We start from the raw sequence: 436,360 nt of genomic DNA on the forward strand, positions 1-436,360 counted from the left end.
AAATCCCTTATGACTATCCAGTGGAAGTGAGAAATAGATTTAAGGGACTAGATCTGATAGACAAAGTGCCTGATGAACTATGGACGGAGGGAATGGCAAACCACTTCAGTATTTTTGCCTTGAGAATCCCATGAACAGTATGAAAAGGCAAAAAAGATAGGACTCCCCTATCTTCATCCCCTGAAAGATGAACTCCCCAGGTCAGTAGGTGCCCAAAATGCTATTGGAGATCAGTGGAGAAATAACTCCACTGTGTGACATTGTACAGGAGACAGGAATCAAGACCATCCCCAAGAAAAGAAGTGCAAAAAAGCAAAATGGCTGTCTGAAGAGGCCTTACAAATAGCTGTGAAATGAAGGGAAGTGAAAAGCAAAGGGGAAAAGGAAAGGTATACCTATTTGAATGCAGAGTTCCAAAGAATAGCAAGGAGAGATAAGAAAGCCTTCCTCAGTGATTAGTGCAAAGAAATAGAGGAAAACAATAAAATGAAAAGACTAGAGATCTCTTCAAGAAAATTAGAACACCAAGGGAACAGTTCATGCAAAGATGGGCTCTATAAGGACAAATGGTAGGGACCTATTAGAAGTAGAAGATATTAAGAAGAGGTGGCAAGAATACACAGAAGAACTGTATAAAAAAGATCTTCAAGACCCAGATAATCACAAGGGTGTGATTACTCACCTAGAGCCAGACATCCTGGAATGTGAAGTCAAGTGGGCCTTAGGAAGCATCACTACGAACAAAGCTAGTGGAGGTGATGGAAAGAGGCTTCAGTTCAGCTCAGTTCAGTTGCTCAGTCATGTCCGACTCTTTGCCACCCCATGAATCGCAGCATACCAGGCCTCCCTGTCCATCACCAACTCCTGGAGTTCACTCAGACTCACGTCCATCGAGTCAGTGATGCCATCCAGCCATCTCATCCTCTGTTGTCCCCTTCTCCTCCTGCCCCCAATCCCTCTCAGCATCAGAGTCTTTTCCAATGAGTCAACTCTTCGCATGAGGTGGCCAAAGTACTGGAGTTTGATCTCCTTGCAGTCCAAGGGACTCTCAAGAGTCTTCTCCAACACCACAGTTCCAAAAGCATCAATTCTTCGGTGCTCAGCTTTCTTCACAGTCCAACTCTCACATCCATACATAACCACTGGAAAAACCATAGCCTTGACTAGACGGACCTTTGTTGGCAAAGTAATGTCTCTGCTTTTCAATATGCTATCTAGGTTGGTTGGGACAAACAAAAAATGAATAATAAAATGGTTGTGCTAACTACCAAGAAAAGATGTTTTAAAAATCAGACACTATTTAATAGGTATTGATTGGGCAAAATAATTGCTAAATATGATGCTTATGTATGGGTATAGCAAAACTATGGCTATAGCAAAATTGATTCTCATACGTTGCTATTGTGAATGCAAATTACTATCAACACTACATAGTGATAGCCTATACGTGAGTAATTTAACTTTTATGTGTGTGCCTTAGACAAGCTGTTGTAAACACGCTTGAAAAACATATGCAAAGATTTATTGAAACATTTTTAAACTTATTTTTAATAGAGGGGAAAATGCAAAAAATTGAGCTTTATAGAATTTAATTCTGACAAAATATTCACTATAATCCCACAGAATATGGTTCTGACAAAACATGATCCACTGGAGAAGGTAATGGCAAATCACTTCAGTATTCTTGCCTCAAGAACTCCATGAACAGTATAGAATGTAATGCCAGTTAACTAACATTAAAATCTAAACAATGCTGCCTATTGTTTATGGATATTACAGTAAGTTTAAAGCTCTGATTAGGAACTACAAAATCATGAGTGTCATCACATGTGAGCAGGAAGGTAATAAGCGTGAGAAGGTAGTTATACTGTTCAGATTTTAAAAAGAAACCAGAAGCAAAAATAATATTTTTAAATAGAAAGGAAATACACAATTACTTATAGCTCCTATTTATACAATTCACTTTACAGGTCTTTTTACCCCATAATACTTTTTGTTATGGTAATTTCAGAGTCAGGTGATTGAGTTATCCAGGGATAGTGAAAAAAGGAACAAATACTGTCCATTCATCTCCTGCTTTATTCATCATTCTTAGGAAAGGCAGTAGTCTGGATGGAATGTACACATTCTGATTCTTCCTAATTTGCTGGAGGTTGAGGTAGGACTCATAATCTGTGATGTCCCATTCCTGACACCTGGCTTTGACACTTTAGAATTTCCTTTTTTACTGGGGCAGCAGCTTCACTAGTGCTAGTACTGCATGGCTATGTTAGAAATATTATAACTTTCAATCTCCTATACGTGTTTCCAAATATTTTGCAGGTTAAGGGAGTATCATTTCTTCCTCTCTAAGCAGCTCACAATAATTGAGGAAGAACTCGAAAACTGAGAAGTCAAAATGGAATGTCATAGTGCAATGCTATGCAACAATTAAAAATAATCACGTGGTAATATGCTCCCAGAATATTATTAGGGGGAAAAACAGTATCCAAATCCATAGTTTGATGCTACTGACATAGAAATTTTGTTAAAGTTAGTAATAATTATAAACACATGGATGCATAGACTCATATTTCCCCAGGGTGGGAGTGGAAGGGAACTCTATGTACCAAAATGTTACCTCTGTTTATCACCACTTAATGAACTCCATGACTACACCTTTTTCTTTCTTTCTGTATTGTCTATTGTACAATGGATGCTTTTACTTTCATAATTTAGAATGTTCAACTCTAAAGACAATTAATTTAAACTTTATTTAAATCTAAATGAATTTCAGAAATTTGGTAAATTTCAGAAATACGGCGTCTGTTTTTGCCCACTTCCTACAAATAGTATGTTAAAGTTAGAGTGCTATCTAATTATGGCTAATTCAAAGAAAAATTTAGTTTTATTTCCACGTTTGTTACTAAGGGCTTCCCAGGTGGCACCAGCAGAAAAGAATCCACCTGCCAGTGCAAGAGACACAAGAGCTGCAAGTTCAAACCCTGGGTCAGGAAGATCCTCTAGAGGAGAAGGAACTGGCACCCATCCCAGCATTCTTTTTTGGAGAATCCCATGGACAGAGGAGCCGGGCAGGGTACAGTCATGGGGTCGCAAAGAATCAGACACAGCTTAGCGCCTGACCACAGCACTTCTGTTATTGAATTTGGTTTTGAAAGGAGTATACTTTTCAATCTTTGTGATTATCAATTTAGAACAGATCAAATATAAAATTTGATTTAAGCTCTGTAGTTAAAATCTAGGCTAGATTCTTTACTTTCTTTTCTAAAGCACAGTACTTCTAAGATCAGAGGATACAGATGACTTCTTTCAAGAGAGGTTATTTATATTTTTCTCCTTTTGTATTAACCATGAAGTAGTATTTGGATGAGCCTTGTCATATGGACTTGAATGAAAAAGATATTTTATTAAAATGTAAAGTGAGGTTACCTTCCGTTCTATCCCAAACAACAAAAAATCAAAATTAAGCTACTCTAAGAAACAGGACATTTGCAAAATCTTTATTCTCCAGCATTTGGATAGTATTTAGCTCAAGTATTTTGATACCATTTGCCAAGGAAGAAACTGAGAACACAAAAATGCTTGCTAGGGTATTTTTCTCTTTCTTTTTCTGCTTAGATTTCTCATCCATAATACATTGGATTGATTCTTTTGTTGGTAGTTTAATATAAGGGTAGTTCACAAATTTTTTTCTCTAAGTCTCTTAGGATAAATAAAGTATCAACACATGCATTTCTAATTAATGCACTAATTAATTTCTAATTAATGCATTTCTAATTAGAAATGCACCCACATTTCTAATTAATAAGATGTTTATTTTACACTAATAGCATGAAATAAAGAGTGGAATTTCATATGATTATGTCCATTGGGTAGTTGCCATCTCTTGAGTTTTTGTTATTTGCAGAGTTATATTACTGTAATTTGAAATCAATGCAACTAGAATTAATTTAAAAATTCTTATGGAGAAATTGTCATTTAGTTTAATTTTGCATTTTTCTTACTGTATTTCTCTTTACATACATAGTATATTTAAAGCCATGCTGGAAAATTTTTTTGACACAGTGTGGTTTTCCAGGTTCGTTAAGCTGTCTATGGAATTAGAGCCTTTTGCTGGTCCCTCCTCCTGGAAAGTTCTTTAACCAGGTATCTGTTTGATAACTCTTTCACCAACTTCAAATCTCTAATCTTTGCTCAGCTTCACATGTGGCTTATCTTGAATATCCTATTAATTTGGTAAATTCCTTGTACTCATTTTGACCCCACCCTCACTCTCCTAATTTCCCATACTTCCATGTATTTTTCCTTTCCCCAAAGTACTTATCAACTTTCACCATATTATATAATTTATTTCTTTCTTATATTTACTGTTAAATGTGTAATTCTTCCTCCTAGAATGCAAGCATCTTGAGGACAGGAATCTTTGTCTTTGGGGCTTAATAATACATCCTAAGAACTAAAAACACCTCCTGGATCATCATAGGTACTCAGTGTCTGTTTTCTTTAAATTATTTGAGGTCAAATAAGGTATCAACGAAATATCAGCAGATTATTTCACTATTTAGGGAATGAATGCAATGTAGCCTATCCCACTGTAACTTGACTTCAAATACTGTTTCCTAGTATATTCTCTGAGCAACGATGCTAGTGTTGTCCTGGCACATTTGGATTCTGTTGAATAAGTCAAAATCATGGCCATGGACAGATGACTGACTGCTTAATTATTTGAGGACATGAATGATCATATTACAGTCAGTTTTACTAAGCTTTCCTCTAATTATCCTCTCCATGTGTGGAGGTGTAGGTTTTTTACAAAGGAACATCTTAATCTAAAAATGCTTCTCCACACTAAATCTTAGACTGATAAATTACCATCTTCTCTTCTATAGGCATACAGCTGCAAGAATGAGGGGAATAAGGAACTATAAGACAGAGAGAACCATGGCTTTTCATTTCTAAGAGTGAGCAATCAGTAAGAAAGGCATGGAGGCCCATGTTTGGGAGATATTCTTTCACATCATCTTACAGTTATGGTAGAAAATGATTAACAGGAATGGAGTCAGATTAAATGATTTAACCAAGCCATAGCTACATTCTTTGAATCTTCTTAGTGTCTTGGGCTTTTGGGTGAATGAATTGTTCCAAAATGGCCTCATTCAAGGAAATCTTAAAGAATGATCAAACAATGCAAAAAATGTATTTGACTGGCCCCAAGTAGCTGGTCTAAGCTGACACTGGGGGTTCTCACATCTGTGTGCTGCTCAGGATGATGGATGGGGTAAGTGCATCCTGATTAGTGTCTTGGGATGGACAGAGAGCTAATGCAGAGAGTCAGCAGTTTACAAATCTATTACCGACATCTTGGCTGAATCTGACCTTTGCAGTGCCAGAGTAGATGACTACTAGCTAGCTCCCAGTAAAGCTTATACTTCATCTTGAATAAAATTTTAATGATGAACCAAGAGCAGAATCTATCAGTACTTATAGCCTTTCTACTATGATTTTTTTGTATTATACTGGAGTGGGTAGCCATTCCCTCCTCCAGGGGAATCTTCCCAACCCAGGGATCAAACTCAGGTCTCATGCATTGCAGGCTGATTCTTTACCAGCTGAGCCACAAGGGAAGCCCGTATTATACTAAGACAGCTATAGAAGACTATATACCTTATTTTGGGTATCTAATTTTTTTCTTAGAATACATATTGCTGTCTTTATGTATTTGTATGTGTGTGTGTGTGTATCAAACACTTGAAATAGCTAAAACTCAAAAAAATCTAGAGCTCTGTTAAGTTGTAAAATTTAATTGTCATTAATCCTCTTGATGAAGTCTGTTTCTTGAGATGTTCCCAACTCAGGGATCAAACCCAAGTCTCCTGTATTACAAGCAGATTCTTTACCATCTGAGCCACCATGGAAACCCCTTGAAAATACTATATTTTCCATTTCAGTCTTGAAGTTAATTCTTACCATTAATCAGGGAATCAGTACAACAGAGTTGGTAAAGCCTAGTATTAGGGTCACCAGTCCTGAATTTTAATCCCAGCCATATCACTTACTAGCTGGATGTACGGGCAAATTACTAGCCTTACTGAGTTTTAGTTTCCTTCTTTCCTCAAAAAGGAAACTAACATCTCCCAGAGCTCTTGTAAGAGTGTGAAAAAATATATTTTGTAAATTTTAGTCATTTCGTCTTCACTCCTGGTGCCCTTTCTATCTCGCTGTTTTCTTCCCTGTGTGCTTACACAGAAGGGTAGATTGTTCTGCTTTTTCATAGTTGGAAAACTATTTTTAAAAATTAATGGTGAAGCCACTCATCTGAATGTACCTTTGCCCCGAAATTTCTACTTCCTTCTCTTGGATTCTGAGCCGTTCTACTCTGAATGCAGCTTAATTCACCTCCAGTCCTTCAATTTGTATAAATAAATTATTACTCTTCTTTTCCCCTCTCATCTATAGATATCTCTCAGGCAAAGGAAACAAACTTTGTGACTGACAAAATGGCTATAAAGCATGGGGCAGGGTAAACACATTACAGGTCTCAATAACACGTGGTCACTGTCACTTGTTGCTCCTGTACACACTCAGAAGTTCCTTGCACTCATTTCACTATTTCATGCCTCTTTTCCCGGCTCACACAATCCCACAACCTCTCTCTTCATATTGAACAGTTAGAACTTATTTATCCAGCGAGACTCGGCTTATTTATTGCTTTCCACTAATAGTTTCTTGCCCGCTACACATCCCTGCCCCCACTTCCACCCTTCAAGGAGAGATCATCTCTCTCCTGCTCTACTTTACTGTCAGCATACTTCTTACAGGTTCTTCTAAGCGTGGGTGCTGTCTGTCTTTGTTCACTAGATGCTGACCTTAGAGTCCACTGCCACAGCATTGCCTCATCCATTTGTAGACAATCTCCTATGGGTGTTTCTCGCTACAGAGCTTTACTGCCAGATATAGGATTAGTGTCTTCTGCTCTGGCCCTGATCTAATTCTAATCAGTCGACTACAACTGTTACTATTTACACTGATTATATGTGAAGTAGTATATTGTAGAGGTTTGGTAACAAATTATCTGATTGTACATCCTAACTGTACCAATTTGTTTTTTGGTTGGTTACCTACTACTTGAGTTTGGGCAAGGTGCTTCTCTGATGTTTGTCTAAGTGTGCTCAGTCATGTCTGATTCTTTGCAAGGCCATGTACTGTAGGCCATCAGGCTCCTCTGTCTATGGAATTTTCTAGGCAAGAATACTGGAGTAGGTTGCCATTTCCTACTCCAGGGGATCTTCCCAACCCAGGGGTCAAACCCACGTCTCCTGCATTGAAAGGTGGGTTCTTTACCACTGAGCCACCAGCAAAGCCCTACCATCTCTAAATTGAGATAATGATAATACCTCGTTGCAGGGATATTGTAAAGTTTAAGTGGGAAATCCATATGCTTAGAATGCAGCCTGGCACACAGAAGCGCTAATCAAGGTTAACGCTCATATTTAAATAATAATCATAATCTAAATAATTTAAAGAAGAAACTTTTACAGTCAGTAGATCCAATTTCTTTTAAGTGTCCTAGGGAAAGATGGCCAGTATGAATGGTTTCCATCCATTTATAGACATGTTAATGTGGAGGTTCATAGTGGTTATATTCAGTTTGAGGGCATGTTCTGAAAGGCTTCTTTCCCGTATAAATTCTTCCTGACTCTCACTTCACAGGAAACAGAGATGGTGCATTTTCTGGTGAAAAGATTTCCCATGAGAGTAATTTTCTGTTTCTCTTTCAAAATGTAAATGATTTCCTTTAGGACACAATTCTGTAATCCAGTATTATTAATAATTTGCCTGGCTCTCTCATAGTAATTTCCATACTTCTTTAAACTGGAGCTAGTTTTCTGAAACTGGGTGTAGTTTACTAACAGAGGCTCTTCTCTAAAATACCAAATTGCCTTCACTGGTGTTAGATCGCCGAGTCAAGGGAAAGCAGCAAATCTGTCTCAAAGAATTAAGGGGTTGGCTTTTCATTGATTGGCTGATTTACTTATTACAGTCTGACTTCACATGTCATGGGATCAATCTCTTGAAAGTATATTAGGTCAACTTACCAAGGAATATGAAATTTTTTCTCCTTTATCTTTTTCAAGTGAATTAATAATTACTGTCCAGTCACCAAAATTACATCTCACTTGAGGTTATTTTTACTGTACTGAACTATTCTTGTGGTATATCTTGAATTAGAAACTGGAAATTTTGCTGTGAAGGGAATTTTCATGCACAGTTTAATAATTCAGCTACCTCCACCCCTGGGCAAAATAAATAGCTAGCTGAATGCTTGTTGGCAAAGTCACAGCGAATTATATTATTTGAAACTCTAAATATCCCCCAAATAAATGTTGAAATTATCTGTGGGAAAGCAAGGGGTTTGGGGCATTACAGTACTATTGCTTCCTTGCCGAATGTGCATTTTCTTCTTGGAGATCTATGGAGTTTGGTAATTTTTTTTATTAGGAATAATAGAAGTGCACCCATTGTGCTCGGGCTGCAATTACTCCTCCTGACTCTCAGCCCTTCAGCAATTCTAGGACCTGATGTTAGATGAGAAGAGTTACTCCTCTGATTTTTAAACATAGATAAGTAAGTTATCTCAAATATCTAGTAAGAATTCCAAAGAGTTGGGATAACTGTGACTATTGAATTTTATCAACTAGTTGCTTTTAATTAATTTATTTTTGATCATTTGTTTTGTGTGAGGCACTGTTAGAGTCAGTTGGCATACATCAGTGAATACAATTGTCAAAGATAACTGCCATTGTAGAGGTTGGATTCCATTGTGGGAAGGGGGTGGGGTTAAGGAAAGAGATATTGAATGATAGACCATTCCATGCCATTAGTACTTCTTCTGGTATGTTAGAAACCGATATATGCTATGGGAAAGGAGACTGGGGAAAAGTGAATCCGGAGTAAGGAAAGAGGTTGTAGCCTAGAGAGGTTTGGGGTGAAATGGTTTTGCCACAGAAATGGTATGTAACACACCCATGTGGGGAAGTGATGGAGTGGGGAGAGTAAAGCTGCACAGAGCTCGATTTTCAGCACAGAAGTCCTGACAAGTTATCAAAAATACATTTCATTCTCCACCTTTTTGCAACTAGTGGAGTGCAGTTCCTGGCCTTGTCTCTCAGTGCTAGAGATGAAATAAATTATAAAGGAAATGAAACTGCCCAGGCTCAGATCCTGTGACATCCTCTCTAATTGAAACTCTTGTAGGTAGCATGTTTCCCATTAGTTGTCCCAGTCCACAGAGGATGGAGAAAGAAAGCATTGAAGAGATACGCAGTTCAATTCAACAAGCACTTATTCATACATCTTATTTACCCAGAATGACTTTATTCAATTTCAGTGATACAAAGATGCAGACGTTCTTAAGGCCCCTCAGCTGTGTTGTAAGATGAACCACAGATGAATGAATATAAAAGAAAAATATGTGATGTTGCTAAGCAAAGGTTGTATATACATTCACACGTGGAAGAGAAATACTGTAATCTGGAGTGAGCCCAGGGCTTTCTGGAAAAATGAGATCAAGGTTAGACCTTTGCAAGCTTGAGTGTGGTAGTGAAGCAAGTGGGAGTAACCCGGGAAGGGCCACAGTATCCCAAGACACAGAGGTAGAAAAGTCAGAGCTCCTGGGTTAATTAAGGGAGAGAAATCTGGCCAAGCGACTTCATGACCAGGAGTAATGAGCCCCTGGACTAATAGAAGGATTTCCACACTCAGTGTCCCCAATGAGGGGGATCAACACCTATATTAGACAGACGGCTACAGCCTTCCTAGGGACTCAGACTTGGACAGGAGGAGCCTAGTTACAGGGGTGATTCCATTACATTTTACCTTAGTAAAGTGGAGACAAAGGATAATATCTCCAAAATACAAAAAGATGTCTTCCTCTCTTCTGTTACATGGATATGTCCTACTAGTCTCTAAGTATGGCCTAACTTAGGCCACTACGGTGGTCACAGGCTTTGAGCTTGAAAAACAGGGACCCCGCTGAAGACACGGGAGAAGGGGATCGTGTTAGAAAGAAGGCACCCCCAGGATGCGTGTTCACTGCTTATACTCAGCAGGCTGCCTCATGACCTCTCCCCCTGGCAACACCTGCACTCTGTTCCCATGGGCAGCCTGGAGAGGTTGGCACTCGGAGGCCCAGAGAACGTCAGCTCCCATCCATGAGCTATGTCCACGTGTAAACCAAGATTTGGGAAAGGGACAGAGTGAGGTGGGGGGCTGACACTTTTTTAGGCCGTCTCCTCTGGTTCCTCAAGTCGGGCCCTCATCTGGTCCCACTCCCAGGTTTTGAACAGATACTGGATCCCTGATGACAGTCTCAACATGCTTCCCCCACACCCCCGCGCCGTGGAGCCTGCTTCCCTCGCAGCAGCCGCTAAGACCCGGAGGAGTGGAATTCCACTTTGAAACTCTGTGCGTGCGGCGCGAGGGCCAGCACCGGGCATGCTCAGTCGCCGCGGCGCGGTGGGGCTGCTGCTCGTACAGCTCTGGCCCCGGGCTCCAGGGCTGGCTCCCCCCAGCTCCTCCCCCCGCCGCCCCCCCGCGGCTGCGGAGCTTCCAGAAGGCCGAGCTGTAGCGGCTCCCCGCGATCTCGGCCCCCGCCCAGCGCCGCCCGGCTTGCGGCCGCCTCCCACTCCTCTTCCTCCCCTCCTCTCTTAAGGTGGAGAAGCTGGTGCTTGCTTCTGTTCGCGCCACACACCGCTCTGCCAGCCCCAGCCCAGGACCTGCGAATGCCTCCCGGAGACCAGAGGACTCTCGGCGGGGGCTCTTTCCAACACCACTTTGCCTGAAGTGGGGTCGTGGCGGAGTTGCTCCTCCGCCACTCAATGCAAAGCACTATGCGGAGAGCGGTCGGCTTCCCTGTGCTGTGCCTGCTTCTTAGTCTTCACGCTGCAGGTAAGGGGTTGCCCGGCAGAGCTGTGGATGCGCCGGGAGACTGCACATGCTCCAGGACTCTAGGGAAAGCTGGCTTCGCGAGGAAACCCTTAGCAAGGCAAAGCAGGACAGTGCTGACACGGTAGGGGCGAGGGAGTCCTGCACCTGTTGGAAGACAGAGGCCGAAAACTTAAGCTAGAATCAGCCCGTGATTTTTCCTGACCTCGTATAAACATTTTCAATGCGAATACAGGTTTGCTTCCTCCACCCCTCCCCTCCATCTAGACTCCCAGATTTTGTTTCTAAGCTCCGCACTTGACTGCCCGTTTTTCAGGAGGCTGACAAGACTCCCTACTGGATGTAATATTTTCTACTGCAGCGGCTACTTCCGTAAGGTCTCTCGGTTTAGCGAGAGCTCACGGGGATCCATTGGCTGTAACCTGATGGACCGCATCTCTGCCCCAAAGATCGAAATACACGGTTCCCATTAACGATGCCACTCCAGGCTCCTTTGGCCCCAGCTCTTGTCAGTCGAATTTTCTAAACCAATAAGACGGACGAAAGCTTTAAAATAGGACTCTCTCGTCTCTTTCAGCATCATGGTCAGGTTCCGAGGGCACCAGACAGAAAACCAATCACAGTTTCAAAGCTGACAACCGCAGGGTAGGCACTGTCCCTAGGACGGGTTTGATGAGGTATAGAAAGAAATGACAGTGAGACTGATTCCCGGATATAAATATAGTTGATATCAGAACCAGTATCAGGTTTCGTTTGGAAGCAAACCTTGGGAAGTACCTGGGGAATTGTACATAAAATGTCGCTATAGACCCTGCTTTTTGGATACATGCAGCCTCGATCTGATACAGGGACTTGCTGGACTGAATCCTTTATCATTTTTACACACACATGAACCAAAATAAAATATGGTAGAGAGATTTTGGGAGCCCTACTGCGACAGCAGTTGTCCGTGCAGTATCCCTGTAGCAATCAAAGAACAGATATTTTCCCCGAGTTTGCCTGTCATCCAATCACACGTATTCATTCATTTTTCCAAGCAATATTTTATTGAGTATATACTACAGTCCAGAGATAGTGCATAAAGATAATGGATATAAAATTGCAATTTGGGGGTATCTTTTAAAAAGAGTGTGGGTGAGTCCTTTTCTGTGTAGGCAATTGTGAGAGTGAAAGATGGTACTTCCTTATTTCTAGCTAATGCTATTTTAATGTATTGTGAATCTCTTGAACAAGTAATGTATAGGAACATTCAGGCTATAATTAAGTACCCATGTTAATTGTTATAATTATGATGTTATATTGTGGAATTTTCAGTAGTTCTTTAGCACTTTGAAAACCGGGATGTAGCTATGACATGGTCATTAAATTATTTGCAAACTGTTGTAGTAAATCCTTTTATTACTGCATACAATTCTTTAATGTCAAAATATGAGATGAAAACATACACATTGGGTTGAATTTTATTTACATTATTGTTTAATTATAGCCCTGAGACAAATAGCTATTACCAAAAATATCCTCAGTTCCTATCAAATTTAGGAATGATTTGAACTGACCTATGAAAAATATTAGTGTTGTTATTTTTAAAACTAATATATAACATTTCTAAAGATAACATTTTATGTATCTTGAGTAATTATAACTTAAAAGCTATAAATAACCTTAAAATGAAGCAGGTGGAAAACATTTATAAATTTGTTGTAGATGAACATTTGGGATGAGGAAATAGAGGACTTCTGTTCATCAAAAGAGAAACTTAGAAGTCTGTAGCCCTAGATTATACCTGGAGCTCTGCCAAAGGATGTATTACCAAGACAAACCAATCCAACTCTACTTTGACTTCTTAATTTGAGGGGAAAAAAAAGGAAGATGATTAATCAATTGAATTTAGTCACAAGGCATTGAAGGCTATCTCCAGATTTCAGTTGTAAGATGCCATATAGAAATTAATTACATTCATATTTTTAATGTAGTGCTTTTGATAGGTGTTTTTTCCACAGCAGATTGCAAGTTTAATATTGTGGTTGTCTTGCCAGTTTCATTTTGAATGCATTTTAATTTAAACAGCAATTTGTGGGTCACAAGCTGTCATCAGATTAAAATTCATCACAGTTATCTAAATAGCATTGTTAGGACTTTTCATTAGAACTGAGATGAATCAGCTTTCTTGATCTCAGCTCCTGTAGATTTGGGTAATAAAAAGGTGAGTGAGTGGAAGGACAAAGATCAAGAAGTCAGTGATGGTCTCTACTTGTTGAATGTCTCATTTGGCTTCTCTTACAGAAAGCTCTCCTCTCAGGGGGAAAGTGGGCTTTATAAAGAAGGAGAATGAAGTCTGTGTAGTCAAGCCTCTTTGGCTGAAAAGCTAATTGATCTGTTTTGTTGTGCCCAGGGTAAGCTGGCAGAACTAATGATAGGTTAGACCTCTTTCAGGATGGGAGAAATTGGCTGCCAGGATGTGAGTGCTCTTCATAGCTATACTAAAAACTGTTAACTTCCATAATCATTCTCCTAATGGTAAAGTAACAAACTGTTTTCACCTTGAGTACCCTCTCCAACTGTTTCGTCATGATCGCCTGAGTCACTATGCGAAAAAAAAAAAAAAAAAATTCTGACCAACCCTGAGTTCTGATGACTTAACAGGGAAAAGTATTGCAATCTGTTTGCAATGTCTATGGGAGCAAAAAGAGGAAGAGGGGTACAATGCTGTGTAATTAACATCTCTAGAGAAGATAACTGTAATGAATTACTGAGCATGGAGTTTATCAGAGAACCTGGACTCAACTCTATCCATGGCAGCTGATTTTTGTAGACCTTCTTAACAGAAAAAGTGATAGTTATTCACCCAGCTGCTTACTATACAGGTGAGAAAACTATGATTCAGTAACTAGTAGATATTATTACTTTAAAGTGCCAGTTAACAGTATAGTCAGGGTAAAAACCCCATGTTTCCAGGCCTGTGATTGCACTCTATGTAAAATCCTATACTCTTTGGGAGGCTACCACTGAGATAGTGGTGCCAGATTCTTTTTCCCTAATTGTCCTCATTCCTTACACCTCTGTGAAGCAACATAGCATATCAACTTCACTAGAAAAGACTACTTTAGGAATATCGAGGAAGGCAACTACAAGGTACTCAATGATTCGGATGGTAAAATAATTACGTGGAAGAGCCACAGGTAGCTTATTTCCTTCAGTGTTTCTTCTCTTTCTTTGCCCAAAGAACTATGGGAGATTATATTTATTGATAATATTTTAGTTACAAAGGAGTAAATGTCTTGGGGTATCTTGAAGATTCTCATGGGAAAGCTTTCTTTTTCCTAGTGAATGTCTTGCTAAAAAAACACAAGTTGATTTCAATGCATTACTCTCTCTTCGAGCTCTGGAAATGGTTCTTTCAAATTTCTGTATGGTTCTTACTACCTGCTTTTCTGAATGACACAGAGACTACTTTCAATGTATATTCTGATGATGCCTCTTCATTCTCAGAGAAGTGCCTAGTCTTCTAGTCTTTGAGAAGCGAGAGTTCTGTGATGGAACTAAGAGGATCAGGGAAGTCATTGGCAGAAACACCATACTCAAAAGAAAGGGTAGGAACTTCCCCGGTGGTCCAGTGGTTAAGAATCTGCCTTGCAATACAGTGAACATGGTTGGGGAGCTGAGATTCCACATGCCATGAAGCAACTAAGCCATGCACTGCAATTACTGAAGCCTGTGTGCTCTAGAGCCCCTGTACTGCAGCTAAGACCCAATGCAGCCAAAAAAATAGATAAAATATTTTTTAAAAAGAAAGGGTAGACAGGTAGGAAAATGATATTTTAAGATATCCTTTCTCAATGAAGAGTCAGAGTTCCAGAATCAGTTTTTCACTCAATATAGTTCTTAACACTGGCCAGGGGTCTGCTCTATTCTCTCCCATATTACCTCTCTGATATCTCCCTGCTTTCCTCTGTTTTGTCTCTTTCCAGCTACAGTGGTCTGCTCCCTATTCCAAGAAGACACCAAGTGCTTGCCCATCCTCCCAAAAAGTTTTATTTCTTTGCCTGAACTATCCTTTCTCCATATTTCCATGGCTCAATCCCTCAATTTTCCGTCTTTGTTCAAAGATTACTTTGTCAGTGAAGCCCTCATTGACTATCCTAATTAATATTTCATCACCCCTCAAATCTTCCAATACCCTTCCTTGATTTATTTTTATTATTAATTTTATTGAAATATAGGTGATTTACAATGGTGTGTTAATTTCTGCTGTATAGCAGAGTTACTCAGTAACTCATACAGATACTCTTTTTCATATTCTTTTCCATTCTGGTTTATCACAGGATATTCAATATATATAGTTATAGTTCCCTGTGCTATATAGTAGGACCTTGTTGTTTCTCCATTCTATACATACTAGTTTGCATCTGCTAATTCCAAGCTCTCAATTCTCTCCCCCTTGGCAACCACAGATTTGTTCTCTATGTCTGTTTCTGTTTCCTAGATATGTTCAGTTGTGTCCTATTTTAGATTCAACACATAACCCGATAGCTCAGTTGGTAAAGAATCTGCCTACAATGCAGGAGACTCAGGTTCAATTCCTGGGTCAGGAAGGTCCACTGGAGAATGGATAGGCTACCCACTCTAGTATTCTTGGGCTTATCTTGTGACTCAGCTGGTGAAGAATCTGCCTGCAATGCGAGAGACCTGGGTTTGATCCCTGGGTTGGGAAGGTCCCCTGGAGAAGGGAAAGGCTACCCACTCCAGTATTCTGGCCTGGAAAATTCCATGGGCTTCCATGGGGTCACAAAGCGTGGACACAACTGAGTGACTTTCACTTTCACTTTTCATAAGTGCTATCAGCTATTTGTCTATTTTGTTTACTGCTATTTCTATAGCAGATCCTGCCCATCCTAGCACTGGGAGAGAAGCAGTGCCGGGCATAAAAGCTGCTAAAGATTAGACAAATACATTGAATAAATAAAAACAACACAGTAATATTTCTAGTCTCCTCTTTTTGCATTTAATTTCTTCTTGGCCCTCATGCAAGGCACCTAGTCAACTTAGCCACTTCCAGAATGGATTTCAGCAGAGCTCGTTTACCCAAAAATTAAGTTGCTCCCCAGAAGTCTCACATACCCAGGGGACATACAATCTCAAGCAGACTTTGCTACTTTGGGAAATGAAGAGCAACTGGGGATGGGCTTTAACTATCGATGAACTCAGTGGCAAAGTCCTTCCAACTGATTGCCAGATGCTGTAAGAGCCCAAATGCCTTGTTGATTGGCTATATTTTTAATTCTTTGTAAAGTGCTTTATACCTATGGGAATGGCTATGATAATGTCTGCATCTTTAGCACTTAAGAAGATAGATGTATGTATATTTGAGACCACACATTCCTAGAACCATGGAGACTGCTTATTCTATTGCAAATGACACCCTGACTAGCACCTTGTAAAATTGTGGATTGTATTATCCACAACCCAGATAATGATGAATGTATTATCTATCATTCAGACTTCTTCTCTGTTTCTCATCTACTTTTCTACAACTCTGATCTTTTTTCTTAATTTTAAATTTATTTATTTTTTGATTGAAGTGTGATTGTTTTACAGGATTGTGTTGGTTTCAGCCAAACATCAACATCAGTAAATCATAGATAAACATATGTCCCCTCCCTCCTTCCCATCTTCCCTATCCCACCCCTCTTGGTTGTTACAGAGCCCCAGTTTGACTTCCCTGAGTCATACAGCAAATTCCCCAACTCTAATTATGGTTCCATATAGTTAAGGTGGTAATTTATCCTTTCCTTATCAATGAATATTGAGATTAGATTGAATCTAACTTTGAAAATTCTTCTCATTGATTACCATGGATAGCCACTGGTTTCCTCAATAGCTTCTCTCTTATCTAACTAGTCATTTCTCAGTTGCACTTTTAGGTCTTTCTCTGAGCATTCTTTAATAGGTTAGTGCTCTGTAGAATTTGTGCGTCCTAGGTCTTTTTTTCTCTCTTACCCCTGTATACTTTCTCTGTGGATGTTTATATCCAGGCCTACATAGCAAAGTTGAAATCCATATTTCCATCTCAGATATTTCTCCTGCTCTCCAGTCCTATCACCACAATTAACCTAGGAGTCATTGGAGATCCCACAAGTATTAGGAATCTGGCTGTTAGTGCTCAGCACTTCCCATAACAACTTCTTTTATTTCTATATATTCTATCATTGTGAATAACATGACAGTCCCCCACAGTCACCCAAGCCTGGTACAACTGGGAAAAAGCATACTCGATCACATTCTCACTTTGTATTCTCTAATACAGCCATTTCCTTTTCTCTTAGGGTAAACTCAGACTCATTAGCATGGGGAAGTCTTTTACTATCAGGTATTTCCCAACTCCATCCTTATTTCCTATCATCATGTTCTGCTTTGCCCACTGTTATCACACTAAAAGCAAATTTCACTGGTTTGCCATGCCTCTCATCCTTTTCACATACTGTTCTATTTATTTTAAGTATCCAACTCTGCTTCATTTTCTAGATAATTTTTCTCCAACTTTAAATCGTAGTTGAGCATTGCCAACTTTGAGAACCCTTCCTCAAACCCCATCTCATCCAAGTAGCTTTCCTAGGTTTTCCTTTGAGGCCCTGTGTATTTCACTATTAATGCTCTTAACCTGAGTTTTGTTTTGGTTTTTTTTTTTTTTTGAGGACAACAAGAGAATTGTAGCTTTTATCTCTGTATACTAATAGTATATTAATAGGACTGTGCTTGTTGTTCAGTATACCATCAATAAATGTTGCACCCAATAAATATATTCAGGATGTATTTGGCAAAATAAGTTTTGATTAATTTATATTTACAAAGAGATTATATCTCACTTTCATGATCATAAAGAGTAGAATTGACTTTACTACTGCCCTTTCAATCAAATGTATGTTTACTGGTTACAAAGCAGTGGAAATGGGACAGAATAGCTTTCATTTAAACATATTCTGTTTAAGATAAGTTTGTGTTCTGTGAGCATGAGGCTTATTCTAGTGGTGTTGTGTGCTGAACTCCTCCTAGATGGATAGACATTCCTATATGATTTTCTAGTACTACTTTAGGATGGGAGTGAGATGAATGTGTTCATTTTAAAGAGAGAAAAGAATTAGACAAGATACATAACATGATAGCTGTGCATTAAAGAATGGACCCAGAACCCCTAATTAATTCTGATTACTGATCAGCTATCTGAAATAACAAACATGAGCCACCTACACATTTAAAATCAGGTGGGAGTTTGAGGCAGTGGGTTCAATAAGCAGAAATAAAAAACAATCTAACCTTCCTTTGCTCCCCCTACCAAAATCCAAACCATCACAGAAAATTTCTGAGTATTGGATGGTTTTATACAATTTTTCTCTTTTTTATGTATAGATAAAGTCTTTATTAAACCTTTATGGGAGCTGTGCTTTTACTTGAAGAATGGAGAGTGGTTGATGAATAATAAAAATGTCACTTCTTCTGAGATGATGGGGTCACACATCAAAAACTCATTTATTGCCATTATTATTAGTGATAACATGGATGTTATGTTTCATGGTAAATATATTGTTAAATCTCTTAAAAGCTGTTTGTAAAGTCTAGTTCAAAAGGTAGAGAAAGCCATTTTTCCCTCTAAAGAGCCTACTTGGCCATAAATGCATTCTTCATCTTCAAAGCACTTACAAATGCTGACACACTTAGAGTAGCTTTGATATTTCTCAACACGAAGGATTCTAATAGCTTGAAACATTTTAATGGTAAAATATTATTTTAAGATCAGGTTTCCTAATTCCTGCTCACCAAATAATGTAGCTGTAAGTGTCTACTATTGAGATATTTGCCACAGAATGACAATTAGCAAATTTATGTTGTGAATAGTAGCACTTTCCATTTAGATAATTTTCTACTTATAATGACAATCTTGACTTTTCTCATAATCAAACCTTATTTGATTTTATTTTATTAAGGTGTTGACATCCATGAAAATTTCAACCACAGGGACCAACAACAAAACAAAACTGTTTACCTGAAACAGCAGTCTAGATCAATATGTCTAATTACACTGAAGTAGATGCTAAGTTCAGTAGGAGCTTGAACTATTTTCTGTCTTAGTTCGGACATGAAACAATGTCCATTTACTGACTTAAATGTGCAGAAGAGCTTAAGACAGCCTAAACTACTGTTTCTTTGAAAAAGAGCAGTGAATGAGCACAGAGTAAGAGTATCTCACAGTGATTTACTGGCCTATGCAGCAACATGTACGGAGTAAAACTCTTCTGCTATTTCACTACAGTAGTGATTCAATTCCTGACGGAGACTGGAGGGGAAATGAGGCGATGCGCGTAACTACACAAAGTCAGCTCCCAGTACTGGGATACTTTCACTTACCTGGGGAAGAGGCTCAATACAAACTATGCCAAATATTATATCATGATGAGTTAGTCCACAGGGCCATCAATCTATAAATTTATATTTATAGATTGTGATTTTAAAGTAATTCACTTTCTTGGTCTCTTGTTGATTCAAGACAGTATTTTTATTCTCCCTGGAAGAAAATGAAATAGCTTAAGTAGAAAAGTTAAGAGAAAATTGAAACAAAATGCCTATTTTTAGATAATGCTTAGCAGAGTACTGTAGCAGATAAGAGCGTGTATATGGTGATCAGTTTCAAATCCAGGCATGGTCACTTACTGTCTCTCTGGTGGCTTAGTCCCTAAGTTGTGTCTGACTCTTGCAACTTCATGAACTACAGTTCCCAAGGCTCTGTCCATGAGATTTCCCAGGCAAAAATACTGAAGTGGATTGTCATTTCCTTCTCCAGGGAGGATCTTCCTGACCCAGGATTTGAACCTGGGTCTCCTGCATTATAGGCTGATTCTTTACCAACTGAGCTATGAGGGAATCCCTACTGTCTCTCTATAACTTGGAGTAAATTGCTTGATCTTTCCACATCTCAATTTCTTCTTTTAAAAATGGAGACCATGTATTACAGAGTTGTTGTTGTGTGTTAAATAGGATAATGTAATGTAAAATAGACTGTGCTGTCTTAGTAAGTGCCATGTAAGTGTTAGATGTTATTTGACTAGGGCTGGTAGAGGTCAGATGCTAAATGATCAACCAGTATCTTGGAGCAATTTCTCATTCTTTCTGTATTTGAGCCAATGCTAGAGAAGTATACATGTGCAAGAGAGATTCTGGATTCCAATCTCTTTTTCAGTTGGATCTTGTCTGCATAATTCCTCTCTCTTTGGTCTGAGCCTTACTAAGCAGGTCTGTGATGGATTTTGAAGCTTCAAAGCATCCACCTGTTTCTTCTGGCCACTGAGAGGCTGAAGAGAGCCTGGCCAGGCCCAGGACGTCAGATCTCATTCTCCTAGTCCCTCTTCAACACCCCACACCAAACCCTTCAATAAAATAGTTTAACATACTTCTCCTCCTCCAAATTCACCTCTCCCCTAAGTCTCTCTCCTAATGCCTTACCTATAAGCATCTAAATGTATTATCTATCTATCATGTATTCAGCAAATCCTTATTTAAGTGAATATATTAGTAAAATGCAAATTTTTCTTGGGCTTACCTCATGGTAATTGAAAATAGATAACCTTTTCACCTTTTCCTAAACACCATAGGTCTGACATATCTAGTTCTTATTTCACTGTGTTGCTTAGCAGATAGCCCAGACTTGTCCTCGGAGCTGCCTCCCTAACTAGTCTCACTGGCACAGATGCAGAGTGAGAAGTTCAGACGTGTGACCAAGGCTGCAACTCATAGCTCTAAGAACCTCCTTTAGGACTGCTGCTCTCGTAAGACTTCTCCTTTACTGACTGACTGACACTCTCCTGCTCGCTATCTGTAGCCTATGGAACTTCTAGATCACTGGGCTCCAGGTCCACATGGAAGGCTGCCCATGGTTCTGTGGGCACTGGAGAAGTTAAAGGGAAAGCAAGGAGGGACATGGAGATGGGGAGACATTTTATTGGGGATTGTCAAGCACAGCCTTCGCCTGTTCAAGGGACGACTCATCACTCCCTAACACCCAGACCTTGCTACCCAGCCCCACTTGATCTAAGGATTCTATCCTGCTGATTTTATCTCAGGTGACCTACCATGTATAGCTCCAGTCTGGCTCCCTGGGAGAGCTGCAACCCATCAGAAAAATCAGAATTCAACTATGGAAATTTTTTCATGGTGCTAACCTCCAATATGCAAAGTTATGTTCGTGGTGGGTTGGCTGTTTCAGTGCCTCTGAACACTCCATGGCAGTTAAGAAGCTCCCCAGGGGAATTCTCACAGGTTCTCACAGGTCTGGTACAGTTGGGCAGGGCTCTTGGCATTCTTGGGTCCCTCTGTATCTCCAGAGCATCAAGATTCCCCCCAGGTGTCCACTGGTCTTTTCTGAGTGACTTATTTCCTCAAAATGGGAGTGGCTGATTCTTAGAGAGCTTGGATTATAACATTTATCAGGTTGTTTGTAATTCCTAAATCTGAACACTAACTGAAGCTATGAAAATATAACAAAAGGGTCTCCTCTCTAGATAAACATTGGATTTATAGGGAAGAGACAAATAGATTTCATTATAAGAAAAGAAGGAAAATACAAAGGACTATTTCTTAAATTCCTGTGATGTGCTAAGTGTGAAAGTTAGTTTCTCAGTCATATCCGACTCTGTGTGGCCTCATGGACTATAGCCCAGCAGGCTCCTTTGCCTGTGGAATTCTCCAGGCAAGAATACTGGAGTGGGTAGCCATTCCCGTCTGTTGAAACCAGGTCTCCTGAATTGCAGGCAGATTCTTTACTGTCTGAGCCACTAGGTCTATTTAATCCCCATGACATAGTAATCTCTATCCCAAATGCTTTCCATAGTATAATCATCTCACCCTTTAGGATAGAAAGTTTGTTTGAAATGGTATGCTTGTACTACAGAAACAACAAAAATATACTCTAATTCATGTAGCAGAGTAAAAATAGAAAAATTAAGCTCTAGAATCTGACTTCCTGGGCTTGAATCCCATCTCTGCTATTTACTGTTTAAATTCCCTGTGCTTCCCTTTTCTTATCAGAATAAAAGGCTAATACCATGGTAACTACCTCATAGGGTGGTTTAAGGATTTAAGGAGCTAATTCATAAGGCCCACAGCATGGGGCTGGAACACTGCATATATTCAGTGGCAATAGTTGTGAGAATTATCATATTAGCATGTGAAAACTTTCATTGGTCCTATATTTCAGGTTCCATACTTGAAAAGGAAAAAGTGTGCACATTGCTGCTGCTGCTGCTAAGTCGCTTCAGTCGTGTCTGACTCTGTGCGACCCCATAGACGGCAGCCCACCAGGCTCCCCCGTCCTTGGGATTCTCCAGGCAAGAACACTGGAGTGGGTTGCCATTTCCTTCTCCAATGCATGAAAGTGAAAAGTGAAAATGAAGTCGCTTAGTCGTGTCCGACTCTTAGCGACCCCATGGACTGCAGCCTACCAGGTTCCTCCATCCATGGGATTTGCCAGGCAAGAGTACTGGAGTGGGTTGCCATTGCCTTCTTGACTATCGCCCATTAAAAAAAAATTCACTCTGAAGCCTTCTTTTGTGAAGAGTCCCTGCCATGAAAATCTAATTTTTGTACCTCCATTAAAAAGAAAATACTAGTAAACTTTTGCCTTATGAATTAAAAATTGCTCATAACTAGTAAGCTAGTGTTGGAAGCAATGAATGCTGTTTTCCAAACTGGAGCACATAAGAGAAAAATAACTCCATAGCCACCAGAGGTGCTGCAATTATGGGCAACCTCTGGTAAAGACCTTCAGTCTTAGGTTTGGGGTAGAATTTGTAGTATCACCCCTCCTGCTGTCTCACTCTACAAACTACCTGAATTCACACCATCCAACAGGAGCCAAAATATCCTGCTTCTAATGTTGAACCTTCTGCATGTCCACAGACACCTTGCAAACTCTGTGAATTGCATGGTTTGCATACTCCACTGTGAGAGCCTTGCCCATATACCTTTGAGGTGTGTATGTGGGAGGGGAGGAAGTGGGCTTCATGAAATCAGAGTTGCCATATATGCATTCTGTGGATCAAGCAACCTACCTCCCCTAGCGTTAAGTTCTGCTGAGTCGACCATAAATTCACCATGGGTACAGACCAGTCCTGAGCCTGAAGCAAAAGTGCTTTGGGTCTCCCATACTTCAGCCTAAGGCATCAGCCCCTGCTGCTGGCAGCCCCTTCCCTTCCCCTGACCGTGCCCTTGACATCTTGAAGCTCACTCTCTGGAGCTCTGTGCTCAGGCTGAATCTCAACCTCTTGCCTTCTCCTTCCTCTCCACCCCAATGAAAGTGTGTTCTTCTTACTTCCCATTTCAAGAGGGGTCTCTCCTCCGCTAACGCTATTTTAGGAAAGATGTGATGCAGTGATCTACTCCTGATAAAAATAGCTGTTAACTGTATGGTCTTTCCCTAGCAAATGTTCATTTTTTTCAAAGAACAGTGAAAAAAAAAAAAAGCAGTGTCTGCTGAGAAAGCAGTACCTTTGACCAGTGGTGTTAATTTCAAGTGATGGATGAAGGGACCAGGACAGGATGGAGTAGAGGTGTTGACCTGAAGGACCTACCAAGTGCCCTGTGCTCCTCAAATCCCTAAATACAGGCAGAGGAGACCAGGACAAGATTTCTTCAAGTGGCCACCATGGACCTCCTTTCTTACTCTCTGTAGTATCATTACTGGGGCTTCCCAGGTATAGCTAGTGGTAAAGAACCTGCCTGCCGATGCAGGAGACTTAAGAGGTTTGATTCCTAAATCAGGAAGATCTCCTGAAGGAGGGCATGGCAAGCCCTTCCAGCATTCTTGCCTGGAGAATCCCATGGACAGCGGAGCCTGGTGGGCTATAGTCAACGGGATCATAAAGAGTTGGACACGACTGAGCGACTGAGCACAGCACAGCACAGTGTCATTACTATGAAAATATTGTAATTTTTTATCTGTTCTAATATTCATTTTGCTATTTTTAAATATAATTCCTAATCTACTATGAGAATTATTCTTAAAACAGATATTTTTCTTTTCCTTGCAATTGAAGTACAGTTTTCAAGTCATTTGGAGAATTCTGCTATAAAAAAGATAATAATAGTTTATAATCTCTGTATTTATAAATACCAATATTTTAAATGCTTGCATAACAATGAGGCATAAAAATTACATTTTACAAGTGTATTTAGAGCTTTATCACTCTATAAATGCATACGGAACTCAATTTCTATGATTTCTGCAGAGGCTAGTGTTACTTAGCTTTCTAGCTGTATGATCATTTTTCCCCACTTCTGCATTTCCCAAGAGGGCGTATCTTGATGAAGATCTTCTCTTAACTGCTGTGTAGAGTTGAAGAGATAGTAGCTTTCACTCTTGTCAACCTCTCCTCCAAGCATCTTTCATCTCAGTTCTTCAGGAACTGGGGAGCATCTGTCTGCTTCTGTTGAGCCAATATAAATCTCACTTCCTCCAGCAGAGTCTGAGGCCATGGTCTTAATCTCATTTCTTTATGACTTCTGTCTAGTCACAGTGCCCCAAGGGTGCTGCCCGAATTGTATTAAATTTCACTCTGTAATACTGATTTATCAGATGAAACATATGGCTACTAAAGCTTGGCAAAACCCAGGAAACATGAAATCCTTTCATTATAATTTTACCACCGGCACGTGGCACACAGTGGATATTTGCTGAAATGACTCTCCATTTCTGTGGCTTCCAGATAGAGTTTTCTGTCGTGCAGCTCAACTTTGGATGGAAGAGTTAAATAGGAAGAATGGAGGGACTCCCAGAGTAGTTACAGTGGGCTCTAAGTAGGAGTAGGAACCATGTTAGTTCTAACAGGATATTTGAGGAAATATGAAGGAGTGTTTATATCAAAGAACATGCAGGAAAAGTTGACAAGATGCCTTAATAAAAATCTTTCCTTATTGTGGTAAGATTCAGGCCCTTTCCTACATAGAAAAAAATAGAAGCAGTTCTATAAAAATAAGACTAGTTACTGTGGTGTTTTTTTAAAATTTTTATTATTGATATACTAGACATATCACTGGTCAAACACTTGAAGCATTTAAATAATGTTAGGAGAAGACATAGAGTTTCCTCATGGAATTATGTTTTTATATCTTAAAGACTAGGGCATAGACTAGATTTTAGGAAAAAACATTTCTGGAAGGGAGTGTTCTTTTGGTAACAAGCTCCTTTACCGAAAGGGAGGGCCTTTTGGTAAATCATGGTAATCATGGGAGGGCCCATGATTGCTTAAAATTTTTATGTATATAATTCAATTAAAATTTTTATAATTGTTCTCTTTTAGAAACAATGGCTCAGTGGGTAAAGAATCTGCCTGCAATGCAGGAGACTCCGTATGCACGAGTCTCCATCCCTGAATCAGGAAAACTGCCTGCAAAAGGAAATGGTAATTCACTCTAATATTCTTGCCTGGGAAATCCAATGGACAGAGGAATGTGGAGGGCTCTTCCATGGGGCTGCAAAGAGTCAGACACGACTAAGTAACTAAGGACGCACGCACGCATTATTTTACTTTTTATGATTCATTTACTGGTCTGAAGATGAACTTTTTTGTTTATCAAATTGATTATTTGGTATCAGGATACAAAACAAGTGTGTGCACATATAAATATATGCATACATAATATAACACATGTTGTAAGAACATAATAAGACACAAACTGAATTTTGCAAAATTAGCTTTACGTTAATATATATAGACAGAGCCATAATGGAATTTTCAAAACACTAGTGTACCTTGCTGATAAGATTAGTACGAGTGAGTGTCTGTTACACCTGGAAGGTTATCCTAATACACCTCAGTTGCCGCATCTTGGGAAGGCTGTATTTGTTCACCAGGAAGATTCAGTGTTGGTACTGTGGGTGCTTCTAACTGGAGATTAGTGCCGTGGTGACTTCAAGGGTTAGCATTAACAGTAGTAAGTAGTACTACAGAACAACTGGAAGTGAAGTGAAGTCGCTCAGTCGTGTCCGACTCTTTGTGACCCCGTGGACTGTAGCCCACCAGGCTCCTCCATCCATGGAATTCTCCAGGCAAGAATACTGGAGTGGGTTGCCATTGTTTTAATGTTAGACTCCTTCCATCCAAGGATAGCACTTCTGAAAATCCTCCTTATAGAGAAAAATCAGCACCATGGGAAATCTAACTGATATGGACTGTAGCCTACCAGGCTCCTCTGTCCATGGGATTTTCCAGGCAATAGTCCTGGAGTGGATTGCCATTTCCTTCTCCAGGGGATCTTCCCAACCCAGGGATCAAAACTGAGGCTCAGAGAGGTTGAGGACCCATAACTCAAGTTCTGATACACAGGGTATGGTGGGTGTTAAAGATACAGTCTACATCTCTTTTCTCTTAAACATTGCTTCTTTTTAAAAGGATGTTTCTTTCCTTTCTCAATTCTATTAATTGGCATTTTCTAAGTAAACTTTTACTGGTACTTATCTATTTTTAACTTTTCCTGAGAGGCATTTACAAATCAAATGAGAACCTTGTCATATCTCATGTAGAAATTCCCAAGGGACTTCCTTGATGTTATCCATTTGCATCTCCTTTCTAGAGAAGAAAGTGCTGGCAATCCTTGAAAAACAATGATTGTCCTTTTACAAAATGATCAGAAAACAAAGTTGCCCTTTTTTGATTGTTCACTTTTTTAGGTCTCTTTGGTGACCACTGTTTCATCCTTTGTTCCTTTCCCAAGTCACTGACACTGATTTAAACAGCTGCCATCCATAGGATTTATTCTGAGAGAGTGTATGTGAGGCCATTCTACCTTATGCATCCAGAGTTACTAAAGTTGATTTTGAAATAATGAATCATAATGTACATAATCATAAAATCACATCATGATTTTACATATTTTCTCTTTCCTTTGTTATGGATCTCTTCAGAGATTATCAGGGTCATATCCAGAATGAAATTTCAATTGTGGAATTTTATGACCATCAAAACTGGTTATTGTCCTGTAAATGCCATTCCTATGATAAAGGTACTTTTATTTTAAATGCAGTTAAGTATCTTCGACGAGCTAATCACTATTCTGTCAGGGAGCTCTGTCCCTTAGAAACAGAAAAAATTGTCACTGAGCTCTCAGTGAAGATGAAGAATCCTACTACTCATCTTATATCTACTTTCTTTTTCATTCCTTACAAGACGTTTTTTCAGTCCTCCTCAATTCTCCTGGAATCTCCAATCTTCACTCTCTCATCCTCTCTCTCTTATGAGATAGCTTCATCTCCTTCATGGAGAAAATAGAAACTGTCAGAAGAAAACTTGCTCAATTTCCACTGCCAGATCCATTAACATCCTTCATCTTCCTGCCTCTCCTGAATCCCCATATTATAATGGAAAAAATACCTCCCTCCAATCCAAGGCTCATCCCCCTGATGGTACTCTGGATCCCAACTCCTCCAGTCTGCTTGGGAGGCTCAGTCTACTGATTTTTCCATCTGTTTTTCTTTTAGTGATATTTCCAACCACTCCTTCTCAACTAGCTCTTTCCCTTTAAGGATTAAATGTATTCAGACCTCTCCTATAGTGAAAAAAAAAAAAAAATCCCTCAACCCTACTTTCCCTTTCTGTGTATTAATACACTGCTACTCTCTTATCTCAGCAGTAGCCACAGGACTGGAAAAGGTCAGTTTTCATTCCAATCCCAAAGAAAGGCAATGCCAAAGAATGCTCAAACTACCACACAATTGCACTCATCTCACATGCTAGTAAATTAATGCTCAAAATTCTCCAAGCCAGGCTTCAGCAATATGTGAACCATGAACTTCCAGATGTTCAAGCTGGTTTTAGAAAAGGCAGAGGAAACAGAGATCAAATTGCCAACATCCGCTGGATCATGGAAAAAGCAAGAGCGTTCCAGAAAAACATCTATTTCTGCTTTATTGACTATGCCAAAGCCTTTGACTGTGTGGATCACAATAAACTGTGAACAATTCTGAGAGAGATGGGAATACCAGACCACCTAACCTGCCTCTTGAGAAACTTATATGCAGGTCAGGAAGTAACAGTTAGAACTGGACATGGAACAATAGACTGGTTCCAAATAGGAAAAGGAGTATGTCAAGGCTGTATATTGTCACCCTGCTTATTTAACTTAAATGCAGAGTACATCATGAGAAACGCTGGACTGGAAGAAACACAAGCTGGAATCAAGATTGCCAGGAGAAATATCAATAACCTCAGATATGCAGATGACACCACCCTTATGGCAGAAAGTGAAGAGGAACTAAAAAGCCTCTTGATGAAAGTGAAAGAGGAGAGTGAAAAAGTTGGCTTAAAGCTCAACATTCAGAAAACAAAGATCATGGCATCCAGTCCCATCACTTCATGGCAAATAGATGTGGAAACAGTGGAAACAGTGTCAGACTTTATTTTGGGGGGCTCCAAAATCACTGCAGATGGTGACTGCAGCCATGAAATTAAAAGACGCTTACTCCTTGGAAGGAAAGCTATGATCAACCTAGATAGCATATTCAAAAGCAGAGACATTACTTTGCCCACTAAGGTCCAGAGTCTAGTCAAGGCTATGGTTTTTCCTGTGGTCGTGTATGGATATGAGAGTTGGACTGTGAAGAAGGCTGAGTGCTGAACAATTGATGCTTTTGAACTGTGGTGTTGGAGAAGACTCTTGAGAGTCCCTTGGACTGCAAGGAGATCCACCCAGTCCATTCTGAAGGAGATCAGCCCTGGGATTTCTTTGGAAGGAATGATGCTAAAGCTGAAACTCCAGTACGTTGGCCATCTCATGAGAAGAGTTGACTCATTGGAAAAGACTCTGATGCTGGAAGGAATTGGGGGCAGGAGGAGAAGGAGATGACAGAGGATGAGATGGCTGGATGGCATCATGGACTCGATGGACGTGAATCTGAGTGAACTCTGGGAGATGGTGATGGACAGGGAGGCCTGACGTGCTGCGATTCATGGGGTCGCAAAGAGTTGGACATGACTGAGCAACTGAACTGAACTGAACTCTCTTATCACACTGAAGTTTGTTACAAGAGTTGTTATACATGTTATTTCTCATTTATCTCCCAAATGATCCTCAATCCAATTACACCTAGCTTTGTCCCCCCCCCAACTCTGAAATTACTGTCTTTACATTATCAATTATTGTTAATGAGATAGATAAACATTTAGTGATGAGAAAAGATGTTTTGATACAGTATTGAGTGAAAAAGGTAGCTTACAAAGCATAATATGGCATAATCTATTGCCTTTATTTGGAGTATACTGCAATGAATTTTAACTTATCTATAGATTCATGTAATCATATTGTATACAGAAAAGTTCAGTCACTCCAAAGAACTCCTTCATTCTACTCCCCCTGCTTCTCAACTGATAACCTAATAATCATTGATCTAGTTTTTTCTTTTCAGTATTAGTTTTTGCTTTTCAAGAATGTTCTATAAATGGACTTTCTGCAATTGTCTTCCTTTCCTCAGCCTAATGCCTTTGAGGGTAATCCAAATTGTTTTGCAGATCAATAATTCATTTTTTTAAATTGATGAGCAATGTTCCATTGTATAGATGTATCAGTTTGCTTTCCATTCATCAATTGAAGGACATTTTAGTTGATTACACTTTATATTCCACTCATATGCAATTATGCATAGAGTTGCTGCAAAAGTTTGTTTACTATCTGAGTATTGTTAGTATTTTTCATTTTAGCAATTCTAAGAGATATGTAGTGTTATCATATCACAGTTTTAATATGCATTTCATTACTGGGGTAATATTCATGTGCCTCTTTGCCATTCATGTATCTTTGACTTTGTGTCTGTTCAAATCTTTAGCCTAGTTCTAAATTGGTTTGTTTTCCTACTGTTAAATTTCTTGAGTTCTTTATTTTTTCTTATTACAAGTCCCTTGTTGGATATATGATTTGCAATTATTTTTTGCCACTCTTTAGCTTGCTGCTTCATTCTCTTAACAGTGTCTTAAACAGAGCAAAAATTTTTTTGTTTCAATCCAGTCCGATTGATCAATTCTTTTTCTCTTATGGATTGTGATTTTGGTGACATCTCTAAGAATTTTCTGCCTAACCCTAGTTATAAAGATTTTCTCCTGTATTTTCTTCTAGAAGTATTATAGTTGTACGTTATATTTGGATCTGTGATCTTTATTAAGTTCATTTCTCTGAAGTTTGTATAAAGACTCATTTTGTTACAAATGAATGTCCGATTGTTCCAATGCAATTTTGAAAAAAAAACTATCCTTTATTGTTTTTACATATTTATAAAAAAATCAAGTGGTGACATTTTCTCTGGATCTGTTTTAATTAATTAATTTTAATTGGAGACTAACTACTTTACACTATTGTGGTGGGTTTTGCCATGCATCAATCTGTTTTTGAACTCAGTTTTGTCTCACTGATTTATCTACCTTTTTCTTTGCTAATACTCCATTATATTGATTACTGTAGCTTTATTGTAAGTCCTAGAATTGGACTGTAGTATTCTGTCACATTTATTCTTCATTTAAAATTGCTTGTTCTACTTTAGAATCAATCTATTATATGTGTAGAGTTTTGCTTGAATTTTTATTGCCGTTGGGGATAATTAAATCTTCATTATATAAAGTCTTCCAATTCATGAACACAGTATGTCTCTTCAGTTCTTTTTGTTTTACTTTCTCAGCGTTTTGTAGTTTTCACTAGATATATCCTGTACATATTTTGTTAGAGTTATACCTAAGTATTTTCTTTTCTATAACTCTTGTAAATATTTTTTAAAATTCAGTGTTCAGTTGTACATTGCTAGCTTATAGAAATGCCATTGATTTCATAGGTTAATATTACAGTCTATTCACTTGCTAAACTCACCCGTGGTATCAAAATTTTGATGAGTTCCTTAGGATTTTATAGATAGACAATCATCCTTCCCACAAATAGAACAATTTTACTTTTTCTTCTCCACTGTATGTGCCTTTTACTTCTTTTCTTTGTTTACTGGCAATAAATAGGACTTTCATGCAGTATAGTGTTGTATAGAAGTGATGAGTGTCATTGTCTTGTTCTCTATTCTTAAGAGAGGGAAGGTAAACCTATTGTTAGCTGTGAGTTTTTGTGTAGGTGTCTTTTACGAGTTTAAAGAAGTTCCCTTCTATTTCTGGTCTGCTTATTTTTTTTCACTGTAAGTTGATATGAATTTTGTCAAATGCTCTTTCTGCATCAGTTGGTATGATAATATGGTTTTCCTTCATTAGACTGTCAATATGATGGATTAGGTTGATTGCTTTTTAAATATTAAAGCAGCCTTACATTCCCAGGATAAGCCTTACTTGGTTATGTATTATCTTTTATATTTCTGCATTCAATTTGCTAATATGTTGAGGATTTTTCCATATATATTCATGAGCAATATTTGGTCTTTAGTTTTCTTTTTTAGTAGGGTCTTTTTCTGGTTTTGTTATCAGAGTAATTTTGGCCTCATAAGGTGCTTTGAGGAGTGTTCTTTTTTCTTCTATTTTCTGGGAGAGGTTATATATAAATGAAGTTAATTTTTTAAGTGTTTCAATTTGCCAGTGAAACCATTTGATCTTGAAGATTTCTTTTTCATAAGAGAAAAATAGGAATTCAATTTCTGTTATAATTTTAGGACAATTTAGGTAACATATTTCTTGTGTGAGTTTCATTATTTTCTAGGGTTTGAATTGGTCATTTCATCTAACTTGTTAAATATAGATGCAAAGAGTTGTACGCATTTATTTTCTCCTTATCCTTTTCGTGTCTACTGGGTATGTAGTGATATTCTTTCTTTCATCTGGTGCTGGCAATCTGTGTCTTCTCTATTTGTCAGTCTTGCTAGAGTTTTATCAATTTATTGATGTTTTCAAAGAATAAACTTTTGTTTCATTGATTTTCTTTATTGTTTCCTATTTTCAGTATAATTATTTCTCATTTTAACTTCTTAATTTCTTTTCCTTTGCATACTTTACATTTATTTTGCTCTTTTTGTTTTCCTGGTTTCCTAAAGTAGGGGCTTTGATTATTGATTGGAGACCTCTCTTCTTTTCTAATACAAACATTTATGCTGTGAGCTTTCCTCTAAGCACTGCTTTGACTGTGTCTCACAAATTATGGTGTTGTATCTTCTCCTGGAGTTATCCTTGTCTATACTCTGGTGTACACTGTGGGTTGGCTAGAGAATACTGGAGGCAAGGAGAGACGAATTTTGAATTCTGTTCATCATCCCTAATTGCTCTGCTACTGTTTACTTCCCAGAGTCCTCAGAAAGCTGTTTTATACATTTTGTTTAGATTTTATAGCTCTGTTTATTATAGTTAACAAGACAGAGTGTGTTTGCTCCATCTTATCCAGGCTCAGAATCTTCCTTAACCTTTTAAGTCCTTAAAAATTACTTTATTATTTTTCAAAGACTCAACAGTGGAGGATGGTTTGTATTTCTAATGCTATACCCAGAGCTTTTCCATGTGGAGTCTGGTGCTCTGAATATCCAGGGTCAGCTGTCCATTGATGAAGTTTTGGTCAGTAAATCCTATGCAAGTGTTCAGAGTTGTTTCAACTCTCAGACTGTGAGTGACACTGGACACTGCCAATCACAGACCCCTTGGTACACTCTTTCCATGACTTCCATACTTCCACAATCTCTAATTTTTCTTCTTCTCCCTCCAAATATTCCTTTAATGTGGCTTCTTCTGAATCTTTGCTGTAGACTCATAGTTCTTCTCATTCCGCAAGGTAGTCTCATCATTCTGGCACTCACTTTTCCTTGAGTATGCTTATGGTTTTCCAGTATTTATCTTTAGTCCAGCACTTTCTCCTGGGTTCCATATAAATGTAATTTCTTTCTAGATGTTTCCATTTCTATATATTGTAGGCACTACAGAATCACATTTCCCTGTCTCAATAAAGGACACCCTTATATGTTGAATTGCCAACTGGAAATAGAATTATTCTAAAATATCCACTGTTCGTTCCTTCCTACATTAACTCAATTACCGAATTTATTCCTTTTTATTTTTTCATCAATTCCTATATCTTAAGGCTTCTGAAATTCACCTCTGCTTTGTCTTCCTACTGCCTGCCACCTTGTCTGGGCTATTCTATTGTCATCTAAAATATTTTACCCAGTACATTAGCACTTACTTTTGCTTCCTCCCAGTCCATTTTATTGTACAGCCAGAGTGATCTCTGAGAAATATAAATTTTACATTATCACTTCCCTCTTTAACTTTTATAAAGTGTTCAATTTCCTAATGTTTCATTTTTTAAATGCTATTAAAGGTATTTTGCAATGTACCATGTTATCCTCAAAAATCACTCAGTGTCTTGGCATTAGTTTCCTATCACTGCATAACAAATTGCTATAAAATTTAGCAAATTAAAACAACACATATTTAGCATTTCTCAGTTTCTGTGAGGCAGAAATTTGGCCATGGCTTACCGGAGACTTCCGCTTCAAGGTCTCTCATTAGACTTCAGTTAAAGTGTTGGCCTGAGCTAGGCTCCTAGGTGAAGGCTCACCTGAGGACAGATTTGCTTCCAAGCTTATGGCACCCCACTCCAGTGCTCTTGCCTGGAAAATCTCATGGACAGAGGAGCGTGGTAGGCTACAGTCCATGGGGTCGCAAAGAGTAGGACACGACTGAGCGACTTCACCTCACTCACTTTATTTACATGATTGCTGACAGGATTCAGTTCCTTAATCGCTGTTGCAACTGAGAGCCTCAATTCTTCCTTGGATTTTGGCTAGAAGCCTCCTTCTTCACGTGGACCTCTCCAACAACTTGCTTCATCAAAGTCAAAAGGAGTCTCCCAGCAGCACAGAAGTCATCTTTTTTTAGCCGAATCACAGAAAGGACATCCCATCACAAGCGAGGTCTCACTCACTCTTAATGAGCATGAATGCCAGTAGGTATGGGTCTTAGAGTCCCAAAGGAATCTTCTTTTTCTTATTTCCACTCTTAATTTCTCTGTGCTGCTTTCTGAATTATTACCTAAACCTTTCCAACTTACCAATTCTCTATTCAGTGGTGTCTAGTCTATTGTTTAACCCATGTATTGCATTTCTTCAGTTACAATATTTTTCATTTCTATGATTTTCGCTTGAATTGAAACATGCCAGTTCTCTTTCCCTCAAATCCCTTATTCTTATTTTCTTTTCTATTTGGATGTTTTAATTAACTTATTTTGAAGCCCCCTTCAATTTTCTCTTTCATTTTTTCTTTCTTAGTTAAGAATCTACCCACTTCTCCATCTTCTGACCTTCTCTCATGGCGGTAATCCCTATGTGCTTTGTAATTTTTTTAAGTCAATAAGTATGTCTTCAGTGGGACTTACCTTACTTGGAAACACATGGAAATTCCATTTATATTCAAGTTTCTAGAGACATCACTATAAGATTGATTTTTCAGTTGCTCCTAAGACCTTATAATACATACAGGTTCTAAAGCATTTTCTTTCTTAATCTTCTAGGAATTACTCTTCCTTGATTTTCCTCCTTCTTCACTACCGTTCCTTCTCATTTGTCACTGTTGGCTCTATTTCATTCAGCTTCTTGACTCTAAATATTGTAATTCTACCATGAGCTCTGTCCTATATACTCTTCTCTTTTCAAGGAATCTCCAGTCACTTGGCTTTAAATTTTATCCATACTGGATGATTTACGAATATGTCTCTCTCCAACCATGAAGTATATACTTATTAAATTTCTAATTCAACATCTCCACTTTGATCTTTAATAGACATCTGAATCTTAAAATTTCCAAAATGTTTACCTGAATATAGTCATAATGTTGAAGTGAAGGAGGTGATAGAGAGGTAACATTTGAAGACAAAAAAATAAAACTTATCCCAAATACTAACTCAGTGGTCCTCAACTTCAGAGTTGGAATGTGAGAAAATTTTGATTAGAAATCCAGATTTGTAAGTTACCTTTCCAAAGAGTCTGCGATATGGGGATCTGAGTCTTAACATCCCAGGTAATTTTGATGCAGGGATCTAAGCATAACACTTTGAAAAACTTTTTCTTTCCTAATGTCTTTGGTGGGGTTCCTAATAGTGATGCCAGCTTGGTTCTCATTACTCAGGGACAAGGCAGGACTGAGTCTTTTCACATTTATAACTGGATAGGGCTGGGAGATTCTAGTTGTGTTTCAATTGCACTTAAAATTAGATATTTTTCATCTTTCTCTGTAGGCCTATTTTCGTACAAGAGACCTTATTAGTTGGACTCACCTATTCTATTGATATCACCTATTCTATTGATATCACATTTTGTGTGTTTAGCCACTCAGTTGTGTCCAACTCTTTGTGATCCTCTGGACCATAGCCTGCCAGGCTCCTCTGTCCATGGGATTTTTCAGGCAAGAATGCTGGACTGAGCTGCCATTTCCTTCTCAGGATCGAACCTGCGTCTCCTGTGTCTTGTGCATTGCAGGTGGATTCTTTACCCACTGAGTCATCAGGGAAGCCTGATGTCATATAAAAAGAAAGACTGAAGATAAATTTCTCAGCTCTTCATTAATTTTTCCCCTTCTCATAAATCTGCATTTTCTGATCTTCTGAGCTACTTCTTTTAGTGAAACTCTTCGCCATCCCCTACCATGTTTTGTGTTTTTTCCCCCCTTTTTTCTCTTCCCAAATCTTGCAAGGACTTCCAATCTTTTTTGCATGTTAATTTTCTAATTAACATGCCTTTCTATAGCACTATCTTGTTAGATAGGGTTATAATCCCTCTTTTTGGTAGGAGAACAAATCCCTCAGGTGAGAAACCTAAATTCATTCAAGTGTGCAATATGCCTTTTCTGAAACAAGGGACCATCTTTAACTGAGGCATGTTTACAAAGTCAGCTAAGATAAAAATAGTATCTCCATTCTGTTTCTTAACCTTAAGGTGACCACTCCGTTGTTGCTCTTTACAATGTCAGACTCAGTCCTCTAAGAGGGGAGGGAGGAAACTTCACCTATAGTATGGAAACACTGTAGGACAGTAGCCCCCAGCCTTTTGGCACCAGGGATCAGTTTTTCGTGGAAGAGAGTTTTTCCATGGACAGGCCTCATGGGGGATGGTTTGGGGATGATTCAAGTGCATTACATTTATTGTGTACTTTATTTCTGTTATTGTTACATCAGCTCTACTTTATATCATCAGGTATTAGATCCTGGAGGCTGGGGACCCCTACTGTAGGACACTACTATATAATTTATTAAATCACTTTCAGTAAAATTTAAACAAACATTTGTGGTCAGAAAGTTAATATATCTCTAAAACATTTTATCACCATTCTCAATTAATAAAGCACAACAAGAATATTAACAGTGAAGGACCATATTCATTTATATATGTTCCTAATGACAGTGTCATTTCCAAATCTGAGGAATTCCTACTTCATTCAGAGAAACAAAGTTGATAGTTATTTCAAGGTCATACTGTCTAATCATCATTGTTGGTGAATTATAGTAAATTGATTTCTTTTTCTAAAAAGTTACAGTCTATTCAGCATGCTGAGGATTGAAGACAGGAAGATTAGTTTCTATACTGTCTCAGAATTCACACGGAATTTAATTGTGATTGGAATGATCTAAAAGCCTGAAGGCACTGGGACCCAATGATTTCCAAACAATTACATCATGGTGAATGCAGTTGAGCTTCCTGAAAAAAATAACCTGTCTTCTTATCTCTAAGTGCGAGTTGAGAGCATAATGGTGAAATAACGTTACTGAAAGTGCTGTAAATACATGCTGGTCACAGAGGCTGGATGGAAAAGAAAGCTATAAAAACTAGCAATTTCTCTACTATAAATATTTGGTAAGAATTCAAGACACCCCAGAATTCTTATAAAAAGAGGGATGTCATCTCCTGGGGAGAGCATTTTTACAGCTTATTGTTGCCATAGGCATCCTAAGCGAAAATCTGTGGTGCCTAGGTTGCTAGGTACAATGTGGGTGGCATTATTATGTTGTGATTTGTTCAATCTGCTTGTCGTCTTATATAGAAGATCTTAAGCTTGCTTTTCTAATTGGCATGTGACCTAGTGATACTCTTTAGACTCACATGTATATGTTATCTGTTTCCGTGGCTGATGATAAAAAGAACAAAAGAGCCATTCAAGTCAATGGATATTTGCATAACAGATGAAAAAAAAGAGAATGTATTACTTTATCGGGATGGCCATATTACTAAGTAAGAAGTGAAGAATGGATATTATTATACAACTGGGAGTTGCTACCACAATGAGTATACTCAGACTTCTGCCGTTAGTCAACTTCAAATAGTCTACAAGTATTAAAAATTACACATAGTTGATTATAAAATATCAGCAGGATAAAAGAAGTATGAAATAAGAATTGTATGAAATGCTATTGATTAAAGGGAGGAAAGCTTAAATATTATATAGAGGGTTGTCATTTGAGGAATAGGTAGGACATCCAGGAAGAGTTGCTCAACAAGGTGTTAGAGCCGTGCATTTAGATAAAGGAGGAAATTCCTGACTAAAAGATGCTTTAGAATATCTGAAATATAGGACTTCTTCAAACTCTACCCTTCTGTGTACCCAAAAGCTCTGACATGCCTCCATACCACCAAGTGTGTTCTCTTTATTGGGGATAATGGAGTAGGGATGAAAATGAAGAGTAACTGATCTAAAGCCTTCACAAGTCTTAAACAGGTTAATTCTCTTTATCAGATAGTCTATTCAGCTCAGTGAAGAAGGTCTTTGACTTTTGCTTCTACTTCTTCCCCCTTTCAGGATGCCTTGCAAGAAATAATGATCACTTTTGGGCAATTCGTCAGAGGAAGAATGGGAAGCCAGCATTCATTTATCACCACTCACAAGACATTGAGAAGAGCTTGGATATAGCTCCACAAAAGACACACAAATATAACTACCATTCCTCTTCTGAAGCTCAAATAGGCAAACACCACCAAATTGTTAATTCAGCATTTCCTAAACCTGCATATGACCCGTCTCTCAATCTGCTGGCCATGGCTGGTCAAGACCTTGAAGTGGAAAACCGCCCAGTCCCAGCAGCAAATGTGATTGTGGTGGTAAGTACTGCATTTAACTGATGCTGATGCTTTCCTCTGTGGTTGATGCTTTCAAACAAATGAAGCTTAATGGTGACGAGTTGTCACTGGATCTCAATAACTATTTACCATAGCATTTCTTATTCTCTGGTGTTTCCTTTTTGTTAACTGATTATTATCTGTTGGCTTCGTCTTGAATGTAGGCTCATTAAATAAGAAACTCTGTCTGTATCTTCTCTGCACAGCCCAATGCAAGGTGCACAGTAGGTACTTAATAATTTGAACAAAAAACTGTATTAGGAGGTCTTATGTTGGTTCGTATCCTGCAGTTTTGGATCATATCCTGCACTAAGCCTCCCGCCTTCTGTGATACTTTGCTCTAAGTAGATGGAGTCTCAGTTTATATATATAAATTGTTGTTGTTGCTTAGTCCTTAAGTCATTTCTGACTCTTTCGCAACCTCGTGGGCTGTAGCCCACCATGCTCCTCTGTCCATGGGATTTTCCAGGCAATACTGGAGTGGGTTGCTGTTTGCTTCTCCAGGGGGTCTTTCCAACTTAAGAATCAAATCTGCACCTCATGCATTGGCAGGTGGTTTCCACCACTGAGCCACCAAGAAAGCCCATATATATACATAGTATTTATTAAAGATCTTCTGGTCACTTGACTCAAATGGTAAGAAGTGAAGGGACCCTGAAAGGGAAGAAGTGATGATGAAGGAGGGGAGTTTTCTAACTGGAATAGATAAAGTGGTTGGGAAGTATTTGATGGATAATATTCCTAATATCACTGAACAACCATCACCTTTTATTAATCAAGGTGATGTAGTGGGTCCATTGTTTGCATTCTTAAGACTTGTAACCTACACCAGAGGTTCCCAGTTTCTGGAAGTATCATAAACTTACGCTAAGGTTGACAGAGCATTTGGACTACAGTCCCTCTCAAGTTTAAAATTACGGTAGAAGGATTCACATTAAAACCACAAAGTAGTAGCTAAATGAGTGTTGATTGCATTTCTGTCTCCAAACATAACCAAATATGTTGACTTTTAAGGCAAGATGATTCAGTGAAACCATGTTTGCATTTTGGCAACCTCTCTATAAGCCTAGAGAGAGAAGAAGGCAATGGCACCCCACTCCAGTACTCTTGCCTGGAAAATCCCATGGACGGAGGAGCCTGGTGGGCTGCAGTCCATGGGGTTGCTAAGAGTCGGGCACAACTGAGCGACTTCACTTTCGCTTTTCACTTTCATGCATTGGAGAAGAAAATGGCAACCCACTCCAGTGTTCTTGCCTGGAGAATCCCAGAGACAGTGGGCCCCTGTCTATGGGGTCACACAGAGTCGGACACGACTGAAGTGACTTAGCAGCAGTAGCAGCTATAAGCCTAATGTGATGAAAATTAATAAGCTTTTTTTTTCCTTTTGTTTACTTTTTTATCTACCGCGTATATGACAACTAAGTATGAAGGATCAAAGATCCATTCATTGATGTCTTCAACTAGCATGCTCTTAATATTTATTATGATCCAGGCATCGTTTTGAGCATCTAGAAATACCCATCATTTGAGGTATCTACAAATGAAATGGAGTCTCTTGTTTTGGTTGGGAAATGTCTGGGACGAATGTTGGTAACCAAAGAAAAAAAATCAGAAACTGAGAACATAATATGAGCTTTTGTTAAGAAAAAAATGTGGGTCATTTTGCTGCTTGAAAAATTCAGACAAGGTTTCTGCATTTGCATGAGTAACAGATGTTCTGAAGGTAAAAGCCATGCACTGTGTCTGTTGAGTGAAGACAAATGATGTTAGTAATGTCGCTGGATCTCTCTATGCCTGTGCTAATGCTCGGACTCGGGAGAGATGTTTCCTCTAGTGACCATCATACACTCATCGTTATCAACTCTTAAAGTCACTGTGAATTACAGATCAAGAGGTTTGTTCTATCTTCTGATGTCATGTACGGTCGAGTTAATTTAATATTATGGAGGATAAAAGGCATCAATGAGGAATTCTGGCAAGTCATTTCACATTTAGTCCACCTGTGGTTTAGAGATCCATGAAGAAGCTGTGCTTTTTCTTTGGGGTGATGATGACATGGAGGCAATAGGCAATTTTGCTGCATTAGCCTTCTGCTGCATTAGCCTTCACTAACCTCTTTTGGTCTAGACTCTAACTACGCTGTGGCTCTGGTAGCTGGCAACAACAATGGCTAGTGCTAATGTTTCCTGTAATCCACTTACATTACTAATGCACGTGGTGATTTACTAGGAAAACCAAGGAAGTAGGGTTATTTTTAAATAAATCAATAATTTTCAGCTTGCTCAAAAAGCAGAGTGTCAACATTTAATCAACTATCAGCTGGTTTGATGGTTCATTCTATACAGAAAGGAGAGTTAGGAATGGAACATATGTAGTGAAAGGGAGATATTTCAGCTGCTGAATGACTTTGGCGGAGTAATTGGTATATGTTTGCACACATGTATATGTGTGTGTGCATATATATATATGTATATATATAAAATATTGCAGTGATACCAAAGAATTATTTTGTGGCTTAATTTATACTAAAATGAGTAGTATCAATGAGTATTCCTGAATTGGGTAAAAGTATTGCAGCTTTTTTCGGCCAGGGTAAAAACCTACTCCCAACTTCCAAAATATACATGTAGATAACTTTTAAGACTTCCTAGCTCAGGGGAGAGATCACTTGTTTCTTTCTCTTTCACTTATTCCTGATGTCTTTAAGACCGTGAATTTTAAAATAAAAAATTTAACAAGGTCTTGAAAGTTGCATGTATCCTTCTTATTTTTCTTATTCCCTATTGTTGGCACAAAGCATTTCAGAAAACATTTGTCCCCAAATGATTTTTTTTTCCTTTTTTTCTTTCTTTTATAATCAGGAAAACCTGTAGTTTATTTATTCCAGGGAGAGGACAGCACAATTAGAATGTCTATCCTAAAGCATGCTAACTATGTTCCAGAAGCTCAATTAAGAAGCTGTTCAGATTTTTGTACACAGAGGAAATATGAATATCCTCAAGGTCAAGGCTGTGGTAGGAGTAAAAAAAAAAAAAGTGGCTCTAGCCAAACATGTGCTGAGAATTCCATCAATATACATCAGGTCACAAGGCTACCACATTAAGAAAGAGGGAAGTCAGGGTGTGAGGGGAAATGGAAGCGTAGAAGATGCAGCCTTTTCCAGTTCAGCAAGTTCAGCGTAGATTGCTGAGTGAAGAAGGTTTTAGCTTGGGCAAAGTATGAGAAGACTGGGGAATAGGAAGGTTTTGGAATATACAGGGTGGGGATTATTTAGTAAGATTATGGCTTACTCCACAGAATGGATTTGGGGGAAGGAAAAGAGATAGGAGAAGGAGGAAGAGAAGGGGATGAAGAAGGGGAGGAGAGAGGACAGGAGAGGAAGAAACTGAGAGTAACAGGAAGAAAGGAGGGGAGAAAAGGAGGGAGAAAGGAGGGGAGGGAGGGAGAGGAGGAGGAGAAGATATAGCGGCAGTTCTTGGGGCAGTGGGGAGACTTTTGTGAGCACATAAGACGATGGAGAGTCTCCAGGAGCCCAAGATGGTCTCTATGGGATTCCTAGAATCCCGAAGCTTCCTGTCTCACTCACCACTCACCCAGACCATTACCCAGACTATTGACTAAATTAAGTTACTTACTTACTTCATCCCTGAACAGTTTGTGGCCAGCTAATGAAATAAGGCACATTATCTCAAACTAAAACCATATGCCTCACCCGTAGAGCATCCCTAAAAACCCACCATCTGTTTACAAGAGGGGAGGTTACCTGATAAAAACTGGGACACTCTTAACAAGTAAAGGCAGAATAGATGCCAGAGAGCAGCTAAATGTATGAGAAAGCAGAAGACCTGGACTTCAGTTTTTATTAAGACATGATAGTGCCGTCAAGAAATAATGAGGATATGACAGCTTACAACTTGTCCTCAAGAATATGATTCTTGTACCAAAAAATATGTGACTAAAGTCACACTGACAATAGCCCAAACAAGCAACAAATACACTGATGTAGAATAAAATTAAATAAAGGTGCTTGGGCTATGTCCTAACACTCAGATTTTTTGCCTATGAGGACTATGATTTAGCGCAATCTTTTGGACCCAGGATATTTTATCCCAAAAGGTTCTGAACTTATGAAAACCACTCTAGCCTGTATAGTTCTTGATGCGTGTATGCATGCTTGGTTCCTCAGTAGTGTCCAAGTCTTTTGCAACCCCATGAACTGTAGCCTGTCAGGCTCCTCTCTCCATGGAATTCTCCAGGCAAGAATACTGGAATGGGTTGCCATTTCCCCCGCCAGGGCATCTTCTTAACCCAGGGATCAAACCTGTGTCTCGTGTCTCTTGGGTTGGCAGTTAGATTCCTTACCACTAGCACCATCTGAGAAGCCCATACTTCTTGATGCTGCTGTTGCTGCTGCTAAGTCGCTTCAGTCGTGTCCGACTCTGTGCAACCCCATAGATGGAAGCCCACCAGGCTCCTCCATCCCTGGGATTCTCCAAGCAAGAATACTGGAGTGGGTTACCATTTCCTTCTCCATACTTCTTGATAGTGACTGCTTATATGGTGGGGACCAAGATGGCTGCATTCACGCATGGGCTAAGTGATTGCAGACAGTGGAGTGATGGTCATGGTGGGCAAGCTCACAGAAGGTGGGAAGCAAATGCAGGCTTAGGGAAAATTACAAATTATTGTGTGTCAAGCATGTTCAGGGTCTGATAGTAAGTACCAAGTCCAAAATATTAAATAGATGCAGACATAAGCCTAATGCAATGTAACATCTTCCAATACAGTCCTGAGAACTAGTCCCAAGTTCCTAAAGAAAATGAATATAAAAAAACTCAAAGAAAAATCTCTACCATGTTTTTTTTTTTTTAATGTTGAGCTTTTTTTACTTTATTTTTAACTGAGGGATAATTGCTTTACAATATTATGTTGGTTTCTGCCATACATCAACATGAATCAGACATAGATGTACATATGTCCCCTCCATCTTAGCCTCCCTCCCACCGCCCACCCCATCCCACTCCTCTAGTTTGTTACAGAGCCCTGGTTTGAGTTCCTTGAGTCATACAGCATATTTTTACCATCTATTTTATTTATGGTAGTGCTGTGTTGTGCTGTGTGTGCTCAGTGGTGTCCAGCTCTTTGCAACCCCATGGACTGTAGCCTGCCAAGCTCCTTTGTCCATGGAATTTTCCAGGCAAGAATACTGGAGTGGGTTGCTATTTCCTTCTCCAGGTGATCTTCCTAGACAAGGAATCGAACCCATGTCTCCTACATTTCCTGCATTGGCAGGCAGATTCTTTACCAATGAGCCACTGGGAAGTCCAAAATGTAGTTACAGATGGTTAATATATATGTTTTATATTATGTGACTTTTAATGAAATACATTTTAAAAAATAATCGGTTGCTAGGTCTTATCCGCCTTTTCATGGATGAAACTGCAGAAGGCTTGAAATCACTGGGGACTCTCTTAGAGCATGGGTGCCACAATCTTCAAAGCAAAATTGGAGAATCTTTTTATTATGCTATTGCTTATTATGTACTCTACCCGTAAACTTCCAGAAAGATGACATATAAACTTCAGGAAAGGCAGCTGTGTGCTAAAACCATATGACTGCAGAAATTGCATCATATATCATAAAAGGGGAAGAAACTGTGTCAATAAAGAATCTTTGAGCCTTAAAAAAGAGCCCTCATGATTGGTGGCAATTTACAGGCAAAAAAATCAAAACCCTAAATCAATGTTTCTCCAAGTTATACAATTAATAAAAGGTGCTAATTCAAATTTGCCTGACTTTAAAACTCAAACATTTTCATTTTTAACAGAAGTTATTTGGTTTGCTTTGGGAAAGTACTGTAAATTTTCCTAATAGAGAATGTGACTTTATGAATTACATTTTATTTAAGCTAATGATAATGTTAATTTTTATACTCTGAAAATACATTCATTGATAGCTAGATGTTCATGTTGGAGCCAGAGGTTAAAAGGTAAAAGATCCGCTCCACAGATAATAATATAAAATGAATTATAATGTAACATTAGATTTTAAGAAAGTCTAGTAAAAGAAATTCTGCAGTCTACTTCAGATATTTAGTTAACTTTTTACTCTTTTCTGAAACAAAAGCCTTCATATTAAACTATAAGATCTTACATAATTGCCTTTCTTTTAAAATCCCAAACATTTGCATTTTGGAAAGCTTTTTGCCTAGATTCTCCAGATATTATTGTACCCCTGCAAAATCATCCTGAAGTAGAAATTCCATTCTCGAGGTTGGCACCCTGACAGTCACAGCTGTCACCATCTGTTGCTTTTCTCCATTTCTAGCTACTAAAGCAGCAAGGAGAATGCTGGAACACATTTTGGAAATGATAGAGGTCAAGCTTAGGCAACATCTATGTGAAGTTTCAACACTGGGCCACTCAGTACATCTGTTTGTTTTGGATCATTTAGACCCAACATTAGAATGATGGGAAGTCTTACGAGAACTGATTTAATTATCATACTAATTGGACATTGGATATTTAGTAATGTTTTTGTTTTAACTCCAGAAGTAATATATTTTCATAGCATTTCAGAATATTTAGAAATATAGAGAAGGAAAAAAGAGGAAGTAAAAATAATCCTGAGCAGATAACAGTGTTGTCTTGATATATGTGTCTATCTATATGATCTTTTCAATATATATGGATATAGATCTTTTTTACCAAATATGCAATCAGGATATGTAAGATTTTGTCAAATTTTTTGCTTAGTTTGTATTGCATAAACTATGAAATTCCATGATATATCTTCATATTAATAACTATACAGCATTATTTTTGTTGTTGTTGTTGTTCAGCCACTCAGTTATTTCTGTTTGCAACTCCATGGACTGCAGCATGACAGGCTTCCCTGTCCTTCACTATCTCCTGGAGTTTATTCAACCTCTTGTCCATTGAGTTGATTATGCCATCCAATCATCTCATCCTCTGTCATCCCCTTCTCCTCCTGCCCTCAATCTTTTCCAGCATCAGGGCCTGCTAAAACTTCCATTGTGTAATAGATTTCACAGTTTTTATGTACTGATGTATATCCCTAATACATTCAGTAAGTTAAGACAAAAGGAGAAATAAATGTTGAGTATATCAAATATAGTACTTGTTTCCATTGCAACTGCCTCCTTAATAGTCTTGAGAGAATTTTGAGAGTTCATCTTAAGGGAAACTGCTTTCTTTATGAACTCTATATATAATTGTAATATAGGATCGATTTTTTTCCACTTGGCCAAATTATGTCTTCCATAGACCTTAAATCTTAAGCAAGGGAAATATTTAAAGCAGTCAATGAAGTTAGCAGGACAAAAAAAAGGATGTCCTGTTAAGAGCATATTAAAAAATATTCTGTTTCAGGACTTTTCATTGAGGAAGATGGAAAGTGCTGTGTCTCATTGTGTTGAAACCTAAAAACTCTTTTCGTCAGTCCAAATTTTTCAGTAATGTAAAACCAAATAGAATCTGCAGATGAACAAAGAGATTTATATTTTCTTTTGAGCAAATGTTTACTTGTCAGGTCTCTCTCTAAGAATTGCCCTTCAGGTTACCAATTGTTAAGAATTGTGGTCTTGCACTCTCTGGGAGCGACTTAGTCCCTTTTTCTTTCTTTCTTTGTTTCTCTCTAATTATAAATGCCTATATATCATGCTTATTTGTGTGTTTGTTTTGTTTGTTTTACTGTACAATGCTTTATTTAAAATCTAACTGCTGATGGGCATCTGGCCTTGCCAGTGAATAATGAGATTGGCCCCATTTAGCAAATGAGTTCGTTCTTTCTCCATGATCCCTGTAACTCAGAGGGTAGAAGCAATTTCTTCCTTTCTCTTGTTTTAAGAAAACATGAGTTAAAAGCCTCTGGAAGGTTGTCTCCTTGAACAACATTATGAAGCTTCCTCATTGGTAACTTTTATCTTTAGCAGCTGAGCACAGCACAGCTGCTGCTTCATTCTGTGGGTGACCACATGGCCACCAGGGAATCAATGGTCATTGTCCCCTGCCCTTTGATCCATACCCTCCACCCACCCACAAATCACATGTTTTCGTGAACCAGAACTGAAATGAAAAATCCCACTTTTTTTAAGATTTTTTTTTAATGTGGACCATTTCCAAGGTTTTTATTGAATTTGTTACAATATTGCTTCTGTTGCTTATGTTCTGGTTTTTTTTGGCCAAGAGGCATGTGTAATCCTAGCTCCCCAACCAAGGATTGAACCCCCGCCCCCCAACACACATACCTCATACTGGAAGGCAAAGTCTTAACCACTAGACCGCCAGGAAAGTCTCATAAATCCCACTTTTAACGTCAAAATGCAAAGGAAAAAAATCCTCCTCTGTTACTCCTCTACTCTTCACATTCTCAGTACTCTGGTTATGACATTTCTGGCCGCCATATCTGAGGAGAGGGCAGGTTTTCCATACCAAGCATTTCTGCAACACCAGTTGGGTGTCCTCCAATTTAATTCAGTTCAGACACTCTACTTGGAGACAGCATCAGATCCCACAGGCTAAGGGCTTAGTCCTATAAAAGTTCAGGTGCCAATCACAAGTCCAGGTTGTTACCTGTGCTTTTGATCAACTGTCTGTGAATTGGAGTTCCTTTGAACCCTTTATTGGGTTTGATCAGTTTGCTGGAGTGGCTCACAGAGCTCAGTATGACATTTTACTTAGCAGATTACCAGTTTATTATAAAAAGATATAACTTGTGAAAAGGCAACTGGAAAGAGGCAAAGGGCAAGGAATGTGGGAAGAAATGCAGAGCTTCCCTGCCCTCTCTGGGTGCACTGTTCTCCAAGCACCAATCTCTCTGAACCCTTTTCTTTGGGATTTCTATAGAGGCTTCATTATGTAAGCATGATTGACTAATTCATGGGTCATAGGTAATTGATTGAACCTCCTAGCCCCTCTCCCTGCCCCAGAGGTTTGGGGATTGGACTGAAAGTTTTATCCATCTCTCCCTGAGGTTATTTCTTCTGGCAACCTGCCTTCATCTTTAGAAAGATGAGTATTCCAAAAGTCACCTCACTAATGTAAACCCAGGTGTGGTTTATATGAATAACAAAATATACCCATTTCACATTTATAACTTGAGTTAGTTTAGGAACTGGAGACAAAACTAAATAGAATCCTTGGGGCTGGTGCACTGGGACGACCCGGAGGGATGGTAAGGGGAGGGAGGTGGGAGCGGGGTTCAGGATGGGGAACACCTGTATGCCCGTGGCAGATTCATGTTGTCATGTGGCAGAACCAATATAATATTGTAAAGTAATTAGCCTCCAATTAAAATAAATTTAAATTAAAAAAAAACTAAATTGTGTGACAAAAGATGTTTCTGCTGCTCTTATATAGGAAACTGTAAGGGTGCCAGAAACTGTGGATGAAGACCAAAATACTTATTCTTATTATAAATCACAATATCACATCACCTTAGCCATTTATCATTGCATTTTCATCTTGTACTTTATACATGTTTCCAAATTTTCTTTCTGAAGAGTGAAAGTACAACTCAGCCAGTATTCATATCCCAAGTTGCTCTTTCCTTACCTATCTGCTGTACTTGGACCATATGAATCCAGAAAAATAAACCAAGAGGAAACCATCAACTTTACATCTTTCAATTTAGCCTGTGGTTTCGTATGATTTAGTCATTTAACAGAAACAGTAAGTTAGCAACAGAAACTTCAATCAAATAAGAAGGAAAAGACCCAGTGTTGAGGGCTAGGACAGATGTTCACCGTTCCTAAGACTGCAGGAAAGACGTGTTTGTGAGATTTGTCTGCCCTTTTTTTTCTGGAAATGGCAGTCACGCGATACAAATTCCAAGAGAGCTGGAGAGAACACTGAGATATACATCAAGATAATCATGGCTAAGAGTCTTAATCCCAGATTTCCTGGATTGTATTTATGAATGTCATTCAATTATTTTGAATATCTTGGGGTTTTGTATGTTTGTGTGTCTATAGTTCAAAAAGGCCTCTGATTTTCTCATGCTTTCATTATTGACCTAGTGAAGCTGCACAGTTTAAGAATATGTCTATTTTTCCTGCCTGAAAACATGGCAACTAGAATTAGGTCTTTAATCAGATCAAGTTATTTTAACATGTTGGTTCATTGTGCTTTAAGCCATCAAGTTGCTTAGAGCTGGTCTGTATTTTAAATAGAAAGTTTTGAGCAACAAATGGCAAAATGTGTATGAAATGGGCCTCTGGGCAAATTCTTTGAATTTAGACTTTTGGAAATCAGCAGTCTTCCTTTTATGGGCAAGTAAATGTTTCAAAATTTCTTCATGTATGACAGGTGATGGTATCCTCTTTATACTTAAAGGTAATTTTTAAAATTAAAAGATCAAATTAATTAAATCAAATCTATGATAAACTGGATTATGAAAAACAGCCAGTTACAGAAACTAATATATTTCTCATAACTATTATAGTATAGGTAAGTCATGGAGACAAGAGTATGTGGTATCTAGAAGGAAATGAGAATAAGTAGGGATAACTGGATCCTCAGACATGTGAAAGGTTTGAATGAACACCTAATGCTTGCTCCTTGAAATAGTCATTCATTCAAAAAAATCACTGAGTACCTCCTATGTCCTAGGCAGTAAAGTAGGCTCTGGAAATGCAAGAGTTGACAAGATAAACAATATCATTACAGCTGTGTAGCTCACATTCTGAGAGGAGAAAAACAATAAAAACAAGTGAGCAACTGAACATATTTCAGATGGTGATAAATGCAGTGAATAAAACAAAATGAAGTTATGTGGCAGGGAGAGAGTGGTGGGACTAGACTGGACTGGATATTCAGGGATTCTATTGTATATCCAGAAATACTTAGGGATTGGATCAAAGTATAGCTCCCAAATGGAAGCTGCAACAAAGCATAACTTTGGAGTCAACAGAATGGGGTTGAAATCTCAAATTAGGTACTTATGAATTGTATTTCCTTTGATGACTTAACATCTCTATATTTCACTTTCCTCATCTGTAAAAAATCGATACTAACAATACCCATCTTATGGAATTCATGTGGGAATTGAATGAGATAAAACATTCAAAGCACTTTACATCATGTCTAACACATAGTAAGATGCTTCATTCACCTAGAACCAGACACCTTGGAATGTGAAGTCAAGTGGGCCTTAGGAAGCATCACTACAAACAAAGCTAGTATAAGTGATGGAATTCCAGCTAAGCTATTTCAAATCCTAAAAGATGATGCTGTTAAGGTGCTGCACTCAATATGCCAGCAAATATGGAAAACTCAGCAGCGGACACAAGACTGAAAAAGGTCTTTGGGATTTCATTCCAATCCCAAAGAAGGGCAATGCCAAAGAATGTTCAAACTACCACACAATTGCACTCATTTCACATGCTAGCAGAGTAATGCTCGAAATTCTCCAAGTGAGACTTGAACAGTACGTGTGAACTGAGAACTTCCAGATGTTCAAGCTGGGTTTAGAAAAGGCAGAGGAACCAGAGATCAATTGCCAACATCTGTTGGATCATAGGAAAAGCAAGAGAATTCCAGAAAAACACCTACTTCTGTTTCATTGACTACACCAAAGCCTTGACTGTGTGGATTACAAGAAACTAGAAAATTCTTAGAGAGATGGGAAGACCAGACCACCTTACCTGTCTCCTGCAAAACCTGTATGCAGGTCAGGAAACAACAGTTAATACTGGACATAGAACAACAGAATGGTTCCAAATTGGGGAAAGGAGTACGTCAAGGCTGTATATTGTCACCCTGCTTATTTAACTGATATGTAGAATACATCATGCGAGATGCCAGGCTGGATGAAGCATCAACTGGAATCAAGATTGCCAGGAGAAATACCAGTGCTCTCAGATGTACAGATGACACAACCCTTATGGCAGAAAACGAAGAGGAACTAGAGCCTCTTGATGAAGGTGAAAGAGAAGAGTGAAAAAGCTGGCTTAAAACTCAACATTCCAAGATCATGGCATCTGGTCCCATTACTTCATGGCAAGTAGATGGGGAAACAATAGAAACGGTGAGAAACTTTATTTTCTTGGTCTCCAAAATCACTGCAGATGGTGACCACAGCCATGAAGTTAAAAGACGCTTGCTGGACATGCATATTAAAAAGCAGAGACATTACTTTGCCAAAAACGGTCCATCTAGTCAAAGCTGTGGTTTTTTCGGTAGTCATGTATGGATGTGAGAGTTGGGCCATAAAGAAGGTTGAGCACTGAAGAATCGACGCTTTTAACTGTGGTATTAGAGAAGATTCTTGAGAGTGCCTCAGACTGGAAGGAGATCAAACCAGTCAATCCTAAAGGAAATCAACCCTGAATAGTCATTGGAGAGACTGATGCTGAGGCTGAAACCCCAATACTTTGGCCACCTGACTCATTAGAAATGACCCTGATGCTGGGAGAGATTGAAGGCAGGAGGAGAAGGGGTTGACAGAGTATGAGATGGTTGGATGGCATCACCGACTCAATGGACATGAGTTTGAGCAAGCTCTCGGAGATGATGAAGGACAGGGAAGTCTGGCGTTCTGCAGTCCGTGGGGTTGCAAAGAGTCAGACTGAGTGACTGAGCCCCACAACACAGCAAATTGTTAGCATTGCACTTCTCAGGTGGTGCTAGTGGTAAAGAACCCACCTGCCAATGAAGGAGACGTGAGACATAAGGGATCGCAGGTTCAGTCCCTTGATTGGGAAGATACCTTGGAGGAGGGCATAGCAAACCACTCCAGTATTCTTGCCTGGAGAATCCCAAGAGCAGAGGAGCCTAGCAGGCTACAGTCCATAGGGTCACAAAGAGTCAGACATGACTGAAGTGACTTAACATACACACATTATTAGCATTATATGAGACAGTGGAAAAATACAACTTTCTAGTCAGTACCAAGAACACTTGTATTGCTCCTGAGCCCTTGGTTGGCTTTTATCATTTAAATACTGTGAATCATATTTCCCTCTTTCCCTTGACAGCTGGAAAGCAGAGAGCCAAATTTGTGGTCCACCTCTAGCAAATAGAACTTTATTGAGTGCCTTATTTATTTTGTGAACTAACCTCATTCTTGGCTGGATGTTTACTTTTCTTTACTTGTTTTCTAATTCAATTTCCTCATTTCCTTAGTTTTTATTCAATTTTATTTTGTGATATTTGTGTTTTTGTAAGCTGCCACAAATCCTTTGTGTAATATATTTTCTCTAAACAAATAGTCACTACAAGGAAATAGCCAATCAGTATGGACAAGTTGAGTCTGAATGTTACATGTTCTCCCTTATAGGGAGAATTTGTCTAACCCTTGGGTTTGAAAATATAAGGAAATATAATTTATGTTAAAAATTACAATGTGCATAATGGTCTGTTTGGCTCACTGCTCAGCAGACCCTTAGCCTCAGCCTAATCCAATGTCATGGGCCAATATTCATTCTTATCGTGAGTGGTTTGAGCCAGTAGGAACACAATGGTTTTCTTTTTTGTTTTTTTAACTTTTCATTTTATACTAGAATGTAGTTAATTAACAATGTTGTGTTTATTTTTAAGATGTCAAACAAAGTGATTCAGTTATATATATACATGTATCTAGTCTTTTTCACATTCTTTCCCCATTTAGGTTGTTACATAATACTGAGCAGAGTTCCCTGGGCTATACTGTACATCCTTGTTGGTTATCCATTTTAAATCTAGCATAACAGGTGTACATGTCAATCCCAAACTCCCTAACTCTCCCTTCCTCCCTTAGGAGAGATGTCCTATGTTCACACGACTGTTCTGCCACTGACTGCCATTGAGATCTTGGGCAAGTCAATGAACATTTCTGAGTCTCTGATTTTTCATTTTAATGGGAGTTTTAATATGTGACCTGGCTACCTTCTTCGGCTCTTTTCCAGGACCAGTGAATGTATTGTGTAAAGCATAACACATTGCCGTAATGTCTGCTGTGGCAGTCATGGTGATGAGAGTGATGGAATGATGATAATCAGTAGGTTGTCAGTTCTGTTGCTGATCTACTCTGATCTTGGGGTAAAACCTCAGTACTGCAATGAGCTTCTTGCCTTGCTATACAAACCTAGAAGGTATCCCTCACACAGTAGTTTAAGCCAACAGCATCACCCAAAGCTGTGCATCACACAGCCCACACAGCCACATGTGGTCACCCTGACTAAAGCCCTCCTCAACTTCCATTGCTAATTACCTAAGTTCTTAACATCATCTTCCTTCCCTGAGTATCTGCTTGTTCAGTCAACCGGTACTTCAGTTCCTCTGAGCCTGGAAACCTGTCGTATTACTACGTTTGTCTTTCAGCTCCAATCTCACAGCTAGCCCACACCTCTTTCCTGCTGGTAGCTTTTCATGTTGCCGTGGGCCATGTCTTATGAAACTCCCACCTTCTATTCTTATCTACAGAAAGCCTCACCATCTTTTCCGTCAGCCAGAATGTGCTAACACCTGCTCCACGTTCACCTCTCATCACCTGCTCCCAGATGCAGTGACTTCTTTTTGCCTAGAATTCTCTGAAGAAAATAATGTTTTAATTGCCTTCAGGATCTTAACATTTGCTGTATTGTCAGTAGTTTCTGTTACAGAAAAAAAATTTTTAAAGGTGTTATGAATCCAAATGAAGAATAATTTATTGACAAATTAATAATTTATTAATAACCTTATAATTTATTCCCAATTTATTAGGGAAGATCAGGTAGTAAGGACTCCATACATATAAACACATACTCTACATAATTGAAAGTTACCTTTATAATTATTAAGATTGTGAATTTTTAAAATTTATATTATGCATTTCTCTATTTTTAATGGGTATATAGTGCTTTTAATTACTTTTTGAAAAACTAGGTCATACTCTACAATTTGCTTTTCTTAATAGTAGCAGGTCATAGATATACCTCAAAGCCTTCAGATATAAATTTGACTAATTAGAATAAATATTCTAACTAGAAGAAAAATTCTAAATAATTCTAAAGTTTGAAGGTTGCATCTACCATATTTTCTTAAACTATGCCTCAGATTCAGTGTACAACCAGTTGTTCTTTATATGTTCTGTATTTGCTACAGCAAAACTGCTGCAATAAATGTCTTTAATATACACTCAGAGAAAAATGAATACATAATATGTATGTGTGTATATAATATATTTATTATAATATGTATATAATACATGTGTGCTTATATATATAGTATGTATTTAAATATATTTTGTTCATTTATATATATATGAGATTTTCAAAAGAGAGATTGTTTGCTACAAGAGTATTTTAGTTAATATATTATCAAATTATTATTTTCTGAATAATTGTAGCAATTTACCCTCTGACTAGTAATGTATCTGACTGATTCAAAATCTCTCTGGTAGCAGTTGGTTGCTGATTTTTTTTAATTTTTGCTGACCGGTAGGGGAAAGAATTGCACCTCATGGCTGCTTTGCTTACATTAGCGTTTCCATGACAGTGTAAAATATTGAGTGTCTCTCATGTGTATTGATTATTTGGATTGCCTCTCATGCAATTGCTTATTTGTAACTTGTGTATCAAGTTAATTATCTTTTTCTTAACAATTTGTAGAAGCTCTGTGTATTGGGATATAATCCCTTTGTCTGCCATATGGGTTGCACAGATTTCCTTCTAGACTCTCATTTTTCTTTTTTATGATGTCTTTTGCTGTACAAATTTTTAATTGTTTTGCGCTCAAACATTTATGTTGGCCTTCTTTAAAAAGTAACTTTCTTGTGGCTTTCTCTTTTCCACTTAACAATATATCATGGTCATTTTTACAAGGCAGGTTTAATTTGTTCATTTATCTTTCCCTAGTTTCTTTGTATGGGATAAGCTTATGCACGCATAAGGAAGGGCTTCCCTGGTGGCTCAGAGGTTAAAGCGTCTGCCTGAGAAATCATTTCATTTTTTATTGTAATAATTCTTATTTAGTATTTTTTCTGTCTTCCTTCCCCTCTCCTCCTTCTTTTCTCCCACTTCATCTCCTGTTGAACCCTCTTATTCTTCTGGTTATTCATACTAAGAACTTAGTGGGTGTCCTCTTATTTATTTTTTATACTTATAGAGTTCACACACACGTACATAGGCATGCACATACACAGTCACACACATATATGTACATATAGACATATACCTATGTTGAAATTTTTGTCATTTTATGTTCCATAAAAATGGCATAATGTTATAAATATTTCTTTGCTCTCTTTCCCCTTCTTTCCCACTGATAACTCATGAAAAACTTTTGTACTCCATGGCCATACTACTTCATGATGTGGTTATACCATAATTTATTCAGTGCTTCCTCTATTCACAGTAATTCACATTGTTCCACCTTTATTTTTGGCCCTGTGGATAATGTTAGAAAAAGATCTTTGTACATATGCTTCTACACGCTAGCCCTTTTATTTCTACAGACTAGATTCCCAAAAGTGATATTGCCAGGCTGAAGTACTATATAGCAAGATTTGTTTCCCAAAAGACAATAGTAATTTGCATTTCTACCCATAAGTACACAAGTACCACCTTTCATCCTTGTCACCAACAATGTTATCAGTCTTAATTATTGTGAATGACAGGTATAAATTTATATCTCATTATTACTTCTGGTTTCTTAAAGAAGCTATCAAGTATAACCTGCCCTTTCTGGATGACTCCAGGTCCTTTGACTTCCTTGATTACATGGTGTGGTATGTTAGCTTTGTGAGTTTCCTGATTCCTCTCTGAATGTCTCAGTCACTGCCTGTGCCTGCTTCTAGGGCTCATGGCTCCACCCCACCTACTGGGTTTTCTCTGATATGTTTGAAAAGTTTAATTTTAAAACCAGAAGCATATTTGCCCATAATATTTAAACATCAGTCAATAAACTCTCAGTGAAGACCCAAAGAATACCATTTATGAATTTAGTCTGATAACTTCATAATCATTCAATTCTTAAGAAAAATTTATTTTCCAAAAAGTTAGTTAATAAGGGCCAATTAAAAAGCTTGGATTCCATGATTTAAAATTGTTGGACACCATTGTCAGTCTGCTTAGAGTATTAATAAACTCAGAACCTGCTTATCACATAGCAAGAAAAATGTATAACCTCAGGTCACCAGCTTAGAAAAGAGTGATCACCTCCATCATGACGTACTGGCAGCTTCTTTAATGACAAATTCTGTTTGTCACTCACTCTTCCTGCATCCTGCCACTGCATCACTGAAATTTATGGACTCTGGTCTTTATATGTTCTGAATGTTCCTGTCTGGGAACATGTATTTTCTTTCCTATCATGTCCCTGGAATAGTCTCCTGGTAAAATTGTAGCCTAGATAAATGACCACAGTGGAAGATAGCAAAGGTGGCTCACAAAAGGAGAGAGAAGCCATGCTGGGTGTGTTCCTATACACACAATAGTCTCCTATGGAATGGAGTCTTTGTCAAAAGATTCCAAGTATTTTGGTTCCATAGGTTCATGCATAGTTAGAAAATCCTTCAGCTATCTTAAAGACTTTTCTTTTTTTCATTGATCATTTCAATTCTTTTTGCTTTGATTTTAGAGTCAACAAAACTGACTTCTGTTCAAGACTAGGCCTCTCATCCAGCTTAACTACAGGATGAGATTACTCCAAAGAAAATGGTTTTAAGAATTCTAGTTCCCAAGAAATTTATTAAAAAAAAAAAAAAACGATTCTGGTTCCTATGCAATCAGCAATCACTTCTCTTTGTAAATGAAATCACTAGACACCCAGCTGTCCCAGGCTTCTTGATTGGCATGCGTTTGCTCATGGTTCCATCACATCTAGGCACTTAGCAAGAGGGAGTAAAATCTCGAGTAAAATCTCTGCCACAAGTGGGCAGCCTGATCAGTTTACCACCCAGTGAAGTCTGAGTTGTTTCAACCACTTGATCTTTAAATTTATACAAGTACTAGTAGAGGAAGTAGTCTTACACACCACCTACCTGTCTAACACACTTATTTTGCAGATAGTTCAGAAATATAAGATGTCTTGCTGGAGACTTAAAGCTTATCAAGGACTAAAGCATCTTGAGCCAGATCATCTGAATCTCAATTTCTTTCATGAAAAATTATGATATTAATGTCTGTTCTGTTTCCTTCACAAGGATTTTGGTGATGAACAAATGAATCAATGTGTATGAAAACATTTTGAAATAATTGTGTTATGCACAAATGTCAGATATCAAAAATTGTTTTATTTTTATTTTTTATTGATTTATTTTTTGGCCACATCATGTGGCATGTGGGATCTTCATTTCTTGACCAGGGATCAAACTCACATCTCCTGCAGTGAAAGCAGAGTCTTAACCACTGGATTGCCAGGAAGATTCCCACAAAATTGTTTTAAAGATGAGTGCTGAATTCCTTGTAGTAAGAATTTCTGGATGGATTATAATAGCCACCATTTATTGAGATGCTATCTATGAACGGGCCCTCTCCCAAACTTATTTTGAGATTTTTATTGTCACACCTCTAGGGCTCCCCAGGTTGTGCGTAAAGAATCTGCCTACCAATGTAGGACAAGCAAGAGACACAGGTTCAGTCCCTAGGTTGGGAAGATCCCCTGGGGTAGCAGTATACTTGCCTGGAAAATTCCAAGGGCAGAGGAGCCTGGCAGGCTACAGTTCACTGGGGTGCAAAGAATTGGACACGAATGAAACCCCCTTCCCCCTACACACACATTGTCACACCTCTACCCTTGCCCAAAAGGAATGGGATAGTTGATTTGTTAAACATCAGGATGTTTCTGCAATCATTTTTTCTGAAAGACATTTAAGATGGGCAATATTTCGTGGAAAAAAGAGTCAGATTCAGGCAGATCTTTTCCAGTGTCTATGCACTGAACCCACCCGTCTTCATGAAGCCTATTTTATGTGTCACTATATGAGCTTCTATAGAAATAAGGGTAAATATTTTACAAACATGAAATAAAAATGTTTATGTCTGAATGTAAAGTTTTACTTATACCCACATTTTAAATAACCTTAAAAAAATAAATCTAACTTAAAAAAATTTAAATATCACTCCAGTCAATTCTGTTTATGGTCCTTATGAAACAGCTGTTGCTGCTGCTGCTGCTGCTGCTAAGTGGCTTCAGTCGTGTCCGACTCTGTGCGACCCCATAGATGGCAGCCCACCAGGCTCCCATGTCCCTGGGATTCTCCAGGCAAGAACACTGGAGTGGGTTGCCATTTCCTTCTCCAATGCATGAAAGTGAAAAGTGAAACTGAAGTCGCTCAGTCATGTCCGACTCCCATGGACTGCAGCCTACCAGGCTCCTCCATCTATGGGGTTTTCCAGGCAAGAGTACTGGAGTGGGTTGTAGCTATATGAATTCAAATGTTTAAAAAATCAGATTATTCAATTTATATCCATTGATTTTTGTTCAGAAATATGAAGTCTATGTTTTCAAAAATAAGTTCAAAAGTACCACTCTGAAAGCTCTGCTGTCACGTCTCTGAACTCTTTCAGGCTTCTCTACTGACCATTATTATTGTCTTTATGAATGAAGCCAAGGTGGTGATAGAAGGTGATAAAATAATCCCTGCTCCAAAATATATACACTAGCATCTACACAGTCTACACTTCCACCAGTAGAAAAAAAATTTCTCAAATAACGGCACTGAATTCCCAGGATATCTGGGGTGAATAGAGTCTTGATATTTTAGCAATACCTAGATACTGAGATATTCCCCATATACATTTTCTAGACAGCACCACCAAATAATGTATTTATGCAGCATGCCTTTTTGATCCTGACTTGATGTATACTATTGTACATGTGGGGCTGTGGATTCCCAGCCTTGTCCTCAAGGAATCAGTGAAGCTTCAGATACATAATCTTGTCCACAAGAGAGTGACCTAGGCTTGGAATATTCTTGTGTTGTTGTTCAATGACTCACTCATGTCTGACTCTTTGTGACCCCATGCACTGCATCATGGTTAGGCTAAAATGGGCCTTTGGCCGGGGAGGTCTGAGGAATCAGAATGGGAAGTACAGGGTGTGGACACCTCAGAGGAGTGATGGTGATTTGTTGTAGGGGTGGCTCTGAAAACAAATAGCTTCCATAGCCTTCTTTTCCTTTAGACTGAGTTTGTTACTGTTGACTTTTTCAGCAAACATCCCTTAGCCACAGGGGGCACATGCTCCAAGTCTGTGAACTGAAGCCAGCCTACAGAGGAGTCTGTTGGTTCCAGGGTTTTGATGGAAACCCCAGGGCAGAGCTTTCAAGCAGGACTTGCTGCTCAGTCTGCACTGAATCCTACAGATGGCAGGTCCCTCATCCTTAACACCTTGGGTTTCCTGCTTGACTTCTAAAATCTTTTGGGTTTGTAACATTGATTTTAGATTTTCAGATCTACTGAACCTCTGTATCCCAAGTGTTGGTTGTATTTTTAATCTGTTCCAAAATTTGTTCATGTCCTTTACCTGCTTTTTTTCAACATCAAATCTGTGAGTGCACCCTGCTTTACATATCCTCTGCTCAGTTAATGCAATAAAACTGTGAAAACCTTGCTGGAAATGTCACTGTGAATCTTTGCGAAGCCTGAAGGCTGCTGAATGCCATAAGCATGTAGTCTGAAGCTGCAATAATTAAATCCTTTTTTAACAGGTGCTCGTAACACACTGCGGAGAAGGCAATGGCACTCCACTCCAGTACTCTTGCCTGGAAAATCCCATGGACGGAGGAGCCTGGTGGGCTGCAGCCCATGGGGTCGTTAAGAGTCGGACACGACTGAGTGACTTCAGTTTCACTTTTCACTTTCATGCATTGGAGAAGGAAATAGCAACCCACTCCAGTGTTCTTGCCTGGAGAATCCCAGGGACGGGGGAGCCTGGTGGGCTGCCTTCTATGGGGTCGCACAGAGTCGGACACAACTGAAGCGACTAAGCAGCAGCAGCAGCAGCAGCAGTAACACACTGTGTGTATTGGACATGATCGTTGTCAGGATGGCTTAAGGACAGTGGACTTTTCTAGAAGTTTCTCATGCTTCTAATATTCTAGTGACAGGAGGTTGCACTATAAATGTACTATGTTCACAGTGATAGCAGTATCTGTAATCCCTGTTTGAGAGAATAGAGTATGAAGACCAGAATTAAAGGTTTTTTTGTTGTTTCTATTGAGCTGCTAGTTCACTAAGGATATGTAGAAAACTCAACGTTGTGATCATGGTGAATCTAGAGAATATAGGGTAACAATGAAGGAATAACCATGTATTGGGCTCCCACTATTCATAAGGTCGTGGTAGAGGCTTTTCATCCCTCTAGTTCCTAAATCTGTGTCATATTATTATTCTCATTTTACAGATAATGACATCGAGGCTCACAGAAGTTGTCACACAGAACGTATCTCGTTTGACTTTTAAAGATAGTGTTCTTTCCACCATGTGGCTCTGGGTTTCCTCTCATCTGTGGGCTTTGGGAAAGGTCTGATCAGGATTGGAGATGACTGGTAACTATCTTCCTTGGGCTCTAGCAAGAGAATTATTTGTGCAAGGAAAATCAAGGGCTTTCTAATAGATAGTAGGTTCCCTTGGTGCTAGGAAGCTCTGAAATTCATGGCCTGGATCTGTGAAAAATTCTGTCTCTAACTCTCCCACAGCATTCTCTTTGGTCCAGAAGAGACTGCCTGACTCCTTGGAAAGTTCCATGTTGCTGTATTAGCTGCCTACAGGTGTGCAATAAATCGCCAAAAACATAGTGGCTTAGAACAACACTCTTGTATTATCATATAATTCTGGAGGTCAGAAGTCTAAAATCAGTCTTACTGGGATAAAGTCAAGGAGTCTACAGGGCTGGTTCCTTCTAGAGGAGTCTCTAGAGGAGAAATAGTTCCTAGCCTTTTGCAGCTTCTAGTGGCCTCTTGCATTCCTTGACTGATGACCTTCTTCTGGCAATGGCACCTTTCTGACCCAGCCATCCTTCACTTTCCTGCCTGTCTCTCGTAGAACTCTTGTGATTACACTGATCTCATCTGGAAAATCCAGAATAATTTCCCATCTCAAAATATTCTACTTAATCATATCTGCAAATAACCTTTTGCTTTGTAAAGTCACATTCATAGGATGAAGATGTTGGCATCACCGGGGGTCCATTATTCAGCATACCACAGCCGCTGTTCCTGGTGATTGCTCCACTGGTAATGATATCCCACTTTGGACAGCTCAGGACTGCCCCAGCATCTCGCAAGACACAGAATTCAGAGTTGCCTTCGTGCATACCTCCTCAAGGCAAGAGTGTGAGTGGCAAAGCCAATTTGGGCTTCTTGCTGTCAAACAGGACTTGCAATTTGGTATCCTCAATCTGGATGCAGCTAGTAGATAAATTTTGAATGTGCATTTTTTTCTTAAGTTGGATGTTCTCTACAAAAATTGGCATTTTGAGTATTTAAAAATTGGGAGATCTGGCATCACAGTGCCCTGTTTTCAAATGGCTGCATAATGGCTTCCAGTTTTCCACTTTAGACAGAGTAGGTCTCTCCCATTCATCTTAGTCCCTGTCACTGTCTGATCATGAATTACACTGGCCTTTTCACTCATTTATTTTAACCACTTGGACTGTGCAGTTTGAGTATCTGAATGTACAATAACGATTCTCAAACCACAGCATTAACATGCATATCAGAGAACTTCTGTTCAGTCATTTAGGGCAGGGAAGTAACTTTATTTGTACTAGAACACTTGGTGTTAATCCCTGGGTATCCATGCAAGGTAGAGAACGATCTTGTCCTACAGCAGCATCCTGACATTTGCAGATTGGTTGGATCCTCCCTTTGGATGTTTATTTTTTCAGCCTAACATGAACACCTGGGCCAAGCATTCCCAATCATCAGTTTAATATTTCCATTTCACTGGAGGCAAAATTTTCTACCTGTTACTGGGAAAAGTAACCCTCCTTTTCTTCTTCCTAAGACTGTTTCAATAGTATATCAGTTTCTTAAAATTTAGAATTTAGTTTATTCCACAAAAAGACAGTCATTCTCTTTATGTCCACAGTCTCAGAGAGTGGCTGGTGTATAATAAGTGATTTATAAATATTTACTGAATGGATGAATAAATGATGATAATGAGTGACATTGGTAATGATAGCTAACATTTATGTGAACTTAGTTATGAATGAATGTTGTATCTTTAAATGAGTTAGCAATTGTAGTCCTGATAGAGACAAGTTCATGCCCTCCCACAAGCCCTGGAAAAGCTACCTTATTTATCATATGATGCTCTGTTCCTGGCTACAGATGATGGGACCACAGAAAGATTTCTAAGCCAAGGATTCCCTATCCTTAACCTGACCGGGAACCTATGACATGGCCAATTGCAAAGAGCATTCCCAAGAAATCAACCTAGCCCTCTAGGGTGTTTTTGTTTTGAGAACTCAAATCAAGAGAAACAGTCTCTCTACAGTTGGCAGCAGATGGTGGAGCAAATGGATCATACTGGGATTAGGGACAGACTCCCAGTCAGGCTACATGCAAGATGATTAGGCAGAAATAATGCAGCCACTGAGAGATGGAGGAGAACCTCAGTGCCTGATTTTCCAGCTCCCAGTTAACATTTTACTGAGGCTTGGCTATTTTGGGAGGGCTCTGAAATTACCTGTTGTACCCTTACAACTTTGCTTCATCTGTCTTTAACTCAGAGAGACTATCATTAAAACACTTGCCCAGAACGTTGCCTTAGTCTGGGATCCTAGCATGACAGCAGAATTTAATGAAGGAGGGATTGTCGAATAGCGTGTGGCCAAAGTGAAGAACCAAGAATTCTGCCAGCGTCAGGTGCTACAAACTCCCAGTGAGCAGAACTGGGACTCAACAGTTTTTAGTGTTGAATGTTTTTCAATATGTGAATGTGCTTGAATCCTTCCATTCTAAATGGGGAAAAAAAAAATAAGAAAAACACCCGGAGGTACTTCACCCTATTATAAACCAAAAATAAATGATAGCAATTGGTTCATTAGATTCATTGGACTGAAAATGATGTCAAATAAAAAGAAACTGTTAATATTTAATTGGGCATTTTAGGAATCAGCTTGCTAAATTTGTAAAGATTGCATTCTTGGTTTTTTAATATGCTTCCTGGAATAACTACCTTCAGAGTGGGTATAATCTTTATGCAATTGCCTTGGCATTAAATTTTTACGAATTAAAAAACATGCTCGGGGATTAAAGTAGAATAATAGATGTAACATTACATGAAAGTAGGACTCTCATAAATCATTTATGACTTCCCTGCTCATCAGGACTTGACTTTTTGAATCTTAATTGAAAACTGGCATGGATTTATTGTTGAAAAAAAGTAAATTGGTAATTCTGATAGCAGACAACTTTTATTAGGGAGTTAATTAATTTTAGGAGGCTGAGAGCCTGGTTTTTTAAGCATACACAGTCATGTTGAGTCGTGGGGTTTTATTTAATTATAGTCATCTTCTGGTCAGTGCACGTTGTTTATCTTTTATTTTCATTCTGATCAATGCTAGTAAGATACAGTATAAGCTATTGTGAGCTATAATTGTATAGCAAAACAAAAATATAGTGTTAGGCCCCAAGTAGTCTTAGATGAGCACATGTGCTCAGTTGTGTCCAGCTCTTTGTGACCCCATGGACTGTAGCCTGCCAGCTCCCCTTTTCATGGAGTTTTCTGGGCAAGAATACTGGAGTGGGTTGCCATTTCATGCCCCAGGGGATCTTCCCGACCCAAGGATTGAACCCATATCTCTTCCATCTCCTACATTGGCAGGCAGATTCTTTACCCCTAGTGCCACCTGGGAAGCCCAGACCCCAAGTAGGGCATAGGTCAATTGGTTGACAAAAACACATATCCTGTAGCAGTCTCCACGCGAGACCGGTCCTCATGCCATCATGTTTCTATCTTCCTTTTATGTTTACTTACTCATCAATTGCTGCAATAAAGTTGAACATTTTTTAGATCCCAAATGAGATACTATTATAAAAGATCAATTAATTGATTTTTTAGAAAGAAAAGATCAATTAATTGCTCTTTTAATTGATTAATTAAAATTAATTTTATTAAGAAATAATAAAATTCTTTGATAAATAAAGCAACAGATAGACTGGCTGGTATACTTTATTATTCTGAAGTTGATTATATAATTTCTTTAGTTTTTACCCTTTGAATTCCCTAACCATCTTCATTCCCTTCTTTAATACAAATGATTATTCTACTAGTTATTGCGCACCGAACAGCACTAGTTGTAATACCTGTACATCTGTACAAAAGGCAGCACTCTCTTCATTTTACAGATGAAGAAACTGAGGCTTCTGTATGTCACCAAAACGTAACTTTTCCAGGGCTGCGAAGTTCTGAAAAAGACTGCTTTTTAAGTAAGCCCTGGAGAGTTTTCAAGCACTTATAAATTTTTGCACACTGCTTCACCTCTCCCACGGGGACTGTGGACAATCGCCCTACTTTCTCCATCACTAAACGTGAACTTTGTCATGCTGACTGGATTGGTGTGGGAAAGAAAGGTCTGATCATGAGCAATCCTGATTTATTTGCCTTGTGCCCCCACCCCCTATTCTGAATTTAAGTTTACATCCTGGTTTTGAAATCCAAATTTTGTTCCTTAAGAACTAGATTTGGAAGGCAGTAGCCAATTAAAGTCATCTGTTTATGGGCACAGTGATGTGTTTGGAGTTCTTGTACAATGAAAGAGATTGATGGCCCTTCAACAGGATCATAACTCCTGTAGGCAGAGAACCATAATTTGCTTACCCAACCCCAGACTAAACAAAGGTCTCTGTGTGACCTAAAGGGGTACAGTGTAACCCAGAACACAGCCCAGACTGAGATCAATCCCAGCCATTCCACAAGGCCTTGGGAGATCTGCATGGATGCCATTGGAATTCAATCTCCACAAGGATATTTGGAGCAGAGCAGCCCAGCCTTATGGTTTTATAGATTTCATAACCTGACTGATGACCTCTATAAAAGCTTATCCTATTTTCCATTTGCCGGGCAGTTTCTCAAGTTCAACTTTAAAGACACCATATGAAAACATTTGGGAATTTCAAAATTAAATACTTATCAATTCTAGGAATGGGAAAGACCACATGTGAAAATAATTGTACAGAAACCCATGGCAAGGAATTGGTTAACAGTAATGTTAACAAATACCCTTAGAGACTCTGCTGTGAGATTTCTTTCAGTCTTTCTTTCTAGCTGGCATTTTCTCCTCATGTGGATATCTCACCTTTCATTTCCTACTTGGCCAAGAGGAGCTTCTTGTATGGAACTTTCTTAGTTTGCTATAGTCTTGCCCTAAATCCTACCACATCTGAGTCTCATTTGTTCAATGAATATTTATAAAACATTTTTATGTGCCACGATGAATACACTGACCCCTCCCGTCCCATCTTGTCCCCTTGAAAGTAGGAAATAAATCTCTCCTGTGAAAGGTACTCTTCCTCTCCAGGAGATAGAAATATTTTCTTATCACCAGACAGATAGAGAGTTCAAGGTCCAGAAGGCTGTGTGAATGAACTTCACTTAGATTCTTCATTAAGGAGTACCCAAGCCTAAGTTTCTTTATCTTGTCAGTTCTTGACAAATGTATTATTTCTTTGTCTTAAAGGTATAAAAGCTGCCTGCCTTGGCCATTTCTCTGTGTTCATATTTCTACATATGAAATTAAAGTGTGATTTTTCTCCTCCTAATCTGCCTTATGGCAATTTAATCACTAAACTAGCCAGAAGAACCTAGAGGGGTAGAGGAAACATTTTTCCCAACAAGGTTCTAATACAGAAAGGAAAGCAATCATGAGCGATGAAGAGATTAAGACTGAATCAAGAGAAAGGGGCTAGTGCAGCATTTCTGAGAAGCCAGCGCTCTTGGCAGAGGGTTTGTTCCTCTGCAGAAGAAAGAACCAGAGAAGGCGATGGCACCCCACTCCAGTACTGTTGCCTGGAAAATCCCATGGATGGAGGAGCCTGGTAGGCTGCAGTCCATGGGGTCTCGAAGGTTGGGCCTGACTGAATGACTTCACTTTCACTTTTCACTTTCACGCACTGGAGAAGGAAATGGCAACCCACTCCAGTGTTCTTTCCTGGAGAATCCCAGGGACGGTGGAACCTGGTGGGCTGCTGTCTATGGCGTCGCACAGAGTCGGACACGACTGAGGCAGCGTAACAGCATCAGCAGAAGAAAGAACATGATTTTAATTAGAACCACTATAAAAGACGAAGGAGAGCCCACAATGGGCGATAGGGCACCAGTCTGGTAGGATAGTGGGATTCTAGGTGAGTTCTGTCTGATTTAATATCACTGATGAGAAGAGAACTTTTGAGAACAATAAAAGAATTTTAGAAATAGTATTTGTGGAAAATTGGAGTGAGAATTAACTAGGAAACTAGAGTAAAAGCACAGAGCAGTTTGTAGGACCACCCCTGTGAAATGAGAGAGGGTAATAAGGCAGGGTTGGCTAAGAAGAGCCTCAGACTGAAGTGCAACTCTGAGAAAGGCTCAGCCAGGCTGATGGGGAATGAGCACCCATAGAAAAGATTGTCTAGAGAGTCCTGTGTCGGGCAGGAAGGGCCTGGCTTTTTTGCTCCTGCTGAGCCCGGTGGTTGACTGGAGTGGTAAGGCCAGAAAATAACCTTTGCATGAACCTCTGGTGAAAGCACAGCAGCTGGAGACGGTCAGCAGCAGGTTTTCTCTTGAAGGGAGATCTGAGTAGCACGCTCCGCAGCTGCCGTGACGTGGTAAATGCCACCAACGTCCGGCTCCTTCTGGCTCCTCTTCTGTGCCCCACAGGCTTTTATCTAGCAGCCTATTGTCAAAAAACAGTGGTCTTGCTTTCTAGGTTTTGCGTAGATTTTTTCCCTGTCTCCCTAATTTAAGTCTTATCAACTTAACTACACTTTTATGTGTTCCCAAACTTCTGGTGACTCAGACGGAAAAGAATCTGCCTGCAATGCGGGAGACATGGGCTCGATCCCTGGGTTGGGAAGATCCCCTGGAGGAGGGCATGGCAACACACTCCAGTATTCTTGCTGGGAGAATCCAGCGGACAGAGAATCCTGGTGGGCTATCGTCCACAGGCTTGCAAAGAGTCAGACACGACTGAGGCAACTTAATACACACACATATCTCTATTCGATATCATTTTCACTCAAGATGTGTGGGTGTGTATGTGTGTGTTCAGTCACTCAGTCAGGATAGAGTTTCAGTAGAAAGGTAAAAAATCTGGGAGATGGATGATGGTGAGAGTTGCTCGACAATATATCTGTACATAGAGCCACTGGAAATGTACAGTTTGTTTAGTCACTGAGTTATGTCTGACTCTTTTGTGACCCCATGGACTGCAGCCCACCAGGCTCCTCTGTCCATGGGGTTTCCAGTGCAAGAATACTGGAGTGGGTTGCCATTTCCTTCTCCAGGGGATCTTCCTGACCCAGAAATCAAACCTGCAACTCCTGTGTTAGCAGGGCAGATTCTTTACCACTGTGCTACCTAGGGAAAGCCAAGATATCAAATACCTATTTGTTAATGGCTTTCCAAATGTATATCTCCACAACAGATTCTTCTCTACAGCCCCAGAATGAACCACCACTTACAATTATTTGGTCATTCGACTCCTTCATCGAAATCTCCCTTCAGATGTTACACAAGTACCTCAAAGGTAGTCAATCCCATGTATTTCTAAATTCATATCCCTTGTATTTCCCCCATTTTCCTGATTATTATTCCCTGTTTTGGTAAAAAGAAAAAAAATCCACTCAGTTGCCCAAAACATAACTACAGAATGACAGTAGATTCTTTCTCTCTCCTCCCCACCTTGCTTGCCGACTCCATCTCACATTGAACACCAGCTCTAAGTAATTCTAATCCATATACGCTTTGCCACCCTAACTGCAATTTTAACAGTTAAGGACTTATAATTTCCTGCTCATTTAGAGCTATAACCTTCAAACTGGCATTCCTGACTTCAGATGTGATCTCTGTTATTGCTCAAGAGATTATTCTCATGGGCAATCTGTTCATACTACTCGAAAGTCTTCAGGAGTTCACCATTAAATACTGCTTATATACCACATTCAGTCTTCCACCATTTCGGCTCTGAAAATGTATCCAGTTCCATCTCCTCTAAGTCTCACATTCCTGTGCTCTGCTTGAACTGAACTACTCATGGGGAGAAGCCACCACGCTCCTTCTTACCTGCCCTTTTGTATACATGGCTGCATCTACCAGCCTGGAAAATGCCTTCTCACTCCTCATACCCCAGATGGCCTTTCTCTGTGCTCCTGCTCTTTCTTTCACGCACCTTCACTGTAGCGTTTGCAATTGGCCTGCCACTGTTGGCAAAGCCAGCAACGGCTGTCTCCTCACCATAAATGACACTAATTACATGCAAAGGTTACATCTTTTAATCAATATATTCCCAGAGCCTGGGCCTTTAAGTGACTCATGATACTTGAGTTTCAATGAGCGCATGAATATGAATGAATTCAAAGAACTGAGTCTTGAAAATAATTTTTTAAAAGTATGTCCTTTCCTAAATTGTTTTAAAATAGTTGCCTGAAGAGAAAAAAATATTGGGAGTGAAAAATACTGTGGGTTATGGATGAAATTTTTCCTCTTTTTTTGCTAAAGTACACAGATTTCATTCTATAACAAGCAACTTCAGAGGATTATCTCCAACTGCCTGTCATAGCTTCAGTTGTATCAAGTACTTCCAGTGCAAATAGGACACGGTGGTGTCTTAGAACACATTGTTATATGAAGGTTTCCAGAGGCAGTGCTTTCTTGTTGTTTAAATGGAATTTGGCCTGAAATCCTTAAAAAAAAAAAAAATACTATATTCATACAGTACTTAACAGTCGCCAAACCATTTTCACACCCTGATTTTACTTGATATTTAAAGTATCTCAATGAAGTAGTCAGGACAAAACTGATCATCTTTTTATAGATAACAGAAGCTCTGAGAGGCAATGAGGCTTACTCAAGACTGACCGTTAACTGGAGCTGGGATGCACGACTTCTGGTTGCTAAACCCATGTTCCTCCTCTCCAGCCTTGCAGCCTTCTTGGTGGTTTCTGTCTACAGAGCAGACAGAGCTGTGGGCTGTTAGTCACTCCCCAGATCAGTTTGCATTCCTACAGTGTTTCTCATGGCCCCAAGGTTACCAGTCACTGTCGACTGTGGATGTTATAGAAGTTACTTCATTTCAAAAGTGCTTTTGCTCAACAGCTTCCCCAGCTGCCCTAGTTAAGGTTGGCACTGCCAGCTCGAGTTACACTAGCAAACCTTCTACTGATATTACATAATGATTATTGCTCTTGGGTTAGTGTCTAAGCTGCAGTCCTACATTTGATGGTTTTATAGTTTCATCTTCCTGAATGTAAAAACAATCATCACAACAATTTTTTTTTTTTAAGTTTAAACTGAAATCCTTTAATTCTGCAGAGGGCTAGAATACTTTTTGTAGCCCTCGTGGAAGAATTTCTTAGCCCACATTTCTCTATACAAGGCCAAGTTTAACAGCAGATGTGCTTTGTTTGGATTTTACAGTGCTTTAAAACACAGTTAGAATTTGGAAGACTTTAGGTAGAGTATATACCCTTCAGTTTTTCCCTGGGCCCCCATCCTAAGTCCTTTATTTTAAGTTTCTGGCCCCAGAACTAGTCTGAGTTTGCACCCCATCTGTATTAGTATACGTCGTGGTTTAAAAATAACAGCTAATATTTATGTACTGTATATCTATGCACTGCTTTTTTCAGTATTTTACAAATATTACTTTGTTTAATTTTCACAACAGACTCTTATAGTTGGAGGTGCTATCTCGCCATCTGCATTTTATAAATAAGAGGATGGACGCACCAAGAGTTAAGTAACTTGCCCAGTCATATAGTCATCAAGTGGCAGGGCTGAAATTCAGACCAGGCACTCTGGATCCAGAGGCGAGCGCTACACTCAAGTGCCCAGATACAATGTCAGATTTTGTATGATTCATAAAAGGAAACAGAAAACGAATCATCGGTTGGTAGTCCTTACCAAAGAAATGTGAGCTAAGGAGCTTGAATAAATGAGCTGAGAGTGCTTTGTCGGCATATGTAGCAGTGAGCATATGCTTGCTTCTGTGGACATGGAAGACTCTGAGGGTCTCGTGAAGATGCACCTACTACTTCAGTCAAAAAGATGTAAAGGGCACTTGGCACAGAGTAGACCCATGAAATTGAAATGCAGTGTATGCCCTTGTGCTACTCTGATTTTGTAAAATGTAGATTGCTAGATTACATTGGTAGGAGCAGCTGGTTTTGCTCTGCATTTTCCTTGTTAGTAATTCCACTTCTCTTTGCAAGCTTGTAATATCACTCAGTATCACACAGAGGTCGAATGAGATTCCTAAGAAATCCTTACCAGTCAAGCTGGGGAATTGTATGTAATCAAGGCAAGGGAAGGGGAGGATAAGTAATTCCTTCCCAATATATGGCTACAAAATAATTATCACTAATCACCAGTATGCAATTTTATTAATAGAATGTAAAAGAACAGAAATGATTCAGATGTTTCCGAGTTTTAAGATTTGATAGAACTCTTAACTCCAATAGTGATAGTAATGACATTTTAGCTATTGGAATTTTAGGGGTTTATTGTTGAATCACTCTGAAAATACAGAGATGGAGAGAGAGAGAGTGAGCACTATATTTTACTTTCTGATATACAAAGTGAAGGATAGAAACACTTGTAAACTTGCAATGTTATGCTTGTTATCATTCCCCCTTGTTGGTCTGTAGTAAACTTTGTTCATAAGCCTATGTGATCAATATGTTTCATATTTGGTAAGGGCATTGCTGGCTGACTTGACTTTGGTCCTATAGCAAGCCTGATAGCCAAGAACTGTCATGCTATGTTAGAAACAGAAGCCAGGGATAGGATAGAATGCCATCTTGTTCTGGGGTGAGCACAATGGGCGACAGAGTCCTATACAAGAAGCAAAAGCATAATTGGGTTTGGTGCTATGTCATAAGTCAGGTCAGACACCAAAACTGAGTAAAGGTAGGTGAGAAGCCCAGAGTGTCTGCTTAGTTGCCCAGTGATATCCAGCTCTTTGTGACCCTATGGACTGTAACCCTCCAGGCTCCTCTGTCCATGGGGCTCTCCAGGCAAAACTACTGGAGTGGGTAGCCATCCCCTTCTCTGGAAGATCTTCCTGATCCAGGGAATGAACCTAGGTCTCCTGAATTGCAGGTTAATTCTTTACTGTCTGAGCTACCGGGGAATTTATATGGGAAGGCCAGAGACACAGACAAACTAGAAGAATGTGGTCTGGCAAGGAGACAAGGCAATATTGCTTAATAGATGTTAAAAGTCTATGTTTTGGAGTCAATTCTGAATTCCTATTTTTCTTATCATGTGTGTTAGTCACTCAGTTGTGTCCAACTCTTTGCGACCCTATAGACTGTAGCCTGCTAGACTCCTCTGTCCATGAGACTCTCCAGGCAAGAATACTGGAGTAGGTTGTCATTTCCTTCTCCAGGGATCTTTCCAACCCAGGGATCAAACCCAGGGATCAAACCCAGGTCTCCCGTACTGCAGGCAGATTCTCTACCATCTGAGCCACAGGCTTCCCTACTTTTCTTATTAGTTGTGTGCCTATTTGTAAGAAGAATGTGCAGTGGGTAAGTACTAGATTCTTCAGTTGGATTGCTGAAGTATGAATCCTGTTTCTTTACTACCAACCATGTGACATTGTTACCAACCCAGGTTCTTGGACTCTTTATGCAGCAGTAATTGTTAACAGGCCAGATGAGAAATTCAGGCAAGGCTTTACTGGACTTGTGCTATAGCACGAGGGAGGAGAATCAAGTAACAGGTTGCCCTCACTCACTCCTTGACAGGGGGCAAACAAGACCCTTAAAGGGGGTGAGGGTAAGGGTGATAGGCAGTCAGACAGAGGGTTGGCCTAAGTGGTCTGCCCACCATCTTCCTGGTACTGTGTGCAACAATCACGCACGGTACCAGACTTTTGCTCCTGGCACCTGAGAAGAAGCAGGTGGATTTTGGCCCTTTTGTATCTTATTGTTCATACTTTGCCCCCACTGTACATGCAAGCAGTTGTTTTTAGTCCCTTATAATTTCTTTGTACTTTGTTGCTCCAAGAGATGTTTGTGCAGGCTCCAGCAATTCAGTGAAGGGTGCCAGGTCCCAGGACCCAGCCTGTCTCAAATGAGTAGGTTATTTAATCACTGGATGTTTCAGCTGTGAATCTGGAAATTAGAGAAGACCCTTCTTCTTCAGAGGCTTCTCTGGTGGCTCAGACAGTAAAGAGTCTGCCTGCAATGCAGGAGACCTGGGTTCGATCCCTGAGTTGGGAAGATCTCCTGGAGAAGGAAATGGCAACCCACTCCAGCATCCTTGCCTGGAAAACCCCATGGATGGAGGAGCCTAGCAGGCTACAGTCCATGGGGTCACAAAGAGTCAGACAAGACTGGGCGACTTCAGTTTTCTTCCTCATAAGGTGGGTGTGAGGATTGGGTGAGTTAATATACGAATAATCTTTAGTGCAGTCATTGCAGATAGTAAGCACAAATAATTGTTACTATCATTATTAATAATCTTTTTGTGTTTCTGCATATCCTTTATAAAATGAAAGTCATAACACACACTGCAGAGGGCTGTAGCAAGGAATAAATGAGATAAGGCGTGGAGGCAGCGGGCTCCAGAACAGTGGTCAGAAATTGTTATCAGGTCCATAGAGGATGTGTTTGCCAAGGTAACATCCCATGAGGACAGACCTTCTTTTAAGAGCCCTAAGATCCTACCAATAAATCAGATAAATCATAAAGCATGTACTCCAAGCTTAGCATCTGACAGCAGCCACTTCCCTGCCTCTCTTATCCTGTAAAACAATATCAGAAAATTGAAGAGTGCAAGATGGAAGGGAATTTAAAGTCCTAAATTCAGTCTGCTTTGTATGAACAAGGGGACAGAAGCCCAGAATGATAAGGTAATTTGCAGTGACACACAATTAGCTTGTTATAAAGCTGCCCCTTGAATTTACTTATAATACTTGGACTCCTAGTCTAATATCTATTCCACTCCGCCACGCTGACTCTGCCTCTTCTCAATTCTCACAACCTAACTGACGCCTCCTCTGGGGCTGACTTGAGTTCCATGAAGGACCTTAGCTTAACTTCAATATGGAGTGAGCCTCTCCTGAGTAGGTCCCCAGTTTCTGCTGGATGAGTGCTAAGTATTTCTGATAGGAATCACAGTATAAAAGGAAATAATGTACTATTAATCAGGAAAGCATTATGCTAGCAACAGGAAAGCTATGCTATGGTCACAGTTAACTATGTTATTTTTAAACATACTTTTAATTTAAAATTTCTCTTAGGTATTTTTCTTCCTGTAATTGATAATGCCTTATTTGTTTGTTTGTTCTTTTTATATCCTGCACATAGCACATAAAACATCTTGAGTTCACATTGGTTAACTTAATATCTGTTGAATGAATAATTTGATTAATGGGTTTTTCTTAAGTTTGACAACTCATTTTGATACCTGATTGAATTTTTCAACCCCTTACATTTTTCTGATTCTCATATTTTCCAGGTAGTTTTGGATACCGATTTGAAAAACCTAAGTATCCGCACACTCTTCAACTCTTTACCCCTTCATATTCGCACACTCGGACATTGTCTATGGTCCTTCTAGAGCCTTCTATCTTTCTTCAGAGGACTGAGTACAGCAAGTAATTTTGGCAGGAGGTGGGGAGGTAGTGGGGCGCACCACAAAGCATGGAGGGTCTTACTTCCCAGACCAGGGATTGAACCTGTGCCCCCTGCAGTGTGAGCGCGAAGTCTTAACCACTGGACCAGCAACTAACTTTTAAATCTAAGCAAAAGTAGTATTCCCACATCAGTGAGACTAAAAGCTGATGATCAGGCACAAAATATTTGAAAAAATAATGAAGAGAAAGTAAAAATTAGTATTGAAAAAAAAAAAGAAACTGTTAATGTACTCAAACATTTAATTCTCTCAAATGGCTTCTTTTTTCTTCTCTATTCTGTCTATAGTAATAAAATGGTGTTTCATCAATTTTAAGACATACCTTTTTAAAAAACATTTCAACATCTCTAACATTATGATGTGTTTCCAACGTGATGGCATCTTGCATTTTATAATAAACACTTTTTCTATCAGGTTACACAAAAAATATGTCATTGTATGATGGAGGGTGTTTTCAACGTGATGAAATATAGCAATAACAGTATCAGTGCCATTTTGTGCTGGTCGTTGTCTGAGTATTTGATACATATTAACTTCTTTAATCCTCACAAATACTTCCAGAGTGGGTTCTCTTATCCTTCCTCTTTTCAGATTAGAGAAACAAGGGCAGATTAGCAGTTAAGTAGTTGCCTATAAAGTTCCACATCTAGTCAGTAATGGATGTGGGGTGTGAGCCCAGACTCCTTCCCAAGGCTGCATTCTTAACCTCTACCTGCCACATTTTTCTGGCTTTTCTTATAGGACTTTGAATGCTCTTCTTGTTTCCATCTCCTGGATTGTGTCTTAGCATACTTAAATATTTTTGTAAAATAACTATACTATCCATTTTCATTCTCACTGGTATTTAAAATTACTTAATTAATTTGTAGTTTTGTGTTTGCGTGTTTTTCCAAAGGGCCATTGATAGAGTTACGATAGATGCAGTCTTTAAAAGAGCCATCTCTGGGACTGGAAACTACCAGAGTTCAAGCACTGGCTTGGTTACCTACCAGCTCGCTTACCTTGGACAAATTACCTAACCTCCATTTCCTCATTTTAAAAAATAAGTATTTAATGTTTTTAGAAATTCTGCTTTATAATGTTATTTTGAGTATTAAATCAAATGACATATGCATTTAGGACAGTGACTGACCATAATGAATGCCCAACAAGTGTTAAATGATTTTTATAACTTTTATGAAATCAGTATATGAGACTGAAGTAAAAGGGGAGGGAATGAGGTTAAAATATGTTAGGAAGAAATACTCAGAAAAGTTGGTAATTTACTAACTTATCCATGTATTTTACCGGAGAAGGCAATGGCACCCCACTCCAGTACTCTTGCCTGGAAAATCCAGGAGGAGCCTGGTGGGCTACAGTCCATGGGGTCACTAGGAGTCGGACACGACTGAGCGACTTCACTTTCACTTTTCACTTTCATGCATTGGAGAAGGAAATGGCAACCCACTCCAGTGTTCTTGCCTGGAGAATCCCAGGGACGGGGGAGCCTAGTGGGCTACTGTCTATGGGGTTGCACAGAGTCGAACACGACTGAAGCGACTTAGCAGCAGCAGCATGTATTCTACAAAATACATTTGAGGTTGTATTTTGTCCAAAGCAACAGAGGGACAGTATCTTCCTTCTTATACCTGAAGATCTATAGAAGGAAGATACCTTGCAAAATACATTTGTGTTTTGCACAGAGCCTGGCATTGAAAGTGAATGAATGAATGAGTGAGTGAATGAATGGATGGGAAGGAGAGGTACATCAATTCTTATTCCCCAAAAAAATGTAGTCATAGAGCTCTGAGTGCTCAGGGAAGGGTGAAATCACTCCCAGCTAAGATGGATGTGAAGAGATTCACTCACCATATATTTAAGTGCCTTCAGTATTCTCTCTTGTGGATACAGAGAATAGAATGTCAGGGGCTTCCCAGGTGTGCTAGCAGTAAAGAACCTGCCTGCCAATGCAGGAGACATAAGAGACAGGGGTTCGATCCCTAGGTCAGGAAGATCCCCTGGAGGAAGGCATGGCAACCCACTCCAGTATTGTTGCCTGGAGAATCCCATGGACAGAGGAGTCTGGTAGGCTATAGTCCATGGGGTCACAAAGATCCAGACAACTTAGCACATAGCACACCTCTCTCAAGAGTGATGCTCTTAGCACTTCCTTATATATGTGTAGATATTAATGATGAAAAACATCGCTAAGGAATTGGGTAGTCATTTTAGTCAATAGAATTGGATTCATTTTATTAATTCAGGCAAGCTGCCTCTAAATTGCTGCTATCTTGTTCTTTCTTTAGTGGATACAAAATTACCTTATTCCCATAGAGAAATGTATTACTCTATTTGAATATTCAAATTAATTTCAAATTTATGAGAGCCAAAAAAATCACATGAATATCTCGGTAAAGACAAATAAAACAGTTGTATTTATAGTTTAGACAATTGGGTATTTTCTGTTTGTGAGTATGCCATTTCTTCTGCTGAATGACTGAGCTTAAAAAAAAAAAACAAATCTTAATTGGTAGCCAAGAAGATTACATGCTAATGTTTTACAAGCAAACTCATCTTCAAAGAGCCTAATCTGAATTGATGAAAGAAAAATTACTAAAAAGGCATTAATTTGATAAATATTAAAGGACTAGATGAAACAATTATCTTACCCAAATCACCTGATTATAAATAGTTATTGCTACAAGGGAAATCAGTCCTGAATATTCATTGGAAGGACTGATGTTGAAGCTGAAACTCCAATACTTTGGCCACCTGATGCAAAGAACTGACATTTGAAAAGACCCTGATGCTGGGAAAGATTCAAGGCAGGAGGAGAGGGGGATGACAGAGAGTGTGATGGTTGAATGGCATCATCGACTCAATGGACATGAGTTTGAATAAACTCCAGGGGTTGGTGATGGACAGGGAGGCCTGGCGTGCTACAGTCCACGAAGACATGACTGAGCAACTGCACTGAACTGAACTTGTCAACTATATATTTATATAGATAGATTGATAATTTTTTTCCCGGAAAAAGTCAGTGGAAATGTCAAAAATAGTTAAAATATGAATATAAAGTTAAAACCCCTCTTCTTTTGCTTATTTCATCCACCAGATGTCCCTCTTCTCAAATGTGGTGATGTGTTACCACACAAATAAGTGTCAACGCTATGTTAATGAAAATAACTGGTAGTTGAGTTGAATAAAATCCACAGACAATCCCAAAGGCTTATTCTGGCAACTGAAAATGGCAAAGCCTTAGCAACTAAATCTAAATGCTTTTTCCAGATAGAGTTTCTCTCTATATTGTCATTGCTAAGAGGTTATCCGACCTGTTCTTAAGAATCTACTTCAGTGGGAGAGCCACTCCTATCCAAAGCAGTGGGTCTAACTGGTCAGCTCTGCCTGATGGGAAATTTTCTTAATTTGATCAAAAATTTCCTTCTTATACCTATCAACTACTGTTTGAATTTCTACCTTTGGAAATTTTTAAAGTCATAACTAATGCAGGTATTCCAATAACATGCATCTAAATAATTAAGTAGCTGCTGCTAAATCGCTTCAGTCATGTCCGACTCTTTGTGACCCCATAGACGGCAGCCCGCCAGGCTCCCCCATCCCTGGGATTCTCCAGGCAAGAACAGTGGAGTGGGTTGCCATTTCCTTCTCCAATGCATGAAAGTGAAAAGTGAAACTGAAGTCGCTCAGTCGTGTCCGACTCTTAGCGACCTCATGGATGGCAGCCCACCAGGCTCCTCCGTCCATGGAATTTTCCAGGCAAGAGTGCTGGAGTGGGGTGCCATTGAAGTAGCTATTAAATAATATCTGTGTATTCTTTTCTTCAGGCTAAGTATGTTATGTCCCCAAAATTCATTGATGAGTCAGTTGTTTAGAATTAAAGGCATATTTTCATATAAGCACAAAATTATGGATGGTGATTACGGTTGTGGACTAGGTCACAAAATTTTATTTAACTTATACCAAGATGAAATAGTCAGAAGTTGCCTTTATTCGGTAAATATTTGTGAAATACCTAATTAAGAATTCCCCATGAGTGTTGCTGCTGCTGCTGCTGCTGCTAAGTCGCTTCAGTCGTGTCTGACTCTGTGCGACCCCAGAGACGGCAGCCCACCAGGCTCTCCCGTCCCTGGGATTCTCCAGGCAAGAACACTGGAGTGGGTTGCCATTTCCTTCTCCAATGCATGAAAGAGAAAAGTGAAACTGAAGTCACTCAGTCGTGTCCAACTTTTAGCAACCCCATGGACTACAGCCTACCAGGCTCCTCCATCCATGGGATTTTCTAGGCAAGAGTACTGGAGTGGGATGCCACTGCCTTCTCCAATTAGGGTTATTTAATGTTAATTATATTTGGTTGAATGGACACTACACAGAAATTTATTTGAAAATTATTTTCTCAGATTCAAATCATAATTCTAAGCATTTATCACATATTCTGCCCCAGTGTTTAGTGTAACTGTAAATAATCTGAATTGTAAATTATTATTTTACATTATTCAAACTCTTAAGAGTAACTAAATAGCATTCAAAGTACATTTCCGTTCTTAAATTATCAGACAAATCTCTAATCTGATCATTACAATTTAATATCCATTAATCTGCATGAACACAGATGAGCATATCAATATCCAGAGGGAATAGTACTGAGAGAAGGAAATTTGATCACAGAACCGGGTAATTATTGCAAATGGAGATTACTCAGCGCCAGTACAGCTGTCTACACACTAAATCATTATATTTTATTTTTAAGAGTTGTTTGATGGTTGCTCTAGTCAACATCTGAACTCTGTTAATTTTAAAGACATTTTTTCCCATTATATGTAATATGAGTGGGCATTTCTTGTAACTCATTGTAATGACCCCATGACACATATACATTTTTAGTTCTAGGTAATAATAGTTTATGATCACACTCATTTGAAATAATTTTCTCTTCAGAATCTCAGTGAAAGGATGGAGTACTCCAAAAATCAACTGACTGCAAATTATCTTCACTGAAAATCATTATGTTTATGCAAATCAAGTAACACAAATTACATGTTCCGACTATTTCTAAACTGTCTTGGGGAAAAAAAATAGAACAAATACTTCTTAAAATGAAAATCCAGCCAAATTTCCCAGTTCTGCTGAGTCTTTCTAGGCTCTTGAGATGTCCATCCGGTACTTGAAGCCACAGAGTTTGAAATTCAGAAATTCTCTGCTTCCAAGCATTATGGCTGTGGGAGGATTAGATCTAAAGCCCATTATTGACAAATCCTGTTAACTGGTGTTTCATCTCTTGGTGAGGCAGGAACAGGGAGGCAGATTCATAAGCTTATTCTAGAAAATCATAGAAAAGATAGGCCACCAGACAGTTCATCAGTGATGTTGACTCCATAGGGTAAGATGCCAAGATTAAGTGAATTGCTTTCTTTTCTTTCTCTACTTTCCATTTTTCTCTTAGCTCCTGAGGCTCTATTCATGTGGTCATTTATAGAACTACTAGGCACAAAGCACAGCACTGGATTTCAAACTTTTCTTGGGCATTTTAGCCAGTGAAGACCTAAGATTCGTGGTGTGGTTGGGGTAGTCCTTAAAGGAAAAAGTGACCTTTTAAGGTTAATGGAAAAATATTAGCATTATGTGCGTGGGTGTGTGTGTTAAAGATAATTAAAGAAGAACACAGGTCATCCTCAAGGGATCCAGAAAAGCATGCCAAATGTCATTGCTCTAAGCCTATAGACGAATCCTTTCTAAATTGTCCTGCTGTGATTCTGACTTTTCAGTCTCCTCTCTTAGATGATGTATTATAAATATATATTCAGATTCTGTCCAGTGCAATCCTTATAACTCAGTTTTGTTTCTTTCCTTTTTTTCCCCCCTTTGACTTGTTTTTCTAACCAAGATAAGTGCTTCCAATGTTTCCACTCATTTTTATTGAGCTTTGTGTTTTGGGGGAAATTTCCTGTGCACACCTACAAGTTGCTTTCTCTCTGCACTTTTTTATTCTTTCAACTCTCACCTCCCAGTGAAATCTTCCTAGAGGAAGGAAATGAGCTTCATGAGCTTTCATGATCTGCTTTCATGATTTTCAAGACTTTAATGACAGCTTGAACCAAATGCACTCATTCAAGCTGGCCCCTTACTGCTCTTTCATATACTATCCTCACTTTTATGGGGGGCCGTGCCAGGCAGCACGTGGGATCTTAGTTCCCTGCCCAGGGATTGAACCTGTACTCCCTGCATTGGAAGTGTGCAGTCTTAGCCACTGGACCACCAGGGAAGTCTCTAATATCCTCACTTTTACCTCTTGACCTTTGCTTTTCCAATTCCCTCCAGCTGTCTTCCCTAACTTCCCCAGTCTTCCTTCTTCACAGTCCAATTCAGATCCGATCTCCTTTTTGAAACTTTGTCTGATTCCAGTAGCCCACAATGTCTTCTATTTTTTCCTTCTTTTTATTATGCTTGAAAAAATGTAACTCAGACTTTCGCCCTTTGTGTATTGACTGTTGTTCTTTTTTATGTTATTGTTGTGGTCTTACCTGCAACTAAATTCTACTTCCCTAAAAGTGTACAACATGATTTATATTTATCTGGTATTTTCCTACCATACCTAGTAGGAAACATAGGTTTATATTGTACATATAAACTGTATTTATTTTTTATTTTGTGTAAATATTTGTCTACTAGTTACTCTTTCCACAGGATTTGAATGAAAAAATTTTAAATCAACTAAAATTATCATGTAATTCAAGTCCAAATCTAGTATGAACCTTCTTATATAATGTAATCAAAACTGATAGTTTGTTAACTGATTCAATTGCAGTAGGTAATGATACAAATGATGTACCTTTTAGTTTTATTTTATTTTATTTAGTTTCAACTGTATAACCTTAGACCATTTTTTATTATGAATGCACTGATTAGAGTACGATGTTATCTTATAAAAACCATGCTCAAATTTTATATCTAATTTCCAATTTTAGTGTTTTTAAAAATAGAGTGAAAACCCCATTTGCAAAAAGAAACTCAAAATGGATTAAACACCTACCTAAATGTAAGACTGGATACTATAATAAAACTTCCTAGAGAAAAATATAGGCAGAATACTCTTTGACATAAATCACAACAATACTTTTTTGGCTCCATCTCCTAGAGTACTATAACTAAAAGCAAAAATAAACAAATGGAGCTGAATTAAAATTAAAAGCTTTTGCACAGCAAAGGAAACCATAAACAAAATGAGAAGACAACCTACAGAATGAGAGAAAATATTTGTAAATTATGTGACCAACAAGGGCTTAATTTCCAAAATACAAATAGCTTATACAGCTTAATATCAGAAAAACAAATAACCCCCAAAATGGGCAAAAGACCTAAATAGTCATTTCTCAAAAAAAGACACATGGATAGCCAATAGGCACATGAAAAGATGCTCAACAACACTAATTAGAGAGATGCACATCAAAACACAGTGAGGTACCCTTCACATTGGTCAGAACGGCCATCATCACAAAGTCTACAAATAATCAATGCTGGCGTGGGTGTGGAGAAAAGGAAACTCTCATACTGGTGGTGGCAATGTAAATTGGTGCAACTACTATGCAAAAGAGTATTGAGATTCCTTAAAAAAATTTTTTAAATTACCATATGATCCAGCAACCCCACTCCTGGGCATATATCCAGAAAAAAAGAAAACTTTAATTCAGAAGGATACATGTATTTCTATGCTCATAGCAGCACTATTTACAATAGCCGAGACATGGAGCAACCTAAATGTCCATCAACAGATGACTGGGTAAAGAAGATGTGGTTCATGTATTCAGTGGGATATTACTCAGCCGCTGAGAAAAAGAAATAATGCCATTTGCAGCAACATGGATAGACCTAGAGATCATCATACTAAATAGAGTAAGCCAGAGAAAGACAAATATCGTATGATATCATTTATATATGTACTCTTAAAAAATTATATAAATGAACTTTTTTACAAAACAGAAATAGGCTCACAAATACAGACAACAAAGTTGTGGTTACTAAAGGGGAAAGAAAGCGAAGGGATAAATTGAAAATTTGAGGTTAAGGATACACACTACTGTATCTACTATTATATATAAAATAGATAAACAAGGACCTACTGTATAGTACAGGGGATTCTATTCAATATCTTGTAAAAGCCTATAATGGAAAACAATCTAAAAAAGGTCATGTCTCTCTATCTACCTAGTAACTATCTGTGACCGAATCACTTTGCTGTATACCTGAAACATTATAAATCAATTGTGCTTCAAATAAAAAGGAGTGAGAACCTGAAAGATATAATGTGAGTACAGAATCCTTCTAGAATTATATAATTTTTCCTAGCCTAGTACAATTGTCTAACCTAAACCTAATTTGACAGGGATTCTTTTTAGCAATATATGTGTCTTGAATCTTTCAAAAATTTCAGCGTAGTTTTCATAGAAATAACAGCTATCTGGATTTCAGTACTCATTTTAACCATCCTACATAAGAGTTCCTAAATTACAGCAGTAACAATAGTAAATGCATTTGGCACATACAGGTTTGGAAACACACCCGACTGACTTTTAGTGAGCAGACAATGAGTTGGTGCAGAATCACACAGATCTGCTAGAACTGAATCCACTTATCACCAGCATCTAGCAGCCCTTGAGATTTGCTCCATATATTTTACAGAGCAATTGGGGAGTTCCTTGAAGAGCATTTAATTATGGAGATAATGTTTGAGAGCTTTTGTGAACACATAATATCCACATTGCCTTTCTAGACATTCATGTTCACCTCCAGAGAGTTCTAGCACTCAATTAACATTCAATGAATATTAGCCACGCCATGTTTCATGAGAAAGTTAAATAGTTTTAAATGTTTTAAATCAATAAAAACTTTTATAAACTGTTTCAATTCAGTTCAGTTGCTCAGTAATGTCTGACTCCTTGTGACCCCTGGACTACAGCACTCCAAGCTTCCCTGTCCATCACAAACTCCCGGAGCTTGCTCAAACTCATGTCCATCGAGTCAATGATGCCATCCAACCATCTCTTCCTCTGTCATCCCCTTTCCCTCCCGCCTTCAGTCTTTCCCAGCATCAGGGTCTTTTCCAATGAGTCAGTTCTTTGCATCAGGTGGCCAAAGTATTGGAATTTCAGCTTCAGCATCAGTCCTTCCAATGAATATTCAGGACCGATTTCCTTCAGGATGCACTGGTTGGATCGCCTTGCAGTCCAAAAGACTCTCAAGAGTCTTCTCCAACACCACAGTTCAAAAGCATCCATTCTTCAGCATTCAGCTTTCTTTATATTCCAACTCTCACATCCATACATGACCGCTGGAAAAACCATGGCTTTGACTATATGGACCTTTGTCAGTAAAGTAATGTCTCTGCTTTTTAATATGATGTCTAGGTTTGTTATAGCTTTTCTTCCAAGGGGCAAGTGTCATGGCTGCAGTCACTATCGACAGTGATTTTGGAGCCCAAGAAAATAGACTGTTCAGCTTGCAATATACATTTCTGGGGTAAGATAACCATAACTGAAGAGCATTAAGACTGACAGTAGTGAGACTGCAGAACACACAAAGATCCAGTTCATTCCTTATATTCCTTAATTCAACAATCAAGACAGTATTTTTTTTAAATAACTCAAACATGTTAATTTTTTTTTTGCCAGCCTCTGCCCTCAGTATAACAGTCAATTATACAAAGACAGAAAATTGTCATATTTTAGTACAAGTATTTCATCTTTTTCATTAATTTTGTGAGTGATTTCTTTTAACTCTTGGAGTAAAATATGTTTTCCAAACTTAATCGAACAAATTTCTTTAAATATTTGAGTAGAGTATATATACAAAACTTTTTCTTGAATTAGTTCTAGTTCTTCAAACAAACTGAAAGAACAGTAGAATTATAAGGCAGAAGAATCAGAATATTTCAAGCAAAAAAGTTTTAAATATCTGCCATCGAAGGCTAAATAATAGCCCCCCAAAAGATGTCTACACCAAATCTCTGAAATCTGTGAATGCTAACTTATTTAGAAAAGTGGTCTTTTCCGATGTGATTAAGTTAAGAATCTCAACTTGAGATAATCCTGGACTACCCTGATAGGCCTAAATCCAATGATAAGTGTCCTTGTAAGAGAAAGACAGGTAGATTTGAGCTAGACAGAAGAGAAGACAGAGAAGAGAAAGCAGTGTGACCACAGAGGCAAAGACAAGAGTGATCCGGCTTACAGTCAAGGAATGCATACAGCTGCCAGTAGCTGGAGGAGGCAAAGAATAGATCATTTCATAGAACTTTTGGAGGGAGTGCAGTCAGACCCACACCTTAATGTCAGAATGCTGAACTCCAAAACTGTGTGAGAGTACATGTCTGTTGTTTTAAACTACCAAGTTTGTGGTTCCTTGTTACAATAGCCACAGGAAATTAATATTCATAAAATAAATCCAGTAAGCATGTCATCTAATCCAATACTGGGAACAACTCAAGATTAAATAGATACTAAGGTCTTCATTAGACGAAGATTTCCCAAAGAATGGTATTTGACCAATTCAATGATTTTACAGATCTGGTTATGCTCATTATAATCTGTTGTGCTCCTTACAGAGAATTATGGGGAAAAAGTAAAATATATTCATATAAAAAAGCAAAATTCAGAAGTCTTACATAAAAAGTGGTAGCAGTTGTTTACAAATACAACATATTTTCATTTCCGTAGGAATTTCTTTATTGTGCTTTTAAAGAGGAAATTTGGTTCTAAGTTCCTTCAGGGGAAATATTAACATTGTATTTTGTTTTTGAAAACTTGTAAAATTAAATTTGAAGCTATGAGACTTGAGTATTGATAAAGAAAATTGCAATGCTAATACTAATAGAGCACCGGGGGAATGTTAACAGAAAGGCTTATCTGCAGAGTATTAGTAAATTGTTTTATAAGTACTATGTGCCCATACACATACTCTCATTAATAAAATGTTAATTGGATTTTGAATTTATGGTGAAAACTAATGCCGTGAGCAATTAAATAAGTAGTAATCTGGTATCAGAAATTTTTATTAAATTGAGAGGAAAGTCATCTTTACTTTTATTCAGCTTACATGAAACATTTGGAATGTGAATGTTTTACATTTAAATATTTTAAGATATTATTGTGTTATGTAAAAATCAGAATTATTGTACACTTTCAATCCTTACCTTATTTTCAATAGGCTTTCAACTCCATGACAAAGGTTTTCTTACTTTACCCAATTTTAAGCATCACATCTTGCAATTATGTCCTAGTTTTCAGCTTTTCCTATGGACTCTGGTACTTAGAGTCACGTTGCAAGAGTCACCTTGTAGAGATACTAATAATTTGGGGGAGATCACCCAAGTCATGGTTGAGAGAATCAGCCAGGGGATGAGGGATATTCAGTTCATGATACAAATGGAGATAAGCCTATGGCCAAAATGGCAACCCACTGCAGTATTCTTGCCTGGAGAATACCGTGGTCAGAGGAGCTTGGTGGGCTGCTGTCCAGGGGGTCGCACAGAGTTGGACATGACTGAAGTGGCTTAGCATGCATGCATGCACTGGAGAAGGAAATCGCAACCCACTGCAGTATTTTTGCCTGGAGAATCCCAGGGACGGAGGAGCCTAGTGGGCTGCCATCTGTGGGGTCGCACAGAGTTGGACAAGACTGAAGTGACTTAGCAACAGCAGCAGACCACCCTGAACACTTCCCATTTCCTCTGATCTCGGAAGCTAAGCAGGGTCAGGCCTGGTTAGTACTTGGATGGGAGACCGCCTGGGAATACTGGGTGCTGTAGGCTTATGGAGAAGGAAATGGCAACCCACTCCGGTATTCTTGCCTGGAAAATCCCATGGACAGAGGAGCCTGGTGGGCTACAGTCCATGGATAGTGTTCCACTACCTTCTGCCATTTTGGAGGGCTTCCCTGGTGGCTCAGAGGGTAAAGCATCTGCCTGCAGTGTGGGAGACCTGGGTTCAATCCCTGGGTTGGGAAGATCCCCTGAAGAAGGAAATGGCAACCCACTCCAGTATTCTTGCCTGGAAATTCCCATGGACAGAGGAGCCTGGTGGGCTACAGTCCACGGGGTAGCAAAGAGTCGGACATGCCTGAGCGACTTCACTTTCTTTCTTCTAAGAAATATGGAAAATTATGTGATACCTCTACAGGAAATTGAATTACCCGTATCATATTAATAAGTTTAAGATTAGATCTTCTTGTCGTCTAGCATATTGAGGCACTGCATCTTAACTCTACTGCTGATTGACGGGTGGTTCAGGTGAAGGGTGGCTGTAGCTGTTTATGCATTATGATATTTTGTTGGTACATTGCAGCCTGAGTCCAACTGAGCTGAGAGAGAATTTTCGCTGAATGGCTCTTCTGTGGCAGAGAAAAGGCTCAGTACAGGGATTTCTCTAAAACCAACCAAAGAAGGCTTAGTTACTGAGAGCACAAAATAAGTTGATTGTAAGGGTCTCTTATCTCTGAGGTAAAGCCAATCAAAAAAACAAAGCTTTGTAAAAATTCGAGATAAGAAGATAATCTGACCATATTGATCATAGTATATTTGTATGCATAGTGACTTCGTGGTATCTCTGTTAAATCTAACCCCTGTTCTGATAATTCTGGTGAAAGAATTATGCTGGAATTTGATTAACCTTAATCTCCTGCTATGTAGCAGAAGTGAAAAGTGAAGATCCATCAGGCTCCTCTGTCCATGAAATTCTTCAGGCAAGGATACTGGGGTAGCCATTCCTTTCTCCAGGGGATCTTCCCAACCAGGGATCAAACCCGTTCTCTACATTGCAGGCAGATTCTTTACCATCTGAGCCACCAGGGAAGATATGGGGTGAAGGATATTCAAATGGAGACACAAGGACAACGCCTGCCTCCCCAACAAGGCCTCAAACATTGTTAAAGGGGGAGGAATTTGCAGTGGGTTCTCCCCACAGTTTTCAACGATGATCCATGTTTCACTGTCCTGTGTGCTGTCACACCAGTTGTTCAGAATCATGTAAATCTCTATCCCGTGTTGGAAAGACTCTAGTGGAAGAAGCAGCTGGCTACAATCAAAGACTCAGAAATTAATCCATTTAACTCAGAAATGCTTATGGCAGACAGAATAATACCTCAAAAATGTCCATGTCCTAATTCCTAGAACCTATGTATGTGTTACTTTACATGGCAAAGGGGAAATAAAGTTGCAGATGGAATCAAGTTTGTTAATAAACTGACCCCAAGATGAGGAGACTATTCTGGCCAATGAAATCACAAGGGTCCTTAAAAGTGGAGGAGAAGCAATGTGAGAGTGTTACAGTGTGAGGAGGACTCAGTGTGCCATTGGCACCTTTGAAGATGAAAGGGGGAAACCATAAGACAAGGAACATGACGTCCTCTAGAATGGGAAAAGGCAAAAGAAATGAATTCACCCCAGCCCTAGCACCTGCAGAAAAGAATGTGGTCTGGTAGACACATTTTAGCCCTGTGAAACCCATGTCAGACCTCCGACCTACAAAGCTATACTATAAATTTGTATTATTTCAGGCACTCAATTTCAGTAATTTGTTATGGCAACAGTATTCAGGAACATTCAGGCATTCAGGAACAAACAGAATATCAAAATCCAGTGACTATAGTTACTTAACTCACATTTCAGAATCCAAAGACTTGATCACTTTTTATGGGACAACAGGCAAGCCAATAAGAGGGCATTAATATTGCAGGATGGCATAGATATGTTGGTTTTGAACTGATAGTGGTTTATATCTGCTTCTAGGAAAGATATTTTAAGTACCAATAAGAGTACCAACCAGTGTCCCAGTGGAGGGAAGCCAAACTCTATACCTTGCTCACATGTGAGCACAATCAATCAGTCATCAAGTGCGTTAGCTCAGAACCATATCATAACCAGGTCCTATCTACCTATCACAAGGTTGATAATTCAATAATCACTTATTTTACTCGCTAACTATCTATGGTACTCTAATATCATTAAAAGAAAGGAATTTGCAGACCATAAAATGATATCTCATGGAATGTTTTATCCCCCTGACTTAGATACCCCAAATCAATATCAATACAATTACACTAGTTGAGAAACGCTGGGCTGGAAGAAACACAAGCTGGAATCAAGATTGCCAGGAGAAATATCAATAACCTCAGATATGCAGATGACACCACCCTTATGGCAGAAAGTGAAGAGGAACTAAAAAGCCTCTTGATGAAAGTGAAAGAGGAAAGTAAAAAAGTTGGCTTAAAGCTCAACATTCAGAAAACTAAGATCATGGCATCTGGTCCCATCACTTCATGGCAAATAGATGGGGAAACAGTGGAAACAGTGTCAGACTTTATTTTGGGGGGCTCCAAAATCACTGCAGATGGTGATTGCAGCCATGAAATTAAAAGACGCTTACTCCTTGAAAGGAAAATTATGACCAACCTAGAAAGCATATTGAAAAGCAGAGACATTACTTCACCAACAAAGGTCCGTCTAGTCAAGGCTATGGTTTTTCCAGTGGTCACATATGGATGTGAGAGTTGGACTGTGAAGAAAGCTGAGCACCGAAGAATTGGTGCTTTTGAACTGTGGTGTTGGAGAAGACTCTTGAGAGTCCCTTGGACTGCAAGGAAATCGAACCAGTCTATCCTAAAGATCAGTCCTGGGTGTTCATTGGAAGGACTGGTGCTGAAGCTGAAACTCCAATACTTCGGCCACCTAATGTGAAGAACTGACTCATTGGAAAAGACCCTGATGCTGGGAGGGATTGGGGGCAGGAGGATAAGGGGATGACAGAGGATGAGATGGCTGGATGGCATCACTGACTCGATGGACATGAGTTTGGGTGAACTCCGGGAGTTGGTGATGGACAGGGAGGCCTGGCGTGCTGCTATTCATGGGTCTCAAAGAGTCGGATATGGCTGAGCGACTGAACTGAACTGAACTGATAACAGTTTAAAAATAGCCTGTATAGCTTCACAGATGAAGCATATTACATATGCTGCAGTTACATATTCCTAAAATTTGCTACATATTACATATATTGCAATTACATATTCCTAAGATTTTTTTCCTTAATCTTTAGCGATTTAAGACATCTGACTTGTGGTAACCATGTTCAATGATCAATGATGTATCAAATGTCTTTTAGACATATATGTTCACACACAGAATAAAGAGGAGTAAAAAAAGTTCGAGTGAATTAGGATAGCAGTTCAATGGTTTTACTTTTCTTTCCTGTAGAAATCTAGCCTAATAGGTATATCAAGTGGGCAGAAAAGTTCTGATCTATGAGCTCATCTGAAAAATTGCTAGAGAAGACTCTTGAGATTCCCTTGGACTGCAAGGAGATCAAACCAGTCTATCCTAAAGGAAATCAACCCTGAATATTCATTGGAAGGACTGATGCTGAAGCTGAAGCTCCAATACTTGGCCCCCTGATGTGAAGAGCCAGTGCATTAGAAAAGACCCTGATGCTGGGAAAGATTGAGGACAAGAGGAGAAGTGGAAGACAGAGGATGAGATGGTTGGATGGCATCTTCAACTCAATGGACATGAGTCTGAGCTAACTCTGGGTGATAGTGAAGGACAGGGAAGCCTGGCATGCTGCAGTCCATGGGGTCCCAAAGAGTTGGACACGACTTAGCAACTGAACAACAACAACAAATGAGCTTATCTGAGACCCATGTTGTGTCTTTCTTGCCATCCCACCCTACTTTAGGAGACGATTCTATACATTCATATCACAGTGTCACAGCATCTTCAACATCACAATATCCACATTCTGATCCATAAGCAGGGAATAAAGCAGAGGCCAGACAGCTTCTGTTCAAAGGTATGCAGAAAGGTGCACACTGTACTACTGACTTCTCATTAGCTAGAGTTGAGTCACATAGCAAAGCTGCAAGAGAGGCTGGGAAATGTATTCTGTAGACAGGTGGCTACATGTTCAGCTAAAATTTGGAGGATCCTATTAGTTACAGCAAATGGAGAGTCTGGATATTGGGGGAGTAATCAGCAGTCTCAGTGCAGAGAGCTAGAACAATCCTTACTAGTCAAACCAGATTTGGCCCAGACCTTTGTATGTGTATCTTCACCTTATTCCTATGGTAATGTGCCTGGTTTTGACCTATTTCTGGCTGCCTATTTTTCCCTTTGTATTCCTTTGTGTATTTCTGTTTGCCCATTGTCACTTCACTTGCCTTTGCTACCAGTTTACAGTCTTTTTCCACTGTATTCTTGGGATATCAGTTTTGGTTTATGGTTGCCTGTCACTCCTACATTCTGTCTTTAGGTGGTCACCTTCCTGGCCACCAAATAATCTGGGATCTCAAATAGTCGAGTTCTTCTCTTTCACTCCCAGATAAACTCAATCAATAATGTATGACATAAATCACTTTTATGCAGACAGCATCCGCAAGCTTTATCCTTTGCCAAAATGCATTAAGAAAGAATGACGTCAACAGGTTTTATGTTTTATTGACCTTTAGAGGAGATAAAACTTGTGCTAAAGAGTTAGTAGCTCTACTTAAACAGATTAGATTGATTTGAGACCAAATCTATGTTAGGTAGTCAATATGGAACCTCATTTACAATAGCACATCAATCGTAATGTAGGATTAGCAGTCATGTGGATGAACCTCTGAAGCTACCACCTCCCATGGGCTACTTATTCTCGATATTTTTAAGATGTTTTGTTGGCGTCTTATAATTTTTTTTTTCTTTTTTAAAGGAATTTTGAGAAAATGAGGCCCAGACTCTAGGAACATAGTGAAGAAGAGGCATTTCCAAGTCAATAGCTTTCTTTGTAATAGTCAGCAAAAGAAATATATAAATTGAACTTATAATGGAGAAATCATAATATTCCATCAAATTAAGACATATGAAGTAACTGATCAGTGCTTAAAGGCATCTAAAGTAACTAATCATGAAGGCAGCCAATGACTTCAGCAATGTAAAAGATAAAAAATAGAACACTCAGAGATCACATAGCCCAGCAGCTTTTGTCTTACTGATTGAAAGACATAACCAAGTGGGGGGATTTTCACTTGAGAAAGCCAGAACTGGAGCTAGGTATAAATCCTTGGGCAAAATACAGTGTCTTGGATTTCTGACTGACCTACATTTAGAGTTACATCTCTTTTTATCTCTTCTTACCTTTTTCCTTTCTTCTTCTTTTTTTTTTTTTTTCACTAACAAAGTTGCTTTACTTTGGAAAATGCTGAAGGAAATAAATTAAATACTCTGGTCATTTGGCTAACCAGTTCCACAAATTCCACATACAAGATGAGTTTGTACCAAGTCAGAGGAAACAAAAATACATGCATATTCATGTACAAGAGTGGGCTTCTCTCGTCACTCATAATCTGCCTGCAGTGCAGGAGACCTGGGTTCAATCCCTGGCTCAGGAAGATCTCTGGTAAAAGGGGATAGCAACCCACTCCAGTATTCTTGCCTGGAGAATTCCATAGACAGAGGAGCCTGATGGGCCATAGTCCACTGGGGTTGCAAAGACTCAGACACGACTGAGTGACTAACACACAATACAAGAGTAGAGAGAGAATTTTTAAACTTAAGACTTTCAGAAGTTCACAGATTGAAAGTCCTCTAGTAGTACACAATTAAATGAACACCAAAATGTTTTTTAAAGATAGTGAAAACAATAGTTCCAAGTCAATCTATCGACATCAGGTTGTGGTGAAGGAAAGTGCAGTGTTTATTACAGGGCACCACGCAAGGAATTTGGGCCTGTTAAGCACTAGTTACTTGGACTCCTTGCTTGGTGTGCTGCAACAAATGCTGTACTTTTCTCCACCATAACCCAGTGTCGGTAGATTGGCTTTACTGCACACAGACAAGCAGACTCAAGTTTGGTGTGGTAACAGTATCACTAGCTTTTGCTCTAGCTTTGATCAAACTTACATATGAGCTTTTAGAAGGTGAATTGGATCTAATTCTTGGAAAATTTACTTTTCTGAATGAAAGAGGCCTGAAAGCAATAGGATTTCCTAAGTGAGTGGAGAAAAGTAGGGGAAAGAGGCCCCACATATCTTCACTCAGGCTCCTCCTCTCTGTCTCCAGATGCACAGTGGGCAGAGCTCCCAGTTTCTGGCTTGTTTACCCAGGAGCAGTTAGCAAGATTCATAGGCTACTTCAGCCAAGGGTCTGTGGCCAGCTTCTCCAGGATGGTGCACAGTTCAGGGACAGCCTTGTCTTTGACTACAAGCCAATGCTGTTTTCTCCAAGTCATCCCTTCAACTAACTATTGACATATGTTTGACTGTAAATTAACTTTTAGCATCAATCACTTCCAGTAAGAGATGCTAAAGAAATATTTTCTAGCCAGGAAGCAAGTAATCAGGATAGATACCTTGTATGCAGAATGACAAATGTAATTTTCCTCCTTTAAAAATGTTCTTTTTCTATGGTTTACTTTTAAGGATTATCTGGGAGTAAATTCATTCTATTAGTTAACAACTGTACATCAAGGACCTGCTGGATCCTAAGCATGATTCCAACCATTGAAGGAGCAGCAATGAATAAAAGAAAGGAAAACCCTGCCCTGATCAGTCTTACATTCCCATCACTTGAGTTCTAATGGTTTGAATCACTCAAATAGTTTCTCTACTAGGTGCCAACATCAAACTAATTTGAGAAAATGAGCTAATTCTGCACTTTACATTACCCATGTGATTTTGTCAGTTGAAAAGACTGAACAAAGATCTTCATGTATCAAAACTTTCAGTTAGGTGGCCCGAGAGATTGAGGATATGCAGAGAGAGATGGCTCAGAACATCGTCATTCAGTGGAGCTTTGCTACACACATATATAAGCTTGTCACGATAAAAATGGGGCAAAAGCCTGCAGCCCTAGAAAACATTAAAACATTTTTTTAATAACATAAATTTTAAAAAATTGTGAAAGATAATATCGGTAAATGTAAAATTTTTTTTTAGGAATACATTTCAATGATAGTTACCATATTCTAAAGGCCACCAAGGTGCTGTGGAGCTACTGGAGTCCCACAGTAATAGCCCGGGTATGTCTGGTGCCCCAGTGTCAGGCGATATTTTGCAGTTCACTTTAGCCCACGCTCCATGAAGCTGACATCTGTGGCAGAAGACAAGGTTTCTGTTCCCCACAATGTGCCCACAATTTCTGAATGCAGATTCAGAAGTCAATAACTGCCTGAGTCTCTAGAAAGCCTGCTGATGGAGTCAAAGCCAAAGTCATTGTACATCCTTTTCCCAGTGTGATAACATTTGTAGCTGCAGTGACTGTTTGAAGAAGAAATGCATGGGAGGGACTGAGCAGTCCCAGGAAAGCTTCTTCCGTGTATTGAGTCTGTCCTGTCTGGGGCCTTTTCAGGGACCGTTCTGGATGTCACATTTGTTCCATCAGGTGTTTTCCATTGGATTGCTACATGCAAAGTGAGCTCGCCACTTGTCAGCTTAGATATCCAAACCACTGCAATGTGTAGGGGCAGGGAAGTAGTGCTTTCTCCTGCCTACTGAGGCTTTTTGGTTGTAGGATCCAAGTCTCCAAGGGTAAATGAGATGGAAGTAAGAGTATTGTCTGCATTGATTGTCTTCCTTAAACCCCTAAGACATCATCCTGAACTCCCTACCTTAAAGGCTGTTGTGCTCCAGCTTCTGATCCCAAGGTATTTCCTGTCTCACCCTCCACTCCCAGGACTTCAAGCAGTTTTTACAGTGATGTCACCTCAGAAATTGTCTCCAGCCCACTTGAGTACCTCACAGCGTATCATACAGAACTTGTCAAAACCTGAACTTGTTACCTCCTCTTCCCCACACCATGAATCTACCATGCCTACTCTTGTCCCATATTTCCAGCCTCAGGGAATGACAGAAGTCACTCCCCACTCATTTTTCCAACCTAGAAACTTGACTGGCAGCCTGTGTCCTTGCTTCTCCCTCGTTACCACTCTGACCCCATCACCACTTCCTGCTACTTCTCTTCCTACGAATTCTTAAGTCCGTATGTCCTCTGCATCCCTGTGTATGCTAGATCCTCGACATGTTCCCCAGAAGTGGTGTGGCATCCTCCTGACTTCTGCTCCAACCCCAGTTTTCTCCTCAACTCATCCTCTTAACCGCTCAGATATAAAGGTGAATCTGCACCATATAACCACTAACATCCTTCCATATACTCTCATCACCTGCAGGATAAAATCCACATGACTTTCCAGCCCACTTTCCGTTATTGCCTAGCATGCACTACACCCTAGTACATGAAATTGCTTTAATTTCAGACATACCACATTCTCTCAAATTCTCTCTGCCTGTAAAGTCCTTTCCCCATAATATTTTTCAACTTCAGGTAACACTGAAAACTCAGAGGCTTTCCAGACTCACAGACTTAGAGAATGAACTTATGGTTACCATCAGAGTGGGGATAGTTAAAGAGTTTGGGATGGACATGTACATACTGCTATATTAAAATGGATAACCAACAAGGTCCTACTGTATAGCACAGGGAACTTGGCTCAATGTTATCTGGCAGACTGGATGGGTGAGAAGTTTGGGGGAGAATGGATACATGTATTTGTATGGCTAGGTCACTCTGCTCTTCACCTGAAACTATCACTACACTGTTAATTAGCTATAATATAAAATTAAAACTTTAACAACAAAAAAATAGAAAATAAAAATAAAAATAAAAATCAGATTTTCACAGTTTTAAAAATCTGAGTTTTAAACTTCTCTAGAAAAATCATCTCTGGCGGCATGGAGTCTGCTTTTGCACACAGCAACAATTGGCCAGAGCTCCAAGCTGCTGGCCCTGTAGCTAGAACCTCAACTCTGTTTCTGACTACTACTCTCCAGCCCTGCTCACTTTCTTCATTGTTTTTATGTGTCTGCTCACTGTTGGCATTTGAATTTGCAACCCCTGATCTACAGAAATGCAAAAGCTTACGAATTCATTTACCAATGAATCATAAAGCTTCCAGCATATGGGACAGTTGCATTGCCATGACTTAAATAAACAGTGTTGCTGTAGTGAGCAAGACATTCTGCCCTCTAATTCTATTCCAGGCATTGAGAATAGAAAATTTGGTAAGATAAAGTTATACTGGCATGCCTATTACATTTTGTTTTGTTATACTTTGCAGATACTCAGTTTGGTTTTTTTTTTTTTTTACAAATTGTAAGTTTGTTGCAACCCAGCATCAAGCAAGACTGTCAGTGCCAGTTTTCCAACAGCATTGGCTTATTTTGTGTCTCTGTGTCACATTTTGGTAATTTTCACAATACTTCAAACCCTCCACCAGCAAAATGATTGTGACTTGTTGAAGGTTCAGATGATGGTTAGCATTTTTTAGCAATAAAGTATTTTATTCATTGAGGTAGGCACATTGTTTTTTTAAAACATAACGCTATTGCACACTTAATAGGCTACAGTATAACATAAATACAATTTGTATATGCATCAGGAAACCAAAAAATCCATGGGACTCACTGCATTTCAATGCTTATTTTATCGTGGTGGCCTCAAACCAAACCCAAAATATCTCTGAGATCTGCCTGTATCTATTTAGGTCTTGGAGGAGACGCTAAATTTGGGCAAGAAAGATTTTGTTTCAGAATGTGAGCATTAAAACTAAACATGTTGGTGAGCAAGAGCAGGCAGAATCAGGTTTGAATGGAATTAGGGTGCTACTAGAAGAAACGTTGTTGGGATTTAAGTGGGAAGATCCATGTTGGAAGACTTCCTGATCGTTAAGACTTTAAGAGATCTAGGAGGAGCAATGAGGTGTCAGGGACTATAAATATGACCTGAGGAAAGAGATGCTTTCTTAAGAAATAGAAAGCTTCATGTGGCTACATGCAGGTGAGCCAAAAAGCAGGCCTGAAATGACAGCTTGCCATCTGTCCTCCGAGAGCCAGCTTTGCAGAACACCAGCCAAAACGAAAATGGTACCACTTGTGTGGGTTGCTCTATTTTGTAGCATTTGTAACAACAGAATTCTTCACCCAGAGTGAAGCCAGAGCATTCCACAGCTGAAGGGAGGGTTGGGAAACCCTCATTTCCTCTGATTCCATCTTCTCCATGGGTGGGCTCAAAAAACCTCCTTTCACTTTTCTCTGCAGTCTGGCTCCTTGTCACAGAGAATGCCAAAATAATATCTGAAAGAGCTCAATTGAGACTTTACCTAGGCTATTGATTGATGATTATTAGCCCATTAAGTCTGCTGGGTCCAAAAAAGTGAAGTAGTGCTTTCTGGTAAATTGCCAACAAAACACTTTTAAACCTACTCCTATCCCCCAAGTCACAAATTTAAAATGAAGAATTAATTAATATATTCAACATTTATCATTTTCAGCTTTACACAGTGGGGTTAAAAGTGTGGGCTTTCTTGATTCAAATCACTATTCATTAAGGGAACTCGAGGTTAAAGTTATTTAACCTCTCTGTGCCAGTCACCTTTTCCTTATCTGTAAAGTGTGGATAATAACAGTAACTTTTTCTTAAGAGTTGTGAGAATTTAAAAAAGCTAAAACAGGTAAAGTCTTTAAAAAGAGGCTAGGTGTGGATTAGCTATTATCAGCACTGTATATATTAGACACTGTGCTAGATACTGAATATCTTTCACAGAGCTTAGCCTAGCGGCTGGCTATGTGTAAAATGTTTCATAGTTACTTTGATTCGCCATTCCAGACAGCGCATTTGGATACAAAAAAGACCTTAGAACCCCTGATGGCAGCTTTTTCTCTCTGGCAAAGTGATCATATCCTTGCACAAAGATGACCTCTGGCAGAAGCACAGAATGTTGACAGCCCGGTCAGGTGAGAGATCAGTGATTGCCTTTCAGATTCAGAGGTGCCGGTTTGGCAAAGTTGCTATCCATAGATGTTACAGTTTTAAAAGATAACAGAAGCTGCTCGAGCAGCTGTAGTAGACTGTACTACCCTTCACGAGATTCCTTGCTCTTCCATGGCAGACTTGGCCATGCGACTTGCTTTAGGCGATATAATCCACTTCTGCTCTTAAGCTTTAGAGCCTTTGTACTGTAAACTGTGCTCTTTTTCTTGCTTCTGAGATTATGGAAGCATGTCACATGAAGCCTCCTTCAGCCTGGGTCTCTGAAATATTATAATGAGCATCCTTTGTACATGGGTGCATCTTTTGTACATGAGGTGCATGAGCAAGAATAATTATTCATCAATAAAGCTCCTGAGCATGTGGAGCCCTTTGTTACTGAATCATCACCTATCCTATTTTAACTAATACATCATCTACAGTTACATCCAGTTGCTATGATGGCCAGAATGCCCTACTGCATAGATCTTTAACTTCAGGACCTCACGCTCCTCTTTCTTTCACTTTATGTCTTTGGTGGCTCCATTGGTACTTCCAGTCTTGCTGTTCCCTTGGAGGGAACACAGAGTCGGACAATGAGCACTAGACCCGAACCCAAATTCTGAGACCAAGGTCCAGCCCGTCCACTGTCTAACTTTGTGATCTTCAGCAAATCAATTCATCAATCTGAGCTTCAATTTTATTTGCTTAAATAGGAGGAGTAAAATATCTGCTAATTGTAACACAACTTTGTTCTCCAGAAGCACATTATAAGTGTTATGATAATATAGAAAATCATTTTTAGTTCTTAAGAAGTCATGGGTGAGACTTCTCTGGTGGTCCAGTGGCTAGGACTTGCCACTTCCATGGCAGGTGACATAGGTTTGATCCCTGATCGGGAAGCAAAATTCCCTCATGCATACGATGCAGCTGGAAAGAGAAAATGAAGGGCACACCAATTTTACACAATTTTTTTTTTAATTATAAGAAAAGAAATCATGGATAGGCCTGATCACCATCAACCCATGAAACTCTCAGTCAACACCAACTGACTGATTATGGTGACCACAGAGGGCAGGGCATCTTAGAAGACTGGTTTATGAGTGAGAGGTCAAGTTCCTCATTTGTGTCCTTACTCAAAATGCACTTCTCAGTCCAAAAGTGCCATTCAGAAAGGGGAGACTTGATGACAACTTTTCTTAGTTTTTCAAGACACATTTTCTTATGCCAAATAATATTGCAATTGTCTTTGAAATGCAATATGTGAGGGAGAAAACCTTAGACTCAACCATCGATATACACAGAATTCAGATTTAAAGAGAATGTAAATAAATGTGTACATACCCAGTTCAGTTCAGTCGCTCAGTCGTGTCCGACTCTTTGTGACCCCATGAATCGCAGCACGCCAGGCCTCCCTGTCCATCACCATCTCCTGGAGTTCACTCAAACTCATGTCCATTGAGTCGGTGATGCCATCCAGCCATCTCATCCTCTGTCATCCCGTTTTCCTCTTGCCCCCAATCCCTCCCAGCATCAGAGTCTTTTCCAATGAGTCAACTCTTCTCATGAGGTGGCCAAAGTACTGGAGTTTCAGCTTTGGCATCAGTCCTTCCAAAGAACACCCAGGGCTGATCTCCTTTAGAATGGACTGGTTGGATCTCCTTGCAGTCCAAGGGACTCAAGAGTCTTCTCCAACACCACAGTTCAAAAGCATCAACTCTTCGGCGCTCAGCTTTCTTCACAGTCCAACTCTCACATCCATACATGACCACTGGAAAAATGATAGCCTTGACTAGACGGATCTTTGTTGGCAAAGTAATGTCTCTGCTTTTGAATATGCTATCTAGGTTGGTCATAACTTTCCTTCCAAGGAGTAAGCATCTTTTAATTTCATGGCTGCAATCACCATCTGCAGTGATTTTGGAGCCCCTCCAAAAATAAAGTCTGACACTGTTTCCACTGTTTCCCCATCTATTTGCCATGAAGTGATGGGACCAGATGCCATGATCTTCATTTTCTGAATGATGAGGTTTAAGCCAACTTTTTCACTCTCCTCTTTCACTTATACCCAAGTTGTTCTCATAGATGCTTACATCACCACACACAGTGGTTTGTAATAGCCTGAGGGTTTCCCTCAGCCTGAATAACTCAGAGCAAAGTAAGAGCAGGGGAAGTTAGAATGTTCTAGCCTATCATTCTTTCTCAAGACTCCTTCTCAATCTTCCTTCTAAGTAATCTTACTTGACTGCACAATCTGATTTAGATTAATTAATTCATTCACCCCTTTATCAAATTTTTGAGTGACTATAATGTACCAGTTCTAGACGCTATATACGGAATAGACAAGTCCCTGCCTGCATGGAACTTACATGTCTGAGGGGAGCTGACGTTCTGTGTTTCTATAGCTCCTGACACTTGTCTCCATCTGTCTCCATGTGCGATAGTCATTGGTTTGGACTACAAGATCCTTGAAGATATGGGGAACACATATCTCACTAGAGTTTGTGTCCTCAGAGTCCCCAGCCCTGGTGCCTGGAATACAGAAGGAATCCAAAAATGTTTCTTTCAAGTGAGTAAATATCAGGAGCTTTCAAGTTCCCCCAAAATATGAAAAATAAAGGATTTAGTCACAGTGCACAATCAATAGTTATCCTTAACTGATTCATTTCATGCAAATTTATAACAAGATTAATGTTGCTTTTGGTGCCACTGTGCATTTGTTGACAGACTTAGAGGAGATCAAAGTGAATAAATGCAGAAAGCTAGCTACATTCTTCTAGGTTATAGAAATTGTTATGAAGTACTTTGCAAACAGTAAGTGTCAGAAAGTACTTGAGTTCAATTCAGTCACTCAGTCATGTCTGACTCTCTGTGACCCCATGAACCACAGCACTCCAGGCCTCCCTGTCCATCTCCAACTCCCAGAGTCCACCCAAACCCATGTCCGTTGAATTGGTGGTGCCATCCAACCATCTCATCCTCTGTCATCCCCTTCTCCTCCTGCCCTCAATCTTTCTCAGCGTCAGGGTCTTTTCCAGTGAGTCAGCTCTTCACATCAGGCGGCCAAAGAATTGGAGTTTCAGCTTCAGTCCTTCCAATGAACACCTAGGACTGATCTCCTTCGGACTGGACTGGTTGGATCTCCTTGCAGTCCAAGGGACTCTCAAGAGTCTTCTCCAACACCACAGTTCAAAAGCATCAATTCTTCGGTGCTCAGCTTTCTTTATAGTCCAACTCTCACATCCATACATGACCACTGGAAAAACCATAGCCTTGACTAGACAGACCTTTGTTGGCAAAGTAATGTCTCTGCTTTTTAATACACTATCTAGGTTGGTCATAATTTTCCTTCCAAGGAGTAAGCGTCTTTTAATTTCATGGCTGCAATCACCATCTGCAGTGATTTTGGAGCCCCCCAAAATAAAGCCTGACACTGTTTCCCCATCTATTTGCCATGAAGTGATGGGACCAGATGCCATGATCTCTGTTTTCTGAATGTTGAGCTTTAAGCCAACTTTTTCACTCTTCCCTTTCATTTTCATCAAGAGGCTGTTTAGTTCTTCTTCATTTTCTGCCGTAAGGGTGGGTTATCTGCGTATCTGAGGTTATTGATATTTTTCCCAGCTATCTTGATTCCAGCTTGTGCTTCCTCCAGCCCAGCGTTTCTCATGATGTACTCTGCATATAAGTTAAATAAGCAGGGTGACAAAAAGTACTATAGACTAAGAAATAACTCCAACATGGTCAAAGCTAAGCATGGGAACGCAACCATGTGAGCAATCTGTCCTGTGTACAGCTGGTGGTATATGAGAGTAATGCAGAGAGAAAAAGAAAACCAAAGTGCATATTTGAAAGCATTTTCTTCTCCTGAGAGAGAGTCACTTAGAGCTAAGCTTTGAGTACTGCAACAGTTATATAGCAAACACTGTGGGCTTAAGAAATGTTTTCCCAAATGTTTTCTCTATTAGTTCAGAGGTTGAGAAACTGTAAAGACAAGAGGAAAAATGGGAGGAACTTCCCTGATTGTCCAGTGGCTAAGGCTTCCCGGTCCCAATGCAGGGACTGGGGTTCAATCCCTGGTCAGGGATCTAGATCCCACATGCCCTAACTAAGAGTTCTCATGCTGCAACTAAAGATCCTACAAGTCACAACTAAGACCCAGCACAGCCAGATAAACAAATAAATAAATTTTTTTAAAAAAGAGTAAGAAAGGGAGAAAAGAATGGGCAAAGGGTGTGGAGACAGAAATGAGCTTGTTAGAGATAGTCACATGCTAGGCTACTCTTACCCTCTTCATTTACTTCTGTGGTATACTATGTACCTTACAATGTGTTTGATTACCAAAGGAAAAGAGATACACCTTGATTTAGTCATTTATCATGCAAATATTTATTAGTATCTGATCTTTTATCTTTGTTTCTTAGGTACCTATTTTGAATCAGATACTATCTTAGATTCTGGTCAGAAAAGGACCCTTGCCCTACTGAAACTAACATTGTGATAGGGAAAACAGATAATCAACAACTAACTATGTAAACAAGATGATCCTAGGCCATGAGAAGGGCCCAAGAAGGTGTCTGGAGTGGGGTAGGTTAGTGTTAGTTTAGAAATGGCCACAGAGAAAGACATCCTAAAGAGCTGACTTTGAATCAAGGTCTGAACCATGAGAAGAAGCTCACCATGAAAAGCTTCAAGTAGCAAAACTTTCTAGCCAGGGGAGAGAACAAGGGCCAAAGCCATGAGGCAGGAATAAGCTTGGCAAGTTCACAGAATGAAAAGCAGACCAGTATGACTAGAAGGTGGTGATGAAAGGATAGAGAAGGTAGAGATCAGATCCTACCTAGCCTTGAGAGGTGTGGCAAGGATTTTAAGATTTTCTTTTGGACCTAATGAGAGTCGTTGGAGAGTGTTTGGCAGAAAATTGAACATGATCTGGAGCAAAGGACTAGTGAACTCAAAGTGTTACACAAACCAAATAACACTAACTTCACTGCTTTAAGGCAGCCCCAGGCCTCTTCTCTCCATTAGCACTAAACCAAGGCCCATGCACCCACATTTTAGATGGTTGATGACTGATTCTGACCCTGTAGAATTATGAGGCGTATATTTGAAATTGGGTGCAATTTTGTTAATAACAAGATAATGCTCTTTTCTTTAAGCATTCATGTGATCAGTCTATGTTGACTGTATTTTTTCTCAAATCAAAATTTTCTGCACATGAATTGACAAGTTTAAAGTATACTTTTTTTCAATACCTGAGTCATATTCCATTGTATATATGTACCATTTCTTTGTTAGCCATTCATCTGTTGAAGGATATCTAGGTTATTTCCAAGTGCTAGCTATTGTAAACAGGTGCTGCCATGAACATTGGGGTGCATATGTCTTTTTCAATTGTTATACACAGTGAAATAAGTCAGAAAGAGCAAAACAAACATCATACATGAATGCATTTATATGGAATCTAGAAAGACGGCGCTGATGAGCCTACCTGCAGGGCAGCACAGGAGACACAGACATAGAGAACAAGCTTGTGGACACAGTGGGGGAAGGAGAGGGTGGGACCACTTGAGAGCAGAGCATTGAGACATACATATTACCATATGCAACACAGATAGCCATTGAGAATTGGCTTTATGATGCAGGGAACTCAAATCCGGTACTCTCTGACAACCTAGAGGAGTTAGATGGAGTGGGAGGTGGAAGGGAGGTTCAAGACGGAGGGGACATATGTCTATATATCTATACCTATTGCTGATTCATGTTGCTGTATGGCAGAAACCAGCACAATATTTATTGTAAAGTAATTATCCTCCGATTAAAAAAATGATGTAAGTTTTGGAGACACTGCATTGGGAAGAATCCCCAGTGTTCTCCCTACTTGCTACAAGGAAAAATAAAGCCTTCCTTCTCCCGCAAAAAATAAAAAAATAAAATAAAATAAAATGTGCTTTTGAGGTCAAGAGGACAGAATATGTTAACTTGGAATTGTTTGCGGAAAGCTTATTGTGCCTAGCCATATACATCTTGTTATGCGAAATAAAAAGACTGGATTCTTAGCTCTATTCGATTTGTGGAAGGTGTTTCTCAAGTGTTATTAAACAGAAATGTCAAGGAGTTCCCAAGCAGGAGTCAGGGAGCAGATGAGATAGCAGGGCTCATTAGTGCGAGTTGCTCTTGGTGTTAGCACCACCCCTATGCTGGTGTAAGAGGAGGGGGGTGAGTGCCCAGCCCTTCCCACCCTCTTCTCACCTTCTCCTTTATCACTGCTCCATTTGCACCTCACTCCTTCTCTTCCACACCCTATTAGCACTACTATTCCATTTCCAGATGAATTGATAGAAAGGTGTTACCAAAATTTCAGCCTCTTTCTCAGTAGTAACCTAATATTTTGATACCACTGACAGTTTCTCTCTCCTGCCAATTCCTTCTCTCCTTCATCACCTCCTTCCTCTTCTTTTCACCTTGTCTCTCCCACTCCTTCTTTTCTAGTAGTGATCCATCCAGAACTTCAGAAAGTCCCAGATAAAAAATATTTAAAATCCTTTCTGGTAGAAAAATAATTTCTGAAAAAGAAGATTGATCATTAATATTTTTAAATCAAGGGATATATACTTATAAAAGCTTATTATTTAAGAAAAAGAAATGTATAATATCTTTTCTAGATTGAAAAAGAGATGATAAGGGAGATATACACATACTCCCTGCCCCCCAGAACAAATATCCAACAGGGCAATGGGACCCCACAAAGGACCACAGGGCAAGAGAGGCCATAACAAGGTCTTTTACCTTGGTTCAGTGCTAATGGAGAGAAGGGGCCTGGCACCGCCTTAAAGCAGTGATTGGTTTAGTCACTAAGTCGTGGGTGGAGTGGTGTGGTTTAGTCGAGTGGGTGGAGAGGTGTGGTTTTCCACCATAGGACAGAGAATAAATGGGAGGTTTATTCCAATGGAGGCCTGATAGGGAAGGGATTTGATGAAAGACCAAATAACACTACCTTCCACTGCTTAATGGAGAAAAATGACAACCCACTCCAGTATTCTTGCCTGGAGAATCCCATGGGCAGAGGAGCCTAGCAGGTTACAGTTCATAGGATCGCAAGAGTTGGACACGACTTAGTGACTAAACCAACCACTGCTTTAAGGCGGTGCCAGGCCTCTTCTCTCCATTAGCACTGAACCAAGGCCCATGCATCCACATTTTAGATGGTCAGTGGCTGATTCTGACTCTGTAGAGTTATGAGGCATATATTTGGTACTGGGTACAATTTTGTTAGCAACAGGATAATACAATGATTTGTGAGTGAGCACTCTTAAGCCAGGCTGTCTGGAGTGGACTGGTTGTCTGGAGTGGAGTGCTGCCGCCATCATTTACTGTCTAGGTACATTTAACCAAGTAACTTAGCCTTTCTGTTCCATTTCCTTGACTGTAAAGTGGAGTAATAATATTGTTCATATTGTGTGCTAAGTCACTTCAGTTGTGTCTAACTCTTTGCAACCGTATGGGTTGCGGCCTGCCAGATTCCTCTGTCCATTCGATGCTCCTGGCAAGAATACCGGAGTGGGTTGCCATGCCCTCCTCCAGGGGATCTTCCTGACCCAGGAATCGAACCTGCATCTCTTATGTCTCCTGCATTGGCAGGTGGGTTCTTTACCATCAGTACCACCTGGGAAGCCCATTGTTCATATAAATTCCATGAAAGGACTTATTACAATATTTGATACACCATTAGTCCTTGATGGATCTTGTATATATGAGAACTAAATGCATATAATGCACTTAGAATAGTTGAAGAAAACTGAATAAACACTGAATGATGCTAGTGAGTGTTAGTTCTAGTGGCCCACTGTTAGGGCTTTGAGTGAGAGCCATCTTTGGTCCTGAGGGAGTGGTGCTTTTTCATCTTTACTTGTGCACAGACGCCCCCTCGTGGAGACAGAGCCAAGTATTTGTGGCCAGTTCCTCTCTCCAGTTCTAGGGGGACATGAAAACAGTAAGACTCAGCAGCTGACATCACCAGCCTCACTGCCGCCCGTGGCCAGGCCACTGCTGAGATCAGGCCTACCTACCCCAGGGGAGAGCAATCCATTTAGGAACCAAGCATTGTGTGGAAATCAGGCTCAATCATATACATGAGAGAGTACTTAAAACAGTATGATCAGTTTTTGAGATGAAAGAAAGTGAAAGTGTTAGTAGCTCAGTCATATCTGACTCTGCGACCCCATGGACCATAGCCCACCAGGCTGCTCTGTCCATGAAATTTTCCAGGCATGAATACTGGTGTGGATAGCCATTCCCTTCTCCAGGGGATCTTCCTGACCCAGGGATTATTTTTTGAGATAATCAAACTCAGTTTTACTTAATACCCTTCATGGTTGCTTTTAGCCATGAAAGTTTCCCAGTGGAAGCATTAAAGTTTATTGTATGATCATCCCTTACCTTTTTTTTAAAGATTTTAACTACTCAAAGGTATGTATTCCTTCAAATGAAAAAAAATCTTTGCTGAGTGAGTACTATATGCCAGGCACAGGTGAGACCTTGGGGCACCAGAGAAAATAAAATACAGCCCCTGGCTCAAGAGACTCATCATCAGACAGTATAGCAGAGAATGCTGAGCAGTGAGTTAGGACTAAGCTGGAAAATATACTGTAGCTCAGTTGGTAAAGAATCTGCCTGCAATGCAGGAGACCCAGGTTTGATTTCTGGGTTGAGAAGATCCCCTGGAGAAGGAAATGGAAACTCCAGTATTCTTGCCTCGAGAATCCCATGGACAGAGGAGCCTGGCAGGCTACTGTCCATGGGATCATAAGAGTCAGATACGACTTAGTAACTAAACCACCAGCAGGGACGCTATGAGGATGCAGGGGAAGGACATGGAACTGAGGAGCTGCTTGCCAAGGGCAGTGCTGTCTGGTACTGGAAGCTCCAGGGATGCTAAGGGTTACGGAGGACACTTGTGGACAGAGGTGGCGTTAGCTTCTCACCGGTAGAGGAGTTGCCTGCACTGCTGTGTTGCCTCCACTGCTTGTCTCTCCACAAAGCCCTGCCCCTCACCCGCATGGCCGCCTAGACAGTGGAACTGGGGCCCACAGGCTGAATGCTACATCCAGCTGCTGACAGGACAGCAGGGGCAGCCCCTTTCTGGCTAGCCGTGCCCTCACTGGCCCTCTCTCAGGGGCTGCTGGCCTCTGAGGCCTCTGACTGGTGTTATCTGTGCTGGGCAAGGCCCTGGCCCTGGGCAGGCAGCCGCCACCTCCCTTAGGTGGGGTCAGGCCTCTCTGGTCCTCTCCTGGAGATCCTGGCCTTCACCGTTGCCAGTGGGAACCAGAGGGAGGGAGATGAAGCTTCAAGCCAAACAGAGCTAGGAGGGAAGTATGGTAAGTGTAAGTGGTAAAAAAAAAAAAAAAAAAAATACTACTAACATAAAATAAATATGGGATGCTGTGGGAGTATGAGGGGAGGAGCTGATTACTCTGCCACTGGGTCAGAACTAGGTCAGGGCAGTTTTCCTGCAAATCCGTTTTTCTATTTTCTTTGAGATACTGTGGTCTGTGAGCTGTGCTATGCTCAGTCGCTAAGCCATGTCCCAACTTTCTGCAACCCCCAAAGACCTCTGAGCCCGACAGGCTCCTCTGTCCTTGGAATTATCCAGAGAAGAATACTGAATTGAGCTGCCATTTCCTCCTCCAGGGGATCTTCCTGACCCGGGATCGAACCCTCATCTCCTGCATCTACTGCATCTAAGGCGGATTCTTTACCACTAGTGCCACCTGCCCACTCCAGTATTCTTGCCTAGAGAATCCTGTGAACAGAGGAGCCTGGTGGTCTGCTGTCCATAGGGCCGCACAGAGTTGGACACGACTGAGGCGACTTAGCAGCAGCAGCGCCACCTGGGAAACCTGTGGTCTTATGAGGCTGCCGGCTCTAACTTGAGTGACAAGAGACAGCAAGGTCCAGGTTTCCAGATAGTGGTTTGCATCCCTGATCTGCCCTGTCTGTGGGTCAGTTTTAGAATGTGTTTCAGTACCTCACCATCCTTTTCATTCATTGTTAAAGCTGCAGAAGTGTCATATGCAATCACAGCATCACCTCTGCTGTTCCATTCTTTTTCTAGCTAAACAAATCATTTTAAACGCTGGGTAATTCTATAGCATCAGCCATGTTATTTCAAAAACAAAACAGCACCAACTCTGTGTGTGTATGTGTGCTGTTTTGCCAACAAACAAAGGGTATAGGCAAAGGGAGGGAAAATTAGGGTAAAAAGGAAGTGAGCTCAAAATGTTTTTACTTTATTATTTTTTTGAATTGGGCTTTAGGGGAAATCCTTTAAGCGCAAGGATTAAAAAAAAACACACACACCCACAAAATTGGTCTAAAGAAGGATCAAGCCCCATGACCTTAATTTTATTGGCATTACGCTCTAATCAGCCAATGAATTAAGAGATGAAAGGACATTTCAGTCAATTACAGTCACATGAAGTCAGTGCCTTTTTCTTGGTGGCGGTTTTCTAAAGGCCAAAAGAGCATTTTTAAAATGCTTTTTTTTTTCAGAGACTATTTATTGACAATCCTGCCTCGGTATTGATGGAGGAAGTCATTAAATTCCCTTCCTCTGTGTTCATTCAGATGGGTTCTGAAAGGAGGGAGGAGCTATTTATATAAATGTGAACTGGAAGAAAAGAGGCACCACACTTGGCTTCTAATTGCATGCAGAATCCTGGCATCTCTTGCTTCATCCTCAGTTACATCTCCACCATGTGTCTGATACCAGAGACATGAAATTATGAATTGGCTCAGCCTTTACAGTGCATGACACATGTTTTTCATGAGCATTAAAATTCATTTTTTTTCAACTGAGAGAAAATTAAACCTAGGTTCTGGCACTAATCCCCACTTGTCTTTCTCCTGGCAGCATGAATTGTTTGTTTCTGTGATATAGAAAAGCATAACTCTTGTTTGTTTGTTTTGCCAACTCCATGCATTTTCTAGGGAAACATTTGCTGTCTTTACCGCTCACTTGTATGGATACCAATGGATAATTCAAGTCTGTTCAAGTTTTATGCCACTTCCTGGGCTCCAGGGTTAAATTGTCCCCTTGTCAAAAGCAGCCTTGCCTTTGTATTTCCTGCAGTGCTCAGCACCATGCCTTGTATACAGTGATGCTCAATGAATGTTTATTAAATAAGTGAGAGCTTCCTGGAACGTAAATATTGATTTTTCTATTAATTTCTGATACATTAACCACAGAAATCAGCTATGTCAATAAATATTTTACTCAATATTTTACAGATGTTCTCTTACTATTCTCCCCTCATCAAGTAAGCTCCAGCCTCACTAGTCTTCATGAGCATTCTTAAGTATACCAAATTTATTCTTGAGTCAGGATTAAGGCATTGAAAGAAGCAGTGATCTCTTTCAACATATTTTTCATGTATATGAGCAATGTGGACAAATATTGAAATATCTCTTGAAAGATAAAAATCTCCTCCTTTGAGGGAAATAGTCTAGTATGGATAATGCCTGGTATCTTGCTTAATGTTTATGAACTGACTTTTTTTTGGACTGTTAAAGAAAAAATTCTTCTGACACTTGTTAGAGCAGTTAAGGAAGACTTTATTTGGGACTACTGATACATGGCAAGACTATTGCCAACCAGGCTCAACTCCACAGACAACCAAGACGACTGAGGATTTATGGCCACCGAGCACAGTGAGGAGTCAGTGGATAGAATCTTACTACTGGGGGACATTGAAGATAGAGGGACTCTTGCTAAACCTATTTAACAGGATTCTTGCTGAAGACGTTGTGGGGGTGAAAAAATGGATCAGATACTGACAGTGATGACGTATCAAGGGTGGGAATTCTCTCTAAACCGACACAACAGGATTCTTGGTAAAACTGGAGGTGGCAGGCTACAGACAGGGCCCACGGATGAGGCCTCCAGAGGAGCTATGATGCAGAAAGTGTACACATGTATGTTGTTGGACTGTTTAATTCTAATGCCACTGTACAATCTGACAGAAAGCAGACTGTGAAGAGGCCGCATGTACTCTCAACCATCCTTTCCTCTCTGCGTCTCTGAGCTCCGTTTACTCCAGGACTCCACCCACTTCTTCCATCCTATTCCCTTAAGTGACCTGCACCTCCCCTATCAAACTGCCTTGGCCTTAAAATTCTCTTCTAAGATCATAAAAAGGAAAAGATTTGAATGTTCTTACCAGGGAATGATGACTTAAAGGTCTACATCCTATAAAACATTGGCATTATGTAGTAGAAACCTCAAGCAATGTGAAATAAATTGAAGTGACATTTTGGAACAATTGAAGTTTTCCAGGAACCCCTCTTATCACAGCTCATTGGTGTATCTGCTTGGATGCTGACACTGCTTGTGACCTTGACCATAAATACTTCGCAAAAATTACTGAAAACACTTTTCAAAAAGTATTGGCCAATGCCAAATTTTTTTCCTGCTTATTCTTTATCCTATTTCATTCTTCCTTTTCTGTGGAAGACTGTGCTCTCCTTGAAGTCAGGGTTCATGCCTCTTCATTTGTGGATTCACTACATAAAGGAGATCTTGTTCAATATATGTTTGTACGATTAAATCAAGTTACAAGCTTGGATAAAGCCCGATCACATCTCATGTTCAAAAATGGAGAATAGGCAACTAATCTAAAATTGGTCTTTGTTTTACCCATCAGATCAATGAGGTATATGTTATTATTATTTTATTTTATGAAAATGCCTTTAATACACATATATTAAATTCATTTAATATGTTACTTTTGGGGTGGGGCTTCCCAAGTGGCAACAGTGGTAGAGAACCCGCCTGCCAATGCAGAAAACAAAAGAGACTCAGATTCGATCTCTGGGTCAGGAAGATCCCCTGGAGGAGGGCATGGCAACCCACCCAGTATTCTTGCCTGGAGAATCCCATGGACAGAGGAGCCTAGTGAGCTACAACCCATAGGGTTGCAAAGGGTCGAACACGGCTAAAGCAACTTAGCACAGCCACACTTTTGGGGTGACGGCACAGATTCTTGGTAAAGTGTTCCAAAGGCAAGATGAAACAGGCCTTAGGGCAGCATGAGGGCTATGAAGCAACTATAACTCCAATCACTGTAAGATTTAAGTAGAGAAACTTCAAAATCTTAAATCATAGCAACCCCATTATGTATCAGTCCCTCCTAGATGATCAGTTTCAGTCTTCTGTAACTATTCATTTACGAATCATTTCAGATTTCTTGAAAAGTAGAACAGTGCTCTCGTATACCCTTCGCTTAGTTTCCCCCGTTGTTACCATTTACATTGACTTTATCATGCTCTCTCTCCCTTCTCTTTCCTCCCTCTCTCTCTCTCCCTTACCCTCTCCTTTCTCTTCCTAGGTAGATAAACGAAGATATGTGTGTGATTCAAATATATCCTTTGAATCCATCTCCTTTATTAGAGAATATGGTACTCTATGAACAGCCTGGCCTCCCTTAAATCAATCTGGCATTTGAACTGGCATTTCCTTTGAAATCCCCCCTCAGTCTTTCCTCAGTCTAGCAAGCATCACTGTGTACCAAAATAATAGAAGAATGCTGCCTGATGGTTATTTCTTTGAGCAAACAATTCATGCTAGTTTAAGTTGTAGATATCAACTTTAAAATATATTAAACTTTTGGGAACCATTTTAGAATATATTGTAGTCATGTTGAGCTCTTTAACCCTAAATAGTTCAGTATATGGTCTCCAATAATAAGAACATTATCTTTCTTAATCATAGAATAATTATTAAAAGCAGGGAACATAATGTTAATACTATTACCTAATATATCATCTTATTCATTGCTAAATAGGTCTGTGATGTTCTTTATAGCAAAGAAAGATGAAACGAGGGAAGAAAGGAAGGAGGGAAGGAAGAAAGGGAGGAAGGAAAAGAAAGAAAAGGAAAGGAAGGAATCTTCAGACTAGTCGGCTTCTTATTGCTTTCCTGGGAAAACTAGGGCAGAGGGTCAACAAATCTTTCATTTTTGCTTTTTTCATATACTTTAAGCTTTTAAAATAAATTTTAAACTATTTTTAAAGCCAGTACATATGCTAAATTTTGACAGTTTGCAGCCCACAATCGCATTAACATGTGCGGCCTGCTGGGCTCCCTTTTGTGTAGATGTTAAGGTTTCTCCTGCTAACTCTGTTGAATTAAAGACATCCCGACATTCATTCATCCATTGTCCATCCACCCACTTAGCAGTGCCAGTAGTATTGAGGATCTACCAAAGACCTGTGCTGGATGAGATAAGCTGTTAGTCTGTGATTATTCATAGCTACTTGTCTACGAGTACTGCAAAATCCATAGAAATAAATCCAGAAGCTGAGACTGATAAAATGCTACAACTATCCATAATCCTTCACTTCAAATCAAATAGCTCCATCAGTTTCTTTATTGATTTTGTAAAAATCAAATGTTAGAATTTTTAAGTTGGAAAATAAACAGTTTTTATTTTAATATGTTTAAAAATATTTATATTGGGGGGTTTAAATATGCATTTGTATGAAAAAAAGGGTAATGTTTCTAATACTATTTAAACATAACTTGTCTAGACCTGAGTTTCCAAATATTTTTCGTCACACACCCATAAGTTTAAGAATTAATATATTCCTTGATATATGTTTATTTATATAATAGAGCTGGTGGCTCAACTGTAAAGAATCCACCTGCAATGCAGGAGATTTGGGTTCAGTCTGGATCAGGAAGACCACCTGGAGGAAGGCATGGCAATCCACTCCAGTATTCTTGCTTGGAGAATCCCATGGACAGAGGAGCCTGGCGGGCTATAGTCCATGGGGTCACAAAGTCAGACACGACTGAAGCAACTTTCACACATGCACATTTACATAATAAGTGTATACTAGTGTAGTAGTGTTGTATATATATTATACAACTTACCCCCCAAAAAAACTCTAAAAAACCCACGTAAAATGAATATAAATAAAATTTCTCATAACCTCTTCCTTGACTCTGTTGGCTCATCTTATTGATCCAATTGGCTTCATTGGACCCCTTGCTCGTCCTTGTACTGTGCTTTTCAGTACTTTGAGGCTGGGCTCTTCCCTGCTTTATTATCTATTCTTGACTATCATTTTTATGGTGATGACTAGTACTGCACTGTATAAGTCTGTTTAAAGGTCACATTTGTGTATCACCTCTATAAAGGTCATTTTTTTGGGGTATGCTCATTCATGTCATAGTTGCTTGTAAATATTTGTTCTCTCCCACATGACTGTTACATTTTTACTTGTAATAAAATTTTAGATAAGAAGCTTCAGGAAACATTTGTGCTAGAGATAAGGAATGATAAATTAAAGAAGTGACTGAGCAGAAAACTATTTTTACTGCAAGCATTACCACCCACCTCATGCGCCTAGAGAATGATTTCACACATTAAGAAGATATAGATAACTCAGGAAAAGAGCACTTCTTCTAAATTAGCAATAATTCCATGTTCAGTGCAATATGTGATAAGGAAATGAGGAAGAAACAGCTAAAATCAACATGTGTGTCTGTCAAACAATTTTAAAATTGTTTTAGCCATAACACTTGAAAGGAAATCAGATTACTAGGTCTCTGAGGGCAGGGCTAGTGTTCATTTTTATATGTACTTAATGTGCTTTTGCAAAAAACAGAGTTCAAATGTTTGTTGAATGAATGTTAGTGGATTAATAAGCGACAACATTTCCCCAGCTTCAGTACCAATAATTTTGGTCAGAATTAGCAACCTGAACTGCTTAGCTCATACAAATTACCAGAAGTTCTATGTTCCCCTTACAGTCTTAATTTACATGATGCTAAATCTGTATAAAATATACAAAGAATGGGATTAAAAGCAAATTAGACCAGGCAGAAGAATAGATTAGCAGACTTAAGGCCATAGCAATAGAAATTATCCAAAATGCAACACACAGAGAAAAATTGAAAAAAAAAAAAAAAAGAATAGAGCCTCAGTTAGGTGTGGGACAGCTTCAGGTGTTTTGATATTTAATTATTGGTTTGATATTTATTTATTGGAGTCCCTAGGGGGAGCCAGAAAAATATTCAAGGAATACATATATTTCACACCAGACACTGTAATTTTTATCTCTAGAAGTGAGATGTACCTCTTTTTTATGCCTTCAGTTTCTGTCCTTAGAATGTTCATGCTGTCCTCTCCCTCACTGTTGTTGAGTTGCTAAGTCATGTCTGACTCTGCAACTCTGTGAACTGTGACTAGCCAAGCTCTTCTGTACATGGAATTTTCCAGTCAAGGATACTGGAGAGCGCCTCCTAAAATCATCCCACTGAGGGCTATGCATTTGGGGAGGAAGGGACGGAAATATTCAGTCCACAACACTGCACACTAAAGAGACCTTTCCTCTCAGACTAGTGTTTTCATCCTGAGAATGTCCCTGGCAGATGGGCAATTAGACATAAAGCATGCCTGCCACATGCGATGGCCCTTCTTGGTCAAACAGGGAGTGCAGTGAGGAGTTTTGTCTCTTGTTATGTAAGGACGTACAAAATATATTTGGTTTTGCCTCTGTCTATAAAGTCTAAAATATTTACTATGTGAACTTTAATAGGGAAAGTTTGTGGACCTTGACCCAAGACTAATCTTGCCCCACTGCTGAGGTAACACCATTCTGAATACTCTGTCCAGTTCTCAGTGTATTTTGGGTTTTGGTGCTCTAGCTGGTGGAAACAGGAACTATTCCCATCCTGTGTGAGCTCTGAAAACTATTCCTCCCATGTTTTTCTGGTGTTTTTTCCTTCTGCCTCAGGAAGTTTCATCTTTTCTGAGGTTCCACAAAAAATTAAAAATAGAGCTATCATATGATCCACCAATTCCACTTCTGAATCTGTAAAAAAACAAAAACACTGATTTGCAAAGATATATGCACTCCATGTTTACTGAATCATTATTTGTGATAGCTAAACCATGGAAACAACTTATATGAGTATTAGTAGTTATATGAGTAAAGAAATTGTGTTATATGTATATATTATTCACCATAAACAAGAATGAAATCTTGTCATTTGCGACAACATGGATGGATCTCAAGGGCTTCGTGCTAAGTGAAAAAAGTCAAAGAAAGAAAATATTCTATAATCTCTCTTATATGAAACTTAAAAAAAAAGAAAATAATAAAACACTAAGGTTGTAGATACAGAGAACAGACTGATGGTTGCCAGAGATGAGAGGATGGGGTGGAATAAATGGGAGAATTGAGTGTGTATGGGTTTTAGTTTAAATAAATTGAGTAAAAATTTAAGTGCAACAAATTATATCAAAAAATAGGCTGAAATTCTTTCTCTCAGACTCTAAAATTTAAAATTAATTTGTGTCCAAATAATGATATTTAGAAAGAAGAACATCTAAATAATGAAGCAATTAAACTAGGGGTTGATTTATATATGTATAACTGGATTGCTTTGCTATACAGCAGAAATTAACAAAATATTATAAATCAACAATACTCAATAAAATTTTTTTTAAAAAAACTAAGGGCTGATTTTATAGATCCAGAAAGTAGGTGGTGTAACTTTCTCATTGCTGACTCTATTCAGTGAATTTTTTTAATCTGTCCATGATCTGTGGAAATGCATCTGCAATAATAATGGAGAAACCATTTAGCTCTAGTTTCATCCATGAGAAGGGCACTTTCTGAAAAGTATGCTTTTCTTACCCCTAACATAATATCCTTTGGACATATACACATACCAAACTGCTTCTCAAGCTGCCAACTCATTGTGATAGACTGCCAAGAGAAAGCCTATTTTCTTCTTGCCATTAATAGTTAATTGTTAGTGCGGTTTCTCAGATGGGAGATGTGGGTTACAGAAATCCTATCCATCCTTTCTAAAAGTGCTGTGATATTATTAGAGGTGGTCATGGAGCAGAAAATAAACCTGTTCCTTGGAGGATTAAACGGAGTGGGCTTGCAGATTTTTCTTTCTCCTCTCCTCTGAAGCACTTTAGAGAGTCACTCATTTTCACAAGTAGTCTGCCTGGGATACTAAATCAATGTTAATGTTCCATGAGAGCTCTCCTGTTCCGGAATGATTTGCATTGGTATATATCTAGAGCTTGCCTTTTGAGGGGTAACATGCGTACCCATAGTAATGCTTCATGCATCACTGAAGCATCTCATTTACCCTCTCTGCTGCCAGGGTCTCTTGTACAAATACTGACATTTGGAACATCATTTTACGATACTGTGAGCCAGCTTTTCTAATATATCACCTCTGGGATTTTGTGGCTTCCCTAATTGGGGAAAAGAATAAAAGAAAAAGTGACCCAAAAGGTCAACCAATGAAGAGAAGGAGAATTTTAAACTATCCTTAAAACACAGTAAAGAGATCACTTTGATGATCCCTCACTGGACAATGTATCTTAGTAGAGGATCTTGATTAAAATAAATTGAGCTGAAAAGCTAAAATGAAATAATGCCTAAAATAGGAAAATCTTGATGTAAGTATTAGTCAATGCTAAGTGAACCCATTGAAATTTTGCTATACTTGCTGCTTTGCAGTGAGGCAAATACCGGTTTTTTGTTTTTTGGTTTTTTAAATCAGCTAAAATCTCTGTAAGGCAATGTAATGGTTAATGTTCTAGGAGCAGAGTCGGGCCCTATGTCCACTACTTATTGCTATCTGACCTTGGGCAAGTCACTCACCTCTCTGCACTTCATCTGTAGCTTCCTCATTGCAGGGGGAACATGGTAATGAAACCTGTTGAATAAGAGTGTTGAGAAACTTCAGTGAACTAGTGCCTGCAAAAGTGAAAGTGAAAGTCGGTGTCATGTCCAGTTCTTTGAACCTCATGGACTGTAGCCCACCAGGCTCCTCTGTCCATGGAATTCTCCAGGCAAGAATTCTGCAGTGGGTAGCCGTTCCCTTCTCAAGGGAATCTTCCCAACCCAGGGATCGAACCCAGATCTCCCTCATTGCAGGCGGATTCTTTACCATCTGAGCCATCAGGGAAGCAATGCCTGCAAAAGGGTTCCATGAATGCTAATATTGTTATTAATAATCAAAAATATCCAGCACAATCTACATTTGCTTCAATTACCTGGAAATACACAATGAAAATGGATGGCTTGGAGACAAGAATTACCTAGGCTGACAAGCTAAGATTTCTGTCATGTTTTGCATGGAGGCCAATCTCTACCTGAATTTTGCAATAATTTGCAGAAAGCTAAGATCCCCTGGAGAAGGAAATGGCAACCCACTCCAGTATTCTTGCCTGGAGAATCCCATGGATGGAGGAGCCTGGTGGGCTACAGTCCACGGGGTCGCAAAGAGTTGGACACGACTGAGCGACTTAACTAACTAACTAACTAAGAGGACCTAAAGAGCCTCTTGATGAAAGTGGAGGAGGAGAGTGAAAAAGCTGTCTTAAAACTCAACATTCAAAAAACTAAGATCATGGCATCTGGTCCCATCACCTCATGGCAAATAAATGGGGAAACAATGGAAACAGTGACAGACTTCATTTTCTTGGGTTCCAAAATCACTGCAGATGGTGACTGCAGTCATGAAATTAAAAGACGCTTGCTCCTTGGAAGAAAAGCTATGACCAACCTAGACAGCATATTAAAAAGCAGAGATATTACTTTGCCCACAAAGGTCTGTCTAGTCAAGGCTATGGTTTTTCCAGTAGTCAGGTATGGATGTGAGAGCTGGACTATAAAGAAAGCTGAGTGCTGAAGAAGACTTGATGCTTTTCAACTGTGATGTTGGAGAAGACTCTTGAGAGTCCCTTGAACTGCAAGGAGATCAAACCAGGCCATCCTAAAGGAAATCAGTTCTGAATATTCATCGGAATGACGCTGAAGCTGAAACTCCAGTACTTTGGCCACCTGATGTGAAGAACTGACTCATTAGAAAAGACCCTGATGCTGGGAAAGATTAAAGGCAGGAAGAGAAGGGGATGGCAGAGGATAAGATGGTTGGATGGTATCACCGACTTGATGGACATGAGTTTGAGCAAGCTCTGGGAACTGGTGATGGACAGGGAAGCCTGTCATGCTGCAGTCTATGGAGTCGCAAAGAGTTGGGCATGACTGAACGACTGAACTGAACTGAACCTCTGCCTAACAATGTTGTTCAAACGGGAGCACTTTATAACAGCATAGCATGTGCTTTTGAATATTTTGTAGGCAGATTCCACCCCCGCAAAAAAAAAAAAAAAAAAACACAGAAGTATATTAGAAAATGTATACTTTCAGTTATTCAGTCAGTCAAACTATATATATGTGTGTGTATATATGTATATAATTTCTGTTTTCATTTTTCCTTTAAAGCTGCCTGAAGAATTTCACATTTGGGGACATGTTCACTGAACTTCTGACATAAAATCCCACCAAAATGAAGTTGAAGATATCATATTTTGTAGGCACTTGTCACTTCATAATATGTCCCATGAAATTATTATTTCAGAGTAGAGCCTCTCATTGTCAATTTTGCATTGTTTCCAAAGCAGTAATTGTGTCCATCAAATGCAAATATCTTCCATCTATGCTGAAGATACCCTTTTCATCTTGTGTTTTTATTGATGTGAGGTTTAAATATAGTGAATCTTCCTCTCCCCATCCCATTGTCTCTGACATATCTTAATCTTAATAATACCGGACACAATGACTTTTTTAAAGATGCCTCATTGCACATTCATTAACATGCATTACCCTTTAGAAGAATACTCCTTGTTAATACTGACAAGATATGCAGTCATAGAATTGCCAGAGTGCGTTTCAATTAAGTTTGATTTTCTTACCCACAAGGTCTTAAATCTAATTGGCTCAGAGAACTTTTGTCTTTCTCTGAAAGACAGACACATAATTATGCTATTTGTTAAAGGAAAAGAAATACGCCTGGCACTGAGACTTCCATTGTCATTTAAATGATAAGTACTTTGTAACCACAAGACATTCTCATTCGACTTGAGAAACTACTTAAATCCCAAACACATTGATCAGAGAAATGTTTTCTCAGCAACCATTTCCAGGCAACATGCATTTTGGTATAGAGTTCATATTCATTCTACATAAGAACAGCATGGGGATGACCCAGAGAGATGTTATGGGGAGGGAGGTGCGAGGGGGGTTCATGTTTGGGAACGCATGTAAGAATTAAAGATATTAAAATTTTAAAAATGAAAAAAAAAAAGAACAGCATTGTTGCATTAAGTCAACATTCAAGAAAACAATCCTTTAAAACTTATACTCTGTATAATTGGCTCTAGTTTCATCCATCTCATCAGAACTGATTCAAATGAATTCTTTTTAACGGCTGAGTAATACTCCATTGTGTATATGTACCACAGCTTTCTTATCCATTCATCTGCTGATGGACATCTAGGTTGTTTCCATGTCCTGGCTATTATAAACAGTGCTGCGATGAACATTGGGGTACATGTGTCTCTTTCAATTCTGGTTTCCTCGGTGTGTATGCCCAGCAGTGGGATTGCTGGGTCATAAGGTAGTTCTATTTGCAATTTTTTAAGGAATCTCCACACTGTTCTCCATAGTGGCTGTACTAGTTTGCATTCCCACCAACAGTGTAGGAGGGTTCCCTTTTCTCCACACCCTCTCCAGCATTTATTGCTTGCAGATTTTTGGATCGCAGCCATTCTGACTGGTGTGAAGTGGTAAAAACACCAATACAGTATACTAACACATATATATGGAATTTAGGAAGATGGCAATGACGACCCTGTATGCAAGACAGGAAAAAAGACACAGATGTGTATAACGGACTTTTGGACTCAGAGGGAGAGGGAGAGGGTGGGATGATTTGGGAGAATGGGAATTCTAACATGTATACTATCATGTAAGAATTGAATCGCCAGTCCATGTCTGACGTAGGGTGCAGCATGCTTGGGGCTGGTGCATGGGGATGACCCAGAGAGATGTTATGGGGAGGGAGGTGGGAGGGGGGGGTCATGCTTGGGAATGCATGTAAGAATTAAAGATTTTAAAATTTAAAAAATAAATAAATAAAAAATTTAAAAAAAGAAAAAAAAATAAAACTTATACTCAAGTAATTGTTGAAAAGTTAGATGATTACTCTAAAAGATGTTTATATATTTTACCACTAATTTTTGTGCATACTTGGAAATGAAGGAAAAAGACCTCCATGGAAGTAATGATATTATATCCCAATGACTAATTTTTTTAGTATTACTACTCAAAATTAGAAAATATACTGGGTAGTTCCATCCTTCAAAATTTGAAAACAGTTACAAAATAAATTCTAGGGACAGCGTGTGCTTTGAAACATCCCATTTAACCACAGAAATTGTTCATTAATTTTAAATGATGTTTTTATTGGGACAGAATCTGAAAATAACCTCAGCATGGATCCTTGGGGTTTAATAAACATAGCAGATGCTTACCTGGATATATATATAGGGGAATACTGCAAACAAGAAGGAATTACATTAAGAGTGTCTCAGCAGCAAAAAAAAAAAAAAAAACATTCAGCTTAACAGAGGCTCACACAATAAATCACTTTAGTTTCTCACATGTAAGAAGTTTATGGATAAGCAGTCTTGGTCAGACACAATGGTTTAACAATGTCCCATCCCTTCACTTTGCTTTCCGTGGCATATGTTCTGGCCTTGTGCTTCCCACCTCATGATTATAAGGTAACTGCCCCATCTCTGAGTATATCAGAGCATGAGGAGGACACAGAGAGCTCCCCTCTGGTGCCTCAGTCTTTTATAAGGAAGCATAATGTTACTTGTTATGCAACCTGATTGTGTATCAGAAATATGCCATGTGACCTCACTTAGCTGTACAGAAGGCTCAGGTATGAGCACTTAGTTTTTCCAGGCCCTCTGTGGGAAGTGGTAGGGGAGAAAGAAGAGACTTGAGAATTGCTGCTGGGTCAGTCTCCCTATAATATCCCCACACAGACCAACTAGGCAAGGCAGACAGAAATCATCCGTAAGGAGAAGAAAAGAGCAATTTCTGATTTGGAGTAAGGATATCATGAAAGTAGTACCTAGACCGGGACTTTTAGGATAAATAAGACTTGGTGAAGGCGTTGCAGGCTACAGAACAATTCAAAATAGAGTAAACAAAGGAAAAGGAAGAAGTTTAAAATGACATGACATGTATGGGCATTGGGCAAAAAGTATGGATCTAGGGATGCATAAATGTGCTGATTGGGAAGTTGTATGCTAAGAATTTACAAAGGAATTTTGAGATTCATTTATAAACTGCCAAATAGTTTAACTTTCAGTGGTTTCCCAGAACTACAAAATCAAAATCACTCAAACTGCATAGCCTAGCAGTAGAGCTGTCAATTATTTGGACCTAACCTGCTTAGCTAGGGCATTCTTTCCTTCCACTATACCTGCATATATGAAGATATCTTTGGTCAAACTGGGTTTCTTATCACATCCACCTGCTGCCCCCAAACAACATGCTCTTTCTATACCCATTAGTCTCCTGCTATGGTCACTGACTCGATGCACGTGAGCCTGAGTGAACTCCGGGAGTTGGTGATGGACAGGGAGGCCTGGTGTGCTGCGATTCATGGGGTCACAAAGAGTCGGACACGACTGAGCGACTGAACTGGACTGAGCTGATGGATTCTACTGAAATCTTCTGTTCACCCCTTTCCAGACTGAAGTTCTACCCCTCAAGTCCCCTCCCATCAAGAGAGGTAGTGGGATCATCTCCAGTCGCCTTAACTATATTAAGTCCCTCTTTTGCACTATTGCGTGTGTGTGTTAGTCACTCAGTTGTGTCCGACTCTTTGCAACCTCATGGACTATAGCCTGTCAGGCTCCTTTGTCCATGGAATTCTCCAGGCCAAAATACTGGAGTGGGTAGCCATTTCCTCCGCCAGGAGATCTTCCCTACCCCGGGAACAAACCTGGGCCTCCTGCATTGCAAGCAGATTCTTTACCATCTGAGCCACCAGGAAAGCCCACTATTTTAAATATTATTGTCCTGTATTGGGAAGGATGAGGTAAGAGAGACCCAATCTCCTAGCCTACGTGTAAAGACTGGCAAGAATGATGACTTCAACTCAGTTCAGATTGGCTTTCATTTCAGAGGACTCCCAAGCAGGCATTCAAGCAGGCCAGGGATAGAACAGGTCAGTCAAGCAGGTCAGGATTAGGAAGCGAGTGAGTAGCCGTAGCTCCCCAGTTTCTCCCTAAACCTTCATGAAATCATGTGTGTAGTTGTTGGTCAACTCAAGCCTATTGGGGTAAGAAACCTACCAGAACTGAGGAGGCCAGAACTACAGGTTCAGTGCCTTTTATATGCTTAGGCAGGGGAGGGACCACAACAGCATCAGGATCTATCATCTATTATGTAAATAAATTTTGGCTTCAGCTCAGTTACAGTCCACATTCTATTTCTGGCCAGAACCTACACACACTATCTTACCACATATTTTTCTAACATTGGAGTTACTATGTATATCTGTTACACCTTGTATGTGTGTGTCTATTACATGTGTTTACTTGTTGTTCAGTCACTCATTTGTGCCCGGCTCTTTGTGACCCCATGGACTGGAGCAAGCCAGACTTCCCTGTCCTTCATTATCTCCTGGAGTTTGCTCAAATTCATGTTCATTGAGTCGATGATGCCATCCAACCATCTCGTATTCTGTCGTCCCCTTCTTCTGCCTTCAGTCTTTCCCATCATCAGGGTCTTTTCCAGTGAGTCAGGTCTTCTCATGAGGTGGCCAAATCTGAGCTTCAGATTCAGCATCAGTCCTTCCAATGAATATTCGAGGCTGATTTCCTTTAGAATTGACTGCTTTGATATCCTTGCAGTCTAAAAGACTCTCAAGAGTCTTCTCTAGCACCACTGTTTGAAAGCATCAATTCTTTGGCACACAGTCTTCTTTATGGTCCGACTCTCATACCTTTACATAACTACTGGAAAAACGATAGTTTTGACTATACTGACCTTTGTCAGCAGAGTAATGTCTCTGCTTTTTAATACACGGTCTAGGTTTGTCATAGCTTTTCTTCCAAGGAGCAAGTGTCTTTTGATTTCATGCCTGCACTCAACATCCACAGTGATTTTGGAGCCCAAGATAATAAAGTATCATTGTTTCCATTTTTGCCCCGTCTAGTTGCCATTTATTACACATATGTATATCCCTTACAGGGGATGCCTGGTGTGCTGCAGTCCATGGGGTCACTAAGTCACATGACTTAGTGACTAAACAACAACAAATATCTACTACATATGGAGAAGGAAATGGCAACCCACTCCAGTTTTCTTGCCTGGGAAATCCCATGGACAGAGGAGCCTGGCGGGCTATAGTCCATGGGGTCGCAAGAGTCAGACATGACAACAGCAGTTACACACTGTAACGTGAAGGTTAAGGGCACAAGCTCTAGAGTCAAATTACCAGAATTTAAATCTCATCTCTTAGTTGCTTTATTTTAGGGAAAATATGATCTTAATTTTTTCTTTATACTAATTTTTAATTATTTTACAATGACAAAAAAGCTTTCTTCTTGTGAAAGCAATAATCTTGAAACGTCAGTTTTTGCAAACAGCAGTGCCGTGGCCTGTGGTTCCCAGCCTGTTCACACATTGATCAGGGCTGTCAACAGTCTGTCTTCAGGTGGGTGGTGGTGGTGAAAGCAAAGACCCCAAAAGCGGACTGATTCTAGTCCCATTTCTGTTGTTAATTTTCCGTGTGGCCTTGAGCAAACTTTCTTCAACTGTCAAGACATACAGATAATCATGTTGTATTGCTATTAAGTGTAGGTAAATTTACTTGTTTTCTAAGTAGCTAACATCAAGGGTCTTCAGATGTTATAATAAAATAGCTCTAACCCACTTAGCTAAAGAGCCTACTGCTAATTACAGACCCAAATTTTGAGTTAGGACACACACACACACACACACACACACACACACACAGTGCCAGGTCCAGAGGCAGGCATGTAAGGCACTCTAGGCACAAAATGTAAGGAGACAGTCATTCTTGGGGTCATGCAAGCTGACTGTCTGATTCTAAACCCATTTCTAATCTCCAAAATGCCCAATGCTTGACCTCAACTCAGCCCTGACTGTGAATGCCTGCTTATATTTTGTACCTTAAGTGCCTCTTACCCTAGTTTTGGCCATACATGTAAGTGTACACACATACACAGACACACACACACACACACACACACACATACACACTTTAATGGTAGTCAGAAAGAAGGATGAAAAATTTTTCTCTAGAATGCTTGTCAGTTCTATAAAGTTTATAAATATGTTGAAACAACTTAATTGCACTTAGAGAAAAAAAATTACCCTGTTTTCTGATAGATGATAAGGAATGTTAGAAAAATCTCTCTTTACTCAGATAGTATTCTGTCCTTTTTTTCCTTCCACGTGATTCTCATTCTGTCTCTTCACCGCCATTATTGTCTTCTTGGCATGACTCCAGAATTCCCACATTAGACTCCATTGGAATAGTATTTTGTTTTGTTTTCTTTCTGACCACACCGCATAGCATGCAGGCTCTTAGATCCCTGACAAGGGATCAAATCCATGGTCCCTACAGTAGAAGTATGGAGTCTTAATCACTGGACCACAAGGGAAGTCTCGATAGGAATTGGATTAAAAGTATCTATCCAGTCATCCGGTGAATCTTCCAGAGATCTTCTTACCATCAGGTTCAAGCTTCGCATGTGTGCAAAGAAATACATGTTGGTCTCTGTCTACTTTAATTTATACACTGCCTCTTCTTGGGGCTTCCATTTAGATTTATTCTCCAGCTCTAGACATTTGAACATGTTTATTGACTATGCCAAAGCCTTTGACTGTGTGGATCACAATAAACTGTGGAAAAGTCTTCAAGAGATGGGAATAACAGACTACCTGACCTGCCTCTTGAGAAACTTATATGCAGGTCAGGAAGCAGCAGTTAGAACTGGACATGGAACAACAGACTGGTTCCAAATATGAAAAGGAGTACATCAAGGCTGTATATTGTCACCTTGCTTATTTAACTTCTATGCAGAGTACATCATGAGAAACGCTGGGCTGGAAGAAACACAAGCTGGAATCAAGATTGCCGGGAGAAATATCAATAACCTCAGATATGCAGATGACACCACCCTTATGGCAGAAAGTGAAGAGGAACTAAAAAGCCTCTTGATGAAAGTGAAAGTGGAAAGTGAAAAGTTGGCTTAAAGCTCAACATTCAGAAAACAAAGATCATGGCATCTGGTCCCATCACTTCACGGGAAATAGAGGGGGAAACAGTGGAAACAGTGTCAGACTTTATTTTGGGGGGCTCCAAAATCACTGCAGATGGTGATTGCAGCCATGAAATTAAAAGACGCTTACTCCTTGGAAGGAAAATTATGACCAACCTAGAAAGCATATTGAAAAGCAGAGACATTACTTTGCCGACTAAGGTCCGTCTAGTCAAGGCTATGGTTTTTCCAGTGGTCATGTATGGATGTGAGAGTTGGACTGTGAAGAAAGGTGAGCACTGAAGAATTGATGCTTTTGAACTGTAGTGTTGGATAAGACTCTTGAGAGTCCCTTGGATTGCAAGGAGATCCAACCAGTCCATTCTGAAGGAGGTCAGCCCTGGGATTTCTTTGGAGGGAACGATGCTGAAGCTGAAACTCCAGTACTTTGGCCACCTCATGCAAAGAGTTGACTCATTGGAAAAGACCCTGATGCTGGGAGGGATTGGGGGCAGGAGGAGAAGGGGACGACCGAGGATGAGATGGCTGGATGGCATCACTGACTCGATGGACATGAGTTTAAGTAAACTCCGGGAGTTGGTGATGGACAGGGAGGCCTGGCGTGCTGCGATTCATGGGGTCACAAAGAGTCGGACACGACTGAGCGACTGAACTGGACTGAGCTGATGGACCTGGAAACTTCAAAGAATGCTTCTTTGGTTGTTGCTTCGCTGTTCTTATCTCTGTGATCTGAAACTGCTAACTCCCCATGTGCAGAATAATTATTTGAATTCTGTTTGTCAGAAGGTGTTGAAGTGATAACATTTGCAGGGTACTGAGTGACTATAAGGACAAAGCAGCAGTTTAACATGACCATACTCCTTGGCACACAGGCAGACAGCAAGTGCTCTGTGACAAAACTCCAACATGACCCCAAATCAAAAATTTACTTTTATAAAATATGATAGGTATCCTTTCTAAATTTTTAGTTTGGAGACAAAATTAACCGTTTAGCCTTATGAAATTAGATTTTACTCTGTGTAGCTAAGTAATATAAACCAAATCTGCATGATGCTAATTCACCCAAACATTAATTCGTTCGCATGAGTTGAAGTAGGTCATTTTACCATGTGTAGTTACATTTATATTTCTCTTTCAGGCCTTTTTTTTGTAAAATAAGATATTTCCATGCCTTATTTCTTAACTAGTATCTAACAGGTGTTTACAAAATGTATAACAGTACCTGTGAAACTAATTGCAAATTCACTGCCCAGTCAGTGCTGTTAACATGCAAATCCACCTGAAGTGTTGTGTCATATACCTAATCCCTATACCTATACATCAGTTCACAAAATATGGCTTCCTCTACACAACTCTTCAGTATAATTTGCTTATCATTGCTTAATGGAGTAAATGAAACAATATTTTACCAATCATGAAGAGACATCTGTGAGAATATTATTCTTGGTAAAATTGTATCAGTTTAACAAATAATACTTGCAAAGACAGCTGTTTTAGGTTGGTGTTGCTTGTATTTTGTGAGTAATCCAATAATTGTTTAGTATTATTTAGTTCATTTCAGAGAGAAGCTCATGTAACCTAATATTTTTTCTTTCCTGTCAGACAAGAAAGCTAAAGCAAAAGGTTGACAGTTATTTTGGTTGTATAAGTATTCTGTTCAGCATTATGGGTTAAAGACAAACTGACTCTTATAGGTTTTTGATAAATATTCTCTCGGTTTGGTAACCACAGTCTACTTTGCTACACCCCCACACCATCTGTTTTTATCCTCACAGTCTATAGGATGACAGCCAAAACTTTCTACAAACTCCAGGAGGATGTGCAAGAAAAAGCTCAATCACAAGAAATCTGAAAAACACTGTTTTTCATCATTGAGTGTCATTGTTATTATTTGGGTGTGTTAGTGGTGGGTTCCAGAAAAGGCGATGGCACCCCACTCCAGTACTCTTGCCTGGAAAATCCCATGCCGTCTATGGGGTCGCACAGAGTCGGACAAGACTGAGCGACTTCACTTTCACTTTTCACTTTCATGCATTGGAGAAGGAAATGGAAACCCACTCCAGTGTTCTTCCCTGGAGAATCCCAGGGACGGGGGAGCCTGGTGGGCTGCTGTCTATGGGGTCGCACAGAGTCGGACATGACTGAAACGACTTAGCAGCAGCAGCAGCAACAGTGGTGGGTTCTCTGGAAAAAAAATGAACCAATAGGAGTCATATCTAGGTTTATTATAAAGAATTATCTCACATGGTTATGAAGGCCAGGAAGTTCAAAAATCTGAAGTCAGCAATCCGAGAACAAGAGGAGTTGATGGTAGTTCCAGAATGAATGCCACATCCTAAGAACAAGGAAAACCAATGGCGTAAGTTCTAAACGTCCAAGTCCAAGTCCTAAAGCAGAAGATGATCAATGTCCTAGCTTGAAGCTTATAAGCAGAAATAGCAAATGCTCTCTTACTCAGCCTTTCTGTTGTATTCAGGACTGCAGTGGATTGGATGAGGCCCATTCATGTGGGAAAGAGCAATCTGCTTTACTCATTCCACAGATGCAATGTTAATCTCATCCAGAAACATCTGCACAGACATACCCAGGGTAACAGTCAACCAAATATCTGGGTACCTTGTGACCAAATCAAATTAACATGTAAAATTAACCATCACAAGGTGCAATCTAAGAGTGTAGAGTCAACTTTATCCATTTAAACCTAAGAAAACTGAACTGCAGAGATACAAAGTGACAAAGTCACTGTCCAACTCATATAATTAGTGGAAGATCCAGGATTATAACCTAAATCTTTATATTTTATAATATATATTATATGCATCAACTATATATATATATATTCATTCAACTCTCCTACTATACCACAGTAGTTCTTTTTAAAACTTGCCATTCAAACTAATTTAAATATAGTCTATGTTAATGAATCCCATCTGTGTGTGTTTGTATGTGTGGTGTGTGTGGAGAGGGAGAATATGCATGACTTAATAACTATGTGATCTTTGGGAAATCATTAATACTCTTGAGCCTCAGTTTCCTCATTTGTAAATGAGAACAATAATTGTACCTACCTCATGAATTTATTGCAAAGATTAACTAGGTCACTGTATTAAGGGTAAGCACTTCTAGTTACTGGAACATAGCAAGTGCCACCTAACCATTAGCTATTATTGGTAATGTTGATATAAAACCTGGTATAGTCAAGTTTTGCCTTATTCTTCCCCTTAGCACCATCCCTCTTCCCTAATCACTAGGCCTAGTATGTCAGCTAGTTCCTATTTCTCTATGATACTGTATCTTATTCCATAAACACTCAAGGATTTCACAATCAAAACTGGACAGCCACAGCATGGAAAGAATAGTATGTCTGAAAAGCACTGGGCAAGGGGAAAACTGGTTTAGATAAGTTTGAAGAGGGAGGCAGTGTTCAGGTATTTTATTATTCCTGTTCTTGTGTTGCTGAAGCTGAAGCTCCAATATTTTGGGCACCTGATGTGAAGAGCCGACTCATTGGAAAAGACCCTGATGCTGGAAAAGATTGAAAGCAAAAGGATAAGGGGGCAGTAGAGGATGAGATGGTTAGATATTATCACCGACTCAATGGACATGAATTTGAGCAAACTCCAGGAGATAGTGAAGGACAGAGGAGTCTGGCGTGCTGCAGTCCATTGGGGTTGCAAAGAACTGGATGCAACTTACTGACTGAACAACAACAGCAATTCTTTATTAGGTTTTGGATTTTTGTTTTAGCAAAAACAGCCAAACTAATGTGTATAACCATATTCGCTGAAGTTTCCAAATGTGCAGTTAGCAGCATATTCCAACTTGGGGATCATTTTCCAGATACTTGCTATACCTCCAACTGGGTAGGTAACCTGGGCATTTAGAGAAACAAGAACTTATTAGGCTTTCCTTTATTTTGTTATCATTGTGACCCTCAGCTTCTTCTTAATCACATGTTACAATGTTATTTACAATGAGCTGCTAGTTAAAAGGACTGGCCAAGTGATCTGACGAGCTGCTCTCTGAGATTTTGCCTCATGACAAAGTGCTCGTGACGTGGGTTATTTGAGGTGCTGTAAATTTACATACCAGGGCTTGAACTGGGCTTATTTTATGAAAACCTATCTCTTTTTTGAAATGACTTGCACGTCAAATATTTGAATATTTTTTTTCTTGTCAACAGGGATATTTTCCACTGTTTATTTTCTAAGAGTTGACTTCTTGTTACTTAGCAAAATGTTAAGATATTTATGAAACCTATATATATCCAGGAGAACATGTGTTAATATATCCACGGTATGAAAAATTTAGTGCTATATTATCCCTAATGACAAAGAAATATAAATATCACACCTGGACATTGTTTATTATAAGAAGTACATATTTAATTTCTTCAATGGCTCTCAACTTTTTTCATACATGATCTTACTAAGATTCAATATATGAAGATAAACCTTTATTATAGAGGAACTAAATTTGTGATGTTTGACCTCAGTCACAATCTTTAACTTCTGATGAGGAATTAAGAACAACAATTATAAATAATACCTGGTGTGTTGTGTTTTCTTATTTATTATTTAATGCAGGTGCATTTTATTTAATAAAATAATTAATGCAGGTGCATATAACATGGACTTCCCAGATGGCTCAGTGATGGAGAATCTACCTGCAAATGCAGGAGACACAGGAGACATGAGTCTAGGTTAGGAAGATCCCCTGGAGGAGGAAATGGCAACCCGTATTCTTGCCTGGAAAATTCCATGAACAGAGGAGCCTGGTGGGCTACAGTCCATAGGGTCACAAAGAGTCAGACGCAACTGAGTGACTGAGCACGCCTGCATGCACATACGACACACATGCCGTGCATGATATTCACCACATACAGACACAGACTGCATGGCTAAGCTGTGTAATTGGGTATGTACGTACACTGGAGGCTCTTTGAAGATAAAATTAGTGTTCAGGTGTGGTTAGAATGATAAATGGACCCTACACTTTTCTTCTCCTGATTGAAAGGTTTAGTTCAGTTCAGTCCCTCAATCGTGTCCAACTCTTTGCAACCCCATGAATTGCAGCATGCCAGGCCTCTCTGTCCATCACCAACTCCCGGAGTTCACTCAAACTCATGTGCATCAAGTTGGTGATGCCATCCAGCCATCTCATCCTCTGTCGTCCCTTCTCCTGCCCCCAATCCTTCCCAGCATCAGAGTCTTTTCCAATGAGTCAGCTCTTCACATGAGGTGGCCAAAGTATTGGAGTTTAAGCCTTAGCATCAGTCCTTCCAATGAACACCCAGAACAGATCTCCTTTAGGATGGACTGATTGGATCTCCTTGCAGTCCAAGGGACTCTCAAAAGTCTTCTCCAACGCCAAAGTTCAAAAGCACCAATTCTTCGGTGCTCAACTTTCTTCACAGTCCGACTTTCACATCCATACATAACGACTGGAAAAACCATAGCCTTGACTAGATGGATCTTTGTTGGCAAAGTAATGTCTCTGTTTTTTAATATGCTATCTAGGTTGGTCATAACTTTCCTTCCAAGGAGTAAGTGTCTTTTAATTTCATGGCTGCAATCACCATCTGCAGTGATTTTGGAGCCCAAAAAATGAAGTCTGACACTGTTTCCACTGTTTCCCCATCTATTTGCCATGAAGTGATGGGACCAGATGCCATGATATTTGTTTTCTGAATGTTGAGGTTTAAGCCAACTTTTTCACTCTGCTCTTTCACTTTCATCAAGAGGCTTTTTAGTTCCTCTTCACTTTCTGCCATAAGGGTGGTGTCATCTGCATATCTGAGGTTATTGATATTTCTCCCGGCAATCTTGATTCCAGCTTGTGTTTCTTCCAGCCCAGTGTTTCTCATGATGTACTCTGCATAGAAGTTAAATAAGCAGGGTGACAATATACAGCCTTGACATACTCCTTTTCGTATTTGGAACCAGTCTGTTGTTCCATGTCCAGTTCTAACTGTTGCTTCCTGACCTGCATATAAGTTTCTCAAGAGGCAGGTCAGGTAGTCTGTTATTCCCATCTCTTGAAGACTTTTCCACAGTTTATTGTGATCCACACAGTCAAAGGCTTTGGCATAGTCAACAAAACAGAAATAGATGTTTTCTGGAACTCTCTTGCTTTTTTGATGATCCAGCAGATGTTGGCAATTTGATCTCTGGTTCCTCTGCCTTTTCTAAAACCAGCTTGAACATCTGGAAGTTCATGGTTCACATATCGCTGAAGCCTGGCTCGGAGAATTTTGAGCATTACTTTACTAGCGTGTGCTGCTGCTGCTGCTAAGTCATTTCAGTCATGTCCAACTCTGTGCGACCCCATAGACAGAATGTGAGATGAGTAGTGCAGTAGTTTGAGCATTCTTTGGCATTGCCTTGAAATGTTAGGTGCCCTTAAAAGATGCTCTTGGAGCCTCTTATGCTTTCTTTACCAAGGTCTTTAGACAACTGTTTGTTATTTTTTATTTCCTTTCACTCTTTGGTATCTACTGTTTGCTTCCATTTATCTGCTTAACAAAAAAAATTGTTGAGTGCCTACTTATGTGCAAGGAACTGTGATGGACACTGGGTTGAACACAGCCAATCTGACTTACTCCTCAAATTGCTAACATTCAGACAGATATATAAAGAGAATTCATAAGTGTAGTCATTAGAAATTAGAATAAGACCTATGAAAGAAATACAGAGACTGTGTTGAGGATGAGAATGAACGGCTTCTGTAGATAAGATGAAGAAAATAGCCACCATGAAGATAGACACTTGAACCAGAACTGAAAGAGAGTAATGCAGAATTTCAAGATTTGGCAGAACATTATAAACAGAAGGAAGAGCCAGTAAAAAACATTTGCAAAGCAGAGAGAATGCCAGTGTGGTGTGAGCATTGAAAAAAGAGGAAGATGAGATTAGTGAAGTGAGCTGAAGACAGTGTAGGGCTTTGTAGGCCAAGGTATGAAGTTGGAACTTTCTTCTAAAAAGAATGGGAAAGAAGCCTTAAAGAATTTTTGTATGGAATAGATGTGATCTTATTTAGAGTTTTAAAGATCTTTCTTGATGCTCTGTGAAGAATGAATTGGAAAGAAGCAAAAATGGGAACAGGGATATTATGTCAGTGTACTAAGACACAGATAATGGAAGTTTAAACTTGGTGTTGACAATAGATCAAAATGAGAAGATTTCTTGTGTATCTGGAGGCAGAATGGAGAGATCTTGAGGACAGTGTGTGTGGTGAGTAAGAAAGTATTCACAGGTGCTTCAAGTTGTTATCTTGTGCAATTGGATGGTTAGTAGTTCCAGTTACTAAGATGGGAAAGTTCAAAGAATAACAGGCTTAAGAACAGTCAGAATCTCAAATTCGGAATATTATGTTTCAGATTCCTTTTGGATATGCAGATGGAGATACTGGGTAGCAGTTAGATATCAGAGTCTGTAGAACTCAGGGTAACGAGCTGGGCTGGAGATAGACATTTGGTAAACATCAGCACATAGAGAAGGAAATGGCAACCCACTCCAGTGTTCTTGCCTGGAGAATCCCAGGGACGGCAGAGCCTGGTGGGCTGCCGTCTCTGGGATCACACAGAGTCGGACATGACTGAAGCAACTTAGCAGCAGCAGCAGCACATAGAGAGTGTGCAAAGCCTAGGGCTAGGTAATAGTTCCTAAAGGAAGAGTAAGATAGAAAATAGAAGGTGTCCAGGAAGGAACCCTAAGGTTCATCATCATTTAGAAGCTGGGCAGGAGAAAAGTCAGCAAAGAAAATGGGAAGGAAAATCATTGATGTCGAAGAAAAGTTGAGAGAATATGATGCCACAGAAGCTAAGAGAAGAAAGTTTCAAGAAGGAAAGAAAAGTCAACTGTGCCAAACAGCTTCTGAAAATGAGATTAGGATATTTAAGTGTCTATTAGACCTGACAATGTAGAGGTCATTGACGATCTTAACATGACTGGTTTCTTTCAGTTGTTGGGGGTCAGTGTTAGATGAGAGTGTTTGAAGAGTGAAATAGAGATAATAATGGGGCAAAGACTACAGAAAATTTGCTTGACAGTATTGGGTTGGCTGAAAGATTCATTCGGGTTTTTCCATAAGATCTTAGAGAAAAACCCAAACAAACCTTTTGGTTAACCAATATTTCATGTGATGGGGAACAGAAAAGTGGGGCAATCAATAGAGAAAGATATGGACTCTATGAAGGTTTAATTTTCAAGATACATATTTTTATATATGTATCTTATACATATTTATATGTTTATAGGAACAGTCCAGTACTGAGAAAGAAACTGATAATGCAGAAGAGAGAAGAGGAAAAATATTCTCAAGAACACAGCAGGGGATGAGAGCACAGCCTTAATAACCATCGTATGTCCAACGTATCCAGTGCTAGTCATAGGTTAGAAGTTCAGCAAATATTTACTGAGTGAATCAAGTAAACATCTGCCCTAAGACTGGGAAACCAAACAGATAGCAGACTCAAAAGAAAAAGGGAAGAGAAAGAAAGCAGAGAAGGACATGACATTTTCATACTCCTTCATTAGTTATTGCTTATTTTATAATACATTCTTTATGATTCTGGTTAGACAACTTAGCCAAAAATTTTAAGAATTGAACTAAATTTTTTAAATGCGGAGACCCCGTCTATGCAGCGCTTAACTACTTTAGTTCTTAGTTTACTTAGTGCCCAGGATGACCCCCTAACAATGTGAATTCTCAAATGCAAGAGGTGCGTTCTGCCTCAGTAGTTCATTTCCAGCTGCATGGCAAGAGCCTAACAAATTTGTTGTTCTGCATGTAGTTTCCCTTAGTTTTCATGATTGTCTTCAGTGCTGATAAAATTACTGATCATATTGAACAAAAACATATTCATAAGTCACGTAACCATTTTTACTTTGGAGGTACAAATTGGCAGTTTGTAAGATCTAATTAATAGTCACAGAGTCAGTGTTTTTCACAAGCCTAAGAAAACTGTCATAAAAAAATCTGTATACTCTGATGAGGTTCAAACAAACACACTTTTATTGTGCCTATGTCAGGATGTTCAGATGAACTAGAAGACAGATCGTTTGTTACTAAAACTTTTCTAAACACAGTTTGAAATACAGGACTCAATCAAATATTTTTGGACATTTGTTGTTTAGCAATTGCCATCCTCAAAATACATGGCAACCAGCAGTACTCAAAAACAACACTGTAAAGAAAGCACATCAAATAAGACACATTTAATACTTCAGATTTTTGTTTTCCTTTTATATTAGGAATGATTCTATTGATGTTAACAAATCATGAAACTTTGTCAGTGCATTGGAGTAAAGGAAATAGTAAATTTTGAGTTTCTCATTTTAGTTCTCTAACGCAATGCAAACAAATTATATATATACTTTAAGAAAGTGTATGGATAATAAATGATGTGGCTATACTTTTATCATATGATAAAAATAAAATTGAAAAATAATATAGTCAGGAGAATTTTGATGAATTAATCATAAATGTCAGGCTTCCCTCATAGCACAGTTGGTAAAGAAATCCGCCTGCAATGCAGGAAACCTGGGTTCGATCCCTGGATTGGGAAGATCCCCTGGAGAGGGAAACAGCTACCCACTCCAGTATTCTTGCCTGAAGAATCCCATGGACAGAGGAACCTGGCAGGCTACAGTCCATGGAATTGCAAGAGTTGGATACAACTTGGCGACTAAGCTTATCACCAATCACAAATGAGAATTTAGTCTCATACATTCAGTGGATGAGAATTAATTTTAATTTATTCTGGAGTTACTGTGAAATTTTCATTTGTGGTCTGTTAGAAAATCATCAAAGATTTATCTCATCTCTTATTATTCTGTTGGAAGCTGTTCCAACATACTGATTATTTGCTTGAACTTTCTAGAGACTTTGAGTGGTTCATTATAATAATTGTCATATTTAGAAACAATTTCAGCCTGGAAAATAAGTTCAATTTATATTTGGGGAGTGTAACAAAAGAACCCCTGAGGAAGTATCATTTAAACTGAGATCCAAATGATGAAAAAGAGTGAAGTAGTTGAAAAGTGACAGAGAGTTGCATGTTGGAGTTTGTGGCAAACCAAAAATGTCTGAAGAAACCTGTATTGCCCTCACCTTACCAGCACAGTGATAAGACCTGCATTATAACAGTGATAACAGAGATTACGGATATTGTACTTGCTGCTTGGCCCACCTTACACCTGAACTCTGACTACCACCTTAACTCCAACCTCTTCAGTTCTCCCACTTTCATATTTACTGAGACTTCCTGGAAGACATCAAACTTTTCTCATAAGTACTGTTCTTTTGGTTTTGCATAACACGTGCAAGACAGATGTCTGCTGCCCTCACTCCTGGGGTCACCTGCTCTGGGGTTTCCTGTGCCTCCAAGTAGCCACAGCTGTTGGCAGCGGTGATATCTGCCTGTGTCTATATCGAAACTTCCTCTAGTGATGCTGATGCCGTTGATAGCTGCACTGAGGACGCTGCTGTCTGATTGCTACTGATACTTAAGCTCCCGTGTCTCTTGACTGAGGATGCATGTGACCTGATTCGCTGCACGAGCCCTCCTTGGGCTGAAGCTCTGTTCTGTGTGACACCAAAGGAAGGGGATTTCTATACTGCCTCTCATCTACCATGCTTGTGTGTTCCTTGGTAATGTCTGTGCCCAAAATGATGTTCTGTTTTGCTGTTGTTCAGTCACTAAGTCGTGTCTGACTCTTTGTGACTCTATGGACTGCAGCACACCAGGCTTCCCTGTCCTTCACCATCCCCCAGAGCTTCCTCAGACTCATGTCCACTGAGTTAGTGATGCCATCCAACCATTTCATTTTTTCAAGCTTAATTTCCCCAGAGTTCTGGAATAAGTCTACCTAAATTCTTCTCTCCTCCTCTTCCATTGCACCCAAGTCCATTGTCCTTAAATCCCTCTCTTGAGACCCAACCCCCACTTCCCCTACTACATGTTTGTTTCCCAAGAAGCTTCTTAAGCTCGCATGTAAATTAGAAAAGACATGCAGTTATTTCTAACTCATTGGTTTTCTCATTAAGCCAGATTTCCTGGAATCCTCAGATGCACACATCATTATTTGAAGCTGTGGTTCCTCTCACATTAGTTCTATATTTTTTGCAACTAAGTTCCTTGACCAACATCTTCTAGAAAGGATTTTTCAATAATATGATTACATGTGGATTTTTAAAATTACACGTAGGCTTCCAGAATCCTCATTTGGTGCCTATGAAGTGATCTAAAGACAACATATCTGGTTGAATTAGTGGCCCTCTCCTCCCTCATCTCTCCACTGTTAAATATTTCGTTAGTAAGGAAATGTGATTATCTTGTGAGATATTAGTGGAGTTAGAGTGTGTATAAAACCCAGTATAAATTATAATCTTAATAAGAGATACAGCAGGAAGGTTAACAGAGGGACAGAGCGTCATTTTCCATAAGCAAAATTGATTTACCTTTGCTTGAGTCCTATAGAACAGCCCCATGACATAATAATAGAACAACTGAGGTTAGAGTAGGAGGAAGTCCTGGCTATGAGCTCTGGTTCTGCTACTTTTTGTTCATCATTTAAGTTTTTTGAATTTTAGTATCCTTTTACCTGTGAAATAAAGAGAAAATATCTGCTCAGCCTAAAAATAGCAAAGTAATTAATGGTAATATTTCTTGAATGACTAATAGGTTCCAGACAACATGATAAACTTCATAGAAGCTTCAATCAGTCCCCTTAACAGCCCTCTAGGATGGGTACATGGAACACAAAAAGCTACATATGGATGTTTATAGCAACTTTATTCATATTTGCCAAAACTTGGAAGCTAACTTGGAGGATATCCTTCAGTAGGTGAATGGATAAATAAAATTTGGTACATCCAGACAATTAAATAGCATTCAAGCCTTCCCGAAATATAACCGCCTGCAATGCACGAGACCCTGGTTCGATTCCTGGGTCGGGGAGATCCCCTGGAGAAGGGATAGGCTACCCACTCTAGTATTCTTGGGCCTCCCTGGTAGCTCAGATGGTAAAGAATGAGTGTGCAATTTGGGAGACCTGGTATCAATCCCTGGGTTGGGAAGATCCCCTGAAGGAGGGCATGGCAACCCATTCCAGTATTCTGGAGAATCCCCATGGACAGAGGAGCCTCGTGGGCTCCAGTCCCTGGGGTCACAAAGAGTCAGACCCAACTGAGCGACTAAACACACACACACAGCACAGTGCTAAAAAGAAATAAACCAGCAAGTCATGAAGAGACATGGAGGAGATTTAAATTCATATTACTAAATGAAATAAGCTAATCTGAAAAGGCTACAGACCATGATTCTAACTATATGAGATTCTGGAAAAGGAAAAATATGGATACATAAAAAGATCAGTGGTTAGGAATATGAGAAGGATGAATGGAAGAAGCACAGAGGACTTTTACAACAATAAAAATACTCCATGATACTATAATAGTGATTTCATGTCATTATTCATTTGTCAAAACTCATAGAATGTACACCACCAAGAACGAACCCTAATGTAAACTATGGACTTTAGATGATAGTGATGTGTCAGTGACCTGACTGACCTGCCTCCTGAGAAATCTGTATACAGGTCACGAAGCAACAGTTAAAACTGGACGTGGAACAACAGACTAGTTCCAAATCAGGAAAGAAGTACGTCAAGGCTGTATTTGTCACCCTGCTTATTTAACTCGTATGCAGAGTAGATCATGCATAAATGCCAAGCTGGATGAAGCACAAGCTGGAATCAAGATTACTGGGAGAAATATCAATAATCTCAGATACACAAATGACACCACTCTTATGGCAGAAAGTGAAGAAGAACTAAAGAGCCTCTTGATGAAAGTAAAAGAAGAGAGTGAAAAGGTTGGGTTAAAACTCAACATTCAGAAAACTAAGATCATGGCATCTGGTTCCATCACTTCATCGCAAACAGATGTGGAAACAATGAAAACAGTGACAGACTTTATTTTAAGGGGACTCCAAAATCACTCCAGATGGTGACTGCAGCCATGAAATTAAAAGACGCTTGCTCCTTGGAAGAAAAGCTATGACCAACCTAGACAGCATATTTAAAAGCAGAGACATTACTTTGCCAACAAAGGTCCATCTAGTCAAAACTATGGTTCTCCCAGTAGTCATGTATGGATGCAAGAGTTGGACTATAAAGAAAGCTGAGCCCCAGAGAACTGATGCTTTTGAACTGTGGTGTTGGAGAAGATTCTTGAGAGTCCCTTGGACTGCTAGGAGATCCAACTGGTCAATCCTAAAGGAAATCTGTCCTGAATATTCATTGGAAAGACTGATGCTGAAGCTGAAACTCCAATACTTTGGCCACCTGATGGGAAGAATCGACTCATTGGAAAAGACCCTGATCCTGGGAAAGATTGAAGGCTAGAGGAGAAGGGGAAGAAGGGGAAGACAGAGGATGAGATGGTTGGATGCCATCACCAACTCTATGGACATGAGTTTGAGCAAGCTCTGGGAGTTGGTGATGGACAGGGAAGCCTGGCATGCTGCAGTGCATGGGGTCTCAAAGAGTCAGACACAGCTGAGCGACTGAACTGAACTGAACTGATGTGTCAATGTAGGCTTATCAGTTGACAATCAATGTGCTATTCTGGGGTTCAAGTTCGGGGGAGAAATGTTTTTAATTGGGGAAGCTAGGGATGTGTGTGGGAGTAGGATATATATGGAAAATCTTCCACTCAATTTTGCTGTGAACCTAAAACTACTCTGAAAAATAGTCTTAAAAAGCACTGCCCTTGATAGTGGTTAAGTCACTGTAGTAAAGTCATCTGGTTATTAAGTGGAAGAGCCAGACCCTCTGACTCTGAATTGCTGCACTTATCTGGTGTGCTGTGCCGAATAGGAGATAATGTTCAAATGTACATGAATGATATTAACTCTGATATCCCTGTGGTTTTTCCCTCTGAGATATGTGGCTGAAGCTAGTCATTTCTCAAAAAGAGCAACTGCATTTTCTGTAACTGTCACTGATGTCATTTCCCAACTATACATGGTGATTTTATATTTTAAAAATCTTGGGGATTAAAGATTTCAGTGGGTTCAGGGGAGGGAAGGTCTATTAAAAAAATCCTGGGAATTAGTGCAACATTATAACTATTTGTTCAAAAACCATTGCTCACAATTATTTTAATATCTTTGTATCACTTTACGAATCTTAACGTACTTATGTAGTTCTAAAACATACATACTTTGCATTTAGGGCTTACCTGGTGGCTCAGTGGTAAAGAATCCGCCTCCAATGCTGGAGATGAGGGTTTGATCCCTGGGTCAGGAAGATCTCCTGAAGAAGGAAATGGCAACCCGCTCCGGTATTCTTGTCTGGGAAATCCCTTGGACAGAAGCCTGGTCCTTTGGTCCATGGGGCTGCAAAGGAGCTGAACACGACTTAACGACTAAACAAGAACATTTTGCATTTATGCTTATCTAATGCATTGGAGAAGGAAATGGCAACCCACTCCAGTGTTCTTGCCTGGAGAATCCCAGGGACAGTGGAGCCTGGTGGGCTGCCATCTATGGGGTCGCACAGAGTCGGACATGACTGAAGCGACTTAGCAGCAGCAGCAGCAGCAATCTTAAATTATAAATCTGCTTTATTCATTCAAAAGATATTTATTGAGCTTCTGCCATAAGCTAGGCATTGTCTAGACTGTGCGGATAATCAGAAAGCAAAATAGCTATCTTGATTAAGATTTCCTAGTTGGGAGAGAGTATTATATATCAATGATGAAAATTGTTGCAAAATAAAAAGTAAGGCAGGGTAAGGAGGCACAAATAACAGGCAAGATGATATTTTAAAATAGTCTGGTTTAGGGAAGGCATCCTGAAAAGGTAGTGTTTGAGTAGCGACCTGAGTAAAATGAGGGTGTGAGTCCTACATATATCTCAGTAAAAGAGTTTCTAACAGTGAGACAGCAATGCAAAAGCTGTGAGCAGAGGAGAAGTTAGCTGTGTTGGGAGATCAACAAGGAGATAAGAATGTCTGGAGTAAAATAAGAGGAAGAGTAGTAGAAGATGGTAGCTGGGGTGGAACAGATGGGGATGGAGGAGGGGAGGAAGGATGCTATTAGGGAGATCAAGAAGGAACTCTAGATGGTTTTTATTTTTATTATTATTTTTTTCTCACAATTTTTGGAGGTATAATTGAAAAACAGCACTGCATAAGTCTAAGGTGTACAACATAATAATTTGACTTACATACATCATGAAATGCTTGCCATAATTTTAGTGAACACCCATCATTTCATACAGGTACAAAGTGAAAGAAATAGTGAAAAAATGCCTTCCTTGCAATGAGAACTAAGATTTACTCTCTTAACTTTTGCATATAACATACAACACCGTTAATTATATTTACTATGTTGTATATTATACCCCTATATTATTTTATAATTGGAAGTTTGTGCCTTTTGACTACCTTTATTGAATTTCCCCTCCCCCTGCCCTCACCTCTGGTAACCACAAACTCAATCTCTTTTTTCATGAGTTTATTTGTTTTTAAAGTGTAGTTGACCAACAACACTATGACAGTTTCTGGCACACAGCATAGTGAAAATCGCTCAGTTGTGTCTGACTCTGCGACCCCATGGACTGTAGCCTGCCAGGCTCCTCTGTCCATGAAATTCTCCAGGCCAGAATACTGGAATGGATAGCCGTTCCCTTCTCCAGGGGATCTTCCAAACCCAGGAATCAAACCCAAATGTCTCTGGCATTGCAGGAGAATTGAGGACTGGGCCCTCCAGTATAGAGAGGTCAGGAAGATGAAGAGAAGTGAGCAAAGGAGCCTTGAAAAGGAGAGGTGGTGAATGAGATACAAAACTAAGAAAGTGTGGCATCATGGAAGCCTGGTGAGGAAAGAACATCAGGGAGGAGGAACAAATCACCTGTGCCAAAGTCTGCTCGTAGGTCAAGCAAGATGGAGACTGAGAACTGACCACTTGGTACAGCAATCCTGGCTTAATGTAGCAGGAGCCAGTATAGAAATAAAGGAGGTAGAATAGAGGAACGGAAAACAATAGACACAGACAATTCTTTTTAGAAGTTTGTTTGAAAGGAGCATAATGAAAAGGGGTGATAGCTGGACAAGGAGATCTTTCAATTTGACTTGTTGAGCACATTCGAAGACAAATTCAGTTCAGTTCAGTTCAGTCGTGTCTGACTCTTTGCAACCCCATGAATTGCGAGAGGCATCAGAGGGCAGACACACAAACCATAATCACGAAACTAGTCAATCTAATCACACAGACCACAGCCTTGTCTAACTCAATGAAACTAACCCATGCTGTGTGGGGCCACCCAAGACGGGCGGGTCATGGTGGAGAGGTCTGACAGAATGTGGTCCACTGGAGAAGGGAATGGCAAACCACTTCACTATTCTTGCCTTGAGAACCCCATGAAGACAAATTAGAAAGATACAATAGAGAGGGTTAGCTAATGATGCAGAAACGAGAAAGAGAATTATGCAGTAATTACCTTCCATCGATGTACCATAATTTATTTATCCTTTTGCACCAATGTTCATTTAAGTTGCTTCTGATTTTTTACTATAATACTGCAAAGAGGGCTTCGCCGGTGGCTCAGCAGTAAAGTATCTGCTTGCAATGCAGGAGTTCCAAGAGACACGGGTTCAATCCCTGGGTTGCAAAGATCCCCTGAAGCAGAAAATGGAAACCCATTGCAGTATTCTTGCCTGAAAAATCCCACAGACAGAGGAGCCAGGAGGGCCCTACTCCATGGGGGTTGCAAAGGGTTAAACACAACTGAGGGCACACACACATACTGCAAAGAAAATCTTTGTATCTGTTTCTTTTTTATTCATGGAAATCATTTCCTTAAGATAAATATGCAGGGAGGGAATTACTGAATCAAAGATCATGAGCATTTTTAAGAACCTGGATGTTGCCCCATTGCTTTAAAAAATCAATTTCCTGTTCTACTCATAATGTATAAATGGTTAAGATTTATTTCAATCTTGCTTGCATTACCTTGTGGCCATAACTCATGGAATCCCCATACTGTTTCAACAGCATTTTTTCTAACAAACTGTTAGCTTCTTAAAAACAGAGATCATACCTTAAAATTGTCTTCATTCCCTCGTATTTTTTAAACCATATATTTCACTTATAATAATAAAACAATCTTTTATCTGATATCCTTCTGCATAAAGTTGTGCATGTAGTATAATGGTAAAAAATAATCAGTTATGGAATCAGACCAACCTATATTTGAACACCACATTCATTACTTGAGTTTTTTTTTAATCACTTTAATTTCCCTATCAATTAAAAGATTAATAACAATGCCTGCTCTCTAAGTCCTAGTGACAGCTGCAATGAGATATCTATAAAGTCCCTCGCAGGAGCAGGAAATTTTACAGAAAACAGTGGAACTTTTAGAAGAACTTGCTCATGAAAATACCTTGTGAACATATATATTTTTTTAAGGGCAGAAAAAAAAATCTTCATATAGCTTGTCTATAGTCCATAGAGTTTTCATATTATAGTTTTGCTAATGGTCATGAAAAAAAAAAATCCCTATGCATTTCAGTTCTTATAAACTGTCGAAACAGAAAGCACCTGAGTTATCTCTTGGGAATGTACAGGCTGCTACAGTAGGCCTGGGATCTGCAATGTCTCGAAATAGCGCCAGGCAGTTACCTCCAGGTGACTAAATGGGGCTTCCTCTCAGTACACCAGGTTAGAAAGCTTTCTGATTAGTTCGGCTCTCCGAGGTGAGGAAATAACACAAAGAGGAGTACAAATGGAAACTGAACTTAACACAGCATCCAGCCAATTTCCAAACAGGTAAGAGAATCTTTCGTGACACTAACAGTGCTAGGTTAAGAGGCTGAATATTGAGATTTCTGTCTGTAGCTGTTGTTGTGCATGCGTATGAGTGAGTCAGCAGAGAATCTTTGTGATACCTAGGGAAATAGCTTTAGCCTCAAAGTTGAAATTAAAAGAAAATCCTATGCAATTATTCAATATCTCTGAACAGTGAAAACCTTACCACCATTACAAGAAGTTTCTTGTAAAAAATTTGTATCCAGACCAACAAGGTCCTGCTGTATCGTACAGGGAACTCTGCTCAATGTTATGCGGCAGCCTGGATGGGAGGCGAATTTCGGGGAGAATGGATACATGTATATATATGGCTGAGTCCCTTTGCTGTCCACCTGAAACTCTCACAACGTTGTTAAATGGCTATACTCCAATATTAAATAAAAAGTTTAAAAAATTATTAAGCTAAAGGCCTTTCCCCCAGTTTTAGAAAATATTCTATGGGAAATACATATTTTCTTTATATGCAGTGATATAAAAAATAAAGATGTGTATTTCCCCCAAAATATTGTGTCTGTCATAAAAAGAATGGAATTACAAATACATCCACTTGGAAAATTTCCATAAAAGGTATTGAGTGGGGCAGCCATTTCCTTGGTTTTGCTTGGTGTAATTCCCACACTGACACTGGGGAAAAAGATGACCCCTTGCATTTATGATAACTAGAAAAGGAAAGGCGAGCTTACTAAATCTAGACAGTTTATCATACTGCATCCTGGGGACCCTGCCTTTGTGTGCAGACTTCACAAAAAGACTAATCAGTATCTTCCATTGTAATCGGATGTGGGGGACCAATAAACAACAGTTGGTGACAGGAGATATCCTCTGTCTAATTCCCAGCCGGGACCTCAGCTTTGTTGTTTTCTACCAGTAAACCAAGAACCTTATTATGAAAGCTGGGCAGTCCTCATAAGAATTAGGGCTCTCATTAAAAATTATGTATGAATTCATTAGCTAATCTGTACAGAAAGTGCTATCCTCAGGTGAAAAGTCTCAAAATATTTAGTTCGCTTAAGTTTATTTCAAAAAAAATGTGTCAAGTTCCCATTGTATTCTAAGCATTGTACAAAGTCCTGGGTGTACAAGGATTAAAAATAAGAATTTAGGTTGAATGTTTAAAGATAATAGAGTGACTTTGGTGTTGGTGCAAAATTATGGATTCTTCTGATTTTATCTGTTGTCTGTGATGATGAATAACAATGTCAGAAAACAGTACATCTGGTGTTTTCATCCATCTTAATCATAAAATTGGATTAACTTCCTGTCTGATTCAATGTTGCAGAAAACAATCATCAAGATGCCCCAAATATATCATTTGATTCAAGAAATCAACCTTTATTTGCCACAAAATATAGGGCTGTCAGATTTTTTTAAAGTATGTTTCTCGTGTGAAACATGAGGACATTATAATGCCAAACGATGGTTTGGCAATCATCCCAAAGAAGGATTTAGGATTTAGCAGCAAGATTTTAGACTAAAGAGAAATAAACGTTTTTAGTGATTTTCTTTTAATGTCTTTTAATACAAGGAGAATAATATGTTTAAATCTGCCATTTAATAGAAATTAAAGCTTTAAAGGAGACATGGCTTTTTAATTCTGCACACCAAAATATCTTTCCCTACAGCTTCCACAGTCCTAAACTTATTTTTAAATTGCTGGCATGAATTATCCAGTTGATAATTGATGCTAGATTGTGTTGTATGAAATATAGAAATCAGCCATTTCTATATTTAGCTGTAACAAGGAGGAATAAGATATATATAGTTTCCTTTGTTTTTCTGAACAATCCATGTACTTCTATCCAGCAATTTAATAATTAGTTCAGAGATATAGCAATCCTAATAAATATCATGACCCCAATTATGCTTAAAGGAAAAAATAAGGAGTATCACTAAGAAGACTGAGAAGTAATAACAGAATAAAATTGGCACAGTCATGCTGTGCATTAAAGTTATGCTGCAGACAACATCACTCAGAACCTTTATTTCCAGAAATGAGATGATTCTCAGCATTCTAATCACCAAAATAACACATTGTGGGAAATTATATGCTTATTATTTTGCCATCTCCTTCTACAGATGAAAAAAAAAACACAAGAATATTGACTAAAACTTATTCCACCTTCTCTCTTTATTCATTTTTAGTTATGCAGAAAATTCTTACTTCCCACTGTGTCAGAAAAATCAAGATTCCTGAGAATAAAAGTTTTGAAAGGACACTAAATCACAGTTTTTATTTGCATTCCAGAACACATGCCAATAAACTTCGTTTTATTTTACCATACTTCTTGGGAAATTAGGTAGTTCACCAGAAGAGTGAGAAAGAGAATCCTATTACAGTCATTGAAGTGAAACATAAACTACTTCATGAAGGGAATAGAAATAAAAGGAAATTTATAACATCCTTCCAGGGATGTTAGACCACAAACCACCCTGTTGATCAGACTGATATTTCAGAGCCTGTGTGGTCCTCCCTGCCACTCACAGCTCAAGATTTCACATGTGAAAAAAGTCAAAAGTCCCCAAAGAATATATTCCTGTTGATTGCATATAAGTCCATAAAAATAAAAGGGGACAATCTCCCTATTCAACCCACAGATGGATAAAGCATCCGGGGTCTATAACGTTTGTTAGTTTCTTCATTTTTTAAGGTAGTATTTACATGCTTGATGGCTTGGGAAGCATCACTTTCTGACTGGGAAGCAAAGTGCTAGAGGAGTTAAAGGATTATTACTTTGCCCTGGAATGTCTATTTCCAAGCATCCCTAAATGCCACTTAGAAATCAGCCTGATCACAATTCTTACTGCATTCGGTGGTCAGATGCCTCCTCCGTCTTTTCAGAAAAGCTGCATGAATGGAGCTGTCATGGCTGTGATGATTAGAGTTCATCCTGATGGGGTTGAATGTAGAAACCTGAATTAGTCTGACCTCATTTTTCAGGCAACATTCGTCTGAGCATTGGGCTTTTGTCTGCAGAGTTTCTGCCTGGCCTTGCTTCTTGCCATTTTCCATTCAAGCTTTTGGTTACTGTGCCTGCCTGCAGCATAAGAGATGCTGAAGGACAGGGAGGGGAAGTAACAACAGAGAGGAGATTGAAAGGCAACACGGGAATAAGAATAATGGAGAAGAAACAATAATCAGTACAAGGTAGAAAACATAATCAGGGGAGCTGAATACGGAAATTTCTGTTGACTGGAGCTTACAATAATGAGACTTGAAAATTCTGTTAAAAGCAAGTAACTTGCTATTATATTTGTTTACTGTACTCAGAGTAATATCTATTTGTGGGTAAATCGTGATTTTTCTCCTGTCTCCAAAGAACTGTGTTAAAACTGTATTTTCTTCTATCTTACCCATAGATGTGTCTGTGACTTTCATTAAAATATTTTTCTAAGTGTAAATGGACACCAAGTCACAAAGTATAGGAATGATAGTATCATAAAAGTATATGAAGTGTTATTTTGTAATTTTTGGAAGCCTCATCTCCTCCATTGACTCGGAAAAGTCAAGACCTTCACCATTTCATGATTTTTTAAAGTAGCTCATTATAAAGATGGGGGCTTACTCCAAATTAAATAGAATTTAAAGTTTTAAGAACAATGTATTAAAAATCTTAACTTTATTGCTAAATTATAGGAGGCTTTTTTTTTCTTTTGGCCACAAGGAATATGAAATGAAGGATCTTAGTTCCCCAACCAGTAATTGAACCTGTGCCCCCTTCAGTGAAAGCTCAGAGTCTTAACCACTGGACCATCAGTGAAATTCCAATAGAAGAGTCTTTAAAGGCAAAAGAAAAGATTTTTTTTACAAGAATGTTATTAGAGGATGTGAAAGGGAACACTAATTAAGAGGTGATATTAAAATAGAAAAGGGAGATTAATGAAATGAAGAAAAAATTGGTTGTAAAAAGCTTTTCAAACGAGTAGGATACGGATTCCAATCTAAATCCCTAGATTCGACTGTTTCTTGTTAATATTTAATTTGTAGTAGTTGAGAGAGAAACAAGAAAAGGATCATGAATATGTATTTGATTCAGTAGCTATAAGGAGTCTTTTATACAATTTGGATCTGAGTTGATGGTTCACACAACCATGGTTAGAAAGAGTGTAGTAGGAAGCAAATGGAAGTAGAGATTCTGAAATCAAAGAACCCTTCTTAAAATGTGCTATTTTAACCTTAAACCTCTTGCATGTATTCTTCCATAATTATGTCACTTTAGCAAAACCAAATTGTTTGACCATTGCTTTTTCCTCTGACCTAGAGTTCCTAATTGACTTTTGGCCAAAGTCCTTTGATTGTTAAATCAGTAAATGTAAGCACTGGAAATCCAATCAGGCCGCTTCTTAGTATATTAATATTATTACTGTTCCAGGAAATAAGTATAAGACCTTCATTTAGTCAGCAGATTTGCTCCTCACCCATGTGCTGAGTATCCAGAGAAGTAGATCACTTCATTGTTTTTAACATTGATGTACAGTCAATGCATATTTTTAAGCAAAGTTTATGGAGCACTTTTTATCTATCAGTTCTAGCTGTTTTATGTTTGATAACAGGTGATCTTCAAAAGCCCTGTGAAAAGTATGCCGTTCACATTCGATTTGACAGATGAGGAAACTGAGGCTCAGAGAGAGTTAGTAATTTGACCAAGGTCACTCAGCCCAGGATATATCAAAATCTGTCTTACTAACCATGCTCTTAACTATTATACTATACTGTGGCCAAGTTTTCTTATTTGGTGTTTGCTTACCTGTGTGCAACTTCCAAACTCATAATTATTTTAAGTCATATTCATTCTCTCTAGCTATTAGGAAACCGAGCACTCCAGAGCTTTTAAATGTGTGAGAACATAATTCAAGAAGCTCTTGAACATCTCCCTGGTCCACAAGGTCTTTCCTTTCTAAATAAGAATTTAGATACATTTTCTCACTCTCTACCAATTTTCATTTAGCTCCTCATAAATTGTTTTAACTGATTAGCTAATCAGTTGTTTTAGCAGCCCATAGAAGGAAATGGCAACCCACTCCAGTGTTCTTGCCTGGAGAATCCCAGGGATGGTGGAGCCTGGTGGGCTGTGGTCTGTGGGATCACACAGAGTTGGACACGACTGAAGTGACTTAGCAGCAGCAGCAGCAGCTCTAACGGAGTCTAGGATATGAGAAACTCATGAATCTGACATTGTAATTGTTTTCAAAATCTTACAAAACATTGCTCTGCCTAAAAGTAGTATTGGCATGTCATGTGTTAAAAGAGGTAGCTCATCACAGTGTAGAGATCTTAAAAAGAAAGATTAAGTCACATGATGCATGATTGCTGTAGTATAAAGGTCAAAATTCTTACCACCTGAAAGGAAAAGATTTTTCTATCTATTTACCATCTTGTCTTCTTTGTTCTCAAAAAAAAAACTGGCCTTGGTGTTCTGCCTGTTTTTTCAGTATCCAATCATATCTTAACAGCCCACCTTCCCTACCAAAGTCCCAATATACATTCATAACACACTAACTTTAGTTTATGAGTATCAAATTGTACTAACCCTTAAAAACTCATTAAGGGACCCTTTAGGACAGAAGAGGGCTTCCCTGATGGCTCAGCAGTAAAGAATCTGCCTGCAATTCAGGAGATGCAAGAGACTCGGGTTCTATCCCTGAGTCGGGAAGATCCCTTGGAGGTGAAAATGGCAACCCACTCCAGTATTCTTGCCTGAAGATCCCATGGACAGAGGAGCCTGGTGGGCTATAGTCCAAAAGATTGCAAAGAGTTCAACATGACTGAGCAACTGAACATACATACCTAAGACAAAAGAAAGTCTGTGGGATTGTACCCCAGGTACCCATATATCTACACAGTGATCCCGCACTTTCAAATAAGTTCCAGTGAGGATTCACTTGGCCTCCCAATGGACCATGGACCACATTTGGAGATTCATTACTTGAAGATCACCAATTATTTCTCATCAACAAATCCAAGAACCTTTCCTCGGTCTGCATTTTTCTTAACCTTCAGCAGCATCCAGCAGTATTGACAAACCTCTTTCACAAACTGCTCTTGACTCCACAGCACCATATACTTGATTGTCCTTGAACCCTGCCACCCCTGTAAATATCCATGCTGAAATCAAGGCCAACTACAAAAATAGTTGTTGAGACTTTTTGCCTTTTGTGGGTATGGGCAATGGGGTACAATGTAATGTATAGCTTTGTTGCACCATGTATTAGTGTTTGAGGGGGACAAGAAATAGCATCTCCCTTCTCCTGCCTGAGGAAGACAGAGGAAACAGACCTGTGAAGATAAAAAATGTAACTTTATTGCTGATGGAGCTGCTGGACTGTGACTTAGGAGCATGACCGTATACTTCTGTGCCTGCCTCTCCTTCTTTAGCAAATTCATCCACCAGTCACAAGAGTACTGGGCAACTGGGGCCTCTGGAAGGGACAGAGCCTTCCCAACTTCCTTTACTATTTGCAAAGAGCATACCAGGTTGTATTGTCTTTGCAGGTAAGCAGACACCTAAAGGAAGTACAGAGCTACATATGCCCCAGTGTCTCATTCCAAGTGCACCAATTACATATCACTTACCCTCCCCTGGGGAGATTGAGGAGGGGAGGAACCAGGAATATTACTGTATTTGAGATGTCACCATACAGAATAAAACATCAGGGTTGGGGAATAGTGTTTCCTCCTAACATTATGGGAAGAGAAAAGGCATAGAGACATGGCAATTATAGCATCGCATTAAAATGGATACATATTTGTATGATTATATACTAGATATATAATATATATTAGATTATGTATTATATATGCACATAACCAGTCCATTCTGAAGGAGATCAACCCTGGGATTTCTTTGGAAGGAATGATGCTAAAGCTGAAACTCCAGTACTTTGGCCACCTCATGCAAAGAGTTGACTCATTGGAGAAGACTCTGATGCTGGGAGGGATTGGGGGCTGGAGAAGAAGGGGACGACAGAGGATGAGATGGCTGAATGGCATCACTGACTCAGTGGACGCGAGTCTGAGTGAACCCTGGGAGTTGGTGATGGACAGGGAGGCCTGGCGTGCTGCGATTCATGGGGTCGCAAAGAGTCGGACACTACTGGGCGACTGAACTGAACTGAACTGATATACATAATATATGTGCACATTACATTATATTACCTACATATTAGAAAAAAGCTAACACTAAAACACCACAAGCTTTATTTCAGGGTGATGGAATAAACTATTATGAATAATATTTTTTTTCCTAATTCTTTGAAGTTTCTAAATCTCCTCTCATGAGCATATATGGTCTTTAAAATTAGAAAGATAAAGTTTAAAACTCTTCAAATTAGTCACAAGAAATATACACACTGATTAAGTGCTATTTACAAACAGTATAACACACAACTCAGGAAGCTGATATTGATTTTGTGAGTTAGAAACAAGTTTCAAAGAATTGGTTAGATGAAATAAACTGATTTTTCCCCCTCCTGAATGGTGTAGTAGTCAGTGTGTGTGCGTGTGTGTATGTGTGTGCGTGTGTATGTGTGCACTCAGTTGTGAAGATCAAAGCCCACCAGGCTCCGCTCTCCATAGGATTCTTCAGGCAAGAATACTGGGGTGGGGGGTGGGGTTGCCATTTCCTACTCCAGGGGATCTTACTGATCCAGGGATCGATTCTGTGTCTCTAATGTCTCCTGCTTTGGCAGGTGGGTTGTTTACCACTAGCATCACCTGGGAAGCCCCAACATTGAAGCTCCACCCAATTACAGTTTTTGGCCTTTGAACAATGTGAAGATTAGCTGAACCGACCCCAACGTTCAGTTGTAAATCCAAATGTAACTTTATAGTCGGCCCTCCATATCTGAGGTTTTGCATCCTTGGATTCAATCAACCCTTGCTTTGTGTAGTGCTGGGGTGCATATCCAGTGAAAGAAATAAGTGTATAAGTGGACCCACAACTTTCAAGCGAGTGCTACTCATGGGTCAAGCATAGTAACTACACAATGTTGAATGTGATGAGTTACGTATTCCTTCACTTCACAAAGATTTATTAAACACCTCCCAAGTGCCAGACACTATTCCAGGTCCTGGGGATATAACAGAGAACCAGAAAGGCAAGATTCCACAAGGGCGGCACTCACATTTTAGTGAATGCATGCATACTAGGTTGCTTCAGTCACGTCCGATTCTGCGACTTTATGGACTATAGCCCTCCAGGCTCCTCTGTTCATGGGATTCTCCAGGCAAGATTACTGGAGTTGGTTGCCATGCCCTCCTCCAGGTGCATTTTAGTGAAGGGAGGTATATAATAAGCAAACAACAAAAAAAGAAGCAAGAAGCTATAAGATAGTGAGGAATGCTATCCGGAAAATAAAGCAGGGTGATGTGATAGGGATTGGCCAGGCTGGAACAACCCCTCTGAGGAGACGACACTTAAACTGAGAGCAGAAAGATCAGAAGGACCCACCATATAGTGATGTTGAATGACGATCCAGTGGGCAGGCACATGCCATGCCCATGATGTGCGAATAAGCACAGCTTGTTTGAGGAGCTGGAAAAAAAGGGTGGAGTGACTTGAGGGAGAGACATGAGATGACATTTAGAAGGAACAGGAGCCAAATAAAGTAAAGCCTGGTAAGCCATGTAATTGAATTTAATTCTAAATGTAATAGAAAGTCATTGGAGGATGTTAAAAGAGAAAGGAAGCTGAACTCTTTGGGAAAAAAATAGATTTAAAAATGGATAGAGAATATTAGGAAACTATAAACGAAAGTTTTGTGCCATTTCCTGTCTGAAACAGTTAAGAGAGAACGTATCTTATCTGAAACATCGCAAAGAATACACTGACAGAACTCTGAAGATAAATGAAGATAATAATAAAACATACTTTACAGAATCAAAATCACACTAGAAACCAAATAATTAGATTAAATTCTATTGAAAACACAAAACACAGAGTAGACGTGAGAAATTTTTGATGAACTAAAGATAAAGAAGTGGTAAGAGAAGACAAGTACATAAAGTGGTTAAAAAGAAAGAATATAAAGTTGCATAATTAGTATCCTTAAAGATGAACCAAAAAATATTTAGAAGAAAGGCCATTCAGATGTGTAATAGGAAGAAATACTTCTGAAACAAGACATCTGGGATGTGTAGACATCAAGAGCATGCTGCTGCTGCTGCTGCTGCTGCTGCTAAGTCGCTTCAGTCGTGTCCGACTCTGTGCAACCCCAGAGATGGCAGCCCACCAGACTCGCCCGTCCCTGGGATTCTTCAGGCAAGAACACTGGAGTGGGTTGCCATTTCCTTCTCCAAGGCATGAAAGTGAAAAGTGAAAGTGAAGTTGCTCAGTCGTGTCCAACTTCGCGATCCCATGGACTGCAGCCCACCAGGCTCCTCCATCCATGGGATTTTCCAGGCAAGAATACTGGAGTGGGATGCCATTGCCTTCTCTGCATCAAGAGCATACTATGTTGCAAAAACTATCAAATCAAGGAAACATCCTGGTGAAACTTTTTCACTTTAAAAAATAAAGACTACTATGAGATTGCAGGCAGAAAAGCAAGTTATCTACAAGACAGGCTGGCCTCAGGCCAGAGCATTTTTCACAGCAATTTTCAATGCCAAGAGGCATTGGAATAACAGCAGCAGAGTTCAAAGGCAAAAAATAAAAATGAGGATTGAATCAAGAAGTTAATATTCAACCAAGTTGTAATTTATTGTTAAAGGCACCATAACTACATTTTCAAACACATAACATGGGAGGAAACATAGTGCTTATGAAGCCTGCCGTAAAGAACCTACTTGATAATGAAATATGGCTAAATAAGAAATACATCAAAATAAAGAATTCAGGAATGGTATGCCCTTCTGAAAAAGAGCTGATCATGATCTTGACTATGAATATGTAACTAATACTATAGAGCCTTAAAATTATTAATTACAGAATATATCCATTAGTGTAAATAATGCTAACACAATCCCAATATTTTAGTGACTTAATGCAATAAAAGTTTGTTTCTAACTCATGTCGCTGTTTAACAAGTGTTGAATGGGACCTCTGCTCCATGCAGTGATCAGGTCCTGTAAGTCTTCTTTTGTATGGCTCCATCATTTCATTACAGTCTTCAGAGTCACGCTGGACCCATGCAGCTTATAAACAGAGGGAAGAGAGAGGGTAGAGAAGACTGCCTCAGGCTGAAAATGTCACTTCACTTTAATTTACATTAATTGGTGAGCACTATTACATGGCTCCACCAAGATATAAATGGGCTAAGATACCAGGAGGAGACAATAGGTTTAGTGAGTAGTCTCTATTACATAAAAACATAAATATCATCAAATATAACAATACAAAAATAATAATGTAACTATAAAAACTGGAAAATGATCATGATAATTGATGGGAAGAGATGTACATGTCCTCACTTTTCATAGCAGCAATTAATAAATATTTTCTGAAGTTTTCAAATCAATAAATAAAGATTTAAATATATTATCATGCAATATGTATATTATGAACATAGGCACATGAAGAAAAAAATTTAGAATGACCAAAAAAAAAAAAATACCACTTAACAAAAGACAGAAAACTAAGGAGGTATAGAAACAAATTTTAAAAGATAGCATAACATAAAATACATTTAGATCTATTAAAATAATAAAAGTCAAAGGGATCAGCTAAACTATAGTAAGAAATTATTAGGTGAAACTCAAAATATGATATTTAATGACAATATATATTGTAAATACAGAAATATATCTATAATATATTTAATAAGTTAAATATATATTAAGTGGAATAAAGCAAGCTATGGACAATATTTGTATTTAATAATAATAAACATGGTATATAATAAATATACATTGTTTTACATTCTATATGCATAGAAAATATTTGCAAGAGTACGCGAGAAATAGCAATGTTGTGTCTGAGGACTGGAATGAAAAGTTAGGAGAAGCTAACGCAAGCATGCTTCCATTTTTTACTCTATATCTTTCTGTAACTTAAAGTTTTTGTAATATGAATTTTTATTATTAAAATTTAAACAAAAATAACTAAAGTTCAACATAGAATATTGTCAGAGAACTGAAAGATGCAAGCAAAGGGAAGGGAAAGAGAGGTCATGGAAATCTGACAGCATTATATTTTATTAAATATAGAAATAGAAGTAAATTTGGTTGTGGATGAGGAGAGGGAAAACATTAAGCTCAGTTTGAGTAATATAGTGTTTGAGGTATAAATGGAACAATCAGGTGGAAGGCTGCAGGTGTAGGACTCTAAGAAAGGTGGGAGCATGAAATACGGAAATAAAAATGATTAGTATGTAAGTGACAGCGGAGGACAGTAGGGAGTTAAAAGAAGGGATTGAGTGATGTATAAAATTCCTCCAATAGGTCAAGGTTTTCTTCTCTGTTTAGAGACAGAGAAACTTTTGCTTTTGTGCTTGGGAATCACTTGACATTCCAACTGCTGGCTGTAAAGGGAAAACTCCTTGCCAAGAATGAGCTTAGAGATCCTGGGTGGCAGTGAGCACACATTAAAGTTAGGAAGGGGTGAGTGGAGCCTTCCTGACAGGCTTGTCCTAAAGGAAGCTGGGGTCATTGGTGGCTGTTGGGAATTGGAACTGGGCTTCTGTGAGGGCTCTGAGGACCTCTCTTTGGCCCTCCTCCCCTACTAGGGTCACTAGGTGTGGTCCTGACTCGGGTGATCAGATGACAGACCAAGCTGCCTAGTAGCTTCAAGAGGTGACTAACATTTAGAAAACTGACCCCCCAGGCAAAAGTAATTCAACTGTCCTTTAAATATAAGTAACTAAAAGCCAGCCACATACATTTAAACATAATGCTGGTACATAAATTCAGGTGTTACATTTTAATCAGTTTCCTCAAATTGATTTATATCTAAGACTCATAGGCGTCAAATGCTTTAGTAGACTGTCTGGTGACCAAAGAAAGAAACTCATGTTACACAGGGGTATTTTCTCTGTGGGAAAAAGTAGACCTAGGGGAGGGGTCATGGGTCCCAGATCAAAGGAACTGACTCAGGAATCTCTTTGCAAGGCGGAAGCCCAATAAATTTAAATACAAATAGAGCTTGAAATCTCTGAATTTTTACCATGTTTAATTTTTTATATGTTTAGATATTAGTAATATCAATAATAATACTCAGTTGTTTGGGATAATAACTCCATTTTCATCATTCATTACTGTGAAATGGCTTAGCATTTGTGCTTGGAAAGAGCGTTGTAATTTCTTTTAAACTTAAAATTTTCAGTCATTTGTATGTTAAATAATAGAAATGACCAAATGGGTTTAGAATAAGACTGAGATATATCTTGTACTGTTATATGGTAACTTTGAAGTTGTGACACTGTTACTGCCATGGAAATTTATGTTCTGTCATAGCTGTTATGATCTAACATATTAGGATGAGAAAAAGCTGTGTGTTTCTAGCATCTCTCCAGGAGGAAGAAGGTAACATATATTCTCTTATTACAAGAAGTCATATTTCTTTTCCCTGAAATAAAATTTTCATTTTGTCTAGAACCCTTTCTTTTTCTCCAATTGTAATTGTATATAATGTCTGGCATGTAAGAGGCCTTCCAATACATTTTGTTGTTGTTGTTGGTACTGTATTTTAGAATTACTGTTCTATGGTGAATAGTCAGAAATACTTGCATGTGCTCTGAGATCAGTTCAGCTTTTCACAGGCAAGCAGAGAACTGAGGTAAATTATTCAAATTTTGATCCAATGAACTGGATGATTGGAGTTTTAACCAGTTACTTCAACTCACTTCTTCATTTTAGTTAGGGAGTCTAAATTTTCTGTTTCAAAGGCACAGTTTTACCTTCTTGGAATGTTGCCATCTTGAGTGATTTTAAACCTCGAGTTCCCATTTCACATCCATTTGCCATTTCAATCTGAGAAACTTAGACTTTAATACTGTTTCCACAGTTACAAGCTTCAAGTTAATCATGGCCCTGGGAATTGAGCTCTCTAGTGTGTACACAACCCCCTTGGCTTGCAGTTCTCAGCATAGACTGTTGGCTCCAAATCATGCCCATGGGAATCAAGGGCTGTGCCTGCTTGCTCACCCTGCCTGACAAACACTGCTGGTGAGCCAGAAGTCGGTGGCTCCTCATCAGTGTTTGCAGTAACAGAGGAACCCATCTCTGGGCTTTCCAGAGGAAGGGGAGTGAACAGTCTCCAATACAAGGTCCAATATCTATTGGCAGCTTCCACAGCTTTGCAGAGCTGAAAGTAAGCTGTTAGATAAAAGGAAGTCTCTGTTTCTCAGAGCTACCAGATGGATTTAGTTTTTCTAATCTTTTGGATTTTCCATAAAGCATGTTTTCATAAAACATGAAGTGTGCTTAAAAGTATTAGGTTTTTCTCATTACTGCATTTCCATATCCTACTCATCCTTCAGTTTTACTTTCTGCATCAAAGTGTGTGTATTCAGTCACTCTCGTGTCCAACTCTTTGTGATCCCCTGGACTGTAGCCTGCCAGGCTTCTCTGTCCATAGGATTCTCCAGGCAAGAATACTGTAGTGGGTTGCCATTTCCTCCTCCAGGGGATCTTTCTCACCCAGGGATCAAACCCGCATCTCTTGTGTCTCCTGCATTGGCAGGCGGATTCTTTACTACTGTGCCACCTAGGAAACCACTGCATCAAAGTGTATTTTTGTATAAAGGAAACATTTTTAAAACCATAGGAAAGCACAGAGAATAACATAACAAACAACTGTGAATCATTAAATGGCTTTTGTTTGATTTTGTGTGTCTGTTACTGATGGCATTAATGTAGCTTTCCTACATACTCCCAGCAAAATTCTCCTTTTCCCCTCCCCAGAAGCAAACTGTACCTTATAGTTGGGGTTTTGGATAGAGTTTTTCAATAGTTCTTCCCTTTTCTGGATTTCTGGTTTTTGCCAGGAGTCTTCCAGCTACCTAACATGACCAAGCCCTATGGCCCCTGTCCCTATGCAAGTGTTAAAAGACTCGAAGGTGCAAAAGCAGTATAAACTTCAGCTGGGTGTACATTTTGATTGGAAACCAGTATACTTCTTCTGACCTCCCCCACTCCCTTTGATTTCTGTGTATGTGTGTGTGTGCGTGCTCAGTTGTGTCTGACTATTTGCAACCCCGTAGACTATAACCTGATGCGAAGAGCTGACTCATTTGAAAAGACCCTGATGCTGGGAGGGATTGAGGGCAGAAAGAGACGGGGAAGACAGAGGATGAGATGGCTGGATGGCATCACCAACTCAATGGACCTGGGTTTGGGTGAACTCCGGGAGTTAATGATGGACAGGGAGGCCTGGCGTGCTGCAGTTCATGGGGTCGCAAAGAGTCGGACACGACTGAGCAACTGAACTGAACTGAACTGAGACTATAACCCACCAGGCTCCTCTGTCCATGGAATTCTCTAGGCAAAAATACTAGAATGGGTTGCCATTTCCACTTCCAAGGATCTTACTGACCCAGAGATCAAATCCACGTTTTCTGCATCTCCTGCACTGGGCAGGCACATTCTTTACCGCTGCGCCACCTGTAGCAATGAGTATTTGGTCCAGTTTCCAATCACTTATTTTGTACCAACTTTATGTATAGAGAAGTTACTATTTCCTAACAAAGCTATAAACTATTGAAGCAGTATTAATTCTTCTTCCACAGCAAACTGGGAGAAGGTCCTCTAAGAGTTCTTACACTCCAGTAGATTACACTTAAAGCCAATCGCTTAATCACAAAAGTGTGTACATAGACCTGCACCTCATTTTATAGAACAGATGGTATTGCAGTCATCTAACAGTTACTGTTAATCTTCTATGGTCAAATTAGGGAATTAAGCGTTATAAAATAAGAAATGCCTATGAGCTTTGTTTCCCCACCTTGCAAAGCATCCATTTCAAGTGATTATGATGCATTTTTGAAAATACATAGTTAACTGATTTTGAATGTAATAACAGCACCCATGGCTTAAATTAAGGATGTAGTATTAATTGCACACCTTGGTTTATATTTTAGGAATTCTTAAATACTTAGTTGTCTTTTTCCAAAGCTATTTGAAAATTAAGAGTGTGTGCCCAAGCAATTGAAAAAGAATTATTTACCTTAGACTGAATTATCAGTTCCATTGATTTCTTTACCAGAGTTTGAAAACGCATCATTGCAGCTCATTCTTTTGCCTTGCACTGGCAGCAAATTGCTCTATAGAGAAACTGCCAAGTCTGGTGTTATGGAACTTACACAGAATCTTCCTCTCTGTGACTGTGTGTGAACACAAATTAAAGATGTCCTCTGGCTTGGATTACTGAAATGTACTTGGCTGCACGTTCCATTTTATCATCTGGACTTAAAGCAAAATAAATCAGTACACGTTTCAGTGAAATTCTTTATGAATTGATCATTCATATGAATTCTTGATTATAACTAGACAAATCACATTATTATACAATGTACCATCTTCTTAACTAACACCATTTAAAATTTCATGTAAAACGTCCCTATAATTTTATCTCCATTATAAATAAAATAAAGCACCACGGCTGTGAATTTCTCAGAGTCACAGGAATTTCTGTGGTCAGTCATCCATCAGGAACTGAATGTTGAAAATCAAATATTTACTATATTTGAATTTTTTTATTTTCCAGACACTGCAAATGGATGTAAACAGGCTGAACATAACCTTGCTTCGGATATTTCGCCAAGGAGTGGCTGCAGCTTTAGGACTCTTACCCCAGCAAGTGCACATCAATCGCCTCATTGTAAGATACCTACATTTCGCATTTCCGGAGTATAAGCTTTGATCTTTATTGCAGGGCTCAAGAATAATGAACAACAATAAAGAACACCCATGCTGTCGTTTTATGGCCCATGAGCCAAATCTGGCATAACACCTGTTTTTGTCAAAGACGTTTTATTGTAACAAACCGTAGCCATTTGTTTACATATTGTCTAAGGCTTCTCTCATGCTACAATGGCAGAGTTGAGTAGTTGTAACAGATCGTCTGTCTAAATTGAAAGTTAAAATATCTGTTATCTGGTCCATTACAGAAAATGTTTGTCAACTTTCTCATAGTTCAAGGCTAGCTACCCTGGTAGGTAAAAATAGAAAGGCCCCGAATACCTGTCTCACCAATCTGACACTCCTCCCAAAATATTCTCCCTAAGAGAGAAATGTTTTGTATCAGGCAAGACTCTGTCTCCAGACAGCATCTATTAAAATCCCTTTAGGTATAAGAGGATAAAGGATAGTGAACACGAAGGCAGAGGATTTTGAATAAAGAGTGAAGAAGAACCATCCTGAAGGACAGCAGTCCAAGGAGAATGCAAGAATAGTCTTGAAAAGTCAAGAGAAAACTTGGATGGGTAATTGAAGTGGGACGAAGTAAGCCCAAGGGATCTTTTCTATTAGGCCCACTTTAGACCTATCAATCAGCCATATCCTTTCTTTTCCTCCTCTCCTCAATATTTAGGGACTTTGATATCATCCAACTACATGTTCCCATCTGTACTTGAAAGTGGGTGTGAGCAAAAGAAAGGCAGATTAAAATATTATGATTTTCTCTTTGTAAAAAGCATATTATCAAAGCTTCCTGTGAAAAGGGACTTTGGAATAATATTTTACAGTTTTAAAGTTGTTCTTAATTTCTGCTGCCTTAGAAACTCAAGCAAAGACTTCTCGTTCTCCTTGCCCTAAATTCTTAGGCTCCTGCTCGGGCCCAGTTTCATACTGCATCAATACCTGCATTTCCACATATGGAGAAGAATTTGCTTTTAATTTTGGTTTAGAATTATTATTTCTTTTCCTTTTTCCTGTGTGGCAGATGAATTACATTCATCCCCATAATAACTTTTATTCTGTGAGTCAGCTAATCTCTGGGGCTAAATGAGATTTTTTTAAAAAAACAAAGTTTTTGACAATAGAAGAAGAAATATAGCATTTCTCATTACCTTGAAAGAAGTTATTTATATCCAGAGTGTACCTAACTCAAGTGAGAAGTGAGGTATTATAGATGTCTTAGATCTAGATTTTAAATGTATATGTACTTAGATATCTTAGATATACTTTTCTGTGTGTAGATTTAAAGAGTATAATGGCTCTTTGAAAGGGTAAAAGAGGGGTTTGCCACACCTAGAGAGGGATATGCATATCTTCAGAGAATGTTAGCAGCATTTATGCATGTCTGTTTCTAAGAGTAGTTTTTGTAATAGTTTGAGTTATGACGACACCTGAGGAAGCACAGTATAGTGATTGAGAGCAAGTGCTGTGGAGACAGACCCAGAATTCTATTTCATTTCCAGTTTGGCCTTGCCCCAGCTCTATGACCTAAGGCAGGTTACTTAGTTTCTTTCATTTATAACATGAAATGACTATAATACCTCTGTCCTGGAGGTAACAGGTTTAAGGCACAGGGAAGCATGACAAGTACAAAACAAGGGTCTCTCCCTACTATCGTCGCTATTAGATCATAAACTATTTGAATTATTATCAACATCCTTCACATCAGCATTATGTGATATCCAGTTGTTGTCTGTTGTTTGCTGCAAACACAGAAACATTTTTCCCTGGATTGCTAGCTGTCCTCCATTTTATACCTGAGTGAATGTCTGATAAATTGCATTCAAAGAAAATATTCCTTTAAAAAAAAAGAAAGTTTTCTAGCAGGATAAAATTCTGTGTATTGAAAAGAAAAGCTAACCACATTTTCTTTATAAGTGTTTTGCGTAAGTTGTGAAAGAGAATCTGTCGATGGCAGCATCATTTTGTGTCATGTTTGTTTCTTATGGGTGTGTGGCACATCAGCCATTTATGGTAAGAAGTCCTCTCACCCTGTCCCAGCAAATGAGGTCAGACTAATAGGAAAGTAACATGATATCATTGCATAACACTTGCATTTCTACCGAACAATAGATCTTAAGAGTGTGACATATTTAAGGTGAAAAACAGGATCAGGGAAGTAGGTTCAAAGACAGCATTGCCTTCCTTAGTTAGTCCAGTCTTCACATTAATGCAAGTTATAAGATGGGGTGATGATGTCTTATAATTGTACTGTTAAATCAGATTTTGCTTAGTTCATTCGATTTTAAAATACTTCTTTAAGCACAATTTCTCAGGAAACATCTGAACAATATATCTCAAAAATTATAGTATCGAATAGAAAATAAACCAGCATCTAATGAAATATAAAATTAGAAAACTAGACATGTTAACTAATTGAAAGAAGGCCATTTGAAGATGTGGGACTTTGGGCTGCTAATTTTAAGTGTACAAAAGAATACTTAATAAAAGTGATCTCCAAGATGCCATTTAGGAATCTAAGGTTCTGGTTTTCTTTAATATTTCTAGAGGAAAAGCAAAAAATATTTCCCAGACTTGCTTCACATGTCTACTAACATATACAAATAATCTGCTTTTCCTAGGAAAAGAAGAACAGTGTTGAACTATTTGTGTCTCCCATAAATCGGAAAGCAGGGTTTTCTGATGCTCTGCCATCTGAAGAAGTGCTGCGTTCCCTCAATATCAATGTTTTGCATCAGAGTTTATCCCAGTTTGGAATTACAGACGTCTCCCCTGAGGTAGGTTGTTGTGTGGAATATTTCATTTAAAATTTTGCACAGTTAGTGTGACACAACCCAATTCTAGGAGACTTTGAGATGAAAGCTGTTTATTGTGTGTGAACTGATAATATAAAAATCTCCCTTAGGGTCAAAATTCTCTGATTTCACTCTGTGTATTTTTATTCCTTAAGGAAGTTCATTTTCATATCAAAGTTTCACTTTTTGACAATTTCTTCTCCAATCTTTATGGCCTTATAATTTATTTTGACTTATTCAACAAAATGTCCAGAAGAAAAGTCATTTAGTTATATTTGTCAATTGATTGCTTATTACTGAGCTGTTCCAAAAAACACCCTGATATCTTTCCTCCTCAACAGTTTTGCTTCTCATTGTTTTTGTTGTCAAAATGGTCACTTTTTCCCACTATGAAGTGAAAGTCACTCCTTTGTGTCTGACTCTTTGCGACCCCTTGGAATTCTAAATGAAATAAAGTAGTTTCCTTTCGGCTGTGCTGGGTCTTTGTACTGCACGTGGGCTTTCCCTAGTTGCAATGCCTGGACATGTCACTGCGGTGACTCCCCTGTTGCAGAGCACGGGCTCTAGGGTGCATGGGCCCCAGTAGTTGTGGCTTGTGGGCTCTAGAGTACAAGCTCAGTAGTTGCAGTGCACAGGCTTAGTTGCCCCACAGTATATGGAATCTTCTCAGACCTGGGATCAAACCTTCGCCCCTTGCCTTGGCAGTCAGATTCTTGACTACTGAGCTACCAGGGAACTCCACGTGTGTGTGAAGGTGAAGTGAAAGTCGTTCAGTCGTGTCCATCTCTTTGCAACCCCATGGACTGTATAGTCCATGGAATTCTCTCAGCTGGAATACTGGAGTGGGTAGCCTTTCCCTTCTCCAGGGGATTGACCCATCCCAGGGACTGAACCCAGGTCTCCCGCATTGCAGGCAGATTCTTTACCAGCTGAGTCACAAGGGAAGCCCAGGAATACTGGAGTGGGTGGCCTATCCCTTCTCCAGTGGATCTTCCCGGCCCAGGAATCAAACCAGGGTCTCCTGCATTGCAGGCGGATTTTTTACCAACTATCAGGGAAGCCTACCATGGGATTAATATGAAATGTGGTTTTTTAATTGGAGAGAAATCCAGTCTTTAAAACTACGAATATTTCCTTTACAGTGTTTTCTAAATTTGGCACTTTTCAGATTTCCCCGACCACCTCCACCATTTTCATTCCTAAATAAACCCAGTCTCATTTTTACTTCACCTTGCTGTGTCCCACTCTTAACAAATTTGCTAGAATAAACATCATCCCAAATAAACATAATTAAATTCACAGAATCGTAGAATTAGACATTGAGAGAACACATATGGGCATTTCAAAGATACAGAGAGTAAGGCCCATAGAAAGCAAGTGATTTCATCAAGGTGACAAAACAAGTGAAGTATTAAGCAGTATTTAGCATCTAGATATCTTATTCCTAGTCTATTTCCCTTTGCAGTGAAGCGCACCACCTCTCATTATAGCAAATGTCAAGTGTGGTATAAAAAGCTTTGTTACAAGATTGAGTTTGAATCCCAAAGCCAGCATTTAAAATGTGTGTGTGACCTTGGGTGATTTAGTCTCTGTGAAATTCAGTCTGTCTTTACCTAGCGTCAGCCTCTCTGAGACTCAGATTCTTCATATACTACATGAGTATGGAGAAAGAAAAAAGGAAGAAAGAAAGGAGGGAGGAGGAAGAAAGGAAAAGGAAATGAAAAAAGAAAAGAAAAAAATTGGGTACAGTCCTCATCTCATAAACTTGAAATAAGAATAAAATTTTAAACGTAAGAAAATACATGGAAGTCATCACAGAGTAGACACTGAACAAATATAATTTGAATGCAGAATGAAAATGTATTTCATCACTGAACCATGACTGTAACAACAACCTCCAGCTGGCCTCCCTGCATTTAGTGTTGTTTTCTTCCCTGCTCTCTCCACCACCAAGCCCAACACATACACACACACACACACACACACACACACACGCACGTACATGCATACAAGCATGCACACTCACACACACACACGTGCACATACATACACAGTGTTTTCTTTCTTGCCACCAGAGTAATTATTCTAAAAGCAAATTCGCCCATGTCTAAACCCTGCAAGATCAAGTCTGAATTTCTGACTGTGATATGTGGTTCTTTGTGTATAGAGCTTTATTATTGTTGAATAACACTCTCTTTGGTTTACACTTCAGCAAATCCAAACTTAATGGGCACCAGGACACCGCACACCATTTCTTCTCTCCGTGGGCTTGTGTGTATGTTGATACATCTACACATCTTTCGTGTTTCAAGATCAGCCCACTGTACAGTGAAGCCTTCCCCTGTGCCTCCACAGGCATGGCTACCGGCTTTGTGTTCTCATTGAGTTTAGTACAAAGACGTATCCCCTGTTGGCCTTCAGGGCCATCTCTACACTGTTGCTCCTTGAGAGCATGTGCCATTTCATCTTCTGTGTACACAGAAGGGCCTTCATTCAGGGCCTGGCATACAGTGGGCATAAAAATAGCCAAGAACTGGGCTAGGTGGTGTCCAAAGTCAGAAAAATAAATGCATAAGCAAACAAAGACACAAATAAAATATGATTTTTGCTTTCGGTGAGTTCTATTCATAACAGGGTGACAAGAGTCAAGCAAGGAGAACACAGGGCTACGAAAACATAACTGTACTGTGCTGTGGGGGTTTTGAGAAAAAGAGGACACTTCGTACTTCAGAGAGACCAGGAGAAGGAATCAACGTGAGCTCAGACACCCAGACCCCTCCCTAGCCCTCGAACATGACCCTGAAGAGGCTCCCTTTTATACATCAAACCAAACTCCATGCCCATAGTCCAGGCCCCTCACAGACTGACTTGTACACATTTTGCTCTGAACAACTCATCTCTAAAATTTAAATAAGACCATTAGATTAATTTATACTGCTACCATCTTGGGTTGGGAAGATCCCCTAGAGTACGACTTGGCATCCTGCTCCAATGTTCTTGCCTGGAGAATCCCATGGACAGACGAGCCTGGCGGGCTACAGTCCATGGGATCGCAGAGTCAGACACGACTGAGCGTGCGCGCACACACACACACACACACACACACACACACACACCCATAAGCTTTCAGTGAATAATTGTTTCTTTCTGAAGGCTTCAGGAATATGGCAGCTTAGTGAGTCATCTAGATTTGCGAACCAAGGGAAGCTCATCATACCAAAAAGTAGTTAAAATCATATATTTGAGGGGCAACACACCTCAGCCTGGTGAAGGCAAGCAGTCTAGCCTGAATGCCTGTCACAGAACTGTTAGCTGTCAGTAGACCACAAGCCTATACTGCATTTGAATAATGAAAGTGTATTTGATGATCAAAATATGATATTGTCTGAAAGAACTGTGGGAGTCTAACAGAAGGTCCGTCTAGTCAAGGCTATGGTTTTTCCAGTAGTCATGTATAGATGTGAGAGTTGGACTGTGAAGAAACCTGAGCACCAAAGAACTGATGATTTTGAACTGTGGTGTTGGAGAAGACTCTTGAGAGTCCCTTGGACTACAAGGCAATCCAACCAGTCCATTCTGAAGGAGATTTCTTTGGAAGAAATGATGCTAAAGCTGAAGCTCCAGTACTTTGGCCACCTCATGCGAAGAGCTGACTCATTGGAAAAGACTGTGATGCTGGGAGGGATTGGGGTCAGGAGAAGAAGGGGACGACAGAGGATGAGATGGCTGGATGGCATCACTGACTCGATGGACGTGAGTCTGAGTGAACTCCGGGAGTTGGTGATGGACAGGGAGGCCTGGCATGCCGCGATTCATGGGGTCGCAAAGAGTCGGACACGACTGAGCGACTGAACTGAACTGAACTGAACAATCTAGGAAATCTAGCATATGGGAATTTTTATATTACAGGAGACTAGGATGTGTTTTAATTGGATGTAAGGAACATTCCATCAAGGACTGGTGGACTGTTGCAGACTTTTCTTCTGGCACTTCTAGAATGGGCCCAGTGATACCCTCTGACCAGAAGCTCTAACTGCAACGAGGAGAGAGCCATCTTCATCGCTTACAGGCCCTTGCTGGGAGCTTCAGACGCAAGCAGTCCCAGAGGCTCTGCAAGAGCATTTGTTGATAGTTCTTTAAGCGGATAGGTATTCTGCGAATTTCCCCACCGCTTTATTCATTGTTGTGGTTCATGTGTAATAAACAGCTTGAGCCTCAACCCATTCTTTCACATTTCTAATCCCCAAATTATAGCCCTGTTATGGTAACATGGTTATTATCAGAACAAAAAAAAAGGAATACTGGTATTTGGGGTTTTCATCCTTTACCTTGATTACAGAACATGATGAATGCTGTCTTGAAGCATCCGTTTCTACACTTGTATTAGTTACTTCCAGGGAAGGGTGTGTGTTTTTTTGTTGTTGCCATTTATTTATTTGTTTGATTTTTATTTAAATCAGAAATGACCCTTGGGAAACATAGACAAATACCAAACAGAATTCTTTTTGCTTATTCATCTGTGTTTATTTCGAATTTAAGTATCTTGAGCAACAAAGACATTTTTTCTTTTATATATTTTCATGTGATACTTAGAACAGTGTAGGACCTCAATTATTGTTTAAAGATGCTCAGAAAGATTGAAAATTAGACTTCCTCTTGCCTAATAAGTTAAATCGCAGGGAAATAAAATTAAATTCATTATTTTAGTTTCTATTTTTAAATGTGTTTATAAAATAAATTGTCTATTGAAGCAGTACATTCTGCATTGATAGTGAAAACAATGATTTAAGATTTTGTTGTTGTTCAATTGCAAATTACCCTAGTTTCACAGGTCTTATATTTCAAAGGAGGATGTTATCTTCTTTAAATAAAAGCTCAAGGTAAAGACTGATACCTTCTTGGAATGTTCACAAAGAGAAAAAAATCATACCAAATAAATATAAAACCTAATTCATGAGTTTGGTGATTGTTCCCTTGGACATTAGCCAGTTGTCTAAACGGTTATATAGTCCTAGCCATACAGTGACAAGAAGGAATACAATCAGTGTTAACATGGGTCAGATCATGCATACCAAATTGTTTACCTTGTGCATGATATGGTGGAAGTTTGGCATTTATGTAACAAAATCATATTGTTATATGATCAGTTCAGTTTAGTCGCTCAGTCATGTCTGACTCTTTGTGACCCCATGGACTGCAGCACACCAGGCTTCTCTGTCCATCACCAACTCCCAGAGCTTGCTCAAACTCATGTCCATCAAGTTGGTGATACCATCCAACCATTTCATCCTCTGTCATACCCTTCTCCTGCCTTCAATCTTTCCCAGTTTCAGGGTCTTTTCTAATGAGTCAGTTCTTCACATCAGATGACCAAAATATTCAGCTTCAGCTTCAGCATCAGTCCTTCCAATGAATATTCAGGACTGATTTCCTTTAGGATTGACCAGTTGGATCTCCTTGCAGTCCAAGGGACTCTCAAGAGTCTTCTCCAACACCACAGTTCAAAAGCACCAGTTCTTCAGTGCTCAGCTTTCTTTATGGTCCAACTCTCACATCCATACATTACTACTGGAAAAACCATAGCTTTGACTAGATGGACCTTTGTTGGCAAAGTAATGTCTCTGCTTTTTAATATGCTGTCTAGGTTGGTCATAGCTTTTCTTCCAAGGAGCAAGCATCTTTTAATTTCACGGCTGCAATCACCATCCACAGTGATTTTGGAGCCCAAGAAAATAAAGTCTGTCACTGTTTCCATTGTTTCCCATCTGTTTGCCAGGAAGTAATGAAGTGTTATATGCTACATCTCATTAATCTGCCTAAGTCAATTAATTAACCAGCTAATTTGTAACATTTCCATTTTATTCTTACTCTCTGTGCTTCACCTTTCTAAAAAGATATAACTCTTAAAGTCTCTGTATTGTCTCTCTTAGCAATGGAGATATTTCCCAGTATTAGGGGTCAGAATTGTTTTTTTTTTTAAAAAAAGGAAATTATAATGCATCAAATTATTAAACAGGATGTAAAGAAGTCATTGCTGTCAGTATAGGAAACCACCCACCTTTTAAATAATCAAACAAAGCAAAACCCAGCAGCTTCTTCCACTGCCACAGAGTTAAAGGGAAAGTGATATGGTTGTGAAATAAGATGTAAAGATAATACAGTACATTGGTGTGACCTGGCCGTGGAGCCTCTGAATCATTGAACCCTCAGTCCCCTGTCAAAATGTAAAAGGCATCACGGTAACCTTATACAAAGGTTAGACTGGAGATTTCATAAATTACAATCTTATGATTTGTGGATCTTAACTACAAACTTTTTCATTTACTACCCTGCCCTTATCAAGGTTTTTCGATCTCTGTACAAATATAGTAGTGCTCAGTAGGACCAGCATGACTCAAAGGAAATATGTTTACCAAGAAAGTGCAGTGACTAAGTTCTAGGAGTTCAAAACATGTGTCTTTCTAACTAGGGGTAGGGGGATGGGAGGTGGGAAGTTCATTCCTCCATCATTACTGCTTTGGTTAAAAGAGAAATCATAATTGATTTGTCTTAAACAGAAAAGAACATGTTGATGTTCCAGGAGGTGTTGAACTATAGCAGGAAAAAAATGAACCAAATCAGGTTAGGAACACAAAATCTCTTTCCACCCACCTAACCACTCCTTTTTAATCCAAATTTTATACAAACTAAAAGCTCGAATCCTCACACTTAAATTTGACAAGTTTATGCTGCCTACTTGAAGGCTTAAGTGCTTTGCTTTTATACCAAGCAATAGATGCTATTTAGTTGCCTGCAAAAAAAAAAAAAGCTCATTTCCATATTTATACTTGATTTCTACAAGAGTTTACTTTTCTGTTAGTTTCTAGCTATGTTTTCAAAGACATTGGAATCAAATATGGTCTGGCTAAGACAAGTTGTCACTTGAACCCAAGATTTCCTTTTTAGGAGGACATATGAGTTTCTACTTATTTAACAAGTAAGCATTTTCAGATTCTCCATCAACTTACCACTCATGTATTTTAAAAACATGTATTAATCATTTCTTGCATCTATAAATTTGCCTCTGTCTTAAACAAGGCAAAGTATTACAGTGAATTTAAGTTTATTTTACAAGCAGAAAAAAAGGGAAATTAAGCTACTTCAAGCAATAGAAGTCTTCCTCACATAGTTATAACCACAATTGAACTCAAAGATCCTTTCTGTTCTGTTTTGTTCAACTTGCCACCAAGACTCACTTGAGTTTCAAGACAGAAGTTTTTCATAAAATATTTTTCAAAAGGCAAATATTTCTTTTGTCTAATTTACAAACTTGGAATGCATTTTTCAAGTCTTGAAAAATAAATAACAATGATTTCAAAATTCAGACACCTACAAGAACAGGTTTTGCTGAAGACTTTTTTTTTTTCTGAGACAATTACTATTTCTTTCTCAGGATTCTATAGGTTGACTAGGATCAGCTGGGTGGTTCTTCTTTTCCACATAGTATAGGCTGAAGTCATTGCAGTGGTTACATTAAGTTGGGAATTCATCTGCCTCTGGAATGCTCAAGATGACCTCTCATTCTCCAGAGCCACTATCTTGGTGGTTTTTCATCATTCACTATCTTATTGTTCAGGGCTTTCTTAATCACTGGAGACAGCTCAACTAAAGGGAAGAAAAATCAGGCTTCAACAAAATGTAATTTTGGATGAGTGGGAGCCTTCAACTTGATTTAGCTTTATATGTTTTTCCTATTTGTGGACCATTTGGTTTCCAGCTAAATTTTCTTTAACCTATATCTGTAAATTTCACTGAATTATAAAACACATAAAATTATAATTTATATAAATTATAAAACTCCATTGCATTATAAGATGTGATATTAGTAGATGCATTTTTAAAAGAATAGGTAAAATTAAATTCCTCATTGACATTTTATTCATGCTATTTCTCTACCCTTTCAGCCCTCAAATAGTAAGCTAAGTTAATAAACAAACAAATAAATAAAACTATTTTCCTTTTATTACCTACCAAATAATTTTAGATATTTTGATGCTCTCCGTTGATTTCAGTAAAATATAAAGTCCTAACAATTTATATGGTTAAAGTGGTACATTCATCAGATTTTGACAAAATAGACTGGATTTTTAAAAAAGATTTCATAAAAAAAGGAAGGAAATGATCTCGACATTGTTGCTCTGTTTATGAATGCATCATGAGACTGCACCTGTTTCACTTTTGTTTAAAAGTTGAGAGCAGTATTACAGCACATAAATCAGGGTGTTGGTGTTGTGGGAGGAGTCTGAAAACAGTAAGGAAAGCTTCAGAAACAATTTCCTCAACACAGAAAAGAGCAGAACTCTCTCACCTACGAACCAGGTAGTTTCTGAGAGAGAGCTCGAGGGGCATCAACAAAGGCTGGGGCCCAGTATGCCATGTCGGGCATGCTTGCTCCTATACAGGAGATAAAGTAGTCTTAATGCATGAGAACAGCAATCCGATGTCTCAGATCAGTTTGAGAAGCAGCTCTGGCAGCGGGGGATGTAGGTGTGTTCTACTACACTGGATGGAATCAAGCTAAAAATATGTTTAGTGTCTGATAAGAACGCCAGTCTCCTCAAGCTCTCATTTAACGCCAGACTTTCTGTTTTGCTTTCAAAGAAAAACGTTTTACAAGGGCAGCATGAAGCGGACAAAATCTGGAGCAAAGAAGGATTTTATGCTGTTGTCATTTTTCTCAGCATCTTTGTTATTATAGTAACGTGTTTGATGGTAAGTTTGTTTCTTTATATATTTTATCTTTTACTGAGCCCACCATTTGATATTACTGGATACACTGCCATTAAAAAGAATGTTGGAAAGATTGGGAACAGAAGCAAGGCTCTGATCCTGCTAGGTTGCGAATATTTCACATCTAACAGCAGAGGGAAAGCTAAGGGAAAACCTATGGAATTATGGATTCTGACCTGCAGAATAAGGCTATAATTGCACTGAGGCTTTTAGTAACTTGATCAACCCTGAGAATGAAGCTTCAGAAACTGATTTACCGAGGTCACTGAAACCCTCAAAGTCATTTAAACCTCATGGGTGCACTTTGGGCTTACTTTATTTCTTCTTTTATATCATCTTTATGCAAGTTGGGAAAAATTTTAAAAGAAATATGTCTTAGGGGTAAATTTACTTTTTAATGAGTAAAAATAAGGTTTTCTTATTTTTAATGGGCCTTGAAAGCACTCTATGAAATTCCAGGCATGAAAATGAGATGATTATAGGCTAAAAGCCTAAACAATCCACAATCAACTAATTCTTAGGTGAAAGAATAATGTAAAAGTGTAAAAGCATACACTGCAAATAGCTCTGTAAATGACAAGTTATAGATATGAAGCCTTTAAGAGTATATTTCAAAATGTTTAAAACAGAACTCCAAATAAACTTAAACACACTAAAATAGGCAGTGCTTCTTGGTGTTGAATGAATTAACAGTTACCTTTCTGACAATGACAAAATATTGTTATTTTGAAAATTCTGTGATATAGCTTAAAATATTTGAAGTTTATAAATGGGTTTTAATATCTTTTTTCCTGTGTGCTATGTTCTTCTTAATTTTGCACATTTCTAAAAGCATTCCCTCCTTAGTTTTTAAATGCCCCCTGCAAAAGACATCACTCCAATTATGCTTGCAGCAGTCAACAGTGTTGCTGAGTGTCTTAATGGGTCTTGTTTATTTGTGCTCCTTGTCCTGGGAAGGGGTTTATATTAGAAATATTAGGGCTCAATTTGGAAAGATAGAGGCTGAGTGGGTCTAAACTTGAAGGATAAAAAACAATTAAGGCCTTAAATAGGCTAAAGATTGGCATATTTCCAAGAATCTAAGCTTTAGAAAGTAGCAAGTTTCTAGTCACCCTAGAGTTCCCATCATCATGAATTCAGAAGCATCTCCTATGGGTCAGGAAGTCAGAAAGAAGATTTCTAAAAATTGTGACATGATCAACAAAAGAATAATTTAAGAGTAAGAACACAGATTTTTATAGCTAAATAGTGGAGGTTATGGGTTAAAAAAATTTAATGAAATTTGGAGGTTTTATGGAAATTTTGACAGACACCTCTGGACATTTTTTAGGTAGTATAGGATATGGTTTCTTGTTATGGTTAATTGTGTTTTAAAATATGTGGGGTTTTTTTTTTTGTGATAGAGGAAATCTCAAGTGTTGTCCTCTATCTTATAAGTCACAATTACAGTATTTTTCTGCTGGGAACATTGGAAGGAAAAGGAAAATAAAAAGGGATACAGAGAGATTCAAGTGGGGATTGTATCATGTCTGACTCTTTGTGACCCCATGGACTGTAGCACTGATAGATCAGTTGGTAAAGAATCCACCTGCAATGTAGGAGACCCCAGTTCAATTCCTGGGTCAGGAAGAAGCCCTGGAGAAGGAATAAGCTACCCACTCCAGTATTCTGGGCTTCCCTTATGTCTCAGCTGGTAAAGAATCTGCCTGCAATGCAGGAGACCTGGGTTCGATTCCTGGGTTGGGAAGATCCCCTCGAGAAGGGAAAGCCTACCCACTCCAGTATTCTGGCCTGGAGAATTCTGTGGACTGTATAGTCCTTGGGATAACAAAGAGTTGGACACCACTGAGTGACTCACTTCACTTCACTTCACTTCAGACTGTCGCCCCTTAGGTTCCTCTGTCCATGGGATTTTTAAGGCAAGAATACTGGAGTGGGTTGCCATTTCCTTCTCCAGGATCTTCCCTACCCAGGGATAGAACCTGCATCTCCTGCACTGGCAGGCGATTCTTTACCACTGTGCCATCTGGGAAGCTGCCTTTTTCCGGAAGTAAACACTTAAGATCCAGAAGAGCAAAGTCAAGGGTGAAAGGAAGAAAGTGGGAAAGCAGATTCCTGAGCAGCTCATGAGCACGAGAGGGCTGAGGGAGTCAGAGCAGAGGTTGCTATGAACTTGTTAGATATGCTTCAAATTCTGTATCTCTAGCTCAGGGTGGATCCCCATGTATCCAACATGATTGGATAAATTCCCACCCTACATATTGGTCTCCAGTAGCAATAGAACCTGTAGTCACCACACATTAAACTCCCTGGGGCCAGGGAAAAACTGACCCTTCTTTTCCCAATAGCTGCAAAGCATCCATGTAAAATTCAAAACTCTAAGTCTGCTCCAACGTTTCTGGAAGAAACCGAGAATGAAATGTTTCAAAAGTGTGTAGGCAATTGCTCCCTTCAGGGCTGGTAGGTAGATTCATCAATTCATTCAATCCAGGAATTCCTGCAGTGGGTTCACTGTGAGACTGTTGGACCTTTGGGCAAAGGAAGGAACAAGATAAGGTCCCTGTGCTCATGGTGCCTATTCTCCAGAAGACGACAGAGACAATAATTAAGTTACTGTTTTAAAAAAATTAAATAGTGTTCATGTTCTATGATTCCTAGTATATGACATTCTGGCAGAGGCAAAACGATAGAAACAGTAAAAAAGATCAGTGGTTGTCAGAAGTTGTGGGGGAGAGATGAGTAGTTAAGACTTTTAGGGCAGTGAAACTTTTCTGTGTGATTTTACAGTGATGCATACATGACATTATGGATTTGTCAAAACCCGTGGAACGTACAGCATCAAGAGTGAGTGAGCCCTATTCTACGTTCTAGACTTCAGTTAATGATAAAATATCAATGTTGAGTTAATTAGTAACAAGTATGCCGCACGAATGCAAGATGTTAGTAATAAGGGAAGTTGTTGAGGGAGGTGGGGAAGGGGGCAATATGAGAGCTCTGCTCTCTGCTCAATTTCTAATAAACCTAACACTGCTCCTAAAAAATAAAGTTTGCTTATTTTGTAAAGAATCAAAAGCATTAAGTGCGATGAAGAGCTCATGGTGAGATAATACTGAGTGAGTGGAGCAGAGCAATCAAAGACAACTGAGATATCTGAAAAAGTAGGGACAGGGCCTCCCTGGCAAAGGATGTGACAAGTGGAGCATGGAATGGAGCAGCTGAAGCTGAGGCAGGAGTCCTCTCTGGCTTCCAGGAGAAGGGCAGAAGCTGTTTCAGACAGAGCTTTGATGTGATCTGATTTGTGGATATAAAAGATCAGAGTCTCTGCTAGTGGAGAGCGGTTGGGGATGGAACTTGGGGTGAAGTGTTGGAGTAGGTATTGTATTAGCCTGATGAGAAATATGATGGTGGCCCTGAGTTAAGAGGTGGGGGTAGAGATGGAGAGGAGTGAAGGATTGGGATTTATTTGTAGGTGGAATTGAAAAGACTTGCTGTGTACTGATTCTCTGGGAGGAAGAAAGAGAGAAACGAAGGATGACTCCCAGGTTATTTGACTGACAATCTGGATGGTTGTGTTTCCATTTCCTGGGAGAGGAATCCATTCAAGATGGGGAGTAGTGAGACAGAAGAAGCACTTTTGATTTGTATTCCAATAGATTTTGAATAAATGAAAGAAAGTAGTAGAATGATATGTTTCCAATAGGATCTTCCATTTTAATGTGAAAGGGTCACTTTAAAAAATAGCAGGGGAATCAGCAGTATAGAAGGGAATTAATATTGATAGAAAAATAACTACTACCTGTTACACAGTAATAAAATGAAGTTAAGTTTATGTGATACAACTTAACCACTGACAAGTTTACATGGAAGACTGGTCAAATGCGATTCTCTAAAATGAGCTTATCTTTGTACATGTTCAAGTGTTTTTGATAATGATCGTGATTTAAAGTAAGTTTTTCCCTTGGATCTCTCTGTAATAGTTACACTATCACTCTTGTAACTTTCAAACAAATATATTCTGGTTTCTGTTTCCCATAATTTTGTTGATTCCATGGCAAAGGAAAAGATATAACTCAGAAATTTCCCTCTGGCATTAATGATATTTATGAAAGATCAAATGCCATTATTTGTGTCCAAGCCTTCCTCATATCATAGAAATGATAAGCATGTGGTTTTATTATGAAATTATATAGGTAAATTGCTGTCACGGAGGATTACATGCTCTGTAACAATAACATAAGGCTTGGCAAAATTTTTGAAATATGGCATATTGTTTACTTTCCTTAAAATTAAAAAAAAAATGTATGTTGCCAGGCATAAAATTAGACACACATGACATTTTCAAATGTGTGACTTATTTAGCACCTCTCAAATGTGAACGCAGAGTGGGTGGCGCAGCAAATAGACAAATACAATTTTCCAGGGAAAAATGTGTGGGCAACTTCCAATCCATTCAGTCTGTTTTAGGTGGAGGAATATATTACTGAGAAGAATTAGTTCTTAAACTGGAATAAATAATAGAAAGAATGCAGTTTATCACTTCATTACATCTCCAGTGCACTTAGAAGTTTATTAACAAGTGCAGAAGTATTTATGGAGTTAGGTAGAGCTGTCTACAGATCAGATTGCTACTGGAAAGCAATTTTATTTTCTTGGTTTTTGGCTGTGCTGGACCGTCCTTGCTGCACGAAGGCTTCCTCTAGCTGTGGCGAGCTGGGGCTGCTCTTCATTTCGGTGCACTGGCTTCTCACTGCAAAGGCTTCTGTTGTTGCAGAGCATAGGTTCTAGATGCTCGGGCTTCCGCAGTTGCAGCGCGTATGCTCAGTAGTTGTGGCACACAGACTTAGCTGCTCTGCAGCACGTGGGATCTTCCCGGACCGGAGACTGGACCCATGTCCCCTGCATTGGCAGATGGATTCCTGTCCACTGCACCACCTGGGAAGACCTGGAAAGCTATTTTAGAAAACACATAAAAAGTAGATGTTTGGGTCACTAAAATCTCTGCCTTGTTAGCCCCATAGAAGAGCCATCAATATGTCATTGAAAATGTTTGTCTAGTCATGGTCTTGGTAGTGGACAAAGGAAGCTCTCTATTGGACTACCTAATATAGCCTGAACATCACAAAGAAAATACATGTCAAAGGTGAACATATATAGCCACACTTTTCTAATGTTATATGTAATTCCTAGTGGTTCAGGAAATGGGGCTAGATTCCGAGCTGGAATGCTTTGGTTACAGAACCACTTTCCAAAGTAGACATATCTCTCAAACTAATTTTCTGGTTTTTTCTGTATTAATAAAAACCGTTCAGCTCAAAATACAACCCTCTCAATAATAACAAAAATAATATAACAACTATAATAACTAGTTTCTTCCAGGCAGTACTAACTGTACTTACTGCCTGGTACTACACAATATATTTTTAACACACTTCATTGACATACAAAAAGCTGTACATGTTTAATGTAAATAATTTGATGAGTCTGGAGATAAGTATACACCCATGAAACCATCACCATAATCTATGTCATAAATATGTCTATCAGCTCCAGTAGTTTCTCTTTTCCTCTTTATTTATTATTATTTTGTATTGTGATAAGCACACTTAACATAGTATCTGTCCTCTTAGCAAATTTTTAAGTATACAAAAATTTATTAATTATAGACTTTATATATAAACACAATGTATTTTAGTTTCCTAATTTTACTGACAAGGAAACCAAGATTCAGAGAAGATAAGTGGCTTGACCAAGAACAAGCAGTATGTGGGTATATGTGTGTGGGTGTCTGAGAGGAGAGGTTGGAATTCAAATCCAAGTCTATCTGGATTAAAAGTCTGGGTTCTTTCCTGTGATTTTATATGTAAAGGGATCACACTGTAGTTTCTTCCAATCCTGTCACTCTGTCTTGTGAACATCTATTTCTGGCCACAAAGGAGTCTAGAAAGCAATGACAATGTCTGTGTTAATTAGAGACATTCAACTCAGGCAGACGTAATAAGTGCGTACTATCATACCTGCTGTCGACACGGCTCTCTTTTTACACCTAGTGTCTGGTACTGGACATGATTTTTACACGTCTGTCTCTTCTGGAAGCCTGTGAATTCCCAGAAGCGAGGACTGTGTGCTATCGTTGCCCCCACAGTGTTGTTTCTGCAATGTAGTAACAATTGATTCCCATTTTATTTAACTGAAAGAAATGAATAAACTGTTTCAGAACTAACTATAAACTACTGCAAAGGAGAAATGCTAGTACTGTTAAGTTGGTGGCATGCTCTTTAGATCTGAATATATTTTAATCCAAACAGATGTTTTGTGTGTTAGTCACCTATGTGTTTTTTTGTTGAAATATATTTGACGTCTAACATTGCATAAGTTTAAGCTGTACAACTGAATAAGATTTTTAAAATGAAAATTATAAGCTGCAAAATAACTTTATAGGATTATTTTAAGCTTCTTCTCATTGGTTTCTCTGGTTCTCTTCCTCCTGTTATTTTTTTTCCCCTGTAATAGTTTTGATTTTTATAGATTCTTCATTCAATATTCCATTCTCTTTCTTTTTTCAAATGATCAAATGAGTGTGTTGATAATCCCAAGATTTAAACAGCAAGTTCTTAAAGGGAAAGTTATATTGACTTGCCATTCCAACGGCAAGCTTTTAGGTGGAGTTTGAAAACAACGTGCATTCATATAGAGAAACATGCATATGGTATATTCCAGATCTCAATCTGCACAGAGAAAAATTTCTGACAACACTTTTTCAGAGGCTTTGGGAAAGAGATGGGGAGGAAGATCTTTGGGGATTTAGAAGACACTGTAGCGGAGCATGATTATAGGCATACGCCAGGAAGCCTGGATTCTAAACTTCATTTCTAACTTGCCATAAGTCACTCAACCACTCTGGCTTTAAATGTGAAGTGACTTACTATACCAGGTGATTTTTAGGGTCCCTTATACCAGTTTCTTGACAGCAGCACTGCTGACATGTTGGCCTGGATAATTCTATCGGGAATGGGGATTGTCCTGTCCACTGTAGGGTACTTAGCATTCTCTCCAGCCTCTGCCCACTGGAGGCCAGTGTCACCCTGCACACACCCTAGTGCACGCTGTACGTGTGTGCATGCTAAGTCGCTTCAGTTGTGTCTGACTTTTTGCAACCCCCTTGACTGCAGCCCGGCTGGCTCCTCTGTCCATGGGATTCTCCAGGCAAGAGTACTGGAATGGGTTTCCATGCCCTCCTCCAGGGGATCTTTCTGACCCAGGATCAAATCCATGTCTCATGTCTCCTGCATTGGCAAGCAGGTTCTTTATTTACCACTAGCACCATCTGGGAAGGCCCAGTACCATGACCCAAAGAGGTTTCCAGATGTGGCCAAGTCTCCCAGGAGGACAAGATTCCTGCTGGTTGGGAAACACTTCTGTAGAGCTTAATTCCATGACAACTGCTCTATAGGCCAGGTACCAACCTCTCCAATTCTTTTCACATTTTGTCAGACAGACCAGCTCTCTCCGTTGAATATTTAAACTGTCTTAGGAGTATTGTATATTTTCCAGGTTCTGCTTCCCCTAATTAAAGATGTAGAAATCAGTTTTTACACATGCTACATAGATATAGATTTAAAAAGTGACCTCTAACCAGAGATGAAGTAAAGAGATGATTGTAAAATATGTGGCAAGGTTCACCACCAAGAACTCATGAATGGTATAGAAGGACTTTGAACCAGAGTAATTTTCCACTAACACCTGTCGTGGAAGTAGGGAGAAGGCTGTCATCTTCTTGGCTTTCTCATTTCCATTTTTAAAATATTTATTTATTCATTTGCCTGTGCTGAGTCTTTGTTGCAGCAAGTGGGATCTTTACTTGTGGCATATGAGATTCAGTTCCCTGACCAGGGATTGAACCTGGGCCCCCAGCATTGGGAGCTCAGAGTCTTAGCCACTGGCCCACCAGGGAAGTCCCTCTCATTTCCGTTTTTGAAATATCCGTCTCCAAAACTCTAATGTAAACAGGCAAGTGAATGTTTTGATTTATGTATTATAAGTGAAGTGAAGTTGCTCAGTCGTGTCCGACTCTTTGCGAGCCCTGTGGATGGAGAAGCCATAGGATTTTCCAGGCAAGAGTACTGGAGTAGGTTGCCATTTCCTTCTCCATTATGTATTATAGTTGACTGTGAAAAAGCTTAGAATATACAATATATGCATTATCCTTGATTAAATAGATTTTTGTAAATATATGTCTGTTTCTTTTCTCATTCAGGAGAACAACTTACTATTAAAAAATAAAAAGCTGTCTCCACTTAAATTCTAATTTCCTCATCTTTTAGTAATTATGTATTTCTCTTAATGCATACATGTCATCTGATTGATATTGTTCTACTGGGGGTTTTGTTTGTGCAGAATGTTGACAAAGTGCTTTTTGAAGGTTATAGAAACTGAAAAGAAGCAGCAAGTCGAAAAACATCTCCCCATCCTTAGGCATTATATTCAGTATTTTCTATCTTACAGAAAGTAATTACATGCCACTTAATATTGGACATCTTTTTTCCTCATGCAATAATATTTGTCACAGGAATATTTAGAACCCATTGTTTCAAAAATTCAAGATTTAGCTTTACGGTTTCATAGTCAACTTTTATACCACCAGTATAAAAGTTACCACGTTATACAAAAGTGAACTGACATAAAAGGCAAGAAGGACTCTCCTTAATTTCCTGGCAGCTTGATTTATAATACGCATTTCTAGTTATAGCTCATTTGTGCATAGTCCTTTTCCTTAAAAGAACTTTCTATTTTAATATTTTTATTTATTTAATTATTTGGCTGTACAGGGTCTTCATTGCAGGATGTGGGATCTTTAGTAGCAGCTTGTGAACTCTTAGGTGCAGCATGTGGGATCTAGTTCCCTGACTAAGGATCGAACCCAGGTTCCTGGCATTGTGAGAGTGGAGTCTTGGTGACTGGACCACCAGGGAAGTCCCGGAGAGAACTTTCAGTGCACAAAGATGTACTCTTAGATTTGGTGATGTTCAAACCCATTGCTAGAATCACATGGGCAGCAGATGTGATTTCAAAGTCGATCTTTAAGAACGATGGTGTGGCAAAGAGCATGCACACAAGGAGTGGGAAGTGATCAGTCCTTGGAAGCAGAGGGGCCTTGAGTTTGGCTCGCCCACAACTAATTGCTGACTTTGGAGCAGCCACATTGGTTAGCTAAACTTCAATTTCTTTCATGTATAATTAGGTCAGAAGGATCTCTTTTTTTTAATATATAAAACCTGTATGTATGTTATTGAACACACTGATAATGTTGCATTTAAGAGCTGAACGTTGTGAACATGTAAGTTAAGCTAAGTGAAGTCACTCAGTTGTGTCTGACTCTTTGCGATCCCATGGACTGTAGCCCACCAGGCTCCTCCGTCCATGGGATTCTCCAGGCAAGAATACTGGAGTGGGTTGCCATTTCCTTCTCCAGAGGATCTTCCTGACCCAGGGATCAAACCGAGGTCTCCCGCATTAGAGGCAGACACTAAAGCTCTATGGGATGCTAGTATAATCCTCATTTTATTAGTGAGTGATGACCCTCAGGTTGGGAGGGGTCAAGAAACGAATGTGCCCAACGACCCACAGCTGCAAGATACAAAAGAGAGAGAAACATCAGGAACAGAGTTTAAGTAAGTCTTCCAAATTAATGTTGTGACTTGGGAGTAGAATGTTTGAATCCTAATTTCTCAGCTTCTGCTATCATAGAGGTCTTCTCTAGATGTGAATCTCTACCATAATTTTGTGCAGTAAGGCTGGGATGGTGGTGACCTTTTCTTCCTTTTGTCCCAAGCACACAGGTGGGTGGGACAGCTGAGGTTCCAGACTCCTTAGAGGAGCCTGTAGCCAGAGAAAGAAGGAGGTCATTCTTTGCTAATCTCCTAAAGTCCTAACCTCCATTCCCTCTGTATCCCTAACTAAAAATATATTCATTCATTTTTTTTAAATTTCGTTGCCCTCCTCCAACTTATTTCTTGTTATTACAATCTGAGATGTTGGAACTACATAAATTTATTTTTCACTCTACATTTAAATAATTCCAGGGCTCCCTTTCATATTACAATTTCTATTTCTTCAGTTCTTCATTTGGAGTCATCTCTCTCATGACTCTGAGTAAAGTTTTTTCAGGAAGGGTAGACAGGTAATCAGAGAAGGCAATGGCACCCCACTCCAGTACTCTTGCCTGGAAAATCCTATGGACGGAGGAGCCTGGTAGGCTGCAGTCCATGGGGTCACTAAGAGTAGGATACGACTGAGCAACTTCACTTTCACTTTTCACTTTCATGCATTGGAGAAGGAAATGGCAACCCACTCCAGTGTTCTTGCCTGGAGAATCCCAGGGACAGGAGAGCCTGGTGGGCTGCCGTCTATGGGGTTGCACAGAGTCAGACACGACTGAAGTGACTTAGCAGCAGCAACAGACATGTAATACGGAGAAGGCAATGGCAACCCACTCCAGTACTCTTGCCTGGAAAATTCCATGGGTGGAGGAGCCTGGTAGGCTGCAGTCCATGGGGTCGCTAAGAGTTGGACAGGACTGAGCAATTTCACTTTCACTTTTCACTTTCATGCACTGGAGAAGGAAATGGCAACCCACTCCAATGTTCTTGCCTGGAGAATCCCAGGGATGGGGGAGCCTGGTGGGCTGCCGTCTATGGGGTCACACAGAGTCGGACACGACTGAAGCAACTTAGCAGCAGCAGCAGACAGGTAATATATCTTATGAAACCTTGCATATTTGAGAAATTGTTCCTGCTGGCTTTATTCACATGAGTAACAGTTTATCTAGGTATGGGATTCATATATCCTCTCTAATATGCATTTTTTCTCAAAATCATAAAAATTGCTCCATTTTCTTCTCACATTAATCAACATACTTTAAAAAAAACTAAGAATTTTTTTCATTCCATATCCCTAAATTCCATAGAAACAGGATACAGTCTATTTTGTTCACAATGGAATACTTTGTACTTCACGAAAGGCATGGAAAAATAGTTTTGGATATTTGCTTCTCCCTTTTATTCTGGTTTCATTTACCCTAACTCTTCTCTGAAGTCCATATCCCATCTTTTCTCTTGTTTTCATCTTCGTTTCTCCTTAGCTGTAGGTTCCATGCAGACTCTCAGCTTTGTCATATCTACCACTGACTGTATTTTCTGCATTGTCAGTTCTGTTCTTTATTGCTTAAAAGAAGATTTATGCCCTGCTGCTGAGTTTTCAGTTCTTTGAATTCTTTTCTTCTTAATTTCAGTCTAATACCTTCTCGTCTTAGATTGTTTTGTTTTTGTTTCATCCTGATTCTTTTTTTTATAATTGAAGTAGAGGAGTTATCATCAAGAAAGGAGAAAAAACTATGAAACCATTATACTGTACATCTTAAACTTTAAATGTATACAATGTTATATGTCAACTATATCTTAGTAAAACTGAAAAAACTATATTAATACGTATAAAATATAAAGTTAATATTTTTAAAAGGGGGGAAAGGGGCTTATAAAAAGGAAAGCCTGAGGACAGGAAGGACAAACCTTGCTCACTTCACAATTTGGTCCACTGGCGTGTCCCAGCAAAGTCAATCCCATTCTTTTAAAAGTTTTAAAACTTTCTGAATTGAGTTAGCCATTCCAGAAAGAACTCTGAGAATGAAGGAACATAACACTTTGGCTTTTTTCCAACACATATTAAAAATTTTAAGGAGCAAGAAGTAAAACAGAAAATTCTGATTGTCCAAATTATCCTTTAACATGTGCCCTAAAATTTAATTTTTTCAAGTATTTATTAGATACTCAATATGTGACTAATGCAGATATTTACCTACATTAAGAACTTGTGGCTTATAGCACTGCTATGCTTTAATTAATACTTTATGAGACTTTCTTCTTACACATTGTAGTGGTTGCAGATCTCTCTATAAATGTCATAAGTCTGTATATCATGGCTATTCTTTCTATAAGTTTTCCATGTCAGTCATTTTAATTTAGAGTTTACATGTGATCAAACTGACATTGGATATGTTTATAAAATTAGCCATATTTGTTTTCGAGTTCTATTTGAAAAGCAGACTCATGGACATATATGTTTAATATGTTTGTACTCCTTGTGAGTGCATGTTTTCTCAGTCACTTGAGTCGTGTCTAACACTTTGCAACCCTGTGGACTGTAGTCCTCCAGGTCCCACTGTCCATAAGGTTCTCCAGGGAAGAATACTGGCATGGGCTGCCATTTCTTCCTCCAGGGGATCTTTCTGACCTAGGGATTGAACTCAAGTCTTCTGCATTGCAGGTGGATTTTTAAACACTGAGCCACCGGAGAAGCCCTTTATACTCCATAACTGGAAACAAACTGTATCTTTTTGAAGAAAATCTTCAGTAGTATAAAACTGAGAAATCATCCTAGGAAGCTTTGCTCACTTACTTTAGTTTGTCTTCTAAGTTGGGATGGAGATCATATTCTGTTGTTAAAAAACTGATGGAAATTCTTTGTATCTCCTTCCATAGATTCTTTACAGATTAAAAGAAAAATTTCAGCTTTCCCTGAGACAAGATAAAGAGAAAAATCAGGAGATCCACCTATCACCCATTGTGTTACAGCCTTTGCATTCTGAGGACAAGACAGCCAACAGCATGGTCCAGCCTGAACAGGCTCCAAAGGTACTGAGTGTGGTTGTGGACCCTCAAGGCCGATACACTCCTGAGATCAAAGCTACCACCTCTGTCTGCCCTTCTCCTTTCAAAATGAAGCCCATAGGACTTCAGGAGAGGTAAGAACTTTTTCTAGATTCCCCTAACAGGTTGCTTTTATTGTTGTTGTTTGAGTATTCCTAACTGAGAAGGATAGAACTAGAGATGATTGGCATACCGGGTAGAATCGTTCACCACCAAATGAACACTAGGAGGAAGTGGTTTTTCTTGTCCCCTAAAAGAGTCTAGCTGTGTTATCAATAATCTTTTAGTCACATCTGATTTTGATAAGACTTGGGTCTGGTGTAGACCCAAGTCGAGTCTTCTTCAACTACAGGACAGCTTCTATAATCATTTATTGAGTGCTTTTAAAGGCCACTGTTCACACGTAACACTATCATGTTTAATTGTCATCAAAACTCTGGTAGATGGAAGGTATGGGAATAAGAATATTTATTAGATATAATAGAGTATTTCCCACCAAAGACCACATTCTTATAGGAAGGTAGAAAGAGTCTATACTACAAATAAATTTTTATACAGTTTTATCTCTGCTTCCCTAGAGCCAAACAAACAGTAAATATCTCAAGCTTCATGACATTATTTTTGTTGTTTACCTGCCTTTGTGATATACTTGTACTGGTACGTTCCCATTGAAAGGAAATTTAAATAGGAAAACTAGAATATGCAAAATATGTAAATGAGGGGCTAATTCTTTGCTTCCTCAAAATATTAAGTAAAGCTTTCCCATGGTATGTCTTAAAATAAGAAGCTTTGTGCTTACGTTTGAAATATGATTGCTATTATACCCAACACTGCACATTAGGGTGGTGGGGAACTGAGAGCTTCTCAAGGTTCATTCTCCCAGGTTCGTCCTCCGCTTGTTTCCCTGGGTCTCTATTTTCTATCACTGTCCTGGTTGTTGCCTTAGGTTTTTAGATCATGTATGTAAATTTTGATTGTATTTTTTATCATATGCACACACATATACCCCATATTTCAGAAAATATAGTTTGGGGCTTTAAGAACTGCAAAAGACCAAGTGGGTAATTCAAATTTCTTTGAAAGTATTATCAAAGAACAATAAATGAAGTGAAAAGAAAGGAGTTTGTTGCAGTGATCGCCAGAGTTCTATTAAAGAGTACTTTGACTCCATCATGGAAGGGAAATGGAGAACAATCAAGTCATTCTTCCTACCTCCACCCCCAGAAGACTTGGTTTCCTTATGAATCTACTTGGGTCTACATGGACCATTCTCTTACTTAGATGCCACCAAATTGCTGTCTGGGCTGCAGTCTTAAAGGGCAGACAAGATGAACTTTCTCCCTAAGGCCAACCAGAAGAATGACTCCAGACCCAGCTCTGCCATTTCTGGATTGAGTGATTTCAGATGAATCATTTTACCTACCTGGGTCTTGCTTTCTTCTTCTGCAATATGAGGGAGCTAAACTTGACTTCTTCACTTCCTTCAAGCTTTTCTATGCTTGTTACCTAAATTAGTTTCATGCCTTTATGTTTGCTTCAAAGAGAAACCTTGAAGAAGTTGTCTGAGCAGCAGTGGTATAGCAAGCTCAGGGTGGAAGAAAAGATCTGGTCAGATGAAAGTGATAAGGGGGTCACAAAGATGATTTAAAGTTGATAATAAAACTGACTGAAAATCAGATTAATTTTTATTAGCATCATGCACCACCAGTTCTGAGCAAGGTCAGCAGTTTAGTCCTCTGGGGAGAATCTATTTCCAGTATCCTGCCCTTTGTAGGCTACTGCTGGGCATGTTTGAATTTCAAGGGGCGGAAGGTTAAGTATCCATTAATTCATTTGAATGAAGTGAATGTTTAAGAAAGGATTGCACAGGGATGGTGTCTTGCTCCTCTTTGTGGTCTGCATTGGGAACTCTGGATACTAAGTGTGTGATCAGTGTTAAGTGGATTGCCTGCCTCCTGGTCTACAAACTTTCCTGCATCCCCACCCATTGCCTTCCACTTCCTGCCTTGAGCAGGAAAAAACTCTTCTCTCCACAAGGGCTGCAGCTCCTCCCTCCCCACCCTGATCACTTTATCAAATTTCTTCGTCTATGTTCAACTGCAACATTTTTGCTGATGCAATACCCTTAGCATGAAAATGGTTCCCTTTTGTATCAAAGAAACTCCCTTCATCCAGTCCCTCCTCTGATTTTTATCTCTTCTTCCTTTCTCAGATGTGTCTTAAATAGGCAGTTTATTTGGTGCCTCTATGATCTGTAAGCCTCCATCCTCACTGTTTCTCTCACATCTTTTTGCCAAGTATGTCAGTGGTCTAACCACCAAAGTCAAAGCGCATGTTTTGTTTCTCTTTACATCCAACATTAACGCCCACTTCCTGTTTGAAACTCTCTTCCTCTGGCTTCCAAGACATTAGTTTTCCAGTTCTTGAGTGGCTACTTTTAGGCACTGATGAACTTTCTCCCCATAACTTCAGAGTTTCGTCAGAGAGGTAGATTGAGCTGAAGCTACTTCTTTAGGAATCAACCATGTAAAAGGCAGTAAGAGAAGAAGAGGAAAATGGTCTTGGATTACCTGTGTGTGGTTGGACTACCCAGAAAAGAGACAAGTGGTCCTGGGGTGAGGAGTGGAGGTAAGGAATAGGCAAGGAATATGGGGAAGGCAATTCAAGCATCACTTTCTCTTGAAAGTCATTACCTCCTTCTGCTTCTTCCTCTCACCCACCTTCCAACCTGGATTCAGTTCCCTCTCCCCCATGCCCCTCTATCCTAGTGCCATAATCTTAAGTGCATATAGTATTTATAAACTTCTTAGGTAAATGTTTTCATTTAATCATCTGTCTTACCCCATAAACTCTAGGCTCCTTTAGGGCACATAGTGATTTATTTGTCTCTTCCATATAGAACATAATTCCTAAAAAGCAAGAGCTCCTGTCAATAAATGCTGTAATGAATGTATGAATGTTATACTGAATAATTCTCAGGTTAACAGCCAGTTCTTGTAGGGAAACACCTTATTTATTCCATCGTCTCTATTCTCATCCTGTTTTTCTACCATACTTCCCTTGCCAAGATGTCATAGTGATGAGGGTTTTAAGAGTGGTGAAAGATGAGAGATATACAGTGTTCCATATAGTAGAAACTTTCCTGAGAATTTTAAGCCTTAACACATAATTTATGTTTATATGTTCTAATGGTGCCTTTAAAATAGCCTTGTGTTTTATAGCCTTCCATCTCCTGATCCCAAAGTGAAATAATAATCCTCTGTTTATTGCATGAAAGTCTGGCTTCATTAAAATCACTATGAGATCATAAAAGCTGCATTATGAGTCATTTGTCCCCAAAAATCTTTTGGGTCATACCATATAAATCTCTCATCCCTGAGGGGGAGAATCTATTCCTCTGACATAATTGATAATAGAATATAATTTTAAATTAAAAATAAAGGAAAATATAGAGACTAATTGAATATGCTTGACTGAGTACAAAGGGTATACCCTGAAAATTATGCAGATCAAAGAATTATAAGGGGAGGGACAGAGCAGTCCCCTTGTTTTCCTCTATTTCCAACTAGTCACCAGGTCATATTGATTCTTACTACTTGGATTTCCTCATTTTCAATTCCTCTCTTTGTAGCCATCACCCTGGACCTAGCTCTCATTACTTTATATTTGCATTATTCTGTCCTATGATTATAAAAATGGCATTAAGACTAATGGGATTATATATTTCACATATATGACTTTATTTCATCATTTTTGTCTGATCTAATTCTCTTCCCTCCCTCAGTTCATACTATACACTCTTCAGATTTATCTTGCTATAACAATACTTGCATTATGTTACATTGCTGTGTATGAATCCTCAATAGCTCTCTTTTGCCTGCAGGATAAGGCACAGACCACCTTGATGAGCCTTAGAGGTCCTGTACTATCTGGCTCTGAATGTTCTATTTACCACAATGCCCCCAAATCAACCCTGTAGTCTGTTCTCAGTGGGCCATGTCCCTGTCTGTGTGCACCTTTGTTCACCTGGTTCCTCCTCATCCTCCTTACAGCTATCTCTAGTCTCCAGGTCCCAACACAAAACTTACCTTCTACCTTTGGCCATGACCCCTACTAAAGCCCACAGTGTTTTTTAACACCTCTGCATTCTCAACATGTACCACACTTCTGGCAGTGATTTTTATTAAAGGATCATCTAGAAAAGGACTGAAATGGGGTTTTGATAGATTGTCCTGTCCCCTCACTAGCTTGCGAGAGTCATAACAACAGGTACAGGCTCAAGATATTTCTGTGTGTTTCACATTCCTGTGTATTCCATGGTTCCTGTAAGCACGGTATATTGTAAGCACTTGAAAACTATTATGGAGTTAATTAATTGGAGTGCAAGGAGATCCAACCACTCCATCCTAAAGGAGATCAGTCCTGGGTGTTCATTGGAAGGAATGATGCTAAAGCTGAAACTCCAGTACTTTGGCCACTTCATGCGAAGAGTTGACTCATTAGAAAAGACTCTGATGCTGGGAGGGATTGGGGGCAGGAGGAAAAGGGGACGACAGAGGATGAGATGGCTGGATGGCATCACCGACTTGATGGACATGAGTCTGAGTGAACTCCGGGAGTTGGTGATGGACAGGGAGGCCTGGTGTGCTGTGATTCATGGGGTCGCAAAGAGTCGGACATGACTGAGTGACTGAACTGAACTGAATGCTCCTTTACATATGAGGAGCTCAAATATTTATTTTAAAAATTCCATAAAAACAGATAGTCTATGATAAACTACTGAGCTGGGTCTCTGTGTTAATACTACTTGATATTTACTAAATAAGTGACTCAAAAGGTTAATTAAGTCCTTTTGGTACAGTTTTCCCTATCTACAAAATAGGTATGATGGTATCTGTTCCACCTTTTTTCAAAGGATACCATAAAATTAACAATCAATATAGGGACCCTCCCTGGTGGTCCAACAGTTAAACTGCTTCCACTGCAGGGAGCATGGGCTCAATACCTGGTTGGGGAACTAAGATCCCATGTGCAATGTAGTGCAGACAATTTATTTTTTAATTTTTAAAAAGTTTTTGAATAAAAATTTAAAAACCCAATCAATACAAAATGATATTATTCTTTTAAGAAGAAAAATTAAATCTAGTACTGTTTTCATTTTTCATTCTCTGATCTCATTCCATAAGCCTGTACTAAGTCAGTTATCGGAGAAGGCGATGGCACCCCACTCCAGCACCCTTGCCTGGAAAATCCCATGGACAGAGGAGCCTGGTAGGCTGCGGTCCATGGGGTCGCGAAGAGTCGGACACGACTGAGCGACTTCCCTTTCACTTTTCACTTTCATGCGTTGGAGAAGGAAATGGCAGCCCACTCCAGTGTTCTTGCCTGGAGAATCCCAGGGATGGGGGATCCTGGTGGGCCGCCGTCTATGGGGTCGCACAGAGTTGGACACTACTGAAGCGACTTAGCAGCAGTAGCAGCAGCAAGTCAGTTATATTTTTGAACTTAAGAATGTTGAAACTTAAAAAAAAAAAAAGAATGTTGAAACTTCTTTTAAACTGAATTGATACAGTTGAACCTGCTATTCAACATCATAAATATTTTTAACTGTTGCTTGACTTAGAGGTTTTCTAATCCTGTTTATAAATTTGGTTACTTAATACTATTTAATAATTAATATTAAATTGAATCAATTCTCATCTAACAAAGAAATTCATTTCCCACGTGAGTCCATGAATTTGAGAGCTACATTCAGGTGCTTGCTCCACCCCTTCTACGTGTATAACCTGCTTGTTCACCAGTAATGAGAACAGCACATGCTGTGCAAAGGTCTTGTGACAGTTGAGCCAGACAACCAACATCACAGGCCGGCTCAGCAAGAGGCCACGGTTAGCTCCTATTCCTTCTTCCTTTGTCCCATTCCTGTCCTCCTCAAATTCTTCTCTTGTCCCTCTCAAGGAAACTGTATTTTATAGCTGGTTTTTGCCAGCTTCCAAATGCCCAGTAAACAAGAGATCACACGCAGCTCTTAGAATGGTACACTTTCTTCTGTACGAAGACAGAGAACTTGTAAATAGAAGTTTCTGCAGATTTCTCCTTTAGGCTATTGTGTGACTAATGGAGCCAATTTTATGGGAAGGAAATCAACAGGTAGATTCACATTATTTCCTCATTTTTCTCATCTGGTTTTCTATTAGAAATAAAAAGCGAGCAAAGGCAATTAGAAAACTGTCCAGAAAGGAAGGATGGACTCATTATTACAAGGCAGTCTCACTCCTGACTTAAATTTGCCTCAGAAATGAGTGAATGGGCCAGTAGGCGTATGGCGTTAATGGAGGTTTTCTTCCTATCATAATCAAAGTCTCCCTAGACCCTCTAGGGTCGCTGATACCCAATGACATTCATTCTCTAACTTTTCTTACACTGTACCACAGCATGGTTTGTTCTGGTGTCCATAAATACTGTGCAAATGATGAAAAAGCACCCAGGTATGTGAGTTTAAAGGTTTTGTTAGGGGTTGCAACCTGGCTGAGCCTGGGAGATTTCTTTCAGAGCTGGAAAGATGTCTGCAGTGGAGGAAGCAATGGAAACGCAGGCATCAAGAGAATGCTGAGTATTCTACACCTAAACTCAAAGCCTTTGTTTACTGTCATTTCCTTGAAGCAAGGGAAATGTCTTGACATCTACCCCCTGCCCTCCCCTACAGAGAGACATTTCAGTGCTCAAAAATTTTAACTTAGGAATGCTGTGCAGTGTTTAGTTGCTCAGCCGACTCTTTGTGGCCAGTCCATAAGGACTGTAACTTGTAACCAGTTCATAAGGACAGTTTCCTCTGTCCATGGGGTTTCTCCAGGCCAAGAATACTGGAGTGGATTGCCATGCCCCCCTTCAGGGCTTCTTCCCAACCCAGGGATTGAACCCAGGTCTCCAGCATTGCAGGCAGATTCTTTACCAGCTGAATCACAAGGGAAGCCCAGGAATACTGGAGTGGGTGGCCTATCCCTTCTCCAGCAGATCTTCCCGACGCAGGAGTCAAACCTGGGTCTTCTGCATTGCCAGAGGATTTTTTTTACTAGCTGAGCTACCAGGGAAGCCCTTAATTTAGGAGACACATACTTGATTGTTCCTCGACTGATCTCCCTTTGGAGATATAAAGTAAAGGAAAAAGTGTAGAATGTATACAACTGAGCATCAGGGTACAAAGCATAAAAAATACTCTAGAAATTAAAATCTGTATTCACCACATGGACCCATGAGTGAAAGAGGGGTTGAACTCCCTCATTTTCTGTTTAGTGAAGCTGAGAGTCAGAATCTCCTTTCTTGGTCATTTCTTAGGTGTTAGATGAGGTTCCTTCCCAGGTGGCGCTAGTGGTAAAGAACCCGCTTACCCAGTGCAGGAGACAAAGGGACGTGAGTTCAATCCCTTGGTTGGGAAGATCCCCCGGAAGAGGGCATGGCAACTCACTCCAGTATTCTTGCCTGGAGAATCCCCATGGATGGAGGATCCTAGAAGGATCCTTTACGGTCCATAGGGTCGCAAAGAGTCAGACATGACTGAAATGACTTAGCTATGCCCTAAAAGCAGCCTGACAAGGATTCTTGTCCCAAGTGATTTAGAGAGAGCTTCTGGGAGAAGCCTAAAGGAAAGCAGGGGAAGCAAAGAGATGCTTTCCATTGACATCTGGCCTCAGCCTGACCACACAGGGAGAGCTGGAACATGAGATGTTCCACCTTGAGGGCATCTGTACCCCATGTCAGTCAGCCATTGACTTCAGGCCACCTGAGGATGGTGGAGGCATTACTCCTGGGTACTGCTGGACTAGGCCACTCCCATCAGCCCGGGGCGATTCTCCAGAGAAGAGGCAGCTGTGTGTCATCCTCGGTCAATACTCCCAGCAGCTGGGGAGAAGAAGGTGCAGGCACCAGTCTAGTAAAGGTGATCTGGGTGGGGAACCAAGAGCGTTACTCCACTCACCAAAGGTGATGACACCAGTTACAACAGAGCCAAGTTTATATTCCAGGTTTCCTTGATCGTTCCAGGCTGTTGTGCACATACCATAAAGCCTCCTTCAAATAAACACTATTTGTTCTAGTGGAATTTAGAACCCGGTACCATGGAACACAGTCTATCAGCCACAGTTCATGGCTCAGCCTGACAATATGCGGATAATAACATAACAAACAACCATTAGAGATCAATCCTACTGAACTCCAAGTAACATCAATGAAATTAACTCAGTGAGATGTAGTGACCCTTTATATGCACTTTCTCATTTAATCCTCACAAGGGACTTATTATCCCCTCCTTACAGTCAGGAAACAGAGTTTACATTATTGCCAAAATAGTGGAATAGTAAATTTCTGGGGATGAGAAAATGACAAACAGAATTCGAATCTGTGCAGTGTGGCTCCAGAGAATGATCTTCTAACTGATCCTATATTGTGCGTGTGTGTGTGTGGTGGTGGGGGAGGAGGGGTGGTGGAGAAGTTTAGGGGGTGTGGCACATTCCTATCTTTTATGCAAAATAAGTGAAAAATATATTATAAATCAGTATGTTTATGGAGTGTCATGCTGTTATTCCTCTTAACAAATTTCATGCTTGGCTTTGGGAACGCTTTTTGGCTTCTAAATCAAGTAGAATTCAGCTTTATTGTGTATGTATATATTGGCTGTGCCTTGGCAGTTTAAACATGGGACCTAATCCCTGGACCACCAGGGAATTCCTCTAGAATTCGGTTTTATGAGATTAAGTTTCAAAATACTCAAGGCAGATAACGATTTCATGGCCAGTCTAGAAACTCACTGTCTGCTGCAGGTTTTCCTTGCATCTGGTTGCTCCCACTCCAGAAGCCTGGTGGTAATCCAACATGAAGGACCACAGTGGTGGCAAATACGAATATCGTAAAGAAAGCAGTCTGAAAGGGAGACATGAGGCAGCAGCTCAGAAAACTCCAGTCAAAGACTGCTCTCAAGGGTTGTGGCAGGGAGGTCTCTATTGTTCAAACAGCCTGAATAATAAGTAAGTCCATGTCACCAGCCACTGTGCCTGCATGGGAAGAGAAATCGAATAATGAAAGGTAGCATGTTGACCACTCACCTACCACATGCTGCCTACCACCAGGCTAATGTATTGATTTTATCTCCTCCACTCTTCGCAGCATCCCGTGAGGCAGGTACTATTTTTATTCCTTCTTGCAGGTAAGCTAACAGAGAGAGATTGAATATCGTGCACAATGTCACAAAGAAATAAAGATGGAGTGGAAGGGTTAAATCTGAAGAGTCTGGCTCCAAAATCTGCACATATCCACTCTGTCCTTACATCCTCCTAGACGATGCAGATGATAACATTTTAAACTTCTCTTATTTTATAATCATATCCTTATAAAATGTTTTTATGAGGATGTCCATATCTGGGGAGGCTTTGGAAACATGCTGCAGCCCTTCATTAATGGGGAACATCAAGCAGGTTTTTTCTTTATCTGTAGGACAGGCACAATCACATTTTTCTAACAGTGGAATGAGGTTCTGAAGGGTTAGAACAAAGCTTTATATGGTTCTTTATTATTTTTTTTTTTAAAAAAACACTGCAATTGAAAGGATGGAGGTGAAAGTTTTTAAATCTGCCTTAAATTTTTTATGGAAAATGAGGCAAAAGTTAATAGTGGTAAATGAAAGAAATGACAGTGGCTACAACCCAGGAAGAGTAGAACAGAAATCAAGATATATTTTTTAAAGAATTAAGTGTAGCAGCATTCTGCCTAAAAAGGTAAAAATTGGCCATCACTTATTGCAAGCACAGACCTAGCTTCTCTCCAAGCAGACTGAAATGTTTGAGCCTGTGTGAATAAGTCCCAAGAGTACAGACGTGGAAGTAGCTAGCTCTACTGACAATCACTATAACAGCTCCTTTCCCCTCTCCACCTTCCTTTCTTCCCCACTCATGGCCCTTGGCAGAGTAACAGAGTAAGCCCCACTGGGTCCTCTTACTGCCATTTCATCCACCAGACCACCCTTCCCACAGGCTGCCTCATCCTGAGATTCAAGTAAAAAGGGCTTCTCAGAACACCATCCCACCCCATTCTTCAACATCTATGAACTTGAAACCTGATCCTGACACTGGCTTCCAGCTTTACTAGGTGATCTCTGTGTCCACTCACACTATGGGATACAAATTCCAGCAGGCTTCTGGGAAGTCTTAAAGCCATTCTGTAGGGTCTGACCTATTTTTAGGGAGAATCATGTGCTTCCCCCAAGCAGCATAATGATAGCATTTCAACAGAGTTCTTGTCCTGACCTTCAAGAAGAGGTTGTGTGGTATAATTGTTTGAGGTTCATATTGAGCAATTTCTCTTTCTGTGATTAAATTAGAGTTTCACTGTGGAGAGTTCTAAATGCACTGCTTTTAAACAAAAAATTTATTTTATATTGGCGTATAGTTGATTAACAATGTTGGCTAGCTTCAGGTGTACAGCAAAGTGATTCAGTGATACATATACATGTATCTATTCTTTTTAACCCTCTTTAGCACTTCCTTTATAATTCAATTGGTAAAGAATCTGCCTGCAATGCAGGAGACATGGGTCCCATCTTTGAGTCAGGAAGATCCCCTGGAGAAGGCAATGGCAACCCATTCCAGTATTCTTTCCTGGTGTATTCCATGGACAGAGTAGCCTGGCAGGCTGCAATCCATGGGGTCACAAGAGTCAGACATGACTAAGTGACTAAACCACCACCACTGCTTTTCAAATTGCTTTCCATTTAGGTGATTACAGAGTATTGAGCAGAGATCCCTGCCCTATACAGTAGGTATAGAGAACTCTCAATCTATCCCTTTCCCCTACCTCAACCTATCCCTTTCCCCTACCTTTCTCCCTTGGTAACTGTTAAGTTTGTTCTCTAAGTCTGTGAGTCTGCTTCTGATTTGTAAATAAGTTCATTTGTCTAATTTTTTTAGATTCCCCATACAAGAGATACCATGATATTTGTCTTTCTCTAAAGTCAGATTTCTAGTCTTTGTTAGCAGACCATGTTACAGATCTTGGTGTACAGGTTGACAGAATTAGGTAAAATAGCCCTTTTTGGAGAAGTGTTTTAATCAGGGCAGGCACAGACAATTCCCAGAGTATTTGGCTTCCTATTTTGAGAGAGTCCAGCTCTGAATCTCGGTTACTGTGTCAGGAGATTTTAGCTTGTAGGCAAAGTCGTTTGCTTTTGGAGTTACTTGAAATGTGTCATAAAGGTACAGCTCAGGGTCCTACTCTCTGCGTTTAAAGGACTGTATGAATATTTGTTTTCCTGTAAGGTGATGTTCTACCCTGTTCTCATCAGATTTTCCCAGCTCTTGATACATGACCTGTTTTAGAAACATACTGAAAAATCACAGATCACTCACAGGAGATGACTTTAGCAAAATTATTTTTCAGCCAATGGATTGGTTTGGTTTTTTACCTGTAAGTATATTACAGACATTAAAGTGTCATTTCCATTTAGCAATTCATCATGGTTTGTTGTTCAATCGCTCAGTCATATCCAGCTCTTTGCCACCCCATGGACGCAGCACGCCAGGCTTCCCTGTCCTGTACTATCTCCCAGAATTTGGTCAAACTAACGTCCATTGAGTTAGTGATGCCATCCAACCACTTTGTCCTCTGTCGTCCCCTTCTCCTCTTGCCTTCAATCTTTTCCAGTGTCAGGGTCTTTTCCAATGAGTTGGCTCTTTGCATCAGGTGGCCAAGGTATTGGAGCTTCATTCAGCTTCAGCATCAGTCCTTTCAATGAACATTCAAGGTTGATTTATTTAGGATTGACTGGTTTGATCTCCTTGTAATCCAAGGGACTCTCCAGAGTCTTCTCCAATGTCGTAGTTCAAAAGCATCAGTTCTTCGGTGCTCAGCCTTCTCTATGGTCCAGCTCTCACATCCATACATGATTACTGGATTATCTGGGTATAATTCAAACCGGGTGGCAGGGCTCTGTTTTCTGATAGGTTCTGAAGTCTGCCCAGTCCATCTGATTGTATTGATAGTACTATGGGGAAATAGTGCCCTCCAGTGGATAACTGTATGTTGAAGCAATTATTAGTCTCATCTAGGGAAAAGGAAGCTGGCTCTTGTTTTTGTTAAAAAAAAAAAATCCATAATGACTTTAACGTCCTCTCTGTCAGATGAAGCCTAATCTTTTTTGGCAGATACTTTAGAAAAAGGTCTCAGCTAGTGAGAAAGAGCTGTAACTTGAGAACAAATTAGTGTGAATGTTCTCAAATATGATATGCTTTCTAAAAATGCTTAGCTTCCAATCATTTTCATTTCTCATTAAATCCACAGGTAATTTTAAAGACAATGTGTCCGATGGAATTATTATTGCCTACTATGTCTTATATGAATTCTTATATTTAGGAGCCATTTCCCTCCCCTAAATCAGAGGTTTGAATACAAGCCTCAATATTTCTTCCCTTTTCCAGCCTTTTCACCCTGCCTGCCTCACTCCTCATTCCCCCCACCACTTTCTCCTCTGGATTCTGATTTCCCCACTTGGTGGTGGTGATAGCACAATGCCTGATACATACTACATGTTCCTTAAATATTTGTCAGTCTCAATACGGAAAGGGCTTTCCTGGTGGCTCAGCTGATAAAGAACCCACCTGCCAATACAGGAGACGCAAGAGACTCAGGTTCAGTCCTTGGGTCGGGAAGATCTCCTGGAGAAGGGAATGACTACCCACTCCAGTATTCTTGCCTGGAAAATTCCATGGACAGAGAAGCCTGGTGGACTACAGTCCACAGGGTCGCAGAGAGTCGGACACAACTGAGCACGCATGCACAATGTGGAAAAGGAAACAAGCTCTTAAAATTAGGTTTATTCTATGGAAAGAAATACTTCAAAAAAAAAAAAAAAAAACAGACGATCCCCATCATTCCTCCATTGCCTCCAGACAGAAGTCCTCTGTAATTTCTGGCCTCATGAACCACCACGAGGGGCTGAGAGACTCCTCTTGTCTGTCCTGGATCTCACACTGCATCACGGGGCACGAACAGACACATAAAAACCCTCATTCTCCTGCTCTGAGTATGGTTTCCCTACTCGTTAGTTTCACTCTTGTTACGCTTAATTTGCTGTTGAATTTTGGTCCCTAAGTTGGCATCTTGTTACTAGATATTCAAAATAACATTCTTCTCCTGATAGAATCTTTAGTCTACCCACAGATTCTAAAAGACAAATTGGAATTTTCAACCCACTTGAAGCAATAATGTGAGTAAAAACGATTAAGTGCTAAAGGACCTATGAGAGTGAATACATTAAAAGTGCAGCAAAGACTTGCTATATAGCCTGAAGGAATAGACCTCACACATGTATCCTTGGCCACATTAGTCTCTGACAGACACTCAACACTGCATCCTTTTTCCAGTCTGTCTTTTTCTCAATCATTCCCTTTCTCATTCCTCAGCACACCTTTAATAGATCTGTATCGTCCTCCTTAAGTTCCCTTCCTTCTTCCCTCACTCTATCCATAGAAAAAAATAAAGACCTCTGGGAATAAAATATCTTTAAACACACCACACACACACACACACACACACACACACAGAGGCACACATCGAGTCCCTCCTAAGAGCTCATTCATCTGTTTCCTTACTTCCTAGTTTCACACACATAGTAGGGGTTCTTTAAATATTGGTTACCTGATCCAATGTTAGCATTATTCATGTTTCAGCTATGAAATGTCCCTTTAGTTCTAGAAAGCCCCAGCACAGAGGAAGCTTCTCACTTGCCATTTCATTCTTGAGTGCTTACTTTCTCCAACCACTTATGGTGACCAATGAGCTTTTTCAATTCTTTTTTAAGCCTATCTGCTCCTGTTTAATGAAGAGTCTTGTAAAATTAAAGAGATTCTACCCCAAACCTGTTATTGTAGCACAAATATGCATCATAACCCTTGAACAAGAAACATCATGCGGTTGAATGAGTCCACATTTGTGAAGTAACAGGTTAGAAATCTATGAGAGCTCAGATCACAAGATTGAAAGTTTTTCCAGGAGAGGCAAGATTTCTTCATCTTTGAATATTCTGTAGAGCTTGGATGGGTGCTTATCCATCCAAAACTATCCTTATCCTTGTGTTTACTTTCTTATTACACATTTTAAAATGTTAACCTTCTTTTTTAAAAGTAATCATAGGCATTTTGCAGAAGGAAGATACTGTCAGCGAACTTCTTGTTCCAGGTGACCCTTATGATCTCAACCATGGTGGTAATGGTTGATTTGCCATCACTGTTTTGTAGAAGACAGTTTATTTCTTGAACCAGCCTTTAAAGTGTATTATCTTTAAAAGTGTTTTATTGCCCACTCCATCCTCATAATTCATGGAGGGTTAAATATATCATGGGCAGAAACTAATAGGAAAAAGCTCTTATTTTAGCCAAAATTTGTACAAGAGAAGGACTTAGGTACTGGAGCAATTTGCTGCTGCTGTCGCTGCTAAGTCGCTTCAGTTGTGTCCGACTCTGTGTGACCCCAGAGACGGCAACCCACCAGGCTCCCCCGTCCCTGAGATTCTCCAGGCAAGAACAGTGGAGTGGGTTGCCATTTCCTGCTCCAATGCATGAAACTGAAAAGTGAAAGGGAAGTCGCTCAGTCGTGTCCGACTCTTCGCGACCCCATGGACTGCAGCCTACAAGGCTCCTCCGTCCATGGGATTTTCCAGGCAAGAGTACTGGAGTGGGTTGCCATTGCCTTCTCCGACTGGAGCAGTTTAGAATAGAGTAAGTAAATTTCCTTCCAGATGAATGGGTGAGAATTCAAGAATGCAAGTGATAAAGCCTCATGCATACGTAAGGTATGGGGGCAGATTTTATGTATTTTGGGCAGATTTTATGTATTTGGGCAGATTGAATCCAAGAGCTTGGTTGGTAAGTATGCTGGAAGAATGCACGCAGAGCTATTAGTAGAGCAATTGGTTCCTCCATCAAATGTGAAATCCTTAAGAGCCATGCTCTCAGCAAACGTGTGAGTAATGCCCCCAAGATTTCTAATTTCTGTTTTAAAAACCCTTCCGTATATGACCTGTAGGGGGAGCACTGAAACAACAGTATACTTAGAGAGTGAAAATGTGCTCCTCAGTGTATGACAGAAATTCCCAAGCAATATTCTGCAGCTATGCCCGTAAGATCAAAGTGGGGAGGGTATCTCATGAAATCTTGACTATGGTGTCAATAAGAGTCATTCCGAAATACGTTTGTTATGGGTTATCCTTCCCTGAGGTGGGAGCATATGCCCGAGGTCAAATGGCATTAGAACGTCAAAAGCCTAAAAATATTAATAATAAGTAAAATAATAAAACATGGCTTACACCTGATTATATCCCCACACATTATCATCCTTCCAAATACTACACTGCGTCATTTAGTGAACGAAGCTGTAGGCTCCTTAGAGTAAGGATGATGTCTTACACCATTAATGCTTGTATTGCTTATCAAGGTACCTAGGGCACATCAGACCTTAACAAGTGCTGACTGCCCCCTCTCAGGTGATGCAGATAGTAAAAATCTCCCTCCCAATGTGGGAGACGTAAGAGATGTGGGTTCCATCCCTGGTTGGGGAAGATCCCCTGGAGAAGGAGATGGTTGCCCACTCCAGTATTCTTGCCTGGGAAATGCCATGGACAGAGGAGCCTGGCGGGCTACAGTCCGTGTGGTTGCAGAATCAGACGCGAATAAGCACACAGGCACGTGCGTGCTCTGCTGTGCCCCTCTCTCATCTCCACTCGCTGCTGGTGGCAGTAGCCGTGTGGTAGGCATGGTGATAGTCTGGAAGTAGGTGGTGGTAATAGTAGAACTGGGGCATTCTTGAAAAGGCAAAAATACCACATTTTAGAGTTGACAGAAACCTCAGAACAGTGGTTCCCAAACATAATTTTACATCATATTCCCCTAAGGGCTTGCCAGGTAGCACTAGTGGTAAAAATCTGCCTCTCAATGCAGAGCACATAGAGACATGGGTCGGGATGATCCCCTGGAGGAGGGTATGGCAAGGCACTCCAGTATTCTTGCCTGGAGAATTCCATGGAGGAGCCTTGCAGGCTACAGTCCCGAAGATCCCCTGGAAAAGGCAATGGCAACCCACTCCAGTATTCTTGCCTGGAGAATTCCATGGAGAAGCCTTGCAGGCTACAGTCCCGAAGATCCCCTGGAAAAGGCAATGGCAACCCACTCCAGTATTCTTGCCTGGAGAATCCCATGGACAGAGAAGCTGGCAGTCTACAGCCCATGGGGTCACAAAGAGTTGGACATGACTAAGTGACTGAGCATGCAGTGTGCACACAGAGCTGTTTATAATGAATATAAATCCAGAAATAACTCCTAGAAAAACTGTTGCTTACTCTCAGATACATTTTTCATTGGCCGCATGGAAACCTGATTGCAGTAAAAAAAAAAAAAGTAATAATTTCTCTTAGAAGTTCTTTTGTGAAGTTTTCTTTTGTACTTCTTTATGATTAATTTTAATACATTATGTGTCATTTATGCTTAGAAGTTAAATATTCTGATTTTTTATCCTTATAACCCATTCTAAAATTGACGTTTTATCTTATCATTATAATTAAAGTCTTTAATCACCTTTTCTCAAAAGTAATTCAGTTTTTTAATGTTCAGCAAAAACTCCTCTCCAGAAGGACTTTTGTATCAATAAGTGTCTGAGTATTTTAATCTTCTGAAAAAGGAAAAATTAAGACTAGGACCCAGAACTCAATATCATCCAGCATGGGGCCCTTACAAGTTTATGAGACAATTTCAAGATTTCTTCTTTACTATATTGCTATCTGAAGCCTTTTGTATGATCAAATATGCAGCAATAAACATGTGGCATCTTTAACACTAGGTAAGAATATATATATATATATATATATATATATATATATATATATATATATATATAATTTCTACCAAAACCAATCCCATCCTGCCAATTCTTCCCCATGATCTTCCCTATATGTACCAAAATTTTGAAAAGATAAAAAATTGAAAAGAGGAAATGGAAATAGTAGGAAAGAACCTTATTTTTTAAATGCAAGCTATCCCACAATGACAACAGTAATAACAGTTAACATTATATTGAGTGTTTACTACATTCCAGGCACTGTTCCAAATGCTTTACGTGTGTAGCTCAAATACAGAACAGTCCTACAGTTATTACCGCTGTTTAACAGGAGGAACACGGCCCCAAGAAGTTTTGTCACTTGCTCAAGCTGGTCGTGGGAACCATAAAAAGAATATAGGTGATCTGGCTTCAGACTCCAAGCTGTCAACTGTTGTACATACATTTCTAGGGCATTACATTTTTACCCAAATTTGAAGCCTGATTTTTGTGTTATAGTGTCTTGCTCACAATAGACACAACAAATAGACATTTGTTGTATTGAATTGGAATTTTGATGAAATGTTCCTGAATTCAATTGACCAAAATACAAGCAAAAAGATAGAGTAGACCTTTTTAAAAAGAAGTAGAAGGATGAGGAGGGGGAGAGGGAAGGGAGGAGGGGTAGTGGGTTGGGGGAGCAGGAGAAGCAAGAGGAGGAGGAAGGGTGGGGGCATCATTCCTTACTGGGCTTCAGCGTGGGTTCCCTGGACAATGTCTAAAAGTTATGTTGAAAACCACCTGTCTTCATGATCAGTCTCTGATATGAGTCTATATAAGAAGCAATACTATTTAATTATGATTCCCTTATTTAGGCTTAGACAGGTCCTAGAAGACCCTCCCTTAGCAAAGAGAGATAAACTCATTGAGTTTGCCTTCAACCAGAGTTTTGTTGGAGTCCTGAATGGTGAATCCATTCATCCTAGAACTTAACAGATAGTCCAGAAATAAAGTCATCATTTGCTCATCTGTCTCAGAGTCAGATGTTTAACCCTTTAATACTTAAAGTTTCAGGACAGTTGGTAAGGAAAACAATAAATAAATTAAGTATTGCTATGTTATTATTCTAAAAATAATCACTTTGTTCTGAATGTTTTCCATTCTTTCCCACAATTTTCTCTATTCTATTAAAATGGTTTGTACCACAAGGACAATTGTCAGTTTATATAAATTCACCGAACTTGGCTGTTGTACATTTTTTTTTTTTAACCAGTATTCAGTTCCCAAATCAAGAACTGGGGAATCTGAAAATATTTAGTGACAGAAGCATAAAAATGTAATACACTGAAAAGATTTAGATTTCCTGACTAAAATATAAAGGTTTCCCTAGATTTAGTGGATAATTTTACTCCATTGTGCTTTATTTATTCTTAGTATAACTTGAGGGGATTGTTTTCAGGATAATGTCAGGATAATTGTTCAAAACTGAGCTATGGGCCAACCCAAGGGCATTCTCCTGGGAGCAGTTAAGCCAGAACATACAAAAGATCTCTCTTCTTATCAAAATTATCTCTTCTTAAAGATAAATGAGGAAAGGTTTGACATGAGATAAAGATAAAAGCAAAATAAATCAGTGACTAAATGTCTTATGTGATCTTAGGACATAGTTAGATGGCAAATACATTATGTCTCCCAGTCTCTTCATGCTGACTTTATAACGGGATAATATATAAGATGTCTTTTGTGCACGGTTGACACCCTTCCTTTCTCAGAAAGATAGTGTTGGCCATGAGGCTGTGCAAAATGTTGGTAGATATGAGAAATCAATGTTTATCCAACTCATTAATTTTTTTCAATTTTTTATGTACTATACAAATAATATGTTCTTACTGCAGAAGTGATGAAAGCATATTTAAGCCAAAACAAAAGCACAGAAGTTATTTCATGGTCAGTGCCGCCACCAGAGGGAACCACCATTAACACTTTCTGTATATCTCTCTAGACTTGCCTGCACACACATACACATCCTCACACACACCAGACCTCTAGTAATCGCTGGTAACTGTGACAGCAAAGGTTGCATCAGGAGTAAGAACAAGCATCAACCGTAGTTTTATCAGCAGCAGTAGCAGTGTTAGCTACCAAAGGTGAGTTAGCAATATCAGTAACAAAAGAATCCATAACCACAGTGGTTGTAACTGCAGAGAAAGCTGTGGTGATTGTAGCAGCTGTCTTGGCAACAGAAATGGCATCAGTAGCAACATAGGAGCATAATAATATTAATAATACCAGCTAAGAGTTACATAGCACTTACCATGTACTGAGCACTATTCTGTTTCACATAGACTGTCTCAATTAATTTCCACAACAAGCTGATGAAGTAAATGTATTAGTTGTATCCCCATTTTTACAGATGAGGAGACTGATGTACATTCCAGTTAGTAACTTGGCCAAGATCACACAGTCTTCATTTAATCTTAGCCAGAAGGCGAGAAGCGATCAAGATCACCCAGTCTTAAGGGACAGAACCTGAATTTGATCCCCAGCCAGTCTAACCCCGTAACCCACTTTAACCAGGATGCTGATCGTAATAACATGAATTCTAAGATACAGTATGAGAAATATTTTACAATTTACCTATATATTTACATAATGAATGGATGAATTTTGAGAATGATCCTGAAATTGGAAAAATAGAAGAGGAAGATATGAACTAACTTCCCCAAAAACATCTCTTTCAACTAAGAGATGATCATTTCTTACAATTTTCGTAAAGTGTCTTTCAAAGATAATATATTTTGAAAACATTTCTACTCCCTTTTTCATTAGCCCTCAACAATCTGTCCCTATCCTTTTGGGTTCTTGTCTAACATTTTAGAGTCTCTGACTGCAATTTCTTAAAAACAGAAAGCAAATGAACCATACTGCCTAATTTGTTATATCCCTCAGTTTATAGATGAGTCTCCGTATTTTTAGATACATGGAGTATTTATGTTTAATAAGTACTTGTGAGTAAATGAATAAAGCAATAAGAAATAAAATTTTAGAATACACACTAGAGGCAAATAGAACCTTATTGGACCAAACACATACAATTGCAGTAAGAATGCTATTTAGTGCTGATGGTAACAGCAGCCAAGGGAATAAGAAAAACTTACACACAAGCAGAAAAGGTGAATGACGTTGGTGCTTTGGTTCTATATTGACTCTGTTTCACCTTCCATAATTGCAGATTTTGAACATTTAAATTACAAATAATATTAATATTTAATCTGCATGTACACTTGGACTGTCCTTATAGAAAATATTTCCTCTGCTCCCTGAAAGCTATAAATATAAGTCAAGATAGAGTAAAACCTGAAAGAAAAATTGACCTTGGTGCATTGGTAAAATTTTATCTTTTGTATGATGAGAAATGTTTAATCTTGGGCAAAATATATGACCCCTAACATAAGTTTTAATTTTTGTGTGCTTTTTAATGGTTTCAAGCTGTCAGAAAGGGCAAAACTGGAAGTCAATGTACTTCAAATATAAAGTAACTTAAGAGAAAAAACAATCCCCTCAAAAGTCATCTTAGGACTTTTCTGCTGAAGTTTCAGTGATATGACTTGATTTAATTTCCAAGACTCTTATCTGTAGTTTATTCTTGTTACTGCAGTTGCTACTGGTTTTTAACTTTGTACACAGGAAACCAGTGCCAATCAATTTTGTTCCCAAGGTGACAGGAAACCCTGGTTGGTCAGATGTTGATTGTGCTTGCTGTTCATGCTCCACCCATCATATTTTCTTCCCTTTTGGCTGAACTTAAGACAAATCAATCAGCGATCACCATCTGGCAGACAGTTTGGGTGTCTTCTCAGTGATTTGTTTGTTGCCCTGCATGGTTAAAAAGTGAAAATCCAATGCATAAAACTTGCAAGCTCTAAAGAGAAATGCTGCCAAGAATCGCTTGTAAGGACTTGCATAGATGGCCCATCTTTTGGCTTTTTCATTGAAAATGTGAATTTTCTCAAGTAATGGAACATCTGTTGAATAAATAGTTCACCTTTTTTGGTGATGGTCAGCTGCTTACCTCACCCTATTGTAAATTCCAGAGATGAAATGTGGAACAGGGAACAAGGAAGGACTTAGAGAATGGTAAGCTTTTTAGCAGGTCTCCGCTGTTGGTGATCAACCACCTGCATCTTTTCTCCATAGTAAGTCCTGTTGCAAATAAACATACCCCTTATCACTAAGTACACTGAAAGCAAATGTTGGTACCCAGAACATGACAAATAACAGAACTCACAATTAGAAGCTAGGTGTAAAATCAAGCGCAATGACCTTCCCATCACTCAAAGCCTGTCTTCTTTGCAACGTCTTCTTTCAAACTCACAGTTTATGATTCTATAAAAAGAAAAATTGTCAACTGTCTACTTGCTTTGCAAACTATTTTCTAGAAATCATTAAAGATGGTGATACTAAAATGGATGTCAGATGTTGTCATGTCTAGTGATAGTAAAGATTTCCCATGAGAAATGTACAAGAAATCCTTTTTTTTTTTTTTTTTTGTTCCTGTGCAGGAAAATGAAAGAAGGTAAAATGCAGGAAGGTGAGATTAAGATAAACCTAAAAAGGGCAGGTATGTTGGACCAGATAGGCATTTCCTGTTCCTAAAATGTCTTGTGTTCTTACACAGGAAAAGCATTCTTATCCACCCGAGGCATTTGCAAGTCCTAGGCACAAGACCTAAAAGTACCCTGGCTTGTGGTGGTAAGAAAGCAGGAAAGAAGTGGGTGGGAGAGGAAGTGTCCATGGTAGGTCCATAACCAGGACAAGTTTCCCAAAAGGTAGAAATACATCCACGTCTCCTTTGAGAACAAATTCTGCTAGTTTGTTCTTTCCTAATACTTCCATACCAAAAATTGGATTCTTTTAAAATTGGGGTTGATTCAGGCAATTGAGTCACCACAGAATTGGTAAGCCTGCCCGTTGCGAGTTCACTCCCCTTCCTAACCCTGCCACTTCAATGTCTTCCAGCTCTCCCCCCAAAGATTACTTTCCTGATGCATTAGCAGGAGAAGTTTTGATCCACTTGTTTTACTTTTTCACTAAAATATCTTCCTTCGAGAGGGTAGGTCTATGAAATAAAGTTGAAGGGCTGGAAATATTTTGCAGTGTTTTGAATCCTAACCATTTTGCAGAGCCATAATCCTGGTTTTTTACCAATAACCGAGTAGAAGGAAAACTCAAGAAATAAAGTATTTTTAAGCACTTGCCAAGGTCCTGTAATAAAGCTGGGTTTTGTTGTTTATTAGTTGGTAAGTCATGTCAACTCTTTGTGACCCCATAGACTGTAGCCTGCCAGGCTCCTCTGTCCTTGGGATTTTCCAGGCAAAAATACTTGAGTGGGTTGCCATTTCCTTCTCCAGGGGATCAAACCCAGGTCTCCTGCATTGGCAGGTGGATTTTCTTTTTTTTTTTAACCATTGAGCCACCAGGAAAGCCCTAGCTGGTAGAGACCCCTAATAGAATACTGTGGCAAACCTAAAATGCATTTGAAAAGCGTTTGCAATTCTCTCCCCTCCCCCTCATATTAGTTCCCTTTTGATTTGCGTGACAGTCTAGTTGAACAGGAGCAATCTGCTGTGTACCTGGTCTGCTTTCCATCTGCATTTCCATCAGCAGTGGAAAGGAGTATGCCCAAGGGTGGGGACTGGCTGCCCACAATAGCGTCAGGTGCCCCTCCTCAGATGCTAGATTAGGATAGAGGAGTATCTATTCCTGGGCAGCAGTATCACTATGTACAATGCCAGCCGACTTTGACCATAATTGAAACTGTTCCCTTGGCTCTTTAGCATCATTTCTAACCTACTAAACTGGGAGCTTTAGGGCGTTTGGCGTAGTGTGTGGTGTAGTAAGAGCTTTTGTAAGGCATCCAAACAACAGAGATAGCGATGGGTAAATATCTGCAAATGCATTTCTTTTGGGAACTTATGGCAAGTGTGCTTTTCTGGATGATCCTGTTTACATAACACATGCATTTTAAGTAATGAAACCTCTCTTGGCTTGCTTAGAATAGAAGTCCTATTGTGGAGTGGCTCTCTGTATAGGCAAACCCTATCTAGTGAAGAATGCTACCTGAGCTTTCATCTGAACCAAGATAGAAAAATTGTTGTGGCAAAGGTAAGGGGGTGGGGGAAGTAAGATCACTTATTGGGTGCCTTTATATATGGATAACATTTCATGGTCTAATGTTGCTGCTGCTACTGCTGCTAAGTCACTTCAGTCGTGTCCGACTCTGTGCGACCCCATAGATGGCAGCCCACCAGGCTCTCCCGTCCCTGGGATTCTCCAGGCAAGAACACTGGAGTGGGTTGCCATTTCCTTCTCCAATGCATGAAAGTGAAAAGTGAAAGTGAAGTCAATTTTTAAAATGTCCCAGAAGCTAGAAAAGCCTGGATATGGCTCTGTCATACCTCAGATTTGTTGAGCAGCTACTACGTACTATGTATGTACAAGATGCCTCTCAACCATGTAGTCATTTCCTTCTCATGACTGTCTTAGAGAGGTGGGTTTTATGGTCTCAGTTTTAACTGAAACATGTGGATGTGCATGCTAAGTCACTTCAGTCATGTTCCACTCTTTGTGACCCTATGTGCTGTAGCCCTCCAGGCTCCTCCGTCCATGGGATTCTCCAGACAAGAATACTGGAGTGCGTTGCCTTGCCCTCCTCCAGAGGATCTTCCTGAACTAAGGATCAAACCTGTGTCTCTTGCATCTCCTGAATTGGCATGCAGTTTCTTTACCACACATGACACTTGGGAAGTCCTGAGATGCAGACACATAATACATGTAGATCCCACAAGCTGCAGAAATGGGACTGAGCCCAGGTCTGTGCACCACCACCAAAGCTCACGCTCTTTTTTATCACCTACCTCCCCTGATGCTCCAGGTATCCCATAATTCTTCTGTTTTTGTCTTTTCTGTATTCATGGTTGGACTGTATTCAGTTTTGTTAGAGGAGAAATATAAACATTCTGAATTGTTTATTCCGCCCAGCCTTCATAAATGCATCCCACTTGGAGAAGAGCCGGTAGTGCCTCTTTCCACCCCTAGGTGGCACCTGTGTGCCACCAACAGACAGAAGAATATTCTGGGTCAATAGCAGGTTGACCTGCTCTTGCTTTTGTTCAAAGGACATTTAAGCAGATCATTTCTCTGTCTTCAAAAATCCTGCTTGAGGAATATCTAGCATTTTTTATGCTTTTATTTTATTTTATTAAAGTATAGTTTATTTGCAATATATGTTGCCATCTTAAGATTTAAAGCCAAATCAAATAAACAAGGAAAGGACCAGATCCTCTCTTCAGGATCATCGGATCCTAAAGCTTATGGTGTCTCAGCAGTCTTCCTTCCCAGAGGTACCTTATCACCTGCTGTAGAAGGCAGTCCCTGAATTTGTTCAGACCGCAGATGCACTGGATTGGGTTGCCCAGCTACAGTGTCCATGACCTTTAAAAGATTCTGGCTTGGAATTAACTGGAAGGGATTTTATTTCTTCTTCATTAGCAGCGATAAAGATGTATGTTGTGTGGAAGCAATAGAAGGTGGATGCCTGTGCCTTTGAATTTTCAATTTTGAAAAAGAGGATCTGTTGCTCTCTCACACGACCCATCCAACAAAACAGTAATGTGATTAAATCTGGGAGATTTTCATGATTCATTAGGATTTTCATTTAGAAGGGATTTCTGTGATAAAACACAATTTCACTGTAGAAATGATCTGCAGGAAAAGATGGGGGTGGGGAGCCTTGAGAAGTTTGCATCTGTGAACCCTGGATTCCTGTAATGCAACAGGCCTTATCGAGGGCAGTCCAGGAGTGAATTGGCAGTACATTAGAAAGCATGATTATAAGAGGGAAAGCTGAAATGGCCTTCATGTCAGCTGTTTTCCTCCACAGGATACTGGGTGATTCCTGTCCTAACCAGATACTGATTACTTAAAGCTTAGCCCAAGAGTTCTTGTCACAAATTATTTCCGTAGTGTATTTTGACTTGCTGAGGTCTGAAGAACTTTTGGAATTTGTTAGGTGTGGACCTGAACTCCAGGAACAGATTGTCTTAAGTGCCTCATTTTTATCTCATGACTGGTTTTCTGTCCTCATTTGACATGGAGAATTATTGGTGGAAAATGTATACATCGATAATTCAGACAAATTACAGTTAAAAAGTTCAAAGGACTTCATATTTTTAAACAATATATCAAACAAATGCAAACTGCTTATAAATGTTTTAATCTACAAAATTATATATTCTTTTATTTCCCCATTATAATTGCATTTCTTACATTTCATAAATATTTCACAGCAGCAGCAGCATCATATTGAAATTCAAACTCAAATATTTAAATTGCTGAAGACTATTTTTAGAGTGAATAAATTTTCTTTTCATGAAGTACAAAGAATTAATGTGCCATCCAACTTTTCAAAATATTCTACCAAATATTCAACCCAAAATGGTAAGATACAAAAAGGGTGTATGTTTGTATATAAAGCAGTGGACCATTTGTCTTTTTAATATAACTCTTTCTTAGCAGTGTTAAGGCTTATAGTACTTTATAGTTCCAAATGTTCAACAGACAAGAATCCAAAATACTACAAATAATATAAATTCGAGTCAAAATAATAAATTTTCTAGAACTCATTCTCTTCTGAGTCAGATAATTTGTGGGACATTTCAAGTACTTATAGCTATGTGGCATTTTTAAAAAGAAGATTTTATTTTTCATTTCTTAGCATGGATCCCTATTCATATCAGAAATCAAGAAGCATTATTACAAGTAAATCAAGCTTTATATTATTAGGTTATAAATTTTATATTACCATTATTACATTCTATAATTAGAATATTACTTTTTTCCCCTTTAAAATCAGTGAAAAACATTATGATAAGTACAAAAAACAATTTGTTTCTAGCCAGTCTTAAAAATCTCCCAGTACTTAATTCTTATTTCCCTTCCCACATCTATAGATCTGACGTACACAGAAGAGATCAATGGAGGCAGCCAAGAAACAGAAATTGGGTCAATTATGTTTCTGCCCTGGTAGCGTAGGAAGGCATTCTATATATATAAGATATGTCCTATATTATAGTGTTTTTGTTCTGGGATCTTGTAGTAACTTTGTGAGGACACCCTAAATGTCAGTATCTAATTTTTTTCATTAAACTACAAAAATTTGACAGTTAGAGCTATTTTTCAAATCTAATGGGCATCCCGTGTTTTCTTATTTGCTAAATCTGGTGACTCTATACCTTGTTATCCCCTTGCTAAGTATCTTTTAATAAGCAGACTCATTCATATGTTCCTTAAGTCCTCTCTAACCATCAGAAATGACCATTTTCAGAATAAAGTGTCACTGGTGTAGCTTGGACCATTTAACATGCTCAGATGACACAATTAGTTGGTATTTAAAGTCATTCTAGTCTTTTGCCATACTTGACCTATAGTAGACACACATTAGTTATACCTCTCATAATTGTTCCTACAAACACATTTGCATAAATAAACATATAGTTCAAGATTGTCCATTGTAATATTGTTATTAATAGCAAAAAATTGGAGATAAATATCTATCATTAGATGTTCATCAATAAATCTATACCATTATATATTTATTATTTGTGAAATCCACATTGTTACTCTAGTTGGATAAGCTTTCTAATATATAATAAAAAATGGAAGAAAAATTGGAAAATTATATGGAACTTTATGATTCAGTTTATTTTAAAAACCATACATGTGTTTATCTTTGTAAATGCATTGATAATTTCCAAAATTGTGTATAAGAACCTGAATAAGGAAGAGGTCTGAAAAGTAGATCCAAAAATTAGGAGATGGGAAGAACCAAGGAGGAAGGGACTTTTTTTCTCTTTTCTTATTTGAAAACTTTACTGTAAGTACACATTAATTTTATTTATGTTTTAAAAATTAAAACAAAAGTTATTGCTTTCTTTGAATTAATAGATATGTAAAGCATAGATAGTCTGTGCGTGCTAAGTTGTTTCCGTTGTGTCTGATTCTGTGCAACCGCATGGACTACAGCCTGACGGACTCCTGTCCATGGGGATTCTCCTGGCAGGAATCTAATTCAACATAAAATGAATGTAAGTAAAACAGTGACCACATTATTTGCATAATAATGTAAGTAGCCACAGCCTTTAAGACCCAGAAAATAGCATTGAGTCTCTACCTAAGAATAACCAAGCAATGACAAAATAAATTTCAATCTATGCCACGTAGTGCTTGTGGCTCAGAGGCTCAGTCGTGTCCAACTCTTTGAGACCCATGAACTGTAGCCCACCAGGCTCCTTTGTCCCTGGGTTTCTTCTGCAAAAATACTGGAATGGGTCGCCATTTCCTCCTCCAGGGGATCTTCCTGACTCAGGGATCAAACCCATGTCTCTTATGTCTCCAGCATTGGCAAGTGGATTCTTTACCACTACTGCCGCCTGCGAAGCCCCATGCCAAGTAGACATAGTTATAAGTTGACATCCCTCATGTGATTCTTGATATTACACTTGCTTCTTTATTAGGATATATTTCATTTACAGATATATACAATATTACAATATGAACACCTATGAACATCAAACTTAGTTAATAAATCATTGTATTATAAATATCTAGGAATGCTGGTTGCTTTTAACTTATCTAATTCCTCTCTGTATCCCTCAAAGGCAGTCAGTATTCTAGACTTGGTGTTTAATCATTCCTGTAGTGACTCTAATGCTTTTACTTAATATATATAAACCTCATATAAAGCATACTGTATAGTATATATTATAGATAATATGTAAATATATAAACAACATATAATATAATTTTGCATAGACTCCATCTATAAAATGGTGCCAAAGTATATATTCTTTTGCTTTACTGCATCTCAAATACCTAAATGTAAGAACTAAAACTATAAATCTCCTAGAAGAAAATATAGGTGTAAGTCTTTGTTACCTTGGATTAAGCAATGATCTCTCAGTTATGACTCCAAAAACACAACAACCAAAGGAAAAAAAAATATGTAGCTTGAACTTCATCAAAATAAAAATGTTTGTGTTTCAAAGGAGACTTTATAAGTCAGGGTTCTCCACAGAAACAGAACCAATAGGATGTGTGTGTGTGTGTGTGTGTGTGTGTGTGGGTGGGTGGGTGTGGGTGGGTGTGTGTGTGTATGTATGTTTGTGTATACATATACATGTGGGCTTCCCAGGTGGTGCTAGTGGTAAAGAACTCACTTGACAATGCAGGACACATAAGAGATGAGAGTTTGATCCCTGGGTTGGGCAGATCCCAAGGTAACCAGGTCCCCCTGGAGGAGGGCAAACCACTCTAGTACTCTTGCCTGGAGAATCCCGTGGACAGAGGCACCTGGGGTCTCAAAGAGTCGGACACGACTGAAGCGACTTAGCACACAGGCAGGCATACATACACATGTATTTATATAAAGAGATTTATTGTAAAGATTTGGCTCATGTGATTATAGAGCTGGCAAGTCCCTAGACCTGTGGGGTGAGCTGGCACACTGCAGACCCAGAGAGCTGACGTAGTTCCAGTGTGTAGGCTGGCAGATTTGCAACCCAGGAAGTGTCAGGGTTTCAGTTCAAGTTCGCAGGCAGGAAAACATTGATGTTCTAGTACAAGGGCTGTCAGACAAGAAGAATTCTCTATTAACTGGAGAAGATAACCTGTTTGTTTTATTCATACCTCCAGTTGATTAGATAAGGCCCACTTATATTATGGACTTCCCTGGTGGCTCAGACGGTAAAGCATCTGTCTACAATGCAGGAGACCTGGGTTCGAGCCCTGGTTTGGGAAGATCCCCTGGAGAAGGAAATGGCAATCCACTCCAGTACTATTGCCTGGAAATTCCATGGACAGAGAAGCCTGGTAGGCTACAGTCTGTGGGGTTGCAAAGAGTCGGACACGACTGAGCGACTTCACTTTCACTTTACATTATGGATGGCTATTTGCTTTACTCAGTCAACTGATTTAAATGTTAGTCTTACCCTAGGACACTTAGAATGGTGATTGACCAAATATCTGGACATTCCCTAGCACAGTCGAGCTGACACATGAAATTAACCAGTACAGATACTGTCATACAAGTGAAAAAACAATTCAAAAAACAGAAAATATTTGCAAATCATATATCTGATAAGGGGCTCATATCTAAAATACATGAACAACTTTTCAACCCAACTCTAAAAAAAAATCCAATTTAAAAATGGGCAAAGGATTTGAATAGACGTTTCTCCCTAGAAGATATGCAAATCACCAATAAGCACATAAGTAGATACTCAGTATCATTAGTCTTAAAGGAAATGCTGTTAAAACCAAATGAGAGACCACTACATACCCACTTCAGTTCAGTTCAGTTACTCAATTGTGTCTGACTCTTTGCGACCGACCCCATGAACCGCCAGGCCTCCCTGTCATCACCAATTCCTGGAGTCTACCCCAAATCATGTCCATTGAGTTGATGATGCCATCCAACCATCTGATCCTCTGTCATCCCCTTCTCCTCCTGCCCGCAATCTTTCCCAGCATCAGGGTCTTTTCAAATGAGTCAGGTGGCCAAAGTATTGGAATTTCAGCTTTAACATCAGTCCTTCCAATGGATACCCAGGATTGATCTCCTTTAGGATGGACTGGTTGGATCTCCTTGCAGTCCAAGGGACTCTCAAGAGTCTTCTCCAACACCACAGTTCAAAAGCATCAATTCTTTTGGTGCTCAGCTTTCTTTATAGTCCAACTCTCACATCCATACATGACTACTGGAAAAACCACAGCCTTGACTAGACAGACCTTTGTTGACAAAGTAATGTCTCTGCTTTTGAATATGCTGTCTAGGTTGGTCATAACTTTCCTTTCAAGGAGTAAGCATCTTTTAATTTCATGGCTGTGGTCACCATCTGCAGTGATTTTGGAGCCCCCAAAATAAAGTTAGCCACTGTTTCCACTGTTTCCCCATCTATTTCCCATGAAATGATGGGACCGGATGCCATGATCTTTGTTTTCTGAATGTTGAGCTTTAAGCCAACTTTTTCTTGGCTTTCTCTCATCTTTCACTTTCATCAAGAAGCTCTTTAGTTCTTCTTCACTTTGTGCCATAAGGGTGGTGTCATCTGCATATCTGAGGTTATTGATATTTCTCGCAGCAACCTTGACTCCAGTTTGTGCTTCCTCCAGCCCAGCCTTTCTCATGATGTACTCTGCATATAAGTTAAATAAGCAGGGTGACAATATTCAGCCTTGACGTACTCTTTTTCCTATTTGGAACCAGTCTGTTGTTCCATGTCCAGTTCTAACTGTTGCTAACATACCCACAAGGATGGGTTTAATCAAAACTATAAACAGTAACAAGTATTGGAAAGAATGTGGGCAAATTAGAACTCTCATATATTGCTGATGGAAATGTAAAATGATGCAGCCACTTTAGAAAAACATTTGACAGTTTCTCAGAAAGTTAAACCTGGAGTTACCATATGACCAAGAAGTGCCACTCCTACATATATACCCAGGAGAAATGAAAACATATGCCACACACCAAAAAAAATTTGAATGTGCCTAGCAGAATTATCCAAAATAGCCAGAAGTGGAAACTATCCAAATGTCCATCAACTGATAAATAAATAAATGCCATGTAGCCATACTATAGAATATACTGTGCCATAAAAAGTAATGAAGTACTGATCAGTTCAGTTCAGTTCAGTCGCTCAGTCGTGTCCTACTCTTTGCAACCCCATGAATCGCAGCACACCAGGCCTCCTTGTCCATCACCAGCTTCCAGAGTTCACTCAGACTCACGTCCATCGAGTCGGTGATGCCATCTAGCCATCTCCTCCTCGGTCGTCCCCTTCTCCTCCTGCCCCCAATCCCTCCCAGAATCAGACTCATCTCCAATGAGTCAACTCTTCTCATGAGGTGGCCAAAGTACTGGAGTTTCAGCTTTAGCATCATTCCCTCCAAAGAAATCCCAGGGCTGATCTCCTTCAGAATGGACTGGTTGGGTGATAGTTACTATCAATACAGCACGGATGAACCCTGAAAACATTTTGCTAAGTGAAAGAAGTCAGATTCAAAAGTCCATATGTTGTATGATTCCATTTATAAGAAATGTCCAAAATAGGCCAATTTCATAGACACAGAAAGTAGATTAGTGGTTTCCAGGGACTTTGGAAAAGGAGGAATGGGGGATAACTGCTAGTGCATAGAGGTCCTTTTGTGGCTGAGGAAAACATTATACACTTGACCATTGAACAGCACAGATTTCAATTGCACAGGTCCACTTACACATGGATTTTATTTTCATTAAATACACGGATTCTCCTGCGTTGTTCAAGGGACAGCTGAAAAATTGATTATTGTGCTATTTACACAACACACAAACTATGCTAAAAACTACTGAACTGTGCACTAAACAAGTGAGCTTTCATACTTGAAGTTTGTAAAGTATACCTCAATAAAAAGGAGAAAATATATAACTTTAATTTTATATCAAAGTGTTGGTTATTTCTAGAAAATTAGTTGGATGGTGCTTCTGACATTTTTTCACTTTATTTGAATTGGTTGAAATGTGCTAATTTAGAACATTTTTATTTATGGAAAAGGAAAGGGATGTATTTCCTACCACAAGTATAAAAGTATCCTTTACATGACAAATTTCAGTTCACTCTTAAAAATGTGTATGGCATTTTGCATTCCAGAAATATTTATTTTTTACCAGTCCATCTGCTCCTTGAACATCATAAAGATAATAAAGCACAGTATCCAAAGAACTCTTTGCTTCATCTGATATGCATGATATCTCTTCTTGGGTGAATGGCTATTCTGTTTTAAAGCTCTTGCACTTACTCCATCTGACAGTAGATAAGAGAAGGCCCAGAAATAAAAATGAATTATTATGAGCGGCATCAGATCAACAAACCCCAGTTACCTGAGGGGGGAAGGCTTATTTTAAGTTTTAGCAACATGGTTCAATCACTGTTTTTCAGTCTCTCAGTCGTGTTTGACTCTCTGCGATCCCGTGGTCTGTAGCACGCCAGGCTTCCCTGGCCTTCACCAAATCCCAGAGCCTGCTCATACTCATGTCCATTGAGTCAGTGATGCCATCCAAACATCCTCATCCTCTGTCATTCCCTTCTCTTCCTGCCTTCAATCTTTCCTAGCATCGGGGTCTTTTCCAGTGAGTCAGTTCTTCACATCAGTTGGCCAAAGTATTGGAGCTTCAGCTTCAGCATCAGTCCTTCCAGTGAATATTCAGCACTGATTTCCTTTGAGATTGACTGGTTTGATCTCCTTGCTGTCCAAGGGACTCTCAAGAGTCTTCTCTAGCACCACAGTTCAAAAGTATTAATTCTTTGGCTCTCAGCCTTCTTTATGGTCCAGCTCTCACATCCGTACATGACTACTGGTAAAACCACAGCTTTGACTAGACAGGCCTTTGTCAGCGAAGTAATGTCTCTGCTTTTAAATAGGCTCTAGGTTTGTCATAACTTTTCTTCCAAGGAGCCGGCGTCTTTTAATTTCATGGCTGCAGTCACAATCTGCAGTGATTTTGGAGCCCCCCCAAAATAAGGTCTGTCACTGATTCCATTGTTCCCCATCTATTTGGCATGAAGTGATGGGACCGGATGCCATGATCTTCATTTTTTGAATGTCGAGTTTTAAGTCAGCTTTTTCACTCTCCTCTTTCACTTTCATCAAGAGGCTTTTCAGTTCCTCTTTGCCTTCTGCCATAAGGGTGGTGTCATCTGCATATCTGAGGTTATTGGTATTTCTCCCAGCAATCTTAATTCCAGCTTGTGCTTCATCCGGTCCAGCATTTTGCATGATGTAGTCTGCATATAAGTTAAATAAGCAAAGTCACAATATACAGCCTTGACAGACTCCTTTCCCAGTTTGGAACCAGTCCATTGTTCCATGTCTGGTTCTAACTGTTTGTTCTTGACCTGCATACAGATTTCTCAGGAGGCAGGTAAGGTGGTCTGGTATTTCCATCTCTTTAAGAATTTTCCACAGTTTGTTGTGATCCACACAGTCAAAGGCTTTGGTGTAGTCAATAAAGCAGAAGTAGATGTTTTTCTGGAATTCTCTTGCTTTTTCTATGATCCAACAGATGTTGGCAATTTGATCTCTGGGTCCTCTTCCTTCTCTAAATCCAGTTTGAACATCTCAGTTCACATACTGTTGAAGCTTAGCTTGGAGAATTTTGAGCATTACTTTGCTAGCGTGTGAAATTAGTGCAAATTGTGCTGTAGTTTACACATTCTTTGGCATTGCCCTTCTTTGGGATTGAAATGAAAACTCACCTTTTCCAGTCCTGTGGCCACTGCTGAGTTTTCCAAATTTGCTGGCATATTGAGTGCAGCACTTTTTCAGTATCCTCTTTTAAGATTTTAAATAGCTCAGCTGGTATTCCATCACCTCCACTAGCTTTGTTCATATTGATGAACAAAGGCCCACTTGACTTCACACTCAAGATGTCTAGCTTTAGGTGAGTGATCACACCACCATGGTTATCTGGGTCATTAAAGTCTTTTTTGTATAGTTTTTTATTGAGCAATTAGCAACACTGTTCAATAATTTATTTTATTTTTGGAGGGGTTTTTTTTAGATCTTTTTTTTGATGTGGACCATTTTTAAAGTCTTTATTGAATTTGTTAAAATGCTTGTTTATATTCTAGTTTTTTGGCCATGAGGCCTGCAGGATCTTAGCTCCCTGACCAGGGATCAAACCTCCACCCCCAGCATTGGAAGACCAAGTCTTAACTGCTGGATCACCAGGGAAATCCCAGTTCAATAATTTATATTTAAACATCTATCCTATACTAGGCATGACTGATACCATAACTGTGTATTTACATTGGCAAGAATGAGATCATCGTGATCAAGTGCTACTCCTCTTCATTTCTCACTAACACAATGCTTCCAGGTAATTGAGGTGTTCCTTCCACCTGAGAAATGGTGACACTTTAGATACAGTCCATGGCCCCAGAGTAACCCTGCAAAGTCATTTACTCTTCTCTGGCCAAGAGGAAACAACTCCCTACTCCTAAATTCCAAGGTGAAAGGCCAGTGATTTTAGATGGCCACCGTCATCCTGGTTTATTCCTAGAACATTTGAACTGACCAAAGCCCATGACTGCATTGCTGGGTGGTGCACTTTTAAATGAACACTGAACAAACACAGGAATGTATATTTAAATAAATTACTGTTCCTGGGTAAACATTTGGGGAAGCTCTGGAGGCAGTAGATTTTCATAATTTTGACTGAGTTCACTTTAGGTAAAAAGAGAGCATGATGGGCTCCAGTGAATGGTTTAAAACATCTGCTTCTTACATCAAATAACTGAGAAGGACTTCTGGAAGCTTTCAGATAGGCTTTAAATTTAATTACTTTTTCAATATATCTAATTCCTTCCATTAAACGTGAAGCTTTTCTTTGTGAAATTTCAATTTTACAAATGTTCTCCTCCAGTGATTAAAAAGAATTTCAAGGGCTTGGTATAAAGTAATGTGTTCTTAAAAATATATGTAAATGTTTTCTGCCCTTGAAACTTCCTATGCATGATACTATTCCATAACAGACAGAAAAATATTTGAATATTTTTTGTAACTTTCTTTCCTGAGAGGTACTATCAACATTCACTCTAGGGGACTTCCACGGTGGCTCAGTGGTAAGGAATTCACCTGCCAATGCAGGAGATGTGGGTTTGATCCCTGGTCCAGGAAGATCCCACATGCCACTGTGCAACTAAGCCCGTGTGCCACAACTGCTGAGCCCGTGTGCCACAGCTGCTGAGCCCATGTGCCACAGCTACTGAAGCGCAAGTGCCCTAGAGCCTGTGCTCCACAACCAGAGAAGCCAGTATGCTGCGCCTAGAGAGCAGGCCCCACTCTCGCAGCTAGAGAAGAGCCCGTGCAGCAGCAAAGACCCAGAACAGCCAAAAGTAAAATAAATAAATTAATTTTTTAATTAAAAAAAAAGCATTCACTCTAAATGCAGTCAGAGGTGAAAATAGAGTCTTACTACATTTTTGCAGTTAGAGTCTCTTACATACAGACTTAGCAGTGCCAGACACATTGGTTTATAGTTTTATTTCATAGTGTACCACTGAGGTAAAAAATTATGCCTTCATTGCTAGTTAGAACTTAAAAAGTAGTCTTAAACTAGAAAGCAGCCAATTTCCATCAGGATTGTAGAGTTTGGTTTTTAAAACTTAGGTTGAACCACCAGATGTTGTTTAAAAAAAAAAGCTGAAGATACTGAGAAGTTATGTATATATATTTTTTGATGATTGGCATTTCAGCTGGGCTCTATGGATGACTGTAATCATGTGTGTCATTTGAGATCTTAAAAGTAATTGAATGTATTTAATTCAGTTGTAATGTTCTTTACCGAAAGAGTTCTTTGGTAATTGGTTGCTTTAAAGTGACACAGAGTTATTAATTGTACTATGTTACTTAGAAACCATCATTGTGTGAGTGTCTTGTATGTGTATGTTTTTGTACATAAATCTGCCAAAATTCAAAGAAAGATATTTCATTTCAAAAAGGATGGTTTATTCATTGAGGCTTATTAATGTTTCCTCAGCATCATCTTTTTCTTAATGTATGAGCTTGGAAAAACTAAACTTGGGGACTAAAATTAGAGCTGCCATCATTTTGTTCTTTTGTTAAAAGGAAACAGCCTCCTCACCATGAGTGACAGTCAAAACAATAACAAATGCCAAAAAAAAGAGTAAAAAAATTAATCATACTTGGATACAAGACAAAGCACTACTTTTTTTTTTCTTTTCTACCAACAGAATCACCATAGCACATTAGGATATTAATGCTCAGACTTCACTGATATTCATTAAGACTCAAACTAAATACCTACTGTAATGTTTACCATACCTAGATAAGCTTGGCTTCTCCATTCTAAATTTTCAAATTCCTGTCTAACATCATTCCCCACCTCCTTTGTTTTCAGGGAGTTGAAAAAGCTAGCAGAGCACAGTGACTACACATAGCATTACCCTCACCAATTCACTTGCAACTATTAATACATGCATATGAAAAACATGTTGCTTTCCACGTGTTTAAGACTAGACACAGAGGGAAGAGTAAAGTCAAATTCTTTGCCCTCAAGGAATTCACACTTTAGGGTAAATCCTTTCTAGTGAATATAATATTACTGAGACATTTTGGGGGAAAAATTGTTAAGAGGATGCCAAGGATAGAGACCATAGCATTTGGGCAACTGGATCTGAAAGAACTGGGGCAAACCCATTTCAGGCATAGAAAGCAGCGTGGTAGGTTGATTGACCTGCCTTGAGCACAGATCTAGATAAGGATGCCAGAGGAGATGAGGCTGGGGAAACGCATAGGGAATAAATGAGACAGCATTTTATGTCCAAGGGCAGCTATGTGTGGGTTTTATTATCATATTGCCAGTGTGTCCAACATCATTTTGATGAAATCTGGAAGAAAATGTATTGGACTAGGAGATTTTAGTTAGGAAAGTTTGCTAGGAATCTACTACATAGATCAGAGCAAGATATGAAGAGGGTCTGAGCTAATTCAATGTCAGTGAGCGTGAGTCAGTCTTCACGCTTCTTCCATGTTCTTTCTATCCAGTGATTTATCCAAACTCAGATATTTTGAGTTAGTTTTTAAGACTTCTTGACCTAAAAAATAATCGTGAAGTGAAGTGAAAGTTGCTCAGTCATGTCCAACTCTTTGTGAGCCCATGGATTGTATAGTCTATGGGATTCTCTAGGCCAAAATACTGGAGTGGGTAGCCATTCCCTTCTCCAGGAGATCTTCCCAACCCAGGGATCGAACCCAGGTCTCCCACCTTGCAAGTAGATTCTTTACCAGCTGAGCCACCAAGGAAGCCCATGGAAATACACAAACATTAGATTTAAAGATGTTCATTTGCAGTCCAGTTTATAATGGTGAAAATCTGAAAACAACTTCTTGTCCAAAAACAAGGTATTGGTTAGAGAGAGAGAAGTCACTCAGTCATGTCTGACTCTTGGCAGCCCCATGGACTATAGCCTACCATGCTCCTCCGACCATGGGATTTTTCAGGCAAGAGTACTGAAGTGGGTTGCCACTTCCTTCTCCAGGGGATCTTCCCAACCCAGGGATTGAACCCAGGACTCCCACATTGTAGGCAGATACTTTACCATCTGAGCCACCAGGGAAGCCTCTGGTATTGGTTAAGTAAACTATGATACATCCATCCAGTGGAGTACTATGGAATCTTTGCAATTAATGTTCAAGTAAATTTGAAGACACAGGACATTCAAAATATGTTTAGTTAAATAAAAAGCAAGTCATAATGAATATGTAGAAAAAAAACTCTAGACTTTTTCATGCATGTTACATGTATAAAACTTAAAGGACAGATACTTCAAATGTTATTAACAATTACTCTTAGTGTTTGTATTATAGGATAGTTTTCTGTTATTTATATTTTTAATTTTTATAGTGATGATGCATTATTTTTGAATCTGAAAAAAGTTATTAATTTTAAGGATAAGTGGTAAGAATTTTAAGGGCTTGCGGAATGAAAAATGGTCCCAACTTAGGTGACCACTGACTTTGCATATGTAATGCTGCTACTGACTCTCCATCACTAACCAGCTTCCTGAGCTTACCTTCTTCAAACGTGTATCAGTGTATGCCGTTTACTCCCAGGCAGTCATGGCATGGAGTGCAATAAGAATTCCCATGTTACCATTATTAACTATTATAGTCATTCATATATTATGTGCCAGTTAGTAGGCTAGAAATGTTTGCATATTTTTGCTTCTTTACCTTTTATCTTGTGAACCAATCCCATGTGTTTTATTATTATCCCTATTTGCAAATGAAGGAGTCTAAGGCTGAAAAAGCTTAAGTGAACTGCAGAGCACTGATTGAAACTCAGATTCCAAGGTCAGTGCTCAAAGAAAAGTTCAATTTTTTTTTTTACTGATTGTTTTGATTTTTACTTTTTATAATAAAAAAGGGTGTAGTAAACTTTGCCTCATGCTGTACGTATGTAAAAGGTCAGATATCATTGTATGAATTAAAAATATTTAATCCCTCAAAAAGAACAAGAATATTCTACCTAGTGAAATAGGTGCTTTCAAGTAGGGAAATCAATCATTTCTCACGCCAAAAAATATTCTCTACATTATAAGATTTTTCTTCTTACTTCAGAGCAAAATTGATTTGTCATCTTCCTGGGTCTGATGTCTTTCATACTTAACATATGTCTTTCCTTTGGGGAATTTTATTATAGATGGTCGCAATACCTAATCATTCATTTCAGCTTGTAGATATTAGTAATACTGTATTTATGTCACCATTTAATTTTCCAAGAGCTCTGAATTTAATTCACAGTTTAAATTGGGTCAGGAAGATCCCCTAGAGAAGGAAATGGCAACCCACTCCAGTATTCTTGCCTGGCGAATCCCATGGACAGAGGAGCCTGGTGGGCTACAGTCTATGGGGTCGCAGTCGGACACAACTAAGTGACTTCACTTTCATTTTAAATTAGCATTAAAATTAAAATTAGCATCCATATCCTCTATTGTTTTTAATTGCCTTCGTGATCCGGGATGAGGGTTAGCACTATATATAATTTATTTGAAGGTAAAGAAATGGAGGGAAACAGCAAACTATTCATTTACTATCATAACCTGTGGAACTTAAAAATCATAGAATCTGGAGTTTCAGAGAACTGTGGAGGCCAGTCAATCTAAAGGAATTCTATTTCTTTATTTCCATGTTTTTCCTTTGTTATTCAAATGAGTTAAAACTTCTTTTTCTTTCATTTTTATTAGAAATCTTCTTGAAAACTAAATATGTGGACAAATTTGATGAGCAAAGTGAACTAAGAAAAATCAAGTTGGTGGTCATGGATCTTAAGATCACCTTTACAATCAAGCACTTCCCTGGTGGCTCAGAGGTTAAAGCGTCTGCCTCCAATGTGGGAGACCTGGGTTCAATCCCTGGGTTGGGAAGATCCCCTGGAGAAGGAAATGGCAACCCACTCCAGTATTGTTGCCTGGAGTCCCACGGACTGAGGAGCCTGGTGGGTTGCAGTCCACGGAGTCACAAAGAGTTGGACACGACTGAGTGACTTTACTTACTTACTTACTATCAAGCATAGTTTATTTGTGATCACTGTGATTATAACACACGATGAACAGGTTGGCCTGAAGGTCTCAGACTCAGATTTGGAGAAGACTTCGGTGTTCAACTTCTTGCTTCTCACCAAGTTGAATTAGATGTGTATACTGATAAAGACAGCTCTGAAAAAATCTTGCTTATTTCTGACAGAACCAAGAAAAAAAATAAGATTGAGAAAGCTCTCAAAGAGCTGTTTGCCTTCATTCTGTATGAAGTTCTTATAATCTTTTGATGCATATTTTTCCGTTCCCATTTCAAGTACTTTGAGATAAGCAGCTGCCACGATTTCCCACTGAAACATAATTTCATAATCTAGTAGTTTCAGAAGTACATCTTCCTGGACTCCAGGCAAAAGGATCACTGTCTCTTTTTGTTCTCTTACGCCCATTTCCATTCTTTACTGGGTGTGAAATGAGAGGCCATGCTGGAAGTCTAGTGTTCTTGGTGGTCGCAATACTGCAAAAAGAGCAGCCATATGTGAGGGTTAGAGTATGGTCACAGTACTGGAAACTGGCTTTTCTGCCTAAATCCAGCTTCTAAAACCCAGCCTATTGCCCCAACTACCAGGGAAATAAATGCCTCATTTCTGAGTTAGTCCAACATTCAACTTCTTGTATTTTTAGCTTGCATTTTCTTTTCACTTCTTGGTCTTTAGGAGCAGCAAGGCAAAAATTGAAAAATCTCAACAGAGTTGTTTATATTCTCTTGTTGAAATGAATGTGTAGCTCTGGTCCATAATATTTATACAAGTTTTCCTTTTTACTTAATTGTAATTAACATGCTGTTTATTGCATTCCTTTTACCTTTCCTTAAGAATTTGCTTTTTCCTTCAATTGTTTGCATCGGTATCTTTTGAATTTCCTCCTTCTTATTTATTTTTTGGCATAAATAAAAATTGGTGCTACAGTGGGAGCTTGATAACACTTTTTATTATGTTCCCTTTTGTCCAAGAGCAATCATGAGACATAAAAAAGGTCTAAACAGTTTGTCCAGAGTTATGTTACAAAAAAAGAGACAAAGTTTTTAATAAGACTTTGTGTTCTTAGTTTTCCGCATCAGTTTTTATTAAAGGGCCAGATTTCCTTCAGTTATTTCTGTTGATTCTGCTGATTTTTTTCTCTAAATCTTTTAGACTTTTTTCCTGTCCCTTAATTTAAATTTTCTCTTAATTTCTTATATCTGTTTTGTCTTCTTTCTGAAATGTCTTTCTGATTCTGGCCTCATGTCTTACCATTTGGCTTATGGAGCCGAGACATGACTAAGAAATGTACACATTTTTAAGTTGATTCTACTGATTTTATTTCCTAATTCCTCTATATTTCAGTTGACCTAAATATTGTTTATTCCTCAAAAATAAGAGTTAACCAAAGTGGAGATCAAGCTCATGACATCCTCTGGCAGTACTTTATGGCCAGGGTACACGAGCCCTCACGATAAGGCCTGTGTTTTGTGGAAAGTGTTTTCTATCAGGTCAACAGCCTGTGCCATTTTGACTCCATAGTTAAACTTTGAGACATGTCTGAGATGTTGAGGTAGAATGCTCTGGAACTGCCTAGGGTTCAGGGGAAACGGATTTGCCCTAATAAAATGAAAAAAAGAAACAGGTTATCAAGAAGGATGTATTTTGCTTTAGTGACGAAGTATAGATTCTATCCGCTGGTTTCAAAATGTTAAAGTTAACCTCAGTAAAACAATTTTTGAGTTTTTGTAGTGATCTCTTAAAACAAATCCCTTAGAGAAGTATTAGAAGGTGAGCGTTATATAGAACTTTATTCATTATGACCCAAATTAAACACTGGCCAAGCATCTCTTTTTATAAGCAGTTTGCTTAAACTATCTGATTAACCCTTATAATAATCATCTGAAGTTGGTACACTGAATTATTTATTTCACAAAAGAGAAGGAAATTGGGATGTACAAAGTCTAGCCAGACCAAAAGTCCACCACAGGCTCATGGGAGAGGCAGGATTTGAGCCCAGACAAGCATGACTGTAAAGACTGAATTTGTGACTTGAAAATTATACTGTTTCCACATTATACTTCAATAATCCTATCTTTGGGCTTCCCCCAGTGGTTCAGTGGTAAAGAATCCACCAGCAATGCAAGAGCCATAGGACATGTGGGTTTGATCCTGGGTCGAGAAGATCCCCTGGAGGAAGGCAAGGCAACCCACTCCAGTATTTTTGCCTGGAGAATCCGTGGACAGAGGAGTCTGGCTGGCTACAGTCCATAAGGTCGCAAAGAGTCAAACACCACTAAAGCGACTTAGCAGCATCAATCCTGACTTTGCTACCAGCAACTGACCCCAGCTCTACATAGGGCACTGCACAGACTAACACAAAGTGCCCGCCTTATTCTTGCTTTTGTGTGGCAAAGCAGAAAGAGCTTGGGTTCTATGCTCTAACATGGGTTGAATCTTTAGTCTGCTATCATGTTCCTATTAGTTATTTCTTCACCTATGAAATGAGGGAAAATAAGACCTCAGAGAGCTGCTCTAAAAGTTGAGGTATCATATGTGAAAATGCTTAGAACAGTGCTTGGCAGGTAGTAGATGTTTAAGAAATAGTATTTGTTTCCTTTCTTCCTTCCCTTGCCGAACAAAAGTCATTCTTCCTGACCAAGTCAGTTTGTATGAAAATGCTTTCTTGGCTCTCAGTTTATCACAGAATCTGTACAAAAAAAATTTTAATTTATTTATTTTTAATAGAAGGATAATTGGTTTACAATATTGTGTTGGTTTCTGCCATACATCAACAAGAATCAGCCGCAGGATACAAATTTTGCACATTAGATCAAAAGGACATAAAACAAGGATCCCAAAGACGTTTAATCCTCCACGTTTGGGCAGAGTATGCCGCGAGAAGCCAAAATAGAAGCTGATATAACTCGATGCTCTGAATTCTCTCTTTTCTGGATTCGGGCAGTCTTTTTATACTCTTGTTTCTGTGACTCTTGCTTCTCTCTCAGCTCTCCTACATGACCCTGCCCCCCAGTTCCAAAATACATCTTACACAACAGAACTCTAGTTCAGACTGCTGATACGTGATTTCTCAAAGATGCCTTATCATTTCCTGCTCCCACACTTTTGTTTTCCTGCCAGACTCTGTCTCTGAAATAACTGTCTACTCAAAATTTATCTTTTATCTTCAAGACCCAACTCAATTCATTCTCGTTCATACATCTGCTCTGATCACTCTTGTTGGAAGAGACCTTGCTTTCTACTAAACCATTATCTAATAGCATTGAGTGTTCCTCAGTTGGCAGGTTGCAGACACTTCTGTGTTTTAGGGATGAAAATGGACTGAACAGAATAGTGGTTTTAAAGGGCGTCTGATCAGAAGTCCCTTAAGCCACCTCTCCCAGCTCCTTATTCAACTATCTATGTAACCAGCAAAGTCAAATTCTTACAAATATAGTAAAATCTAAGGCCAATAGGCAAACTGTTATCAGAATTAGGAATTTCTGCAATCTAAAGGCCAAAAGAACTGGACTGAGAAACTTTAAAACCACTTTCCCACTAAAAATAGATTAAAATTCTTGGCCTGAATGTAGAACCACCTCTCAACTACTTATCTCCTACTCAGAAACACAGGAGCTCTGTCAGTCACCACTGACAGACACCAAAAGGGCAAACCTGGTGGGAGCAACCATCATTTTATGGGGTGGCCGTTATGCTATCCCCTAATCCCTAATATAATGATTCAGAAGAGTTAAAAATAATAACAGGAACTAGAAAAGTTTTCTTAGGAACATGCTCAAAAAAGGCAGGTAGTAAATATTAAATTTTGAAGTCAGATGTAGGGTTTGGGGAAGTGTGAATTTGATAAGTTCAGTTCAGTCTCTCAGTCGTGTCCAACTCTTTGCAACCCCATGGACTACAGCACGCCAGGCTTCCCTGTCCATCACCAACTCCCAGAGCTTGTTCAAACTCATGTCCATCGAGTCAGTGATGCCATCCAACCAGCTCATCCTCTGTCGTCTCCTTCTCCTTTCAGTTATAACATAAACATGTACTAACTATGTGATATGAAATATGATGACTATTAACGCTGGTCTATGGTATATTTGAAAGCTTTTAAGAGAGTAGATCCAAGAGTTCCCATCACCAGGAAAAAACTTTTTTTGGTATCTATTCGAGATAATGGATGTTAACTAAGCTTATTGTTAATCACTTTAATATATGTAAGTCAAATCATTATGCAATATGCCTTAAACTTAATACAATGCTATGAGAAGGGGACGACAGGGGATGAGATGATTGGATGGCATAACTGACTCAAGGGACATGGGTTTGGGTGGACTCCAGGAGATGATGGTGGACAGGGAGGCCTGGCATGCTGCAGTTCATGGGGTCACAAAGAGTCGGACACGACTGAGCAACTGAACTGAGCTGAACTGATGTATCAATCGTGTCTCAATAAAACTGGGGAGAGAAGACAGATATGAGGCTAGACACAAAATTAATGAGAAATTATTTATTTAATGTTGATAAACTTACAGTGAAACTATATTTATGAACTCTTTAAACAACATAATAGCTGAAACATATAAAGTAAAAAATTATTAGAAATATAATGAGATATAACAAACACAATTCTGTGAAAGACTCACATATCTATTTCAAGCTATAAGAAATCCAGTAGGAAAAAAGTAAGAAAAAAATAGATCAGAATAGTATTTTTAAGAATAATCAAAATATAATATATAATGTGATAGATATGTATATATGTACATATATATGATATGTAGACATATTTATCAATAGATCCATGGATAGTAGCCAAACCAGCTGCCAGTAAAAGCATGTATGAAATATTTAGAAAATTTTATTATAGTTTTTGTCTCAAAGAAAACATCCAGAAATTCCAACAATTAGAAATCTAGTCCATCCTGATTTCTATGTACATTTCATGTACTAGATATTAATAAGGAAAATGAGTGGGCAAACAGCTAAATTACCCTGGAGTTAAAGCAAGAATTAAAACTACAACTAAGAACCGTTTAGAAATTAATGAAAATGACAGCATTATATATCAAAATGTAGAGCGACACCAAAGCTGCAACTGGAAGCAGATTCATAAGAGGAAAGAACTGATATATTTTTGTTTAATGAACTTTTTGTTGTGTGTTCTAATAATTTTCCGTTTCTTAAAATTAAGCCCTAACCACTTCAGCGTTTCTGGATGTAGTACTTCATACACGTTAAACACCATTTAAAGGAAGTAGTATGCTAGACTGAGCCAGACTTGCCTGCGAGTGTCCAGGAGTCTCTGGCAGAGGCGTGGGTCAACAGTGGCCTACTGCGGGGTCAGGGGCACTGAACACAACGGTATGACTGAGCGACTGAACTGAACTTGAACTGAACTATCTGCTTGTATTCTCTTTCCTTCGGTTTATTTGGGCTTGTATATGCCAGCTTTCCTTTTTCCTGGGACAATAACCACTTGGCACCAAATTTGATCACCTGAAACACGCCTCAGTTCAGCGCAGTTCAGTCGCTCAGTCATGTCTGACTGTTTGCAACCCCATGAATCGCAGCACGCCAGGCCTCCCTGTCCATCACCAACTCCCAGAGTTCACCCAAACTCACGTCCATCGAGTCAGTGACGCCCTCCAGCCATCTCATCTTCTGTCGTCCCCTTCTCCTCCTGCCCCTCAATCCCTCCCAGCATCAGAGTCTTTTCCAATGAGTCAACTCTTCGCATGAGGTGGCCAAAGTACCGGAGTTTCAGCTTTAGCATCATTCCTTCCAAAGAAATCCCAGGGTTGATCTCCTTTAGAATGAACTGGTTGGATCTCCTTGCAGTCCAAGGGACTCTCAAGAGTCTTCTCCAACACCATAGTTCAAAAGCACCAATTCTTCGGCACTCAGCTTTCTTCACAGTCCAACTCTCACATCCATACATGACCACTGGAAAAACCATAGCCTTGACTAGATGGACCTTTGTTGGCAAAGTAATGTCTCTTCTTTTCAATTTGCTGTCTAGGTTGGTCATAACTTTCCTTCCAAGGAGTAAGCGTCTTTTAATTTCACGGCTGCAATCACCATCTGCAGTGATTTTGGAGCCCCCCAAAATAAAGTCTGACACTGTTTCCACTGTTTCCCCATCTATTTCCCATGAAGTGATGGGACCAGATGCCACGATCTTAGTTTTCTGAATATTGAGCTTTAAGAAAACTTTTTCACTCTCCTCTTTCACTTTCATTAAGAGACTTTTTAGTTCATCTTCATTTTCTTCCATAAGGGTAGTATCATCTGCATATCTGAGGTTATTGATATTTCTCCTGGCAATCTTGATTCCAGCTTGTGCTTCTTCCAGCCCAGTGTTTCTCATGATGTGCTCTGCATGTAAGTTAAATAAGCAGGGTGACAATATACAGCCTTGACGTACTCCTTTTCCTATTTGGAACCAATCTGTTGTTCCATGTCCAGTTCTAATTCTTGCTTCCTGACCTGCATATAGGTTTCTCAAAAGGCAGGTCAGGTGGTCTGGAATTCCCATTTTTTAGAATTTTCCACAGTTTATTGTGATCCACACAGTTAAAGGCTTTGGCATAGTCAATAAAGCAGAAATAGATGTTTTTCTGGAACTCTCTTGCTTTTTCCATGATCCAGCAGATGTTGGCAATTTGATCTCTGGTTCCTCTGCCTTTTCTAAAACCAGCTTGAACATCTGGAAGTTCACGATTCACGTATTCTTGAAACCTGGCTTGAAGAATTTTGAGCATTACTTTACTAGCATGTGTGGTAAGTGCAGTTGTGCGGTAGTTTGAGCATTCTTTGGCATTGCCTTTCTTTGGGATTGGAATGAAACTGACCTTTTCCAGTCCTGTGCCCACTGCTGAGTTTTCCAAATTTGCTGGCATTTTGAGTGCAGCACTTTCACAACATCATCTTTCAGGATTTGAAACAGCTCAACTGGAATTCCATCACCTCCACTAGCTTTGTTCATAGTGATGCTTTCCAAGGCCCACTTGACTTCACATTTCAGGAAGTCTGGTTCTAAGTGAGTGATCACACTATCGTGATTATCTGGTCATGAAGATCTTTTTTGTACAGTTCTGTGTATTCTTGCCACCTCTTCTTAATATCTTCTGCTTCTGTTAGGTCCATACCATTTCTGTCCTTTATCAAGCCCATCTTTGCATGAAATGTTCCCTTGGTATCTCTAATTTTCTTGAAGAGATCTCTAGTCTTTCCCATTCTGCTGTTTTCAGGGGACACACATCTCATCCCCTTTAAATTTAAAAATTCTTTAAATACACTCTCTGACCTTGACTCTCAGTTGTTCAGTTGTTCATTCGTGTCTGACTGTTTGTGATCCTATGGACTGCAGCATGCAAACCTTCCCTATCCATAAACAATCCCCAGAACTTGCTCATACTCATGTCCATCAAGTCGGTGATGCCATCCAACCATCTCATCCTCTGTCATCCCCTTCTCTTCCTGCCCTCAATCTTTCCCAGCCTCAGGGTCTTTTCCAAAGAGTCAGTTCTTCACATCATGGGGCCAAAGTATTGTACCTTCAGCTTCAGCATCAGTCCTTGCAATGAATATTCAGGATTAATTTCCTTTACGATTGACTGGTTTGGTCTCCTTGCAGTGCAAGGGACTCTCAAGAGTCACCACCAACACTACAGTTCAGAAGCATCACTTCTTTGGTACTCAGCTTTCTTTACTGTCCACCTTTCACATCCTTCCATGACTACTGGAAAAACCACAGCTTAGATTAGATGGACATTTGTCAAGAAAGTAATATCTTTGCTTTTTAATATGCTGTCTAGATTGGTCATAGCTTTTATTCCAAAGAGCAGGCATCCTTTAATTTCATGGCTGCAGTCACCATCTGCAGTGATTTTGGAGCCCAAGAAAATAAAGTCTGTCACTGTTTCCATTGTTTCCCCATCTATTTGCCATGAAATGATGGGACCGGATGCCATGATCTTCATTTTTTGAATGTTGAGCTTTAAGTCAGCTTTTTCACTCTCTCATCAAGAGGCTTTTTAGTTCCTCTTCACTTTCTCCCATAAGGGTGGTGTCATCTGCATATCTGAGGTTATTGATATTTCCCCTGGCATTCTTAATTCCAGCCTTTGCTTCATCCAGCCCAGCATTTCACATGATGTAGTCTACATATAAGTTAAATAAGCATGGTGACAATATGCAGCCTTGACAATATACCTCCTTTCCCAATTTGGAACTGGTCTGTTGTTCCGTGTCTGGTTCCTACTGTTGCTTCTTGACCTGCATACAGATTTCTCAGGAGGCAGGTAAGGTGGTCTAGTATTCACATCTCCTTAAGAATTTTCCCCAGTTTGTTGTGATACACACAGTCAAAGGCCTTGGCATAGTCAATAAAGCAGAAGTAGATGTTTCTCTGGAATTTTCTTGCTTTTTCTATGTTCCAGCAGATGTTGGCAATTTGATCTCTGGTCCCTCTGCCTTTTCTAAATCCAGCTTGAACATCTGGAAGTTCTTGGTTTACATACTATTGAAGCCTGGCTTAGAGAATTTTGGAGCATTACTTTGCCAGTGTCTGCGATGAGTACAATTGTGCAGTAGTTTGAACATTCTTTGGCATTGCCTTTCTTTGGGACTGGGAAGAAAACTGACCCTTTCCAGTCCTATGGCCACTGTTGAGTTTTCCAGATTTGCTGGCATATTGAGTGCAGCACTTGAATGTGCTATTTGACCCTCAACACATGCTGTTTGATTCCATACAGCTAATGTTAGTAAGAGGCACTCACGCCTTCTGTTCAGGACATAGGGAGCCTTTATATGTTGAAAGAACCACACCTTGCCTCCCGACAAGAAGGAAATCACAGAGAGAGGTTCAATTGTAATTTAGTATAAGGGTCTGTGATCTTCCTACTGTAAGTTTATTACAGAATTAAATATATACATATGTAAGTACATACATATATGCCTACATACATATAGGACAACATATATACGTATGTATACAGAATGAAAAAGTTATCTTTTAGGAATTTACCAGAAACTATTAAAAAATACATTTTGAACTTTTAAATTGTTTCAATGGCAATCATTAGAACTAAAATAAAAAGATTGTTTTTCTCCTCTAAGCTTCCTGTGTTTAGTAAAATCATAAAGTATAGTATATTGACATCAAAAATATTAGCTAGGGTGGGTACAGAATTTTTATACTGGACTCTCAGACATACAGATAAAGTAGGCTTATGTTACATCTTATTCCTCAATTCAAATGCTATATTTACTTTTCCTAAATTTTTCACTTAATTTATTAGCCATCTTATTCATTTATTAGCCATCTTATTATTTCCATAGCAGCTATATCCCTTAATAAACTATAGTTCATTTTCTCAGTTCAGAGTGGTTTCTCCAACAACAAAACTGTCAGTTTGCTGTAGAGAAGCTACAGCAATTGCTATCATCAATTATGGTACCCTAAAAGAAGGTCCTTATTTCTATAATAGTTCTCACTGAATGTGTATATCCAGGAAGACAAACTGATCTGCTGAAAACAATCCATACAGTGTTTAAACCTAATAGCATTTTCCTCCAATGTAGGCGAGGGTCCAACGTATCTCTTACATTGGACGTGAGTAGCTTGGGCAATGTTGAACCCTTTGTGGCCATACCAACCCCGCGGGAGAAGGTAGCTCTGGAGTACCTGCAATCAGCCAGCCGAATTCTCACAAGGTCGCAGCTGAGGGACGTCGTGGCAAGTTCACATTTACTCCAAAGTGAATTCATGGTAAGCCTGCTGTTTGTTATTCACTCTTCAGGAGGCATTTTGATATTCTAGCCATTAGAGGCACATTCTAAAATGACGCTGTCAGCTCAGAGTAAAATGGTTACAGTTCTAAAGGTTAAGTGCAAAGATTTCAGGTCCACCCTGCATCTCATCAACTACTGGGGAGTGTTCAAACTAGGACGTAATACCTAAATTAAGGCAGAGGGTATAGAAGCTGGCCAGGCAAAGACGTAGCAAGAAGGAGCTGACCATTCCAGGATGACAGAGCAGGCTTGCTTGTCACTATTCGGGGAATTAAATTGTTCAATTTGACAGGAGCATTAAAATTAAAGTGGGAAGTAACAAAAATTGAGCCTCGGATATAAAACAAATCTAAGACTTAATATGTTACTAAAGGTTTGGATTTATCTTGTGTTTAAAAAATATTACTATCCAGTTAGGGAGTTTGGAATCGAGAGGTACACACTGCTGTATTTTAAATGGAGAACCAACAAGGACCTACTGTATAGCACAGGGAACTCTGCTCAATGTTATGTGGCAGGCCTGGATGCGAGGGAGCTTCGGGGAAAATGGGTACATGTGTATGTATGGCTGAGTCCCTTTGCTGTTCACCTGAAACTATCACAACATTGTTAATGGGCTGTACTCCAATATAAAATAAAAAGTTTTAAAAAATTACTATCAGCAGTAGGGTCTGCATTAGAAAGAGGTATTTTGGAGACTCTAGAGATTATCCTGTGAAGCTGCGATTACTCAAAACTAAAGTAGCAGTGAAAATTGGAAGAGTCTATAGGAGTCTACAAGAAGTGGCCTTAATGAGGTAAGTCAGCCAAGGAAAAGGGAGGTTAGGAACAACACCCCCATTTTTAGACTTAGCAACAGGGTACATGTAGTGCCTTTTAATGAAATAAGAAACACAAAAGGAAGACTGAATGTAGGCTAAAAATAATGGTGAGTTTCATTCAGCTAAAGATGATGATGACCCATTGTTGTTGCTGGTGATAACTTAATGCATAAAACACATTTTATCCAGAGAGCATGGAGACACATTAGACATTCTTAGGTCCAACTGTTTCCCAAGGGGAATATCCATTTTATAGAACCACTTGCATCTTAAAGCAGTTGTACATTTTAAGCCATATCCATTGGGTATAATAAATTGAACACTCTGAGGTGTTACTCAGGTGTTTGCAACCACCCTTTCCTGAGCCAGCCATAGGTTTGATCTATTACTTTCATCACCTATTAAGTGTCCAATGTAAAATACTAAGCATGCAGTTATAAAATTAGACTTTATAGTATGTCATCTCTTTATGTATGAAAAAAATGAAACCTGGGAGGATAAACAAGCCAATCCATGATCATGTAAGTGGCCAAAGGTATGTTTCTCGAACTGCAGATAGCTCTTTGCAATGAGATAAGCCTTTAACATAGACTACTTCCCTGAAAGGGAAGATGAGGTCAACAAGGAATAGAGAGAGAATGCTGGAAGATGATAATTTGTGTGTGTCAGAAAACAAGAAAGAATGGGAGGAATGGAGCTAATCACAGCTTTGCCAAAACAGACTAACCTGTTTGAAATTACTAAGCATGAACAAGTGGTTTCTATTGAACAGTCAACAATTTTGCTTACTTTGGTAACTTGAAACTGTGAACTTATTTAGTTGGAGCAAAGAACAGGAATATATTATAAATATCTAAAATAATGCAAGTTTCAGAAATGATGTTTTTAAAGTAAGCTACTCCTCTCTATGGACCGAGTATTAAATTCATAGTGTAGTCAGGCTTTTCTTGAATTTTCAGATTGCCTGAAAACAAGGACAATTTAAATACATTTGTAGATAAGTTCTTTCGTTTCAATGAATACTAGGCTGTCAAGTTTTATTTTCTTTTGAGAAAGTGTAGGTAACAAAAATATTATTTTATGTGATCCAGGGATAAAAGGTATTTTAATTTACATTTATCTAAGCAATCCTCTGCAGAATTTTAAGTTAGAGAACATACCATTTTGTATAATCAACTCCTTAAAAATTTGTTTAGAAACTTTTGAAAACTTTGGCTTATTGTTTCCTTTGTTCCAGTCAGCATCAGATGCTCACCTTTTAGGTCTAACATATAGAGTGACTCTTGCTCTAATTGTTCCCTCCTCCATCATTTGGCATATATTCTGACTTAATAAATGTATTTGTATTCTTGTTAATTGCTAGAAGACAGTGTCTAAATGCCCTTAACTACAAATATTGCATTTACAACCAGAAATGGAACAGTAAAATTAAAAACCATTTCTTAATACAAAAATGCATCATATCATTATTACTTAAATCAACAAAAATGCCCTTTATATTTACCATTTGAGGGGAAGTTTTTCATAATCCTAAAAGAGTCACAATTAATGTTAAGACAGAATCTATCATAATAAAAAAATTTAGTATTAAATCTACATAAAGATTGGAAGAAATCTAAATACACTGTTAAAAAAATTTTCAGCCAGCTGTTTATAAATTTCCAGCAATTATGTCAGAACAAGATTCTTAAAACCTAACCAAACTTTTCTATGTCTCTTTAAAAACTACATATTGAATAATACTATCTAACACACAAAGCCATTTCTTAGAGTCAGCTTGTCAGGGTGCAGCTGATGTGTTTAGGAAAGGAAGGGTGTTGGCAAACCAGAGGTGTTAGTCTGTTTTTTTATAAATGACTTTGAAGTCCAATAGAGCTCTGGATCAGATGGCCCCCCATGAAGGTTTTCTTTGTGGGAGCATTAGATACAGTATTTGATATCACTTATTTTTGCAGGAAATACCAATGAACTTTGTGGATCCCAAAGAAATTGACATTCCACGTCACGGAACCAAAAATCGCTATAAGACCATTTTGCCAAGTAAGTTTCTTGAATTCAATAGTTTGCATTGTACCCCTCCCTCAACATTTCCCATCCTCACAATTTCCACATACACGCCAAATTTGGAATTGCAAACACAGCTCAAGACTAATAATCATTAAAGTGGAATTCCCTGGAGGTGGAGTGGTTAGGAGTCAGTGCTTTCACTGCTAAGGCCAGGTTTAATCCCTGGTCAGGGAACTAAGATTGGAGAAGGAAATGGCTACCCACTCCAGTGTTCTTGCCTGGAGAATCCCAGGGACGGGAGAGCCTGGTGGGCTGCCGTCTATAGCATTGCACAGAGTCGGACATGACTGAAGTGACTTAGCAGCAGGAAACTAAGATCCTGCAAGTGGTGCAGCCAGAAAAAGAAAAAAGCTAATAAACATCAGAATGGGCTAAGGTTAATAATTTTATCTTGTATTACTCTTATTATGATGGTCTTCTCACAATTCCAGTAGACACATGGTTCTAAACTTTACTGTAGCATACATTATGGTCAATTAATTTTCACTAAGGGTGTCAAATAATTCGAGGGAAAAGAATAATCTTTTCAATAAATGATGCTGAGACAACTGGATAGCCACATGCAAAAAATAAAATAAAATGCCTCATGCAGCATACAAAAATTAATTCAAAATATGATCAAAATGTATATTCTAAATGTAAGAACAAAAACTATAAAACTTTTCACATAAAACAGATGTAAATCCTCATGACCTTGAATTTGTCAATGGTTTCTTAGATATGACATCCAAAGTATAAGCAACAAAAGGAAAAAATAAATTGAACTTGGTCAAAATTAAAAAGTTTTGTGCTTCTAAGGGTACCATCAAAAAACTAAAAAGATGACACTGACACAAAATGGCAGGAAAATTTATAAATTATACGCCTAATAAAGGATTTGTGTCTAAAATAAATAAAGAACTCTTATAACTCAATTATAAAAAGACTAATAACTCAATTTTAAAATGGGCAAGGACTTGAGTAGACATTTTTCCGTAAAAGATATACAAATAGCCCATAAACATATGAAAAGATGCTCGACACCATTAGGCATCAGGGAAATCAAAACCACAGTGAGATGCCACTTCATATCCACACGATTATAATTTTTAAAAAGACAGTAGAAAGAGTTGGCAAGGATGTAGAGAAACTGGAAACTTCATACTTTGATGGTAGCTACAGCTACTGAAGAACAGTTTGGTAATTCCTCAAACGGTAAAACCTAAAGTTACTATATGATTCAGATATTTTACTCCTAGGTATATATGTAAGAAAAATAACAACATGTGTCCACACAAAAGCTGTACACAAATGTTTGTAACAGTATTACTCATAATAGTTCGAAGGGTAGAAACAACCAAAATATTCATCACCTAATGAATATAGTATTATTCAGCAATAAAAAGCAATGAGGTACTGATACTCGCTACGACTTGGATGAACCCTGAACACATCATGCTAAGGGAAAGAAGCCATCACAGCCTCGTATTGCATGAGGCCATTCATAGGAAGTGTCCAGTCTCATATAGCATGAGGCCATTCATAGGAAGTGTCCAGTCTCATATAGCATGAGGCCATTCATAGGAAGTGTCCAGTTAGGCAAACCTGTAGAGACAGAAACTATAGTTGCTGTCAAGTGTTGGGAGGCATGAGAAAAGAAAAGAAAAGGGCATGGAGTTTGTTTGGGAGATAATGAAAATGTTGCCCTTGCTAGAAATATTTATCTCGCATCCTTACAGAAGAGTCTGTAGGGCTGCCTACAGAGCCAAACTGCTGGGGTTCATATCCAGCTGCTGCGCTTATTCTATGGCCTTGGGCAAATTCCTTGACTTCATCTGCGAGATAAAAGTAGTAATATCCACCTCACAGGGCTGTTGTAAAGCCCAGTGCTTTGCACATGATAAAGTGCTCAGTGTTACTCTCATAACTCGGAAAGATATTATTGTTCCTTTCTTACAGAGGAGGAAAACTGAGATTTATAGATATTAAAGAAGCAAGATTCAAACCCAAACACGTCTGCCCACATGCCTTTCATCACTGATGGTTGTACGACTCTGAATTAAACAAATAAAAATAAACTCTGTGATGGTACACCTCACACAAGTGAATTGTATGGTATATGAATTATGTCTCAAAAAAAAAATGCTTTTACGGAAAGACTTCATTATGCGTAGCAATCACCCAAGTCCTTGTTAAAAATGTGGCATCCTATGCTCCACCCTGGGGATTCTGTTTAAATGGGTTCTCTTGGGCCCAGGAATCTGTACTTCTAGCAAACAGGTGATTCTGATGTAGGTGATACCAAGACCACACTTTGAGAAACACGGCTTAGACTATTTTAAAATTAAATTTAACTCTGTGAAATTTATCAATGTCAAGCAGTGAGCTAAATGCCAGGAACCAGGAAAGAATAAGGAAAATCATATAATATCAAAGAGGTCATGGACCAGAGAAGATACATGTAAATAAGTAATTATGTCCAATGTAAGAGTCCATGGGGTTGCAAAGGGCATGACTTAGCAACTAAACAACAACAACAACAGCCAGAATGGAAGTGTTGCCCAAGTGCTGTAGGAGGCCGGAGTAATTAATTCTGCCTAGAAAGGCAAAAATACTTTGGAGAGGAAGCAATATTGTCAATCACTAAACAAACAGATGGAGTTGGGATCTTGACAAAACCCATAGACATCTCAGCAATAACTCTGGAAAGATGGAGCCCCAAAGGTTTGTTTCAAAGTATTAACATTGAAATAGTAGAGTCTTCATAATTCAGTTAATTATTTCATTCATAAACCTCCAAATTCTCCATATTTATGCTAATAGAGCAAGAATTACCATTAATAGTGTTCATGGGCTTCCCCTTCTGTTAGAGTTGGAAACCCATTGTAATAGTTACTTCCCAGTAACATATTTTTAACTGGTCTTTATAGTTAAACCTGTTTACCTAAGATACAGTCATTGTTGAAAGATATTTTGTAACTATAATTGGCTGAAGGGAATGAAAGTGCTGTGTGTTACATCTGGTATCTCTCTCAGGCTTTTTCATCTCAAATTTACCAAACATAAGTAAGTAGGGCATAAACATGTGTTGCGATTATTATACTTAACCACCTAATCTCAGAAGGATTTGGAAATTATGAGGACTATTTTAAAGTTCAGCCTTCTCTGTTTCCTGCCCAGATGCTATCAGACAACTGCTTCATAGTCCTGTGTCAGCTTTTCCATTCCCAGAACTGGGTGGGTCACTTGAACCAGGGCACCTGTGCTGACAAATGATGTTGCAAATGACGGATTTTCTGTTGAAAATGTCTGTAGCCTGAATACCCCACCCAACCCCCTGTCATGCAAGATATAATCTAGTAAATATAGCATGGACAAGTCACATCATTGGTTGGAAAATCATCAGAAAAGATGGGAATGAATATGAAAATCTGCTGTTTATGGTTTATTTTAGACTGTATGATGGGATAAGTTTGAAACATTACATAAAATAATTTTTAAATGCATAAGCTTTTAAATATTATATTGTTTTTCTTTTTTAACCTACAATAAACTCTTAAGTTTAAAAGCTTCCAGCTTGTGCATATTAGTGAGACTGTGTAATTTGGAGGATGCTTTGCAGCAGAAATGTGGATGGCCAAGAACTAACTAAAATGTAGCTGGTTTTTTTTTTTTCTATGTAAAATGTCAGCCTGGCTCTGAATATTCTTAAGTGGCAGATTAAAGTGCTTATGTCAAATTTATATCAAATTATTTTATAATATAAACATATTAGTGATGAGAATATCTTCATGTCTTAATTGCAAGAGCAATGGGAAAAAAACTGATATCAGTGTGAAATTATTTGTACAACAAAGAATTTTTATGTATATTTCTTCCATGCAGTTTTTTTGTACAACTATGAAACAATATAAATCAAATTTTAAAATCCTAGTTACTCTGGTCATCACTTTTTATTTAAAAATGTAAAGTTTAATGTTTCCTACTTACATTATGTTTTCTGTTTTATTTTATTATGTGCCTGAAACAGAGTAGATATGCAAATCAGTGAACCACTCATTAAGGCAACAAGTTGTATGACTCAAGCAGAATATTGGAGTTAGACTTGATTTCCTATCCTGGCGAAAATATTTACAGTTTATGGCAGGCTACTTCATCTTTCTGTGCCAGCCTTTCTTTGCCCTTAAAAATAGTAATAGTCATACTACCCTATAAGGCTGTTGAAAGAATTACATAATCATATGTGGGAAATGGCTTGGAAAGTTCCAACAAATAGTAAACCCTCAGCGGATGTTAGTTTCTCCTTTCTTTATCTTCCTAGTGAATTCATCATTAATCCCAGAAACAATTCCAGAAAATAAGAACCCTACCTATGGGAACATTTACAGTTTCAGAAACAGAGTACTGAAGAGCCCTATTTTCACATAATAACCACCACTGCACTGGCAAAATCACCACTGTCCACAAAAGCTCTACAATGAGGGAAACGTTCCCTATCTCCCGTGTGTGCTGCGTGCTCAGCCACTTCAGTCTTCCGACTCTTTTGTGGCCTCATGGACTGTAGCCTGCCAGGCTCCTCTGTCCATGGGATTCTCCAGGCTAGAATACTGGAGTAGGTTGTCATTTCCTTCTCCAGGGGATCTTCCTGACCCAGGGATCGAATCTGTGTCTCTTTGGTCTCCTGAACTGGCTGGTGGGTTCTTTACCGCTAGCACCACCTGGGAAGCCCGTATCTCCCACGAGATAGTCATTAGCAGCATATGGCAATAAGTACTTGAAGTAAAGTGAGTGCACCCAAGGAACTGACTTTTTTTAAGCAGCTTATTTTTATTTTTTAAAATGTTTATTTATTGTATTTGGCTGTGCTGCACCTTAGTTGTGGCATGTGGGATCTTGGGTTGCGACATGCAAGCTCTTTAGTTGCAGTATGTGGGATCTAGTCCCCCGATCAAGGATAGAACCTGGGTGGCCTGCATTGGGAGCGTGGGGTCTTAGCCACTGGAGCACCAGGGAAGTCCCAGGGAACTGACTTTTAAATTTTGCTTTGTTTCAATTAACTTGAATTTACCTATACATGGCTAGTGGCTACCATATTGGACAAAGCAGGCCTAGATTCTTCTCTCTCTTCCACAACAAATTTGAAGACGATTCCCAATCACCTTGAGGGCGTGACCAGTCCCTGCCCATCCGTCCATCTCCCACTTCTCCTGAATTCATCTCTGAGAACTATCCTATTCCTCTCATCTCTGCCTTTGTCCATCACTAGCAGTGATACGCTTTATCTAATAGCTTCCTCTCTGACTTCAAACCTTAAGCACATTTCTTCCTGACGAGGAAATCTGCAGACGAGCATGTTGTTGTTCAGCTGCTGTCATGTCCAACTCTTTGCAACCCCAAGGACTGCAGCACGCCAGGCTCCTCTGTCAGCTGTCTCCTCGAGTTTGCTCAAATTCATGTGCACTGAGTTAGCCCAGTATAACCTTTGACAAAATCTGATATGATTCTAATCAAAATATCAGGATCCAGGTATCATTTTGTCTATTAAATAGAAGACTTAAGATTGCCAGGGGTATTTTAAAGAGATGGAGAAGAGGGCAGACTTTCATGTGCTCTGTACACCAGCCCTGTGTGTGTGTGTAGAGAGGAAAAAACAAACAAGGAAAGAAGAAGAGGGGGAAGGAGGGAGGAAGGAAAAGGATGTAAGGAAGAAGGGAAGGGAAAAAGAATGAAAGGAAGAAAGCAAAGGAAATAAAAAGAGAAGAGCAGGAGAGAGGAGCAAATGTGATCAGTGTCCAATGTAACACTGAATTCATGCATTGCATGAATGAAATTATAACAGTAAAGATGAAAACAATAGTACATGATGATGATAATGACAAAATTTTGTTTTTTAATACTTGGCTTTTTATTAGACCAAACTAGCTTTAAAAAAGCATCAATTCATTTTCATTTTCTCCTACTCCATCATATATTGTATTCTTGGGTTTTTTTTAAGTATTTCAAAATCTCTAAATATTTGGAAATACTGTAAATTACTAATTTTCAACATAAAGTTAGCTTAGCTTGACAAGGAACCTGCTTCTAAGCAATTTTGGGGTTGAGTTCTCAGTAAATCATATACATCATAGGCATTACAAAAACTGAAGGAAGTGGGCCTCTTTTCAAGTGTGAGTGGTTTAGGCCATTCATGGAAACTTTTAAAATCAGTGGATACTGAAAAGAAATGGAAGTTTTCTCATCCTCTTTGCTATGAAAAGAGAAAAATCTGGAAGAAAAGCATTATTTTAACTCTTTCTAATTGAAATTAATTCTGATATTAAACCCACTCTGAGCCACATATCAAGCAGAAATCACAAAAGATATAAAAGTTAATTAAAGACAGCCTTTGTTCTCAAGGGGCTCATTGCAATCCATTGAGGGCAAGAAAGAATTGAAACACTTAAAATACAAGATGTTAAATACTAAAATAAAATTCAAGCAGCATGAGCAAAGAAGAGAATGCCTAATTCTGCCAGGAAGACAAGGGAGGACTTCAGGAAGGAAGTATCTCTTGAACTGAGCCCTGAAGAATGAAGACGACTTGCCCATGCAGAGACGGCAGGCAAACAATATGTGCAAAAGCACAGAATCTGCAAGAATGTAGAGTAGTTGGGAGATTGCCCTCGGCCCTTGTGACTAGAGTATGTACTCTACGTACACACAGAAAAGTGACGATAGATGTGCTCAGTCATGTCTGACTCTTAAGACCCCATGGACTGTAGCCTGCCAGGCTCCTCTGTCCGTGGGATTCTCCTGGCAAGAATACTGGAGTGGGTTGCCCTTCCCTTCTCCAGGGGATCTTCCTGACCCCGGGGTGGAACCTAGGTCTCCTGCATTGCAGGCAGATTCTTCACCATCTGAGCCACCAGGGAAGCCCCATTGACATTCTAAGAAACTTAAAAGAGTAAATCTGGTTAACCTATTCTTTCTTGTTTTCTTCATTAGATCCCCTCAGTAGAGTATGTTTAAGACCGAAAAATGTCACTGATTCTTTGAGCACTTACATCAATGCTAATTATATTAGGGTAAGTAAATAAACCTAAATTTCTTTCTGATAAGCATGTTGATTTACTGTCTGGAATTGTTGGGGTTTTTTTTTTTTTAAACCCCTCAGAATAGATTAACTTTAATTTAACTTGGTTGCTAGCAAGTTTTGTTTTGCTCACTTGGTCATAATCAATGCCAGTAGGTCTTCCCTTCCTGTGTGTCTGTGGCCACGGTGCTCCCTCTGAGGTGCTCTGGGGAGGACTGTGCTTCACAACCCTCAGTACCATGTGCTACGCTCGACTTGTTGACAGAACAACCACCAGAATGGTGGTGCTCGAATCAATGAAGCCTCAAAAGTGTATAGCTTTTGGACCTGCAGAGTTGTTCTGTTTTGAAGATCTTTCACCTAAACTTTCAGTGCAAGGCATGGACTTCAAAGCCAACATTTTTTCTTTCTTTTTCTCAAACTAGGGCTACAGTGGCAAAGAGAAAGCATTCATCGCCACACAGGGCCCCATGATCAACACTGTGAATGATTTCTGGCAGATGGTTTGGCAGGAGGACAGTCCCGTAATTGTTATGATCACAAAACTCAAGGAAAAAAATGAGGTATGACCTTTTCCCAAGTGCAGAACATTGTATTTTTTCTGTTGCTCTAGAACAGAGATTGTTTAAGGAAAATTACCATATACTTCCTAACAAATTTAAGATGTTAAGACACTTAAAGGCTAGGTCAGTTTATGCTCCCCCAAAATGGTAATTGGTGTCCTGTGAATGATAGCTTTCTTTCAGTGAAATCAATGTGCTTGGCATACACCATTCACACTTGTATCCATATATCTATGTAAGGAAATGAGGGGCCCTGAATCATCACTCTGATTTATAACAGGGAAATAAAAAATTGTTTATTTACATCATGAGCAATTTTTGAGCACCTACTAAGTGACAGATACTATTTTATTTACTTATTTTTCTATGGCTGTGCTGGGTCTTCATTGCTGTGCAGGCTATTCTCTGGCGGAGGAGAGCTGGGGCTACTCTCTAGCTGTGGTTTGTGGGCTTCTCACCGTGGACAGAGGAGCCTGGAGAGCTACAATCCATGGGATCGCAGAGAGTCGGACAGGACTGAGCGACTAACACACACACACACACACACACACACACACACACACACTGTGGTGGCTTCTCTTGTGGTGGAGCATGGGCTCTAGGGTGCTCAGGCTTCAGTAGTTGCAACTTGTGGGCTCAAGAGCACAGACACAGTAGTTGTGGCAGATGGGCTTAGTTGCTTCGCAGCCTGTGGGATCTCCCTGGACCAGGGATCGAATATATATCTCCTACATCGGCAGGTGAGTTCTCTACCACGTAGCCACCAGGAAAGCCCCAGATACTATTTTAGTTGCTGGCAGCTTATTAGTAAACAAACACAAAGATTCCTGCCCTTGGTAGATTTTAACTTTCTAGTGAGGGGGAGACAGACAAAAAGCAAGAAGCAGAATTTCATAAGAATATAGCATATTAGAAGGGATAGATGCTGTAGGAAAAAGCAGTAGAGTGGGATAAGGGGACTGGGTGTCTGAGCCTAGGCAGCAGTAGGAGAAGAGTAAGCTGAGGTATTATACAGGGGGATACACCTCACTGAGAAAGTGAAATTTGGAGAAAGATTTGAAGTTAACCAAACCAAACAACTTTCTCAACATTTTCATAAAACAAAATCCAAGAAAGGGACAAAATTAGATCCCATATCCATACTAGTAAACTTTTCTAAGGATCTAGCTTATAGAATATGCTTTCTGTATTTTGCATCATAAAAATAAAACTGTGTAATTCCCAAAGAGTGCTATCCTAGGCACTGCCTATATTTCATGACATCTTATTGAGAAAATTTACAGTCTGATTTTAGCCAGTGTTTGTGTTTGTTTTCTGATCAACATTACTATGCCCGCGTCTCACCCTGACAATAAAAATTTAAGAAAATGGAAATTTCCCTTTTACTCCTATGGTGAGTTGCAACCACCAACCATAGTATAACCATGCTGCTAACGAAGAAAACTCAGGTCTGCAAACAGCAACTTAAAGTTCTTTTAAAGTTTTGTTGTTTTCTTCCATTTTTGCTACAAGAGACAAGAATCTTTTGCTGAAGTTTATCCAGGGAAAAAAAGTATATTTTTGGCCAGTAGATGAAGTTATATACTACATTAGCTATATGTTTACTAAATGTATGCGTTTCTATGAATCTTATATGAAAGCCCAAAGTGGCATAATAAAATAATCCCTAATATTCTTAGCTAGTTCACCCAATATCAACTTGTCAACATAATAAGCCACTGACAAGTTGTTTAATATCTATGACAATTTACCTTCATGGCAGGAAAAAAATTCAAGTTTTAAAGGTACATTCTCTGTGTATTTATACCCATGAATATATAAATAGAACTTATGTAATATGGCTGCTGCTGCTACTGCTGCTAAGTCGCTTCAGTCATGTCCAACTCTGTGCGACCCCACAGACAGCAGCCCATTAGGCTCCTCTGTCCCTGGGATTCTCCGGGCAAGAATACTAGAGTGGGTTGCCATTTCCTTCTCCAGTGTAATATGGCAAGCTAGATAATCTGAAAAACCAGTCATACTGAGTGAAATATGATATGGCATGCATAGCAGAGCTTGGGGGAGAAAGTAAATTCTGGTAGTAAAAAACTGAATAAAATGCATAAAACCAGAGAATTACAGGTTACTTGTGTTTTTCATAATAATATAAGAACTGGAGACAAAGCTTTGGGCTTGCAGGAGCCAGGACTTAGAACTGAGATCTTCCACGAAGTGAGCACCTGCAAGGGCTATACTTTCAGTGAAAGGGTGAACCACAAAAATAAACCTGCCTACCAAAATAGGATTATGCTGCTGCTGCTAAGTCGCTTTAGTCGTGTCCGACTCTGTGCGACCCCAGAGATGGCAGCCCACCAGGATCCCCCATTCCTGGGATTCTCCAGGCAAGAACACTGGTGTGGGTTGCCAGTTCCTTCTCCAGTGCATGAAAGTGAAAAGTGAAAGTGAAGTCACTCAGTTGTGCCTGACTCTTCGCAACCCCATGGACTGCAGCCTGCCAGGCTCCTCCGTCCATGGGATTTTCCAGGCAAGAGTACTGGAGTGGGTTGCCATTGCCTTCTCCAAATAGGATTATAACAGGAAATTAATCTATCAAAGTCTGGCCTTCTCATGGGATCAATAGTAAGGTACTCTTGAGTATTCAGAATTCAAAAACCAGGAAGCACCAAGTGGTAAGTAATTAATATAAAATAATAATTTTTTAATGTATATGAATCATTTATAAACTAGTTTATATTCATTTAATTAAAAAATTAAAAGTAATACTGGATTGGTATGGCACTTTACGAAGTCTTCTGCTATCTTCACAGCAAACACTACACAGAATTTCAAAGGAAAAAGCCCAGCAAATATAAACTCAGAAGTCAAACTTCTGAAAAACACATGGAAATAACCAACATAAGTAAAAATCAGAAACAAGAAATAGTAGAAATAGACCTACAAGAAATTGAAACAATAGAAACTATAAATATAGGCTTTTTTATAATTAAACATACAAAATATAAAATTAAAAACTTGACAAAAGAACAATTTACTATCAAGAAAGACTAGGAAGATTTAAAAACAAACCAAAGCAGCCTAGAAATAAATATCATACAGACATTAAAATAAAAAAACTTTATGAGATAAGTTGATTGGCAAGCTGGACACAGTTGAATAAATAATTACTGGATTCAAAAGCATGGGAGTGGGGTTCATGATTGGGGACTCATGTACACCCATGGCGGATTCATATCAATGTATGGCAAAACCAATACAGTGTTGTAAAGTAAAGTAAAAATAAAAATTTAAATTTAAAAAAAAATAAAATTAAATTTAAAAAAAAGCAGAGCTAAGGAAATTATCTAGAAGATCAAAATGACCAAAAATGTGAAATAGAGTTTCAGAGGACAGTATTTAGATATCCAATATATGTCTAATGGATATTTTAGAAGAAAAGGGAGAATATAAAAAAAAAGAAGTAATACTTGAGGAAATAATGGCTAGGTATTTTCCAAAATTGGTGAAAGACTTGATCTCTCACAGTAAAACCTAGACTTAAATAAGATAAATCCACAACTGGACACATCTGTGGAACTGAAAAACACTGTAGAGATTGTTTTAACAACCAGAATGACTAACAATTGGCTTCTCAATAGTAACAGCAAGAAGCCAAAAATCAGCAGAATAATACCCACAAAGGAATGCGAGGAAATCACAGACACTTTAGAACTCACTCAAGATTTAGCAATGCTTCCTAGATCTGAATAGACTGAACTCCTGCCCACTTTGGTTGGAATTACCATTTTCTGGATAGATTGTCATGATGTATTTTCTCAAAGAACATTCATACCTTTATTAATTCTATTTCTTGTATTAAAAATAAACTCATACAAAATTGACATAGAAAAAGCACTGTGATTTATGCGGTTACATAAATATAAGGATGTAAATGCTTTGAAACAAGTTTTTTTTCCACTGAAAACATTTGTTGCATATTTATTAAGGATTAAATACTTGGCAAAGCATATATCCCACAAGGATTAGAGAATAGGTTTAGTAACTGCGTAAGATAAATTATAATTTTTGTTGTCCTGAGCATTTCATTCCTCCCATGGTATGATATATTTGTTTCCTTAGACAAAAAGACAGAGATATGCCAATGGTGCTGTGACTCGTTCTTGAGTCAGTTTTCATCAGGACAGGACAGAAGAAGCCAAGATTATGAGTAAGAATTCCCTAGAAGTTAAGTAAGATGTGACATGTTTTAAAGGCCAACAGAGATAATATGAATAATTGGAGAACCTGCCAAAGCCCTAACAGACAGTTATATTCTTCCCTTCTGTCCCTAAGACCAAAGTTTGTCATTCTAAGAGAACTGCTGTATGAGATAAATATGTATTTCAAAGTGACAATGAGTTGGTTAACTGACAATGCTCAGACATCTCCATTCTGAATGTGACTGTACGAAGAAATGGAGCCCATCTTGTTCTTTCCTTTTCAAGTGCAGTAAACCTGAAGCTAACCTGTGGGCTTCCCAGGTGGCACCATTGGTAAAGAACCCACCTGCCAATGCGGGAGATAGACAGGGTTGGATTTCCTGCGTCAGGAAGATTCCCTGGGTTGAGAAGATCCCTTGGAGAAGGAAATGGCAACCCACTCCAGTATTCTTGCCTGGAGAATCCCATGGACAGAGGAGCCTGGTGGGCTACAGCCCATAGCGTCACAGAGTCAGACACGACTGAAGCAACTTAGCACACAAACCTGTTGGTACCATTCTCAGAATTCTTGTTCTTCATAGGAGAGTCAAGTAGATCTGTTGAAAGCCAGAATTTTTGAAAAAATAATGGCCACATAAAGGATGACTGAGGTTTTTATTTTTCACTTTGGCTGCATAATTCAGAAATGGAAGAGGTATCATTTTTTCTTACCATTTTTAGCCTCTTGCCTTTTTAAATGTCTGAGATATATATTCTGGAAATATCAAAGTAAATATTGATATATTATGTTACACTTCTGTGTGCAATTTGCTACATGTATTTTACCATGGCCAGTCATAATTCTGAATATTGCAATAAAGATTTTGACTTCTGTTATTATTGATTACTCATTAAATTGAAATGAAAATTCCTTTCTATCCAGATTTACTAAAGATGTACAAAGAGTACTATGGAAGAAATTTTGATGTTTTACAAATCAAAATGATACTGAAAAGTCTGGCTCAAAAAAAAATAGGCAGTAGACTTCACACTGCCAGGAAGATGCTGTTTACCAAAAATGTGCCAACTTTCAATTGTGTTAAGCGTCATTGTTTGAAATAGACAAAAATCATTTCCTCCAAAAATATGTGAGGGTGGAGTTATCTTTAGAAATTCCCAGGCTTTGTATTTTCATGAACCTTTCTACTTTCTAATAAATAAATAAAAGAATAATTGCCAGCTCTTATTCAATAATCACAATATTCTCATAGTTACTTTATTAAATAAGAATAGACAAAAAAATTTTAAATAAAGCTGACAAATCAATTCTCATCTATAGCGTGAAAGGAGAACCAATTTTTATTGCTGGTAAGTTTGATTTCTTCATTTACGTAAATCTCAAGGAAGGAATTCCTCTTGAAAGAAATAAAACATTGAAAACACAGTGTTCAAACTTTTAACATGAACTATTGCTTAACTAGAGAAGACGCAGCAGCTAAAACCTGAAAAGCTAGAGTTAGATCAGTCTAAACAGTACAAGAAGCATTTCTGTATTTCCAAAGTCCTCAGACTAGCTCAGACTTTCTGCTAAGAAAGAAGTGGCTATGAATGTTGGTCATATTGTGTGTACAGTGGAAGATATTTTCCACCGACTGCCATTTGTTGAATGTACATAGTAAGCACAGTTCATATGTTAATTCAGTTCATTTTCACTCTATCTCTACAAAGCAAGATTTACTATACCTATGTTATGGATGAGAAATGAAGGTCAGAGGTTAAATCATTGCCTATAGTCTCAAAGTTAAGTGATTTTAGTCTAGGTTTATTTGATTCCAACGCTCATGCACTCATCTTGCCCCAACATAATAAATGGGCTAAAGAAGGATGTAAAGTGTTAGTTGCTCAGTCGTGTCTGACTCTTTGTGATCCCATGGACTGTAGCCCACCAGGCTCCTCTGTCCACGGGATTCTCCAGGCAGGAATGCTGGAGTGGGTTGCCATGCCCTTCTCCAGGGGATCTTCTTAACCCAGGTATCAAATTCAGGTCTCTTACATTGCAGGCAGATACTTTACCATCTGAGCCACTTGGGAAGCCCATAAATATGGATGCAAGGCATTAAAAGACAAAGTACCCACGGTTGGCTTCAAGGAGGAGTAAGACACCAAATTATCTTTCATGAAGTGAGGGCATTACTTGGTGATCTGGCCTAACAAAATACTTCTCTCGAGTACTTAACACTGCCATATTCTGTCTTAATATTTACATCTTTCATCTGAGTTCAGCTATGCGACTTAAATACTTAAAAACCTCACTTTGCCCATTTACCTATTCAGCACAAAAGCAAAATAAAGAAATCGTATTTTAAGTATTCCCCAATTTCATTTTCTTCCTTTCTCTAACTGATAAAATTATGGATAAGATTCATTTTAGTTACATTTCTTTGTCCAAATAGCTCTTATGGTGCCTTACAGTTTTCAGTAGGGACCTGCAGAGTAAGCAGGTGCACAAGGAACATAAACCTGGCAAAGCAACAGCGCACAGAGGCAGACACGACACACAGAGCATGCTGAGCAGTTTGGTGTGGCTTGAGCATAGTAGGGAGTGAAGGGAGATGGGCCTGGAATGTTACATTTTGCTGAAGACTATAGAGAATGAAAGAGGGTTCTGTATTCTTTGTATATTCTGCTTTTAACATTTTGAGTGTTTTCCATATCATTAATAACTCATCAAAAACATGATTTTAGATGACTGCTAGAATTTCACTGTATGGATGCTAAAATGTATGTAATCATTTCCTTATTAACAGATAAAGTCATTTCCAATCTTTTTATCCACATCTTTCATTATTAATTTATAATTTTAGATGTGAAATGACCTGACTAGATGATAAGAACTTTTGAAAAAATATATTCCCAATGTGTTTCCCAGAAATACATCTAACTGTATCATCATCTTTGGGCTTCCCTGTAGCTCAGGTGGTAAAGAATATGCCTTCAATGAGGAGACCCAGGTTTGATCCCTGGATTGGGAAGATCCGTTGGAGAAGGGAATGGCAACCCACTGCAGTGTTCTTGCCTGGAGAATCCCATGGACAGAGGACCCTGGTGGGCTAAGTTCCATAGGGTTGCAAGGAGTTGGACACAACTAAAGTAACTAAGCACTCCAATATTTTTGCTTGGAGAATTCCATGGACAGACACTACACTACTACCTTTACCTTTAGCATCTAGAACTCTCCAGCTAACCTTGATGACTTTCGGTACTTAGTTCTTCTTTACAAAACATCCAGTGGTGTGTGTATACATTCATTCAACAGATATTTATCAACTATCAGCCATCAAGCACCAGTGTAGGTACTTGGATTATATCTTTATTGACAAAATAGTCAAAGATCCTTTCATGAAGCTACAATCTAAAAGAGTAGACACAGTAAACAAGAAACAAAAATTTAAAATATTAGATATAGGTACAGTGTTAGGTCTTATGAGGAGTGGAGAAAACATATGGTAAGGTAAGAGAGATGGAAGACAGTTTACACCGAGATCAGGAGATGATTTTAAAATTTATATATGGCAGCCTATAAGAATCTTTAAGTCAAATCACAGCTACTATAGATGACTTTATTTAATTATACATCCAAAACAGGTGTTTTTTTACAGTATAAATATTAATCAAGTATATCCCATGTTTACCTTAAGTTTCATTATGAAATCTGGTGGGTATTCTGGTAGAAATGATTGATTTGTAAGTAAATTATAGTTAAAGATGAAGTAGATCTTTTTAAGCTGTACATTTAAAGAGAAAATAGATTTTCCTGATAAAACACTAGTAATTAAATGTTAATTATACTATGTTATATTCTAAATCCATGAAATAAAAGTACATCTTCTCAACTATTTAAAATTAGCTAAAAAATTAGAGTTTAAGTTAGATAATCTAGAAAGTTCATCAAATATACCTAGAAAGTCTAGAAACTGGGCTGTTTGATCTTCCAAATAACTAATGTTTATAGAATACTAACAGTGTGCTTAGAAATTAATCTTTACAATAAGCTTATTTGTAAAACTCAATGAAAGACACCGAGGTCCAGGACAGTTAAGCAATCTGCCCAGGCCAAACAGCCAGCAATCTGACTCCCAACTCCTCCTTCTCACCTCTCTACATACCCTCGTCAAGTCTTCCTAGTTAAGATAGGAAGGGAGAAAGTTCTAGCCCAAGCAGTGATTGCGGCCAGAGAGCAGTATCTGGGATTGCTTACAGTCCTGGTTTAAAATCTCTAACCATTCTAAGAAGCAAAGAGGAGAAGGATAAAGCATTTTGATTTAGTTTAAAGAAAAAGTGTAAGGTCTATTCATTCAAAATAGTGGACAATTTCAAAGTGTGGATTAGAACTGTGATGGGGGAGTCATGCTCAAGTTAGAGGTCAGTCTGTGAAGTGTGGGGTGGACAAGAGGATTCACTCTTTGTACCAAGCATGAAAATAAATGAGCAAACAAAGTCCCGTAGTCAGTGTCTGTCAACAAGGTCAGGGAGGGTCATGTTGAAGGAGAGTGGAGACCCATTGACTGGTATTCAGCTGTTCTGGACAATCAGAATTAGATATGTGGCTTCTAGAGAAGCAGCCTGACCCAGCACTGCCCAGCACTGCCCAGCAGCCCCAGCTCATTTCCTGAATGACTGGGGTCTGGACAGTTATGCTGCACAAGCAATTAAGAGTGGCCAGGACTTCTGAGGCTGACAGTCCCTAAGAAATATTACTCACCTGTTCTTTCAAACATGCTTACATTCCAGGTATAACTCAGCACCCTAATTTTTAATTCAGCTGTTCTCCATTCAATTGCTGTAACTTGGTTTATTTCTAACTATAGTTAGAAGCCCTCTTATTTGACACATATAATGCAAAAACCTCAGAGTGGAGACTCAAACACAGCAAAAAGCTCTTTTATTTTGTCTTAAAACAGGTACAGTTGTTCCTATTCAGATTTGTTCATTATTTTATTATGGGACAGTCTTTTATTATTTTTAATTATTGGTTCCAGGTCATGTAGTTTGTATAATTCCTGCCATTTATATATCATTAAAATGTCCCAATTCCGTTTCTTTAAGATGAGAGAACACAGAAAATTTTATAAAACCATATGAATGCAGAATTCTGTCTATATTTCCAAACTTTGCCCTTTTATAAGTCTCACCTGTACCTGATTTGCATGCAGTTTTCTTTACTGATCCACTTCCCCCCATTCCATGAAAACCTAATTAACTCACACAATTATTTCATGGAACAATTCTTTTTTTTTCTTTTTACCCTCATGTTTCATGAATTTATGTAAAGTTTCATTAAATGAATGCAGCTGTCCTTAAGAGGTTTGAATACAAATACTACTTACTAACATACAGCTCAGCACAGTGACAGAAAGTACTGGACCCATTGAGAGAGTGGATGGAGGGCATTCAGTGTTCCATTGAGTATCAGTGTATTTCACAGAGGGAAGGGAGAGTATTGGTTAATGGTATAGAAAAGAGTTGGTTATTGGAGCAAAAATCCAAACACAAAAGCTTGAGTTTATAAAGTAATATTTGCTCAAAGGGTCTTGGCTCCAAGAGGATGTTCTCAGAGACCCCTACCAAAGCACCTGAGCTTCAGGATTCTCAGCTGTAAAATCATAAAAAAATAATAACAATAACAATATCTACTCTTTGTTCTACTCAACACAAATGATCATGGAAGGGATTCAATGATATATTTTGGTAAAGATGCTTTTATTATTAAATTGCTGCATCTATGTTAGTAATATTAGGTGGAATACTACAAATTAGAGTAACTAAAACCATAATAATTTTAGACAATCTGATCCATTCTCTTTTATGCAAATATAACCCAACTGCAACTAAGTATCTCTTTGTTTATTTAGAGCCACTTCCTATGTGATGATACATCTTTAGCTCATAAAGCAAAAATTTCTTTGATTTTAAATGCATAGAATTTAAAAAGAAAGTAATTTAAAAATAGATTTTCTTTTCAGGCAACTAATATATTAGCTAGACTTGCTTCTTCTTTATACACAAATAACCCTAATGTGGTGAGAGTGAGAGGGATGATCAAAGAAAATAATAGATTATAAAAATATGGGTTTGCATTGCTTTGCACTGCATTCTACTTTTGCTGTAAACCACTGATGATGAAAAATTGGTTGATGTCCAGGATCTTTACAGTCAAGGTTCACTAATTACTTGTTTGTACAAGAGACACATAACCCTCTGGAAACCTCTTTGTCCTCCAAATTATGAATTCTTGGAATTAATAGATAATTTTACTGAAAGAATTGGCCCAGCTAACAGAATAGTGATGATTTGGGGTTATATTCTGCTACATAGCGTGCTATTTCGAATTACACACAATTAGTGTGATTTCACAATATTATCTTTAAGAGAGCACTTTCCTTCCTTGCATTTTTCTTTTTCATATCATTGTTAACACCACAATGAAAAAACCCTAAAAAGCTACTCACAAAAATAATTCAAATGTGAACTGATGCCCTTAGAAACAACCACATTTGCAGCTCTCGCTCACCTCATATTCAAAAGCACCCACACTTATCTGGTCTCTTTTTCTACATCCTCCTTAAAGAGGGGAAAAATGTATTCAGTGTGTAAAAATAAGCTATTGTATCTCAGAAAGGAGATGGGATGCTAATTAAGGGTTGTTTGAATGAACAAGTCACATTACATTGTCTACTGGGAGCCGGCTGCCAATTGCATTTTTGGTAAAGAGTCAAGAAAAACATTCGAGAGGGCCCCGGCAAGCTCAGGAGAGAAGCAAGCAGTGCTTCCATTTATCAAGTAGGTGCACAAGCCTGGATTGTATTGTTAAGAGTCAGGGTGCAAGCTGAGAGCTCCTGCCTGGCAGTTTTTCTTACCAGTTTCAAGAGCCACCTTCTCATTGAGAGGCCTGCTACTCAGGCCAGATCCTGGACAATTGGGCACATATGCCTGACTGCTGGGCCACTGAATGCCTCTTTCTTTGTTCAATACCTTTTGCAAGATTCTTTGTCACTCTTCTTGGATTCATCCAGGAGGCAAGGGTTTTAAGTCACACAATAGCTCGGGTCTTGCAGCGAAATAATTGATGCTCCATTGAAAGCAACCAGGCAATTTGGTTAGTATGATTATCTTTAACAAATCGGGGAAATTTCAGACATTTGGCAATTCGTAAATGAGGAGGGAAATAAATTGCTTTATTTTTTAAAGATTGCTATTTTAAAAAAAAAATTTTATTAAAATTAGTTTATTTACAGTGCTGTGTTAGTTTCAGGTATACAGTAAGGTGATTCAGTTATACAGATATATGTATGATTCTCTTTTAGATTCTTTTCCATTAGAAGGTATTACAAGATTTTGAGTATAATTCCCTGTGCTGAAGGTTTCTCTTTTTTTAAATGTTAATGTTATATTAGCCAGACTAAGCCTGATAGCCTGATTGCTTGATAGTCTTGGGGGTGGAATGGCATGGAAATAGAGGTGAAAATGATTTACTTTGTTTGGAAAAGGACCAGAAAGTAGAGTAGGCAAATGTGTTTTTATTGTAGTGGATGAAAAACAATGATTCCACTAGATGAAGTGACTTCCTTGTGGCTCTAACACACAGAGCATTTGGTACTTAGTATGATAGAGCTCCAGAGGTGTGTTTCTGATACGTTACATGTCTTTCCTTTAGTTCTATAATTCTGTAATTTTTTTGCTGTTGTTCTTTTAAATCTATAAGAACTTAACTATTTTTAAGTGTGGTCATATGCCTTTGACATAGACATAAAGAAACAAGCGTCCTGAGGACTGAAAAGTCCCTAACCAAAGGCAATAAGTGAAAGAATTTCTTTATCAATATGCATGTGTGTTTGAAAGAAAATGATGAATTCTATTTAAACAATATTTCTAAAATTAAATTACTTCCCTGGGCACTGAAGATAAAGCATTAACTTTCACACTTTTATTCTTAGACATTAAAATATGTGGTAAAAAAGTAGTAGTTCTTTTGTGGTTGTTTAAAAGGCAAAAAATAAATAATATGAATTTATATGTATGTTTGAAACTCATTTTGTAGTTTTTTAGATAATGTGATGATGTCATAAAAATAATATATTTGATGCATGATCTAAGGCATATTTAAGTAATGATCTAATCCCTTTAGATCAAAAACGTATCCCTTAATCCAGTAGTTGTAAAATATAATAACAATAATAATAATATCAAGTTTTGAATGCTTTCTGTATGCCTGGCTTTGTCCTAAGTGCTTTGCATGTAGTAAATCTTGAGGAAACTGAGGCCAGAGAGAGTTTATGTTTCCCTGTTTATGGACTCACAGATAAATGGTAGCACCAAAATTTGGTCCCAGGCTCTTTAACTCCAAAGCTTGCACCTTATCCATCATATTATGTTTTCTTGCTTGCAATATAATTGTTATTACTGCTATTAAACCCTTCAAAGAGGATCCTTTATAAAAATTAAAAAAAATAATTTTGCCATACATTTATTTCAACAGATCCCATAGGTGAAAAGGCAATTGGTCCTGGAAAATACAATACCACAGATATATTAACGGTCATTATATCTAAATATACAGGGGAGACTACATTCTGTGGCATCTAACACATTATAGATACTCTTACTAGAGACTTTAGTTTGATGAAGCAGGAAATGTGTGAAAAAGTGAAAGTGTTAGTCACTCAGCTGTGTCCCAGTCACTGCGACCCCATGGACTGTAGCCCACCAGGCTCCTCTGTCCATGGAATTCTCCAGGTAAGAATACTGGAGTGGGTAACCATTCCCTTCTTCAGGGGATCTTCTCAATCCAGAGATTGGACCCTTGTCTTCTGCACCGCAGGCAGATTCTTTACCATCTGAGCCACTAGGGAAGCCCCAAGGAAATGTGACTTGCCTCAGTCATAGGGGAGAACATTTTATTTTCACCTTGTTCATCTCATGATAAACTCTTAATATTTGGATCTTAGTTTCCTAATTCTTAATTCAGTTCTGAATTAGCCCTTAATTTCTCTGTGGGTATTTGAGAAATTTTGCCTTAATTATTTTTTTGTATGGGATCAACAACAATAGTGTGTTTTTTTTTTTTTAAAAAAAGGTATAATATATACTATACATACTATGGGCTTCCCAGGTGGCACTAGTGATAAACAAACAAACCTGCCAATGAAGGAGACAGAAGAAACGTGGGTTAAATCCCTGGGTCGGGAATATCCCCTGGAGGAGGAAATGGCAGCCCACTTCAGTATTCTTGTCTGGAAAATCCCATGGACAGAGGAGCCTGGTGGGTTACAAAGAGTTGGGCTGCATAGAGTTGAACACAAGTGAGCACCACATGTATATATATATATATATATATACTATAAAGTTTACCCATTTAAAATGTATAGTTCGGTGGTTTTAGCTCATTTACAGAATGTTTAAAATTGATACTTGATTTATTTTATTTAACTAAATAGAAACTTTTGAGATGCTTGAATGAAAAATGCTTCCAGGCCAGTGAAAACCGTTAATATTTGCTGTGTTCTTCTCTCCCCTCCTCCAGAAATGTGTGCTTTATTGGCCAGAAAAGAGAGGAATATATGGAAAAGTTGAGGTTCTGGTTATCAGTGTAAATGAATGCGATAACTATACTGTTCGAAACCTTGTCTTAAAGGTAAGAATATGGAGCTGTAGCTGTCTACAAAGTGGAAGGTGTTAGAGGATTGCATTTTTATTTTGAACTTTTTTTGTCCTAAGAACTGCAGATTCAATCTGAACAAGTTAAATAAAGTCAAGATCAAGAAGAAAGTATAATCACTCCCTTATGTATTTTGTTGTCAGCTACTATCACTCTGTGGAATAATTAGTTTAAGTAGACATTAAAGAAATCCACTAAGTAGGGTGCTATGGTCTGCTAACTTGCATATATATAACACCTCTGATTTAACCTTTTGAATGCCTTTAACTAAAGGACTAAAGGCTCGTGCTGGAGATGTTACCGTGATTTCTTTTTTTAATGTCACTTTGTCTCAGCAGATTTAAGGAAGGCCTGGAAACTGTGAAAGGGAAAATCTGCGCTCGTGGGTGGTTGTGGGAGGCAAGAAAAGCCTGAAGTGTTGTTGAGATCTTCCAAAACTTGGAGTTACAGTCATTTATAGGGACTTTCCCAGACCAGATTATGTCATAGAAAATTTATCTTATTTAAATTTTGGACAGCAAATGCTGAGGGATGTTGCCATGGTATAGTTGGTCGTTTTTCTTCTAGAGAGCAAGCATCCCAAGGATTCCAGTTCTATCTAGAACCCCACTGCTGGGACAGAATCATCGCAAAGAAGAAGAAAGTAGAGACAGAGCTGCACTGATGGGTTTTAACGGGAAATTCATGATAGGAAGGCACTTAGAGAAACCTGTTCTTCAACACGTATTCAACTAGTGCGTAGTCTACGCCAGGCCCCAACTTGGTTTTGAGATGATGTGCATGGACCCTCCTTTGTCACTCCTTTCCTACAGGGGTTCCTTACTGCTGTAAAAAACTGGTATTTAGGGTCAGTGTAGAATCATTAGAGCGACTGAGTATAAAATTAAGCATTCTTATACTGGTCAATGTATTTATAATAACCTGTCAGGAGCATTCAAAGACCAGGAAACACACTATATCTCAATTCTTTCTTGGCCATTTATTCATCTACCATTATGTTCATGATCACAAATTACAAACATATCTAACATATATATGTTTTCTATATTAAATATATATCATATATATATTTCTCATTTAATTGAAGCAAGACTGTCAGATTTTGACATCAGCATATTTACAGTAAATTTTTCTCAGATTGAAAGAATATTCTTCAAAAGTTTCCTAGATTTTATTGCCACCTAGAAGTGAGGAGCAAGCAAGATGGCTGTGATAGAAGGTGTTTGGTATTGTGGTTTGGATGCCTTTTAGTTCCACAAGTAAATGAAGCGCTTGGTGGCTATTTCTATTTTCAGCAAGGAAGTCACACCCAACGTGTGAAACATTACTGGTACACCTCATGGCCCGATCACAAGACTCCAGACAGTGCCCAGCCCCTTCTGCAGCTCATGCTGGATGTGGAAGAAGACAGACTTGCCTCTGCGGGCCGAGGGCCTGTGGTGGTCCACTGCAGGTAAGGGATGGGCTGTCCTTTCTGCCTCAGTAACGGTCTATTCTTTGTAAAGTCATACAGCAAGTGGCAGTTGGGTTTGACTTCCTGGTTCTGACTTTGCTGGTAAATTGAATAGATATTGAAACTAATTAGCCTCCCCCTTGATTCTTGACCACAGTGATACTTGTCAGAAATGAAGTGCCATTATTAGCATATTTTTAGCAGTCATACAGTGGAGAAAATTTCACTTATGAATCACTCAGGGAACAGGAGATCTTATTGATTCAGTCCTCGACCTTGAAATGTAGGTGGATTCATTTAGTCTCATTAGGCTCGTGTGTGCTAGGAAAGACATATGATTTTTTAATTATCAACAGCTTTTTTCTTGTTTTGAGATGCCCCTGAACTTTACTAGGATTGTATCTTGATAACATTTATTATTATTATGCTGAATTTGGTGAAAACCAGTCAACTGTTCTAAAAGTTACCTCATGAAAAACAGATAGAAATAAATTTATGAAATGTTAAATGGCAAGTGGTAATTCACCAAGAGGAAAACAAAATGCTGTTACCAGAGCATGGGGTCCTGGAGGCTGGGCTGACAAGAGGCACCGATTTTAGTGGTTCCCTTGACTCGTGTCCAATTTAAAGTTCTTATCCTTTAACTTATACCTCTTCCCCTTGTTTTCCTGCTAATGTGCCCAAGCCAAAGTACAAATTTTAAAGTTATTTATATAACTGGTTGTTTTTTCTCCATACTTTCTCAAAAAAATTTGCATGACTTTATTGATCCCCTTATGTCTTATAAGATAGATTTTGGTGATGTTTTTAATAAACAAAGTATATTACTTTAAATGATGATTTTAGCCTTCTTTTGAATCTTTGTGGTTTAATTAAGAGTAAATTTTACTGTATGTCTGTTTGCCCAATGTGTCATTATCTAGTTTCTAACTTTAGGCCTTATCCTAAACTTAACTTACTTTAGAGCTAGAACTGTCCCACACCCAAAATCGTAAAACAGTCAGGATATCTAAAATGAACTAACCATTTCCCCTCTAAACCCAGCTCCCCTTCTGATTGCTGTTTCTAAGAATGAGACCATCTTTTTTCCAGCCACTCAATATCAAATGTTGACAGTTATCTTTGGCCCTTTTCTCAATTCCAGCCTCAGTATCTAATCAGTCACCAGATTAGCTTTCCCTTCAAAGCTTCTCCCATAATCATCACTTCCTGCCCAACCACCCAAGTTCAGGCCCTTATGACCTCATCCATGTATTTTAGAAGAAGTCAGCTAATTGCACATACACACCCCACTTCCCCATGCTCCACCCCCACTACAGTCTATTCTGTGCACTCCTCTTGGATGATGTGCCTAAAACCCTCTTTCATCACATGGAGTCTCTGCTCAAAGCTTCACACAGGCTTTCCATTGCCTAGAGCAAAATTTCTTAATCTTGGATTTGTGGATTACCTACAGGGGCCAGTGAACTTGAAATGACTTGAACAGATTTGAGTACATTAAGTGAATTTTCTGGGGAGTGAAAACTCATTGTTTTCAACATATTCTCAAAAGAAAAAAAAAGAGTACCATTCTTTTAGAGGATGAAGTCCAAAATCCTTAGTTCAGTTCAGTCGCTCAGTCGTGTCCGACTCTTTGCGACCACATGAATCGCAGCACGCCAGGCCTCCCTGTCCATCACCAACTCCCAGAGTTCACTCAGATTCACATCCATCGAGTCTGTGATGCCATCCAGCCATCTCATCCTCGGTCGTCCCCTTCTCCTCCTGCCCCCAATCCCTCCCAGCATCAGAGTCTTTTCCAATGAGTCAACTCTTCGCATGAGGTGGCCAAAGTACTGGAGCTTCAGCTTTAGCATCATTCCTTCCAAAGAAATCCAAAGGCTGATCTCCTTTGGAATGGACTGGTTGGATCTCCTTGCAGTCCTAGGGACTCTCAAGAGTCTTCTCCAACACCACAGTTCAAAAGCATCAATTCTTCGGTGCTCAGCCTTCTTCACAGTCCAACTCTCACATCCATACATGACCGCTGGAAAAACCATAGCCTTGACTAGATGGACCTTAATCGGCAACATGATGTCTCTGCTTTTGAATATGCTATCTAGGTAGGTCATAACTTTTCTTCTAAGAAGGAAACGTCTTTTCATTTCATGGCTGCAGTCACCATCTGCAGTGATTTGGGGGCCCCAAAAAATAAAGTCTAACACTGTTTCCACTGTTTCCCCATCTGTTTCCCATGAAGTGATGGGACTGGATGCCATGATCTTTGTTTTCTGAATGTTGAGCTTTAAACCAACTTTTTCGGTCTCTTCTTTCACTTTCATCAAGAGACTCTTTATTAGTTCTTCTTCACTTTCTGCAATAAGGGTGGTGTCATCTGCTATCTGAGGTTATTGCTATTTCTCCCAGCAATCTTGATTCCAGCCTGTGCTTCTGCCAGTCCAGCGTGTCTCATGATGTACTCTGCATATAAGTTAAATAAGCAGGGTGACAATATACAGCCTTGACGTACTCCTTTTCCTATTTGGAACCAATCTGTTGTTCCATGTCCAGTTCTAACTGTTGCTTCCTGACCTGCATATAGGTTTCTCAAGAGGTAGGTCAGGTGGTCTGGTATTCTCATCTCTTTCACACTGTTAATTGTAATCCACACAGTCAAAGGCTTTGGCATAGTCAATAAAGCAGAAATAGATGTTTTTCTGCAACTCTCTTGCTTTTTCCATGATCCAGTGGATGTTGGCAATTTGATCTCTGGTTCCTCCACCTTTTCTAAAACCAGCTTGAACATCTGGAAGTTCACGGTTCATGTATTGCTGAAGCCTGGCTTGGAGAATTTTGAGCATTACTTTACTAGCATGTGAGATGAGTGCAATTGTGCGGTAGTTTGAGCATTCTTTGGCATTGCCTTTCTTTGGGATTGGAATGAAAACTGACCTTTTCCAGTCCTGTGGCCACTGCTGAGTTTTCCAGATTTGCTGGCATATTGAGTGCAGCACTTTCACAGCATCATTTTTCAGGATTTGAAACAGCTCAACTGGAATTCCATCACCTCCACTAGCTTTGTTCATAGTGATGCTTTCTAAAGCCCACTTGACTTCACATTCCAGGATGTCTGGCTCTAGATGAGTGATCACACCATCGTGATTATCTGGGTCGTGAAGATCTTTTTTGTACGGTTCTGTGTATTCTTGCCACCTCTTCTTAATATCTTCTGCTTCTGTTAGGTCCATACCATTTCTGTCCTTTATCGAGCCCATCTTTGCATGAAATGTTCCCTTGGTATCTCTAATTTTCTTGAAGAGATTTCTAGTCTTTCCCATTCTGTTGTTTTCCTCTATTTCTTTGCATTGATCGCTGAGGAAAGCTTTCTTATCTCTTCTTGCTATTCTTCTGAATTCTGCATTCAGATGCTTATATCTTTCCTTTTCTCCTTTGCTTTTTGCCTCTCTTCTTTTCACAGCTATTTGTAAGGCCTCCCCAGACAGCCATTTTGCTTTTTTGCATTTCTTTTCCATGGGGATGGTCTTGATCCCTGTCTCCTGTACAATGTCACAAACCTCATTCCATAGTTCATCAGGCACTCTATCTATCAGATCTAGGCCCTTAAATCTATTTCTCACTTCCACTGTATAATCATAAGGGATTTGATTTAGGTCATACCTGAATGGTCTAGCGGTTTTCCCTACTTTCTTCAATTTGAGTCTGAATTTGGTAATAAGGAGTTAATGATCTGAGCCACAGTCAGCTCCTGGTCTTGTTTTTGTTGACTGTATAGAGCTTCTCCATCTTTGGCTGCAAAGAATATGATCAATCAGATTTCGGTGTTGACCATCTGGTGATGTCCATGTGTAGAGCCTTCTCTTGTGTTGTTGGAAGAGGGTGTTTGCTATGACCAGTGCATTTTCTTGGCAAAACTCTATTAGTCTTTGCCCTGCTTCATTCTGCATTCCAAGGCCAAATTTACCTGTTACTCCAGGTGTTTCTTGACTTCCTACTTTTGCATTCTAGTCCCCTATAATGAAAAGCACATCTTTTTTGGGTGTTAGTTCTAAAAGGTCTTGTAGGTCTTCATAGAACCATTCGACTTCAGCTTCTTCAGCGTTAGTGGTTGGCACATAGACTTGGATTACTGTGATGTTGAATGGTTTGCCTTGGAAATGAACAGAGATCATTCTGTCATTTTTGAGATTGCATCCAAGCACTGAATTTCAGACTCTTCCATTGACCATGATGGCTACTCCATTTCTTCTGAGGGATTCCTGCCTGCAGTAGTAGATATAATGGTCATCTGAGTTAAATTCACCCATCCCAGTCCATTTTTAGGAGAAGGCAATGGCACCCCACTCCAGTACTCTTGCCTGGAAAATCCACTGGACGGAGGAGCCTGGTGGTCTGCAGTCCATGGGGTCGCTAAGAGTTGGACACGACTGAGTGACTTCACTTTCACTTTTCCCTTTCATGCATTGGAGAAGGAAATGGCAACCCGCTCCTGTGTTCTTGCCTGGAGAATCCCAGGGACAGCGAAGCCTGGTGGTCTGCCGTCTATGGGGTCGCACAGAGTCGGACACAACTGAAGTGACTTAGCAGCAGTCCATTTTAGTTCACTGATTCCTAGAATTTCAATGTTCACTCTTGCCATCTCTTGTTTGACCACTTCCAATTTGCCTTGATTCATGGACCTGACATTCCAGGTTCCCATGCAATATTGCTCTTTACAGCATCGGACCTTGCTTCTATCACCAGTCACATCCACAGCTGGGTATTGTTTTTGCTTTGGCTCCATCCCTTCATTCTTTCTGGAGTTATTTCTCCACAGATCTCCAGTAGCGTGTTGGGCACCTACTGACCTGGGGAGTTCCTCTTTCAGTATCCTATCATTTTGCCTTTTCATACTGTTCATGGGGTTCTCAAGGCAAGAATAGTGAAGTGGTTTGCCATTCCCTTCTCCAGTGGACCACATTCTGTCAGACCCCTCCACCATGACCCGCCCATCTTGGGTTGCCCCACGGGCATGGCTTGGTTTCATTGAGTTAGACAAGGCTGTGGTCCTAGTGTGATTAGATTGACTAGTTTTCTGTGAGTATGGTTTCAGTGTGTCTGCCCTCTGATGCCCTCTTGCAACACCTACCATCTTACTTGGGTCTCTCTTACCTTGGGTATGGTGTATCTCTTCATGGCTGCTCCAGCAAAGTGCAGCTGCTGTTCCTTAGCTTCGACGAGGGGTATCTCCTCACTGCCACCCTTCCTGACCTTCAACGTGGGAAAGCTCCTCTAGGCCCTCCTGCACCCGCGCAACCACTGCTCCTTGGACGAGTTCTTAGCTTTCTATAATCCTTTATAGACCCCACTGTACCTTCCCAGCCTTCTTTCCCACTCTTCCTCTGCTGTAACTTTCTCTTTCTAGCCAAACTAGTCTACTCATTGTCACACATCTTATTTTCTGTTCTGCTGCAAATTTTTCCCTGTATCAGTCTCACCTATGGAACATTCTCTCACATTGATTATAACCAAACTGCGTGCCATTCACAAGGTACAATTCAAGTACTCTCTCTTTATTGATACAAACTCTCTAGACACTTACGCTAAAAAGGACGCGTCCCTCCTCTGATTTCCTCTGTACTCATGTTCAGCAGGAAACAAGTGCCAAGTCTGAGAAATAAGCACTATTTGAGTGCTGCTGTTGTTGTTGTTCCGTCGCTAAGTTGAGTCCAACTCTTGGTGACCCCATGGACTGTCGCCCACCAGGCTCCTCTGTAAAGAGATTTCCCAGGCAAGAACACTGGCATGAGTTGCCATTTCCTTCTCCAGGCCATCTCCCCAAGCCAGGAATCAAACCCACATCTCCTGCATTGGCAGGAGGATTCTTTATCACTGAGTCATCAGGGAAGCCCATATTTGAGAGCTGAAAGGGGAGCTATACTCAAACTATGAGATTTGAACAAAATCTCTAAAAGTTGGAATACGCTGAACAGGATCTTGAAAGAAGGACCGATGTTTGTGATTTTAAAAGGTGGTAGGGTGGGCATTTCTGACTGGAGAAGTATCATTAACTCAAAAAGGAAGATTCAAAAAGAAAAGGTTGTTTTGCAAAGATTCAAATGAAAACAATGGCACAAAAGGTACAAAGTCAACAACAGAAAGACAAAAAGCTTGAAAGTCCGTCCAGTCATATTATGTAAGGCATGAATACCATGGAAGCGTGCTTAGACACCGTACTGTGACCATCTGCAGTTTTTGCTGGTGCTCGTGTATGTTCAGTCACATCCAACTCACTGTGACCCTTTGGGGTATAGCCCACCAGACTCCACTGTCCATGGAATTTTCCAGGCAAGAATACTGGAGTGGATTGCCCTTTCCTGCTCCAGAGGGTCTTCCTGACCCAGGGGTCGAAACTGTGTCTCCTGCATCTCCTGCATTGGCAGGCGGATTCTTTACCACCAAGCCACCTGGGAAGCCCGTACAGTTTTTGAGTATTGAGTAATGTGATCAGGTTCCTATTTCAGAAAGATGAACCTAGCAACTGTGTATATCATGAATTAGCCCAGGAAGAGTCTTGAGACTCGGAAACCAAGATGAGATCATCGTTAATCATGAAGTAAGATTTCAAAAACGTGAGCACAGTTTATAGAAAGAAAAGCATAGTTCCCGAAAGCTCAGTGGAGGTGGAAAACATAAGAATTGGTAACAGACTGGATGTGGGAAGTGAGAGAGGGGGAGATGTTGAAGATGGCTCCAAGATTTCTAGGCTGGAAAACTTGTGGTTGCTTGGTAATGCCATTGAGGAAAAAGATAATTAATTCTGTTTTAGATACATTGAATTTAGAGACACTGAACTGCAGCAAGTGTAAAATAGCAACAGCAGAAGTGCCAGCTAGGAGGTGGAATGCTAATCTAGAGTTTAGGAGAAACTTGGGGAACTTAAGTGTAGATTTGGAAGAAATTTACATAAAGATGGTTAAAATTGCTGAAAGAGAGAAAGAGACAGACAGAGAAAGTTTGTAAAGTTGATAACTTGCCATCTAAAGAGATTCACGAGTAAACCTTCCATGACAGGTAATATTTCTGTTCAGCTATTACCTTGATAAAAAAAAAAAAAAAAGACTTGGAAATATGTGCCTTTAGCCACATCCTCTCTCCTAACCTGAACTGAATCTTCAGCTGTTCACTAACATCTTTCACATCAGTATGTGTATGTGCTAGTCGCTCAGTCTTTTCCAACTCTTTGCGACCCCATGGACTATAGCTCGCCAGCCTCCTCTGTGGAATTCGCCAGGCAAGAATACTGGTGTGGGTTGCCATTCTCTTCTCCAGGGGATCTTCCTGACCCAGGGATTGAACCCGGGTCTCCTGCATTGCAGGCGGATTCTTTACCATCTGAGGCACCAGGGAAGCCCCAGCCACATTATTATATCCAGGACCAAAGCCTCTACTCTCTTCCTCAAATCAGACCTCATTCCAGAACTCCCACTGCATCTCAATGACACTGCTATTCTTCCAGTCCTCCGGGAGAGTCACCTTTGACTTTTTGCTTTTCTCATTGTTCAGCTCCACACCTCCATGCTCACTTTTGTCATGTATGTAGGTCTTTCCCCTCCTTGCTACTGCCCATACCTTACTAAATTTCAGGCCCTAGTTCTTCTTTGTAGAACAGCTGGTACCTTTTTCACTATTCTTTCCACCCACCACCTCCCTCGATCCCATTCATCCTCCTTCTTAGACCTAAAAGGAAGAATGCTTTTGCAGCATTTAGCAGAGGGCCAGGTTTGTACACTCAGTACACGAGAGCTGCTGCTATTATCATAATTATTATTATTGATCCTAATGGTTGTTTTCAATGTTAAAGGAATATATTTTATCTCTTCTATTTTCCCTGCACCTTTTAATTCGCTGTCTGTTCTTTTCAGTGCAGGGATAGGCAGGACGGGGTGTTTCATCGCTACATCCATTGGCTGTCGACAGTTGAGAGAAGAAGGAGTTGTGGACGCGCTGAGCATCGTCTGCCAGCTTCGTGTGGACAGGTGAGTGTTGGCGGGATGCAACAAGAGACACTTCAGAGCAGCAGCAGCATCACAGCCTGATTTAATCACACTCCCAACTCTGTAAAGATTTGTGTAAAATGCTTAAGAATGTACATTATATTAAAAAGTCATCAAAGAAAGTGTTATTTGCACCACTGACCCTCAGGAACCCAAAATCAAGAGCTTGTGCTTAACCCTCCTTGTCTTTATGCAGGTTGTTTATAGTGGTAGCTCTTCGACTTCCACCTCTGTTCCTTCACAGGGACTTTGCATTTTCCTTTGAATTCACTGAGTCCTTCACTTTAGGATCTTGCTCCTTTAGAATGAGGCATATGCCATACTACCAAGAGTCATCTTTTTTCTCCACTCACCCTTTTTTAATTGTGAAAAATGCGCATGACAAAATTTACCATCTTAACCATTTTTAATAGTACAGTTCAGAGTGTTAAGTATATTCGTATTGTTGTGCAACAAATCTCTCAACTCTTTTCATCTTGCAAAGCTCTGTACCCATTTTCTTGGCAACCACCATTCACCTTCTGACTCTTTGAATCTGACTACTCATGAGGGGCCTCGTATAAGTGGAATCATGCGGTATTTGTGCATTTGTTACTGGCTTATTTCACTTAGCATGGTATCTCCAAGATTCATCCATATTGTAGCATGTGTCATAATCGCCTTCCTTTTTAAGGCTGAATAATATTCCATTGTATGTATATACCATATTTTCTTTATCCAGCTATCTGTTCATGGGCTCTTAAGTTGCTGCCACCTTTTGGCTGCTGTGAATAATGCTGCAAGTATACAAATAGCTACTTGAGATTCTTTAGGGTACATACTCAGAAGTGAGAAGGCTAGAGCATACGGTAATATTTTTAATTTTTCAAGGAATGCCACACTGGTTTCCACAGAAGCTGTACCATTTACATTCCCATCAACAGTATACAGGGATTCCAACTTGTTTGTTGTTTCGTAGTAGTAGTCATCCTAATGGGTGTGTGGTGAGAGAGTAGTTTTCAGGTACAGATGGTTTGATAACCTTTGTGATGGTCTCTGTTTATGCACTGAAAACAGAACAAACAAGCGATTTCTTTTCTTGCTCGCTCCAAAACTAAACCTGGGGAAATCAACAGCTGAGTGAAGGGCGGGCGAGTGACAGAGAAAGTGGGCAGATGCTCCCTCACAACAGGCACGGAGGAAGGTGCTTGCAAGCACGTGAGCAGAGGACCTGCCTGCTCTGGAGTCCACTGGGCTGTTGTGGGAGAAGAGCTGTCTCGAGAGCTCGGCTGTGGGTTCTCTTCATTCATACGGCAAGTGCGTATCAACCACCTTCTAACTGCAAGGCCTTGTTTTGGATGCTGCAAGTACTGGAACAACGTGAGTGAGGCTCTGCTCTCCTAGAGTTTACATGCTAACAGTGAGAGAGAAGAGATAATAAACAGCAAGGAAATAAACTGGATAATTTCAGACAGATAAATGCTGTGAGGTAATAAAACACGAGAGTCACAGAAGCTGAGCCTCCTAGAATTTAGCCCTATGACCTAGAGTTTCCTAAAAGTGAGACCACAAAAGTCACATTTTAAGAGGCACACAATAAATATTTATTGAGCTGCTACTGTGTACTAGGTCCTGCAATTTCCATACAGACAAAAGAATTATCCTGAAAATTCAATGAGAAAATAGATATAAAGGCACATAGGAAGCCTTCCAATAAATGTTCACTTTGTTACTGTCATCTCCATTATTACTAAAATCGTCAATAAAGCCTCTCTGAAAATGCACTGGTCATAGCAAACACCCTCTTCCAACAACACAAGAGAAGACTCTACACATGGACATCACCAGATGGTCAACACCGAAATCTGATTGATCATATTCTTTGCAGCCAAAGATGGAAAAGCTCTATACAGTCAACAAAAACAAGACCAGGAGCTGACTGTGGCTCAGATCATTAACTCCTTATTACCAAATTCAGACTCAAATTGAAGAAAGTAGGGAAAACCGCTAGACCATTCAGGTATGACCTAAATCAAATCCCTTATGATTATACAGTGGAAGTGAGAAATAGATTTAAGGGCCTAGATCTGATAGATAGAGTGCCTGATGAACTATGGAATGAGGTTTGTGACATTGTACAGGAGACAGGGATCAAGACCATCCCCATGGAAAAGAAATGCAAAAAAGCAAAATGGCTGTCTGGGGAGGCCTTACAAATAGCTGTGAAAAGAAGAGAGGCGAAAAGCAAAGGAGAAAAGGAAAGATATAAGCATCTGAATGCAGAGTTCCAAAGAACAGCAAGAAGAGATAAGAAGGCCTTCCTCAGCTATCAATGCAAAGAAATAGACGAAAGCAACAGAATGGGAAAGACTAGAGATCTCTTCAAGAAAATTAGAGATACCAAGGGAACATTTCATGCAAAGATGGGCTCGATAAAGGACAGAAATGGTATGGACCTAACAGAACCAGAAGATATTAAGAAGAGGTGGCAAGAATACATGGAAGAACCGTACAAAAAAGATCTTCACGACCCAGATAATCATGATGATGTGATCACTCATCTAGAGCCAGACATCCTGGAATGTGAAGCCAAGTGGGCTTTAGAAAGCATCACTATGAACAAAGCTAGTGGAGGTCATGGAATTCCAGTTGAGCTATTTCAAATCCTGAAAGATGATGCTGTGAAAGTGCTGCACTCAATATGCCAGCAAATCTGGAAAACTCAGCAGTGGCCACAGGACTGGAAAAGGTCAGTTTTCATTCCAATCCCAAAGAAAGGCAATGCCAAAGAATGCTCAAACTACAGCACAATTGCACTCATCTCACATGCTAGTAAAGTAATGCTCAAAATTCTCCAAGCCAGGCTTCAGCAATACGTGAACCGTGAACTCCCTGATGTTCAAGCTGGTTTTAGAAAAGGCGGAGGAACCAGAGATCAAACTGCCAACATCCACTGGATCATGGAAAAAGCAAGAGAGTTGCAGAAAAACATCTATTTCTGCTTTATTGACTATGCCAAAGCCTTTGACTGTGTGGATCACAATAAACTGTGGAAAATTCTGAAAGAGATGGGAATACCAGACCACCTAATCTGCCTCTTGAGAACTCTGTATGCAGGTCAGGAAGCAACAGTTAGAGCTGGACATGGAACAACAGATTGGTTCCAAATAGAAAAAGGAGTACGTCAAGGCTGTATATTGTCACCCTGCTTATTTAACTTATATGCAGAGTACATCATGAGATACACTGGACTGGAAGAAACACAAGCTGGAATCAAGATTGCCGGGAGAAATATCAATAACCTCAGATATGCAGATGACACCACCCTTATGGCAGAAAGTGAAGAGGAGCTAAAAAGCCTTTTGATGAAAGTGAAAGAAGAGACCGAAAAAGTTGGCTTAAAGCTCAATATTCAGAAAACGAAGATCATGGCATCTGGTCCCATCACTTCATGGCAAATAGATGGGGAAACAGTGGAAACAGTGTCAGACTTTATTTTGGGGGGCTCCAAAATCACTGCAGATGGTGACTGCAGCCATGAAATTGAAAGACGCTTACTCCTTGGAAGAAAAGTTATGACCAACCTAGACAGTATATTCAAAAGCAGAGACATTACTTTGCCGACTAAGGTCCGTCTAATCAAGGCTATGGTTTTTCCAGTAGTCATGTATGGATGTGAGAGTTGGACTGTGAAGAAGGCTGAGCACCGAAGAATTGACGCTTTTGAACTGTGGTATTGGAGAAGACTCTTGAGAGTCCCTTGAACTGCAAGGAGATCCAACCAGTCCATTCTGAAGGAGATCAACCCTGGGATATCTTTGGAAGGAATGATGCTAAAGCTGTAGCTCCAGTACTTTGGCCACCTCATGAGAAGAGTTGACTCATTGGAAAAGATTCTGATGCTGGGAGGGATTGGGGGCAGGAGGAAAAGGGGACGACCGAGGATGAGATGGCTGGATGGCATCACAGACTCGATGGACGTGAGTCTGAGTGAACTCCGGGAGATGGTGATGGACAGGGAGGCCTGGCGTGCTGCGATTCATGGGGTCGCAAAGAGTCGTACACAACTGAGCGATTAAACTGAACTGAACTGAACTGATCTCTAAAAATTAAACACTCAAATTCCCTTTTGGGATGAGGTTTTCCCTCCTCATTGCTATCCTTCTTTCTTTCCTTTTAAATAATCATTTCTCCATCTTTGTAAGTGTATCTTCCCTCTATTTTTCTCTTAACTCTGACTGGCTTGTTAGAGGCTGTTACCTATGGTGATTACAATTACAGACTCTGTAAACAGACTGCCTGGTTTTGCATCCTGGCTCCCACCATTGCCTGGTTGTGTGCCCTTGGGCAAGTTACAGGACTTCTCCTTGCCTTGATTTTCTCATCTGGAAAATGGAAGTAATAATAATATCTAATTCTTATGTTTTTATAAGGATTAAAAGGTAATCTGTAAAGTGGCTGGCACATAAGCATGTAACCAAGGTTAGCCACAGTTATTATCAATAGATACAGCAAGAACCTGGGCATGCATCTGTAAAATGGGAATAATAATATATACCTCACAGGGTTACGGTAAGAGTAAGATGAGATTACATCTGTGATGTACTGATGTTTCTTTTTTGAATTCTTACTGAATTTGTTATAATATTGTTTCTGTTATTTACGTTCTGGTTTTTTGGCTGTGAGGCATGTGGGATCTTAACTCCCTGACCAGGGACTGAACCCACATACTCTGCATTGGAAGTCTTAACCAGTAGACCACCAGGGAAGTCCCCTAGTCAGGTTTCTTACCCTCTCTCTACCCTCTTCCCCACTTCTGCCTTTCCATGTATGCTAAGTTGCTTCAGTCGTGTCTTTCAGTCAAAGAGTCAGGACTCTTTGTGACCTCATGGACTGTAGCCCGCCAGGCTCCTCTGTCCATGGGGTTCAGGCAAGAATACTGGATTGAGTTGCCATACCCTCCTCCAGGAGATCTTTCCAACGGAGAGATAGAACCCGAGTCTCTCCTGTCTCCTGCATTATAAGGCAGGTTCTTTACCACTAGCGCCACCTGGGAAGCCTCACATGTAACAGCTTCCAAAAATGTTTTTGTGCGTGAGATCAGCTCCAATTCTCTGTCCCCTCCTCTTATATTTACTGTCTCAGTTTCCTGAAAGCGCCTTGGTTCTATCCACTACTATGCATCCCAACTGGAATAGGATTCATTTGCTTCACTTCAGACTCTGGGACCTACCTTCACCAAGAAGAGAGACCCTACATTAGAGAGTGAGGGACAGCATCCACTCAGCCTGGAGCTGCTCCTGGAGTGACTTTAATCTCTTCTGCTTTGTGCTTCTGTAAACAAGGCTCCTTCATGGGATCCACAGATCCCTAGGGACTCCAGTTCACATCCGTGCACTTGATCTGACACTATTTGAAACACCTTGAATAAAGGGGGCTTGGTTTGTTCATTGTTTAGGCTCTTGTGCCTCTTAGATCTTGTCTATTCACCCACCCCTATATCCCTCCTCCCCTACCTGCTTCTGTAGCCTGACATCCACCTTGGTTTCTACTTCCCAGTCACTTTACTCTGTCAAGTCTACCAAATTGTCCTCTAACTTTGAAGAAAATCACAAATACATTTTTTAAACCATATCACAAGGCCTCCTCTCATCGACTCCTTCCTTCCTAAAGCAAATAGGCAGAAAATTTAGCCTTGGCCTCCCATGAATACCAAGGTCTTCCCACAAGGCTTGTCATTTTGTTCCAGGTAGGAGTTTCAAAACATTCCACTTCTCTGCTGATCTAAACTATATAGGTTCCCTACCCCCTGGATTTGAAATACTGCCAATACATGTCTCGAAATCATACTAACTGATTTATTCATCAAGATTCCTCCTACATAAATCCTAAGCAGCTGCTTCTGTTGTTTATGAAGCAGATCATCTCCTTGAAATTTTCCTTGGAAAGTCTTTTCTTTGCCTTCCTTCCTTCGTAGGATTAACATTAGTTGGTTCAGTCGCTCAGTCATGTCCAACTCTTTGCAACCCCATGAACGTCAGGATTCCCTGTCCATCACCAACTCCCAGAGCTTGCTCAAACTCATGCCCATTGAGTCAGCAATGCCATCCAACCATCTCATCCTCTGTCGTTCCCTTTGCTTCCTGCATTCCATCTTTCCCAGCATCAGGGTCTTTTCCAATGAGTCAATTCTTCACATCAGGTGGCCATAGTATTTGAGTTTGAGCTTCAGCATCAGTCTTTCCAATGAATATTCAGGACTGGTTTCCTTCAGGATTGACTGGTTGGATCTCCTTGTAGTCCAAGGGACTCTCAAGAGTCTTCTCCAAAACCGCAGTACAAAAGCATCAATTCTTTGTCACTCAGCTTTGTTTACAGTCCAACTCTCACATCCATACATGACTACTGGGAAAACCATAACTTTGACTAGATGGACCCTTGTTGGAAAAGTAATGTCTCTGCTTTTTAATATGCTATCTAGGTTTTCAAAGCTTTTCTTCCAAAGAGTAAACATCTTTTAATTTCATGGCTGCAGTCACCATCTGCATTGATTTTGGAGCCCAAGAAAATGAAGTCTATCACTGTTTCCATTGTTTTCCCATCTACTTGCCATGAAGTGATGGGACTAGATGTCATGATCTTACTTTTTTTAATGTTGAGTTTTAAGCCAATTTTTTCACTCTCCTCTTTCACTTTCATCAAGAGGCTCTTTAGTTCCTCTTCACTTTCTGCCATAAGGGTGGTGTCATCTCCATATCTGAAGTTATTGAAATTTCTCCCAGCAATCTTGATTCCAGCTTGTGCTTCATCCAGCCCAGCATTTCCCATTATGTAGTCTACATATAAGTTAAATAAGCAGGGTGACAATATACAGCTTTGACAATATACTTCCTTTCCCAATTTGGAACCAGTCTGTTGTTCCATGTTTGGTTCTAACTGTTGCTTCTTGACCTACATGCAGATTTCTCAACAGGCAGATAAGGTAGTCTGCTATTCCCATCTCCTGAATTTTCCACAGTTTGTTTGATCTGCAGAAGTAGGCGATTTTCTGGAATTTTCTTGCTTTTTCTATGATTCAGTGGATGTTGGCAATTTGATCTCTGGTTCCTCTGTCTTTTCTAAATCCAGCTTGAGCATCTGGAAGTTCACAGTTGATGTACTATTGAAGCCTGGCTTAGAAAATTTTGAGCATTACTTTGCTAGCATGTGAGATGAGTGCAGTTGTGTGGTAGTTTGAACATTCTTTGGATTAATATAGGTTTTCTTGTTTTTTCCTTCTCTTGTGAACTTCCTTTGTTCAGTCGCTCTGCCGTGTCCAGGTCTTTGCAACCCCATGGACCAGCACACCAGGCTTCCCTGTCCTTCACCGTCTCCTGGAACTTGCTCAAACTCATGTCAGTTGAGTCAGTGATGCCACCCAACCATCTCATCCTCTGTCGTTCACTTCTCCTACTGCCTTCAGTCTTTTCCTGGCATCAAGGTCTTTTCAAATGAGTCAGTTCTTCATAGCAGGTAGCCAAAGTATTGGAGCTTCAGTCTCAGCATCAGTCCTTTCAATGAATATTCAGGACTGGTCTCCTTTAGGATGGACTGGTTGGATCTCCTTACAGTTCAAAGGACTCTCAAGAGTCTCCTCCAACAGCACAGTTCAAAAGCATCAGTTCTTCAGTGCTCAGCCTTCTTTATGGTCCAACTGTCACATCCATACATGACTACTGGAAAAAACCATAGCTTTGACTAGATGGACCTTTGTTGGCAAATTAGTGTCTCTGTTTTTTAATATGCTGTCTATGTTTGTCATAGCTTTTTTTCCAAGGAGCAAGCATCTTTTAATATCATGGCTGCAGTCATCATCTGCAGTAATTTTGGAGCCCAAGAAAATGAAGTCTGTCACTGTTTCCATTTTTTTCCCATCTATTTACCATGAAGTGATGGGACCAGATGTCATGATCTTACTTTTTTGAATGTTGAGTTTTAAGCCAGCTTTTTCACTCTCCTTTCACTTTCATCAGGACTTCCCTGGTGGCTCAGACAGTAAACTGTCTGCCTACAATGCGGGAGACCAGAGTTCAGTCCCTGAGTCGGGAGGATCCCCTGGAGAAGGAAATGGCACCCCACTCCAGTATTCTTGCCTGGAAAATCCCATGGACAGAGGATTCTGGTAGGCTACAGTCCAAGGGGTCGCAAAGAGTCAGACATGACTGAGTGACTTCACTTTCACTTTCATCAAGAGGCTCTTTAGTTCCTCTTCACTTTCTGTCATAAGGGTGGTGTCATCTGCATATCTAAGGTTATTGACATTTCTCCCAGCAATCTTGATTCCAGCTTGTGCTTTATCCAGCCCAGCATTTCACATGATGTATCTGCATATAAGTTAAATAAGCAGGGTGACAATACTCCCTTGACATACTCCTTTCCCAATTTGGAACCAGTCTGTTGTTCCATGTCCAGTTCTAACTGTTGCTTCTTAACCTGCATACAGGTTTCTCAGGAGGCAGGTAAGGTAGTCAGATATTCCTATCTCTTGAAGAATTTTTTACAGTTTGTTGTGATCCACACAATCAAAGGCTTTAGTTAAGTCAATGAAGCAGAAGTGGATGTTTTCTGGAATTCTTTTGCTTTTTCTATGTTCAAATGGGTGTTGGCAATTTGATCTCTGGTTCTCTGCATTTTCTAAATCCAGCCTGAACATCTGGAAGTTCTCGGATTCACATACTGTTGAAGCCTAGCTTGGAGAATTTTGAGCATTACTTTGCTAGCATGTGAAATGAATACAATTTGCACTTTCTTAGTTGTTATAAAAAGCAAAACAGAAAACCTCACTCCTTTCTTTGACCCCATCCAACTTCTTCCAATACTTCTTGTGTCTTGCTTCATTATTTCATCCATTTATTGTCATATTTCATTTTCAAAATTCCTGATTTATAGGTGACTGCTGCTGTTGACCATGTTTTAACTTATGTCAGTAAATGGAAAACTGGCTTTAGAAAATCTGAATGTCTGCCCCCCTGCTTTTGCAGCTTATTGTTCTTCATCAGTTCTTCAAACCTGTCTGCAATCCTGGTCTCTGTGGTCATCCTTACCTTCAGTTTGGGGTGTGTCTTCAGACATTACCAAATGTGCTATTAATTACAGAGATTTATTTAAGCATAACCATTCCACCATAGTCATCAAAGCATATCTCATTTAACTCCAAAAATGAACACAAGAGTCAGAAAACAGATATTCTTTAGCCTCATTTTTTAAAAATAAGTCTGATAAAATTTAGCTAAGAAAATTGGCAACGTAGACCTCTTTGGCATCTGGGACTTCTGATTTCTAACTCAAGGTATGACTCTTGATTAAAAGTAAATAAGTTTTTGGAATATGTTTATTGCAAAATTGCTAAACAAAAACATAGCTCTTTGAAAATTCTTTGTCAATGAAAAATGCAGTGACACCACAATTTTTAAAACAGTGGTTAACATGAAGGACAGCTGTTTCATGAATAGAGTGATATTGTCAGCAGTTGTCTTAAGAATATAATTTCAGGAACATAGCGATGTTGCCTTATTCCAAAATATCTATCTATAGAGGGTGCCTAAAATATCTCTGCGTGGCAAATGTCTAAAACACTACTATTAGAGAGCCAATCTTTTTGTTTAAAGAGCTATTCTTTTAAAGTTTCTTGAGCCTAGAGTTGAGAGGTGAGAAGTGTGCATGTGTTAGTCACTCAGCCATGTTCCACTCTCTGAGACCCCATGGACTATAGCCAGCCAGCCTCCTCTGTCCATGGGATTCTCCAGACAAGAATACTGAAGTGAGTAGCCATTCCCTTCTCCAAGGGATAATCCCAGTTCAAGGATTGAACCCTTGTCTCTTGCACTGCAAGCAAATTCTTTACCTTCTGAGCCACCAGGGAAACCCCTATATCTTCCTGGCTGCTGCTAAGTCACTTCAGTCATGTCCGACTCTGTGCAACCCCATAGACAGCAGCCCACCAGGCTCCCTCGTCCCTGGGATTCTCCAGGCAAGAACACTGGAGTAGGTTGCCATTAACACATTAGACAGGGTGACCTAGCCTTTTCCAGCTTAGGGTATGTTAGCTAGAGAGTGTAAGTCCACACATCAGGAAGGCATTCAGAACAGAGGTTTTGATGAAGGGAATTGAAGAGAGGGCCCCAGAAGAGGTTCTGCCATTGAGCCTGCCAGACAGCTCTGTGCACTACGAAGGTGAGAGGCAGAAGACACCTCTCGCAAGAGCAGCTACCTGATTTGCAGGGACCAGTAAAAATGAAAATGTGGAGCCCTATTTGAAAACATGGTTAACTCTTTCAAGATGGTGACAGCAGAGCATGAAACCAATACAGGGTCTTCCTCAGAACAGGGAGAGAGGCTGATGTGACTGAGCGTGTCAAACCGATGGAGTCGTCCCTGTCAAGGGATATTTCAGGGTGGGTGTTTGTAAGTGGTGTGAATTCTGTGTGCTGTGGAACATTCACCCAAGATCTCTGCTCCGAGCAGTCCCCCTGAATCACACATGCGTTCATGTATTTGACAAAGGTTTACTGAACATTACTGCTGAACATGCATCAGGTGCCTGGGGAGCATGCATGCATGCTGAGTCGCCTCGGTCGTGTCCAACTCTTTGTGACCCTGTGGACTATAGCCTGCCAGGCTCCACTTGCCTGTCCATGGGATTCTCCCAGCAAAAATACCAGAGCGGGTTGCCGTTTCCTTCTCCGGGGGATCTTCCCCACCCAGGGATCAAATCTGTATCTCTTACATCTCCTGCATTGGCAGGTGGATTTTTTACCACTAGCACCACCTGGGAAGCCCCCACTTTGGGTAAAGCAAGATGGATTGCTTAACAGATTTTTCCAGACTATGTATCTCAGGGCCTCTCTTTTTTTAGGTAAAGGTTTTAAAAAGCTCTGTATTTTATTTTTGGCCGCACTTGGTCTTCACTGCTGCTCCAGGACTCTCTCTAGTTGTGGTGCTTGGGCTTCTCATTGTGGCGACTTCTCTTCTTGCAGAGCACAGGCGTGAGGTGTGCAGGCTTCAGCAGCTGCAGCATACAGGCTCAGGAGTTGTGGTACACAGGTTTCATTGCCCTGAGCCACATGGAATGTTTCTGGACCAGGGATCGAACCATGTCCCCTGTATTGGCAGGCGGATTCTTAACCACTGGACCACCAGGGAAGTCCCTCAGGTCACATTTTAATGATTAGTTAAACTCTGAGAACCTGCTACATGTCAGATTAGCTACAGTACAGATTAGCCTATACTCAGGCAATAAATAAATAAAAGTTTCTCAATCTTGAGGAAAAAATCTCTATGCTATGTTTCTTAGAACCCATCTCCACCTGGATAGTCACAAAAAGTATTAAAGTGTTAAAAGATACGAAGCATCCCCCAGCATGGTAATCCATTTCACTTACTTGAAGCGCTCTTTCACATTTATTTGACCACATAACACCTCCCGAGACTATCTAAATGAAAGGGAAAGAAATTATAAAATAATAAATATAAGCTGTTCTTTCCAAGTTTGGTGCCAAAAAGAAAACTAGAGATGGCAGGGGAATGTGAGCCTGGGAGGAGACCATTAAAAAGGTGAAAGGAAAGGGCTGCTGCTGCTGCTGCTAAGTCGCTTCAGTCGTGTCCGACTCTGTGCGACCCCAGAGACGGCAGCTCACCAGGCTCCCCCGTCCCTGGGATTCTCCAGGCAAGAACACTGGAGTGGGTTGCCATTTCCTTCTCCAGTGCATGAAAGTGGAAAGTGAAAGTGAAGTCTCTCAGTCGTGTCCGACTCTTCGCGACCCCATGGACTGCAGCCTACCAGGCTCCTCCGCCCATGGGATTTTCCAGGCAAGAGTACTAGAGTGGGTTGCCATTGCCTTCTCCGAAGGAAAGGGCAGGACTGACTAATTGGAGCATCTAGCTTAGTATAAAAGGGCTACAAAAGATGGAGTGAATATATCATAAGGCTAATATTTTGAACTCTTGAGAGTTCAAGCTCCACCAGATTTTTCCTATCCTCTCATACCTTTTTTAACAACAGCCTCTATCCACTAGTGATCCAAAGCTGGACACTACATCTTCTTTACAGTTTATCCCCCACCACTTTTACCTGCCTCCTCTGAGAAGCCCAAGGCCTGGCTAACAGCAAACAAAAAAAGCGATTTGGATACTGGAAATGGGTTACATGACTGATAAATCAAGGTCTGAGCATTGAGTAGGATCAAAAACCTAATCAAAAGAAAACAAAACAGTAATGACAATGCTTGATCATTGTTATTCAACGTAACATAAACAGGCAATTTGTACTCAGATCACAAGTCTGCATTTTAACAATAAATTCAAATGGTCTGATTTAGAGATGAGTGTGTTATGCTGAATGGATGCTTCCAGTGTAACAACAGTGACGAAGCCATTTGGTGGATTCCTCGTTCTCTGGCAAGACATTATTTTTATTGGCTTTTGGGCAACATCTATTAATAGATGTTATAGTCCTCCCTGAAGATCCATGAGTCTGTGATTCTCCTATTAATAATACTTTTGAGCATGTATTGAACTAAAATAGGATTTTTTTTCCCCAAATGGGAGTTCAAATTCAGTGCTGGGCACCCACAGGTGTTTTATTTAGAAGTGCATTCATGGATCATTCCTTCATTGCCACTGTGTTCATTTTTGATTAAAAGATAAAGTCGGTAACAGGCAGTTGGGACAGAGCACTGGCTGGTGCATCTCAGGGCTTCCCAGGTAGCACAGTGGTAAAGAATCTGCCTGCCAATGCAGGAAGACATGAGAGACAGGGGTTCTATCCCTGATGTGGGAAGATCCCCGACAGTAGGAAATGGCAACCTGCTCTAGTATTCTTGCCTAGGAAATCCATGGACAGGAGAGGCTGATGGGCTACAGTCCATGGGGTTGCAAAGAGTCAGACACGACTGAGGGACTGAGCATGCATGTGCACACATGCACACACACACATACGCACACACACTGGTGAGACTGAGAAGCAGGCAACAACTAGAGAAAGGTGGCAGGGATTGCTGGAGCAGATGTTAAGGAGCCTGAAGCTTGTCCTAGCTCTGCCCCTAATTTCCTGTGTGACCACTTGTCACTCTGAGTCTCTGTATGTAGAAGGAGAAGTGGTACTTATCAGAGGTCTCCAACCTGTTTCTGGTGCAAAGATCTCTTTTTAAGAGTAGAATATTTCATGGACCTCAATCTGATGGTTATACTTTGAATATCATAGTGCTTATAAATTATCCTATTTTATTACTTAGAAAGCCCTTATTATCTTACTAAATATCACTAAGTTGTTGTGACGATACCACCTAATTAAGAATTCCAGTTGCTATTAAAGCTAAACCAACCAGATTTCACCATATTTAGAGCCTGCTATAAGAGATTCATTTAGGCTTATGTATACTCCAAAATCACTGCAGCTGGTGATTGCAGCCATGAAATTAAAAGACGCTTACTCCTTGGAAGGAAAGTTATGACCAACCTATATTCAAAAGCAGAGACATTACTTTTTCAGCAAAGGTCCGTCTAGTCAAGGCTATGGTTTTTCCAGTAGTCACGTATGGATGTGAGAGTTGGACTGTGAAGAAGGCTGAACGCCGAAGAATTGATGCTTTTGAGCTGTTGTGCTGGAGAAGACTCTTGAGAGTCCCTTGGACTGCAAGGAGATCCAACCAGTCCATTCTGAAGGAGATCAGCCCTGGGATTTCTTTGGAAGGAATGATGCTAAAGCTGAAGCTCCAGTACTTTGGCCACCTCATGAGAAGAGTTGACTCATTGGAAAAGACTCTGATTCTGGGAGGGATTGGGGGCAGGAGGAGAAGGGGACGACAGAGGATGGGATGGCTGGATGGCATCACCGACTCAATGGACATGAGTGAACTCTGGGAGTTGGTGATGGACAGGGAGGCCTGGTGTGCTGCAATTTATGGGGTCGCAAAGAGGCAGACACAACTGAGCGACTGAACTGATACCATGTTTTGGATTTCCCTGGTAGCTCAGCTGGTAAAGAATCTGCCTGCAATGCAGGAGACCCCAGTTCAGTTCCTGGGTCAGGAAGATCCCATGAAGAAGGGAGGAGCTGCCCACTCCAGTATTCTGGCCTGGAGAATTCCATGGACTATATAGTCTATGGGGTCACAAAGAGTCGAATATGACTGAGCAGCTTTCACGTCATACGATGTGTTTGTGGTGTGAGATAGTGATGAAGGTCATTTACACATTGAGTAGGAGAGATACTTGTCCTTTGAAAGAAATAATAATACCTAGTAATAAAATGGCCTAGGATACTCAGAGACTGCCTCATATGCTTATGGAGAATGACTAAGGAGCCATATGTGACCATCAAAAAACATCTAGGCAGGGAGGAAAGGAATGTGCTCCATTGCAGGCTGACGTCAGGCAATTTTTTCCTCATTGTATTTCTTTTCATCCCACTTGGCACCTCTGAACTCTGGAAGAACTTGAAAACAGAGTTTGGGAAGTGAAACACATAAAATAATTTGTGATCTCAAAGGCTTTTTTTTTTCTTCTTCTTCCCCCTCCCCTCTTTTTTCCTTCCCCAGAAACAGGAAACAATCTGTCTAATCCTCCCTTTTGAGAGTCAGTAGTGAAATCTGCAGTTGTCTTTGTACATCCTTACCTTGGGGACCTTAAATTGTAATGACATCCAAAGTCCTTACTTGTGGCTTCCCAGACAGGATAGAAAAATGCTTCCAGTGTGCGTCATATCATTGTTTAAATGTTTTGATTAATCACTTTAGTTTGATGGGTTTTTTTAAACTATAACAACCTAAGAGGAGGAATACATATGCCATCAGTTTCCTTAGCTAATATGTGTCCCCAGAAAATTCTTTGTTTCCAAAACTTGGTTAAAATAATTCCAAAGCTAAAATTTCCACCTCTTAGTATTTTTTTTTTATAAACTTTTGTCTTGCATTGAACCATAACCTTTTGCAATCCCGACTCATCACAGAGATCCCCTTAATTAGTGAATTTCAACAATCTCTTTGGAAGATCAGGAATTGAACACTTTAGTTTACTTATTTTAAAAACACTTGAAGATAAATCTTAAAACCTGGTTTGGATTTCCTTGACATCACAGTTCCTAGGCCGTAACAAGATGTCCTCTTGTAAAACAGATTATGCTAACCGAATCTTCCAAGTGGTTGTCAGGACAAGTTTTCCTTCTTCTCAGCTAGGATTCAATTGAGTGTTAACCTGGATGTTCAGAAGAAAATTGACCAGCTTTAAGGGAAAAAAAAACATGGGGAACTCAAGATCTGCTAGGGCATTAAATTATCATTTGACTTGTGTTGGCTTTTATGCCCTACAAATACTCTGTAGAGAAAACATCCACATTCAAAATACCTGGTCAGAATCAATCAAAACATTTAGTTTACATTCTCAGTCCTTGAAATGACATGGTGTTTAGACATGGTGAAAACGTCTGTCCAAGATATCCTGAGTTCAGCTCCAAACGTTAGCTGTGTTTGACTCATGCCCAAGCTATAAGAGCTTTACCCAGGAGGCACATTATCATCCACACCTTTTGTTCTAAATTTACTGTACCAAACTTTACCAAAAGAATTCCAGATTCGAAAATAATAAAAAGCCAAGGAGCGTCAGTTCCATTGTTAGCCCAGAAATGAGTCACTGCTGCAGAATTTCTTCTGTCTACTGATTAGACCGGATACGCGCTGGGCGGTGCAGCAGGAAAGGCTTGTTGCTCTTTGTATGTGTGAGTTAATAGTCACAAAAGGTCACAATTTTAACATGTTAAAAACCAAATCTCTCTCCTGGGCATCTGACAGGGTTGTGTTTTTTTTTTTTTTCAACACACCCTCCCAGGAGCAAAGGGGAAAAAATATATAGTTTTTTCCCTTCTAACCTGAGATTACTCTCTGCTGACATGGCTACGTGCTTTTGTGCATGGAGACCAAGATGATATGGATTTTTGTGTTTGGCAGGGCTGATGTGACTTGAGTTATCTGACATTTCTGGAAGGGCAGTTGGTCTGAGTTCTTTCTGGCCTGGCCATGCACACTGTTCATATTCTGTGGCCTCAAAGGAATCAGAGCCTTGCACCCAACACCATTTTTGCAACAGAAGTGACTTTCTTCCAAAGCGGGGCATAATTAGAGTGAAAAGATAGTTTGTCTAAACCAACGTACTTCTGAGGGTGAGAAGGAGGCTTTATTAATAATTAGACCAGGACAGCAGGAGTAAACTGGGTCTGTCCCAAGTAAATCAGGTGCGTGATCACCCTAAGGGTTTGTGTTAACCAAGCATTTACCAAAAGAATAAAAAATAGACTATGTGACATTTATTTAATACTCACTAAGTGACAGCCACTGTGTCCACCAAAAAATACAGTCACAACCTGAAAGTAGAGAGTTATTTTATTTGGTGGGAATGCTTAGGACTCCCAGCCCCACAGAGACAGCATCTCAGTAGCTCTGAGAAAACTGTTCCAAGAAGGTGGAAGGGAAGTCAGGCTATATACAAGTTTACAACAAAGGGAGCAGGTAGTCCAAACATCAAAGATCAGATATCAAGTTAAGGAATTTAGCAATCTACGCTTGAGAAGATGCAAGGCTCTGCTGCTAAGTTACTTCAGTCATATCTGACTCTTTGTGACCCTGGGGACCGTAACCCACTAGGCTCCTCTGTCCATGGGATTCTCCAAGCAAGAATACTGGAGTGGGTTGCCATGCCCTCCAGTGGATCTTCCTGACCCAGGGATCGAACCCACATCTCTTACATCTACCTGCAAGCCTCTGGGCTCACTGAATTCATTCCGTTCTTATGCACCTCAGCTATCTGGAGCCAAATCCTGTTTACTTGTTCATCTTGAGGAGTGGTAGATAGCTGCTTCATTCCTCCCCCACCCACCCCCCCACCCCCCGCCCCGCTCCTCAGTGGGGCAGGGAGCAAGGTGAGGGGATCAGATAGGTCACAGTTTTAGGAGCCCTCATTCACATTTGGCTTCCTTGGTGGCTCAGAAGGTAAAGAATCTGGTTCAATCTCTGGTATGGGAAGATCCCCTGGAGAAGGGAATGCAACCTACTCCAGTATTCTGGCCTGGAAAATTCCATGGACAGAGGAGCCTGATGGACTACAGTCCATGTGGTCGACTAACACTTTCACTTTCATTCACATTTGGAGGCCAGAAATTGCTGTTGGCTATGATATTTCTTGTTAATTGATATGGCAGGAGATGTTTTCATTTCACAACTGTGCTAAGCATTCTATGGATTATCTCATTTAAACCTTGCAAATTTTGAAGCCTATTAGGTAAACACTCTTTGCCAGGCCAGTGGTTTTGGGGGGAAACAAAACAGTGGGAAGACAAAATCTTCCACAAAACACTGATAAGGAAAACCAATAACAATAATTTTAAAAAGAAAGAAAGAAGAAAGAGTAAAGAGAAATGCCTTGGTCAAAACTGGAATTAGGAACCAGTCTAAGGACACCCTCCTTCCCCACACAGACACTGTGGTAGAACCCTGGGCTCCTGGGAATTCTGTGAATAGCCTTTGGCTAGACGTTGACAGGCTCTGACTCATCTGATCCTCACGATCTTGATGAGGTTTGTCATTAACTTCATTTTACAGGTCAGGAAAATTCAGCTGGGACAGAATAAGTGATTTGTTCAAAAGCATGTAGCTGGTTTGAATTCAGGGTTTCAAACTTGAATCTGTCTGACTCCAGGCTTCCTTCTTTCTACTAAGTCATGTACCTCCACTGTAGGTGCCTCTTCACTAGTAGGTGACTTCTAGGCTGGTTCATATTTAAAAACATATTTGAATTTTTCCATCTAGGCTTACCCACTCCAGTATGCTTGTGGGAAAAATCCCATGGATAGACCTGGTGGGCTACAGTCCAAAGGATCACAAAGATTTGGACGTGACTGAGCAACTAAGCACATCTAGGCTTGCCCAGCCCGAGCAGTCTGGCAGAGCAGTCTTCTGCCCGATGTGCTCTTAGTTCTATAAGGTCCTCAGAGGGCTCATTCCATAGCCTACCATCCAGCCCAGATAGCACCAAAGAATAGCTAACACTATGGTATCTGCACGTGCTTAGCTGTATAGTAATAAATATTTTTAAATGGACTGTTCATTTATATCTCACAACAGTACTATCAAGCAGATATGGTTAGATGATTACTCATTATTTTGCAGATGAGAAAACAGCACAGCAAAGATTATGTAATAAGGGTGAAGCAGCTAATAAGTGGTGGAGACAATTTGTCTTGACAACAGTGTATGATGTCTTTTTACCTCTTAACACTCTTTGGTCCCTACTGGTAATGAACCTGATGCTTTGGCATCTCAAGTTTTTTCAGACTCACAATGGCCCTCATGGTTAACTGGGTTGCCTTGCCCTGCTTTTATATGCACTTACTCATTTTTGATAATCTAATTCCCATTTGGCAATAGGTATTGGCATGCTGCGATTCATGGGGTCTCAAAGAGTCGGATGCGACTGAGTGGCTGAACTGAACTGAACTGATTGTACCTTAATGTGTTATACCCCCCAGGAAAAGATTTGTATCTAAACAGGATTCTCCAAGGAGAGATAGTACTTTAAATACAGTATGTTGGGTAATGGTGGTGATTTTGGCAAGCTGCCTGACTGATGACAGCCTTTCTCCACGGAAACATCATCTTGATCACCATGGAACTCTTAACCTTTGTTGAGTTTTTAACTATGATCTGTTGGAGATCAAGGATTATTTAGTGCCTTGATAATTGAGTTTGCTTATGCCTTTTATGTGGTGTTGGAGAAAACTCTTGAGAGTCCCTTGGACTGCAAGGAGATTCAACCAGTCCATCCTAAAGGAACTCGGTCCTGGATATTCATTGGAAGGACTGATGCTGAAGCTGAAACTCCAATACTTTGGCCACCCGATACAAAGAACTGACTCAATGGAAAGGACCCTGATGCTGGGAAGGATTGCAGGCGGGAGGAGAAGGGGACGACAGAGGATGGGATGGTTGGATGGCATCACCAACAGGATAGACATGAGTTTGAGTAGGCTCCAGGAGTTGGTGATGGGCAGGGAAGCCTGGCATGCTGCAGTCCGTGGGGTCGCAGAGTCAGACATGACTGAGCGACTGAACTGACTGATGCCTTTTAATATAATAAAAAGAAAATGTTGGATGATGCCTTTTAAAGTAATAAAAAGAGAATTCCTGCTTCTTACCTTTAAAGACCAGCTTGCTCAGAAACTTTGCATCAGTACTATAGATCCAGACCTCAGCAAGTCCTTGGAGCCCTGTCTGACCCGAAAGGTACCTGCAATCTGAGTCAGAGTTCTCCTGGAGGCTGAATTAGTATGGGGCTCTCTTAAGGGTTCCTGATTAATCTTGCTATGTTCATTTATTCCATAAATATATTTTGTTTTAAGCACTATGGTCAGCCTATAAGAGACTGTATTTGTCCCATAACAGGATAAATAAAATCTGCAGGTTAAATTATTAGAATTTAAGGTCTTACAAAGATAGGCAGTGTTCTACATACCAATATATGTAATTGGAAATAATATTTTAAAAGATTATTGTAATCAGTTCCTGATTTTGAGTCAACTTCCAGTTAATGCATTCTGTGATGCCCCTTCCCTACTTTTATGCTAGAGCTTATATGTTTTCATACTACATGAGACCGCCTGGCCTCAGTAACCTATTTGACAAGTATTTACTTCAGACTACTAAATGTTTTCCACTTTTGGAAATATGCATAAACTGTAACATCATGCCTGCTCTTAAAGGACCTAAAATCTAGTTAGAAATAATTTTGAAATGGGATTAGACAGTATATCTCATGATATCAAATTACTTGTAGTCATGACCCTGTCTTGGCCCTGTCTTTTTCTACTCCTTTATAAATGACAGATAAAAAGACACAGGCATGCTTGTTAACTATCTGGGAGACACCAATCTGGGGGTGAGAAATAAAAGCTAATATACTGAATGATAGAAATAGTGATGTCAGTAAATAAGAACTTTGTGCTGAAATCAACAATTTGAATAGGAATAAACAAAGTTCTGCACTTAGTCTGAAAAAAATAAGTACAGAATGGAAGAGAGCTGTGATTTTCACATTCAGAAATAATACTGTGGACTTTTTCTTTAACCCAAACCTTAACTCAATATCCTAAAATACTTGCTGAGCACCAGGCACTCGGTAGGCACTGCAGGATCTTTCCACCCAGTATACCTGCAGAAGCAGACTCTTTGTTTATAACATGCAGCTAGAGAGGGAAATATTCCCACTGACCTGATCTCATTGGGAGTAGACACAACACTCTAAGAAGGTCATACTTGATAAAAAAAACAGCCTATAGAAAGGGGAGGCTAGACTGGGGAGTGACAGGGAAACCAGGCTGCATAGAAATATTGAGTGACCACAGGATGTTTAGTCTAGAGAAGAAAAGATTATGAGACTTTGATGGTTGTTTTCCAACACTTAGAGGGCTATTGTATGACTCTTAAGAGGAACCTTAAGGCTTCTAGGGTTATTTCAGTTTGACCAATGGGGCGAGTGAAAGTTAAAGAGGAGCAGATTCATTCTGATGTCTTCAAAAGTTTTCCTGCCAACCTTGGCAAAGGCTAACTACCCCCCGGCAGAAAATAGCTGACCATCTACCGTGTAGACCTCTCCCTCCTGGAAGGGCAGCATTTTGTTGGCAGTTGGAATGCATACCCTCTGAGGATCCCTCAGATGCCAAATCTTTCCCTTTTATTTTTCAAAACAAGTGAGAAGTAACCTCACTTTTCATACACCTCCCTTAAGCTTTGATATCTACAAGAGTTTTGCTAGCCTGAAACTAATGAGTTTGTCTCCACATCTTCTCCACCTTCACTGGCAGAAACAACATTTGACTTAGTTAACTGAATGTCATAGTAAATATACTCCAAGCCTTAAAATTACACTGCTGATTTTTCTGGGGTAAGACGGTGATTAAACCTAGTCTTGACCTTCATTCATTCAACAGTTGGACATGTAGATACCAGTGTTCACCAGAACATATAAGAAGGGGAAAATCTTGTCTCAAAGTGAAGTAAATGGTGAGAGGAAATTCACAGACCAGAGCCCAGGAGACTGAGCACGTATAAGGTTCCATAGACAGTCTGCAGCTTAAGGAGGGAGCCTAATGGGCTGTGTAGACGCCAAAGGAAGGGAGGTGCCCCTCAGCTCGCTAGAGCGGCCTCAGTATTTCCTGTGGCTGGCTCTCCCAAGCCTCACAGTCTAAGCCAGCATCTTCCGGACACCTGCTGTTTTTAGGTGTGCCCAGATGTCATCATCCAGCTGAGAAAAGGCGTCACCTCAGCTGGCTACTCCTGGTGTCGGCTTAGAATCAAGGAACACTTTGACCAGAAAGCGGCCTTTAGTGCAACAGAATGTGCAGTTCTATGCAAAAGGAATGATGATATATTTCTGCCAATGAGTTGCAGTCACCAAAAAAATCATGTATTTGCCTCTCTATTACCAAGTACATCATTTGGGCATCCCATTGATAAAGCAAGAGAGTTCCAGAAAAACATCTATTTTTGCTTTATTGACTGTGCCAAAGCCTTTGTGTGGATCACAATAAACTGTGGGAAATTCTGGAAGAGATGGGAATACCAGACCACCTGACCTGCCTCTTGAGAAACCTGTATGCAGGACAGGAAGCAACAGTTAGAACTGGACATGGAGCAACAGACTGGTTCCAAATAGGAAAAGGAGTACATCAAGGCTGTATATTGTCACCCTGCTTATTTAACTTGTATGCAGAGTACATCATGAGAAACGCTGGGCTGGAGGAAGCACAAGCTGGAATCAAGATTGCTGGGAGAAATCTCAATAACCTCAGATATGCAGATGACAGCACCCTTATGGCAGAAAGCGAAGAAGAACTAAAGAACCTCTTGATGAAAGTGAAAGTGGAGAGTGAAGAAGTTGGCTTAAAGCTCAACATTCAGAAAACGAAGATCATGGCATCCAGTCCCATCACTTCATGGGAAATAGATGGGGAAATATTGGAAACAGTGGCTGACTTTATTTTGGGAGGCTCTAAAATCACTCTAGATGGTGATTGGAGCCATGAAATAAAAAGACACTTACTCCTTGGAAGAAAAGTGATGACCAACCTAGACAGCATATTGAAAAGCAGAGACATTACTTTGTCAACAAAGGTCCGTCTAGTCAAAGCTATGGTTTTTCCAGTGGTCATATATGGATGTGAGAGTTGGACTGTAAAGAAAGCTGAGTGTTGAAGAATTGATTGAATCAGTTCTGATGAGATGGATGAAACTGGAGCCGATTATACAGAGTGAAGTAAGCCAGAAAGAAAAACACCAATACAGTATACTAACGCATATATATGGAATTTAGGAAGATAGCAATGACGACCCTGTATGCAAGACAGGGAAAGAGACACAGATGTGTATAACGGACTTTTGGACTCAGAGGGAGAGGGAGAGGGTGGGATGATTTGGGAGAATGACATTCTAACATGTATACTATCATGTGAATTGAATCGCCAGTCTATGTCTGACGCAGGATGCAGCATGCTTGGGGCTGGTGCATGGGGATGACCCAGAAAGATGTTATGGGGAGGGAGGTGGGAGGGGGGTTCATGTTTGGGAATGCATGTAAGAATTAAAGATTTTAAAATTTAAAAAATAAAAAACTAAAATTAAAAAATAAATAAATAAATAACAACAAAAAAAAAGAATTGATGCTTTTGAACTGTAGTGTTGGAGAAGACACTTTAGAGTCCCTTAGACTGCAAGGAGATCCAACCAGTCCATCCTAAAGGAGATCAGTCCTGGGTGTTCATTGGAAGGACTGACGTTGAAGCTGAAACTCCAATACTTTGGCCACCTGATACAAAGAGCTGATTCATTGGGAAAGACCCTGATGCTGGGAAAGATTGAGGGCAGGAGGAGAAGGGGACGACAGAGGATAAGATGGTTGGATGGCATCACCGACTCAATGGACATAGGTTTAGGTGGACTCTGGGAGTTGTTGGTGGACAGGGAGGCCTAGCGTGCTACAGTTCATGGGGTCGCAGAGCCAAACATGACTGAGCAACTGAACTGAACTGAACTGCTTGACCTGTTTAGTGTAGTTCTGAAGGATGAAGTGTTTCTAACTTAACACTACTGTTTAAGAGGGTGAAATCTTACTGCTTCAATACTTTGTTAGCTTATATTTATAGAAGTGGGCAAGTAAACCTAGATATAAGCCCAAGTTTAGTTATTACCATTAACCAGAAGTCACATTATAGTGAGGCAATATATCTCATTTTTAAAGTTGAAGTGCTGAAAGTCCTAGAAACAATTATTTTGAATGGTAACAACAGCCACTAGGAAGAACTAATAAGTTTAAAATTTGTTGTAGTATTGGTTATAGAGTTATGTAGACTTTATAAGACTTCACATAGTTACTAATAGAGATGCAGTTACTCAGTGAGCAGGAAAAATAACATTTATATAACTATAGCAGCTTTGCTAGGTAAAGGAACCATTATCAAAAAAAATTCAATATGCCTCCTTTATGTATAAACGTATAAGGAGCAGTGTTATTACTTCTCATGAAGTTAGGTACCTTCCACTAATCTTAAGCATATGGTACATGGAATAACTAGTGATGATAGTGACATTAACTAAGGAGGAAAAGCAAGAACCAGTTCTCTTTTTCCAACTCATTTAAGGATCTCCTGCTACTGTGTTTAAATACCCAGCACACCACACCCAAAAGTTTTTTTCCCCATAACATACTCAAATATACCATTGCAAGGTAGTTCTTTTAACTTGTAGAAAGAGCAACATTTTACAGTTGAGTTTTGTTTAGTAAACCTTCATCAATCAAATCCAAGTGCATAAATATGTATAACATAAGAAGAATGATAAGGCACCCTAGAAGTAATACTAACACTCTAAATAGAAGTGAATTTATTTAACCCTAGCAATAATCCTATGAGAATAATCCCATTATTCTCCTACTTCAATAGCAGATGAAACTGAGATAAAAGCATTTTAAGGAACTTGCCCAAAATCAATTTGCCCTTGCCACGACAGACATCAGAGGGATTTGAACTCAGACAGTCTGGTTCCAAAGTCCAAGTACTTAACCATAAGGCTGTACTGCCTCCCCAGTAATGATGTTGGTTGAATTAATCAAATGCCTACTATGTAGCAGACACTTGTTAATCCCTTCATATGTATTAGCATATTAAAATCATCTATCAGGTCATCTGGACATAAGAAAGAGGGACAACAAAGGAATTACCATGCCAACTGTTCTGTGTGTCTTTGGCACAGCACTTTCACTTGAGGGTGGTCTCTGCATTACTTGAGATGGTGGGATGTTAGCAATAACTTATACTATCTCTTCCTTGCAGGGGTGGAATGGTCCAAACCAGTGAGCAGTATGAATTTGTGCATCATGCTCTGTGCCTGTACGAGAGCAGACTTTCAGCAGAGACTGTCCAGTGATTCTCTGAAGACTTAACAGACCTTTGATCTCTAGGGGTGGTTAGCTGATTACCCACTCAAGGCTTCTGGAAGGAGCTTCCCGCAGTGGAAGGGAAGAGAAGCCATGAAGCCAAGTCAGGGCATGGATTGTGAAAGATGGCAACATATTCAAGTCCTCCAGCCTCTTGTGTATATGAATACACTTGTAAGCATCCCCTAAATTATTCTGAAGGTCCTCTGCTGATGGAGGTTTGGTTGATTTCTCACACTGCTAAGGAGGAATTTGTTTGGTCTGTATTGACTATCTGCCACACAGAATATATGTATGAAATATATGTCATCAGATGATACCTTGAAGAGCTGCTGAAGAAATTATTATTGTGTGTTTAGATGCTTTAATGTTTGCAAAATCTGTCTTGTGAATGGACTGTCAGTTGTTAAACTGTTCCTATTTTAAGTGCTAATTCCTTCTCAGTTACCAGAATCTTGCCGCTAAAGTTGCAAGTGATTGATGATGGATTTTTAACAAATAAGTCTGTGTTTTTGAAAAAAAATCAAAAGCAGTAACTATTTTATATGGAAATGTGTCTTGAAATATTACCTATTAAATGTGTGTTTATCAGTACCTCCTATCAAACAATTACAGAGCACAATGATTGTCATTGGGTATATATGTATTTACTCTCTACTATTGAGCATAGAGGTGGTTTCTGCTCCAGAATTCTATCCACTGTATTTCTACATTGTGAGTCATTTTACTTTCAAAGGGAAAAACAAATTTGTAGCAACTATGACGTATTAAGAATTTTAAATACTTGTCTCTCTTTTACTAAGAAAGAATTTTTGAATATAATGTTTACCTGAAATCTCTCTCCCAGTAAAAGGCAGATGCCTTTGAAATTGATGTAACCTGTCCCATTTCCAGTGGTTCTTTAAAAGGATGCTGCCATGGGTATCCTTAAATTTCTGAAACGATTTACTCCTCAAGAGACAAAGTTTAAAAAAAAAAAAACTACACTCAGCAAACACTAGATGTTCTGCTCACATATGAATTTTTAATGCAGCTATGTTGACTTTGTTTCCTACTGCCAATAAACTACTCTTAATACTAAATGCTGAGTAAGGCATGTGCTTTTTTTTTCTTCTTTGGAGAGAGACCATTATCTCTGGGGGAAAGCCTGAAGTCAACAGTGTGATGGGTGTAATTTTAGTCTGCCTCTCCCCAGTAGAGATGACAATTTCAAAATGTAGTATTGCCATCACTTGAGTGATAGTGATCTAGAAGTGCCATCATTATGTGGTTTTCCTCGATAGACTTCCAGCTGTCATTAGACACACAGTACATGTTTATGTCTTCATATCCCTCGTCATAGACCCTCATAAATTACGTGGTTGGTGTTTGTTTGGCAGAATCACATCACCTGAAGAGATGTAATGCTGTAGGAACATTGAATTACCTAAGATTACAATTCTTTTCTTCCCTCTTGAGCTTAGTCGTGTGGCCAAGGGATGGTAGAAGAAAACTTACACATTTCATTCTGCTCCTGGGGGCTGGAATTTTTTTTGACATTAAAAAAAGAGAGAAGTAATCATAATCCCTTCTTTCTAAGGAAACAGACAAAAGGACAACTGGTGTAAAACTTCCCCCAAACAATTCAATAGGAGGAAGTGCTCGTCACTGACTTTTCCCCCCACCATGAAGGCACATTTCCTTCCTAGTCTTTGCTTCTCTTATCTGGGAGAATTTTTTTTTCCCCCAAGCAAAGCATGAACAGTCGTTAAGTGGAAAATGGAGGCTGAATTTTACATGGCGATTCTTACCTGCTTCATCTTCGTGAACTCAGGTGAGTGGGTCTGCCTCAAGTTTCCTGAGGCATTTCTTCAATAGCCAGCAAAGGAGTCTCTGTCTTTTGAGAAGTGTGTGAAACAAAGCGGAAATGGAGCCAGGTCTCCATGGCAGTTTAGCCAGAGACGATGAGGAGGGGGAATAAAAGGAGCCTGTGATGCCCACACTGCTGAGATTTCTCCCCAAAAGAAAATAAATGGCCTCCTCTGGTGTCATCCAAATGCCTCAGGCAGCTCCTGAAATGGCATCTGAACAGCAGAAACTAAAGCAACCCCAAGGTGGGGAAAACATATTATTATGCAACTGTCTGTGGCATCTTTCTGCTTTTTCTCTGTCAAGTTATAGTTTGGTTTCCTTTGTGTTAAATAAAGAAAATATTTATAATTAAAGGGAGTTGAGGAACTGTGGTGGGTTTTATTTGGAAGTTGTTATTTGGAACGTCTGAATATTTTAATGGAATAGCTGAGAAAATTAAGTAAAAGCACCTTGAAGATGGCTTTTGAGCCTGAATATTTCACTTTTTAATCTGATGTTTAACAATTGGGTATTCAGTTTTCTCTTATTAGCATTTGAGGGAAGACTGTAGATACTGTCACAAAATAGAAAAATTCCTCTCTATAGTATTATAAAAATTTGATTTGTGTAATCAATACTTTAATTAGTTACTATTAGCTAGGAGAATGTGCTTAGAAAAAATGGAAAATTTTGTTTTATTTTGGGATAAATATACTTAATTTTCAAAAACTGTATTCAAACTCATCCATTTGTATACAAACACTTATTGCAGTGGTAACTTAAGAATTGGAAAATGGAGTGTTTCTTTAGAGTGGAGAATGGAGGTGAGGTGGAAGGAGTGAAATGGTTAAAATGGGAATTGGATTTTATATAACTTTAGCATTTAAATCTTTAGGCTAAAATATCTCACCGTATTCTTTGGATGGTTTAGTTTCTTTTCCAAGCTTCCTTTCATTATTTCAATGGGGGCGTATTTTCTTCCCTAAACCATGTGAAAGGAAAAGAAAAGAAGCTAAGTGTGACATTTTTGCATTGTTTGCTTTGGGATTTTTAAATCACATGTGTTGAATCTGGAACTATTCACTTTAAATGATAGCAATTGCAAAAGATAAGTAAACCTTGTATTTTGACCAGGCTGATTTGTGGGTGGGTTGCTTTGTTTTCTGGTGGGTTTTATGGTTTGTTGCATAGCACTTGATGAGCTTCTCATCTTCCAGAGGGTTTTCAGATTGTCCATGTCCAGAAACAACAGTGTCTTTTCAAAAATAAGAGAGTGGTCATGGACTTGTGCAGTAGGACAAACCAGAACCAGCAGTGGATGTGGACTGAGGATGGAAAGCTCCTTCATGTTAAATCTGCTCTGTGCCTGGGCATCTCCAATTCCTCTGGTGGCCCTGGCCGGGCCGCCATCTTTGCCCCCTGCTCCCAGGCTCCTCGATGGACTTGCTATGAGAAGGAAGGGTTCCTTGAGGTGGAAAATGCCTCTCTCTTTCTCAAGAAACAAGGCTCCAGGGTAGTGGTCAAGAAGGGCAGAAAGTACCTCCATAGCTGGATGAAAATAGATGTCAACGAGGAAGGAAAGCCAGTCAGTGAAAGCCTCTGCTCTAAAAAAGGTGAGTTCTTCCTTTCAGAATTGATTCTGAAAGTTCTGTTAAATATCTTGCTGTTTTGCATTCAAGGGAAGTCCACATGCTCCAACAAAATTCCAATGGAAGATTCATAAGCTAATGGAAATGGATTGTGTGGTACACACCAACTTGGAAATCTTCATTATCTTTGTTAAAATAAGCCCAACTTTCCTCTTTCTGTCTATCTCTCATGCTTCCTTTCTTTTTTTTTTCCTTGCTTCTTCTATTAATTCAAAAAATATTTCTTGAGCTTCTCTTTTGTGTCAAACGTTAAGCACTTAGGCTATATATTACTAGATATGGGAATGTAAATCTGTGTAAAGCATACACAGGTAATAACTAAAGGCAATGATAAGGAAATTAATAATTTTGCTGATGTAGACACTTCTGTTCTCTGATTATGAGGAGCTATTAGAACATCAAAATGGTGCTTGATAAAATTGGGAAGATAATAAGTTATGCTTTTGCAAATCTCTTGTACTAACATTTAGGGGTAGTTTTTTTGGAGGTAGTATCTTTGAAATGTTAAGAACCAATGTGCAGCCATAGAATCTTCTAATTTGTTGGTCATTGATGAATATAACCTAGATGATGGACATATAAAAACTTGTATACACATGCATAAATTTCTGGTACAACATACAGTTCAGTCCTAGACTAGGAATTTTTATTTGTCAATACAGCTTAATTTTCTATTTTACTTAATGATCTTATTGCCTATTTACTCCTTTATTAGAGGTTTGCTTTAGGAAGTCATGGAGGATAAAAGAATTGCTATATACTAGCTATAAATAACAGGAGAATTATCTAGAAATGAAGTCCTTCCTTAAGATTAAAATTTGTCAAGGTAAAGTGAATTGTCCCAAATAATTAAGAAGCAGAGGTATAGATTAGAAACCAGGTATTATTTTTTTACCTTTTTTTTTTTTTTACATTAGAGTATAGCTGATTAGCAAACAGCATTGTGATAGTTTCAGCTGAACAGTAAAGGGACTCAGCCATAGATACACATGTATCCATTCTCCCCCAAATTCCCCTCTATCCAGATTGCCACATAACACTGAGCAGAGTTCCATGTGCTATACAGTAGGACTTTGTTGAGAACCCAATTCTTGATACCTTGTCCAATATACGTTCCAGTTTATAGTAGTTTCCAAATGCTCATCCATAGGATTCTTGCCCAGTTGGCTACATTCAAAATCACCTGGTGTAAAGAAGGAGTAAAATGAGTCATTGCCATCATTTCTTCCTTTATTGTTGTTTCCAAGATTTGATTCCAAGAAACCTATATTTGGACAAGATACTGGATGTTTTTTAAAAAGTTCCCCAAATAATTTTGATTCATAGCCTCATTTCAGGATCAGCATCCACTGTACATTTAAATCTTTTTATTAGGTCTTAATTTTTGAGACTTATATGAGTTTTTTCACCACACTGATCTTTGAACAGTTTTACATCACTCATTCACTTGATAAATTAAACATCTAAGTAGGTGCCAATTAAATGGGCTCTTCTACAGTACAAGAAGAGTATCTGTTCTTATAAAAACTTCTGATATGAGAATAAGATAGAAAATATAAAATTTAATTATGAAATTCAACTTTATCAGGGAGAATACATCACATAGCACCATTCAAACAGTTCCTTTCCTGTAGTTCATCTAGCTAGGCCTATCCTAAACAACAGAGAGTGAGTGAGTGAAGTCGCTCAGTCGTGTCCAACTCTTTGCGACCTCATGGACTGTAGCCTACCAGGCTCCTCCCTCCATGGGATTCTCCAGGCAAGAGTACTGAAGTGGGTTGCCATTTCCTTCTCCAGGGGATCTTCCTGACCCAGGGATTGAACCCGGGTCTCCCGCATTTCAGGCAGACGCTTTAACCTCTGAACCACTAGGGAAGCCAAACAACACAGGAACATTGTAAATATTTCGGTTGTATGGTGTATGGTTATACCCAAGCAGTGAGATTCCTCCCCAACTCCCAATCAGACCTTAGAAGAATATTCTTTCATTAGAACTTTTAAAAAGCACATATGAATTCAATAGATATGGATTATTCAAGATGGAAGATAATCCATGGAAAAACTATTTCTTTTAACCTTCACACAAAACATGTCTAATGATATACTTCATTTCAAAAGTAAACTAGATATAATACACTACTTGCAGTTAACCACTGAACATGCCATATCCAAAATGCCTGATAATGTGTGTTGGGGAAAAAAAATGGACCTCTAGAAAAAGCAGAGTTAAAATAGGAACAATTCCAATACAAAAAAGTATCTTATATTTGAGTATACATAGGTGCAACATATACTTTGGCCAACAGACTTTTTTCTTCTCTAACTGTACAGAATGATATTGGTTGACCCATAGCATGAACACTCACTGATTTTCTAGAGAGTTCATTGTGAAATGTTCAATTTCATGTAGATGTTTGTAATGAATGAACTCCAAATGCCTTTTCTTAAGAGTTAATAAGTACTATACTTTAAAGTAGCACAAATATGCACGTTGTTCATGCAGAGGATGTATTGTTTTTATTAGGCTCATCAGTAAAAGCATACTTGTGAAGGTCAAAACCCGGGCTATATATTTCTTATTTGTTTCACAGAATAAACATTCATAATGCCATTCAAGTATTTAAGTAATATTTCTCTACTACCTACTAGGTGCCAGAACTTGTGCTAGTAACCAAAGTACCCTACACCAGTGATTCTCAACCCAAGCTTTACATCAGAATACAATGGGAACGTGAAATAGTATTAATATCCTGGCTTCATCCTCTAGGTCAACTAACTCAGGAATTATATTTTTCAATACTTCCAATATGCAGCCAAACCTGAGAATCACTAAATATATCTTGCTCCTTAGGATAATGGGAAGGCAAATAAGTAAATAGTTGGTTATAATAGAGTGTGAGTAGAAAAAAAAATATCCCTTCCTCCAATATATATTCTTGCCAGGGTGTCACATTAAATGATAGTGTTTTTTTTTAACTCGATACTTCTTAAATTTTTTAAACATTTCTTTGAATGCCCGCTGAATTTTGTCATAATTTAACTGTGCTTCATTCTAAGATGTCTTTTTTCTTCTTCCTCTCCTTTACTCAAGCCCCTCTATAATAGGATGAATCAAATAAGTTTCCAAAGTGGGTCAAAATTTGATTCAAAAGTTAATAAGAAGGTTTTTAAGAGAAAAGCCTGTACTAGGGTCAGATTTCCTCAAATAATCAGTGCACCTGCAATGATTTTTATTAGGAGAGGAATGTAAAATTAACTTATCTTTTCAACTTTTCATATATTTCTGTAAAACCCCTTAAAACAACCATTTATGGAACAAATAGAATAGAGTTTGTGAGTGAAAGTCGATCAGTCCTGTCGCTCTTTGCGACCCCATGGCCTATAGAGTCCATGGAATTCTCTAGGCCGGAATACTGGAGTGGGTAGCCTTTCCCTTCTTCAGGGGATCTTCCCAACCCAGGGATTGAAGCCAGCTCTCCCACATTGCAGGCAGCTTCTTTACCAGCTGAGCCACAAGAGAAGCCCAGAATAGAGTTTAATGGGACCTAATTCGTGGGAATCCAATTAAAAAGAGTATATAGATTATGTAGAACCAGGATCACCAGGATCATAGTAGATTACCAAGTTAAAGAAAAGATGGATGTAGATTTTTTACCATTCCCTCTGAATTTTAAGTTTACCCTTAAAGAATATACTACACAAATTCATTTTGGATCCCCTCCTACAAAAAAATAATAATGTATATGGTAGACAGACTCTTATTTTAAAAAAAACTTTTAAGATCAATTTTTTAAATTAGAGCCTTATAGCTATTATTCTGAGTAGAGAGTAATAAAAAGCATTGCTTCCAAAATGCCAATATATCTGGCTAAAATGACAAAATTTCCTTTTTCCTATATATTCTTTTGTCAGTCAGTTGCCAGATATCCAGCTCTCTGGGAACCATCTTACCTTCAGCAATATGTCAATAAAACAAGTGATTGACAGATTCAAATATTTCCTCCGTATAGCCACATCGTTGGAGTCACTGTGCTGAGTATAGCATTTAGAAATGTTTTGTGCGTCATTTCTCAGTCTCTATAAATTCACGCAAGGCAATCATCAATAAAGCAATAAGGAAAAACCAAATTTTATTCTACTCCCAGGCATATAGCAATTTTATATAATGACACATTTGACTTTTTAAGATTATTATTGCTCTGAGAGTAAAAATGCATTCTGAGGTCCAAATTTCTAATTTACAAACTCTTGAAAGATGGTACTCCTAAGGGCTTCCTGCTAGGAAAAATCCTATAAACTAAAGGGAAAATTATATCAGCCTACACTTTGGGCGAGGGGTACTTGTACATTCCTAGGAAAGTTCACTTAAAATTCAGTTAAACATTTTTTTTCTCCATGACTAAGTCGTTTGTATATACAGAAGATGCAAAAGAAAAAAGTTAGAAAGACTCAACTATTATGCTATAAACCTCTTTAGAGCAGGAATCATAACTTAGAAATCTTTATCTCCTTTAAAGGTAATCATGGTTCCCATGGTCAACAAGTGCTGGCTAAATGTGTTTCAACTTCTAAAAGGTGTTAAATATCAGAATTACAGTAATTCCCAGGTGGCTCTTCTGTGGTAGAAAACCCAGGAGACAAGGGTTTGATCCCTGGGTTGGGAAGATCTCGTGGAGGAGGAAATGCAACCCACTCCAGTACTCTTGCCTGGAAAGTCCCATGGATGGGGTCGCAAAGAGCTGGACACAACTGAGCGACTGAGCATGCGCATCAGAATAATAGGAACAATTAAGGAAAGCTAAGGATATTTTTATACCACTAATGAAGTCCTGATTATTGGTTTTCTCTTCTTCCCATATTAAGCAGAATTTTTAAACCCACCAAGCCATTAACAGTTACAGTATTATCTATTCCAACAGGAAAAGTCTTAGCCCCACAAATAGACAACACAGGTTACGGGGACTGAATTATTGAAGTTTTATGGACCTACACGATATGGAAAATAACTCATTCATTGGGCCCCCTCTTTTACATGAGAAACAGAGAAATCTTCTCAAAGGATATTACATATTTGCAAGCATATCTAAGCAAATAATCCTTAAGACAGGAAAATAAAAACATTCTAAACTTGAAAAGGGGTTCCACAGCACCAGCACCAATCTATTGACAGTAAACCACACTCAAATAGTTCTAGGACTTCCAAATGAAGAGTACAAAATTCCATCTATGGTTTGGATACCTATTCCAAGGAATTCCAAGTCTCCTTACAAGTATAAACACCCAGGATGACTGTCTAAAATTGTTACTTTCACTAAGATGTTTCATACTGTATGAAGAGTAACATTGTATATGTCAGCCAACCAATCAACATTTATTCCACATCTGCTACAGATTCATTCACTCAGATTTCATTTTTGTCTGAGGACAAGCAAATTTTTCCAGACATATTTTCAAGTGTCCCTGATATGGCTGAGTTAGTAAAATCACTACTGAGATCTCACTGCTGAAGTAAATCATATTGTTGGCTGGCTTGATATACCTGCTGGTTAAAGTAATTGTTTCATTGTAGTCATATGGATGAGGGAATAAAATGCATAAGCATTGTACTAGGTAAGCAATCATATATACTCTTGGGACACTGGGTGTTAGCAGCTATTTCCTCTAGTGATTGGTAGTAGTGCTTGTAAATACAGAGAGCTTGATGGGAAATGAACAAAGCAAAACAGAAAGTGTCTTTGTATACACAGACTCTGACCAAATTGGCTGTCACAGACATTTTAGAGTTTCCTCCTTGCATCATTATAACAACATGGACTTTGCAATTAACCATTTATTTACATGATCATTGAAAATCATCTGGTCATTGAGTATTAATATATGCTTTCTATGATCATTGAAAAATGTCTAACATAGCATCCGGAGTTGCTCAACGATTTTCAGCCTGTGACACATCATTAAACTTACTAGGGCACACCCAAGGCTGCATATGACTTTCATGGGTCCTGTGCTCTTACATCTTTGTGGGTTCCTTCCTCCATTGGGGAAAAAGAAATGAAATAAATTAATAGATTATCATGGGTCCTAGCATTCTCATTTATTCACAATGTGTGAAAAAAAATTTAACATTTTCTTTGACCCTGAACATTCTTTGTTAAAAATTATTTTCAAAGAAATTAAATCATGTGATGGACCCTAAAAATCGTGAGCCCTAGGCAGTGTTTGTGTTGTGCCTAACAGATGAGCCAGCCAGGGCATGCAAAGTTGTTCACCCACTTTCCACCTGCTTTTGCCCTAACCCTGTTTAGGCTCTGGCTGAGCATGTCTCCCCCAAAACCTCATAGCCATGAATTAATAAACCATTCTTATCCCTCCATCCTTCTACACCACCATTTTATCCTTTTCCATTGTTTGCATGTGCATTTTCCCAAAAGAAAACATGGGACATTAGGATAAACCAGGCTCACTGTCATATAACAAACCATAGTACAGTAGTTGAGTAATAATTGGCTATTGAAAAGCATTTCTTTGATTGGCTAAACTTCCATTTTTTAATCTAACTTTTTTACTATGCTATGCTTTGATGTTTTACTATCCTATGTCTTGGTATCAATTTCCATTTATTAATTTTACTTTCTTCTAATCTTGCATCTTTTTTAAGTTTCTTAAAAAAAAAATAACCCCTGATTATGCCTTCTTGATTGTTATGCCTCCTATTTTTTGTAAATTCTCCATCTTTGGTACTCTTTTCAAAATTTTTTACTTTCTAACTCACTTTTTCAAATTTTAGGCGTGTGTATTTTTAAATGTATTCTTTATTTCATTGAGTACATTTTCTGAAATTTTATTCATTTTAACATTTCTAATAATTATTCAGAATATTATAATGCCCAGACCTTTCACCTTATTCTAGTCAAATCTTATTTAATATATCTTGTATATTAATTTAAATATTTATGTATAAATATATATATACAAATCATCAATATTCTAAGGTATCTTCTGTTTCATTTATCTCTTTTCCAGATTGCTTTCCCACTTTTGAAGGGCACATTACATTTGGCATCTTCCTACAGAATAGAAAGTATCAATATAGTTTAAATTTTATATCTTCAAAATGAGTTTTATTCAAGTTCTTGCTTTCAATATGCTTGAACATTTTTTTAATCATTTAAAAGAGGGAAACTAACAAATTGTGTATTGCCTCCACTATCATTATACAAAAATTCCATTTCTATTATTGATTATTTCTGAGGCAATCATAGATGAATTAATAAATTAAAATGTATATTTCTTTTTAAAGAAATTTATTAGAAATATGGTCTTGATATGACATAGTCATTGAAAATCATCTTATAGGTGAGCTCTAAGTGCTAAGCTTTATTTTTTCTACAGTAAGTACTAAACTTCTTAGATTGGACCTAGGATGGTCCGCCTTAGTTTGAATTGTGTTCTAAGAGGAATTGTGTATAATGTGGAAACAATGTAATAGCAATGGTACAATAAAGCTTTTTAAAAATAGCTTCAACATATTGTTCCATTGTGTAGGAACTTTTCCTTGCATTTGTCAAAACACATCTTGTTATTTCATAAACTGTAAAATGTATATACCTTTTAAAAGAATATCAGAAGGATTATAGGACCCAAAACACACAGAGAACTACTATTTTTAGTATAATTTCATAACACTCATTTCAACAAAGAGTTCAGGCAATGGAAAGGTGAAATTATTTTAATCACCTTATATATTTCTGTGATGGATTTTTCTTTCTTTTCATCTACTTCATAATTCTTCAATTCCCACATAAGACATGATTAGAATTCAGCTTTGGCTCATATTGTACATATGGATAAAATTATATATTTAGATGTATATTACACCTGAGAAATGTATTAGAAATGCGTGTGCTAAATCCCACGCCAGATATACTAGGTCATAATTTGGAGGTAGGGAGTGGGGTAGTAAGGCTTCAATGTTCCAACAAGCTCCAAAGAGATTGTGATGCCTAACAAAGTTTGTTTTGAAATTCACAAAATTTGGAAATTAAATGTTAAGACTGAAGTTTCCTTCCTGTTTTTTAAATAGCACAAGTTAAAACATAGACACAAAATGAAGGGGTACCAGACTTGAATATTCTGTAGGTTCTTTCTTTGGAAAAAGGTGGTGTCCTAAACTGGAAAATGAACTTGTTTGGTTTGGAGTGTTTTAAAAATACATTCAGAAGGTTAATTAAAGACAGTTACAGAAGAGCAGAATTTTTTCCATAAGATATCCATCCCAAAGCTACTTGCAATGGTGATAAACTATGTTATTTGCAAAAGAAATTTCAGGAGTGCTTTGATCATTTGCCTAACTTGAGGAAAGTCTTGTTTCATCCATTGAATTAATTCTATAAACTGACTAAAAAAATAGTTCTCAAGAAGAGAACTTACCAACTGCTGCTTAGTGAAGAAGAGTAAACATAGGTTGACATGCGAAGGCACGTAATTACATGCTAGGTATATGGAAGCTTGTCTCTGCCCTCACCTCACCATTAAACCTTTTTTCTTTCTGAGGATATGAGAGCTAAAATTGTCTTAGGTAGTAATCAACTCAGGGGACTGACATTGGCCAAAGCTCGAAATAGCCAAAATACTAATCTCCACACATAGAGTTTTTTGCATTCCAACAATAGTATCTGTGTAAAAGGACATTCTAGCACTTTAATCAATTAATAGTGCAGAATTAAGACTGCTTCTTGGAGTCTGTTGTAAAGGCATATTACTAATAGTACAGTTGGATCTGTCCTATAGCAGACATCCCAGGAAAGAGTACATCTCTAGATATGCCAGGCACAATGGCAGTGATAGTGGCACAGAATTCAGGAAGATAAAAGCAAACAGAAACTAGGGAGAATGTCCAAACACTTATCAAAGCTTTAGTAGATGTACAGGTAGGGTTGCTGGATAAAATACACCATACTCAGGTACGTTTGAATTTCAGATAAATGACAATTTTTAGTATAAGCATATTCCTAGCACACAATATAATATAATCTTTGTAATGTTGTATATTGAGGATATATTAAATATACTGGGCCTTTGGTTATTTATGTGAAATAGTAATTTAACTGGGCATCACATATTTTTATTTGCTACATCTGGCAACCGCATCCAGGGTACCCTGAACAATCTCCACATCTCAAGGAAAAGATGCTTAATGGTCATGGTTATTTCATTAACATTTAAGAGAACAGCTGATATTTACATCTTGCTAAATTATGAAAAGACCTTTTCCATCTTGAGCCTCTTTTTGTGTTTATCCGTGATAGCACAGTTTCCATAATTCTCCCTGCACCTTGTAAACTGGAGAGATGGATAAAAGACAGGTGACACAGACAGGGCAAGTGAGTATGGTCACATTCAAACTATTTTCTATTTTTCATGTAACTGAAAAATTCATGCCCATTGTCAAAGCGGTCTTTTTCTAAGAAAAACTGGTTTTATATGAAGACTGTATAGAACATGAGGGTAATTTTAGCTCCTGTCCTTTCTTTACTTCAGCTGGCCCGGGAACTGAAGTCTCGGTAAGGAGCATTAGAAACACAGCTCCTCCCCAGACCCCCGCTACTTTTAATGCACTTCCATATAGCCCGGGACACCTTATTAGAAATACCACCGAGGCCTTCACCAGAAGTACCCCGGAAAACTACAGCCAGAACAGCAGCCAGAGGGAGCATCCCAGTCTATGGATGGCTGGAATGACATCTTGGGTTCCCTGGACTACTCCACCCTTCTCCAGCACCACGGAAGAGGTAAGTGAGGAGAAAGGAGTGTATGGAGTGTGTCTTGGGAAGGCCTCAGAAAGCCCATTGCTTGAAAAGACTGGCTTTGCTGGAAATAATGCTACTCAAGTGGGTGATGAGGCACTCTGTGTCTTTGTTGTTAATTGTATATGAAGGCATTTTGCATAATGAGACAATCTTGGAGGTAGAATTTAAATGGCTACACCTTTATAAGCTGAAGATAATTATAACTCCTGTAGACTGGCCACATTTCTGAATTAAAGTCAGGGTTCATAGTCTTACAAGAATTAAAATCAGGAAGTAAAAATTACAGTCAGTAACTTGCAGGTCCCCCTGCATATAGGTCACAATCATTTATGCTTGTAAGGGAGGGGAGAGAGTCACAAAGCAATGGAAGATTCAGGAATCATTATAACAGATTTGTGAAGATGGACAAGGATAAGCTGAGTCACATAGCAATTCTACATCAGCATCCACAAGAGGACAGGTAAATGGCTGAGGAGCAGCCAGGACACGGCTGTGAATCTGCTCACATAGCGTTTCCATTTCAGGTGTTCACCTCTTTGGCTTTGCTTTCCATTCAGGGTTTTAGGCCATCATTTTAGACAATAGCTGTAATTAAAGCACATTTTAAAAGCTAAGGTTTCATTTGGCAGTATTTAGCTGTTTCATAACAAGCAACCTGAGGGCTTCCCGGGGAGTGCAACAGTAAAGAATCCACCTGCCAATGCAAGAGAGGCAGAGACAGCGGGTTCGATCCCTAGGTCCGGAGGATTCTCTGCAGGAGGAAATGGCAACCCATTCCAGTATTCTTGCCTGGAAAATTCCATAGACAGAGGAGGCTGGCTGCCAGTAGTCTGTGGCGTCACGAAGAGTCAGACATGACAGCACATCAACACACACAAAAGCAACCCAAGTAATTTAAAGAAAGTAAAAGCTCAACACTATGCATGTGACTTAACCATTTTAGTGCTGTTTTCTTTTGCATTGTGCAGAAATTAAAATTGCACATGACTCCTGGCTAGTGAACCCATACCTCATTATTGATTGCAAAACAAATAGAGCCAGTGCTATAAATCTGCCCTCCAACCTATTTCTTGCATTGTCTCTGAAGAGTTCAGAAGGCCTCATGACTTTTCTGGACACTCTTTAATCAATTTAAAGCTCAATAATCACTGTCAGCCTATTAGCATAAATACCATTTCAAGAAATAACTCAAACCCTAAATTCAATTGAAATGTTAGCTTCTCCCTTCCATCACCCCACCAAGCTTGGTCTTGAAATAGGGGAAAAGGGAGTGTCTTCAAATTCTCTCACATCTCACCAGCTATATACTCACCTCTCCAAGCTTGATCTTCATGGTTTCAGATATATCTGGGCTTGGAAAGTGGGAAGGAAACACAGGGAAAAGGAGCAGGAGAGCTGTTACTTGAGGGTGTCATCATGAACTAGCCCTGGGGTCTCCCTAAATCTCCCAGCCCTGAGCCCTTTCAACCACTGATGTCACTGACAGTTTCACCACTTGCTTGGGAAATTGAACACTTCCTGGTGGGGCACCTTCTCATTCTGGCTGAATGTGCCTTGACTAAAACTGCATTCTAACACCAGTTTATAAGAGGATTCTTAGAGCTGAGCTTAAATATTTATATCTACTTTTTTTCTGTTCTGATGTGTGTATTTTGTGTATATGTGGCTGCTGTTCAGTCCCTAAGTCATGTCTGACTCTTTTGAGACCCCCATGGACTGTGGCACTCCAGGCTTCTCTGTCCTTCTCCATCTCCCAGAGTTCATTCAATCTCATGTCCACTGAGTCAGTGATGCTATCTAACCATCTCTTCACCTGCCACCCACTTCTTCTTTTGCCTTCAATCTTTCCTAGCATCAGGGTATTTTCCAATGAGTCAGCTCTTCACATCAGGTGGCCAAAGTATTGGAGTTTCAGCTTCAGCATCAGTCATTCCAATGAAGAGTCAGGGTTGATTTCCTTTAGGATTGACTGGTTTGATCTCTTTGCAGTTCAAGGGACTCTCTAGAATCTTCTTCAGCACCACAATTTGAAAACATCAAGTCTTCAGTGGTTACCTTTCTTTATGGTCCAACTCTCACATCCATACTTGACTACTGGAAAAACCATAGCTTTGAATATATGAATCTTTGTCAGTAACGTGATGTCTTTGCTTTTTAATACACTGTCTAGGTTTGTCATAGCTTTCATTCCAAGGTAAAGTGTCTTTCAATTTCATGGCTGCAGTCACTGTCCACAGTGATTTTGGAGCCCAGGAAAATAAATCTGTCACTGCTTCCACTTTTTTCCCTTTCTATGTCATGAAATGATGGGACCAGATGCCATGATCTTAGTTTTTTTAATGTTGAGTTTTAGCCAGCTTTTTCACTCTCCTCTTTCATCCTCATCAAGAGGCTGTGTGTGTATGTGTGTGTGTGTGTATCGATATCAGTATATATGTACTATTTTTATCCGTATATATAAGCCTTTTCTAGTAGCCATGTATGGATGTGAGAGTTGGACTATAAAGAAAGCTGAGTGTCGAAGAATTGATGCTTTTGAACTGTAGTGTTGGAGAAGACTCTTGAGAGTCCCTTGGACTGCAAGAAAATCAAACCAGTCAATCCTAAAGAAAATCAGTCCTGAATATTCATTGGAAGGACTGATGTTGAAGCTGAAACTCCAATACTTTGGCCACCTGATGTGAAGAACCGGCTTATTGGAAAAGACCCTGATTCTGGGAAAGATTGAAGGCAGGAGGAGAAGGCGACAGCAGAGGATGAGATGGTTGAATGGCATCACCGACTCTATGGACATGAGTTTGAGCAAGCTCCGGGAGTTGGTGATGGACAGGGAAGTCTGGCATGCTGCAGTCCATGGGATCACAAAGAGTCAGACATGACTGTGCGACTGAACTTACTTAGAACTTATAGGCTTCCCAGGTGGCTCAACGGAGAAGGCAATGGCACCCCACTCCAGTACTCTTGCCTGGAGAATCCCATGGATGGAGGAGCCTGGTGGGCCGCAGTCCATGGGGTCGCACAGAGCCAAACATGACTGAAGCGACTTAGCAGCAGCAGCAGCAGGTGGCTCAAATGTTAAAGAATCTGCCTGCAGTGTAGGAGACCCAGGTTAGATCCCTGGGTCAGGAAGAACCCCGGGTGAAGGGAATGGCAACCTAATCCGGTATTCCTGCCTGGAGAATTTCATGGACAGAGGAGCTTAGAGGGCTAAGTTCATGGGGTTACAAACGAGTCAGACACAACTTAGTGGCAAGACAACAACAACAGCAAGCATATATATACATATGCGTGTGTGTGTGTGTGTGTGTGTATATATATATATAGACAGAGAGAGAGAGAAAGATCAGTACCAAAAAAAAAAAAAACCCTGCATCAAATAAAACACATGCCAAATAAAAACTATAATCAATAGAAACATATCTGCCTGAACACTATAAGGCTGTATTTTAGCAAAAAAAGAATATTGCCTCATTTTTGCCCAAGTTTTACCATTGTGAAACAAACATATAGGAAGCTCCTAGATGTGGCTGAGCTTTACCGGGATGAATCAAGGACAGCCAGCTCTAGAGTTCCAGGAGCAACCCAGTCCTGTGTTACAGAGCTCATGTGATCCAGCCCAGAGCTGGGTTTGCAGCCTTGGATTGTGATAAACACTCTGTTGGGTTTTTTTGTCTCTTGAGTTTTAATTTTTTCTAAGGGAAATTCATGCTAAGGTTTATATGAGCTCCCAGATGAAGCACCAAGTGTTGGAAGTTTATGTGTATCTAGCGTTCAATATGTTTCTTTTATGATATATAAAGAGAGAGAGAGAGAGAGAGAGAGAGAGAGAATTTTATTCAGGGACTAATTATATACACATTTTTTCCTTCATAATTTCTCCTGTTTCATCTCCTAATTACTCTTCAACTCTCCACCCTCACCCACCAAAAAAAAAAATGACTGTCCAGTGACTTTGGAAAATGTTCATACATTCAACAAGTAATAATATTTCTTGAAAACTTAACTAGTATCAAAACACAGTGGTTAAGAACTCAGGCTTTGAAGTCAAAGGCCTGAATTCCTCTTACTAGCTAGTGACCAGCTTCAGTTTCCTCATCTATTAAAATGAACCTCTACCTCTTAGGGCTATTGTGAGGACTGGGAAAGACAAGGCCTATAAAATGCTTAACACAGTACCTGATCCTTAGTAAGCACTTCAGAAGTAATAGCTGTGGTTGCTGTATTTACTGGGACTCAAAGGTGAATGACAGGTTGTTGCCCTGAAGAAACTCACCATCTGCTGCGGTTGATGAGGGGGATGGAGATTACTTGGGTTTGGGTGGAATACAAAAGAGAGGTTCCTGGCCTTGTGGAGGTTTTAAGTAATGTCTTCTGGTGGACAGAATATCTGATTTGAGCTTCACAGAGTACAGGAATTAACCCAATAACAGGTGGGGAGGAGGGAGGGAGGGATGGACATGGAAGAGCTGAGATGGGACAGGATGGAAAGTTGGACATGATTCCAACTTTCACCCAAGATTAGTATTTTAAAGAAACTTGGGAATTATTGTCACTTCAGTCCAGTCATGGATTCCATGCTAATTCATTGAGCACCTACTATCTGCCAGACTTTGTGGGGCGTCTGAAACCAAAGGTGGTGTTACAGAGGCACATAGAGAGCATGATGTCGTCAAAATCACTGAGCACAGGATCAGTACTCCGTTGCTGTTCAGTCGCTAAGTGACTCTGTGACCACATGGACTGTAGCACACCAGGCTTCCCTGCCCTTCACTATCTGCTGGAACTGCTCAGACTCATGTGCATCCTGACTTGGTGATGTTAACTAACCATCTCATCCTCTGCTGCCCCCTAATGAATAAATGACTTAGACAGTGTAAGAAAGTGAAAGTGAAGTCACTCAGTCGTGTCCGACCATTAGCGACCTCATGGACTGCAGCCCACTGGGTTCCTCCATCCATGGAATTTCCCAGGCAAGAGTACTGGAGACAGTATAAGAGCTCTGTAATGATTTTCACATGTGTGGAAGTTGGATATATACTGATGAACATCTCATATTTTTAATGCAGTCTTCATCCAGAAACAGACACTAGTTCCTACTTGTTACTTTAATTAGTGACGTGCTTAGATTATCTGTTATTCCTTTTGTTCCCATACACATGTAGCCACTAGGTAGCAGTTAGCACACTTGACCTGAAAGAGATCCAGCAAAGAAAGAACAAGAACTGAAATAGTAAAAGATTTTTTGCTTGGAAAGGCAATGACATCACTACTAATTCCCGTTTATGAAGTAACCATATGTTCTAGATCTACAAGCAAAGGATGAGTTGCGATTAGAACACAGGACTGGGAATGGAGGGTAGGCTGTCACAGAAAACTTAAAATGAGAAAGTGGAATGTTTTTGTGTTTTTTCTTCCATCAAGAGTTCCTTTGAGTAATGAGGAAGGAAACGTGAAGATATGCTTCACTATCTACAAAGAAGAGAGTCCAGGGGATAACAAGTAATAGCTAAAATTTGTGTGCCAGCAACTATGCTAAGCACTTTCATATATTCTGGGAGGTGGGTACTTGTATCTATTTTCCATCACTGTGTAACAAACAAGCCCAAAACTTAGTAGTTTAAAACAATGAGAGCTTACTATTTCTGATGGTTTTGCTAGCTGACTGGTGGGGGTGGAGGCATCCTTTGCTGGTTTCACCCAGGCTCACTCTTGCAGTTGCCTTCAGCATGTGGGCTGAGATGTGTTGGAAGCTTCACAGTAGCCTCTTCCATGGCTAGCATTTGAACTAGCTACATGCTTGGTTCTCTACCTGGCCTCTCAGCCTCCATTAGATGATACCAGCTTTTTTACCGGATGGTTTTGGAAAGCTTTGCAAGAGAGGAAAGGTGGAAGCTACAAGCCTACTGAGACCTAGGGTCTGTGACCACACATTACTTCTGCCACATTCAATCAGTCAATGGAATCCTGAGCCAGGCCAGACTGAGGAGGTGGATAGGTAGAAATCACTTCTTCATGGGAAAAGGGGCATACATATTGGGTGAGATGAATCTGTGGTCATTAATCAATCTACCATAGTATTTATGGTGCTTCCCTGGTGGCTCAGATGGTAAAGAATCTGCCTGTAATGCGGGAGACCCGAGTTCAATCCCCAGGTTGGGAAGATCCCCTGGAGAAGGCAATGGCAACCCATTTCATATTCTTTCCTAGAGAATTCTACTGACAGAGGAGCCTGGTGGGCTATGGTCTATGGAATTGCAGAGAGTCGGACATGACTGAGTGACTTCACTTTCACTTTTCACTCTCATGCATTGGAGAAGGAAATGGCAACCCACTTCAGTGTTCTTGCCTGGAGAGTCCCAGGGTTGGGGAGCCTGGTGGGCTGCCATCTATGGGGTCACACAGAGTCGGACACGACTGAAGCAACTTAGCAGCAGCAGCTTAAAGAGGCAAGGACTCACCCAAGGACTCACCATGGTTAAACAGCAGCAGAGCAAAGAGGAGAGTAGACACACAGATACACACTCCTGCCCATCTAGTCACCTTATTCTCTTGCATAGAGCTCCTATTTATAAAGATGAAGGCCAAGAAAGAAATGATTTGGAACCCAACATCACTCACTGATGCTCCTGCAAAGCTGTCCTAAATTGGCTCTTTTCAGAGATTTTTCCCTACCTTTGTCCTTTTCCTTCTCTTTCCTCACATCCTCTTATGTCAGTTTGGAGGATCGTAAACCTGAGCCAGTACTTGGCTTCAAGACTCTCTTTTTCACATCCTGGACATGAATTAAGGGAATCAATCTGTATTACATGCCTACAATATTGCCTGGAAAATAGAGCTCAATTAATATTAGCTATTGCTATTATTGTTACCATTACAGTATTATGTGATTGTGTGTCTGTGTGTTTGTGTGTGTCTTTACAAGGACAAAGTTGATGGAATAAGAAGCTTGCCTATGGTATGAGTCAAGAAATATCTAGCTCAGTTCTGTTCAGTTCAGTTCAGTCGCTCAGTCGTGTCCAACTCTTTGCAATCCCATGAATCTCAGCACGCCAGACCTCCCTGTCCATCACCAACTTCTGGAGTTCACTCAAACTCACATCCATCAAGTCCGTGATGCCATCCAGCCATCTCATCCTCTGTCGTCCCTTTTTTCTCCTGCCCCCAATCCTTCCCAGCATCAGTCTTTTCCAATGAGTCAACATGAGGTGGCCAAAGTAGAGGAGTTTCAGCTTTAGCATCATTCCTTCCAAAGAAATCCTAGGGTTGATCTCCTTTAGAATGGACTGGTTGGATCTCCTTGCAGTCCAAGGGACTCTCAAGAGTCTTCTCCAACACCACAGTTCAAATGCATCAATTCTCTGGTGCTCAACTTTCTCCACAGTCCAACTCTCACATCCATACATGACCACTGGAAACACTATACCCTTGACTAGAAGGACCTTTGCTGGCAAAGTAATGTCTCTGCTTTTCAATATGCTGTCTAAGTTGGTCATAACTTTCCTTCCAAGGAGTATGCATCTTTTAATTTCATGGCTGCAATCACCATCTGCAGTGATTCTGGAGCCCAGAAAAATAAAGTCTGACACTGTTTCCACTGTTTCCCCATCTATTTGCCATGAAGTGATGGGACCAGATGCCATGATCTTCGTTTTCTGAATGTTGAGCTTTAAGCCAACTTTTTCATTCTCCTCTTTCACTTTCATCAAGAGGCTTTTGAGTTCCTCTTCACTTTCTGCCATAAGGGTGGTGTCATCTGCATATCTGAGGTTATTGAGATTTCTCCTGGCAATCTTGATTCCAGCTTGTGCTTCTTCCAGCCCAGCGTTTCTCATGATGTACTCTGCATATAATTTAAATAAGCAGGGTGACAATATACAGCCTTGACATACTCCTTTTCCCATTTGGAACCAGTCTGTAGTTCCATGTCCAGTCTAGCTCAGTGGTACTCAAAGTATGGAGATCAGATCCAGAACTTGTTAGGCATGCAGAGACTATGGCCCTACCATAGGCCAACTGAATCAGAGTCTCTGAGTGTACGGCCCAGCAATCTTTGTTTTAACAAACCCTCCTAGTCACATGGATGTACTTTTAAATTCCAGAACAACTGATCTAGATAAATCTTATCCTTCATCCACAATATCTCTCTCATGGACTCACTAAATGCCTTAGTTTCCCACATTGATGGCACTTTTGTGCATTGTTATGACGGGGTGAGAGGAAAGTGAAAGTAAAGTATTAGTCGATCAGGTGTGTCCAACCCTTTGCGACCCTATGGACTGTAGCCCACCAGGCTCCTCTATCTGTAGGATTCTCTGGGCAACAGTACTGGAGTGGGTAGCCATTCCCTTTTCCAGGGGTTCTTCCCAACCCAGGGATCAAACCCAACCCAGGGATTGAAACCAACCCAGGGATCGAACCTGGGTCTCCTGAATTGCAGGCAGATTCTTAACCATCTGAGCCACCTGGGAAGTCAGTGGGTGGGAGGGTATGGTGCCATAAAAGCTAAATAATCAAGTAGCATAATTAATGCATCTAATTTCAGTCTTCTGCTCTAACTTAGCAAAGTGTACAATCTTGAAAGATGGCGGCCCAGGGTGGGTAAGTGGAACCTGAGAAGACACTGAACTGCTGCTGGATTCCAGGTTCTTTGTGTTCATTCGAAAAAAAGGCATTTCCAGGCACATGGTTCTAGCAGGCAGGCACGAGACTCCATATTGGAACATTGGCTGGATTTCAGCCCCTGCACTTACCTTCATCCAGGCACCCCTGCGTGCCACATCCACAGAGATATACTCTGTCCTTGTACACAAGCCCAGGTGTAGATCAGGCTAGAGGTGGATGTCAGAGGTTCACGCTTCATGTATTAGCCATTTCCTACGGGCAAGGAGAGACAGGCAGGAGTGGAGGTAGCAGGAAGTCAATCTTTTGGAGCCCTGAGCCTGAGGTGCAGGTGGAAATTACATGTGCAGAAATGGCCTTCAAAGGAAGAGAAGACAGGCCATGGAACTGTGTTTCTCTTCAAACTCTGAGCAGAGTTCATTTATCATTTGAGTCGTGGGTTCTCAAGAAAGTACTGATCTGGATTGTCTCTCAGCCATGTGACCTTGGGGGAGATGGTTTGATAAAGTGTTAAAGAGCCAGGGTTTTTGTGTCAGAGAAACCTGGTTTAAATCCAAGTGGTATCAACTAGTAGTTACTCAAGTCATACTTGCTTCCTCTTTAAAATAAGGATAATTAAGGTACTCTCTCTGCCACATAAAACAGCTATGAAGATTACAATCGGATTAAGAAAAGGGCTTAGTGCATTGTCTATACACAGTAAGTATTCAGTAATGTTGCCTAATTTAGAAATTAACACTAGCTTCTTGTTTTTGTCTCATTTTTGCTACCCTGCCTATGTCACAGGGTTGTTGTAAGAACCAGATGCGCTAGCATTATCACGTGACAATGCTTTCAAAGGAATGAAGCATTGAACATGCATTAAAAATGTTACTGGCTGGTTCCACTAAGCACCCATCAGTTTCGTTTGGAGACACACCCCCTTCTTCCCCCCACCGCCATCCTGCCCTGGCCAGGCCTTCGAGAGGGACCACATTTCCTCAGTTCATGAATAGCCATTGTGGTGCTGGTGCAGGTTTAATGGCTCTGTGCTTCCTTTCATTTGGCCCTCAGAGACATCACCGCCCAACATGAGTCTCCAAATAATTGAGGAGACAAATGCAAAAAAAGAAAGAAAACAACCACCCCTAGCAAGTCTGGGGTCAACTCCTTTATCATGTTACATAAACAGAGGGGCACCTCCCCGCTGCCCCACTCCTCTGTGGCCACAACTAAAAATGGGATAACATTCCCCTTTTCTGAGACAAAAACCTAGAAGCAGAAGCTCAAACATACAATAAAAAGAAACATTCCAAACCATCCCCTAATGATTCCTTGTAATCAAGAGATTCTTAGATTGTCTAAAGTGAATAGGAGAAAAGATAAACAGATGCTAAGACTGGTCATAGCACAGGAGCTCATGCAAGGGGGTACACTATTGCGGGAGGGATGTGTCCTTGACAACCCTAATTTATAATTGGCATCATTTAAATCCAATTCTGACAAAGGGCTGTAGTTCTCTCAGATTCCCCGCTAACGTGGACTATTATGTGCCAATAGCATAATATGGCTTATGATTCACTCAACCCTCTCTGGCTTTAAAATCTCTAGGATTTTTGTTTCCTTTCATTTTCTTTTAATTATAGGGGATTTGCCTGACTCTCCATTTGGTGCACCAAAAGGCTGTGTTCATATATTGTCACAATATGGGTCACATGCACATAAAATGCAACCCATAAAACAGAGCATGTGAATTGACATGAGCTTTTCAACCTCCCAGTATTTGTCTAGCACATGGATTCCGTTTGGCAGATGAGGAGGAGCCCAGGTGAGGGTTGATGCAGAGGGGAGAGAATGTAGCAAAGGAAGGAAAATGAGATTGAAGGAGAAGCCGGGATGTGCAAATTGAGATAGGAAGTCTGTGGCTCTCAGTCCTGGTCTTACACACATCAGAATCACCTAGGAAGCTTTTTTAAAAATACAGATTCTCAAATTCTCCCTCAGACCTATTGAATTAGAATTTACCAACATAGGACCTCAGCATCAGAGTGTAAAGATCTTCTCATGGATTCTAATGTGCAATTATATTTGTGATCCATTGGGAAATAATTGAATAATTAATCTGTTAGAGAAAAAACACTGAACCCAAGACAAGAGGAACAGTTCTGTTGACAAGGTACCTATAACTTGAATCTAATCATAAGGAAACATCAAACAATTGCAAATGGAGGGAAATACATACCATAGAGATAACTGACATATTATTCAATAAGGTCAATGTCATAAGGATGGTTTTAAAGACAGGAAATGTTCCAGATTATGGAAGATTAAGAGACTTGACAACTAAATATAACACAGAATCCTGGGTGGGATCCTTCTTAGAGAAAAAACAGCAACAACAAATGCCAAAAAGAATGCTTGAGTCAACTGGTGAAACTGAAATATGGATTACGGATTAAAGCATTATATCAATTTTGCGTTTCTTAAATTTGATGTCTTTACTGATATTAAACAATTCATTCAGGAGATATGCAGTTTACTCTGAAATTGTGGCAGAATCTTAGAAAAAGATTAATGGGTCTTGGTAAGGATATGTCATAGCACTCACTCTTATAATTTTTATAACTTATCCATATGTTTGAAATTATTTCAAAACAAAAAAAAAGTTAAAAAAATAAAAGGAGTGATTTGCTTAAGGGCTTATATAGGGCAGAATCCAAGGGATGCTCTTGATCCCTTGGATCAAGGGGTAGACCAGTGGCTCAGACCTAAGACCTGTCCATCTTCTTCAAGGACCAGGAGGAGAGAGGGTTGGGTTGGGGGAGAGGATAGCAAACATCATGAGAAATGATGATGAATTTGCAAGAAAGAATGGTAAATCCAGGGGTCTGAACTGGTGGGTGAGCCAGCTGATAAGTATAAAGATAAAGATGCTCTGGGAAAGACTGCTAAGTTCTTTAAATCTCTGCAATTTACCCTAGTTACATACTGGTTTTGCTCACATAGCCCACTCACAGGATAACAGCTTTGAAAACCAGTTATTATGAAATATGGTGAAAGTCACTGAAAGGGGAAACTCTATGAATTCTAGGGAATGTCTCTGAAGGGAAAAATTTTTTGATTCTTCCCACTCTTTGGGTGAGCTGGCAACAGAATCCTACCACTGCTAAATCCAGACGAGGTCACCACTGGGGTACTGCCTGTTTGGGAAGTACACAGGAGGTGCCTCTTTTCTCATCAGAGCTCTTCTTACCTGGATCTCAAGTAGACCTGGGTCAATGAGCACACACTGCCAGTGCAGCTTTACCAGGTGCTTGCCCTTCAGCTGTATCTGTGAACATTTACTCTTGCACCTTTTTGCACAAGCCTGTAATTCCAGCCCAGGACAGCAGAGTTGACAAGAGAATGCCACAATAGATGACTTGCTAAGAGTTTTGATCTTGGTGGTCTGAAAGCAATGACCTCTGGATAATTCCAGAAGGATTAGATCTTTCGGGGAGTCAGAGGTGGCTTAGGCACTAGTTTATCTGAAGGCTTAGGTACTAGGTACTCTTGAATTCTATCATGCTGAGGGTTCCACAAAACCTCATCAGAAGAGTCTGAAATGAAGTACTTGGATGCAGTCTCAACAATGACAGAAAGATCTCTGTTCATTTCCAAGGCAAACCATTGAATATCACAGTAATCCAAGCCTGTGCCCCTTGAAGGTGAAGTTGAAGGTGAAGCTGAACCGTTCTATGAAGACCTACAAGACCTTCTAGAATTAACACCCCCCAAAAGATGTCCTTTTCATTATAGGAGACTGGAATGCAAAAGTAGAAAGTCAAGAAATACCAGGAGTAACAGGCAAATTTGGCCTTGGAGTACAGAATGAAGCAGGGCAAAGGCTAATAGAGTTTTGCCAAGAGAAAGCACTGATCATAGCAACTCTTCCAACAACACAAGAGAAAACTCTACACAGAAACATCACCAGATGGTCCACACCAAAATCAGATTGATTATATTATTTGCAGCCAAAGATGGAGAAGCTCTATACAGTCACCAAAAACAAGTCCAGGAGCTGACTGTGGCTCAGAACATGAACTCCTTATTGCCAAATTCAGACTTAAATTGAAGAAAGTAGGGAAAACCACTAGACCATTCAGGTATGACCTAAATCAATGACCTTACAATTACACAGTGGAAGTGAGAAATAGATTCAAGGGACTAGATCTGATAGAGTGCCTGAAGAACTATGGACAGAGGTTCATGACATTATACAGGAGTCAGGGGTCAAGATCATCCCCGAGAAAAAGAAATGCAAAAGGGCAAAATGGTTATCTGAGGAGGCCTTACAAATAGCTGTGGAAAGAAGAGAAGCAAAAGGCAAAGGAGAAAAGAAAGATATACCCATACCCATCTGAATGCAGAGTTCCAAAGAACAGCAAGGAGAGAGAAGAAAGCCTTCCTCAGTGATCAGTGCAAAGAAATAGAGGAAAACAATAGAATGGGAAAGACTAGAGATCTCTTCAAGAAAATTAGAGATAACAAGGGAACATTTCTTGCAAAGATGGGCACAATAAAGGACAGAAATGGTATGGACCTAACAGAAGCAGAAGATCTTAAGAAGAGGTGGCAAGAATACACAGAAGAACTATATAAAAAAGATCTTCATGACCCAGATAATCAAGATGGTGTGATCACTCACCTAGAGCCAGACATCTTGGAATGTGAAGTCAAGTGGACCTTAGGAAGCATCACTATGAAAAATTAGTGGAGGTGATGGAATTCTAGTTGAGCTATTTCAAACTACCACACAACTGTACTCATCTCACATGCTAGTAAAGTAATGCTCAAAATTCTTCAAGCCAGGCTTCAGCAATATGTGAACTGTGAATTTCCAGATGTTCAAGCTGGTTTTAGAAAAGGCAGAAGAACCAGAGATAAAATTGCCAACATCTAATGGATCATCAAAAAATCAAGAGAATTCAAGAAAAACATCTATTTATGCTTTCTTGACTATGCCAAAGCCTTTGACTATATGGATCACAATAAACTGTGGAAAATTCTGAAAGAGATGGGAATACCAGACCACCTGACCTGCCTCTTGAGAAACCTGTATGCAGGACAGGAAGCAACAGTTAGAACTGGACATGGAACAACAGACTGGTTCCAAATAAGAAAAGGAGTACATCAAGGCTGTATATTATCACCCTGCTTATTTAACTTATACGCAGGGTACATCATGAGAAATGCTGGACTGGAAGAAGCACAGCTGGAATCAAGATTGCCCAGAGAAATATCAATAACCTCAGATATGCAGATGACATCACCCTTATGGCAGAAAGTGAAGAAGAACTAAAGAGCCTCTTGATGAAAGTGAAAGAGGAGACTGAAAAAGTTGGCTTAAAGCTCAACATTCAGAAAACCATATTATGGCATCCAGTCCCATCACTTCATGGGAAATAGATGGGGAAACAGTGTCAGACTTTATTTTTGGGGGCTCCAAAATCACTGCAGATGGTGATTGCAGCCATGAAATTAAAAAACGCTTACTCCTTGGAAGGAAAGTTATGACCAAACTAGACAGCATATTGAAAAGCAGAGACATTACTTTGTCAGCAAAGGTCCATCTAATCAAGGCTATGGTTTTTCCAATGGTCATGTATGGATGTGAGAGTTAGACTATAAAGAAAGCTGAGCGCCAAAGAATTGATGCTTTGAACTGTAGTGTTGGAGAAGACTCTTGAGAGCCCCTTGGACTGCAAGGAGATCAAACCAGTCCATCCTAAAGAAAATCAGTCCTGAATATTCACTGGAAGGACTGATGTTGAAGCTGAAATTCCAAACCTTTGGCCACCTGATGCGAAGAACTGACTCATTTTAAAAGACCCTGATGCTGGGAAAGAGTGAAGGCTAGAGGAGAAGGGGATGACAGAGGATGAGATGGTTGGATGGCATCACCAACTCAATGGACATGAGTTTCAGTAAATTCTGGAAGTTGGTAATAGACAGGGAGGACTGGCATGCTGCAGTCCATGGGATCACAAAGAGTCGGACACATCTGAGCAGCTGAACTGAACTGAACTGAACTGAGGGTTCCACATCTGCAATGGAACAACTGAAGAATACAATTATTTTAAGATTCCCCAATAATTAGCCATGTCCTTGTTGAGTGGTGAAATATGAATATTTACTGTTAGATAAATGAACAGTTATTGAGTCTCCACAACATGGGCATGGGGAGATAGCAAAGAGCTAAGACTTCTTCCTTCAAGAGTTTTCTAATGTAGCTGATGGTTTTCTCATTGTTTTTTGAAAAATATGGTAAGGCCCCTTTGATTTTTCACTATGGTAACTGTCAGCTCCAACATTCAGAGGGCTCTGAGATGCCCTGTGTCTGCCTCATCCAATAGAGAAGGGTGGAATGGGAAAGCGATATGGAAGAGGTGGGCAGGATGGGGGCCCAGCAAGCCTCCATTTTTTAATTGTTTTAAATGAAAAGTCAAAACATGGACTTTTTACCATGAAAAAATCTATTTTTCTCAAAATTATCTGCTTATTCCATTTTTAAAAAACAATTAAGATCACACTATAAGAGCCAGAAAGGAATATGTGCTGACCAAATAGAGTCCTCTGTTTACAACCTCCAGAGAATTCTTGAGAAATAATGTTCTAACATGATGTGTGTTCAGCTGCTCAGTTGTGTCCAACTCTTTGCAACCCCAGGGACTGCAGCCCACTAGGCTTCCCTGTCCATGTAGTTTTTCAGGCAAGAATATCTGAGCAAGTTGCCATTTCCTACTCCAGGGGATCTTCCCGACCCAGGGGTCAAACCTGCATCTCCTGTATTGGCAGGCAGATTTTTTAGCACTATGCCACCTGGGAAGCCCCCATACTACACATGATCTTAGTCAACAGTCTCATATGATACACAGGAAAAAAAAAACCCCTTACCCTCCAATCATCTCTTTCTAAGGGAGACAAGATGTGTGATTTTTGTTTTTGTTCTCCTTTTCCTTAAAGCCAGTGTTAGCCATGCTTTGAGGCTCATGACCTAGCTCCTGACAGCGGAATGTATAGCAGTCACTCCCATATAGACATCCCCACTGGCCACGTTAACCTCTTGATTTGGTGCATATGTGAGCCAATTCATTTCCTCGGGTGTGGTGACAGCACGTGAAACGTGGGAACGAAGATGCAACAGAATCGCTTGAGACTGGAAAAGTGATTTGTTTACAGTCACATCTGGTTTTAAGTCATTCTGTGCACAGTTATAAAGCTCTGACAAAAGCTATGCAAAGCCCATTTCCTCTAGATTAAAATAAAAAAGTGGGGGAAGGGAAGAGGGTGAGAAATTTATGTAGAAAAAAAAAATACCAGGAAACCTTAGAGATGTGTCTGGGAGAGATGATGGGGCTGCTGCTAGAGACACATCCGGCACTCCCACCCCTCCCTTCCAGGATTTAAAAAAAATCTTGGCATGGCCAACAGTCAGAGCAGCCAGTGAAGGTCTTTTGTGTCGATCTACTGAAGAATTCCTCTTGGGTATGGGATTGACAGAGAGGGTAGTTTATTATTATTTGGATGGGCTCAGAAGGACATTCTCATTCGTGGACTTTGTCATTCCCTAGCATTGCTGGGTGCTCAGCATCCATGATTTATTGCTTTCATATACTATTATTACTACTCACACTGTCTAACACGTGTGCCCTTTAGCCAGGGAAGTGCTGTTCATACAACATGAACCTTCTCATTTAGTCCACCTCCTCATTAAACCACTTCCAAATGTTTCTATTTGTTTCCATTTTCCTGGAGACCTATGACCTAGTAAGGTTAGGATCTAGGAAGCTAGAAAGCTTCCCTGAAATGTAAGCATCCCAAAATAGCATCTCTAAACACAAAAGTCAGGTCCTTTTTAGAAAACTGTTTATCGAAATTATCTTACCTAAATTTTAATAAACCCCTTTTTAAATGCATGACACCTGTGGCAGGTTAAAATTGTATTCACTTCTGCTGTCATTTACTTACAGAGCCAGTTCAAATTTAAACAGAGAAAAGGATTTGCCACCTTGTAATTGTTTTTAATTGATACATTCCCTAATTGCTAGGCTTTCTTCTTTTTAAAAATCTCTGAGGAAACAGACATGAGAGCTGCATGAAAAAGGCATCAGAATTGGCCTGTCATCTGCTGTTTGCTGCATGTTGATCATTTTCCCTTTAGCACCTGTACTTTATGGAGAAGTGTTAAATATCAAAATGTGCATCTAATACATATTGTAAATATACTATATAAAATATATACTATATTATATATTATGTCACCACTTTACTTGACACCTTCTAAAACTGTTCAAGACCTTTTAAATCGCCAATATATTTCTTGTAACCAGAGAGCTCAGTGAAATTTAAAAGAATGAAGTATCATTAACTTTCTTTAATATAAAATGATCTGATTCAGGATTCAGTGTTCAGGACTGACAATCTAAGACTTTTTATTGGAATTTGGATAGCTCTTTCTCACCAACTAAAGCAGGAAAGCCTGTTAAACACCGCACGCACATTATTGAGCTCCACCAGAATATTTCAGATTCTTCAGATTGTGGTAGAGCCGTAAGATTTTGTGTTTCTAGCAAGTCCTCAGATGATGCTGATTCTAGCCTTTGAGAACCACTGTCCTAAAGATTACTCCTTCCCTCCCCTTTCTTCTTTTTCTCCCACTCATCTTTTCCCACCTCTTTCTCTTCAAAATCGATCTTCTCTTCTCTCTTCTCTCACACTCCCTGCCTTTCAAGATGATCTTTGAGGTATATAGCAGGAACATGTCTAGAAGGGCTTGTTTAAAGTATTTATTCAGATGACAATATTTATTGAGCAGCTACAAAGACTCACTCATTCATTCATTCATCTACTCATTCAAAAAATACTTGTTGAAACTCCACCATACTGCCAAGTTCCATGCAGAGGAGCAAGACAGACAAAGACTCTGCCCACAAGGAATTCTCTGCCAGGGAAGACAGACAGTATACAGATGTATAAATAATTAGATTATTACCAAGTGTCATTAATGTGCAGAATTAAATAAATGGGTTGCTGAGATGAAAATTGATAACGGCATACTTAACCCCAGGAGGTCAGAAAGGGTCTGCCCCCACAGGGATGTGCTTAGGCTGAGATCTAAAGACTGAGAAGATAGCTAAGCAGAGCCTGTGGACAGGAGTGGTCCAAGAGAAAGCTGCAAGCACAAAGGCCCTGGGGCAGAAAAGAGTCAGCTCCTTAGGGTGTCTCCATAACTTACAACAAGGCTTGGCACACAGTAGGCGCTCAGTCAGTATTTGCTAAATGAATGAGTAAATGGATTATTAGACTCAGGGTGCTGGAGAATAGGAGGCAAGCAAGAGAGAGGCATGGAGTGAGCAGAGGCCAGGTCACGAAAGACCTTTCAGGTCATGAGTGAGAAGTTTGAATTAACCAATCAGATTTACCAATCCACTCTCCCTGCATCCCCTCAAACTTCTCTGCACCCTGCTCAAACTTGGATGTAAAGTAACAATTCTCAAAACGTGGCCCAGGGACCCCTGATGATCAGTTGTATCATTCAACATGTATATTCATAACGTGAAAAGAATCATGCTATCATCTATGAATTCATAATGAATGTCACTTAGAGAAATTATTCATTAATTGTTATGACTATTTGTTTAAAAGGCAGCTGTTTAACCAACAGTTTGATTTTAGACATATATCTAATTAAAAAAACAGGCCCACCCTTCCCATGCAGTCTGGGAAAGATTTCATAGTGGCAAAGAGAAGTTCTCCCTGAAAAGTTACAGAGGCTGACTCTGAATTTCTGGAATGCAGCAAGGTATAAAGCAAATGCAGTGGCATTAAACAGGATTTGTTGCTGTTTAGTCGCTAAGTCGTGTCTGATTCTTTGTGACCCTATGGACTGCAGTGTGCCAGGCTCTGTTCTTCACTAATTAAACAGGATAAATAGCTTCAAAGAAGGTGAGGAATTCCAAACAAAGATGAGAACAAAGAAGAAAATGAATTCTTTTATTTATACTTTGTACAGTAGTTTCAAATAAACTCCTTTTGTAAAAGATGTTATCTGGCAGATTTTCCCAGTCCCTTACTGCCTTGAATCTACTATACATCTCTCTAATTTTTCATATTCATATAAGAGTTTCTAAAAGGAAAATCAGCCTTTAAAATGTAATCAGTAAAAACCTGAGTTTAAACTTTCTCTCCTTGTTTCATAATATATTCATTCTTATGGGTTATTTAGGACCCACTAATTAATTGGGGGCTTTGCCATAAGCCTTAAGATTCTCAAAACAAAACAAAACAAAATAGTAATTATACATCTTTGGGAAAAAAATCTCTGACTCCTAGTCCTTTCCTTCATAGATTGCTGTAATTCTTCATACACATTGGTATCAAAATAGACAAAAGACACACAATCTTAAATGTACAATGTTTCTCTTTGATAGATCAATAATAAAATCATTGTACTTAAAGAAATTGCTCCTCCTTTTCCTAATTCTTATCGCCAGGGTTATTATTAGCAGGTCACTATTAATTATAGAATTTAGACGCATTTGAAGAGTGTGATGAGGATATTTTGTTATTGCCTTGTTTGACTAGTCCTTTTCATTTTCTTTTTGTATAGTTGCCTCTATTATAAGGCAGTATATAGCATCATATTCAGACAGTATATTATGTATTAAAAATACAATTTTGAAGTTAACTGATAGGGTACAGTAAGTTGGTAATGTAGTATTTTTTTTAATAAAGAATTAGAAAGCGTGGAGAACTTAAAAATAAGATTTAGCGAAGTTTTATGCAAAGGAAAGAGGAGTATTTAGTAAATTGGAGTGGAAAGATTCCAAATTGAGGGGCCAATCTATGAAAAAAACTGCAAAAACCTCACTGGAAAAGACAAAGAAGAATGGGCAGCAGAAGTTAGGTAAGTGGATCCTACGCGATGGATGAACTTAAAAAAGAGTGAAGTGTGTGATTTGGATGCAGTCTATTACTAGGTTAACTGGCAGCACATTAAAGTTTGCAAAGGTGCTTTAACACATGTAATCTTATTCTTCATAATATCTCCGGGAAGTATTTAGAGTAGGCATTATTCCAGTTTTACAGACAAGGAAATCACATTGCTTTCTGAATACACCAGAAAGGGAAATAGTGATGTTAAAAAGGAATAAAGCTCAAAAAGACTCCTGTAAAGGCCAAAGGCAGCTTGTAGGTTGACAGTATCTAATGCGGAGAGAGGAGAGGACTGTCTCTGATGATGCTGAAAGGCATGCTAGGCTGTGAATAGCCATTGAACTTGAGGGGTAAAATATGGAGGGTAAAGGTTCTTTATTAAGACCAGTGACCTGGGCAAATAAATAAGAAAAATTCCACTTTCCCAAAAATACATACATATTTTAGGTTTGACCTTCTTTGAGTATTTGTGACTTGAAAAGGAGATTTGAGATCTCTAGTCTAGCTGCTGGAGAAGGCAATGGCACCCCACTCCAGTACTAATGCCTGGAAAATCCCATGGACGGAGGAGCCTGGTAGGTTACAGTCCATCGGGTCTCCAAGAGTTGGACACGACTGAGCGACTTCACTTTCCCTTTTCACTTTCATGCATTGGAGAAGGAAACGGCAACCCACTCCAGTGTTCTTGCCTGGAGAATCCCAGGGACGGAGGAGCCTGGTAGGCTGCTGTCTATGGGGTCGCACAGAGTAGGAGATGACTGAAGCAACTTAGCAGCAGCAGCAGCAGCAGTCTAGCTGCAGAGTAACAACCCATAGAATCTTCCAAGGAGTAGAAACTTCATTTTTTCACTAATTAAACAAAAGAAAACATGATTTCTGAAAGAATTGAAATAATTTTCACTTTTTTCCTTTTTTTCCTCAAAGTAGATACATTTGATATAGTGGTCAATAATATACATTTATGTATAATCTATTTGAAAAAGAAGAGAATATCATCTTTCCCATTAATGTAGCTCTACCATTCTGTTTTGAAAATCTCCTCTTAGCAATTGTCAGAGATGTCACTCAAAGAAAAGTAACCAAACATTAGAAGCTTGTTGCAATACTTTGCTACTATCATCTGTGTTTAGTCTCTCAATCCTGTCCGACTCTTTGGGACCCCATGGACTATAAATCCCCAGGCTCCTCTGTCCATGGGATTTCCCAGGCAAGAATACTGGAGTGGACTGCCATTTGCTCTTCGTTTATTGGGAACTTTAAAATTTTTCAGATACATGATCACTCAGGTACTGAGGCAACTGCTAAAAGTTAGCACAAAGTTAGTGCCTGAAACTAAGTGAATTTTGCTTTTTTGTGATATATGGGGAGCCGGGCCATTAAAGGTATTTCCCTCAAACCAGAGTTCATATTGCTTTCTTATATTCAATTACAGATGAAAACGACTTTAACTACTGAACCATCCGTAATGAAACTGCTTTGCTTGTGGTCTGAACAAATGGTGGTGATTATGTATGTTCTTGGTTAGCACTATTTGCATAACACTTTGGGGCGGGCACAGACCTCTACACAAGAGAAAGGGGAAAGTGAATGGCAGGAAAAAATGAAGGCCAAGTTGACAATGGACACCACCATTTTAGGGTCTTTCTCTTGGTGGTGTCGGGAATGCGCGTTGAGACAAATGAATGTTTTGAGGTGAGAAAGGCAATAGCACCTTAATAAAAGGCTTTAGGAAAGAGTGAGGCGACCTAGGAAAATCTGCTGTGGTCAAGTTTAATCCTGGGAAAAGAGACCCTGGAGAAAGCAGATGAGGAAGATAGGAAGGAAGACAGGGAGGGGGAGGAGCAGGGTGTGGGGGGAGGAAGAGGGCGGGGTGGGGAGCTGGAAAGTGAGAGGGGCGAGTCCAGATTGTGGTGAAGACGGTGGGGTTGAGGACCACAGAGTGGGAAAAAAGTTAAAGTCGGGGCAGAAGGAGGCAGACCTCCGCAGACGCGGCCGGGACCCCTGGAGGGGGAGGCGGCGGCGCGGGGCGGCGGGGGCAGCTTGGCCCACCTCGTGCCCCCTTGGCAGCCTCAAGCCTTTGCTCCGCGGGGCTCCCTCCCTCGCCAGCGCATTGTTCCTTTGCCGGGAGACGAGGAAATTGCCTTTTGATTGCGGAAGTCCGCGGCCGGGGCCCGGGGCGAGGCAGCGCGGGTCAGAATGGCAGCGTGGGAAGGGCGGCGCGCTGCCGGCCCCAGCCGCCTCTCGCGTCCGCAGCCCGCCCGGGGCGGCAGCAGCAGCAGCGGCTGCGGCGGCCCCCGCGCGTCCCTAGCCCGGAGGCCCGCGCTCTGCGCCCGCGGGGCGCGCTAAGTGCGCACAACAAGTGGTCCGGGCTCCGCCGGCCGTCGGGCCGCGCGGCGCGTCCCAGCCCGGCAATAGAGCTTGGGGGAACCGCCGAGCGCCATGCGGAGCCATGGAGCCGGGCTGGCCCTGTGGACCGCGCTGAGCCTGCTGCAGGTGAGGGGCCGCGAAGAGGTCCCCGCGGGCGGACGCGCCCCTCCCCGCCGAGGACCAGATTCTCACTCCGCTCTCTGGTCTCCTGGGTTGCGTTTTGGAGAGGGAGGTGGAAGAATTTCTTCCTCTGCTTGGGGAACGGTGATCCTCTTCTGAGTCCCCAGCCAGCCTAACAACTCGTGCCACAGAAGGCAAAAAGCCACCTTCTCTCTCCAGCTGCTCGGGAGAAAAAGCAGTTAGGGGGAAAGTGGCCACGCACTTCTTTTCTCTTGACTGGAGGGCGAAAGGATGCATGGGCTGAGGATGGGGCCAGGGGAGAGTGGAGGCAGCTTGGGGAGCTTGCTACGGACTCGTCCCTGGGCAGGGATAGATGGTGGGCTTCAGCTGTTGTTCTGGTTCCTTTGCAGACTGGACTGGGGGAGCCAGTGAGATGCAACTTCACCTTGACAGAGTCCAGGGTCTCCAGCCGGTCCGTGTCTCTCCAGTGGAGAACTTTGGCGTTCCCCTGTAACTTTAACCTCACCTACAGCAGTGACACGTCGGGGGTCGCGTGGTGCCACCCTGTACGGATAGACAACACCACCTATGGATGTAACTCCAAGGATTTACAAGCAGGAACCATCTACAATTTCACTATTATGTCTCTGGATGGAGAAAAGAAAACTATGGTCTTGCAAACAGGTAAAAAGTGACAGGTGCAGCTGGAAGTCCAGGCCACTCCTGGCTGAGACCTGCCTTTTCAAGCCAATGCTTCCTTTGAGTTCCAGGCATACAAAGTAATGATAATAAAGGTAAAAACATCTGTAAGAACTATTGACAAAGATTTCCAGTCTCCTCAGATCTGGCAAGAAACAGCTTGGCTGACTTTCAGAGATGTCCTTAGTGCTGAAAACAGCGGACTAGCCACTTAAACAGGGAGAGCAGCAGAGAGAATAAGTGGGCTGTGGAGGGAGTTTGTTAAAGTGATGGGGTTTGAGCTTCCAACACATTGAAGTGTCAAGCCCTGGAATAATTTTAAGTCAATATTTTTAGAATAAATAACGGAAGTGCAATGATTAGGGATATGACTTTCCTCAACTTAGTTTTATTTTTGGAAACAGAACATAAAAATAATCAGGGATAGAATCATTCTTAGGGGGAAATTAGAAAAAGTCCCTTGAAATTAAGATGTGAACATTTTTTTTATCACTTGAGTAACTAAAACCATACAATATCAAAGAACATCTTTTGGTTACTCTGCAACTTAAATCAATTATTTTCTGTTCGATTTTGGTAAAACCTTCCATGCATGGTAAGAGTGTCTTTCCTGCCTCAGTTTTCTTATCTGTAAAATGAGAGTATTAGACTTGGTCATTGAGGTCCAGGTTCCAACCAACAGCTTACTTAGGCGGGGGCTGTTGTGCATGTTACCTCATTAATCCCCAGAGTCACCCTCAGATATGCTGTAAATCCGCTAATGACTTCCATGTTTTATGACCTTATTCGTCTTCCTCTTAACATTATCTTTATTTGTTGCCATAGAGAAGCCTGACTTTCATCCAGAAAGTCAAATTTAACTGAAAAATTCCAGAAGTTAAATTTAGAAACGTGTTGTCCTCGCTAGTCTTTCACTTTCAGCCTGAACAAAGATCACTTCTTCAGCTATAGTCCTTTGAGAGGTGTGAGAATGGTGAGTTATCAGGGCTGTTACAGCAGAGTCAGGAAATGTAAACAGATTCATATGATAAGCCAATTAATTATTCTCTTATTAAGACTGCCCAGTTACTTAAGATGAAAGATATTTTCTGAGATTTGCAGGAACTTGAATTGAAAAGAGACACCACTTGTTAAGCACATGGTTGTGTTTTTATATAGAATCAAAGACAGTCCAAAATCATTGACATAATAAGAACATTTTACAGAAGTTTTAGTGGCTGGGTTTTTTAGTTGTAAAGTTCTTAATTTCTTGGTATATGAAGGTAGTTCCATGAACACTCAGATTGCTAATACTGTGGAATTTATGATGTGTTGTTTACATTTGATAAGGTGTCTGTGTTGAATGGAACAGAATGATTTTTAGAAACAGGTGAGCCTTCAGAAGCTTAAGGGAGAAAAGATGAAGACATTAAGCAAGAATACATTGATTTAACCCAGAGGATTTACTTTTTTGGAAAAACAAAATTGATAAAAATGAACTCACTGTGGTGTCACTAGTTAGAATATGTTTAGAGTTAATTAGTGCGTGTGTTTCAAGTCCAGAGACATTTGTGAAATGTCAGAAATATTTGCATTTTACTGACAATGTTGAATTTTAAAAAAAGACAATCAGCATTCACAGTTGTTAGCATTTAGTGTCCATCATTTTCCTTAAGGATTTACCTTTTACAGTACTACAAATAGACTTTTCACCACAAATTTTATGAGCTCCGTGCCAAATGTGAAGAATGAAATTTGATCAATGGTGATGTTTGTATAATGATAAGTTTTTCATAGTTATTTGTATGATGGTATAACCTTACTTATGATTCTCTGTATTTAAAAATAATTTACTTAACTAAATATTTTTAATTAAGATATTTTTACGAATGTTTCAGAGAGAATATTTTTGGTTGATTGCTGTTTATTTTTTGTCAGCACTTTTTGTGCTTTCTATATTTTAAGGACATATGTGAGTTTTGATTCTAAGTTCAGAGAAAGTACTGGTATCCCTCTAGTATTAATTGGTAAGCTACAGAGATGAATGCCACAAATCATATTTTATTGTTATAAAAGCAAGATCAACTAGTCGCATAATATTGAGTCTGAAATGTAACTTCAGACCAAAAAAGTCATTCAGATACGTTGTCCTTTTCTTAATCCGTTATGCCTGTCTTATCATTATAGAGTAAAATAGAGTGAGGGCAAGGCATGATATGGCTGGAGATAGAGCAGTTGCTTAGATTATCTCTGTGTCATTCCAAGTGGGATTTGTCTGGTTATTTTTCCTGGTAAATTATCTAAAAATAGTTATTTTAGTAATGTAGACATGACCTTAAAATAAAATTTAACTAAATAGGAACTATTTCAGCAACAGTCAGTTTTCACTCCAAATTTAAAATTAGAATTGGAAAACCAATGTGGATTCAAATTCAGTTCAACAAACATTTATCAGGCATGGATACTGTAGGGAATTAGGCCAGGTAGTGATTAATAAAGATGACAAAGCATGGTCTCTGTGTTTGTAGTCTTCAGTAGAGGTGAGAGAAGTTCAGGATAAGGGTGGTGACAGAGCTTTACCACTTTTTCCTATTGAATACCCTGCTCTGCTTCTCTTGGATGTATTTGGTCATAAACGATCAATGCAAGAACTGTAATAATTTCAAAGCCAAATTATCTAGTTGTAAATCATTAGAAACAGATTATAAATTTGAAAACCTCAAGACTTCTGTTAATACTCTGTCCTCGGAATGTAGATCAGAGACTGCAAACTGGTAGCCCCTGGGGTGTCGAAACATTATGTGAGCCAAACAAAATCTATTATTTAGGCTCCTTGACACCCCCGGGGGCCACCAGTGCACAGCCTCTAATCTAGACTCTGAGGACCCAGTGTTCGCAAAAGTGTGGAGGTTTTCAATATTTGTTATCTGCATAATTTATTTCAATAGATTTTGTTTGGTTCATGTAATGTTTGTGAAAAATTCAGATTATTTCACCAGCATTGAGCTGAAAATTCATATAAATACCAGACATATTGATTACCTTAAAATATTGGAAGATTTGGCAAAACTTGATCATTCTGCCTGGACCTCTCTAAAGCTGAATTGTGGCTTTTCTCCTTTCAGATACCAGTTCCCCCGAATCCCCTGGACTGGGGATTATTTATTTCCTTTACCTTAAAGTATCCTAAGGACATTAGTGTTTGCTTACATGAAACTGTAGAGTTTTCATTTAGAAATTTGGGGGAATATTTATCTTTCCACGAATAAGAAGTAGTTCTTCAGGACCTAACATGGCATCTAGCCCATGGTAGGCATTCAGTAAATATTGATTAATTGGATGGAAAGGTGGATTGATCAATGGAGAGATGAATGGGTGGACCTATGAATGAATAAATAAATGATAGACAAATATTATAAAATGAAATTAATACTTTAGGGGGGAAATGTATATAAAGAAAGTGAAAGTGAAGTTGCTCAGTTGTGTCCAACCCTTTGTGACCGCATGGACTATAGCCTACCAGGCTCCTCTGTCCATGGGATTTTCCAGGCAAGGGTACTGGAGTGGGTTGCCATTTCCTTCTCCAGGGGATCTTCCTGACCCAGGGATTGAAGCCAGGTCTCCCACATCGCAGGCAGAGGCTTTACTGTCTGAGCCACCAGGAAAGCTGAATGTATGTAAAAATATGGTCTATTTTCCTTGGGTTATAGGTAAGTTATGGAGCCCAGGGAAGTAATCTGATGGTAGGGAACTTTACCTATAGGAAGAATGTCTTTGTCTCATATGCTTTCTTGTTAGTCACTGTCAGGTTCCTATCAATCAGCCTAGTGCACTTTAGTCCTGTCCAGCTCTTTGCAACCCTATGGACTATAGCCTACCAGGCCCCTCTGTCCAAGGGATTCTCCTGGCAAGAATACTGGAGTGGGTTTCCATGTCCTCCTCCAGGGGATCTTCCCAACCCAGGGATCAAACCTGAGTCTCTTATATCTCTTGCATTGGCAGGTGGATTCTTTACCACTAATGCCACCGGGGAAACCCTGCTAATCAGCCTAGATCAAAAAGGCAAAAAAAAAATCAGCTCTTTAAAATTAGCTCCTGTGTTTTTAACTTTTAAAAAAGCTTTAATTACCAAATTACTATGTCAGTTATTATTTCCACCTCAACGTTTTATTAGTTTACCAGGGCTTCCATAACAAAATACCACAGACTGGGTGGCTTTAACAATAAATTTATTTTCTCATGGTTCTAGAGCCTAGAAGTCCCAGATCAAGTTGTCAGCAAGTTTCTTCTAGGGCTCCTCTGTCTTGCAGATGACCACCTCACTGTGTCCTTACTTGGCCCTTCATCTGTGTTGTCTGTGATCTAATCTCCTCTTCTTATAAGGACACCAGTCATATTAGAGTAGGAAGCACCTTAAAGACCCCATTTTAACTCAATTACCCCTTTAGAGATCTTATCTTCAAATACAGTCACATTATGAAGTATTGGTAGTTAGGGTTTTAACATATGAATTTTAGAGAGATGCAGTTCAGTTCATAACACTCATGTGGCTTTGAACACAGGTCATTATTTCTCAGCACTGTCTGTAACCTATGGCACTAAAATCTGTTGCAGGGTTTGTTATAAAAGCAAATTGTTGGCTTCTACCTCATATGCAATGAATTTAAAAGTAGAGCCTAGGGTATCTGATTTTAAAAAAACATCAAAGTGAATCATTGCATACTGAAGTTCAAGAGATAATGATATAGTTTTTCTATTATTCATTGGCATTAAGATTTTGGTAACCATTTCTTTTTATGCCTGGTTAATTCTATAATGCTTAGAAATATTTATTGTCTTTCCCAAGAAGAAAATAATACTCTAATATTTGTCCTGTACTCCTATAGTATTTAAAATACTTTCATCTACCTTGTTTCATAAGTAAAAGTATAAAATATATATATTTAACTGATTGTTTATATATATTTAATATATAAAAATTGTTTATGTTAAATATATTGTTTATATATATATATTTAATATATTTAAACATATATTGTTTAATTATATCCACATGGCAATCCCGTGGAGGGAGTGTCATGAGGCACAGGTTACATAGTGATTAAGAGATGAGTTCTGAAAGCAGCTGCCTCCATTACTTACTAACCAAGTTGCCTTGGGCAAGTTATTCACTTTTTCTAATCTCTAAAATGGGGACAATAATAAAAGTAACGCTCACTTCATAGGGTTGTTTTGAGGTTTTGCTTCAGACATAAATTCTACAACCGTTTTTGTCACATACTAAGTGTGAAATGTTTCCTGTTATTACTTTGAGGTTGGAGATGCGATTGATGTTCATAAGAATTAACTAATCACAAACCCATACTGTTAACAAACATAGACCCTGAAACCTGACTTACTGGCCCCAACTCCGACTCCTATTCTTTCTATTCCTCTGTAGAATGGATATAATTTTTAAGTTGGCTTTTGTTCTTTCAAATTACCTGTGATAGTTTGTTGTTACTTTTCAAATCAACTTTTAAAGAGAAGAAAATATATTATGAAATACTTTAAATCTATAGATACTTAGCCTACTCAAGGGTAGAATAATGATTAAAAGTGTGTTCGTGTGATGAAATAATATTGATTTTGATTGTGTTGTACTTCTAATGATGGGCTTCAGTATTAGGAATCAGCCATTTGCAATGCATTTATTTCAGGAATTTTAAGGCCAAGTTGAGTTCCATATATGAAATGGACCAACCTAGTTCTCTGAATGTGACTTTTTGTGTGTGTGGAAGCTTCTGCCATTAGTCTGACTTCTGTAGGTGGGCATGGCATTCTGCACATTACCAAAAAGTAAAATCTAACTTGCCCAGACAAAATAGAAGAAAATTCCTTATGTCTTCCATTCCCAGACATCAATTCCCTGGAATCCCCCTGGGGGGATTCTGACTACTGACTACTTTTTAAAATTGTAGGAGAAGTCAAGGCCGTTCTATATGTAGGAATGTATATAAACAAAGAGGAATCTATGCAACTGAAATTAACATGGTAGATACACACACAGATTTCCAGGGGTTGGGGGTTTTGATTTTGTTCTTCTTCTTCTGGATGGAAGAACCCAAATACATCAAAAGTAAGCAGAATAGTATTATGAACAACCATATACTTACACATCACCTACTGTTAACAGTTACCAACTGACAGACAATCTTGTTTCATCTATATCCCCAACACTCCCTAACCATGTATCATATCAACACAGCCCAAGTCATTGTTTAATTTCATTTATAAATATTTTGGTATGCATTTCTGAATGATAAGCATAATTTTTAACATAACCACAGTATCAATATCGTACCTAATATTAACAGTAATTCCTTGGTACTGGGATGTCCAGGTTCAGAAGCACATATCAAGCAACAGAGCATGAATTTCTACGTAAGAGAGACTTCTGGGCAGCAATCTGGAAGAAGAGCAAAAGGGCTTCCCTTTATACTGTATTTATATAATATTGAGAAAATCTCAATTGGTTTTGCTTTTCAGCCACACTGTGTGGCATGCAGGATCTTAGTTCCCTGACCAGGGATCAAACCCAGGGCCCCAGCAATGAAAATACTGACTCTTAACCATTGGACCGCAGGGAATTCTCAAGAAAACCTCTCCTGTTAATAGCAAAGAGAAGAGTGGGACTGCTGAAGGATATCCTGAGGGTATTAGAGTTTCTATCAGCTGTCAGGGTCCCCTTGGTGTTGACACAGTTCTCTAATACTCAATGGAAGTGAGCTTTTCAGCGCAGTAGTTTTTGCCTGGAGAATCCCAGAGACGGCGGAGCCTGGTGGGCTGCCGTCTATGGGGTTGCACAGAGTCGGACATGACTGACGCAGCTCAGCAGCAGCAGCAGCAGCAGCAGCAGCAGCAGCAGCAGCAGCAGCAGCTTCAACTGCCTTCTCACTCTGCAATGGCCTCTCCTCTCTCTGATTTCTAAGTCCTGCTTGACCTTCCAATTTGCTCAAGTTCATTTCCTTCATGAAGCCCACCTCTGAGATCTTCATCCTCGAATGTCATTCCCCTTTTGCATTTTCAGCATTGACACTGACCTGTCACCCTGAACAGCAAGAACAGTAGCAGTACTCACACCAAGTGCCATTTTCTGAGGCCTCGCCACATGCCTGGGCTGTACCGAACACTTTGCCTCCATTACCTCTTAACACTGCAACTCTGTAAAGCAGGTGTCCCATTTTACAGATGAGGAAACAGCCTCGGTGCAGATAAGTGGCTTGCCTAAAATCACTGTTTGAAGTGACATTGTTGGGATTTGAACACAGGTATAGTGTGACCTCAAAGTCAGCCTCCCTGACAGGTCACCTTTGTGTTTACCTTTTTTCACATGGCCTATATGCCTGAGTAAACTGTAGACTCTCAGAAGCCAAATAATATGGTATTCCTCACTGTTGTTAATCATGATGCAATGATTTTCTAACCTGATTTAATTTTAAGGCTGTTAAAACTTTGAAAGTTCTTTGCTACCTGAACTTTCTGTCTAATGTATAAAGTTGATAAAATGAAATGTTTTATTAGCATAATACGGTATACATCATCTTCTAAGTCAGAAAGCTGACTATAGTCAAACTGCAACAAAGTAAAATAAAATCGTTGTTGTTGTTTAGTCACTAAGTCTTGTCCGACTCTTGCAACCCCGTGTGCTGTAGCCCAGCAGACTCCCATGTTCATGGGATTTCCCAGGCAAGAACATTGGAGTGGGTTTCCATTTTCTTCTCCAGTGGATCTTCCCAATCCAGGGATCGAACCCGTGTTCCCTGCACTGGCAGGCGGATTCTTTACCACAAAGCTACCAGGGAAGCCCTTTGAAAGAGATTTTCCTCTCTATGCATGCGTGCTAAGTCACTTCAGTTGTGTCACACTATTTGAGACCCTGCAGACTGTAGCCCGCCAGGCTCCTTTGTCCACGAGATTATCCAGGCGAGAATACTGGAGTGGGTTGCCATGCCCTCCTCCAGGGGACCTTCCTGACCCCAGGGATCAAACCTGAGTCTCATGTCTCCTGCAATGGAAGGTGGGTTCTTTACCGCTAGTGCAACCTGGGAAGTTCTTCCTCTTTATAAGTGTATTTAATTAACTGCAGATGGTGAGAGCAGTTGCTTTCTCATTTTCTTCTTCTGCCTATTTTCAAAAACCTGTACCGAGGAATGCTTTGTGGCTTTGCCTCACCCTTACTGGGTTTCCATGATACAATTCCCAATTAGTTTATATGAATAGTTGATGTTCACACCGCTTTATGTAGAGGGCTACTAAATGCAGCTTCTGGTCTCCTAGCCACCCTGCTTTTAGCTAGAATAGTATCATAATTCCTGCAAAGGTACAGAAGTTGACTCTGTAATCACATAAAATCACATAGATCTCTTGGACTGGAGTTAGTGCTGAAACATAAGGTGTGTGTTGGAGAGGTGGGTGGAGGATAGTATCCTGCTTGAGAAGACCTTGAGTTTCTGTGGAGAAATTCAGACTTCATCTCATGAAGAATTCTTGGTGCTTCCTAGGAAATCAGGATGGCAGATGGGAGAGATATACAAAGCAATTATTTGGCAATAGTGGGAGAAAGACAGAAAATAAGCAAGACATTTGCAGTAATCCGACACAACACAAGGAATACCAGGTTAAGGCAGTAGGAGAGAAAAAGGAATAGACAAGCGAAATAATTTTTAAAAATTGATAGAATGTTCCTGGATGTGGAATTAGATTTAGCTTTTATTAATGTTGTTATTCATTTTTCTGTATTACAGTATCCAAACCATCATCAAAGCTTCATCAAATGAAGCTTCTGTACATTTGTCTATTATTTTTCTTAGACATCTGGTTTGATTTTTTTGTTATACTGACCATGAGACTCATGGTCATCATTTTCCACCCTGGAACAACTAAGGTGTGATAGAAAAGAACTCACTGGGAGCCAGATGTTAGAAGCTCAGCTGAATTACCTGTGTAATGTAAATGAGTCACTTAATGCCTCTCATCTTCTCCAAAGCACATTGTAAATGACCAGATCCTATGCATGTATACTCTGTGCTATATGATTTCAAAAAAAGCTTTTGACACTAACTTATGAATTGTCTGCTCTCTTGTTATAAGGCTAAATTTATTTCCAAAATACATACTAACATTTTGAATTCTAAACACTCCTCAAATTCTTATAGCAATAGATAATAATGCTTTAATGGCCTATACAAAAGAATTTTTTAAATATCACTTCCATTTTATACATATGGGTTCTTCTCTCTCCTTAAGTCAATTTAAAAAAAAAAAAAAAGAAAAAAAAGGAAGAATCTGTTTTGGTTCAGGAATTTGACTAAACTTTATCAGAAAAAGCAGATCAATAGCAAACCTACTTATGAAATTCTAGGGCTTCCTGATAATGAAATTCACTGAAACTGAGCAGGTGACTACTGCAGAATTTTGCGTTTGGCACTCCACATTTCAGGTCTGTCTGGAACCAAGAAATACAAACAAAGATGTCTTAATTTTATGGCTAATGATAAATTTTGATATATTGATTGAGATTAAATTATTGATTTATGGTTTCCAATAGTTCTCATAGCTTAATAATACTTCACTGGTTACTGTATATATGAGAGCTGGGGATGGAAAAACCAGAAGGACTATACATGCACACATGTATACATTGATAACTTGTAGCCATCAGCATAAATTATATAAGTCAAGTAGGGTTTTCTAATTACATATGATCTTCATATGATAATATTACAGACATATGACTAAATTTTCAAATAGCATTAAAACTCTCTTTCAGATGGTAATGATAACCCTGTATTTGAGACAGCAAAAGAGACACTGATGTAAAGAACAGACGTTTGGACTCTGTGGGAGAGGGAGAGGGTGGGATGATTTGGGAGAATGGCATTGAAACATGTATACTATCGTGTAAGAAACAAATCGCTAGTCTAGGTTCAATACAGGATACAGGATGCTTGGGGCTGGTGCACTGGGATGACCCAGAGAGATGATATGAGGAGGGTGGTGGGAGGGGGGTTCAGGGTTGGGAACTCATGTACACCTGTGGTGGATTCATGTCAATGTATGGCAAAACCAATACAGTATTGTAAAGTAAAAAAATAAAATTTAAAAAAAAAACTCTCTTTCATATATCTATCTAGATATCTAGATAGATACTAATCTACATAGGTAGATGATATATAGATGGATAGGTAGATAGATAGAGAGAGAGATTGATGAAACTAGCATCCTGATGGAAGTATCTAATTTGTTTCTAATAAAATATTGAAAACTTAAAAAATTTAATACAGCAGAGTTTTCCTTGGTCTTAGATTGAAAAGTCTGAAAACTATTGCACTCCTGCTGTATGCATAGCAATAGTGGACCTCTGCCAGCAAAGGCCTTTATCACAGCATAAATGGGGTTTTAAGTGTTTGTTTCCAGTGCAGGTTCTTGCAGCCCAGGCACTTCCCAATCTCATTGTTCCTTTGTTCTAGCGGATGTACAAAGGGTTGACTGTTTTGTTTTCTGGCTCGGAGAGATTAGATAAAGCCTGCATTTCTGAACTTCACCCTCTAGGCACGCAACCTTAAAATTCATTTTTTATAGCTTTTATTTTGCAAATTATATATGTTTAGATCATAAGGATCATAACATTACTTTCTTTAACCTTTACCTGGCTGCACTGTGCATGTAGGTGTCAGTATTGATCCCATTTGAACAATCACTGGAAAGCATCTCTTTCTCTCATTCTTGTCCTTAAAATGCCTCTTCAGCAAAAACGCATCATCTCCGTTGGCTATGACAAGGTTGCTCTTGAGTTTCTCAGGTTATGAGAATCTCATGATAACAAGAAAGCTTTTTGTGAGGGGAAATTGTGTTCTTTCCTTTTATTATGGCGTCTTTAATTGTAGATTGTTATGTAGGATAGAAAATTTAAATAATATTGCCACACATACACACAGACACAAACCCATGCTGTTTTTCCTCAAGAACCCATAAATGAGAATCATCTTGGGAATTTTTTTTTAAATTTTATCTGAAGGGTTAGAAAGTTAGTTCATGGGAATAAATTGATAAGATTTTTCCAAGTTTTTTTTTTTTTCTTAAAAAAAGCAATTAATGCTATTATCAGTTTAGTCTCTTAAAAATATGGTATTCCAGTTTTGCCTCCATTCTGTCAGTGATTCGGAGAAAATTTCTTTTTTATGATCTCATAGACAATACATTGTATACCAGGTGCAGTCTCTGGTATATCTTGTTACTCCTCCAAACATTTAAAGATTATAGGTACTGTTGTTATGCTCCCCAGACAGGGGGAGACATGGAGTTCTGACTCCAAAGCCTGCTCTCTCTGCCACTACTTCTATGACAAGATTGTCCCAACTAGAAGAGGAATAATAGTAATAGAAATAACAGCAAACATTGAACACCATGTGCCAGACACTTTTTTAAGTTCTCTAGATAAAATACTCAATTTCATCTTCATAACAGATCTACTGAAAAGATAGTATTGTTATCAGCGTTGCATGGAGAACACAGCTGAGGCACAAGGAGGTTAAGGAATTGCTATACAGCTGCAAAGCGGGAGACCCGATTCAAGACTCTAGAGTCTACACTGTTTAGCAGCTGTGAACCTGCGCTGCTGGGGTATAAACCATAGAACCTTGGCCTCCTAGCTCACCTGTGCTGTGGAGTCCCAAAGTTTGCTGCCTTGACTTGGCTGTATTTAGCCTATGTGTGACGTCTCTCGGTGACCCATAGTCTACTGAGCTGTTTGGCTATATATGCCTTTTGAATATAGAGTAAGATTACCTGGTTCCTATTTGTATTTATGCTAAGAACAAGTGAAGACTTTCTTAAAACATATACTGTTCTAGGAAGATGCTAGAATTTCTTATTTCGTGAGTAAAATATAATTTACCAGGTGGTAGATAAGAACTGAGATCACTCTGCCATGCCACTAAAACAGTTAACCTGACTCTTGAAATTTAGTCTCCAGTATCTTGAGCTCATTTCCTAAAACAAAAGCCAGGTAGGATTTCTGAAAACATTGTATATGTCACTGTCAGCGTTTCTTCCCCCATATTTAGGGTGAGGAGAGCCTCATTGCTCAGATGGTCACACAGCATCATCTGCTCTCTAAATCTTATTCCCTTAGTTCCTAACCTGGAGATGTCCCGGTCATCCTATTTTAAGTTCTACAGTGAAGATTCAGTACACAGGAAACAGGACTCCTCAAACTGACCCATGGCTTTGAGAACTGAAATTAAGTGCACAGCCAGGTCCAGGACTAACCCATTCCCGTCTGCTCTAAGAGTTCTGGCAGCTCCAAAATGTCCCAGAACTCAAGTTAAAAAAATCTAGGGACATAAGGAATCCCAGTTTCTAAAAATATTTATTTGGCTGAGTTGGGTCTTAATTATAGCACACAGGATCTTCACTGCACAATGTGGGATCTTTCCTTGTGGTGCACAGACTCTCTAGTTGTGGTGCATGGGCTTAGTTGGTCCAGGACATGTGGGATCTTAGTTCCCCGACCAGGGATTAGACCCACACCCCCTGCATTACAAGCAGATTCTTTACCACTGGACTACCAGGGAAGTCCCAGGGAATCCCTGTTGTTGGGAGTATTCATTTTGGTGAACATACCTAACCTTGGCTTCATTACCAGGTTTGTATCTTTTGTGATTTTCTGATATCTAAGAACAACCCAAAGTTTTGTAAATGTAAGCTCCTAAGCCCCACAACCTAAAAAAGAGAACATTTAGCAGAAATTTAAAAATTATTTCTTAATATCTATATTTTCTGTTGAGATTTTCAGTATTTATCCAGGAAGAGCCTGGATGTTTGTCAATGTTTGAAAAATGCAAAACCTGCAAGCCAAAGAAAATGTAACCTTGCTCGGATCTCCAAGCTCAGAGCTGTTAAACAAAAAAGTTTTATTAGAAAAAAAGGAGTTTATATGACTAATAGCTAAGGTAGATTCCGTTTTTAAGTACAGTGGTTTGGAAGTAGTGTAAAATGCCCATTCATATCATGGGCAGCAGAGTTCTGAAAGTGTTGAAGGAAACTGAGTCTGGATTGTAGCAAGGTAAGAGTGCATCTGCAGAAGTCCTCAAGCCACCTTCTCCTTTTTGGTTTCTGCCCCATAGATCCTTTACCTCCTGCTAGGTTTGAAGTCAGTAAAGAGAAAACTACTTCTACCAGTTTGCATGTTTGGTGGACTCCTTCCTCGGGAAAAGTCACCTGGTATGAGGTACAGTTACTTGATGATAACCAAAAGATACAGATGGCCCAAATTCAAGAAAGAGCTTCACGGAATGAATACACGTTTTTCAACCTCACTGCTGGTAATAAGTATAAAATTGCCATCACAGCTATTTCTGGGGATAAACGTTCCTCTACAATGTATGCCAATGGATCAACAGGTAAGATTTGTTTACATGTAGTTGAGTAGTTAATAGTCTATACTCCTTTTGAAATTATATTAGATTCAGGAAAAAGCAGTAAGAATGCCGTGAGATCAACGATAGATATATAGACAGACAGACAACGAAACTGTTTGATATAGAGGAAAGACTGGACTGGAAACAAGGAGGTGGGATTGGGCTGCCACCTTGCCGGGTGATTTTGAACAAGTCATGGAACTTCCCTGGGACCGGAACTTTCTCCAAAATGAAGATATTTCCTAACAAGTCTTTGCTTGTACCCATGCATCTCAGTATCAGTGGCACATTACCAGTTCTTTCCATAACACACTGTCTTATCAGTCACTCGCCACTGATTTTCTCTCCTGCTTTGTTGCTCTTTCAATTTTTCATCTTCTATGGTTCTTTCTTTTCTCTTTTCCTTTTACTGCTATGCCACATCATACTCCATTGGCAAAATCTACCTTGATACCTGTTAAATGGGGGAGATAGGTACACTATGATGTAGCTTCAGGCTGTGGGATTTGAAAAGAGCATTAATCCAGATCCCAGGAAAATGTCAAGGGTGCTATTTTCATTAGTTATTACACAAATTGCAGAGAAGCAAAAATGAATGTGTGGTTTCAAATAAAATGTGTTTATATATTTTATAAGGAAATTATGAATAACACTTTGGAAATGCATTTCATCCCACTAGTGCCATCCCCAGTGAAAGACATTGGTGTTTTGGCGAAAACTAATTCGCTCCTGATTTCCTGGTCACGTGGCTCTGGGAACGTGGAACGATACCAGCTGATGTTAATGGATAAAGGGATTCTAGTTCATAGTAATGCTGTGGACACTACTTTCTACACTTTTCATGGACTGATGCCTGGTCACCTCTATAATGTCACCATTGTTAGTGAGGCTGCAGGGCTGCAAAACTACAGATGGAAATCAGCCAGGACAAGTAAGTTTCCCTAGCTTTTCTGTACAATAATAAGCTCAATTCAAAGAAATCTTTAATAAATAAGGTTTATTATTTGAATAGTGGCAGTATAGGACAAATTAAAATCCATAAATTATAAAAGACTTTAATATGTATCCATATTTCTACTTAAAGAGGGATTCCCTTTTATTCTAAAGTTTAGGCTAGCCCTTGGCAGCGTTATGAAATAGCAAAATTAATCATGGATATAGTCTCAGCTTCTCTTTTTATTTAAGGATTGTTACTTCCTTCTCTTAAACCAGCATCCACTGCCTTTGTGACATCACTCACAATGAACCAAGGTTACTCTTCTCAGTGCTATACAAACACCTACTCCTGTGAACCAGCCATTTCCCAAACCTTCTCTTCTATGAAGCATCTACTGAGACCCAATTCTATAGTTGTTCGCATAGGCTGACATAGCAAGAAAGCTCATCTGTGCTCTGCTAAGTTTTAATGAATCGTGTATATACACACATACTCATTCATTTGTTCTTTTGATCAGTATTTGTAAGGTGCAAACGATATAGTCAACATTGTAGATGCAAGAGTGTCCAAGAAAGACAATGTCTTTGCCTTCATGGAGCTTCCATTCAAGTGGATTCTAATGCTTCTAGTCAGTCTACTGTGTTAAAAAATCCCCTCCTTTGGGAAGCTATGTACGTTTAAGAGAAACTCCAAAATATGTAGTGCCCAAGGCAATGGCACCCCACTCCAGTACTCTTGCCTGGAAAATCCCATGGACGGAGGAGCCTGGTGGGCTGCAGTCCATGGGGTCGCTAAGAGTCAGACACAACTGAGTAACTTCACTTTCACTTTTCACTTTCATGCATTGGAGAAGGAAATGGCAACCCACTTCAGTGTTCTTGCCTGGAGAACCCTAAGGACAGGGTAGCCTGGTGGGCTGCCACCTATGGGGTCGCACAGAGTCAGACACGACTGAAGCGACTTAGCAGCAACAGACATTATTCTAGTGGGGAGAGTTCCTGAAACTATAGGAGGTTGGTAGGAAAGATATTTGAAGACACCTATATATTTACATATTTTTATATCACACTTTAAAAAAAAGTGTATTATATATAAGCAAAAAAAGTACCATATATCTTATTATTTATGTATATCAAGAGCAATTACATTTCTAATTTGCCTGTGCAAAAACAGTGTGCTATATCCGTTATTTTAGTGAAACATTATTAATTTATATTATGCCATTAGTGAAGCCAAAAATTATAGCATAGGCAAAAGTTAGAAAAAATATTCACCAAAGTATCTCTTCTTTGTAATCATTTCCTTTGATGAAATAATAGCACAACTCTTAAGCTTTAGCTTTATCATGATTTAATATAAAAAAGAAAGTACTTTTAGCACAAAAATTTATGATACCCAATCAATCAACCAATCTATTTATTATGTACTTGCTGTTATTAAATACATAAAAAAGATGGGTGGAAATTAGGCAGAAGACCGACTTCTTTGAGGAGTCCACTTAAAGAATTTCAGAACTGGAAAAGACCATTTTAAGTTTTTTTGACCCAAGCCATCATTAAGCTAAAGGCCTCTAGGCTTAGTGAGATAGACAGAGCTGTCCAGGGTTGCCCAGCCAACCTATGGCCAAATTTGAGCCAGAATCTAGGCTCCTGACTGCCATGTTTGTGTTCTCTCCACTAACCAGACAACCTTTCTTTGGTTTTGTAGTATTTTTTTTAACATCGTGAAGTCATTTTCTTCAGAGCAGAGACTGTGGCTTGTAGAGATTAAAATACAGGTCAGAATTTGGCCATAAGAGTGATATGACATCCTGAAATAAAATCTCTTTCCTGTTCTTCCTAATTAGCCCCCATGGAAGTCTCAAATCTGAAGGTGACGAATGAAGGCACTATGACTTCTCTAAAAGTCAAGTGGCAAAAGCCTTCCGGAAATGTGGATTTCTACAACATTACCCTGTCTTACCAAGGGACCATCAAACAATCCAGAATATTAGCATCCCAGATTACTGAAAGTCAATTTAAAGACTTGGCCCCTGGACGACTTTATCAAGTCACCATCAGCTGTGTGTCTGGTGAATTATCTGCTCACAAGACAGCAGTGGGCAGAACAGGTGAGTCTAAGGCTCCATAAATCCCTTAGTTGCTCAAATCACTCTCTGATCCATCTTAGGATGGGATAAAATCGTTCAGTTCAGTCGCTCAGTCATGAGCACTCCAGGCCTCCCTGTCCATCACCAACTCCCGGAGTCTACTCAAACTCACGTCCATTGAGTTGGTGATGGCATACAACCATCTCATCCTCTGTTGTCCCCTTCTCCTCTCACCTTCTATCTTTCCCAGCATTAGAGCCTTTTCAGATGAGTCAGCTCTTCGCATCAGGTGGCCAAAGTATTGGAGTTTCAGCTTCAACATCAGTCCTTCCAGTGAACATTCAGGAGTGATTTCCTTTAGGATGGACTGGTTGGATCTCCTTGCAGTCCAGGGGACTCTCAAGAGTCTTCTCCAACACCACAGTTCAAAAGCACCAATTCTTCGGCACTCTGCTTTCGTTATAGTCCAACTCTCACATCCATACATGACTACAGGAAAAACCATAGCCTTGACTAGAAGGACCTTTATTGGCAAAGTAATGTCTCTGCTTTTCAATATGCTGTCTAGGTTGGTCATAACTTTCCTTCCAAGGAGTAAGCATTTTTTAATTTCATGGCTGTGGTCACCATCTGCAGTGATTTTGGAGCCCAAAAAAATAAAGTTTCCACTGTCCCCCATCTGTTTGCCATGAAGCAATGGGACTGGATGCCATGATCTTCGTTTTCTGAATGTTGAGCTTTAAGCCAACTTTTTATTCTCCTCTTTCAGTTTCATCAAGAGGCTCTTTAGTTCTTCTTCACTTTCTGCCATAAGGGTGGTATCATCTGCATATCTGAGGTTATTGATATTTCTCCCAGCAATCTTGATTCCAGCTTGTGCTTCATCCAGCCCAGCATTTCTCATGATGTATTCTTCATATAATTTAAACAAGCATGGTGACAATATACAGCCTTGACATACTCCTTTCTTATTTGGAACCAGAGTGTTGTTCCATGTCCAGTTCTAACTGTTGCTTCCTGACCTGCATATGGATTTCTCAAAATAAGATAGAAGGAAAAGTTTTTCCCACCTTGGGAAGTATAGTCTACATAATTCCTATGGAGATTGAGAGTGTTTATGAGTGAGGACCCCCTGTGCAGAGTCAAGCAGAGGGTTGATTGCATTTTATGAGTTTTTTAAGCAAATGAATATGGATTGATTTCTGAACAATCTGTATTACTGGCTCTGCCCTGTACTCTTTCATGTCACACTACTTCAGTAGCATAAATGAATTAGGACTGATACTAATCAATAAAACATTTCTGATCAACTCTTATAATGAGGGCTTTGTTGTTGTTTGTTGTTCAGTCACTCAGTTGTGTCCAACTCTTTGTGACCCCATGTTTACCAGGCTTCCCTGTCCTTTGCTATATCCTGGAGCTTGCTCAAACTCATGCCTATTGAGCTGGTGATACCATCCAGCCATCTCGTCCTCTGCCGTCCCCTTCTCCTTCTGCCTTCAATCTTTCCCAGCGTCAGAGTCTTAACCATGTTTTCCATAAATTATTTTATTATGCCACCAAACATTTATGCAGTGCCTTCCTTGTATAAATTATAGTATCATGCACTTTCAGAGTTATTAAGATGGTCCTTCAGCCCAATATGGTCTGTCACCTATTTTTGTGTAACACCAAACTGAGTGGTTCTTACATTTTAAAGCAGCTTTAAAAAGAAAGAAAGAAAACAAAAGAAAAATAGAAATATATGGCCTGAAAATTCTGAAATATCAATATTTACTTTGCTAACCCTTGTTTCTAAGGAAGTTATATTTTAATCACACAAAGGTAAAATATGCACACAATTTTTTAAAAATATTACATTTTAATGATGTAATTATATTGATGTTTCCATGGATCAGGCACTGACTGAATACAGCATTATTTCACTCAGTTTTCACCCAAATCACTAGATGTCTTATTGTTATCACCAGTTTATAGATAATTCAGAGAGGTCAAATAACTTGTCCATAGTCATCCAACCAGTAAGTGATGGAGTTTAAACCAGGCTGTCTGATTCCAGGGTCCAATTGTCTATGTTATTGGAGATGCCAGATAAAAGCCATAAATGTGGTAAGAAAGAAATGAGAAGCTCTCTTTCAGAAGATCAGTAAAGATTCTGGGGAGGCAATGGCCTTTAACTGGGATTTTTAAAATATGAAGCTCTTGGCAAGTTAAGAGGGAAAGGAGGGAAGGGCATTTGAGGTATAGGGAATAATAAAAACAAAGACACAGTGGCAGGGGAGCCCAGGCGATCTAAGGTCTAAGGATGAGAAACTGGAGGCCAGCATTCACTAGTGGGGAATCAGGGAGGGGCCCTGCAGGGAGACGTCAGGGTGAAGACTGGCAGGAACTGGGCTTTGATTTGGGAGAGCTACAAACTCCGCAACAAAGACTTGATGTTTTATTCTGTAGTTAATGGAGAAACCTTGAATGTTTTTGAGCAAAGGAATAATAAGATCAGAGTTATATTGCTAGAAGGTTAATCTTTTCAACTGGAAAAGAAAGAAAAGTTTTGTGACCACTATCTTCTGAAAGATACCATATCCATCAATGTCACTGTCATTAGAAGCAATATCAATTGTCTCTAGGGCTGGTGTGTAATTAAAAAAAAAAAACAGCATTCGTATCACCAGGTTATTAATAGTGTTACAGAAGATCACACTACTGATATATTGCTAGAATGATTTTAGCAAACATGTCTCACATGTCAGATGGCTCCAAATTACTCATTTGCAATTCACAAACATCAGGAGGAGATAGAAATGTTTTGAATTGCTACTATTAGGTTTCTTATCTACTGTTGGCCATGAAAAGTGAACAGGTATCCTTACCTTTGGATTTTGGTATCTCCTTGTGACATCATTTCACTGTTTAGTTCCACAGAAAGTTGAGGACCTGGAGGCAAACAGCAATGGTTCTACGAAGTCCCTGGTGGTAAGCTGGTCGCCCCCTGCTGGAGACTGGGAGCGTTATCGTATCCTGCTCTGGAATGATTCTTCGGTGCTGCTCAACATCACCGTGGGAAAGGAGGAAACACACTATGTCATAGATGACGTGGGGCTTATACCGGGAAGACAGTATGAGATAGAAGTCACTGTTGAGAGCGGAAATCTGAAGAATTCTACGCGTTGCCAAGGCAGGACAGGTAAGCAAATATTATGGTGTTAATGACTGACAGAACCTTAATTTGGACCTTCATCCAAGTAATTCAGGTAACCATCAATATCTTACCCCAGCATTCCCTGGATTTGAGACATTTTAAACTGGTAGACTGAAATAGGTTGGTAATGTTTAATTTTGTCAAATTAGAACAATAGAAATCACTTCCGCTAGTAAGTCCATTGTATAAAAGAAAGACCTTTTTTAACATCAAAAGAATGAGGAAACGATCTGGGCGAATCCTCCCCACAAAGTAGATATTTGATAACTATTTCTTGGTAGTTAGTGTTAAAGAACCACTGCCTTGACTCACTGCTGAATGGGAGAGTTTCAGGTACCACAAGAGCTGTTAAAGCAATGAGGGATATATTCAGATTTTAGGGCAGAGGAGAGTGAGGTTTCTAAGACATGGGTTTCGGTGTTCTTGCTGTCACCATTACACTGTAATTCCATGGACAAGTCACAACCTCTCTGAGTCCATTTCCTCAATTTTCAAGTAAGAGAGTTGACCTCTAAGCTCAACGTTTCTATGAAAATCCCTGTGATGTGGAATATGCCACACTTAGAGGGAAATTCAAATATATTCTCTCTTAGTCTTGCGTGATAATAAGGAAATAACTACACCGATGCAGTGTTCTTAGAAGAATGTCAAAGAAAAGGACCAAGGACCATGTCTTTAGCTTGCCGACTGTGTCTTCCAGTCATCTGTTCATTTTCCAACTGTTAATATCTCCTGGATGATGATCAAAAATAAATGACCCAGTAATTTCCAAGAGTACTCTTTTGAATCCTTATTTCTGGTTATGTTACACAAACAACGTTTTTTGTGATTAGCATTTTTTTTTTTGATAAATGCTTATAAGCATTCAGAAAAGAAATGTTCGACTAGAACACTCCTGTGGGTAGAAAGGAGCAGATCTCTAAAGAATACTCAAATGTATCCGAGTAAATCAATGACCCAGACATTGTTCTTGCTCAGTTGCTCAGTCGTGTCTGACTCTTTTCTACCCCCATGCACACCATGCTCTGTCCTTCACCATCTCCCAGAGCTTGCTCAGACTTGTGGCCATTGAGTCAATGATGCCATCTAACCGTCTCATCCTCTGTCATCCCCTTCTCCTCCTGCCCTCAGTCTTTCCCAGCCTCAGGGTCTTTTCTAATGAGTCAGTTCTTCATATCAGGTGGCCAAACTGTTGGAGCTTCAGCACCAGTCCCTCCAGTGAATATTCAGGATTGATTTCCTTTAGAATTGACTGGTTTGACCTCCTTGCAGTTTAAGGGACTCTCAAGAGTCTCCTCCAGCACCCAAATGACCCAAATGTCTACTGCTTTTTCCTCAGTTCCCCTGGCTGTCCTTCATCTTCGTGTCAAACATGCCAATGAAACCTCGCTGACCATCATGTGGCAGACCCCTGCAGCAGAATGGGAGAAATACATCATTTCACTCATCGACAGAGACCTCTTACTCATCCATAAGTTGCTTCCCAGAGATGCCAAAGAATTCACTTTCACTGACCTGGTGCCTGGACGAAAATACATAGCTACAGTCACCAGTATTAGTGGAGACCTCAAAAATTCATCTTTAACAAAAGGAAGAACAGGTAATATTTTAAAATAAATTTTAGACTTTAAAAGTATCCTGTCTGCTGAATTATGTAACATTCATCTTATAAATGTTCATTAAGAGCCTATTCAGTACGGGGCATACTGGGCATTGTATCTATCTATACATTCATGTTTCATGTTTTCCATAGATTTGCTCTCTGGGCTATAGTCTGGATAATTTCCTCAGGTCTTAGTTTTAGTTTATTAATTCTTTTTTTAGTTTTATCTGATCTATTTGAAAGTCCACCCATTGAGTTTTAAAATTTAATTGTTATGTGCTTCACTTTTAAATATTTTCTTTGGTTGTCTTTCAAATCTGTTTTGTATTCAGTTGCTTTTCCATTCTCCCCCTTCTATTACTTTAAGTAAATTAATGACTTTTATTTTCAATCTATGTCTGATTAGTCCAATATCTGAAATCGTCAGGAGTTCAGTCCTGTTGTTTATCGAGTTGTCTGCCTTTGCCCATGGTGCTTTACTTCCTCAAATGTTTGTGATCTTTACTTTAATCTTGGATTTTTATTTTGTGGGAATTCTTTGAGATAGGTTTCAGAAAGAATTTTCTTTTCTTGAGATTCTTTCAGGTGCACAGGATCTCTAGCAACTCAGACATTTAATCGAAATTATCAGCTTGAGGTTTTTGATCACCCGGGTTTTATGAAGTTGGGTTGCAAACTCACTGAAAATGTGATGAATTCTCAGTGGAAGTTTTTTCTCCCAATACTAAGGAGGCTGAAGTACATGGGGAACAGGGAGAAAATATTTATTTCACTTACATTTAGAATGTAAGCTTTCAGGATTCAGTATTATGCAGAGTCACCTATGAGGTTCCTCACCCTGGGAAAGTCCTATTCATAGTTCCAGCAAAGCTATAAAATCAAAGCTTAGGTTTATATTTGAAAGGTGCCCTCATGGTGAAAGTCTGCTTCAGCTATCCAGTTACCTCTCTCACTTTATTATAGGTTTCTGAGAATTCATTACATTTTTGACAACTCATTCATATATTTACATTTTTATGTTTTGTCCAGCATGTGCAGTTGTGTTTATTGAGGGGATTTTCATGGTTGTGCCAGAAATGAAAGTGTTTTTGTAGTGATTTCCCTTGTTGTGCAAAAGCTTTTAAGTTTAATCACGTCTCATTTGTTTTTACTTTTATTTCTCTTACATTTAGGGGACAAATCCAGAAAAATATTATTACAATTTATGTCAAGAGTGTTCTGCCTATGTTCTGTTCTAGAAGTTTTATGATTTCCAATCTTACATTTAGGTCTTTAATCAATTTTGAGTTTATTTTTGTGTATAGTGTGATGAAATATTCTAATTTCATTTTTGTACATGTAGCTGTCTAGTTATCCCAGCACCACTTGTTGAAAAGAATATCTTTTCTTCATTGTATATTCTTGCCTCCTTTGCCATAGATTAAATAGCCATAAGTGTGTGGATTTAGTTCTGGGCTGTCTGTTCTGTTCTATTGATCTATGTGTTAGTTTAATCTGAATTCTGGGAGCTTGATATCTCCAGCTTTGTTCTTGTTTTTCAAGATTGCTTTGATAATTCATGGTTTTTGTGATTCCATGTGAATTTTAGGATTTTTTTTTCTAGCTTTGTAAAAAATGTCATGGATATTTTGGTAGTAATTGCATTACATCTATAGATTACTTTGGGTAGTATGGCCATTTTAAACAATATTAATTCTTCTAACCCAAGAGCATGGGATATCTTTCCATTTCTTTGTATCATCTTCAGTTTCCTTCATCAATGTTTTTATAGTTTTCAGACTATATTTCACCTCCTTGATTAAGTTTATCCTTTGATATTTTATCCTTTTTGATTTGTGGTTGTCATGGGATTCACGTATGTACTGACCTATAATTATATCTGCTTGGTTTAGACTGGTAGTCATTTAAGTTCACATGCATTCTGAAATACCTATGTTTTTTACTTTCCTACCCCACATTTGGTGGGTTTGATACCATATTTTACATCTTTTGCTGATCCCTTAATTGTATATTGTTATTATAGTCGCATTTACAATTTTTTGTCTTAATGTACATACTGGCTTTTTAAGTGGTTGATCCTTCATTCTTATTCTATATTTGCCTTTTTCTAGTGGGAGTTTTTCATTTCCCAAAGATTCTTACTTGTTTTCTATTTAGAGAAGACCCCTCAACTTTTCTTTTAGGGTATGTGTAGTATTGATGAACTTTTAGTGTTTGCTTGTCTTTAGTTTTTGCTTATCTCTACTTCTATTTTAACTGATAATTTTGCTGGGTATTTTAACTGATAATCATCCAATCTTAGGTTAGATGTTTTTCCCTTTCAGCACTTTGAATATATCATGCCACTGCCTTCTGGCCTGGGATATTTCTGTACAAAAATCAGCTGAGAGCCTTATAAGGATTCCATTGTGTATGAGTCTTTATTTTTCTCTTGTTGCCTTTAGAATTTTCTCTTTAGCTTTTGCCATTTTAATTATGCTATGTCTTGTGGCTTTATTTGGGTTCATCTTATTTGGGACCCTCTGTGCTTCCTGAACCTGCATATCTGTTTCTTTCTTCATGCTTGAGAAGTCTTCAGATGTAATTTCATCAAATACATTTTCAATCCTCTTTTCTCTCTCTTCACCTCTGGGACCCCTATAATGCAAGTATTGGAATACTTAATGTTATTCCAGACATCTCTTAAATTGCTTTCATTTTTTAAAATCTGTTTTTCTTTCTTTCTTTGTTCTGACTGAGTAGTTTACATTATTCTGTCTTCTAGCTGACTTATGTGTTCTAAGTCTGCTCCTCATTCCTTCTTAAGTGTTTTTCTTTTTCCCCCCTTTTATTTCAGCTGTTGAGTTATTCATTTCTGGTTGGATCTATTTTATATTTTCTGGTTCCTTGTTAAAATGTTCACTGTTTAGATAAACTTTTTCCCTAATTCAGTTAACATTTTTATTACCAATGTTTTTAATTCTTTGCCTGGTAAATTGTTGATTTCTGTTTCATTCATTTTTTCAGGGATTTACTTTTTCTTTTCAGTTGAGAGTAGTCCTCTGCTTGTTCACTGTGCTCTCTGTCCTCTTGCTCCACCATCTTGATCTCCTCCTCTGGCTTGTCTTTTCCTTAATTTATTAGTGTGTTTTGCAAAACATGAGTTTTTAACTTTGACGTCCAATTTGTCAATTTTTTATTTCATAAATATGCTTTTGGTGTCATATCTAAGAAATCTTTGTCTAATACAAGGTCATCAAAATTTTCTCTTAGAAGTTTCATAGTTTTAGGTTATGAATTTAGGTGTATTATCAATTTTGAATTTTTGTATATATGTGAGATATGAAGCAAGGTTTCTTTCTTTGCACATGAACAGCCAGTAGTTGTAATTCTCTTTGTTGAAAAAGATTCTCCTTTCTTTATTGAATTGCCCTTGCATCTTTAAAAAAACATCAGTCTACATGGCCTATTTCTGGATCCTCAATTTTTTTCTGTTAGTCTGTCTGTCTACTTTTTTTTCCAACATCACACTGTTGTCATTACTGTAGCTTTCTAGAAGTCTTGAAATCAGATGATGTTAGTCCTTCAACTTTATTTTTGTTTTTCAAAATTATTTTAGCATATAATTTCTTTGCTTTCCACAGGTAATTTAGAATTTGAATCTTTCAACCCATGTACAGTAAAATATTTTAATGAATATGTTTATATTTTAATCAAAAAGTCAGTGATTTCTGAGAAAGGTTGTGCCAAGGTTCTAATCCCTTTGCTTATCTATCATAATTCTGGGAAGAGGCACAAAGGAAATGTTTATCAAGTGCCAACTTCAAGATCTGTGTAAAAAGATTTGTTAATGGGCAGGTTAAAAATCACAATGGTTGTTAATTAGGTAAAGGGCACAGGCTCACAGGTGAGACAGATCAGGCCTTGGACCCCAGAATGACTCTTTCCTAGCACTGTTGTATAGGCCAATTACATTTTTTGATAACTGATTCAGTTTTTATCATTATTATTATTATTTAATACTATAACTTATATTATTGTAACATTTTCATGTATAATAGGGCTTCCCTTGTGGCTCAGCTGGGAAAGAATCTACCTGTAATACGGGAGACCTGGGTTCAATCCCTAGGTTGCAAAGATCCGCTGGAGAAGGGAAAGGCTACCTACTCCAGTATTCTGGCCTGGAGAATTCTGGACTGTACAGTCCGTGGGGTCGCAGAGTCAGACATGACTGAGCGACTTTCACTCACTCAAACATGTATAATAAGAATGGGCCTCTTGAGAATGTGCCAGTAAAGAATTACCAGTTTCCTAGACTACAATCTAATCATCAGATTGAAGGGATTTCCCAATACCACCCCATAACAACCATCCAGTAAATAATGTGACTTTCAGTTCTCATTGAGTAGGGACAGGTGAAATCCCATTAGGTAAGCAACTGTCAAAAATAGCACCCTTTTATTATTTAAAATTTAAAATAAAAAATACTTAATAGGCATACATCTTATCCTTGGATATGAAATAATTTTGATTTTCTGCATAAGCAGCTTTTTCAGAATGGTAGAGTCTCTGTAGGGGACTAGTTCTCCATGTCACAGGAAATAAAGCTGACTGTCTATATCAAAGTATATGCATATAGATTAGCATTTTCAAAACTGCCTCCATTTTTTACTCCTTTTTGTCACACTTCCTTAGGGTAATGAAGTGTCATCTGTTTTTTCTTCCTTCTCTGCTCTGTTTTAGTGCCTGCCCAAGTGACTGGTTTGCATGTGGCCAACCAAGGGACAACAAACAGTCTGTTTACTAACTGGACCCAGGCCTTGGGAGACATAGAGTTCTACCAAGTCCTACTGATCCATGAAAATGTGGTCATCAAAAATGAAAGCGTCTCCAGTGAGACTAGCAGATACAGCTTCCACTCCCTCAAATCAGGCAGCCTCTACTCCGTGGTGGTAACAACAGTAAGCGGAGGGATCTCTTCCCGACAAGTGGTGGTGGAGGGAAGGACAGGTAAGAAGAGTGTGACCTACAGATATCTGAGCACATGGAACCTCCAGAGTATATCCTAGAAGTCTTACAACATCCTAAAGACAGACCCAACTCAGACCTTCCTAAAAGCCAAGTTTCAATACTGTTTAGACGGTACATGGTGATCTCCCAGGAATGGAAATTGGAGGATGAGTGAGAGAGGAGAGAATGAATGCTAAATTTTCTAAAATCTCCAATACTTGTGTCAGAACTCCTAGAAAACCTTAATGATGACACAATAGTCATTTGCTGCCTAAGTTTATTCCTTCATCCAGCTGATTTTCTTTGAAATGTTTATGTCAGATTAAGGTAAGCAAGTCATAAACTTTTTTTAAAAAACATATCTTCCATTCTCTTTTTTATTCTTAGTTTAAAGACAGAAAAAAACAATGGTCTCCAACTTCTGAGGTTGAAAGTTAATAAAATTCCCTAATCCCATATATTTTCATGGGCAACGTTAAACAGTGTTTAATACTGTATGCCACCTACAGTAAACAGTGTTCCTTGACCTTAAAGAGCTCATAGTCAAATAGGGCAGAGAGCTAAGTAAGCAAATACATATCTTATGACAATATGTGTCAGACAGAGGTGCAGCACCGAAGAAAGGAATATAATTTTCTACACAACACAAAGAAAGAATGTAAATACAATATAAAATGTATGTTCCAGTTTCTTAGAAAGGAAACCAGTTAAATAAATCCAATAGAAGCTTTAATAATTATTAGTGATCTCAGAATCAGGTCAGTGACTTTGCCTATTTAATTTCATATGATTATAAGAAGTTGGATGTCAGGCTCATCCCTCTATATTTCCAATGCTCAGATTCTGTGTATCAGCAGCCTATATCCACAGTTATGTCCTTTTCTAAAATCATGAATCTCATCTGCTTATTGAATCCAAGAACCATTAACTTCACTAACTCTCCCAAAAGATCAACTAAGTCACTGAAAAGATATTTCTTGTCTAGGTAGAAATTCACTGATGTCTGCTCTTTTCTGTCATTCTGTGGCAACTGATGCTGTTCTTCCCAGTATCTTCCTTCTTCTCCTTTAGTGATTCTTGGCACTATCCATCAGTGTAGCATAATTGGACTGGGGGACCCAGAAGCTTAGTTTGGGACCAAGAGGCCTAGATTCTGGCCCTAGCCCTCCATCCTTCATTTTCTCTTCCATCCCCAGTAATTCATGCCAACACCAGGTATCAGAGTGGGGAAGGAGAAATAAGTTGAGGAGAAGAGTTGAGAAGGAACTTGCATCCATTTCCCATTGAGTTGCAGTTGCACTAGTCAGGTTACGCTGACTTATTTCCTGCTTATACAACTGTACAATGTAGGTGTTCCTGATTGGACAACTCTTTTGGTTGGTTCTTCTCCAAGCAGTAATTTAGGGACCCAGGGTCCTACCATCTGTGGTTCTTCCTTCCTGTAGATCCTCGGACGTCTCTTCATTTCTCCAGAGGATAGAGGTTATAGGGAGGAGAAAGACTACCAAAGCTGGAAGTAAACACATCACTTCCACCCACATTCCTTTAACGGGAACATTTGTATGACTACACTGCACTGGAGGAGTGGCTGGGCAATCTAGTCTAGCTATGTGTCCAAGAGGAAAAGGAAATGGTTTGGTGAGCAAGTAGTCAGACTCCGCTACATAGGTTAATTCCCATCTTAAAATACCCCAAGGGCTACCCAGCTTATTGTGCTATAATAAAATAGTTTGGTGTCTGAGATCACTTGATAAATAGGACTTGTAATTATTTTATACTATATTTTAATGGCAACAGAGGTATCAGTATTTGGCCAACATTATATAATAGAAGTATGCAGAAAGTAGACAAGAAATTATTTGAAAAATGATTGTAAAGTTTTGAGGAGAGGACAAGATATGCATAAATATAAGCATCAGTTATTTTATTCAAACACATTGAGCGAAGACATTATAATGAAAAAGGAGAAAATGGGATATTACTATAGAAACACAATAATGAGAATTTTGAAAGGTGCTTTGGTTAGTATATTTTGAACATGGTAGATTATAAAAATAATTCAGTGGCTAAAGCCTTGATAATCATTACCATCTATTCAAACTGCTGAAGTATTAGTCAAGGTTGAAATAATTCATTTTACTTCTACAGATTTTAAATATATATATATAACCTCCCAGCTTAGATAAGGTGGCAAAATATTTAAAATTTAAAATATCAAATGTATTTAACAAATCTAGTTATAACCTGAAAAAATGCTAATTCTAAAGAAAAATAAGTTTTATATCTGTCTTTTAATTTTGTATTTGTCTTTTTAAACCATGAATTTTTGGTAATATTTTTGATAATTATATCTTTTCTAATAAAATGTTAGTAGTTGCAAATATTTCCAGCAGTTTTGGAAAACAAGGATAGTTATTTTGAGAGCTACCAAGGGATGTGATGTACAGATAGTAGGAAGGACAGAAACTAAAGAAAAGAAGGACGGGAAGGAGGGAAGTCATCAATACACAAAAAATATGGCTAAGAGTTCAAGGTTATATCTAGGAAATGTCCATATACATGGAACAGCATCAGCAGAATTATTCAATAGAGTGCTGTTTATATCTTTGGTGATAGATAAGTGCTTATAGATGTAAAAAAGACTTTGGGGCTTAAATCACAAAGTCAGAGCATATTAGATAAGAAGGATTCTCAGAGGTCATCTGGCCAAATCCCATCAATTATATGTGATGTACGGATTTTATGAAATTATATGAAAATATTTACCTGAAGTCAGTCAACCAATGATGAAAACTGCAGTGGAGCTCATATATACTATAATGTTTTATTCTGAAACTCACTACTGACAGTACTATTTCTTGTGCGCTTACTTCTAATACAGGGAATAACTATTATTCAGCATCACAATGATTAATGTTCAGACTGTACCAGTAGCTGGGGAACTCCTGGAAGGCATCTGCATCTTTTCTATTTTTGTACGATTACGGTGGACACCAGAAAAGTCATTATCTCCACGACAGGTCTTTGTGCCCACAAGACTAGTTGCTTACGGAATAGATGTTAAAGTTTATTTCTCACCACTAGAGGGCAGGAAATGCTTTGCAAAGGGAAATATAACCCCTCCACCTGTGTTCATGATTAGACACCCCAGAAATAAATAACTAAATCACAAGAAGATCGAAGCTATCCAGTGTCTAAGTAAGACTTTTAGAAAAGCCATTGTATCTTGAGTACCTTTCCCCTCAAACTTCTTTTCTTTATCAATGGGTTTGGATTCAAGCTCTTGCATTTAAGATGTTAATGTTTGTTCCCTGTCCTACAAAGGGAGCATCCTGACACACTCACATAAAAATGCCTCCACTTAAAATACTCTGCAAACAGTCACACCATGAAAATTCAATAGCAGCATCCTTATATTGATGAGGCATCCAAAAGACTTCTTGCATTTTCGTTTGGGTTAGCCTTCTGAGGTAAGAACTCTCAGCTTCCCAAAGCTAATGTGCAATCCTTACACTTCCTTGACACTTCCTAGGTAATCAGATCTGAGTCCACGCCGTTTGTGCTGACCGCAGTAAATGATTCACAATTTGACTGTGCTTTTCTTTTTAAATATTCTCCCCCTCTTTAAAACCCCAGTCCCTTCCAGTGTGAGTGGAGTAACGGTAAACAACTCTGGCCGCAGTGACTACCTCAGCATATCCTGGCTGCCGGCTCCCGGAGACGTGGATAGCTATGTGGTGACGCTCTCCCACGGCGGCAGGGTGGTCCAGTCCCTCGTGACTGCCAAGTCTGTCGGTGAATGTTCCTTCAGCTCCCTTACCCCAGGCCGCCTCTACAACGTGACCATAACTACGAGGAGCGGCAAATATGAAAGTCATTCCTTCAGCCAAGAACGGACAGGTGAGGCTTTCGTGAGATAGACTCTCTAAGAACCAGCTGCCTAAGTGGTTCAGGGCATCAGGCATGCATGTGTGTGTGCCAGGTCGCTTCAGTCATGTGCAGCTCTTTGTGAGTCCATTGACTGTAGCCCACCAGGCTCCTCTGTCCATGGGATTCTCCAGACAAGAATACTGGAGTGGGTTGCCATGCCCTCTTCCAGGGGATCTTCCGACCCAGGGATTGAACCCACATCTCTTATGTCTCCTGCACTGGCAGGCGGGTTCTTTGCCACTAGTGCCACCTGGGAAGCTCCTCAGGACATACAGATCTGCAGCAATTCTGTAAGGACGGGATTAAAGACTGCTGAGATCACAACAGTGTTATAGAGTCCTCATATTCTGATCCAACAAGTTCTTTATGTGAGCACATGATACCTTCAGAATAAGATGAACACAAATTCTGTGGCTAGAGTTCATAGTATATTTAGATATAGTAGCAAGTATTTCTGTTTAGGGAGTGCTTTTTGGTTCCTAGACCCTGGCTTTATGTATGTTCACTAATTTAATCCTTATAAAGTCCTTATTGAGGTAGTTGTTATTATTCCCATCTTACAGGCTGTGATAAGTGTTGAACCAAAGTCCAAGGTAACTTGCCCAGTTATTTAACTTGTTAAACAGCCATGGCATTTCACATCCTGGATTTTAAACTCAGTTCTGAATGACCCAAGAGCCTATAATGCTCTCTGTCCTGAAATTCTTCCTGAAATGTCTGTTGGTTAATCCTTTTTCAGATAAGGTGAAAATTTGAAACTTTATAGTTCTGAGGCTAGAAGCAAAATCTTAGCAAAGGCATTGAAGGCCTGGTCTTCAATGTGCTATAAAGAACTAAATTTAGACAGATACCATTTTCCCAATTTACTTATACCTCCTGGGGCTTACATCTGTGATTACTGCTTAAGGTGCTGTTAATGTTTTGTCAGATCTTTCCTGCTGAGCTATGGGCTGATATTTACATTTTAAAATGTCAGTTTTCCATGAGGATCTGGGACAACTAATATCATTTAATGCCCCAGCACAAAATCTCGAGCCTAGTAGCAGGCACTCAGTGAATGTTTGATGAATGAGTAATCAGAAATCACTTAGACTGGAGGTTTTTACCCAGTGCTTTATTAGGTAGACTTTTGGAAAGTAGTACCCCCAAAATTTTCTGTGAAGTTGTTGGGGACAGGAGAAGTATGTGCATTTCTTTGGAAAGAGAGTGGATGGCTTTTTATCAGAGTCTTACAATTTCTGTAACCTCGAAAAGTTAAGAACCACCAATTCACATTGTTGCAGCATGCTAGCTGCTAGCAAAGAGTAGTCTAATTCCTTCTCATTTGAGATAAAGCCCCAGAAAGAAACTGTGGCTTCCTAAAGGTCACATGGCTGACCAGTACCCAAGCTCAACCATACTCAAGGGCTGTTTCCATTACCTCATGTTCTCTCTGAAAGCGCTAGTCAGGGATATAAAGAGATAGTCCTTACGCTCAAATGATTCAAAGTTTAATTATGCTGATAAGCACAACACTGTCTTAGATCTGAAAAGCAGATTTCTATTGACAAAGCAGCCTCATATCAGAGTTCTATGTTGAGTTAACTTGGAGCCTAAAAATTGCCAGAAATTAAAGGATATGTCATCCAGTCACTCAGCCTTTTCTTTCCCTTGGTGTCAGTTCATGACTGTTCCCTGTCCATGACTTCCATATTGCAAGGTCTTGTGCTCAGACTGTTTTTAAATGCAAGAAAGTGAGTCTTTACTCAAAGCATCTTTTTGATTCTTTACCAGCATGAACTTGGATTTGGCGCATGACTAATCAAGGCAGACCATTGCCCCTGACAAATCAGTTTAACTGGAGCATCGTGTCTGAGTTGTTGCCTTGTTGATTTTGGCTGATTGTCTCAATGCCGTTTTCCTTTTCTAATGCTCTTATTCTACATTTCTGGTCATAATGTCAGTATTTCTAATTCTATACCACATCATCTCACTGTGCATCAAGGCATCTCTCACAAATTACCCTCAGTTCCATCTGGAGAGCCCCTTATTGACTTCTCGTGGTATTCAGCCTAGTTTTTCTCCCTGGAAGAGTTGCTTTGTCTTCAGTAAATTGCCTGGATCATCAACCTTTCATAGCTCATACAAACAGCGTCACTCTGGAATGTATTCTCTGTAAGTCTGTGACGACTAAATTCTAGCAACATGCTGATTGGTTCCAGGTAAACATCTTGGGGAAAGAAAGCATGCCTGCTTTTGCTCCACATCTGGAGTGTGATGTATTCCAATATAAAGCCCAGCACACATAAGCCAACAAAGGATAGTAGTGCAACTTGTCGATGTGAGAAGCATCATGAAAAATGTAGCTTAGATACCAAAATATTAAAATTTCTGGATCATTTCATGCTTGGGGAAGCATGGGAGAGAAAACTTGGACATAGGCTTAGCATGTGATCACAGCAGAAATCCCTTGACATACACCAAACACAGAGATTGCCCAGATCCAGAGACCTGGTGGCATTGAGATAGAGCTTAGCACCCTGGATCCGACTGAGTTCATATCTCGTCTCAATTCTCCTTCTCATTAATATTTATAAAATCCAGTTATGCCAAATAGTAATTCATCTGGGACTATTTTTGAATTAAAATACAGCTCCAAATAAAAAAAATAGAATATCCATGATATCGTGCTCTAAATACAGAATTGGCTTATTTTACAGTGCTCCTGTTAACAAGCATTCATGGATTGATTGGTCAATTAAGAGGAAAACTATAGGTTCATAGTATTGTTTACTTATATAGTTATGGGGAACATCAGTTGCACAAAATTGAATTAATCATAATTCTTGGCTCAGGGTCCTATATGTCAGATGCCACTTTGCCAGTTTTGTTTTTTAGGCATTTATTTAATAATTTTTAATAATTTAATGTGTACATCAGAAAGCACTACCCAGAACAAAAGCTAGGGACTTAATAATCTACATCAAATCATGAGATTCCCTCCTCACTTATCCATCCCACAATAGCCATCATCTTGACTCTCATTTTTCTCTCTTGCTTTCCATGTTGCAATTTTATTATTTATGTAATCCTAAAATTATATAGTTTTTAAATTTTCAGTTGTTTTGATATAAAATAGGTATTTTCATGCAATATGTAATCTTCTGGGACTTAGATTTTTTTCACTTAATATTAAATTCATCCATATTTTGTGTTTTGCTATTAAGGATAAGAAATCTAGATTTTTGTGCTTTGAGTTAAGAAAAATTAATTATGACTTCCATATGCTGTTTCACTGTGTTTATTTACCAGTTCATTCATTCAGTCTTCTGTGAATGAGCACCCTCTCTCACACTGGGGTTTATTAGGGTATTAAATTTCGTCAACCACATGTATGTAAAATGGTATTTTACCACGGCCCTAACTAGCATTTCCTTGATCACCAGTGATGCTGAACATACTTTCATGTATCAATTACCACATGTCCTTCCTCTTCTTCCATTTTCTTTTGGATTGTTTATACTCATGTTGGTAACTTATTGTCATATATTGAGTTACAAAGCTATGCTGGAATTATTAATGTTTTCACTGTCATTCATATTAATCATCAGTTATTACATTTAATGTTCCGTCTTGTACGTGACACTTTGTATAGGCTAACAGTCGGATTAGAATTCATTCATCAGGTGCTGTATAAAAAGATCCATTTAATCATTCCAAATAGTGTAACCATCTTTCCTCTCCAGAAGTTTGTGATCTGAAGGTCTAAGATTTTTTCTTTTAAATGCACACAGTAAAAATCTACTTACTTTCCTTTATCATCTGAGATTGTCATCTGTGATCAGTGGCTCCCTCAGAATCATTCTATATCTAGCTGTTTTCTGTTCTCTTTTTTCAGTGCCTAACAAGGTCCAGGGAGTCAGTATCAGCAACTCGGCCAGGAGTGACTATTTAAAGGTATCCTGGGTACATGCCTCTGGAGACTTTGATCACTATGAAGTCACCATTAAAAACAAAAACAACTTCATTCAAACAAAAAGCGTTCCCAAGTCTGAAAATGAGTGTGTATTTGTTAAACTAGTCCCTGGACGGTTGTACAGTGTTACTGTTAGTACAAAAAGTGGACAATATGAAGCCAGTGAACAAGGGAATGGAAGAACAAGTAAGTGGAAAGATGCAAAATCTGATGGCTGGTTGGGACTTTAAAGGTCATTGAGTATATAATTTATCTGAACCTTGCATTTTATCTACTTACTGATCAGTAAATTATATTCCCAGTTAGTCTCACTTGGAACTAACATCATTCAGCCAAGCCAGGACCTTGTAATCACAGAACATTTATTGACAGATAAAAGCAAGCATAGTGGACAAGCAGGAAGGCCAGATTTCACATTTTCCTTCCCTGTCCTTCTGCATCATGCATTTAAAGTTCTAGACTTCTTGTTTTATCTTATGATTGAGATCATAACTCATTTTATAATTACATTCTACCAACACTTAGCATATAAGATTTATGTAAGGAAAAAAATTTCAATTTTAATACTGGCTTCCAATTTTTCTTGTTTAATTATCCGTGAAGTTGCTGACGTGGTTTATTTGGGGAACAGAGATGTTTGCCAGTTCTGTGAATGTGATTCATAAATTATTGTGGAGTAAACTCTAATCAGTCACTTTCTCGAAATGTCTTCTTGTAGTCCCAGAGGCTGTTAAGGATCTCACGCTGAAGAACAGGAGCACTGAGGACCTTTGGGTGACATGGACACGAGCTGATGGGGATGTCGACCAGTACGAGATCCAGCTGCTCTTCAACGATATGAAAGTATTTCCTCCTTTCCACCTTGTCAGCACTGCGACTGAGTATCGATTCACCTCCCTCACACCAGGGCGCAAGTATAAAATTCTTGTCTTGACGATTAGTGGAGATGTCCAGCAGTCAGCCTTCATCGAAGGCTTCACAGGTAATTGGAAATCTGGCTCTTGAACCTGCCTAGATAGAGCTGTGTATTTAGCATGTTGGGTAGCCAAGCATTTTGGTTGAGGATTTGAAGGGCTAAGCAGTGAGGAAGGAGTGGCAAGAAAGGAGAAGTTTATCTCGACAGTGACAATGATGTTGTCCAAGCTGGTTTAACAAAACTGAAGTATGACGTAAGGAAGAAGAAAAAGTTTCTGAAAAAAAAAAAAAAGCATTGAGTTGATGTCAATAACTGTTGCCTGTGAGTCATACAAATTAAGTAGAAATAACTGGGTTGGTTGGTTGGTCGGTCGGTTGGTTGGTTGTGTACTCCTTCTTTGGAACTCTGTTGGGAGTGTTGCTATAACACCTAACATTTATTGAGAGTTTACTGTAAACTGGACCCACAGCAAAGAAGTTTATGTGTAAATTTTGTTCAGTCCTCACAATTTCATGGACTGGTTATTATTATTATCACTGCTGTTTTTCTGATGAGGAAATTAAAACTTACAGGCGTTGAGTCATTTGCCTATAGTCCCACAGCTAGTAAATGAGGAAACCAAGACTTGGACCAAGACAGTCTCACTAGCACCCTCTGTATAACTGCATTCTTCATTTCCACTCACTGGCCTTAAAGTCCCTCTAAATTTCCCCTATCAACTTCAGTTCATGCAGAAAAGGCAGAGAAAAATGGTAGACTGATAGCAGTTTTTTCGTATGTATTCTTTCAGTAGATGCCAAAGGTAGGAAGCATGAAAATTTTAGTTGAAAATTTCCACAACTCATTCTCTAAGTGATTTTTTTTAAATTTACTGTCTTTTCTTAGTTCCTAGTGTGGTCAAAAATATTCACATTTCTCCCAGTGGAGCAACAGATAGCCTGACAGTGAACTGGACTCCTGGTGGGGGTGATGTGGATTCCTATGTGGTGTCAGCATTCAGGCAGAATCAAATGGTCGAGTCTCAGACTGTCCTCAAGCATGTCTCTGAGCACACGTTCCAGAGGCTGGAGGCTGGCGAGCAGTACCGGATTGTGATCGCTTCTGTCAGCGGGTCCCAGAAGAACCAGATCGATGCGCTTGGGCGGACAAGTAAGTGTCCACCTGGAAAAGGGCCAGATAGTTCTCCAGGGCCATTCACAAATGGACAATATCCAAATTCAAAACCACAAAATTTATACTGTTCAATGTGGTTTCAAGAGCTTTTCTCATATTTTTTTCTTCGCATTTTCCGTTTTCAATAGAGATGTTCAAAGCAAATGAAAGGTAATTAGAAACCAAATCATATGAATAGACTTTTTTCTCACTCAAGGAATATAAATAGCTGATTTTCTAACCTATGCATTTTTCTAAAGTTTACTCCTTCCTATAAATTCTTTAAAGAAAAATACACTTATGTCATCTATTTCATTTGTGATAAATTAATAATATTGTTTATTTATATTAATGCATGCTAAGTCACTTCAGTCATGTCCAACTCTTTGCTACCCTATGAACCATAGCCTGCCAGGCTCTTCTGTCCATGGGATTCTCAGGCAAGAATACTGGGGTGGGTTGCCATGTCCTCCTCCAGGGGATCTTCCTGACCCAGGGATTGAACATCTCGTACATCTCCTGCCTTGGTGGGCAAGTTCTTTACCACTAGCACCACCTGGGAAGACCATTTATTTATATATTAATCAGTTCAGTTCAGTCTCTCGGTCATGTCCAACTCTTTGTGACTCCATGGGCTGCACCACACCAGGCCTCCCTGTCATCACCAACTCCTGGAGCCTGCTCAAATTCATGTCCATCAAGTCAGTGATGCAATCCAACCATCTCATCCTCTGTCATCCCCTTCTCCTCCTTCCTTCAGTCTTTCCCAGCATCAGGGTCTTTTCCAATGAGTCAGTTCTTCACATCAGATGGCCAAAGTATTGGAGTTTCAGCTTCAACATCAGTCCTTCCAATGAATATTCAGGACCGATTTCCTTTAGGAATGATTGGTTTGATCTCCTTGCAGTCCAAGGGACTCTCAAGAGTCTTCTCCAACACCACAGTTCAAAAGCATCAATTCTTTGGCACTCAGCTTTCTTTATTGTCCAACTCTCACATCTGTACATGACCACTGGCAAAACCATAGCTTTGACTAGGTGGAACTTCGTCAGCGAAGTAAAGTATCTGCTTTTTAATATGCTGTCTAGGTTTGTCATAGCTTTTCTTCCAAGGAGTAAGCATCTTTTAATTTCATGGTTGCAGTCACCATCTGCATTTATATTAATAACACTATTCATATAGTCCTTTCAAAACAAAAATAAGCTAGAAGCACCCTGTAAATGCCAGGCATCTAAAATGATCCTTAGGGACTTTGCTGGTGGTCCAGTGTTTAAAACCACCTTCCAATGCAGGGGTGCAGATTTGACCCCTGGTCAGGGAGCTAAGATCCCACATACTTCAGAGCCAAAAAACCAAAACATAAAACAGAAGCAATATTGTAACAAATTCAGTAAAGACTTTTAAAATGGTCCAGTCCACATCAATTAAAAAAAAATCTTAAAAATAATAATAATAATGATCTTTAGCCACATTACAAAGTAGAGGTCATTATCTTCATTTTATAGGTGAGGAAAGTAAGGCTCAGAAAGTTTATGAAACATTATCAAGGATACATGTAATAAGACCTAGAACTATAATTCACGTCTCTGACTCCAAACCTTCTGGTCTCTCTACCACGACACAGTATGTGCTAGGTATCTTCTACCCTCATGACCATTTATTTAGCTGTGGGGCCTGGGCCTCTGTACTGTGCCCTGCCTGTCTCTATTTCATATGTATCTCCAACTATACGTCAAGCACCATGTTAGAAAATGGGAACTTAACAGCACAATAGAGCCCTTGACCAAAGAAGTCTACAGTCTAGAGAAGGAAGCAGAGAAGTGAAAAGGCAATTACAGTACAACACCATACTTGTTAAAAGTAAAGTAAAAATGGGATATTATAGAAGCAAACAAAAAGAGTCAAGGGGACTTGCCTGGTGGTCCAATGGCTAAGACTCCATGCTCCCCATACAGGGGGCCTGGGTTCAATTCCTGGTCAGGGAACTAGATCCTACATGCCACAGCTAAAGATCCTGCATGCTGCAACTAAGACCTGGCACAGCCAAATAAATAAATAAATATTTTGGGGGGGAAAAAGAGTCAGGGAAGGCTTCCAGGAGAAAGTAACATTTAAAAAGACACTAGGAAATCATCCTGGTGAAGTATATGTTGATCTGGTTCAAGGAGAAAAGCGAAGGCCTGGAGGGAAGAGGATGCATGGCACATTTGAGGAGCTACACTCCATTATTTCTAGAATAAAGATGTGAGCCATGAGGCCAAGTAGGTAGATGGACCTAATTGCCAAGGGCCTCATTGTTAAGGTTATAGAATTACAGAGAGGCATGAAGGGCCATCAGCATTGTGTGCTCTGAGAATCTGCCAAACAGTGCAGTTTGGAGCAGTGGGACATGAGGAAACTCTGGTCAAGAGACACTTGCAGTGGTGTGAGTGAGAAATGACAGTGTCCTACACTAGTGTAGTAGAGGAGGAGAGAAGTGGGGAGACCCAAGAGATGTAAGGTTTAAGATGCAGGAATGACAGGACTCATGCTTGATTGTGTCGAAGGGTGAGGGTGACAAGTCAAGTTTCTGACTTGGACCAAGAGATAGAAACAAAGAGCACTAAGGAGGTGGTGGAAGGGAGATGAGGAGTTCGATCTGGGCATCTTGAGAGCTGGGAGTCCGTGGAATATCCAGAGAGGAATGTCATTTGCAAAACTAGAAGAGAGATCTGAACTGAGTTTAAATCTGGGAGTCATCACCACATGGGTGACAGTTCAAATCATGGGAGTGGATGAGGTCTCTTGAGGAGATGGGGTAGAATGAGAAAAAAATATAAGCATAGAACACTAAATATTATTAATAAACAATACTATCTGGCCTTGCACATCAGAAGACGTAGGACAAAGACTTATACGCTAGTGCTTAGGTCAAGGTGTGAAGCTTTGACCTGAGTTAACCTTGGGAAGGAAAGTCTGAACAACGTAATTCAGTCGTCCAAACTATATTCACTTAATGTAAGTTTGCTCAGCATTCTTCCACTTTGTAAATACTTAGATACGTATCACTCTGCATATCTCTTAGTGTCACTCTCACTAATTTTTCTACTTGTTTGACTTCAAGATCCTTTCTAAATCAGAGGCGGTAAAATAGAGAATCTAAGCAGTTATATGGTGGAGAAGGCAATGGCACCCCACTCCAGTACTCTTGCCTGGAAAATCCCATGGACGGAGGAGCCTGGTGAGCTGCAGTCCATGGGGTCGCTAAGAGTCAGACACGACTGAGCGACTTCACTTTCACTTTTCACTTTCATGCATTGGAGAAGAAAATAGCAACCCACTCCAGTGTTCTTGCCTGAAGAATCCCAGGGACGGAGGAGCATGGTAGGCTGCCATCTAGGGGGTCGCACAGAGTCGGACACGACTGAAGCGACTTAGCAGCAGCAGCAGCAAGCAGTTATGTGGATAATTCAGATCAAGAAATACTGGGTTGGCCCCAAAAGTCCATTCCATAGGGTGTTACAGAAAAGTCTGAACAAGCTTTTTGGCCAGACCAACACTTTCTCCGAAGGGCACATGAAGAGTGTCAATGCAACCATGAGGCATCATCTTCCATCTGTAGTTGATTTAGGGAAGTTTTTCTCAATTGATTACTTTGCCCTAAGTGATGGAACCTGCTTCTCTCTAATTTTTTTTTTTTTTTTTTTTTGCAGTCCCAGCATCTGTCCAGGGAATAACTGCAGACAATGCATACAGTAGTCATTCTTTAATAGTAAGCTGGCAAAAAGCTGTTGGCATGGCAGAAAGATATGACATCCTACTTCTGAGTGAAAATGGGATCCTCCTAAGTAACACATCAGAGGCAGCCACCACGAAGCAGCACAAGTTTGAAGACCTAACACCAGGAAAGAAGTACAAGATACAGATCCTAACCGTCAGTGGAGGCCTCTTTAGCAAGGAAGCCCAAACAGAAGGCCGAACAGGTAATTCGCACAGCTTGCTGTTTTGTGCAAGATACATCCTGGTCTGCCATTCCTTAAGAACCGCAGACTCAAAGGGATGAAGTAACATTGGGAGATGAAGTCTATTTCTTGACACAGCAGGAACATTCACGGTGATCTGCCACTTCCACACCTGTGTACAGCTGAAGGCCTGTTCACACAGCCTTCAGCTCACCACACTCCAATTCAAGATTCTTCATCAAAACTGGCTCTGTTCATTTCTTAATGTTGCTATAATATATTGTCACTAACTTTGTAGTTCAAACAACACAAATATATCATCTTACAGTTCTGTAGATCAAAATCGGAAAATAAGCCTCATGGCGTTAAATTCAAGGTGTCAGGTCACAGAAGGGCTGTGTTTCTATTCTAGAGACTTTATGGGGAGAATCTATTCCTTGCCTTTTCAATTCTAGAGGTCACTCACATTTCTTCCAGGAGTGACTTCACTCCAACTTCTCTGCTCTTCTGCCTCCTTCTTCCATCTTTTATGGACTCTTGTGATTCCATTGGTCACCACCTGGACAATCCTGAATAATCTTGTCACCTCAAGATCCTTGACTCAATCACACTTGCAAAGTCCGTTTTGCTGCAGAAAATAACATATTCACAGGTTCTGGAGATCAGGACATGGATGTCTTTGGGGGCCATTATTCAGGCAGCACTACTGGTCTAATGATTATTTATTAAGTACCTAGGTCTGAAAGGACTTTCCTGGTAGCTCAGAGGGTAAAGAATCTGCCTGCAATGCAGGAGAGCTGGGTTCAATCCCTGAGTTGGAAAGATCCCCTGGAAAAGGGAACAGCTACCCACTCTAGTATTCTTGCCTGGAGAATCCTGGACAGAGGACCCTGGTGGGCTACAGTCCATGAGGTCACAAAGAATTAGACATGACTAAGCGACTTTCACTTTTCACTGAGAAGAAAATTAAAGCAGGAAAGTGGGTTAGCAAGTGTTAGAAGCTTAACATTTTAGACAGTACAGTCCTGAAAGGTTTTGTTGAGAGGGTGACAGTTGAGTAAAAATTAAAAAAAAAAAAGAGAGAGAAAGAGGATGGTATAGACATTTGGGGAAGAGTATCCCCAAGTAGTACCACCTGGAGAAAGGGCATGGCAATCCACTCCAGTATTCTTGCCTAGAGAATCCCATGGACAAAGGAGCCTGGCAGGCTATAGTTCATGGAGTCACAGAGTTAGACATGACTGAGCTACTTAGCCCCTCCCCAAGTAGAGCAAACAGGAAGGCAAAGATCCTGAGGCGGGAGGGTGGAGGCCAGTTGGAGGAACCGTGATGAGGCCACTGTTGGCAGACGCAGTGAGTGACAGCAGAGTGGGAGGAGGGGTTAGAGCGAAGACTGGGATCCTAAGCTGATGGCAGCCATGGGAACAGTAAGGGTCCAAAGCTAAACTAACTCAGGGGCCTGATGAAGAGTGGGAGATACAATGAAGAAATAGTCCTGTGTTAGATAGGATGGCACCGAGTGGCTGAGTGGAGTGTAAGAGAAGAAGATTCTAGAGTTTCTCCATGGGGTATCTGGTGGAAGATGATTCTGTTAACTGAGATAAGAGAAGCTGAAAGAGAGAGTGTCAGGGAAAAAGACACAGGGCTCAGTTCCAGACTAGTTTGAGATGTCTGGATGATGTGTAGAGAGAGGTGAGCAATAGGTCATTGAAAATAGGGACCCACCTCAGAAAAGTGAGCTGGGGACAAAGACTGGGATAAAAATTCTAGGTAAATTCTCCATGTTTTAGTCTGTTCAGGATTCTGTACTGAGAATACCATAAACTAAATGGTTTGAACAACAGACATTAATGCTCACAGTTCTGGAGGCTGGAAGGTCAAGGTCAAGACTCCAACAGATTCGGTGTCTGGTGAGGGCCCATTTTCTGGCTTAGGGAGGACACCTCCTCACTGTGTCCTCACGTGGCAGGGAGGACAAGAGCATCCTCTGTGGTCTCCTCCATAAGGCACTGATCCCACTCACAAGGTCTCCACCCTTAAGACCTAATTATCTCCCACTGGCTACACCCGATAGGTTTCAACATATGAATTTGGTGGGGGCAGGAAGGAGCACAAATTTGCAGACTGCAGCAATCTATAAAGTGACTGGGATTGATTGCTGAGCTAATATTATGGATTATGAAGGGGACAGAGGATGATACCATGGGAAATACCAACTTTTAAGGATCTGGCATAAAGAGAGGGGAAAAGCAAAAGAGCCTGAGAAAGTGTTTGGAGTGGAGGACCCAAGAGAAACTGAGACAGGTGTCCTGTCATTTCCACTGGCATCTTAAGACTTCTTGGGTGTCAGGCAGCATCCGCGCCAACAGTCTGGAAGCAGGTTGCTTCTGGTGGCACTCAATCGCCTTGCCAGCAGGAAAGGCAAAGGGACTGCAAAATCCTGATGTAAATCTTTTTTTCATATATATAGTTTTGGCTTTTCCTCTTCTTTCTCTTTCCCATTGTTGTTGTTCAGTCATGTCCAGCTCTTTGTGACATGGACTGTAGCACACTAGGCTCCTCTGTCCTCCACTCTCTCTTTCCTATATCCCTAAAAGAATTTTCTTCCTGCCTGATTTTCCTTTCCTTGCCCGCTCACTCTCTCCTCCACTCTGCTCTTCCCTCCAATGGTCACTTTTTAGCTCTCAGATGGCACTCAGAGATAGTCTTTTTTTGTCTCTGATCTAGCTCTTAGTATTGGAAAAACATTTAGTTACACAAGTCAGACTAACATTTATTTTATAAATGTAATAAAATATATAAATATATTTTAAATATATTTAAATTATATTATATAATTATATTATAAATATATATTTATATAAATATTTAAAAATGTCTTTGAATATAGTATTCCATTAGTGTTTTTTTCCTCTTCTCTTGAGGTTTTGTTTTTTAACATTAACAGTTCCAGCATCAATAATTCACAATATTCAGATTTATTTGCTTTGGAGTCTCCATGAAGTCAGGTATTTTCAAAAGAAGAGACCCCATGTTTTGAGCTTCTTGCTGGAGTGTGGCCATCCAGATGTCAATCTGGGGCTGTGTCAGAAATGTGCCAAAACTCAGTCTCACTCTTTTGCTTCCTGATTTTTCTAGTCCCAGCAGCTGTCACCAATCTGAGGATCACAGAGAACTCCACACGACACCTGTCCTTTAGCTGGACCCCCTCAGAGGGGGAGCTCAACTCCTACAACATCTTTCTGTACAACCCAGATCGAACTCTTAAGGATCGAGCTCAAGTTGACCCGCAAGTCCAGAGCTTCTCCTTCCAGAACTTGCTACAAGGTCGAATGTACAGAATGGTGATTGTAACTCACAGTGGGGAGCTGTCAAATGAGTCTTTCATATTTGGGAGAACAGGTAAGACCTGGACTCAATCTGTAATGAACAGCAGGGAAATTGTCACAGTACTCACTGGCTTTTCCTTGATTTGATTTTAGTTTCCTACTCTACGCAGGGTGTAGCTTTATATGAAATTTGTGACATTTATATGAAATTTCTAACCCTAAATCAGACATTTGATTTATATGTCAAAATAGTTTCTGCATTTGTTTTTGCTTTGTTTCCACCGTGTGTTTACCTCATAAGAGTTTGGTGGAAGAATGAATCTGGCTCTTCCACTTGCCAGCAAACCACTACAAGAGGGTTATAACACATTGGGTTCAATTCAAACTGTGCCTTTCAGCTTTGTACAAGAAACAGATGGAGTGGAGAGCAGGTGTGAAGGAGGGCAGCTACAAATGGGACAAAAAGCAATGACCGCTGTGAATCAGAAACACAGCACTAGATGCAGTGAACACAAGCGTTCCAGGAAAATGCAAAAGAAGCATCTCTGGATTTCCCATAAGAAACTGCATCCACTCTTTCTCCATTGTTGTTGTTCAGTTGCTCAGTCATGTCCAACTCTTTGTGACTCCATGGACTGCAGCATACCTGGCTTCCCTGTCCTTCGCCGTCTCCCAGAGCTTGCTCAAAATCATGTCCATAGCGTCGATGATGCCATCCAACCATCTCATCCTCTGTTGTCCCCCTTCTCCTCCTTCCTTCAATGTTTCCCAGCATTTTGCATCAGGTAGCCAAAGTACTGGAGCTTCAGCTTCAGCATCAGTGCTTCCAAAGAATATTCAGGATTGATTTCTTTTACGATTGGCTGGTTGGATCTCCTTGCAGTCCAAGGGACTCTCAAGTGTCTTCTCCAACACCACAGTTCAAAAGCATCAATTCTTCCATGCTCAGCCTTCTTTATAGTCCAACTCACATCCATATACGACTACTGGAAAAACCATAGCTTTGACTATATGGATCTTTGTCAGCAAAGTAATGTATCTACTTTTTAATATGCTGTCTAGGTTTGTCACAGCTTTTATTCCAAGAAGCAAGCATCTTTTAATTTTATGGAGGCAGTCATCATCTGCAGTGATTTTGGAGCCCAAGAAAATAAAGTCTGACACTGTTTCCACTGTTTCCCCATCTATTTGCCATGAAGTTATGGGACTAGATGCCATGATCTTCGTTTTTTGAATGCTGAGTTTTAAACCAGCTTTTTCACTCTCCTCTTTTACCTTCATTAAGAGGCTCTTTAGTTTCTCTTCACTTTCTGTCATAAGGGTGGTGTCATCTGCATATCTGAGATTATTGATATTTCTCCCAGCAGTCTTGATTCCAGCTTGTGCTTCATCCAGCCTGGCATTTCACATGAAGTACTCTGCATGTAAGTTAAATAAGCAAGGTAACAATATACAGCCTTGACATACTCCTTTCCCAATTTGTAACCAGTCCATTGTCCCGTGTCTGGCTCCGACTATTGCTTCTTGACCTGCATATGGGTTTCACAGAGGCAGGTAAAGTTGTCTGGTATTCCCATCTCCTTAAGAACTTTACACAGTTTGTTATGATCCACATAGTCAAAGGCTTTAGCATAATCAATGAAGCAGAAGTAGATGTTTTTCTGGAATTCTCTTGCTTTTTCTATGATCCAGTAGATATTGGCAATTTGATCTCTGATTCCTCTGCCTTTTCTAAATCCAGCTTGATCATCTGGATGTTCATGGTTCACGTATTGTTGAAGCCTAGCTTGGAGAATTTTGAGCATTACTTTGTTGGCATGTGAAATGAGTGCAATTGTGTGATAGTTTGAACATTCTTTGGCATTGTTCTTTTTGGGGATTGGAATGAAGAGTGACCTTTTTCAGTCCTGTGGCCGCTGATGAGTTTTCCAAATTTGCTGACATATTGAATGCAGCACTTTCACAGCATCATCTTTTAGGATTTGAAATAGCTCAGCTGGAATTCTATCACCTCCACTAGCTTTGTTCATAGTGATGATTCCAAGATGTTTGGCTCTAGGTGAGTGATCACACCATTGTGGTTATCTGAGTCATTAAGATCTTTTTTTATATAGTTCTGTGTATTCTTGCCACCTCTTTTGAGTCTATTGTCTCATTTTTCTGTTCAACTCTCATTCTCAATTGATAATCATTTTTGAGCACTCGTGTGCCAGGCACTGAGCTCACTTCTGGACTAGGAGAGCGGGCGGACAAGACTTACATGAGTCCCTGACTTCATAGGGGTCTTCCTTACCAAGAGGGAGAAGGGGCAGGATGGCAGATTTTAAAGGAAGATGATTTTGGAATGCCTTCAATCCTCTGAAGGAAATATGCAGTCCATTGTGATGGAGAGTGACTTGGCAAGACTAGACTTAGAGACCACTTTAAACAGAGAAGGCTTCCAGCTGAGACCTTGAGGTGGAAGGAACCATGGGAAGAGCTCATTCTAGGCACCCATCAGGATTTCTCAGTTTGTCTTCTGAGGGAATGGAAAAGAGCAGCAAGAACTTCCTGGTGGTCCAGTGGTTAGCCTGCCCGTGCAGAAGACATAGGTTCGATCCCTGGCCTGGGAAGATTCCACATGCCACAGGGCAACTAAACCCATGCACCACAGCTACTGAAGCCCGCACCGCCTAGAGCCAGTGCCCTGCAACAAGAGGCGTTGCCGCCATGAGAAGCTCAAGCACTGCAGAGAAAGTACATGTGTAGCGACAGAGACCCAGCATAGCCGAAAATAAAGAAAGAAAGAATTTTTTAAAAATAGCAGCAGATGAGCCATAAGTAGAATTGCCTAGGTGTTACTGTTTTCAGGGCCATCTGCCTATGCACATGGTCCCTGATCTGCCCATTAATGTTTAAAGTTCCTCCAAACAAGAACAACAGTCTTCATTCTCCAAGGAATCATGAAACTTACATACCCATGGGACAGGTACCAGTCTGACTAACTTATACTGTGGTAGAAATGACTGTCAACACTTCTTTTCCCAGTTGAGTTTCCGTCAGTATAGGTTTTTGGGAAGAAAGAACTGAAAGCCTAAAAGAGGATGGAGAGGAAGTAAAGTGGCCCAGAGAAGGGTATTATGGGATGGTGGCCATGAGTAGGATGAGCCAGACTGGAAGAGGCAGGAACCTTTCATGAATACTTTCAGGGGTTTTGGTAAGCTAAGTTATAACCTATTTGACCTGTCTTAATTAATCATTTCTAAAAATTTCACTTTATATGTTTATCAGAGGACATGTAACAAGCATATATTAATAGAGGTCATCTCCTATTTTGCTTTTTTAAATTTGATTTTAATTTGTGCCAAGTCTCTAGATCACATGCTCTTAAACTCAGGTGACCTGAAATAGAAGCAAGATCTGACTCTACAATAGGTGCTGCTCATCCATACGCCCAGCATAGCTCACGTGTTCATCTGTGGGGCCAGATGCTTTTGTTTCCACCTGTTTTGTTTTCAGTAAAGGTTTTTCCTCTGTTTAAGTCCCAGCCACTGTGAGTAACCTCAAAGGATCCAATCAAAACATGACAGACAGCCTCTGGTTCAGCTGGAGTCCAGCCCCTGGGGACTTTGACTTTTATGAACTGATTCTCTATAACCCCAATGGCACAAAGAAGGAAAACTGGAAAGACAAGGACCTGACAGAGTGGCGTTTTCATGGCCTCGTTCCCGGAAGGAAGTATACTCTGTGTGTGATAACTCACAGTGGAGATCTCAGCAACAGGGCCATGGGGGAGAGCAGAACAGGTAAGAAGCTCAGTTACCAGTGGCCAAGCCCTGGCGCAAGGTGGCTTCCACAGGCATGTTTTAACTGTGACCTTATTAATAAGAAATCAAATCAGCAATGTGCTATGTGCTCAGCCCCAAACTTGGGAATGGTCTATGGTAGAGTGGATAAAGGAGACAGACTTTGGGTAAAAAACAGCTGGGTAGTTGACATAGCTCCTCCAACTTAGCTATGTGAACCTGGGCAGGTCACTGAGCACCTCTAAGCCTCAGCTTTCTTATCTGTAAAATGGGGATGGTCATATATATCATCATTAAATTACTATGAGCAATGGTTTATTTTTTTGGCTGTGCTAGGTCTTTGTTGCTGTACTCAGGCTTTCTCTAGTTGTGGTATGCAGACTTCTCAGCTTCTCATTGTGGGGGCTTCTCTTGCTGCAGAGCACTGACTCTAGGACCCACCAGCTTCAGGGCTTAGTTGTTTCTCAGCATGTGGAATCTTTGCTGACCAGGGACTGAACCACCTGCATTGGCAGGTGGATTCTTAATAACCGGAGAAGTCCAGCAGAGCTTTCTAAATATTTCTTGGGCACACACAGATAGCATTGATATCTGTGTGCCACCCTGGAATCAATGAACAAGGCTCTCTCAATTGGATGTAATTGTTAACTCTGGCCTTCACTTTCACACTTATAAACCATTCAGGGCACACTCATGCTCTATAGCACCCTGTTTAAAAAAAAAAAACTGATTATAAAAATTAAACAAAATGTACATAAAACATTTGAGGACAGTGTCTTACACATAGTAAAGACTATAAATGGAAGCTTTTATTATTATGGTATCATATTACCTCTTCCTACAAAGTACATTAAAAGTATGTCTGATGTCACTCAGCTATCTTATTTGTGTATGGTGCAGAAATAATTGCATGATTTTTTCACTTTCTCATACATACAGCCCCAAGTCCTCCCAGTCTTATGTCATTTGCTGATGTTACAAACACATCACTGGCCATCACCTGGAAAGGCCCACCAGACTGGACAGACTATGATGACTTTGAGCTGCAGTGGTTCCCCAGAGATGCCATCACAGTCTTCAACCCCTACAGCAACAGAAAATCAGAAGGACGCATCGTGCATGGTCTTCGTCCAGGGAGATCTTATCAATTTAGCGTCAAGACCGTCAGTGGTGATTCCTGGAAAACCTACAGCAAACCAATTTTTGGATCTGTGAGGACAAGTATGACATGTTTTGCTACTCTTGGTTCTCAGATGAAATGGGGAGGAAGTATGTGTTCCAACATCTTCTTGCATTGGGGATTGGTTTTAATCCACATTTTTACCTGGAATTGGTTAGATTTGAATTCAGACAGAAGTTCTACATAGACTTATTCATTTATTCAGCTTTAACAAGAAGAAATCATCTCTGCCTTCATGGAGCTTACAACTCAGTGGGAGGTACTATCATTAAAAAGACATTTTGGGTGTGATGAAGTATTTGGCCCTAGAAAAGCACACGGCAAAGACATCTGACCCAATACAAGGGAACTTCCTAGAAGGAGAAGCATCCAAATCAAAACTTAAGGAAAGAGTAAGACTTGCAGGTAGAGATGAGGAAAGAAGTAAAGAATATTCCAGGTAGAGAGAATAAAAGATTCTAAAACCAGGCAGGAGACAGAAATAGAAAGGAGTTCAGTTGACCAGAAGATAAAAGGTGAGGATTGGGAAAATCAGGTCATGAAATGTCTTGTGAGCCATGGTAATGACTTTGAACCTCAATCCATTGGAGCCACTGAAGGCTTTTTGGCTGAGATATAATAGATTTGCATTTTATAAAAGTCACTGTGGGGGTGGTACAGAGAATGGATTGAAAGGGGCAAACTAGAAGCAGAGAGACTGGTTAGAGCATAATGCTGTAAATTCTAAGGATGAAAATACCTCAGTGATAAAATATATATCAGTTTCTTCCCCAAGGCATTTTGAGATAAGTACCACAAATAAAGAAACAGAAGTTTTTGGTATAGGAACCTCAATCTAAATATTTATTGCTCAATGATACCCAGTAAATGTAGATTCAGAGATCAGGCCAGATAGTTATTGGTTATTGATAAAATACAAAGCTGAAAATTAGAAATTTAAGCCAGTAGCTATTTTGTTAATTCAACAAACATTAATGCTACAATAGTTTTAACTTGTGTTTTATATTTTATCCAAAAAGTAGTTTGGGATCAGATAACTGTGTGTTGAGAGAAACATGTGAAAAAGAACTAAGACTTTTCATTTATAGCAAGATCAGGAAGAGTTTTCAGTGACTTACTGTAGGCTGTGGAATTGAATCCCAGGTGTTCAGTCTAAGAACTCAGTTGAGACTGGGCTGGTCAGATCACATCTGGAGATTTATATCCGGTCCTAGATGCTAGAATGTAAGAGAGGCATTTACCAAATGGGGCTTCCTCAAGAGGAGAGCAGCCAACACCAAGAGGGACTTGATAATGAGGTTTATGGGGAATGGCAGAGTGAACTTTGAGGACTGCATTAGTTAGGATCAGGTTTGGCTCTGGGGAGAAGGCAACGGCACCCCACTCCAGTACTCTTACCTGGAAAATCCCATGGACTGAGGAGCCTGGTGGGCTGCAGTCCATGGGGTTGCTAGGACTCAGACACGACTGAGCGACTTCACTTTCACTTTTCACTTTCATGCATTGGAGAAGGAAATGGCAACCCACTCCAGTATTCTTGCCTGGAGAACCCCAGGAATGGGGGAGCCTGGTGGGCTGCCATCTCTAGGGTCACACAGAGTCGGACACGACTGAAGCGACTTAGCAGCAGCAGCAGCAGCAACAGAAAACCCAAGATAACAGAGGATTAAACAAAACAGACGTTGAGAATTCTCATGTAAAATCTTTCCAGTGCCCTATTTCTTGCAGAAACATTCCAGCCGTGATAAACACGGTGCATGGCTCCACCCACCCTTGATGCCCGGGTTCATGGTTGTCTCTGCCTAAACTGCCTCTTTCCCAGTATCTTGGTGAAGTGTCATCTCTACCAGAAAGGCTTTGCTAAGTCCTGCCCAGCACCAACGCCAGCAACAGGAAGTTGTCTCTTACTCCATAGAGCATCCTTTTCTCTATCTCGTTTCTACCTTGTTTTATGTTTAGGATTAATCTCACTTTCCGAGAGGTTACAGCTAATATCTTATTCATTTCTATACTGTTCACAGACCCTAGAAGGGCCCTTTGTATGCAGTAGATACTCATTTCTTAGTGAAATGGAGACCTGACCTGAGTCTTGGTAGACAAGCAGGATTTAGAGGTAAAAAGGAGAGAGAAGGAGCTAAAGGAAGAGATCAAATTGAAGCAAATTCCCATATACTTCCATACTTTGTGTAAATTATCAGAATGATGGATTAGGCTGGATGTTTTAAAAGACTTTCTCCAAAGCTGAAAGAGAGATGTCTTTAGATCTCAGCTGTGACTTGGTTTGAAGGGAGTTCAAAATTGTTTGCCTCAAAGGCCAATTCTTCCTCTGTTCTGAAAAATTCTCGGTTTGATTGTTTTTCCCCTAAATCATCCTCGTCTGACCTGCGGTGACTCATCTCACATCTGTAGACCCTGATTGTTGTTGCTCAGTCGCTTAGCTATGTCCAGCTCTTTGTGATCCCATGGACTGCAGTACGCTAAGCTCCTCTGTCCTTCATTATCTCCCAGAGTTTGCTCAGATTCACATCCATTGGGTCAGTGATGCTGTCTAACCATCTCATCCTCTGCTGCCTCTTTCTCTTGCCCTCAACATTTCCCAACATCAGGGTCTTTTCTAATGAGTCAGCTCTTTGCATCAGGTGGCCAAAGTATTGGAGCTTCAGCATCAGTGAATATTCAGAGTTGATTTCCTTTAGGTTTGACTGGTTGATCTCCTTGCTGTCTGAGGGTCTCTCAAGAGTCTTCTCCAGCACCACAGTTCAAAAGCATCAATAGATAGGCCCTGATATGAAACAAGACTTCACTCAGTGGCACACCAATGCTGTGTGTTTATTGAGGACAAGAACTTCTATGACAAATTAGGGGTCAGGAGAAGGTGGGCTGCCCTCCAAATCGGAGCAATGGGTGTGGCTCTGGGAGTGCCAAGTAGGTCTACACATAGTTCCCAGAAGATCTGATATGACGGGGTAGCCTTTGTTAATAACAGTTTGGTTATTAACCTGCACAGTCATATGACTGGTTTTCTTTCAGACTGAATCTTTCTTTATGGGTGTGTCACTCACAAGAACAAATAAAATCAGCTGCAATTCAAGTCCCCCCTGAGTCAGGCACTGTGTCAGGCAGAAGAAAATGAATGACCGTACACACAGGGCCATGAAACAGGGGCGTGGAAGAGTCTGGTATATGCGGGGAACCACAGAGGTTTCAGTGCCTGGAGTATGGCATGTGAGTGGGGAAGGGCAGGCAAAAATGGAAGAGAGGGACAGAAGCCAGACATAGAAGGTAGCAAGGCAGCAATGCCATTTCTTACTGTCCTTATTGTAAGAACTAACATCTGGACTTCCCTGGTGGTCCAGTGGTTGGAAGTCCGCCTGCCAACACAGGGCACATGGGTTTGATCCCTGATCTGGGAAGACCCCACACAAGGTGGAGCAGCTAAGCCTGTGCACCGTAACTACTGACCCAGTGCAAGAGAAGCCACCACAAAGAGAAGCCTGTGCAGCACAACTAGAAAGTAGCCCTCACTTGCTTCAAGTAGAGAAAGCCCGTGTGCAGCAAAGAAAACCCAGTGCAGCCCAAAATAAAATAAATCTTTAAAAAAGAACTGAAATTTATTGAGCAATTACCATGCAAGCCCCTGTGCTAGGTGTCTGTGCACATTTCAACTCACTGAGTCATTCCAACAAGCACATGAAGTGTCTGTTGTTTAGTTGCTAAGCCACGTCTGACTCTTTTGCAACCCTACTGCCAGTAGCTCACCAGGTTCCTCCATCCATGGGATTTCCCAAGTAAGAATACTGGAGGGGTTGCCATTTCCTTCTCCAGAGGATCTTCCTGACTCAGGCATTGAACTCGTATCTCCTGCATTGGCAAGCAGATTCTTTACCACTGAGCCATGAGGGAAGCTGAACCACAAGAAGTAGATATTCTTAACTTCCCCACTTTACAGGTGGGCCACAGATATGTTAAATCACTTGCCCAGGATTGCATTGCTGATAAACAGAATTTGAATTCAGGCAGATCAGGCTGCACTGTTAACCTCTAGGCTACTCGGCCCCACCTTCTGTCTGACTCCTGCCTTCTATCTGATGCTTGGTTTCAGGGTCCCTGTTGACATTTATGTTTGCAATCACATTGGCACCTGGTGGATTTTCCTAAAGGGACAGCATTTTAACTTTCACTGTTCCAAGTGAGGCGGCCTAGTAGGCAGAAATTGCCTTGGAGACCTATGAAAAGCTGTTCACATGAAGATCGAGAGTTATTTATTTAGATCTCTGAGCTAGCTGGAGTCAAAGGAACTAAAAATGTGTCTCCCAGAGTTGTGAAGTGTCTCTCCCTCTCTTTTATTTAGAGCCAGACAAGATACAGAACCTGCATTGCCGCCCTCAGAACTCTACAGCCATTGCCTGTTCTTGGATCCCTCCCGATTCTGACTTTGATGGGTACAGCATTGAGTGCCGGAAAATGGACACTCAAGAAGTTGAGTTCTCCAGAAAGCTGGAGAAAGAAAAATCTCTGCTTAACATCATGATGTTGGTGCCTCATAAGAGGTACCTGGTGTCTATCAAGGTGCAGTCGGCCGGCATGACCAGCGAGGTGGTTGAGGACAGCACCATCACCATGATAGACCGTAAGTGTCCCTGGGTGTGCCTTCCTCTGTGCTTCCATCACCCTTGTTCGCGTGTATGTGGCTCACTTCCGCATTAGCGAGTCCTGTTGTCACTTGAAGAGGACTAAAAGGCTCTGAAAAGTATAAACATTTCTCTGTGTAAAGTATCCTGGCAGCAAACAAGTTAAATGGTCTTAAAGAACCTGAATGAATTAGTGTTTAAATACATCTCTTTGCCTGATGTAGAAAGAGCCATAATAGAGCTTTTAAGCAATCTGATGCTAAAACTCCAGGAAATCCTGCTGAGGAGCTGCCTCTTTCGTTATGTTTAATGTGCCACCGGCAAGTCACTTCCTCTGCCGGCTTCCCTTCAGGAGAGGAGGAGGTTTCCTTGATTTCAAGCATTAGAGACACACACACACACACACACACACACATGACACAGGTGCAGCCTGATGTAGGTGAGTGAAGACCTTCATCTCACTAATATTTTATATTCAAAAGCATAGTTGTGACCCTTCTTGGTTCCTTTCCCATCCTTCTTCCAGGCCCCCCTCCTCCACCTCCACATATTCGTGTGAATAAAAAGGATGTGCTAATTAGCAAATCTTCCATCAACTTTACTTTCAACTGCAGCTGGTTCAGCGACGCCAATGGAGCTGTGAAATACTTCACAGTGGTGGTGAGAGAGGCTGATGGTAAGTGATCATGAATTAACTCCAAGACACAGGATTACTTTCTCGAAAGTCAGCTGTGGGGGCTCCTTCTGTGACAAGTTTTTAAAAGAAGAAAACTTAATTTTTGTATCATTTCGCTGTATCTCTGCTGATTGCAGTGAGATGTAACAAGAAAAAGAAAACCTACTGGAAGCCTATTATTTGCAGGATTTAATTATTAAATGGGTAATAATAGCAACTATATCAATAATCACAATAACCATCATTTACTTGTTGCTGTTGCCGGCACTGTTGGAAATGCATTGCGTTTGCTGACTCATTCAGTCTTTACTACTCATTCAGTCCCATTCAGCTCCATTATTCTGCCATTAAGCAGCAACGTGCTTTGTCTGTCTTCCCCACTCCCTGTCTCAAATACCTCTACCAATCATATACTCCCAAACCACTCACCAATTCACAAAAATGCTCAAACGCTTGAAAGAGGGAAAAAATGATCATGAAAAGCATCCCTCCTTTCTCTACTGAATTTTCAATATGTTTCATTATCTAGTCTACTAAATGATTCCGTGTTACCTAACTCTTATGTAACAGGCAAATTCTAGGTGATTCTTATAATAACATTCCATTCAACCAAGTAAGAGCTCTAGTGCTTATGACATCAGCATCTATCAGATCATCCTCAGTTGTTTGCATCTGGGGACACACAGGTCCATATCTGTTTTTGCCACTGAGGTCCTGTGTGTTATTTCTCCACAGCAGATGTTTGTGTCTGGAATGATATTAATATATCCTGCATGTCATATATTTTTCATAATTGTTTGAGATGCCGCACTGGAGTTTCTCGAGCATCCCTGACTATTTTAACTCATTGGTGGGCAATGGGAAGGTTTAAACCTGCCATGACAAATGTCGGAGCTGAATGGTATTTTAGTCTCACTAGGTACTTTTAGGGCTTCTCAGCTGGCACTAGTGGTAAAGAACTTACCTGCCAATACAGGAGATGTAAGAGACGTGGGTTCGATCCCTGGGTTGGGAAGATCCCCTGGAGGAGGGCATGGCAACCCACTCCAGTCTAGAGAATCCCATGAACAGAGGAGCTGGGCGGGCTACAGTCCATAGGGTTGCAGAGAGTCAGACATGACTAAAGTGATTCAGCACACATGTACTTTTATATTTTATTGAATTGTACTAAAGCCGGTTATGCATAATTGATTCAATAATTTCAAGGGTCAGTGTTGCATCCCAGATTTCCTCACACATAGTAGTTGGAGATAAATAGGTGAACTGTGAAGAGATTTTAAGTTTAAGTAGGCTGCAATGAAGATAGTGTTTTGCTACCTAAATATGTCAGCAGCCAAAAAAAATAACACCCCAAAATTTAGCCTTGTGTTCTCCAGCCAGGTGGGTTTCAACGACTGATGTCCATGGAGATGGACTGTGCTCCCCTGGTGATCTAAGATAACAAACCGGCTCACATAAGTGTCATTTATAGCATATATACTCTCCCTCAAGGCAACCTTCCTTTTAACTATGTCCAACAAGATAATATTTCCAAGAGCCACTCATCCTGAGCAAATTTTATCAAACAAGAGTCCAGGACACAAAGAACCCCCACCATATCACTCCTTAAAGTTCACTGTACATGGGATCCAATCTCTATTAATATTTTTCTTCCTAATTATGCTTTCCTCTGGCCAACATCAAAGCGAGTTTGCCCTGCCAAAACACACAGCAGCTGGGTGGACAGGAGAAGAGTTCTGGGAAGTGTTCTGCACAAGGGCCCAGATTTGAGCCAGGATTAAATTGTACTCAAGATAACAGAGCGGGACACGGAGCAGGACAAGGAGTAGTTATCAGACTGGGCGTGGTGCAGGAAGCATGCATGTAGGGCGACTGCGCTGGCCTCAGACCTGATTTCTCTTATCTTTTCCCCATTTCCCAGGTCACAGGGATTTCCTTATTCGCTCAGCTACAATGGTTATTGGCAAGTAGAGAGCTTGTTGAGTGGGTTGACTTTCACGATGGGGAGTACCCAACTTTCTGGAGTTGTGGCACGTTACCGTCTGATGCATGAGCCACCCTTTCATATATGCATATTTTATTTCCTAGAAAAATGATTGTGTGTGTGTGTGTGTGTGTGTGTGTGTGTGTTGGTGTAGCTCCCGCTGCTGCTGCTGTTCAGTTGCTCAGTCGTGTCTGACTCTTTTGTGACCCCATGGAGTGTAGCCCGCCAGGCTCCGCTGTCCATGGGATTTTTCAGGCAAGAATAGTGGAGTAGGTTGCCACTTCCTCCTTCAGGGGGTCTTCCTGACCCAGGGATTGAACCTGTGTCTCCTGCAATGCAGTCGTATTCTTCACCACTGAGCCACCCAGGAAGCCCCTGTGTTTGGCATATGCATATATAAAATGTCGTATATACACTATTTATGTTTAATTTTTTATTTATTTTAGAAAAAGTGAATTAGATTAATTTCATTGGGAAAGTTTCACAGCACCCTTCGGTATCACAAAGTCTGCACTCCAGAGATGACTAGGGATATCGTGGGTGGGGAAGGTAACCTCAGAAACCTAGTTAGAAATCCCTGAAGTCACAAGAAAGTCAGTCCCTCACTGTGGGTGTTCTTCCTCCAGGCAATGACGAGCTGAAGCCAGAGCCACAGCACCCCCTGCCCTCCTACCTGGAATACAGGCACAACGCCTCCATTCGGGTGTATCAGACCGATTACTTTGCCAGCAAATGTGCCGAAAGTCCTGACAGCAACTCTAAGAGTTTCAACATTAAGCTTGGAGCAGAGATGGAGAGCCTGGGTGGAAAATGTGATCCCAATCAGCAAAAATTTTGTGACGGGCCACTGAAGCCGCGCACGGCCTACAGGTTAGATGTATTACCATCATTTCACCAGGAGGGACGTGCTCCATCACTGGGCGCTCAGCTGTCGGGGCGTCTGATGCCCATGAGTTCCTGTAGATTAATGACCTACATTACAAGAGTGCTCTGCATTTTACTGGCTAATTTATAAAGGTTGTATTCCTGCCTCCATTCACAGGGAATGGGTAAAGAGGGCCTTTGGCCTTGTACAAAAGCTCCACTTCATTATATGAAGAATTGAAGATTTTTAATAGGTTGTTCTTTCTCCTAAAACTTCTCTAGGATGAATCAGGTGATTTATTTACCATGTTAACACCTGTGAAAATGTCCATGTATAAAGATTAAGTTTAGGGAGACTCAAGAAATATGAGATTTTTTTTTTCCCCACTTTTAGTGAGGACTGGAATTACACTTATTTATTTGCCTGCTAAGGCATAACAAGATGAATGTTCTTTTTGGTCCAGACAGAACTGTTGAAGGGAAAGGCCCCTTAATGAATGGAAGCACCGTCTCCTCCCAGTAAGATGGCAGATAAAAAGGAGCAGCTAATTGGTTTGGCCTCAGGGAATACTCCTACAGCCAACTGTTCCAGCTGTAGGAACTAGCCATACCCTTCATGTACACCGTGTTCCCGGAAAGCAGAATAAGTATACACAGCATCCCAAACCTGAGTCCCCAAGAGATAGACAACGTAGGCTGCCATCTTGGAAACAAGGCTGCGGGAATCCAGGATCAGTGCTTTCGCAGACGATGTGCCTTCCGTTAGGTGTTGGCAGACCTGATGTCCAGCCAGATGGCAGCCAGTCAGGTTCTCTATGGGCCAGTGTCCATTCTGGTTGGTCAGTGCCCAGGTCTTATTAACCCTTACACGTTTTGAGTATTCGCTCTGAATTCAGCAGAAACCTTTCTGCCAGCTCCGAAAGGAGACAGTGACATGGCATCATACCCGAGAACCTTCTTCACCCCTGCTTTGCATCGGCACGGTCAAGCCAACATCTTGCCTAAAACAGATGGCTCCCTTTGGACAGTAATTCCGCATAGATACCTCCACCCAGGACTCACCACAAAAGTGCTGCTGCGCCCCAACCAAGATTGGCACCTCCAGAGTGAACACACAGAAACTCACTAGCGATGTTTGCTTCAAGAAGAAGCTATATGAGCCTACCTGAAGGAGATGAGATCTCAGAGCAAAGGAGAAATATAAAAGAGATCAGAAAGCCAGGATACTTTAGTTCTTATTACAATCAAGAAACTTCAACCCCTCGGTCAATTGGGCTCTGGAAAATTTGAGGAAATTTCTCCCAAAGGCTCTTTTCTCTTTGTGAGTTGGAAAGCTGAGCTGTTTTTGTTTGTTTGCTTTTTGAGAGAGGAGAGATGAGTGATTACCACATTTAAGAAAGAGAATAAGAAGCTAGAGAGAGTTCATGCATGGACCAGGGCCCCGTTACCCAGCACACTCTTTCCTGTCCATCACAGTACCCAAGGTCTGAGGAAGAGCCCCTGCATTCAGCTTCCAGTGTGGCCACTGTTTAGCTGTGTCACTTTGTAAACAGCATTTCAGTTCTCTGATCCTCACTTTTCTCATCTGCAAAACATCACAGGACTATCCTGAGGAGTCATATAGATGACAGGTCAAACCTGGTCATGTCCCTTCCAGATTAAGGTCCTTCAGTGGTTCCCATTCACTTCTAGGAGCAAGTGAAGATCCCAGAGTAGGGCACACAAAGCCCCAGCTTTCTCGCTCCCACCTGCCCACCAGCTTTGTCCCCCACCATTCGCTCCAAGTATTGATACCCTCCACCCATTTACTACTCCTCCCTCCTCAGAATTCCCTGAAATCTGACGTGTCTCTCTTATACCTCTGAGGCTTTACACATTCTTTTTACTCTATTTGGGAAGCTTTCCACTCTCTTGTCTGACTGATGAATTCCTTCATACACTTCAAAAGCCAGCTCAACCCACAACTAGCCCTGAGCTACCCCTGATAACCCACACCTGGGCAGTGGGGCCCTCAGCTCCACCTCCAGTGCGCCCAGTCTCTGTCTGTGTTCTAAGTCGCTTCAGTCATGTCCGACTCTGTGCAATCCCATGGGCTATAGCCCGCCAAGCTCCTCTGTCCTTGGGATTTTCTCCAGCAAGAATACTGGAGTGGGTTGCCATGCCATCCTCCAGGGAATATTCCCAACCCAGGGATGGAATGCACATCTCTTGCATTTCCTGCAATGGCAGATGGCTCAGACGGTAAAGAAATCACCTGCAATGCAGGAAATTCCTAGGTTCGATTCCTGGGTTGGGAAGATCTGCTGGAGAAGAGAATGGCAACCCACTCCAGTATTCTTGTCTGGAGAATCCCATGGACAGAGGAACCTAACAGGTTACAGTCATGGGGTCGCAAAGAGTTGAACACTACTGTGTGAGTAACACTTTCACTTTCACCTTCTTCACAAGACTGCAAAAGCTCACAGACTAAATTGTGGAGACAGACATGATATTGGTTACAAAATGATATGGGAAGTACCTGGCACAAAAGAGATGCCATTAAATGTTTATGAGCAAATAAGGGAATGAGCCAAGACGTTCTATGAAACGTTAAACATTCTGATTATAGCTTAATCAACTCCTGCTGCATTAATGTGTTTTCCAGGATACAGCTTTCCTCTCTCTGTATTTAGTTCACTCCTGTGAAAAGCATGCCAGGCAGATAATACCTGATATGAGCATGGAGAACCATATGCCGAGTAGCCACCTGTGTGGTAGCTGCTGAACCCAGGCTCCGTGCTGGCAGAATTATGCCAGTCTCACAATGATAATCACCATAGTGACCCTCAGTGCTATCAGGCATCTTTTTCCCAGAGAGAATAGGTAGACAGGAAGGAACATGGAAAAATAAAAATCAGGATTGCCAAGAAATGGAAAATGCTAGGTTTAACTGATATGCAAGTTTATTATACCAACAAATGTTTAATGTCTTCCCATTCATTGTTGGGTTCCTGTTATCTGGGTATATAATTAGTGTTGTTCCATATGGAAAGAGAATGGGTACATCATGATGGGCAAGAAACAGCACAGAGGTTGGGGAAGTGCTGATCTGGCTTTGTTTTCTATTCTAAATAGAATAGCAATGTGACCACGATCAGATAATCTGCTCCTGTTGACCTCATTTTCCTCAAACGAAGGAAATTGAACCACATGATCTATAGCTTTGTAGAACTCTGATTCTGGACATATTTAAAGTTGAAAAACTTACCATTACATATCAGTTCATTAAAATAATCTTATATGCATATAGAGAAGACCTGTCTATAAAATATAGCAGAAATGTTGAAGGACCTAAGAGGGCTGTAGGTAAATAAATGCTCTGAAGGTCCAAAAGTCTTCTTGAAGGAGGTATCATTTTGGCTGACTACTGAAAAGTAGGGAAGGGTTTGAAAATGTGGATATAGGGGCAAAAGTAGATTCACGGTTCAGGAAACAGTCATAGTGCAGAGGCAGAAATACACAAATTGTTTAGAGAAGAACAAACCCAAATAATCAAGTTTCAAAGTGAGGGTCATATCGAGGGGTAGTAAGGAAGACAAAAATGAGAAGATAGGATGGGGCAAGATTCCAGATGCGTGCTAAGTGCTGGGCTAGGGAATGTGGTTGTGACATCCATTACTGGAAGGGTTCTAAGGGCAGAGTTCCTGTTGATAGCCTAATTTTCAGCCAAGCCTACAGTAACTGCAAGAGCTGTAGTAAATGCAGTGAGCTCTTGCGTTATCTCCTTCGTGGGTTCCTAAAGGCCCTGATTCATCTAGACCCATTTTGTGTTTTGCATTTGCACCTTTGAATCTTAGAATTCCAGAGCAGAACCTGTCAAGGTTGTTATACCCCCAGTGCTTTTATTTCACAGATGAGAAAACTGAATCATAAAGAACTGTAGGAACCATTCATCTAATCAGCGATAGTGAGAACTAGACCTCACACTCCCTGTTTCCCAGCCCAGGCCCTTTTACAGCCCTCCAACAGAAGTCACTGCTGTTAAACCAAAATTAAGCCAAGAGAAAGAGATTTGGACTAGGAGTCAGAAAATCCTGAGTTTGGTTATCTTTCACCAGCTTTCTCTATAATCTTGAGTGAGAAATGGAATCTCCCCAAGTTTCAGGTTCCAAATCCACTGAAAAGGTTAGAGATGGTCAGATAGAATCATGTTTGTAAAAGTTCTTCACACTTAACAAATCAGCATACAAATAAAAGAAACTCTTTTCTTTGGAGAGACTCTTTTCAACATCCAAAGCATTGTTATACTATCAACACACACCAGCTCCTTCCCTTCCATGTAGTACATGTTGACTGCTTGTTACTCTCTGGGGACATTGCATAATACCTCCACCAATAGTCTGTTATCCCTGAAAGTACCACTTTTGGCTTGGAAGGTGTCTTTTAGATGTGGAAATTATAGACGTGGTTGATCAATATAATCTTGATGATATTGAGGAGATTATACTTAGACCTGGGCATGAGTTAGAAGGAGAGGGGAAAAGGTCAGAACAGTTTATCCCAGCTGGCTAATGCTGGTAGTGCTTCAGCATTATTACAGGATGTGCCCAGATACTCCTGGGTTAAGCAGACCTAGATTTCTTTTTTAAGGAAAAAAAGAGTCATTCATTCATTCTCATATGATTTAAATTAACCCTAGAAAAAATTTCCCCCCATAAACCAATCTTGTTACTCTCAGTAAACCTACAGTCTGGGAAACTTCAGGTTAGAATGGGCTCAAGAGGTTGCCCAAGCCAATCTTTAACTTAGTTGCCAGGCTGTTATCCTACAGATCCCCTGAGAGTTGGTTCTCCAGTCTCTGCTTAAACCCCCTCAGTGACGGGGAGCTCACTACCTATGTTGCAGCTCATACTCTAGATGTTAGAAAGTGATTTTTTGTTCCCACGCTGCCCTATGACTTCAGCCTACTAAGCTCAGTTCTATATTCAAGAATGTAAACCTTGAGATGATAGGGACTTATTCATGGCAGTGTATCTAGCTCCTGGACAGGCACTGGCACGCAGTAGAGGCTCAATAAATATTTGATGAATGATGCATGAATGCATGATGCCAGGGCCTTCTGATTTCATAATTCATACCCTCTCCTACATGCATGTCGACCAGATGACCCCCCCCCCGTTTCTCCTTGAAAACATTCTCCAGTCAGCCCTACTGTGGTCAGCCACTAATTTGTACTTAAATAAATTGGTTTTCTTTTCAGAATCAGCATTCGGGCTTTCACCCAGCTATTTGATGAGGACCTGAAGGAATTCACAAAACCACTCTATTCAGACACATTTTTCTCTTTGCCCATCACCACTGAGTCAGGTAAGGCTAACCTTTTCATCCATCTGACATAGTCTGCCAACCACCACGTCACCTACAAGAGCCTCTAGCAAGAGGCTAGACCTCAGGCTCCCTGCTTCCCAACCCAGAAGAGACTGGGGACTTGGCTGATGGTGGGAGGATCATTTATTTTTGCTTGGAATGTAATCTGTATATGATCATGATTTGATGTAGATTAGAGAAATTGTACAACTTCTGTAGCAGAGTGGACTGAAAGGAGATTTATCTTGTCAAGAAGGTAGAAAGAGATACCAGATTTTTTTATCTATTAAAAATGAATTTTTTAAAAAATAGTGGATGAAGAACATTCAGATAAAGAGCTGACACAGGCCAAAACAGAAGTAGGTATAAAAAGCTTTCAAGTTGTAAACGGGAATGTGGATATGAAATATATACATAGAAATGCATAGGAAAAAAAAAGACTGGAAGGAACTTCTTTCCTTTTGTTTATTATATGTTGCTTTTACCTGATTAAAAAAAAATGTTAACTTGGCTTTACATAAATTTCTGAAAGAAACTTTTCTAAACTGTATCAGAAGGAAAGCCTGAATAACATTGTTTTTTAGCTGCTAAGTTTTATCCATCTCTTTCGCGATCTCATGGACAATAGCCCACCAGGCTCATCTGTCCATGGAATTTCCCAGACAAGAATACTGGACTGGGTTGTCATTTCCTTCTCCAGGGGATCTTCCTGACCCAGGAACTGAACCTGTATCTCCTGCATTAGCAGGTGGATTCTTTACCAGGTAGCCACCAGGGAAGCCCCTGAATATAATAATAGCTAATATTGACTCTTTGTCTTCTCTGTGGAGCTGCAGTTTTAAGCATTGCGCTTAGAATAATTTATCTAATCCTCACTACGGCCTTTTGTGGTAGATATTATTACCATCCCCCATTTTAAAGGTGAGGATTTGCGATAGCAAGAGTTTATGTAACTTGCCCAAGATAGCAGAGCTGGGTTCTAGCACTTTCTGCCTGACCTCTTAACTTCTGCACTGCACTGATTTGGAATAGTTCCAGCATGCTGAGAATAGATTTATTTTTTAGCACATTGTTCTTTGGTACCATTATCTGTCCAGCCTTTCCCTGTACCCAGCCTTTCACAGTGCTTGGTCTCAGGAAGTTCTTCTTTAGAGCTAAAACAGTCTCTCATGCTGCATGACAAAAGATGACTCAGCCTCACAAACACTGCCATCTATTTATGCCAAATATAGGATAATCTCCCACTTTTCAGACCAAAAAGGAATCAGAACACAGTTAAGAGGATTTAGATGTGTTTGCTTACAAGTTAATGTTAACTATGGGATTTGTAAACATTATTCTTCGCTATTTAGATTATTGTTATACAACAAAAATTGTACGTAGTCCAGTAAAGAAAGATAGTAAACAGATATACAAAAAAAAGAATATTAACCACTTTAAAAGAAAGATGATCATGTTGATTTGTTAAATCTTAAAAATCAACATTGAATAAACAAATCCAAGTGCTTAAAATGCACTTCAAAAATGAATTACTCCATAGACCTAAATGTAAGAGCTAAAATGATCCCGCTTTTAAAAGAAAACATAGGAGGAAGTCTTTGTGACCTTGAGTTAGGAAATGGTTTCTTGGCTATGACACCAAAAGCATAAGCAACAACAACAAAACAGATAAATGGGACCTAATTAAAATTAAAAACTCTTGAGCTTCAAAGGACACCATAAAGTGAAACAAGATAACCCACAGAATGGGAGGAACTATTAGCAAATCTTGTATCTGATAAAGGTCAAGTATCCAGAATATATAGAACACTTACCACTCAATAATAAAAAGACAAACAACACAATTTAAAAATGGACAAAGGGTCCAAGTAGACATTTTGCCAAAAAAGATACACATGAGTCCAATAAACTCATGGAAAGATGCTCATCATTAGACATAATCATAACTACAATGATATACCACTTCACACCCACTAGAATGGCTATCATCAAAAAGATAATAACAAGCGTTAGCAAGGATATGAAGAAATCTGAACCCTTATACGTCGTTTGTAGAATGTAAAATGATGTAGTTTCTCTGGAAAACAATTTGTAGTTTCTCATGTTACACCTTGCTCAGCAATTCCACTCTTTAGTATATACCCATGAAAAACGAAAACAAAACTTGTATATGGAAATTCATAGCAGCATTATTTAAAATAACCAAAAAAATAGAAATACCCCAAATGTCTGTCAATGGCTGAATAGCTAAACAAAATATAGAATATTATTCAGCATGAACGGAAAAGGCAATGGCAACCCACTCCAGTACTCTTGCCTGGAAAATCCTATGGACGGAGGAGCCTGGTAGGCTACAGTCCATGGGGTCGCTAAGAGTCGGGCACGACTGGGTGACTTCACTGTCACTTTTCACTTTCATGCATTGGAGAAGGAAATGGCAACCCACTCCAGTGTTCTTGCCTGGAGAATCCCAGGGACAGAGGAACCTGGTGGGCTGCCGTCTATGGGGTCGCACAGAGTTGGACACGACTGAAGCGACTTAGCAGCAGCAGTGGCAGCATTCAGCATAAAAAGGAATGAAATACTGACACATACCACAACACGGGTGAACCTTGAAAACACGCTAAGTGAAAGAAGCCAGTTACAAAAAAGCGTGTTTATTGCTCAATTTATACGAAATGTCCAGAAAAGGCAAATCTGTGAAGACAAAGTAGGTTAGTGGTTGCCAGGGTCTAGAGAGAGGGAATGGAGAATGACTGCTAAGGGGCATGGGGCTTCTTTTCAGTTCAGTTCAGTTCAGTGGCTCAGTCGTGTCCAACTCTTTGCGACCCCATGAATCGCAGCACGCCAGGCCTCCCTGTCCATCACCAACTCCCAGAGTTCACTCAGACTCACGTCCATCGAGTCCGTGATGCCATCCAGCCATCTCATCCTGGGTCGTCCCCTTCTCCTCCTGCCCCCAATCCCTCCCAGCATCAGAGTCTTTTCCAATGAGTCAACTCTTCGCATGAGGTGGCCAAAGTACTGGAGTTTCAGCTTTAGCATCATTCCCTTCGAAGAAAACCCAGGGCTGATCTCCTTCAGAATGGACTGGTTGGATCTCCTTTCAGTCCAAGGGACTCTCAAGAGTCTTCTCCAACACCACAGTTCAAAAGCATCAATTCTCTGGCACTCAGCTTTTATCACAGTCCAACTCTCACATCCATACATGACCACTGGAAAAACCATAGCTTTGACTAGACAGACCTTTGTTGGCAAAGTGGGGATGATAAAAATGTTACAAAATTGAATGTAAAATAATTGAATTGTACAACTTAAATTGGTGAATAGTATGGAATGTGAATTACATTTCGAAAACTGTTTTTAAAATGGGCTACCTTCTTATAAACTCTTAGTGACAATATCAGATCATTTAATAAACATGGAATTTCATTAAAATAATTGAGCAATTCACTGGATTTGCTAATGTCCCAGATGCTGTGTAACAAATGAAATAGCATTTTAACCTTGTTGGCAAACTCCTAGCCTTTACCTCAAGTGCCCCAAGCTGTTCATACAAGCACAAATGAAGTCCCAATTAATTTATAAGCTGAACATCATTAATTTCGAAAGTATAATGACCAACCCACCATTACATAGTAGTAGCTCATGTTTCATCTTCTCAGCTGTATACTCCTAAGCTTTAGATAGTAAAAGCCTTGGGCTTCCCTGGTGGCTCGGTGGTAAAGAATCTATCTGACAATGCAGGAGACGTGGGTTTGATCCCTGGGTCAGAAAGGTACCATGGAGACAACCCACTACAGTATTCTTGCCTGGGAAGTCTCATGGACAGAGGAGCCTGATGGGTTACAGTCCACGGGGTCACAAAAGGAGCTGGACACAGTTAATGACTAAATGACCGTAAATGCCTTAATGTGGGCATCATTTGAATTCTTCTACAATAACACCACTAGGGAGACGGGTTCCCATAGCTCTTTTATTGTTTTTTTAACACTAATTTTCCCACCTGGGTTTCTTGTTGCCCTCTGGATCATTGTAGAGCCTCTGTTTGGAGTTATTGAAGGTGTGAGTGCTGGTCTGTTCTTAATTGGCATGCTTGTCGCTGTTGTTGCCTTATTCATCTGCAGACGGAAAGCCAGGTGAGTACCAAGTTCCCTTGGTAATTGGGTTCCCAATTTTAAAGATGCAACTGAAAATGCTCTTTCGCCTGAAAAGAAAGAAGGGAGAAATCATTTAATTTCTCCAGGTTAAGTCACTTTGTTTCTTAAGAAAAACAAGAGTCAAACCCTAGAACCATGACTCACTTTTTTGCATACCATTGCTGAGTCTTATCCTTACCAAAGGAATGAGGGGCCATCTGTACCCTCAGTTGAATGTGAAATAGCTCCTCTGGCAAGGGCGGGGCGGGGCGGGGGGTGGGGCAGGGGGAGGGCAAGGGTATGTGTGTGGTTTACCTTGTGAAGACAGAGATGTCTATGAATTAATGTTTCCAAAATGCTTTTCTGAACTATTCTCAAAAGTATGGGTGCCATCTCAGTTTTGTGGTTCCTATCCGCCATGCTAAGCTAAGAAGGGAGCAAAAAGAACTAAACATGTGTGGCCCCAATGCCATGCCCTCTTTCCTTAGGGAATTTCTTCTCTTTGGCACATTGTCCTCTCCTTTGCAGTCGTGTCTTGCATCTAAGGTTTACTGTGTGTGTGTCTTTTTTTTTTTTCAAAGGAAAGCTTTATTGAGAGTGTGGGAAGTGATTATGACCTGTAGCCAAAAACAGAAGACACATCTTCAGCTATTGCAAAGATCTGTTTCTGAGTGGGGAAAATCTGTTTCTTTATGTTCTTCCTCTCTGTTCCCTCCCTCAAAGGGATGTTGGCTGAGTGTAAAATATACATGTACTGAAAAATCCATATTTGTACAAACATGCACACCCTTACCGTAAGTGGAAAAATCCGGGCTCCCCTGATGGCTCAGCGGGTAAAGAATCCACTTGCATCTCCAAAGGCAGGAGATGCAGGAGACTTGGGTTCAATCCCTGGGTTGGGAAGATCCCCTGGAGAAGGGAATGGCAATCCACTCCAGTATTCTCGCCTGAAAAATTCCGTGGACAGAGGAGCCTGGCAGGCTACAGTCCATGGGGTTGCAAAGAGTTGGACAGAAGCGACTAAGCAAGCCCAGCCTTACCATAGACGGAGAAATCTGTTTAAATTATTTCATAATCAAAATATCAGTCCTCTCCCTTGTGTTTCAGCCATGGTCGAGAAAGGCCCTCTGCCCGTCTGAGCATTCGTCGGGATCGACCACTGTCAGTCCACTTGAACTTGGGCCAGAAAGGGTGAGCACATTTTCCTTCACTTTATTTATTGAAAGAGGAGTTGATTGCCTTACATGAAATTTGCTAACAAGATCTTTCTACTTCTGGCTTCTCTTCACAGTAGCAGGAAGACTTCTTGGTAAGAAAGAGCTCATTAATTACTTTATTGTCTGCTTTTGAAATAGAACTGGGACTGGGTAAGGCATTTTCCCTGTTCTTCAGTAATTTTCTTCTCTTTCTGTTATGTTTTTAACCATAGCCCAATAAAAGTAAATCAGTTTGAAGGGCACTTCATGAAGCTGCAGGCTGACTCCAACTATCTTCTATCCAAGGAATACGAGGTACAACTCAAATGCAATGATGTTTTAGCATCCCTGGTTCTTAGCAGAATTTCCTTTCAGCCTTCACTGTGGAATCACATCCCAGTTGGGCTCAGGAGTTAGAATGGCACTTAGGGTCTCACTGAGTGTTCTTTTATGCCTGAATCCATTCCCTGCACAATATACCACCCAGTCTCAGAAGCCAGTTTTATCTCCAGAATAACCAGCAAAGTGCTACACAGATCGGATGGTAAGAAAGAATTAACAGACTTCAAATGCAAACTGATGCTGTCAGTTATTTAACCTGGCCTTTTGCTTGCTTAGGAGATAATGTGGTTGGGTGAAAAGTGCCCAGGCTTTAGATTCAGTTCCCAGCTTTGCAATCTGTGTGACCTGGGGCAAGTGAATTATCCTTTCTGAGCCTCCTTTGTGAAATGGAGATGAGACCACCTCCTCTGGGGCTGTTGTGGGGATGACAGCCGATGCCCCTGGTTGAATAGGAGACATTCCACAAATGCAGCTAGTGTAACATATTGTTATATTATTATGTATCTCAAGGACTGTCCGATTTGCCATATTCTGTTTTACATTATCCACACGCAAACTTATTTTTGACCTAACAGGATTTAAAAGACGTGGGTCGAAACCAATCATGTGACATTGCACTCTTGCCGGAGAACAGAGGGAAAAATCGATACAACAACATATTGCCCTGTAAGTTTTGTGTTGAAATCTGTAATACCACCTTCCTCTCGCCATTTCTTTCCTTCTCTGTGATTAAAAATGGGGCTAAAGCAACATAGTATAGCTAGATATGGGAGATCTGAGGCTCTAAATGTCTTTAAAAACAAATGACTTGGACGTTACTGTACTTCTCTCCAGAGGGTAACAGCCAGCTGAAATTCTGGCTGTGAGAGAGAAACCTCTTATGCTGTTGACATTTCATCACACGGTCCTGATGCTTCTCCTTGGAGGGTTAAGAGCTATAACAGGGTTAACAGTAAGGGTCAACCTGGGTTTACTTAAAGTCTCTAGTTAGCAATTATTTCATATAGAAAGATATATATTATTCTTATTATCCTTACCCAATTGGGTGAAGCAATTGAAGGTAGCTTTTCTGAATTGTATTCGTTACAACAATGAAAAGGAAAAAAAAAAAAGCTGGCCACTCCATCAAGCAAATGTTGTTAGTGTTACAGAGGGAAGCACAGATGGGCTTAGAAGAGCATTTGGCTCATTTGCTTGTATGTTTCTGGGCCACTTGTGCAACTCTGTGTGAGCTTCACCTGCAAAATGGAGCTGAGACTGTCTCCCACGTGGGGTTGTGGTGGGGGTCAGAGCTAGCACACGTCAAATGCAAAGCGATCTGTAAACGGTAGAAAAATCACCCCATGGCTCACTGATAGATCTTTTTCAATAAACTTCTTTCCAGATGATTCCTCTCGAGTGAAGCTGTCCAACGTGGATGATGACCCGTGCTCTGACTATATCAATGCCAGCTACATCCCTGTAAGTGAACCCGGGGCCATAGCAACTGGGATGAGGCTTTGACAGGCAGTTATGCTGGAGACACCTCTCCTCCAACACACTCCCACTGTTCTCAGGTCTGGAAACATGGATGTTTTAGAAGAAAAAAACAAATGGCCATGTCTGATTGCCATAAAATGCAGGCTGTCCTAGTCAATTGCTGCTAAGACCCAGCTTTCCCAATAGCTATAGTCACATAGGATTATAATGGGCCCAGGAGGCATTTTCAAAGGTCATTTCCTCTCTGCAGCCCTTCATCAAGATTAGAGCTCCCCTAAGGAAGCTGAAGCTCCATAGCTGAGGCAGCCTAGCTAGGGAAGCTAATTCAAAGTTATTTGGATTTCTAAAAACCACAGACACAACTCAAAGGCTGTGTCACACCTCTGGGCTCAGATTCTGGCTAGCGATTCACCAGATTCCTACAGCACCTCCAGTGGAAAAAGCTTCAGGTTAGGTAGATCCCGTTTGACTGCTCCTTGCTGACTCTAGGATCTTGGGCAAGTTTTGTCAATCCTTTGGACCTTCATTTCCTTTTCCAAAAAATCTAAGAATAATATTTACCTTAAATAATCCTCCATTCATTCCATAAACACTATATGTGTGGATGCTAAGTCGCTTCACTCATGTCAGACTCTCTGTGACCCTATGGGCTGTAGCTCCTCAGGCTCCTCTGTCCATGGGATTCTCCAGACAAGAGTGCTGGAATGGGTTGCCATGGCTTCTTGCGAGTCCTGCATTGCAGGTGGATTCTTCACTGCTGAGCCACCAGGGAAGCCCTAAGCACTATATAATGAAGTGCTAACTGTAAGTTGGACATTGTGCTGTGTACAGAGAGAGGGTCCGATGGAGTCCTGACCCCAGGGAACTCTCAGCAGAGTTGGAACATCAGAAAATGACCTGGCGATGCCCTTGACGGGATAGAACAGTTCTTCACCAACATTAACGCACACCAGCATCATCTGCAGGTCTTGTTAAAATGCAGCTTCTGATTGGGGCTTCTCTGGCAGCCCAGTGGTTAAGACTCTGCATTCCATGGCAGGAGGAGTGGGTTTGATCTCTGGTTGGGGAACTAAGTTCCCACATGCCAGAAGAAAAAGAAAATGCAGCTTCTGATTCAGCAGGACTGGGGTGGAACCTGGCATTCTGAATCTCTAACAAGCTGCCTGATGATCCCCTGCTGCTGGTCTGAGGATCCCTCTCTGAGTAGCAAGAGGCTAGAGGTTGCCACAGGAGCTTCTGGGAAAATATCCTCCAGCAGAGATGAAGATAAAGGAAAGTTCAGTAGAGCAGGCAACATGCTGAGACTTGGAGGATAAATAAGGATTCGCCAGAAGACAGGCTGTGTTTGGGTCGGCGGGGTTGGGGTGGGGGTAGCAGAGGTGACAGAGCAGAGGCCCAGGGGAATACCATAGTGTTGCTAGAATGCAGGATATGTGGGCGAAAATATCCTAGAGCTATGGTTACGATTCAGTAAGATCTGTGAAAATCCTGACCCACAGCTTGTCATGGGTTTCCCTTGTAGCTCAGTTGGTAATCTGCCTGCAAGGCAGGAGACCTGGGTTCGATTCCTGTGTTGGGAAGATTCTCTGGAGAAGGAAATGGCAATTCATTCTAGTATTCTTGCCTGGGGAATCCCATGGATAGAGGAGCCTGGCAAGCTATAGTCCATGGGATCACAAAGAGTCAGACACAACTTAGCGACTAAACCACCACCAGAGCTTGTGATAGGGTAGATGCTCAATAAACAGTGGGTTCTCTTCCCTTCAGTTTCCTTCGCATTTTATCTCTTACCAACATCCCAAAGCCAAGTATCCAAAATGAGTAAAACTCTTCTTTGTTAAATAGGGCAAGAGCCTCATCAACGTCAGTTCCTCAGACAATCCACATCGTGTATACACACACATATCTGAGGGTGAAGTAGTTTCTAAATGATGGCCCAAGTCCTCCATTGCCTTTAAGAATAAACCCAACCTAATAAAAAAAGACCTTGGCTCTTCACAATAGGTCAGTGTTCCGGCCTTTGTCCTTCCTGCTCCCAAGCCTTGCCACGCGTTAGTATCTCTTTTTCAAATCAGGGACCTGGCAAAGACTTACATCTCACCTAATCTACAGAGCTAACCCCTTTGTTTAGAGTTCTGAAGAGGCCCATTGTTTGTGAGTCCCCACATTGTAAATTCATTGCAGGGCAACAACTTCAGGAGAGAATACATCGCAACTCAGGGACCTCTTCCTGGCACCAAGGATGACTTCTGGAAAATGGCGTGGGAACAGAATGTTCACAACATCGTCATGGTGACCCAGTGTGTGGAGAAGGGCCGAGTGAGTACACGGTCTTCCTGTCGTACTAACCTTGCTTCCCACCCCTTGGATGGAGTTTGACTCCCCGCCCCATAGAAATGAAACCCTGTAGGGAATTTCCTGGCTGTCCAGTGGTTAAGACCACGCCTTCCAATGTAGGAAAATCTCGGGTCAGGAAGCTAAATTCCCACATACCAAGCAGCCGAAACCCCAAAACATACAACAGAAGCGATATTGTAACAAATTCATTAAAGACTTTAAAAATGGTCCTCATCAAAAAAAAAAAAAAATCTTAAAAGAAACCCCATGAAAACCAAGTAGGGATCATACAAGAACACTGTTAGTGAATTAAAGCCACTCAGTTATAAAAAGCTCTGTAGTAAACTCAGGTGATGCTGCATTCAGATGCTGGATCCGAAGTTTCAGTCAAAGATGTTTCCACTGAACAAGTGGGATTATCAGAAGTGTCCAGGACGCAGAAGGATTACCTGGCCTCTTGCCAGCACCATCCTCTGTTGTATGGGGAGAAGAGGTATGTTGGCAGAGTCACTGGCTCTACCCCTGATTTCAGGAAGTAAGGAGTAGTGAATTTTAGGCTGTGTCTGCAGACACAAAGTAAAATAGTTATCTGATTAAATGATTTATATGGTTAAGTTAATGGTTAAAAAGAAAGATTACATGAATTGCCCAGTGTCTGTGCTTAACGATTATATATGTTCACAATACTCTTTCTCCTGTCTTCACCTGTGAATGCGATTTTAGCTAAATGTTCTGACTTTTCAAAGATCACCTGAACCATGGCATTGGATCCAGGTTGGAACAACAGAAAAACATGGACAAAAAAGGGTCAGGGAGACAGTGCCTTCATCTTCCCAGCTAGATCTTTCTTCAGAAAACAAAACAAAGCAAGAACAAACAATAAAAGAGCACAAGAAATTGTAAGACATGGTTTATGTGTCCATGAAATTGAAAGGCTGAGAAAATTCACAAAAACTGAAGCCCCAGAACATGAACCCGAAAGGGAAATGAATCTAAAGGTGGGGGATTTGCCCCTTGACAATGTCTCTCCCTCACTGGGAGCAGCAGCCCAGCTTCAGCCCTGCCCATGAGCAGGTTAAGGCAAAGCAGATGGTCAAATTGCTTTAGCAGCTGACCCTGGATTCCAACTCAGGAAGACATTTCCAGGAGGGAAAGTTCAGGTTCATGGTAGAAGTGCGTTTCCAGACTCACTTTTTTTTTTTCTGCCTGTCTTCCTCTAGGTAAAGTGTGACCATTATTGGCCAGCGGACCAAGATTCCCTCTACTATGGGGACCTCATTCTGCAGATGCTGTCGGAATCCGTGCTGCCCGAGTGGACCATCCGGGAATTTCGGATATGCAGTGTATGTTTGTTCCTTTGATGTCATTGACTAACAAAGCTGGGAAGATGAAGTGTGTGCTAAAGTTGCTTCAGTCATGTCCGACTCTGTGACCCCATGGACTGAAGCCCACCAGGTTCCTCTGTCCACGGGTATTCTCCAGGCAAGAACACTGGAGTGGGTTGCCACGCCCTCTTCCAGGAGATTTTCCCGTCCCAGGGATCGAACCCACGTCTCTTCTGTCTCCTGCACTGGCAGGTGGGTTCTTTACCACTAGCGCCGCATAGGAAGGTGAAGAAGACCTGTGAATCCCATTTCTGCTGGTTTCCTCTCCTGTAGTTTGGCTCCTAGGAATCCCTGCCCAGGCACGGTTGTCAGGTTTGAAGGTTTGCCGTGAGCCGTTCCCCTTCTTACCACTCTGCTCTTCCAGGAGGAACAGTTGGATGCACACAGACTCATCCGCCACTTCCACTACACGGTATGGCCAGACCATGGTGTCCCGGAGAGCACCCAGTCCCTGATCCAGTTTGTGAGAACTGTCAGGGACTACATCGACAGGACCCCCGGGGCCGGGCCCACTGTGGTGCACTGCAGGTACTCTTCACCCGGAGCCGGCAGTATGGCAGCCGGGTGTCTAGGCGTGGGGGAGGGGGAGGGGGGAGGGTCTGTGTGCCCAACCAGGCTGCCTGGGCCCAGCAGGTATTCTTACTCCCTCTTCCACCCACTGCTCCCCAACCTCACTCCTTTGCCGTCTCTTCACCTCCTATTTTTCTCTCTGGCTCTCCATCCTTCTCTCCCTCTTGCTTTTTCTCCTACTGTATCCAATGCAAAGCCCTTATGTGACTTCCAGGTCCCTCATCATTGGGCCCCATCTCACCCCCTCAATCCAAGTTCCCAGAAACTCATCTCCCCCTTTAGCTGGGGAGGACTGCTCATGGTCCTCCCTGCCTCCTGCCATTCTTTCTCCTTGGAGTGGCCCCGCTCTCTCCTCCACCTGTATAAACCATAACCAGCCTTTAAGATCACGGCTCTCACCTTCCCATGGAGTAGCACTGCCCCTGTGGCAACCCAATTTCACTCTTAAATTTCTGTTCTCTCTTGACTTCTTTTTTTTTTTAATTTTTATTTTTACTTTATTTTACTTTACAATATGTATTGGTTTTGCCGTACATTGACATGAATCCACCACGGGTGTACATGTGTTCCCAACTCTCTTGACTTCTCTTTGCTTCAGCCTGTACAACCATAAAATCAGCCTAACAAGCAGTCTCTCACTCTCCTTCTCCCTGGGGAGCCTAGTGTTTAGCTAATTAATGTTTGCAGAAACACTTGGACAGCCCGAACTGAACGGCACTAATAAGCAAAGAGCAGGGAATTGCTACGGTAAGAGAAATCTCATGCGCAGTTGTTTTCTCTCAATCTGCCCAGCACCCTAGGAGCCCTGCTTTTATATGTCATCGGAACCATGATGCTTTTTATAGGAATGTGAGACTTTCAAGAGTTTCCTGCCTTCTGAAAATGGCAGGCATTTTCACCCAGTAACACCGAAAACCTGTTTTTCTTTATCTTATAAATACATGCATCAAAACCCCCCAGGTTATGCCATCACTTTAGGGAACAATTTGACAATTCCTGGTGAAGCTGAAGGTGTTCATACACTATGACCCAGCAGTTCTGCTTCTAGATATCAACCCTTGAGAAATCCCACACGTGTGCATGACGATGCTCACTGCAATACAGTTTGTAATAGAGAAAAACTAAAAACAATCTCATTGTCTATCAGTAGGGAACGGTGGTTTATGACCTCTGTAAAAGAAATTATGTCTACATGAAACAAATGTAGACAAATCTCAAAAACAATATTGAGTAGAAAAGTTGACATGAGAATACATAAAACTTGCTTAGTACCATTTTAGTAAATTTTGGAAACACATTAAATGAGTATATTGTGTATAGATTTACACGAATGTAGGAAGAGTATGGAAGCATGCTTGAAAATGATACACAGCAAATCCTTGCCCTAGCTGGAATGGAAAGGTGGAGGAAGAAGGGAGGAAAGGATGGAAGTTCAGAACCCTGGGTTTTATTTCTTTGAGAGAGCACGTTGAGAGAAAGAAGTATCCTATATTCTCTAACTTGGAAGGGAAGGGAAAGGAAAGATTGTGCTAGAGTCACTGGACGTAGTCCAGAAAGTCCAGTTTAATGAAAAAGGTGGTCTTTCTTCACTCTCTTTTCTAGTGCTGGTGTGGGTAGGACTGGAACCTTTATTGCATTGGATCGAATCCTCCAGCAATTAGACTCCAAAGATTCTGTGGACATTTATGGAGCTGTGCATGACCTAAGACTTCACAGGGTTCACATGGTCCAGACCGAGGTAAGAGTTCAGCTGAAGGACACAGATCACCCTGTCTGTCTCCCTCCGCCCCCAAATGTTCAGGGCTTTAATCTGATAAAGGGAAAGAACTATGACTCATCAAGAGGAGAAAGAGAATTGAATATCAATGTTTTCTAAGACTTTCTATTTTAAAAGAAATTTCAGTGACCTTGAGGATGATGTGTATTCTTATCTTTACTGAACTAGTTGTCCATCTTCTTTAGGTGGGTAGGAAGAAAGATGAATTTTTTAAAAAAAATCAATATATGAACATGGGGGAAAACCAGCTAGTTCATCTTGAAGATCATTTTAAGATAGGCTGGTGGTTGAGCCCAAGAACTTCAGTTAGTAAAAAGGAAGCAGATTCTAATCTCTTCTCTCCTCCAGCCCATACCAGCTGCACCCGTATCTCTAGAGACACTAAAGAGTATACATTAATTGTGGAGGATAAATGCTTGTATTTATATAGTCCTTTGACATTAATTGTAGAGGATAAATGCTTCCATTTATATAGTCCTTTGACATTTACAAGGTATTTCTAAACATGTCATCTCATTAGATTTTCACACACACATACACAAAAACATAGATAAGAGAGAATTATTTTCCATTTCCAGAATAGAGAATAAGTTCAGAGGCTAAAGGACTTTGCACAGCTATGAAGTAGCTGAGCAGGGACTTAAAGCCTGTTCTAGAGAATCCCAAGTCCCAAGTCCTAATTCCCAAGTGCCCTGGCCTGCAGCCTGAGAGTCAAATCTGTGTCCCCGCACAGAACAAACCTCCCTCCCTGCATCATTGCCTTACCAGGTCCAAGTTCTCCTGCCCTCCTGTTTCCCAAGTAACTGTGCAAAATCTTCTACTTTTAAAAAAATGCCTGTGCTCAAAAAGGTGAAAAGTTCTGTGTGCTACTCTGCCCTGGCAGAGTCATGGGATGCATGAAAACTGCAGGTGGCCCCGCTCCACAGAATGGAGATGTCCCATAGCAAAGGTTCCCCTTGAGCTTTGTTGAGCCCACTGTTCCTAAAACCACTTTGACCCCCACATCCTCTTCCTGTGCAAAACATATTCATATCCTGCAGACCCTCATATTATGTAACACATTTGGGAGAACACTGTCATCATTGCCTCCTATGGGCAGTGCCCACACCCAGGATCTTCTATCCTCGCTGTCCTTTCATTATAACAATTATTGCACTACATTTTAAATATTTTATTATGTTTTTTAAAAAAATACATGAAAGTAAGGAAAATAGTATAATGAATTTCCATACCCAAACCCCAGTTTCTGCAGTCATCAGTATTCTTTATTCTTTTTCCATTCATAGCCCACACACACTGTTCCCCTACCCCATGACTTACTGCACTGTTTTAAAGGAAATCCTACTTATCACATCATTTCTTCCTTAAATACTGTGTATCTTAAAACATACATATTTAATATTATATATTATTAATAATATATATTTTATTCCATATATGTTTTACAGTTATATATATTTTTTAAGTTAAGGACTTATTCAAAAATCATGACCACAATACCATTATCATGCCTGACAGTTTTAATCATAATCCCTTAATATCATCCAATATCTAGTCAATGTTTAAATATCCCAATTAATCTCAAAAATTGCTTTTTACACTTGGTTTGCATTAGAATACAAAGCCCATACATTGCATTTAGTTGAAGCCTCTTCTAAATTTCTTTTAATCTATAATAACCTTCCCTCTGATTTGTTTCCTGTGCCATTTATTTGTTAAAGAAATCAGTTCATTTGTTCCATAGATTTTCCTACATTCTAAATGTGGCTGACTGCTTTTTCATAATGTATTCTATTTTTCATAATGTAAGGTGATATAATCCTCTATTTTTCATAATTTTTGTCAGCAGTTCATTGGATCTAGAGGCTTAATTAAGTCTCAGATCCTTTTTACCATCACATGCTTCATGGGTGGTCCTGCGTACTTCCTGTTCATCACATCAGGAGGCACTTCCTGTTTGTTTCTCTTCCCTGTACTGATGAAACTGACAATGACCATCCACTGTAACATTTCCAATCAGCCTTTGTCTTAATGATTTGGGCAGCCACTGATGACCACTGTCTAGTTCTATTCTTTCATTAAGTGTTGTAGAATTACATCACATTATATAATAATTGTTTTCCTTCAACTTTCTGTACAAGGCTACAAGTTCCTAGAGGGTAGGAACTTGTTTCCTTTGCTCTAGCCTCAATATTCTTTTAAAATCTATTAAATGAACAAATATCCTACAATCATGTTGCTAAAAAGTCAAGGTATCAATGTTCCATTACAAATTTGTTTTCATTTTCACAAACTCAAGCCATACTTACTTGTAATTTGGAGAGGAGGAGATCATCATATTATAAATAATCTTAAGAGGTGTTGGGGGAGGGGACTCAGGCTCCATAGCTATTTTTAGAGGCTTCTTGGGCCATGTATCACTTCTATACACCTGCCCAAAACTCTGGAGATGCATTTTGGCAAAGAACAGGCAACCCCACCCCACTATAAATATCACTGGCTGACATCCAGGGCAGGGGCAACATAATGTACCAAAGCTCTCCCTCTTCCTCCTTGGACATAACTCCGCTTTCACCTATCCTTTCCCCTTCCTCCTCCTAACCTCTCTGGGGGTTCTGAGGTTCTTATTCTTCAGCCTGCCTTTTCAGTGTTCAAGTTCCCAAGAGCCTCTACTCAAGGCACTACTCTTGTTTCTCCCCATCTTCATTCTTCATATCTCTTCCATTTCCATGGCTTCGGGAACCACATACCTGCTCAGATCTCCCAGATCTCATTCTCCTACCCCAGCATTCACCCAAGTACCTGCTTCATGGACAGTTCCACCAGGAAGTCTTATAGTCATTTTTTTTGAAAAACAAACAACAGAAGCACTTCTGCTGTTTCTTCTTTTAGTTTTAGGCGATGGTGTTGCCATTCATCTTGACCTTCACTTGTTTGCCCAGGCTGGGGATCTGACTGTTCCCACAGACACATTCGAGCAATCGTTAAGCCCTGTCCATTCTACTCAGCATCTTCCTCCTTGTTCTAGACTCTCTGCCCTTGCCTGGCCCTTTATCACCTCTCAGTGAGCCTTCACAGTAGCCTGCTCATGGGTCTTCTGCCCCCAGCTTCTGCTCTAACAGCTCTTTATCACCACTGTCACCAACAAAGTGCTCTGTCACTGTGTCAGCCCCCTGCATAAAAATTGTGGAAATCTCTTCATCGCTTTAAAATGATTTTCAAGTTCTTTAGAACCTGGCTCCAACTTACTTCCCCAGTTTCATGTCATAATGCCACCCACCCCCACTCTTTTAAGATTAAAATTAAGGAAGTTTTCCTTCTCTGGTCCAGAAACAGTGATTCTTTTGATCATGTAGAATAAAGATTTCAATAAGATAGAAATTTTCTCTTTCCTTTTTTCTCTATCAAACAAAATCCCAAACAATATCCAGACATTATCTGTCTTGCTTTAAGGCTCTGCTGAAGGTGGGCTCCTTCTACAGTCTCAGACACTCAGACCCAATACCGCTCACTTGGATATGAGAGTGAGGGCAGAGGGGTGCAAGCCACAGCTGAGCCCCTGTGGGTGATGATTCCAGCCAAAGAAAAAGGACATTCTGACATCCCTTGTATTTCTTTTCTGGGTCCACAGAGAGACGTCAGCACCAACTTTATTCTGCTTTATTTGGGAGACAAACGGGTGTAGGGCTTCACAAGTTTTGATCAATATATTAAAGAGCAAAGGCCTCTAAATAAAAGACATTAGACAAGGGATTTGTGAGTGTGACCCTCCTCCTTTTAGCCTAACTTGGGGCATGTTTCCTGCCTGATTCTGAGAGAGACACTCAAATGCTCTTGTTAAAGAAAAAGAGCTGATAGTCACCATCTGTCAATGTCATCTGCTTCCTGTGAGGAGGAAACGGTGGAATGTTGTGGGACTCAGTGCACATTTGGGGGATTCTCCTGGGAGTTTCCCATGACTTATGCACCCTACCTTTTAACTACATTAGACTGCTCACAGTTTCCAGAATATATGTACCCTTTTGTGTGATTTATATCATTTGGAATGTCCTATTTCTTTGCTCTAATTCTTAACAAATGTCACCTTTTCTCTCTAGCTCTATATTTTCCTCCTCCAAAAGTGAACCTGATGGCTTCTTCTCATGTATGAAGCCTTATATACAATTCTGTCTTATATTTATCACCTTACTTGTTCACATACCTGCCCCTCTGCTAAACTGTGCACTCAGAGACCGTGAAAGGCTCCAAGTACAGTCCTATAAATATTATCTCATACTACAGATATTGGTGAAATTGAATGGAACTAAGGCTTCACCAGCTTGCTGGACAGAGAGAAAAAATGAGCTTTTATGATGTGAAATTCATACATTAGACTTTGTCTACTTTTCATTAAGAATAAAGTGGGGAGCACATTAACAAACTGAAAGGTTTTAGAAGTAATCATTCTCAAAGGGGTATTCTGTTGGGAAAAGAAGAATTTATATTTAAGACAAGGCAAATTAATGAATATTAACTGGTTTCAAAGCCCAGAGTAGATCATTGTTGAAGAACTTATTAATAAGGCATAGCATACGAGAACTCATTCACAGCCAAACTCCAAGGTCCCAAACTCATTTAATATCCAACTGGAACTGAAAATGAGATTTATGCTTTGAATGGGAGGAATGAGGGAAGTGTCAGTCTCTAATGTGGTAGTTTTCAAGATGAGGAAAATGACTGCCTGTACAAACAACCGTTTTCAGGAGAGTACCCTTCTCAAGTTTTCAAGATCATAAGATACTCATAACAAGTAAGCTGAGTTTGTGAGCAGAAGTGCAGAGAATCATTATTAATATTAACACAGACATCACTTATGATTGGTTTGTTTCTCTGAAATGTTCTAATCTGATGATGATACCAGACCTACATGATGGGTTCCCTTGAGTAGATGACCATGCACCCAGGGACAGTGCCTAGTGCCAACACATAAAAATAAATACCTGTCCACTTTTAAAGGTCATTGCTGAAGACAGATTTATAGTCTCCCTTTGTGTCTCAAGCCTTGAAAATACTCTAAAACTGACCACATGGATCACCTTAAACATAGAGTCTAGGAATGTTTTTTGATATCCATCTAATTGACAGCGTCACAAAATCTAATACAAATCTTCAATGGTCAAAAGAAGTTAGCTGTAGAAGAGACCCTTGCCTCCTTGTTTTACAGATGCAGAAACTGAGATCTCTATCTAGGCCAGCTGGTGGCAGACCGAAAGCCCAGAGTCCTCGTCTGAGGAAGGAGAGCCCAAGGCTGAGCGCTAAGATTGCACATTCATTCCCTTATCGCACAGCTTGGTTGGTAGTAAGGAAAGGAGCCCAGTGCACACGTTTAGCTGCCTGTGGCTGAGCGTCTATGGTCAGGGAAGGTCTCTATGGTGTCCTTTTGGTCACGAAAACACTGACTCTTCCATATTTGTTTCTGTTGCAAAGGTAGTTTCTAAACCACAGACAAGATGCACCACGCTCCTTACCCAAAAGGTGATTTAGGGCAGTAACAACCAACCCACATCATTGTGCCCTGGTAAATGGCACGAACAGACATCCAGAGGAGACCAATTGCTTTTCCAACCTAGAAGAGTCTGATTAGGCTTCAGAGTAACACAAAATCTGTCACTTTCTCACACAAACATAATCATTGGGTTGGCCAAAAAGTTCATTTGGGTTTTTTCATAACACTTTATGGAAAACCCAAACAAACATGTTGGCCAACCCAATACGTTTTACTTGCTTTCATACAGGTTGAAATGACAATGTGCTGAATTGCTCCATGACTCTTTTTATGAAAATAATCTGATATATGACCAAATGTCATGGCTTAAAATTTGGCTGAAATCTAATTTTGTCTTGTTCTTTATAACTCACTTTATACGTTACATTTGGTTAACTTCTTGCTCAAATTCTGACCCAAGGAAACATGTCAAAGCAGATTAGAAATTTGAACTATAAGAATTCTTATCTTTTTAAACAGAACCATTATCAGCAGACTGAGAATAAAAATATTTCAAAATGTCACTCTATTTGTAAATAATTTAAGCATTTCCAACATCTAAAATGTTAAAAAAAAAAAACTGCACAAAGGAGAACACAACTTCTCCAAAGGGACAGCAAAAAAAAAAAAAAAAACAAAACCATAGTTCCCAGATAGCTAACAGGTGGGGCTATTCTCACTGCGTAAGCCTTCTTAATGAAGTTGAAAGAGGGAAGTGAAAAGCTGGCTTAAAACTCAACATTCAAAAAACAAAGATCATGGTATCTGGTCCCAACACTTCATGGCAAATAGGGAAAAAGTGGAAGCAGTGACAGATTTCATTTTCTTGGGCTCCAAAATCACTGTGAATGGTACTGCAACCACAAAATTAAGACCCTTGCTCCTTGGAAGAAAAGCTATAACAAACCTAGACAGTGTATTAAGAAACAGAGACAATATTTTGCTACCAAAAGTCCACATAGTCGAAGCTATGGTTTTTCCAATAGTCATGTATGGATGTGAGAGCTGGACCATGAAGAAGGCTGAGCACTGAAGAAAATGATGTTTTCAAATTGTGGTGCTGGAGAAGACTTTTGAGAGTCCCTTGGACAGCAAGGAGATCAAACCAGTCAATCCTAAAGGAAATCAACCCTGAATATTCATTGGAATGACTGATGCTGAACCTGAAGCTCCAAAACTTTGGTCACCTGATGCTAAGACCTGACTCATTGGAAAAGATCCTGATGCTGGGAAAGACTTAGGTCAGGAAGAGAAGGGGGCAGCAAAAGATGAGATGGTTGGATGGCATCACTGACTCAATGGACATGAGTTTGAACAAACTCCAAGAGATGGTGAAGGACAGGGAAGCCTGGCATGCTGCAGTTCAGAAGGTCACAAAGAGTTGGACATGACTTAGCAACTGAACAACAGCAAAGCCTCTATGGTTTTCTGCAGTAAGCCAACATCTTTGAGATTCTTTAATGAGTCAGACTCAGATACTGAGAACCAAGATATGCACATCTATTGTGCAACCTCTTTTTTCTCACCATACCACCCCCACCAAAAAAGAATGAAAGAGCACAGTATGCAGTGACATTATTTTCACATTCAGTAATGCAATGATTTTAGGTTTCATCTAAGAAAATTGATTTAATGAAAAAAGCACAAAGTTTGGGCTCACATACCCGGATTAAATCCTAGGATCTCATTTCTTAGCTATGTGACCTTGGAGAAGTTACTTATCTTCTCTTAGTTCTATTCATATAGATGATTATATCTACTATATGAGGTTGTCAAAATAATTAAATAATTCATATAAAATGCATAACACAGTGTTTGGCATTCATTTTGTATATTTAATAACTATTTGTGGAGGACCTACTATGGTCAGACATAGTTGTTGGCCTTCATAGGACATATTATAAATATGCATGTACCTAAAAAAGATGAATAAACACTGCCTTTCTGCCCTTTTTCATCATTCTCTTCTCTGTGGTAATAGAAAGTAGTCACTCTTCTACATACTAGAAGCCATTAGTGAAGGGTTATCATGAAATTTGCTAACCATTATAGAATCCTATTACTGTTGAGGTTTGGTGAGAGTCCCTTTTCTTTCTTTCTTTTTTATAAGTATCTTGTCATTTAAAAATTTTTTTAAACAATTTTATTGGAGTTACATTTGTTGTATTAATTTCAGGTGTACAGCAAAGTAAATCAGTTATACGTATACACATATCCACTGCTTTTTAGATTCTTTCTCATATAGGCCATTACAGAGTATTGGGAAGAGTTCCCTATGCTTAATACAGTAGGTCCTTATTAGTTATTCATTTTATACATAGTAGTGTCCCTCAACTTTCTTATGCTTGAGAATCTGCCTTCCTCTGACATGTCTTCTGCTTTATCATAGTGTCAGTATGTGTACCTACATCAGTGTGTAAGAGATGTGCTCAGAGCAAGGAAGCTACGGAGTGAACAAGAAAACCCTTTGTTTCCAATCTACGAAAATGTGAATCCAGAGTATCACAGAGGTAGGAGCTTACTGCTCTACTTTATAAGTTTATTTAGCAAAATACAGTCTATCTGGAAGTCATTAAAAACCTCAAGCTTTCCTAACACACTGATCATTTCTTCTCCCCAAAGGTTTGAGGGAAAGGCCCTCAAAAAGTGGCAACAAGGAAGAGAGCCTGAGTGGGGAGGGAACCCCCATGGTGGAGCACAGGTTTCACATGGTATCTCCTCCTAGGCTTGGGGTGCCCTCTGTTCAGGACTTGGCTTAATATATCTAAGGAATAAGGCTTACTACTAAAGAGGATGCTTTGAAATAGCAACTGGGAGTTCAAATTGTAAAATCCCATTGGAGAAGAACTTGGCCATATGTATGAAGGTCCTTATTATGTTCTTGTCACCCAGTATTTCTACTGCCACCCTAAGTACTGAAAAAGCTTTATGTGTGAAGCTTTTCATAGTTAAAGGTCTGAGTGAAAAAAACATAAATGTTCAACAGTGGAGGACTAAGCATACCGTGGTGCATTCACTGAGTAGAACACAATGCAGTCATTAAGAATGATATCTTTAAGGATATAGTATAGATTTTCTCATAAATAAGTAAGAAATGCAGAATGTTAAACAAACAAGAACAGCACATGGGGCAAAAACAAACATACAAAAGACTGGAGAGAAATATGCATGCTCAGTCACTCGGTCGTGTCCGACTCTTTGTGACCTTGTGGACTGCAGCCCACCAGGCTCCTCTGTCCATGGGATTTTTCAGGCAGAAATACTGGAGTGAGCTGCCATTTTCTCCTTGAGATTTCCCAATGCAGGGATCAAACCTATGTCTCCTGCATTGGTAGACAGATTGTTTACCACTGAGCCACCCGGGAAGCCAGAGAGAAAGAAATATATCACAGTAGTGAATAAAATTTCTCTGAGCAGTAAAATAACATCTCATTTTTCTTCCATTTTATGTTTTTTCTAAATTTTATAGAACAAGCATGTAACATGTAATTTTTAAATGAAAAATTCAGTAAAAGAAAATGTATAAACTTTGTAAGGCACTGCTTTGATCAGACAATAATTAATTGACATGTGAAGGGTCTGCTTTTTCCTACTCAGGACCATCATTAAAATCTATTTTATCACACTGGCTAATTGCAAATTTGAAGTTACATTGTAATTTATTTCCAGCTAACGAATTACCTCAAAATTTGTTAGCTGACTTGTACATTTATTATGTCATAGTTTCTATAGGTCAGGAATTTGGAGGGGGCTTAGCTGAGTGGTCTGGTCCTGGGTCTCTCATAAGTCAAGACATTGGCCAGGGCAGGGCTACAGTCATCTGAAGGTTTGACTGGGGCTGGAGTGTTCACTTCAAGATTGTTCATTCTGTGGTTGTTAGCATAAGTTTCAATTTCTTGCCACATGGACCAATGTCCACCCATAGATCTTTTTTTTCTTTTGGACAAACATTATTTCAGAGCTCTTTTATCTCCATTTCAAAATGCTCTTCAGTTTTATCTAGTTCTCTGTACCCTCTATACCCACCCACCTAGCCAATATATTAAATAGTTAATAATCTGTAAAGCACACATACATGAGAGGGCTGCTATTTAAATGAGTTCTTTGTAAATCAGATAATCCTTTATTTTGTAAATAATTACCCCCTAATTTATCAGGAGAGTAAATTAATAGGTTTTGCATGTGAGATTCTTTAAGAAGCCCAGAATAGAGGAAGCTCTGGGGGATCTTGGAGTTTCCTTGTCTTGTTTTGGCTTGTTTAAGGGTCTTTTATTAGTGTGATCTTGGGTGCGTTTAAAGGAAGCTAATTATGGTTTGGTTAGCTTCAGGCATCTGAAAGTTAGGATTCAGGTCCTAGCTCTGGAACTAGCTAGCATTCACAAGCCGGGTAACCCTGAGTGAATTTCTGTACCATTCTGGGCCTGTGGGCTCATCTGGAAAACCAGAGGATTAGACTGGAATCACTAGTCTTTTCCAGTTCTAGTAATCTACAATCCTGAATGCAGTGACCTGGTCCCCACAGGGATGGTCTCATCCTAAACCATATTGAGTTTCCGTCATTTCTGCTAGTATTTGCCATTCATCATTTTCATAAATAGAACAAACAACTATGACATACCCCGCTACAGCTTCTAATTCCAGTGTCTTTCCTTTCAGATTCAGGCTATTCAAGGCATTGAGAATGCACCCGAAGATCTCCTGGATCAAAACTATTCACTGTGTGATTTTATTTAAAAAAAAAAGAAAAACTTGCTTCATGCCCTACAGAGGTGCCAGCTATTTCTGTTGATATTATGTATAATTTATTAATCTGGAGAATTTTAAAGATTTTATGTAATTTAAAGGTAACAGATATTATTGTACATAGTTGTAATTTGTAGTTTCCTCTGTAAATATGTATTTTTCATAATGTTTAATATTAAGCTTTATATAATACTATTTTTCCACACCAAAGTGTTCATGGCTTGTTCTACCTAAACTAATTCGCCCTGTATAACAGGACAAGTGGTAAAAAGCATATGGAGGTGGTTGCAGGGGTGATCCCCTAGGCCAGTTTTGATACCTACTGGGCAGGATACAGGGCAGGGCTGGAGAGAGCAGAGAGTACAGCTGGTTTGAGGGCATTGCTGGGACCCAAAGATGATCCAAAAGCAATTAATATATGTAACAATGTAATAATATCACAATCAAAAGAAAGGGTTGAAGAGATGAGATTAAGCAGCACCAAAGCTGAAGTAGGTGTTTGTGCCTCATGTGGTTAGTGTCTCCCCTTTGTCCTGCCAAAGCTCCAAGCCAACGTGGTCAGCTTAGGGGCCACGTAACTTGCAAGGCAAGTCCAGGCTGCCGGGCTGAGGGTTCTGAGAGAGGACGACCAGAACAGAAGTGATGAATTCCTCTTATCCAGAGGCGTGCCACCTGCTGCCCTGACTGGAAACACAGTCAACATGCAAAGCACCATCCGCAGCCATGGGAGACCGTTCCACTGCATCCACAGTATGCTGTGTGTGAGCATGCATCTCACACTGGGATGTGTGTTTTGGCCGGTGGACACACACTCATCTTTGTCTCATTGCTAGGAGGCTGCACTCCTGGAAAAGTCAAAATCGCACTGGTCATACTTGGATTTCCCATTAAAAGAAGATTGTGGTGGCATATTATGCTACTGATCAAAGGGCCTAATATTAATACCTCTAGAAAAATATCCACAAACATCATATATCACTAATTTAAAAAATACTGAAACAAAAGTTCAATGGTGCCTAGTATAAAATTTCCCAGACACCTTTTTTTAGTAAATCATTGAGGTCAAAATATCAAGTAGTCACCTTCAGTTGCATTTACTATGAAAGGCACTCATACTCTGCCAAGCTGACCAATTTTGCCTATCACAAATTTCAGTGAGTCAAAAAGTGAGCATTGCCCTCTCCAAGTTCCAGTTCCAAGGGTCTTCCTGGAGAAAATTTGAAACACACCTGTATGGTATCATCATGGCTACCTGAGAGATGAGTCAGGAATGTTTGCCTTTTTCTCACTACAGATTTCTCTGTAATAAATTTAAGATTTAGAGATCCAGGTTGTTGGTCTCATAGCTTCATTTGCAGGAAGAGTATGTTTCTTTTCAAAATGTATATTTTTTGCTACAAACTGTTGAGCCCCATAAGAACTATAATGGGTGTAATTGCCATAGTAAGTGGAAAAATCATTAAATATACCTAATATAGTTGTAGTAAATTAAGGCTACACCCAAAATGGAAAAATTTCCAGGGCTTCTTGAAGTTTGTGGAAACAGGAAAAACCTTTATAAGAATGAATGGGAAGAAGATTCCAAATCTTCACAGTGTTATCACGCTCAATGCCTTGTGAAATGACAGTGTTAGGGTCTGATCCTGTTTCAGGAAACCAGATGGCTCTTCTAGAAATGAAAAGGAACAACATAAATGTAAGTGTGGCAGAGGTACTACTGGAGTGAAAATAAAGATCAGAGACATATGAGATGATATGTCCATTAGGAATAACTTTCCCTGTATTAATAAGAAAAAGCAATAAATTTTTAAAAACCAGAATTTTAAGCTAACATCACTGGGTATGAAGCACATCCAACTACATGGAAAGAAATTCGTTTTTGGCTTCTCACTCATTTAGGAAAGTTTAAATGCCTGCAACTTGCTAGGCACTGTCCTAGAAACTACACATTTCTATTCAATAAAGAGAATACATCACAGTGATAATGGTGGGATTGTTGTTACTATTTTCAATTAAACCTGAAAGAGGGTCTCATCGAGGCAGTGACATTACCTAGAAGCAGGGCAGTGGCAGCCTTCCTTGGGCCACAAACTGGCAAGTGCTGATTCTGCTTCTCTAGCAAATCTCTGAACCAAAAAGAGAAAGAAAGCAATTAATTGCACAAATCAAGAATTAAAACCATAACAAACCTACACGGCTGTCACAGTACATACCCTGGCATATCTGGGGTGGAATCAGAGTTATGGAAATGGACATGACAAGGGAAAACTGTATGTTCTTTTAGTCTAATGCAGGACAAATTTATTTCTACCCTCCACCTGTCTAATTTTAAATCTCCTTAGCAACAAATATTTCACTGTCTTCCCTCCCACCACCGTCAAAGACTAAATACATAATCTAGTTGATCTATTTATTAAATTTAGGAGGAGGGAAAAACAGGTTTCCTTGACATTCAGCTCAATTAATTAAACCCCATCATGTGTTACGTCTTGGTAAACACTCCACTTCCTGTCGTGCTGGGCATCCTGGCTGTGCACCTGTGCAGTACACTTTAATCATCAAGCCTTCAAAGTGCTTTTGAGCTATCAAATCTTGGAAGGTTCCTGTCTTGCATCTTAATAATTATTTATCCAAGTCCTTTATAATTAACTCCTTTAATCTCTACTCATTAAATCAATTTCGTATTATTCTGTCTTCTCTGGATAGCAGCCAATTTTTCAGCTCTTGAGTCAGATTTTTCTAAGGCTCCTCTCCCTTTCTGGGTCTGCACTTGTCCTAAGAAATTCAGCAGCACTTAACACTTCCAAGCCCCTCTTTTTCACTACACTTCCCCTTCTCCTTTTTGAATATGTTTGCTTTCCCAGTAGAAGGTGATTTTATTTTCTGTTCATCTTATCTCCTCATACCCATTGGTATGTCATAGTTTTTTCTGTCTCCACATTTTAGAAGAGATGATAATGATTTCACTTTTGAACACTAAAATGGCCACAGCACACAATATATTGGGGACAGTTTTATTTGGTAGAGTCTTTAATTAATTTTATTATCTCTTGGAATCCCAAAATGACATTTGAAAATAATATGAAACCACTAAGCAGATGTCCAGCAATACAAAAATAGGCTTCACCTCTTATACTTCACACTCTGCTTCTTCTAGTGTCTCAGGATCCAGGTTCTTGTATTTAAACACTTTCCCTACCTCTTGGAAGAAAATTGTTGACTATGCACTAAATTCTCATTCACTTAGGCTTCTTGGTCTCTACGGCTGGAATCCTAAATTAATAAACCTGCCAGATCTGAATAACAGCAAGTAGCAGAATCTAAGCACCAACTCTGGGGTGCTCTAGAGTTTTAGTTCACACAAATGAGCCAGACCAAATCTGACCTGATTGGGGGGGGGGGGCGGGGAAAGGTAATAAGCTGCTTGTTTGATGTAGCAGTTCAAGGATTCTCCACATTCCATTTCATTGAGGAAATCGAAGTAACTGATGACTCACGAGAGTGGCAAAAAGGATCCTCCTGGAAGTGGCTATGAGCAAGGCTTCAATGGTACCTCATTCCAATGAGACAGAGTGGAAAAGGCTGTTATCAGCCCAAATGTTCTGTTAAGGTTCAGAGTATTTTTAACCTGAGATTTCAAATCATATCAAGTATTCAAAGATTATTTCACTCAAGGGAAAATTTATAAACTATGACTGCAGAAAATGAGTGAAATAATACAAAGAAGGAAAAATATTTGAAAAGAGGGGATCTAAGCAGACATCATCAGAAAGAAGAAACAGCATTCCTTCTGTGTCCAGACTGTTTCTTGGGGATGTCATATGCTTCTATTAAGATGCATTATCCTTTGAAGGATTTGCTTGGACTATGTCAGCCAGATGATATAGCTGATTAAGCAATTGAATTGATTCATTTAGTTTTGTGAATTGACCAGGTGTTTGACGAAACTGAGTTTGGAATTCTGAACACACTACCTTAGATTCTTTTAGTGGATGGTGCCTTTGAAATGTTTGGCCATTTTAGTCAAAATGCAGGGTAACATTTAATGCAGCCATGATAATAGCAAAAATCTGTTCTGTTCTAAAAATGTTTCTAGCAATGGAAATATTTTTGACTAAAAAACTACTCTTGACTTGTAGGGAGGCTCCCTAGGAATAAATATATGCCACAAAAATAAGGCATTTTATTTTTTTAAAAGGTTGTCTATATAGATGCATTCATGACATAAGAAAATGGTTGGTGAATGCTCCTAAAATAAAGGCTTATGTAATGGAAATAAAAAGCTCTATTAACAGACCTACCAAAAATGATTTTTGTAACCTATATGCCAGTGTACATGATCTTATGTAAGATATCAAAATAAGCTGTTGAAATGGTGAATAATGTCAGACAAAAGTAATATGTTTCTTCTAGAATATTCACAAGAAAGTTTAGTTATGGCTGTTTTCTGCAGTAAGGAATTTCTTTTAAGAAAAACTATCTTCATCCTAAGAGTAAGCTTTCTGTTATGTTGGAGATGTTGTGTTTTCATAACATCTTGTGAGTGAGCAAGAAAGCCTTCCCACAGAAAGGAGCATGTGCAGTTGTGGCTTTCGGAGTGTGCCATAGAGTTGGGTGGCTTCCCCCTGCAAGCTGAAGTGAGAGTCTCCAGTGGCCTTCGTGAAATCTCCCGATTTCAACCACCCTGAACACAAGGTGCACCAAAGTTCCGACCTCAAGAGTCCTTAATCTTTAGTTTCCCAGGTAGGACCCATCAGGCTTATCAGTTCTGCAAGGATAAGAACCAAGTCTTTGATCTCTTTTATACTCCCACCTAATAGAAATTAGTACACAACTTATAGACATTCAACATATACCTTTTGAGTGGAAATTGCTCCTGGCCCAGTGCTTTGGGTATTTAGGTAGTCAGTATCTAATAATGCTAGTGTTCATGGAGGCTCATCTGGCTGTTCCTTGATTTGTGTGAAGCTTAAATAAACAAGGCAAATACATCTAGCAATTGAATATGTTATGTTCCTTAATAGAGCACTTTTTATGTTTTTTATATTATGTTTTCTTTCTCTGCAAATCTGGTCATTTAAAATGGCAGTCAATGGTTCTGTTTTTTTCTTATGATAGTACCTCTCCACATTGTTGTATTTTCTAACCAACTCTGTTTAAAGAAAGCACTTCCATAGTCTTTGTATTTAATTTATGTATTCCCTTAATATATTTTCATACTGTAACTGTGGCCAAAAACAATCTATATAGTGTCATAAACACCTTCCCACTGGTGAATAAAACTGCTATTTGTTGAAGGAAAATGTTCTGTCTTCTATTTGCCTGTGTCTCATTTATCAATTTCTGTCATCTGACTGCTCAGGAGAAAGGTCAGAAGTGACTGCTTCTAAATGAGAAAAATCTTGTAAGCCATTATCATGAAGAACTTGGTTGTTTTAACCTTTGCTCCTGTGAATTCCTAGTTGGTTACCTAGGGTATCACGAACATATAATAGACTCTCTGGTTGACTGTCTCCAACTAAATTCTTGGTTTCAGTTCTCTAATTCATTGGTTACCAAAATGTCATCTATCACCAACAGTGTCTGTGTATTCTCAGAGGCGCTGCCCCAGCTGGATCCCCTGAGCCCTTTAGAGGCACTTCACACATAAGCGGGTGGTGTGACATTTGGTTAAGAGCTGCTGTGTCTATTTCCAGAATCATTATTTTGCCTTTTTTTTTTTTTACTTTTTCATATTTCAGTTGAAAAAACTCACTGTCCTTCACAACTCCAGTGTTTCATTTTTCTACAACTTACTTACAGAAATCTTCATTAAAAAAAAAAAAGTACCATAACAGTTTTACATGTAAAACCATGAAATCAAATCCATCCTTCATTTTGAAACAATTTCTGGATTCAAATCGTGTTAGCAAAAATAATTTGACCTCTGAGGCTTGACCTTGTTATTCCCAAAGTAGCTGTTTGTTTGATGGAATTTACTCCTAAAGGAAAAGGAAATATGAGCATATGAAATTATCACTTAGTAATTCTGCTGGAGTATCCTCCACAATCATGAAGTGTTAGAACTGAAAGGGCCACTTTAGGATGGACAATGATGGAAACCAAGACCAAGTTTAAGATTATAGAGCAAAATAGGACAATGCTAGAACCAAATCCTATCTTCCTATCACTTGTGGGGGTGGACCTGCCTACATGTAAATATAGAAAAAATGAAGAAGAATGATTCTCAGATCCAGGGCATGTAATTGCCATTTTGCACACTGAGACAGAACTCTGAGTGGAACTTTCAACATTTTATGTGATTATTGCTTTAATTTTGTATGTTTGGAGACACCCAAACAAATCTCAGACTATATTTTAGAGTCATACCTTAGCAAAAGTCATCACCATCTTAAAGCTGAAGTACTATTGAACAGTAAAGGAGAAAAACATGCTTTTTAAAAAACATAATAGTATTATAAAACATTTTTTATTGAAGCTGATAAAATCAAACCACCTAAAACCCCCAAAATTTCTACCACTAGATTTGGAAAGAATTGGCAAAGATTTTGATGTTGCCAGTAAAAGGAGCATTCATAATACAAGGATAAAAATTAACTGGTAAAATTCAAGCTTGAGTAATAGAGAAAACCATGCAGGGATGGTTCTGTGTAGGAGTTAACACTTGCCAAAGGCCAGGCTTAACTAAAATATCTCCCCAACCCAGCATCTCCCAAAGAATATTGTATCATTATTTTAGAGAACTGTAGATCTAGATAAGGCTTGCCCTTTTTATCCTAGGGTTTATTGTAATGATACAAGAAACTTTGTGTAGAGTATCTTAATATTAAATTATTTTGCTCTTGGAGCTCTTGACCCCAGGAAGAAGCTTGGCATCTGTTTCAGTCTTTAAGAAAGAACTAACAATGAAATATGTTTCCTGTCTCTGTGACCCTGCTGCTAGCTGTTGGCGGCCAAGAAGTTTCTCTGTCTTAAGGTTTGCCAAGGAGGTAAATGAAAACAACAACAAAAGTAAAAACAAAAAGCTGACAAGACAGCTACAGAAACAAAGGGCGTTTAAAGAGGAAACGTTCAGAAGCTTGGGAGCATTCCTAAATCTAACCTCCATCAGAAAATACCATTTGTAGGAGTCATAAATTAAAGGTTCAAGCTATATTTCATTCCTAAAGAACTTTCCAATGACCCCTGATCCAGTCTTCACCCAAGTAGGTACTCCTTCCCCATTCATGACAGATGACAGGGCAGGGAGTGGAGCGGGGGGGCAGCGGGGGTGGGGTGGGAGGGAGGGGTCAACAACTGTCTACCTGCGAAGAATACCACATCAGCAATAAACAAAGATGAAACAGGACAGAAGAACACGAATGAGCCCACGCTGGTGGAAAACTGGGGGGAAGAAGGCAAAAGTAAAGAGAAAGGTGAGAGCTATGAAGGTGACATTGGGAGTCTTAGACCCCTTGCAGTTACAGAGGATTTTCTCATTTAAGAGGAAGACATTCTAAGTTCTGTTTAAAGTGCTATAGATGGGGACTTCATTTTTTTTGCTTTTGTTTTTGTTCTTTTTTTAGCTGTGCTAGGTCTTTGTTGTGGTATGCTGGGCTAAGTTGCTCCAGGGCAGGGGGATCTTAGTTCCCTGTTGTTGTTCAGTGGGTCAGTCATGTCTGATTCTTTGCAGTCCCATTGACTGCAGCACCCCAGGTTTCCCTATCCTTCACCATCTCCCAGAGCTTGCTCAAACTCATGTCCTTTGAGTCAGTGATGCCATCCAACCATCTCATCCTCTGCCATGCCCTTCTCCTCCTGCCCTCAGTCTTTTCCAGCATCAGGGTCTTTTCCAATGAGTTGGACCAGGGATGGAACCCACATTCCCTGAGTTAGAAGGTGAATTCTTAATCACTGGACCATCAGGGAAGTCCCAGGGACTGCATGTTTAATCTCTAGGTTATTACTTAAAGTTTGACTCCAGGCTATTATCTTAGTGAGTGCCTTCACCCATCATATACTATCAGTCAATGATTGTTTCCACTTTATAGATTAGAAAGCAGAGGCACAGAGAAGACCAAGATATTGCCCAAAACTTAGCGGAAGAATAGGAACAATAGCTAATGCATACGATGCACTAACTATAGCATCATCTAATTTAACTCTTCACACAGCCTAGTTATCAGACTTACGTTGGAGATAAGGAAACTGAAGTTTAAAGAGAGAGTAATTTGCCCAAGGCCCCACACTACCCCATACTTAGTTTCCAATGTGAATCTTTCTGATTTCAAAATGTGGCCACTTAACCTCTGTGCTCTGATGGGTCAGTGGTAAAAACTTTGTCTGCCAAGCAGGAGACTGGGTTCAATACCTGGGTCAGGAATACCCCCTGAAGAAGGAAACAGCAGCCCACTCCAATATTCTTGCCTGGGAAATCCCATGGACAGAGGAGCCTGGTGGCTACAGTCCATGGGGTCAAAAAGAGTAGGACATGACTTGGGGACTAAACAACAAACCTCTCTACCGGAGTATTACAAAGTTTGGTTCCCAGACCAGCAGCACTGATATCAGCTGGTTACAAATGCAAATTCTCAAACTCACGCCCCCGTAATCCTATTGAATCTGAAACTCTGGGGGTGAAGCCCAGCATAGTGTGTGTAACAAGCCTCCCAGGTGATTGGACACGTGCTATTCTGTGTGGAGCCTCTTTGCTTTGCAGCTTCTTATTAGTCAAATCTAATTCTTTGAGAAGAAATTTTGTTAAACCCTGTGTGACAAAGAAGAATAATAATGTGTAACGTTTTTGACCCTTAGCACATAAAAAGCACTTAATAAATGTTAGCAACTATTACTATTGTGTCCCAGGTAGCACTCTGTACAGCCTTACCTGCGGTATCTCATTTAATTCTTGAAAAAGTAGATAAGGCAGGGATTACAATTATTCCCATTCTACAGATATAGAAACTGAGGCACACAGAAGGTGAGAGACTCAGAGTAAATATCTGGACCTAGGTCACAGAGCTGGCAAATGTCAGAGCCTGACACTGAGCAGGAACAGCGTAATTCTGAAGCCTGTGTTCATAACCACTTCCTCCTATACCACAGGTTGGAGAAAAGGCTGATTAACCCCCACAGCTCAAATTCAATGTTGAGCCTCCAGCTTTCACTTCAGCTTCAAAGACTCATTTATGTGCTGCACATCACTTTCCTCCAGCCTGACCCTGCTGGCTCTTGCTCAAAGGACCATGAGTCCAATAGCCTTGACATTTATTTCCCTCCCAGTTTTGCAGACTGAACGTGATAGCACCATCATGGACCCTAAATGCCATCCTATCTGTTCCCTCTGGGGCCCAGGAAAAGCTAGTAAACAGTTCTCAAGATGGCAGTAAATTCTTAGGGCAAAGAGATACTGGCTGTCCCATGTAGAAATGGCAGGTCAACACAGAATGGGAGACACCAAGAACAGGAAGTCACCACAGGGAGGAATCCCTAAATAAGGTGAGAGAAATGGGAAGATGCCTTAAAAGGCAGCTGCAAACTCTCAAAGATTCTAACAACCAGAGGCTACAAAGTTCAGCCCTAGATGACTGCTGAACCAGCAGAGAAAGGAGAACAGGAACAGGCCTCTATGACACTGTTTATTTATTTATTTTATTATTTATTTAGTTTTTGTCTGTGCTGGGCTTCTGTAGTTGCTTCATGGAGGCTTAGTTCCCCCATGGCATGTAGGATCTTAGTTCCCCAGTCCAGGACTGAACCCACATCCCCTGCATTGGAAGGCAGATTCTTAACCCCTGAACCACCTATGATACTATTTAGAATAAGCAAGGCTGAAAAAGCAAGCACGTGAAGAGTGAGAAGGAATGAAGGACAGGGAAGCCAAGACCTCAAAGGTGCCATTTCTACTCCGTCCCCCAAGCCCTAGCCATGAGCAAGGAAGGTGGGACTGAATGCTCACTCATCACGTTCACTTGGGTAAAGATAGCATCAGTCCAACAGACAGAGGTCTGGCAGGAAATGGAAGGCATACTCAAAAGGGTATGAGCAGAGCTCAACAAAGGAACCAATGCCCAAGAAGTGGACAGTCTTCCTGGCTCCACTGGAATTTCCCAGGGCCTCAGCACTCAAGGCCATGCACATACTTGGTGGGACAACATGCCAAGGGTTTGGGGTAGAGCAGTACACTGAGACCCACTTAAAAGCTGTGTGACTTTATTAAGCTTCAAGGACCATTTGTCTTCTCCATCCACACCTCCAGGACGGGAAGTCATCAGCAGTTTCTCTGTGTTACTGTTTCTATTAACCTTCTAGATACAAGATAGCTAACACTTCTCTTGATCACTGTCTGCCTGGCTTCATATCTCACCACCCCAGCAAATGCAGAGGTCCTCTGTGTTGTTCCTGTGCCTCTGTCTGGCACCCCAGTCCCCCTTCTACACTGCCATCTGAGTGACTGATCTGAAATATGAAAGTGACCATGTGATGTGATGTGAAAGTCGCTTAGTCATGTCCAATTCTTTGTGACCCCATGGTCTAGTTCATGGAATCCTCCAGGCCAGGACACTGGAGTAGGTAGCCGTTCCCTTCTCCAGGGGATCTTCCCAACCCAGGGTTCAAACCCAGGTATCCCATACTGCAGGCAAATTTTTTACCAGCTGAGCCACCAGGGAAGCCCCAAACCATGGTCCTCCTGAAATTGACCAGTGACTCTCAATTATCCACAAGATAATTGTGGTCATAGAAAATCTTTGATGACTTGGCCCATGTCTTCTTCCCCAGCTGCAGCTGTAGCCCCTCTTCTCCCTGCAATTTACATTTTATCATTCAAACCCTTGTGGTTTCTAGGGTGCATGCTGCTGTTCTATACATTTTTGCTCTGATATATTCCTTTGTCTCCTCCCTGAAATAGTTCTTACCTCTTCTCTGAAATCCAGGACCCAGCACAGGGGGCAGGGAGGTCATTAGCTCAGGCTTCACCCTCACAAAGGGTAGAAAACATAGCCCTTTGATTTATCTATGTGCTTGTGTTTGTGTGTGTGTAAGTTGCTTCAGTCATATCTGACTCTTTGCTACCCTGTGGGCTGTAGCTCACCAAGCTCCTCTGTCCATGGGATTCTCCAGGCAAGGATACTAGAGTGGGTTGCCATGCCCTCCTCCACGAAATCTTCTTAACCCAGGAATCAAGCTTGCATCTCTTATGCCTCCTTTGTTGCAGGCAGATTCTTTACCTCTGGGCCACTGGGGAAGTCTGACTTGTCTACACATAAAGTTAAATGTAGTCACAGAGATGCAGACAAAAGTGAGAGATGAAGACAAGCTTCAGATAACTTTCAACTCAGGCCTGTTATTAGATCAATCTGCCGGGAGTGTTTTATAAAGAAATATTTTTAAAGAAATCCTTTCATTATTTTGTGATTTAAACAATTTCTATAAGCCTCTTTAGACATTTTTTTAAACTTAAATTTTTTTTATTATACCAGAAGTATCAAAAACTAGCAGTGACCTTCTCTTGACCCCAAGATGGCTGTTGACCAGTTCCCAAACTTGTCTTCTGAAACTCAGCTCCAACTTAGGGTTACTTCTGTACCCACAGAAACATTTTCCATTTTTCATGCACAATGGCATATTATGTCAAAATAATTTGTTCTGTCTTCCCCCTGAGACTTCATAGTTTCCAGAACAAGTTCTCCAAGGCACCAGGTGAATGAATATGAGATTGACTTCAGATGTTATTATAATAGTAATGATAATAACACAATATGGCTCAACAGGTAAAGAATCTACCTACAATGCAAGAGATGTAAGTTCATTCCCTGGGTCAGGAAAGTCCCTTGAAGAGGAACTGGCACCCCACTCCAGTATTCTTGCCTGGAAAATCCCATGGACAAAAGAGTCTGGCAGGCTACAGTCCATGGTGTTGCAAATAGTTGAACATGACTGAGCATGAGCATGGAATAATTATATAATAGAAAGAGATGCATTTCAACAAAGTGCTGGGCATCATTCATTGCTTTCTCACACATTTTAATTGAGTCAGGCCTCCCCAAAAACCCTGTAAGATGAGAAATCAAGCCTTAATAACACAGCCAATTAACAGCAGAACCAGGATTCAAACCCTGACAATCCAGCTTCAAAGCTAGTGTCAACCACTCTACCAGCAGTTCTCAAGCTTTGGAGTGGTAACTCACTGGTAAAGAATCCACCTGTCAAGCAAGAGATATGGGTATGATCCCTGAGTCAGGAAGATCCCCTGGAGAAGGAAATGGCAACTTACTCCAGTATTCTTGCCTGGGAAATCCCACAGACCTTGGAACCTGAAGAGATTCAGTTCATGGGGTCACAAAAGAATCGGAAATGACAACAACTAAACCACCACCAGAATCACCTGGAGAAATATTAATAAAGCACAGTTTAACTAGGCCCCATTAACAGAGCTTCTAAATCAATGCATTCATACTATGTTCTGGTGTTATGAAAAATAGTGAAGCAAAAATTTGAAAGCTATTTCATGTAATTCTCTGAGGGTGGTTTCATCTCATTAACTAGATAATGATCAGAAAATAAGTTTGTAGCTTTTTAACAGAATTCAGCTTTAAAGAGGACTTTGCAAAGATTGAGTTTTCATTTGTAGTCATTGGTCTTTTTCTCTGGAAGACAGCACAGAATTTTGAGACCAATTGGGTTCAAGAACAAAAGCCTGCTGACAAGCTCTGCATTTGCACAACTTCACAATGAGGAAATGAGTTTAGAGAAATAAATAACTGACTCAAGTTGCTGAGCCAGCAAACAACCCCTCCAGAGTGGCTGCCCTGAGAACAGGCTGAGCTCAGGACAGAACATTCCCCGATCAACTGTCTAGTCACACCATCACCAGCTCAGCACACTTCCCCACACCTAGTTCTTTCCAGCCTGGTTTATTCCTCTGTAAACAGAAAAGTCCTTTGCTGCCTGGCACTTGTGATGCTTGCAAATCTGATGGGTGGAACTCCTCTTGCAATGATCCACTTCTCCCACTACAACCATCTCTCCCCAACCCCACTCACCATTGGCAATATTTTTTTTTTCGAATAGAGTGTCTCCTTACCTAAGTCTGGATTTGTTTTGAACTTGATTCTAGCCTGGATTTGCTTCAAAATGTGAATGATTTCTCACCTGCATGCAATTTCAGATCCACACTCATGATATTTTTATCCTCATTTAGTAGAAAGAATAATGGATACTGAAATAGCCACTTTCTAATCCCTGAAACCTGTGAATATGAGTATGTTAGGTTATATGGCAAAGGCGGGGCTTCCCAGGTGGCACTAGTGGTAAAGAACCCGCCTGCCAGTGCAGGAGATGCAAGAGACAGGAGTTCAATCCTTGGGTTGGGAAGATCCAGGGAGGAAGAAATGGCAATGCATTCCAGTATTCTTGCCTGGAAAATTCCACGGACAGAGGAGCCTGGTGGGCTACCATCCTTGAGGCTGCAAAGCATCAGATGTGACTGAGCACATTATTTCAATTTAATTTTCATGGCAAAGGGGAATCAAAGTTGCCAATGGAATTAAGCTGCTAATCAGCTAACCCTGAGATGGAGAGACTGTCTTGGATTCTTTGGGTGGGCCCAACTACAAGAGTTCTTATAAATTGAAGACAGAGGCGAGATAAAGAGAACCAGAGACATCAGTGTGAGAAGTTGGTCTAATATTTCTGATGTTGAAGATGAAAGAAAAGGGCCATGAGCCAAGGAATGCAGGTGAGCTCCAGAAGCTGAGAAAAGAAATGGATTATTTCCTAGAGCTTCCAGAAGGAATGCAACCATGCTGACATTTTGACTTTAGCACAATGAAGCCCATTCTGTGGAGTATGGCCTCAAGAACTGTAAGATAACAAATTTAGGTTGTTTTAAGTCAGTTTTCCAGAAGTCATATATGGATGTGAGAGATAGACCATGAAGGCTGAGTGCCAAAGAGTTGATGTTTTCGAACTGTGGTGTTGGAGGAGACTCTTGAGAGTCCCTTGGACTGCAAGGAGATCAAACCTGTCAATCCTAAAGGAAATCAACCCTAAATATTCATTGGAAGCACTGATGCTGAATTTGAAGCTTCAGTACTTTGGCCACCTGATGCAAAGAGCCAACTCATTGGAAAAGACCCCAATGCTGGGAAAAATAGAGAGCAGGAGAATGGAGCAATAGAGGATAATATGGTTGGTTGGCATCACCAACTTAATGGGCATGAGCTTGAGCAAATTCTGGGAGAGAGTGAAGCACAGGGAAGCCTGGCATGCTGCTGTCCATGGGGTTGCAAAGAGTTGGACATGACTGAGCAACAGAGAGAGAAGGCAATGGCATCCCACTCCAGTACTGTTGCCTGGAAAATCCCATGGGCGGAGGAGCCTGGTAGGCTGCAGCCCATAGGGTCGTGAAGAGTCGGACATGACTAAGCGACTTCACTTCCACTTCTCACTTTCATGCATTGGAGAAGGAAATGGCAGCCCACTCCAGTGTTCTTGCCTGGAGAATCCCAGGGACGGGGGAGCCTGGTGGGCTGCCGTCCATGGGGTTGCACAGAGTCGGACACGACTGAAGCGACTTGGCAGCAGCAGCAGCAGCAGCAGCAGTAGAGTGACTGAACAACAACAAAGTCACCAAACTCATGAAAATGTGTTACAATAGTGATGGGAAACTAATGCACTCTAAATCAAGATAATGGATCTGAGATTGAGAGAGTTTATAAAATTTGTCCAAGGTCATACAACCAGTAAATGATGAAACTAAAACCGAAACTCAAGCCTCTATATTCAGAGCCCCTATTTCTGCTACTATGATAATTTGTAAAACAAATTCTAATCTCTTTTACATGATAGCTTTTCAAATATTTGTAAGTAGATACCATGTCTTCCCTTAGTCTTCCCTAGGAAAACCAAAAGTTTCTGTAAGCCTCAGGAGACAGTAGGAGGTACCGTGACCCTCCTGGAAAACATGGCGGCCAAGCTGAACAGAGTGCCAACGAGGCTGCAGTGCCGCCTTTGTATGTCTCAATTCGTCCTTTGAAAAGTGGCATTGATAACTCATAAAATTTAAGCATTACTCTTTGAGTTAGAAAAATGAGGTGGTAGTTTTCTTTTATTGACAAATTGGCTGTGAACTTAATGTTCCTAAAAAATGAGTCATTTGAATTGGAACATTAATTTATTTGAGCAGCTGGGTCCACATGACTCTGAGAAAATGCCATTGCTCTGTCCCTACACAGATCATCCCCTAATAGTCCCAGCACCTGACTAGAGCAGTAATAGTTCAGGCTTCCTTCTTGCCCTCCCACCTGAAATCTCAGATGCTGGAGGTAATAACACCCTTTTAGAAGAGTGCATTTGAGAGTCCAACTTGCCACCTTTGCCCTGCTGCTGCTGCTGCTGCTAAGTCGCTTCAGTCGTGTCCGACTCTGTGCGACCCCATAGACAGCAGCCCACTAGGCTCCTCTGTCCCTGGGATTCTCCAGGCAAGAATACTGGAGTGGGTTGCCATTTCCTTCTCCAATGCATGAAAGTAAAAAGTGAAAGTGAAGTCGCTCAGTCGTGCCCGACTCTTAGCGACCCCACGGACTGCAGCCTACCAGGCTCCTCCGTCCATGGGATTTTCCAGACAAGAGTACTGGAGTGGGGTGCCATTGCCTTCTCCGAACTTTGCCCCACCTGGAGACATTAAATTTTGCCTGCAACTGAGGTTCAATAGTACCGCATGTTTATATTAGAGACAAAGTCTTCCCTGCCTCTGTAAGATCCATCCTATAAGAAAAAGTGGGAGGAGGATTGAGCCTTCAGCTCTGAAATAACCAACAGGGCCAATAAGAACTGAAAATACCTCACGGCTGGGGAAGCATAGATAAACGGACACACTCATTTCCCATAGAGGTGCTTAGCTTGAGTCCATGGGAGCCAAATGTAAAGTTCTGAACCAGCTGTTAAACACAGCCATTATTAAAAATTATATAAGTTTGCAACTTATATAAATCTATTAAACTATAAATGATATTAAAAACAAAGGCAAGAAACACCCAAAGCTCATTTCTTCCTCATTATTTTACCACTTTTAACTCTTATCCCTTCTCTTCAGGTTATTTCTGTTGCTAGATCTATATGATTGAAAACCTATAACAGTGTGCCACTGAATAGCTCTCTCAAATTCTGAGTTCAGCAATGTCACATTGATGGCTTTACAATCAGCCATGGTGGGTGGATTTATTCCACAGATGCCAGTAAATCCTGTGAATGAGGGCATCTATCTCACCCCTGGCTGAGTGTCAAACATTTACCAGCGCATCACTTCCCATCAGTACATCCTTCCACCCTGCACCACGCAAAACACTGCAGCCCGCTCACCTAGTGAAGACATGAAGACATCAGCTACATCATTTCATCCAATAATTATAAAGGGCAAAGTAAACCTCTCTAGGATTTTCTTCTTTAAACTTTTTTTTTTTTTTTTGGCTTGGAAGGTTTATTCACACATTTATACATCATCTGTTTCCTCTTTAAATTTCAGAGTAACTTTGGATATTATAACATGGAGTTAGCATTTAAGGTATGCTATCTCAGAAAGGAGAATGCTAGGAAATAATGAGAATTCTACAGTGTTGCTGGTGTTTCTTGGTCTGTGATGTATGGGACAGTATGGAAACCTCCTTGAGTATCCTCCTTTCTATATCACCTTTTATTTCTACAGTTCAGTTCAGTGCAGTTCAGTTCAGTTGCTCAGTCATGTCTGACTATTTCCTACCCCATGGACTGCAGCACACCAGGCCTCCCTGTCCATCACCAATTCCCAGAACTTACTCAAACTCATGTTCATTGAATCAGTGAAGCCATCCAACCATCTCATCCTCTGTCATCCCCTTCTCCCATCTTCAATGTTTCCCAGCATCAGGGTCTTTTCAAAGGAGTCAGTTCTTTGCATCAGGTGGCCAAAGGATTGGAGTTTCAGCTCTTGCATCAGTCCTTCCAGTGAATATTCAGGAATGATTTCCTTCACGACGGATTGGTTGGAGAGTCCAAGGGATTCTCAAGAGTCTTCTCCAACACCACAGTTCAAAAGCATCAATGCTTCGGTGCTTAGCTTTCTTGATAGTCCAACTCTCACATCCATACACGGCTACTGGAAAACCCAGAGCTTTGACTACATGGACCTTTGTCGGCAAAGTAATGTCTCTGCTTTTTAATATGCCATCTAGGTTGGTCATAACTTTTCTTTCAAGGAGCAAGCATCTTTTAATTTCATGGCTGCAGTCACCATCTGCAATGATTTTGGAGCCCAAAAAAGTAAAGTCTGTCACTGTTTCCATTGCTTTCCCATCTATTTGCCATGAAGTGATGGGACCAGATGCCATGATCCTAGTTTTCCAAATGTTGAGCTTTAGACCAACTTTTTCATTCTCCTCTTTCACTTTCATCAGGAGGCTCTTTAGTTCTTCTTTGCTTTCTGCCATAAGTGTGGTGTCATCTGCATATCTGAGGTTATTGATATTTCTCCTGGCAATCTTGATTCCAGCTTGTGCTTCATCCAGCCCAGTGTTTCTCATGATGTACTCTGCATATAAGTTAAGTAAGCAGGGTGACAATGTACAGCCTTGACGTACTCCTTTCCCGATTTGGAACCAGTCTGTTGTTCCATGTCCAGTTCTAATTGTTGCTTCTTGATCTGCATACAGATTTCTGAGGTGGCAGGTCAGGTGATCTGGTAATCCCATCTCTTGAAGAATTTCCCACCATTTGTTGTGATCCACACAGTCAAAGGCTTTGGCATAGTCAATAAAGCAGAAGTAGATGTTTTTCTGGAACTCTCTTGCTTTTTTGATGATCCAACGGATGTTGGCAATTTGATCTCTGGTTCCTCTGCATTTTCTAAATCCAGCTTGAACATCTGGAAGTTCACAGTTCACGTACTGTTGAAGCCTGGCTTGGAGAATTTTGAGCATTACTTTGCTAGTGTGTGAGATGAGTGCAACTGTGTGGTAGTTTGAGCACTCTTTGCCATTGCCTTTCTTTGGGATTGGAATGAAAACTGACCTTTTCCAGTCCCATGACCACTGCCGAGTTTTCCAGATTTGCTGGCATATTGAGTGCAGCACTTTCACAGCATCATCTTTCAGGATTTGAAACAGCTCAACTGGAATTCCATCACCTCAACTAGCTTTGTTTGTAGTGATGCTTCCTAAGGCCCACTTGACTTCTTCAAAAGATGGGAATACCAGACCGCTTGACCTGCCACCTCAGAAATCTGTATGCAGATCAAGAAGCAACAATTAGAACTGGACATGGAACAACAGACTGGTTCCAAATCGGGAAAGGAGTACGTCAAGGCTGTACATTGTCACCCTGCTTACTTAACTTATATGCAGAGTACATCATGAGAAACACTGGGCTGGATGAAGCACAAGCTGGAATCAAGATTGCCAGGAGAAATATCAATAACCTCAGATATGCAGATGACACCACACTTATGGCAGAAAGCAAAGAAGAACTAAAGAGCCTCCTGATGAAAGTGAAAGAGGAGAATGAAAAAGTTGGTCTAAAGCTCAACATTTGGAAAACTAGGATCATGGCATCTGGTCCCATCACTTCATGGCAAATAGATGGGAAAGCAATGGAAACAGTGACAGATTTTACTTTTTTGGGCTCCAAAATCATTGCAGATGGTGACTGCAGCCATGAAATTAAAAGATGCTTGCTCCTTGAAAGAAAAGTTATGACCAACCTAGACGGCATATTAAAAAGCAGAGACATTACTTTGCCGACAAAGGTCCATGTAGTCAAAGCTCTGGGTTTTCCAGTAGCCGTGTATGGATGTGAGAGTTGGACTATCAAGAAAGCTAAGCACCGAAGCATTGATGCTTTTGAACTGTGGTGTTGGAGAAGACTCTTGAGAATCCCTTGGACTCTCCAACCAATCCATCGTGAAGGAAATCATTCCTGAATATTCACTGGAAGGACTGATGCAAGAGCTGAAACTCCAATCCTTTGACCACCTGATGCAAAGAACTGACTCCTTTGAAAAGACCCTGATGCTGGGAAAAATTGAAGATGGGAGAAGGGGACGACAGAGGATGAGACGGTTGGATGGCTTCACTGATTCAATGAACATGAGTTTGAGTAAGTTCTGGGAATTGGTGATGGACAGGGAGGCCTGGTGTGCTGCAGTCTATGGCGTGGAAAATAGTCAGACATGACTGAGCAACTGAACTGAACTGAAGGTGAAGGTCGTGAGATAAATCTTGATTATTGTTCTTAATAAGGGAGCTTTTTTCCCGATTTTGGAGCCAATCCCTGGTATTTTGTAATAGATTTGTTTTGGGGGGGTTTTGTTTGTTTGTTTGTTTTGCTAATAAAACTTCTCCAAAGATTTGGCCCTCTAGTGCATTATGGAAACAGGATTCTTAGATGTCTGTCTCTCATAATAACCTGGTAGTGCATTTCTATTAACCTTCAAGTTAATCCTTTTTATATGGCATTCTACCTCCTTAAGAAACATTAGAGCACTTTAGAATTTCTTAGTCTTTTAACCATTTTTGTTTGCTTTTCCCACCATTTTGTTTTGTTATTTCCAAAACATTCTATACTTCCTGCCATTGCTATTAACTTAACACTCCTTTTTCTGCTCAGTTGACAAGTCCTGGTGAGTACAATGAATTCCACCTTCTCGTTGACTTTGGTTCCAGTGAAAGGTCCTTGGGAAAAAGGATCATTGGGCTTCCCAGGTGGCATTAGTGGTAAAGAATCCACCCGCCAGTGCAGGAGACCTAGGAGAAGTGGCTTTGATCCCTGGGTTGGGAAAATCCCCTGGAAAAGGAAATGGCACCCCACTCCAGGATTCTTGCCTGGAAAATTTCATGGACACAGAAGCCTGGCCGGGTGCAGTCCATGGGGCAGAAAAGAGTTGATTGAGATTGATCACAAAGGGTCATTATTTTTAGGAGTGAGTTGGGATCTGTTTTGGCATATCCAGCTTAATACTTTTCTTTTCTTTTCTTTTGGAAGGTATGACTTGTCAACAAACAAGGTTAACTCTGACTTTTCTAGATGAGTTTCTAATCTATTTGTTCAGGGGATGGACTGGTCTTGGACAGAGGTTAGATAGTCATGAATTATTCCTTCTGACAAAAGAAGGAAACTAGCAGGATTTCAAGTATTACTATCAAGGAAGAAAATGAGTGAGGAAGAAAATGATAGAATTTCATGTGAGGTAAGCCTACCTGCTAAGAAATAAAGTGTCTTTTTAGTAGGCAACAATGATTGTATATCATGAGAAGGAAGGAGGACTTAGCAGTAGCCTTTACCAATTTCTTTCCTGGTGGCTCAGATGGTAAAAGCATCTGCCTACAGTGTGGGAGACCTGGGTTCAATCCTTGGGTTGGGAAGATCCCTTGGAGAAGGAAATGGCAATCCACTTCAGTACTCTTGCCTAGAAAATCCCATGGACGCAGAAGCCTGGTAGGCTACAGTACATGGAGTTGCAAAGAGTCGGATACAACTGAGTGACTTCACTTTTCTACCAATTTACCTGCAGTGACTATTAACCTACAATCAGGAAGTTGAACTTTTAACATAGGGTCAAGAGAAAAACTACAGCAAACTTTTCTCTGATAAATAACATGAAACTGAGTCAAAATGATAAGGGTTTGTCCAAATTGTTTATGCATGGTTATGTAGAAAGGCTTAAGATATTAAGCTGACCCAGGGTAAGAAGATGCCAAAAAACTAATCACTTTATTTTTCTAAAATTTATTTTATTGAAGTATACCAGCATCAGAGTCTTTTCCAATGAGTCAACCCTTCACATGAGGTGGCCAAAGTCCTGGAGCTTCAGTTTTAGCATCATTCCTTCCAAAGAAATCCCAGGGTTGATCTCCTTCAGAATGGACTGGTTGGATCTCCTTGCAGTCCAAGGGACTCAAGAGTCTTCTCCAACACCACAGTTCAAAAGCATCAATTCTTTGGCACTCAGCCTTCTTCACAGTCCAACTCTCACATCCATACATGACCACAGGAAAAACCATAGCCTTGACTAGACGGACCTTAGTTGGCAAATTAATGTCTCTGCTTTTGAATATACTGTCTATGTTGGTCATAAGGGGCAGGAGGAGAAGGGGACGACCGAGGATGAGATGGCTGGATGGCATCACGGACTCGATGGACATGAGTCTGAGTGAACTCCGGGAGATGGTGATGGACAGGGAGGCCTGGCGTGCTGCAATTCATGGGGTCGCAAAGAGTCGGACACAACTGAGCGACTGAACTGAACTGAACTGATACTTGATTTACAATGCTGTGTTAATTTCTGCAAAGCAATTGAGTTGTATACATATGTGTGTGTGTGTGTGTATATATATATGTATATACACACACATATATTCTTTTTCCTTTTGCTTTTCCATCATGGTTTACCACAGGATGTTGAATATAGTTCCCTATACGATTCAGTAGGACCTTGTTTACCCATCCTATATATAATAGTTTGCATCTGAAAAGCTAATTTTAAAATCACAAAATGCCAGCTCACACTTAAGTTCCAAGGCAGAGATTTTATTTCCAATAACTTGATTAAATCATAAAGAGATCTGGTGATTTTAGAACAGCTGGTAACTAACTGCCTGCAATAGCTATCACACCTCAGAAATCCTCTTAATTTACTCTGAATTAAGTCTGAATAATTGGCCTGGAAAATTTTTGAATGGTTTTTAGTTTGTCCAAAATGAGGGTAACTCAGTAAATCCACGTTTAGGATAGATCTTGTCATAGGTGATATATTTTGTTTTGACAAAATTGTAACATGCCTTCTAACTTAAAGCCCTTTCTGAGTTAAAACTCTTAAGAAGATTAATGAAGTTAATTAAGAGGGCTCAACTCATCTTCAGAATCTAATAAGAGGTCATCCACGTATTGAGTAATAGAATTGCAAGGAAAGTTAAGATCCAAAATGTCCTAGGCAGGGTCTTATAAAAAAAAGAAAATCAGGAGGGCACTTCATTAAATCACTGAAGCATAACTGTCAAGACATATTGCTGAGTTTTCCAGGAAAGGATGAGTAGGATTAAATATTTCAATCTAAACTAAGGAACTACTAAAGAAAGCAGATTTATACTCATAACACAGATTTATAAGTCTAAAATATGTAAACCCACGATAAAATAGCACTTGGGTTGAGTATCACAGGGAAGTAAGGAAAGGCTATTTTACGTATGACTCCAAGGTCCTAAGCATGTCTATATTCTCACCCACCGAATTTCAGGCTGCTATTGTGGCATCCAGCCGGTATTCAGGATGTGCTATGGCACCTTGGCATATTAAGTGTCTTGAGCTGAAAGAGTCTGAGAAAACAGCAGAAGCAAAAAGGTCACTCTGACCTCCCCTTCACTTGTCCTTCTCCCCTAAAAGCAAGATATAAATTTCCCTTATAAAAGGTACCCTCCCTGTACCAGGAAGAAGGAAGACATCTTGGGGAAAAAATCTGCACCAACAAACTTTGTTAAGCTAACCCTTATCTTCCTAGTTATCATTCATCATTTACTACATTTAACCCAAATCCCCTTGTCTTGTCAACTCTTCACAAATGAATTGTTTCTTTGTCTAAAAGCTATAAAAGCTTCCTGCACTAGTCACCTCTCAGGCCTTCATTCATTTGTTACAGGTACATGTAAAAATTTGATAAAATGTGTTAATCTGTCTTGTCAGTTTAATTTTCAGACCCAACCAAGGACCCTAATAGTGTTGAGAAAAACTTTCTTCTCCCACAGTCCATTATCAAAAATTTCTTTGCAAAACTGTCATTCAATAGTTAAAGAAATTTCAACCTGTGAATTTAAGAGTAGAGGGCTAAGTGGGTACTTGGTTCCCCCTGCAGAGCACTTTTGGGCTTCCCTGGTAGCTCAGATGGTAAAGAATCTGCCTGCAATGCAGGAGACCTGGGTTCCATCCCTGGGTTGGGAAGATCCCCTGGAGAAGGGAATGGCTACCCATTCCAGTCTTCTTGCCTGGAGAATTCCATGGGCAGCGGAGCCTGGTGGGCTACAGTCCATGGGGTCACAAAGAATCAAACATGACTGAGTGACTAACACACTCAGAGCATTTTTATTACCTCTTGAGAAACCTGTATGTAGGTCAGGAAACAAAAGTTAGAACTGGACTTGGAACAACAGACTGGTTCCAAATAGGAAAAGGAGTACATCAAGGCTGTATATTGTTACCCTGCTTATTTAGCTTATATGCAGAGTACATCATGAGAAACGCTGGGCTGGATGAAGCACAAGCTGGAATCAAGATTGCTGGGAGAAATATCAATAACCTCAGATATGCAGATGACACCACCCTTCTGGCAGAAAGTGAAGAACTAAAGAGCCTCTTGATGAAAGTGAAAGAGGAGAGTGAAAAAGTTGGCTTAAAGTTCAACATTCAGAAAACTAAGATCATGGCATCCGGTCCCGTCACTTCATGGGAAATAGATGGGGAAACAGTGGAAACAGTGTCAGACTTTATTTTGGGGGGCTCCAAAATCACTGCAGATGGTGACTGCAGCCATGAAATTAAAAGATGCTTACTCCTTGGAAGAAAGTTATGACCAACCGAGACAACATATTAAAAAGGAGAGACATTACTTTGTCAACAAAGGTCTGTCTAGTCAAGGCTATGGTTTTTCCAGTAGTCATGTATGGATGTGAGAGTTGGACTATAAAGAAAGCTAAGTCCTGAAGAATTGATGCTTTTGAACTGTGGTGTTGGGGGAGACTCTTGAGAGTCCCTTGGACTGCAAGGAGATCCAACCAGTCCATCCTAAAGGAAATAAGTCCTGGATGTTCATTGGAAGGACTGATGTTGAAGCTGAAACTCCAATATTTTGGCCACTTGATGTGAAGAGCTGACTCATTTGAAAAAACCCTGATGTTGGGAAAGATTGAAGGCAGGAGGAGAAGGGGATGACAGAGGATGAGATGGTTAGATGGCATCACCGACTTAACGGACAATGGAGTTGGGACAATGGAGTCTGAGTGAACTCCGGGAGTTGGTGATGGAAAGGGAGGCCTGGTGTGCTGCAGTTCATGGGATCGCATCAGCGACTGAACTGAACTGAACTGAGCACTATCAAAAAGTTTATTCCTGAGACTTGGTGGTGGTGTGTGCTGAGTCACTTCAGTCATGTCCAACTCTTTGTGATCCCATGGACTGTAGCCCACTAAGCTCCTCTGTCCAAGGGATTCTTCAGGCAAGAATACTGGAGTGGGTTGCCATCTCCCCGGGAATCTTCCAAACGGAGGGACTGAACCTGTGTCTCCTCCATTGCAGGTAGATTCTTTACCACTGAGCTGGAGGGGCTTCCCTGGTGGTCCAGTGGTTAAAACTCCACCTTCCAACGCAGAGGGTGCCAGTTTGATCCCTGGTCTGGGAAATAAGGTCCTACAGGCTGCAGAGTGAGGCCAAAATTTTTTAAATAATAATAAAATTTAAAAATCTATTCCAATGACTTATTTGGACGCTTCTTCATGTTAATCAAAAAACACAGATGATTGAAATTTGCTCACTTTTTGTTCTAAGGTGCCTGTCTAATGAACAATTGTGTTCTTATCAGAAGCTCCCCACTATCATTCTGCTGGACCCCTGCTTCTGAGTTTATTCCACTATAATCCTAACCCATGCACTTATATTCCTAAGTGATGAGATTTCACCAGGAATAAATTAGAATTACAGTTCAGCTACTTCCTGATTCTTAACTTTCAGGAATGCTATGAGATAATAAATACTTGTTGTAATAAGCTTCTTCAGTTTTAGGATAATTTGATAATGAATGGAGTGATTATTCTTCTTTTCATTTGTTTAACGGGTCACATATTATATTTATATACAAAAGTATTACTGTATCTGTTTTATAACTTTTCATTTAAAGGCTAAAGCTGCAACAGTTATTTGTTTATTCATTAATTTTAATTTTTCCCAGGGTTAATTATGCCCTGGGTACCATGCTAAGTGTCTTACTCTGCGCAGCTTTGATGAAGAACTTAGAAAGATGTTAGATAAGGCATTTGGACCCACATGGAAACCACTTAATAAGAGTTAATTGGGCATTATTATCATTGTTGTTATGGATAGATCAATAAGTTTCTTGTTGGAAAGGACGTGGAAACAGTATGTACAAAGGACATAATGGATCTGGGGAGCACTTATTCATTTATTTAGCATTTTAATGTGTCAGGCACTATGCCAGTCATGGGCAGAATTATTCCACCAACACTGTTCTTATGGATCTTATCATCTAATGGAAGAGAGAAATACTAGATAAGTAAAGAGATAAGTATAAGCAGTAATAGGTACTACAAAGGAAGAAAGAAGGATGGAGAGGAAGAGGATTACAGGAGAAATCTACTTAAACAGGATTTAGGGAAGGCTTCTAGGAAAAATCAGTATTTAAGCTCAAATCTGATGAGTGAAAAACAGATTTACAAACATGGTGAAAAGCAAGGTCTAAGCCGTGGGACAGGACCGGTACATCTGAACTGCAGAGCATGTGCCAGGAACATTGAGATGTTAGGAAAATGTTGTTACAATGGATTGGTTATTTCAGTAAATTTTCTGGACAAATTATCTGAGCCGGGAAATGGTTCCTTATCCATATTGTTTGGTAATATTTCGTCGCATTGAAAGTGTTAGTTGCTCAGTTGTGTCGGACTCCTTGCGACCCCATTTATTGTAGCCCACCAGGCTCCTCTGTCCATGGGATTCTCCAGGTAAGAATACTGGAATGTGTTGCCATTTCCTTCTCCAGGGGGTCTTCTCGACCCAGGCATAAAACCCGGGTCTCCTGCATCGCAGGCAGATTCTTTACCATCTGAGCCACCAGCATTATTTGTCATCATTGCATTGTCTACCCATCACAATGCTTAATAAAGAATGCGTTGGAGCCACTGCAAATACATTCGGGGCTCCAAACAGGAAAGGGCAGGAGAGAATAGATGTGCGAATCACCAGCTGAGATCATCAGATGAGACCATTCAGAAAAAGGCACTGTATGTCTGCATGTCTGTTCTTGTCTTGGAACTAGGTTCAACTGCACCGTTTTTCTGGATTCCACATACATGCGTTAATATACCGTACTTGTTTTTTCTCTTTCTGACTTACTTCGCTCTGTATGACAGACTCTAGGAGAGAACAGATGTGTAGACACAGTGAGGGAAGGTGAGGGTGAAAAGAATTGGGAGATTAGGCTCGGCATATATAGACTATCATGTGGAAAATAGCGAGCTAGTGGGGGCTGCTGTGTAGGACAAGGAGCTCAGCTCAGTGTTCTGTGATGACCTGGAGGGGAGGGGTGGGGGGGTGGGTGGGAGGGAAAGGAGGCTCAAGGGGGAAGGGGTACATGTATAATAGCTGATTCACTTTGTTGTGCAGCAGAAACTAGCACAACAATGTAAAGCAACGATACTCCATAAAAAAAGAGAGAAAGGCAACGTAAATTATATCCCTGTCATAACAAAATATGTGGCTATGTATTGTTGCCAGGCAGCAAGGAAACAGATATTACAGGATGGAAAATTAGAGACCCTTGTTGTGTTTTGGCTAACCATTAGATAAAACTGGCCCTTGTGATAACTTAAAAGGCAAACCTATAGCTTTGGGGCAAGTAGTTAGAAAAAAGCAGAGTGGAACTTCCCTGGGGTCCAGAGGTTGAAAATCCACCTCGCAATGCAGGGGACAAGGGTTTGATCCCTGGTCAAGGAAGATCCCGCATGCCGCAGGGCAAGTAAGCCTGGGTACCAGAACTACTGAGCCTATGCTCTGGAGGCCTCAAGCCATAACTACTGAAGCCCTCACATCACCACTAGGGTAGCCCCTGCTCTCCGCAACTAGAGAAACCCTGCATGCAGCAACAAAGATCCAGTATAGCCAGAAATCAATCAATCGAT

The 436,360-nt window shown here is 39.8% G+C and overlaps 2 protein-coding genes and 1 long non-coding RNA gene across 4 annotated transcripts; 2 read left to right on the forward strand and 1 right to left on the reverse strand.

The window, feature by feature from the left end:
* Positions 1 to 9,345: 9,345 nt before the first annotated feature.
* Positions 9,346 to 68,124, reverse strand: LOC138437393 (uncharacterized). The gene is made up of 3 exons (XR_011255935.1): positions 68,025 to 68,124; positions 19,345 to 19,501; positions 9,346 to 11,091 (listed from the first exon to the last, which is right to left on the reverse strand). It is a non-coding gene; the product is annotated as an uncharacterized lncRNA (long non-coding RNA).
* Positions 10,422 to 289,050, forward strand: PTPRR (protein tyrosine phosphatase receptor type R). The gene is made up of 14 exons (XM_069584641.1): positions 10,422 to 10,947; positions 37,722 to 38,020; positions 156,359 to 156,472; positions 159,132 to 159,287; positions 167,946 to 168,056; positions 180,608 to 180,870; positions 229,392 to 229,578; positions 232,378 to 232,462; positions 239,453 to 239,532; positions 239,966 to 240,103; positions 253,859 to 253,969; positions 255,289 to 255,446; positions 263,348 to 263,461; positions 287,865 to 289,050. The coding sequence occupies exons 1-14, from the start codon at positions 10,878 to 10,880 to the stop codon at positions 287,956 to 287,958; spliced, it is 1,980 nt and encodes a 659-aa protein (XP_069440742.1). The 5' UTR covers positions 10,422 to 10,877; the 3' UTR covers positions 287,959 to 289,050.
* A 539-nt stretch (positions 289,051 to 289,589) lies between these two features.
* On the forward strand, positions 289,590 to 414,760 carry PTPRB (protein tyrosine phosphatase receptor type B). Of its 2 annotated transcripts, XM_069584639.1 has the most exons (34): positions 289,590 to 289,781; positions 291,016 to 291,411; positions 300,988 to 301,238; positions 323,729 to 324,002; positions 337,166 to 337,441; positions 338,139 to 338,390; positions 340,243 to 340,506; positions 343,400 to 343,669; positions 345,024 to 345,284; positions 350,010 to 350,276; positions 353,913 to 354,176; positions 358,084 to 358,347; positions 358,880 to 359,143; positions 359,963 to 360,226; positions 363,922 to 364,191; positions 367,309 to 367,572; positions 371,021 to 371,284; positions 372,224 to 372,505; positions 376,816 to 377,094; positions 377,622 to 377,771; positions 380,382 to 380,625; positions 385,859 to 385,965; positions 390,005 to 390,104; positions 391,212 to 391,295; positions 391,396 to 391,413; positions 391,534 to 391,615; positions 392,218 to 392,308; positions 393,027 to 393,103; positions 395,306 to 395,440; positions 396,679 to 396,801; positions 397,208 to 397,371; positions 399,016 to 399,151; positions 407,104 to 407,224; positions 409,371 to 414,760. In XM_069584639.1, the coding sequence occupies exons 1-34, from the start codon at positions 289,727 to 289,729 to the stop codon at positions 409,391 to 409,393; spliced, it is 6,636 nt and encodes a 2,211-aa protein (XP_069440740.1). In that variant the 5' UTR covers positions 289,590 to 289,726; the 3' UTR covers positions 409,394 to 414,760. The 2 variants fall into 2 exon arrangements, with proteins under 2 accessions (XP_069440740.1, XP_069440741.1); XM_069584640.1 differs by lacking the exons at positions 289,590 to 289,781; positions 291,016 to 291,411; positions 300,988 to 301,238 and adding an exon at positions 322,719 to 323,324.
* The last annotated feature ends 21,600 nt before the right edge of the window (positions 414,761 to 436,360 follow it).

Source organism: Ovis canadensis, chromosome 3, assembly GCF_042477335.2.
Source record: "Ovis canadensis isolate MfBH-ARS-UI-01 breed Bighorn chromosome 3, ARS-UI_OviCan_v2, whole genome shotgun sequence".
Lineage (NCBI taxonomy): Eukaryota > Metazoa > Chordata > Mammalia > Artiodactyla > Bovidae > Ovis > Ovis canadensis.

Excerpts from the sequence above, each read along its gene's own strand:
- PTPRR (XM_069584641.1), top strand. The coding sequence starts at position 10,878 with ATGCAAAGCACTATGCGGAGAGCGGTCGGCTTCCCTGTGCTGTGCCTG. Across the intron at positions 10,948-37,721 it reads TCTTAGTCTTCACGCTGCAG|GATGCCTTGCAAGAAATAAT; the intron begins GTAAGGGGTTGC and ends TCCCCCTTTCAG. Across the intron at positions 180,871-229,391 it reads CCCATAGGACTTCAGGAGAG|GCGAGGGTCCAACGTATCTC; the intron begins GTAAGAACTTTT and ends CCTCCAATGTAG.
- PTPRB (XM_069584639.1), top strand. The coding sequence starts at position 289,727 with ATGGAGGCTGAATTTTACATGGCGATTCTTACCTGCTTCATCTTCGTG. Across the intron at positions 301,239-323,728 it reads TCTCCAGCACCACGGAAGAG|ACTGGACTGGGGGAGCCAGT; the intron begins GTAAGTGAGGAG and ends GTTCCTTTGCAG. Across the intron at positions 359,144-359,962 it reads CTTCATCGAAGGCTTCACAG|TTCCTAGTGTGGTCAAAAAT; the intron begins GTAATTGGAAAT and ends GTCTTTTCTTAG.